Here is a 576,716-nt window from a genome sequence, read left to right as displayed (position 1 = left end):
TCCTAAGAAATAGGAGGAGTTCCAAGCAGAACGTTTTTAGTTCGTTTTCAAATTTTACTTTGCTGTCTGTCAGACATTTTGTATCACTGGGTAAGTGCTCACAGTCTTTATTTGTAGCATTGTGCATCCCGTTGTACTACAGGCAACCTTAATGGAGGCTATGAATGTCATTTTTGCTTCTGTTATTGTAATTGCGTACACTTTGTTCCTTTTGAACTGTAGTGGATTATTTACAACAAATTGCATGAGGTGAAGCAGTAATTAAAATATCCAACTCCTTAAACAAATGTCTACAAGATAATAGTGGGTAAGCGCAGCATGTTATTCTTACAGCACCTTTCTGAGCAATGACGACTTTCTTTCTAATAGATGAGTCCTCAAAACGTTATGCTGAACTAAGTTGTTTCGCAGTTTACATTCTCATCAATATGGGCACCTAAGAATTATGAAGTTTCCAACCTATTCATTATTTCCTCACTATGTGTTACACGTATCATTGGTGTAGTACACCTAGATGAGCGAAACTGAATATCTTGTGTCTTTTCAAAACTGAAGGTGAGACCATTTACAGAAAACTAGTCAATGATACTTTTAAGGACATTGTTTACCATTTCTTTTGCTTCTGTAAGTATGCTTCGACTGATTATAGTACTAGTGACATCTGCAAACTAATTCTGCTTATTGCATATTAGACAGAAGATCCCTTACATTTATGAGGAACAGTAGAGGATCTAAGATTGAGTCTTTGGGAACGCCATACGTGATATATCCCCACTCAGAACTATGACCCCAGACCACGTTGGTTGAATTACTATGTACAACTTTTCTGCATTCTTTTTGGTTAGATACAACATTTTCCATTGGTTGGGTATACCCTTAGTCTCATAAATATTGAAATTACCTAGGAGAATAATGTAATGTACACAATCAGATGCCTTAGATAGGTAGCAGAAAATACCAAGCGTTGCTAATTTAATACTTGTAAAATTTGACGAGTGAACATGTAAACAGCGTACTCAGTATAGCAACTCTTTGGAAATACTAATTTCGGTTTATTGAGGATATTATTGTTGCTTAGGTGAGATACTATCCTAGAATGCATCACTTTCTTGAAAATTTTGGAGAATGGTGTCATCAGTGAAACAGGTCGGTAGTTATTGATATCTTTGCTATAACCTTTCTTAATCTGCGGTTTGACAACAGCATATTTCAGTCTCTCTCGAAAAATGCCCAAAGAGTTAGTGTTGCATTAATCGTACATATTTCAGATAAGACCGCGCTTATTATAAAGGAACAAATCTTTAATACTGTATTGGTAACACAAAAATGTTCAAATGTGTGTGAAATCTTGTGGGACTTAACTGCTAAGGTCATCAGTCCCTAAGCTTACACACTAGCTAACCTAAATTATCCTAAGGCCAAACACACACACCCACGCCAGAGCGAAGACTTGAACCTCCACCGAGACCATCCGCACAGACCATGATTGCAGCGCCCTGACCACTCGGCTAATCCCGCGCGGCTATTGTAACACCATAAAAACCAGAGGAGCTTTTATTTTCAAGATATTATATAATTTTCTTTATTTCCTAAGGAGAAGTTGGTTATGTATTGATATGACTGATTTTAATGGAAGTTGCTTTTTCAAGATACTTCTTTGATTTTTCGTCTTGAACTGTTTGTCCCTGTGCTTTCTACTATATACAGGAAATTATTCCATTTAGTTGGATGGTGATGCTATCCTGTTCTGTGGCTGGTTATCCTCTCTCTCGTTTCACTACATTCCGTATAGATATAAGACTGTTTCCGGAGTTATTTACTTCTGACATTTTATATACGATGGCTGGAACTGTAATAGTGGTAACTATTTATTTACAAGTTATAGAAAATAGATACGCATTTCAAAGTTTTACTGACCTTCAAGGTAGTCACCAGCTTTGTGAATAAACCGTTGCCAGCGATGTGGAAGCCGTAGGATAACCTTAGCAGTGCCAAAAAGTGTCATCACTTCTGTCTGTATGCTGTTCATTTTTGTAACACAACCCACCACTAGCTTCGAGAATAGAAATGAGGGCACTTTCTGCAGGACCTGACCATCATTTTGCAGGACAATGCTCAAACACATACGTTGGAAGCTGTTACTGATTTGTTTGACTGATGGGACTGCTAAGTGCTATACCACCTACTGCATTCCTCTGACTTAAGCCCTCGTGAGTTCAATTCGGTTACTAAACTGAAGGAAACACTTCACGGCATGCGCTTCAGAACTGCTAGAAATTCGTCGGGCAATAGACCGCGCCGCTCGAACTGTCAACACAACTGGCACCGCTAAGAGTTTCCTACGACTTCCACATCTCTGGCAACGGGTTATACACAATGCTGGTGACTACTTTGAAGGTCTGTAAAACTTGGAAACCTGTATCTATTTTGTACGAGCAGTAAATAAATAGTTGCCACTATTAAAGTTCCAGCCCTCGTATGTTCCTTGATTTTTTAATAGCCTTTCTTAGCTTTTTTGAGTAGTTTCTGTAGTGTGCAAATACTGCAAGATCTCTACTCGTTCTTACCAAATAAATAAAAGTAATGCAGCTTTGTAAATGGTATTCTTTGTGTTCCTCTATTAGCTGTGCCAAAGTGAATTCGTTCTGAGTGGAATTCATTTTGAATACCCTGCTTTTGCTTTTATTCTTAACTCAGAAGAAAGCAAAATATGTGTCAGAAGAGTAATGTGGAGGCTGAAAACAGAGGGAAACCGAGATGCACGTAGGTGCCGGCGATTAAGGCTGAGAGCCGTTCACCGTGACTGGTGTGCTGTCGTACTGGTGATGGATCGCTGGGCCGTGACGCCTCGGAAACGCGTTCGTGGCCGGCTCTGGACGCTATCGGCCTCCGCCGCCACTGCGGATAATGGAGTTACCCGCTCCACCTGCCACGGCAGCTTCTCGTACAGGCTTTCGCGCCGCTGATGTTAAGCAACGCGTGGAGTAACGCAGTAGTTTCACAACTCATACTGACATTTACATCGCCGTGCGGAGTGCATCTTAGATACTGCAGTGAGTCTCTGTTTCTGTTACATGAAGGCAAGGCAGCGTGAAGAAAAGCTGTACATTTTTTCTTCCAGTTGTTTTCCGCTGCGGTTCGTTTATTCTGGACTAACCTGCTGCTGAGCCTCATATGCTATCAGCTCAAATGTATACGGACACCCATCTGTGATGCAGAATTGTTTGTTTGTTTGTTTTAATTAGCTTCTAGAGTTTGTACTCTATTTAACGATCGAGAACACACGTTTACATAGAAAAGGTAATTTTTCAGAAAGAACAAGTAAATGCTTATTTACAGAATGGAAAGCTCAATACATTATTTTTTCCACAACAAATGTTTAACAAACTGAGTGAAAAGTAACCTAGACATATTTATGTTATCAATTCACACTAATAGATTTAACAAGTGACACAGATAAATGAAAATATGAGTCCTACAGATCTTTCTCTACACTCTAAGGAAAATTGACCATTTATACAGGCGAACATATTAAGAAACCATCTACATTACATCTACATGGATACTCTGCAAATCACATTTAAGTGCCTGGCAGAGGGTTCATCGAACCACCTCCACAATAACTCTATTATTCCATTCTCGCCCATTATGGGGAAAAAACTAACTCCTGTATCTTTCCGTGCGAGCTCTGATTTCCCTTATTGTGTTATCACGAATGTTTCTATATATGTAGGTCGGCGAGAGCAAAATATTTTCGCATTAGGAGGAGAAAGTTGGTGACTGAAATTTCGTGTGAAGATTCCGCCGCAATGAAAAAGCATTTGTTTTAATTATGTCCACCCCAAAGCCTGTATCATTTCAGTGACACTGCCAATGGCCTTGTCGCAGTGGTAACACCGGTTCCCGTCAGATCACCAATGTCAATCGCTGTCAGGCTGGGCTAGCACTTGGATGGGTGACCATCCGGTCTGCCGAGCGCTTGTTGGCAAGCGGGTTGCACTCAGCCCATGTGAGGCAAACTGAGGAGCCGCTTGATTGACAAGTAGAGACTACGGTCTCGGAAACTGACATAAGGCCGGTAGAGCAGTGTGCTGACCACATGCCTCTCCATATCCGCACCCAGTGACCCCTCTGGGCAGAGGATGACACGGCGGCCGGTCGGTACCGTTTGGCCTGCATGACCTGTTCGGAAGGAGTTTAGTTTTTGTTTTATTTCAGTTACACTCTCTCCCCTACATTGCGATAATACAAAACGTGCTGCGCTTCTTGGAACTTTCTCGATGTACTCCGTCAGTCCTGTCTGGTATGGATCGTACACCGCGCAGCAGTATTCTGAAAGAGGACGCACAAGTGTAGTGTAGGCAGTCTCTTTAGTAGATCTGTTACGTTTTATGTGCCATGCTAATAAAACACAGTCTTCGCTTAGTCTTCCTCACATTTTCTATGTGTTCCTCCAAATTTAAGTTGTTTGTAATTGTAATCACTAGGTATTTAGTTGAATTTAGGACTTTAGATTTGACTCACTTATCGTGTAACGGATTCCTATTAAGCACCCATGTGGATGGCCTCACACTTTTCGTAATTTAGGGTTAGTTGCCAATTTTTGTACCATACAGATCTGTGACCTCTGTGACAGGCAGTCACGAATCCAGTGACATAATTCAGACAATATTCCAAAAGCACGCAATTTCACTACAAACCGCTTGTATGGCACAGTGTCAAAAGCCTTCTGGAAGTCTATAAATATGGAATAAATCTGAAATCCCTTGTCAATAGTACTCAATATTTCATGTGAGTGAAGAGGTAGTTGTGTTTCACAAGAACGATGTTTTCTAAATCCGTGTTGGCTGTGTGTAAATAGACCGTTTTCTTCGAGGTAAAGCATAATGTTCGAATACAATATACGAGAGTTGTCCTGAAAGTAAGTTCTGACGGGTCGCGAAATGGACACCACACTGAACCCCCTAAGAGGCTTCGCCCACCTAACACAACTGCCACACACTTCCTTCTTCATGGCAATTCTCAGCCGCACTCGGCACGGGCAGTGAAGACGCTCCAGCAGCCTTTTCGATGGGAAATGTTCGATCACCAACAACACAGCCCTTTGCAAAAAGAGACATAATGTCTTATGGGAAAACAGCAATCAGTGATTTTAGAATGTTACTTAAAATCCGTCTTGTTTGCAAATTTTTTATTCATATGACCGGTTTCGGTTCATTCAGAACCATCTTCAGATCTGATATTTCAGTTACAGGAGTAACCCGTCCAAGTCCAGTAACTTTCACATGCTGCGTGTGAAAGCATGTGAAAGTTGCTGAAATATCAGATCTGAAGATGGTTCTGAATGAACCGAAACCGGTCATATGAATAAAAAAATTTGCAATCAAGACGGATTTTAAGTAACAACACAGCCCTAATTAGCTCGTCTTTAGTATGATCTCCGTTCACATGAAACTCTAGATACGAAGACAGAACTTGGGCGCAGGCTACGCGCTATAGACCAGCGTACAGAATTACCGGAAAGCTCAGGCGGCTGCCTTTTACGACGATGCTGTTGGAAATTTGGTATAACGCTCCGACAGATGTCTAATTCGGAGCGGCGACTATGTAGAGAAGTATCTGGAAAGTGTAGCTAACTCTTGCAAATAAAATGTTTCTGATTTTCACCGTGGTTTCCATTTAGCGACCGATCGGAACTTACTTTTTGCACAATCCTCGTATGTTTCAAATTCCTGCTAGAATCGACGTTTATGATATGGGCCTGTAATTTAGTGGATTACTCCTAAAAAATTTGCTGAACAGAAACCAGAAGAGAAGACGCCGAATAACGGTGGAGGCAACCCATACTCATCAGAGTCTTCGGAAATTCCGATCGTTAACTGTCAAATTTTGAATATGAAAACAAGTCGTTCTTTACATTTGATTCTGACTCAGGATCACACTCACACGCACGGCAGTCGTAAATGTTGATTCTATACAGATGTACAAGAAACGATGCATGGTTAAAGCGGAGATGAATGATGGTGGAAATCGTAGATCGATTCAAATTGGCCCTCGTAAACCGCGACCTTGTAGTAATTTGTGGTTGTAATGCCGCATAAAATACACTTTCGTTTGTTGGGACACATTCCATATCTGTAGTCACTGCTGTTTTCCGTAGCTCTTGACTTCAAGTAAATAGTTTGTATATGGTAGTTTCAAATCGAAAACAGTTCTTGTAGATGCAGATTGCTTCTCTAAGAGATCAGTTTCCTCACCATAGCGGATTCCAGCGTGGGAATGCATCTACATTGGAATGATTGTCTGTCCTCTCCGTTTACAGCGAATAAATCGCACCCAAAATATAACGTTCGAAATGGTTCAAATGGCTCTGAGCACCATGTAACTTAACATCTGAGGTAATCAGTCCCCTAGAACTTAGAACTACTTAAAACTAACTAACCTAAGGACATCTCACACATCCATGCCCGAGGCAGGATTCGAACCTGCGACCGTAGCGGTCGTGCGGTTCCAAGATGTAGCGCCTAGAACCGCTCCTACAGATGTCTAAGTCGGAGCGTCCAAAATATAACGTATGGCTGCTTTATTCCATCTTTGTCGTTGAATACTTCTAAGAACACAATGGGTGTCGGACACAATTGTTATCTTTAAGAAGGAAATTCAAGATACGAACTTAATTGCGTCCAAAATTGCCACAGTCTCTGGCGTAAAAATTCAAGAGCTTTTAGGCCGTTTGTAGGCTTTACTGACCACTATATTTCACGAGATTCGGACGGGCCGGTATAAAAGGAAGTTTTGTTTTGTCAGTACGGAAGCAATTACAGCAGAGTGGGTCGATGAGGAGGGCTTCATGACTTCGAACGTGGACTAAGTCATTCGATGTTACATGAGTATCAAATCCATCAGGGCGTTTCAACCCTTCTAAAGTTGCCGAAGCAGACTGTTGATGATGATATTGTCAAGTGCAAACGTGAAGGAACAGTCATAGCTAAACCGAGACCAGGCAGACCTCACGTACTGACGGACAGGGATCGTCAACCATTGTGGTGAGTGGTCGTAAGGAATGACATGGTATCAGATGAAGAATTCACTCGTGAATTCCAAAGTGCTACCAGTAATCCAGCTAGCATTGTGCTGTGTGTAGGGAGTTAAAACAATGGAGTACAACGATCGAGCAGCTCCTCATGAGCCACAAATTTCTGTATAAATACTAAGAGGCAATTGAGGAGGTGAAAACACTGACACTACTGGCTAGCGGATGACTGGAAACGAATGATTTGGAGCGATGAACCAAGCTATACCATATGGCAATCCGATGGAAGAGTTTTGTTTTGCCGTATGCGTGGAGAAAGGTAAGTTCCGTCATGCGCAACCCGGCAGGTGTGGCCGAGCGGTTCTAGGCGCTACAGTCTGGAACCGCGTCGGACGCAAGTTCGAATCCTGCCTCGGGCATGAATGTGTGTGCTGTCCATAGGTTAGTTAGGTTTAAGTAGTTCTAAGTTCTAGGGGACTGATGACCTCAGAAGTTAAGCCCCAAAGTGCTCAGAGCCATTTGAACCATTTGATAACGCACACTCTCATGAAGCAGCGGCTGTGACGCAGTGGTCTGTGTTGTCGTTGTGGTCTTCAGTCCAGACACTGGTTTGGTGCAGGTCTCCACGCTGCTGCATCCGGTGCTAGCCTCTTCATCTCCGAGTAATTACTGCAACCTACATCCCTCTGAATCTGCTTACTCTATTCATCTCTTAGTCTCCCTCTACGATTTTTACCCAGACGCTTCCCTCCAGTACTATATTGGCGATGCCTTGATGCCTAAGAACGTGTCCTACCAACCGATCACTTCTTTTAGTCAGGTTGTACCGCAAATTTGTCTTCTCCCCAGTTCTGTTCAATACCTTCGGATTAGTTACGTCATCTACCCATCCCATCTTCAGCATTCTTCTACACCACCACATTTTAAAAGCTTCTATTCTTTTCTTGTCTAAACTGTTTAGCGTCCATGTTTCACTTCCATACATGGTTAAACTTCATAAAAATACTTTCAGAAAGTACTTCCCGTTACTTATATCTATAGTCGATGTTAATAAATTTCCCTTCTTCAGGAATGCTTTTCTTACTATTGCCAGTCGAAATTTAATATCCTCCCTAATTCAACCATCATCATTTATTTTGCTCTCCAAATAGCAAAACTCATTAACTACTTAAAGTGTTTCATTTTCTAATCTAATTACCTCAGTCTCATCTGATTTAATTCGACTACATTCCCTTATTCTCGTTTTCCTTCTGTTGATGTTCATCTCATATCCTCCTTTCAAGATAGTGTCCATTCCGTTCAACTACTCTTCCAAGTACTTTGCTGTCTCTAACTAAAATACAATGTCATCGACAAATCTCAAAGTTTTTATTTCTTCTCCCTAGTCTTTAATACCTACTCAAAATTTTGTCGTTTGTTTCCTTTATTGCTTGCTCAATATACAGATTGAATAACATTAGGGATAGGCTACAACCGTGTCTCACTCTCTTCTCGACCACTGTTTCCCTTTCATGGGCGTCGAATCTTATAACTGCCATTTTATTTCCGTAGAAATTGTAGGTAGCCTTTCGCTCCCTGTATCTTACCCCTGCCACCTTTAGAATTTGAAAGAAAGTAATCCAGACAACATTTTCAAAAGCTTTCCCTGAGTCTACAAACGCTATACACATACGTTTGTCCTTCCTTAACCTATCGACTATAAAACAATCCGTGGACAATAACATTCCTGAAATGGACAGGTCTGCCCAGAATCCTGACGTGATGCCACCTTTAGGAAGAGTTAGAACCTCGACTGCGGTTCAGACTCCAGCATCAAACACCACTAACATGTGTGACGTCGGCTCTCGAGGCAGAATGAGCTGCCATCGCACCACAGCCATACACCTCGCTGAAAACGACGCCAGAAGATTTCATATCATCATAAGGGCGAAGGGTAGACACATCCGAAATTAATATCCATTAATAGGTGTCCGGATACTTTTTCTCGGATAGTGTAAAGTGATCGACTAAATGTTTACGTCATTTCAAATGGTGCAAATGGCTCTGAGCACTATGGGACGTAACATCTGAGGTCATCAGTCCCCTAGAACTTAGAACTACTTAAACCTAACTAACCTAAAGACATCACACACATCCATGCACGAGGCAGGATTCGAACCTGCGACCGTATCAGCAGCTCGGTTCCGGACTGAAACCCTAGAACCGCTCGGCCACAGCGGCCGGCTTACGTCATTTCAAATTTTAATACTGACCTCTTGCCCAGAAATACGCAGGAGTTTACTGAGAATTGAACCATCAGCCTTCCTCAGTACACGGAATGAAATTCTCTGTATGCAGTGTAGCCATGTATGGACGTGAAAAATGGACGATAATCAGTGTAGACAAGGAGAGAAAAGAAATGGTTCAAATTGCTCTGAGCACGATGGGACTTAACATCTGAGGTCATCAGTCCCCTAAAACTTAGAACTACTTAAACCTAACTAACCTAAGGACATCACACACACCCACGCCCGAGGCAGGATTCGAACCTGCGACCGTAGGAGTGGCGCGGTTCCGGACTGAAGCACCTAGAACCGCTCGACCACCACGGCCGGCAGACAATAGGAGCTTTTGTATTTGTGGTGCTATAGAAGAATGCTGAAGACTGGCGGGTAGATCACGTAACTAATGGAAAGGTATTGAATAGAAATTTGTGGTACAATCTGGCTAAAAGAAGTCATCCCTTGGTAGGACTCATTCTTAGGCATCAAGGCATCACCAGTTAAGTACCGGAGTGAGCTGGTGTGTAATAACGCACTTCGTACTTTGCTCTACATGGAAGCAAAGAGTTGTCAACAGCAACAAAGTAAACGCGAAATAATTTACATTCGCATTAATCACAATATCCTTATAAGCATACTAAAGTGCTGTATTACGCTGTGAAAAGAACTTGAGATAAATGGGTCAAGCCGTATAGCTTTAACAGGACCGCTCACCTTAGTCAGTGGTGATGTACACTTTATACTGCCGTTGGTTCTCTTCGAACTGCAGTAAGGCTAGTGCAGCCGATAGGCAGCGAATCAACAGTGTAGGGTAGCGGTTTGCAAGCGTTTTGGATCCTCGACTTGCTGTATGTGGAATTAACACCCGCGGCTCCATTCGCGCAAGTCATCAAACGCAAACTGTTCAGGGAAATAACACGATTTCGAAAAAATTAATAAAAGTAATTAGTTTTTCATGAACTGTCGACATAACACTTAACTTTTAATTTTTTTGCATTTTATTCTTGCGACTAAATCAATGAAAAGCATGAGCTTGCTTCTTCACAATCAATTTCTCAAATCTCCGCACAATGTGATGTTCTTCTTATTTTGTAAAAAACTGTATTTGCTATTTTTAATATTGTATTGGGATGCTACGTTTAACAGAAATAACTAACTTCATTGAGCAGCAACGTAGAGCGCTACAGCGATGGTAAAGAAATGATTCCCACGTTACGAAAACCGGCAGCGATACTGGCCACGCCAAATGGCACCGAAGTACGCCAGTGGTGTGAGGAACTGTGAATACGATGTGACTGTGTAAGGATCGTACTCTGCGATCCCGAACGACGCGGACCCACCTACATTCAGGCGCGGAACTCAGTCATTTTCTTTATCAGATATTAATTATTAGACACCACTTTTGGGATATTAAATTCTAGGAGAACCGTAAGCATTAGTAAATCATTGTTACTACAGTGTCACTAAGCAGGTAAGCTATTTACATCAGGAAACATAGGATCATTATTCTACCGACAACGTACTAACGGTTCCAAAATTATACGAACTGTGGTAAGGACTTTCTACCGAACGACGTACTAACGGTTCCAAAATTATACGAACTGTACTAAGGACTTTCTACCGAACGACGTACTAACGGTTCCAAAATTATACGAACTGTACTAAGGACTTTCTACCGAACGACGTACTAACGGTTACAAAATTATACGAACTGTACTAAGGACTTTCTACCGAACGACGTACTAACGGTTCCAAAATTATACGAACTGTACTAAGGACTTTCTACCGAACGACGTACTAACGGTTCCAAAATTATACGAACTGTACTAAAGACTTTCTACCGAACAACGTACTAACGGTTCCAAAATTATATGAACTGTGCTAAAGACTTTCTACTGAACAACGTACTAACGGTTCCAAAATTATACGAACTGTAGTAAAGACTTTTGTTGTGCGCCAATCTCTTCAGTCGGCGTTAGGATACAATGTAGAACAGATCTCTGTGTCACCAATGCTCTCAATTTCCCTTATTTATTGAAGTTATTGCATCAAACGTGTCATTGTGAATTATTTTGCCATGTTGGTCAGTAAATGTACTATAAAGCATCCCGGAATTTATTTGAAGAAGATTAACTTCAATCATTTCCATTTATAGCCGCACAGGCTGGCTGTTTACATGTCAGAATAAATCCAGTGCGCTACGATAACTGCTGCAAGGGACTACGTCAGCGAGAGAAAGAAACAGAACTGGCAGGGAGGTTTTCTAAACGTCGATTCACTAAGCTGATCCAGGAGAAGGGCTAACGTTTTCAGTCTCGAATGGGAAGGTACCTACTGAACGTCGCCTATACTATTTTCTACTGGTTCGTGAGTACACTAAGAATTATTTATGGAGGTTTAGCACCACGGGGGTATCTTGCAATAAGACTGGAAATTGCGCCTCTTATCTCTTTCTTAACATTCGTTCGTGACCTGTATTTCGTATTGATGGCTGCCAATGTTGAGAAACCTACCTCACGTAAGTGGGATGTCGCAAAGAGTAGGTTACTGCTTCCTCACAAGCAAGCAATAATGAGGAAACGAACATAGGTTTCAGTGTGGAGTCTGAAGGAATATAAATAAATTGCTCTTGTTCTTTAGTGTTAAGTGTCAATAGAAGTTCTATATTGAAAGGATCTTCGATCCAGTTCTGCTGATAAACTTGTAGAAACTACTCTCATTCAGAAAGTAATCATAGAGTTCGGTTAAGTGAGCCACAAACACAGTCTCAATTCTTCACTCAACAGAAACTCAATGCCTTCTAAACTTGCTTGAAGACCAGGAACAACGTAATGTATATCTTTGTCATGAACCCTTTTCCTTAACGATACTAGACTGCCATCTGCCATGCTACCATAGTAGCAACAGTCATTTGGCGACCAGATAGACATCATTTCTAGCGCGTACGTTGTTGCTTTACTTAGGAAGGAAGTAAACGAAGCTACTATTTTTATGAAAACGCCGCAATGCCCTTGGGAGCCGCGACGCTCAGTTTGGAATTCCTTGGGGCAGAGTCTGTGGAGTCTGGGGCGAGAGTACGACCGCGAGGCGTACGGCCACGTTGTAGATGTTAAAGTGGATGTAAAACAGTTTGTTAACGGGCAAGAAACGAGACGATATCGAGAGTGATGTACGCTGAAATACCCTTACGTTCGTTACTACAAATAACTGGAATAATTATCACTCTTAATGGACTTTTACATGTACTAAAAGTAGAAGGTTGAAATCTAACAGTATGCTTGTAAGAGCCACAAATCACAGTGACTTACGTCTGATAATTAATTTCCAGGCGTGTCATAGAACGTAAAATGTTGTAACTCAATATTTTCCCAGTACATACAGCAATGTCTTTAACAGTGATCTTACTGGTCAAGGCACACAGTCATTGTTAGAAACGAGTCCTACCAATTACAAATTAAACACTCCACTTGCCGGAAAATAATTAAATCGCGATAACACTGTTCAAAAAGGCTCTGAGCACTATGAGACTTAACTACTGAGGTCATCAGTTCCCTAGAACTTAGAACTACTTAAATCTAACTAACCTAAGGACATCACACACACCCATGCCCGAGGCAGGATTCGAACCTACGACCGTATCAGTCGCGTGGTTCCAGACTGTAGCGCCTAGAACCGTTCGGCCATCCCGGCCGGCGATAACACTATACTGAAAGAGAACGTACATGTTGAATTAAACTGTCAGTGTTCATCTGACTGGCGACTTATTCCATGTGACATAAGAGCGTAGCCTTTGTAGAGTAGAATACAGTTTAGTTTCAGTCCTTTTCTGCGTGTGATTGCGCCACGATGTGATGAAACCACTCATTTTTCGGCTGCTTCTATAGGCAGCCTTTATCGCTCCACCACAGTAGTCCAAACGTCTTTATTTTTAATACACCACAACGCGGTAACATGCTGAAGAATTTAACTGAAATTATTAAGTGTGCTGTCCCTCAAGGTCCCACCTCAAGCCCCTTACTTGTCTTGTGTGTATTCACGACTTGTCATCAGTATCATTTCCGTGCGCCAGATTTGTTCTACTGCCGATCTACGTAAATAAGTTAATTTTTAGGTTTGAGTACCACAATCGGCAAAAACGGAACGCTTAGAGGACCACTTTCTTATCCGTCTGTCTGTGTGTCCGTCTATTCATACCCCTTTTTCTGAGGAATAGGTAAACGTATCAAGTAATTTATGTCACATATTAAGGTCTACGGTCTCTTGCGATGTAAAAAAGTGAAGCTATCTGCAATCAAAGGTACGGCCATTGATGTCAAATATTTTTATGTACAGAAACTCAGTCATCAAAATACACGGTGTAATTCCAGTTGTCCTACAATCACGAAATTTGGAAAGAATCAAGGTTTAACAGTACAATGAATGGAAAAAATCTGAAAATTGTGAGTGTGTAATTATATCATACGAATTTTTTTTTCCTTTGTTATCAGACTGTCTGTTTGTCCGTCCATCTTTTTCTCAGGAATAGGTAGGCATATCAGGTTGAAACTTACGTCACATAGTGAGGTTTATAGTCATTTGTTGATGTAGAAATGTCAAGTCCTAAGTCAATGCAGTACAAAGTAATTCCCCTTGACGTAGAAACATGAAGTTTGGCAAGAAGAAAGGTCTCACAATACAAGCAAAGGAAAAAAATCAGGGAACTGTTAATGAGTAATTATATCACACGAAAAAGATTTGTGTCCTTATATCCGACTTCAAACTTGAAATTAAAACATTCTCGAAAATCTTGGAAATCTTGGGACCGGTATATTTCCAGTATCACTGTCGATAACTGGCAAAAGTAGTCAGTACCTTCGATTTACGGACTGGATGAACTATCTGTATACATATTTAAGTTTGTGCGGAAGCATTAGTGCGAGAGTCCTATTCGCACCTGGCCACTTCTTCTTCTTCTCCTTTTTTTTTTTTTTTTTTTTTTTTTTTTTTTGAGTGAACTATACACACATTTACACTTTCGTGATATGTATTTTGTACTGATTTGTGAACTGTAATATATTTAGAACGTTTTACTCATTTTGCGTCCTTAAGAATCTTTATATTTATGAACTGTAAAAAGAACATTTGTGTATCATTTATTTTGGCTGCAATATTTATTTCCACCTGTAGATCGGTATTGTGAGACCATGAATTTCTGGTATCTGGCGCTCACTTTTTACAGTTCACTGCCGCAGCTGTCACCAATGGAATTTTCTCTGCTGCCGCCTACCGAATAATAGAGTACTTGAGGTGCGTAAAAGAATATCCTCAAAATATCTCACCGATCCAGTTAGCGAAGTGGTTAGCACAAGGGACTAGCGTTGATGAGGACGACGGTTCAAATACGCTTCCAGCCAGTCAGATTTAGTTTTTCCATGATTCTTTGCTAAAACGCTCCTGGCAAATTCCTGGATGGTTCCTTAAAAGTAGACGGCCGATTTCCTTTTCCATCCTCCAAACAATCCGAGCTTGTGCTCCGTCTCTAATGGCGTCGCTATCAATGGGACTTCAAATCCTTTTCTTCCTTCCTTCAGAACACTTTCCACGGGTAGCATTTAACCCAGCAAGAGAGTTAGTGAAGAGATAATATTCTGAACATCTACGAAGAAGCAGACCCGTTCAGGTCACCGTCTATACATCCTCATCCAGCGTTTCACGGTGTCATAAATCACCGTAACGAATGGCTAGAATGTTTTGTTAATAAGACTGTGATCTGGCGGAAACTTGATCATTGTCTAGCTGATGTAGCAATCCATCCGTGTGACAATATTGTCAAGAGAAATATACATCTCATGGTGAGTAATATAATTAGCTGCGGACTAGAACATAAATCTCTGACGCTACTACGTAAAGTTAAGTGTATGGCACTATAGGGTGTGTACAGAAAACACATTACCATGCCTAATACGGTGTAAAATACCGTTGACATTCAAAACATCTTCCAGTCCTCTCAGGCTGGATAAATGCGGGTCTTGCATGATTCTGAAGGAATCTTATACCATGCTTCTTGCAAAATAATGGCAACTTTAGTTAACGATGAATGAGGTGGGCTGCGATCACGCACTCTTCTCTCCGAAGTAGACAACAAAAGTGTAATAATATTGAGGTCTGGAGACAATGGTGGCCAGGGCAGATGCGACAATTCGTCATCGTGATCGCTAACCCAGTCCTGGACGATGCAGGCTGTGTGAACAAGAGGCCTGGCGTCTTGATACGCAGCATAACTACTGGAAAAAAAATTGTACGATGGGATTAACTCTATCAGCCAAACTGGTCACGTAATCCTTGGGAATAACGTGAACTTGCAAAGCACTCATGCGGCCCATGGAGGACCACGATACAGCTCCCCAGCTCACCACCGAACCCCCCCCCACCCCCCCCCCCCCCCGGCATATTTCACTCTTGCGACGTAGCCTCGACTAGAAGTTGGAAACTGTGTGAAACAAGACTCATCTGACCAAATTTCTTTTCTTTAAACCATTGCTTCATAACCCAAGTTTTGTAGTTTCATCACCATGTTTTCATATTATAGGGATTTGCATCAATACTGAGTGGGTGGGAATTCCCTGCTTACAGAGCTCCATTCGTGTTGTTTTGATGTTGACTGGGGTCGCAAGTGCGACATTCAGTTCTGCAATGGCCTTTATAGCTCTCAGCCTCCTTATTTATAGGCAAAATCATATTCAATAACCGTCCGACACCACAAACCACAACAAAAATGGTTCGAATGGCTCTCAGCACTTTGGGACTTAACAGCTATGGTCATCAGTCCCCTAGAACTTAGAACTCCTTAGACCTAACTAACCTAAGGACAGCACATAAGACCCAGTCATCACGAGGCACAGAAAATCCCTGACCCCGCCGGGAATCGAACCCGGGAACCCGTGCGTGGGAAGCGAGAACGCTACCGCACGACCACGAGCTGCGGACGTCACGACAACACATCACACATTTTCGTCCGGGTTGTGACTTAATGAATGATGTTTTCCCCGCTTTTCCTGTATACGTTAGACACTGAAACACTAAAGAAAGTAGTATAGGCATGAGGATTCAAATACAGAGACATGTAAATAGGCAGAATACGACTCTGCGGTCGGCAACGCCTCTATAACACAAGTGTCTGGCGCAGCTGTTAGATCGGTTACTGCTGTTACAATGGCTGGTTATCAAGATTTAAATGAGTCTGAACGTGGTGTTACAGTCGGTGCAGAAGCGATGGTACACAGCATATCCGAGGTAGCGATGAAGTAGGTATTTTCCCGTACGACCATTTCACCAATGTAGTGAATATCAGGAATCCTATAAAACATAAAATCTCCATAGCTGCGGCCGGGAAAAGATTATGCAAGAACGAGACCAATGACGACTGAAGAGAATCGGTCAACGTGACAGAAGTGCAATTCTTCCGCAAACTGCTGCAGATTTCAATTTTGGGCCATCAACAAGTGTCAGCGTGAGAACCATTCAACGAAGCATCATCGATATGGGCTTTCGGAGCCGAAGGGCTACTCGTCTACCCTTAATGACTGCACAAGACAAAGCTTTTCGCCTCGCCTGGGCCCGTCAACACAGAGATTGGACAGTTGATGATTGGAAACAAGTTGCCTGGTCGGACGAGTCTCGTTTCAAATTGTATCGAAGGCAACCTGCAGGTGTGGCTAGCATCTGATTTATGTTCCTCGGGGTGTTTCCACATTTTTGTCCAGCCCCTCTATACAGGCTGTATCCTCCTAAGATGCATCAGACTCATTTTCTCTCGTGCTTCGGCAGGTATTTGAAATTTCGATTTTGCAACGCTAGCTGGAGCCAGCCAGAGAAATGCCGCTCATCACGTCGTTTATGCCACACCCAGCGTTGATGAAAGGCGTCGGTTTACTATCCGTTGCAAAGAAGTTAATTTTTTAAAGTGGACTTTTACGTGGCCACTTGATAGGTCGTTTCCATGTTAGCCTATTGAGTTAATGGTTTTATAGATGTGTGTTAACATCATCATCTTCGTTTCCCCTCTAACCAACATCTGATCGAGTTGGGGTATCAATGGTACTTCGCATCTTTACTCGATCTTTCCACCATTCTTCTTCCACAACTTGGTTCCATAGCAGGTTTCTACTGTTTAAACTCATCCTTATTGTATCAATCCCTCTTGTTCTGGGTCTTCCTCTTGGCCTCTTGCACTCAATCTTGAACTCCGTCATTCTTCATGGTGCTCTTCCCTCTCCCATCCTCTTCACATGCCCACACCATTATAGGGACAGTAAAACACGAAGTCTAACCAGTGTTCTAGCATCGACAGCAACGCCATAGCTATTACTGCCATGCAGAAGCGCTGTTTAGCCGCTGCTGGAGTTACGGCTATTCTTCTTATTTTACTGTTCCTCTTAATGCTACCTATCGATAAAACGAATAACTCAGTAGGTTAATATGAAACCGGTCTGTCAAATGAGCATTTGAAATATCATTTTTAATATGATTTTTTTTGTGATGAGGAACAAACGAACCTTTTCCGTCGAGTCTGGGCGTCGTATGAAGGACATGACGAGCAGTATTTGTTTGGGCTGACTCCAGCTACATTTTGCAAAAACGAAATTGCAAACACCTGCTGAAACACTAGCGAAATTGTGCCTGACGACCCATAAGAGAGACTTCCGGTATTATGGACCGCCACCTAAATACAAAAGGTTTTCTCTGCTCGGGCCTTATTCGGATCTGCTCCGTGGATGACCGGTTGTGTCGTTCTTGGATACAACTATTTCATGTAGATGAATCTGTCGTATACATGAACACCGTAGTGTCGATGCAAGGTAAGGGATTGTGGCGAAGCCTGCTGCCGACACGTAGCCTACTCTTTTCTAAGAACACTGTCATGCCTTTAACTCTACAGTTAGCTGATGTGGTTAACTGTTTTACTGTATGCAATTCTTCTTTTATTATATGATGATCCCACTGTTAATTCTGCATAACTTGCGTTTAATTTCATTGTATAGTAAGCCAATTCTGTAGGTTTTTTTGATTATTATACAGTGTAGCTGCAATAACCTTGTCGGATACATACACACATGTGGCCATACGTTCGCTGTATACAGTATATACTCAGTTAATTAACCAACGATGCGATAAATATTATTATTTAAATAAAACAGCTCAGAATCAAAAGTTACGTAATTTAATAAGTAATTGAATTTTTACTGTGTATATATATTTCTATTTTCATTTTTCACAAAACTTGCTTATACATTATATTCGCAGTTTTATTGTTGGGACTATGAATTAACAAATTTTAAGGTGAGCACACGACATGCAATTCGCCACGTGAAAAACATCATTCATCTAAGTTAACGCCACAGTACCGGAATGTTTGACCTGGTTTTTCTTTATGGCCGTGCTGTAAGCCAACATTACTGGAAATTCCGATCGCTTTAACTGAAGGGCCATCCAGATCACATTAAAGATACTTGCGGGGTAAATATCTTGTGCCTTTTTCCCTTTTTCTCGCTTTAAACTGGTTTGATGATGTTATTCTGCAGTTATTTGATGCAGAATGTTGTATCATTACACAGTTTCGGGGAAATCAGATGCAGTGGTAAAATGAGTGGCGAACCTACATTCAGTTTTTTAGGCAATGTAACGGCATTCCTGGAACACACAAAGAGTTTAAAAATTCAGAAGGAAAATTATCAAATTAATTGTCATCAGACATGGTATCTGAAATTTTGGAAATTTGTGGGTAGGTCTTTATGAGACCAAACTGCTGACGTCGTCGGTCCCTAAGCTTACACGCTACTTAATCTAATTTGAACTAACTTACGCTAAGGACGACGCACACGCACCCATGTACGAGGGAGGACTCGAACCTCAGACTAGGGGGAACCGCGAGAAGACGCCCTAGACCGAGCGGCTACCCCGCGCGACGGCACGGTTTCGATCGAGATGTAAGTTGTCTCTGCTTCCGGAATCATCTCTTGGACAGTCTTTTTGAGATCATTGACAATTTCGTTTTTAGTTGCTAGAATAAATCGAACGCGTAACCATTTTGAATTGGTGTACTCACTTGGATAAAAATTTCAAGAAAACGATACAAGGAAAAGGAAGAAGAAAATGTTTTTTTTTCTGATTCTCTTTACCGTTTGACTATTCAAAACATCTATGGTGTCAGTTCCCTTGTACTCTAGGTGATATGACTCAGTAGTCTTCTGTATTCTGAAAAATGCTAAATTCTCGATAATTTTCTTCATGTGAGGTACCACAGCCGCATGTTTTCCAAAGGACATTTTGAAATTTACCACCTTGGCTGTTTTTCACAAGTATCCAATTTATTATATCTTGCACGATACAGGCCATTTTCAAGCACGGCAGGTATCGATGTGCTGTACTGTTATCATCGTCTTAAACTGGTATATGCGCCGCTTTCTAGCTCAGTTGGCGCCGATGTGTTGCACAATTAACTTGTTACTAAACGGATCTGTCCGCTTTATTACCATATACATATACACTCCTGGAAATTGAAATAAGAACACCGTGAATTCATTGTCCCAGGAAGGGGAAACTTTATTGACACATTCCTGGGGTCAGATACATCACATGATCACACTGACAGAACCACAGGCACATAGACACAGGGCATAGAGCATGCACAATGTCGGCCCTAGTACAGTGTATATCCACCTGTCGCAGCAATGCAGGCTGCTATTCTCCCATGGAGACGATCGTAGAGATGCTGGATGTAGTCCTGTGGAACGGCTTGCCATGCCATTTCCACCTGGCGCCTCAGTTGGACCAGCGTTCGTGCTGGACGTGCACACCGCGTGAGACGACGCTTCATCCAGTCCCAAACATGCTCAATGGGGGACAGATCCGGAGATCTTGCTGGCCAGGGTAGTTGACTTACACCTTCTAGAGCACGTTGGGTGGCACGGGATGCATGCGGACGTGCATTGTCCTGTTGGAACAGCAAGTTCCCTTGCCGGTCTAGGAATGGTAGAACGATGGGTTCGATGACGGTTTGGATGTACCGTGCACTATTCAGTGTCCACTCGACGATCACCAGAGGTGTACGGCCAGTGTAGGAGATCGCTCCCCACACCATGATGCCGGGTGTTGGCCCTGTGTGCCTCGGTCGTATGCAGTCCTGATTGTGGCGCTCACCTGCACGGCGCCAAACACGCATACGACCATCATTGGCACCAAGGCAGAAGCGACTCTCATCGCTGAAGACGACACGTCTCCATTCGTCCCTCCATTCACGCCTGTCGCGACACCACTGGAGGCGGGCTGCACGATGTTGGGGCGTGAGCGGAAGACGGCCTAACGATGTGCGGGAGCGTAGCCCAGCTTCATGGAGACGGTTGCGAATGGTCCTCGCCGATACCCCAGGAGCAACAGGATCCCTAATTTGCTGGGAAGTGGCGTTGCGGTCCCCTACGGCACTGCGTAGGATCCTACGGTCTTGGCGTGCATCCATGCGTCGCTGCTGTCCGGTCCCACGTCGACTGGCACGTGCACCTTCCGCGGACCACTGGCGACAACATCGATGTACTGTGGAGACCTCACGCCCCACGTGTTGAGCAATTCGGCGGCACGTCCACCCGGCCTCCCGCATGCCCACTATACGCCCTCGCTCAAAGTCCGTCAACTGCACATACGGTTCACGTCCACGCTGTCGCGGCATGCTACCAGTGTTAAAGACTGCGATGGAGCTCCGTATGCCACGGCAAACTGGCTGACACTGACGGCGGAGGTGTACAAATGCTGCGCAGCTAGCGCCATTCGACGGCCAACACCGCGGTTCCTGGTGTGTCCGCTGTGCCGTGCGTGTGATCATTGCTTGTACTGCCCTCTCGCAGTGTCCGGAGCAAGTATGGTGGGTCTGACACACCGGTGTCAATGTGTTCTTTTTTCCATTTCCAGGAGTGTACAACACATCGATACCTTCGGGGCTTGAAAACATCCTGTAAGGACATAATTGAACAAACGCACAACGTATATTAAATTGGACACTTGTAAACAAGAGTCTAGGTGCAAAATTTCAAAGAACATTTGACAAATATACGGCTGTAGTATCTCAAATGAAGGAAATGACCGAGAATTTAGCATTTTTCAAAATAGGAAAGACTACTAAGTCATATCAACTAGAGTACAAGGGAATTGACACCATAACTGTTTTATTTCTTAACCTAATGGCCATCTATCTTCTCTCCTCCCGAACAGGCCATCAGGGCTCTACGGTACTGACCGGCCGCCGTGTCATCCTCAACCCACAGGCGTCACCGGATGCGCATGTGGAGGGGTATGTGGTCATCACACCACTCTCCCAGTCGTATTCCAGTTTACGAGACCAGGGCCGCTACTTCTTAATCAAATAGCTCCTCAGTTTGCCTCACAAGGGCTGAGTGCACACCGCTTGCCAACAGCGCTTGGCAGACCGGATGGTTACCCATCCAAGTGCTAGCCCAGCCCGACAGCGCCTATCTTCGTTGATCTGACGGGACCCGATGTTACCACTGCCGCATGGCCGTTGGCCCATCTATCTTCTGGAAGCCCTTAAACTCAGTTTGAACCTATATTTATGCGTCTACATCTATATCTACATGCATACTCTGAAAATCACGTTTAAATGCCTGGAAGAGGCTATATCGAACCACCTTCACCATTATCTTTTATTCCAATCTCGTATAACGCGGCGAAAGAACGAACACCTATATCTTTCCGTGAGAGCTGTGATCTCCCTTATTTTATCATGGTGATCATTTCTCCCTATGTAGGTAGACGTCAACAAAATATTTTCCAATTCAGAGGAGAAAGTTGGTGATAGGAATTTTGTGACAAGATTCCTCCGCAACGAAAAACGCCTGTGTTTTAGTGATGTCCATCGCAAATCCTGTATTATTTCATTTTCACTCTCTCCCCTATATCGCGATAATACAAAACGTGCTGCCTTTCTTTGAACTTTTTTGGTGTACTCCGTCAATCCTGTCTGGTAAGGATCCCAACGCGGCAGCAGTAGTCTAAAAGAGGACGAACAAGCGTAGTGTACGGAGTCTCCTTAGTGGACCTGTTACTTTTTCTAAGTATCACGCCAATAAAACACAGTCTTTGGTTACCCTTCCCCACAACATTTTCTATGTGTTCCTTCCAGTTTAAGTTGCTCGTAATTGTAATACCTAGGTATTTAGTAGAATTTACGGTCTTTAGATTTGACCGATTTATCGTGCAACTGAAGTTTAACGGATTCCTTTTAACACTCATGCGGATTACCTGACACTTTTCGTTATTTAGGGTCAACTGTCAATTAATCCTCCATACAAATATCTTTTCTAAATCGTTTTGCAATTTATTTTGATCTTCTGATGAATTTACTTGTCGATAAACGACAGCGTCATCTGGAAACTCCCTAAGGTGGTTGCTCAGATTGTCTTCCAAATCGTTTGTATAGATAAGGAACAGCAAAGGTCCTATAATACTACCTTGGGGAACGCCAGAAATCACTTCTCTTTTACTCGATGACCTTCCGTCAATTACTACGAATCCAGTCACACAGCTGAGACGATATTCCATAAGCACGCAATTTCACTACAAGCCGCTTGTGTGGTAAAGTGTCAAAAGCCTTCCAGAAATCCAGAAATATGGAATCAATCTTTAATAATTTGCCAATAGCCCTCAGCACTGCGTGCAAGCAAAGAGCTAGTTGTGTTTCATACGAACGATATTTTCTAAGTCAGTGTTGACTGTTTGTCAATAGATCGTTTTCTTCGAGGTAATTCATAATGTTCCCATATCGTGCTACATATCGACGTTAATGACATGGGCCTGTAATTCTTGAATATTGGTGTGACCTGTGCAACATTGCAGTCGTTAGGTACGGATCTTTCGCCGAGAGAATGGTTGTATATGATTGTTAAATATGGAGCTATTGCATCAGCATACTCTGAAAGGAACTTCATTGGTATAGAGTCTGGACCAGAAGACTTGCTTTTATTGAGTGATTTAAGTTGCTTCACAACTGCGAGAATATCTACTTCTACGTTACTCAGGTTGGCAACTGTTCTTGATTCGAATTCTGGAATATTTACTTCATCTTCTTTGGTGAAGGAGTTTCGGAAGGCTGTTTTTAGTAACTGTGCTTTGGCAGCATTGTCTTCGACAGTATCTCCATTGATATCGCTCAGAGAAGGCATTGATTGTGTCTTGGTGCTAGCATACTTCACATGCGATCAGAATCTCTTTGGCTTTTCTGCTAGGTTTCGAGACAAAGTTTCGTTCTGGAAACTACGTATTATAAGCATCTCGCAATGGAATTGCACGCTAAATTTCGAGGTTCTGTAAAAGATCGCCAATCTTCGAGATTTTGCGTCTGTATTCTGAGCCGTTTTGTGTACCATGGGGGAGCAGCTCCGTCGTTTGTTAATTTATTTGGTATAAACCCCTCAGTTGCTGCCGATACTATTTCTTTGAATTCAAGCCACATCTGTTCTACACTTACAATGTTAATTTGGAAAGAGTGGAGATTGTCTCTCACGAAGACGTCAAGTGAATTTGCATCTGCTTTTTGAATAGTTTTGGAGGATTTGGGGGTTAAATATTCAGTCTCACTACGACAGCCTTGTGTTCACTACTCCGTGTATCTGTTTTGATGCTCATTATGAACTCAGGATAATCTGTTGCTAAACGTTGGCTCATGAACTAACTGCTCTAAATAGTTTTCAAGGAAAGCGTTTAGGACAATTTGTTTGTTAAATGCCAAAGGAAAAATTGGCTCTCGTCACGTAAGATATTTGTAATGGGATCACTGAAGTGGGGACATGCCTGACACAATTCTTGTGCACTGCGAATCACCTCAGGCCATTCATCAACAGATAAGCTGCAATTCGCCTACCGACAAACTGTTCAAGGGAGACCACAAGTGACTGGTAGCTGTGATAGTTAATGTGCTTGGATTGATACGTGTGGATCCAACTGAGCAATAAGCTATAGAAAACCACCTGATGGCCTATTCAAACATCGTTCACGAGTCAAGGACGCACTAACAGCGCTCGCAGTAAGGAAGAGAGCAATATTTCCACTTACTATGATGGTATTGTAGAGTACAATGATTAAATTTCATTTAAATAATGAAAAACTTAATTAGCTACTTATTTTCTTCATGTTTGGCAGAAAGACTGTCGAAAATTTAATCTCATTTTCAAATACATTTGTTTGCTTAAATACTTTTACAAATTTTGAATGTATGGTTTTCCTCCTCTCTTGCATTTTAGTTGTCTTTGTGAGATTATACTACAATCGGAAATTCGAATAAAATAAATCTTGGGACATTTTTATATACTAATATTAGATATAGTACTTCTGTCCGTCTACTTACAAGTATTGTGCCTCCTGTGCAATTACACAGAATATCACACACACGCATATCATCATTTAAACTGTGTGGTTTTATAGTCAAAACATGCTACAGAGCTGTTATCAGTATGGCTTCAGAAAGAGTTTGTATACCGTAAGAGGCGTTACACTTTTTGTCGACTGCATTATCCGTGTAGAGTGGACAATTATATAATTTCTGTTACTGAAACATAATCGATAATAATGGCAAAATAAATTGTATACTCGGCAACGCTATGTGAATAATGCAATCCACACAAACTGTAACAGCTTTGACTGTATACGAACTCTTTGTGAAACTATACTGTCATAATATCTCTTTAACATGTTCTGATTACAAAAACAGACAGTGTAAGTGATGATTTGCTCTGTAACGCAGAAAGCACAATACTTGTAAGCAGGCAGGAAAAAATACTATTTCTAGCAGTAGCATAAAAAAATCCCAAAATTTATTTTGTCCGATTTTCCGATTGCAATTTACCCTCAAAAAGACAATTAGAATGAATGACAGACAGAAAATCATACACGCGAACATCGCAAAAGATATTTATGCAAACATATTTACCTGAAAATCAGAATAAATTCTCGAAACGCGTTGTGCTAACAAGGGAAACTCCTCATCGCACTGCCCTCGAATTTTGTGGTAAGATGGTCCAGTGGACAGCCCGCCAAAAACTGAACACAGATCAGGCTTGAAAACAGGAAGAAGGTGTACTGAACTGTGGAAAAAGAAGCAAAATAGAAACAATTACGGTCCAAGCTCAAGATGTGCAACGTCGAGCGAATTCCAGTAGCTACGGCTTGCGTTCCATTTCGGAATATACTTGTTGTAACATACTTAACAGCCGTGTATTTGTTGTTTTCATTTTGTGAGAAGTCCACGCTCTCGCCTGTTCGCACTATTCATTACATTTACTTGGGACGATGGTACATTCTTACCACATGACTCATATTCTACACTGAAGCGCCAAAGAAACTGGTATAGGCCTGCGTATTCAATTACAGAGATACATAAATATGCAGAATACGGCACTATGGTCGGCAACGCCTACATAACACAAAAAGCGTCTGGCGCTGTTGTTAGATCGGTTATTGCTGCTACAGTGGCAGGTTATCAGGATTTAAGTAAGTTTGAACGTGGTATTATAGTCGACCGCACGAGCGATGGAACACAGCATCTCCGAGGTAGCGATGAAGTGGGGATTTTCCCGTATGACCATTTCACCAATGTTCCGTGAATATCAGTAATCCGATAAAGCAACAAATCTCCATCGCTGCGTGTGTGTGTGTGTGTGTGTGTTTGAGGTTTACGGGCGCTAAACAGCGTGGTCATCAGCGCCCAAGCGTATAGAAACAGGAACACAGGCGGTGAAGGGACGAAGACGGACGCCGAACAAGGAGAACGGCTAAAAGACACAGGCCTGACGCAGTTCCAAATGCGCACATACAGAGGCAAAACAAGAGGAGAAGAAACACACTAAAAAAGGAAAGGAAACACAAGGAAAAGAGAACAGATACCGAAGTGAAACAAGGAGGTAATCGTGACTGGCGGACCTCTTACCTAAAAACTGGGTGAGCCAGTCACCCAGCAGCACATTAAAACCTTCTCCCTAAAATCCGAGGCAACAGATTGGACAGGACACAAAACCGTAAAACCTTAACCACAGTCGCTGCGTCGTCTTGCAAAATAGAGGGCAAATCCGGTGGCAAGGAAACCACCGCCCTCTGGTCAGAGAATAAAAGACAGTCAAGTAAAATGTAGCGGACAGTAATCTGGACGCCACAAGCACTGCAGATTGGGGGGTCCTCCCGCCGGAGTAAAAAACCATGCGTGAAGGGACTGTGTCCAATGCGGAGGCGAGTGAGGAGAACCTCATCCCGCCTGTATGACTGGTAGGACGTACGCCATGGTCGCGTAGTGGCCTTTACCAGACGCAGCTTATTGTCAGAAACTGCCAACCACTCCTCTTCCCATTGATGCATAACACGAAAACGCAAAAGGGAGGTTACAGCATGGAGGGGGACGGCACATTCAACAACGTGAGGGAGGGAACATGCATCTTTGGCAGCCACATCCGCCAGTTCGTTTCCCCTAATACCCACGTGCCCCGGCACCCAGCAGAAAGAAACCTCCTTCCCCTGCCGTTGCAGGTGGAGTAGGGCATCATGGATGTTCTGGACGACCGTATCCGCTGGGTACAAGTGTTGAATGGTCTGAAGGGCACTCAGGGAGTCAGAACAGATGAGGAACTTAATACTGGGAACACATCTCATCTGCTCCAATGCCCGCAATATTGCAAACAATTCGGCATCGAGGATGGTAAACACCGCAGGAAGCCGTAACTTGACGACTCGATCAGGGAAAACAACAGCACAACCAACAGTGTCCCCCTGTTTAGAGCCATCTGTGAATACAGGTACATGGTCCGGATGCTGGTTTAAAATATCGTAAAATAAGGAGGTAAAAACAAACGCCGGAGTGCAGTTCCTCCGGTTCTCCGACAAGTCTAAAAGGATGCTGGGCCTCTGGAGCAACCAGGGAGGCAGGCGAGTAAAACCTTGTCGTTGGGGGACCACACGCTCCACACCAAGGGACTCAAGCAAATGCTTGGCACGAATCCCAAATGGTTTTGTTGCCCTGGGACGACTGGAAAAGAGACGTTCCATAGGCGGTAGGGCAACGGTAGGGTACGCAGGGGAGGTAGGACAGGCAAGGAAATGACACACCCGTCGCACCATGAGGAGTTTCCGCCGGATGGCGAGCGGCGGTTCCCCTGCCTCAGCACACAGGCTGGGGATGGGACTGGTACGGAAGGCACCAGTGGCCAGCCTGATACCCTCATGGTGTACTGCGTCAAGGATCTTCAGATACGAAGGCCTTGCTGACCCATACACGGTGCAAGCATAGTCAAGACGCGATCGGACGAAAGCCCTATAAAACTGCAGCAGACGCGCCCGATCTGCTCCCCAGGACCGATGGCTCAGACACTTCAAAATATTCAGTGCCTTCAGGGCCCGCACCTTGAGGTCTTTAAGGTGAGGCAACCACGACAACTTGGAATCAAAAGTGAGGCCCAGGAACCTCACAGTGTCTCTAAAAGGAAGAACAGTGTCCCTCAGACGCAATTCAGGGGAGGGAAAAAGACGCCGAGAACGATTAAAATGAACACACACAGATTTCTCTGCAGAAAAGGTAAAACCCGTCTTTGCAGTCCATGCCTCTAAGCGCTTTATCGTAAGCTGTAACTGCCGACTAGCACTGACAAGACTGGAGGAAGAACAGAAAACAGCAAAATCGTCCACAAACAAGGAGCATTGGGCAGGACTCCGGATAGTGGACGTGATACTGTTAATAGCAACGGCAAAGAGGGTGACACTTAAAACGCTGCCCTGAGGAACACCATTCTCCTGCACGTACAAATCCGATAGCACATTACCAACCCGATACCGAAAGAGGCGGTGAGAAAGAAAGGACCGAATGAAGATGGGGAGACGGCCACGAAAGCCCAACTCATGGAGTTGATTGAGGATAAGGCGGCGCCAAGTAGTGTCATACGCCTTATTAATGTCAAAGAAGACCCCTAGACAATGCTGGTTACGTAGAAAGGCCTGCTGGATGGCGGCCTCAAGCAGGGTCAAGTTGTCTATAGTGGAACGACATCTCCGAAAGCCACACTGAGAGGGGCTAAGGAGCTGCCTGGTCTCGAGCAGCCAAACCAGGCGGCGGTTGACCATGCGTTCCAACGTCTTCCCAACACAGCTCGTCAAGGCAATACTCCGATAACTACTGGGATGCGTTCGGCCCTTCCCTGGTTTGAGGAGGGGAATCAAAATTGCCTCCCTCCACGAGTCAGGGTACGTGCTGGATAACCATATCATATTGAAACAGTTCAGGAGAACTTCCTTGGATGGCAGCGACAGGTGCCGCAGCATGCTGTACCGGATTTGATCATGACCAGGCGCAGTATCATGAGCCACAGACAGCGCAGAATCCAGTTCCCACATTGTGAAGGGGCAGTTATAGGGTTCAGAATTTAGAGACCGGAAGTCCAAGTGACCCCTTTCGACGGCAGTGCGGTAGCGGCAGAAATCTGGATCACAGTTAATAGTGGCGGTAGATTCCGCAAAATGCATGGCCAGTGTCTGGGCAATGTCTCTCGGCGCCGTGAGGAGACATCCCTGATGCAGCAATGCCGTGACAGGTAGCTGGCTGAGTTTCCCGGAAATCCTCCTGATGGCTTCCCATACTTTCGTAGAACTAGTGGAGCGAGAGATGGAATTCAAGAACGATTGCCATGACCGTCGTTTGCTCTCTTTAATCACTCGCCGCGCTCTGGCCCTTGCCACCCGAAAGGCCGCAAGATTGTCAGCTGAGGGACGGCACTTGAAGCGGCGCAGTGCTGCACGGCGGGCGCGGATGGCTGAGTGGCACTCAGTGGTCCACCAAGGGACAGGACGCCTCTTGGGATGACCGGATGATCGTGGGATTGACAATTCAGCAGCATGAGAGATCACGGCTGCAACATGGTCTACCCATTCGTGGACGCTGGCACGGTGTTCCAAAACAGCCAGTTGGCTGAAAAGTGTCCAGTCAGCTCTGCAAAGGTGCCACCGGGGCGGCACTGGTAATGCCACAGCGTCATCCAGGAGGCGAATCCAGAGGGGGAAGTGGTCACTAGAATGGAGGTCAGCTGCAGCCTCCCACAGAGCAGAATCCGCGAGTGCTGGAGAGCAAAAGGAAAGGTCAATAGCCGATGACGATCCGGAAGCAGTACAGAAATGAGTGGGAGCACCAGAGTTGAGGAGACACAGTTCTTCAGACATCATGACGCTTTCCAGAATGCGACCCCTGGGGCAAGTAGTCGGAGAGCCCCATAAGACATTATGAGCGTTGAAGTCCCCCAGAAGAAGAAATGGGCGAGGGAGTTGGCTAATAAGGTCCGTGAGAGCCTCAGAGTCTATCGCATCCGGAGGTGGTAAATAAACAGAACAGACTGTGAGCCTCCGACCCACAAGAATGTCAACTGCAACTGCTTGCAAGTCGGTGACGAGAGGGAGCTCAGATGAGGGGTGCACATCACGGACAAAAACCGCAACACCACCCTTTGCCCTTTGCCCCGTCAGATCATCTTTTCGATATGCGGTATAGCCGCGTAAAGAAGGAGAATCAGTGGCCCGAAAATGTGTCTCTTGGATACATAAGCACAAGGGGCACTCTCGTATAAGGAGTTGTAATTCGGCCACATGCGTCCTGAAACCATTCAGGTTCCACTGTAATATGGGAGCCAGTGATCAGGGTGGCTGAACTTTCACCCTGCCTCTGTGCTTTGGAGGAGAGACCGTACTGGCCGGAGATTTATTCCTGGGGCGAGAAGATCGCCCCCGGTCGACATCAATGTCCATAAGCTCCGATGACGACCCACGGGAGATGTCAGACAGTACGATGGCCTCGTCATCGGACCGACGCTGACTAGTCTCCTCAGGTGGCAGAACCTTCATCTTCTGAGGCTTTGTCTTGGGGGGCTTGGAATGCAGAGCCTTGTCAACAGTTGGAGGTTGACTCGCCTGGGCAGAAGGCGCCATATGGGGGGACGCTGGAAGTACCTCAATGTCAGCAACCACGGACTTGTCCGGTGTAGCGGGGAGAGCCGCAGATTGCAAAACAACCGCAGCAGCACAAGTGCACTGGCAAGCGCAGGTTTTAGTGCTAACACTAGCAACCTCCGTTTGTGTAGCAACAGTGGCCAGTTGTACCGGTTTTTTGAGAGCGGAAGCGAAAGATGTTGAAAACACAGGAGGTTGCATGGCCTTAAAGATCTTCTTGGCCTCACCATAGGGGATGCGCTTAGATGTTTTAATCTCCTGTACCTTCCGCTCTTCGAGATAGATGGGGCAGATCCGGCTCCAGACAGGGTGACTCCCAGAGCAATTCACGCACTTCACAGGCGATGAACAATCGGCTCCGTCATGGGCAGGCTGACCACATTTACCACACGTGGCTATCCCATTGCACCCCAACGTAGTATGCCCAAAGCGCTGACATTTAAAACAGCGCAGTGGGTTGGGGAAATATGGCCGTACGGACAAACGTAAGAACCCCGCTTTAACATGCTCCGGGAGTCTCGGGCAACTGAATGTGAGAATAAACGAGTCAGATTTGACGAGGTCCCCATTGACTCGTTTCATAATGTGCTGCACGTCAACAATTCCTTCGTCAGCCCACTCAGATTTTAGCACGTCTATGGGGATATCCACCAAGTCCCTGCACGTCACAACACCCTTACTATAGTTCAAAGTGGAGTGGAGCTCGGTGTCGACAGCGTACTCTCCTAGACAATTTGCTTTCCGAAGGGCAGCGACTTGACGGGAACTACAAGTTTCAACTAACAGAGTCCCATTGCGCAGTCGCTTTACAGATTTCAGTGTTCCTGCAATTCCCTCAAGACCCTTGTGGATGTAAAAGGGAGAAACCCTCTCAAAGCTACCCTCCTTCCTTTTAATAATCAAAAACACATTCTGATTATCAGCATGTGCTCCGTTACTACATTCTGTTAAACCTCTAGCAACACCAGGCGCTGATGGACTCGCAGCGCGTAGCCGCTTTTTCGATTGGGTGTGCTTTCCTACCAGCGGCCCACCCAAGCCACTGGTAGGGGGAAATGTAGAGGTCGAAGGGTCCATTGTGGTCCCACGAGCAGCTAGGGAACTAAAAGTCTGCTCAGACAGAGCCCCGCGTGCCTGAGTAAGCCTTATACAACTGGGGTGCGGCAGGTGCCCCAGAGGTTGCCCGCTTGCGACTGTTCCACCCCAACAGCCATGCATCTTCTAGGCGCGGAGCACACCGAAAGATTGAGGGGTTTTTATAGAGGTTGGCCTTCCTCGCAATCCAGGCGGTCAAGCCAAGATTACCATTCCCCGCAGCACACAACATTTCACCGCCGCGCCGTACGGTGGTCGCTGAAGCATGTCCGGGGGTTACGGTGACAGGACACTGGCGGCGCAGACCAGTCCCCAGCTCAGGACCCCGGGGTCGCCAAGCCCGTACTCAGCAAGTGAATGCTGAGCCCCTGGGGGCTCCATCGCTGCGGCCGGAAAAAGATGATGCAAGAACAGGGCAAATGACGACTGAAGAGAATTGTTCAATGTGACAGAAGAGCAGTTCTTCCGCAAATTGCTGCAGATTTCGATTGTGGGCCATCAAAAAGTAGCAGAATGCGAAACATTCAACGAACTATCATCGATATGGGCTTTCGGAGCCGAAGGGCCACTCGTGTACCTATGATGACTGCACTACTCGCCTGGGTCCGTCAACACCGAGATTGGACTGCTGATGACTGGAAACATGTTGCCTGGTCGGACGAGTCACGTTTCAACTTGTATCGAGCGGATGGACCTGAATGGGTATGGAGATAACCTCATGGATCCATGGACCCTGCATGTCAACAGGGGACCGTTCAAGCTGGTGGAGGCTGGTGGGGCGTCTGCAGTTGGAGTTATATGGGACTCCTGATACGTCTAGATACGACTCTGGTAGGTGACACGTACGTAAGCATCCTTTCTAATCCCCTGCATCCATTCATGTCCTTTGTGCGTTTCGACGGACTTAGGCAGTTCCAGCAGTACAATGCGACACCTCATACGTCCAGAATTGCTACAGAGTAGCTCCAGGAACACTCTTCTGAATTTTAACACTTCCTCTGGCCATCGGACACTCCAGACATGAACATTATTGAGCGTATTTGGGGTGCCTTGCAACGTGCTGTTCAGAAGAGATCTCCACCCCCTCGTACTCTTACGGATTTTTGGGTAACCCTGCAGATTCGTGGTGTCAGTTCCCTCCACCACTACTTCAGACATTGGTCAAGCCCATGCCACGTTGTGCTGCGGCTCTTCTACTACACGATATTAGGAAGATTTACCAGTTTCTTTGGCTCTTCAGTGTATAAACAATGTATTGCATGACTATTGCTAAGACTACAGGAGGAGGACAGAAACGTCAATGACCGGATGGAAAGATCATAATTTGGTAAAAAAAAGGCATTTGGAAGTTTTGAACACGCATCTCCCGCTTTGCAGTCCAACACTGTGACCACGCTTCTTTTTCTCAGTTCAGTACGCATTCTTCTTGTTTTGGTGCTCAATCTGTGGTGAGTTTTTGACGGGCTATACACTGGTCCATTTTAGAGCTAAATCTGGGAGTAATGCGATGTGGAGTTTCCCTTGGAAGCATGAAAAAAATACGCAACTAGTGAAATTTCTCATTATTTAAATCGATTATGATGAACTAAATTAAGTTGATTAATTTTGCTTGCGGTTTTAGACTGTGTGCCATTACTCTCATTTTGTTGTCGCAGTTTGATTTCAGCCAGTACCTCTCTCCTAAATCTCAGATTTCACACATGCTTTCCAATCTACCTTGAAGACGTGAACCCGTGGAAGAAAGCTCAATCAGTAAGGGCAAGGAAAGTCTTCGGATTCGTATTTCGGTTCGCCACACGATTTAATTCATTCTGGAAACTTTTTATGGGGATCTTCATGCCTTGCTGTATGGAATGAGGCGAATTCTACATAGTATTTGCGTATGAAAAACTGCAGCTTAGACTGATGGTTTGTGTGGATATGATATGCAATCAATCGGTTTTTGATTTTGCCAAGATTTATTGTACCATTAGCTAGTTTTTCAACCACTGCAGGCTCATCATGGGATGGAGATGTTACAGGAACATTTTCTCTGAAATATGTGCAACTTGACGCTAGAGTCACGATGATTGCACTGAATCGTGGTGTCCAACATGAGTAACTTAGAGGTAGATAACCTACGAGAAGTGAAGCAACTTAAATCACTTAAAAAAAGTGTCTTCCGATCCAGACCGTATACCAATTAGGTTCCTTTTAGAATATGCTGATGAAATAGCTCCATACCTAACAATGATATACAACGTCTCGCTCGTCGAAAGATCCGTACCCAAAGACTGGTAAATTGCACAGGTCACCGAAATATTCAGCAAAGGCAATAGAAGTAATCCGATAAACTACAGGCTCATATTATTAACGTCGACATGCAGCAGGATGTTGGAACATGTATTGTGTTCGAACATCATGAATTACCTCGAAGAGAACGGTCTATTGACACACAGTCAAAAAGGATTCAGAAGACATCGTTCTTGTGAACTAACTCTTTACTCGCACCAAGTGCTGAGTGCTATAGACAGGCCATTTCAAATTTATTCCGTATTTCTAGATTTCGAGAAGGCTTTTGATACCGTACCTCACAAGCAGCTTATAATCGAATTGCGTACTAGTGGAATATCGTCTCAATTATGCGATTGGATTCGTGATTTCCGGTCGGGGGAAGGGCGGGAGGGGGTTTCCAGTTCGGAAATTACTCGAGTAAAACAGAAATGATTTCTGGCGTTCCCCACGGTAATGTTATAGGCCAACTGCTGTTCCTTATCTATACAAACGATTTAGGAGGCATTATGAGCAGCCGTCCTAGGTTGTTCGCAGATGATGCTGTCGTTTATTGTTTAGTAAAGTCATCAGAAGATCAAAACAAATTGAAAAACTATTTAGAAAAGATGTCAGTAGGTGCAAAAATTGATAATTGACCGTAAATAATGAAAAGTGTCGGGTCATTCACACGAGTCCTAAAAGGAATCCGTTAAACTTCTGTTACACGATAAATCAGTCAAATCTAGAGGCCGTAAATTCAACTAAATACCTAGGAATTACAATTACGAACAACTTACATTGGGCAGAAAACATAAAAAGTATTGTGGGGAAGGCAAACCAAAGAGTGTCTTTTATTGGCAGAACACTTAGAAAATGTAACAGATGTACTAAAAATACTGTCTACATTACGCTTGTTCGTTCTCATGTGGAGTACTGTTGCACGGTGTGGGATCTTACCAGATAGAATTAGTAGAGTACAATGAGAAAGATCAAAGAAGATCGGCACATTTTGTATTATGCCTAAATAGGGGAGAGAGTGTCACGGACATGATACAGGATTTGTGGTGGACGTCATTAAACAAAGGCGTTTCTCGTTGCGGATGGATCTCACAAAATTTCAATCAGCAACTTTCAATATTTTGTTGACATCGACCGCCCTATGGAGAAACGATCATTGGAATACAATAAGGGAAACCAGGGCTCGGACGGGAAGATATAGGTATTTTCCGCGCGCTGTTTGAGTGTGAAGAATAGAGAATTATTGTGAAGGTGCTTTGATGAACGTTTTGCCAGGCACTGAAGTGTGATTTGCAGAATTTCCACGTAGGTGTAGAGGTAACTCAAAGTGAACAAAAACTTCTAACGGAAGAGTGAAAATGTATGATCCCAAGCGAAGCTCCTGAATAAAACAGCACTTAGAGCCGAAGCTCTCCCAACATGAATCAGCAAACGAAAATTTTTCTAAGTCCTTTCCATTTTCTAAGTCCTTTCATAACCAGCAGCCTGTCGAGTCTTGCAGTTATGAACAGAACTTAGTCTGCCATCGCTGAAGATTAAACAGAAAACTGTCTACTTGGGTATTTGTTACAGCAGATGATCAATCTGCGTTAGTTAATTAACAAGTAGAAGTACCTCTTGTCCATTTCCAGGGCGGCTGGAAATAGAAATGTCGGTTAATCTCGTAAAGCAGTCCACCTGACTCGAAAATAAGAATGAAGAATGAAACACGAATTCATGATGGAAATTACGAAGCTTCGCATTCCTCCACTTTCCATCATTTCTTGCATGCCTCTCCCAATCACAGGACAGAGCACACTGCAGAGTGTCTGTATTACTAAAACTAAAAAAACTACTTCCGAACAGGCTATGAAGCCCCAACGGCACTGACCAGCCGCCATGTCATCCTCACCTCACAGGCGTCACTGGATGCGGATATGGAGGGGCATTTGGTCAGCACACCGCTCTGCTGGCCGTATGTCAGTTTCCGAGATTGGAGCCGCTACTTCTCAATCAATGAGCTACCCAGCTTACCTCACAAGGGCTGAGTGCACCCCGCTTGCCAATAGCGCTCGGCAGACCGGATGGATACCCATCCAAGTGCTAGCCCAGCCCGACAGCGCTTAACTTCGCTGATCTGACGGGAACCGGTGTTACCAGTGCTGCAAGGCCGTTGGCAGTCTGTGTTACAAAAAGAAAAAAAAAACTCTTTCCAATCTCGCGTGTTGTTACATTTTATGCTTGCCAGGGAAGCACCTCCTACCACCGCTCTAACGTCATGGCGTTTTTGCCAGTGAACCTTCCACTTCTTACACGTTGCTAAGGTCGCGGTATTGTCATCCTCGGTTCGGAATTTCTCTGTAAAATAGCAAAACTAAACATCGGTGGTCAGGGCCGGAATTCAATCGTCTCTCTGTCGAAATTCTTAATATTTCGACATCCAAGAGAGCCACCTCCCCAGCTTGAGGTGCGGAACGCTCGTTCCCCCTGCAGTGCAGTGACTTTTCGCTGAACCTGAAACCTTCCTGCTTTGCAGGTGAAGATCTTGTAGTCAATGCTATTTGCGCTCTGAACTATTGCTAGTTATTTGTGTTCCCTTCACATGTATTGCTGTGTGTAACTGTTTCAACTATATTGCAAAGCTGGCAAAGGTTTGATCAGTTCAGTCCGATTTCGTATCGTCGTTCGTCGGTGATAACTACGTTGCTGACTGATTTGTACCATGCTGTCACTATATAAGAAGACATGTCATTGAGACTAATGTTTCGTACAATAGCAGCCCAGACTACCTTTTCGAAATGGCTTCCTATTATGTTTATTCCTTCACATTTTTTTCATTCGTACATAATACCTTTGATATCAATTATCGCGATCTTGTAAGTTCATTGTTTAAATGAATCTCTTCATTACAAAACACCTTCACGTGTTGTAGGCTAATGTTTATTTTTCGCAACGCCAATAGGGCGTTGAAGACTTCAGGGTTTGACAATTTCAGTAAGTTTGATTGTAATGCTTTCTGGTGATTCTCTTACCAGATTCATTGTCCCTTTAACAATGAGAGTAGGTGACATGTTTGTTACACCGATTAGTGCTGATCCTCCATTTCTGGGATCTAAAGTGGCTACCGACTTAGGTATCCAAGAACGTCTAGCCATCAAATACTCCTTTTTTCCATGAGTGCTAGTCCGTCAAGGTATGCGGAAGAACTTCTGTGAAGTTTGGAATGTAGGATAGATGTACTGACGGAAGTAAAGCAATGAAACGGCGGGGCATCGCAATGGCGTGGGTGGTGGTGGTGGTGGTGGTGGGGGGGGGGGGGGTTGTGAGTTGTACTTGGATACCTCATTCGGTAGAGCACTTGCCCGTGAAAGACAAGGTCCTAGCTTCGTGTCCCAGTTGCGCCGTGCCAAGGATTTTAGATAATGTCAGCAGAATTTGCTGAGGGAGTTCTCGAAGTGACTCAAAAACCTGAAGGGTCCTTTTATTGTGGGTTGATGCTTTAACTGTGGTGGAATTTTCTGAAAATACTTACTATCTGCGAGCGTTGTCTCGTGCGGTCATTTCCGATCTTAATCACTTTGAATTCTACGAATATGAATCGGTCTGATGTAGGAATCTTCACAAGGGCCTGGAAAATCATTCTAGACACTATTTTAGAGGAACATATCTTCACTTAGATTGAATATCCACTGAGAATACGATTTGACTACGATGAACCCCGCTGAGTGACAGACTGGCTACGATGAACTCTTACAGAGCTTTTCCAAATTTTAGTTTTTAAGAGGCATTTTTCGAACGCCTTGGAAAAAATTCATTTGTTGGTTTCTCTCAGTGTAATTTCTGTTAAGTTATGTGACAGATAAAAGGAATTCGCTGAATTTCTGTATTTTCTGTGTGGTATTAATGGCAGCAAGCAGCTCGTAGCGAAAATAGAGAAAGGCTGTCTAATTTGATTTTCAGACGCACAGGTAGCCTGCAAAAGTAGCTTAACTTTAGAACACCACATTTACAGAGAGCACGGGAGCAATGATAGGAATCTTGTGACCCTACATATCTACCTGCGGTTAAGGTCTGTGGTAGGCGCACACAGCAATATGAGTTCTATGATTTGAGAGGATAAAAATAGATGAGAAAACCATAGTTTATAGTGTAATGGAGATAATGATTCGCCGTTGGACAGAAATAAAACAGCCGGGATGTGCCCAGAGGAATCCGATGCCAATGATGGGTCATAAAGCTTTGATCTCCTCTTCAATGCAAACTGGTTTTGGATAAGACGCAAGTAGGAATGCAGTGACAATATTGGATAAAAATGGGTTACCTACCTGCAGGATTAGTGGCAAATGAATGACATCATCATCCATTCACCTTCCTCTTCCCCTCCCCTCAGCCACACCACTTCCCCTCCCACTGCCCCTTTTCTATTTAATTTCTTGGAAATAGCCTGGAAAAACAAAAAAGACAAAGCCAGTCAGAGAACTTGTGAGCCAATTGTATTACAGTAAACACGTCCTCAGCTTTTCGAAACACATTTTAATATAGCAATGTTTTCAGATAAATACAAGTTTTTATTCCGCTTTCATTTGTTCCAGTATTAGGACTTATTGAGGTTATGTTCCACTGGTGGCACAAAAATCGAACTTTCATCATCCAGGAAAAATTGATCATGTTTGTGGGATGCATATAGTAAAAGTGTTTCCATGTAAAATATTACAGTTTTCGTTATTCTCACATAATCAGATAAGAAAGAACTAATGGAGCATAAGTTTTATATGGTTAAATATTATTACTGTTTGATTGTACATACGATTTTTTGGGTCCTCCAACTTAACCTCGTTGTCCTGTATACACGAAGATGTCCTATTTTCAACGTTTGCGAGCACATTTTACCTAACCTCTTCATTTTCACAGTGTTCTGGTTGTGCGTGTTTACTGTTTACGGTGTTGCCAACTGTCTCTGTGTGTATTTCGTTCGTCTTTTATTTGCGCTGTGGCGTCTGCATGCATTATGATATTCATTTGTTTGTTATGGAGGTGGTTTTGTTAGCTTTAACTGACGTGACAGATCACGATGCTCTCTCTCTCTTTCTCTCTTTCTCTCTCTCTCTCTCTCTCTCTCTCTCTCTATGTGTGTGTGTGTGTGTGTGTGTGTGTGTGTGTGTGTGTGTGTGTGTGTGTGTGCCTGCCAGTGAGTGAGAGAGAGAGAGAGAGAGAGAGAGAGAGAGAGAGAGAGAGAGAGAGAGAGAGAGAGTTGAGCATGGAAAGTGTGATGGATTCGCGGTGATACTTATTAGTGTACACATTTTTATCTAATAAAGCGCGATCATAATTTCAGAAATAATAAAGTGAGTATAAACGAGGTTATTCTGTTACCTGTTAAAATGAAGAATTCATAAAATATCGAAACAGGGAAATGAAAATGATATTATGCACATAGCTATAGCCCTTAACTTTCTCTTATGTATTTGTATGTGAGTTCTCCATCCCCAACTAAATACACTCCTGGAAATTGAAATAAGAACACCGTGAATTCATTGTCCCAGGAAGGGGAAACTTTATTGACACATTCCTGGAGTCAGATACATCACATGATCACACTGACAGAACCACAGGCACATAGACTCAGGCAACAGAGCATGCACAATGTCGGCACTAGTACAGTGTATATCCACCTTTCGCAGCTATGCAGACTGCTATTCTCCCATGGAGACGATCGTAGAGATGCTGGATGTAGTCCTGTGGAACGGCTTGCCATGCCATTTCCACCTGGCGCCTCAGTTGGACCAGCGTTCGTGCTGGACGTGCAGACCGCGTGAGACGACGCTTCATCCAGTCCCAAACATGCTCAATGGGGGATAGATCCGGAGATCTTGCTGGCCAGGGTAGTTGACTTACACCTTCTAGAGCACGTTGGGTGGCACGGGATACATGCGGACGTGCATTGTCCTGTTGGAACAGCAAGTTCCCTTGCCGGTCTAGGAATGGTAGAACGATGGGTTCGATGACGGTTTGGATGTACCGTGCACTATTCAGTGTCCACTCGACGGTCACCAGAGGTGTACGGCCAGTGAAGGAGATCGCTCCCCACACCATGATGCCGGGTGTTGGCCCTGTGTGCCTCGGTCGTATGCAGTCCTGATTGTGGCGCTCACCTGCACGGCGCCAAACACGCATACGACCATCATTGGCACCAAGGCAGAAGCGACTCTCATCGCTGAAGACGACACGTCTCCATTCGTCCCTCCATTCACGCCTGTCGCGACACCACTGGAGGCGGGCGGCACGATGTTGGGGCGTGAGCGGAAGACGGCCTAACGGTATGCGGGACCGTAGCCCAGCTTCATGGAGACGGTTGCGTATGGTCCTCGCCGATACCCCAGGAGCAACAGTGTCCCTAATTTGCTGGGAAGTGGCGGTGCGGTCCCCTACGGCACTGCGTAGGATCCTACGGTCGTGGCGTGCATCCGTGCGTCGCTGCGATCCGGTCCCAGGTCGACGGGCACGTGCACCTTCCGCCGACCACTGGCGACAACATCGATGTACTGTGCAGACCACACGCCCCACGTGTTGAGCAATTTGGCGGTACGTCCACCCGGCCTCCCGCATGCCCACTAGACGCCCTCTCTCAAAGTCCGTGAACTGCACATACGGTTCACGTCCACGCTGTCGCGGCATGCTACCAGTGTTAAAGACTGCGATGGAGCTCCGTATGCCACGGCAAACTGGCTGACACTGACGGCGGCGGTGCACAAATGCTGCGCAGCTAGCGCCATTCGACGGCCAACACCGCGGTTCCTGGTGTGTCCGCTGTGCCGTGCGTGTGATCATTGCTTGTACAGCCCTCTCGCAGTGTCCGGAGCAAGTATGGTGGGTCTGACACACCGGTGTCAATGTGTTCTTTTTTCCATTTCCAGGAGTGTAATTTCCTATTGTCTTTAATTAAATTTTCGACTATTAATAACTATAGATGTATAGTAAGAGGGGGTGAAACTTATAAAGATGTATCTCACGGTACCTCAAGGAAACTAATCAATTTAAAATAAATCTTCAGAAGAAGCGACAGCTCTAAGAAGTCCTCCAGGACTTCTCCCGATTTCATATTACAGAAGAATTTTGTCGAGCGAGACAACATAAAATTCATAAACACGAGGATAACTACAAAAGAAAAGGGCTGAAGGAAATAGTGCAAATACATGGAGAACAAAGAGGAAAAGAAATAAATCATATTTGTGTTGGTCGAAGTTATTTTATGCTTCATCCATGCAGCTTAAATTTTAGGTATTAGAATGCACAAATGATTTACGGAAGAATCAGATAAGTTGCTAATATATTTATTGTCTGAATGTACAGTGTACTGAAGGAAAAGGGGGACATGTCCAGCACTTACTACGGAAGAATATCGCACTAAAACAAGCTCACCGTGATTTTATTTTATTTTTGTTTTAGTTGGAGTTATCCAACTTTTATTTAGTTAAATAGTCTGCAGTTTCATTCCTCACGTCTGTCTTAACCTTAAATCACATACTCATTTTCATTTTTTTTGTTATTACTTTCAGAGTAGTGTTCGTTAGTGCAGCATTGTTATTAGTGAGGCTTGGTGAACTACGGTAGATTTTCCTACTTCTTTCTTTTTTCCTACAAAATGCTAGAGGGGAAAATTTATATCACCCCGTCGAAAATATTGACACACCTGCATGTACAAATAATTCTAACGAGCATAACCTAAGCAGTGTAAGCCTTACAAAAGCAAACTGACATGTTTTGACAATGTCCAGACATCAAAAACGGCCAAGATAAGTAAAGATTGTTTATTTTTGTTCTATTTGGCCTTATAGCATATCGTGTTCTGTTACGAGTTACGAGTTTTAGTATATTATATTGTGTTACGAGTAACATGTTTCCTGTTCGCCAGAGTTCCTATTGTCTGTGCAGTAGCGATATTTTGAGCCGAAGGGAGACAATAATTTTGTAACGTTGTTGTTTACGTCCAATGTGTATTGTTCCCTCTGATGCCAGTCTTTTGTTAGTTATCTGCCATCTTATGAAGAAATTGTTACAACTCTGTATCAGTTCATGACAGAAGTTAGATATGTGTAAATGTGGGGAAGGAGACCGCCATCTTAATTATTCAGACGTTATGTCGAGATTTATGGACTATAATTGAGGGCATTAATGAATGTCTACTGGCTTATGGTGAGACTTAATCCTGCATTACAGTGTCCGTGGAGTTATTCTTAGACTGGAAGATTACTTGATTTTTACCTATGAAAATTGAAACATCGTGGCATGGTTCGTATTGGCAGTTAATGGTGCGGCGATGTTGAGAGCCTGCACTAGGTGACGAGTTCAGCCGTGTTATTCCTACTAAGTACTTCGAAATTTACCCACGACAACCATTAACTGCACAAGCGAGCGAGCTTTGCACTACGCTCCTACTCATACCAGCCACTGAAAGAATGGCTCATTTATAGAATAAAGGAATATTCTCTTGCCTCGAGAGTTTGTACTCTAGTTAGTCCCCGAAAACAAATGTTTACATATAATATATAATTGTTCAGAGAAAATACATAAATGCATATTTACGGAACATATAGCTCAAGCCGTCAACCTTTTTTTCCCTATACTAATTTTTTAACAAATAGCTTGATAAGTAAACTACATACTTTTGTGTTATCGGTTCATACTATTTCTTAATTTTAACCATAAGCGAGGGAGATAAATGAAAATATGAAGACTATTAAAATCCACAGTTTTTTCCTCTATACTGTTAAGGACACTGACAATCCCTTTAGAAAGGCGAATATCTCTAGTAACCAAAAAACAAGAAATCGAGTGAGGGAGGAGGAAGACGATGCATAGCAAAGTCTTCAAAAGTTCCGATCGTTGACAGTCAAATCTGGGAGATGAAAACATATTGTTGTTTACATTGGCTTCTGATAGAATCGCACTCACGTGCACGGGAATGGTACTCACGTGCACGGGAATGGTAAATGTTGATGCTATATAGACATGTAGATGAAACTTTTAATACTTTCGCTTCTCCGAAGCTCAAAGCCACTGCCCTTCAAAACCTAATAAACAAGGCAGATCTATTACTAGTTTCAAAAAATCAAATAATGTTAAGTGGTTTACAAGAGGCAGTAAAAAGAACGTTTTCGTTTTTTCGTACCTGTTTAAAATCTGAGATTAATAAATTATGTTTTATACACACATGGAGTCTCTCCTAAAATTCGTCGGTTGCATTTTTTCTGATGTTTCAGCAGCTATCTGGAATTTAGTTTTTGCCCTGTGTAGCTAGAGTCAGGGCCCAGTGTCGACGGAAAGCGTCGGTTTATTTCCCATTACAAACAAAATTATTTTTGAAGCAGAATTTGAGGTGTCCATTCGATAGAGTTGTCCGAAATAAGCCTAGTGAGAGTTTCGTTTTATCTATTTGTGTGGTATGAATGTTCGATACCACACTTGTTAGGGGTTGCAGTTATCGACCGCTGTCCGTATTAGTGTCGTTGGACCCGCGAGTCGCGACCAGCGCCGCTAGCGCCGCCCCGCGGCTTGTGACAAGTATCTAGCGAGCTCTCGTCCACTCCTGCTCGGGAAGTCAAGTAGTAAAGTAGCGTAGCCTTCAGCTGATAGGAAGCAACCTGTAACAAGGCGATTAGTAACGTATGGCATAAGTGAGGCCTCCATAGCTATCTGTTTATGCAGCCAAGAAGAATCCTGTATAACCAGTTAAGTACAATATACACTCCTGGAAATGGAAAAAAGAACACATTGACACCGGTGTGTCAGACCCACCATACTTGCTCCGGACACTGCGAGAGGGCTGTACAAGCAATGATCACACGCACGGCACAGCGGACACACCAGGAACCGCGGTTTTGGCCGTCGAATGGCGGTAGCTGCGCAGCATTTGTGCACCGCCGCCGTCAGTGTCAGCCAGTTTGCCGTGGCATACGGAGCACCATTGCAGTCTTTAACACTGGTAGCATGCCGCGACAGCGTGGACGTGAACCGTATGTGCAGTTGACGGACTTTGAGCGAGGGCGTATAGTGGGCATGCGGGAGGCCGGGTGGACGTGCCGCCGAATTGCTCAACACGTGGGGCGTGAGGTCTCCACAGTACATCGATGTTGTCGCCAGTGGTCGGCGGAAGGTGCACGTGCCCGTCAACCTGGGACCGGACCGCAGCGACGCACGGATGCACGCCAAGACCGTAGGATCCTACGCAGTGCCGTAGGGGACCGCACCGCCACTTCCCAGCAAATTAGGGACACTGTTGCTCCTGGGGTATCGGCGAGGACCATTCGCAATCGTCTCCATGAAGCTGGGCTACGGTCCCGCGCACCGTTAGGCCGTCTTCCGCTCACGCCCCAACATCGTGCAGCCCGCCTCCAGTGGTGTCGCGACAGGCGTGAATGGAGGGACGAATGGAGACGTGTCGTCTTCAGCGATGAGAGTCGCTTCTGCCTTGGTGCCAATGATGGTGTCGTATGCGTGTTTGGCGCCGTGCAGGTGAGCGCCACAATCAGGACTTCATACGACCGAGGCACACAGGGCCAACACCCGGCATCATGGTGTGGGGAGCGATCTCCTACACTGGCCGTACACCTCTGGTGATCGTCGATGGGACACTGAATAGTGCACGGTACATCCAAACCGTCATCGAACCCATCGTTCTACCATTCCTAGACTGGCTAGGGAACTTGCTGTTCCAACAGGACAATGCACGTCCGCATGTATCCCGTGCCACCCAACGTGCTCTAGAAGGTGTAAGTCAACTACCCTGGCCAGCAAGATCTCCGGATCTGTCCCCCATTGAGCATGTTTGGGACTGGATGAAGCGTCGTCTCACGCGGTCTGCACGTCCAGCACGAACGCTGGTCCAACTGAGGCGCCAGGTGGAAATGGCATGGCAAGCCGTTCCACAGGACTACATCCAGCATCTCTACGATCGTCTCAATGGGAGAATAGTAGCCTGCATTGCTGAGAAAGGTGGATATACACTGTACTAGTGCCGACATTGTGCATGCTCTGTTGCCTGTGTCTATGTGCCTGTGGTTCTGTCAGTGTGATCATGTGATGTATCTGACCCCAGGAATGTGTCAATGAAGTTTCCCCTTCCTGGGACAATGAATTCACGGTGTTCTCATTTCAATTTCCAGGAGTGTATATTATTTTTTACCAACGACTTCTAATTATTGTAGTCGTTGCAGACCCAGACCATGCAGTCAGCATCTTATCGACATTACTAACAAAACTGCTGTGATTTATATGTTTCTATTTAGTATCGGCCACCAGCCGTTCATTATCATAACAATATGTAATAACAGGGAGAGCAAAACACGAAGAATTGCCCGTACTTCAGCGGCGACTCCGCTCAGGGATTGGGTGTTGAGATGTCTTAATCATCATCATTTGATCCCCATCGACGCGCAAGTCGCCAAAGTGGCGTCAAATCGAAAGACTTGCACCCGGCGAACGGTCTACCCGACGGGAGGCCCTAATCACACGACATTTATTATTATAACTCCACGGGAGCCCGCTCTGAATGCTACCGCTATGCAAAAGCGCTGCTCAGTCTCTACTGTAGTACTCGCTATTTTTCGTGTTTTACTGTTCCTGTTAAAACACGTCGGTAAAACGAATAACACACGAAACTAATCTCGGAACGCTCTATCGAATGGCCTCCTCAGATTCTGATTTAAAAATAATTTTTATTGTAAACTATCGGTTTCTGTTCCCACTGGGCGTTGCGTGAAAGCTGTGACGTAGTTGTTTAGGTTGAAACGAGGTTCACAATTCAAATACGAATTAGCTGACATTTGCCGAAATACCAAAGAAAATGTGCCTGACTACTCTTGGGAGAAACACCCAGTAGAATTTGGCATTACATGCTTGGTCTCTGAACAGGTTCTGGACTCTAGTTTCTATTGGAGTTTTCAGTTATTTTAACAATATTCGTGCAACAATTAAAATATTTACGATTAATGCCATAATGGTGTACCACTAGAAAGAAATTAACTTTTAAGAAACACGATATTGGCGCATTCCCCAGGGAAGCGTCCTGGGACCTCTGCTGTTCCTGATCTATATAAATAACCTGGGTGACAATCTGAGCAGTTCTGTTAGGTTGTTCGCAGATAATGCTGTAATTTACAATCTAGTAAGGTCATCCGAAGGCCAGTATCAGTTGCAAAGCGATTTAGAAAAGATTGCTGTATGGTGTGGCAAGTGGCAGTTGACGCTAAATAACGAAAAGTGTGAAGTGATCCACATGAGTTCCAAAAGAAATCCGTTAGAATTCCATTACTCGATAAATAGTACAATTCTCAAGGCTGTCAATTCAACTAAGTACCTGGGTGTTAAAATTACAAACATCTTCAGTTGGAACGACCACATAGATAATATTGTCGGGAAGGCGAGCCAAAGGTTGCGTTTCATTGGCAGGACACTTAGAAGGTGCAATAAGTCCACTAAAGAGACAGCTTACATTACACTCGTTCGTCCTCTGTTAGAATGTTGCTGCGCGGTGTGGGATCCTTACCAGGTGGGATTGACGGAGAACATCGAAAGGGTGCAAAAAAAGGCAGCTCGTTTTGTATTATCACGTAATAGGGGAGAGAGTGTGGCAGATATGATACGCGAGTTGGGATGGAAGTCATTAAAGCAAAGACATTTTTCGTCGGGGCGAGATCTGTTTACGAAATTTCACTCACCAACTTTCTCTTCCGAATGCGAAAATATTTTGTTGAGCCCAACCTACATAGGTAGGAATGACCATCAAAATAAAATGAGAGAAAGCAGAGCTCGAACAGAAAGGTTTAGGTGTTCGTTTTTACCGCGCGCTGTTCGGGAGTGGAGTGGTAGAAAGGTAGTATGATTGTGGTTCGATGAACCCTTTGCCAAGCAGTTAAATGTGAGTTGCAGAGTAATCATGTAGATGTAGATATAGAATGTATTTGAGTGCTCCAGATAGCACCTTGACTCCAATGGATGATGTCTTGACAGTTGCTGTCGCGTTGGTCGTTGCGAGGCTACGGATAAACAATGCAGCTTTTAAAAGTTTATGTTTCTTCATGCAGTTAATGTCAAACAGTCGGAGTATCCTTGTCGTTGATGACGTCACCTGCAGCAAAAGAAGAAACGTTTGGCATAAATTTCTGCCCAAGGACATGACTTACGCTTCAGTTACCTTCTGTCATCAAGGAAGTAAACACCGGCAGTGAAAGGCAGCGTGTGAACGCCGCAGTAGCGCCGCGGCGGTGAGCGAGGTGATTCCAGAGGATGGGCATGTCCCTAGACGTCAGCGGCAGCGGCAGATGCCATCACGCGACCAGCTCACGCGGGGCGTCGTTGACCGTCGGGCCAACCCGTTAATCGTCCGGCGGCGGCCCGGCGAGACGCGCCTCTGCCAACACCACCTGCCAGCCGGCCGCTGCTGCCTGTGCTCCCCTGTCCGGCAGCATACCGCACCGTACAAACTCCAAGCGGAGCGCAGCTGCCGTCGCTGGGCAAACACTCCAGAGCTGTCAGAGGAGGCGCACTCGGGTAGCGGCCGCAGGGACGCGGAAGCAGCCTGCTTTATTCATACTTGTCTTCCATACAACAGATTCAGGTGAACAGGTGGATTCCGCTTTCCCTGACTAGCGTTTGACGCTATGCCCCATCCTCGACTAGTAGCGAAAGTAGGAGCCAACGGATTATTGTTGCAAATATGTGACTGACTCGACGAATATATGATTTATAGAAGCCACTACGTGGGTGAAGCTAGTCGAGAGGACTTCAATGAAGGAGTCTTCAAAAATAAAAATACCTACATATTTTAATGTTTGGATGTCACTTTCGCCACAAATGGAAGAAGCGCACAAAATAACACGAATAAAATTAGGGAAGGAAAAAGAGTAACTGGCCAGCGTAACTCCTTGCTATGGAGTGAAAAGATTACGAAGAGACAAAATTCTAGCTGTACGAGTCGATCGTAGAGCGTATCACCACATATGGATCAGAGATATGGAAGCTACCGAAAAGCACAAAATGTCCTTGAGGTGCACTTTTGGCGAAGAAATTGTCGTATCTACAGCCTGGAACACGTCAAAACAGAGAGAATATCGGAAACTGTAGAAGAAAAAGACACAGTTCTCAGTTTCACAGATACCGAAGTATTAACTTCCTATGGGCACCCGCAACGAATGGATGGTAACAGATAGCTATAAAGAACCAGTGAAAGGACAGAAGCTGAGCGAAGAAAATGTGAACGAGCACATAGAAGGTGGACGCAGGATTTTAAAGATTCGATGAACACCTTTCCTTCAGGAAGAAGATTGGACGTATATGTAGCTATGCAAGTTGAAAAGCAGAAGACGACAATCGTCGTAAAAAAGTCGTGTGATTCCGTGATGATGTTACAGACTTCCACGAACGATGGAAGAAGGTAATTCGATCAATTTCATGTGAGGTACCATGGTCCAGGAACGACCCAGTCGAAAGTTGTAAGTGAAAATCGTTCTGATACCTGTGTCAGTGGAGCAGACATACCGGTATTGTTGTTGCTAAGATTGTGGGGTGGACAGCTTTCAGAGGCGATAGAATGGACCCAAACAAGAAAAAAAGTGTCGTAAGCATATGCTCTAAAATGCATATTTTAAGAGATATGGGAACTTGTACATAAGACGAAAGAGCTTGCACTTGTCTTCTGATTGAGACTGTTGATGTGATACAAAGTATGTAATGAACTATTTTATAATACTGACGTAACACTGTCTTTGAAAACAACGTAAAGCCGAAGTGCGTAAGGATGTTGAAAAATAAAAAAGTGTGGTCAAGACAGGAAGAAAAAGAAAGAAAAATTATTAAAAGTGCATACAGTTGGCCACATCATCTCACAGCATTTTCACGTAAATTACAGCTGAAGAAGAGATGTGTTTCACAGCGGTGAAGACGAAAAAGTGCTCTTAGCTCTTAACGTTTACACATTAGAGCCAATAGTCAGGGGAGTTTTTTCTCATTTACCTTCCTCCATCATACCTGAAAGTTTGTAACATCATCATGGTATATATATATATGTGTGTGTGTGTGTGTGTGCGTGCGCGTGTACCCACACATCCTCTTAAACCAAAGGATGGAGTTCAACCAAAATTGGTAAACAAGTGTCTAGCTGACAGAAAAGAATAGCTGGGGGGTAAGAACCACTTACTTATCAAAGGGATGGGGCTGAAAGAGAAATATAGCTCACAGTACACGAATATCCAGACTTTATTCGTCAAGTATTGGAGAATGACAGCACTCACTGATTTGCAACAAATTTTGCACATAATTTCAACCCTTTACGAAACACTTTTGCTTTGACAACCCCCAAGAAATGATGAAACGATAAAACTTAATCGCTGTTTATACTGTAAAACTGCCGCATCAGACAAGACTTTTAATTTGTTACTTACTTGCTACTAACTATATCTGCGACATTATTTTTGTATACCACTGAATGTATCTGCAAAATTATATCACTTAACAACATATAGTTCAGGAGATATGGTATCATTCACACTGAGATGCATAAAGAACGGCTGCGTCACCCATGAGGTTTTAATTTATTACATCATTACTACCAGCTTTGTTCCCAAGACACTTTGTAAACAGTGTAGAAATGTTCCTGCAAAATTGTGTCACTGTACGACTCATTATTCAAATGATATGGCATAAAGATCCCAGAGTGTGAAATCAAAACTGCAAGACGAAATTCACTTCATATTCAGTTGAAATATGCGCAGAAATATATGTAAAACATATTAAATACTTGTGAAATATATGTGACATGTGCGTATTCTAGCAAAGCTGCAAGAATCACCAATCTTTTGTTAGAGTGAGTGTGATACCGTGTTTATGGAGAGAGAAAGTGGGATAAGGAGATAGACAGAGAGAGGTTGAAGGAAGAGACTGACTTAGAAGGAGTGATGAGATGAATTTCGAGGCAGAAAGGAGGTGATGGACAAAGAGTAGTGGAGCAGCAGATGGACAGAAAGAGGAGGAACAAACAGATGGACAGAGAGAGGGGAAGGAGCAGATGGACGAAGAGAGAGGGGGCGAGGCGATGGGCAGGAGGAGATAGATATAGAGTGGTGAGAGGAGGAGATACGAGGAAGGGATAGGTGGAGATGAAATAACAAAATATTGCAGTAAATACTTACGTGGGCAATTCCAGGTAAAGCAGTGTGTAGGTGAGTACATCCGTACGTCTGGGATCTCTTCCCAAACCCTAGGATCGATTTCAACCAAATCTGGTATAGAAACAGCAGGCTTCATGGGCATCAGCACTGTGGAGTTTATAACCTCTTAGCTCTTTATCGCCTCCTGGCTGCAATAGGAGCAGAGGAATGAAGAAAAACGTGTATTTTTCAGACCCTTGAAAATAGGCTGTCCTGCATGAGAGGCATATTGTGTGAAAACGGTATTGGCCTGCCAAATCAACCTGCTTTGCAGGGCAGCCTGCATGTCAGAGGTAAGAAACAGTTCTCTGGGCCCAAACATGTAGGCTGCCCCTGCTTCACTGGTGTGTTGTGCTGGGGTAGTATTGTCCTTTTTTATCGACCTACTTTATGTAGGAGTGATGTCTAACCTGCCCTGTATGACAGGTGAGTTGTGTGAGTAGTATTGGACTGCTTTACTGCACTATACTGCAGAGTCTGCATGTGCCGATGAGCATGACTAGGGACAGATTGAGAGGGTAAAGGAGGGGATGAACAGAACAAAGGGAGGAGGAAATGGACAGGGAGAGAGAGGAGGGGGAAAATGCATGAGGCAGGTAAAAGGTGCAGAGGGGTGGTGGGCAGGTGGAAAAGGAAGAAGGGGAGATGGGGATGCAAAGAGACAGGATTCAGAGGGAATGGGGAGGAAAACACAGTTAAGACAGAGGGGTAGAGGAAAGGGACAAAGAGATGGGTGGAGGAGATGAAGAGACAGGAAGGGTGGGCAGGAGAAAATAGACAGATAGAGGTGGGAGGATGAGATGGACAGATAGAGGGAGGAAGAGGTGGACGCAGGGAGGGGGAGGCGGAGGTACACTCAGTACAAGTACGTGCGTCGAACGCATGTGCGGGAAAAACTGCACGCAAAAGTTACTCCATTACATTATACCGCACGGCAAATGTTCCACAGAAAAGAAAGTAACATCATATGTGCCCCAAGGGAGCGTAATAGGACTTCCAATGTTTTTAGTATACACAGTATAAACGGCTTATCGGACAGAATCAACAGCAGTATAAGAATGTTCGCGGATGATGCTGTTGCATCCAGGAAACATAAGTCGTTAGACGATCGGATGAATAGACAGAAAGAGTTGGGCAAAATTTCTGCTTGGTGTAACAGAGGGTACCAGTCTTTAAATACGAATAAATGTAAGGTAATACTCGACAGCTTCTGACAGCAAAATAACTGGTGATCGGTTTGAGCGTGCCACATCGTATAAATATTAGGAGAAGCAATACGGAATGGGACGATCTCGTACAGACAGTATCAGGAAAGGTGACTGGAAGTTATAGATTTCTCGGAAGGGTTGTTGGACAGTCCAATATATCTGTAAGGGAAACCACATGCAACACGCTATTGCGAGCAACCCAGTAGTTTGAGTCCAAGTGGTAGCCGTCACGATCGATATCGAACAAATTCAGAGATCGTGACAGGTCGTTATAGCCCTAGGAAAGTGTGTCGGAAGTGGTCCATGAACATTACTGGAATTCCGTGGAAGAAAGACGACGGTGTTCTCTTTAATCCATACTGGGTAAATTTAGAGAACCGGTATTCGAAGAAGATTGCGGTACTAATGTTGAATAACTAATGTAGGGATCTTGAGAATAAGATGATTAAAATCAGGGCGCGTACAGACGAAAGGAATACATGCGGAAGTCACTTTTTCCTAGCTCAATATGGGAATGGGATAAGACAGAAAACAGATGATACTGGTACCTTACAATTAAATTTTCATTTTTTTTTCATATGCTATTATCATTTCAAGCAAACTCATGTCTTCTCTGTATTAACCGTCTTGTTTCATATAACCTTTTCATTGGAACTGACTCTTTCAATACCTGCAATAATTTTTTTGATTCCTATAGCTTTTTGTCTAGTTTGCTACAGCCTTAATGGCTATTACTCTTATACACTTAATAAAGCACCTCTGGTTTCCTGAATATTTCCTTGCATTTCTCTTTCCTCATGTTACTGCTTCTTTTCTCCTCGTGGCTGCCATACCAAAAATCCCTCCGGACAACGATCTTAGTCCGTATTGTTCATGTGTTCATTTCATTTTAAGCCTCTGATTTTCTGCTTCTTTACGAACATCTTTTCTCTACACCGAACATAGTTTTTATTTCATTGTTATTTTTCCATTTTAACCGTGATATTCTACAACTTTTCCTCAGGAAATCATAATCCAAGGCCGATAATGTTAATCGATTCTCTACATCATGGTCTGTAATTATGATCCACAGAGTAATGTACTTTCAGTAATGCTGCCATTCAAGCCTTGCTTCGTCTCTTTTGTGATTTTTTCTTATCATTACAGATAATTAATTTTATATAAGGATAATTTGGCTTGATATATCATTGCTAAAATATCTCTCATATTACAACATTCTTTGGAATTAAAGATACTTAAACACTTACATTTCTCGCAAGAACTAACAGTTTCTCCGTTTACCTCAATATCCTTGCTCTCCAACTCTCTAGTGAGATATTTCGTTTGACTGAATTTTACTTTCAAATCCGCTTGTTCGTCTGTTTTCAAGAGCTTTGTTAACATGTATTTTACATCGATCTCATATGAAAATCGCCTCATCTTGATTCCGCCTCTCATTCTCATTCCGCCTCTCATTTCCTTTATCATTGTTTTAGAACTTGACGTAAACATATACATTCGCTAAAGAAATATGCTGTGATGAATCAAATTACCTGACATCGTTAGGTGCAAGTATGGAAACTTTGCAATTTTTTCAGGTGGGATTTGAATTCTAGTCTATCATATTGCTTAGTACAGGTATTTTGAAACTCTTAGAGTCTCTCTCCGCAGTTGGTACAAGGGCTTTGAAATCTCCATTTGGATTTCGTCGAGCAGGAAACCTCGGGGATCCAACTCTAATAAAATAAAAGCTTCAGAGTATTAACTGTTTATCTGAATTTGCAAAAAATGTTTCAAATGGCTCTGAGCAATATGCGACTTAACTTCTCAGATCATCAGTCGCCTAGAACTTAGAACTAATTAAACCTAACTAACCTAAGGACATCACACACATCCATGCACGAGGCAGGATTCGAACCTGCGACCGTAGCGGTCGCCCGATTCCAGCCTGTAGCGTCTAGAACCGCACGGCCACTCCGGCCGGCTGAATTTACACATCGCAATAAAAGTTAAATATCATCAGCCAAGGTCGGATGTTCATATGCATTGTTGGAAACTTTTTACAAACATAAATAGTGAACGTAGTTGTTGTTGTTGTTGTTGTGGTCTTCAGCCCTGAGACTGGTTTGATGCAGCTTTCCATGCTAATCTATCCTGTGCAAGCTCCTTCATCTCCCAGTACCTACTGCAACCTACATCCTTCTCAATCTGCTTAGTTTATTCATCTCTTGGTCTCCCTCTACGATTTTTACCCTCCACGCTTCCCTCCAATGCTAAATTTATGATCCCTTGATGCCTCAGGACATGTCCTACCAACCGATCCCTTCTTCTAGTCGAGTTGTGCCACAAACTTCTCTTCTCCCCAATCCTATTCAATACCTCCTCATTAGTTACGTGATCTACCCCCCTAATCTTCAACATTCTTCTGTAGCACCACATTTCAAAAGCTTCTATTCTCTTCTGGTCCAAACTATTTATTGTCCATGTTTCACTTCGATACATGGCTACGCTCCATACAAATACTTTCAGAAACAACTTCCTGACACTTAAATCTATACTCGATGTTATCAAATTCCTCTTCTTCAGAAACACTTTCCTTGCCATTGCCAGTCTATATTTTATATCCTCTCTACTTCGACCATCATCAGTTATTTTGCTCCCCAAAGAGCAAAATTCCTTTACTACTTTAAGTGTCTCATTTCCTAATCTAATTCCCTCAGCATCACCCGATTTAATTTGACTACATTCCATTATCCTCGTTTTACTTTTGTTGATGTACATCTTATATCCCCCTTTAAAGACACTGTCCATTCCGTTCAACTGCTCTTCCAAGTCCTTTGCTGTCTCTGACAGAATTACAATGTCATCGGCGAACCTCAAAGTTTTTATTTCTTCTCCCTGGATTTTAATACCTACGCCAAATTTTTCTTTTGTTTTCTTTACTGCTTGCTCAATATACAGATTGAATAACATCGGGGACAGGATACAACCCGGTGTCACTCGCTTCCCAACCGCTGCTTCCCTTTCATGTCCCTCGACTCTTATAACAGCTATCTGGTTTCTGTACAAATTGTAAATAGCCTTTAGCTCCCTGTATTTTACCCCTGCCACCTTTAGAATTTGAAATAGAGTATTCCGGTCAACATTGTCAAAAGCTTTCTCTAAGTCTACAAATGCTAGAAACGTAGGTTTGCCTTTTCTTAAACTTTCTTCTAAGATAAGTCTTAAGGTCAGTTGATCACTGACTTATTCTGTTGCTGCAAATCAACTCAAATATTTGTTTTCATTTCACTTGATTTCGATTGTTGAATGCTTCCACAAAGGTGCAGAAACGTTTTCCCGATGATTCGTGTTTTACGCAAACAGTATTTTCGAATTCACTTGAACATGCAACTAGTTTATCACATGAAAACGTGATTTTCGTCGCCTCGCAGTTTTATAGAAAAAACAAACAGCTTTCATAACTGAAGTTAACTCTGTATGCAGCTGTGTCCAAACAATGACTATAACTTATTGTGTGTGTTTGTGTGTGTGTGTGTGTGTGTGTGTGTGTGTGTGTGTGTGTGTGTGTGTGTGTGCGCGAACGTCAAGTAGCTCAAGAAGCACCCGAAACACTCAAAGACGGAAAAACACGTCAGAAGCGCCGTTAGCTTTGTGCAGATTCTACACCTCGCCTTGGGCACTCCAAGACTATTAACCTTCCATTTAAGCCTCGCTTTGCTATGATGCGAATTCTTGAAGCTCGTACTGTGACCTAAAAAGTATTATATGCGTAAAATCCTGATCCAATGACTGGCCGAAGTTGCCATGCTGTTCTAGGCGCTACAGTCTGGAGCCGAGCGACCGCTACGGTCGCAGGTTCGAATCCTGCCTCGTGCATGGATGTGTGTGATGTCCTTATGTTAGTTAGGTTTAAGTAGTTCTAAGTTCTTGGCGCCTGATGACCTCAGAAGTTAAGTCGCATAGTGGTCAGAGCCATTTGAACCATTTTGAACCTGATCCAATGTATGAGAAAGCCTTCAGGTTAACTGTTTGAGGATGTTTTCTGATTATTGTGGTACAAGGGAGCCGTGGTCTACGGTGGCTCGTTACAGAGTAATAAATTAATTTCGAAGTTGTTCCATTTAATGACCAAATTGCCTTCAGTGAACACAGTGAAAAGCCGGTAATGTGAGCTCTCGAAATTGTATCCTACCACACGAAACATAGAGTAATGTAACACCGCTCAGGCTCAGAAGATTATACTGGTATTGTGGTTGCTGTCACTACGGAAACGGATCAGGCTAGCTTTGTTGTGCCGCTCTTCTGTTGCATTCTGTGAAGCCTTACACTACGTGCATAGCGGCCAACTCTTAGTCAGTAAACCTGTCCATATTGCTCAGCATCATCCTCAATGTATATCCAGATTGCAAGAAAAACAAACTCGAGACAGAACCTAGTAGCACCGAATGCACGCTTGAGGGTGGAGAGTAAAGTGGCCATTGCTATTGTCAACAGCAAGGATCGTGAGTGAACGAGACATGTTCGTTTCCAAACAAGACAAACCGTACATGCCGTCCACATTTGCGCTGTTGTGCAGATATGTTCAGGGCAAGACAGTTTGAAATATAAAATGGTGTTAAGAAATCAAATGAATGGCAATTACTATGTTATGAGTCGACGGAGACCACATGCGCAAAATAATGACAAAATATCCACAAACAACATACGAAATTTCCTCTGCTCAGTTTGGGTTCACTCTGCACAGAATACATCACACATGGTAGAATTCTACCCAGAAGATTTGTAACATATGTTTTACTGCACCTAAAGTGCTTGGAGAATAATTGTGATTTAGCAGATAATTGAGCGGAATTTGTACGTGTTCCATAATAAAATTTTGATCTCAAACTGTTGTGAATCTTTCTAGCTGTTACTTTTATATGCATCGTATGTTTTTATTGCGATGAATTATCTTGGATTTGGATTTTAGAAAGGTAGAGAAACAAGAGAAACAATTTTGGTCTTACGCATGCTGTTGGAGTAAAGAAAGAATATGAATAGATGAACGTACCTTCATTGTCTTAGAAACAGGTTTTGACTATGTGAACTGAGAGGTACGCTTTAGAACTATGAAGAAAATAGGACTGGACTGGAAGGATAGATATCACATAATCAATCAATCAGAACCAATGCACAGAAATAAACAACGGTAAGTAGGATTAGAGAAGGAGCAAAAAAAAGATGTCCCCTATTCCGAATACACTTAATGTGTTCATTGTGGAAGCTATTCAGATCAAGAATCATAAGGAAAAAAGAATAAAAGTTAATGGTCGAAAGGATACATTGTTTCAGATTTGCTGATGACTCCGCAAATAAAATGAATAGGATGTTGCAACTACCATCTGACACTCTTATCTATGGAAATTAAGTATGAACAAAGGAAAAACTGAAATATTTGTAGCACGAAAAAATATGTAAGAAATTACGTAAGGAATTAGCAAAAGACTGGGTAGTTGCACAAGTCACATCGATACCGAAGAAAATAAATAGCCGTAATCCGCTGAATTACAGACCCATATCACTAACGTCGATTTGCAGTAGGACTTTGTAACGTATGCTGTGTTCGAAACTTATCAATTACCTCTGAAAAAAAGATTTATTGACAAATAGCCAGCACGACTTGAGAAAATATCGTTCTTCTGCGACGCAATTAGCTCTTTATTATCACAAATTAATTAATGCCATCGATAGGCGATATCATATTGACTCCATATTTTTTGATTTCCAGAAGGATCTTGACACTGTTCCTCACAAGTGACTTGTAATCAGATGTTGTGCCTATAGACCAGCCTCTCAAATGGACAACAGTGTGATTTCCTGTCAGTAAGGTCACGGTTCGTAATAACTGGAGAAAGGTCGAGAGAAACATAAGTAACATTAGGCCTTCTCCGAGGAAGTGTTATAGGCCCTCAACTGTTCCTGATATAGGTAAACGATTTAGGAGACAATTTGGGCAGCCCTCTTAGATTTTTTGCAGATGATGCTGTCAAAATGGTTCAAATGGCTCTGAGCACTATGCGACTTAACTTCTGAGGTCATCAGTCACATATAACTAAGAACTAATTAGACCTAACTAACCTAAGGACATCACACACATCCATGCCCGAGGCAGGATTCGAACCTGCGACCGTAGCGGTCGCTCGATTCCTGACTGTAGCGCCTAGAACCTCACGGCCACTCCGGCCGGCCGATGATGTTGTCATTTACCGTCATGTTAAGTGATCGCATAACAAAACCAGCAGCAGAGTACTTAGGGAAGATATCTGTTTGGTGCGAAAAGTGGCAATTGATTCTAAATAATGACAAGTGTGAAGTCATCGACAAGAGTGCTAAAAGAAATCCGCTAAATTTCGGTTACACAGTATATCGCACAAAATCTCAAAGCTTTAGGATTACAATAGCGAATAACTCAAATTGGAAACATCTAATAGACAATCTAGTGGGTAAAGCAAACTCGAGACCGTGATTTGCTGGCAGAACACTTAGAAAGCACAACAGGTGTACTAAAGAGACTAAAATGGTTCAAATGGCTCTCAGCACTATGGGACTTAACATCTGAGGTCATCAGTCCTCTAGAACTACTTAAACCTAACTAACCTAAGGACATCACACACATCCATGCCTGAGGCAGGATTGGAACCTGCGACCGTAGCGGTCGTGCAGTTCCAGACTGAAGCGCCTAGAACCGCTTGGCCACACCGGCCGGCACTAAAGAGACTGCCTGCTTGTCCACCATCTTCTAGAGTATTGATGTGCGGTGTGGGATCCGCATCAGAGGGGACTGGCGGGGAACATCAAAAAAGTTCAGAGAAAGTCAGCTCGTTATACACTGTCGAGAAACAGGGAAGAGAGTGCCACGGATTTGGTACATGACTTGGGTGGCAATTATCAAACAAAGGGGGCTTTTCGTTAAAACAGAATCTTATAGTGAAATTTCAATCACAACTTCCTTCTCCGATCGCGAAAATATTCTGTTGTGTCCCGTTTACAAAGGGAGAAATGATCATAAAGGTAAAATTAAAGAAATCAGAGCTCGCACAGAAAGATTTAAGTGCTCGTTTTTTTCCGGCATGTTGTTCGAGAGTGGATAGAGAAATAGCTTGAAGGTTATTCGATGAATCCTCTGCCAGGCACGTAATTATGAATTGCAGATCAATCATGTAGATGTAGATGAAAATAAAACAAAACAAATATCGATGACACGAGAACTGATCAGATGAAATAATTTTGTTATCTTGGTAGTATAATCACAGGGGGCAATAGATGATTAACGGAAGTGAAGAGAATGAAAGCTTTATCAAAACAGTCATTTATGACTAAGATAGACATTTTAACTAAGAAAGTATTGAATATATAAATCAAGTGCTCTAAGGACTCACGGTAAATTGGAAACTAATCGACTTGAAGCATGTGAAGTGTGGAAGTGGCGAAAACTTACAGGAACCACCTGGACGGAAAGAAAAACCAACCCAGGGAAGTCAATGAAGAGCTGTTAAAGGAAATGGAACAGAGAAAAATAAATTTTACTGGGCATGTTAGCAGGCACAACAATTTCACAACTAATGTTCTTGAAGGGAATCGAGAAAGTATTCGGAAGGCATCGGAAAGAAGATAGGATGTGACAGTATAATTCTAACTGAAACGGACAGCCAGTGACAGAAGAGAGTGGTTGCGTAGATTTAGCCTTTGTTATATGTATGCACGTAACTATTTACGTTTCTTAGTAAATAATTCTGTTTCACAGCCCAGAAATGCCCACCAACTAACGTGTGAGAAACAGACACCTTTCTCCTACATGCTGACACACGCGGCCAAGAGCGCTTTCTCCTCGTCAGCTGTGTCGCCTCGTCCTTCACTGTCTATTCCAGGGGCTGAGCAAACAGGTCGCTACCGCCTGGGGAACTAAGAGTGGCTGCTTCGTCAGAGACACCTCGCATAACGAGGGATCACAGAACCCTTTTCCTTTCAAAACAGCCAGCTCTCCTCTTACTCAGTGGCAGTATTCCAACGGATTTCTGAAAAAAATTGTCTTATCACAGCCCTAGCCCTGAAGGAGTACTTAATACCGTTCATGTGATGCCATACATCTGAGTTTTTGCGACGGAATGGAACACAGTTGGCACACAAAATTTTGCAATTTCGTCTTATGTTACAGTCATAACAAACAGCACATATTTTCAGGGTAATACTTAAGAGCATTTATTATTAGTATTTCAGTTTTTAAACTCTTTTTCCCATTATGAAACACATTAATTTTAGAGGTCTCCTTCATAAATTTAGCGAAAATTAGTGACTTTTCTTCACCAGTTTGGAACGTGGTGTCACTGTTGTTAATGTCACAGGTAAGGTGCCGACAAAGACGCTGAGGTTGCTAATACCGAATTGTCAGTGCCCATCGACCTGGAAGAACGCAGTTTGATTCCTTATGGTGGAAGGAATATCGACACTTAGAAAAAAAAGAGCGCACTCCGAAAGAATTATCCGAATGGGGCAGAAATCGGTAGATGTGACGTACATGTATGGACAAACAAATTATTACAATTTCATAAAAGTTGGAAAAGTAATTCAGGAGAAACAACTTGACAAACTGAGAAAGACAGTAACATGTTGGTCTACCTGTGGCCATTCTGTAAGCGGTTATTCGGCTTGGAATTGATTGATACGATGTCCTCCTCAAGGAGATGGTGTCAAATTCTCTGCAACTGCATCGTTAGACCATAAGAATCCCGGGCTGGTGGGAGGACCCTACCCATAATGCTCCAAACTTTCTCAATTGGGGAGAGATCCAGCGACTTCGCTGGTCAAGGTTTGGCGAGCTCGAAGACAAGCAGTAGAAACTCACGCAGTGTGGGGCGGGCAATATCTTACTGAAATATAAGCTCAGGGCGGCTTCCCAGGAAGGACAACAAAACGGGGCGTAGAATGCCACCGATGTGATGCTGTGCTGTAAGGATGCCTCGGATGGCAACCAAATAGGTCCTGCTATAAAATGAAATGGCACCGCAGATCATCACTCTTGGTTGTCAGGACGTATGGCGGGTGACATTCAAGTTGGTAATCCACCGCTGCCTGGGGCGTCTCCAGACACCTCTCCGGGCTGGAACTTCACTGACTGGAGTAGGATTGTCTTCGTCAATGAATCTGGCTTCGAATCGTACCCTGATAATCAGCGAAGACGTGTCTGTTGACGCCCCAGGCAACGGTGAGATTCGAAACTGAATTTCGCCCGCCATACGGTGCGGCAACCATGAGAGATAGCTTGTGGTGCGAGGCCAGTTCTTTTCGTAACAGGACGCCTTTTTCTGTCATACGCGGCACCCTTACAGGACAGCGTTAGGTCGACGATATTCTACGCTCTCTTTTATTGCCTTTCGTTGCAAGCTACCCTAGGCACACTGCGCGGTGTTTCCACTGCTTATCTTCATGCTTACCAGATCCAACCTTGAATGGCAAGGTTGCCGTATCTCTCCCTAATGTATAAAATTTTGAACTTGATCGGTAGGGCCCTCCAGCCTGCTAGGAATTTTGACGATCTAACGGCCCAGTTCGACAGAATTCGACACGATATCCCTCACGAGGACATCCAACAACTCTATTAATGAGTGCCAAGCCGAATAACTGCTTGCTAGAGGTGGGAGACCGGTTTATTGACTTGCTTCAATAACTCATCTATTTTTTCTGAAACTGTAATCACTTGTTTGTCCGTACATGTATATTACATCTACCGATATCTGGCCCATCCTCTTTGACTTTTTTTTCAGGATTGGACTGGCCTGAGGCCACTTCATAATCATGAGACTAAGAACGCCGGGATTGTTTCCATTGTATCTCGTGGACTAAGAGCGCGCTCTGTTGATCTGTTTCCCAAGTGTTAATCCCTTGATGGTTGTCGAGAGGAGTAGGCCCTGTACTATCCGTCGTTTTACTCTTCCCCCACTTCTCATTCTTCAGCTTCTCGTATTCCCACCCCTACAGTGTCAGTTTTTTCGGATCTTGAACCCAACTTTCCCTGATCTATTGCCAAAGAACAAAACCGAATGTCTTCGTATTCTTGTTAAGGATGTCCTGCCGTACTACGTAAGTCATATGCATGGTCTTTTGTCACTAACTGTCGCTGTTTTATCAGAATTGTGCACACTAAGTTGTGGATCTCTCTTAATGTGACTGTACCAGTGAGCTAACCTTCCCTCGTTTTATCTATAACACAGGAGTGTACGAAACATCCACCCGATACTGTCGTTTACAACTTGCTGAAGTAGTAACATAACCGTAATCCAAATGTATCCTAGGATATTCATAGCACGAGGGTGCATCAGGCTGCAGTTAATAACCAGCTTTCAGTGCCATTTTGTGCAATACAGTGGGTGACTGTCTTGATGAATTTTGGCCTTTATGTTTTATTGGTAACAATTACTCACCGGGCCTGTGATCTACTACCATCAAGAGCCTTTCCTTCACTCCCACTACTTAGATCTTCTGTTACAATAACAGACTAAGGTGGCGCTGTGGTAAGACACTGGACTCTCACAAGGTAGGACGCAGTTCAGATCCTCTCCCAGATTTAGATTTTCCGCGGTACATCTTAATTCAGTTAATGCAGATGGGCATTTTTCTCCTGAAAAGAGATCACTGAATTCCTTCTCCATATTTCCCCAGTCCGCGCTTATTCTCTTCTGCTGACTTTGTCGTCTGTGGGACATTAAATCTGCAGTAACATTTGTAATCCGAAAGCCACGATATGAGGATATGATATGTGGCGGAGGGTTATTTGTGTACCACTATCACTATACGGAATCGTTTCCTGTTCCAATCGTGTAAGGTTCGCCGGCCACTGTGACTGAGCGGTTCTAGGCGCTTCAGTTTGGAACGGCACTGCTGCTACGGTCGTAGGTCCGAATCCTGCTTCGGGCATGGATGTGTGTGATATCCTTAGGTTACTGAGGTTTAAGAAGTTCTAAGTCTAGGGGACTGATGACCTTAGATGTTGAGTCCCATAGTGCTCAGAGCCATTTGAACCATTCGTGTAAGTTTCGTTGGGAGAACGAGTGTTGCTTAGCCTCCATGTGTGCTCGAATCTCTCTAATTTTACCTTCATGGTTTTTTCACGAGACACATTTAGCAGGAAGGAATATGTTGACTGACTCTGCTAGTAAGGCATGCTCTCAAAACTTGTAAAAGTAAACCACGTCCTTACGCAGAACTCTTCTGTTGCAGCATCTGTCACTGGAATTGGCTTATCTTCTCCGTGACCCAGTTGTATATACGAAATGAACCTGTAACGATTCGCGCTGCCGTTCTTTCGATCTTCTCTAATTCCTCTATCAGCCCTATATCTTCGTCTGGCTCTATAGCAGCTCCGTCAGCGTGGCGGATTGCTAACCGAAGGGTTCGCAGTTCGATTCCCTGCCGGTTTGGCGATAACCACCACTCTGGGACTGGATATTGTGTTGTCCTCAAGTTCTTATCTACAAAATTGACACTTCATCACTGAGATCGCTGTATGGTCACGTTCCAAAAGGCAGTTGAAAAAGGAAAAGTACCTATCTGGATAAATTCCACACAGACAAGCAATATTCAAGTATTGATCGAACAAGGATTTAGTAACTTTTGAAGCATCCCCAAATCTTTTTTTTTCTTTATTGTTATTTTATACCTATACATAGGTAGGCCAGCAGCGGCGTAACTAAGCCGCTCTTCGGCCACAGACATGAACATAGTACAAAGCAGTAAGAGATACAAAGAGACATGGAGGTTAAAAAACAGTAGACAAACAGAGTAAAATAACAGAAGCCGTTCACTGTGGAGCAGTCAAGTTAAAAGCGATTCACACAGCACATAACGGAGAGATACAAAGTAGCACACGTGAACGATGGAGCACGGAACAAGAGACACGGATGCATTAACAGGACGACAAAACACAGAAGCACTGCGGCGACAATCTCCGGCGGTTGGTGATGCACTTGTCTTCCCCAAATATCTTGAGGATCCCTTTTTAGGTACTCCACGTCGACGTCTGCTCGTAGATACGTATCGTCGGTAGGTATTCCGGCTTTACTTCCCGACGTGACAGCGACGACTCTCTGATGAGGTGCAGGTCTTGTGTTTTGCTATTACTGCGAGTCTTCTAAATACCGCTTTTATTTAATAATTTGCCTGGCTAAAACTCTCCCCTTGTATTATTAAGACAGACTGCGCCACCTTTCGGAGGGAGTGGGAACGTCAAAGAGTCACAAAAGTTCATATTATGCAGTCCGTAAAACACGTAAATGTTCACTTCAGTTAGCATGTTAGTTAATATCTACGCTTTCCGCTAGATGGTGCTGACTTACTGCTGAATAGCTTTGGTTCCGTAAAACCTTCACGGATTAGCACTAGGCAAATGAAGTAAGTACAACACTCTTGTATTTCACTTTCACACTATATTCAAGGATTAATATGGTGATGGATGATGGTCTATTTAAAAGGTTCCTAGCCTGGAGGAATCTAAATAGTCCGCGAATGCCGATATGCACGCGCTCTACGTCCAAATTCGCAACTAACGGCACACGACACTTTCAAAAGTCCACACGTTAATATCTGAATACCGGTACCTTTGAATTCACTCGTATCAGCAGATAATTTGAGTTTCTGTCGTCTATATGTCCGTAAAGTTCCAATCTAGCACTAAAGTCCTAAAATCCCCTTAATACTCCGTTGCTACCAACAGTCATAGATCGCACACTACATCACTTTTAATCTCCATAATATTCTAACAGTTTGTCGTGAGTCGTAACAAGATAAAGTCCAATCTAATTCTTGTCTCGCTGACTGACACGGGTTCCCCGCCCTTTAACGAACAATCAAGGAAAAAAGGCGGCAATAACGACGATCAGGCCTTTTTATAGGATTTTCATTATAAGAGTTTAACGCCACTCCCTTCTCCATGACGGAGATTCCGTGGCTTTGCTGTACTTAGACGTTAAACTACTTGCTGACATACTATAATTTTGATCTGCAATTACCGAGCTATGATTCTATACTATTTTCCCCTCTAAAAATTCTAATCTTAGCATCTGCGTCTTCATTCGTATATCAGTCAGCCCCCCGCCCCCGTCCACCAAAGGAACGAGGCTTCGTGATCACCTCATATATGTCTCTTCCATAAGAAACGACCAGACAATTGTTGTAGTTGCCTCGCCATCATCGAAGGAAGTGGAAAAATTTGGCCCACGTAATAAGCTTCGAGTAAGACATATATATCCAGTATTCGGACTTGCTCGAGCGTAGTAAGATAACACCTTTCATGCTCTAGTGTCGCTCCCTGAATTGTGGTCGTAACGGACTTCCAGTTAAGCGTCGCCATTTTGAGTCTACAGCGATCAATGGCGATACCGAGAGACGTATGCCGATGCACCACAGTAGCCCATGGTACAAGCGCGTCATCAAAACCTCGCAAGGGAAGAAGCTTGCATTTACCTTCATTAAGTTTTGCACCTGAACTCCGACAAAAATCATCGATTACAGCCTTCAGCCGAGGTGTCTCAGCATGATTGCGAAGTAGAATCATCACGTCATCCGAGTTTACAACAACAGCTATAGCTCAGCCGGAAAGCGTCCAACCTGTCAGCTGGGATTCTAGCATCCAAAGTAGGGGCTCCAGAAACAAACAAAGTCAATGACAGCGGGCTTCCTTGAGGCAGTCTCCTACAGATATTTATTGGGGGCGTCATTTGGCCATTAACAACCACCGATACAAAATACTCGTAAACAGATTTGAGAGCACTCACCGTGTGTCAACAGTGAAACCAACTGCCTCCAGAATACGAAGCAGAAATTCGTGATTAACACGATCAAATGCCTTATCGAAGTCTAGAAAAGCAAGGGCACAAGGACCGGACGTTACAGCAGCAACCTTAGAATGCAGTGCGTTCTAGCTTTTTTCGCATCAGTGCTATGAGTCCTCTCTGGTGGCTTCGCATTCCCGGAGCTCCATGCGTTGTCTCTGAGATTAACCACTTCTAATCCATACCGACACTGTCAGTCGCTATCTCGACAGCTTGGAGTAAGCCTACAACATGTCGTAGTTCCTTTCAAAGCAACGAGGTCCGAAACGTCCTCTGTTACAAGCAGAGCGTTGTCGATACCTCGTATATACAAAACTACTTGTGATGTTTCTGTAAGATCTGTTGCTTCATCCTACGCAACAAAGAAATCAACAAAGTTGGTAGCCTTATTTATTAACTGCCTGTACAGATTGCCAGACATACCATTTATACTTGTGTTACTGTTTGTTTGGAAAGTTTGATTCCTGAAGCCTGGTAACGTTCGTGGGACGCAAAAGATCTGCAGCATCAATATGACAGTCTTTTACAGACTCCCCTTCGGAATATAGTTTCCGGGATTTTGCTATTCTTAAGGCAGTTTTGAAACTTGATCACATTGCAGATGTACTGTGATTGTCTTTCCGGATAATTTAAAACAGTACGTTGTACTCTAAAATAGAATGAATGTAACACAAGAAACGAAGTGTCCAAGAGTTATTAGTCATTATGACTTACATTGAATTGAAATGAGTGTATGGCATCGTTGGGCGGGAGGCCCTATTCGGGGCAAGTTCGGCCGCCAAGTGGAAGTCCTATTCCACTGGACGCCACATTGGGCGACTTGTGCACCTGTGATAAGGATGAAATGATGATGACGACAACACAACACCCAGTCCAGCAACTGTGTCCGCCAATCTTGCCCGAACCATTATATCTTCCAGTCTTAGTCTCGTCAGCTGTAATAACTTGGCTTTTATCCTGCGCATGGCCGTGTGCCTTTCCGGCAATGGTTGTTGGGTCATCAGCTCCCTCAGGGCTGTAAAATAAAAATCAGACGTCGTGCGGTTCCATTGCGATTTCTCCTGCCCGTACCGTATCAACGTTCTCCGTAACGTTGGTTTTGCGCATTTAATCCACCACTCGAGAACCGAGGTGTATGCTCGTTGGCGGCGAACGCAGGACTCCCAGGCCGCCTCTATCGTCCGGCGACATTCAGTGTCACGTAAAAGTGCACAATTCATTTTCCCGTGACCCTTACTACGCCATATCTTCTGACGCGTTAGTGGAATCGTACAGACGTACGCCATATGATCCGTAAAAGCCGCTGGCCATATTTCGGCCTCCAGTTTCGCCGTCCGTAGAGCTCGTGTCACCTACCCTGTATCAAGTCTACTCGCCGAGTGTCCCGTTACAAACGTATAGCCCGGTCTGTCGCCATGCTGCAGTTCCCAGGTATCCAGAAGCGCCATTTCGGTAATCAACGCACGCAGTTACATGCAGGGCACATAATGAGGTACTTGGTCCTTTTTGTCGACGACACAATTAAAGTCGCCGCCCACTATATAGTTATCATAGCGTCCAGCGAACAACGGTGCTATCTCTTCGGTGCAAAAGGTCGCCCTTTCTCTTCGTTTTGTGGAGCCAGATGGCGCGTATAAATTGATGAAACGAACGCCGTCGACAGTGATCGCTATGCCACGTGCCGAAGTGAGAGACATGACGTCCTCCAGTCTTATTCCTTCCCTGGTGAGAATCGCCACACCGCATTCACTTTCATCGTGCACTGAATAATGTGCCTCGTAGCCGTAGAACTCTGGCGGCGATGTGAAACGCACTTCTTGTAGGAGTACAATATCCACGTCCGCAGCGCGTAACATATCTTTCAGCATTTGAATTTTAAGCGGTGGCCGAATGCCATTAATGTTTATTGTGGCAATGCGGTAGACCTGGCGTGTGTTCATCAGTTGTAGGGCGGTGTCAATAAGCGTCTATCTGCACCCCCGGCGTTCCTCACCACACTAAGTTGTTCAACATTTCCCGACCCCTCCCGGCCTCTGGCCACGACTATCCTCAATCGTCGCGTTCGTATTTTCATTCTGTTCCTGTTGGTCCATTTCTTGCGCCTAGTTCTCCAGATATTTCCGGAACTGGCCGAAGGATGGGAGGCAACGTCGTCGCCGCTCTGATGTTCGACAGTTGTCATCTCCACTTCCGCTTTCCGGTCACCAGAAGGAGAGTTCAAGTTATCATCGTTGTATAATTCCCTCATCGTCATCTCGGTATCTGTTGAATCAACTGGTCTCAGGTCTATACTGTCGTTGTCGTCCACTGTCCCCTCGGGACTATGGCTATCGTCAGCAGAAGTCAGTCGACGCTTCTTTCTTCTCTTCGGCGAACGCTGTTTCCGTTGCCTTGCTTCCGCATCGGCTGTTTAGATTGCGTATCCTCCATCTTGGGCCTGGCCTATCACGCTCTCGGTGGAAGCACTGGCAGCCACCACGGATGAGCCTGGAGCGGCCTTCAGCTGTATCTCTTGTGTGGTGTCCTGTGTCTGCTGCGATGGAGCCGGTGGTCGGAGCTCCAGTCCGTTGGTGTCCATGTTCTCTGTAGGGGGCAGCTGCTGGTGTCCATCGAAAATCTCCCTCACATCGCCTCTCAGGGCTTCCACTAAGGTCAACGGTAAGACAGTCATCTGTTGTGGCGCCTGAACGTCATCCCGTGGAGTTTGCACTAAACGTCGCTGGAGGCATTCCGAGCGGACGTGACCTTCTTTCCCGCACCCCGAGCAAGTGCGAGGTTGCCCATAGATTATAATCGCTCGACAAACTCCTATGTACAAATAAGAGGGGACGTGCTTTCGCAGTTCTATCCGTATTTGCCTCACCCCATTTAAAACGGGGTACGTGGTAAAACTCGTCCATTTTTCGGCCACATGGGACAGAACTGTACCGTACGGTCGAAAGGCGTCGGTAACAAGTTCAGACGGGACATCAAACGGAAGTTCGAAGACTCGTATAGTGCGGATCCCCATTTCCGCGTGATCGACCGTAACCGCATCAACATTCCCGTCGGCATGACAGAAACGATTCCCGTTCGGTGATCGTTGTGGAAGCCTTTCGCAAGCAGCCTCGTCAACAAGCTTGACATAGACGACTCTAGAAACGATCGATAAATTGATTCCCACGATTTCCTGTGGATCGATTTTTACCTCTTAAGAAACGTTCAATCTCGTGTGCCTTTGGTCGTGTGTAGTCGGTCGCAAAACTGAACTTCAAAGTCGTTTTTCTGTACGAGTGTGCCATCTCGTTCTAGACTCAGAACACCGCACACGCGAAGCTGCTCCGGCGTAAACAAACAGACGCGCGCACCGCAGCGCGGCCGGCAGGCAACACGGTCCGCACGGTGTCACTGCCGAAAGCAGACTAACAACGCAACACCCAGTCCACGAACGGCGAAAAATCTCCAACACGGCGGGGAATAGAACAAAGGACCGCTCGCATGGTAGGCGAGCACGTTACCACCCAGCTAATCAGGCGGACGTGACTTACTTTAAAAAGCTGTTGGTGTACCTCATCCATTTTCTTAAGCGCACTTAATTTGGTTTGGCGTTCCTCTCTGCTCAGTACACTACTCTACTCTTTATGAAATGAGTTACAGTGTCTTTGAATCGTGAACTTGCGCTGACCGGCTGGTATTTGGCGCCACAGCAAACACTGTGAGTTTTCACCTACTGCTATAAACAAGAATTGGGTTTCCAGTCGTGTTTAAATGGCTGAGAACGAAGATCTTCCGTTGCTTTTTGCAATATTCGGCATTTCTCAGTATGTCTCACGTAAGGCTGCAGTTGCCACAGGAAAGAGAGACTGGGAGTGCTTCGGTCCTTCTGATACAGCGTAAACAAGAAAGCGGGTCCGTCACTGCTCATTTGGTGTACATGTCTGATCACAGATGTCGCTATCCCGCTTCGCCCGCTAGCTGAGATGTGCGCAACTGTACCGGACTTTCGCACTTTTGGACAGTGTGTAGCATTCGGCCTGCCCTGGTTTAAAGTAAAACATCGAAGCAATTCAGTGCTGCCAGATTTGTCACTGATAGGTTCGAACAACACGCAACTGTTGCAGAGATTGGTCGGGAATTCAAATAGGGATTCCTGTAGGGAAGAAGACCTTCTTTTCGAAAAAATTTTTGAGGAAATTTAGAGAACTAGCATTTGTAGAAGATTGCAGAGTGATTCTACTGCCACCAACATACGTTTCGAGTAAGGACCTCGAAGATAAGATACGGGAAATTAGGGCACACGCGGAAACATAGACAGTCTTTTTCCCTCGCTCTGTTTGCAATTGGAGGAGAAAAAGAAATGACTAGTCGTGGTACAAGGTGCCATCCGCCACGCGCCGTAACATGGCTTACGGAGTTTGTATGTAGATCTGAATGTAAATCCCCCGTTTCGATGCCATCACGTAACAGATGATTGTATAGATGGCTTCGATCCGTTTACTGATTTAACGCAAAACGAAAACTCATTAGTACTTTCCTCAAGTCGTTAGACAGAATTTTACTTTCGAATTCGTTGTTTCTCTTTACGCTAATCTTGGCTTTGTTGAGTTTCCTTTTGTTCGTGAGACTATGGATACGTTTAAAATTTGCAGTAGAGCTCTCCTTGCTTTCGCAGCGGCTTTCTAACACAGTTGTCAAAGCACGGCAGGTGTGCCCTATTCATCACTGTTCTGCTCGGTACATAACTCTCTAAGCCATAATGTATAATGCTTTTCAACTTTATTCATTGATACTCAAAATTGTCAGTGCGAGAGAGATTTTCAAGTCAGGTAATCAGACATTTGAATCTTCCTGGCAGATTAAAACTGTGTGCCCGACCGAGACTCGAACTCGGGACCTTTGCCTTTCGCGGGCAAGTGCTCTACCATCTGAGCTACCGAAGCACGACTCAGGCCCGGCACTCACAGCTTTACTTCTGCCAGTATCCGTCTCCTACCTTCCAAACTTTACAGGAGCTCTCCTGCGAACCTTGCAGAACTAGCACTCCTGAAAGAAAGGATATTGCGGAGACATGGCTTAGCCACAGCCTGGGGGATGTTTCCAGAATGAGATTTTCACTCTGCAGCGGAGTGTGCGCTGATATGAAACTTCCTGGCAGATTAAAACTGTGTGTCCGACCGAGACTCGAACTCTTTCTAACTTTCATTATACTGTTATTTACAGCTGTTTTAAGTGAAGTTGGAACGGCCATGTGGTCTACACTCTTCTACGCTTCAGGCCCTTTGTTGACCAGGAGATCAAATATGTTGTTCTCACGATTGGGTTCTCCGATTAGCTACTCAAGGTAATTTTCGGATGAGACATTTGGAACCATTTCGCGTGATTATTTGTACTCACTACCTGCTTTAATCACTTTTAAGTCTGTCTAAAACGCGTACGATGAAATCTCCACTATAGAATTAGCAGGAAATTTAAGCGAAATATTTTCTGTTTCCCCTGGAAGGTTCTGCCACTACCGTTCCTGAATCAGACTTCACCAAAGCCTCTAGCAAACGAAGATGATCTTTGGACTCATGCGGTAGGCGTCATTCGTGACGACATGAGCCACCATTTGCAGTCGGCTACAGCCAGTGCGCTCAGTTGCTGCTAGCAATGCCTCCTCCACATCTCGGATTTCAGACCCGGCAAGCAGAGCGGACACTGGTGTTTTTGTCTGCTATTTCCCTAAGGGGCTCCGCCACAGGCCTAACGTTGGAGCTCCCAGCGACAAGTACTCGTTCGGACTTTTCAGAAAGATCGGCCTCAGTCCCAAAAGATGAGGCGTCTCGTGGTGCCTCGGATATATCTCAGGTTATGAGGGAACCCAGACGACAATATGGGCTCCATAGGCGCTAAAGCATTCGTCTAAGGTGCCCCAACAGCAGAGCAGCCCAGGACAGCATCCTGATGCCTTTGGACTGTGCCCACACCGCTTCCAGCTGTTTACTGACCGTGGCCAATTCCCCCTACATCCGAGCAGAGCAGGCACAGTCCCTACACATCTTTAATCAGTTTTCGTCTGTAGCACAGGAAACTTAACACTAACCTAAGCAGTTGCTGGGTGCAGTCTAAGTTCTGTTGCACCGCTACTTCTGTTATCCGTAGGTTAGATCAACAGCGAAGTATGTGTAAGATGCTTCCTTCTTGAACTCAAATTGGAATCCCTGGAGAGAAGCGACGTTGTTTCAGCGAAACACAATTGAGAAGATTGCGGGAATCAGCATTTTTGCCCCACTGCACAACCATTCTACTGCCGGCAGAGTACTTTTGGCGTAAGGACTGGAAAGAAAAGATAAAAGAAAGTAGTACGGTGGCATATAGACAGTCGCTCCACTTGCGAGTGGGAAAGGAAAGCAAGTGCTTATTGGTGCTGAGGGCACCGAGTGGGGCTTGCGGCGTGTGTATGTAGACATAGAAGCAGATGTACTAGACTCCGAATTGTGCTTACGCAATGAAATTGCATTACAATTTATTCAAAAACTTAAAGTAAGTTAATATACGATAGTCAACGCAGGTGAACACACAGATGCATTTCACATCTTTTCAGAAGCGAGTACCGCCAGAAACAGCTGCTAGTGTGTCCTCTGTGTTCCACGGCTGCGGCTGCGATTGCTCTTCTCTTTTTCTAATAACGGGAACACACACCGCGTTCCACAAGTAAACATCAAAGTCACCAACAGACATCACACTGGCCAATCGCTACGGTCGTGCCAAGACGACAATGTCTGATGTCTAACAGTAACACCTTAAGTTTGCAGTCCAATGATACAGCCTCAGGAACAAAATTTAATACCTATAAATTCACAATTAGAGATATAGGATCTCCAGGATTGAACTAGAAGAACTGTAAAGATCTACGGGTAAAATTTTCTCAAGCTTCCAGACGTGTCAAACTTGTTCAAAAACCCACTAGCTTTCGGGCGAGTGCTCCTGTGTCACTGTCATCTGATGACTGTAGTGTGGCTGCTGCTGTCCTTCCTGTGACGCCTCTGGTGCCCAGTTCAGCGTCATGTAAGCTAGTGTATTCATTGTAAGACTCGTGCGCCTGCTTCTAGCTTTCTACATCCCGATCTCAAACTGTGCTCATCTGACGCGGGAGCCTTGTCGTCATTTAAGAAGGGACTTCATTTTGCACCAGCACCATGGAGTATGACCAAAGTCATGGAACAGCGATATGCACATATACAGACGCTGTAGTAGCGCGTACACAAGGTATAAAAGGGCAGCCCATTGGCGGAGCTGTCATCTGTACTCAGGTGATTCATGTGAAAAGGTTTCTAACGTGATCACGGCCACACGACTATAATTAAGAGACTTTGAACGCGGAGTGGTAGTTACAGCGAGACAAATAGGACATTCCATTTTGGAAATCGTTAGTGAATTCAGTATTTCGGGATCCACAGTGTTAAGAGTGTGCCGAGAATACCAGATTTCAGGCATTGTCTCTCTCCACGGACACCGCAGTGGCCGACGGCGTCCCCTTAACGACCGACAGCAGCGGTGCTAACAGACAAGCAACACTGCTTGAAATAACCGCAGAAGTCAATTTGGCACGTACGACGATTCTGTCCGTTAGGACAGTGCGGTGAAATTGGACGTTAATGGGCTGTGACAGCAGACGACAGACGCGAGTGTCTTTGCTAACAGCGCGACACCGCCTGCAGCTCCTCTCCTGAGCTCGTGACCACAGACGATTGGAAAACCGTGGATGAGTCCGGATTTCAATTGGTAAGACCTGATGTTGGGATTCCAGTGTTAAGCAGACCCCACGCAGCCATGGACCCAAGATCTCGACAACTGTGTAAGCTGGTGGATTCGTAGTAATGTGGGCTTTGATTTCATGCAATGGACTGGGTTCTATGGTCCAACTGAACCTATCATTAACTGTAAATGGTTACATTCGGCTACTTGGAGACCATTTATAGCCATCCATGGACTTTATGTCCCAGAACAATGGCGGAACGTTTATGGATGACAATGCGCCATGTCACCGGGCTACAGATGTACGTGATTGGTGTGAAGAACATTCTGACATTTCGGGCGTATGATTTGGCCACACATATTGTCCAACATGAATCCCATCGAACATTTATGGGCCATAATCGAGAGGTCATTTCGCGCCGGCAACGCTTTTGCAATTATGGACAGCTAATAACAGAGGCAGCATATCTCAGTATTTTTGCAGGGAACTTCCAACGACTTGTTGAGTCCATGCCACGCCGAGCTGCTGCCCTACGGCTAGAAAAGGAGGGACCGACAAGACATTAGGAGGTATCCAATGACTTCGTCATTTCGGTGTATAAGGCCGGCAGCAGGAACAACACGACATTCGCCGCTTCACAATGGCAGAGGAAAAATGGCCCTGAGCGCTATGGGACTTAACACCTTAGGTCATCAGTGCCCTAGACTTAGAACTACTTAAACCTAACTAAAGTAAGGACATCACACACATCCATGCCCGAGGCAGGATTCGAACCTGCGACCATAGCAGCAGCGCGGTTCCGGACTGAAGCGCCTAGAACCGCTCGGCCAATCTGCCTCCAATGGCGGAGGAACACTCGATCGAGAGCTCGGGGGTTTTTAAACACTTGACGCAGCTGGAAGCTCGAGAATATTTTATCAGTATATTTTACAGTGGAACCATGCATTCGTATATAAATATTACCGTTTATCGCTCTGTTTCATTTCCGTCTGCATCAACAAGGAAGTTGCCTACTATCTAGGCGAATCCTCTACATGACACACGCCTGAGGTCACTGACTGTTATAAATTTTGCGAACTTGTTTCAATTCCATATGTGACAGGCTGTCAAAGTATTACAGCTGAAATGTAGCTTTTAGTTTTTATGCGGGCGCAAAGTATGCAAATTAAGTTGGATCCAGCTGCTATAAAAATTCGAAATGTCATGCATAACGAAAATATAGAATGCAAAACGAGTAAAATCTGTAGAAATAAAATGCAAGGTTAATTTCACATCAAAATAAATAGTGTCCTCTTGTAATAAGAAAAAGAATTTTAAAATAAAGAAGCCTCCTGATAAATTATGTAGACAAGATCAAAACAAACGTGTGGAATTGGTTAAGAATTACGAAGTTCAAATTAATTACGTAAACAGATAGTCGTCAAGTTATAAAGGACATATACCTAACGTTTTTAACGTTTTTGGTGATACCCATAAGTTATAAACCTTCAGCGTATAAGTAGAAAGCAATGCCACACGCATAGGACCAATCTACGGTTACGTCATCTTTATGCAACGAAATCGGAAACGTCATTAATTCCCTCTTTTCAGTAATGCACCAGGTAATTTTATTCGTCACGTAATCCTCAAGAATTCAAAATCTTGTTTAATTATAGTGTTGTCAATGTAGCGAATAACTTTTATTCTCCGCGCAATTGCACTTGTATACATTATTAAGCACTTCAAAAGGAAGATGTAAGCAGATACGTATCAATAATTATATGGCCAGTTTCACTGCTTACTTCCTTTTATGAAACATTTTTAATTAAGTATCCAGAAAACTTTCAAATTTATCCCTAAATGAAATGTTTGGCCACAGTCAATTGGGATTTGAGGGAGACATCTCCACAGAATGTACAGACTTTCAACTCATGAAGCAAGTGATACTCTATTTCAATGATAAAATGTCAGAAAACATGGTTTTTATACCTTATTAAAAGCATCTTCTCACAGTGGTGTGTTAGAAAAACCTGTATTTGCCAGGAAATCACTGAAATCACTATTGATTTTCCAAAAACATACATATTTTAGTTCTTACGTTGTAATCTCCTACTATTTATTCAAGAAGCTCAAATAGTCTCTCATGCTGAGATTATATAAGAACAACTCTAGGAAGTATATGATATTTTCTTGAAAATTATTCATGGACTGTCTACAAATAAACTGTCACTGAACGCGGATAAAGACGTTCCATTTTCATCAGTAATGCTAAAGGCTTCTCTGTGCTGTTGATTTCCCCATAGCCTATAATTTCTGCACAATAGTGGACAGCTCTGACTTCTTAATCTCACTTGGTGTATTGTGTTAGTTAGGAAAGATAAAAAAACAACTTTCAGTGTTGAGCATACTTTAATACTCTCGTACTGACAGAACAATTGAAGTGATAAACATTACTTGTATTTTACTAGATGAAGCCACCAAGATAGTGTTGCTTCGCGTACCATTACTTTAAATTCAAGTTTTCACCCGTTGGTGTGTTTATTTGTGCTATTTAAATGGTTTTATCGTATTTATTCTGATGTGGTTGTTTTATTTCCATTTTATAGAACACAATTGAAAGTCTACTTTGGTCAGAAGCATGTTCGTTGTGAGTAAATGAAGGCTTATAGTACAGCCACAGGTTCTGACGATGTTGTCATTTAAGTAATTACTATTTACCGCAAGACATGGGTCACACACAGTTCTTGAAAAAGTGTCCTGGTCTGTGGAAAGGTATTTAATCGCGTCACTACACGACAAGGAAGGTATACATGCCCTGGATCATCTTTCTTATGATTGTAGTGCGTAATTAGCTGTAACGAATAGCGCTCTACTATGAAGCATTTCTTTGGTTTTTTCGGGAAATATATGATCAAAGGTATACAAGCCTGTTAAATGCCAAACGAGAGCGCAACATATCGAGCGCGCAAGTGGTTAGAGGGGCAGGGACAATCGATAAATAACAAACAATAGTGACGAAATAAACATTTACTTACAGGTATGATCATGTGAGTGTCGCAAACACAGTAAGTGTTATTCAAAGCAGATACAGGCCCGTACAGTTTCGTTGCAACAGGCACACGAAGCTGTCTCTAAATATATTACTATTTCTTCCTGATTCCTCACTATTTCCAGACTATAACAACGATGATGATCACTATTATTATTGGTTTTCTTTTCCGAAGAAATGTGATTCATTGTAGCGATACAAGTGTTTGGTGGAAGTTTAGAAAAAAAGGACGAAATTCGAAAAACTAGGACGGACATTTTGCAAGTCTGGATAAATAATTTTTGAGGACATTTCTTGTGGAGAACAGAGGTCTGGCAAAAAATACTTTAAAAATGCACGCAAACGGTCACAATCGCATAGACGTTTATTTTGATGGAAAGTGGTTTCGGTCAGCTTTTGACTATCCTTAAACCCTCATACCATGATCGTACGTGGTGACGGTGAATGGAGCGGGTGTTGTAACTCCACGAATGGCAACTGCTCATGTTGACAGTTGACTTTCGTGGACTTAAGACACTCACTACACTCACCGTCACCGTGAACCATCACGGTATTAGGGTCTGGTCATGGTCAAAAACTGACCGAAAGGAATTACTATCAAAATAAACGTTTTTGCTGGCGAGACCGTGTCCATGTTTTAAAGACGAGTATGCACCAAAATGGTACGCAAGATGAGTAAAATCAAAGACCTGTTACGTATACGTCTCTTTTGTCAATAATTTGAATCGATATTACAGATGAACTGTAGAATAACTGAAACTTCCTGGCAGATTAAAACTGTGTGCCCGACCGAGACTCGAACTCGGGACCTTTACCTTTCGCGGGCAAGTGCTCTACCAACTTTTTTTTTTTTTTTTTTTCTCGACTGAGCGCCTTAACCGCTTTTTTTTTCTCTACCAACTTTTTTTTTTTCTAATAAGACGCTACCCCCCTTTTTTTTATCTGGACAGGAAAGGAAAAACTACAAAAAAAATGTCTATTTGCCACCGCCACTTGTATTCTAACAAAAAAATAAAATTAAATGCACCTCTTCAGGCGTTGGCACCTATCTACACCTATTCCAAAACAACTAACCTATTACTGCAAAGGTGTAGGAAAGGAAGAAAGTAGGGGGGAAGAAACATAGAGAGTAGCGATAAAAAAATGAAATGTGTTGTGAACAGGAACTTTTTTTTTTTAGTTTATTGTATTGCATTTTTGTTTTCTTTATTTTTCTCTGTTTTTTTTTGTATGTATGTTTTTATTTATTCATTTTTTTTGTATTATGGCAGTCGTTGCACCAGAATTCTAGGAGTCGCTTGCGCCGTCTGATTGGCGGAACATCCAAACGTGTCTTCTCGAAATTTTAGTGGGGATTCCGTGTGTAGTACGTTCAGAACATCATATCGGCAAAAAAGCATCAGCATCTCATGGCTTGGACGTTCCAGCTGGAAGGCGGGTCATGAAAGGCGCTCCGTAGAAAATTGGAAAAGAACTGCTTGTATCTGGGGTTGCGAACAAGTGCACAATGTCGATCGTTAAGGTACGTCCAATAACCTAGTTCTGATTTCTCATCGGGCCCAAAAAGGTAGCGGACTGTATGACCGCGTATCCAATTCACGGCATTAGTTTTTGTTGTGGGGTAATGAATCACATCCGGGAATAGAAGCGTCAGGAAAATAATCTGAGCAGGCGGCTGTCGGGTGAGGAAAGCCAGGATACGCTGCGCGAGCCTCCAGACGTCAGCAGACGGACCACATGAGAACCGATGAGCGTCCGTGTCCTCTACACCACAGTGAACACAGAGTGGTGTGTCAGCAAGGCGGATGCGGTGCAAACGAGACTGGTTGACCTGTTTGCCATTGACGGTGAGATACCAGGTGGACTGAACGCTGGTGTCGAGGTAACCAGCATGCACTGCTTTCCACACACGGCGCCATATGATCTGGGGAAACTTGTGTTCAATGGGGTTGGGGGTTTGACACATTTGTAAGGTGTCGTATACAGTCTTTGTCTGGAGTATACGGAGAAGGGGTAAGGAGTGCAGAATGTAACTGATTTCAAAGAAGAAGTACCAAAAGTGATAAAAGGGGGGTGGAATGTCGGATAACATGACCGGGGCTGACATGGAGATTGGTGCGTATTCACGCAAAAGCAGTCCGGTCAGGCTCGTCGGGCAGCGACGCCAGATTTTCAGTTGGGAGCTAACAAAAAGTGCGGTAACTCTGTCTGGCACATGGAATAAGCCCACTCCACCACGCTCCCGCGGGAGGGCAAGGGAGGAATATTGAACTTTAAATAACATCCCGGCACAGACAAAGGATCCCATCGCCATCAACATACGACGTGCGAGGGTAATCGGAACCGGGAACACTTGTGCCACATGGGGGATGCGTGAGGCGTGATAAACATTCACGTATTGCGCGCGCTGTATAATGTCGAGGGATCGAAACCGGTGTTCCACAAGGCCAGCCCTGATCGTTTGTAGGAGACGTCGACCGTTGGTTGCCGCTGAGCGACGGAGGTCATTCATAAAATCAATGCCCAAACAGCGGACGCTGGTGGCCACACTTAGAGGAGCGACAGATCTTTCTGGTAGACCCTCACCAATGAGCAGAACCTTCGATTTGGAAATGTTAAGAGAACTGCCCGATGCCTCCCCATAAGTCGTCACCCAAGTCAGAGCAGCGCGAACATCGTCTTCATTGCGGAGGTAGAGGACTAGATCGTCAGCATAGGCTGTACAACAGAAGCGGTGCCCATGCAATGTCAGGCCCACCAGGCGTTGGCGAAGCCCCTGTAGGAGGGGCTCTAATGCCAAAGCATACAGTATCGTGGAAAGTGGGCATCCCTGTCGGACAGAGCGCTCGATCGCTAGAGGCGCGGTGAGGCGACCATTACAGAGTATTCTTGAAGTTGCGCCACTCAAGAGCCGCATTACCACGGTGATTGTACGAACCGGAAAACCCATGTGTTGGAGGACCGATTTCAGAAAAGTATGGTCGACACGGTCGAAAGCTTGACGGAAGTCAAGCGATGCCAATGCGCCAGGTAAATGTCGCGAGCGCGCGAGCGCAATCATGTCCCTATAACGGCAAAGGGCCGTATGGATGTTGTTGTCACCGCCCAACGAAGTCTGATCAAGGGAGGTGACGGATCTTGCTGCCTTCTTGAGGCGTGAGGCCAACAAACGGGTGAAAATTTTCATGTCACTGTTGAGTAGAGTGATGGGCCGGTAATCACAGATCCGTGATCGCCCATGTGGCTTAGGGACCAGGATGATGACCCCCATCAAGGAAGGTGGCTGGGATCATCGTTGTGGGTGACATCAATTCACGACAGATGGACGTCCAAGCAGGTAACAAAAGGTAGCTAAAATACTTGTAAAAGTCGAGGGGGAGGCCGTCAGGTCCAGGGGACTTGTTGGCAGCCCCCACCTTGATTGCATCTAGGACTTCATCAGAGGTCACTTGTTCCTGAAGTTCTTGAGCCACATCCTCTGGCATGGTGTTGACAGTCATTGCTGCCACCTCCTCAATTAAGGTCGGGGGATGCGGGACGGCAGCGAACAGTTGACGGAAATGAGAATAGAAAGCGTGACCAATGTCGCATTGCGTAGTGTGTCGTCGTCCTTCCGCATCTGTGAGATCGTGGATGAGGGTTCGACGACGACGTCGGCGTTCCCTGAGAAGGTGGTACATCGATGGCGTTTCATGAGGCATATGGTCACGGGTGCAGGATCTGACAAGAGTCCCTTCTAAGCGCCGTCGCGTGAGGGAAGTGATCTGCGCTTTAGCACGATGCACCATCATCTGACGATCAGGAGAGAAGGCCATCGAAGTGCAGTCACGAAGGACTGCATAATAAAAGTCCATGGTGCTCGCTTGCCAGACTTTGAAGTCTTTGCCATATCCTATCAGCGCCCTGCGCAGAGCTGGTTTCGCGCATGATACCCACCACGATAAGGTGGATGCGTAGGCGGGGCGACGACGATGACAGAGGGCCCACGCATCCTCAACGATTCGTCGGCAGTCAGGGACAGTCAGGTGGGAAACGTTGAATTTCCACAAGCCGCGGCTGTGCCACACTTGTTGGCGGGCGAGGACGACATCGCAGATGTAGGCGTCATGGTCAGAGAAAGCCAGAGGCCATACTTCGGCATGTCGAGTGTCGGCAGCAAGGGAACGTGTGAGGTATATACGATCGAGACGACTAGATGAATGCGCCGTATAATATGTGAAACCTGCACGGGTGCCATGCACCTTTGTCCATGTGTCAACAAGCTGGAGTCTGTCGATGATGACGGAGAGGGCCGCACAAGGGGAATGATGCGGTAATTGATCCTCAGGCCTTTGCGTGGAGTTGAAATCGCCACCGAGGACCATATCATCTAGGGGACCCTCAAACAGCGGCGTTACCTCGTCAGCAAAGAAAGTGTGTCGATCACGACGTCGACTGGAGCCGGACGGCGCATATACATTGAGGATACGGACGCCGAACAGCGTGAGAGCCATACCCCTAGCATTAGCAAGGTACACTACATCTTCAGCAGGGAGTCCAGAACGGAGGAGGATGGCAACTCCACTACCGTTGTCAGAAGCATGGGAGATGTGTGCCACGTAGCCAGTGGGGGCATGGAAATCGGCGACAAACACTTCTTGGAGGAGGGCAATGTCGACATTAGCAGCATAAATGGTCTCACGGAACATTGCCAGTTTATGGGGGGCCCGAATGGTGGCCAGATTCATCGTCGCTATGCGGTAATGTTGGGGGCGTGCTCCCACCATTGGCACAGATGTTCCGGCAGAGATGTCTGGCTGGCGTGTAACATCTGACGTAGTCACCGTTGTCGTAATCACTGGCTGGAAGGTGGGTCAGGCACCTCCATGGGGCACTGCCTGATGGGAGGACCACCATCTCGAACTGCTCCTTCGTCGATATCATCAGCCCAGGAGACTGGAACAGACGGTGAGCGACTGTCACACTCCTCGAGGGCGAGTTGTAGCGACGCTGCTGTAGTGGGGTCCAGGGAGGCACCCTCCTTGGAATCCGTCATATTCGTGTGAGATCGTTCTTCAGATGGGACATCAGGAGCAGCCTCTCCTGTCGTCAGAACGCTCGAAGGGAGATCACTGTCGTGTATCAGCTCCACTGCCTGTGATGCCACATGAAGAAGTGTGTCGTCAGATGGCGTTTGACTCCTCTTCTTCCGTTTTCTGGGCGACCGTTGCTTTCGGAGGTGCTGTTCTGAATCAGAATGTGGATGTTCGATGTCCGAGGTCGCGCCAGTCTGAAGAAAGGCAGAGGTAGGCACCGCATTCGCGTCGATGTCCATCGAGCTCTGGAGAGTTGGTGGTGTCGTAGCCGTCAGAGGAGATGGTGCTGGTGAGGCTATGGCAGCACCGTCATTTCCAGTGGGGAGTGCCGGGTGGAGAAGAGGTGCTTCCTGAAGTGACGCATCGGGGCTGCGTACGGCTGTGGCGTAGCTATCTGGTAAAGAAGCGGCCGTCACTTTGGGAGCTGAGTCACTGGTCGGGACCTGGAGCAAACGTCGGCGGAGACATTCTGACCGAACATGGCCCTCCTGTCCGCAACCGGCACAAGTCCGCGGCTGGCCATCATACATAACGATGGCTCGCACGCCACCTATCAGCAGATAGGATGGTACATGTTTGGAGAGTTCGATTTTGATTTGGCGGACACCATTCAACACGTTGTATGTCGTGAATGTCTGCCATTTCTCCGCGATGTGCCCCACAACATTGCCATACGGTCGGAAAGCTTCGACGACCACATCTTGCGGCACTTCGAAAGGGAGCTCAAAAACCCGGATTGTTCGAAGTCCGAAACCAGCGTGATCGACCGTCACCTCTCCAATATGCCCGTCAGAATGTTTGAACTTGAGTCCGCGTGCGTGTTGTCGAACTACGTTAGCACACGCTTCCTCCGTCGTCATCTTAATATAGACGATGCTGCTAGTGATAGAGAAATGAATACCTATCACTTCCTGAGGGTCCAGACGTAGCTCTTCGCGAATGAATTGCTCAATTTCAAAAGCGCGTGGTCTAGCATGTTCGGCTTGGAATGTTACTTTAACTGTCGCTCGGCGGTAACAGTGCGCCATGAGGTGCAATAGAAATGGACGCTACACAACACGAAATACCGCGACGCGGAAGTAAATAAACTACGGTGCGCTGTCCGGCGCGCGGAGCCGGTCCGCACGCGACCACGGCCGAAAGCCGACTGCCCAACTGAGCTACCGAAGCACGACTCACGTCCGCTACTCACAGCTTTACTTCTGCCAGTATCCGTCTCCTACCTTCCAAACTTTACAGAAGCTCTTCTGCGAACCATGCAGAACTAGCACTCCTTTCTCTCAGGAGTGCTAGTTCTGCATGGTTCGCAGAAGAGCTTCTGTAAAGTTTGGAAGGTAGGAGACGGATTCTGGCAGAAGTAAAGCTGTGAGTAGCGGACGTGAGTCGTGCTTCGGTAGCTCAGTTGGTAGAGCACTTGCCCGCGAGAGGCAAAGGTCCCCAGTTCGAGTCTCGGTCGGGCACACAGTTTTAATCTGCCAGGAAGTTTCATATCAGTGTACACTCCGCTGCAGAGTGAAAATCTCATTCTGTAGAATAACTGTTTCTACAATTTTCAACTTGCAGCTACGCATGCCAGTGTTCTTACTGCTATTGATCTGTAGGGCCCATACTGCTTCTAATATACAGTGGGCACATCCCCGTGAGACGGAAACGACTACAGCAGAACAGTTATTAGACTCTCACAAACGAATGCCCTTCCTCTCAACTTACGCTAAGGAACTCTTTTCAGAAGTGCAGGGAATAATCTTTTCTTTATCACTTGACATAGAGATATCGTATATGACCGGATAACAGTCGTATTATTTTAGTACTGCGTTCATATTTAAATAACTGAATCATAGGTAACTTATTATCATAATTTGGTTTAAGTATCTCTACATAAAGTAAAATAATAACGAAGAGTAGAAAAACAGATTATGCATTGCAGATCGGTAATGATACCCAATGGTTACACCAAATACTGACATTCCGCTGTTCATCCGTAAGCCAACGATCAATTCATTTTGCTAATCTACTAAATCGATTCCTTTAATCAGAAAGTACTAAATGAAATTCTCACAGATTACCTGTCAGTCGCCTTAAGATTCCCTTCAGCTACCCGCTCTAGATGACACTTCTTAGGAGACGCTCCTAAGAGACTCATTCGACACTGCTAACAAGGTAGAAATAGTTTACGAAATCTAAGCCCACAAGGTCAGAAACCTACTGTCATGAAGTAGCTAACTTTGAAATTATCGCTAAACTACTGTCGTTGTACACAGTCGGTTCGATCAATAATTCCATCTGGCTGCGTTTCGTGACATTATCAGTGATGACCTCACTGATCTTGGCTCCTGCCAGTAACCCTCACCGCCCATTAACATTACAGCGCCGACTGTATTTAATCTATCCTTTCTGGTCACCGTTAGGTCCTTGTAAATATTTCAGCTGAACTTATCTCCGACTCTATCCAGTTTTCGGTACATATAACGATTTCAGCTTCAGTAGTTTCTATTAGCGTTTGAAGCTATAGTTGTCTCCCAAAACAGCTACTGTAATTCACAGCGACAATCTGCTTGTTGCTATGACTACCCTCTTTGTCCTTTCCGCCTGCACCGGCTGAGAGTGAAAACCTTTCGGAATCTTACCGAGACCCTCAAATCTAGAAACACACCCTGTCAGTTCCACACAGCCCCGCAACCAGTTGCAGAACCGTTTGAACCTCTTGAAGCACTCCCACTTGATTCTTTAGCAAATGTCCACAGTCGGACCTGTCAAGGAGGTTACAGATGGTGAGCTGTGCCTTTATTTCACAAAAGAAGCTGGCAATCTTCACCATTGCGGCTAGCCGCCAGAAACCGAATAAATTATCTTCTGCTCCAAAGCGACACACGTCGTTAGTACCGACGTGAGCCACAGCTGCAGTTGCCTGCAACCTGTGATCTTTATGGCATCTGGGAACATCCGTTCCATATATGTAATGACTCCTTCCAGTACGCACACAGTGTGCACATTGGATTTCGTCCACTTCTTGGCAGCCATAAACGTAAGGGGTGCCATTATGCACCTATCACTGAAGCTCACAATTACCAGTAATCCCACAATCTGTGACTGCCCAGATCATTTCAGGCCGAGAGCCTTCCCTTGAAACAAGGAAAGCGACCGCATCTGGCTCAGGATCTTTATGAGACAGAGACAGCGCCTCAACCCCCCCCCCCCCCCCAAAAGAAAGTCCTTTGCTGCTTGTCACACCTTAGACTGCCCTTCCACTCGACCAAGTATGAGAGGTCAGTCACAGTGCAGGCAGTAACCGGGGCGGCCACAGTAGTGAAATGATTTGGGAGCAAGTGGGTCGCGTTGAACGTCTTGGATCCCCACATTGCGTCCCTCATAGTGATGCCTATTGGCAGCTGTCTCAAGCTGCGTGACCAAAGCAAGCACTGCCTGGAGCTGTGAGCGAAGGGTCACTAACTCACCTTGCTCTGAACATACTAATGATAGGCCATATACATACTAAAGACCGCGGTAATATAAGCTTGACGGTTAATAAGACGCAGAACTGTGCCTGATAAACACATAAACGCTCAAGAAATTTAAGAATTTCAACTAGAAAGGATATATATATATATATATATATATATATATATATATATATATGTGTGTGTGTGTGTGTGTGTGTGTGTGTGTGTGTGTGTGTGTGTGTGTGTCGGCGAGCTTTGAGGTGCTGCTGCAGGAACGAAGATACTACCTGTCTGAATGGCTGACTACAGTAACTGGCTCTTCAAACAAAATCCGTGTTGTGTTTTGTGTCGAGAACTTTGAAAGCCAGTTCCCTGACTAGACGAGGTCACATGTTTGGCACATGCCCCTACTGTTTCGCAGGAACCTAGTCATAACATTGTCTGGAATATGAATACTTCTGGGTTGATATTTGAATACTTGTACTCATCCGTCATTTGGCGCTTTTTAAATTTAAGAGTTTTGTGTGCTTGATTCTACTGGTCTTGACAGTCAATAGCTCGTAAATAATGTATGTGGAAAGAAGTTAAAGATGCACATTTAATTTCAGTTCAAGTGCCATACAATGAAATGACATACCACTACAAAAGCCGTTGTATTACAGTGCTAAATGCTAGTTGTAAAATAACCTAAAACATTAATTCTGAAAGTGTCTGTGAATATTCTCTTCAGTGAAGAGGTGGAGGAGATCAGTGTTTACGTCTCGTACACAATGAGTTAGTTAGAGACGGAGAGCAAACTCGAGTTAGGAAAAGATGGAGAAGGATATTGGCAGTGCCCTTTGAAAGGAACTAATCCAGCATTTACCTTAAGCGATTTAGGGAACTAAAGAAAAACCTAAATCAGAACGTCCGGACGCGAACTTGAACCATCGTTCCCCCGAATGCGAGTCCAGTGTGTTAACCACTCCACCAACTCGCTCGGTCTTCAGTGGACTAGGTGTTGCTCAACAGCAAGTTCTTCAACTATCTTAAAATCTACCATATTAATTACATAAGATTTAACTTGCTCTTGCAAGTTGTTGAAATATATATTTACACCGTATAACTGACTCTTTTCTGTATTAATGTTGTTCCCTTCAAGTTTTAATGGAAGTCATAGTCTTATATTCATACTGTTCACATTTTTGTAATGAAAAGAGAAATGTTGGTGACAACAACGAACATTAATAAATGTTCATGTTGTGAAGTAAATGTCAAAGTATCAAATGTTTTTGAAGAGTTCTTTGCAGGATAGTCTAGAATTAAGTACAGTTATTATACTTATCGCACGATTCAGTAATATGGAACGTCTATCGCTTTAAACAGAATTGCTCTCAAAAGCAATAATCCAGTAGGAAATAGATATTAAAGGTAATACAAGTAAGGTGCTTCATCAGCTCTGGGCAACGGATTTTGCAATTAAGGTTGTGACTTTTATATAGCACAAATAATTCAGTACTTTCTCCTTCTGGTATTTCATTGTTCGAGGTGAATGTTTTTACAGCTTGTGGAATGCTGTGGGAAAAATGAAACTGTATATACCTGCACATGTCAAAATTAAATTTGTTTTGAACCATCTGTTGATGATTTCAAATATTTCATTAGCTGCCTTCTCTCTAAAGGGACTGGCACCACTTTTAGTTTCTATAACTGTGCTATCTGCAAATAGGACAAAACAACATTTTTTGAAACTCCAACTGGAAGATCGGTTATGTACATCATAAACAGCACTGGACTCAAAACTGAACCTTGTACAACAAACTACACATATTTGGTGCAATTTCTGAGTGCGTATTGTTAATTACCGACATAAAATATAGTCTTTGTTTTCCGTCATTTACACTACATAAAACCCATGAACCTTCTGTGTTTACTATTCCATAACATTTTAATTTTTGTGTGAAGAAATGGTTAGGCAAATTACAAAATATTCCTGATGCTAGCAGTTTCTAATTTATTGTATCTTGTACACCATCTGTCATGAAAATCGCACACTCATTTAACACTGCCTTTTGAAATACAAACTGTTTGATGCAATGTACTAATTGTTTAAGAGGCGAAGTGCACAAGCATTAAAATTTTAGAAAATAATGTCAGTAATGATATGATTAGGTACTACTTTACTAATGTTTTGTCTCCTTTTTGTGAAGTTCCTTGACAACCACGTATTTATTTCTGTCTTAGAAATTACAGCTTCGAAATGAAAGTTCATTATGCGATTATTTTACCACTCATTTTACCTTAATCACTTGAATATCTAGTATTAACAGTGTTAATAAAATTGAAACGTATTGTGTAAATATGGAATGCAGCTTAATTGCATCAAACTCAGATGGAAGATTTTTCTTAGAAATTGTTGGCTGTCTTCTACGAAAGTGTTCAAATCTCAATTATGTACTACTCAAGTCAAAAATGTTGTAAGAATGTGAGAGATCTTGGGGCTACCTTTGAGCAGTTTATTACTCACCTTTAGAAGCATATCTTCATTTTCCTGACTCGCTTTTCCTGTCTCATTTTTCTACTATGTTCTGAATCGTTGTCGTTATTGGTGATGCTTATTTTTTTAAAAATATATATATTTTGAAGTTCTCATGACTTTTTTTCGAGTTTTACAGTGTAATTTGTAACGCGACTTAGCCTCGTCATGATCTGTGTACTCTGGCGCTACAGCTTCATATACATCTATACGTCGTAATCCATCTAATGCTGTGCGGAGTATAAGCGCTAGTATCCCTGGTTTTTCTCGTAGTGGTTATTTCGCGAGATGCTAGCGCGGCAGCAAGTTCTTTCACATAATTCGTATAGAATCTCCTCCAGCCCAGACGCATTTCAGCTGATGAGCGAATTTAGCTAGCTTCCACTTCCACGGTCAAATACACTATGTGATCAGAAGTATCCGGACACCCCCAAAAACATTCGTGTTTGATATTAGGTGCATTTTGCTGCCACCTACTGCCGGGTACTTTCATATCAGCGACCTCAGTAGTCATTACACATCGTGAGAGAGCAGAATGGAGCGCCCCGCTGAACTCACGGACTTCGACTGTGGTCAGGTGATTCGGTGTCACTTGTGTCATACGTCAGTACGCGAGATTTCCACACTCCTAAACATCCCTGGGTCCACTGTTTCCGATGTGATAGCGAAGTGGAAATGTGAAGAGACACGTACTGCACAAAAGCGTACAGGCCGACCTCGTCTGTTGACTGACAGAGACCGCCGACAACTGCATCTGGGTCCACTGCAAGTACTATGACAGTTAGGCGGGAGGTGGGAAAGCTTGGATTTCATGGTCGAGCGGCTGCTCATAATCCACACATCACGCCGGTAAATGCCAAACACTGACGTGTAAACATTGGACGATTGAACAGTGGAAAAACGTTGTGTGGAGTGACGAATCGCGGTACACAATGTGGCAATCAGATGGCAGGGTGTGGGTATGCCGAATGTCCGGTGAAGGTAATGTGCCAGCGTGTGTAGTACCAACAGTAAAATTCGGAGGCGGTGGCGTTATGGAGTGGTCGTATTTTTCAAGGAGAGGGCTTCCACCGCGTGTTGTTTTGCGTGGCACTATCAGACCACAGGCGTACATTGATGTTTTAAGCACCTTCTTGCTTCCCACTATTGAAGAGAAATTTGGGGATGGGTGCTGAATCTTCCAACACAATCGATTACCTGTTCATAATGCACGGCCTGTGGCGGAGTGGTTACACGACAATAACATCTCTGTAATTGACTGGCCTGAACATAGTCCTGAACTATATGCCGCAGAACACCTTTGGGATGTTCTGGAACGCCGAGTTCGTGCCATCTCACCGACCCACATTGATACTTCTCCTCAATGCAGCATTCCGTGAAGAGTGGGCTGCCATTCCCCAAGAAACCTTCCAGCACCTGACTGCGTGAGTGGAAGGCTAAGGGTGGGCCAACACCATATTGAATTCCTGCATTACCGGGGGGAGGGGGGGGGGACGGCACGAACTTGTAACTCATTTTCAGCCATGTGTCCGGATACTTTTGATCACATAGTGTATCACAATATCTGCCATTTCGGTGTTCGGCCGATGGTTGAAAGGAGTAACGTATTACTGACTTCGTGTATTACAAGAACGTTTCAGGATTTGTAGTCTGATCAACTGGAAAAAATGTACTTTAGTATTCATTGAAGGCTTCTCGCATTTGCCGTTTCATTTGACTTCAGCATCGGCTAACCTTTTCGGGAGACCGTTTCAGTTCTTTGACCATCTCCGTGCCGTCTTCCGCTTCTGTGGCAGTATGGTCTCAGAGTGAATGAATGGTTGATTTCGATCCGCTTTCTGACTTCGTGTATTACAAGAACGTTTTAGGATTTGTAGACAGATCAAATGGAAAATATGTACTTCAGTATTCATTGAAGGCTTCTCGCATTTGCCCTTTAATTTGACTTCATTCAGCTGTCATTTGTCAGCTAGGTCTTGACTTCAGTTAAATCTGTGACAATGCTCTCTTTGTTTTTGTAGTAACTTTCTAATACAGCTACTGAAACACAACTTTGATCTGCAAATAGGGGTCTAAGGCGTATTGAATAAGCTGTTGATTTTTTCCATTTGTGATCCACTACTTCGTCCTTGGAGCTGTATATTTGATGTTAACTGTTCAGTTATTAGCAGTTTGTTTCCTATCACCTTTGCTAAGGCAATAAAAACTTCTTGTCTTTGTAAAATTCCTTATAGGAACTGTAGTCATTCCCGTTGCAACAGTCTTGCGATCTGGCCTCTTGGTGACTATGAGCTCGAAGAGTCAGTTCTCTATCCACTGCAAGCAATTTTCAGGCATCTCACTCACAGCAGTATATCACGAATTCCTGTATTGGCCCCAGTTTTAATCGCGTATCTCTATTTCTATAACAGACAAACTGAAGTCTTCCACCCCCCTCCTCCTCCAAACCATCGTTACATCAATTAGTAGAAACTTTTGTTATTTATCATTGAATTTTGATTCCATTTGTAGATTTAGGTGGACTTTATCTGCTTCGACTGATTAATTTCTTAGAAAAAATGTGTTAAACGGATCCTTTGACTATGTTACAATATGCGTTATATTTTAGTTATCACCAAAGATGTTGCACGTGTACAGCTTTCCAGTCTGTATTTTGCAAATACTTCTTGAATTCCTAAATCCCCTTGCAGTTTTCCATTTCTTCTCAACTACCGGTACTCCATGCATTCTGATATTAAAAATCAGCATCACAATAGTAATGTCAACGCACCAAAGGTTCACATTATTTTTAATAACACAACTAAATGATAAGAATTTCAACTGTTCGCAATTCATCCCTACATAATTACAGTGGCACTGTTATGTAAGGCAAGTGTCAATTTGTGTGTGTGTATGTGTGAATTTGAGTGTGTGTTAAGTTCTGCAGGCACTTCTGTCTTTGCCATCATTGACCTCCTACTGACAAAATTTTTATAGGTGTTTCAAGCTTTCAAGATTGCAAAATGACAATGTGACTTCTATGATGGATAACTATAGCAATTACATTGTCATTTAGTAATATAGGGGTGTCTATAAAAATGTTATCGATAGGAGGTACATAATAATTTCAAAACTCCCCGCAGTGTCTCATGAAGTATGCGATGTTAAGCTCAAGGGCCCTCTTGGTGCTATTCGAGAAGCGTGGGCTATGTATTGCCACTGGGTTTCACTCTCCCCTTTCTCTCATCATCATCAAACAACAAAACCACACCAATGAACTGTACATACATCCACTACACTCACCTCCACTCTACAAAACACATACAACACAACTCCCCCATGTCTGCAAGGAAAGGGGCCATCGTTTATGAAGAAAGAACACCGTTTCTGAGAATTGGTTGGACCCACCCAATAGGTTATCCACGCCAACAGTGCCATCCAACATTTACATTTACGTCGTATAAACTGAAAATGTTTGCTCAACATTGAGAGTAAAACTGTGTGTGTGACATACGCTTTTTCCAGATCACATTTTTCTTTTAAACTGTGCCTCAGAATGTAGACGAGAAATTCAAAATTCATGTGATTTTTGTTCCTATAAACTTCTGTTGAATTCACTAAGGAGTGAAAAGACATATTGTCACGAAACACTGCTGTTTTTAAATGTGTTAAACAGAAATTATGATGGGTCCAGCTGTCTATAAATGGAGCAAACAGTTGATTTCAGAATTAATCATTCAGTCTGGATATATATTAATAGGACAAATAAACCATATTCGCATTACACAAGGGAACTGTCTGCTAACCAATGACTTAAACCATGAGTGTATATCCATTTATTTATAGTCATTAAAAGAGACAAAATAATTTAAGGTGATTACAAATATGGATTTTAAATTTGATAGGCGTTTTCTACCAAATCTAAGTGAATCTGAGGCAACAGATGCTAAGGAAATAGGTAGTGGGTGATTATAAAAAAGATGGAAATGTGGCCATGGATACTAAAAGCTTTGTATGTGTCTTGTTTCTCATCAATTACTAGTCACTCAGTATAATGATAGGGTGGCTGGATATCTGGAAAAATATACACAGAGAGGGCAAGGCTATAAAATTATTATTTCTGATGTAAATTAGTTCAGCAGCTTAGAGATGTGTCATGCCACAGAACTAAATTTTGTAGGTGTCAAAATATGGCTAAATGAGATTTTTGGTAGCATCACAGGAAATAACTTCTAGAAATGTATAAAGAGAATACTGCAATGCATTAAAACTCCAGATTTTAGGCTGAGGAGGGCAAGTACGCGTCTTGTCCCCCTCCCTTGTGGGTGCCTGTGATTGGATGGTTCCATCAGTTGGTGGAAACCTAAACAGAAAGTAGAGCTAATCTCTGAAAGAAGTGGGAAAACTCTAATAAACAGGATTCTTTATGAAACTCAGATGTCTTCACTGTCCACTTAATGATAAAAAATAAATACACTATGCAAGTCACCACAAAACCTTAAGAAAAAACGTTGTGTACTCTATGGTAGAATCTTAGGGATCCTTCTGAATTTTCTGGAGTAGACAGGCAACTGTTATGCCAAGGAAAATGTGTGTACCATAAAGTGAAGATACAAGTACAGTAGTGGAACATAAAAGTTTGTTGATAATGTGTGATAAAGAAATAATAATGGAGAAGGAGTTAATGCCAGTAGGAACACTGATGCAATTAAAAAAAATTGAAATGCAGGACAGATGGGTCTACTTGTGATGTAGGAAGATACAAGTACAGTAGTGGAACATAAAAGTTTGTTGATAATGTGTGATAAAGAAATAATAATGGAGAAGGAGTTAATGCCAGTAGGAACACTGATGCAATTAAAAAATTTGAAATGCAGGACAGATGGGTCTACTTGCGATGTAGGAAACAAAGAGTCACATTGGTGAGGATTAACAAGATCTTTCTTCTCTGGTAAGGACATAAACAGTATAATTGACATCAGAGAACTAGGAGAAGCAAGGAACTGTCCTTTGAAGGTTAAGAGTTAGTGCTGATGGTAAGACACATACAGTGCTTTCTGTGTTCAAAGAATGAGGAGACCTCAGAAGAGCAATAAGTGAATACTTGCAACAAATATGTTGTCAACTGACGGTTGTATATCAGTAATTTAGACATATGGAAAGATAATAATTTAGGATAGGTAAATTTGTCAACAGCATTCCAGTTACAGGCAAGAAAATGATACAAATATGTAGTTCAAAACAAATCTAACACTATACAAATGAGTATGAACACACAATACACATCAAATTGACGAAATTAAGAAATTACTGATAATCCATCAGAAGGAGAAGAAGACATGGATGATGAGTTAGTTAGCTAGTTTCATGTTCCATGGGTCTTTTTTCATCAGAAATTGTAATGATATTGTAAATTAACTTCTAAATATTGCTGCATGATAAATTCTTATAAGTTTTTTTATGGAAGGTCATTTATATACATGAGACACAATAGGGGACTTAAAATGAAGCCTCAGGGAGCAAAATGTGATTTCTTCCCTGTCAGAATAACATCCCCAGACGGTATTGGTTGAACTACTAAGTACATGTAGATGTAGATGTAGATGTAGATGTAGAACTTCTGAATCCTTTTAGTTTGATATGATGAGAATTAATGATTCCTAGACATAATCTTTAACACACCACAATAATAGAAATTCTTCTACAGAATAGAAGGACTTGTCAATGAGAAGCTTACACATTTGCTTTGCTGTCTGTCAGACATTTTATGTCCCAGATATGTGATCGAAATGTTTAGTTGCAGCATTGTGCACCCCTTTTTGTGCTAAGGACAATCTTAATGTGAGATAATGTGTATCATTTTTCATTCTGATATTGTAGTTATGTATGTCATTTTTTCCCTTTAAACTGCAGTGAATTATTTTCAACAAACATCATTATAGAATAAATATTCTGTGAAGCAACAGTCAGAATGCCTAATTCCTTAAACAGATGTCTACAAGCTAAGTGAGAGGAAGCACCACATATTATGCCTACACCACCTTTTGGGGAACAAAGATTTTATTTCTTAAAGCTGAGTTACCGGAGAACATTATTTCATATGACATTATTGAGTGAAAATATGCAATATATGTCATTTTGCAGCCAGCCAGAGTGGCCGAGCAGTTTAGGTGCTACAGTCTGGAACCGCGTGATCGCTACAGTCACAGGTTCGAATCCTGCCTAGGGCATGGGTGTGTGTGATGTCCTTAGGTTAGTTAGGTTTAAGTAGTTGTAAGTTCTAGGGGACTGATGACCTCAGCAATTAAGTCCCATAGTGCTCAGAGCCATTTGTCATTTTGCAGATTTTTGTCTCCCCAAGATTTGTAATGATTTAAAATCTTAACTAAGTTGTTTTAGAAGTTGCAAAATGTACCCTTTGTGTTTAAATTCTCATCAATATGAGAATTATGAATTCTAAGGATTCCACTCTTTTTATTACCTCACCATGGGTCAACACATATTGTTGGTGTAGAACCTCTAGATGTGTAGAAGTGAATATGTTTTGCCTTTTTAAAATTGAGGAAGAGACTATTAAAAAAAGGAATCACTGATTTTGTAAGAACATTGTTTATCATTTTTTATGTTTCCATATGTGTTCTTGCACTAATTACAATAATAGAGTCATCTGGAAAAGGAACTACCTCTGCTTGTTATGTGTTAAATGATACATGGAGAGTAGCTCATATGAGGTTCTCTCCAGTTGTAATAACATCCTGAGACTGTATTGGTTGAGTTACTAACCACAACTTACATCATTCTTTTGGTTAGATATGACACTATCCTTTGGTTGGCTATACCATCAGTCCCACAAAATTTCAATTTATATAGGGGAATACAGTGATTCACACAGTCAAATGCCTTTGATAGGTTGTAGAAAATACCAACCAGTACTACTTTTTCCAGAAAAGTCACTGTCAGTAAAAGAACTCTTCATCAATCCAAACAGTGATTTCCTGAGGATATTATTATTGCTCATGTGAGATTCTATTGTAGAATACAAACCCTTGTCAAAATTTTGTGGAAATGATGACACCAGTGGAACAGATAAGTAGTTATTTACATCTCTCCTATTACGTTTCTTAAACAGGATTTTGACATTGGCATATTTCAGTCTCTCCTTGTTATAGTGGAACTATAATTATTATTGTCTTGTCATGAAACTCATCTTGAAGCTAATAGTGAAAAAGAAGAAAAGGTAAGGTACATATCGTCCGGAGATATATTTGGTAATTAGGAAGTCAGCTGTTAGTACGTATGAATAATATGAGAATAAGGTACAGAAGCATTACTTGCCAGTCCATGTATGTTTTTACTGTGAACAACACAGAATGAAAATAAAGTAGGCATTTGTACAGCTTCCTAACATTTCTTGTTAGAGACACTTTTAGCTGAACGAACATTAAAAGAAATAAGTGTAGGTTGTGTCAGAACAGAAAAAGAAAGGAACTAACAAATGAAGTCAGTTGAGAACGAGGAATAGTTAAGTATCAGGTCAAGAACATTGCATTAAAGAAAAGTTGTTAAGTAGCAAAAATAAAGCACTACAATATTTCATTCATTTCCATAAATTTACAGTGATTCAAAAACAAGGGAAGTAATTAATATGGAAGCCAAATTATTGTCATATTTTAAGGCATTCACTGTTGTTTGACAGAAGGAAGTACAAGATTTAGAATAAAGGTAGCTACTGGAGAACTGATAATGTTAGGAAAGAAATAAATTTTTAATTTATTCAATATTCAAGTAATGATTAATGATACCAAGCTTGAAATTAAGTAATTCAGATATGGGGTTGAAAAATAAATTTTCAGTAAAAATGTGTTTGTGTGTGAACATGTGCACATATTCTTACATGTGGTACCTTAATGCCTATGCACGTTAGTGTTTTCGTTGCTTTTTTTCTGTGTCCAGCAGTTTTCCCACAAACATTTAACATATCATACTGTCTATTATTATGAGCATTGCTGTCACTGCACTATGAAGGAGGCTATATGTCTCAGTATAGACTGTTTTGTGTCCATGTGTCACACATCAACACCTGAACTAGGGGAAATTAAACATTAAGGCATGTTGCGTCACATGTACTTGGAGGTACTAACCAACCTAAAAACATACTACTTTACTACATATCTACAATTATCAGTCTGAAAATTAGATAAATACTGATGTAATGTTATTCAGTACACTGTTCTTAGTCAGCAACAGAAATATCTTCATGTATACCCATTACAGCCTGTACCTGGAAATTCTGGGTATTTAACATTTGTGTTTAATGACCAATATTACGCTGTATATGATTTCCTTAGAGGCATGGATAAAGGTTTTCAAAAGTAAACAATTTAATAGAAACATGTATTCAGCTAAACCACATACACAAAAATCTGAAACATTTGTGAATGTGACTTCATAGCATAGTATAACCAATTTGTGAAACAACGATTTTTTGTCTTTTTGATATAATTTTATCTAAACCTAATAATGAGTCCAAATTAAATTCAAAAGTAAAAAAAGTGATCAGCAAAAGAAGTTCATGCTGTTATTATATTCACTTGGAAAGATGTCACATCATATATTATACTTACTTTAGAACAATGTTGTTTGGTTCAGAAATACAAGATATGACAGCCACATCTCGTTCAGTAACTCAAATAAACGTCTAAGTTATACATTACTAATAAAAATCATAACACAGGTTTTGACCATATTTTCTGTGTTCATATAGTATCTGAGGCATTTTAAAGTACAATGAAACTTTTATAAGTGATCTTGCAATTCTAACTCCATCGCTGACTCATTTATGTTCGTTTGTTCACTAAATACTCATTCATTTCTGTTAGAAGCAACTTTCTAAAACAGATAATTTACGTAATCTCTTCATCATCAATCTCTAATGAAAGCCCTCACTTTTAGATCGATTCTTCTTGGTCTTTTTTTTAGTCGCATCAGGAGATTGTATAACTAATGTGTGTTAAAATCCCGCTGATTTTCTTGATGTACCCCATCACCTTTTACCAAAGCATTTTCCCAAAGACACATTACGAAAATAAGTAAGCCAAATTAGGTGTAGAATTAGTTTTTGTGTACACTGTTCTGTGATGTTAAGTGCTGTCTTTTCAAGATACATTATTTTAATACATCGAATCAGTTTCTTTTTATCTAAGACAGTTTTGTTTCTCTCCATCATATCTATACACGTACAGCTTCCAGTTTCCTTTCCCCTCAAATGCAAAGAATCGATTATGTTTATCCAGAGTGTAAAACATTGAAAACAAATTTAAGCAGAAGTTTTTTATGTTTATTTGTCTAGTTGCTTGCAAATTAATATAGGTCTCTTAAATCTAATGGCACACATTAAAAAGGTACAATATACAACTAATCTCTAAATAGTTAATGCTTTCTCTGGAGGAGTTCATCTCCTGTTCCCCCACATCTACTGACACAGACTGTAGAACAGGGTAAATAATTGAGGTGCCATATTCATGTGATAAGTCTAGGTCCACTGCATCAAAAAAGGTATTCTGCCTGCTAATGATTCATTGTACCGGTAACTGGTCCACAGAATTTGGTTTAGAGACATTGTACAGATTTGTATTCTACTTTGACATTTGTTAACATATGGCTATGTGCAGTTTGTACAGGCAAGACTACCTTATCATAGGCTGAAATAGTTCTGAGCGGATTATAACAGTAATTTCAGGATATTTTTATTACTTATGCAATGAATTCAATGCTAATTTGCAGAATTATTCTGCTGTAAACGTACCCTATATTTAAAGTACCGTCAAAGATCGGTGGCTGTCTGTAAGTAGTTTTATTTATAGTCATCTGATGTGTAGTGTTCTAGTGGCATGCTGACACCTAATGTGACGATCGAAGAAACTAAATATTACTACACTAAAAAGTATTTTCAGCAACAGTCCTGGTTTGTGTAGAAACAGCTCCCACTTATTTGGAAACAAGATTGGCAGTGAAAGTTAAGTTATTGACTTGTTAAGAGGGAATGCTTGTATCTTCAAGAGCAGAGATCAAGTACTTATTTAAAATAAGAAGTTATTAGGCTGCAACTGTTTGTAGCATTATCTTTGTTTTTCATAATCAGTAGAAAAATCCGTAGCGTGAGGACAGATTGCACGTGTTACATGTATGAAGATAATAGACAGGGCATCTAAATTCCCGTGTCATAGTGGCTAAACATACGCGAAACAGAACCTGCGAATTCTCGATATGTCGTGAAACAGTGGAACACATTGAATTTTATGTATAAACACGGTGTATAAGGTGGCCAATGCGGTAAGAAGAAGTATGATTATCCGATTACGTACATATGTCTGGCACAAGAAAGTTGAAACACGCCACGTTGTACCTGTAAAGAAAACGTCAGACTAAAATTCTTAATTTGATCTTACATTTCCTTTGTATACAGACTGCGAAGTTAGTGACTTTGTGCTGGAGCAAAAGAAATGGATTTACAATACGGTACGTTATTTTCACGCGTTTAAAGTTAAAGTCCGTTTCGAGGACACATTCTCGTAATAACGGTTGCCTACATGTAATGAATATTGTTTCGTGTAACTATGTGCCACAAGTGATCCGCTCTACCTTTAACAAAAAATCAGGGCGTTTAAAATCACATTTCTATTAGTTTCTTTCCTTCATGTAACAGTTATGAATACTGCAGGTCTAACGTGGTCTCCCTCTCAGGGCAGTTTGTCTTCAGCATGGTATCGTACGAGCGACAGACGCAAGGGAATGCAGAAACATCATTTACAACGTAATGATGAAAGCGTGTCCACAAAATGTATATTAACAATTAAATTCAAATCAAAACGGTGAATGACACTGAAAAATATCTTTATTCTGTACAACTCCAAAGAGTCACGGACTGGTGGATTCTGCGATTTCCCCTGACAATTACCGAGATGTCTGCCTTTGGAGATGCTATGAGTAAGTGAAAAATACCAATTTGCTCTGCATTTTGTATACCAAAACCTGTCTGTTCCCACATAAATATCAGTATCTGTTCATTAACATGTTGTTGTCGCTTTTGCTATTTGGGCTAGGGACACAACCGAGTGACAGTTAGCGTCTACATTAACAGGTTGCAGGAACTTCAACAGGGATCTGTAAAGTACAATGTTGTATACATCAGCCTTCAGGATGCTGACGACTTTGCATAAATTTATGAGTAAGACCTCCGCTTAGAGACTTGAAACTGCACATGATCTCTGTAGCCATTTTGTCTGTTTTCTTCTACTATAAGCTCTTTATTTTGAACGAGTTTAGCTGTTGCCTATTTACGAAGGTTCAATAATAATTAATTTCTCCATTAAAGTTTTAATAAAATTTATATATTTACTCTTCTGTGTTCTTTGTTGTCTCTTCTGAACTGATCTGATGAACACCATGTCTAGAAATCGGGAGCAAAAACGTTGTTCGTAACTCAGAATATGAAAATGAACATGTACAAAATAATTATCAAACATCGGCACAGTGATATATTATCGTGCGTAACCCCTGGAAGTTTTCTTCCTCATTTAAATTAATTTGAGTTAATGAAGTTCGCCTTCAAGGGGTGTTACCTATTACCAAGTATGGATATGTGTAACAGAAGGGTAGTATAACGTAAGACAAAACAAGTAATTTTAAATACATTTTATTATATATTTACACGAGTATTTAAAAGTATATCTCAATTATGTAACAGTCAAGAAGCATTTCCTAAAAAGTCACAGTGAGCGGCTTTTCGGAAATTCTAAGACTTGTTCATTCACACTGGATCTTCAATCTGATAAAGGCAGTCAATTTGCAAAAATCCACAATTATGCACGTTTGTACATGCGGCCATCTCGTTAAGGCTTTGTACTGTTCTTCCAAAGAATCACATCAATTTCACTGCACCTTGCGTTGTGTCACTTGAAACATCGTGGTGTGAAACTTTATACCAGTGAGTATTTTTTCATTCAAGCCTGTAGTTACCTTGCACATTTCTTTGAAGGTCACCCTAATCTGTTGTCTTTATTGAAGCAAAAACGAGAGGATTCTTTTCATTAAATTTCGCCCTAAACAGCAAAAACATTCTGTCGTAATGTGTTTCGGATAATAACTAACATGTGTACGGTGATGTATGAACACACTACACCGCTAGCAGGTTACGTTACGGTACACGTTTCAGTTTAATTCGAAAGTAGATAGAACGTAGTTCATGCGTAAAAAGTTCTCTTAGGAAAAAAACTAATTTTATACAGGAAATATATTTTTATCTTACATACGCAGTAGATGGCAGATAATAATTATGGACAGAAATTTAGCTAACATTCTACAGACCTAACAGATTTACCCTTAGAAAGTATAACAATTAAGGAAAACTAGTTTAACATTTAAGCTAAGCTGTAACAGAAGTTACAAGTTATAAATAAACCTCGCATGTAAAAACTGACACTAAACGTGAAATAATTTAAAAGTTTTAAATTATGTAGTTGCAGCTATTCGCAACTATTTATTGTCTGTCAGTGAATGTCGACATATTTACAGCGTTTTGTTCGGGTTTCTCCAAGATAAGGGTAGACCTTCATAGATGTCTTTGATTTGCGCTGAATTTCCCGATAATTAGTTCCGAATACAAGGGCGCGATGAAGGGAAATTAACGTACCGGAGAAGTCAGCGTATCGTGATCGTGAAACAGCAATAGTGCTGCATAAATAAAACAATTAAGTAGAAACTTGTATTCCCGAAAGAAAGAGTTTTATTTTTGAATACAGTTGAAGACGAAGTATTTGTACAGAAGATGAAAATGGACAGCAATGCATAAAGTTGTTAGCAGAGCACAATTTTTTGTTTTTGTTATTAGTTTCCACTTCGAGCATACTCGCAGGCGACAGCTTCAAGGGAGAAGATTCTAAAGAAGAATTGAGGGCAAGAAATGTTGAAATTTCGGTCTTTCTATACAGACAGTAAAAAGAATTTTGTTAGGTGCGCGAGTTACTTTCTGAGTCTGATTGGCAAGTGGAGAGGTTAGTATTAAAAGGAATAACGCGATGTACTGCTATACATAAAATGTTCGGTAGTCCTCGGAGCAAATGGTGGTAGTTGCTAGGACTCTTGATGAGGAAGCGGCACGCCGCAGTCTTTCAGTAGCGGAAAAGAACCGTAAATCATCAAAAAAATTTGAAACTGGAATCGCTGCAACAATTTCAAAATTTTATGTATTGCGCGCAGCTACGTATACGCCGACTGCTGTACTTAAGAGTGCACAAAAATTTGGGTTATTAATATTCTCCGTAAATAAATATAACTTTCCGTTTTCAGCTGTGTGTGCTTCGCTTTAGCAGTCCGACTGTGTTACCGCCAAATTTCCGGACATGACTACTGTGCCGGTATAAGCGGGTTGAACAGAGGTTCTCAGACAGCACCATTATACTGATATTTTCCACTCGAGAATTACCAAGGCAATGATCTGGTTAAGCTACGTCACAAAATATTGCCAAACTGTTTCTTTTTACGAGTTTTCAAACAGTTGTTTCATAGATCCATGTATCTCTCGAGTAGGGAATGTAGGAAGATACGACGTCTTTGTAGGCTACAACAAGGTGATCAGGACACCAGATGAAGAAACGACCCTCCCAGGTGCACAATTTTCGGGCGATCATTACGGAACTGGTGATCACAGGTGTATCACTTATTGGCAAAACATTTATTAGTAGCTTAGAGTTGTTGGCCGGCGCTGACGGTGTTTATGCAGTCGGAATTGTCGATTACGCTGCGGAGTGAGCTAGTGTAGCGGACCCTGATAGAGCGGATGGACACGTGGTCAGCAGTCGGCTTCACGTGTGAACGGGAACTGTCGGCGTGTCGCGAGTCGTGAGTCGTGGGTGCGGGGCGGCGCGTCCCACCGGCGGCTGCAGCTGCGGCGGCCGACGCCGCCCCCGGCGTCGCCCGGCGTCGGCGGCTGTGGCGACGGCGACGCCTACCTCCTGCGTGCGGCGGGCGGCGCCTGGGTGTGGTGCATGCAGCCCTCCACGTTCTCGGGCCAGTCGCACACGTTCTCGTTGGGGTTGAAGACCAGGTTGCTGGGGCAGGGCATGTGGTGCTTGCGCTCGCCCTCGCACATGTAGTACATCGTGCAGTCTGCCTTGTCAGGGTGATAGGAGATGTGGCCATCCTCCTCCTCGCAGGACACGGACGTCGCTGGAAACATCGCGGGACAAGATCAGCTCACTCTGCTGGTGCTCGGGTTGGTGGCAGGGATGGTATACGGACAGCGAAACTTTCATTACTTGTACACAAAGAAGAATGCAGTTCCAACAGTTTCAGGACTTGAAAGGGGGATAGTACTCGAGGAGGAAGTGAGACAGGCATGTGGCCTATTCCCGTGTTATTCAGTCTTTTCCCTGAGCAAACAGTGAAGGATAGCAAGGGAAAATTAAAGTGCAAGGAGCAGAAATTATGTCAGTGAGGTTTGCCGACGATACTGCAATTACGTCATAGATGGGAGAGGACTTGGGGTTGGTTTGGGTTGATTGGGGGGGGAGGGGGGGGAGAGACTAAACAGCGAGGTCATCGGTCTCATCGGATTAGGGAAGGAAGTCGGCCGTGCCCTGTTAAAGGAACCATCCCAGCATTTACGTAAAGCGATTTAGGGAAATCACGGAAAACCTAAATAAGGATGGCTGGACTCGGGATTGAACCGTCGTCTTCCCGATTGCGAGGCCAGTGTGCTAACCACTGCGCCACCTCGCTCGGTAGAGCCTCCACATGCAATGGATTGTGTGTCTGAGGTTATAATCTAATATAAAATAATAAAAAATTTTCTAAACTTCCTACATTTTTTTTAAATTGTCTCTATCTCTATCTCTCTCTCTCTCTCTCTCTCTCTCTCTCTCTCTCTCTCTCTCTCTCTCTCTCTCTCTTTTTTTTTTTTTTTTTTTTTTAAAGGGAAGGGGTGACTCATTTCGGTGGTGTAACTACCATCTTCAGATCGCCTGCCTGTGACAGCAATTGGGACCAAGAGCCTTTACAGCTTCATTAGCATTTTATACTTTGAAAATTCTGTGGAATTATTTTCATTACAGTCAGTGACTACAAATAGAGATTTTCCAGGTAAGCTGTACTTCAAGCCAAAATTCTTGAAAATTAAAAAAAAATTCTTTACAGAAAGTCTTTGAAAATTTTATATTTGATTACCTGCTTCGATCGCTTTCTTCTTTTCTGTCAATGTCAGATATATTTACACATTGGCTGATTTTTCCATGGCCTCTTGGTAGAACAACATAACAACAAACGAAAGGCCTAATGCCATGTAAGTTCGATGGGATTTATTTAGCCAGTTAACCGGCTTTCAGCTTACGAGGCCACGGTCAGTCGCTATTGACATCCAAGAAGATTCAGTATTTGCAGGCAACATTGGCAAAAGTATTACTCAACTAGGGTGAGAGACAAATTAACAGCGAACGTCATTTTGACAGTGCAGTGGTAATGCAAATAAAAAAGTAAAAAGTCGAACAATAAATAAATATAAAACGAGCAGGCCAGGAGAAACATTAACATTAAACGCATAAAAACAGTGTCCGTAACTTAATTTACAATAAATTAACAATCCCAATAAAATAAATTAGTATTTGACTAGCCTAATAACGAATAAAATAAAAAGGTATTACATATGGAAAGTGATACAGAAACAGAGTAAAAGATAGAGCTGAGAGCTGTAACAACAGAGTGTGAGGAGTATATACGCATTCACAATAAAATAAAAATAAATAAACACACGAAAATGGAGGAATAGACAGGAACAGACGGTGTGTGAAGTAATGGAAAACTGTGAGGTCTGAGTGAAGTTTCGAAGGGGGGAGGTGTGAAGTTGTATTTGATTATTTAATATTAAATCAGAACTGAGGACCAGAGGCCCGTCGATTCCCAGGGCTGGCGACAGGTTGAGTTTTTGGCCTTTGTTTGCTAAGTGAAGGATATGGAACTGTAGCTCGTAGATGCGGCCCTCGTTCAGCAAATGTGGAGCCGTAATCCTTCAACCTCCAGCTGCGTTCATGTTCCGCCAGGCTAGCTGTTATATCTCTGCCTGACTGACCAATATAAAACTTTTATCACAGTCAGGACAAGTAATTTTGTGTACCACACTGTTGTTTAGAATCAACAAGTTGTGTAGTAATAGTAGTAGAGGGGTTTTGGGCGCACGACGGCAAGGTCTTCAGCGCTCGTTCACTAAAATAGTGAGACGGGTGTCAAGAAAAATCCCAGAACAGGAACATAAAACGAAACAGAAAACATGGGTAACAATCGTTGAAAAACATGTTGTCACCCACACCAAAGCGTGGGATGAAGCAGAGCGTCAGCAGTAAAACATAGACAACGCAGGAAGAAAATGATAAGAGGGAGCTAAAACAATGTAGCAGATGGAAGTGGCTGGCTGACCGCAAGGAAAAAAGGGGAGGAGTCAGCCACTCTGCAATACACTAAAACCTCCAGCCTAAAAGTTTAGGCCAGAGTCCAGACACATCACAAAACTTAAAAACCCTAGACACACACGTCTCATCATTAGCTAAAACAGAAGCAGATCCCCATGAACTTGTGTTTCTGCCCGTGCATCATGGTATAAAATGCAGTCTGTTAAAATGTGCCGGACAGAGATGTGCACACCACAAGCATCACAAAACGGAGGATCCTCCCGCCGTAATAAAAAGCTATGTGTGAGAGGACAGTGCCCGATCCGAAGACGTGTGAGGGCAACCACCTGGAGGAACGCCACGGCTGAGTGGTTGACTTTGTCAACCGCAGTTTACTGGCCGTCACCGCCAGCCGTTCGTCCTCCCACAACTCCATGCACTTCCTGTGGAGTGCAGCGATGACTGACTGCTAGGGAATAGGACAGTGGACCACATCCTGCTCTCTGCAGGCCTCCTTGGCAGCCCGATCGGCCTGCCACCTCTTGTAAGCAGATTCCATCGCAGCCGGGGCTTTCTGTCGGTCATTCTTTCGGTGTGAGGTGCTTTCTACGGTTACAACCACTGCACTCACTATGGTCTGTTTTCCACTGTATTCCATAGCCACGCCTGCTACACCTAAGAGGCTGTAAAATACATCGAATTTACGGTTCTAACAAACGATGCGTGTGTGTTGAGTACCTTCGCGTCCCATCGATGACTAAGTCATTATAGGGATGAACAAGCTTTGACTGGGGAGGGGTAAGGAAGGAATTCAGCCGTGCCCGTATCAAAGCAACGATCATGGAATTAGTCTTAAATGATTTACGAAAATCACTTCAGGACATAAAACTGCACTGCCTAAAATGTGTGCAGTGTTATAATTGCTTCACCGCTCCTCTCTGGTGACTAATTATATAAGTTATGAAGGTTGCGGAATTATCTTACTGAGTACCTGAAGCATTGTCTGAGGAACTGAGATCAACGGAAATGCTGAGAGGGACTATTGCTGAGCGAGTGACGTAAGCTCCTCACACAGTAGTACCGAGACTGCTCTCAAGAGCAACAAGAACGAGAGAATACTAATGGTTTCTAACCCAAGAATTACAGAGAACATAGATATAGGGTTCCGTCATCAGTGGAACATTGAATACTAATTTTCATTCCCTCTGTTTGGTTACCGCCTACCTGGTCGGCGCTTTAATGCCTAAGAGAACAGGTATAAGAAGACGCACCATTGGTCGTCGAGTTGATTACGAAGTTTCATAAAACCTTTACAATGTATTTATTTCTAAAGTTTCCTGCACAGCAGAAGGTCTTCAATGAATCATTCATGCTAACACCTTTTGACACGGTTCACAATAAGAACATTATTCACAGATGTACGAATGTGTTGTAATTGAGAGGGTATACAGAAGTTCCTTGCTGTACAGAAGATAGAAAGTGGTAGTAAGGTTCGGTGAAACAGATGAGATGGGGGTTGGAAAACGTGATAGACTACGGTGTTGTTTGACATCAACGCTTTTCATTGTTTATGATTCGAAACTGACAATCATTACAATTTGCATTGGGCCTAATAATAGGATAAGAAATGATGTACACAATTAGGCATGCAGATGGCCAAGTTGTGTTGGTTATGTCAGAGGAAAAACCACAGCATATGATACAGGCAACGGTTAAAAAGTGTGAAAAGATATTGGAGTGAGAATAGATGGACGAAAGACCAATGATGAGAATGAGCAACAAATGACAGTTCTGTCAAAACACCATCAACAGGAAACCCGTTGGAAGAAGTGAAACATTTTAGGTTATTCAGAAATTTCATTAAACCAAATGAAAACTCAGTGGAATAAATAAGAAGAATATCTGTAAATAACAGTGCTTTTGAGTATGTGGAAGCTTTGTTGAAAATTAAAACTTACGACTGAATTAAGAAAGGTTCAAAAAGTCTTCTGTCTATTTCAGTATGATCCCCTCGGGAACGTCTCATACCAGACGAGTGTAACCCCTAATGTTTGGGTGGTAGAATAATTATGGTGTGCGCATATGTGGAAGTGCTGTTTGTGCAGCAGTCGCTGACACAGTGTAACTGAGGTGGAGTAAGGGGAACCAGCCCGCATTCGCCGAGGTAGATGGAAAACCGCCTTAAAAACCACCCAAAGGCTGGCCGGCTCACGGGACCTCGACACTAATCCCCGGGCGAATTCGTGCCGGGGACCGGCACGCCTTCCCGTTAGGGAAGCAGTGCGTTAGACCACACGGCTAGCCGGGAGGCTCTGTTTCAGTATTATATGGCAGTGAATCGTGGACAGTCAAAAGAAACTGTAGGAAAACTTCCTGGCAGATTAAAACTGTGTGCCGGACCGAGACTCGAACTCGGGACCTTTGCCTTTCGCGGGCAAGTGCTCTACCAACTGAGCTACCCAAGCGTGACTCACGCCCCGTCCTCACAACTTTACTTCTGCCAGTACCTCGCCTCCTACCTTCCAAACTTTACAGAAGCTCTCCTGCGAACCTTGCAGAACAAGCACTGATGAAAGAAAGGATATTGCGGAGACATGGCTTAGCCACAGCCTGGGGGATTTTTACAGAATGAGATTTTCACTCTGCAGCGGAGTGTGCGCTGATATGAAACTTCCTGGCAGATTAAAACTGTGTGCCGAACTGAGACTCGAACTCGGGACCTTTGCCTTTCGCGGGGCAAGTGCTCTACCAACTGAGCTACGCAAGCACTACTCACGCCACGTCCGTACAGCTTTACTTTTGCCAGTACCTTGCGTCTTACCTTCCAAACTTTACAGTAGTTCTCCTGTGAACCTTTCTTTCAGGAGTACTAGTTCTGCAAGGTTCGCAGGAGAGCTTCTGTAAAGTTTGGAAGGTAGGAGACGAGGTACTGGTAAAGATGTGAGGACGTGGCGTGAGTCGAGCTTGAGTAGCTCAGTCGCCTTTCGGCACGCTAGCGGCACGGACGTCTTGTTTACGTCCTCGCCGCGCAGCTCGCTCGCGGAGCTGTTTACGTGATTCTGCCGTCTTAGCGCGCTATATTTCATTCGACAGAGAATGGCTTATGCCCACCGAAAATCGACACTGAAGATTAGCTTTGCACCTGAATATGCCCGACCAAAAGCACTGGAAATCGAACAGTTTCTCAGAGATGAAGTCAAGATTGACTGCAACGATCTTGTTGGCATCCACCTTTCTATAGTGAGCAGTGTGGTATACGTGAAATTGGTCAACGAAGACATATGTGAAAAAATTCTAGATGCAATTCGAAGTGGTCTTAAGTTCCGTCACTCTGATGGACACATCGGTGACGTAACTGTGGAACATGCGGGACTTGGACTGCGCACGATACGTGTTTTTGAACACCCTTTCGAGGTGCCTTCAGAGGTAGTGGTATCTGCATTCCATCCATATGGAAAAGTGATTAGCCACACAGCTGAGAAGTGGGTTCAGTTCACTACATACCCGGTTCTCAATGGAGTACGGCAGATCCGCATAGAACTAACCAAACATGTGCCGTCCTACTTATATATTGGTGGCTGCCGTGCAATTATTATTTATGATGGACAGCCGAAGACATGCTCGGGATGTGGCAAAGAAGGACACCTCCGTTCCAGCTGTCTTCAGCGCAGAATCACACAGTTACCGCCTGGGGACCTGCCGGCCACGACCGCTCCGACGTCGCTACCGCTGACATTTGTCGAAGCTCTCCATAGCGACCCCCGACCGCGAACACCACTGGCTCCTACTACTGGTACATCGTCGTCTCCGGTACTGCCTCAGGCTGTTGCGGACGGACCGACGCCCTTGCCTCCTCCTCCCGACGTGTGCAGTGGTGAGCAATCTCAAGGACAGGGGATGGCCCTTGACTCCATGATTGTGCCTACCGATGCTTTTGTGCCTGAACATCCGGATCCCCAGGCGTCTTCGGACACTGAAGATCACGTGCGCAAGCAACGGTCGCCGAAGAGACGTCGGAAACGGCGGATCGCCCCGTCTGACACCTGCAGGACGCAGTCTCAAGACGATGAAAATCAAAATTATCAAGTTGTTCCCCCGAAGGACGAATCCGTGGTGGAAGCACCAACTTGCACTCCGTCGGACGTACAACCATCCTTGCATGCACCAGGCGCTGTACCTATGGACGTTGAACAACAGCTGAGCCAGGACAACTCTTCCACCACCGACGTGACACTGCCTTCGGACTCTGCTGGTACTCCACTGGACGCACACCATCCACGCACCCTTGCGTGGTCTGACGATGTAGCCGACGAAACACCAACTAGTGAGACAGCCGCGAATGCCGCTGCTCCAGCCCACGACTCCTAATCGACAGGGTTACAGGATGGGGATGTGCAGCCTACTGGGACAACATTCTTGTTCGCTGCTGCTCTTCGTGCCTCCATGAGCGTCCCTGTAGTCCCAATTCTACGACAAGCTTACAGGATTGGCTCCATCAATGTCAACACCATTGGCACCCCTGTCAAACTACAATTGCTCCGTGATATGTTGAGGGCGTCGGACCTAGATGTTGCCCTTTTGCAGGAAGTTCGCCTGGCGACGTTTCCTAATGTCTATGGCTATGTTTCCTACCTCACGCCGTGTGCCGACGGTGGCAGTGGGACAGCTATTCTTTTAAAGGAAGGCATTGATGTAGATGACGTGATTTACCTACCATCGGCTAGGGGTCTTGCTGTGACTTTCCACGGTGTTCGAGTCATCAATGTTTACGCTCCCTCGGGCACGGCCAAGCGACGGGAGCGATCGCGATTCTATTCAGAACAGATCGCTCCTTTGTTTGTCGGACGCTACGACCATATTGTTCTTGGCGGCGACTTCAATTGTGTGTTATCCCAAAAGGACCAACATCCCCATTTCACCACATGCCAGGAACTCAAGCTGCTTGTGCATGAACTGAAACTCACCGATACTTGGGACCGCGTGCATGGCGATCGGCCTGGGTATACGTACGTCACCAGCCATTCAGCAAGTCGTCTTGACCGTGTCTACGTGTCCCCAGGACTCGTAACTGCCACGCTTGACGCTGAGTTATGGCCTACCGCCTTTTCCGACCATATCGCCTACATCTGCACTGTTTCGCTCCAGAGGCAGAAGGTGTGGCGCGGTCGAGGCCTGTGGAAGCTGAATGTGGCCCATCTCAAGGATCCGGAATGTAGGCAGGTCGTATAGACGACGTGGAACAACTGTGTGAGACGCCTTCCAGCGTATCCTTCAACACTTCGGTGGTGGATCGACTGCGCCAAGCCTGCTTTACGTCGTTCTATGATGAATTACGGTCGCGATAAAATGTTATGGCACCGACATAGCATGGAATACTATTTCACAATTCTCCGGGAACTCTCAAACCTTGCCCCCTCAGTTCAACGACAGGTTGAAATTCAACGTATTAAGGCGAAGATAATTTCTCTTATGCGTCACCGCCTTGAAGGCACAGTAGTACGCGCAAGATGTCACGAATGTGTACCAGGAGAGCTCCCGTCCATGCATCATGTTATCCGAGAGAAGCAGCGGTGTCGTAGAAAGTTGATCAACGCCCTCGACATGCCAGATGGTCGTCGATTGACGTCCCAGAATGACATCGTAAGAGCCTTTGTGGATCACTACAACGAGTTCTATGCAGCAGAGGACAGGAACGTGGCGGTAATGTCTGATGTCCTCCGTTCCTTGACAGATACCCTGGACGAGTCTGCTGCGGAGATTCTCACGGCGACAATTACGGCTGATGACGTCGCCGATGCTCTTCATAAGGGTGCGGCAAACAAAGCCCCAGGTCCAGATGGGTTCCCGCTGGAGTTTTACCACACATTTCATGACATCATGGGCTCACGCTGGACTGCGATGTATGAAGAACTGATGAACCCTGACTTTCCTCTCCCACCCGAATTCGTAGAAGGCTTGCTTATCCCGGTCCCCAAGCCATCGGGAGGTCGAGGAGTGGAACATTATCGGCCGCTGACCATGTTAAATTGTGACTTCAAGATTTTTACCCGGATTCTTGGCGCTCGCATTAGGCGCGTCGTCCCTCAAGTTATCTCTCTGGATCAAACGTGCTTTGGTGGTGATAGTAACATTCAGACGGCACTCAGCGATTACCGTGACGTTATAGCCCTGACCATGACCTGTCGCAGTCGTGGTGCCTTAGTGACAGTGGACTTCGACCACGCCTTTGATAGAGTGAGTCATGACTTTCTCGAAAACGTACTCCGACGGATGGCCTTTCCCCACAGGTTTATACACCTCGTCTTGCGGCTTCTCCGAGGTGCCACGTCGCGGGTGCTGGTCAATGGCCGTGTGGCGGGCCCTATTAACGTCATGCGGTCGGTCCGTCAAGGATGTCCGCTGTCGATGCTGCTTTTCGCCATTGCCCTTGAGCCACTATTACACGGTTTGAGGAGCCGGTTGACAGGCATAACAATGAGGGGGACTTCTTTCATCTGCCGCGCCTATGCAGATGACTTGGTGTTCTTGGTTCTATCGGAGGATGAAGTGCGAGAGGCACTGGCGTGGATCAACCAGTACGGGGCTGCTGCGGGCAGCCGTGTGAACCTGACGAAATCTAGTGCTATGTCCGTCGGTAGAGGCCTTCCAGCTGAGAGTGTGGCACCATTGCCATTAGTGGACAAGCTCAAATGTTTGGGGATCACCTTCACGCGTGATATACAGCGCACGATCTCATTTAACTACAAATGCCTGCTTCAAGCTATCCGCACGAACGTTCGTGGCAACCTCCTGAGAGCATTGGACATGTTACAAAGGGTGGATTTTGTTAACACTCATCTAGTCTCGCGACTACCCCATTTAGCACAGATTTTACCGATGCCAAAGGCAATGTCACACAGACTTCAGGCGGCGTTCGGCTACTTTGTTAGCGCGGGTCTTATCTTCAAAGTCCGCTACGACACGCTGACACTTCCTCCTCGAGATGGCGGCCTCGGCCTTGTCAACGTCCGAGCGAGAGCAGCTGCCCTTTATGTAAGTACGATGGTTAAATCGTGGATCCGCCGCCGAAACGGATTATCGGGAAGCCTGATTGATGAAGTGGCCCCTCCCTCTCGAGTGGCACCCGTTGCAGTAGCCCATATTTCTTCCCCTCTCTCACATATCCGGACCTTTTTCATCGAATACAGTTATGTCCATGCCGACTTGCCTAGTACCAGATCCCCTATGGCACGTGATGTTTACCGAATCATGATGAGAAATCACACTCGGAATGTTGTGGAAAGGCGATATCCTACGATCGCATGGCCCGTGGTATGGCGTTCTGTACACCATATATACCTAGACACGAGCGCACGTGCGACCTGGTATTTGGTCGTTAATGAAAAATACATGACACAACTTCGTCTACATGCCATAAAAATGACAGATTCGCCGCTGTGTCCTCGCTGTCGAACGCTTGATACGGACGAACATCGACTGATGTGTGGATCTTCTGCAGAGGTGTGGCAGCTGATTCAGAAGATGCTTGCCTTTCTTCTACGTACGGCTCCCCATGCCATTACACCGAAATCTCTTCTGTTCCCAGATGAGACATACTTCCCAAGTACGAAGACCAACGCTGTGATCTGGATAAAAGGTCTCTCGATCTCTTATTTGTTCCATGAAGGTGATAAGAGTGTTCTTGATTTTTGGACATTCCTGCAAGATCGCTTTACTTTTCTCATGCACCATCCGCGATACCGTCAGTACTATGCCAACTTTTTGGGTAGTGCCTTCTTCGATCCCCCCTGCAGCTGGGGTGTCCCAGGTATGAGAAGATGACTTCAATGAGAGTGTGTAATACCAGGACTCAGTCCCATGTACCGGAAAATGCAATATTCTTCGTGAAGACGTGCCTGGAACATGCCTGACTGCCTTGGGATTCGGTGTGCGTCTACCCACAAGTTGGCGGGACGCGGATGCTGCTTTGTCTGTTCTGCCAGGAGGGCGTTTTCTTTAATTCCTATAATTCCCTCTCTATTTTATATGTTACTGATGGTAATTCCACATAATTTTTTTTTTCGCCTGGAGGGCGTCCTATGTGATATGAACAAATATATATATATATATATAAAAAGTTAGTAGAGCACTTGCCCGCGAAAGGCAAAGGTCCCGAGTTCGAGTCTCGGTCCAGCACACAGTTTTAATCTGCCAGGAAGTTTCGAATCAGCGCACACTCCGCTGCAGAGTGAAAATCTCATTATGAACTGTGTAGTGTTGAAATTTGTGGAGAAAAATTCTGGGAGTGAAGGGAGCTAACGAAATGAAAAATGAAGTCGTTCTAAGATTAAGAGAAGGAATTCAATTAGTGCAAATCGTAAGAGTTACGAAAACGTCTTGAGGGGGATATTTATCACGAAGATATTGGGTGCAGCAGAGGGACATCGAATGAAAGATTGGAAAAACATAAGGTGGAGGACTTGAAACATTGGATGACATTAAAAATTGACGAAGTTAGGTGCCTAAAGGAAGAGACAAGAAGATACTGACTGCAAAAAGCATTCATCGAGTGAAAGACTGCAAGGAAGGAAGGAAGAGAACTTGAAACATTGGATGAGATTAAACATAGGCGAAGTTAGGACCATAAAGGAAGAGATATAGAACTGTGGTAAGTGGAGAGCGTCCAGGTGACACCTGTTGTAAGACAGGTATTATGCAGAACAAGAAGATAATTTTTCCTTATTTCGATACTGCCTCCGCAGTACCCTTGCATTATAAACAGTGTATTTCGAGCGGGAGTGGCTATCGCTGGAGAGCAGGTGGAGAGTACTCACGGTCCTTGGTGGTGTAGGCGCCCAGCGGCCCGCGGCTCTCGTAGGGTCCGTCGTACTCGAGCTGGACGCGGTAGTCGCGCAGCTCCTGGCGCATCGACGTCAGCAGCGGGTACTTGCCAGCGCCGCACTGCCCGCGGAAGTCGTCCATGTCCACCGACCACACCATGATGCCGCCGAAGCCCAGCTCCTTCAGCCAGCCCATCTGCCCAGCACGCAAACAACACACACGGTCAACGACCGAACGCCGACACCGACCATTTAGATATGGCGCGAACGTAAGCATTGGGCTACGTTACAATTCTGTTTGCATAATTTATTGGGTATCATACCAGTTGACTACAAAAAATCACGCCCATATCATCCCTTTTCTATCTAACCTACACAACGGGCCTGCTCTCAGGACCGGAGCGACTGGTTTCAGCCGAACACCACTTCTATCGTACACACTGCAGCAACTCATTTCACATTTACCTACCCAGTCAACCCCAGTTTAAAACTGCCAACTTCCTCAATGTTAAAAATGTAGTATTAAAATACTAATTAAACTACAGAATAATGCTTAGAAAATAGCTCAAGACATTGTGGTTGACTGATGACCTACAAGTAATCAGGATGAGCCAGCTACCCTGATAACGAAAAAAACTTCCCCTTAACAATTCAGACAGCAAGCTGGGCATTTCACTAAATGTTAAAAGTCGTACCACATTCGGTTGATCGTCACCTGAAATAAACGACAGATTAGGTGCTAAGGTAACCGGCCTTGAACAGGCTAAGTAACTTACACTGAATATAAAATACATTTTGTTGAAACAGCTGAAAAATAATTTTTTGTACATATAATTGTAAATAGTGAGTGTCAGTAAGTTAATTCTTAACATTCCTTCTAACCAAAAGCTACCCGTAGTCTTAAATTGTGCAGAAATAGCGCATATGGAGTGAGCAGTGATTCTGGTGTGCCTAAGCGAGGTTCATAACCAGTACCTGCTCACCTTGCACATAACTCTCTACTCACAAATCTCACAGTCCGTGCTGCCGCCAGCAATGTTTTCGTTACGCAATTTCTGTCTACGCTATACAGAAAACACTCCTTTCCTCTTTAAGCGGGAACGTGTTTAGGCAGACTGCTACAGTTGGCAATGAATATTAATTTTATACCTTTTAGACATCCTCCATTCTCCAAATGCTTTTCTATAGAAAATACAGCTAATTAGTTAAATATATATTTCATGATTTATGTCACTGGTTGCCTGTCGCATTGATATCCTTGTGATTGTGATGTCGGTGCTTACACGATATTTGTCCTTCGATCAGTAGGTGAGTAAGTCGAAACGTAATACAGCACTTCTCAGCAGTTGTGCACAAGTTTCAGATGACATTTTGCGTTCTAATAATAATGTGTACATAAAGCAAAAATTTTATCTCTGAAGAAATCAACCATCAAGTTTTTATTAGTATATTCGTTTAAATGATTTTACTCAAGATATTCCACCAATACGTGATTAACAAACGTGTATTATACTCACAAGTTCAACTCACGCAGTGGGAAGAACTTTAATGATAGTCACGTGACTGAACATTATCCATAGCTTGATTTTATCTTCTCCATCATGTCTACGGAGATGGTTATACCCGAAATTGTATGCATATGGGGACAAAACCTTTTTGCTGTGTCACTGATATCGGTTTCATGTGTCGAGGTCACACCTTCACTATTATGCAACATTACTTACATGGCAGCAGTTTTGCAACTCTCATGTGATATCTGTGTTGACTATGTGGTTCGGTGAGAAAATTCCAGAAGGTATTTGTTCGATTCCTGACCAGTACTGTTAATTTTATACCTTTCAGCTCTGTGAATAGTATATGAAAGAATACTTTTCTAATGCTTTACTCTCGGGAGAGAGGGATGGGTGACCATAACTCCCGCTTATTTAATGTAGGACATTGTCGGCCTAGTGAGAAATGCCTGAGGTGAGCCAACAGCTTTTTCGGTTTGCGGGAAAGAGTCTCACCGGAGTGATCATGCTGTACCGCTGTGTGCGCACAGGAGCCGTGTGTAAATTAAGTTACTGCGGAAGCATAATAGCGAAGAAAATAGAAGGCACAATGTATTTACCCCGTGATGTTAATGTGGTACGAGCGACCGTGCCAACATCTCCTATCACTGAAAGCAGCATAAATTCACAAGACGGAATAGTCTACGGGCAGCCATAATATTTCTAATTAAAAAAAAGGGATTATTAAGCAGAACAGTACCTTGTTAGGATGTGAATGTTAGGTATGCTCATATCACGTTCTCATCTCATAGTTTCATGATCTTAACTGACGATAAATGCAGTGTACTTATACGTCATCTGCTCTTTTGAAGTACCCATACAAGATAAGTGCAGGAACGCAGATTCGTTTCCGGGACTACTAAATACAGGAAGAGACCTGATCTTAAGCAGGGCCTTTCCGTATTTTGTTAAAAATAATTATTCACTGTGTGCGTTTTTACATTAGTAAAGAACGTCTCTCCCTAGTTTTAATAGTTACTGGACTGTTATGCATGTTGACCTATCATTGATTTCTAGAGCTCATTATTGTAGAAAGGACGTAACTAATAATAGAGATAGACGAGGTATCCCAAGCTTTTGGGCCCAAAGATAAACGACTAGCAGTATATACTAAACTCAGTACTTTTAGAAACGAAACTGATGGTTTCAGATGAATTTGTAGATATTTACTGAAGTAACAACTCATGCAGAGCAACAACTGAAGCTCATAGCAACTCCTGAAAGTAATGACCTTCAGTCTCAATTAGAACATAATCCACTGAGAGAACTGAAATTTGGATTCAAAATCATTTGGCCTCATTCGTTATACATACGTTTGTGATGGAAGTATAGTTGCTGCTCCATCAGGATTCACCACAGGGGTTTCTTCGATTTGTGCTTTTCACGGACGTGTTGTTTACTAATGAATCTTCTCTCACACAGTCCAACGTAATCTCTTTCAATGCTACTGCAAGGACTATTGTTTACCGATAAGCTCGGTTATCATTCTATGGACTAAACTAGGCAGTTTCTTGACGTTTCTGTCTGTGGCGATAAACTCCTTCCTGTTATTATGATGCGAGTGATGAAACTTTTCGTTGGTTTCCGGGCGCTATAATGGACGTCCCACGGGGAATAGTCAATATTAAGGGATATACCAGGAGCGATCATTCGAAGTCAAAAAGTCAAGTAAATATGGGTTCTAAAATGCATGCCTTAGAAGCTATGAGCACTTGCTCAGTATGTGTGTTTCACAACACCGAAGATGAACAGCTGCTCATAGCTTTTACGGTATACACTTCTAACCCATGTCTACTGGAGATTTTTTTTGTTTTGGTCCATGATACAATGTCCCAACATATGGAAAGCAAAGAGTCTGCAGTAAAAGGGGTTTGTTTCAGAGTATGGAAGATGAAGAATTGCCCATAGCTCTTCAATTACGCATTTAAAAAAAAAACATGTATACGTACTTTTTTGGCTCTGAATGATGGTCCCTGTCATATCCCTGAATACTGATCATTTCTCGTGGGACAGCCTGGATGTTACTGCACCATGCGTCAAGTGACCGTCTGCAAGTTCTTTGACAAACAAACCGCCTCCGTAGACTCCTTGCAATGGTTTTAGACTCGGATGCAGCTGGTTATGATCGTGGTAGTGGAAGAAATGTTGACACCAGCAGTTAGCCAAAAAGCGGACGGGAGAAGGTGGCGTAAGGTTCCTTAATATCATATACTGTGCTAATGCCCTTGTTAAAATCCTATACCTATTCGCTGTGTCTCATGAAGTGAGAGTATGTGACACCGTTAACAGTGAGCCGTGCATTGGATGGGGCCGTTAAGACCGGTTGTCAACAATGGTGCTATTCGAGCGGAGTATGCTGTTTGCGGACACCAGGTTTTACTCTCTTTCCCTTCTCCCGACATCGTACAACGCAAACATGATACCACTCTACACACACAGACACACACACACACAGACACACACGTTACTATCACCTATACTCGGCAGCCACACTTATGACAGAACACGCATACAGAGAGTGGTAAGGGGTGATGACATACCGAAGAAGAAATCCCTACCCGATAAATGAACTGTTTAGGAAATAAAGGAGACGACTCACTTAAAGTCAGAACCGCTCCGTCGTCGACAGATACTCAAAAGGTAGAGAGCTTTACTTTGCTAGCTTTCGAAATGGAATTCCTTTCTCAAGCTGTAAGAGAGACATGCACACAAACACACACACACACGCACACAGTCATATGCACATGCCTATCTCCCTACAGTGTGCTCAGCCGAAGGCCCGCCTGGAAAGCTTTAAGTTCTCCCAGCCAACGATGTGCTATGACTTTCATCTTTCCTTTCGATAAGCAGCCATCGACTGCAAACAGTGGTTGTGGACATCATAGACAATTGTGTTTTGCTCTTAAGAGTAGTGCCATGAATGACGTTGTTGCAAGAAATGGTTATGACACGTACGGAGTATCCAGAACTCGTACTTTTCTTATTTCTCATCTAGTGCCGCCAGAAATATTGATTACTAACCATTTCATTGTGTATCCATTTCTCTTTTAATATGTATTGTTAAACTGAGATTCTGGATTTTTAAGCAGTTCTAACATCCATCCACAGAGCTGTTAAACTGCACCATCGCCTCACAGTGGTTGGCTCTTTCACTGTTTTTAATTAGCAGTCAACCAACCACATGTACCAAGGTATGATGTTTTCCTGCTAATTATTGTTTTGTTCAGCACGTTATTGCATGGCTGTATCAGTTATTTTTTACCGTTAGGAACGGCACGAACATTCATGTAGACGGGCACACGACCACTGTGATTTTTGCTATCCATTTTAGTGAATCTATGAGCAATACTTGCCTCAGTCCACATTGCCAGGCCATTGTCTCACGAAAATGACTTGCGACGAAAGAATTTATTCCCGCCAACCGTTCATATTCTGAAAGGGCGCTGATAAGCATGCCTTTGGGTTCTCAGAAACCAATATCAACATCATCAAAGCCTTGCTCCCTCATACGTAATTTGATCAAAAGTAATCGGCCACCTATTAGTGGATGGCAATACGGGGTGTTTCCACACATCGCCGTTATGGCGGCTTGAACTGTGCTCGAGATACTTTCAATGAACTGTCTGTCTGTGGTGGAACAGCAGCCCATTCTTCCTCAACAAACGAAACCGGGAGGTTGGATGCTAAATCTGAAGTGAAGCCGACGTTAGAACTCATTCCAACCGTGAGCCACTGGATTAAGATTAGGCAGGTCAGTCTGCTTGAGAAATATCATTTTCCACAACCCATTGCCTCACTTATGATGCTTTTGGAGAGCCAGCGTTGTCATATGGGTACAAAAAATCATTGTCTCCGAAATATTCCTCTACTGTAAGCAGTACGCAATGGTGTAAAATGTGTTAATATCCTTTCAAATTTAGCGTTTTCTTAAGCACGATAAGGGGATCATAACTGAACCACGAAAAACACCCGCACATTCTAATTTGACCTCCTTCACTCTTCACTATGAGAACTAGACATAGCCGGCAGCTGTAGTCGAGAGGTTCTAGGCGCTTCAGTCCGGAACATCGCTGCTGCTACGGTCGCAGGTTCGAATCCTGCCTCAGGCATGGATGTGTGTGATGTCCTTAGATTAGTTAGGTTGAAGTAGTTCTAAGTCCTAGGGGACTGGTGACCTCGGTTGTTAAGTCCTGTAGTACTCAGAGCCATTTGGACCATTTGGACTACACATAAAGACAGGTAACATCGTCCAGACATTCGCCAAACCCAATCCCAAACTTTCCACCGGACTGTTAGAGGATGTAATATGACTGGTCACTATAAGTCACCCGTCTTCAATCATCCAATGTCCATTTATGTCGCTCCCTACAATACAACAAGTGTCACGTAGCACCGACTACAGAAACGTGTGGCCTGCGAGGAGCTTTTTGATCTTTGTATCTCATTCTTTATCACGCCATATGCACAGTAATTGTGCTAGCTGGACTGGTTTTGGCACTTGGAACGTACGAGCGAGTCCTTCCTCTAATTTCATGCGATTTTTACAGCCACCATCCGTAATGCTCGACGGTCCCTGTCTGTCAGTACACGAGGTCTGGCGTGGCCTTATTTTACCCGATTAGTCCATGTTTGAAGTGACTGAGCTCTCGTTGCCGATCGTTTCTGGTGTTACTACTTCGCTACTGACGACGCAAGGACACAGTAGTAGCCACCTTCTTTTCTACTGGTCAAATCCATATTACATAGGCGTGTCCGGATACTTTTGATCAGATTTTGTACAAAATATTGATTTGACTTTACCCCAAATGTTTGGGACACCCAATACAAGTGTTAATATTTGGGCGTGTCGATACGGGGTGTTAATTGTGTGGCATGCTTTATCGATTATTCGTCATTGTCCTCCAGCGATTGGAGTTGTCGTGAACAGAAAACAGATGGTGACACATTAGCCAGAAGATTGAGCGCCGGCCCTCACCTTGGTCTTGAGACTGCGTTCATCGTCGAAGCCGACCCACTGGTCGCCGCGGTAGGCGAACGGCACCTGCTGCTCGTTGTCCCAGACGAGCGTGGTGTTGTCGTGGTGCAGGAAGTCGCACACCTCGTAGTAGGCCATGAAGCCCGCCTCGGCCGTGTAGCGGCCGGCCGCGCCGCCGCCGGACGCCGGCGCGCCGATGTCGAACTTGGAGGTGTCGACCAGCGTGAAGCTGCGGCCGTACGTCGGCATGCCGATCAGCAGCTTCTCCTTGGGCGCGCCCTGCTTCACCCACTCGCGTGCGCTGAAATCCTGCACGGCCACACCAACAACACATATTGTTACACTACGTGCGTCTCACTCACGTATCAAAGAGGAACACTAAATGTATAGCAAATCAACGGGATCAGCCCAAATGGACGCTAGAGGAACTACACTACTGGCCATTAAAATTGGTACACCAAGAAGAAATGCAGACCATAAACGGGTATTCATTGGACAAATATATTGTACTAGTACTGACATGTGATTACATTTTCACGCAATTTGAGTGCATACATCCTGAGAAATCAGTACCCAGAACAACCACTTCTGGCCGTAATAACGGCCTTGATACGCCTGGGCGTTTAGTCAAACAGAGCTTGGATGGCGTGTACAGGTACAGCTGCCCATGCAGCTTCAACACGATACCACAGTTCATCAAGAGTAGTGACAGGCGTATTGTGACGCGCCAGTTGCTCGGCCACCACTGACCAGACGTTTTCAATTGTTGAGAGATGTGGAGAATGTTCTGGCCAGGGCAACAGTCGAACATTTCCCGTATCCAGAAAGGCTCGTACTCGTACAGGAGCTGCAACATGCGGTCGTGCATTGTCCTGCTGAAACGTAGGGTTTCGCAGGGATCGAATGAAGGGTAGAACCACGGGTCGTAACACATCTGAAATCTAACGTCCACTGTCCAGAGTGCCGTCAATGCGAACAAGAGGTGACCGAGACGTGTAACCAATGGCACCCCATACCATCTGCCGGGTGATACGCCAGTATGGCGATGACGAATACACGCCTCCAATGTGCGTTCACCGTGATGTCACCAAACACGGATGCGACCATCATGATGCTGTAAACAGAACCTGGATTCATCCGAAAAAATGAGGTTTTGCCATTCGTGCACCCAGGTTCGTCGCTGAGTACACCATCGCAGGCGCTCCTGCCTGTGATGCAGCGTTAAGGGTAACCGCAGCCATAGTTTCCGAGCCCATAGTCCGTGCTGCTGCAAACGTCGTCGAACTGTTCGTGCAGATGGTTGTTGTCTAGCAAAAGTCCCCACCTATTGACTCAGGGATCGAGAAGTGGCTGCACGATCCGTTACAGCCATGTGGATAAGATGCGTGTCATCTCGACTACTAGTGGTACGAGGCCGTTGGGATCCAGCAAGGCGTTCCGTATTACCCTCCTGAACCCACCGCTTCCATATTCCGCTAACACTCATTGGATGTCGACCAACGCGAGCAGCAATGTCGCGATACGATGAACCGAAATCGCGATAGGCTACAGTCCCACCTTTATCAAAGTAGTAAACGTGACGGTACGCGTTTCTCCTCCTTATACGAGGCATCACAGAAACGTTTCACCAGGCAACGCCGGTCAACTGCTGTTATCATCATCATTTAAGACTGATTATGCCTTTCAGCGTTCAGTCTGGAGCAGAGCCCTTTTATAAAAGTCCTCCACGATCCCCTATTCAGTGCTAACATTGGTGCCTCTTCTGATGTTAAAGCTATTACTTCAAAATCATTCTTAACCGAATCCAGGTACCTTCTCCTTGGTCTGCCCCGACTCCTCCTGCCCTCTACTGCTGAAACCGTGAGTCTCTTGGGTAACCTTGCTTCTCCCATGCGTGTAACATGACCCCACCATCTAAGCCTGTTCGCCCTGACTGCTACATCTATAGAGTTCACTCCCAGTTTTTCTTTGATTTCCTCATTGTGGACACCCTCCTGCCATTGTTCCCATTTACTAGTACCTGCAATCATCCTAGCTACTTTCACATCCGTAACCTCAACCTTGTTGATAAGGTAACCTGAATCCACCCAACTTTCGCTCCCATACAACAAAATTGGTCGAAAGATTAAACGGTGCACAGATAACTTAGTCTTGGTACTGACTTCCTTCTTGCAGAAGAGAGTAGTTCGTAGCTGAGCGCTCACTGCATTAGCTTTGCTAGACTTAGCTTCCGGTTCTTTCACTATGTTGCCATCGTGTGAGAATATGCATCCTAAGTATCTGAAACCGTCAACCTGTTCTAACTTTGTTCCTCCTATTTGGCACTCAATCCGTTTATATTTCTTTCCCACTGACATTACTTTCGTTTTGGAGATGCTAATCTTCATACCATAGTCCTTACATTGCTGATCTAGCACTGAAATATTACTTTTCAAACTTTCAATCGAATCTGCCATGACAACTAAGTCATCCGCATATGCAAGACTGCTTATTTTGTGTTCACATCCTATCCCATTCAACCTCTAAATCTGAAACATTACTGAATGTATTTTCACCTACGTTGAGCAACTCTTCAAAATATTCTCTCCATCTGCCCAAGGCATCTACAGGATTCACCAGCAGTTTTCCAGACGTGTCCACAATACTTGTCATTTCCTTCTTACCTCCCTTTCGAAGACTGCTAATTAATTTTCCAGCAGCTTGACCCATAGTCTCCAACCTGTTTCCAAAGTCTTCCCAAGATTTCTTCTTGGATGCTGCAATTATCTGTTTGGTTTTGTTTCTTTCTTCAACATAACTTTCTCTGTCTACCTGAATTCTAGTATGTAGCAATTTTTGATATGCCTTCTTTTTCCTTTTACAAGCTGCCTTGACTGTGTGATTCCACCAAGCTGTTTTCTTCTTCCTGCTTTTACACACTACTGTTCCAAGACATTCTTTAGCCACTTCTAGTACTTTGTCCCTGTACCTTGCCCATTCCTTTTCCAATGACTGTAATTGACTACATTCAACTACCTGGTACCTTTCTGAGATCGCTGTTATGTACTTGTGCCTGATTTCCTTATCCTGAAGTTTCTCCACTCTTATCCTCCTACATATGGACCTGACCACCTGCACTTTCGGCCTCACAGTCCTAATTTCACTGTAGGTTAAAAATGATCAGTGTCATCAAAGTATCCCCTGAATACACGTGTGTCCCTCACAGCCTTCCTGAATTCCTAATCTGTTATTATATAGTCAATAACAGATCTGGTTCCCCTGCCTTCCCAAGTATACCGGTGAATGTTCTTATGTTTAAAAAAGGAGTTTGTGATTACTAAGCTCATACTGGCACAGAAATCCAAGAGTTGTTTCCCGTTCCTGTTGGCCTCCATATCCTCTCCAAATTTACCCATAACTCTTTCATACCCTTCTGTTCGATTTCCAATCCTGACGTTAAAATTACCGATGAGCAGAACACTGTCCTTGTCCTTTACTCTAACAACTACATCCTGAGTGCCTCATAAAAACTATCCATCTTATCTTGATATCTTCCTTCACAATGCGAATATACTGACACAATCCTAATTTTCTTGCTAGACACTGTCAAATCTATCCACATCAGTCGTTCGTTTACATACCTTATTGCAACTACGCTGGGTTCCATTTCTTTCCTGATGTACAGCCCTACACCCCACTGGGCTATTCCTGCTTTGACTCCTGACAGGTAGACCTTGTATTCTCCCACTTCCTCTTCTTTCTCACCCCTTACCCGAATGTCACTAACAGCTAAAACGTCCAACCGCATTTTACTTGCAGCCTCTGCCAGCTCTACCTTCTTCCCAGAGTAGCCCCCGTTGATATTAATAGCTCCCCATCTAATTACCATTTGTTTGCCAAGTCGTACCTCAGGAGTCTCTGGTTTGTCAGTTAGAGGTGGGACTCCGTCACCTCCAAAGGTCCGAGGCATTTTGCTCTGATTGTTGCCAGCATCATATTTAAAGTACCAGGGAAGCAGGTTGCTAGCCTTACTTGCCCTGAGTCTCATTGGGTATTACCCCTAACGGTTGAGGGACTAACCGGTGGATTTGGTAGTCTTTGCCGTATGAGCACAAAAGTGACCACGACTCAGAATATGTCCGAGATGCCCTGCCTTATTCTAAAGTAACTGGTATCCCGACTGTCGGGACCACTTAATTGGCCACTCATACGTTGCCCGTGGTTCATGAACTAGGACATGACTACAGGAACCCACACCATGAACCACTGCTGTTAGTGTATGAGAAATCGGTCGGAAACTTTCCTCATGTCAGCACGTTGTAGGTGTCGCCATCGGCGCCTACCTTGAGTGAATGGTCTGAAAAGCTAATCATTTGCATATCACAGCATCTTCTTTCTTTCGGTTAAATTTCGCATCTGTAGCACGTTATCTTCGTGGTGTTGCACTTTTAATGGCCAGTAGTGTAATGCAAATGATAGGCACTATAGTTTTTTGACCTTTTTAGCACACAGGATAATTTAGAATCACTCATTGATCTACGATGAAAAAGTGCTTCTTGGTGAGGACAGTGCCAAATTAGGAAGATGCTTTTTTGGGACCCTATATTCCCCCCCGACATATAGACTATACTCTTCCAGCAACAACGGAATGATACTAGCCAAGAAACTCAAGAATTATGCGTTTCATAACAAAAGCATTTATAAGCCAATCTGAAGTCACCTGACCAAAACACTGAGAAACACATTCACCACATATTTCTGGATGATAGACACAAAAGTGTTAATGAGTACATCAAATGTAGAAGAGATAAACAGCATCAGACCACTACCTTGTGTTGACAAGGATAGAATGTGTGACTGCAGGAGAAGAGTAGCATACCGAAAAATAAACCCAGATGTTCTTAGACAGGACCACGCTAAGGACAGATATGCTATTGAAATTCGAAACAGGTTTGTGCCCTGAAAGAAAATGGTTTAGACTAATTATGGCCTAAGCCCACGACTGCAGTCAGACACGCCGAAGATAAGGTGCTGAAACTACTGGAGAGAAGGAGGAGGAGCAAAGGATGGTTTAAAGGTAGGTGTAGAGATGTACTAGACAAGAGAAAAGTGGCCGAAATGTTATGCCTGACAAATGAAGAAGATGAATACTCAAATCCAAATTTCTTTCAATATCTTGTGATTAGTATCTACAAGAAAATCCTTCCATCAAATTAGAAAATGTAAATATAGCTGAATGTACAGGTCTACATGTATCTCTATAAAAATTTCTTATGTACTTTTTACAATTTGCTGCTCTTATTTTTATTAAAACCTCAGCACCTCACAACGGTCGAAGATAATATTTACAACTGTAAATGAGACTACATAATAAACCTTTTACTATTACGTGGATTAGGATTTCATTCTGTTGCTCGATGTAGACGGAAAAAATACAGTTGTTATGTTAGAAATGTCGGTTACTTTATTGAGATGAAGTCCGAAAGGTCAACGTACATTGCACATCATTATAGTATTGTGTATTTAAACCGGAGACCTAGAAACGACGGAGAGGCTTCGTCCCGCCGTAGCCCTCAGGCACAACATTATGTGCTGTTATCACCAGGAAATGTCCAACGTCCGGGGAAAAAAAAGTCGGGAGTAGTTCTTGGCAGTCAGGATTATTACTGGGAACTGCTACAAAAGCGACGAAACATCAGATGATTAACATCATTGTGACGACAGTGCCACGTACTTCGTGCTACAACTAGAAAAACGAAGGACGCATAATCACAGACCATTTTGCAATTTATTCATCATCCTGAAACTGATTTAAGTCCCGTCCGCTTTGTACGAAGCAAGGCTACGCAATTGTTAAGACCCTAAACTCGCACTGCTGAGGAAAGAGTTTAAAGTCATCTTCCAGTCATCCAGATTTAGGTTTTATTTGATTTCTCACAATCTCTTAAGGTGATTATCAGATGGTTGATTAGAAATGAGGCTACCATCTTCTTTCTCCATCCTGTACTGTCTCTAATTACATAGTTGTCGACGGCGTCACAACCTTTTAAAGCTCTAATTTTCTTCCTGCATCCGGAAGTAACTCTAAAATATCAACGCAAATTCAGTCAAATGATGTTAGCATTTTAATGTACACTTGCGGTGCGATAGTGTAATAAATGTTACGTGTTACACACAGTGGAAGTTAGGAAGAAATGGAACTTAGGGGTGGAATATCTTTATACTGGAGAGCTAGCTCTGAGTGGACACACATGGAGACGTGGGTCAGAAAATGGTCCCGCCTTTCTGAAGAACCCATCTCGGAATTCTGCTGAAGTGATTCTGGGAAACCAAGGTAAACTAAATCTGGATATCTGGACGAGGATGTTAACCCTGATATTTCAGTCTGCGAGTTCAGTGCATTAATATCTGTGGGCAACGTTCGAAACGCACAGTGAAAATAACTAAACAGTCAGTGGGTAATGCATACGAATTTTTATAGTCTTTCTCAAGCAAAAACGAGCCACCGCTCGTTGTTCTACGAAAAACTGGTAGTTTTATTTTCGTATTACCCATACAGTATGTATTGGTTTGTAAATTATTTATAGTCTAAGTCCATGAACAGGGTATTTTCGCTGATGTCATTTATATGACAGGACTTACGAGACTGAAATTGTGAATCCTGTGTCAGTTCACCTAATTACAGTGATTTTAGAAATGTACAGTCGTGGGTGATCCATCGCTACGTCAATCTAAGGATTTAATAGCGATTACTTTTGTTAAAGAGAGAAAAAATTCCACTTGCAGTGTTGACCCACCCTGCTGCAGTTGACACAACTTCAAAATGATACAGTATTAAAAAATAAAACAAAATAATTTAAGGGATTTTCATTAAATACGTTCATAATAATATCAAAAAGTAGAAAAAGATACTTCGTAACACCGAACAAATCAGTACTGAATACATACGACTATACTTTGTGAGAAGCGTGCCATTAAATATATAGGATTAGTTTCCATCCCTGTACCGCAAAGAGCTTAGTGATTTTCTGAAATTTGTCACAGTGAGTGAAAATTGTTCTTAATCTGACCAAAATATTTGACAGAAGAACGTTCTGATGTTACTCTGACACGAATGAATATTTTGTTTGATCCTCTGCATCTCACAATCAACTAACTTTACGCATTTATATTAGTTCAAAGGTAATAATCATTTGTTTGGGTGAGAAAAATCGGTACAAGGTTAAAAGATTATCAGCTTAACAGTGTAGAGACTAAAAACATTGTGTCGCGCTGCTGGTAGAGTTCAGAGAAGTTGACCAGCAGGAAGTACTCACAACGGTGAGCTTCTTCTGGTAGCTGGTGGCGCTCTCCAGCGGGTACAGCGGGCTGTTGTGGCCCACCTGGCGCTCCCACTGCCCGTGGAAGTCGTACGTCATCACGTTGATAAAGTCCAGGTACTTGGAGATCTCGGGCACATCGTACCTGGAAGGGAAATGGTCGCTCGCATTAACACATTTCACCGGGACTTGGAACTACGTACATGAACATTTATCGTGTTGAGGGACTATTTCCAAGGAGAATGAAATACGTCGTTCATCCAGGACTTACACTAGACCAAAACTAACTTGAAAATTCCATCAACCCCCCCCCCCCCATCCCCAAATTATTAATAAAGTCCATAATACGTCTCAACCACTAAAACTACAAACCAACTGAGGAGGCAGGCTAAATCCCGTAGCATTAATTAAAACATAAAAGACCCTCCCTTCAGTCCATCGTCACTAACGCCAATTTTGTACAGAAGTCAGCTCCATCCCATATACACTGGTATCCAAAATTAAAGCAACAAACCACCATTTCTCCATCTTGTGTCTAATTCACGGTATAATCATACAAAATGTCAACAGATGTCCGTACAATCGTGTTCTGCCCGGAAGGTGGCATTCCGGTTAACGGGCAACTACGTCAACGATGACGTCAGGGCACCTATCAAGCGAGGTAGTGTCCGCCGGATAATCCCACATCTACAATCGTTGTGTACACAGTGACAGACGGTGCAGCCTGGCATAGAGAAGACGTATACCGGACTCTGTCGTACAGTGCCGTAAGAAGAGTGGAAGCACGGCAGTCGAAAAGTGATGTGCCCCGATAGATTAATGTGAATCGTTCTGTTGTTTCTTGACTGTGGCGACAATTTATAGAGACCGAAAGTGTATCCCGAAAACTAAGGCAGGGCCGACAGTCAAAAAGAGAGGACTGTTATTTGGCCTTAAGGGCACGACGGAACCGTCTTAATACTGCACAGCAACTGGCATCTGACGTCGCAGCATCCACTGGGAGTGTTGAATCGAGACAAATGATGTACAGAAGGCTTCGGAAGAGTAGCCTATATTGTCTGAAACCTTCTGTATGTATACCTCCGATGCATCTTCACAGAAGGGAACGTCTAGAGTGGAGTTGTCAACATGCCACCTGCACGGTTGAACAGTGTACATTTCGCAGACGAATCCTTATTTGGTCTGGAGAGTGATTCTCAACGCATTCGCATCTGGAACGAACGCGGAACACGATTTTGGAATCCAAACATTGTGAAAAAAGATCGATCGTTAATGGCGTGCCCAGGGAATACTTCATGAAATTGTGCCGGTGAATTGGCAAGGTTTAATTGCTGTCAAGTATCGAGAAGATACTTGGGGCCTCATGCGTGGTTGTTGCGAGGTGGTGTGCGTCCACACTTCGTATTGATGGACGATAATGCTCGACCTCATAGAGCACAGATGGTTGATGTTTTCTTGGAAACAGAAGATACTGCGTAACCTGCTTGCTCTCTCGATTTGAATCCTATAGAATGGGAGTTACTGCCTCAACATGAGACTGCTGTCAGCACTCACAGCATGCTCCGTCGTTGTCAGGCCTGTACTGCTGCCAGAGGTCGTAACACCCCATGCTGAGCACGATGACAGTTGTCGGAATGCAGGCGAAAATCCATTAAGTTGGAAAAAAGGAAGAACATTTTTGTCTACTTTTTGCATTTTGTGATTGTTTTCATTCTGTGTTCTTTATGTTGTTTATACATTACTGTCACCTGTTTACACTGTTTTGTAGCAAAATAAACGCAACCTTGCAAAATTTCCCTTTGTTGCTTTAATTTTGGACACTAGTGTAGTTACTTTTCCACTAAACGTTGTGGGAGATGAACTGTCATCCAGACTTTCGCATCAAATTGCCCTCCACTATCCGTGTCCTGTACCAGATCACAAGGTTCGTAAATTACTTTCAATATCAAGCACATCTTTCTCTGTCCCCTATCTTCTGCAATCTCAGTAATCAATACTTCGCCGGCCGGTGTGGGAGAGCGGTTCTAGGCTTCACTCTGGAACCGCGCGACTGCTACCGACGCAGGTTCGAATCCTGCCTCGGGCATGAATGTTTGTGATGTCCTTAGGTTAGTTAGGTTTAAGTAGTTCTAAGTTCTAGGGGACTGATGACCTAAGAAGTTAAGTCTCATAGTGCTCAGAGCCATTTGAACCATCAATACTTCGCAATCTCAATAATCCATACTGCGCAACAAAAATAAAGACTCACTTCTACGAAACCCCGATTCCTAACCCCCCCCCCCACCCACTCCCCACCCATTGCGACGCATAAGTTTGAAATTTGACTCAAAGGTGCGCACGACCTACCTCTGCAATGGTGCATAAGCGTGGCGCTCTCCAACGTCACCCTCGGGCTTGGATTGGAGACGCTTCAGATAGCAAGGTATCGATGACACACGCAAAAAATAAAAATAAAAAACGCCATAGCTTACAAGTTCAAGTGTGATGAGAGTTGATGATGTCACCAAATTTCATCACAATTCTCCACAACGGCACTGTGGACGTGTCGCACAATAGAAAGGACGTCACAGTCCCCTTACTCACACTTCACTCCTTCCTTTGACGTATCTGCCATGGAAGTCGGAACTACGATATCCAGTTTCTTATCGTTGGCCGCGGAAAACATTTCAGACACTCCGCCGCTCAGAAACGGCACGAAAAGGCCTCCGTGGATGCCATGAAGAGCGTGAATTACGCCACCCCTTTCCCTTGCGTATTGATTCCCACCAGATTTCGTGGTCCAAAATGACAACTGTGCGATCAGGAGCAGGAAAACGTTTATGGCAACCCTTGACACTGCTTACTCCATCGGTCGTTTCAACCATTCTGCGAAGACATTGTGCGGCTGCATCCCCACTGAAAGCTATACCACCAATTTCGATTGCAGCGCGACCGCAGTTTTTGCTTATATGTACGGGTTAGAACGACTAGGGACTGTTCAAAACCGTGTAACGAAATCTGAACGTGATCAGAAGCATCAGAGGATACTTACGCTTTTTCGACCCTCCTCGCCCTTCTGTGGTGCCATAAGAGCGGAGTTCAACATTAACATGTGCTTGAATAAAATGTCAAAGGATCCCTATAAGACACCACTCTCCTTCCCCCCCTCTCCCCAGTCCGACAACATCCTCAGTGACACCCACGCACCTTTGCTGAGCAAGTTACAAATGTACCTGTCAGAAATTTCAACACTAACTCAGTCTGGCGGGTGCTCTGACGCTTGAGGGATAGGCAACCGCTTCGACACCTTTCGGTTGCGTTTGTCTACCTTCAGGCTCTAGAGCAGCCGCTAATTAAGAAGGCTATGACGATCTTTCCATCGTATGCCCCTTCAAATATTGCGTTAGGCAGTTTGTGGTGAAATTTGGTGCCAATGTGACATCGTTAATCCACGTCACAACTGAAATGAATTTCTGAGCTGTGGCTTTTTTTTTTCCACATTTGTCGACACCTTTCAAGCGTCGGCGAACCATAACAAGACGTCGCAGCGCGCCATACTTTTACATCATCGCAGAGGAAGGTTATGGGCAGCTTTGAGCCAACTTTAAAACCTAAACATTGCAATGCGATAGTTACAGGATTTCGAAAAATGATTCTTTAATTTTGTTGCGCAGTGTATTTTATTCCCCATTCTTGAGAATATTGAACTGTGTGTCACCCCTCTTCCATCTCTGTACACGCCGCATCAATTCCCAAACTAATTTTTATCACCTAGCCTCCTACACACACAATGTGAAATAATCCTTGCAATTTACCGATCGTAAGCTATGGAATACCCTACCTTCCCTAATGAAATCTCCATGGCATCCTCTACCGCTTAATCCCAAATCTTACACACACCAAAAACACACACATCCTAAACATCAGTTCTTTGTCACACATATACAATCGTCGTTTTCCATATAACCCTGATGAATCTCAAATTTGTATGTACAGATCCCCAAGAAACAGTGCTAGGAGACTCTACCAGCAGTTGCCATTATCGGCAGACTTCTTGTGACTCTTTGCCTTCCTCCATCCCGAGAACTGACGTGTGACTCATAATCGACCATTTTACCCAGTTTCAAACATGATGGCAGGACACTGTTGCGTTACACTGTAAGTTCGAAATTTACCCTGCGGCGATGGCCTCGAAGCTGGCGGGCACGGCGGCGGACAGCAGCAGCCGCGGCTGCTCTGCGGTCTTGGCCTCTCCCTCGAACGCCATCCGCAACTCCTTCAGCAGGCTCACGTACGCCGCGCGATCGTCGGCGCCCCTGCAATGCAGGCAACACTTCTTACACTGCGTACTCGCGTAGTGCATATCTCCCAGTCATATCACATAACTAGTACAGCTCGATCCACAAACGATGGCGGTTCGCGCATGTCGAGGCACGGACGATGATTGCATTGCTGAAGATTCCAAGCGACAGTTGCAGTATGCGCATGCGCATGCTTTCTGCTAGAAGAAATCCTGCAAAATAATGTCTCTCGCTTACTTATGCAGAATTTGTCTCTTACAACCACAATCAACAATGACAATTCGCAACATATGAAATCTAATTTCAGTAAACAATTGGCTATGATTACGTTTAACGCTCGCATTAGCTACACCATTAACAGCAGAGCGCTCAGAAAATACTGAACACTCATTGGCTGTCTGAGCATACTTGTCGTAGATGCTCAGAACAAGCCGAAACGCGACCGCCAACGTTCGTGATTCCAACTGCAGTATAAACCAAGTACACACCTTAATAATGTATTCACAGTGTTCCCATCAGAGCTTTATTACAGTAATTGTCAATTAAACCTTATTTTTACTGTGGACAGATATATTTGAGCTTTGTAGCAATTAAATTTGTGTTCTGTAACGAGTAATGTGAACTTTGTAACGATTAAATTTGAATTTTGTTGTGATTGTATTTACGCATAACGAGGCACAGTGAATACATCACTACGAAATTATTAATATATTAATTTCAATTTTTATTTAATAGTAACTTTGATGAATAATACATTATTTATTATTAATTAATAAATTATTAAGATAATAGTTAATACATTACTAAAATAAATTAGAAAGATCTGCCTGGTGCAAGTGGGCCCAAGAATACGGAACAGATCTGTAAGAGATGAAAATTGAAGACCATAAAATTGCGGTCAGATATAAGTTGCGAACGAATGTTGTAGATTCTCACCTCAAGAGAAAACGAATTAGAACTGAAAAAAAGTGGTCAGTAGTTTGGAAATAACAGCCGTCTGATCGATGGAAAAATTATTATTAAAACCGAAAATTAATTCAGAAATAATTATTTACGTGGTACACAAAGGGTCAAATCGAGAGAGAAGAATTCTGTGCGCTTTTCTTTCGTCTTGTATGCCGAACTGTGTAATCAATAACACTTCACAAGCAAACACAATGTTTGGTTTCTAGATGCAGCGGAAGGAAAAACCACCACAGAGAGACAAGTACGCTGTAGGAGCAACCACGTGAACGTACACTACTGAAATGATTCACTTGCTGTCATATATGAATAAAGTAAAAGGTTAAATGTTTCTTCCCATGTTAATAACATAATGTACCTATATTTTTTTCTATGGTAGTTGCAGCTGTCAAGAGGGCCTGCTGGAAGATAATGCCTCCGAATTTTTGAAGTGAAAACTCTTATAGCGTTTGAAATAAAACGAACGTTATTAACATTCTACATCAGCATTCTTCACGTCTCCATATTTGTAGCCTTCTGCCGCTATAGGGCACCGACTTCTAACATGGCGGTGTGTTACTTAACGATGTCGGTGCGTGAGAAACAGCGTGCTGCAATCGAGTTTTGAAATCAAAAAATTCCTCCATTAATAGAGAACCCTCTGCTTCAGAATGACAATGTGAGATCACACACGAACGTTGTGACATCTGCAACTATCTGACGTCTTGGATTCACTGTCGTCGATAGTTATCCACATAGTCCCGACTGTGGTTCATCCGATTTTCATCTGTTCCCAAAACTTAAATAACACATTCTAGTACTTCACTTTGATAATGATGAAGCCGTGCAAGTAGGGATGAGGTTGAGGCTCCGTCAAAAAAATGAGCCATTCTACAACGACAGTATCAAGAAACTGACTGGTCTGTCACTGGGAGAAATGTGTTCGTCACTAGAGTGACTACGTTGAGAAATAAACACGTAGACTTGAAGAATAGAGATATAGACTATTAATGACGTTTTCAAATAAAAGTTAGAAGTCATTATTTTTCAGCACTCCCTCATATAATCATGTACTGAGGCCCTCATGAAATGTTCAAAGAAATCCGAATGAACGTCGGGTAAATATAAATGCGCTACAATTATTGTGTTAGTCAGCAGATAATGGCAGCTGAAGACTATTTATAGTAAGTACAACTATTACAAGTACTACTTAATATTATTTTCAACCTATCAATCTTGTAGACTCTGATAGTACCACATAATTGTTGTTTATGGATGTTTAAATATATCTTCAATTTCTGGAACATATAACATAAAGAAAGTATCTCCAGTTCAAAAATCATCAAACGGTCAGAAGTTGATACAATCCGAAACACGTAATAAGTTTTGAATTAGTATACAATAGTACTTCCGATTTCATGTGAAATTTGGTGCTAGTTTATCACCATTATGTAACGTGACTGTTCAAAAATTCTTTCTAGGCTTGCAGAATTTCATGCATTGTTATATGATGATTTGTTTTTGGTTCGTGTGCACAGATTTTACTTTAATTATAAGTTAATGTACAAAAGAGGAGCATTTTATTGTATACACATTAACATTGAACTAATAAGGGACTTGAGTTTGGGTTGTTATTTCACCACCAAATACTGCACCCCCGTCCACCAGTTACGCAGCAGAATGGTAATCGTAAGAATAATTCAAAATTTATCTCAAAACATTATCGAAAAAATGAACTTCTGGCTGAAAAACGAGTGATGTGCTTAAAAGACTAAACAGTATTCCACTTGCTGAGACAATAAGATTGAGATTCTCTATTGTAATGAAGAGAGCCTGCTTTTTATTCGTATTTACAACAAATTCTCTTAGATTCACAGCCTTTTGCTAAATGTATCTACAAGTGCCCCTTTGATCCCATTCTTCCATGTCCATTCACCACCAAACTCCACACATTAAAATACTTATTTTTAGCATGGTGTCTTCGTTACGATTTACTGGAACTAATATGTATATATAATCGCATCGGTTTCTCTTGTCACAAGTCACTGTTATGACGCATACCTCGGGTACTCCCAGTCAACGTCCAGACCGTCAAACTTGAAGTCTCGGAGGAGCTCGATGGCGTCGTACACAAACTGATTCATCCTGAACACATTCGATGTCAACTCCTTAAAAGGCGTCGATCCGAATGCCCATCCTCCGATAGCGAGCAGCACCTGGAAACGACACCACACATGTTTACTGACAAATATTTTCCAAATTATCTGATCGAGGGAAACAGATTAATCGCAATATATTTGGAAATGCTACTTAAGGAACACTGTTTCACAGAAGCTGTTCTGAAAAGCAAATAAAAAGCAGACGTTAACACAGACGCACAACAAAACAGTTATCATCTATTTAAATTACTCTAGATAATATTATCCCTATTAATCCTGTGTGTAGAATTCTTAGGATTCTGGAAAACACCGATAGCTAAATGACGCCACTTGCCCTTGCAGCATTGTAACACATTTTTTGGAATTGTGGAAAGTGAAGAAGAGTTAAAGACCCTCTAACTCAATGTGAAAGAAGGAAGTGCAAAGATTCATCTAATACTGAATGTCAAAAAACTAAAATTATGATCACTATACCTATCAAGTCGGGGCATATAGGACGAGAACAATGGAAATGGTTTCTATGTTCAGTCATCTCAGCTCCCATATTTCTGCTGATGTCAACTGCAGCCATGAAATCAAGAGGCACTTGTTACTTGGCAGAAAGGCAATGTACAACGTCGATAAAGTTTTGAGCAGTACAGACATAACTTTAACAACAGAGGCCCGTTTATTAATGGGATATAGTCTTTCCAGTTGTGATGTATAGATGTGAGACCTGGACCACAGGAATGGCTGAACAGTGTATAGCAGACACCTTTGAATTATGATGTTGTAGGAAACTGATCTGAGTTCCATGGACCACAAAGAGAACGAGTAAATCAGTATTGCAGCAAACAAAACCGGACTGCTCCCTGGAAGATCTGAAACAAAAAGTGTCTTCTTTGGGCATATCATGTCTTTTCATGATTTCCTGGAAAAGACGTTAACACTGGGGAAGATCGATTGCACAAGAGGAAGGCGACAAAAGATTTGGTGGAGGATCGATGGCATATCACATAAGTAGGAATTTAAAAATGGAAAGTCTATGGGGGAGAGTGCGGGACAGAAGAAATTGGCGAGATTCAGTACTACAGAGTCAGAATCGACTAAATGAATAGAGAGAGTGATAAAAATATGTGGTATCCTGAATAGGCTGCTTGTTTAATTCGGATAATTAGAAATTTTCCTAGTTTTGTGAATGACTCAAAGAAAACAGAGTGTATCATGCTAAAACTTTTGTACGATGTCAGCTATGCAAACAGAACATTTGCTTCTTTATTGCAGCACTGATAACAACAGGTAATGCCAGCCCATATCCGTATATCGTCTTTAATAACAGCTTTAGAAAGCACTGAAGGATGTATGGGTATACAGGGCTGGATAGGACGGAAGGAAGGGATTTTGCAATGGAGCAGAGCGTAATATGACTGAAATAAATACTAATTAAAATTTGTCTGATTGGGCGGTATGGAGTGAAGGTTCAAAGATATTACTACTAATTTGTTACAGGAGTGATTCTTGCGAAGAAAACATCGTTGCAACTGCAATAATAGTGATCAGCCACTGTAGCGACGTCTCTTGTTCAACCTTGTAAATCCTGATTATGTAGTTCGCCTGTTCCACATGGACTACGCCGCCTACGTGCTTCATGGCTGCTCGGTCACGCTCCGCCGAAAGAGGCGTAATTTCTACAGATCCCGAGGCCGCTACGTTTGCTACGTTCCGCAACGATAAGCAGTACGCGTTTCATATTTCAAGGAGTTTCCTTTATGCACAGCACAAGTAATGAAGTACATGACCTTGTGAAACTGAAAATCGTGCTTAGCAAACATGATCTGGAAGTAGGTACGAAACATTGACAGCATCTGAACCGATATACGTTCTCTGTTGTCAGAGCTCTACAGAGCTGCAAGAATTGCAAGACCAAGAGTGTAAAGGTATATTTCATCACCATATTTTACATGGAAGTGGAATATATTTTTGTGATTTTATTCCTCACTCAGACTGACATGTACAGGGTGCTCCGAAAAAGTGTCGAATACTTTGAGAGGTGGTAGCACTCATCGAAACAAGAAAAATAAGATCAAATACACACGTCCGAAAATGCGTACTTTTTTAGATAGATCCAATACACATGAGCCCGGAAATGTATAGTTTCTGCGACAAACACATGTTTACAGGAGGTGTTCAACGTGGCGTCCATTCATGAGAATGCACCCTTCCACCCCCCCTCCAGCATAAGAAATGATGCACCGTTAGGAACAGGCCAAGGTTTTAACCCCCCACTTCCCGTCCAGTTCAGAGGTCCTGAAATGTCTAAGTCAGTTGTTCGCGCACATTATGACGAAGGTGTGCTGGTGCGCCATCATGCTTGAACCAAATTTGTATTAGTTGCTGCAATGGCACAGCCTCCAGCAAGGTAGGCAGTACATTAATGAGAAAGTCCAGATAAAGCGCCCCAGTTAAACTTTGTGGTAGCAAATACGGCCGTATCACTCTATCGCCAAGTACACCTGCCCATACGATAACTGAGAACCGGTGTTGATGCCCTCTTTCCTGAATTGCTTGGGGATTTCCATCTGCCCATACGTGCTGGTTTCTTTACGAGGTACCGGTTTATTCGATTTTGAACTTTTCCATTAACTAATCATGAACCGATTTATGTGTGGCTGAGACTTGTGATTCTATATAACCAAACATTGGTGGCAGACCAGGGGTTTCGATGTTCGTGTCTCAGCAGCAATAGCTCCCTGATGTGGCGAGTGACTCCCGAAAGGGCGGCAACCTTCTTAACTCAGCAGCTACGTGGATTGTATAAGAAGCCGGCTTTACATTCTCTCAGTTACAAGAAAAGGGAGAGCACGCAGTCCGATAGAGGACCTTGTGCCATTCTTGTGCTTCTTTCCGGGCACCATGCACCATTCATCAGATATTCGTACCGTTTATGACAGCCACGGCGTGAGAGCGACATGGGAAGTACTGTATCACATGCTACTGGTACGTCGTACAAAATACGCTACCCTGTTATTCCAATGATCACTATCATGAACTCTGACCTTATCTTTTTCCCCATATTCCTGTAAATTGCTGGCTACGTCTCATAAAAATATAATTTTTCAGTCCAGTTTTGGCGTTGTTCTTTTCTTTTGGACGATTTGCGCCAAAAATAGGAAATTCTAGGCCCATACCCATGTCACCACTTGAAAACAGGCTATTCCCGGTTTCCGTCCCGAAGAACTTATACAAACAGCTTGATAAGCAGATTACGCCTGGATGCTAGGATGAATAATATATTTACTCACCTATCAGTCATAGACCTGTATCTAGACTGACACGGATCAAAGTACACGATAATAGCGGGATGAAGGCTACAGTGAATATGCCCAATCGCAGAATACTGCTGTTCCACCTCAGTAACTCACTAAAACCCTATCATAGGGTGTATTCGCCCCATAAACCTGCAGTGGCTATGGGTTCCTAGTAATATTCCAGCACCATTCATAAGATCACAGTGATTGTTGAACGTGTGTACAATTATATAAAACAATCTAGAATTACCGATTCAATCAGAATTTTCGTTATTAGATCCCCACCGACTGAAAGTTGTAGGAGAGTCATTTCAAATTGGTGCCTGCTGAATCGGGTTGGAACTGATAGGGACAGGTACGCAGGGTTACTGCACCAGTGGGAACGGAAGCCCACTTCTCAATATGACTATGGCGAAGGGCAGAAAACTGAACTTTACACAACAATTGAATGTTTCCTCAGAACATTAAAAGCAACAATGAAAGACCTTCAGAATTTGGCATCAAAAGCTTCTGTCTGTGTTTAAGATCTAGACTAAGGGCTATGAATCCATTATGAAGTTGAGATTGGATATATCAGTCTAGAAATGTATACAGGGCAGTTCAGGTGCCCTAGCTATGAGGTCTGCAATACCTTCAAATACCACGTACAAGATTTTCATATTCTCTGGCTCACTAAACGCAAACTATTAGTCCTACAGAAAAAATGAACAAAACGTTTTTGTAGGAAGTTTAATGTAATTAAATTTTGTATTGGGCTACATTTTCGTTAGAGGCAGTAGTTTTTGAATTATTCAGGAAAAACATATAAAACCGACCTTTCTCTAGAACAGTTCAATTACTGTGTCCTTCAGTGAAAATCCCAGCAGAAATTTTAATTGCATTAAATTTTCTACAAAAAGGTCCTGCTCATTTTTTTCCGTAGGACTAATAGTTTGCACATAGCGAGCGAGAGAATAAGAAAATCTTGCATGTGATTTTTGAGGGCATTGTGGGTTGTATAAAACCGGTAGACAGGAGCAACGGAATCACTTGTATATTTGTTAGAAATAACTGTCTAGAATTTTCTCCTGTCATCATACGACAAATAAACGAATGAATATCGTCTTACTACGAGGTGCCACTGAATTCAGTATGAAATAGTAAAAATCCTTACGAAATGAAAACATTTCGAAGAAATTAAAAGTCTAAATTTGCAATTCTCAGTTTTTATATACTGTGAACAAAAAGTATCACCTGAGAGTCTGTACTTTTAATAACGTCTTTTTTGAAACAGTAGTCTTTTATTGTATTGAAAATACGCAAAAATTTATAAAAGTGAAGTATTAGATTAAATTCCTATCCAACTGGGCTCAAATTTCCTTAAAAAGAAATGTAGTACTACTTCAGCACGTTACATGTTACAGTGCACCATAGACTCGTACCTGTTAACTGAAGTGTTTCACCACTTTTAGATATGATTTTTTCAGGCAGCTTCGGACAACCTCGTAAATCTTGAAAAGATTGTACACTTAGTTGCTTCCTTCCTTCAGCCGTATCAAGGAGACTACTGTACGCTTCACTTTGAGATGCTTCACAGACAGAAAACTATTCAACTTGGGCCATATCAGCTTATTAGATGTAGTCTTACATCAGTAGCAAAATTTGCTTGTGCCCCATCACAGACGAACTACATTCTAAAGAAACTATATATCACGCGAGACCTTTCCAAGTCTCAAACATCTATGATGTATACAGGATGGTCCATTGATAGTGACTGGGCCAAATATCTCACGAAATAAGCGTCAAACGAGAAAACTACAAAGAACGAAACTTGTCTACCTTGAAGGGGGAAACCAGATGGCGCTATGGTTGGCCCACTAGATGGCGCTGCCATAGGTCAAACGGATATCAACTGCGTTTAAAAAAAAAATAGGAACCTCAATTTTTTATTAAGCACTCGTGTAGTACGTAAAGAAATATGAATGTTTTAGTTGGACCCCTTTCTCCTCTTTGTGATAGATGGCGCTGTAATAGTCACTAACGTTTAAGAACGTGGTATCACGTAACATTCCGCCAGTGCGGACGGTATTTGCTTCGTGATACATTATCCGTGTTAAAATGGACCGTTTACCAATTATTTCATGAGATATTTGGCCCGGTCTCGATCAATGGACGACCCTGTATATGCACACTGAAGCAACTAATGCAATTTTGTTCCAAGACCGTGATGGGAACCTGGGCCCCTGCTCACTAGGCAGATGTACTAACCGCAATAACTCCATATCATCGTGGCACAGTGGCTTTGCGCAACTGCACAGACCCCCCTAGCATGCCTCCCTCCTCAGCCCAAATACCCATTCACTCCTCAGCCCACGAAACAGCATTGCAGAAGCTTTCAACCATATTGGAATAGCACCTCAGCGTCGATCGAATCGGCGTCCATGACTGAAACCCAGCGTAGGTGCTTTTATCGTATGAAATTGGTTCTGACAATGGTTCCAGGGACCTTTTGCACACCTCAATGGATTACACTGGCAACCATTCACCCTCAATCCAAATTCCCATTCGTGCCTCATCCCACCTGGTATTCGCCCTAAACTCGTTCGATAGCGAGGTGCTATTATTATACAGTTGAGAGCCTTTGCAGTGCCGTTCGAGTTTAGGGGGAACACCAAGTGAGCAGAGGTATGAATGGGAATATAGACGGGAAGCACAGGGATAGTCGGTGCAGTTGTGCAAAGCCATTGTGGCAGGGTAGCGTAATGGTCGTGCAAAGCCATTGTAGCAGGGTAGCGTAATGGTCGTGCAAAGCCATTGTAGCAGGGTAGCGTAATGGTCGTGCAAAGCCATTGTAGCAGGGTAGCGTAATGGTCGCATCTGCCTTGTGAGCGAGAGACTTTCATTCGTTGCTTCAGTCTGCATATGTGCATCAAGAACTACATTCTCCAATGCTGCACAAGCAGTCCTAGACGAGCATGCTGCAGAAACCGGAGGTACCCCGTCATCACTTTTGCTCGGGAAAAAAATATACTTTGTCACAATGATATGGTTACCTTGTACCCCTAACCACGCATTAAACGAAGATCGTTGCTGAAGTAGTGACTCATGAATACCATGTGAGTTAGTGCCGTATTTGTAACGAATTAGATTTAATAGAAAAGACTACGTCTCAGATACGTCCTACTAACTGGGACAATATTTCATACTGAAATTAGAGGCATCTCGTAATCACAGTTTCGCAGTTGCCTCGGCAAATAGCTAGTTGGCAGACCTGTGTTTACTCCAACGTTTTTGCCTGTATCATCGTGTACTTTCACTTGCGTCAGTCTTCGCCGTTACTTCCAGTACACACTGTGTATCTTCGCAATTAAAGTGAACGACCACAAACTGTAGGAGATTTGCAACGAGTAAATTGAGTTTACGCCAAGTATTCTCGAAATTAGTAGTGATACGAGTTCAGAAGAGTCCTTTTGCACACGTTTTGTGTGCCGGATTACTCGTAAGAGAGATATACCGTCTCTTTACGTACATAATTTCGCCTGACTCGAAACAGCTGCTTGCCATTCCGGCTGGGCAACCCCGGTGTTTACATCCAGTGTCGGAGGAGCGACGCTTGCTGCATACGCAGGATGCATCCCGCACTTAGCTCTGCCGCGGCGGCGTTCCTTAAACCACGCGCGAGCCGCTCCGGCAGTTTCGTTTTGCGCTCGCGTGCCTCACCTTGAGCTGGGGGTTCTTCTCGCGCAGCGCGATGACCCGCTCGTAGAGGCCGTCGTCCTTGTCGTTGGCCGGCGCCAGCTTGTGGTCCTTGAGGGTGGCGAATGCGAACACGACGTGCGTGCACAGCGACGGGTCCACGTCCTCCGGGCTGAACTTGCCCGCGCCCGGCCGCTTCCCCGACCAGCTCGTCATGTAGCAGAACACCTGCGCCGGCCGGCCTGCAGCACACAACACAGTGTTACTGACCTCCCTCCGACTCGTCCCTCCTCCCTAGCAAAACTGGTCTCCACTGTCCAGGACAGCGTACCTGACAGCATCGTAAAAGACTCGCCGACCTCTCATTTTAGTTGAGCGCCTGGACACCAGGGTTACAAAGTAAATCAAGAGAACACCAGGTGAAACCCCTCCAAAAAGGGAAGTTATGGAGAAGTTTCTCTATCATTGAGGCACTTAAGGTAATCACTTGAAAGGCACACACAAGCATGCTAAATAAATCGCACACACACACAATCACAAGAGTTTCCCCACATTTACACTACATACCTTCCCCCAGCCAGCATCACTCTCCTTTGCCGACCTCTTCTGCTTCCATGATCCCCTAAACATGCACGCATTCGAGTAGAGTTTTTCTTTACAAACACTACGCTTCGGTAGCTACAGTACATTAATGGCGTAGTAAATCGTAGGATTACCGGTAGTATTGGTAGAATTGGTAGGGAAAGAGACTTAAATGAATAGGTGCGAGAGAAACTAGGAGCCAACTATTTCCCTTTCTTTTTTGGCTGATTGTTTGTTTTTCACATACTTAGAACCGCACATCGCTCACTGTCTGTCCACTGTGTATTTTATACCCTTACAGAATAAAAATAGCATTTTATAACTAATAACAGTTAGTTGAAGGGCTTATTTCAATAGTGGTACAAGTCCATTTTTGTTCATTTTGAGATACAGAGTCCTAAAGTTAAATGAGGTCTGAAAAATCTGCAGATGAGATACCAGAAATATTCAAGCATATGGCTTCTTGCTAGAGATGAACCTTCCTTTCTGTCTGGATCATTGATTTCTGAAGCATTATAGGCAGAAAAGTGGAGGTAATGGACTTCTACCACTATTGAAATAAGCCCTTCAGTTGATCTATAATTTTTGCTGCAATTAATTTTGATGCAGGTACAGTTTTCGTGCACAAATATAAAAATCTGTATTATTATTATTGTTTGTACTTAATGGAACGTTTTTCATCATGATCAAAGACCAGAGTTTTCTGTTATTATTGATAACTGCGAAAGTTGTTTATGAATAAAGGAAACATGTTTTATGCATTTTCGAAGAAGTATTGAAATATGTTTGATGTATTTTTGTTTTGCGGCTCTTTTTATCTCATCTTTTCAAATGTAGAGCACAGCAATCAGTCATCCTTTCCTCGCAAATTTTATTCGGCAAATCTAGATTTCGGCTAGTGCCTAGCCATTATCAATGCACCATTTCATAGTGTCACTGCATCTTCTAGTATGTCAGTCCACCGTTGTTCGGGCTTCGTGGAGGAAATTACGCGTCCCTACGCTGTATGACTTAAATTATTCTATTTATTTTTACTACAACAACCCGATGTTTCACGCTACAAATCAATTTTCTAATAAAACCTAAATTAAACATTGACAGTTTCAGTATTGCTCTAAATTCTGTTTATTGTTAAGTAAGAGAGAGCAGGATACAATGCGGAACAAAAATGTTCCGTAGTTTATATGGCCCATTATGTAGCCTTACTTAGTTTCTAGGCGGTTCACTGTTTCCGGTTTTTTGGGGAATCTAGTAAGACGCTGACAGCATACGTAAAGAAAGCTATCGGTATGAGGTAACGCCCGACTGGTATGCAACACCCTAACATACGGATTACTGACCTGAGCTATTAGGATAACCGTAGTTTTCGCTTACGTATGGTAGTTTACGGTAGTTTAACAAATCTAAATGCAGGCGCCCACATACATATATAAACATCAGACACCATACCGTCCACGCTCGCCACCACGCCCCAGAATGCTAATCCTCTGCTACCATCGATATTTTTCATCGGCCCTCAATTAACTTAGCGACAAGCGTAATGTACACTAGTCTCGACGTTGACAATAATCTTTCAGTCCGTATCTGTGAATAAATCCATCGACACGTTACCGCGTTTTCTGTACTTGTTAACTGCGAGACGAAAGAGCAGTGCTTGAAAAGTAATTCACTCCTGTTGGTAAGCTCGATAAGAGAGAAACATAAGGAAATTGCTCTGACATGGATCTAATACCCTAAATTGTTCATTGCGAAGCAAAATTTTGAATGATTTGTAGGTGTCCGGAGATTTTTATTTCAGTAGTTATCATTCAGTTGAGATATACTCTTTACGCGGGAAGCCATGTTAATGATATTTAAATAAGTCAGCTAAATTTACTCCAAGAAATAGAAAAGCTTAGAGAGAGGGGGAGAGAGAGAGAGAGAGAGAGAGAGAGAGGGAGGGCGAGAGAGAGAAAGAGAGAGAGAGATAGGGACAGAACATAGTAGTAGTATACATTTCCTTAAGTGAAACTTTTATATAAAAAATTAAAGATGATTTCCGAAACTTTTTTTTCAAATCACGGGTGACTACTTGTCCCATACTTGTCTAACTACACGTGTAAGCTCGTAAATTCCTGCATAGCTGGCCGCTGTGGGCGAGTAGTTCTAGGCGCTTCAGTCCGGAACCGCGCTGCTGCTACAGTGGCAGGTTATGTTAAGTCCCATAGTGCTTAGAACCAAATTCTTGCATGGACTATAATGTGGACACTTCGTGCAATTTCAAAATTGACCACTAGATGTCTCGAGAGGCAGAAGGAATCATTTGTGATTTCCAAAGCACTAACAACAGTCCAGGCAACAGAAAGACAGTGCGTAGGGAGTTAAAAATAATGGGGTTCAACGGTCGAGCAGCTCCTCATACGCCACACAGTTCTATGCTCAATGCTAGGATACGCTTAAGATGGTGACAAGAGCGACATCACTGGACAGTCGAAGAGCGGAAAAGAGAGATTTGGAGTGATGAAATACGCATTACCCTGTGGCAATCATATGCAAAGGCTTGCGGTTGTCAAATGTCACGAGAAAGCTAGCTACCGTCACATGTAGCACCAACAATAAAGTACGGAGGTGGTGGTGGTATGATAAGGGGGTGATTTTCTTGCTTAGGATGTGGTCTTCTAATTGGGTTAAAAAACGTTAAATTCGGAACTACACTAAAAAACAGCACCAAGAAATAATTATATTATCCAAATAAGACGGAAATCGGTAGAAATTGGGTGATTTATTCAAAAGAAAGAGCCTGACGAATCGAGCTGGCTAATAGCGCACTGATCCACTTCTGGGCATTATGCAAGCAGTTATTTGGCTTGGAATCGATTGACAGAGTTTTTCGACGTCCTCCCTCTGGGATATCGTGACAAACTTCAACCTAGAATATCATTTACTGTAGTTGAATTGTCTTCAGTGATGAGACCTGCTTCGAAATGAGCCCCGATTACCAGCGAGGACGTCTTGAGACGCCCCCAACATCCGTGGGATAGTGGGATACCAACTGCCCGACAACCAGCTGGACCCCTTTGGTTGTCATCTGTGGCACCCTTACAGCACAGCGGTACGTGAACGACATTTTACACCGCGTTTTGTTGCCCGTCATGTCAAGCCATCCTGGGCTTACATTCCAGCAAGATAATTAACACCGGCACTCGGCGAAAGTTTCTGATATTTGAATTCGTGCGCTTACCAACCCGCCTTGCCCAGCCGGCTGGATCAGTGGAGCCCTTCCCAGATGAGTAAGTTAAGAGCGTTATGGGCAGGGACCTCTAGCCAGCTCGGGTTTTTGATGATTTAATGCTCCAGTTGGACAGAATTTGGCACGATGTCTCTCAGGAGGACGTCCAACAACTGTGCAAATCGATGCCAAGCCGAGTAAAGGCCATAAATGGACCAACGCCTTATTGACTTACTCACTTCGTGATGCTATTTCTCTTGAATAAATCATTTATTTTTTCTGAAATTGTAACCATATGTTTATCTGTAGATGTACACCACATCTACCGATTTTCGTCCCATTCGGATCATTTATTCGTTGTATGACTTTCTTTCTTCTCCTACCTAGTGCGTGTACTGCGCATTACTGCGTGTATCAGCATCACAGCGCACCCCGTCGTAAACCAGGATCTATGAGGCAATGGTTTGTGGACTACTCAGTGTCCCGACCTCAACCAGTGCATTTTGGGCTGCGAAAATTAGTGGTGACACCTAGAGCCGTGTGTTTAAATCCCTTTATTCAGATCCTAGGAGTTTTATGATTGTAGTGGTCACTTGATTCGTGAGCCAGTGTGGTCGACGAATTGGAATCGCATACCCCGTTATGGCGGTATGGAAACTTGGTTCTAGATCCAAAAAAAATGTTCAAATGTGTGTGAAATCTTATGGAACTTAACTGCTAAGGTCATCAGTCCCTACGATTACACCCTACTTAATCCAAATTATCCTAAGGACGAACACACATACCTATGCCCGAGGGAGCACTCGAACCCCCGCCGGGACCAGCCGCACAGTCCATGACTGCAGCGCCTTAGACCGTTTCTAGATCCAGTTTTGGCCAATAGAGGTACCTTGCGAAGATGCAGTGAGTGACGCCAAATCGGTCACAGTTGAATAAAGAGATTTAAACACACGCCTGATAGTATTACAATAATTCTCATATGTCAACCAGCCTCTGTCCTACTCTCTTTGCGAAATAGAAGACGGATGTAGGAAAATCTTTGGATTGTGCTGGAACGTCTACTTCGTTCCCGCAGCATTAGACATTATTACGTTCTCTCGTTTCGCCTTTTGAGAAAGAATGGGCTGCAATTTCTCCACAGACAGTCAGGAATCTCACCGAAAGTGTCCTTAGCGGAGCACAGGCTGTCATGAAGGCGAAATCCACTAATATGAGTCCGGACTCGTTTCATGATAGAATGAATATGAATAACCTTATTTTTATTGTTCTTAAATTGGATTACCATAACATGTTCAATATGGTCTTTAAAGTGAACCTCGCATGAATAATACTACTGCTATTACTCTAGGTACTTTCGATTAACTCTGCAACTCTAGTAACCTTAAGAAACTGAGCTGTAGCTGCTGGGACCAGGTTCGCTGTTACACTTTCCCTCCACCTCGTAACCCGAATTGTTTTCAGCATGTGCGGCCACTTCGAAAAATTTCCGCTAAACGGATACCGAGAGAAACGGCGCGATCTGGCGGACGAGCGTATTATCCGCGAACGGCGATTAGCAGCTGGCTGCGATAAGCGCTGGGTGGTGTCCGCTGCGCTGACCTGGATTCGAACGGCAGTTCGTTGCACCCGGTGAAGGGCGGCTGGCCGCGCCAGCCTGGGTTGCATAAGCGTCTCGACGGCCGCTTTACACGACTACCTGCCGTTGTGTAAGGCGCCGGGTGCCAACCTACTGCCTGCCCCGTCCACGAGCTGCCCCAGCACCCTCCCTGCCGCCAGCTGTCCGATTAACAATTCACCGCGTTTATGTAGTGCGACGTCTTTCTATCCCGATAGGCGGCTCGCTTTTATTTACAACTAGCAAACCAGGCAATGCTTCGCAATAGATAAATATCTGTGGGAACTGGATGTATGTCCTGATCTCCTTCTCTCCCCTCTGTCCATTTCCTCCCTTCCCCTCTCTCTTTCCATCTCCTCCTCCTCCTATCTCTCTCCACCTCCTCCACCCCTGTCTCTTCCCCCTCTCCCTCTCTCAGCCCATCTCCGCCTTCTCCCTCTCTGCGTCCATTCTGCCCCCCCCCCCCCCCTCCCGCTAGCTCTCTTCATTTTCTTCCCCCTCCCCCATTCCTATCGTTGACCTTGAGCATTGTTTATTTTATGACCAACGAAATCCTGAATGGAAATAGAAATCACTTAAAATACGATTGTGATTATTGCAAACGGTGTAACAGAGACCTCTCCTGCTGCAGGATCTTTGAGGGTAGTAGCTTCAATAACAATATATCACATAATGAGATTTTCAATCTGCAGCGGAGTGTGCGCTGATATGAAACTTCCTGGCAGATTAAAACTGTGTGCTGGACCGAGACTCGAACTCGGGACGTTTTCCTTTCGTGGGCAAGTGCTCTTTCCTTTCTTTCAGGAGAGCTAGTTCTGCAAGGTTCGCAGGAGAGCTTCTGTAAAGTTTGGAAAGTAGGAGACGAGGTACTGGCAGAAGTGAAGTTGTGAGGATGGGGCGTGAGTCGTGCTTGGGTGGCTCAGTTGGTAGAGCACTTGCCCGCGAAAGGCAAAGGTCCCGAGTTCGAGTCTCGGTCCGGCACACAGTTTTAATCTGCCAGGAAGTTTCAACATATCACATAGTTTTAATCTCAAAACTGGTAGGTACACAATGTTTCGGACGTTTCAGACTTCGTAGTAGTGATCTAACCATAAGCCATAAATACAACTTTCAAGATTTTTGTTGAAGCAGACTGTGAAGAAGAGAACACAAGACCACGTACTTTTGCATACAATTTTTCTTTAAAATAATGAAGCTGGTGCATAAGTTCGCAGCGTTTTTGTTTTGAACATTAGTATTCCTGTTGCTATGGGTTCGTTTATCGATTGTTATTTTTTATTTATAGTACACTGTTGCTGTTCGAGTTTGCGCACTGTTATTTTGTTGTTTGGAGATAGTGAGCGGAGCTATTGACGCTAGAAATTGCAGTGCCAAGTGGAGGAATCGGAACATTTCCAAAATATTCTTCTGTTTGAGTTCAGTAGAGTGGTGAGCTGAAAAGAGCCAGAGTAGCCAGCCAAAAACATTTACGCCATGTATGAGGACAGTGCTATTGGACAGGGCAGGCCAATAATTTTTTAATTTTTGTTTTAAGGACGATCGTTTTGATAGTAATGGCTCTCCATGTTCAGGAAGACCTTTCGTGTTTGATGAAGATCGTTTAAACGCATTAATCCACAATGATCCACGTTAGTGTCCTCGAGAACTGGCAAATGCGATGAAGTGCGATCATTCCACCATCGTACCACAGTTGTATGCAATGGGGAAGGTTCAAAGATCGAGTTTATGTTACCGCAGGCTCTAAGTCAAAACCACAAAAATCAGCGGGTGCCCATATGTGCATCTCTGCTTGCTGGTCGTCAGTTAGCTCGTGAACAAAACTGACCATTCATATCCTGCACCGTTACTGGTGAGGAAACATGGTGTCTTAAACGCAATCGAAGAATACTGCATGAAGTGATGCTACTCCACGATAACGTCTGCCCACACTCTGCTAGAACACTATACAGGAATTGGACTCGGAAGTCATTTCGCACCCACCTTTATCACCTGGTCTTGCGCCCTCAGATTTTCACCTTTTCCTCTATCGAACAACTTTCGAAGAACTTTGTTTCTGGATGAAGATGCCATCCGAACATGGTTCGACGAGTTCTTCACCTCTGCACACAGTGATTTCTACTGTAGCGGAATAGAAAAGTTACCCCAGCGTTGGTAGACTGTTGTAAATAGTGAAGGAGACTATATTATTGATGACTAAAGTTTCTGTTGCAAGTATCGGTTGTGACTCTTGAACTAATGGAAAACGCTACTACTGGAAAACGCTACTACCATTTGCACCAACCCATATATAGCACAAGTAGGAAGAAAATATACTAGAGAAACAATTTGTCTATTGGTTTAAATGCCCTGCTGTCGTATTTGAAACTGAGTGCGAGAAAGAGAACGAAACCGCACTTCTTCACGTCACAGCATAACACAGTATTTTCTTTCGCTCTCTTGGTTTTAACAGAACACATGTACATTGTTGTTTAGAAGTATATAGCCTATGTCATTCTGAATGTTTATGAGAGCATCGTGTACAAATCTGAAACAAATCGATCAAGAATTTTCCGATATTTTTGGTAACAACGTTACACAAATTACAAATACGGGGTGTTCAAAAAGTCTCTCCGCAGTGTCATATGATGGTTAGCCGCGCGTGACGTATGCCGCAGTGAATGTACCGAAATGAAACTCAGTGAAATACAAGTTATTAATTCATTGAATATTCAATTTCACTTACAAATTTTCACATTAAATGTTGAAAGTTGCTCCCCCCCTCGTTGTTGAATGCACAATACAATTCGTCTAATCATGTTTCCAAACACAAGCTGTAACATTTCTTCTGAAACAGAAGCAGTGAGAGTGGATATTGCAGTTTTCAATTCATCGATGGATTTTGGACGCTTTTTATAGACAATTTCTTTCGCTGCACCCCAGAAGAAAAAGTCAGGTGGTGTTAGGTCAGGCGAGCGTGGAGGCTCGCCTGTTTCAACGTTCCTGTGAAATTATTCGATCACCAAAACCATCAGCAAGCAATGACATTTAAACTCTTAACTTTATGCGCGGTTGCACCATCTTCTTGAAAATACCCATACAGTATTTCACTTAACACAAGTTTTCCTATGAATGGATAGAGAATATCATTTACAGTATCGTTGTGCGTTTATTGTTTGGTTGAAAAATATGGCACCCAATGTCCGATGTTTAGAAATTGCAATCAAAACTCCTGTTTTCACAGAATGAAGTGGTTCCTCATGAGTACACAATGGATTTGCAGTACTTCACATACGAGAATTTTGCAAGTTCATATGCCCGGATAAATGAAACCACGTCTCATCAGTGAAAAACGATTCATTAAAAATACCCATTCCATTTCGTTGAACGAAATTTTTGAATCATTGTCGATAAAAGTCTCTTGTCATGATCAGTGTCTTTCAGTTCTAGCACGCCTGTCACTTTGTACCCGAAAAGTTTTAATTTTTTTCCCTACAGATGTGTGGGCCGTTCCGACACTAACATATATTTCCTGGGTGAGCTTTCTTACTGACTTGTTCGGAATCATGGACATTTTATCTGAAATATCGAGTAGTTTATCCTCAAAACGCTAGGACGACCACTTTTCGGTGCATCTGTCACTGAACCAGTACTTCGAAATTTGTTAATCAATTCTCGCTCAGTATCGCGACGTGGGAGTGTTGTCTCCGGGAAAACTGAATTAAATGGTTGACAAACTGAGACTGTATTTACCGCCAGCTTTGAACACTCGTTCCGCTAAAACCACACGTCAACACCTAACGACACACACCAACGATACTACTGACGCTGGTTGTTGGGAGTGTCCACTTGAAGGGAAGTAACCCAGTCAGGCGAACAATCATACGGCACGGGCGGCTAACAATCATACAGCACTGCAGAGAGACGTTTTAACACCCCGTACTATATTTATGAACCACATGTGATCTGAATGTTTGTTAGAATATCATATCAAAATCTCTCTGGTGTTTCATCAGATATTCGCAATTTCGTTTTTGCGTTCTGTAGCTGGAGTCAGCCCAAAGAAGTAGTGCTCATCACTTGTTTCGTGTGACTTAATAGTTCTGCCTGATTGGTGGTAGCAGTCAGCGCGGGCGAGGGCTATACTCTCACTGATGGAGTACTGGTTAGTCCTCAAGTTTTACTGTCCCTGCTTATAAATATCGGTAAAACAAATAACACACTAGACTAACATGGGACCACTCTATCGAATGGACACCTAAAATATCATTTAAAAATCGTTTTGCTTATAACAGGAAACAACCGATGCTTTCCGTCAACCTAGGCATCATATGAAAGAAGTGATGAGCACTATTTGTTTGGGCTGAATACAGCTACACAATTCGAAAACGAAATTGCAAATATCTGCTGAAACACCAGAGAAATGCGCCTGGCGACTCTTAGGAGACACACTCTGTATATATATATTTACGCACCACACAAATTCGTATTAAAAACAAAATTGTAGCCCATATCCGCCTTTTTTTTTTAGAGTATCGTCTAAAATTTTGAAGAAAATAAGTCAACCACTTTTCGAGATTTTTTGCTGACAAGTAAAAAATGACTAGTCCTTACATACACTGACGCACCAAAAACACTGATATAGGCATGCATATTCAAATACAGAAATACAGAGATACGTAAACAGGCAGAATACAAAAATGGCTCTGAGCACTATGGGACTCAACTGCTGTGGTCATTAGTCCCCTAGAACTTAGGACTACTTAAACCTAACTAACCTAAGGACATCACACACATCCATGTCCGAGGCAGGATTCGAACCTGCGACCGAGGCAGAATACGGCGCTGCGGTTGGCAAAGCCTATTTTTTACCAAAAACTTTGGCATACTCGCGCTCTTTTTTAAATGCAACTCTCACCCCACTCCCAGAAGCTCTCCTAAATGTAACTCGCTCACATGCACTAGACATCGCGGTAAGTCACTCATAGCCAGCCACTCCCACTTGCCATTCTCACTCACCCACTCATTCAGCCCAATTCATTGTTATTATCTCTTTGTGTCTCTCTAACAATCACTGTGTCCTGTGTCACATCCACATCCACCTTAGTCTTGTCCTAACACTTCTGTCAACTCTCAAGGTCACTGTCTCTCTATAGCTCTCTCTTACTGCAACTGTCTCATTCATTCCTCCCTACTGCTGCTGTCTCTTCTCACTGTTACTTTGTCTCTTCCTCGTTGTCACTGATTCTGTCTCCCATTATCAGTGCCTCTCACTCACTTTCACTTTCTCCTTCTCTTTGTTCCTCTACTATCGGCTCCATCTCCCACACTCTTTTCCTAGAATTGCTCTGTCAATGTCAACTATGTTTATTGCCACCGTGTCTCACCCTTTCTCTCACGCTGCCATTGTCTCCTTCACTCTTTCTACACCATAATCACTGTTTACTACCGTCCAGTAGTTATTACTTCTTCTTCTCGTTACCACTGCCACTGACTTCTTCTGTCTTGCATAAAAAAGGGCGAGTATGTTCGCATGCAAAAATATTTTAACGTACTGAGGAAGGTAGAACGAGGCAGCTGGCACCTCACTTTCTTTATCAGAGTCTTTCCAAACAGGAGAATATTAGTCTCTTTTGTGCCCCTTCTCTTCCCTGTTTAAGCACGGCACGTCACTCGTATGAATTAACATTATGTAAAATTTTGATAGTTTATTTATGTGAAATTTAAATAACGCAAAACTAATTTTACAAACCAGACCGGATTTTTCGTGCACAAAAATTTTGCATATCCTTTAGTACTACAAAACTGTGTTCGTAGATGCCTTCTGATGATAATGGAGACACTTCACAGCATATTTCATCGTGCTACGTGACTTTATAAACTGCAATTCCCCTTTACAGAGGATATTAAGTGCATATTTTACGTGTCCAAGTAAGATAACTTTCAATCTGTGTACCTCAAATGGATAAAGATATCACGAAAGTTTTCAACGTTGTTTGAAATGGGGATTTTAGAAATATATGGTAAAATTACAGCTATTTACTGAGAATAGCCGTCTTGGAAGCAACGGTTCTGTTTTGTTACCCAAAAACCATGTTTTTCGGGTTATCTCAGGAACTGTTCATGATTTAAATGGCGCCGCCATGAGCCCAGTAATACGCACCATAGACCGCTTATAATATAAAAAGAACCACAGATTTGCTCCATTCGGCTTAGCTGGAGGAAGTGTGTAATATTCAAACTCTGTAACGTAGAATAGTTACAGTAAGACGATCCTTCTGTTTGATATACCAGTGATCCCTAGGCCAAGGTCTGTCACTTGACCCTACCTTTCTGTCACCAACAGAACCACTAGTATGAGCTCCGTAAAATCGCGTTTATTTCCACGTCGTCTTGGAACATACGAGATAGGATATGCTGTAGCATCTGTGGCGATATATCTCAAAACCTATGGTTGGAAATCGCTAGTTTATTTCTAACAACTTGAGAAATATGGCTATGTAGTTATTTCTTACCTTATCTTTGTACGTAATGCAGCATGTCATTTACAACAAAGTCAAAAGCTCCATCTGAAAATCTGGAGTACAATCTCAAAAAAATTATGTGTTCAATAGAGGAAGGTAGCGTATGTCCATTTTGTTGCTTGAAGCTGATATTTGTCGGCTTCTGGTAGCTGGAAGTTAGCTATCTATGTATTATTATTACCGCTTAGTGGTGTTTTTATTTCAGAGAGCTGGCGATTCTGTTACGTGAGATGCTTTCACATATGGTGTAGGTGTTTTCACTTTTCAGTTATTTAGAAATTCGCAGTAGCTTATAATAAAAGTTATGTTTGTCTTTCACACGGATGCTGAAAGACGGTCATTGGATGTTAACTGGCATATTCCTCTTTTGCTGAATTTATTTTGAAGTTTTGCAGAGCGTTTGTAATGTCACTATAAATGATTTCGAGTTTGTAGTAAACGTTTCTCTCTTCACGTCATACATTCGTAAAACTTACCTTGTTATTCAGTAAGTGAGAAAAGACGTACGTTTCTCGCCACATCCATTTCGAGACGGCTGTAACTCACGCACGCGTATTCGACGCCTTTTTAATAGCGAAAGCAACACTCAGCAACCGGCTCCAAGTACAGAGGCATGCTGCTGTCCATCCCTTCCAAGGACGTTACAATAGTTTCTGACCTCCTTGATAGAATAGATTCTAAGCTAACCTGACTTTAGTTACAATTAGACGGAGGTAACAGAAGTCAAGGGATACCGCCGGACAGCGTGTCGGATCTCGTTTTCCCCGGCGTAGTGCAGTATCTCGACGTGCACGAACACAAGTCGTTGTATGTTTCCTGCACAAATATTGAGGCCTGCTGCCTCTTCAGCCGTCCATAACTGCGAAAGTATTGCCGGTGCAGGATTTTGTGAAAAAACTGACCTCTCGATTACGTCCCCTAAATTTTCGTTGATATTCATGTCGGGCGATTTGGGTGGCCAAAGCTTGAGCTCGAACGGTACGGAATGTTCTTCAAACCAGTGGAGAACAACTTAGCCCCAGTGACAAGTTGCATAGTGAACCATAAGAATTCCATCGTTGTTTGGGAACAGGAAGCCTATGAACGGCTGCAAATGGTCTCCAAGCAGCCACACATAACCGTTTGCAGACAATGATCCTTGTAAGCACAGCCTATACCATTATGGGGCCATCACCAACTTGCACTCTGCGTTGTTGACACCCTGAGTCCATGGCGCCCTGGGGTCTACGTTCGCTTACTACCATCAGGCAGCCGCGTCGCTCGTCTGCTGCCATAGCCCCTTATCGCCACATTTCGCCGCACTGTCCTAACTGATACGTAGGTCGAACTCCCCGCATTAATTTCTGCTATTATTTCATGCACTGTCGCACTGACAACTCTACGCAAACGCTGCTGTTCTCAGTCGTTAAGCGAAGGCCGTCAGCGTTGTCCGTATTAAGAAATAATGCCTGAAAACTGGTATTCTCGGCACACTTTTGACACTGTGGACCTCGGAATATTCAGTTCTCAAACAATTTCCCAAATGGAATGTCCCATGCGTCGAGCTCCAACTATCACTGCGCGTTCAAAGACTGTTAATTCCCTTCGTGGGGCCCTAATCGTGTCGGAAACCTTTACAAATGAATTATCTGAGTACAAATGACAGATATGATAATGCACTGCTCTTTTTTGTATCTTGTGTAATCGATACTACGGCCATCTGTATGTGTGCGTATCGCCATCTCATAATTTTGTCACCTGAGTGTACCTCTGAATACTGTGTATCTCGTTACAAGGCAACACCACCCCAGGGAATTTTCACCACAAGGGGGAACAAAAAGTGAAAGTAATGTAGACAACAACAAAAATGTATCCAGAATTATATTTTCACTTTGCAGCGGAGTGTGCGCTTATCTGAAATTTCCTGGCAGATTAAAACTGTGTGACAGTGCGAGACTCAAACTCGGGACCTTTGCCTTTAGCGATCCGTGAGGACGGGTCGTGAGTCGTGCTTGGGTAGCTCAGTTAGTAGAGCGCTTGCCCGCGAAAGGCAAAGGTTCTGAGTTCGAGTCTCGGTCTGGCACACAGTTTTAATCTGCCAGGAAGTTTCAACGAGTATGTATCTTAGCATGAACAGCAGTCTGAAGATGAACCTGCCGGTTTGAAGCCGGTAACGGCGATGTGTGAGTGAATAAATAGCGTTGTTAAACGGGGGTGGTTGCTCTGTTCTTTTCTGCAAGAATCAACCTGTATGTAATCATGTGCTACAACAAATAGTTTCATACAGTCATTACAATCTAGCTCGCTGGGAAAGGATATTTCTGTACGTTTTACGTTGTTAATGTCTTCAGTATTATTTGCGGTATAAGCGACTCGTTAACGGATGTACTACAAGATACTTTTTTTCCTGATACTAACGCATCTTACAGACTGATTGCGTCAAACGTGAACCAACCACGTAGGTACATGGTGATGCACCAGCAACATGGTAAACGACCACTATCGCACGGATATCGTGGGAGTTCTTTTCGTGACGCACTAGAACATAGACAAGGAAGTGTACGAGGCGAGCAGGATGTAAGAAATACGATACAGGGGCGTGCCACTGCATTGCAGGTGAGGTGAGGCGAGGTGCAGCGATGCCTGGTGTAAGGCGAGCTGCATTCGCTGCCAGCCCGTTCTGCTGCCCTGCCTTCTGCGGAAGGGTCTGCGCCCTCCACAAATGGAAGACGATGTGTCTCGCTCATGTGACGAGCTACCCAAAGACTCCGAGAAAATCCCAGTAAAACTAAGGGAAAAAAAAAACTTTCCTTATCTTTATTTCCGCCATCACCTTCAAAGTACTCGATTGCAAGACTTTCAGCTATTTTCCCACTGCTGGAAGCAGTGCCACAAGTCTTTTTGCTTAATCGTGTTCAACATTTGTTGCTATACCCTTGAATCTCTTGTATGGAGTCACAACACCGGTCATTCAACTTTGATTTCATTTTACGGAAGAGGAAATTACGGCAGATGGGGGACAGTTGCCGTGTTGTTTTTTTTACCAGAAATTCCCTCACAGCGAGCACAATGTGTGCAAGTGCACTGTAATGATGTCGTAACTAGTCATTTTCTCCCATATCTCAAGCCGTTTGCGTCTAACATCTTCCCTCAATGTCCTCAAAACATCGCAGTAGAATTTCGCGCTGATTACATGGAAGAAATTTCTTGTGAACGATTTCGCGAATGTCAAAAGTAAATAAATAAATAATTAAAAATAAAAAAGAATTATTAGCGTTGACTTCGAAACCGGGCGCGCTTTCTTGTGCCGTAGAAAAGATGGTGACTTCCACAGTGAAGATTGCTGTTTTATTTCAGGGTCATAACCGTATATCTATTATTCACCGGCAGTTATTACCATGGACAGGAAATTTCGATTATGTCGAACCAGTGTTTGCATTTTAGGGCACGTCTGAACTCGATGATCTCGTTGGTTAGCGTTCAAAAGATGAGGAACGAACTTCACTGCAATTCATCTCGTGTTCAATTTATCAGCCAGAATGCGTTGACTTGTTCTGTGGTAGTCCCAACAATTTCACAAATTTCGTGGATTATTTGCCTTCCGAACTTCTCTATGTGTCCACGCACATTCCTGATCGTTTCCACAGTTGAGGGTGATAACGGTCGGACGGAGCGTTTGTCGCCCTCCACAGAATCTCAGCCATCTTAAAATTGGTTGGTTCAAACTTTGCTCCCCGAAAGCCTGCTCTAGCGTGCGGTGGGTTTCAGCTACTATTCTGCGGGGCTTAAAACAAACCTTCATGAAGATAATTCGCTCCTGTAAGTCATCCATTTAGGAACTCTCAAACATAGTGGAACACGGTGTGAAGAAATCAGTAACAATACTTGATGCACTAACAATGACGCCATGCAACAGTCTGTCAGATTAGACACAGAGCTAGAGGCACCTAGCGGCGGAAGATGTACTACCGACCAGGTGGGCACAATATTCAGAAGCTCGGGACATTTGAATATTAGCTTCTAGTGCAGGATTATTATTGATGAACTGTGAATACAAGTCATTGTAATGTAGTTTTTGTGGTCTTCAGTTGGAAGACTGGTGTGTTGCAGCTTTCCAAGCTAGTCTGTCTCGTGTCTCTTCATCTCTGCGTAACTACTGGAAAATACATGCATTTGAACCTGCTTGGTTTCCCCTTACAATTTTTACCCTGCACACTTCCTGTCATTACCAAAGAGACGATTCCTCAGGATCAATCCTACCAACTTATCCGTTCTTTTTTTTAAGCTTTACTCCCAATTTCGATTCAGTAACTAATCATTTACTTGATCTAATCATCCAATCTTCAGCGTTGTTCAGTAGCACCATATTTCAGAAGCATTTATTCTCTTCTTGTCTAGAATGTTTAGTGTCTACATTTCAATTCCTTACTCGCACAAAATACTTATTAACACTATAATTCATATATAATGTATTTCTTGCTTTTGCCCGTTTGCATTTTATATCATGTCTAACCAAGTGTCGTTAGCTAATTTTCTATCTAAATGACTAAAAATCATCTACTACTTTTAGTGTCTCATTTCCTAATCTAATTCCCTTAGCATTCCATGACTTAATCTGACTACAATCCATTACCATCTTTTTACTTTTGTTGACATTAGTATTATAACCTCTTGTCAAGACCCTATGAAATTTGTTAGATTTACCAAGTTTCTTGCCGTCTGACAAATACAATTTACCCGTCTAATCACGAAGTCTTTGTTTGTTTTACCTGAACTTTAATTTAGTTTCCAATTTTTCTTCTTCTACTGTTTACTGAATGCACAGATTGAATAACATTGCGGATGGCCTACAGCCTTACGTTCATTGAATTTTTCCATATTTTTATCCTTGCCAGATTCATAATTTTAAAGAGTGTATTCCAGTCAACACTGCGAATAATTTTCTCTAAATTTATAAATTACTTTAAACATAGGTTTGCCTTCTTTCGCTCTAAATTCTAAGATAAAGCGGTATTGTGTCGCGCACGCGTTCCTGAATTTTTTAAAACCCAAATTAATTTCCGTTCTTTTGTAAATAATTCGTGTCGATATTTGCATATAAGGGATATTGCACTCATGATTCTATAGGATTCCCAGTGTCAGCAACTGCCATCTTTGGAGTTGGGATTATTGTATTCTTCTTGAGGTCTGGAGGTGTTTCAACTATCTCCTGTATACTGTGTAATATAGTGTTTTAAGTTCATTTCCTTCTACATTCCATTTCAATTACCAAGTCTTCCCTTCTTCGCTTAGTACAAGCTTGTCAGCTTCCGTTTCCTGTAAAGGCCTCTTTAAATTTCCTACACGCGTCATCTATCTTCCCCATAGTCACTGCCCGCTTCTGCAGCCTTGCATATCTCCTTCAGCCATACCTGCTTTGCCATTTGGCAACCTCTTTGTCTCTTACACGACTAAAAAGAGAAGTACAGACAGCCGGAGAAACGAAAGGTGACAGGAGCAGTAAACTACCTTTCCAGTAAATTTAACAACTTTGTAAGTAGGTTTTCATAGTAATGAATCGTTACTGAAGATTATTACTTAAGCGAACTGTAATGATGAAAGATGAGCTGTATTGATGAAAAATGATGAAGACAAGAAATAAAATGTGTTATTGTAGTGAATAAATAATGAATTGCATATACTTTCGAAGACGTAAAAATATCTATACCTTATTTTTTATGTTAGGTACTGCATATTGGTTTTAGTACGATGTATATTAGAGAACAGATTTTCTTGTGCCTTATAAATTTTTAACAGTAGATAAATTAATAATTAGACAAAAAGAAAATGCTTGTAATGAAGGGTGAGAAATATCTCTTTCAAGGAACTGTGTTTTTATTATAATTTTACTTCTTATTTCCTTGCATTATATCATTGTCGTCAAGTTTAACAGCTTTGTCGTATTCTGTCAACAAGATAGGTAAATTTCGCGACAGACTTTCACCCTTAAGCGACATAAAGTAGTTTTATCTCATCTTTAATTTGCTAAAACTGCATTCGATTATGTGTCTGTCACTGACTGTCATTGTCATAAATATTTTCACAGCTATTTCAATGTTTCGATAATCATCTTTCAACTCAGAATAGCATATTTCTTTCAGCACCCACTAGTTGGCCTTCGGGACCTTATGATACCGTAGAGAAGGAGCAGCAAGAACATCGTTCAGCACCTCCTAAAAAGGATCCGTAGGTAGCAGCTGTGTGAACCAAGCGCACTGTTACTACATTAACGACCTTAAGATCTACGTCTATTCGGAAGTAGTCGTTACTTTATGGTGCTACTGGTTGGGAATATCACAGTTGCAATGACACTCTGACAACAGCTTGCCTTTGCAATCGTGGATCGGGGAAAAGCCGTATTCTTTTAGCTCTAGATTATAACACAAGATTAGAAGACGTACCACTTCTTTCTGGTTCGTTAATCATGTTCTCCTGTTCTTTTTCCGGTGATTTTTGCACCCCTTCTGTGTCTGTGTTCTTGGCGAGAACCCATCTCAGCAACCCCTTCGGTATTGCCTTGCTTAGGGCTCCTAATAACAGGCTGAATCATCCGCCATGTTTTCCCTATCTCTGAGGATTTATCAGTGTTTACCTTGTGGGTGGTTAACCTATTCACGCAACTTTTTATACTATTTCTTATAAAATTCTTGATACTGCGTGTGTGAAGTGAACCAAACTGTAATGAATGTTTATAGAGGTAGGTAGAATGCCGTTTTCATATAGCATAAAAACTGAAATGCAATATTACACAGCTATAGGAATTTAGACTCGGTATTTGCGTGATAGTTTGTAAATATTAAATATAATGAGTTGAGAACACGGTACCAATGTCTTTAAATATGGGTTTTATGCAGTAACAACCTGTGGCTCTTTATTAGTTTTACCTCTATACAGCCACTTATGTTTTACTCAACAGTATGTAATTTAAGAAATGCGGCATTTTTGTTATACGGGGGTAGAGGGAAGTATACTTTCATCTTACAGAGAAACTAATTTTTCTTAATAGTTTCATCTACCATTAACCAGGATTCATTTTATGACATCATGATAGGTTTGTCGCTCGTTGAGTTGTGGTAAGAACTTTATTCTTTGAATGTTACGTTACTTGTGCAAGTTCTCTCACACTGACCAATCCGCTACAAAATATATGAATTATCACTCGTTCTACCGTGTCTGTATAAGAAATTGTGTTAAGTGTTACTCACTTTGTGTAAGTACGTTTACGATAAGTCGTGTAAGTACATCAAAAATGTTCGGATTGCGAAAATATCTCAAGAATCGTAAAATTTTGAGACGAACTGCTTCAGTAATTCTCCACTGGGAAGAAAGGCAATTGCATAGAACTGGTTTCATGTTTATGACTACTTTTATTAACGTATATTTACCATACATAACTGAGAGCCGGTATTGTATGGCCTATCTTTTTCTTCATTCAGAGTCACTACGAAATCTAAACATGTGAAAACCATTTTTGGTGTAGTTGGTGCCGTTCTAAAAAAAAAAAATGGGGGAAGTGGCAACAAAACGACTATCCACGTTGGTGCGTAAAATGAGTCTGGCGATGTGCCATCTGATTTCGGAAAAATATCATCCAGAAAATTCGTGAGACTGCAAGAGCTGGTAAGTGCAAGAATTATCGCACAATCAGCTTGACAGCTCATACATCCAAGTTGCTGACAAGAATAATATACAGAAGAATGTAAAAGAGAATTGTGGATGTGCTACATGACGAACAGTTTGGCTTTAGAAAAGGTAAAGGCACAACAGAGGCAGTTCTGACGTTGTGGTTGATAGTGGAAATAAGACTGAAGAAAAATTAAGACATGTTCATAGGATCTGTCGATTTGGAAAAAGGGTTCGACAATGTAAATTGGTACAAAATGTTCGAAATTCTGAGAAAAATGGGGGTAATATACAATATACAATATGTACAAGAGCCAAGAGGGAATAATAAGAGTGGACGACCAAGAAGAAAGTGGTCGGATTAAAAAGGGTGTAAGACAGGGATGTAGTCATTCACTCCTACTGTTCAATCTGTACATCGGGAAAGAGATGATGAAAATAAAAAAAGGTTCAGGAGTGGAATAAAAGTTCAAGATGAAGGGATATCAGTGATACTATTCGCTGACGACAATCCTATCCTGAGTGAAAGTGAAGAAGAATTACATGATCTGGTGAATGGAATGAACAATCTAATGAGTACAGAATGTGGACTGAGAGTAAATCGAAGAAAGACGAAAGTAATGAGTAGTAGCAGAAATGAGGACAGCGAGAAACTTAAAATCAGGTTTGATGGTCACGAAGCTGATGAAGTTAAGGAATTCTTCTACCTAGGTAGTAAACAACCTACGGCGGACGGAGCAAGGAGGACATCAAAAGCAGACTAGCACTGGCAAAAGGGGCATTCCTGGCCAAGAGAAGTCTACTAGTATCAAACATCGGCCTTAATTTGAGGAAGAAATTTCTGAGAACGTACGTCTGGAGTACAGTATTGTATGGCTGTGAAACATGGACTGTGGGAAAACCGGAACAGAAGAGAATCGAAGGATTTGAGATGAGGTGCTACAGACGAATGTTGTAATTCTACATCTACATCTACATTTATACTCCGCAAGCTACACAACGGTGTGTGGCGGAGGGCACTTTACGTGCCACTGTCATTACCTCCCTTTCCTGTTCCAATCGCGTATGGTTCGCGGGATGAACAACTACCGGAAAGCCTCAGTGTGCTCTCGAATCTCTCTAATTTTACTTTCGTGATCTCCTTGGGAGGTATAAGTAGGGGGAAGCAATATATTCGATACCTCATCCAGAAACGAACCCTCTCGAAACCTCGACAGCAAGCTACACCGCGATGCAGAGCGCCTCTCTTGAAGAGTCTGCCACCTGAGTTTGCTAAACATCTCCGTAACGCTATCACGCTTACCAAATAACCCTGTGACGAAACGCGCCGCTCTTATTTGGATCTTCTCTATCTCCTCCGTCAACCCGACCTGGCACGGATCCCACAGTGATGATCAATACTCAAGTATAGACCGAACGAGTGTTTCTTAAGCCACCTCCTTTGTTGATGGACTACATTTTCTAAGGACTCTTCCAATGAATCTTAACCTGGCACCCGCCTTACCAACAATTAATTTTATATGATCATTCCACTTCAAATCGTTCCGTATGCAGACTCCCAGATATTTTACAGAAGTAACTGCTACCAGTGTTTGTTCCGCTATCATATAATCATACAATAAAGGATCCTTCTTTCTATGTATGTAGGTGGACTGATAAGGTAAAGAATGAGGAGGTTCTGCGCAGAATCGGGGAGGAAAGCAATATGTGGAAAACATTGATAAGAAGAAGGGACAGGATGATAGGAGATCTGTTAGGACATTAGGGAATGACTTCCATGGTACTAGAGGGTGCTGCAGAATGCAAGAACTGTAGTGGAAGACAGAGATTGGAATAGATCTAGCAAATAGTTGAGGACGTAGGTTGCAAGTGCTGCTCTGAGATGAAGAGGTTGGCACAGGAGAGGAATTCGTGGCGGGCCGCATCAAATCAGTCAGAAGGCTGGTGACCCAACAAAACAAAGGTGCAGTTCGCAGCCATATTTATGACGAATTCTTCAGTACATTTAATTAGAAATCTCCACTCGCATCGTGACTCGTTTGTAAACAAGTATGAATATCCTATACATTGGGGAAAACATGACCGACAGTTGAGCTCTGCTTACATAGTCTTAGCCTCGTTTGTGACGTCAGCGTTTACCTTGCTGCCGCCCGCACGCACCAGCGGTGCAGCGAGTGAGCGGGTGCCTGCAGTGGGAACGCGGTAAACTTTGGCTGCAGCGCGCGTCCTGACCTAGGCCGGTGCCCGCCCCCGCGCCCTGCAGGCAGCCCGGCCAGCTCTAGCTCTAGCTAGCTAGATAGTCGTGAGGCCGCATCTTCAGCCGCGTCACGCACGGCACCGGACCGGGTCAGTCCGGGCCGCGGTTGCAACAGCAACAGCCGAGGAACGGCCTAGAGCGAGCGGCTCACGGGAGCAGGCGGACTCCTCATGTAGAGCGAAATGTCAATACGGCCGAAGACGCGTCCCGTTCCGTTACTTGCCAACGGACGAACATCGGCATCCCACTGAAGATGAGTTCAGCAGGTTCCCGCAGGACAAGATCAGAGAAAGGAAACGGCCACGACCTTTTCAAAAACAAGCGCAATGGGCAAAGAAAATTTGTCGCCCGCCGGTAGACATCACCTCATGCTAACACCGTGTAATACCGTCTCTCACATTGATAAAGACTGCAATTCGGCGAGGAAGAGAGTGCACAGATTGTAAGAGAGGCATGTGATTTTGATTTTTGTAACTTCAAGTTATATTACTGTTAAACAATATTTTGTCAAAACTGTGTGTCGGACCGAGACTCTAACATCCCCCAGGCTGTGGCTAAGCCATCTCTCCGCAATATCCTTTCTTTCAGGAGTGCTAGTTTTGCAAGGTTCGCAAGAGACCTTCTGCAAAGTCTGGAATGTAGGAGACGAGGTACTGGCAGAAGTAAAGCTGTGAGGACGAGGCGTGAGTCGTGTTTGGGTAGCTCAGTTGGTTGAGCGCTTGCCCGCTAAAGGCAAAGGTCCCGAATTCGAGTCTCGCTCCGGCACACAGTTTTAATCTGCCAGCAAGTTTCATCATCGATATGGGCTTGGAAGCCGAAGGCCCACTCGTGTACCCTTGATGACTGCACGACATAAATCTTTACGCCTCACCTGGGCCCGTCGACACAGACATTGGCCTCTTGATGACTGGAAAACATGTTGCCTGGTCGGACGAACCTCGTTTAAAATTGTATCGAGCGGAGGTGTACGTGTACGGAGACAACCTCATGAATCCACGGACTCTGCATGTCAGCAGGGGACTGTTGAAGCTGGTGGGAGCTCTGGAATGGCATGGAGAATGTGCAACTGAAACGATATGGGACCACTGATTCGTATAGATACGACTGTGACAGGCGACACGTACGTAAGCATCCTGTCTGATCACCTGCGTCCATTCATGTCCATTGTGCGTTTAGACGGAGTGGGGCAATTCCAGCAGTACAACTCGACATCCCACACGTCCAGAATTACTCCAGGAACACTCTTCTGATTTTAAACACTTCCGCTAGCCACCAAACTCCCCAGACATTAACACTATTGAGCATGGCTCATAACGTGCTGTACAAAAGATATCTCCTAACCATTGTACTCTTACGGATTTATGGACAGCCCTGCAGGATTGATGGTGTCATTTCCTTCTACAACTACTTCAGACATTAGTCTAGTCCATGTCACGTCGTGTTGCTGCACTTCTGCGTGCTCGCGGGGACACACACGATATTAGGCAGGTGTACCAGTTTTTTTCACTCTTCAGTGTACATCATATTCATCCTTCCTGTCCTTTGCAATAAATCTCTGTTCGTCTAATAGAGACAATCACAAGTCAACACACTTTAAATAAGAGTGTTGAAAAATGGTTCAAATGGCTCTGAGCACTATGGGACTCAAAATCTGAGGTCGTCAGTCCCCTAGAACTTAGAACTACTTAAACCTAAGGTCATCACACACATCCATGCCCGAGGCAGGATTCGAACCTGTGATCGTAGCGGTCGCGCGGTTCCAGATTGAAGCGCCTAGAACCGCTCGGCACACCGGCCGGCAACTAGGAGTGTATCACACCGCGCTGAGGCAAAGACTGGGCCACAACAAGACAAAATATTCAGATTTTTTTCACTCTGCAGCGGAGTGTGCGCTGATATGAAACTTCCTGGCAGATTAAAACTGTGTGCCGGAGCGAGACTCGAAGTCGGGACCTTTGCCTTTCGCGGGCAAGTGCTCTACCATCTGAGCAACCCAAGCACGACTCACGCCCTGTCCTCACAGCTTTACTTCTGCCAGTACCTTGTCTCCCACCTTCCGAAGTTCACATATGCTCTCCTGCGGGCAGTCTGCTGCAGAGTGAAAATATTTTCTTGGTATGTCCTTTCTTGTCATAGAATGTTGTATCGTATTATTTATGACTTCTCTACCGCATCGTTAACGCCAAGAAAAGACAGAAAACATTTACGCCACATTCAAGCAGTGACACAGTGAAACATAAAATTCCTTGGTATACACACTATCGCTTCCGAGAAGTCTAAGGCCGACGAAGTCGTAGCACTTGCTCTATTTCAGTCCTAGCTTTCGCTCGTCTGCTCCCTGATGTATGGATGATGTCACAGATTCTTTTTATGAGTGAACGGATCAGTGATTGGGATAAGTACAGTGCGTTCTTCATGCGTTCTTTGAAACTAACTTTACATTCACAGCATAAAGATTCACTTAATCGTAGAATCAGTTATGAAATTTAAAAGCTGGTTGATATAAAATCCTGAATCGATGTTTCTGTAGTTTAACTTTATCTTGGAAAACGACATCATTGATGAAACACGAGGCTGCAACTAGTATTATATTCATTGTCAATAAACAGCAAACGTTGTGGCAGATTTTTCGCGTTTCCTTGAAGCACACCTGTCATTCTTTATATACTGCCAGTCCTTCACAGAGTTACTACGTTACGCATTCCTCGACTAGGTTTCCAATTTGACTAGATATCCGAGTTGCAGTGCTTCATCTTTCTCCAAGTAACCCTACAGCATTTCAAACCCTTGTCTAATAACTTGTGCCCATCCAGTATCGCGATCCAGTAGAGGAGGCAGCAGAATTAATCATTTAATTGATGGAGTGGCTCTGAGCACTATGGGACTTAACATCGATGGTCATCAGTCGCCTAGAACTTAGAACTACTTAACCCTAACTAACCTAAGGACATCACACAACACCCAGTCATCACGAGGCAGAGAAAATCCCTGACCCCGCCGGGAATCGAACCCGGGAACCCGGGCGTGGGAAGCGAGAACGCTACCGCACGACCACGAGCTGCGGACTGATGAAGTAGATGCTGTTCAATTTTAGCAGCTAACCGAAGTGCACATTTTATTCAATAATGCAATTCGTTTCGACAGATCTGTTCCACCTCAGAGTGGGTACATGGGTAGGAAGTAACAAGACTTGCTGCGTAAAAAAATAAATCAATAAATAAAAAATGTAGGAACGTTACGTTGGACTTTATCAGTCACGGATGTTGATTCGTCCACGAAATGACGGCAGTCCAGCGGAAGGCCTTCGGGGAATTTCAGAGCTGTGAGTTTTCTCGGTACAAGTGCATCACAGCTGATGCCTGTCCGCCTTTCACCGCAGTTATTTCTCTCGCTAACAACTGAAAGATCGCCAAGTAGGTGGGTGTGTCGTCGTCGTAACGGCTCGGTCACGATGCGCAATTGTGTGCAGCTGGCGAGCAAGAAACGGCCGCCATCTGTAGCACAGCGCGCCGCTGTCACTTTTCACGGCGCTCGGGCTGCCGCTCTGGGCGGTACGGACGAAAGTGAAAACCGTCTGGGATGGCCAGCTGAGAGGGGCAGTGCGGAAGTTTCGCAATTAGCTTCAGCGGAACGCGACAGGGGGTTCCAACAGGACCCACAGCTGTCAGTAGAATATGAGAGTACTTTCCTGGAATCACGGCGGGGACATAGGCACTGCGGTCGAGTCAGCCTGAAAACCAGTTACATCTGGTATCGGAGTCCGCAACCTACCTCGTTGTCGGTCTAGGCTACCGCTTCATCTCCGTCGTCTTAACTACGATAGTTATGCTGTGACGCTGCTCGAACCTGCCTTGCCATCAATGCGGTCAATGGACCGGTTTCACACTGTACGACTCAAGATATAAACTCATTATTCATGTGCACTTCACACTTTCGGACATTGAGAAACTTTTGTTCTACACAGAATTTGAATTTGTTCCCGGAAATAAACGCCTTTCTCAGAGAGACTGACATAAAGATGTCTCTTATACTCAGCATAGGGCAAAGCTGTTACGACAGTAAGATACGAGCTCATAACGGTATATTACGTTTTACTTTTAAAAAATTTGTATTACCGGATAGCTGGACACTTGTGGGAAGTAATCATAAAAGAAGAAAAAGCATGATTAACGAGTCATCCATGGCGATGTATTCATAGACGGCGCATTAGCTTGGATCGAACGAGAAAAGGATAGGCAATGGAACGCTTTTTGTAAGGAATCATCCAAAGATTCTCCTTAAGCTATTCAGAGGAACCGCAGTAAACATAACTTGGATACCCTCGCTTCTTGCAAATTTGACAAAGCGCCACTTCATGTTCGTGTCCAGCCAGTAGCTACTTAAAACTGTTTGTGTTATGTTTTCTGCTTCGTCTGCAGAATACGAGGAGGAACTTTATTAAAATAAATTTCGACAGATACGCCATAACTGCTTCATTATAACGAAAAGAATTAAAAATAAATTGAAACAGCTTGTATGTGATTCTTTGGTACATTAAACACAAGTTAAGGTAGTAACTTTACTTTTGCACAGAGGAAAACAAAAAACGAGACAAGGAACAATAGTAACTGTAAACACTTATGATGTCTGCAGCTGCTGATTATCTAATTGCACGCAGGGTACTAAAACCGACCAAGAGAGGAACATGAGTCAGTGTGTTTAACCGTGGGTGAGATCTGGAGAGAGAGAGAGTACAGTTTTATTTCACATTTCTCCTTACTTTTTTTATCACATTTGTCTACGTCTAACCAAATTCGTTTCGACTAATTTTCGAATTGGTGCTGATAACCTCGTCGTTAAGGGCCCCTAACCTACAATCACACACACACACACACACACACACACAAACTAATGTATCTTAACAACAATAACAAGTTACGTCTCGCAACAGTTTCAGGCATATATGGAATACATAAATAAACATATGATGGTATGTAAAACACTCTTGTCGGCTGCAAATAGCGAGAATACTACGTTTAATTTAATAAAACAGCCGGCAGCTGCGAAGTAACTGTTCTCAATAACATCGTCAGTTTTACATCTCGGGCTGTACTACTCATTTACGTAAAGCGTGATTACGTATTTTTCGCTTATCAATGCAATGCGAAAAATTAACGTTATAATTGTAATGTAACTGCTCACATGTGACAAGTTAAAACTTTGGTTCGGAATTTTTCCGGCGCAATTTTTTAAATTGTGCTACATACAGAAAGGATATTGTATTCGACAAAGATTAAAAGATTTCTTTGTCATCTTAAATAGCAGCATGATATGTGATCTTGTATTTTGTCTGCACTATTTATTTATATATCAAGCTGCGACGTTAATTTCACTGGCTGCAACCGTGAGAAATTGACTAAAATCGGGCACAATAATCCCTTCTTATTTGAAACTTAAATAACATAATTAGTCAGTAATAACTATTTAACACATTTTCGTTGTGCCCCAAAACGCTTGCAACTGGTCTGTTTAGTGTCAGGCTGTCAGAGGTATTTTATATTAAATCGTAATCATTGCAGGAAAGTGCAAATGCAAAGGGTTCTTTGACGGGTAAGTATACGACGAGGATTACATGAACTCGATGTTTCTCTCAGTTCTTCAGCTGTCTAGCGGTGCTTCTTTAGGACAAATATTTCGGTGAGTTCACACTCGATACACAGAAGACTTGACAATATTTCTTCGTGTGCTGGTAGTTCTAAGTCCTAGACTGATTTAATTTCCAGGTTTCTCTAGTTTCACTCTTCTTACAACAAAATCACGTAGTAATAACATGCCAACGATCTACACTATACGCTAAATGATTAGGTAATGTGAGTCAAACAAAATAGAAGTACTTACACTACATATGCCGAATATGTCATCGACTTCATATACACGTACAAAAATACGGCCTCACATACACAAGACATTAAAATTTTGTTCTACTCCGCATTGTCCCAGACTTACATTAAAACAGTTCTTCATCCCCAGTTCTGAACAATGTTTTCCGGCGGATTCCCTTCGTTGCAAGACAAATGCCGGAATAGGAAATCATTTCCCAAATATTCCGAATGAGAGAATCAATCTCACATCCAGTTCGGCTAGTATTTCACTAACCCATCGCTCACTATACACTGCGTCACTTCTAGAAAAGACCAGACTACCTCGAGAGTGAAAAGAAAAGAAAACGAAAACGGAAGCGGAAGCGAAAAGGAAAGATAAAAATGAGAAGGAATGTATTTCAACATAACACATTGCGCTTTTCACATGGGCAACTTCTAAATACTAAAATTCATGTAAAAGGGAACAAATTAAATTATTGTCCTGTTTCGAGACCTAAGTGAGGCAGAAGAGAGAGAGAGAGAGAGAGAGAGAGAGAGAGAAATTGTATATTTCTTTCGGGAAATTGCAAACTATTTAAGCAGAATTCTGCTCGTGCGCTGCCATCACTAGAAATAGTGACGCAATTTTTCAGGTTACTGAGGACTTGCGCCTCGTTGACTAAGTATTAGTGTCTATGCCGTTCATAGCACAGCACGAGAACGGGCTGTGGAGGCAGTTCGCGACCCCGCGCAGCGCTAGCGGCTGGATACCTTGCGTAAGCGTCCCCAGAAACGATCCATTTATACGCATGCGCAAAAACCAGGCCCCGGCGGCAACTTTCACATTTTAGCCTGCACGGTACACATTTTTTTTACCGTTCCGTTCTTTTACGCCGTCTGAGGCACGAGCGGCCTTCTGCACGAGGACAGTCGAACAGACTGTTGATTTCCTTGCTCTCAGAAAGTCTAGCGGCCTTGTTTCTTGCACACGTATTTAACTCAGGGATTAGGCGCATTTAGACACAGAAGAACACCTAGTAAGCAACATCGGGCTGTTGCTATAAATGTGAATGAGGAATTTACCTAACGAGAACATTAGGAACGAAAAATTTCGTTCGCTGCATATTTTATAGGTTACCACCGTTAGGACTGGCAGAAACGTTGGCGTTTTCTCGTAGAAATAAACCATGTGTCATGAACTGGTTTCGCCCACAGTTTCAATATTTTCATTGAAATAATAGTAAACTGTACGCTAAATTTTACACTATACTTCCTTAAGACTATTGTACGACGCTCTTTTGAAGCAATAAGTCATTTCATACCACGAAGGCTTTCACGACCTTGCGGGTTGTATGGTCGTGGCCCGTCTAACTGTTTGGTTCCTAACATTTGCTCCAGAGCTACAGTGGACATCTTCAGAGCTGCGCCTGGTTTCTAGACCAACAAAGTCTGTCGAGCCCTCAGATCAGTAAAAGATAAACGCTCATCTCTGTCGGAATGATGTAGAAAATGTTCAAATGTGTGTGAAATCTTATGGGACTTAACTTGCTAACGTCATCAGTCCCTAAGCTTACACAGTACTTAAGCTAAATTATCCTAAGGACAAGCACACACGTCCATGCCCGAGGGAGGACTCGAACCTCCCCCGAGACCAACCGCACAGTCCATGACTGCAGCGCCTTAGACTGCTCGGCTAATCCCGCGCAGTGGAATGATGTAGAATAAGATTTCACGTACCTGTGGTAAGGCCTACATCAGAACTAAAAACAGAAGCGCGAATGCACGCGTACAGGAACATAGGTGCCTTTTACAACCAGAGAAAGTATAGAAATCAGCTGTAGTAGATAAAGAGTTATATATGCTAGCCGTGAAGTACATATATGTATTGCTTCCACGAAACGTTATAACAGTCTAAAGTTTGAGATGAAAATATACCAATAAAAACAGTAATATTGTGATATGTGGTGAATTTTTTGTTTTGTTTTTCTGTGTAAAATATTTTTGTAATTAAAATCACAGTAAATATGTTTGGTCAAAGATAAGCTGCTGAAGAGCAACCACACATACCGTATTTTTATGTATCGTAACTTTAGATAAAATGTAAGATATTTTTGAAATGTGTAAATGGAATTTAATTGTAGTATTCTACCTGATTATATCATATAACAATGACTACAACTTCTTATGAGTATTTGCATCTTTCTTTCGGAGACAGTAAGGAAAGAACTGGTGACGAATTGTTTGAGGGTAGAACTCTCGTTACCTGTTTAATATTGCTAAGCAGAACCGCGCTGAGATCGAGTTGCCAATCCTTTCATTTCCTTCCTTACGTATATTTTCCACGTAAGAATCATAGAAGGCTGATCAGTCAATTCCCTACGAACAAAGACGTCGGCGTTCACTTCAGTCGCTTGATGTATCGTGCCTCATATTCATAGGCGATAACGTCATATTTACCTGAATAAGTAATTTGCACTATTAACGGTAATCCTTAATTCCATTAATCTATAGTTTTTGCTCATATTTGCCGTCTTGAATGTTTCTCTCGCCAGTCGCGGTATTGCATATTAAACAGTATTTATATTTGCCGTGACATATTGGGTTCAAATTGTTCTAAGCACTATGGGATAACATCTGAGGTCATTAGTTCCCAAGACTTAGACCAACTTAAAACTGACTAACTTAAGGACATCACACACATCCATGCCCGAGGCAGGATTCGAACCTGCGACCGTAGCAACAGCGCGGTTCCCGACTAAAATGCCTACAACCGCTCGCCCACAGCGGCCGGCCGTGTTGGGAAAAGTCTTCATGATACTAGTTCTGCTTAGCGATACTGAATATCATTTCCTTGCATTATAAATTCTAGAATGAAATGCTTGACAGAACATGATGTTCAGTGAGGAAACCATGAAGTGAAGTTCTCCGAATCGTAAATTTTTATCTACAATGTGAAACTATTATCCTTTGCATCTAAAAATACACTCCTGGAAATGGAAAAAAGAACACATTGACACCGGTGTGTCAGACCCACCATACTTGCTCCGGACACTGCGAGAGGGCTGTACAAGCAATGATCACACGCACGGCACAGCGGACACACCAGGAACCGCGGTGTTGGCCGTCGAATGGGGCTAGCTGCGCAGCATTTGTGCACCGCCGCCGTCAGTGTCAGCCAGTTTGCCGTGGCATACGGAGCTCCATCGCAGTCTTTAACACTGGTAGCATGCCGCGACAGCGTGGACGTGAACCGTATGTGCAGTTGACGGACTTTGAGCGAGGGCGTATAGTGGGCATGCGGGAGGCCGGGTGGACGTACCGCCGAATTGCTCAACACGTGGGGCGTGAGGTCTCCACAGTACATCGATGTTGTCGCCAGTGGTCGGCGGAAGGTGCACGTGCCCGTCGACCTGGGACCGGACCGCAGCGACGCACGGATGCACGCCAAGACCGTAGGATCCTACGCAGTGCCGTAGGGGACCGCACCGCCACTTCTCAGCAAATTAGGGACCTGTTGCTCCTGGGGTATCGGCGAGGACCATTCGCAACCGTCTCCATGAAGCTGGGCTACGGTCCCGCACACCGTTAGGCCGTCTTCCGCTCACTCCCCACCATCGTGCAGCCCGCCTCCAGTGGTGTCGCGACAGGCGTGAATGGAGGGACGAATGGAGACGTGTCGTCTTCAGCGATGAGAGTCGCTTCTGCCTTGGTGCCAAAGATGGTCGTATGCGTGTTTGGCGCCGTGCAGGTGAGCGCCACGATCAGGACTGCATACGACCAAGGCACACAGGGTCAACACCCGGCATCATGGTGTGGGGAGCGATCTCCTACACTGGCCGTACACCTCTGGTGATCGTCGAGGGGACACTGAATAGTGCACGGTACATCCAAACCGTCATCGAACCCATCGTTCTACCATTCCTAGACCGGCAAGGGAACTTGCTGTTCCAACAGGACAATGCACGTCCGCATGTATCCCGTGCCACCCAACGTGCTCTAGAAGGTGTAAGTCAACTACCCTGGCCAGCAACATCTCCGGATCTGTCCCCCATTGAGCATGTTTGGGACTGGATGAAGCGTCGTCTCACGCGGTCTGCACGTTCAGCACGAACGCTTGTCCAACTGAGGCGCCAGGTGGAAATGGCATGGCAAGCCGTTCCACAGGACTACATCCAGCATCTCTACGATCGTCTCCATGGGAGAATAGCAGCCTGCAATGCTGCGAAAGGTGGATATACACTGTACTAGTGCCGACATTGTGCATGCTCTGTTGCCTGTGTCTATGTGCCTGTGGTTCTGTCAGTGTGATCATGTGATGTTTCTGACCCCAGGAATGTGTCAATAAAGTTTCCCCTTCCTGGGACAATGAATTCACGGTGTTCTTATTTCAGTTTCCAGGAGTGGATAAGCGTGGGAACAGTTTTAATGGAAAAAGAGGACGCACGATAATAATATTTGGACATCGGCTCTACAGAATCAGTATATAAGTTCTGTCTTTGACAGACGACAGGTCGATAGTTCAGTTTTATCTTTGACAAGGGTTATATCTGACGATCACGAGCTCTTTTTCATAGTAAATATGTCGCTCTCAGACACCCGACACGTCAGTTAGCGAGACTGGAAGCAGGAGCAGCTCTGAAGATGTCAAACGCACTTCTGGACGAAACTTTAGGAACAAAAATGTTCCACAGATCACGACCATACAATCCGGAAGAATCACCAGCAACTACGTCACGCAGTGGGACAAATTTCCATTGGTGGGAGACCTGGAACGCAGTGCTATCAGCCGCGCGAGGGCAGCTGATGATTTACTTCGTGGAAAGGCAGTGGTTCCGGTTCAAAGACTGAGGTGTCAGTAAGCTACTTCCTACTAATGACTAACACTGCCGCAGGCTGAGGACCACACAACGACAGGTCAGCGGTACGTCACAGCCTAGGCGTAATCACTGAGTGCGTATTATCACTATTATTATTATTATTATTATTATTATTATTACAGTACAAGAAATAGCAACACCTGATTATAATAGAATGAGAGAGTTCTGTTCCTTGGAGATAACTGATAACGATAAGTACATTCAGCGACTATTTCACGTTGTTTACACTGTCTGCACGTTAAGGAACAGTCATCAATTCGGATAAAGTCTGATACACGACTCATTTACGCCAGTTGCGTGAGAACCACTGGCACAAAACGTGCGTCCGTGTGTGAAGGTGAATGTGTTTCCGATGTATCTATATGGACGTGGTTGATATCATATATAGAAAGCCAGTTTTAGGCAGAGCAGGCTATCCTTCCCCTTGAAATTCCGTTGTTGCCTGTGTACGACCACCTTCACAGATTATATTTCCCTCTTTGCTCTGAAAAGCTCTTCATCCCTACCCTTCTCCTCCGTTTCCCGTCTTACGAGGTGCTGGTGTCCTCTTCTGTTGTTTGTTCTGTTGGTGGTCATTTACGTAGTTCCTACATCATTAGAGGCCTATCTATCGCTTATCTGTGGATTGGAGTGGATTGGATTGGATTGTTTGGGGGAAGAGACCAAACAGCGAGGTCACCGGCCTCATCGGATTAGGGAAGGACGGGGAAGGAAGTCTGCCGTGCCCTTTCAAAGGAACCATCCTGGCATTTGCCTGGAGCGATTTAGGGAAATCATGGAAAACCTAAATCAGGATGGCCGGACGCGGGATTAAACCGTCGTCTTCCCGAATGCGAGTCCAGTGACTTATCCGTGACGTATTAGTTGTTGCGTGCTTATATTTCCTGTTGTCTTTCCCTGCCACCTCGAACACTATCCCAGTCCTGTTCTTCCTAAGTTAACCAGCTTTCAGGCAAATTCCTGGATGGTTCCTTTGAAAGGGCACCGCCGACTTAATTTCCCATCTTCCTTGATTCGATTTCCGTCCCCACCTTTCACTTCATCTTTCCGGGCCCAATTCTTTCCCAAGGAATTGTCTTACTTTTTGTGCACCGTGTCAGCCTAATTTCGCGTCTCAGTCAGCGTTGCTCATTATTGACTTGCAATCTCTGATCGATCAAGATGGCAAAATGGTTATTGTACTGGAACTGCGTTCTGAAGGATCGTATCCAATAAAACCGTTCCATGGTTTCCTTAAACTGCTTGAGACGGCATGGTTCCTTTCAAGCAGACAGGAAAGATTTCCATCCCTGAATACGTCCTTTCCCAACTTGTACACTATCTGTTATAATCTTGTCATTTACTGAATATGAAACTGTAATCCTCCTTCCATCAATTTTTCAGTATGTGTGTTTGGCATCTTCTGACAGGTTGTTTTCGTTGCAGGTTTCTCTGGTAATACAGTAGGTCATTCGCACTTCACCCTTTGCTACACTTTACTGACTGCGGTTTTTTTTCTCAGCTTTATCTTGTCGTAAGCACGTTTTCCATGTTGCCTTCCAGTGTTTCTCTATCTCAAGTGGTGTCTAGTGTTTTTTGTTCTTTTTGCTGTAGACAATTATAGTCTCACTCCTCTTCGAATTTATCTCACGTTGTCAAGTGCATTTTTTCCTTCTCCTTCCAGCCTTTCTCACTATCGTTACGATGTTCGCTATTGCTATGCACAACGTTCTGGCGCCTCTTGTCAGTCTTGGCACCATTAGAGGACATCGTGGTATTTTGGTCTCATGAAGCAGTTATTTATTATGACAGTTTTAACAGGCACGAAGAACTTGGTATAGTACACGTCGTTCATAGCTGTAATGTCTGCCCCGATAGCTGAGTGGTCAGCGTGACGGATTGCCGTCCTACGGGCCCGGGTTTCGATTCCCGATTGGGCCGGGGATTTTCTCCGCTCAGGGACTGGGTGTTGTGTTGTCTTCATCATCATTTGATTCCCATCCGGCGCGCAGGTTTCCCAATGTGGCGTCAAATGTAATAACACGTGCCCCGTAAGAGGCCTCCCGGCCAATGATGCCAAACGCTCATTTAATTTCCATAGCTGCAATAACAGAATAGCAGCAGTTCTGTGGATTTGGAACTGGTGTTGCTCGTGAGACCATGACTTTAAACCTCCCTCTTGACTACTTCGTAAACAATACATTATGAAAATCTGTCATATTACTTACAAAGCTGACCTTCAAAACAATTTTGTGAATAATGGAAAGTTACATGTTGTGATATATACTTGTCCACACTGTTACCTCTTTCGTAACAGGCATTTTAATTTTCCTCTGTTTCATCGTATGCTGTATAAAAATAATTTAATACATACTCTGTATATCCAGTTAATTAAGCGGAGTTATGTATCATGAGATACAGCGACAAGACGTGTTTCCACGCTTAAAGACGTCCAGGCAGTAGACAGAATAATTCCACAGTATATCTAGGTATCGAGGAACATAGTAACCTCCTCCAACGTGTAATTCCATAAAGAAGACCATCGTAAAAATCGCTATTTATCGTATAAACATAACCGTTTCACACTTGTATTAGTTTCACTTGTCATTGTTGTAGTGAATGCAGTACCTGCGTCAAGATATATCGTACGATTAATTCTTGTCATTTACTACCCAATACTACAGCTGCTCCTTACCATAAATACGGTATGTTTCATTTGAAGCCACAGTGGAGTGTTAGAGCACATGGCAGGTACTATTTCTGCTACGAAAAATGATGTCATATTCAAGTTCTAACTCTACGATGAACACTGATGTCTGGTGTTGCATTCATAATAATAATGACGGGCACGACGTGTAATAAACACTAAAGCAAGGCGAAACAAAAAATATGGAATGTATTTATGAAAATTAATTTATTACTATAAATGCATGTTTATCTGTTCTTTGTCGTACTAAAGAAACAATAAAATAATTATACTACTCACGAAATATGGAAAATTGCTTCATAGATATCAGGCCTAATATTCAATGTCTAATGATCTTAATGTCAACGGGATTTTAGCTAGTGTAGGTTGCGCAAGAAAATTTGGAACATTACGCTCGATGATGTTAACATGCGGTCGCCGAAAATGGCGATGACTGCTTTAATTCCTGTACGCCTCTCTGACTTGGAAAGCTGTTTCGAGTCCTCAAATGTCACCTGCAGGTCCTCTAGGAGTGTCCAAAGTGCTGTAATTAAATCAGGAGGTTGGATATTACGGTCAGTGAAAGTGAGTTACGAAACCGGCAATCTATCTCTCGCACCAGGTACCCACTGAACTTGGTGATGTAAGTTTGTGAATGGTCTCCGTTGGCTGCTACATGCTGCCTACCAAACGCTGCAAGCTACTCCACGAAATTAACGTGAGACTCTTACCGCCTAAGCAAATTTCTGTGCAACGACCTTGCGGTCGAGGGAACGTTAAATCGCGTAATAAACATACAGTCCGTCATAATACTTCACTATACAGCGAGATATTCATTTCTGTGTCTCCTTCCTATTTAGTTGTAGATGGAATATTCATTAACAAAATGCCTTAGTAATTAGTGGAATCATCTAAGAATTGGTGATTAAATGAGTGTGTAAAGCTTCAGATTATTGTCTGTGTTTTGTACTTTATAATCTAGATAGCTTTAGCACATTTATCTATAAAATTAATTTATTTGTCGAAGTAGTGAAGCAGGTGTAACAACGTCGTTTCTCCTCAACACTAAGGAAAAACACCCAAAGTTGCAAATTTCACTACTATCTACTTGTGTCTAGCTTCTGGTCGGATCCACTTTCGCGAAATACCATTTTGACCATGTGGTACGTGTACCTTGAACCGATACGTTCTGTATTTTTGACGTACGCATAATAATATGGTAACGGCTGAATTACACATCATTGTAATTTTGGTTTCCCGCTCTATAGGATGATTTGAAAATGAGTCCCGATCTGGAACTGGTCAACAAGTAAATAAAAGTGAAATTTACAACTTTGGCGTTCTTGGTTGTGTTGATTAACCCAAGTTGCTGCCCTGCAATTACTCTAGTTTGTTCTTTCTTCTTCCTATCTTCGTTCATATGCGAAACTGTAATCGAACATGTAGTAGTGTAAAAAGTTACTGAAGATACATTTATTTAATTATTTCGTTTGGTTGCATGAAATTGTGTTGAATACCCGACGCTACAACTTATAAATATGCTGTATGTAATAAGAAAAGGAAAATGGGCATTCTAACTAATTTCTCAAATGTTTGCATTTATTTGATTGTTTGAGATGTTTTTTTGTTAAGATAAAACTTGTTAATATGCCATTACGATGGCCCACTCACAAAAGGTCATTTTGTGACCTGTGTTTAATTTGCGATAAGTTTTCTGACGTTGAAGATGGTTTAAGACCGAAACCGGCAGCAGAATAATGTCATTATCAGAGACTGCACAGTGAAAAACATTTTGTAGTATTCAACGATATAGATATTGCAGAAATTAAAAATTTTAGCTGTGTAGATGGCCTTTATGTAGGCACGCACCTTGTCTCAACGTTGCAGGAATTTTTCCTTTAGTAGCAGCCAATACTAAAACACTGTAATCGCATTCGGTTCATATCCCCGTCCAATCATCCAGGTAAAGATTTTCCATGTATGTATGTATGTTAACCGTGGACCTAGAAAAGACGGAGAGGCTCCGTCCGCAACCCCACGACGACTACCGCAGTCCACTTCACGCCTCCGCCGCCCCATACTGAACCCAGGGTTATTGTGCGGTTCGGCCCCCGGTGGACCCCCCAGGGAACGTCTCACACCAGACGAGTGTAACCCCTATGTTTGCGTGGTAGAGTAATGGTGGTGTACGCGTATGTGGAGAACTTGTTTGCGCAGCAATCGCCGACATAGTGTAAATCAGGCGGAATAAGGGGAACCAGCCCGCATTCGCAAAGGCAGATGGAAAACCTCCTAAAAACCATCCACAGACTGGCCGGTTCACCGGACATCGACACAAATCCGCCGGGCGGATTCGTGCCGGGGACCAGGCGCTCCTTCCCGCCCGGAAAGCCGAGCGTTAGACCGCACCGCCAAGAGGGCGGGCTTTAAGATTTTCCATCACATCCCTAAATCGATCCAGGCAAAGGCCAGATTGGTTCCTTTGAAAGGGCACGGCTATTTTCCTCCCTCATCCTTGCAAATATTCTGAGTTTGTAGACTATCTCTAATGACGTCGATGTCGACGAGACGTGAATACTTAATATTCCTCCCTCTTCCTTTAACACGCTTCTACTGCAGCTTCATCCTGTGAATAATTTATCCAGCATCCGCTATTAGGATCCGCAGCGTCAAAATTTTTCGTCATTGCATGAGTGAAATCAGTTGTAGTCTACGTGGAGAAACTTAAGGCAGCCATTGCAACTTAACTGTTGAGAATTATTTTAGTCGTTACTGAATTTACATTCATGTTCAGATAAAAAAACGAACACCCTGAACAACTAGAGATAGGACGTTCACATTGGTAGGTAAGTTGATTTGGGGGAGGGGAATAACAGGGAGGTCATCGGTACAAAGGATTAGGGAAGGCTGGAGAAGAAGTCGGTCGTACTTTCTTGAAGGAGCCATCCCAGCATTTATCTGAAGCCATTTAAGGAAATCACAGAAAACCTGAATCAGGATGGCCGGATACGTGTTTGAGCCATCGCCCGTCACCGGGCAAGTGACTTTCAAGTACAATGTCTCCCTTTACGGGAAAATATACAGTGGCTATACGAGTACAGGTTGTAGACACATGTTGTTGTTGTTGTTGTTGTGGTCTTCAGTCCTGAGACTGCTTTGATGCAGCTCTCCATGCTACTCTATCCTGTGCAAACTTCTTCATCTCCCAGTACCTCCTGCAGCCTACATCCTTCTGAATCTGCTTAGTGTATTCATTTCTTGGTCTCCCTCTACGATTTTTACCCTCCACGCTGCCCTCCAATACTAAATTGGTGATCCCTCGATGTCTCAGAACATGTCCTACCAACCGATCCCTTCTTCTAGTCAAGTTGTGCCACAAACTCCTCTTTTCCCCAATCCTATTCAATACCTCCTCAGTAGTTATATGATCTACCCATCTACCCATCTAATCTTCAACATTCTTCTGTAGCACCACATTTCGAAAGCTTCTATTCTCTTCTTGTCTAAACTATTTATCGCCCACGTTTCATTTCCATACATGGCTGCACTCCATACAAATACTTTCAGAAACGACTTCCTGACATTTAAATCTATACTCGATGTTAACAAACTTTTCTTCTTCAGAAACACTTTCCTTGTCATTGTCAGTCTACATTTTATATCATCTCTACTTCGACCATCATCAGTTATTTTGCTCCCCAAACAGCAAAACTCCTTTACTACTTGAAGTGTCTCATTTCCTAATCTAATTCCCTCAGCATCACCCGACTTAATTCGACTACATTCCATTATCTTCGTTTTGCTTTTGTTGATGTTCTTCTTATACCCTCCTTTGAAAACACTGTCTATTCCGTTCACCTGCTCTTCCAAGTCCTTTGCTGTCTCTGACAGAATTACAAAGTCATCGCCGAACCTCAAAGTTTTTATTTCTTCTCCATGGACTTTAATACCTACTCCGAACTTTTCTTTTGTTTCCTTCATTGCTTTGTCAGTATACAGATTGAATAACATCGGGGAGAAGCTACAACCCTGTCTCACTCCCTTCCCAACCACTGCTTCCCTTTCATGTCCCTCGACTCTTATAACTGCCATCTGATTTCTGTACAAATTGTAAATAGCCTTTCGCTCCCTGTATTTTACCCCTGCCACCTTCAGAATTTGAAAGAGAGTATTCCAGTCAACATTGTCAAAAGCTTTCTCTAAGTCTACAAATGCTAGGAACGTAGGTTTGCCTTTCCTTAATCTTTCTTCTAATATAAGTCGTAGGGTCAGTATTGCCTCGTGTTCCAACATTTCTACGGAATCCAAACTGATCTTCCCCGAGGTCGGCTTCAATCAGTTTGTCCATTCGTCTGTAAAAAATTCGCGTTAGTATTTTGCAGCTGTGACTTATTAAACTGATAATTTGGTAATTTTCACATGTGTCAACACCTGCTTTCTTTGTGGTGGGTGACATATGGAAGTTTGGGTCTGGTCATGGTTTGTGCTCAGATAGCGTAATGGTAAGGCGACCGCCAAAAGCGGGAAATCCGTATTCGAGGGCTAGTCCGACAAAACTTTTCATTGCCGTTATTCCACTATACAGCTGATGGTTGTCCATAGTCACAACAGAACACATTTTATGTATTTCAGAGGACTTCGTTTGTCTGGAAAGTACAGTACAACTAAGAAGTTAGAGTCTGGCCCACTGCCAGCGGCTGCAGCCGTGGTCAGAGACTTACTGTTGAGATCGATGACCTCGTTGGAGAGGTCGGCGGGCGCCTGCTTGGTGGGCTTGCGCACGCGGTTGAGCACCTCGCTGACGTCGATCTTGATGGGCGCCGGCTTGGTGGTGGCCTCCAGGCTGACGGTGCGCGCCACCTTGCTCCAGTCCACGTCCTTGGCGTTGGGGCCTCGCGACACGCCGCGCAGCTCCTCCCTGCCGGACAAGCAAGTCACCTAGTTCACCATCCGCAACGATTCCATTTGAAACACCAATAAATGTTTTTCTCATACTGGCAATCACCTATGCCATATTCGTAAATGAAAGTATTTATTTTTTCGTATGCAAGTGGTGGTGTCTTATACACTAAAGAGCCAAAGAAACTAGTACACCTGTCTGATATCGTGTAGGGTTCCCACGAGCACGCAGAAGTGCCGTAGCACGACGTGGCATAGACTCGACTACTGTCTGAAGTAGCACTGGAGGGAACTACCACCATGAATCCTGAAGGGCTGTCTATAAATCCTAAGAGTACGATGGGGTGGAGATCTCTTCTCAACAGCACGTTGCAAGGCATCCCAGATATGCTCAATAACGTTCATGTTTGGGGGGCTTCGTGCCAGCTGGAGTGTTTAAACTCAGGAAAGAGTGTCCCTGGTGGCACTCTGTAGCAGTTCTGGACGTCTGGCGTTTTGCATTGTCCCACTGGAACTGCCACAGTCCGTCTAAATGTACAATGGACATGAATGGATGCAGGTGATTAGACAGGATGCGTACGTACGTGTCACCTGTCAGAGTCGTATCTAGATTTATCAGGGGTTCCATATCATTCCAACTGCACACGCCCCACGCCATTACAGAGCCTCCATCAGCTTGAACAGTCCCCTGACGACATGCAGGGACCATGGATTCATAAAGTTGTCTCCATACCCGTACAAGTCCATCCGTTCGATATAATTTGAAACGAGACTCGTCCGACTAGTCTACATGTTTCCAGTCATCAACAGTCCAATGGTGTTGAGGGGACCAGGCCTTTAACTGGTACAGTAAATTAAAGACCTCTCCAAAGCACGCCATGTCCATTACAGTTTGATGCGCGTAAGTGTCGGAAAATGTGGCGTCTTTGGCACAACATACTACCTACTAATCTCATCTGGAAGTTAGCTTCCGGTGTTATTTGGTTGTGAATTAGGAAAAAGGAAAGAAAATACAGCCTGTAAACATTTTATTGATCCCTTGCACCATAGTTCCGATCGGTGAATGTCGCAGCTCTCTCCAGTGAGGAGACCACGAGTCGCGAGTGGATTGTAGAGAAACTATTCACTATAAAAAGGACGGGAATTGAGCTGCTTTGTAGCCTAATCCTACCAGCCCATCGCAGATTCTTATCTGAACGCTCATAAACGATGGATATCTGGGGCCAAACAAAGCAGAACGAGGACGTCATAACGTCACATTTACCACATCGTTCGGTTATAGACATTTTTATTGCGTTTCCTTGGAAATAATAGCAAAAGTTAGGTCAGAGTTGCTTCAAGAAACAGCTGCACCATTTCGGCCGTGGTGGTGTTTGTGAAGAGGAGATAACAAATGATACCTTCTTCGGTTGCACTAATCAGCGTGAACTTACACATGCTTCATTACGACATGTGCTTAAACGGATCTGTCTGTCGCAAACTGAAGTAGCGCCATCATTATCGGAGAGTAACTAGAAGGTATGCAATCTTATCCACGTTTGTAGCCAACTTGAAAATCCGTGTTTAGTTCTGGAACATATACAGTAGTGTTGTGTGAAAATGTTGTTGTAATTGTCGTCGCCAGTCAGAAGACTGGTGCAGCTATCCACCCTAGACTGTCCATCGCAAGTTTATCGGCGGTGATGTCACGTTGTGGGGCACATTTTAATTTACAATAGTTACAGCGCTGTTTGGTGATATATTGTCATAGATTATCAGAGAAATTATATTTTTCATCTCTCCTTTGTATGGGAAACAAAATACTGTCTGTTCTGAATCGGAAGGAATTATACTAGTAATATTTAATCGATTTATGAGTCTCTCTTACTTCACGATAAACATTTTTTTAATTCGTACCGTTTATCGTGATCCCCAAAAAACTTGGTGTTTTATTACGATAGTTGGCTTTCATTCTGATAATTAGTTAAAGTTTTTCTGTAATAACCTACTGATACATGCATATCCATGCGTGTCACAGTATTCACTTCAGGTAAATAGCTAAAACGTATTTTCGATACTGGCGTCGATATACTGTGGTAACCGCTACATTTATAGAGCTGGTTTACGATGGGAATCGTTTCCTTTCCGTTATATAGTTTAAGTTCTTATAGTGACGAACATTCCGACTTACCACTGACAAGTACATATGTTCGGAGCTGTGTATCGCAGTCTTCGCTTGAGCTTATTTTCCGATAGCAGCAGATATTTATTTTTGACAATCTCTTTACTCCGCCCTGTGTGTCGTGGTTTTCACTACAGTTGTGGAACTGTTTTGGCGATAATTTTGTTTCTTTCCGACAAATAGTTAAAGCTCTTCTTCCCAAACCCTTTTTGATTCGAAACCGCAAACCGCAGTCTCCTCTTGAGCTGTATAGCTAAAGATTTTCTTACGATGATAACTACGACATATTTGCGGTAGATAGCTTTTAATTCATACAGGTATGAGCACTCGAATCAGTTTCTTTCCGACAAATACTTAACTGTTTTCAGTTTTCCCCTTAAAATATATACATTCGTAACTGCGTAGCTCAGTCTCCTCTTGAGCTGTATAGGCAAAGTATTTTTTCCGTTATTAACTACCTTTCGTTTACGACAGATATTTCCTTCCATTTCGTACTGTATATAGTGGTGTCCATTACAGCTACAGAGCGTGTTCTTGGGATACTCTTTTTGTTTATTTTCCAACAAAATTTTTCTGTTATCAATATGTGATTGATCGTAATAGTTGTTCGCGATGTAATAGATTCCTGTAGTCAAAACTGCATGTGTTTCTTACGTTTAAAAGAAGAAAAATCGCTACTGACATGACGTCATAGTCGCCAAGTCGATTACGTTTCTCGAGTGTGTACGACACCACTGACAGAAGTCTGACTAAGACTGGTAAAGCGAATCCCTCTTTATCCGTCTCTTCACGTCTGCTAAACTACAGCAGCCTACATCCCCATCATCTTGCTTGCCGAGATCAAACCTTTCTTTCCCTCTTGAAGTCTCAGTATGTAATTTATTGATCTATCCCTTATTTTAATCAAGTTTTTCCATGAAGCTGTTTTCTCCCAAATTATATGGAGGTAGTCTTCATTATTTATTCGATGCACTCTTAACATCTCCGTCATTCTTTTGCAACACGATGTTATGATAGTTTTCACTCCCTTCTTGACAATCCCTTCAAGCCTCAGGAAGCGTCCTTTCAACTCTTATTTTAGTAAGCTTGTACCATTGTGACGATTCCTTGAAGCCTCAGGAAGCGTCCTCTCAACCCTTCTTTTAGTAAGCTTCTGCCATGAATTTCCTTTTCCCCATTTCTATTCAGTACGTTCTCATTTGTTATTTGATGTACCTATGCAATCCTTAGCATTCTTTCTTAGCACCGCGTTTCAAACGTTTCTGTTCTCTTCTTATCTGAACTATTTGTTGCCCACTACACAGAGAAATTACTTCCGAGAAGTATTCCGTTTACTTACATTTATATTCGATGTTAGCAAATTTCTGTTTTGCGGAAATGTTTTTCTTGCGATTGCCAATCTACATTCTCGTTGTTTCAGCATTGTCAGTTATTTTGTTGCCAAAATATAAAAGTCAAACATTACCTTTTGTAACTAGTTATAAGCTGTTCAGTTTATTGCATTACATTGCATTATTTGTTATCGGAATAACAGTTCTGGCCGAAAGAGATATTTTGAGAAGCCGAGTACTGCTCAGGCGCTGCTTAAAAATTGTGAGGATTGTCTTTCTAGCAGTATTACGAAACCTTACTTTTAGTGCCTTGCGTAGCTGTTGACTAAAGCACTAACCAACGTTTGGAGACTTGCAGTCCTCATGTTACAGAATGAAACGAGGGAAAGAATTTTCTCCACACTACCGCCCTACGCTAACAGAACGATAGTAATTTACTGTTGTTTCATATAAGTATCTCACTTGAAAGTAACTAACGAATTTCGTGGGTTTGACCAATACATGCTGCTGCTGTAATATGAACCCGATCAGAGGACTCATTGGAAGAAAGGCCAAGGAATGCGACGTGTGAATACTCTAAGTTTTGTGTCTGCCACACTAGTTAGCTGGTCACGGATGTGGTAATTAAAAAGGTCACGTAAGTTACATAGCTTCTTTTCCTATCATGGGGATTGGAACACTTTGTTCAGTACTTTTACACACACGGCACACAACCTCGTGTACCATCTGACTACGATCTCCTCATTATATTTTCTACATACTCTAGGAGTTTCTAAGCGGAATTTACAGACATCCCAAGGTTACTGTTTTTGTCTCGCCTAAACATCTCCCGTTAACGGTTTGCCACCATTATCGATTATTTGTTTTCTGATTTGTGATAAATGTGAAAATATACGATGGGAATGCAGTTCTTAAAACGATTTACTGTTTCGTACCTTTTTCCTTTAAAAGCTACAGCCTACGAGCTCTAAAACGTTCATTTTGCAATACGTACTGCAGTTTCTTACTCCAGACCCCCCATCTTCCCCTCTCCCCCTCTCTCCAGTCACGAGGTAACGCGATTCATCAGGTGTCGCGTCATTAACGTACTTGATTCTTTTCTTACCTGCAGATTTTTCAACTTCCTATCTATTAGCCTACTCAACTAAACTGTCTTTTTGTGACGCCGTCTCACTTCAGAAAGTTTGCTCGATACCGAAACATTCGCTACAGGCAACAAACTTCCTTTTAAGATGCGAATGAAAGTGGATGTATTTTATCAGAGTTGTTCTTCTAAATGTACTAGCAGGAGCTTTGAGACGCAGGAATTGTTTCTTACAAAACAGTTCAAGGAAAATGGTGATGCTATTTCTGTTTCTCCCTTTTCCTTCTAGAATTGTCTAGATTAAACGCTCTGCGTAACTGCGTGATGTAGCAGGCTTAGCAGAAATGTTCTAGCAAACCTATTGCGAAAGTGTGTTTTAGTTTGTGTAAACTGAGGACGGAGGTGACATCATGCAACGGATGTGAAAGTACGGTCTAACTTGCGCAACGCAAATGCTTATTACAACCACGCAAAATAATGACGGGACTAAACGAGTCTTGTTTCGAAACTTTTTAACATGTAGTGCTATAAAAAAGCATTTCTGTCTGACTTTCGCGACCTGTAATTATGGTCCATACTGACTTAGAAAATACTAAAACTGAAATAAAGTTTTACTTCGAAATCTTTTTCCATTTTCATGTGACGTGGAATAATGATCGATTTCATCTTGAAATTGAAAACTTCTTTCGAAATAAAATAAAATCATTTTGAACTGTCAAGGTCTTAGTTGTTTGTAAGAAGCGCTGCCTAAGTGGGTGACACGTTGTCTAATGGAGGATCCAAACGTTTCGGTTTCAAGGCATTGCTGGAGGTAATTTGCAACGTGGCGCGACTCAAATGTGGACATATAAGCACCGACATGTACGGAATGGATTACTGCGGCATTGGTGCCATTCCGACTTTCGTACGGTAAATGCTGAAGCATGAACAATGACGATGTTATTACCAAACCCGTCCTAATGGGACCAACGTGCTGTTACTCTTGTCTTGGATGCCGATGGATGAACGCCTGTAGACATACATCGGACGAAGAACTTGTATAGGCTGCACGTCAGTCGAAAACTGCCGTTGTGGAATGGTGCGCCAAATACCGTTCTGGTCACGATTCGACACCCATATTGCAAATGTAACGCAGAAATTACACCAACTGCATGGGCCCTACAGTCCTGATCTCTCTCCACGCGATTATCACTGTTTCGGTTCCTTAAAAAAAAGGCCTTGAATGGTCGACAAGGTCCCGTCCGACGAGGATGTGTAGCAGGTAGTTTCGGACTTGTTCACGCAGCAGGACACGGTGCTTTACGCAACGGGTATCTTTAAACTGGTGCGTCGGTGGGATGATTGCTTCAATTCCTACGGCGCTTTTGCCTGACTTGCACACCAGTTCCGGACTTCTGAACGGAAAGTTTTTGATTTCCCTATGGGTAAGGCGAGGTAAATCCAACCGGGTGGGTAATCCGGACCACACTCTATTTGTGAGAAACGGCAAGGCGGAGCGATTTCGCATCAGTGTTACCATATAGAGCATTCGAAATAACGAAAATGTCACCTTGACAGCTTTGCCGCATTTGACATCTAGACACTCTAAAGACAACAAGTGTATCTTCGATTGTTTCAATTTAACTTTTGTGTAAATTCATCGCTAGATTTACCTTATTAAATAAAGCAATCGAAAACCAAACGGTAAGTGGTTTTTGCAGTGCATTTAGTGATCTATTCAGTGTATGTCTCTTTTTTGTTGGAAATGTCGTGCAAATTGTTTCTACGTGTGTTAAATGAAACATGGCATAGTGGGGTAAATCCGACTGCTAAATGGTGGGGTAAATCCAACCGCATACTTTTTATCGTTTATGTGTATGGAATTATTTATTCATGTAAACAAAGTGAATTTTTGTTTAGTTTTAGGAAAATGATATGAAATTACAAACAAACAACGATAAAAAGCAATCTAAACGATATTCACAGAGAAGTTGCTGCAATACAAATGGGAATGTCTTTACGAACTGTCGCTCGTGATTTTAACATTCCGAGATCGACATTACTGTTGCACCACCGTGCAATGAAATCATCTATTTTCAATTACAATTTAAATTCATTTAACTTGCAGTAAATTTAGCACACCAAACATTTTTATTTTTTCAATACATTTTGTTCCTTTATGTAGAAAACATAATTGCTTATAATTATTTCTCCCCAAAGAAGCGTTCATTTAGAACTACTTCTGTGCAAAATCAGCCAATGGGGGGCTGGATTTACTCCACCATTTTTGCAAATGGAAAAAATGGACGTTTCTTAAAATACGGATATCTCAAAAACTATTGATGGAATAACAAAAATATTTTACAAACAGTTGCTCCTTTATATTACCTATAATTTAACGTGTATAACGTTAAGATCCGACTTCGGATAAGCGTTTTATAGCAACAAGAAATTACTGGGTCGGATTTACCTCACCTTACCCTATACTTATAAAGTGATATCTGGAAACGCAGCCGGTGGGAGTGGCCCAGGGGTTCCAGGCGCTGCAGTCTGGAACCGCGCGACCACTACGGTCGCAGGTTCGAATCCTGCCTCGGGCATGGATGTGTGTGATGTCCTTAGGTTAGTTAGGTTTAAGTAGTTCTAAGTTCTAGGGGACTGATGACCTCAGCAGTTAAGTCCCGTAGTGCTCAGAGCCATTTGAACCATTTTTGAACCGGAGACGTAGAAAACATGTAAAATATCTCTGAAACAGCTGTGTACAAACCGTTTTCATTTCGAAGGCTCTCGTATTGTCTCAGGCTGTGCTTATGAGCTAAAGAGCTTGTAGTGAAGAAAATTCTTATCAGTCGGCAGTCAATTCTGTAGCTGCTTTGGGGGAACCTACCACCAACTCGATATTCGGCCTATGAAAATAGCCTAGTATTTACGCTGGTGAAACGTAGTACACTCTGAGGAGATGAAGTTTTGGCCACCAGGCAGCAGTAACGCAACTACCGACTGTTGATCAAGATGAACAACGCGAATGTGGTGATACCGAACTAGACGGACCACAGACACATTTAAGGGTAAAGGCCTTGCGGTCTGTTCAGGGGATCCTTCTCTGCCCTGAAACTGCGTCGTGTTGGCGAGGTGTTCGTTCCAGTTCAAAGAGTCAACGGCAAGTCTGCTTATTGGTCACCGGTACCGCAGAGTATGCCCAGTACACCGGGTCTTCTAGAGAGGACCGCCAAATCCAGGATGCACGCAGTAGCCCACTCCTCACTGCACCAGTAACACGAGTAAAACAGGGGAAGCTGACCGGTTCCAAAAGGAAATCACAGGTGGCCTTGATTCGTGATGACTTCACCAGCGCCGTCATTATCAGAAGCATGCACTGGCAGTGAGTCAGGAGAAAAACTGCGTGGCCGCGGGCGGCGGGTGTCCCTGAGCGCAGGCAGCCCGCCGGCCGGTAGCTGGCAGCCAGCTGTGGCTGTGGCAGGCAGGCTCTGATGCCGCTGCAGAGCCGCCAAGGCGAGCCGCCTGCCCGCAGACAAAGGCGGCCGCTGCACAAAGTGGTCGCAGCGGTGGATCGCGCTCTGTCCCCCTCTTCAGACGGAGTCACTGATCGAGCTGACGAGAGTAGTGGAGTTAGAACACTCGCCCGGCCATCCTTACTTCCTTTCTAGTCAAATATTTGAAATGAGCGGGAGATAAGTCTCCTTCGACGTTACGTAATGAAATTTTATACGAATTTTCATACCCAAACGAAGAGTGGAAAATGACTTATGGAGAATCAAATTGATCAGCGGAAGATTTTAGGGGAAAAAACAAGTTTAACTTATTGAAAGCAATCAGGGTAATCAAGAAAAACTTCAATTGTGAGAGAAAACTACGCAATGGATTTTCGCCTGAATTTCCATAGCCAAACGTAGAGTAAGAGATGGACTAACGGGGTACAAACTGACCAGCGCGAGGTCTATTTTTGCAAAAAGAGATTTAATTTTTAACAATTAAGAAACAGACTTCCAGCTATACTAAATACTCTACTGGCCATTAAAATTGCTTCATCAAGAAGAAATACAGATGATAAACCGGTATTCATTGGACATATATATTATACTAGATCAGACATCTGATTACATTTTCACGTACTTTGGGTGGATAGATCCGGAGAAATCAGTACCCAGAACAACCACCTCTGGCCGTAATAACGGCCTTGATACGCCTGGGCATTGAGTCAAACAGAGCTTGGATGGCGTGTACAAGAACAGCTGCCCATGCAGCTTCAACACGATACCACAGTTCATCAAGAGTAGTGACTGGTGTATTATGACGAGCCAGTTCCTCGGCCACCACTGACCAGACGTTTTCAATTGGTGAGAGATCTGGAGAATGTGCTGGCCAGGGCAGCAGTTGGACATTTTCTGTATCCAGAAAGGCCCGTACAGGACCTGCAACATGCGGTCGTGCATTATCCTGCTGAAATGTGGGGTTTCTCAGAGATCGAATGAAGGGTAGAGCCACGGGTCGTGACACATCTTAAATGTAAAGTCCACTGTTCAAAGTGCCGTCAATCTGAACAAGAGGTGACCGAGAAGTGTAACCAATGGCACCCCATACCATCACGCCGGATGATACTCCAGTATGGCGATGACGAATACACGCCTCCAATGTGCGTTCACCGCGATGTAACCAAACACGGATGCGACCATCATGGTGCTGTAAACAGAACCTGGATTCATCCGAAAAAATGACGTTTCGCCATTCGTGCACCCAGGTTCGTCGCTGAGTACACCATCGCAGGCGCTCCTGTCTGTGATGCAACGTCAAGGGTAAACGCAACCATGGCCTCCGAGCTGATAGTCCATCCTGCTGCAAACATCGTCGAACTGTTCGTGCAGATGGTTGTTGTCTTGCAAGCGTCCCCATCTGTTGACTCAGGGATAGAGACGCGGCTGCGCGATCCGTTACAGCCATGCGGATAAGATGCCTGTCATCTCGACTGCTAGTGATACGAGGGCGTTGGGATCCAGCACGGCGTTCCGTATTAACCTCCTAAACCCACCGATTCCATATTCTGCTAACAGTCACTGGATCTCGCCCAACGCGAGCAGCAATGTCGCGATACGATAAACCGCAATAGCGATAAGCTGCAATCTGACCTTTATCAAAGTCGGAAACGCGATGGTACGCATTTATTCTCCTTATACGAGGTATGACAACAACGTTTCACTAGGCAACGCCGGTCAACTGCTGTTTATGTTTGAGAAATCGGTGGAAACTTTCCTCATGTCAGCACGTTGTAGGTGTCGCCACCGGCACCAACTTTGTGTTAATGCTCTGAAAAGCTAATCATTTGCATATCACAGCATCTCCTTCCTGTCTGTTAAATTTCGCGTCTGAAGCACTTAATCTTCGTGGTGTAGCAATTTTAATGGCCAGTAGTGTATATAAAATTTGTTAGCAATTGCGGAATTTTTCTGATTTTAGCCGCATTATTTATGAAGACATCACCCATTAGTGACACATGAAAGTTTGGGTCGGACTGGGGCTAGAACCTGGGTTTCCCAATTGTCACAGACAACCGCTTAACCACTTTGACTATCCGAACAACTTCGGATATTGTAAGAAGTAAGTGTTACAAGTATCGATGGCCAAAATGAGGGTTGTAATACTAACATTGAGTACTTTTGTTTCCTTGATACCCTGCGGCGAGAATTCGAGTATCGTTGCTAGCAGTAGGGTCGTAGACACTATGGCGCATGGAAGTCTGTGTCGGTCCTGGTAGCGTGCTCGGATAGCCTATGCGGTTGAGGTGACCACTCGCGACAAGCGGTAAATTCAGCGTTCGAGTCCCACTCCGCCACAGATTTTCATGTGTCACCAATAGATAATATCCTCATGCAACTAATGGCAACAAGATTCCCCAATTGCGAATAAATTTCGTAAGGATATCGTTATTTGAAAGCAGTCAGGGTACTTAAGGAACACCTAATCAGTGATGTGCGGGAAAATCGAAATATTTCACGAACAGCTGCTGCTACCTATCAGATGAAGTGTCAAAATGTTCGCTTCCTCAAGGCCTAACTATTTTGAGCATAAAAAGTTACATTGGTGTAAAAGTTGTGGAGTTATTTCTTTCACGTTGAACAAATAAAATAAATATCAAATTGCAGCATAAACTGAAACTCCTCAGTTTTCTCTTGATTCACATTGACGTTTCCAGAGTCATCGGATAGTAGGGTGCACTTGTACAACTGGCGGTAATTTCAGGTAAGCAAAGTATAAAAAGGCTCTTTCGTCTGAAAAGGTTTCCGGCCGATTATAGCAGCACGACGAAAATTAATAGACTTGGAATGGTAGTTGGAGCTAGACGTATGGGACTTTATTTAGGAAATCGCTTGCGAATTCAATATTCCGAGTAACACAGTGTCAAAATTGTGCCGAGAATACTAAACTTCATTGATTGCCTTTCAAAATGGACAATTCAGCGGCGTTTGCGTAGAGTTGTCAGTGCTAACAGACATGCAACTCTGCGTTAAATTACCGCAGAAAATAATGTGGGGCGTACGACGAACATATCCGTTAGGACAGTGCAGTGAAATTTGTCGGTAATGGACTATGGCAGCAGAAGACTGACGCGAGTGCCTTTGGTAACAGGACGACATCGCCTGCAACGTCTCTCCTGGGCTCGTGACCATAGCGAATGGGCTCTAGACGAATGGAAAACAGTGGCCTGGTCAGATCAGTTCAGATTTCAGTTGGTAAGAGCGGATGGTATGGTTCGAATGTCATGGAAACCCATGTACCTAAGTTGTAAACAAGACACGGTGCAAGCTGTTGGTGGTTCCATAATGGTGTGAGGTGTGTTTACGTGGAATGGACTGAGTCCTCTGCATCAGCTGAACCTGACTGGAAATACTTACGTTCGGTTACTTGGAGACCATTTGCAGCCATTCATGGAGTGAATCTACCCAAACAATGGTGAAATTTTTATGGATGACAATGCACCGTGTCCCCGGACGCAGTTGTTCGCGAGTGGCCTGTAGAACAGTCTTTCGAATGATTTGGTCACCCAGAGCATCCGACGTGAGTCCCATAGAACATTTATGGGACATAATCGAGAAGTCAGTTCGTACACCAAATCCTCCACCGGCTGCAGTTTCGCAATGATGGAGGGTTGTAGAGACCGCAGGGGTCAGTATTTCTGCAAGGGACTTCCAACTGTTTGTTGAGTCCATGCCACGTCGAGGTGCTGTACTACGCTGGAAAAAAGGAGGTCCCACACGATACTGAGAGGCATCAGATGACTTTTGTCACCTCAGTGTATCTACTCTTAATAATAAAAGAATATCGATCAATATTTGGAAATAGGATGATTCTAACAGAACATTACAACTTTACTTACGTACAGAATTTTATTGAGAAGGCTTATACAGTACAGGTAGTGTAGGTGTTATCTCGTTGGAAAATAGCCGCGTGGAGTGGCCGGGCGGTGTGATCCGCCATGTCACGGATTGCGCTGCCTCTCCCGACGGAGGTTCGAGTCCTCCCTCGAGCATGAGTGTGTGTGTTGTTCTTAGCATAAGTTAGTTTAAGTAGTGTGTAACTCTATGGACCGATCACCTCAGCAGTTCGGTTCCTTCGGAATTCTACATCTACATCTACATCCGTACTCCGCAAGCCACCTGACGGTGTGTGGCGGAGGGTACCCTGAGTACCTCTATCGGTTCTCCCTTCTACTCCAGTCTCGTATTGTACGTGGAAAGAAGGATTGTCGGTATGCTTCTGTGTGGGCTCTAATCTCTCTGATTTTATCCTCATGGTCTCTTCGCGAGATATACGTAGGAGGGAGCAATATACTGCTTGACTCTTCGGTGAAGGTATGTTCTCGAAACTTCAACAAAAGCCCGTACCGAGCTACTGAGCGTCTCTCCTGCAGAGTCTTCCACTGGAGTTTATCTATCATCTCCGTAACGCTTTCGCAATTACTAAATGATCCTGTAACGAAGCGCGCTGCTCTCCGTTGGATCTTCTCTATCTCTTCTATCAACCCTACCTGGTGCGGATCCCACACTGCTGAGCAGTATTCAAGCATTGGGCGAACAAGCGTACTGTAACCTACTTCCTTTGTTGTCGGATTGCATTTCCTTAGGATTCTTCCAATGAATCTCAGTCTGGCATCTGCTTTACCGACGATCAACTTTATATGATCATTCCATTTTAAATCACTCCTAATGCGTACTCCCAGATAATTTATGGAATTAACTGCTTCCAGTTGCTGACCTGCTATTTTGTAGCTAAATGATAAGGGACCTATCTTTCTATGTATTCGCATCACATTACACTTCGCTACATTGAGATTCAATTGCCATTCCGTGCACCATGCGTCAATTCGCTGCAGATCCTCCTGCATTTCAGTACAATTTTCCATTGTTGAATTCACACACATTTGAACATTTCGTAGCGAAATACTGCAAGTTTTATCCCATATATTCACTTTGATTTGAACTTCCACTTTAACTTTCATTTTAGCTGAATGTTGTTGCCGTTGATCATACAGCAAACGTCCCATCTGAATTCAGTTCCTTGCCACACGTTATCCAGCATACGTGGCGCCACTTCTGTATGGCTTCAGATGCAATCATTTTCGTAACTCTCCCTTGACAGTTGATTGAGGAGGTCAAAGCTCTCGCGACGCACGATGTGTGGAATTCCTGGGACTGCGAATAAAGCTTTCTCTCTCACTCGCTCCATTACAGTCTCACAAACTCTTGGGCGATCTGTAGATCTGATATGATGAAAGCTACAATCCATCTGAATGAAATTCTGAAGCCAGGAGTAAATTGTCGGCCTACTAGCAGGTTTTTTACGGTGTCATCATGTGCTGAGTTTGTTTCTTCGATATAAAACACGCAACGAGCACGTTGAGGTCATGTGAAGTTTGCCATTTTGATTTTCAACTTCCTGTGGTTCCTAGTGCGGAATTTGGCACTAGAACAATAAGTGAATGAAATTTTTGCTTTATCACACGGTTTTCAATATTCTGTCCACCTGTCTAAGTCATCTCAATAAAATGCTGCATGTACGTCAAACTGGAGAATCCTTTTAGAATCCAACTATATATCATATTTCATATTTTCAGAGCAAAACTTTAAAAATAAAAACGCTCAGTAGATTTGTGAAATAATTTGACTGAAAGTAATACATAAAAGTTGCCATTGAGGATTTCGAGCTCCTTTCGAACCCACATCAAATGTTTCTCTAATCTATTTTATTTCTTATTCTTAGACATTTCACAAAATATTTTACTGTATATGTTCAGTATTTTTTTTTTGTGCTGTCCCTACAGCATTCGGTTCAAGTGCCTGTGTGGTTCCTTAAACAAGAGCACAGCTGATTTCCTTCCCAGACTTCATCAAGTGTCAGCTTATGCTCAGTTTCCAGAACCTCAACTTCGACGGTACTTTACACTCTGACAACCCTTTCTTTCTTTTCATCTCTTACTATCTTCATGAACTGTGTGGCTGGCGAATATTGATAAGTGGCCATGTTAGCGAGATTCCAACACCTGGAAAATAATAAATACGAACTTGGTTTTACGAAAATATGCGACCACTTTAATGATGAACATTCCTTGGCGATAAACTCTAGTTGGAGCCAGATCTAATGATCCACAAGCTACACGCGACTATATCTTAGCGATTTGCAGGCTTCACTGTAAAGCTCCTCATGTGAGTGACAGTTGTTTTCGAAAAGTGTTTCTAACGCACGTAACTGATTCCTGAGATGACTTCACTTTGCATTTACATATTAGATTGATGAAAACTTAGATGAAACTACAAAAGTAAACGAGTAGAATTTCTTCGTGTGGTTACCCGCTATATATCTGAAGTATTGGAAAGTGACCACTCATTGATTTCACAATATGGTGGAATATTTCTGTAGGAATTCTCATGCCTGCTACCCAAATAAATATGTAGATTTCCACAGCTAAAGAATTCTGCTTGGTATAGTTTTTCTCCAACATAATTTTTTATCTGATAGCACAAACAAAACACGTGCACTAATAGTCGACTATCAAGCTACAGATATATAAATCTGTTCTTAAGCTCCCCATTGCTTATCAGTAAAAGAATATCATTATTAGAAGGTATTCAGAGATGGATGGCACTAATTACAAGCAAGGTGTAGACCCATGTCGATTAAGCCCGCTGCTCTAACGCACGCCACAAGATAAGCACTGACAAATATTAAATAGTTGAAAAAACCGTTTTCTGACAGTTGTGTGTTTATAGAAGCAGCAGCCACTCACTTGTACTTTCTGGTATTGTTTATTTCAACGAGCAACTAATTTCGAGTGGATAATAACTCATTCTTAGATGAGTGGAACATTCATTTTTATAGAGTTTCGTCCAGCGGCATGTATTTATAGCCATCCCGCCTGCGTTTAGACGTTAAACAGTCGTTTGGCTAAGATTTGTATATACAAGAGCTTGGAAAGGTGTAACATTCTCTCAGGTGTATATTTACATTTTATTTTCGCCCACATCTCGGTGTCGTGCGGTAGCGTTCTCGCTTCCCACGCCCGGGTTCCCGGGTTCGATTCCCGGCGGGGTCAGGGATTTTCTCTGTGTGTGATGTCCTTAGGTTAGTTAGGTTTCAGTAATTCTAAGTTCTAGGGGACTGATGACCTAAGATGTTAAGTCCCATAGTGCTCAGAGCCATTTGAACCATTTTTACATTTTATTTTCACGATGTGCGGTAGCTATTATAATCAACGTCTGCAAAAAGTCCTGTAAATATTTTTGCTTCGATCACCTGAAAATAAACGAGCCTCCCCGTGAAACTAAGGTTTTTGATTAAACAACGAAAAAGTAGACGTTCTCGCCATCGCGTAGAATGTTATTCAACAGTCAAGACGTCAGTTTAAACCAGTATAGGTTAAAATTAGTTGATTTTGGGTTCTCTGACTCCTCTACAACTTCATTTTCGGTACCAAGTGGGATAACGAAGGAATCGTTTCGTTTTCATGTTACTGGAGTGGAAAGTGGACTCTCAGGGGCGTGACTAACGTGTTTCTAGGTACTGTTAAACGGCGCAGCAAACAAGGCTACGACAACGGGCCGGTGCTCGTCGAATGATGTTAAGAGCTGTCATTACCGTGTTTTCCTTCTTGACGACGGGAGATCAACTTGCTGTCTCGTTACTTTCCTTCGGTACACTCTGTCCCTCTAGTCGTGAGGAGAAAACGCTGTTAGGTTAAGAAGGTTAAGCTTCGTCCCCAGCTGTCGTATACTCACTCAGTAATAAACAACAAGGGGCGAAAGAAGTTGCTGCAGTGAGAGTAAATTTTCGTGAAGATCAGTCGATTAGTTTGGATAAACAGATGAAATCTGTTAATCGAATCTCAATTATACATAATATTCACAACCATCAACGAAATATTGGTCTTCGTGAAGGAAGAAGTTTTGTCCCTGGCAGAAAGTGGAATGAAGATAACGGCATTTCAGGTTGAGCGAGACCCTATCAATAATCAGTTCTACTACTTGATATGGTGAAAGCTCTTTACGAGAAAAACAACAGATCTGTGTAATGGCACCAGTTTGGTAAACAATTTTGTGTCGTATATGTGAGATTATACGTCATAGCATCAGGTGAGCATCTAATTATGAAAGAGGAAGTGCCGGAAAATACTTGTAGCAAACAATACGTGTGAGAATTAGTACGATTCGTCGGTTCCATCAAAAGAACTTAGTTATTACGGACATCGATGAAATGTTCGTTACATATTTTCTAACCAATAGAATTTTCTCTTCTGTTTTGTCAGCCTGTGCAGTATGATGGCCTGAATCCCGTGAGACCCTTAGTTTTTAGCAGTGCGCGATGTCAGTCACATGGTACTTCATTAAAAAAATATGACGTTAACTTGGAGGTACAGTGACCATAAAAACAATCTCAGAGAAGTGAGACTTCTAACTTCACAAAAAAGATCACAACCTTATTAATGAAACTCATAATTAGTGTATTACTGTTCTCCAAAGGAGAGTGTTTATCAAAATATTAAAAATTTTTGATAGGTAAGTGTACAAAGAAAACTAGCAGACTAATTTAGCTGGTCGCCAACCACGTAATTCTTCGTGGCGTGGTAGTCCGTGGTTTACGAATGTAAGTCAAGTTACCCCAGCACCCTACACTTACTCATAAGGATAACCACATTAATAAGAAACCTGCAAATATTATATCTGATCAAACGATGTATGCTATAAGAATGTAATTAATTACTGATGTGACCTATGTACACGTGTCTGTGTAAATTTCCCACCAGTATCGATGATTGATCACGATCTTTCTTTCTGTCTCTCTTCTTTTTTTCTGCGGAACTGCGAATATGCTACACTAATACACATCCAGTGGCCTCAAGGAGTTGTCAGTTTGGTAATGGAAGAATGTCTGGTGACTAAAAACTGTAGATGTAGACCAATGTATGGTTTCAACAAAACTATTCAGAGTGTTGCAGGTTTCAGTAGTTATGCAGAGATGCAGAGTCTTCCAAAGCATACGAGTACATTAGCGAGCTCCATTAACACGCATTAATGCTGTTTCCATCTCATATCCTGTATGTGGCGTTCTGCCCAACACAGACGCAGAATATCCTTCATTCATTGTCTGTCTTTCTGGGCACTGAAAGTGCCTTAGCTTGGCCGGAGGATATTAGCCCTGACGTACATCCATAAAAAAATCTTCGTTTAATCGCCTTCGGCTGTAGTTTGGGTTATTGTGATTGGATACGTTGGCTTTCCAGGAATGTTTCACGAATGTTGTCGACTATTTAGGGATGTTGTCATCACCATGCATTCATCACCTTACTATCACTGTAAGTTCTTACAGTTTGTTTCGGCTTCCACTGCAAGGACTATTTTCATGGAAAGTTTTCATTTTAATAGATATCGAAAGAGTTCTTCGTGGTTTTTAGTATTCACTACACGATTAGTATGCTCAGAGTTTACCAACACCTCTCTCTCTGATGCAGGTATTTGGTACTGTGCAAAATGGAAGGTTCAGTAGAGCTTTGCTCACAACAGTAACATGTTTGTAAAGTCTGAAAGACAAGTGAAGAAGTATTAGCAGAAGTAAAGTTGTGAAAGGAGTCGTGCTTGGATAGCTCAACGGTAAAGCACTTTCCCTTGAAAGGCAAAGGTCCCAGTCACAAGTGCCGGTCCCGCACACAATTTTAATGTGCCATGAAGATTCATGTTTGAAGGAAGTTTAAGGAGGGAAATGACTTCAGGAGTCCATTCGCTGACATGGTACGACGTTAGGATGTCCCTGTGGACAATGAATCTTTTCTTGAGAAGTCACCGGCGCTGCTTCTGCAAGGACTGGTGGGTTGTGGAGCAGTCCGGGGGCTGCACAAGAACCAGTTGGTGGCGACGGCCGCATAACTCACGCAGCCGCGGCGCTAGTCTTACTTACCATGGAGGAGACGTCCACGAGAACCGGTTCACTGCCATTTTTATGAACCAGAACATGACGCCATACTCGTGAGGTCATCGTTGTCGGATAAACCGCAATGGATCTAAACCTTTGCCTGCATGTTACCTTTCTATCGCGCAGGAGGAATCGTGATGAAGCGAAAGCGTGAATCGTTCTCCAGGTGACGTCATATCTGTTCTCATCTTTACCACGAATTCGGATAGTCACCAAAAGTTTTTTAGACGGTTGGAAAAAAAGGATTCTTATTTCATCAGACACGGAAAGAATATTTCTACTAAAGAATTCAAGAAACAAAAACTTAAATCGAATGAAATATCATCAAAAAGATGATAAAAAGCTTCAATTAATATTGGTGAGTCTAGAAACGGTTTTCGAGTTTTGATGATAAGGTCATATAACGAGACTAAATACGTGTAATTGGAGAATGGTAGATGGCGATACAGCTGTAGTCAATCGTACTATGTTTCGGGACCCATAATCTTACGTTATGTTTATTTATCTTCTTTTATTAGGAAAGACTACCTAAAATTAATTGATTGTTCAGAACTTAATAAAGTAGCTTTAGTACATGTGTGTAAAATACTCTACTTAAGTAATACCTGTGTTTAAAAATCGATATGTATTATACTCTTCGTTATCGATGTAAAGCTCATGTATCTTTGGTTTAGGTTTTCTCTGGATAATTGTAGTAATGGTGAGTAGCTTGTCAACTGTGATGTAGAGAAGTAGAAAAGTAGATCGTCTCTGATTTATCCTTGTGCGTTATATGGTTAACGTTTCATGAAGCGTAAAGAAAGTGTCTGCGGTTATTTAATAGTGAAGAATACATAACAGAGTAGAGCAACTTTATTTGATGTTTCATTTTAAAGAAGTTATGCTGAATATCTCTTTACGTCATTTTGTGAGCATAGTGAATCTGCATTATTGATAACTTTACTGAAAGAAGGAATTATGCAACAGTACTGACTGCATATTGTTCCTAAACACTTTTAAAACTCGGGAAACCTCTCGGCGATATCGTATTGCATTTGTTTTCAGGACATCGAGCAACAACAACAGCAGCTATAACACTGAACAGGAATACGACCATTGTTTCGACTACGGACTTTCTACAACGAACGCCGGCCGGTGTGGCCGTGCGATTCTAGGCGCTTCAGTCTGGAACCTCGTGACCGCTACGGTCGCAGGTTCGAATCCTGCCTCGGGCATGGATGTGTGTGATGTTCTTAGGTTAGTTAGGTTTAAGTAGTTCTAAGTTCTAGGGGACTGATGACCACAGATGTTAAGTCCCATAGTGCTCAGAGCCATTTGAACCAGTGTTGTGGGTGCGAGTCCTAAATCTTGTTTAGGCGTTAGGCTTTGACACAATTCTCCCTCCCCCCCCCCCCTTCTCTCCCTCCCCCCCCCCCCTCTCTCTCTCTCTCTCTCTCTCTGTCTCTCTCTCTCTGCGTGTGTGTGTGTGTGTGTGTGTGTGTGTGTGTGTGTGTGTGTGTGTGAAAGAGTGTATCGAAACAGTTTTTATGTCACCAGGCATTGCCAAACGTGGATTCCTCCAGCTCACACGTTTCAGGAAGAATAAAATACAAGTTTATTAGTATCAGTGCTGTTACTAGTTTGATGCGTCCAATCATGACTCCCTGTCCCGTACCAGCCTCTTCTTCTCATAGATCTCGGAGCAGCACATTATTTTTTGGATGTATTAAAATCTCTACCTCACGCTCCCCCTTCAGTCGTTCCCTACAGGTCTCCCTCTAGTACCAGGGAGTTATTTCTTGATATCTTTACACACATGCTATCCTCCAACCCCTTCTTTTAATAAGTGTTTGCTACATATTCTTTTCCTCATCTGTTCTTCGGAGAACATTCTCACATCTTATTAGTCTACTTAATTTGCAGCATTCTTCTGTAAGTGTGCATCTGAAAAGCTTCGACCCACTTCTTTTGCAGTTTTCCGATTCGTTCAGAGTCCGTTATTTACTTCCATACAATGCTGCTACAGTCGAAACGTTAATTCTTACAAGCTTCTCCCTCCACACGATTTGATTTCCCTTTACCTTTAAGGAAATGCTGAAGTACTTCCTTCTGTGAGCTTCATAAATATTTTCCCTACAAAACAATGAATATGCCCAGCCTAACTCTGTGAAACAATAAAGCAGATGCTCCCATCTTCTCAGTTACGCTTCTCACTCTTTTTCCATTTTTCAATTTGTAATGTAATTCCCTTGTTTTCTCCTTCGTTATTCGTATTCTGCCACGTTTCCTATTTCTCTCCTTCTTTAACTCCTTCTTTATTGCCCATTGCTGCTAGCGATAATATTTTAAAACAACTCTTTTGTAAGTTATTTTATTTTCTGCTTTTCAATAACGAACATGTTTTTTCCATGCTATAGGTACTGCTGTTTCCGCTATTTCTGCCATAATACATATTGCATTCTATAGTAGAAGGATCTTATAACAAGTCTGTCGTAAAGAATGTAACGTTACGACCACAGGCACATTCCATATTCATATATTTCCGAAAGAGTTTGGCACAGTGGCTCACCACAGACTGTGATGGGTCCATTCTACTTAGTCAACCTGTAAAATAAGCGATTTTTCGATTTTTTTGGAGAAACAAATCTAACAATCAAGGTATGTCTTTTTGAAGTTTATTTATTGATTTTTTGACAACATCTGTTTTTTTAAAAAGAGATTCATTCATCTATTAGCCCCATCTGAAGCTTACGGAACATACTGCGGGCATACTAATAACGATATCTATCTGTAACTTGGCTGAGTTGCTTCTCGGGCATGTCCACAAGGAGTAATGGGCTGATTTTTTTATTTCGATCTATTCATTAGTTGTTCCAACAATCGTGACCAAGAACACAAGACAAGATTACATATTTGTTTCAGACGCCCACCATTTTATTATTTTTTTCAAATTTCATCAAACTGTGCTACTTCGTGTGCAATATCATGTACATCGAGAAAATTCTTTGTTTTTTGATCTGAGATAAGATTTGCGGACTGCAAGGCTTCAGTCATAGAGACGCCTAATTCTAAATGGAGCAACTTTAACTCCTCGGACCTTAATTATGATTGAATTTCTTAAAAAAATAGATTGTCCAAGAATCAATAAATAGTGGCCAAAAAGATTTACGCTGATTGCTTCATTAGTCTTTCAAAAAAAATCATAAAAATTTAGACAGTACTAGTAGATAAATAAATAAATAAAAATATCTCTCCAAGTTTTAAGAAAATTAGTGAATTTTTAATTTTAAATGTGCGAGTAGGACTTTGAACAAATTTTTCTCCGCTAGCAGTTACAGTGTGGTAATAAGTACACGCAGTCTCAGCACTCAAGGCTACGCTGGTGAGACGATCTTGCTGGCGGAGCCTGTGAAGCGAAGCGGATGTGCCGCACAGATTCTTTGTTCACGAGGGGGGAGCTTTTCGGGGGAGTATTCTGATGACGTCACGATCGCTAGCCACCACAAGCCGGCGCCTGCAACGATGCTGGCTGACAGGCGTCGGTCACGCGCGCAATTATGCCTATGATGTCACGCTGCCCGCACGCCCTGGCTGATATTGCTTTCACTCGCCGCGGAATACGTTAATTAAGCGTAATTGGTCTGCAATAATTCCCGACTTCCTTATCAAGCCGCGCAATCAGAATCGCTGCCTAGCATTGCGCCGGTACGACCAGTTCAGTTCAGCTGACATGCAACAGGGCCGGTTACGCAGCTAGCACGACTGCAGCTATCATACACCAAGCGTGTTGCGTTGCACAACTCTGATTTCCTTCTCCTCCGCTTTACTAATATCAGATTTTCGACTGATTACATGTCGTCTTATTTTCCTCCTGGCCTGTACAACCTACTTCAGTTTTGTATGGCATCGATAACCTGTTTCGCACGTTTCAGTCTCTGCTTCTGTCTTTCCTTTTGGCCTTCTCTTACAATGTTATCTATTCCTGCTTGTCCTAGAATGTTACCACCCGTTAACCAATCCTCCAGGGTATAGAGGGATTATAGTCTATGTTTCTCAACGATACCATAATTATTTCAGTGGAAGAAAAGAGAGAATAACAAATGTGGCATTTTTAAAGGAATTGTCAGGATACTTAGCACTCCGTCTTCAGGCCACGAGTGGCCTACCGGGACCATCTGACCGCCGTGTCACGCTCAGTGGAGGATGCGGTTAGGAGGGGCGTCGGCTCAGCACACCGCTCTCCCGGCCGTTATGATGATATTCTTAACCGAAGCCTCAACTAGTCGGTCAATTAGCTCCTCAATTGGCATCATGAGGCAGAGTGCACCCCGAAAAATGGCAACAGCGCATGGCGGCCTGGATAGTCACCCATCCAAGTGCCGGCCACGCCCAACAGCGCTTAACTTCGGTGATCTCACGGGAACCAGTGTATCCACTGCGGCAAGGATTGCCCGGATACTTAGATGACTTAATTTTGAGAAACTAAGAAACACTTCAGTTCTGAAGTATGGACAAAGATTTTGATCATTATCATAAGGGGCTAATGCCATGCACTTTCTCATTTTTTGTTTTGATACCGATGTACGACAGATTTATTATGCCACATCCTCCAATACCATTATTTCCTCCTTCATTTCTTCCCTTATAATTATTAATTCCCTGAAAAAACAGTTCAGAGACTTCTGGCTTTATTAGTCGTTTCATCTCACGTTGTAAGTTTCATGCTCATACTATGTTAACCTCGAGACTCTCTGCTACACAAACTGCCTCTTTGGTTCATGGACATTATTTGAATACATCACGTCCTATTGAACACAATTAAAAGTTAATTCCCCCTTTGTTAATTCCCTATTGCCCAGACTTAAGTTTCTACCACTCTGCTTCTCTAGAATCTACAGTTTTTCATTTGTACTTTTTGAGAAAATCCTTTCTCATTTTCAGAAAAGGGGCCGACCGTATTGACACAATCATGGCGAATATTGTGCGGTAACAGCGAGGTTCAAACCTTTGGGACTTTCACGTCTTCACTAAATCACTTCAGGAGAATATTCAGGTGATTCCTTCTGAAAGACTACGAGGACAACTTTTCGCCTATCCTCCTCTGAATAAATCCTCCTTTTCTGTTGATATGGATGTCGGTTAGGCAGCAAGCGGTGATTTTTCTGACGCCAGTCTATGGTAAAAGGAAAAAAAATTAGAGATGAATGTATCTACATACAGACTGTTTGCGATATGACGGCGAGACCTCAGTAACTCTCTTAGTGTGGTGCATTGAATTATTCCTTTCTTGTTGATTTTTGTGAATCTAAGAACGCAGAGAATGTCATTCATTGATAAGTGGTAACGCTCTGTCCATCACCACGTGGGAAGTAAAATTGCTGGCAAATGAAATTCTCGATGTCGTGGGCTATGAAGCTTACCTTATTTTTATTCTTAGATTCATGTTGTTATTCTTAAATTCTTGTTCAAGGAAATCAAATTTCTCGGAATATAGAACTCACTACCGAGAACAGGGGAGGCTTTTCACGAAGCTCTTTCCCGAACGCTTTATTATAAATTTCTTCGACCGAAGAAATAGAGGAATGAATTGGAGCCAATAGAAAAACCGAAAGATTAGCATCTACGCCTTAAAAAACACTTAAAATCATAATTATCAATTGAATTTGACATTGCAATTCGAACGGCAGCAACTGGCGTTAGGGTGAAATAGGCCATCAGATTATGCAGCTCAAAAGGATTTACCACTGGACAACATGTAAGCAGAAGTTGTGACAGATGCAAGTGAACACAACGGTGTGAAAGGATGCATGAGTTTCTCTGTGCAGCCTTTACCCACGTATAGAAGAGTTTAAGAGCTACAATACTTTTTGTGGGCAGGACTCAACGCCGGTTCAGGAGATTTTACATTCGAGAAAGCCGTAAAACATGTCTCCATATATTTTCCCCAAGATCACTGCCTTTTTCCAACTTTATCGCATCATACTATTTGTTATACTCCTGGGTAAATTTGTGTCATGGAGATCCAGTCACGGAACCAAGAACATGAGAGATTTCGCTACGATAAAACTGAAAAAATGAAGCTGTCGAGTAACGTCAGAGCCGCTCATATCTTCTTTACTATGTGTTTCTTAAAACAATTTCATCGATAATAAATGGAGCATACTGATCCATTCCAGACTTTGCTTTTTTCATTTTCACGCAGACGATATTTTAAGTAATAGTGAAACGTAATTTTTTCTGAATTTAGGGTTTTCTCTTGCCAGTTATGGATGAGGGAGGGAGGGGGTGTTATGGACAGGATCAAATTAAGAGCCAGCTAGAGCAGCGACTCGACACGTGTAACTGGTGGCTTCACGAAGCATTCGACACGCTCCTCGAAGTTCACAGTACCTGAGGTCTTCAGGACCACAGTAATACTTTTTTTACGTAATCCTCTTATACTCCTGATATTGCGCCAAGAAGACGTCATGAAGTCGCTGAACTTCGATATGCTACCAGGTCTCTACGACGGAGGAAGATCGGTAACAATGTTGATTTCATTGGACAGTGGATGATAGTTTATTTCTCAGTTGCCTTTCAGCATCGAGCGGCATCAAGCACCCATTTTCATGCACTGTTACAGGTGTAGCCGCTTACCCGGTTAAAGTTGCTGTTATACGCTCTAATTTTCACTGCTTCTTTTATGACAGACTACCCGCAGGCAGATGCTTGGAAATAACATTTTTGTTTCATCAGATATAAACGTTTTTTGTTCAAAATGATGTGATCGCCAACAACATATTTGTCGAAACCGTGATGATTTTGGTGTGATGTCGGTTCTCCGTGCAGCGCTCTGAAGTCGTTAATACTAACTGACCAATGCGACTGCTGCTACATTCACCTGAAATTTTATAAATTTCAGGAACACCGAGATCGAGGCTGTCTTTTGCTGGATGCAGCGTCTCTTTAATTTAATGGTCGGAACATGAGTTGCATACCGTGTACATTAATGTCTAGGATTATTTGGAAAAGCAGATGAAGCATAGTAGCAGACATTCCCCCAACTTGGTAGTGCCGTGTGGTCTATCCATTAATGTTGGACCTCACCTGGGTATGGAGTATCTGAAGAAACTTACGGACATCCTTACTCGCCAAACTGAAGTCAGTATCTAGCCTAGAGGCGACGCTACAGGATAATAGCTTGAGATCTCCTGGTGGTGACTAATTTTTTGTCCGAGGTATTTGACTCTACCAGAAGGTGCAATAATCTGCCTCAGTAACTACCCAGAACGTAACAGTAGAGGAACGGTAGCCACACTGAAGGGGTAGCTGAGACTGGTCACCACGTACCTGATGGCGCCGATGAGGGGGTACTTGACGCCACCGCCGCACACGGTGCCCGTGAAGTCGTCCATGTCGACGGTCCACACCATGGCGCCGCCGTAGCCGCCCTCCTTGAGCCACTTCATCTTGTGCCGGATGGAGCGCTCGTCGTCGAAGCCGACCCACTGGTCTCCCATCACGGCGTACGGCACCTTCATCTCGTCGTCCCAGATGTACGTCGCTCCTTTCTTCAGCATGTCACACACCTGCAATCGTGCGTTAATTTCACTGCTGAGCAGTGGAACATTTGTACTGTGTACTCTTAAGACAATGCACAGAACTGGTGCTGCTTCCCTATTCACCCCATTTTCATGAGACTGGAAGTTTAGACACATCATACAATCATCAACCGACATCTGTAGATCAGATGGAATTCAAGAAATATTAACTGGACATGAATAGTCCTTATATAAGCGTCAGTCAAACGAAAACGAACCAAATGGAAAAAATAGGTAAACCGTATATCATATCAGAATTAAACGACATAAGTGTTAATACATTTATCCCCTGTGAGACAAGACGGTCAGCGCCTTCAGGCACAAACGTTTGCGGTTGGCCACTGAACCATAACTCTACGCAGGCGTGCACCTCTTCGTCCGAAGCAAATCATCCTCCACGACTGTCTTCAGGTCTCCAAAAATATGGAAACCACATGGAGAGGGACAGGGGCTGTATGGAGGATGTGTGAGCCCAGCGAAACTTCTGCAGTGTAGTCGAAACAACCTTGACATCATGTGGGCTCTATCCGACTGAATGGTGCCGTCTGCCAACATTACTGAGCGTCGGGAGTTGACGGCACACTTCAGGCTTATCAAAGTGCCCACGTAGTAGCGCTGTGCGTTAATCGTTGCGGCGTGTTCCAGAAAATCAACGCGCAGCAGGCCCTTGTAGTCAAAGAAAAAGATAATCAGGGCTTTCCCAGAGCCGACGTGCATAGTTTTGGATTTTTTCCATGGTCGTAGTGGTGGTGGTGGCAACGGCCTTCCGTGAGACCACCGAAGTTAAGCGCTGTCTGGAATGGCCGGCACTTGGAAGGGTCACCATCCAGGCCGCCATGTGCTGTTGCCAGTTTTCGGGGTGATGCCAATTTGTGGAGCTACTCGACCGAATAGTAGCGTCTACGGTCAAGAATACCATCTTACGACCGGGAGTGCGGTGTGCTGACCCCACGCCCCCCCCCCCCCCCTATCCGCGTCCTCCACTGTGGATGACGCGGCGGTCGGATGGTCCCGATGGGCTACATGTGGCCTGTTGACGGAGTGGTTAGTGGTGGTGGGTGATCAGGGAGAAAGGGGGGGGGGGGGGTTGACTCTTGCTCGCCCGCTCAAAATGGCGCGATATCATGTTACATCTTCCTTGACAGTACAGGTTACGAAACGATATTCTTCATCGTGTTACCATTGCAGGAGCTGAAGTTATGTTGACACCCAATTTCTGTTCCTCCATCAGGCCGTCGGGAACCTACCGCGCACGGATATTCCTAAACTTCATCTACTCTGCCCTGGGCAGCTTGAATTTGCGAGAGCAACGGCCTCAATGGCTACCTTCAATGCTAATTAACTCGGAAATGTCGCAAAGTTTCGAATCTTACTCTTAACAATTATTGCTTAGCACAATCTTCTCAGCAATGCCCTTAAACCTTCTCTGATTATTTCTGAGCATCTTGTATAAAATGTCTCGTTTTCATTTGACCACCCCTTCAACATATGAAAAAGGCACTTTTAAATTTTACAAACACAGATTACAGATGTTCAATATATCCTTTTGACGTTGCACGGTGAACATATAATTGGTAACCCAACTAGTACCACACACGATGAATCACGTCTTGTATTACTGCCTTCACCACAACTGTGATGCGGTTCTACAGGTCGGCCAGTGCTGTTGGTGGAAGCTAAAGGTAAGCTATCTCTTTCACAAAACCTTACAAGAAAATGTCACATGACGAGAGATCATGTGATGCCTTCGGCCGTAACATTAGAGCCAGATCTTCTTTCACCATGCGACCAATCCATCGTGAAGGAAGCGTTTGACTGAAAAAGGGCAGACATCAAGGTGTAATTAAAGGGGAACTCCATTCCGTTTAAGAAGGAAGCCTTGTGAGTCTTAGGTAAGCTGAGGAAAAAACCATTGTCCCAAATGTACAGACTGGTTCTTCCATTCACAATTTTGGTGTATCACGAAGTTTCAGAATCCAATACCCAGCAGGATAAGAGTTTCATCCATGAACTGTACATTGCCGCTATTTCCGTGAGACACAATGCACAAGGCCGTAATTTAAGCCACATCCCACTAAAACTTTATTACTGCTCCTTGTACGAGGGTGGTTCGGAAAGTAACTGCCGTTCCAACGTGGCTCCAGTACTTGAGCGTGGAGCGCCCCCATTGTCACATCGCTAGTTATAACCTCAAAACATGAGCGCTCGTATAAAAAACTTCGTCAAATGCGAAGTGCGAGCAGTAATAAGATTACTTTTGGCACAAAACGTTTCATCAGCTAACATTCGTTGTCAGTTGCAAACTGTATACGTTCCATGAGTCATGAGTGGAGGTGTTCTGCAGCAATGGGTCATATTTTTTAAAAGTGATAGAACAAACATTCACCATGGAGAGAGGAGTGGTCTGCCGCCCGGAGTGGCCGAGCGGTTCTAGGTGCTACAGTCTCAAACCGCGCGACCGCTACGGTCACATGTTCGAATCCCGCCTCGGGCATGGATGTGTGTGTGATGTCCTTAGGTTAGTTAGGTTTAAGTAGTTCTAAGTTCTGGGGGACTGATGACATCAGAAGAAAAGTCTCATAGTGCTGAGAGCTATTTCAACCATTTGAGAAGAGGGGTCTGTTGGGAGCAATGATCATGTCTTGACGAACCAATTCGTGAAAATCGAAGATTCACCATCTCTGAACTTTCTGAACAATTCCAGCAAATTTCTCGTGCAGTTTTTTACAAGGTTGTCACCGTTATCTTAGGCTACCTATATCTTAGGCTACCTAAAGTTGTGTGTAGCGAAATTGCTCACAGAGGTTCACAACACCAAACAACTGAGATCTGCCTCAGACGCTCTTCCACGCTACGACGCGGAAGTAGATGGTCTTTTGACGATGAGTGTGACTGTTGACGAAACTTCGGTGTCATACTTAAATGCCAAAGCAGAAAATGCTCAGTGGCCATACCGATTCTCCATGCAAGCTGAAGAGAGCCAGCCAAATTTTGTCACCTAAGAAGCTTATGACTGCCGAGGGAGTTTTGCTCATTGAATTTATGATGCGTGGAATTTAGATCACTTAGTATGTCCACTGTGAAACTCTGAATAAACTTAAGCGAGCCGTTAAAAACATATATCGCTGGCATCCAGTGTCGTGTGTCAGTACAACAATGCTCGTCCTCACAGTGCCCAAAAACGTGTAACGGATTTTAAGCATTTCATATGAGACACTCCTGATCAGCCCCCATACGTCGCACTAAGCCATTTTCATCTCCTCGCTCACATGAAGAACTGGCGTGCGTCGTAGCATCTCGATGACGACCACGAACTTCACAATACTGTGTAAACTTATATCCCAGGCTGCAGAATTTTATGAAGAAGCAGCTTGAAAATTAATGAAATGCTATACAAATGCTTCAATATAAATGACGACTATGCTGATTTGTTGAAATATACCAAAAAGCTGTAGGTTCTAGATCTTGTTGTTGTTGTTGTTGTGGTCTTCAGTCCTGAGACTGGTTTGATGCAGTTCTCCATGCTACTGTTTCCTGTGCAAGCTGATTCATTACCCAGTACGTACTGCAGCCTACATCCTTCTGAATCTGCTTAACGTATTCATCTCTTGGTCTCCCTCTACGATTTTTACCCTCCATGCAGCTCTCCATTGCTCAGTTTGTGATCCCTTCATGCCTCAGAACATGTCCTACCAACCGATCCCTTCTTCTTCTCAAGTTGTGCCACAAACTCCTCCCCAATTCTGTTCAGTAGCTCCTCATTAGTTATGTGATATATCCATCTAATCTTCAGCATTCTTCTGCAGCACCATATTTCGAAAGCTTCTGTTCTCTTCTAGTCCGAACTATTTATCGTCCATGTTTCACTTCCATACATGACTACACTCCATACAAATACTCTCAGGAACGACTTCCTGACACATCTATACTCGATGTTAACAAATTTCTCTTCTTCAGAAACGTTTTTCTTGCCATTGCCAGTCTACATTTTATATCCTTTCTAATTCGACCATCATCAGTTATTTGGCTCCCCAAATAGCAAAACTCCTTTACTACTTTACGTGTCTCATTCCCTAATCTAATTCCTTCAGAGTGACCCGAGTTAACTCGACTACATTCCATTATTCTCGTTTTGCTTTTGTTGATGTTCATCTTATATCCTCCTTTCAAGACCCTGTCCATTCCATTCAACTGCTCTTCCAAGTCCTTTGCCCTCTCTGACAGAATTACAATGTCATCGGCGAATCTCAAAGTTTCTTCTCCATGGATTTTAATACCTACTCCGTATTTTTCTTTTGTTTCCTTTATTTCTTGCTCAATATACAGATTGAATAACATCGGGGAGAAGATACAACCCTGTCTCACTCCCTTCCCAACCACTGCTTCCCGTTCATGTCCCTCGACTCTGCCATCTGGTTTCTGTACAAATTGGAAATAGCCTTTCCCTCCCTGTATTTTACCTCTGCCACCTTCAGAATTTGAAAGAGAGTCTTCCAGTCAACATTGTCAAACTCTTTCTCGAAGTCTACAAATGCTACAAACGTAGGTTTGCCTTTCCTTAATCTAGCTTCTAAAATAAGTCGTAGGGTCAGTATTGCCTCACGTGTTCCAACATTTCTACGGAATCCAAACTGATCTTCCCCGAGGTCGGCTTCTACCAGTTTTTTCCATTCGTCTGGAAAGAATTCGCTTTCTAGATGTATATACACTCTAAGAAAGAAAAAAAAAGCACCACGACATACTTACCGGAATAGGACAGAAGTCAGTAGATCTGACGTACATATACAGACAAACAAATAGATAAACAAATGAGAAAGAGTTTCGTGAATTGAACAACTCAATAACGGGTGGTTCCACCTCTGACCCTTATGCAAGCAGTTATTGGACTTGGCATTGATTGACAGTGTAGTTGGATATCCTCCTGAGGGACAGCATGCCAAATTTTGTCCAACTGGCGTGTCAGATAGTCAAAAATCCTTAATTCGTTGGAGGGCCCTGCCCACAATTGGTCCAAACGTTCTCAATTTGGGAGACGTTCTGAGATCTTGCTGGCCAAGGTAGGATTCGTCTAGCACGAAGACAAGTAGTAGACACTCTTGCCGGTTTCGTGTGGGATATTATCTTGCCAGAATATAAGCCAATGATACCTTGCCATGAAGGACAATAAAATGGGGCGTAGATAACGTCGACGTACCGCTGTGCTGTAAGAATGTCGCGGGTCGCAACCAAAGGGGTCCTGCTATGAAATGAAATGGCACCCCAGACCATAATTCCTGGTTGTTTGGCCATGTGGCAGCTGATAGGTTGGAACCCCGCCGCTGTGCAGGGTGCCTACAGACATGTTTTCGGTCTGGAATGTCATTAACTAGAGTGCAATTGTTTTCAGTGATGTGTGTCGCTTCGAACTGAGCCACGATGACCAGCAAACAGGTGTCTGGAGACGCCCTAGACAGCAGTGGGATTCCAACCTGACTGTCGCCCGCCATACGACCCGACAACCAGGAGTGATGGTGTGGGGTGCCATTGAATTTCATAGCAGGACCCCTTTGGTTGCCATCCGTGGCACCCTTACAACAAAGTGGTACGTCGAGGATGCTTTACGCCCCGTTTTGTTGCCCTTGAATGCAAGCCATCTTTGACTTATATTTCTGCACATGCCGAAAGTTTCTATTGCTTGTCTTCGTGCTTGTCAAACCCTACCTTAACCAGATAAGTCCCCGGATATCTCTCCAACTGAAAACGTTTGGAACGTTATGGGTAGTTGAACAGTTGAACAGAATAAATCATCCGGTTTTTCTGAAATTGTAGTAATTTGTTAGTCTGTACAAGTACGATATATCTACCGGTTTCCTTCACATTCTGATAATGAGTTCGCGGTGCGCCAATTCCTTTTTTTTTCTTAGAATGTAATACATAACTCTTCCGTGCTAGTTTTTTTATAATTTACAGCGATGTTAAGGTTACTTTCCAGACCGCCCTCGTGTGAATATTGCAGAACGAATGCAAGTATGGAGAAACTGACTGATCGCGCCGGCTCCGTGTTTGTTACACGGAAGCTGAACGTGTCAGGTTGGAAGAATGTGAAAGCTATAGACGTGTCCTTCCGTCGCAGCTGAGGCGAGCCGAGCCTTGCAGGACCGAGGAGCGATCGCGAACAATCGCCTGGTCGCTCGGAGAAATGGACCGCGAAGCGGCGCGCAGGATCACCGAGTGCAGCGGGCGTGTCCCTCCCTCCCTCCTATTAGGACGGCCGCAGTGAATAATGCCAGTGTCAGCCCAGCAGGAAAGCAGCCGCTGGGCCGGCCGGATGTTTCGGCCGCTTTCTACAGCCACTCATTTGCCACCTATATTTTATATACCGTTCTTATTGGTCCTCGCAGACGAATTCACTTCTTTTCTCTGCGTGTTACGAGCTTCCTTTCCCAGTTAAGAGGGAAAATGAAATAGACTTGAGCGCTTACGACCGTACGTCGAACTGGAGATACAATCTTTAATACACACTCTCTCGAGAAATCGAAATAAAATTAAGAGCCTGTCGGTTACGGCTAACGTGGCACAGCAGTGGACCGAACACATTCAGTCGAGCAGTTGAGAACATTAAATATTCCAAGTGCACCGTTACTAGGGGCGTGGCTGATTCGCTTGGTTGCGGTGCTCAAGAGAGCTGCAAGTGTTCAGTAAATTATCTAGCCACTGAGTACTGAAGGCACGGATAGACCCATTTTTCCGCCACTGAGTCATGTTCCCATAGTAAAAACCGTATTTGTTGTATGAATACGTAGAAAAGCTGAGAAGCGAGCTGTGTATATTAGCTTTATAATTGTCATTGGGTCTTATGGAATCGTCTCCGAACACGCCGTCTCCGTACGCTTGAAGAGTCGACTTGCGAGTCTAACTCTGAAAACCCGTGATTTGAGTCTGTTGTCGGGTACAAACGGACTATACAACCGTAGAAAGGAGAGACAACACCCAAAATCGCAAGTGTAACCGAGGGCTCATTGCACTGGCGCTACGTACTCAGCCGTTGGGCATGATGATTATTATACGGTATATCAACTGAATAGCGGATCAGTAAACAGTGCAGACATGAAAAAAGTAAAGTTATTCAAGAGTAAACCCCGTAACAGTTAACGCAATTTATTCTTCTGTGAGACAAGACTGCAAACACCGTGATGGAAAAATGTTAGCGGTTAGCTACGGAACCATGTTCGTAGCCAGGCGTGCACATCTTCGTCCGAAGCAAGTCAATAACCACAAATGTCTCGTGTGCCCGCTCACTATTTGTCAATATTCTTTCGCGTACGCTGCAGAAGTTTGGCCGGGAAGCCATTAAACATCCTCCATAAAGTCCCGGTCTCTGCCCGTGCGTTTTCCTGAAGACATGTACTTCGAAAGTGGCGAGAAGGAGATCTTTGTGATCAGTTCCTAAACGCCATATTGGATAAGCTCGAAATACGGGTTTTCGGACAGGTGATAACGTCATTGGTACAATCAGACGGGTGGTATCCCAGTCTCCAGTAACTCTGATAAAAGTGATGGGCTTGGCTAGGGTTAATTCATACCAATTATTTCGTTTTCGTGCGAATTTGAGAGAGAAGTGTTTCTATGGCTCTTTCCCTATCGACTATGAAATGTATTGCTGTCTTGTTGTGTGGAGATTAATGTCTGAAGATTTTAGGACCCAGCTGAAGGCAATATAACTGAACAGTTAGCTGTCAACATGCTCCAGTCGAGGCCGAATCTAGGAACTATCCTAAAAGTAAGCAAACAGCTAAAGGAGTTTTAATGATTGACTTTGGAGTTCTGAGACGTTTATAACCTTGTGCCCCAAGTAAAAGTGACGCTGGAAATCCTTATTTAAACTAACAAAGACGCCGCACCTACTCGTTATAACCGATTTCGTCCCAGTTTATGTTATATGCAGGGCCCGTCCAGAAATGAAAGTGACAGAAGAGGAGCTCCAATGGCCAAGCGTCTAGAAAAAAATAGTATTTTAATGGAGTTATGATGGGACAGTAGCCATTTACGTTAGACCGCTCCAAAATGCTATTTTCTCCAAACGCTTGGCCATCTGGAGCTTCCATTCCCGTCACTTTAATTTCTGGCCAGGCCTTGCATCCATAGCATAAAAATGTATGTGTGTATGTGTGTGTGTGTGTGTGTGTGTGTGTGTGTGTGTGTGTGTGTCTGTGTCTGTGTGCGTGCGAGCGCGCGCGTGTGCATGTGTTCATCTCCTCGTGAACCACTGTGCCGATCCCAACGAAACTGGTTACACATGCCCCTTACTGTGAAGCAACAGTCGCTGTAAGAACCACATACCTATCATATTTCAGGAAATATGACTTCATAAACAATGAGATGTGTGAAAAACTGCATCATCATGCATAGAGTGTAATATATTTATTCTTTACTGCCAAGACGCCCCTACAGTCAATTCAACTTAAGGAAATAGCTGACACCTAGGAGCGCTTTTGATAGCTTTCAACTCTGAAACGCAGATGGCTGTAAGCGAAAATAGCACTCATATATAGGGTTGTGAAGAGGTGTTGCCATGGGGACTTTCACAAAATCGCATCGTACACAGGCGAAGCAACTACACTCATTTACTTGTAGAGTGTGCATATTTATTTGTACGACTGTTTCATACTTTCAGAGGCGTTTCCACAAATAAGTGGAAACGAATTGTTTTCGATATTACACGGAATTATCTCTTTATATTTTGCTTGTTATTCAGTCTGTAATGCTCCACAGAATCTCCAGGTGCGATAATAGAACCTGTAAACAGAAAGTAATTTATGGTCGAAGGGACTGCACAATGTGTAGAGCGGGCCCAAATAGTCCAGCTCGACAAGTCTCGTAGCGGAGGTATGTAAGAGTGTCGACAGTGCTGCAGCATCCAACAGCCTATAAAATCCGTACAACGCGAAAATTGACTTCGTGATAAAACGAGTAGATGATGGAATTGAAGCCTTACCGCCATGCGATTCAACATTCATGAAGTAACCCACGTAATCAGACTATTTAGTATATTTACAATAGATATACAGTCGTTGGTCGACTACTGTCGGCGGATACACATAATTACCACAATTCTAATAAAATATTGGAAAAATTAATACCCGGGCAATATCAGATTTATCGGCTAGTATGCAAGAAACTTGGGCGGAATCAGTGGTGACGTATAGGCGTAGTCCCGTTATGTGCAGTCAGATGATCAGTCCGGGTCCGCCAAGAAACATTTCCAAGGAAATGCGCGCTGCAGCACGTTGCGTAATTTGTTTCGCACACCGCACACCACCAAGAGCACTGGCATTCCGGTCGCGAACGTGAGTGTGATATCGCGTGACACCACAGAAGCTTCGGATGGAACGTTTCAACATGTCGAGCATCACCAAGCAAACGATGCCATCAGCAGACGCAGGGCGTAGTGCACAAACTGAAATGGCGTCTGAGACAGAGGACGGCATGAAGTCAGTGGAAACGTAGTGACTACGTAAAGTGCGGGGTCGTACAGAGGTCGCGATGTCGTGGAGCCACACCAAATTCGAGAACACGTATCGATATGACGGTCTTTAATGAGGTCTTGCTGCAATCCGCAACGACGTATGCACGACATTTCTGAAGACTGAAATTGCAATGAAACCCAGGCCATTAGCTGCTTACAGGCGTCGATAAATATCATCGGGGATAGTTGAAAATATGTGTCCCGACCGGGACTCGAACCTGGGGTCTCCTGCTTACATTGCAGACGCTCTGTCCGACTGAGCCACCAGGGAAACAGAGGACAGTGCGACTGCAGGGATGACGGTGATGATGTTTGGTTTGTTGGGCACTCAACTGAACAGTTAACAGCTCCTGTACAAATTCCCAACCTTTGCTCAGTCCAATCTCGTCACTTTCATGAATGATGATGATGAAACGATGAGGACAACACAAACACCCAGTCATCTCGAGTCAGGTGAAAATCCCTGACCCCGCTGGGAATCGAGCCCGGGACCCCGTGCTCGGGAAGCGAGAACGCGACAGCGAGACCACGAGCAGCGGACCGACGGCAGGGACTCATCACTGGCACACTCCCTGTGAGACCCACATTTTAAACTTACTCTCCACACACTACATTTGTAATGCCCCTGCCCACTATACTCATTACTCGCGGCAGTCATTCTACCGATTCCCGTAAGAGTTCGGGCAATGTGAGTGCATCCGCACTGAAGAAGATCATTGGCCGGTAAGCCTTATCTGTATGAAGATGGTATGAACATGTCCGAAAGAACAGGTACAATCTTCAATATATTTCTGAAGACCATGCCTCCCCTATCAGCACAGCAGCGCCCTCGTACCAGAGGTGAATACGGAAGGGCTCTCCTCCCAATTCGTGACCTCATCTGAAGAAGTCAACCTAATAGTGCAGGACCAACAAGTAGCAAAAGTTTCTGATGAAATGTACTTTAGTTAATGTTGCATTTTGTACAGCAGGAAAACAGTTTGTTAATAAGTGAATTAGCGATGCTTTGCTAGCCAGCGACAGCTGTAGTAAATTCTCCAGTGTTACTGTTTGAAGGAGTAAATCTTTCATTCATTTATGTAATCATAATATTTCATGCGTTCTCGCTTGATGGGCCTTGTTGCAGAACAATCAAAGAACGGACGTCGCCTGGTGACGGCACAGTGTGCTGGACGTACCTCGTAGTAGGCGAGGAAGCCGCCCTCCTTGGTGAAGTCGCCGGCCTTGCCGCCGCCGCTGGCGGGCGCGTTCACCTTGAAGTTGCTGGGGTTGCTGAGGGTGAAGGTGCGGCCGTACGTGGGCATCCCGATGACCAGCTTCTCCTTGGGCGCGCCCAGCTTCACCCACATGGTGGCCGCGTGGTCGACGCTCAGCTGCTTGCGCCATTCCGAGTCGGAGGAGGGCGCGTACAGGGGCGCGTTGTGGCCCGTCTCGCGCTCCCACTTGCCGTGGAAGTCGTACGCCATCAGGTTGATGAAGTCCAGGTAGCTGCGGCCCAAACACGCTGTCTCACTCTCCAGCCAATCTCAAAGAGTCGACAAAAATACACTGTGTCGTCCAGAACACAGAGGAGTTCGCAATCTGTAGTGATGAGGTAGCGACGCCACGACGAAAATACAAGGTAGAGGGTATTGTGTTCCGCCATTGGTATAGGCTTCTGAGTTTTAAATGTCTCATTGCTCAATGTTTATGTGACCACACAACATTAGAGTTAAAAATGAAAGAAATGCGTGAATTCCTACACATTTTGTATGTATATCGTGATTCAGCTGCCTCTACCTATGTGTTTTATGCAACCTGCAACTCCCCCAAAAACCGTGTGCACAATTTTCATCCTTTCGCCCTGCTATGCATTACCTATTAGTCCTACAGAAAAAATGAACAAGGTCTTTCTGCAGGAAATTTAATGTAGCTAAATGTTCTACTAGGATACATTTACGCTAGAGGCCATAGTTTTTAAATTATTCAAGAAAAAACATACAAAAGTGATCCTCAAACGCGTTTTTCTCCAGTACCCCGAAAACCGTGACCTACGGCGGAAACGTATCCCAGTACAAAATATGACTACATCAATTTTATTACAAAAATGTTCTGTTTATTTTTTCTGCAGGACTAATAGATTGCACAGAGCGGGCGATAGAGCGTGAAAATTTCGTGTGTGGTTTTTGATGGCGTTGCGGGTTGTATAAAACTCATAGGTAGAGGAGCAGTTGAATTATTCTGTATATGTGGGTTATTCTGAAAGTAAGGACTGGGCGGTCGCGAAATGGAAATCACAGTGAAAATCCGATGCAACTTTTGACAGCTGTGTTGGGCTGTGTCTCTAGTATGCCCATCGACTGTGCCACGTCGCTATTTTCAATTCTGAACAGGCAGTGACCACGTAAAGATGCCTAGAAAATAGTGTCTCCTGTCAAGTGCCTGCTGAATGATTTCCCCTGATCTCATGCACCCCACGCAACGTAATTGTCATGAATTTTCTACACAGCAATTCTCGGTCGCACACTGCAGTGCCAATTAAAACGCTCGAATGGTGTGTATCGTCACCCAACATGGTTCCCTCTGATTTTCAACCGCGTGTGATGAAAACAAAATTTTGGCGCAGACAACGAGCTGCAGACTAGCATAAAGAATTGGCGGATAGCACAGGCGTTGTTGTTTTATGGCGAGGGTATTGCGAAACTGGTACCACGCTACCACAGTTGGCTAAGGGAGAGTGGTGACTACGTACAGAAGTGTCGGGAAGGTGTGGCTGCTGCAAAACATTTTTATTTTCATTGTGATTTCCATTTCGCGACCGATCGTAACAGAGAGAGAGAGAGAGAGAGAGAGAGAGAGAGAGAGAGAGAGAGAGTTTGTACTAATGAATAATAAGAATAACTGTAATCAATGACGCTTCAGTATCAGGGCGACAGTGTGAGCTTGCTGAATGTCAGACTAGCTAGGAGTAAAGTAAAGAAGAAAGCCTGAAACCCGAAGCAAGACATGCTTCAAAACAGAGTAAGCAAAAAGATAGTTGGACAAGCAAAATATTAATACAATATTGGTATGCTAACGAAATATCGATGGTGTTAGTTTTCTGAGACAGCATATAGCTTGAACTTCGTTTTGTGTTCGTTTAATGATCTTATATTGGATACATGAGGACCGCAGGAAATTGCAATTAATTCATACTACGAGCTTGGCCAGCATATCAACTTGGCGAAAGTCACCGAACCAATTTGGTGTATTTTTTCTTTCATGTACGTGCTGTATATTGTCAGTGTGAACCACTAAGTCTCTACCGTGACACACAGGTAGTTTCCAAAGTAGGTCACTAGAAAACTAGAGCTTTTGTACTTAATCATTGACTAAATTGTCGGCAAAAAGGCTGCAAAGGGAATTTTATCTACAAATTACCTGCAATTTCTGTAGGCAACGTTTCCGTACATTCACAAGTCGCAGTGTACATGTTTAAGCTGGTATTTTAGCTACAACGGCGTACGCAGCCATGATACAGTTTTAAAATAAAATACTTTCCCGCAGTGCCTGTTTTCTATACACGCTTTATTTTTATTTTGTACACTACGACGTTTGGCCATTTTCAACAAAAGTGTTAAACCCGTTAGTCCCATCGTAGTATGCAAAATGAAAGGATAATTGATATAGAAAACATCCTATGAAGGAAATTTAATTTCTTTCCAGATATATAATGAATTATACGACGTTCTTCTGCCACTTCTGAAGCTGAAGTCTGTTGGAGAATGAAGGCTATCACGGCCGGATATCTCAGAAGCTGGTGAATTTTCTTCGGTTGTGGTTCAGGGAACGTAGTGCTTGATGGATAACAGCTCAACAGAATTGATAAACGGTAAATGAAGAAAGCTTCACAGACGAATATCGCTGAAAAACAATTTTATTGTGTGACCGGTATTAACAGAGCTATGCTGTCATCATCTGATCTTACGTAGCTTAGCTCTGTCGAAACCGGTCATCCATTAAAATACCCTGTTAGCGATCTTGATTTGTGAAGCATTCTTCCTTTACCATGCACTGCAGATCGCCTCCAGATTGACGATGTCAGGAATGTAAAAGAATTAGTAAATAAGTTTAACTTTTGACTGACGAAAGTCGATAGTTAAGGTTTGTCTCTGACAAGAGTTGTCTCTACTAATCACCTGTAAACTTCTACAAACCCCTTTTTCACAGTATTTCTGTAGCCCCCGAAGCCCAACGCATCAGTTTTCTAGAGTTAGCGGAATCAGGAGCACCTCTGAAGATGTGCAGCGCAACCATGAGCGAAACGCTAGGAACAGAAAAGTCTTACGGACCGCGATCACAGAACCCGGAAGACTTTCAATATTGATTCTTAAGCTCTTTTATCTAGGAACAAGAAAGCGTATGTGCGCACCTGTATGACGAAGAGCAGGCACCCACAGTTAATTACTACCGAGTACCACCATTTTTATAGTGACACGTGACTTCACTGAGAGGAGAGAGAGGTCGGAGCTTGGTGGGACAGGGCGGGTGAATGAGTGAGTGTGTTTGGTGTTTACCTGGCAACGGCGGGCACGTCGTAGCCTCCACGTACGTTGTCCGGACCGACGGGCACAGCGGCGGACAGCAGCAGACGCGACTGCTTCACCTCCTGGGCCTCCGCCTCAAACGCCTCGCGCAGCTCTGCCGACACCACCAACGTGCACGGTTTACTTCTCAACACATAACAGCAAATGCGACTGTGTGAAAGTGCAGGCACCTTCAAAAAGTACCGGGTGATCAAAAAGTCAATATAAATTTGAAAACTTAATAAACCACGGAATAATGTAGATAGAGAGGTAAAAATTGACACACGTGCTTGGAATGACAGGGTTTTACTAGAACAACAACAAAAAAAAAAAAAAACAGAGTATTGCTAGACGAGTGAAAGATCTATTGCACGCGTCGTTTGGTGATGATCGTGTTCCCAGCCGCCACTTTCGTCATGCTTGGCCTCCCAGGTCCCCAGAACTCGGTCCGTGCTATTATTGGCTTTGGGGTTACCAGAAGTCGCATGTGTATCGTGATCGACCGACATCTCTAGGGATGCTGAAAGACAACATTCGACGCCAATGCCTCACCATAACTCCGGACATGCTTTACAGTGCTGTTCACAACATTATTCCTCAACTACAGCTATTGTTGAGGGATGATGGTGGACATATTGAGCATTTCCTGTAAAGAACATCATCTTTGTTTTGTCTTACTTTGATATGCTAATTATTGCTATTCAGATCAGATGAAGCGCCATCTGTCGGACATTTTTTAAACGTTTGTATTTTTTGTTTTTAATAAGACTCCGTGTCATTCCAAGCAAGTGTGTCAATTTGTACCTCTCTATCTCCATTATTCCGTGATTTATTCAGTTTTCAAATTTATACTAACTTTTTGATCACCCGGTATATGGTACTATGTTCTCTAAACGTACTATTCTGTACTTACCCATGACAAGAATCTGACAACAAGATGAGCTTGGGACCCCACTGGTCCAGCTCCTCCTGACAGCCTAATATTTCCGGTCTTCAGTTGTGAGGGACCATTCTACACTCAGTCTCCGCTTTTCTGTTTTTCGATTATATGATCCACACATTTTCAACAATACCGCAAACCGGGTATACTTTGGCCGACTTCAGACTCAAATGCGATTATCATGACCGGTTTTTAAGTTTGTGATATTTATGGTACTTAACATAGGGGATTTGTATGAAAGAATTACATACTAATTCGTAGAATACATTTTCTAAAATGCAGAAGAAGTAGTAGAAAAATTGATAGTTGGTCAAAGTTAGCGTGGAGTGCTTCCACCACAGCTGTCAGTTACCATTCCATTGTGGTCAGTGTTTCAAAATCACAATGAAACTTGGACCACCCAGAAATAAATACACTGATCTGAAGTTAAGTCCTTTATTAAGCCTTATAAAAGGAAAAAACCTAGTACGATACATAAATAAAAAGTGTGGTCCATCATCAAAATTATTAATATAATGAAAGGTACTAGGATGGAGTACCACATACCTAGCTCCAAATTTAGTTATGCATAATACGTTCAGTTTCATCCATCTTAAAACAGAATCCTCGTTTCTAAACATCCGGTGTAGCTAGAGCTAACGTTATCTGTTCTTCGGTTACTGAATCAATCTCTGGCACTTGTCGCCAAACGAACTTCATTTGTTGTTTCTGGAGGTATTTGACATTATACTTTATATTTGAATCACTATCTTAACCACAATAGTCTGCAGTTTGAGAAATATGTGACACATTTGTTTTTATTTGTTGTATGCACATAACAATTACAAATAAGCCTTCATTTGTATACTCAGGGTTAATGTTTATATTCCTTAATACAACTCTTTCATTGGAATGAACGCTGTTTAATAAATTACGTATTTGTAATGCTGGGGTAGCAATGACCTTTGGTCAAAGTAACTCCGAAAGCGAGAAATCATGCACATGGCATCAGAAATCGTAATATGGCAGCAGATATATACATGTAAACAAAAAACTTATCAGTGGTTTGTTTCTAGAATTAACAGACTAACATACATAATATAATTGGAAACACCGATGGCTTTGTAGTTAAATGATATCGCTGGGTTTTGCACAACCTGGTTTTAACGCAATTTTTATATACAATTACAAGTCACAACAGGTTCGCCAGCTGCTGTGCAAGAAAGTGGGCACTATATGGCGCCATGCAGTGTGTATCGAAGTAACTTTACCACCAAACAGTACATACTAAACGCTCGACTGAGACACAGCAGAGAGCTACAAAGCTTTTGATGTGTTAATGGTCAAAGTAGCTACGACGGTCAAAGTATACTCGGTATACGGTACTTGACTATTTCTGGATAAATATTCATTGCAAACCGTGAAACTCGTTTCATGAGGATTCTCTTCGTTTCAAGAGGTCTGAAAACCCGCTGTAAGTACATAATTTCATTTAAAAAAGTACAACTGTCTTGTTATACCTGTTGATAGAAACACGTCTACTCGTAAATTAGTCTACACTCAGTTTCCGAATTCCTGTTTCGACAGAGAGAACCTATCGTGAAAGATGAGACGTGACCGCTCTGCAGGACGCGCAGCGTAAGTCATAAAACTGCGTGTATGCATCAAAAAATTACATAAATTCTCGGATACGTAAGAAGATATATAGGCAGCATGTTTTTCCTCGCTCCATTTGTGACTGGAAATGGTTAGTAGTGGTACAAGGTATCCTCCACCGTGCACCATAATATGGCTTGCGGAGTACTTCTGCAGATGCAGACATAGATACACTGTGCGGCACTCACTAAACATGGTTCTCACTACCCAGTATGTCCCACAGGCGGTACTACAATTATTTTTCATGTTGATGCCTGACCATCTGCGAAAGGACGCTTTCAACCTCGATAGTGGTCGCTGTTAATTTCGGTAATATAGCCGTAACGTAGGAATACACTGCAAAAATTTAAACTGGTAATTTCTGGTTTTCATTGTGCTTTCTTTCGCATTAATATTCAGTACTGACACTCACTGTATTATTGTACTCACCTTTGAGGAGCAGCACGAAGTTCTTCTTGTCGTCGGTACCCTTAGGGTACTCCCAGTCCATGTCGAGTCCATCGAAGTCGTGCTTTCGCAGGTAGGGGATGGCGCTGTAGATGAACGTCTGGCGCGTGTACCGAGTCTCTGACATCGCCTTGAACTTCTGTGTGCCGAAAGACCAGCCACCTGAAAGGGCAAAAGCCGCAGTCAGTTTCTGCCCTGCAGTGGCTAAGAGAAATTCAGAGAAAATATCTGGAAGTAGGGTAATTTTGTGCCACGTTTTATTATCGTGAACCATGTCAGTGTTTCCTTAACCCTCTATTGCACTGTGTATATTTAAGTATACATATTTTCAGAACTCTGTACTGGCTCATGTAATGTAACTGTGCCACTGACGTTCAGTGTACACGCAGATATACATCTGTGTTTTTCGTGTATCACGTCAGATGGCAGCACCTGCTTATGGCACTTGAGTAAAAGTTCGCAGAACTGTTGGTATGTCTAGAAGGCTATGGGTCTCCGGGCGTGTGATTGTTGGAATTTATTTATTCGTGAGTGACGTGTCTTTTGAGCTTTTCTTTCGCCGTGTTTCTTTTGGAAGAATCCACAAAACGTATTGTTTCTTTCGAAATAATTGTTTCTTTGCTTTTTATTCAAACTTTTGTGTGTGTGTATTTGCATGAACAGTGTGCAGTAAAGGTAAAAGTGGACAATACGTGAAGGAAACATGGATACCAGTTTATTTTACGGAAAAAGACAAGAAAGAAGCTACATTCCTCCAGAAAGCAGTGACGAGGATGACAGTGATCTGGATAAAACCTACGTTCCTGGATGGTTACAGGTGAGTTAGAAATTGACTAGCAATTTTCATAAAAAAATCATGTAAACAGTTACATCAGTATGAGAAATTGATTGGATTTTCGCTACAGTGGCAACATTTACTTGCTCTAATATACAACTCTTTTCAGTTCTTTTCATGTGTGTTCTTTTTCTCGTGACAATATATCAATTGTTGATGTCCCAAATGTGTTCCATGCTTTTTATCTAAAAAATTGTGACTGTGACTTAGACCAGCAATGTAGCCTAGTCAGCTTTATATAGTTTCCCAGCACCATCTCCTGTTCAGTTTCTGATGACAAGTAATTCACACTCTACTTTTCAGGCTCACAATCAGGTGACAGTAGCAGCAGCGAAGAAAACTGTGATGAGCCAGATGAAGTGGTATCGCCTTGTGTTCCAAACACAGAGCAGATAGTTGAACCTGAAGTTGATGATAATTTTCCTCAGGCACAATCTTCATCTCGTTGTAATGTGCCGAAATTGAACCTTATTTGGAAGAGGAACACGGTAAAATCTCTATTTCCTTCTCCTGTTTGGACTGGAGAAGTTCCACCATCTACAGAAGTATTTTCACCACTAACTTACTTCAAAAAGATTTTTGACTCAAGTATCATTGATTACATATGTCAACAAACAAATCTGTATTCGAAGCAGTGTGATGTGGCCAACACCTTTAGTGTTACCTCTACTGAAATTGAACAATTTATTGGTATTGCATACTACATGTCACTGATTGCTATACCTGGGAACAGAAGATACTGGAACAAGAAATGTGGTGTGAAACAAGTGTCTGATGTAATGACACTACGCAGATGGGAACAAATAAAGAGATATTTACATTTTGATGACAATACTCAGCAACATTCTGCACCTGACAGACTGTTCAAGGTTAGAATGTTAAGCGAGATGCTGCGAAAAAATTTATCAAAAATACCAATTGAAGAACACCTTGCAGTGGACGAACAAATTGTGCCATTCAAAGGTCACAGTAGCTTGAAACAGTATAATCCCAAGAAACCAAAGAAGTGGGGCTACAAAATATATTGCGTAGCAGGTGCCAGTGGTATTATTTATGATTTTGAAGTCTATTCTTGACCCGTCAATCAAACCAGTCATCTTCCTAATGTAAACACCAGTGGAAATGTAGTGCTTAGATTGGCTGAAAGAATACCAAAGTACAAAAATCATAAACTGTTCTATGATAACTGGTTCTGCAGTCCAGAGCTTCAAGTTGAGATGGTAAAATGTGGTATTCACAGTCTGGGAACAGTACAGTTGAATAGAGTGAGAAACAATAAGATGCCATCTGATGCCTGTGTAACTCTCAAATGCATTCCAGCATTCAATAAAAATTACTTGGTGTGGTTGGTTGGTTGGTTGGTTGTTTTGAGGAAGGAGACCAGACAGCGAGGTCATCGGTCTCATCGGGTTAGGGAAGGACGGGGAAGGAAGTCGGCGGTGCCCTTTGAAGGAACCATCCCGGCATTTGCCTGGAGCGATTTAGGGAAATCACGGAAAACCTAAATCAGGATGGCCGGACGCGGGATTGAACCGTCGTCCTCCCGAATGCGAGTCCAGTGTCTAACCACTGCGCCACCTGGCTCGGTTTACTTGGTGTGTCATAATAATGTGTAACTTACTTTCTGATGTTCTCTCGTAAGTAGATTTTCAGAATCGATTTTACAGCCGAATGAAAGTAAGGAAATTCCTGTGTGATCAGGATGTAAATTCTAGTACAGTGGCAGCGTCCGTGAATCGCCCGCCACTGAGGTGTGTGCGGAAGTGGCACCAATTACTCACCGGGAGTGACGCACTGGCTACTCACCAAGCGCGAGCAGGACCTTCAGCTTGGGGTTGGCCTTCTTGAGCGCCATGACGCGCTCGTACAGGCCGACTTTGCCGTCCTTGGTCTCGTCGTTGCCCTCGAAGCTGGTCAGCTTGCCCTTCTTGAGCCAGCCGAAGGCGTAAATGATGTGTGTGCACAGGTCCGGCGTGATGTCCTCCGGCAGGAACTTGCCGTGCGCCGTACGGTACTGCGACCAGTTGGTGTAGTAGCACACCACCTGCAGGCACGTACGTACGAGTTCAGTGCTCCAGTTTCCCACGCGATAGAAAGCTTTAGTTTAGCAAGGAACTTTCAGCCATTATCATACTTGTATTTCTTAAGGTTTAGACCACGTAGCGAACGTCGGAGTCACCAGGAGCAGGCAAAGGAGTGTAATCTGAAAATTCGATGTAATCATTCACCAATAGATGGTTAATACAGCGCACGTCATGTAGAAAGTTTGTAAGCAGAAGTTGTTACAGTAATTGGCAGTCGATTACAAAAAAGAAAGAAAGAACACTAGGTTTCTATGTTCCGTTGAGACCGGGGTCATTTAGAGACGGAGCACAAGCTCATTTTGAGGAGGGATGGGAGGGGTGAGGAAGAATTTCCGGTCGTGTCCCACAATTTATCCCGATCAATTTAATAAAACCTAAATCAGCATGCAGGGATGAGTATAGCTATTCTGTCTCGCTCGGTAGTGATACCGAAGTCACTGCAGACGAGTGTTAAAGAAGGAGTGCGGAAAGAACGGGCAGTGACCTATCGAAAGGAATCGTTACAGCCCTCACGCGAAATGAGAAAAACAAACAAATTCAGACCTATGCGGTGAAATCGGCTCGAGACTGGAATGAATCCGACTGTTACGGTAGCAAATAAGAAAGGTTTGCAGATAACAGGGACCATCTAAAGGTGGTAATGGGTCTGCTTGCCGACATATCGAGGAATAATTACGACTTGACCTGGCCGGACACCAGAGAATTCTACAAGTTAGAAATAGGCCTGTAAAACATCGTATCATATATCGTAAAATGTTAAGTCACAGTTATATATGATTCGCATTTGGCTTGCACGTTCTGACGAAGAGATATGTAGAAGAACCTGGTGAGCAGAAACTGACAGCTTATGATGAGGAAGAATAATAAAGTTTTCCTGCTTGAAAGCACAGCATATCTCCAACTTGAGAACAGCCATTCCGATCCCACTGCAACGTAAATCTGGACAGAAGAACCTGTATAAGATCCTGGACAAATAGTGAGCATCGTGACGAATAAAGGGATTAGCGACCACAAGGCAGTTGCTGCTGGACTGTATGCCGTAACACCTACGTCCATCAAAAAGAAACGCTAAGTATATCTATTTAAAGAAGCTGATAAAAATTAGTTTCAAGAGACAGCCTTCACTCCTTCTGATCTGGTCATGTAAGCGTAGAAAAGTTATGGAATGATTTCAAAGAGATGGTATCGCAGCAATTAAGAGACATATACCACATAAATTAATAACTGATGGTACCGATCCTCAATGGTACACAAAAAGGGGTCAGATGGCTGTTGCATAAGCAGCGAAAACTGCATGCCAAATTTAAAAGAAAGAAAAATCCCCAATATTGGCAAAGTTTTACAGAAGTTCGAAAAATAGCGAGCACTTCCATGAGAGATGCTTTTAATAATTTCCGCAACGAAACTCTGTTCGAAATATGGTAGAAAACCCAAAGAGATTCTGGTCACACATAAAGCACACCAGAGGCAAGACGCAATCAATACCTTCGCTGCTCGATAACAACGGTGAAGTCACTGACGACAGTGCCACTAAAGCAGAGTTACCAAACACGATTTTCCGAAATTTCTTCACCAAAGAAGACGAAGTATAATATTTCTGAATTCCAAGCAACACCAACTGCCAAGATGAGAAACATAGAAGTAGACATTCTCGGTGTCGCAAAGCAGCTTAAATCACTTAATATAGGCAAGGCCTCTAGTCCAGATCATATACCAGACAGGTTCCTCTCAGAGTATGCTGATATAATAGCTCCACATTTAGCAATTATATACAATCGCTCGCTCACAGAAAGATCCGTACCTAAAGACAGGAAAATTCCTCAAGTCACTCCAATACCTAAAAAGGAAAGTAGGAGTAATCCGTTAAATTACAGGCCCATATCACTAACGTCGATTTTCAGTACGGTTTTTGGACATACATTGGACGAACATTGCGGAGTACCTCGAAGAAAACGATTTATTGTCACATAGTGAGCACGGATTCAGAAAAAATCGTTCTTGCGAAATACAACTAGTTTTTAATTTTCATGAAGTGATTATGATCGACAGGGGATGTCAAATTGATTCCATATTTTTAGATTTCCAGAAGACTTTTGACACCGTTCCTCACAAGCGTCTTCTAACCAAACTGCGTGCCTATGGTTCAAATGGCTCTGAGCACTATTGGAGTCAACTGCTGTGGTCATAAGTCCCCTAGAACTTAGAACTACTTAAACCTAACTAACCTAAGGACATCACTCACATCCATGCCCGAGGCAGGATTCGAACCTGCGACCGTAGCAGTCACGCGGTTCCGAACTGAGCGCCTAGCACCGCTAGACCACCGCGGCCGGCGCGTGCCTATGGAATATCGCTTCAGTTGTGTGACTGCATTCGTGATTTCCTGTCAGAAAGGTCACAGTTCGTAGTAATATACTGAAAGTCATAGAGTAAAACACAAATTATGTTCAGCGTTCCTCGAGGAGGCTTCATAGGCCCTCTATTGTTCCTGATCTATATTAACGATATAGGAGACAATCTTAGTAGCCGTCTTACATTGTTTGCAGATGATGCTGTCATTTACCGTCTTCTAACGTCATCAGATGACCAAAACGAATTGGAAAATGATTTAGACAAGATATCTGTATGGTGTGAAAAGTGGCAATTGTTCCTGAATAATGAAAGGTGTGAGGTTATTCACATGAGTACAGAAAGAAATCCACTAAATTTCGATTACGCTGTAAGTCATACATATCTGAAGGCTGTAAATTCAACTAAACGACTTACCGATTACACTTACAAATAACCTAAATTGGAACGATTACATAGATAATGTTGTGGGTAGAGCAAGCCAAAGACTGCGATTCGTTGGCAGAACACTTAGAAGGTGCAACAGGTCTACTAGAGAGACTGCTTACACCATGCTTGTCCGCCCTATTCTGGAGTATTGCTGTGCGGTGTGGGATCCGCATCAGGTGGGACTGACGGATGACATCGAAAAAGTACACAGAAGTGCGGCTTCTTTTGTATTATGGCGAAAAAAGGGAGATAGTGCCACAGACATGATACGTGAATTGGAGTGGCAATCATTAAAACAAAGGCCTTTTTCATTGCGACGGGATCTTCTCATGGAATTTAAATCACCAGTTTTCTCCTCCGACTGCGCAAACATTATGTTGGCACCCACCTACATAGGGGGAAATGATCATCATGATAAAATTTAAGTGCTCGTTTTTCCCGCGAGCCGTTCGAGAGTGGAAGGGTAGAGAGACACCTTGAAGGTGGTTCACTGAACCCTCTGCCTGGAAGTTTATTGTGAATAGCACAGTAATCCTGTACATGTATAAGATTCGTGGCATTATGAACGAAAACGCACACTATTAATATAAGGAAGGTGTTGTTCGTAAGAATGTCTTAAGGTCATTTTTTAGGCCTGTCCAGTTTAAACCGAGCGATGTGACGCTGGAGTCAGCACGCTGGGCTCGCCATGGTTCAAACCCCTCCCGGCAATCCAGATTTAGGGTCTCCGTGATCATAATTACTGTGAATGCCAGGATGGTTCCTTTTGAAAGTTATGAAAGAACACGGCCAATTTTCATCCAGACTACTCTTTCCGTACTGTATGTAATCATCTCGTAGTTGACGAGAGTTTACATCCTAACCTTCTTGTCTTCAGCGGCTCAACCCCTGTATTAGTGGACTCCAGACTGAACTACTCTGAAGGAGATTCCCCAAAATCGTCGTCAGTGAAACCCTGGCAGACGCGCTATCAGTTTTGTTGTGTAGGGTATTAAAGCCAGAGGCTTTACAAAAAGAAAGGTAAACGCTGCAGAACTGATGAATTTCGCAAGTATTAGCCATTTTCATTATTATGAGCTTTGTGTGCTGCATATGAAAATTCAAATATATGGTACTGATATGCCACAATAAGTTCATTTTAGAGTTCATTGTGCACAGGCTTTTGGATTTTTAGGTTGGTTGGTTGATTTGAGGGAACGACACCAAACAGTGACGTCATGGGTCCCATCGTGTTAGGGGAGGAAGGGGAAGAAAGTCGGGTGTTCCCTTCGAAAGCTACCATCCCGGAGCGAGTTAGGGAAATCACGGAAAAACTGAAGCAGTATGGCCGGACGCGGATTTGAACAGTCATCCTCATGAATACGAATCCAGTGTGCTAACAACAGTGCCACCATGCTCGGTGCCTTTTTAGGCTATCCGTAGAGAACTTAAGAGTAAACAGATAGTTCCCATAACATCAGAAACAATTTATAGCTACAGAAAGACTGTTTTCCAAAATATTCTATATGATCTTTTTACGACCATTAATCTATACGAAAAACGCAAGAAGCTCTTAACAAATAGACTAATTACATTATAATCAAAGATTAAAAATATAACAACCAGCCAAAACAGTATATATGTGAGTAATGGATCAGACTTCAATAATATATGGATAAAGTAATGGGCGGATGTCAAGAACATTGACTCCTCACATTCTTATTCTTCTAATCTTTGCGTATAATGTAGCACAAGGAGTATTATATCATATATTCTTTGGGTATTTCATTCTGCTAGCGTTTCCCGTTTAGATATACAGTCGTAAAAGGTCATATATCTTTGAAAAAACTGTTTTTCTACAACTATAAACTGCAACTGATGTTGTGTATACTGTCTGTATAGTCTTAAGTTATGTAAGGATGGGTTAAAAATCCGATAGCGTTTCACAGCAAACTATAAAATAAATGTTGTTGTTGCCCGCATCTCGTGGTCGTGTGGCGGCGTTCTCGCTTCCCGCGCCCGGGTTCCCGGGTTCGATTCCCGGTGGGGTCAGGGATTTTCTCTGCCTCGTGATGGCTGGGTGTTGTGTGTTGTCCTTAGGTTAGTTAGGTTTAAGTAGTTCTAAGTTCTAGGGGACTGATGACCATAGATGTTAAGTCCCATAGTGCTCAGAGCCATTTTTGAAATGTTGTTGTGAAACATCTGTACTGTGTATTTAAGTTTTTAATATGTCTGTGGTCCCCCAAGTACGACGAAATAATTCATAAATTTGATCCGTACATACGTATTTGAGTAGATGACGGTCTGGTTTTAAGTCCCGTATAGGAAAACACAATTCTAACCTTTTATTACAACATACGATTTCTTTTAATCTGAAAACGACCTATTGCTATACTTGTTAACTTTTAATTTATTAATTTTTTACTGGCTTTAATTAGGAGCGGTCTTCGCGGGCAGTACACTTATTTGAAGATGACTGAGACTGTCCAAACGAGAAACTAAAAATTTAAAGGAGATTATGTCTTTTAATTGTTTTTACCGGTCAGGTACTTTAAGATCTACGTATACTCCACTGTATAAAGATAGATTTGGTATGAAATTCGTATATCGTTGATAATCTGAGTTTGGTGAGTACGATTTTTACAGTAGTAATACAGACATCGCCTGCAGGAAATACAGCTGTCTAAAGAAATTAATGGCTGGTTCAAATGGCTCTCAGCACTATGCGACTTAAGTACTGAGGTCATCAGTCGCCTAGAACTTAGAACTAATCAAACCTAACTAACCTAAGGACATCACACACATCCATGCCCGAGGCAGGATTCGAACCTGCGACCGTAGCGGTCACCCGGCTCCAGACTGGAGCGCCTAGAACCGCACGGCCACTCCGGACGGCAAAGAAATTAATGTTCTGATAAAAGTGTCAAGGATGCGTGTTATTTATTACTAAATTTGCTCATCCAAGCGGAGTTTTCCGCTATCAGAAAATGAGAAGAGGAGGCTTTGCGTAAGTACTGCAACGAGCGTAGCGTCTATATTCATTCAATCAGACCCTGCAACGAGGTCAATGAGGACAAGTGTCGTTACAGGATGTCATGGAAACCTTGTGAGACTACAGGAAAGCAACAGGACTAACGCGCTGTGGGTCCAGAGCCACTCAGGAATTAGTCGTAACGAGCAAGTTGATATGGTGACTACCTCAGCGTCGATGACTCAACCTCTTGGAGAATCTGTCCTAATCAGCACTAAGCCGGTAAATCGAAATTACGCAGCAAGATCAGGAAACAGTGAGCAGAAAATTGGACTAACCGTCTCTCCCCCCTCCCCCCCCCCCCAAAAAAACTGGCATGATAATGAGAAATTATACCAAAACTACGCTTAAGGACATCTATAGTCCTAGGCTTGAAAAGGAGATTAAATTCATGCCAGGGCAAATGAACGCCCATGGGAACTTGCACACGATGGGTGTAGGGAAACAAGCGGCAAGGGCAGAATTGGTGGTACAGGGTATGAAACCACATTGAGCGTGCAGTGCGAAATGCTGAAGGCTAAAGGACACAAGACACTTGGATCACTAATTCCTGAAGAAATTTTGGCTATCAGAGACCTAGTAAAGTAACTTGTACTGCTCTTTAAGGGTACTGATTGGTTTTTCTAGAATAACAGAGAAAGATAGCGCACGGTGAACATAGTTTCGGCGTGGGCAACGAAGGGCTAGGACATGTCATTTTGTATCCCTGGCTCGATCAAATTAAATCAAACCAAGATTCGTTGGTCAGACGTTCAGATACTCATGCCCCTGACGGTAACACGTTAAAGGTTTAATCTCTGCTCAACAGTGTCGTCAATACAACAAAGTGGTGCAGTCGACGGTGCCCAACGGAGCTTTAAACATCTGACATTTTGCCACCAGGAGGATAAGTATCCAAAAATGCTCATATCTGATGAGCGATTCTAGTAATATGACTAATTCAAATATTACAAGAGGCCTGTTGTGGTTTATCTGTACATCAATACTTGCAATATTTAGAACAGTGTCCATTATATCCTGTGAAATACCTACACTACCAAATTATAACTAAATTTTATTTGCAGCGGTTATTTGAACACATCATTCACTAGTAAAGTAAAGAATGATCTTCACTGTAATTATAAGAAGCGAACGCTGTAATAACAGATGCAGTTCATAAACAACTTGCACCGCCACAGAATCAGTATGGCTTTTTTTGTAAAGAGTAGCGTACGGAATTTGTAGCCTTCGGCTCAACAAGTGCTTGGAATAATATGTTACACACGCAATGGGTATTTTCTGTGTTTAAGTAATTACCGAATGATTCGCGTGAACATAAGCCATTACTACTCCAGCGATTTTTTATCGATAAGGCGGCTATGAATTATTAATGCCTCATTTCATATTCGACGATCGTATGTAAAAACCGGTTCTCGCTATCGGTGAAAAGACGCATCCCTCAGAGCAAACATAAATACGGCAGTTTACTCGCATGTGATGTGACGGCACGCAGCCTTCTCGCTGGCTGAAATTTTACCTGCCATGTTCTCAACAGGATATTTAACCTGAAAACATTCAGTGTCGGCTGTGCATTTATCTGTTGCTCAGTGATTGTGAAAGAAAATTAGTAACTGGAGGCTCAACTTTCAAAGTCAAGCAGTAAAGTTCGAATTACTGTCTTTTCCGCAAAGAGGTCTTTGGAGATGGTTTAATGTTATAAAAGTGATGGAGAAGTGGGGGTTATCATGTTGAAGCAGCCATCAGTACATCTCAGAACAAAGTAAGGATATTTCAGTTTTAAAGTGTCTTTCATTACTACGTATCTTATTGCGAGTTTGACGAATAGGTTGTGCATGATGGTGGGAGCGCTATTTCTCTAAATGTCGCCATCATACGCCCATTAAAAAATGGTTCAAATGGCTCGGAGCACTAGGGGACATTACTGCTGAGGTCATCAGTCCCCTAGAACTTAGAACTACTTAACCTAACTAACCTAAGTACATCACACACATCTATGCCCGAGGCAGGATTCGAACCTGCGACCGTAACGGTCACACGGTTCCAGACTGTAGTGCCTAGAACCGTTTGGCCACGCCGGCCGAACGCTCATTACCTAATTCCTATTCTGTAAACGTGTCGTATATTTAACTACGTGACTGCCGGCCGGGGTGGCCGAGCGGTTCTAGGCGCTACAGTCTGGAAACTCGCGACTGCTACGGTCGCAGGATCGAATCCTGCCTCGGGCATGGATGTGTGTGATGTCCTTAGGTTAGTTAGGTTTAACTAGTTTTAAGTTCAGGGGACTGATGACCTCAGATGTTAAGATCCATAGTGCTTAGAGCCATTAGAACTATTAGAATCTTAAAGAAAAACAGGGCGGGATTCCTTTCCAGTACTAATCCAGTTCGAGTTAATAATCTGTCTCTGCTCACATGATCATTTTTGACCGTGATCCTCGACCTGCTTTCTATATGAATATTGACATTACCCCTGAAACTGACGCCTGCGTGCTAATGTTATTCTTACCCGATTTTAAGTCAACGGTCTTGTCGGGATGGATACACCGGTTACCGTCAGATCACCGAAGTTAAGCACCGTTAAGGTGTGGCCACAGTGGATGAGGGACCGTTCGGGTTCGGCGCATGCCGTTGACAGTTGTCCATTTACCTTTACGGCAGAGGGGACGGAACAGGTGGTGGCGTAAAGTTACTGACCACCAGTCTTCGTGGCAGTGTCTTGAATTAAACTCCAAACCTGTACGCAGTGTCTCGTGAAGTGGCATGGGACACTGTTGATCCGTCCTTCGGTTGGGGGTTTAAGCTCGGCGGCCTCCTTCGAGAGGCTCTGGCTGCGTGCCGGCACCGGGTTTCACCCTCTCCCTTCTCTCATCATGTCCAACACGCACATGATCTACACTACCCACGCACCCATTAAAGTCACATCCACTTAACAGATACACTTAAACACACAGCTCTCATACTTCGCGAAGGAACCTGCTCTTTGGTATCTACCAGCCATTGATGCCATACGACTTTACATTACTTTACTTTTACCAAATTTAAGGAACTCTGCCTCTCAAGATCACGGTGATGGAGGTGGGACAATTGTTAAGATACTAACCGTTCGGAAGGAACATGACTAATCATCAGCTGACCTTAAATCACTTCGCACGAATCTTGAGCCGGTTGCTGCAATAAAGTCACGGACGATTCACTCCGCCATCATTTTACAAACACTAATGCACTGAATTTAAATTAAAAAAGTTTTTTTTATTTATAAGGTAATAAACATGTAATAGAACTACTACAATACTTATTTACAACGAACACATTACTGCACTGAAATGGTGCAAAAGTTAGATTGTACTTACACACACACACACACACACAAAAGCACGCTTATTTACAATGAACACATCACTGCACTGAAATGTTGCAGACGTTATACACAAATCAGTTGGTTCTACTGAGAAATTCATCAGTGGAGTAGAAGGAGTTGGTCACCTATAAATTCTTTAGGTTTCTCTTAAAATGAATTTCATTGGTTGTTAAGCATTTTATGGCCACTGGCAAGTTACTGAAAATGTGTGTTCCTGAGTAAGGTCACTGATATACACAAGAAAAAGTAAGGGTCCTGAAATGGAACCTTGTGGGACCCCACATGTAATTAGTTCGCAGCTGGACGATGCCTGACAGCTTAATACATGTCTCTTTCCTAATAACACCCTTTGTTTCCTGCCAGAGATATAAGATTTAAACCATTTTGCAGCATTTCGTGTTACATCATAATATTCTAATTTACTTGAAAGGATATTGTGATTTACACAGTCAAATGCCTTTGACAGATCATCACAAAATACTCTTACAACGCGCGCCTGATACTGCTGTGCGTAGCGCCGGCGCTCCCTCTGGCCACGCCGCCACACAGACGGCGGCAGAGGAGACTGACCTTGTAGCCGCCAGACTTGTCGGAGGCGGCGGCCACGGCGCTGCTGCTGCCGGACTTGCGGTTGGCGCCGGGTGGAGTCAGCCTGTTGCGCACGCGGAACCGGTTGACGCTCGCAGACGTCTCCTGGTCACGCGTGCGCACCTTCGTCGACGTGGAGGACGATGACGAAGTCGTGGACGAGGAAGAGCTGCCGCCAGGCCGTCTGAGGCGCCGCCTGCCAGTACCTGTAGACACACAAGGGTCACTCATCAAAATAGCCCCTCCTCCTCCTCTTAAACGCTTTCAGAGACGCTACTTATCGGTGTACTACAGCGTCTTCATCAGTGAACAGTCAAGGATTGCTGCTCAGCCTTTCCGTATGATTATTTATGTACATAGAGAACGACAGCCATCCCATCACACTTCCTTCGGCACTCCTGACGATACCCTTTTGAGACAGAGAAGTTGCTGTCGGCCGGCCGCTGTGTCGGAGCGGTTCTAGGCGCTTCGGTCCGAAACCACGCTGCTGCTATGGTCGTAGGTTCGAATCCTGCCTCGGGCATGGCTGTGTGGGATGTCCTTAGGTTTAATTAGTTCTAAGTCTAGGGGACTGATGACCTCAGATGTTAAGTCCCATAGTGCCTAGACCCATTTTTGAACCAAGTTGCTGTCCATGCATCAGCACGGCTTTAGAAAGCGCCACTCTTGCGAAACGCAACTCGCCCTTTTTTCACATGATATCTTGCGAACCATGGGTGAAGGGTATCGGACCGATGCCCTATTCCTTGACTTCCGTAAAGCGTTTGACTCGGTGCCCCACTGCAGACTCCTAACTAAGGTACGAGCATATGGGATTGGTTCCCGAGTATGTGAGTGGCTCGAAGACTTCTTAAGTAATAGAACCCAGTACGTTGTCCCCGATTGTGAGTGTTCATCGGAGGTGAGGGTATCATCCGGAGTGCCCCAGGGAAGTATGGTAGGTCCGCTGTCGTTTTCTATCTACATAAATGATCTTTTGGATAGGGTGGATAGCAATGTGCGGCTGTTTGCTGATGATGCTGTGGTGTACGGAAAGGTGTCGTCGTTGAGTGACTGTAGGAGGATACAAGATGACTTGGACAGGATTTGTGATTTGTGTATAGAATGGCAGCTAACTCTAAATATAGATAAATGTAAATTAATGCAGATGAATAGGAAAAAGAATCCTGTAATGTTTGAATACTCCATTAGTAGTGTAGCGCTTGACACAGTCACGTCGATTAAATATTTCGGCGTAACATTGAAGAGCGATATGAAGTGGGACAAGCATGTAATGGCAGCTGTGGGGAAGGCGGATAGTCGTCTTCGGTTCATTGGTTGGGAAGGTGTGGTTCATCTGTAAAGGAGACCGCTTACAAAACACTAATACGACCTATTCTTGAGTACTGCTCGAGCATTTGGGATCCCTATCAAGTCGGATTGAGGGAGGACGTAGAAGCAATTCAGAGGCAGGCTGCTAGATTTGTTAGTGGTAGGTTTGATCATCACGCGAGTGTTACGGAAATGCTTCAGGAACTCGGGTTGGAGTCTCTAGAGGAAATGAGGTGTTCTTTTCGTGAATCGCTACTGATGAAATTTAGAGAACCGGCATTTGAGGCTGACTGCAGTATAATTTTACTGGCGCCAACTTACATTTCGCGGAAAGGCCACAAACATAAGATAAGAGAGATTAGGGCTCGTACAGAGGCATATAGGCAGTCATTTTTCCCTCGTTCTGTTTGGCAGTGGAACAGGGAGAGAAGATGCTACTTGTGGTACGAGGTACCATCCGCCACTCACCGTATGGTGGATTGCGGAATATGTATGAAGATGTAGAGGATATTTCACTTATTACTGAACTGATCGGAAGTCACATCTGAAGGAGGAGGTAGCTTTTAAGCCAAATAGTCTTCTTACTGGGGAAAAATTAACACAGGTGTTCCACAGGGTTCGATGTCAGGTCCGGTCCTGTTCTCACCACACAGCTCGTTTGAATACCTCATCAACAAATTATGAGACAATAATAATAACTTTAAGGCAAATGTCATTATTAACCAACTTCTCGCGGTTTATGTACGCAAATGAGGCGCATCTGTCATGATTACCCTTCCTTCGCACGACATCCTGTGAACCTAATATGAAGGACAACATGCATATTCCATATTCATAGATTTCTGGAAAGCATTTGAGTCGGTGCGCGACGGAAGACTGTTAATGAAGCTCCGAGCATACGGAATACGTTCTCAGATATGTGAGTGGTTCGAAGACTTCTTAAGCAGCAGGACCCACAGTGCGTTGTCCTCGACGGCACGTGTTCTTCAGAGACGAGGGTATCGTCAGGACTGCCACAAGGCAATGTGATAGGATGGCTGTCGTTCACTATTTACATAAATAATCAGTCGGATAAGCTGAGTAGTAATCCTTGACTGTTCACTGACAAGTATTGGTGTGATGAATCGCAGCTTGATCTAAATGTAGTATCATGCCAGCTAAAGCACGTAGCAAAACAATCCTGTAATGATCGAATACAATATTACTGCAGTTTGACACTGTCACGTCGCTTTAACTCCTGGGCGTAACGTTGCAAAGCGACTTGAGACGGAACGAGCACGTAAGATCTGTGGTAGGGAATGCTCCACTTCAGTTTATTAGAAGATTTCTAGGAAAGTGTAGCTCATCTATAAAGGAGACTGCGAATAGACTAGTGCTTCTATTTTTGAGTAGGGGGCCTACTGATCGAGTGTTTGCGATCCTCAACAGTTCTGATTAAAGGAAGACGACGAAGGAATTCAGAGATGGGCTGATAGAGTTCTTACCGGCAGGTTATATCTACATGTGAGCGTTATGCAGATGTTTCGGGAACTGATGAAGGAGTCCCTGGATGGAAGGCAGCGTTCTCGTCGTGAAACACTACTGAAAAATTTAGAGAACAGGCAATTTTAGTTGACTGCAGAGTGAGTCTACTGCCGCGAACGTACATTTCGCCTGAGGATTGCAAAGACCAGGTAGGAGAAATTAGGATTCGCACTGAGGCACAATGACAGTAGTTTTTCTCCCTCTGGAGTAGACTAGGAAAAGAAATAAATGCTAGTGGTACATGGTACTCTCCGATATACACGATACTTTGGTATATATGTAAATTCACTGGACAATGTAGTAAACTGTTCGTCAGCTTTTGTTCTGCTTCTAATTGTTCACTGCGCATTTGTTTACATTTGATGTTTTGGTACCTGGGTGGAGTACAAATAGCAGCGGCTAACCGACATATTTATTCATTACCGTAAGACTAAAGGCAGAGTAGGAGTTGTTCGTCGTATCTATAAGCATCGGTTTTGGCGCGTCGAGTTGTAAGGTCACGTAACTAGCAAGTATTGCGTAAATTACTATTTCACTCTGTTCGATTATTTGTTTCCGACCATTTCTGTCGTTCTGGAAAAGTTTATTTACTCAAAAAACCCGGCATTCTTGGTGAGCGCTTTGACAACTATCTGGGTCTTCCGTAAGGTAGGGAGAGAGAGATCTGGTTTCTTTTTTTTTTCTTTTTTTTTTTAACCGTGTGGCCGCATGATGCATGACTTTGTATTACCGGTCATAATATAGATGTAACGAGTGTATGTTAAGTGTTAACTAGTGTGGGCCCCTCCTCTCCATACCTCCATCCCCCAACCGCTTTTAAAAAATTATCATTTATGCTGAATTGGTTCACGGGCAGTATGTCCGATAATCTTGTGGAAGCTACACAATATTCCAACAAGGTAGCTGCTCGTCATCTTCAAGTTTATGTTCAGGGCATCTATCCTTAACAGTGCGACATGTCTGGCCAAAGTACGAGTATGATCTCCCACACTGTATCTCTGTCCTCCTTAGAAATACGTTGTCTTTAACAGGACCCAAGATAGTTTGCATTCGCGTTGGAGTGCGGAAGACACATTTTAGTTGATGTTTCTTGAACAGTCTGCCTGTCTTAAAGGGCACGCCACCAACATAGGGTAGAAAATGGTTCTAATGGCTCTGAGCACTATGGGACTCAACTCCTGGCGTCATCAGTCCCCTAGAACTTAGAACTACTTAAACCTAACTAACCTAAGGACATCACACACATCCATGCCCGTGGCAGGATTCGAACCTGCGACCATAGCGGTCGCGCGGTTCCAGACTGTAGCGTCTAGAGCCGCTCGGTCACTCTGGCCGGCTAGGGTAGAAAAACGATCCTCGTGGAGTTCTTTTCTTCTGGCTGTTCTTGAGCGTCAGTGTGTGTAGGTTGAAATGTGTTACGAATCTGTTTGTCAGAGTACCAGTTTTGTACAAACACAGAGCGAAGGTGGCTTAAGCTCTACTGGTACACTCCCTGCATCTGAAATAACTCTAGCCCTATGAACTAGAGTCCGTAATACTCTACTGCGCTGAGATAGGTGATGGAGGCTCGTAGCTCATAGCTGTAGATCAGTGTGAATTGGTTTACGAAACGCGCTGTGACTCAAGGATCCGTCTTCTTTTCTGCGGACCAAGACACCTAAGAACGGCTGGTCTCAATTCTTCTCCACTTCCATGGTCAAGAAAATGCCCGGATGGAGGGAGTTACGGGGTTCCAGAAATACAGGAAGCGTTGCTGCTCCATGTGGCCAAACTACAAAGGTGTCGTCGCTGCTGTATTGCTGTTTATTCTTCGTGTTTTACTCTTCCTTCAAATACATATCGATAAAACGAATATCGCACCGGACTAATCTGAGGCTGTTCTATCGAATAGGCAGGTAAAATTCCAAATTAAAAATAATTTTGTACGTAATGGTAAACACGCCCACGCCTTCTGTTCATACAAGGCTTCGCATGAAAGACGTGACGAGTGGTAATTACTTGGGTTGGCTCCAGATACACAATGCTAAAACGAAACTGAAAATGTCTCTCAAAACACCAGAGAAAATGTGCCTGACGACTCATAGGAGAGACGCCAGCTACACGGGACTATTCGAAAAGAATCAGTAGGTTTCAAACATTTATTGCTTCCAAACTACGAAAAGGAGAAACTCAATTGCAACATTCCTGGAAAGAGAAAAGTTCGAATTTTTATGCATTCATTGGGAGCACGATGTATACACGACAAATATCGAAACAGTCGCTCATTTGCAGCCACACGAAGCAACTGGTCTCTCGTTATCGAATTCACAGCTTCAACAATGCGATATCATAGACTTTCAACAGTGTTAGGCATAGGGAAGACAAAAGCGCCATCTTTTACGTAACCCCACAGATGAAAGTCACAAGGTGTGAGGCCTGGAGACCTGGGAGCCCACCGGCGATGAAGTTCGTCTTCTGATCCTCCTCGTCCAATCCAACGTCCTGGAATGGTGTCATTCAGGAAACGTGGGACGTGCTCAGACAAATCCGACGTTGCCCGTATGACACCATTCCAGGACGTTGGATTGGACGAGGAGGATCAGAAGACGAACTTCATCGCCGGTGGGCTCCCAGGTTTCCAGGCCTCACACCTTGTTACTTTTATCTGTGGGGTTGGGTAATGGCGTTTTTATCCTCTCTATGCCTGACACTCTTGAAACTCTGCGACATCGCATTGTTGATGATGTGAATTCGGAGAGACCAGATGCTTCGTGTGTGGTAGGAAATGAGAGATTGTTTCGATATTTGTCGTGTATACATGGTACTCCCAATGAATGCATAACAATCTGTACTTTTCTCTTTCCAGGAACGTTCGATTTCTATTTCTACCTGTCATATTTTGGAAGCAACTGATGTTTGAAATGTGTTCCTTCTTTTGGAATAGCGCTGTATATAAATTAAAGGTCTCCCCCCCCCCCCCCCCCCGCGTGTTTCTGTTTGTATGTGACAGTTGGAATAATCACTTGCAGAACTATGAGAAGATGTTTGTGTTCAAATGTGTGTGAAATCTTATGGGACTTAACTGCTAAGGTGAGTAGTCCCTAAGGTTACACACTACTTAACCTAAATTATCCTAAGGACAAACACACACACACCCATGCCTGAGGGAGGACTCGAACCTCCGCCGGGACCAGCCGCACAGTCCATGAACGCAGCGCCCAAGACCGCTCGGCTGATCCCGCGCGGCAAAAGACGTTTCCACTGGTAGTCAGCAACATAGGTTTTTAGCGAATTCCTGGGCTGGAACTGTTGGTTATAATCTTGTAGGGTCAGTACCTCTGCGCATCAAGTTAACTGGAGCAGTTCTGCATACAACACTTAGAGAACCACTGGAGATGTTACGGCTTCCTGTTCGGAGCCACCTCTGCTTCCAGCTTAATGAAACAAGTATCACTATTCACGTGCGATCACAGTTTCCGACTTTGTGAAACGATTTAGTGGGCAAGTAACCATTATCAGATTATTGGAGGCGAGTCTCCTCGTGTGAGACGATGGAGTACTCGGCGGCAGCAGCTCGTGACGGCGCAGCGGCGCAGATTCTCCTCACGCAGGTGGCGCACGAGCCGCCGACATGGACACGGACGCGGCGCTGGAGAAACCCGGCCGGGTGGCGGGCGCGCTTTCCAGCACGCCGAGCCGAAAAAACACGGCACGGCGCGCCACTGTACAGCACAGGCAAGCGCGGAGCCGACAGGGGCTGCAAGTGTTCGCGCCGTCACTCAGCTGCCGCTTGGATCGCCAGTACGTTAGCGGAACACAGGCAGATGAAGAAACAAGGCACCAGTGGTAGACAGCATTCTCCCAGAACTAGTGGCATTCTTGGTAGAGTTGATTCCATTCCATAGTAGGCGCTTGGTTCAGCAACTGGGTACGGATGTCTGGAGATAAGACAGTCTAGGATGCAAAATCTTTTTTGTTTACAAGGAAATGACGCCTTTCTCCATTTTGGGGCATCGTCGGAATGGCCTACGGGTGAAAATTGATAATAGTGAGCCATATGCAGATTAAAATGGGGAAATGGAATTAATACGGAGTAGAAACCTCATACTGACTGTGGCCGTGCAAACGATAAGCCCATATCAACGTATTTCGTACTTTCAGCCGTTTAACATTAGTACAGAAAGTAGTCAGCTACGTGGTACACATGTGTTCAGTGACTTTCCAGAGAAATTTAAATGTCTTGTGCGTATCGTATTGGAGGTTTTAAGACTAAATAAGTTTCTGTTGCATAATTTTTTCTACTGCATTGAAGAGCCCTATGGCAGAATTTAAACTATAGCAGACTTTAAGCTAAATTAATGAGCATAATATATTTTTATATAATTTCAGTGTATTGCATTTCAATAAAATGTCCAATCTTCTTCTTCTTTTGCAGGGTCGGATTTGGCATGGTTAGTTTAAAGAGGTGGCTGGATGCCTTCCCTGCCACCACCCAATACCCCCTGGTATGGAACCAGTGTACCTAATTTAATAACCCATAATATAATTTTACATAATTTCAGTGTATTGCATTTCAATAAAATATGCATTCTTCTTCTTCTTCTGCAGGGTCGGATTTGGCATGGTTAGTTTAAAGGGGTGGCCGGATGTCCTTTCTGCCGCCACCCAATACCCACCGGGATGGTACCAGTGTACCCCAGCTGTCTGTGTCTAGTGCAAGCCATGAAATAGTGCGAACGTGCTTCAGATGTCTGAGAGTCGTGTAACTGAAGCGGGATGTGAGGACCAGCCCGGTATTCACCTAGTGGGATGTGGAAAACCGCCTAAAATCCACATCAAGACTGGCTGCCACACTGGCCTAAGTTGTTAATCCACCGGGCGGATTCGATCCTGGGTCGGCGCGCCTACCAGAGTCCAGTGAGCCGAACATTAGCGCTCTCGAACAACCTGGCGACTTCAATAAAATGTAATATCTTGTAAATTCCTAAGATTCCTCTCTGGGGTATACGTGGTCTGTTCGAAAGATTGCGGATCTTTGTCCATAAAATTATTCTGCGCTTACGTTTTACTTGTGCACAGTCTCCTCCACAGTACTCGCCTCCACAATTGGTACACCACTCCCAAAACCATTTCCACTTCCGGAAACACTCTTGGTACGCCTCTTGCTGGATCGCGCGAAGCCCAGTCTGCGAATTTTCTTTTATCTCGTCTGTCGTTGCAAATCTTCGTCCCTCCAAAGGGGTTTTCAACTTTGGAAATAAAAAAAAAAAAGTCCGCAGGCGCCAGGTCTGGAGAATACGGAGCATGAAACAGCACAGTGGTTTCCGTTTTTGTGTAATAGTCACGCTTCAACAGGAATAAATGGGCGGGTACGTTACCGTGATGCAAGAGCCATGAATTGTCTCCCCACTCACATCTTCTCGCAGGCGTCAACACGTCCCGATAGCACTATCGATTAACAGTTTGTCCTTGTGCGTCGAATGCATGGTGAACTAATCCTTTAAAGTCAAAGAAAACTATCAGCACGGCTTTGACATGTGACCTGACCTGACGAGCTTTTTTTTGGTCTTGGAGAACTTTTGCCAACCGATTGTGAAGATTGTACCTTGGTCTCAACATTATAACCGTAGACCCACGTCTCATCACTAGTTATGATTCTCTTAAGGAATATCTCGTTCTCATTTGTGCGATCCAGAAGCTCTCCACAGGCTGCGAGACGAACGTCTTTCTGGTGTTGACTCTTGAGCCGTGTGACGAACTTGGTGGCAACACAATGCATTCCAAGATGCTGTGTCAGGATTTCAAGACACGATCCAATGGAAATGTTACGTTCTTCTGCAACCACTCGAACAGTCAGTCTTCGATTGGCACGCAGAGCTTCGTTGACTTTCCTGATGTCGCTAGATGTCGAAGGGCGTCCTGAAGGAGGGTCTTCTTTACCTTCAGTCGGGACATTTTTAAACCATGTGAACACAGCGTACGGCTTAAGTAATCGTCACAGTAGGCATTCTGCATCATTTGGTGTGTATCTGTAAAGCTTTTCTTGAGTTTCAGGCAAAATGTAATGCAGACGCGTTGCTCTTCCAACTCTTCCATCTCGAAATTCACAACGTTCTACCCAATACAGCACTGAACAATAACAGACATACAGCAGAGAAACTTCCGGCATTGAATACAGTCGTGTGCAGCGATGCCGACCGTACTTCGCTCCAACACACTATTGGCGCGAAATTACAAATGTTGCGGAAGTTTTTGAACAGTCATTGTGCATGATATACGACTGATACTCGAATAGGTACTACTAGTTATATAGAAATCTGGCTGCAGCTTCTGTCTGAAATGCGTTGTCAGTACATCACGCGAATTTAAAATCTGCGCTTCGTGAGCGGTGAAAGCTATCTTCCAAAAAAAGAGTATCAGCGAAGTATACGCTTTCACGACCTTCCTCCTCCAGAGATGGCGAGAGAGCACTACGTGCATGAAACGAAGCACCAGGAAGGCGCATGAACTCTGAGGGTTAAGGGCGAGACGCCATTGGCGACCCGTTGACCCGAGAGATTTCACTGCCGATGCGTACGTACACCGAGTTCGGTGCCCACATTTCACTGCCTGGCGCTGCTCGGAGCTGAACCGACGGCCGCTATCGGCAGCTGAGTGATGCGGACAAAAGCTTCCGAAGCGCTATCTCCGCGGCGAGCGCGCTTTCTACTGTACTCTGCTGGCGGCAGCCGTTGCCACCTCATCCGTCTTACGTAAAGCCAGGCCCTGTGCGGGAAGAGATGAGCCGATGCTGCCCGCGACTGGGAGGGGATGAGCGACGTCGGTGGACTCCGGGGAGGTTTTTGCTCGGCGAGAAAGCCGACCGCGCGCCGCCGCTGCAAGAACAGGTGGCGGCAGACCCCGGGCAGACAAGCAGAACGCTGTCGCTAACCTCCAAGTCCTTAGTGGCTGTTCTCTCACAGACTTATCGGCTCTCTTCTTTCAGCTCCAGGGTGGAGAATATGTCTTCCGAGTCTTACGATTTGGTTATAACAGGGTGGCGTAATTTTATAATCCATTATGGAAACAAAGTCGTTCAAGATACCTGACAACAAACGCATTTACCCTAATCAAAATCACAACAAGTGAAGCCGATTTTTTTATTCCAGAGAGGAAAGAAACGAGAAGTGCGAATAAGACTCGTTGTGTGACGGATTCTGTACAAACTTAATTATATGTATAAACTGCTCATGTGCGGGATTTGATGAGTGAGTTTGCGAGTATGAAAATACGTGACATACACTGAAGTGCCAAAGAAACTGGTATAGGCATGCGTATTCAAATACAGCGATATGTAAACAGGCAGAAGACGGCGCTGCGGTCGGCAACACCTATGTTAAGTGTCTCGCGCAGTTGTCAGATCGGTTACTGCTGCTACAATGGGCAGGTTATCAAGATTTAAGTGAGTTTCAACGTGGTGTTGTGGTCAGCGTACGAGCGATGGGACACAGAATATCCGAGGCAGTGATGAAATTGAAACTTTCCCGCACTACCATTTCACGAGTGTATCCTGAATCCGGTAAAATACCAAATCTCCTACGTCGCTGCGGCCGGAAAAAAATCCTGCAAGAACGAGACCAGCGACGATTGAAGATAATCGTTCAACGTGATAGAAGTGCAATCCTTCCGCAAACTGCTACAGATTTCAATGCTGAGCCATCAACAAGTGTCAGCGTGCGAACCGTTCAACAAAACATCGGTATGGTGTTTCGGATCCAAAGGCCCACTCAAGACCCTTGATGACTATACGACACAAAGCTTTACGTCTCGCTTGGGTCCGTCAACACCTAAATTGGACTGTTGATCATTGGAAACATACTACCTGGTCGGACGAACCTCGTTTAAAATTGTATCGAGCGGATGGACATGTACGGATATGGAAAAGAACCTCAAAAATCAATGGACCCTGCATGTCAGCAGGGGATTGATTAAGCTGGTGGAGGCTCTCTAATGGTGTATCGTGTGCGGCATGTGCAGTTTGAATGATAAGGGACCCCTGACACGTCTAGATACGACTCTGACAGGTGCCACGTACTTAGGCATCCTGTCTGTTCACCTGGATCCATCCATGTCCATTGTGAATTCCGACAGACCTGTGCAATTCCAGCAGGACAACGCGACACCCCATACATCCAGAATTGTTACAGAATGGCTCTAGGAACACTCTTCTGAGTTTAAACACTTCCGCTGGCCACTCAGCTCCCCAGACATAAACATTATTTAGTATATCTTGGATGCCTTGCAAGGTGCTGTTCAGAAGAGATCGACATCCCCTCGTACTCTTACGGATTTACGGTGTCAATTACCCTCCAGCACTACTTCATACATTAGTCGAGTCCATGCCACGTCGTGTTGCTGAACTTCTGCGTGCTCCCGGGGGCCCTACACGATATTAGACAGGTGTACCAGTCTCTTTGGCTCTTCAATGTATGTGGCCGTATCTTTTGATTTGGAAGCTTTACGTTTTCACAACGTCAAGGGACGGTAGAACTTAGTATTCGATATTCACTCCTGAGAAAATTGGGTGTTAACACCCGATGGACGGACAGACAGACAGTAAAGAATATGATCCTGTAATGGTTCTGTTTTGATCAATTCAGGTACAGAGCCCTAAAAATTACCGACACTGGTTACTACTGAAGCTGTTATCAGCGGCCCTCAAAGAGTGTCAATATGTGATCAAGTTTGCTTAACAGAAAAAAATGTTTTGACAGGTTGTTTTTGTTGTTATGGTCTTCAGTCCCGAGACTGGTTTGATGCAGCTCTCCATGCTACTCTAGCCTGTACTAGCTTCTTCATCTCCCAGTACCTACTGCAACCTACATCCTTCTGAATCTGCTTAGTGTATTCATCTCTTGGTCTCCCTCTACGATTTTTACCCTCCACGTTGCCCTCCAATACTAAATTGGTGATCCCCTGATGCCTCAGAACATGTCCTACCAACCGATCCTTTCTTCTGGTCAAGTTGTGCCACAAACTCCTCCCCAATTCTGTTCAGTACTTCCTCATTAGTTATGTGATCTACCCATCTGATCTGCATTCTTCTGTAGCACCACATTTCGAAAGCTTGTATTCTCTTCTTGTCTAAACTATTTATCGCCCATGTTTCACTTCCTTACATGGCTACACTCCATACAAATACTTTCAGAAAAGACTTCCTGACACTTAAATCTATACTCGATGTTAAAAAATTTCTCTTCTTCAGAAACGCTTTCCTTGACATTGCCAGTCTACATTTTATATCCTCTCTACTTTGACCATCATCAGTTATTTTGCTCCCCAAATAGCAAAACTCCTTTACTACTTTAAGTGTCTCATTTCCTAATCTAATTCCCTCAGCATCACCCAACTTAATTCGACTACATTCCATTATCCTCGTTTTGCTTTTGTTGGTGTTCATCTTATATACTCCTCTCAAGACACTGTTCATTTCATTCAACTGCTCTTCCAAGTCCCTTGCTGTCTCTGACAGAATTACGATGTCATCGGCGAACCTCAAAGTTTTTATTTCTTCTCCATGGATTTGACAGGTGAAAATACAAATTCTAGATTCTAATCATTTTTTTCTATGTAATTCTTCATGTCTCACAATCGAATTCTTGTTTAAAAACTTGACGCTTTGTGTATCTAAATAAGAAACAAACAATCAAACTGTAAGTCTGTCACTAGATACGTAATTAATATTAAATACTAATAAGGCATTGTGCTTTATAGTAATGTGTAAACGGCCAGTGTATAACAAAACTGCCGGCCGCGGTGGTCTCGCGGTTCTAGGCGCGTAGTCCGGAGCCGTGCGACTGCTACGGTCGCAGGTTCGAATCCTGCCTCGGGCATGGATGTATGTGATGTCCTTAGGTTAGTTAGATTTAATAAGTTCTAAGTTCTAGGGGACTGATGACCTCAGCTGTTAAGTCCCATAGTGCTCAGAGCCATTTTAACCGTTTTTTGTAACAAAACTCACAAGGAAATCAAGTACACGTAGCCTGTAAACGAACTTATTTCATATCCGTTTGAGAAACCTTGTGCAAATTCTACGGAACATGTGAGTAAGTAACTGAATATCTAACAGTAAACAGACTACGGTTGTTTGACATTTTTCTAGTAATTTTCTTCTTTGTATGTTCTTGTGTTCTCACATCACCCTCGTTGAATCACGATATTATAAATATAAATGGCTTGTCAAAGCAACCAGAAATCTATTAGGTTCCCTGAATTATATTTTGACCCTCTGAACCGGACCTAAAAAATTAGTGTTTGGTTGACGCCACTATTATAAAAGTCGCTGCCTCAGAGGAGGATGGCAAATTAATGGGGGCAACATTTCCTGGTTTGGTTTAACAGCTTTAGAAGACCTTAGTTTGTAACCAATAATACAGTGTTATTCATAAGTACAGATTCAGTTAAGGACTGTGAAAAAGCAACAAGAGATACAGGGAAATGACGCTTATCAATGGACAGAGCATCTCTCCAACCTTGGCTTTGGCGTAGTTGCAGAGTGCTCCACCAGGGGGCAGTCGTGTTAGAACATGTAGACAAATGATCCGCTCCGTACTGTCTCGTCGAAGACAGGCAACCAAATCAACAGACTTCCGAAGCGGGTTGCTGCACGGCCTTCCCGAGCAGCGACTTCCATGAATTGTACACAGGTTTCTGTATGAATGTATGGTGGCTGTTCTTTCGGACACGCATTCGTACAACTGCTTCGCCTTCTTCAGTGCTTATGCACAAGTATATCCGACCTTCTGCGGGAATCTCAGAATAGCGAGGAGCATGGAGTCAATGGACAAGGACTGCGAATAGGTGGCGCTCGGTGGTAATCGGGTCGGCCGTGAAGCGTGCCGATTTAGTCCGCGCACCTGTGATAACGCTGTGTCCCTAGATGGTGCAGTGGTTAACGCACGTGCCGTGCCGGGTCGCGTCTCTGATTGGGCATAATGTCCTGTTGCAGATGACATCAGTACTCCCTTTATTTTCCTTCCCCCCCCCCCCCCCCCCGTCCTCCGTCCACCGTTGCCTCCCACTGCCCCCCCCCCCCCTCCCCTCCCAGTTCGGTTTAGATACAACACACGTATCTGTCGCGTCACTGCGTCACAAACGGTACCAGTACTGAGTACTAGTTATGCGAGTTAAAGACTAGTACAGCAGTATCCACTTGTATGTGACTATGTTCTGTATGTCTTCAGTTTTTACGCAGTATGAGGCCTTAATTTCTGCCGGCGTATACAATGTTCAGATAACTTACGGGAATGCAGCCGCGTGACATCGTCGACAAGCGCCGATATTTCGACACGAGCACACCCTGCACAACTGCATTAAGTAAGCGTTCTGCAAGGGAATTTAAAACTTCAGTTTTCACAGAAAGTCCGTAAAGATAACTCACTTGATTTGCGTAAGGCGGATGTCTACCGTATTCCCTGCAGTTGTAGCATGTCAGAAATCGGTTCCACTATCGCGACTGTGGAAGACCTGTGTACTGAGCAGAAGCAGCACACACGCTCACAACAGCCCAGCAAATCCGGCGTTGCAGAACATATTCTAGAGAATATAATGGCACGGAGATTCTGGCACACACTTCCAGGAATTGGGATAGCGTTATTAAGGAAGACGTTGAATTAAATTAGCAAGTATCCTTATAAATAGAGAAGGTCTTTTTTTGTGAAAGGGATTCTGCCTGGGATGCTGCTCTCTCACTTGTCAAAAAACAGACGCAGAGCTCATGCTCCTTCACCCGTTGAGTATTAATTTCGCTATCGATAACTTCTGACATCGGTCATCTTTAGTTTGTGATGGCACTATTATTACAGTATATATATATGTAACTCGGTTTTCACAAAAATTCCGTAAAGATCACATCCACACCGACCCCCCCCCCCCCCCCCCACACACACACACACAAGATACGTACGTGATGTTTGGTGCATTTTACCCTGAAAATGGCAGGGTGTGCTCTTATCAAAATATCGGCGATTGTCGACATCACCCGGCTGCATTCGCGTATGTTATTTGAAGTTTTAGGCAGTAGTTTTCTGAAACATCGAAGATTGTCATAAACAACGCTGTATGCTGAAAAAGATGAGGACGGCCATATTGAAATGCAGCAAATACAAGGGCTTTTATTCTGAAGGTCGGATCGGCTGAGAAACTAAGACCACAGTGACGATATCAAGAGGCTTTCGGCAGACGTATTGCGTAGCGTGCCTAGTACGCCCGTCGACCGCGTCACCTCGCATTTTTCTGTTTTGAGTGAACATTGAGCACGTAAAGACGCGTAGAAGAACATCGTCTCACGCCAAGGGTACAGTGCGTGGTGTCATTCGATTTCTACATTCTGAAGAGTTACACCTGACTTCATTCAGCCGACATAACGTAACTGCTATGCGTGCGGCAACATCGCAGGGGCTTTGAATGAGGTTCTACAAACCTTTACGATGCAAGTGATCCGGGAATGAAGCGAGATCTTCTTCGGCGAGTGAGTGAGGCTATTCGTCTACGAGAAGTAATTCAGAACAACTGAAGACGTATGTTGTCATGAGGCCATTGTCTTTCTTCGTGACAATGCTCGGCCGCACACTCTAATTGCAACAAAGTCGTTCCTGAAGCGTTTTGGACCGGAAGTGTTTTGGCACTCACCATACACCCCGCAGTTGGGGTGCTCTAAATTTAATATCTTCGCTCACATGAACAGTTGGCTATGATGACAATATTGTGGCACGAACGAGCTTCAGACCTGCGTAGCGAATTCGTGGAAAGAGAGGCGGCTGACTTTTAGGACGATGGTACTGGAAAGCTTCTACAACGCTGCCACAAATGTCTAAATAGAAGGGGCGACTCTGTAGTGAAGTAGCTGGAAGATGTACCTAAATGTTTTGGTTTTCACTGTGGTTTCCATTTTGCGACCGATCGGATGTTGAAAAAAAAATTGCTGTCGTATATGTTTTTATTTGTGGTGCAGGACAGTACTAGTAAACATCCACCATGCGAAGGTTTTATACTCAGTCCTCAGTATCACATGAAACATCAAATGCAGCAGTGGACCTGCAACTTTGGAAAAAACAACGACTAAAAGGTAAGTGCATCCACTGGAAACTACGGAACTGGAGCCCGAATTATAGACCAGAAAGTAAACAGAGGCAGGGCTCAACACGGCAGCCACTGAAGGTGTGCTGTCCGTCTAGATCGAGCTGTGTCCTGCGCTCCAGTGTGGTCGGCGTCCTGTGGGGCCTGAGCCGGGGAGTCGAAGCTGCGAGCCCTGGCACGAATACGCAGGCCTGGCTGGCCTGGCCCGCTTCCAGGAGGCGGCGGCCCCGATGCGTGATGGAGAGCTCCGGCACTGACCTTCGCACAAAGAGAAACTCGCGGGGCCGATGGCCCACGCACTCTGCGGCCGGCACTCAGCGCACCCCGGGCTTCCGACACTTAACCCCACTAATGGCTTCCGACCATCGTCAAGCTCTGCCCCTTAACCCGCCCTCACACAGGGTGCATCTCTCACCACGAAGCACGCCAGGCGTGGCATCTGTTGTCGTTGCAGCTTACCCTGAAAAGATCTGCGATCGCATCGGTTTCCAGCTGCAGTTTTCAGCTGCATCTAGCGCACAAATCACGAAGTTTGTCTACCAAAATTTACGTGCGCAATTAACTACTTTGCCTCTGTTAGCGACTGTGCAAAAATGATGGAACCAGCCCGCAATGTGGAGTGCAGTCTTGTAATTCATTGGTCTGTGTAACTAATACTAAGGTACTGAGCAGATCTGCGGAAAAAAGAAATTAATGGCAAACCTTGACTAAAAGAAGGGATCGGTTGGTAGGACATGTCCTGAGACATCAAGGGATCACCAATTTAGTATTGGAGGGCAGCGTGGACGGTAAAAATCGTAGAGGGAGACCAAGAGATGAATACACTAAACAGATTCAGAAGGATGTAGGTTGCACTAGGTACTGGGAGATGAAGAAGCTTGCACAGGATAGAGTAGCATGGAGAGCTGCATCAAACCAGTCTCAGGACTGAAGACCACAACAACAACAACATTTTCTCCTTGTCACAGACTCCTCAGTAAAGTTGCAAATTTCGTATCATATCCCCTATGTTCGTACTCTGATTAGGATTTGCTGGTATGATACTCGGTCGAGCGCTTATCATAAATAAATAAAAATAAAAATAATAAAAAAACAATACTTTGAGGGCGTTGCCATGTCATGTGGGAAAGTCACGTGTCGGGCTGTACCTTCGCATGTAGTGTGGGGCCGTAAATGCTCTATGATAAGCCTTCACATTCCATCCATTACCGTGTCTACCTTATTGGGGTGAGAAAATCCGTACCAGACAGGGAAAGTGTATCCTGCCACGGAGTAGCAGACTGATAGTGCAGTCCTTAAAGAGGGTTCATAATTTCGAATGGTAAAACTCTGGAAGTGCGTGTTGTATGTCGAAGAGTTTTAAGTGGCGAGCGTAAAGTGGCGCGACTTTTGACTGTCACAGTGGGAGATGCCGCATGAGCCAGCACTTAGGGGCGGTCGGTCGGCTGGAAGACGCCGGACGCCGGCACTGAGGGGCGGACACCTGTGGCGCGGAAGGAGAGAGTCGGGAACAGCGGGGAACGGTGTCAGCGCGGAGCATACCGGCGCAGGAGAGAGTGCGCATGCGCAACCCGGCACGCCGTGTCGGAAGTCTGCCGAGCGGGGCACGTCCCGCAAGGTACGCTTTCGGGGCCGACACTGTTCGGTATACATTTTTCTCACAAACCAGTTATACTGCCTCACTCTTTAAGTTCCCTAAATGACAGCTCTAGTGGCATGAAAATGGGCATGTGTCTCATGCTGATTCCTGGAGACAATGATTTGTATAAACAAATTGCCTCCATCCTCCTTAACCTAAGATTGCCTACTTGCTGCACACTGGTACACGCAGCCTCAGTTATAACGTGTTGCAGTTCACTCCGCCAACATTCAATTGATCTGCCAACGAGACGCGTATCCAGTAATTTCCTCTCGATCCCAGATATGAACATTACCATTTTACACTGAAGTCACACAAACTAACCAATGGATCGGCCTACTTTTCAAGACGTTTGTCATCCACCAATCGTACCATAGACTTCTTTTGTTCATATGTTGTCTTCATTCGCCTCGGTCGTTAACAGTATTTCGTATCCATTAATTTTAATTTTAATAATGAAGAGTCTCAGCTGCACCGTTTACCTGGAATTTACCTAGATTTCAGTCGGGATAACCCAACCTTCTTCAGAATAACAGTATCCATCGTTTGTTCATAGTGGACATCGTCAAGGTAAAACTACAAATCCATAAATTATCGTCAGACGGTACAGCACTCGTGGCTGCCGCATCGCGGTCGCGAAGTGGGGCCGAGGCAGTGCCACATACATTTTACAGTCTGACGATAATTTCATGGATTTGTAGTTTTAGCTTGACGATGTCCACTATGGAGAAACGATAGATACAGTTATTCTGAAGAAGGATGGGTTAACACGACTGAAACCTAGGTAAAAGGTGCAACTGAGGCTGTTCATTATTAAAATTAAAATTAATATTTATATTTATACAGTTGCTGACAGGGCCGCGAAACGTTGAAGATATTTATTTCGTATCCATCCCATTGTTCCAAATATATCTCCCTTTCCATCAGTCTTGCTAGCATACATATTTTGGACTTGGAATATTTGACACAGCGAATGGTGGTCTAGTACGATCCGACAGGTCTTCGTTCTTGCCACTTTTAGCTAATTCTCATTCCAACTCATTAGTATTATACGCTTCACACAAAGTTACACAAGCAAAAATTGCACGTAATTCCGTACAATGGTGACGCGATAATTGAAAACTAACAAATGTTCCACTTCCTTAACAGCCAACATCTTCTATACCCTAAGAGAAACTAAAAGTCTCTTGGCTTGGTGTAGCAGCCTCATTCTGTATAGAGCAACACGCCTCATTGGATGAATGTGAATCGACACCCTATGTGGGATATAGCTCATCAGTTCATTTAACCACTGCTTGTCTAATTTATTCCGTTTTGCAGTGGCAGTCCTGCATAACTCCCGCAGATTTCGTGTCGGACTGAGGATGCGCTTGCGCAGCTCTTTTCAATCGATCCCAGGCTTGTTCCATGGCAATGATATCGATGAATGGTGCAGGCTAACCCAATCGCGAAATACCCAATGAAATCGTTTACGATACCTGCACAATAACCATCCATTAACTCGAATATTCTTTCCTGCAATATTGAAAAAGCGGTCCAGCGGCGGGTTAGAGCATGTTATCCCTGCACTGTTGACCACGGCGTCGGCCGTCTCACAGCGGCTTTGATCCGCCGTGACTCGCTGCGCTCGTTTGCCCGGATGTCTCTGCGTGCAGCATATCCAGGTTCCCTTCACACACACTGAAGATGGTCATGTGGCATGAGAAATACAGTTGGTAATATTGTCTTTGGCTCCTTCTGTACCTTTCACCATGGCATATAGTTTAAGGGCCGGGCCTCACTTTGGGCGTCTGGAATACTGTGTGGCGTCTTGGAGGCAAGTTTCTTACAGTTAGATTGGACCTGTGCCACGCGGTGACCGTCACTAAGTCGTTCTCATGGTGGCAGTCTGGTAGGGCTAGATGTCGCTGATACATCCCATATTACTTGTAAAACTACGACTGCGAAAGAACGATGTAAAAGACAACATGCTTAGTACACTTTCTTAATCTCTGACAATAACCAGGCGTAGAATATACAGAAGCATGACGTAGGTATACGAACTTCGTTGTGCGTAACAAAGAAACGTGTGACAAAGTGTGCTACACTTGGAGACTGACGATACGAGCATGTTCCAGGCTGCAGTGCTATTCATCGCTCTCATTTATCGTCTTCCTTCTATTTCATATTTTACATAATTTTTTTTTACACTCACCGATCCGTCAATCATTCGAACGGCCCCTCTCTGTATATGCTCTGTTTCCTCTGTTACTTCGTCATGATTCAGATCACACATATTTCGAAAATATTCTGGTATACATTGTAAAAATGTATTTAGAACGGTATCTTTCACAGAAAAATTCATCTTCCCTAGAATCCCATCATTAAATGTGCTGAGCTGATGTGTTGGTCCACACTTCATGCACGCGCACATTGCAACTGCCACGCATTTATATAACTCGACAGTTGCTAGACATGACACATCCATCGTGCTGCCGAAGGCTGCGTACATTTGTTTGGTGACGTACGTTAGTCTTCACTTCTCGACAGTAACACTAGCTGAAGGACAGCGCTTCATCATATGTACTCGCATCATATGCCAAAAACCAGACGTAACAGTTTAACTTTATCCGTTAAGCCTTTACAGTACTTCGCGAACAGCAATAACCTACCACACATATGTTGGTACAGCGTATGTGCGACTGAGTAGCGACGTGCAGAGGTAACCAAACTGGACTTCCACACTGGTTGAGTGGAGTTGAAATGCCCGTCCGCCAGTCTATATTTAAGTTATCCTTGTTATTCTTTGTGCTCCTAAACTGATTACGAGAAATTACGCAACGGTTACTTACAGTCATCGATGATATGTCCAACTGAAATCTCCCTTCTACCCTTCCTGTGTCTATGAGCAGCTTTCCAAACAAAAGAAAGCACTGCGTTCTGCCTGTCAAGTTCTCCGTTCTGCCATACAGCTCGCTAGGTATTACACACAAACGTTTGTTAATGAAGAGGAATTTCAATAGCCATATAAACCGTCAAAGTCAGCATAAAATAGCTGCACAGTCGTATTTTCTTTAGTAATTTTCAGCCACTGACCATCTTCGAAGAACATACATTGATTCAAAGTATGTCGATATTGCTTGTATTAGTAATCATGTTTCTATTTATGACAAGCAACGACAACACTGGCCACAAGCTTTGTGTCAATCTGTTTCAGGTCGTTTTAGAGGTGGGCAATGGCCAAAATGTATTAGGAAACCACGAGGCTTGCTGAAAAGTAATGCATACGAAGTTTTAGGTGAAAACTATTAAGGTTTTTAAATAAAAGAAACGTGAATAACGTTCTACCGCTTCATTCTTCATGTCTACACATTTGTTTCTCAGCATAGTTTCTCTGGCGAGGAACACATTTGTCCCAGCGAATAGTCCAGTTTGTTGATACCGACACTGTAGAATGTCTGTCTTCGTTTAACGGTGCTCCAGACTCATTTCTGCTTCCACCGTTTCGTCACAGTGAAAGTGAAGCCCTCGAAAGTGTTCTTTAAGTTTTGGAAACAGATGAAAATCGGATGCGGCGAAGTCGAGACTGGCTGGAGGACGATGGCTGACTGTGAACCCAACGTGTCACATTGTCGCAGATGTCGCAGCACGGGTGAGTGGTCTGGTATCGTCCTTTTGAAGGAGTGGGTGCCCCACGTGTGGACGAAATCTCTGAATTTGAAATTCGTTTGCAACATGCTGTTTCTCTCCCACCAACACAGTTCCGGTACGCCCCACTATAATACACGCTTCGATTCGGAACCCTCCAGCGTCAGAGGGCTGTAAATATGTAGACATGAAGAACAAGACGTTTGTTTTATTTAAAAAGCTTTAAGAGTATTTACATTGAAAATTGGAGGCACTACTTTTGAGCTCGCCGTCATAGCTGCAAGAATTCGGACAGAAATTCAATTGGGGGAGAGGGGGGGTAGAGCGGGAACACATTCATTCCACTTGGGCTGGCAATTAGGAATACGGGACTGAATATCAGCCACCAGAAAATAAAATATATGGCTGCTGTTAGTGCACGCAACAGAATATTGCCACCGTCTGTAACAGCCGGCAGTTACACTTTTGAGAGAGTTGAGAAGATTAAATACTTGGGATCCACGATCACACTCTCAAACGGCAAAAAAAAAAAAAAAAAGATTCTAATGGCTCTGAGCAGTATGGGACTTAACATCTGACGTTATCAGTCCCCTAGAACTTAGAACTACTTTAACCTAAGGACATCACACTAATCCATGCCCGAGGCAGGAATCGAACCTGCGACTGTAGCGATCGCGCGATTCTAGACTGAAGCGCCTAGAACCGCTCGGCCACAGTGGCCGGCCTCAAATGACACCTCTTATGAAATGAAACAGACACTTAAAATAACCCAACAGATCCTACTTTGCGTTGAAAAGTTATTTTTCGCAAGTATCTTTACTTGGATTATCAAATTAACCACTTATAATACGCTTATGAGTCAAATTCTTCTTATGCCTCAGAATGTCGCTCATTAGCATCAAAAGTTATTTGAATGCTAGATGCCTTTGAGAGAAAGATACTTCGAAGAATCGTTGGCCCAAGCCGTGCAGGAGGAATTTGCAGCTTGGTACAATCATGAGCTAGGTATACCTGATATAATAACTGTGAAACCAATCAAACTGAGAACTGAGAACGGCAGGGCACGTAGCATGGATGAATGGTACGGAAGTTGCCAAAAGGATGTCAGGTGTATAACGCTACGAGTATGCTGATGGTTGTTCTTCCACTTAGGGCTGGTATTGACAGAGCTGAATTTGTTTTCTTGGCTGGGATATCAGTCGGCGGAAAGAGAACCTTAGGCGGCAGCTCCAGGATGCAGAGCCAAGGAGAGGGCTCCGGAAATAGGTAAATCTCAAAGCTGGGAACTTGGGCGGCTGTGTCTCCCGTCGCCTTTGTGCAGGGGGTGTACCAAAAATGGTGGAGTGTCGGGGAAGCTGATAGATGGCTTCTTACAGCTCTTTGATAATCTATAATAATTAAAGCAAATCCGAGCGTATTTGCAATCTCAAAAAAAAAAAAAAAAAAAAAACGAGGTGCATCGAATGAGACAACAAAATCTGAATATCTTTGATACTACAGAAATTAACATTTCACAGTGAATAAAAGTTTCGCAATGAACCTCTGAGTTTAGAACTTCTAAATGCTTCATGCGATTCCAACAAATAATATCTCAGATGATAGAATTGCATGATAGGTGTCATCCCAGAAAGCCTCTCATACGTATCTATCGTATTTCATGACATATGTCGTCTTTTACATATTTTTCTTATGCAAATGTTTCTCAGAGTATCGTATTCTCCACAGTTACACAACAAATGCTTACAGCATGAATGCCTCATGTATTGTCATACATGTGCAGTTAGTTAACGAATATTTGCTATTTATCCAGCAAATTTTTTAAAATGTTGATTGCTAGTTCCATTAAGAAACCGTGGTGATTTAAAAATGGTTACTCGCTTGTGTTCGCAAACGCCACTGTTGTAAAGAGTGCCAAAAGACGCTTCTGCCGAGCAGGTCTAAATAATTGTTTAAATAGTATTTAACGACAATCTGTAGTCATTTATTGCGTGCATACCTTCGCAAGAGCACTGGCTTATTTATTTAAGGTCAAAATCTTTATTTATATTTATTGTGAACATTCTGAGTCTCACTGAATGTTTACAACATTTCTTTATTTAAATATTGTTGTAATATATTAGTTTAGTCTGGGAAGTGGTCATGTTGAGTCAAATGATGTTAGTAGCCCATAAGAACGATGTATTTTGGTGAGGCCGGCCTTCAGCCAAACCAAAAGCAGACAGTGGCGGAACATTGTGGGAGTCAAGTGTAGACTGGGGCTTTCGAGTGAAGAGCTCAAAGGAGCGATTCTGGACACTTCATGTTGAGTGGTGGAGGAAGGCAGACTTGCCTATGGTAGCGTGCATCATTCAGTTGTGTAGGGGGTTGATTCTGGGTGGCGAACGGTCGCTGCAACGCTGTAACTTTTGAAGAGGCTTTATATTTCGAGAGGTCTGAATGTGTCCCAGACTGGGATTCGAACGTTTTCCGCTTGGATTTCGGCACTAAGTATAGAGTATGAGATGCTATTCATTGTATGATGGGTGGTACTATGTACATCATTTTGAACTCTGAAATGTTTTGAGCTGTTGATTATTCCCTAAATGGACTTAGTTTTGGCATAGCTTTTTTGGCTGTTTAGTCTCGGGATTTTGTTGCCATTTTTTAACGCTCTCAACGTAACTTTACAACATTTGACAAGGGGATTTTATGTCCATATTTCAACAGAATATTCATAGAACCGCTTCCCGTTAATCTGAGATGTTGTTTCTTGAAAAACCACTATTCAGCATAAACCTCTGTCGTCTACATCAGTAACAACTCTTAGAAAAGAACCATTGTTATTAAATTATTCATGTAACCCTTATTTTGTATTTCTGTCTATTTTATTAACTCCCAGTGCTAGGCAATGCATAGACTATTTGACTGAAGAATCACAGCTACAGATCATTATTTGCAGCTAATCAGCTGCATGGCATGGAAAGATACATGCGTGGCTCGACTCTATGACTACACCGAGTACGTAAAATATGAGAAACCACGGGGGTCGTTGTGGCCGAGCGGTTCTAGGCGTTGCAGTATGGAACCGGGAGACTGTTACGGTCGCAGGTTCGAATCTTGCCTCGGCCGTGGATGTGTGTGATGTCCTTAGGTTAGTTAGGTTTAAGTAGCTCTAAGTTCTAGGAGACTGATGACCTCAGATGTTAAGTCCTATAGTGCTCCGAGCCATTTGAACCATTTTTTTTGAGAAACCGCACGTACAGACGCAACTGGTTGGGAAGAGCAGGTACACTGGCAGAAACGGTTAGGTATCGTCGCAGATGCAGAATGTACACAGAGGACATGGTAGCGCAAGAATAAGATGGATAATGAAGTCATAGGCGACCTGCAGAAAATGGGCTGAAGGGCATGAAAAGCTCGAGCGTTGGGACCTGATAATAGGCAGAGAATCATTGAAGAGGCCAATGTTCAGACTGAATTCAAGATCGACAGAAGAGGTAGAAGAAGGAAAAGGCACACCGACATGGAAGTCCTCAGACAGTCACTAAGAAAGCACAATGCCTCACAGGAATTGATTTACATCCTTAGCATAAGGAGCTTTGACGTTAAAAATGTGAAACGCAGCAGACTTCTCGAGGCATTAGACAGAAGGAATCGAGAGTCGCAGCTCGCACGCCGCCTACGTCAGCGCCAGCGCCTAGGGCCAGAGAAAGCATCGCTGCTGCACCTGCCGTGCGTGACAATAGCGCTCCTACCTGGCGGGGACAACGCGGGCGCACAGTGGAAAGCTCCCGGGCCCCGCCGAATGATAATTGATGCCGCTCCGCCAGCCCTGCGTGAGTAGCGCCCGGCCGCCATAGAAGCCATTTGCATCGAGGGCGCTGCCGTAAATGGGACACAATACATTCTGTAGCCGTGTCACGGACCCTGAATATAGTTATTAGCGCTTAATTCCGTTCCACGCCGCGATCGCGAGCCCACGCCATCTGGTACGGCGTGCCAGCTACCGACTACGCAGCGCCACTAATTCAGTCGGGGGGGGGGGGGGGGGGGTGTCCCTCCATTGTACAGTGCGTGTCAAGCAGTACAGACATTTGCGTGAGCACTGCGCTGTGTGTACACAACACAATGACTTTTCTGGAGACTAGAAATCTTCTCTGTAGGAATCAGCATGGGTTTCCAAAAAGACGATCGTGTGAAACCCAGCTCGCGCTGTTCTTCCACGAGACTCGGAGGGCCATAGACACGCGTTCACAGGTAGATGCCGTGTTGCTTGACTTTCGCAAGGCGTTCGATACAGTTCCCCACAGTCGTTTACTGAACAAAGTAAGAGCATATGATCAGACCAATTGTGTGATTGGATTGAAGAGTTCCTAAATAACAGAACGCAGCATGTCTTTCTCAATGGAGAGAAGTCTTCCGAAGTAAGAGTGACTTCAGGTGTGCCGCAGGGGAGTGTCGTAGGACCGTTGCTATTCACAATATATATATATATAAATGACCTTGTGGATGACATCGGAAGTTCACTGAGGCTATTAGCGGATGATGATGTAGCAGATTGAGAGGTTGTAACAATGGAAAATTGTACTGAAATGCAGGAGGATCTGCAGCGAATTGACGCATGGTGCAGGGAATGGCAATTCATTCTCAATGTAGACAAGTGTAATGTGCTGCGAAAACATAGAAAGAAAGATCCCTTATCATTTAGCTACAATATAGCAGGTCAGCAACTGGAAGCAGTTAATTCCAAAAATTATCTGGGAGTACGCACTAGGAGTGATTTAAAATGGAATGATCATATAAAGTTGATCGTCGGTAAAGCAGATGCCAGACTGAGATTCATTGCAAGAATCCTAAGGAAACGGAATCCGAAAACCAAGGAAGCAGGTTACAATACACTTGTTCGCCCACTGCTTGAATGCTGCTCACCAGTGTGGGATCCGTACCAAATAGCGTTGATAGAAGAGATAGAGAAGATCCAACGGAGAGCAGCGCACTTCGTTACAGGATCATTTATTAATCGTGAAAGCGTTATGGAGATGATAGATAAACTACAGCGGAAGACTCTGCAAGAGAGAAGCTCAGTGGCTCTGTACGGGCTTTTGTTGAAGTTTCGAGAACAAACCTTCACCGAGGAGTCAACCAGTATATTACTCCCTCCTACGTATGTCTTGCGAAGAGACCATGAGGATAAATTCAGAGAGATTAGAGCCCGCACAGAGGCATACCGACAGTCTTTCTTTCCACGAACAATACGAGACTGGAATAGAAGGGAGAACCGATAGAGGTACTCAGGGTACCCTCCGCCACATATCATCAGGAGGTTTGCGGAGTATAGATGCACATGTAGATGTAGATATATAATACACTATCGTATCAAAAGTATCTAGACACTAATTAATGGACATAAATATGACACGTAATTGCCTTTCACCTGTGTGATAGGTTGATGCTTTTAGACGCTGGGGTCTGAAGTGATGTGCCGCTCTAACTCATCCCAATGAAGTTCAGGTCGGGACTCTAAACAGTCCAGTTCACTTAAAGGATGTTACTGTCCACAGAGCATTGTCTCACAAGACGGAGCTTTGTGACAGGTTCCACTATTATAAAATACACACATCAAAAAAAGGTTTGCATCACCTCGGATCCGAGAGTTCCATACTTGTACAGAAAAATGTAATAGAGATCGACATAAACATCATTCCCGCCCTTTTTATTGCTCATGAAAACCACACATTGCATATTGTACCACCATACAGCGAGACCTTTAGAGGTGGTGGACCGGATTCCTATACACACTGATATCCCTAACACCCAGTAGCACGCCTTCTTGCATTGATGCATGCTTGTATTCATCGTGGCATACTATCCACAAGTTCATCAAGGCACTGTTGGTCCTGATTGTCCCACCCCTCAAACGCGATTCGGCGTAGATCCCTCAGAGTGATTGGTGGGTCACGTCATCCATAAACAGCCCTTTTCAATCATCCCAGGCATTTTCGACAGTGTTCATGTCTGGAGAACATGCTGACCACTCTAGTCGAACGATGTCGTTGTCCTGAAGGAAGTCATTGACAAGATGTGCACGATAGCGGCGCGAATTGTCATCCATGGAGGCGAATGCCTCGCCAATATGCTGCCGATATGGTTGCACTATCGGTCGGAGTATGGCATTCACATATCGTACAGCCGTTACGGCGTCTTCCAAGACCACAAGCGGCGTACGTTGGCCCCACATATTACCACCCCAAACAGCAGAGGACCCCCACCTTGCTGTACTCACTGAACAATGTTTCCAAGGCGTTCAGCCTGACTGTGTTGCTTCCAAACACGTCTCCGACGATTGTCTGGTGGAAGGCAGGTAAGTCAGCCCCCCCTCCCCCGCCACCACCTCCTACCATCACCATGGAATATTTGATATTTGTTACCAATTACTGCACTGCGTTTGTATTATGCACATGGTAGGATAGGTCATGTTTTCTAATAGTTTGGTATCAGGTTCAGACTCGCATACCGTTCGTGCTAAAGGAACTCTGCATGAGAAGAAAAATACGTAGTTATCTGTAAATGTAACTGTATTTTTGCTGAGAATATGCAAAAGAAGATACAAGCTAGATAATATGATTGTTCCTTCGTGGGGGACCACAGTTATGTAGGATTTTTGAAAGGAATTTCCGCTATTTGAATGCAAATCCTGATTGTGTGAAAAATGAACAAGAGTTTACAGTAAACTGTCGAAAATTTCTTTCGTAAAAAATGTATGAGTGAGAGGTTGCGAAGGTCTTGCAGTTGTAATTAATTTTTGTCATTCTTGAGTAAAGATTCATTGCGTACTAACTGAAGGTGAAACGATAAACCTGCACTTTCCTAAGCGAACCCATCTTGACAGAAACTTTCTTTCCCCGAGAAAACAATTACGTTTGTTGTTTTCAGTGCGCTAAGAAAATTCTGTAATGCGTGATTCCAATAATAGACTAAAGAAGTGGTAATATGGCATAGAACAGCGCATCTTGTCCTAGTCATCAATCCGAAGACAGGTCCCATGCTGTTTTCCAGATTTGTCTGTTTTGCAGAAGTTTTTTCATATTTTCACAGCTGCTGCACCTTTTAACTACTTGGACCTACTTACAGTGTTCGAGCCTTGGTCTCTCTCTGTAATTTCTAGCGTCGCCCCTGCCCACATTAAATCATGAATTAGCCGAATTAAATATGCCTGGATGCTTGACGATATGTCCCCGCAACCAGTCTCTTCTCTCAGACAAATTATGCCATAAAACTTCTTTTTTTCTCTACTTCTTCATCAGGTACTAGATGTACCCATGCAATTTTCAGCACTCTGTCGCAGCACCAATTTCGATGTTCCTCTTACCGTTTACTGCCCGCGTTTCTCTTCCTTATGAGGCTACAGTCCAGGCAAGTAGATTAAGAATGGACTCGCTATTGATGTTAATTTAGTAATTTAGTATTTTTATCGCTTTGTTTACTAATCTGACTCTCCCAGCATCGATTGGCTTAACACGAATATTCTGCATCTCCTTTGTCATATTTCAACTGTTGTTCAGTTGTCGGCACCTAGTGGCTTACTAGCACGTGCCCGCCCCCTACAATAGAAAAACTGAGTGAGGTTCTCATCGATAAGGTTTGAGAGACGTCATACGACATCCAGAAAGAGCTACTGATGACATAATGACGAAGAAACAGATCGAAAGAAAATAAAAATAGTGGTTAGTGTTGCTGCCTCTAGATATGAGATCCCGTGTTCGATTCTCGGCCAGACCTCAGAGTTTACCCCGTCTCGGGGACCAGGTGCTGTGTTGTCCTCCTCGTTATTTCGCCAAGTCACCGGTGTCTTATGAAATGAATACCCTTGCACTAGCTAGCCGAACTATCCCATATGGGGTCTCTCGGAAAATAATTGTCAACGAACATTTCATTTTTATTTTTTTATTTGACTTACGCGGTAGCGTTCTCACTTCCCACGCACGGGGACCCTGTTTCGATTGTCGGCGGAGATCAAGAATTTTTTTGCCTCTAGAGGACTAGGTGTTGTGTCGTCTTCATCATCATCATCATCATTCATCCCCATTACGGTGGGAGGAGGGCAATGGCAAACCACCTCCGCTAGGACCTTGCCTAGTACGGCGGTGCGGGTTTCCTGCAACGTCTTCTACGCTCCTCGGAGTATAGGACCTCACCACCACCACCACCACCATAATTTTCGAAGATATTTTCATTTCGTTTAAGCGCTCTTTGAAAACTTGGCCATCTCCGACAGAATCACCGTGTCATGGACAGATACATTGAAGAACCAAAGAAACTGGAACACCAGCTTGATGTATTGTAGAGCCCTCTCGAGCACGCAGAAGTGCCGCAACATGACGCGGCATGGACTCGAGTAATGTCTGAGGTAGTGCTGAAGGGAATTGACACCATGAATCCTGCAGGGCTGTCCATAAATCCGTAAGAGCTCCAGGGAATGGATATCTCTTCTGAACAGCACGTTGCAAGGCATCCCAGACATCTGGAGAGATTGGTAGCCAGCGGAAGCGTTTGAACTTAGAAGACACTCTGTAGCAATTCTGGACGTGTGGGGTCTCGTGTTGTGCTGCTGGATTTGCTGAAATCTGTCGGAATGTACAATGGAGATGAATGGATGCAGGATGCTTATGTACGTGTCACCTGTCAGAGTCGTATCTAGACGCATCAGGGGTCCCATATGACTCCAAATATACACAACCCACACCATTACAAAGCCTGCACCAGGTTGAACAGTCCCCTTCGGACATCCAGGGTTCATGGATTCATGTCTCCATACCCGCACAGATCCATCAGCTTGATACAATTTGATACGTGACTCGTCCGAGCGGGGAACATGATTCCGTCTTCAACAGTTCAATGTCGGTGTTGACATGCCCAGGCGAGACGTAAAGCTTTGTGCCATCTGTGATCAAGGGTACAAGAGCCGGTCTTCGCTCCGAAAGCTCATATCGATGATGTTTCGTTGAACGGTTCGCACGCTGAAACTTGTTGATGAGTCGGCAGCTGTGGCTGAGTGGTTCTAGGCGCTTCAGTTCGGAATCACGTAGCTGCTACGGCCGCAGGTTCGAATCCTGCCACGGGCATGGATGTGTGTGATGTCCTTAGGTTAGTTAGGTTTGCGTATTTCTAAGTCTAGGGGACTGATGACCTGAGATGTTAAGTCCCACAGTGCTAAGAACCATTTTTGAACTTGTTGATGAGCCATCATTGAAATTTGCGGAAGGGTTGCAATTCTGTCACTTTGAAGGATTCTCCTCAGTCCCCGTTGGTCCCGTTCTTGGAGGATCTTTTGCCGGCCACAGCATTGACGGAGATGTGATGTTTTACCGGATTGCTGATATTCTCGGCACACTCGTAAAACGATCGTACGGGAAAATCCCCACTTTATCGCTACGTCGGAGACGCTGCGTTCCATCACTCATGCGCCGACTGTAACACCACGTTCAAACTCACTTAAATCTTGATAACCTGCCACTGTAGCAGCAGTAACCGATCCAACAAGTGTGCCACACACTTGTCGTATACAGCCGCTGCCGACCTCAATGTCGTCTTCTGCTTGTTTACATATCTCAGCATTTGAATCCGCATGACTATACCAGTTACTTTGGCGCTTCAGTGTATTAAAACTTTTGAATTTCCTCCCTGAATTTTAATCCAGTTTCCTTGGTCTTTGTACGGTTTTAGTAACTCGAGCAAGATTTCTTCAGACTACAAACATCTCTGATTCCTCACCTATCGCTCTCCTTTCGTTTGACACCTTACTGCAGAACGTCTCTGTAAAAGTTGTAGCTTCCCTTTCGCTCATTGATAATACGAAAGCAATAACAGAAGAGTTGTTTGAGAGACAGTGGCGACAACACCAAAGTCGGCAAGAGCGACAGAGATGGGGTGGAGCGCGCGTGTGTATGCACAGCGTCCACCACGCGGAGCAGCTGCTGCGAGGAGCGGTGGGGCAGGGCCGCAGCCGCGGCGGCGGCGGCTGAGTGTGAGCCTGCGCCGGCAAACGTGTCAGGGTCGACCGCTGCCTGCGACAACACGGCAGGCAGGGCCCGCGAGCCGAGCCGCTCTGCCCAGCCGCCCTCCGCTACTGCGGAAACTGCACTCGCAGCAGGGGCCGCCTCAAGTCACTGCCGCGATTGCGGCCTCGTCAGGCGGGGTCTGCTTTTAGCAAGCACCCACAAATCGCCCCCTTTAAACCATTTCACAATCCAGCCATAAAACCGTCACCTGCCGGAAGGAGTAATGTACGTCCCTTACATAGATAAATACGAAACTACTGCTGCATTTCTCGTTCCCTTGAAACTTTGGGGAACACGTATCGAAACACAAGATGCCGTGAGGCTCAAGTAAAGTCCAGACTGCTATTGGGCCGCCTACGTTCACGCTGCAGTCATCTGTTGACTGAAACTGTACTGGGAGCAGCCAGTGTTCACTATAGGGGAATATAAAGGCTTCCTCTCCTAAATCGTCAAGCACATTTTCTCTGGTAATTCAGCAAATACACTCCTGGAAATGGAAAAAAGAACACATTGACACCGGTGTGTCAGACCCACCATACTTGCTCCGGACACTGCGAGAGGGCTGTACAAGCAATGATCACACGCACGGCACAGCTTACAAACCAGGAACCGCGGTGTTGGCCGTCGAATGGCGCTAGCTGCGCAGCATTTGTGCACCGCCGCCGTCAGTGTCAGCCAGTTTGCCGTGGCATACGGAGCTCCATCGCAGTCTTTAACACTGGTAGCATGCCGCGACAGCGTGGACGTGAACCGTATGTGCAGTTCACGGACTTTGAGCGAGGGCGTATAGTGGGCATGCGGGAGGCCGGGTGGACGTACCGCCGAATTGCTCAACACGTGAGGGCGTAAGGTCTCCACAGTACATCGATGTTGTCGCCAGTGGTCGGCGGAAGGTGCACGTGCCCATCGACCTGGGACCGGACCGCAGCGACGCACGGATGCACGCCAGGACCATAGGATCCTACGCAGTGCCGTAGGGGACCGCACCGCCACTTCCCAGCAAATTAGGGACACTGTTGCTCATGGGGTATCGGCGAGGACCATTCGCAACCGTCTCCATGAAGCTGGGCTACGGTCCCGCACACCGTTAGGCCGTCTTCCGCTCACGCCCCAACATCGTGCAGCCCGCCTCCAGTGGTATCGCGACAGGCGTGAATGGAGGGACGAATGGAGACTTGTCGTCTTCAGCGATGAGAGTCGCTTCTGCCTTGGTGCCAATGATGGTCGTATGCGTGTTTGGCGCCGTGCAGGTGAGCGCCACAATCAGGACTGCATACGACCGAGGCACACAGGGCCAACACCCGGCATCATTGTGTGGGGAGCGATCTCCTACACTGGCCGTACACCTCTGGTGATCGTCGAGGGGACACTGAATAGTGCACGGTACATCCAAACCGTCATCGAACCCATCGTTCTACCATTCCTAGACCGGCAAGGGAACTTGCTGTTCCAACAGGGCAATGCACGTCCGCATGTATCCCGTGCCACTCAACGTGCTCTAGAAGGTGTAAGTCAACTACCCTGGCCAGCAAGATCTCCGGATCTGTCCCCCATTGTGCATGTTTGGGACTGGATGAAGCGTCGTCTCACGCGGTCTGCACGTCCAGCACGAACGCTGGTCCAACTGAGGCGCCAGGTATCTGACCCCAGGAATGTGTCAATAAAGTTTCCCCTTCCTGGGACAATGAATTCACGGTGTTCTTATTTCAATTTCCAGGAGTGTATATGCATAGCTGGGAGACTAACTAGTGCTTCAGCAGCGAGAGCACGACCCTGTCCCGTGCTGACTCCTCCCGCCATGTAGAAGCGTTGCTCAGTCGCTGTTGGAGTACCACGTTATTCATTGTGTTCTACTGTGCCTGTCAAGATACATCGATAAAACTAATATCGCACTAGACTAACCTGGGAGCGCTCTGTCTAACAGGCACGTAAAATTCCATTTTTTCTTATCAGATTTCTCAGCCACAAGTATATTAAAAGACAGTTCCAGTTTCCACCTTGGCTGTTGCACAATAACAGAGATTTCATTTCTAGCCGTCAACTAATTTCGGAAACGCACCGTTTTCAAGTGCTACATCTGTCGCCGTGAATTTACTTCGTCATCCTGTGTAGTTGCTTACAAATGTGCGTCTGTCACTTAAATATACACTGTCCAGTAACATTGATGTGACCACCTGTCCGAAGCGCGGGGCGATACGAGACATGCAGGAAGATAGCGGTGTTCTGGAAGGTACCGTCAGGGACATGGAGCCTGCGCTAGGTTTATCGGTTAAGGATCCATTGGGCGAACAGGCCCACTGAGGTCGTCCCACATACTCTTTATTGGGTTTAGATCCGAGGAGTCTGGTGGTCATGTGAGTAAGGTAAACTCATCCTGCTCTTCTTTGAACGACGCACGTACTTTGCGAGCCATCAGACATGTTGCCTTGTCCTGTTGGTAGATGCCAAATAGCAGAAAAATGCAAACTGCTTGTGGAGGATGGACACAGACTCTACGTTCGAAAGCATACTTGTCTGCGTCCATTGTGCCTTCCAGAATGACTGGATCACTCAGGCAGTGCCACGAAGACATTCCCCAGACCATAACATTCCCTCCTGTCCGATGGAGCATAAAACGTGATTCATCTGCAAATGCCACGTGTCGCCACTTAGTGAACGGCCAGTTCCGTAATTGCTGTGCAAATACCAGTCTTCGTCGCCGGAACCCAGCAGTCAGCTTGGGTGCATAAAGCAGGCGCCCGCTGCGGATGCCAATACGCAGCAACGTTCACTGAACGTTGGTTGAGGTCACACCGTAAGTAACCGCTTGGTTCAGCTGATCAACAGTTGCATGGCTATTCGCCCGTACACATCTCCGCAGCCGTCGTTCTGCCCTGTTATCTATGGTCTGAGATGCAATACAATTTGGATAGCGCCACTTTCGCGTGCACGCCGTACTGCAACCGCGGCGGCATGCGAACAGTTTACAGTCTTAGCGGTTTCGGAAATGCCGACACCCTAGGGTTTAAGCCCAATGACCATGCTGTTCTGGTCGCAGCGGAGGTTCGAGTCCTCCCTCGGGCATGGGTGTGTGTGTTTGTCGTTAGGTTAATTTAGGTTAAGTAGTGTGTAAGTTTAGGGACTGATGACCTTAGAGTTAAGTCCCGTGAGGTTTCACACACATTTGAACATATTTTTGCTGTTCTGAACGTCAGATAAATCGCTCCCTTTCTACAATACGACAAACACTGCACTGTTCTCCACGTCCCCACTACACTCTTTATATAATCCTCCACTGCTCGTGCTGCCACGTGCCGTCTGTGAGCAGTTATTGCGAGTTGCGTCGAACATGGGTGTTGTTGACATTAATGTGACTTGACCGTGTATAGCCGCTGTAGTAGTAAATTCAAACAGTATTTCATACTCGTCAGTGATTTAAATTAATATTACTTCCCTAGTGGCATATGTGCATAAACATAAAATAGTTGTTATATATCGCACAGAATATTGTTCCAGATGACTTCATTCGACAATGTCCGGTCTATGGTAGACAGCAGTTCACAGATATACCGGGAAACTGGTCTTGCTGCACTTGAGGGAATGTAAACATACAGGCATGCTAAAAGAAAGCGGGACAGTACGTTGAACAAGCAAACAGAATTACATAGCATAATGTTTTTACAGAATTCCAAACGACAATTTGGTAGAAATGTAGCAAATAAGTGCGCTTGTAGTCTGCAGTCAGTGTGTTGTTAAATGGCAGCGTACATCTTCGTAATGCTTGTTTTTAAATTTCAACGTTTGAATTTTTTCTTTTGAAGCTTTACAGAATGACTTATTATAAGGAATGACTTAAGTGTCAACATATTTCTGCATTTGAATTAAAACGCGTATCTGGTAATAACATTAAACTCGCAAAAAAATATATTTAACTGCTCAACGTCCCCAGTACATATAAAGTTCAATCACCTGGGTAGCGGTGATGGTTGGGAGTCTTTGACTGCTGTTTACTACAGACTAGACATTTTAGAACCAACCAGTCTAGAGCAACGGTTTTGGCGTTTTGTCTCGACATTTTACGATAGTAATTTTTTTTAATTTTATCTCAGTTTCTGTGTAATTAAATATAATACAAATTGAAGTAATCACTGAATAAAATAAATTTTTCTTGTTTTTGAAATTTTATTAATCTTCAAAATAGCCAAGGTGGTCCATCAAAGTAACACGATTCGCGAAGTGCTCTGTTGGAGGTAATGTTTGGGAATCCCTTTTTGTGATAAACAGGGTGTAAACGTACCACAGCGGTATAGGTCAAGACCAGATGAACAATTTGGTACAGGAGGCTTGAGGCTTGTTACGCTGAGAAATAACCTCTAATTGGCTAACAAAAGCTAACCAAGCTACAGCGCATGCCCCCACTGCGCGAGATTTTGAGTATCCTCTGGCCCACTTTCGCCGCCACCCTGGTCGGTCTTAGCCGTTTGGAGTTCATTTCTTTTCCTCGGTGCTGAACACAAGGCGCTCTTGCCCCAAAAATTTCTGAAATAGATTTTGGATCAAAATTTTGATAGCGTAAAATTAACAATTAAACCTTTTTGTTTCTCTGGCCTCCTTACTACAAAGTCGCTGTGCTTGTAAGGGTTATGTTTAGATCGAATTGTAAAAGTAAATAGTTCTTACATAATGTTTACAAAAGTCTTTTTCCTTTCGCCGGCCGGACTGGTCGAACGGTTCTAGGCGCTACAGTCTGGAACCGCGCTTCCGCTACGGTTGCAGGTTCGGATACTGCCTCGGGCATGGATGTTTGTGACATCCTTAGGTTAATTAGGTTTAAGTAGTTCTAAGTTCTATGGAACTGATGACCTCAGACGTTAAGTCCCATAGTGCTCACAGCCATTTGAACATTTTTTTTTTCCTTTTAATATCTCCACAGGAAAGTTTAAATTACTGATGTCAGTGAAATAATTTTGAAATCTCGCTGACTAAGCCGATAATTCAGAAGGGCGAGAGAAAATTTCGCGCGGCGCCCATGCGCTGCAGCCTAGGCTGATTTTGTAGGCCACTTTGAGAGTGTATTCCGGCTTCACAGACAAGTCTCTTATACCAAATTGCTCATCTCGACCTTCCTTATGCCACTGAGGTACGCTGTAAACAGCCATCGCTTACGCCCTGTATTATGAGTTTTTATTTTTATGTGCGTATACTATTATGGTAATAATATTCTTTTAGATTTTTGACGAATGCGGAACGTTTTCTCGCTCGAGTGTGCAACGACGGCAGTTGTGTATGTATTTACAGCCACGCACGTTAAGGGTTTCTCAATAGGACGATTGGAGCAACAATAGGAAATAGCTTGTCACCGAAATGAGCTGATCGGGTTACATAATCGTCAGTGTCTACCTCCGGTAGCTGAGTGGTCAGCGCGACAGAATGTCAATTCTAACAGCCAGGGTTCGGTTCCCGGCCGGGTTGGATATTTTCTGCGCTCAGGGACTGGGTATTGTGTTATCCTAATCATCATCATTTAATCCCCATCGACGCGCAGGTCGCCGAAGTGTCGTCAACTTGAGAGACTTGCACCTGGCGAACGGGCTACCTGACGAGAGGCCCTGTCCACACTACATTTACATTTAGTGTGAGTGATTGTAAAGTAACTATTGTAGAAAATAAATCTCTGTTTCAGTTAGAAAGATGATTATTATACATTCAAAATTTAAATTTTCAGGACTGAAGTGTCACTATTACTAGAATATTCCGGACTAACATACCGCGGTCGAATGAATTTCGTTGAAAAAGCCCAACGTTTCGTTCCCATCTATGGAGAACATCTTCAAGAGGGGGTTTTAACTTATGTGAAAGAACTATTCAGAACCTGGCTCGCTACTAACGCTAGTTTTTCATAACCCACAGGAATAGAAGAAACTTGCTATCACAGTGGTAAAGTGCTGATTTGAGACATCTTGTACAGTAACGCCTAATTTGTTTATCAAGTTCTGCGTTGTCCGTTTTTATAGAATACCAGTCGGGACCAAAGACAAATTGATTAATAATTAAAGGCCCGGTGGTAACTGTTTTTATAGAATGCCTGTCGGGACCAAAGACAGAAAAATTTATAATTAAAGTCCTGGCGTAACTTTGGTTCGTAAGTAACCAAGGAACAGTGAAAGTGACCACCTAGCTATTGCTCTGTGTCACTACGAACGCGTAGAGAGCATACTTCTGTAATTATAAAGTCAATTTTTTACCTTGTTTACTACCTCATCATTTGCTGTCTAATTTAACGTTGGCGCGGCCCATAAATAACACGTGCGCTATGAGCTGTAAATTAGGAGAGTGTGGGAGCGTGCTGTCGCTGAATACTCACTGGAGGCGGAGTAGACGAGGTCGGCGAGCAGGATGATGACGACGCACCAGAGGGCTGCCCGCCACACACACCGCGGCGCAATCTGCAACACAACACACGGCGTTAGCGCTGTTGTGCGGCTCTTCAGCGTGGAGGACGGCCGGATGGCTGACACTGTGCTACTATCTTACACTGTGTGACCGACAACTCGCCGTCACACACACACACACACACACACACATTTGCTCAAATATTTTCAAATTACACTCTGGACAAAAACTTTACACTCATTTAAAGGCGTTACTGATCTTACTAGTACAGTATCAACCACGGCTAGTGCAACTGTTTTTATCAAAAATAACACTAAAATATTTTAATGGAATACCTTGTAACTGTATAAAACCAAGATTTGCAAAAGGTTACTTTCCATTTCCTGTCATTTTTCAGATTTCTGAAATGAGATTGTAGTTGTATTTACCCTCAATACCGTTGCAGACCAATAAGTGTGGTAAGTGGCTCATGTCTTCTCAGTTCTGCAGTATAAGTCTGAAAGTCGCAGCCCTATGGGACACGAATGACAAGCACGAACAGTACATAGCAAGTTGAATTGGGGGAAGATACACATCGGTATAGAGTGACTGACATGTTGAAGCATTCATTGCTGAGGTTGACTGCTGCTTGTTTTTACTAAGGAGGCATGTGCCAACTTTCCACAGTCGGAATGGTTGAGATGAGAGTATCATCGATATATGTCACATACGATTTACTTGCTCTATTCTGCAAATCATCTATCCTTAAAAATTCACAACCCCTCGCACGAAGCAGCTCGTCTGACGGGTTTTTCGATGTTAGCTGAACATCTGAATCTGAAGAAAAGTGTCCGTTCAATTAAGGTGTAAAAAGTGGTCTTTTTTTACGGTCCAACTCTCATTTAGGAGAATTCTTGGATAGTTTCCAATTACTGCCTCAAAAATGTGTTATAAACTGACGCAACGTAGAAAAACTGAAGCGCACCACAAATGTGACTCGATAAGTAAAGGTGACAACTTTGGGGGAAAAAATTCAAATTGTATCTTTGTTCCAAAAACGTAGAAAAAGTGATGATACGAATCTGTGCCAGTTCCATGTGTAAATGAGATACATTCGCCGGAATTTTTATTATTACAGAAGAAAATATAACTAACGATAATGTTTATAGCGGCGGTACGTTGCGGACTATAATAAATATGCAGAAATTTTAAGATCCACATAATGCTAACCATCTAATATGAATAATCTTCGTTCTGTTTCGAAATCCGTTGTTTGTGTAATGGTACAGAATACTTTCAGTTTCAATGCTGTAGTTCGCCAATTAAAAATGAATTGGGTATTCTTGTAACCTATAACGTTCAGATTTCCTGCCAAAAATGTCACTAGCGTGGGCTGTCTCTTTCTCATCTCGAAGAGATCTGACAGCATTGTATCTCCTTATACATGTACAGGGTGTTTCAAAAATGACCGGTATATTTTAAACGGCAATAAAAACTAAACGAGCAGCGATAGAAATACACCGTTTGTTGCAATATGCTTGGGACAACAGTACATTTTCAGGCGGACAAACTTTCGAAATTACAGTAGTTACAGTTTTCAACAACAGAAGGCGCTGCAAGTGATGTGAAAGATACAGAAGACAACGCAGTCTGTGTGTGCGCCCCGTCGTCTTTCTGCTGTAAGCGTGTGCTGTTCACAACGTGCAAGTGTGCTGTGGACAACATGGTTTATTCCTTAGAACAGAGGATTTTTCTGGTGTTGGAATTCCACCGCCTAGAACACAGTGTTGCTGCAACAAGACGAAGTTTTCAACGGAGGTTTAATGTAACCAAAGGACCGAAAAGCGATACAATAAAGGATCTGTTTGAAAAATTTCAACGGACTGGGAACGTGACGGATGAACGTGTTGGAAAGGTAGGGCGACCGCGTACGGCAACCACAGGGGCAACGCGCAGCTAGTGCAGCAGGTGATCCAACAGCGGCCTCGGGTTTCCGTTTGCCGTGTTGCAGCTGCGGTCCAAATGACGCCAAGGTCCACGTATCGTCTCATGCGCCAGATTTTACACCTCTATCCATACAAAATTCAAACGTAGCAACCCCTCAGCCCCGCTACCATTGCTGCACGAGAGACATTCGCTAACGATATAGCGCACAGGATTGATGACGGCGATATGCATGTGGACAGCATTTGGTTTACTGACTAAGCTTATTTTTACCTGGACGGCTTCGTCAATAAACAGAACTGGCGCATATGGGGAACCGAAAAGCCCCATGTTGCAGTCCCATCGTCCCTGCATCCTCGAAAAGTACTGGTCTGGGCCGCCATTTCTTCCAAAGGAATCATTGGCCCATTTTTCAGATCCGAAACGATTACTGCATCACGCTATCTGGACATTCTTCGTGAATTTGTGGCGATACAAACTGCCTTAGACGACACTGCGAACACCTCGTGGTTTATGCAAGATGGTTCCCGGCCACATCGCACGGCCGACGTCTTTAATTTCCTGAGTGAATATTTCGATGATCGTGTGATTGCTTTGGGCTATCCGAAACATAAAGGAGGCGGCGTGGATTGGCCTCCCTATTCGCCAGACATGAACCCCTGTGACTTCTTTCTGTGGGGACACTTGAAAGACCATGTGTACCGCCAGAATCCAGAAACAATTGAACAGCTGAAACAGTACATCTCATCTGCATGTGAAGCCATTCCGCCAGACACGTTGTCAAAGGTTTCGGGTAATTTTATTCAGAGACTACGCCATATTATTGCTACGCATAGTGGATATGTGGAAAATATCGTACTATAGAGTTTCCCAGACCGCAGCGCCATCTGTTGTTGACAATTGTAACTACTGTAATTTCGAAAGCTTGTCTGCCTGAAAATGTACTGTTGCCCCAAGCATATTGCAACAAACGATGTATTTCTATCGCTGCTCGTTTAGTTTGTATTGCCGTTTCAAATATACCGGTCATTTTTGAAACACCCTGCAGTATAAACCCAATGTGTAGTGTTAAATAATAGTATGAACGTACAACAGTTTTATTATATGAATTCTTACGATTGCCTACAATCACATCTGCAAAGGGTAACATTTTTGAATCGAAGCATCGGGTCATCGTCCTGGCACACCTGTGTGAAACAGTCAAAGATACCATTATCAAGGCAGTCGCTGCGGTCAGTAAGATAGTAAATATGCAATAGGTATCGGTTTGTTTATGCTTGTACTGCGAGAGGCCATTGGGAATAAGTCTACGCACCTAATGCGTCCGCGAAAGCTTGTTTGCACGCAGAATATCGCTGGCTGGGAGCCAACGGCGTTAGAGCAGGCTGGACCGCGAGTGAAACCTGCCGAAATATGCAAATGACGCGTATTCAAGTGTCTGCCGGCTCGTTAGCGCGCTCAGCGGAGACCTCTGACGTAGCGGGAGGGTGCCGTGGCGGGAGAAAGTTATAAACGAAACAAACAAGGCGACTCCGCCGCTACTCGGGGGCTGCCTCTCGCAGATGTGGCACGGGGAAAATGTTTGCACTGTGCACAGTCTTTTATTTTCCTCCGGTATCAGCGAACGGCACTGTGCCTCCCGGCTCTGTGTGAGCACGTGTAGGCTTCGTGCTTAGTGTGACCCTTATAACGGAGAAATTAACGATAAACTCTGCTGGGTTATTAGGTCCCGTCGCTTTACTCTTCTATCTCTTCTGCAAATTCGTTTTCTCGTTCTTTTTGATGGACTCTTCTGAAGATATTTATCCTGTCCTTAGATGACTACAGACAAATTTCCTTTTGTGAAGAAGATCCCTGACGAGGGTTATAACGTCTCATCACCTGGATAATTTTACTGTGACTGACAAAAGCTGACCATTCTGGTCCAGGGTAAGACCCGCCCATACGTTGCGGGGATTGTTTCGCCTACGCTGTAGAAGTTTCGATGGGAAGACCTTACAAGTCCTCCACACAGTCCCGATCTCTCCTCATGCGTTTTCGATCTTTTTGGAACCCTGGAGAAAGATATTCATGGCCATCAATTTGCTTCAGACAAAGAGATAAATGCCGTAGGGAACTATAGACATTTCTCCATGAACGCACTGACCGCCTTGCCTCACAGTGGGATAGATTTATTAACAGTTGAAGAAATGACTTCTGAAATAATGAAAAGTTTTGTTACTTTTTCGATCTGTCGCGTATTCTTTTGACTACTCTTTTACAATGTGGGAGAAACAGAGAGGCGAAACCAGAGGTGCGAACTGGTACGGATGAATAAACTGTAGAAACGAAAACGCTCTTGCTGTGGGTCCAACAGGTTACAGTTTCATCCCAGAAACTGCCCGGCTGGATCGCCTGTGCGGAGCAGCTGAAGACAACTCTTACTTTAGTCGATTAGGCTCTGTTAGTCACGCTGAGTTTTCCAGTTATACAGTTACGTCAGATCTGCCGTGAGCGTGCGGTTACTAGCTTGAACTCGGGCAAACTCATGACACAGCAGTCACCTAGTCTTGGGAAAACTGAACAAAGGCATCATTGCAGCAAGGGGTTCCGCAGTCCCACAGAGGAGAAGTAGCAATAGTCAGCGCTGTACCCACTAAAAGCCGTACAGGCGACAATTGTTAATGTTGTTTTTACCAAAAAAGGCCAAAAATTCTCGCTCGCGGTGAAACACGAAGGGCCGATTCCGTGATGCTCTCAGGAATTTTTCACACGAGACAGTCTGCGTGTCCCCATTTCGGGGAAAGGTGAGAACAACGGTTCTAGTCTATAAAATTCGATTTTCTTTGAACAGCAGTTCCCTCTTGCCAGTCATAGATACGCCGAAGCTGTGATGATCGATTTCCAAACAGAACTTCGCGCCTCGCCTTACTGCAGTTTGCGCTGGCAGTATTATACCTGTGGTAGGAGTCTATTCTTTGTGCAGTTCCTCTGCATCACCTACGTAATTCTTGTACAATTATTTACGCTCAGAGATAGAAAAAAATGGTTCAAATGGCTCTAAGCACTATGGGACTTAACATCTGAGGTCATCAGTCCCCTAAACTTAGAACTACTTAAACCGAACAAACCTAAGTACATCACACGCATCCATGTCCGAGGCAAGATTCGAACCTGCGACGGTAGCAGCAACGCGGTTCCGGACTGAAGCTCCTAGAACCGCTCGGCCACAGCGGCCGGCAGAGACAGAAAATACATAACTGCTGAACAGTTCCTTGGCATTTCCCTTTTTCCAAAGATTTCCTAAATTATCCGTGTCCGCTATAGGTATCAATATAGGTATCAATACCACAGGACGCAAAACCACATCACTTTTACTTCCGGATATCCTCATTTAGATTTTCCGTGATTTCCCTAAATCATTCCAGGCAAATGCCGGGACAGTTCCTCAGAAATGGCACGGCCGACTTCCTTCCCTAATCCGATGAGACCGATGGCCACGCCGTCTGCCTTCCTTCGCCAGCCAACCAACCACATCACTTTTTGGGGTTAGCCTTTGAAAGCTGGCTGTAAAATCGCAACTTTGATTATTAAATTTTACTATTTGCATATAACCATTATTTCGCAAACTAGATTTTGCAGGATTACTGCAAAGATGATTCTATGTCTAGTATCGACTACAAGCGTTTCTCTCCTTGGAGATTTCGTCTCTGAGGTTTAAGGGAAGCAAGCAACTCATAGTTCACCACACCACTTGGGCATTTGGTTCCTTATGGCGCAACCAGTCTGGCGGTCTCTGTTCCGAATGTGTGAACTGCTCCTTTCTGGCAGGCCTGGATGGACGAGCGGTTCTAGGCGCTACAGTCTCGAACTGTGAGACCGCTACAGTCAGAGGTTCGAATCCTGCCTCGGGCATGGATGTGTGTGATGTCCTTAGGTATAAGCAGTTCTAAGTTCTAGGGGACTGATGACCTCAGAAGTTAAGTCCCATAGTGCTCAGAGCCATTTTTTTTTTTTTTGCTTCTTACTCGTTCAGTAGCACTCTGCAATGCTGCTCAACCGAAAACAAAGTTAGCTTTAGCGTCCCAACAAAGTGCTAAAATTAGCAAATGAAATCTTATCCAAAATAAATGGAACATCACGAGGTAACTTTGTAGTCACATTCCGTTCCTAAAATTGGTGCATGATTCAAAGAATTGCGAAAGGGCACAGTTTTACAAATCAGGACATTTTAGGATTTACTTGCACTAATAATCCATATTAAACCGAGCGGCACACTTACACCTTGCAGTAGACAGGTGCTGACTGCTCGCAGTTCTTAAAGGTGACGCACAGGCCTTCCGGTCAGTACATCGGGAAATGTCACAAGTGCTCCTCGAGAGCGCAGCAAGACGTGTCGCTGGCGAGCAAACACGGTAACGAGGCTGAGGGCCGCCCACGCTTCCACAAGGCGGGAGGAGCAGGCGGGACGGAGGCAGGGGCCTCCCCAAGGTCAGGAGCGGCCGGCTATAGACCAAAGTTGAAGGCCCCTCCGCAGCCAAGATGCAAGGCGACGCGCTGTCGTGTCGCCGCCGTGTTTACTGTAGATCACATGTGGAGCGAGTGCGAATTCAGTGTTGAGGGTTGCGTGCGTTCGAAAGCGAGGCGCCCCTGCTACATCAGTGCCGTACTGGCTTCCTTGTTTCTTCCCGCTGCAGTTCCGCGAGTATTATTAGTCTGACAATGGGAATGGTGGCACTGCGATCGTTTACTACTCGTCGACACATTTCTTCTTACTAAAGTATGCAGCAGTGTAAAGCTGAGTGCACGATCTTCCTGTTGTAGTGCAGCAGACAGGGTGAGGCAAAAAATGACCGACTCTCAGGGTCAGATGACCTTTAACAAAGTTGTGTATTGTGAAAGGAGTAAGACGAAAATTAAGTAAGGCAGATATACAATTGCAAATTTGCTCTGTAAGAGGAAGAGTGATATCTAGAAAAAGCTCCACAAGCCAGATGGTAAACATACAAAGATTTTCCAATGCAAACAAATTGGTTGTATTCCTGATTAATGCATTTACAGCAGTTTTCTAAATATTTTCTACATATACATATATCTACACGTATACCTACACACATACACAATATACAGGGTGGTCCATTGATCGTGACCGGGCCAATATCGCACGAAATAAGCATCAAACGAAAAATTACAAATAACGAAACTCGTCTAGCTTCAAGGGGGAAACCAGATGGCGTTATGGTTGGCCCGCTAAATGGCGCTGCCATAGGTCAAACGGATATCAACTACGTTTCTTGAATAGGAACCCCCATTTTTTATTACTTATTCACGTAGTACGTAAAGAAATATGAATGTTTTAGTTGGACCACTTTATTCGCTTTGTGATAGATGGCGCTGTAATAGTCACAAACGTATAAGTACGTGGTATCACGTAACATTCTGCTAGTGCGGACGGTATTTGCTTCGTGATACATTACCCGTGTTAAAATGGACAGTTTACCAATTGCGGAAAAGGTCGATATCGTGTTGATGTATGCCTATTGTAATCAAAATGCCCAACGGGCGTGTGCTATGTATGCTGCTCGGTCTCCTGGACGACATCATCCAAGTGTCCGGACCGTTTGCTGGATATTTCGTTCTTTAAGGGAACAGGAAGTGTTCAGCCATATGTGAAACGTCAAACACGACCTGCAACAAATGATGATTGATAAGTAGGTGTTTTAGCTGCTGTCGCGGCTAATCCGCACATCAGTACCAGACAAATTGCACGAGAATCGAGAATCTCAAAGACGTCGGTGTTGAGAATTCTACATCAACATCGATTGCACCCGTACCATATTTCTATTCCCCAGGAATTGCATGGCGACGACTTTGAACGTCGTGTACAGTTCTGCCATTGGGCACAAGAGAAATTACGGGACGATGACAGATCCTTTGCACGCGTTCTATTTAGCGACGAAGCGTCATTCACCAACAACTCTAACGTAAACCGGCATAATATGCACCATTGGGCAACGGAAAATCCACGATGACTGCGGCAAGTGGAACATCAACGACCTTGGCGGGTTAATGTATGGTGCGACATTATGGGAGGAAGGATAATTGGCCCCCATTTTATCGATGGCAATCTAAATGGTTCAATGTATGCTGATTTCCTACGTAATGTTCTACCGATGTTACTACAAGATGTTTCACTGCATGACAGAATGGCGATGTACTTCCAACATGGTGGATGTCCTGCACATAGTTCGCGTGCGGTTGAAGCGGTATTGAATAGCATATTTCATGACGGGTGGATTGTTCGTCGAAGCACCATACAATGTCCCGCACATTCACCGGATCTGACGTCCCCGGATTTCATTCTGTGGCGAAAGTTGAAGGATATTTGCTATCGTGATTCACCGACAACACCTGACAACATGCGTCAGCGCATAGTCAATGCATGTGCGAACATTACGGAAGGCGAACTATTCGCTGTTGAGATGAATGTCGTTACACGTATTGCCAAATGCATTGAGGTTACCGGATATCATTTTGAGCACTTATTTCATTAATGTGGTACTTACAGGTAATCCCGCTCTAACAGCATGCGTTCTCAGAAATGATAAGTGCACAAAGATACATGTATCACATTGGAACAACCGAAATAAAATGTTCAAACGTACCTACGTTCTGTATTTTAATTTAAGAAGACTACTTGTTCCCAACTGTTCATCTAAAATTGTGAGCCATATGTTTGTGACTATTACAGCACCATCTATCACAAATCGAAAAAAGTGGTCCAACTAAAACATTCATATTTCTTTACGTACTGCACGAATATGTAATAAAAATGGAGGTTCCTGTTTTAAAAAAACGTAGTTGATATCCGTTTGACCTATGGCAGCGCCGTCTAGCGGGGCAACCATAGCGCCATCTGGTTTCCCCCTTCAAGCTAGACAAGTTTCGTTCTTTGTAATTTTTTTTCGTTTGAAGCTTATTTCGTGAGATATTTGGCCCGGTCACTATCAATGGACCACCCTGTATATAATCTTTCATGCGACGTCCAGTGTCGACAGAAAGCGTCGGTTCGTTTCCCGTAACAAACAAAGGAACCTTTTTATGTACTCATTCGATAGAGCGGTCCCAGAGCAATATTTTATTATCGACATCCTTTAACGGGAACAGTAAAACACGAAGAACAACAAGTACTACAGCTGCAATAGCGCCATCCTGGCCCAAACTGACTGCAGCAGTGCTGCCCAGTCGCTGCTTGAGTACTGCTTGTTCTTTGTGTTTTGCTGTTCCCGTTAATACTTGTACATATCGATAAGAATATATCGCTCTGGACTGGAACCGCTCTATCCAATGGGTACTCACAATTCCCCTCTAAAAATCATTTTATTTGTTACGGGAACGAACCGACGCTTTCCCCCGACCCTGGACGTCGCATGAAAGACATGATGAGCAGTATTTGATGGACATCTGAAAATTGAGCCTGACAACTCTTAGTAGGGACACATACTATGTACATAGACAGGGTGTTCAAAAAAAGTGTCAAATGCTTTGGGAGATGGTAGTATTCGTCGAAACAAGAAAAATAAGTCCAATAAACATGGTTCCGGAAACACATATTTTCCGAGATAATTACGTGTTTATAGGAAAGGCTGCGCAACGCTTGATTGAGGGTATTAGCACAGTCGTTGTATTGACGCTCCGTCAAATGTGTCGGCAGGGTATTGTGATATCTTACGACACTCTACAGTCAGTTATATGGTTCGAGTCGTGTTGTAGGCTACGTTACTTTTCTTTGTGTTTGTGTACTTTATTGTACAGTACTGTCAACCAAGAGTACATATCATGGTGTTTTACTTTCTTCCTAACGCGGATTCACCTATGTGTTTACTGTTATTGCGGTGTTTGTACGTACGAATGGTGTAGTACGTTTGCGTTATCTATCTTCTAGCACTTGTTAGCGATTGAAGCCTACTACTCGACAATTGAAATGGCGGACATGATATTCTGGTATGGTTTTAGCGAATGGACGTAGTTTGTTAGCCCATGCACTCTAAGTTGAAAGATTACTTAATGAAGTATTGATGCACCAATATCACTTACAGCGCGGTCAGGCCCTAAGGCCACAGGTTCATCATAGCAGAAGGCCCCAATGGATTTTGCATAAGTCGGTAGTAGATCCACAGTTCACATCCAAGATTTTATTTACCGACGAGGAAGGGTTCACAAGAGGTGATGTGAATTTCCATTACCAGCAAGTATGGGCAGATGTAAATCCCAAAGCAATGCAAGTAAGAGGGCATCAACACCGATTCTACATCAACGTATGGCAGGCGTACTTGTCGATAGATTAATATGGCCAGACGTGCTACCACAACAGTTAACTGCGGCGCATTTTCTGTACTTTGTCATTAAATGTATTGCCTACCTTGCTCGAAGCTATACATTGCAGCAACGAATACAAATGTGGTTCACGCATGATGGTGCACCAGCACGCTTTCATCACAATGTGCGCGAACATCTGCTGACATAAACATTTCAGGACCTTTCTGGATTTTGTTTGGGGAGGGGGGGGGGGGGGGTTGGGTTACACCTTGGCCTTCCCGTCCCCAGACCACAATCTCCCTACACTTTTTTTATGGGGACGCTTGAAGGAATTGTTGTATGCCACGCCAATCAACGACTTGCGGACACTACAGGGAGGCGTCTTCAGTGAGTGCCAGCAGGTTCAACGACAACCGGGTACATTTCAAACGGTGCATCATTCCTTACGCCCGAGGGGAGAGGAGTGTAATGTCATGAATGGACGCCAAGTTCAATACCTCCTGTAAACACATGTTTATCGCAGACAGTATCCGGACCTATGTTTGTTGAACTTATTTTTCTTGTTTAGGTTAGTACAAACACCTCCCAAAGTGTTTGACACTTTTCTTGAACATCATATATATATATATATATATATATATATATATATATATATATATATATAATCGCTGTCTCCGTACGCTCGGTGAATCGACTCGCCAATTTTGGCCGCCGCCAATTTAGCTGAAAACTCGTCTCTCGAGTCTCCGGTACAAGTGGACCATACCAGCGCAGAAATGAGACCGGGTACACGAGTTCACTAGCACAGCCCAGGTCTCGTGGCATTACAACCACGTGCTCAAAGTATTCCTCATCAGCTGGCAAGTTTAAAGTGAGTATGTGGACCTCATTCCTGATGTCTAGTTTTTTACTCTGCTACGCAGTCAAAGAACTGCTCCGACATCAAATTGCGGACAGAGTCTGCCTATAAGGGGAGACGCGAGGATATGACGTAGTCGTCCATCGGTGCGACACTGAAACAGGAGGCGCTGCGGCTGCAGAGCAGATGCAGGAATGGCCGTGGCATATGACGCAACGCCGCTCGTGATGGTCGATGAACTACTCGCATCGCAGAATCGTTTCGAAACCTATTTTCCAAGAGAGGCAGTTGTGCGCTTACGCAACCTTCGTGGCACAAACTGGAGTGAAGTGAAATTTTTAATAAGTTGTAGAAGCGGAAGAAATACGTAGAGCGTTTAAAAAAAGTGCTTGTGGCGGATATTGTCTTATGAACGGGATTACGAAGTTTTCATTTTCAAAAGAAGCATCTGATTTTACGTGTTTTATCCTTTACAAGCATTTACGGGCCGTATTTGTAAAGTAAGGTCCGATTAGGCGCGAAACGGAATCCATTGTGAAAACCCGCTAGAAGTTTGCACAGATGTGTTGGGCAGTGTATTTAGTGTGCCTGCCTACCGCTTCATGTCGTCATTCGTTGGACTGGCGTTTCAGTTTTGGCCTCGTGGCATTCGCTTCACAACTGACAGGCAGTAGACCGCTCCATTCACAGCATCAACAGAACAGTCTCTGTTAACGGTATACTACGCCTTCCACATCGCTGGAAACGGGTTCTACACAACGTTGGTGACTACTTTGAAGGACAGAAACAGGTGCTAACATGTAACTCTTTTGTAACGGTTGTGAATAAATAGTTCCAACCCTCGTATAATGGAGCAAATGATTTTACTACAGTTATATGTAATACATTTCCTAAGAAATTGTTTAATTTAATTGACAATTGGATGATAATTTGTGTTAGTTTTACAGCTGCTAATTCAGAAGAGGGTGGGGAAAGTCAGAAACGAGGAAGTGGGTGGATGGGAAAGAGCGAGACAGCGACAGAGGAAAGGAGATACAGAAGGAGAAAGATGATGTTAATTTCGACCAGGAAGTACAAATGAAGCAACTTTCACCGCTATTAAGGAACTGTGTCCGCGTCTCGACGGAGTTATTTACTGGCATTGCGAGTGAGGATCCACGTCCAGGCATTAAATCCGCAATATCATGACCGCGAGCTCCGCCGTGGGTAATCCGTGGTCCCTTAAGGCTCACTACACCTTTGGAAAGCTACGATGCTTCCGTGTTTGCGACCAGCTGCCATTACGTTTCTTCAAAATCTACTGAAGGCAACATTAGTTCGACGGAACATCTCGCGCAGTCGTCGTCTAAAACACACATTAAGAAGTGGTTTACGTAACATGTTCCTTAACCTCCCATTTACTGTCTTAAATTAACTGACATCTTTTGACATACTACAAAAGATAAGCAAATCACTTTGCTGTGAGAAATAATTCTTGTGTCGTCAACAACGAAGCTGAACGTGACACTTGCTTAAACATAAAAACATAATAGTATTAACAGTCAGAAAACCTGTAGCGTTCATTTGACGCCAATTTTTGAACAAAAAACGACGTGCGTTATTTGTAGTATGAATAAATAAAACAAGAAGTAAGCGACATATGTATATGCAATCGAATATTCAATAACAGGTTATTTCCACAAATACTTGTTCTTCCTCGTGATGGCTGGGTGTTGTGTGATGTCCTTAGGTTAGTTAGGTTTAAGTAGTTCTAAGTTCTAGGGGACTGATGACCGTAGATGTTAAGTCCCATAGTGCTCAGCCGGCCGCGGTGGTCTCGCGGTTCTATGCGCGCAGTCCGGAACCGTGCGACTGCTACGGTCGCGGTTCCAGACTGAAGCACCTAGAACTTCTCGGCCACTCACGCCGGCAGTACTGGTTATTCTTCGCGCTTTACTTATAGACAAAACGAACATCGCACTAGACTGGTTTGGGACCGTTCTATGGAAAGGCACGTAAACTTCCTCTTTAAATTTCATTTTGTTTCAAATTGTAAACAAGCCGACGCTTTCCGTCAACAATGGGACTGCAAATATTTGCCGAAACAGTAGAGAAAATGCGATTGACGACTCTTAGGAAGGACACTCTGTATGTACAGGGTGTTTCCGTAATGATAGTAGGAAGTTCCAGGGATCATGGAAAGAGTGATGATGATAAGGTCCCATACTCCGAGGAGCGTAGGGGACGTTGCGGGAGACCCGCACCGCTGCACTAGGCAAGGTCCTAGTGGAGGTGGTTTCCCATTGCCTTCCTCCGACCGTAATGGGGATGAATGATGTTGATGAAGACGACACAACAACAGCCAGTCATCTCGAGGCAGGAGAAATCCCTGACCCGCCGGGAATCGAACCCGGGACCCCGCGCGCGGGAAGCGAGAACGCTACCTCAAGACCACGAGCTGCGGACATGGAAAGTGTAAATGTGTCAATTTCAGATAAGCGACCACGGTCGGAAACGGCCGGGTCTTAAGTTATAAGAGGTAAATGTTCTGATACTTCTTGCATTGGAATACGTGTTCTGCTACTGTTGCTGCGAAGATTGTAGGGTAGGCAACACAAAGAGGGGGTAGTGTGGACCAAACGAAGAAAAAACGTCTATTGAACATGAGCTCTAAATGGCATACCTTACGAGTTATGAGCACTTGGTCATCTTGGCTACTGTACAACACACACCTTCTCCTGAAAAAGTGCTAATAGCTCTTTACTTACGTACTTTTGAGCCCTTGTTAACTGCAAGTTTTCTTTTTTTTTTCTTTGTACATACTACGCTTCAAATTGTTCTGAGCTCTATTGGACTTAACTTCTGAGGTCATCAGTCCCCTAGAACTACTTAAACCTAACTAACCTAAGGACATCACACACATCCATGCCCGAGGCAGGATTCGAACCTGCGACCGTAGCGGTCGCACGATTCTAGACTGTAGTGCCTAGAACCGCACGGTCACTGCGGCCTGCCCTTGTCCATACTATCTCCTCCAAAAGTATGGATACCAAAGATATTGTGGTAGAATAGATGTGTTTCACAGCACTGAAACCGTAGTGGTTAGCACTCTGGACTCGCATTCGGGAGGACTAAGGTTCAAACCCGGGTCCAACCATCCTGATTTAGGCTTTCCGCGATTTCCCTAAATCGCCCTAGCCAAATTTAAGGATTAGTCCTTTGAGAGGGCACTGCCGACGTCCTTCCCCATGCTTCCCTAATGAGACGGAATCGATGACCTCCCTGTTTGGTCCCCTACCCCCTACTCAACCAACCAACCAACCAACCAACAGCACTGAAGGTGAACAAGTGTTCTTATTTCACACTCTTAAGGTATGTATTCTAGAGTCCATGTTTACTTGACATTTTTCTCCCAACTCTGAAGCTGCCTACCCAACAGTCTTACCAACAACAATACCCGTACTTGTATTCCGCTGCCAGAGGTATCAGAACGAACAGCTTTCGATTCGGTCGTTTCCGGATCAGGGTCGCTTACCTCAAATTGATACGCTGCCCTTTTCCATCATCTATGAAAGTTTGTAAGATCAACACGGATTCACCGTGTATATGTGAGAGAGCCATTTAGCCGGACAGGAGAATGACTACGTATTTTCTTTCTCCCTTACGCTGATACACGCTGCTGCTATGAACTCCGCTTCTTTATATCGTCGATAACGCAGGAACCGCTCGAACAGGATGTGTGCGACCATCGATTAGACGACGTGAGCCTGATCGGGCGGCCACCTTGTCGCCGCTGGAGCGTACACTCGATTAACCTCTGGCCGTGCTGCCACCGCGTCGAGGTCACGACCCGGCATACGACGTCGTTCGTTTGCATCGCTTTCGCAAAGTCAAGTATCCGCCGCAGATGCTCGTGCGTGACGATTTTACTCCTCCTCATGAAACACCAGAGCTGCACCGCTAATCAAGTAAATACTGAGTCAATTAAACCTCCCGTTTTCACGGCAGCGGAGCATAAATGATTTTCCTCCTTAAGTGAACAGAACTTTTTCTACATGATCTTTACAGTCAGCTATTAAGGCGGCAGTGATTTACCGTCTCTGGTAAATATGCTTTCCCGCAATTCCCTGGTTCTCGCAACTGCTTGAAAGATTTCATCGTGGCAGAGAAATTTCAGGCTCTCTCCAAACTTTCATTTCTAGTAGTTTCTGACTTAAGGTTTAATACATTCGCCTGTTAAAGGAATGGTTTCAGAGTAAATAAACGACAGCCTTTCTATCACTTTCCATTTGTATTCGCAGGTCCGGAGATCCGCTTCCGGTCCAGTAGTTGTATTGTGCAGTGTTTTAACTCTCCAGGCGGGTAGCGGTAGTTTACTTTCAATCGCTTTCGATGTGATCACCAGGTATTCAAATAAAACACGGGAATGAAATCTGGTGGTATCACTGTGAAACATGAAAGCAATATAATCGTTCAAGATGATCTACTTGGAAAACTAAATTAGTTAATATACTTCAGCAGACTCTTACAAAACTGCTTGATATTTTTTCAAAGAATACTCATTAAAATATACACGTGTTAAGTTGTCGTGAGCTATCTGAGGCGGACCGTTTTCTGATACTTTCTCGTAGTAATACGAGTAGCAAGAGATCAGAGTATTCTGAAGCGACTCGACGAAGGCAGAAGAGTGGAACAGATAAAAGATATAACGACAACTTGTGTACTTTGGAAAGCAAGGGAGAACTTCTCTGTCGATCACAATGAAGTCGAATTTTGCGTAGGACTCGGTAGAGCTCTAATAACGGCATCCCATGTGGGTTTTTGGTTTTGTAATAAGAAGGATAATCAAAAAGTTGGAATCCACATAATAAATAGGTCGAATTGAGAACAATAGAACAACATATCAAATTATAAAAAGAAAAAAACGTTGAATGTTGCTGCAGACTGTATGGATTCCTTTCTGGAGTCGGAGTATCCTGGTGAAAATGTCACGTTTCAACAGGACAATGCGACATGATCTGATAACACGCAAATGGCTTGATGAATACTCGAGCGAATTCACTGCTCACTGACGTCGCCCGAGGACCAGTATGACTCAGGAGAATATTTGCATTGGTAGTCTGCTTACTGAAGACGAATGCCAAATACCAGTTGCTGAAACAGCTACTGGCGTTGGCATTTGCTACGGTACTGCTCAGGCCATCATTACTCACAACCTTGGATTTCGGAAAGTGTCCGCAAGGTGGGATCCTCGAATTTTCACCGCAGAGCACCAATTTCAGTGTCTCAAAGTGCGCAAACGGCTGCTGACACACGCAGCCAAACTGAAGGGCAAGATTTTTTTTTGACCTGCGATGAAACGTGGATGCACAATTACACCCTGGAATCTGAAAACAAAGTCGCGTGGACTGGCGCAAAACGGACGAATCAGCACCCGTCAAAGCCAAAAACCGTCTCTACGCGGAGTACTTGCAACAGTTTTTCTTAATTTTAAAGCGATTTTCATCGATTTTCTCCACAAAAAACGCCGTATTGTGAACGCAGCATGCTATTGATAACTTTTGGACCTAAAAAAACTTGGATATTTTTAACCTGGGATATGATCGTGTTTCATGGCAACGCTCGACACAGGGGCCCGAATCAACAAAAATTTCGTGAATTGTTCTGAACCACACTAGAACATCCTAATTATAGTCTGGATTTATTACCCTGTGAATTGCATTTGCTTAGACCCCTAGAGGAAGCAGTTAGAGGACAGAGATTGGACGACGATGGCACTGTCGAAATGTTCGTGCGCAAATTGCTGCTGTCACAACCAAGTTCATTCTACGAAAACGCCATCAAGACACTGTCCGCTGGGAGAAATGCGTTTCCTCTTCATGAGGCTGTATAGGAAAATAAGTTCGTGCGTATGAATTTTACTGAAGCTTAAATAAAGTTATAGAAAAAGGCGGTTTATATTTGATTCACCCTGGTATCTGATCAGAACGATTACAGTACATCGTACAATCGTTGCCTCGACGCATTAGTGCAGTTTTGAGGGCACATAGAGGAGCGACTAGCTAATAGCATCACACCCATGACTTTCGTCCGCTTAATGCCAAGTGGCAGCTGAGCGCCGTTTACGCGCCTGCTGCTTCACGAGGTAGGCGACCCGCGCAGCAGAGCGGCTCAGTGCGGTAACAGCTGAGAACAGCGGACAGGCAGCAAACAACCTGCTGGCCACTCCGCCACGCTAGACCGGCTTCCGCGTTCGAAAGTAGCCGCACACCCACCCATCCACCAGCCCGGCACCCGCTGCGCCGCTGTCATCGCCATTTCCATTCAGACGTACTTCTCATGTGTACACTGCAAGATTTCATCGTCGCCGTTTTATTTATACATAGTTGTATGAATACTCCATCTTTGATAACAGATAAGTTACTGAAGTGCAAACCTCACATCCTGAACTCTCATTCAACTGCAGTCAAGTCTCACAACGAAGTGAGTCTTACAAGATGTGTCGAGTTGCCCACGTTACGAAATACAGAGCAACGCGGAGTGGCCTAGCGGTTTGAGGCGCAATGTCACGAATTACGCTGCCCCTCCCGCCGGAAGTTCGAGTCCTCCCTCGGGCATGAGTGTGTGTGTGTTGTTCTTAGCTTAAATAGTGTGTAAGTCTAGGGGCCGATGACCTCAGCAGTTTGGTCCCTTAGGAATTCACACACACACACACACACACACACACACACACACACAGAGAGAGAGAGAGAGAGAGAGAGAGACAAACACGCGCGCGCGCGAAATAGAGAGTGGTCCAGAAAAATGTAGACATTCTTTGACAGTTAATATCAATGGAACAAAATGACATACGTTACAATTCTTGCGAGGGGAGAAGGTTATAATATGTGTGCAAAATGAGTTCCATTACCAGCCACTGAACTGCTGACCGAATTAGGCTGTAAAGTGTTACCGGTGTGATAGCCGCACAGAACGCCTCGGAGGTTTCTCGTAGCTCGTTCAGTGTAGCTGGCTTCTGTTGATGAAGTTCATTTTCCAAGGCCCTCATAGGTAGAAGGCAAAAAGTGGACCGGTCGGGGTGGCCGTGCGGTTCTAGGCGCTACAGTTTGGAATCGCGCGACTGCTACGGTGGCAGGTTCAAATCCTGCCTCGGGTATGGTTGTGTGTGATGTCCTTAGGTTAGTTAGGTTTAAGTAGTTCTATGTTCTAGGGGACTGATGACCTCAGAAGTTAAGTCCCATAGTGCTCAGAGCCATTTGAACCATTTTTGATCCAAAAGGAATAAGGTCTGGACACCGCGGTGGGGACTCAACAGTTCCTCTTCGACCAATTCATCGTCCAGGTAGATTTTCATCCAAGTAGGCTCTCACATCTCTGTGGTAGCGAGGTTGAACGCCGTCTTGTTGTGGGTAAAATCTTTCATTTCCAAATACCTCTCCGGTGGCAGGTAAAATCGATGTTTGCAGCACATGAAGACACACTTTACCTGCCACGGCACGTTGAAAGAAGAGTGGACCAATCAAACCGCGCGATGAAAAACCACACCACACATTAACACCCGGTAGATTAACGTGTTTGCCCACGTGAACTGTGGCTCTTCGGGAGCCCAGCACACACAGTTCTGGCGATTTACAGTACCGTTCAGTTTGAATTGCACCTCGTCAGACCACATAACCATCCCTGCAAACAATTCATCCTCGCGAAGCATGCTTTCAAACCACTCGCTATACTTCGGGTCGCCCTCGTTTATAGGGTGCAGCGATCTCTGAATGTACACTTTCCACTTTGCAACATTCAGAATTCGTCGTACGCTTGATCGGCTTACCCCGCTTTCACTTGCACCCTGCCTCACAGATTTTTGAGGTGGCCTAGTAAAATGTTGCAACACAGCAGCGCTGGACCTGTTGATGTTTCTGTTCGGCTAGACCCTTCCTTATGCGCATCCTGAAGATACCGTCGGCTTCAAATTTATCCCAAATACAATAAAGGGTTGTACGTGTTTGTAGCTGAGCTCCGTACACATTACACCACTGCTGTTGTACGTCCATCACGTTTTCGTACTTCCAGTACTACTACAATACGGCATTGCGTTGCTCAAGCGAAATCTTACTTCATTCATTGGTGCACTGCCATCTGCTGGAAACTGTGCTCTAAGATATGTTGAGAACACCATGGACAACGCTACCTCGAAAATCTGCAACCATAAGTGATTTTTTCCAAAGATATTAACTGTCCAAGAATGTCAACATGTTTATGGACCCCTCTGCACTACCGGAAAAACAAATTTGAGACAGGATCGAGACACAAAACGCCTGCCATATATGTTTCAAGTGCTATATTGTTGTTTTCCGTACACTGCTGATAAAAGATGGTTTAAATGGCTCTAAGCACCATGGGACCTAACTTCTGAGGTCATCAGTCCCCTAGAACTACTTCAACCTAGCTAACCTAAGGACATCACACACATCCATGCCCGAGGCAGGATTCGAACCGTCGACCGTAGTGGTCGCGCTGTTCCAGACTGTAGCGTCTAGAACCGCTCCGCCACATCGGCAGGATACTGCAGATACAAACATAAACAGGGGTAAGGAATCAAACGAAATGTCTCTGCTCTGTAACCAACCAGAAAATGCGACGGATTCCACAAAACACTCAGAAAATATGCCTGAACAAGCCCTGAACTTTCTTCGCTAGTTGTCGAGTTCACCATGCAAAGATTTAGAACGGAAATAACTGTCACATGATGTGCACTGCCAAGCAACACAGCTTGATGAAACTTGGACCAAACTCAGAGCCGGCCCCAGTGGCCGTGCGATTCTAGGTGCTACAGTCAGGAGCCGAGCGACCGCTACAGTCGCAGGTTCGAATCCTGCCTCGGGCATGGATATGTGTGATGTCCTTAGGTTAGTTAGGTTTAATTAGTTCTAAGTCCTAGGCGACTGATGACCTCAGAAGTTAAGTCGCATAGTGCTCAGAGCCATTTGAACCAAACTCAGAAAGAATTGCTGCTGATTAGTACAGAAGGTAACTGCAAGAAGTACCCACTGAGTCCAACAGAAATTACACTTTTAGTCAAAGACAATAATTGCACTGGAGTCACAGATATTAGTGATGATCCACTGAATATTACAAAAGGAATGTGTGTGAGCACCGCGGACGGCAGTGAATGCTCTCCAACGCGCTCTCATGCAGGCCACACGATTGGTGAAGAGCTTTTGTGGGAGAGTGTTGCACTCCTCTACCGGCACTCTTAGCAATAGTTGGATGGTCGTTGGTACGTGGGAAGAACTGCAATACGTCTCCCAACGGATTCCATACGTGCTGATTGGGATTTAAGTCGGTGAACGAACAGGCCAGTCCATTGGACGAATATCCTCTCGTTCCAAGAGTTCCTCCACCTCCTAAGTTCGATATGGTGGCGCATTGTTGTCCGTAAGAATGACGTGAGGGCCGAATGCACCCCTGGGGAAGTAGTACAGTGTCACAATAACGTTGAGCGGTGACTGTACCGCTTTGAAAGATTTGGAGGTCAGTACCCTCAAGCAGGACTATGTCTCCTCAGACAATAATAGCTTTACCACAAAAATCACCATGTTCGACAGGTCCTTTGGTGCATTATGTGTGCCCACCTCTCGCCATAATTATGGGGCTACGTCCAGAATTGTCGAACATGAGCATTTTGATGGTCAAACTGTTTCAGCATACTGTTGCATGGGGCCACTGACCACCAAATCTTTCAACATGGAGCACTAATCGGTCAAGTAGTCCTTCCCCATGTCCGTCTATGCATGAGTGTATTCGGCTCCGACTTCAGTTTTATGGATGACTTGGGCGACCGCATCGAGCAGCGCATGTAGAGAAGCCCTTTGAATGAGAAGGCCCTCAGCAAATGGACTGGCCTTGCTGGTCCCCCGACTCGAATCCCATCGATCACGTGTGGGATGCGTTGGGTGACGTACTGCAGCTCCTTCACATACACCAACGACCGTGCAGCAGTTGTCAATCGTACCAGTAGAGGAATGGAGCGCCCACCACAAGAACGCCTCAACAACCTTGTGGAAGCAGGTTGCAATGCATGCACTGCCACCCGTGGTTAGGACACACCCTACCAGAGAAGGTCCAACGGAGAGCAGCGCGCTTCGTTCCAGGATCATTTAGTAATCGCGAAAGCGTTACGGAGTTGATAGATAAACGCCAGTGGAAGAGTATGCAAGAGAGACCCTCAGTAGCTCGGTACGGGCTATTGTTAAAGTTTCGAGAACATACCTTCACCGAGGAGTCAAAAATGGTTCAAATGGCTCTGAGCACTATGGGACTTAACTTCTGAGGTCATCAGTCCCCTAGAACTTAGAACTACTTAAACCTAACCAACCTAAGGACATCACACACATCCATGCCAGAGGCAGGATTCGAACCTGCGACCATAGTGGTCGCGCGGTTCCAGACTGTAGCGCCTAGAACCCCTCGGCCACGGCGGGCACCGAGGAGTCAAGCTGTATAGTGGTCCCTCCTACGTACATCTCGCGAAGAGACCATGAGGATAAAACCAGAATGGTTAGAGCCCACACAGAGGCATACCGAGAATCTTTCTTTCCACGAACAATACGAGACTGGAATAGAAGGGAGAACCGACAGAGGTACTCAAGGTAGCCTCCGGCACACACCGTCAGGTGGCCTGCGGAGTATGGATGTAGATGTAGATGTAGATGTAGATGTAGATGAACCACATCCCCCCTTTTGTAATGTCCGGAGGGATCACCGTGAACCGCGGTTTGATCGGTGGAGTTACTGTCTTCGACTACAAGTGTCATTTCTGTTCGTGTCACTGCTAATCTTTCAGTTACGTTCGTTACTATACTGTAGCAGTGCGTTGTAAGTCTGGTCTATGTTTCATCGGACTATGTTATTTGGCCGGGACACATCGTACGAAAGTTACTCTCATCGTTAAGTTTTGCACATCAGGGTGCTTTTTCTATGGTTGATGTTGTGCATAGTGTGTCCTATGCAGCAGGGAGGTGGGAGAGCTTGGGCAGCAGGTGACGTGAGGTGAGCCAGCCGGTGTTTGGGCCGTGGGAAGAGGTAGGCAGGCGGCCGCTGCTTTCTCCGCAGCCGGCGTGTCTGGTCCCTGCGGCGGCGGCAGGGTGGCGGCGGGCGGCCCTGCGGAGGCGAACCAGCCGCCTGCTACCTGCTACCTGCTCCCAGCTACTGCCTCTGCCCCGGCTCCTGCATGTCACCTGCTCCGGCCCCGGCCGCTTTCCTGCCCGCCAGGCAGACCTACTCCAGACACCCCCACATCCACGTCTGTCGACAACCGTGTGCTTTCTTTAAAATCGTCTGACACTCACGGAATCGGCACGGAGACGCGAATTCAACAGCCATAAACTTCTGAAACTTCCTTAGGTGTTTTTGAGTTAGTTATCTAGTTATCTGTGGCAAGTGCAGTCGCGCCGCCTAACTGCAATCTCTTCGCCCACTGTATGACTGTTAGCAGAACTGCTGTACTTAGGAATGTTCTGAATAACCGATATTCATCATGCTACCTCTACGATGATGATGATGAAGTCCCATACTCCAAGGAGCGTAGGGGACGAAGCGGGAGACCCACACCGCCGACTAGGCGAGGTCCTAGCGGAGGTGATTTGCTATTGCCTTCCTCCGACCATAACGGGGATGATGACGACACAACAAGACCTAGTCATCTCGAGGCAGGGAAAATCTCAGACCCTGCCGGAAATCGAACCCGGGATCCCGTGCGTGGGAAGCGGGAACGCTACCGCAAGACCACGTGCTTCGGCTACCTCGATAGCCGTCCCCGACTGCGAAAGTGGTGCCGGTGCAGGATTTTGTGCACTGACTGACCTCTCCATTACGTCCCATCAATGTTCAATGGATTCACGTCAGGCGATCTGGGTCGCAAAATCATTAGCTCAAATTATCCAGAATGCTTTTCAATCGCAAACAATTGTGGTTCGGCGACTTGGTGCATTGTCATCCATAAAAATTCTATCGTTGCTTCGGAACATGAAGTTCATCAACGGCTGCAAATGATCAATGATCGGTTCAGTTGGCCCAGAGGTGCCAGTGCGTGTCATGTAATCACAATCCACGCAATTATAGAGCCGCCAGCACCTTGCGAAATGGCTTGTTGATCACTTGGCTCCATAGCATCGTGGTGTCTGCGCCAGACTCCCTTCCATCAGACCTTACCAGCTGGAATGGGGACTCATCTGACCAGGCCCACTCATATGGACACGAGCCCAGGGGAGGCGCTGCAGACGATCTCGTGCTGTTAGCAAGGACTCTCGTGTCGGTCGTCTGCTGCCATAGCCCATTAACGCCAGATATCTCTGCGCTGTCCTAACGTCCCTCGTTGATTTCTCCGGTTGTTTAACACAGTGTAGCTTATCTGTTAACACTGGTAACTCTAAGGAAACGCCGTTGCTCTCAGTTGTTAAGTGAAGGCCGTCGGCCATGGTAAGAAGTAATGCCTAAAATTTGGCACTCTCGGCACACTCTCGATATTGTGGAACTCGGACTTTTTAAATTTCCTAACGATTTCCGAAATGGAATGTTCCATGCGTCTACCTCCAACTACCATTCCACATTCAAAGTCGGAAACCTTTTCAAATCAACTACCTGAGTACAAATGACGGCTCCGCCAATGCACTGCCCTTTTATACCTCGTGCACGCTATGCTGTCCCTCTCTGTATACTTGCATCTCTCTATCCCATGACATTCTTATCACCTCAGTGTAAGATAAGAGAAGTAATTTACTGGGTAAACAAATGCGATGGTGATCCCCGTGCAGCGAGTGTCCGAAGAAGATATAGAAAAAAAAAAACAGACGAAACACTGTCTTGGGAAGAAGAAATGCAATCGCAGGCAAAACAGGGTTTCGAACAGCTGCAGCAGGACGCCTTGCAATAACGAGCATCCACTGAAGCACGAAGGCGCTGGAAAATAACCACCCCAGGAGCGATGTCGCAAAATCGTCATTTCCGAGGCAATAACGGCTCTGAAATGAGCAAAAGGCAGCGTGACCGAGGCGGCAGGTACTGGCGGAGGATCCCGATCTGCGGAGAAAGTGTGGGAGCCGCAGAACAGCGCAGCGTGCAGGCAGTAGTCCGTGGCGGGGATCCCTCACGTCTCATCGCACACGCCGCTGTCGCCGAACACAGCACAGCTACAGCGAGAATCTATGATTGAAGGTTGACAACAAGCATTTTAGCAGAGTTGAAACCCGTTCACGTTAGCATGTTTGCCGCTATTTGTATATGTCTAAAGTGTCTGAGTCAGCTTTCTTCGCCTAGAGACAAAATCACGACTCTCTAACACGGAGGATACTTTTTGGGCTTGATCACTAGCGCCAAAGACCCTGTCACGTGTCTCTCCTCCTTGATGGGGAAGGTCTTTCGGTAGTTTGAGAACGTATAAATGCTTCTGGAACAAGTACTCTCTCCGAATCATTTCCTTGCTGTGCAATTTCCTCAGGTGTGACACTGATACACAGAAGTGCTAAGAATTTGCGACGTCAAGACCAATGAGATTATAATAATGATTCCAGTTGGGGGAATCCCCGAATCTAGCCGAGAGGCCTCAGGTTCTCCACTGAAGTAAAGTGATTATTATTTATTATTAATATTATTATGGCAGTCGCGATGAGGAATGCACTCAGAGATTTTCTTCAACATCGACTAACACTCCTCACTAGAAAACTTGGATACTACTTAATCACTGCTACACTTTCCTGTCAATGCCTGTTTTCACCGTGTGCCATAAACTACCTCAAACCCTTCTACATGCGACGTCATTAACAGGCACGATTAAGAAAAAAATGGTTCAAATGGCTCTGAGCACTATGGGACTTAACAGCTATGGTCATCAGTTCCCTACAATTTAAAACTACTTAAACCTAACTAACCTAAGGACATCACACAACACCCAGTCATCACGAGGCAGAAAACACAATTAAGATGTCATTCCAACACCTACCTATAACATTTTCTACACTGTGCCAAAAAACTAGTGCATTTCTATACAAGGTGGCAACTGACTCGAGAGTCACTTAACAAATGGGTTAACACCACTGGCTGCTGCTGCAATGATACACTTTTGTTGAAACCTTCGGCCGTAAAGTCCATGTTTGATGTCTGACACTGTTTACTAACGTCTCGTCCACAACTTCGGGAGGCGATCTCAGAGACAACACTAGAGCTGAGGATGTGTTCCACTGTCGGAGACGAAGAGTTGGTAAACAGTTTTGTATATCGATCGCAGCCTCGAAGCCCGGCAGGTTTTACGGAAGTAAACACCAACCCTGTAAGCCTTCATTGTATTATTAATGCTACACTATTAATAATTTGTCACTTACAATCTACTTACATATATATAAAGTACTGACTTTCTAATATTTGTGTATAAATATCAGGCTGAGGTCCAGGAGATAGTGTTATATGCATAAAACATAGTATAAAAGAATAAAGAAAATAAAACGCAAAAGACTGGCACTGAAAAGAAATACCGAAAGTCTTCTGCAGTAAAAATATGAAGGGTAAAAATTTGAACTTTTGAACGTAAGACCCAGACCAAACCGACAATACTGAGAAACATGACACCGACTGCCCTGGTATACTCGGTTCCACGGTTCTGTTCAGCTGTCTGGTCTACTGGAGGCAAATAAATTTCGCTCGGCAGTGCGTAGCCGTGTCGCTGAAATGGAAAGCGATGCCACGCTTCAGCGGTGGAACCGTTCCTCGTTATGCATGCACTGTCCTCTCGAGAAAATCAGTGGAGCCAACAGCCCCAGCGGAAACAGGGTTCGGTGATTAGTAAGATACAATAAGTGGAAATCGTAAATCAATAGCTAAGACAGAGAAATGCCTGAAATTAGTTAAATAGTTGTCGTTTGCAGTTTAATAGATACTACTGTGGAAAGACTCAAGGTGGTGAACTCGACTGATTGAAACAGGTGTTAATTGCTTTGGTGTAACAATGGACTGATATTTTTACAAATATTCCCAAGTTTTAAGCCGCGCGGCGAAAGCAGAAGAATCGAGATGGAGAGGTGGAGAAACGTGGAGTAATGAAGAAGATGTCTGAAGAGAAATTTGCCACTTCCTAATCACATAGAAAGTTTTATCTTCAGTGACACGGGCTAAGAAAACCTACAGGTCTATGCAAATATTCCAGAGGTCTAGAATGGAGAAAGACGGAAGCAATCTGTTGAAAGTAATACCTTCGAAAGATGAGATATTCATTATCTGTGTGTAGCAAGGTAATTACAACGTGTAGTGTGTGCATGGTAATGGTGACCGTAAGCACATTCATGTGATCACATTCCATTATACGACAAAGAGTCACACGAATGCTCGTAATTCAGCCCAGGGGTCGATTTCCTGCCTGAGTTGCGTGCATCGTACCGGTGATAGCCTCGGTAATCTTAATGTTTCTTTGCAGTCCTCCTCAGACCCTTAGAGAAGCTAAAACGTTTTGTAAGAAGAGTGATCACAATAAACAACAAAGGCTCACTGGGTTAGTGGTTAATTGGTAGGCTACAAATTCAGAGCCTCTGAGTTCAATCATCCGTCGATTGTGGTATTTTCTTTCGTCTCTTACTGTCTCTTTCATCTGTGACAGTGATTTGTTGATGTGTAAAATGCCTATTTTCTCCATAGTTTGCTGTCCGTGTTAAACTGTAGACTGCCTTATAACTGGATGGGCACATAACTTCACAGATCGTAGTACGGCGAGGTGTCACCGACTCCATTTCGTGTCGTGTTCCAACTGACCTTTGGATCGGCGACAGTTTTACCTTTCTTTACACCGTTAGTAACTGCGGAAAGCAGAAAGTAATGCATTCTCTGTCAGGTCATTTAAAGAATATTTACTATTCAAGGAAAATTAGTAAAACTAGAAAATTGTCCAATAATTTACTATGGCGGATTAAATAAATTGTGCGTTCGATATAAAATCATGTTTATATGCAGCCTCAAGTTCAACGGATAAAGCATTGTGTTTTCATTTTTGATCTGAAGGTGTCGGCAAAAGAAAGAGCAAATTCTGTATTTATTAAGAATTAGTTCTATCGTAGTATCTGTTGTCTTTTTGGATGCACCACATGCTGTAATTACGTTCATACCAGTAGAAAGTGCTACCTACTACCTAACCTACAAACAACAAGGTAACTAGTATAGATACCGTTATCATTTTTATGTTTTTAAATATTATAAAGCTATAACAGATATATATTGCATCCACTTTTAGCATTTCGTACCTCACGCTGTAAAAATGGAACCCTTATACAATCACTTTATTGTATCTTTGTCTGTGTGTTAAGAACGAAGATGGTATCTGTTCTTTCGGAAATAACAGATACCATCTTGAAATATATGTATATCACCGGCCATTTGACCACCTTCTTCTGTGCGGATACACAAAACAGTGCCCGAACTCTTACGGGAATCGGCAGTAAAGCCGAGAGAGCCGAGAGTAATGACTATAAAGGGCATGGGCACTATGAATATAGTGCGAGACAGTAAGTGGCGAATCTGGGTCTCACGGGAGGCGTGCCAGAGATAAGTTCCTGCAGTCGCACCCTCTTCTGTGTCCTCGGTGGCTCAAATGGATAGAGCGTCTGCCACGTCAGCAGGAGGTCCCGAGTCGAGTCCCGGTCGGGACACACATTTTCAAGTGTCCCCCATTGACTTATATCAACGCATGTATGCAGCTAAGAGTATTCATTAAATTGTAATAGTCATGAAGTTTGGCAGGAAGCATGGTTCCACAGGACAGGTAAGGAAAAAATCCAAAAACTGTTAATTTGTAATTATATCAAACGAAAAATATTTGTTTTTCATCTTATCCGACTGTCTGCTATCCGTCTGTTAAGACCCCTGTTTCTCAGGAACGGGTAGACGTGTCAAGCTGAAATTTATGTCACACGTTAAAGTGTAGGGTCCCTTGGCGGTGTAAATGTAATCAAATTATACGACCACTTATGTCACATATTTTGATACCTTGGCAGTATCGATATCGGTAAAAGGCAAAAATCGTCCAAGTTCTCGATTTTCGGAACAGGTGAACTGTCTACGTATATTTGAGTTTTCGCGGATTCGTCGGTGTACGAATATTACTCGCGCTTAGTCGTATCTTTTATCTAAAGGGACAGGCGGAAGAAAGTGATAACTCATAGATTAGTAAATATAATCACGATAGAAAATGGTTCAAATGGCTCTGAGCACTATGGGACTTAGCATCTGAGGTCATAAATCCCCAAGACTTAGAACTACTTAAACCTAGCTAAGGAGAGCACACACATCCATGCCCGAGGCAGTATTCGAACCTGCAACCGTAGCAGCAGCGTGGTTCTGGACTGAAGAGCCTATAACCGCTCGGCCACAACGGCCGGCTAATCACGTTATCTGTTGTCTTTTCGGATACACCACGCCCTGGTAATAGGTAGTTCCATTTGCTCCTGAGGACAGCTCTGTCTTCTTATTGAAATTGTTTGTATTATTACATTTCGCTTCATGCCTCTGAATTTAAACATGCATGTGAAATGCAATAAATGAAAATCAAAGAGTCGTGGCTTTTCAGTTTCTTCCACCTGCTACCTCATTTAGTGTCATTTGTTTAAAACAAATTTCGACACATAATTTCTAAATTTATTGTTTATTTGTGAAGATTATATCTTTGACTTCTGATGTCGTTAATGCAATGCCTGACGGTTCCAGTTTGCAGCAACACGTTTCATTAGCTTTCGTAGCGCAGAGAAAAGCTGTTTGATACCGCAGCTACTGGCACGAACACTGTGGAGCATCGGTTAGGTACTAGCCTTACGCTACGACCTTCGGGCACCTTGGAGCGAATACACTTCGATCGTGTCTCTCCCTACTAAAATCAAAGAGCTCCTTCTTTAGAAAGTGCGGAACACGTCGGCTACACTTCCAGCTGTAACAGCGTTCAACCCGTAGAAGCGATACATTTGCCCGCGGCAGAGGGGCCGGCTGTGTTGTAACCGCACCTTCTACGTCTTGCACTGCCACGCCAGGCGTTTGAATAGTGCACGCTCAGATCTTTAACGAAGGCCGTCCAGGGCAGAGGTGAGGCCCCTTGTGGCGAACGGGGAGGATGCGCAAAGTGCAGCCAGCCGAGAGAGAGAGAGAGAGAGAGAGCAGGAGGTGGGGTCAGGCCGCTAATGGCCCACTGCCGGGTTAAGGGATGATCCGTAACAGGCGCGCAACGGCCTTGCAGCAGTGAAAGCGATGCCATCGGATGCGCCGCGCGCCGGATCCTTTCACTCGCGCGCGTTTGGCGGACTCCGCAGCGGCCTTCGTCTCCGTGTGCCTGCTCTCCCAGGCCACCGGCCCGGCCTCGCACCCATATCACATCCTTGATGCCCTCCTTCCGAAAGGCGTCCCTGCACCTCAACAACACTACTCCTGTGCAACATGTCCTCACACGCTGACGGCAATTTTTGTAGCTGACATTTCCGCCCAAATTTTGGCTGTTTCGACACTCACGATATTCTCCGCTATTTTAGAAGGGGAATTCTGTTTGCGGATCTGTAGTTCATAAACTGAAATTACACATATCGACTTGATTTCTCTTTAGTTGTTGTTGTTGTTTTAGTCTTCAGTCCTGAGACTGGTTCGATGAAACTCTCCGTGATACTCTATCCTGTTCAAGGTTCTTCATCTCCCAATACCTACTGCAGCCTACATCCTTCTGAATCTGCTTAGTGTATTCATCTCTTGGTCTTCCTCTAAGATTTTTACCCTTCACGCTGTCCTCCAATGCTAAATTTTTGATCCCTTGATGCCTCAGAACATGTCCTACGAACCGATCCTTGTTCTAGTCAAGTTGTGCCACAAACTCCTCTTCTCCCCAATTCCATTCAATACCACCTCATTAGTTATGTGATCTACCCATCTAATCTTCAGCATTCTTCTGTAGCACCGCATTTCGAAAGCTTCTATTCTCTTCTTGTCTAAACTATTTATCGTTCATCTTTCACTTCCATACATGGCTACACTCCATACAAGTACTTTCAGAAACGACTCCCTGACTTTTAAATCTATACTCGATGTTAACAAATTTCTCTTCTACAGAAACGCTTTTCTTGCAATTGCCAGTCTACATTTTATATCCTCTCTACTTCGACCGTCATCAGTTAGTTAGTGTATTATATTTTGAGTGGTGCTAGTATGGACTAAAACAAGAAGAAAATATCCAGCTGCCATAAGCTCTAAAATGCATAGGGGAAGATGGAGTAAAGTTTCTGCTTTAAGGGAATTTTCACCAGACCATGGTTATTAATAGAGGCTTGCTACTTACAGATTTTGAATCCGCTTACACTCTAAACTCCTCCCGAGCAGGCCGCGAAGGCGCAACGGTACCAACCGGCCGCCGTGTCATCCTCAGCCCATAGGCGTTATAGGGTACGGGTAAGGACAGGCATGTGGTCAGCACACCGCTCTCCCAGCCGTATGTCAGCTTACGAGACCGGAGCAGCTACTTTTCAATCAAGTAGCTACTCAGTTTGCGTCATAAGGGCTCAGTGTACCCCACTTGCCAACAGCGCTCGGCAGACTGGATGGTCACCCCCTACAAGTACTAACCCACCCCGACAGTGCTTAACTTCTGTGATCTGACGGGAACCAGTGTTACTAGTGCAGCAAGGCCGTTGGCTACATACACTCTAAGGAGGAAAAAAGTCCCCACTATGGCGGAATTATTCGAATAGGAGGGAATTCAGCAGATGTGATGCACAGACAAAAAATAATAACTACAATTTCTGAAACGTTGAATGATTTATTCAAGGGAAAAAGAATTTCACGAACTAAGCAAGTTAATCACGCATTGGTCCACCTCTGGCCCTTATGCAACCAGTTAGTCTGCTTCGCATTGGCATGGGTGTGTGTGTTGTTTTTAGTTTAAGTAGCGCGTAAGTCTAAGGACCGATGATTTCATCATTTTGGTCCCTTAGGAATTCACACACGTTTGAACATTTGAACATGTGTTTGACATTGATTGAGAGATTTGTTGGATGTCCTCCTAAAGGATACCATGCTGGATTCTATCCAACTAAAGAGTTAGATCGTTTCAGTCCCGAGCCAGTTGGAGGGTCCTGCCCCTTAATGTTCCAAATATTTTCAGTTAGGGAGAAATCCGGCAGCCTTAGTGTTTGGCAAGCACGAAGATAAGCAGAGGAAGAAACTCTCACCGTGTGGGATAGGGCATTATCTTCCTGAAATGTGAGACCCGGATGGCTTGCCCGAAGACCTACAAAACGCGACTAACAATATCGTCGGCGTATTGCCGTGCTGTAATAGTGCCGCAGATGACAACCAAAGGGATCCTAATATCAAAAGAAACGATACCCCAGGCCATAACTCCTGGCTGTCGGACCGTATGGAGGGCAACAGTAAGTATAGTATCTTACTGCTGTCCAGGGTGACGTCTGACTCGTCTTCGGTTGTCATCATGACTCATTTCAAGGTGGGACTCATAACTGAAGACAATTCTACCCCATTCAATGAGATTTCACGGCATAGATGTGTATGGAGATGCCACAAACACAGTAATCCACAGGTTCATATCATATTGGAGGCCACACTGCAGGCCTCCTTGCCCAATCCGTCTTTTGCCATATCAGCGCGTTAGATGTCGTCTTAGGGCAGGACCAAATTTTCTGGTGCTCCAGCATGCATGTACCACGTCTCCTAGCGTTGGTCTATGGGAACACTCTCCAACAATCTCGCAAAGATAATGTCGAAGAAACAGAAGACAATTCCATCCATTGAGTTTGTTTGGTAACATGTACGGCCCAATAAGACCATCACCTAGAGCCTCTAACCACACATTCAATGACAAACGTTCCTGGTGTGGAGAATTATGCACAGAATGTGTTTTGGAGCTTATTGGACTCCAAACCTGAGAGTTGTGATAATTAAGCACACCATCACGACTGAACCATGCTTCATCTGTAAATAAAATATTATTCTCAAAGTTAGAGTTGCCTAGAGGTTGTTGTTGCATCCAATGACATAGCGTTAGTCTAGGACCTCCGTCCGCCTCATTAAGACATTGAACTCGTTGGAGGTGGTTCAGGTATAGAGCATTGCAGTGTCAGTAGATGTCACTGATGCCCAGGCACATGGGTAAGCAGTTTCGTTTCTTGAATACTATAAATACAGTATGCGAAATCATTAATTACAATTACTTCATAATGCAATGAGGGCATCAGACAATAAAGTATCAATATTAGTTATAATCCGTCTTGATTGCAAAAATATTTATTCACATGACCGGTTTTGGTTCCCCTAGAACCATCTTCAGATCTGCAGTCTCGGTTACAGAAGTAACCCGTCCACACACAGAAACCTTCACAACGTGTGCTAGATGTGAATAAACATTTTTGCAATCAAGACGGAATTGAACTAACATTCTATAAAACATTGTATAACCAGTGATTGCGGTATCCCATCAGACATAATGTCTGTTTTTGCAAAATAAAATATCAACTGACTTATCTGTGGAACTAAAATTCATACCTGAAATCCATATAAAACGTGAAAAGAGTACTAACAGAAAGCTACTAGCCTGACAAAGTAAATAATACATGATTGTAGTCTCAATCATTCATGTAAATACGGCCGTATCCATGCCATTACCAGCACTTACCATGTACCTAGATACCTAGATTTTGACGTTGGAATTTACATCAGAATATTTTAGGGTATATACGACTAATATGCATGGTTGTTACTCGTGTCAGTATTCTTTTGTTCTTATGTACTCAGTTGGCCCGTGTAGATTTTACAGTAGCTAATTGAAATTAGTTGTTTACGCCACTGTTTTCTTGTTTACAACAGATCTGAAGATGGCAGTGACCGAAACAGGCAACAGTGAAATGTAAAATTTTTGTGATCAAATCAGACCTTTACATATAAAGTGCCATAACATGATCGCAGACACATTGACAGACTTGATGTCTTTAACTGAACAACTCTATGTGTTGGCGCCATTAGCTATGATACACCCTTTTTCCGGATATGGTGATATCCGTCGCGATATGACCTACCCACGGCGATTGTTCTGATTACTATTGCCACTGTGATAAGATGGCTTGTGGAGTGTAGATATTGGTGTAGATGCACGTATCTTCTTTGGCCATTGTGCGGGTTAGTTCTTCCTGTGGCTATGCTGTTGCAACATTTGCACCAGCTGTTATGTTATCCAAACAATCGCTGCATCTTTACATCGGGCCACCAGAAAGAGAGGACGACCCTCGATGTACGAAAAGGATAGGCGTTGCGGACAAATAGCACACGAAACAGCTGCGGGGGTATCTGATAGCTAGTAAAACACAATGGCGGCGCCAGGGTGTCCTTGGGAGCTTCCTCTGTTTCCTTGGCACGTCGCGCATCACACAATGGACGGGCGGTGGAACATCTGTCGGTCATCAGCACGCCGTCTCATCGCACTACGCTTTACCCCGCTGCTGAAGACCTTAGCGGAGATTCTGACACACTTTGCGACGCGAGGGTAGTGCAGGCTGCCCCGCTAATTCACACTCGGGCTTTCTCTCGCCATTATCTCTTCCTGTGGCAGCCTTGGGAAGTGACACTGACAAATTACAGGTGAGTGACATACGCTCTATTAGGCAGCTAAGTGTGCGGCACGGATGACTCCTGACTCTGCAGGCTACAAGATTAACAAGGAAGTAGACGTGTGGGAGCCAGCTGTTACTGGCATGAACATTTTAGCGTGTTTTTTTTATTACTTTCACAACTTTTTCGAAACTATAAGTTGGTAAAACCAGCACATCGCCTGACACCGTTGCCAAAGACAAACTGACTTCGATTCTGTATTCTCAGCAGAGGATAACAATTTATTGCCTTTGTAATGGCCGGCCGCTGTAGCCAAGCGGTTCTAGGCGCTTCATTCTGAACCCCTCTGCTGCTACGGTCGCGGGTTTGAATCCTGCCTCGGGCATGGAGGTATGTGATGTCCTTAGCTAGGTTCAAGTAGTTCTAAGTCTACGGGATTGATGACCTCGGATGTGAAGTCAAATAGTGCTTAGAGCCATTTGAACCTTTGTAATGGAAGTGAATAATCGTCCGAAATCGTGTTTCAACATGTAAGGTACCCCTTATTTGCATATAAGATCGCATTTTACATAATTTCTAATTTTGCTATTTCACATACGTGAAGTGAATGTATCCCCGCTGAAAGTTTTCATCCGCCCTTTGTAGTTAGAGTTATGGATATAGTAATAGTGGATAATGAGAGCAAGAGCAAACATAGAAGTCACTCAGATTCGTACTTTTAAACCCTGTGCATACTTTGTTCAATATACTGTTGTCTTCCTTTATTTCTGTTGTTTTTCCATTTAATCTGACTGTCCAGGGTGCGCGTTACCAACAACTGAGTATTATCAGTGGCCTCTGGAACCGCAGGGCTTTCTATTGAGATATTCTGCCTCATCATCATCATCATCATCTTCATCATTACTTGCTTCTTCTTGTTCAAGATTTAGATAACATCTTTTGGACGTTCGTATGATAAAGGTTCAAAGCTATTTCTATGCATAAAGGTGAGGGAATTCGTCATTAGTTTTACTCTGGCTTACATATGCAACTAAAGACTCTGACACGTATCACGCATTTCTGATACGATGTACCGAAGTACAGCTGTGTAATAGTTATATATGTTTACTAAAATGGAAATATTGTCTACAGGTTTGAATACAGAAATAGCTTTAAGCGATTTTCGTCGATCCTCCATATGTGTAACCATGTCTACAACAGCTTTTCCAGACCGAATAAGTAACAAAACGCTACTGAAGAAAGCACATAAAGTGCTGAAACAATTTTTTTTAAAATAATTGTATCTTTCATAGCAAGTAAATTCCTCCTTTTTTTTAGAACTCCGTACCTCAATCGGTAAAAAAGGAACCGTCATAGGATCACTTTGGTGCTTTCTATCTGTCCGTCCGACTGTTCGAAGCCCTGATTCTCAGGAGCAGGTAGATGTACCGAGCTGAAATTTATATCACGTACTGAGGTCTACGGTTTCTTGGCACCATAAAAAGCTAAAGCTTCTAAGTCAATGCAATAAAACGATACGGCCATTTATGTCACATATTTTGATACTCGCAAACTCTCTCATAAAAACGTACAAAATACTTCCCGTTGGAGTAGAATCATGAAATTTGTCAAGAAGCTAGTTTTGACACTACAACCAAAGGAAAAAAACGAAAATTGTTAATTTGAGATTACATCACAAGGAAATTTTTTTTACATTTACTATCAGAATATCTATCTGTTCGTACGTCTATTAAAACCTCTTTTTCTCAGGAACGGTTACGTTTATCAAGTTGAAATTTGTCACATTTGTGACATTTATGTCACATATTTTGATACTCGCAAACTCTCTCATAAAAACGTACAAAATACTTCCCGTTGGAGTAGAATCATGAAATTTGTCAAGAAGCTAGTTTTGACACTACAACCAAAGGAAAAAAACGAAAATTGTTAATTTGAGATTACATCACAAGGAAATTTTTTTTACATTTACTATCAGAATATCTATCTGTTCGTACGTCTATTAAAACCTCTTTTTCTCAGGAACGGTTACGTTTATCAAGTTGAAATTTATGTCACATACTAAGGTTCATAGCCCCTTCGCAATATAATACACGTTAGCTTCTACCTCAATGAAATAAAAAGATACGGCCGTTTATGTCAGATATTTTAATACACGCTCACTCATTAAAATCTATTTGGAACACCCCCTTGACGTAGGATCATTAAATTTGACAAGAAGAACGGTCTCACGGTACAAGTAAATGGAAAAGAAATCAAAAATTTTTTAATTTGTAGCCGGCCGGTGTGGCCGAGCGGTTCTAGGTGCTTCAGTCTGAAACCGCGCGACCGCTACGGTCGCAGGTTCGCATGTGTGTGTGATGTCCTTAGGTTAGTTAGGATTAAGTAGTCCTAAGTTCTAGGGGACTGATGACCTCAGATGTTAACTCCCACAGAGCTCAGAGCCAATTGAACCATTTTTGTAATTATATATATATATATATATATATATATATATATATATATATATATATATATATATATATATATGAATTGCTATGGGACCAAACTGCTGAGGTCATCGTTCCCTAGACTTACACACTACTTAAACTAACTTATGCTAAGAACAACACACACACCCATGCCCGAGGGAGGACTCGAACCTCCTGTGGGAGGGGCCGCGCAATCCGTGACATGGCGACTCTAACCACGCGGCCACTCCGCGCGGAAATTTGTAATTATACCACATGGAAAAATATTACGTTTGTCATCTTGTTATCTGACTTCAGACTTGAAGTTAAAACATTCTCGACAGTCTTGGAATACATGGGATCGATATCTTGCCAGTTTCAATGTCGACAGCATGCAAAACTCGTCAAGAATCTCCATTTCTGAAATGGGTGAACTATCTGTGTAGCTGGCCGTTTTTTTTCTTTAACGGCAAGGGAAGTAAGGTGAGCTGCAATATAAGAAAGAGGATTCTTCTGTATATTGTTACTTATTTTTCCTCCTTATGTGTATATCCTACCACAAATCCCAAAAAAAACTAATCACGGCAACTTCTAAATCTCTTATCTGATCTGTTTAGTGTTTAGTTCTCCCCGCCGTATACTAACATGGGGTCTACCGTCACACATGTTCGGTGTCGGAGTGTGAGGTTTAATCCCTTAAAGTTCTATTAATTTTCTCTGTCTTTCATACTTTGTTTGATTGCTGAGGACTCCAGGGTAAGACACCTGCTCACGAGTTCGTTCTCTCTAGAACAAAGCGTCTGTGACGCTTCGTTACAGCACAGGCGGCCCGGCAGCCGCCACTGTTTCTACTATTTGTTAGTGGCTCTGGCAATCTGAGAGAGGAGCACAGCGGTTGCATGAGCTTTGGGGGACCGCCTGATTGGATAATCCGCTTAGCGGCAGACGGGGCTGCGGCGTAATGGAGCGCGGGCCCCGGACGCTCACGACGCCGGCGCGGCCGCGGTCGTGGTCGCGGTCGTGGTCGTGATCGTGAGGCGGCGATAACGAGGTGGGCCGAATCGCTGAGCGTCCCGTCTTTATCGCTTGCCCAATCTCACAGATAGCGACCGCTCCGGCTGCCGCGTGCGTGCCTGCAATTGGGCCTAACCTTTCTGTGTAACTGTGCTGCAGGTGTTTCTCAATGGCTGTTTTGTGCCGCTCTGAAACAGAAATCGCTATCTTGCCGGATACGAGGGTCGACAGTTTCCTCAGCGTTTTGATACTCCTCTTCCCCCTACCCTGGTTCTTATGTGCTCTCCGGTCTCGGGTGCTTGTCACGCCTAACAAGCAGCGTCTGTACCGCTCAGTCTTCAAAAATTAGTTTTCTCTTCCCACTCAGCCTGCGAAAGGCGCAGTGCTTCCCTCACTTTCCCTTGTCTACATCTGCATCTACATGTATACTCCGTAAGCCATCTCATGGTGTGTGGCGGAGAGTGCTTTGTGTACCACTGGAACCTCCCACTTTCCTGTTCCAGCTGCGAGTTAGCGGGAAGAAAGATTGCTGATAGGCCTCCGTGTGGGCTCGAATCTCTAATTTTATCTTCTAGTCTTTCTGCGAGACACACGCAGGAAGGAGCTGTACGGTGACTGACTCATCTAGGAACGTACGCTCTCAGAGCTACGAGGGTAATCCCAAAGTAATGTCTCCTATGTCTCCTATTTTTTTATAAGTACATAGACCACTTTATTTCTCCAATGGCTTACATCAGTTTACAGCTTGAACATTTAGCTATTTTTCGACATAATCATCATTTCTCTCGATGCATTTTTGTAGACGCTGTGACAATTTTTATATGCCCATGTCATACCAGCTCGCCACCATGCTGTTCAGAAAGTTATGAACCTCTTTTTCTCTCTCTTCGTTGGAGCTGTATCGCTGGGACCACAATTAACGCTGAAAGGTACTGTGAGACTCTGAAAAAACTCAAACAGGCAATTCAAAACCGGAGAAGAGGAATGTTGAGTAAGGGCGTACACATTCTCCATAACAACGCTCGCCCACACATCGCTCGGCAAAACGTTGCTTTCCTGCAACAGTTTCAGTGGAACATAATCACCCACCCACCCTTGGCACCCATTGACTATCACCTGTTCCCTAGGTTAAAAGAACATTTAGCCGGAAAGCGATTCAGCACCGACGATGAGTGAAAGAAGAGGTTCATAAGTTTCTTAACACCGTGGCGGCAAGCTGGTATGACATGGGCATATAAAAAGGGTCTACATATTTATAAAAAAATAGACCATACTTTTGCTATTACCCTCCTATGTCACTAATTCACACCGTGATGCGGAAAGACCCTTGCAGTGTCTGCCATTGGCGTTGGTTGATCATCTTCGTGACGCTTTCGTGCTTAGTAAATAAACCCACAACGAAACATGCTGCTCTTCTTCGAATCTTTTCTGTTACCTCCGTCAGCTCTATCTAGTACGGATAAGCAAAATCAAGCATTGCTCAGACGAGTGTTTGTAAGCTTTTGCCTTTGTTGACGGGACTGTATTTACTGAAGATCCTTCCAATGAACGTCAGTTCGATTTTACACAGAGTACGCGAAGGAACTTGCTCCCCTTCTTGCAGCGGTGTTCTGTAGGTCTCTAGAAGAGCGTAGCGTTCCAAAGGATTGGAAAAGGGCACAGGTCATTCCCGTTTTCAAGAAGGGACGTCGAAGAGATGTGCAGAACTATAGACCTATATCTCTAACGTCGAATTTTGGAACACGTATTATGTTTGAGTATAACGACTTTTCTGGAGGAATCAGCATGGGTTTCGAAAAAGACGGTCGTGTGAAACCCAGCTCGCGCTATTCATCTACGAGACTCAGAGGGCCATAGACACGCGTTCACAGATAGATGCCGTGTTTCTTGATTTCCGCAAGGCGTTCGATACAGTTCCCCACAGTCCTTTAATGAACAAGGTAAGAGCATATGGATTATCAGACCAATTGTGTGATTGGATTGAAGAGTTCCTAGATAACAGAACGCAGCATGTCATTCTCAATGGAGAGAAGTCTTCCGACGTAAGAGTGATTTCAGGTGTGCCGCTGGGGAGTGTCGTAGGACAGTTGCTATTCACAATATACATAAATGACCTTGTGGATGACAGCGGAAGTTCAGTGAGGCTTTTTTCGGATGATGCTGTGGTTTATCGAGAGGTTGCAACATTGGAAAATTCTGCTGAAATGCAGGAGGATCTGCAGCGAATTGACGCATGGTGCAGGGAATGGCAATTGAATCTCAATGTAGACTAGTGTAATGTGCTGCGAAAACATAGAAACAAAGATCCCTTATCATTTAGCTACAATATAGCAGATCAGCAACTGGAAGCAGTTAATTCCATAAATTATCTGGGAGTACGCATTAGGAGTGGTTTAAAATGGAATGATCATATAAAGTTGATCGTCGGTAAAGCAGAAGCCAGACTGAGATTCATTGCAAGAATCCTAAGGAAATGCAATCAGAAAACAAAGGAAGTAGGTTACAGTACGCGTGTTCGCCCACTGCTTGAATTCTGCTCAGCTGTGTGGGATCCGTACCAGATAGGGTTGATAGAAGAGACAGAGAAGATCCAAGGGAGAGCAGCGCGCTTCGTTACAGGATCATATAGTAATCGCGAAAGCGTAACGGAGATGACAGATAAACTCCAGTGGAAGACTCTGCAAGAGAGACGCTCAGTAGCTGGATACGGGCTTTTGTTAATGTTTCGAGAACATACCTACACCGAAGGGTCAAGCAGTATATTGCTCCCTCCTACGTATGTCTCGTGAAGAGACCATGAGGATAAAATCAGAGAGGTTAGAGTCCACACAGAAGGATACCGACAATCCTTCTTTCCACGAACAATACGAGACTGGAATAGAAGGGAGAACCGATAGAGGTACTCAAGGTACCCTCCGCCACACACCGTCAGGTGGCTTGCGGAGTGTAGATGTAGATGTAGATGTAGACTGGCACCTGCCTTTCCTACGACTGGTTCTATGTAGTTGTTCCATATTAAATCGCTCCTTATACGTACTCCTAGATATTTTATTGATGTAACTGCGCCTTCCAGTGATTGTTCTGCAATAGGGTAATCATACAATAACGGGTCTTTCTATCTTTGTATAGGCAATTGGTTTTGTTGAAGGTCGATTACCGCTCGCTGCACCAGGCGTAGATTCTGTGCTTTGGCTATAATTTTCTAGAGTTGCGATTTCTCTGCATACAACAGTGTCATCCTCGAAAAGCGTCATGGGGCTTTCGACGTTTTCTGCTATGTCACTTGTATCTGTTGCGGAAAGTAATGAACCTATAACGCTCCCTTGCCGTACTCCTGAACGTACTTTTACGTCTGAAGGCTTCGCTGTATTAAGAATGATAGTATATTCTGTCCCTTGTAACAACCCAACTATGGGATGGGACTGTAAACGGAAACAACCGCTTTCACTGAAACATTTCGTCATCTCCATCTTGGCAGCTCATTTATCAAGAAACACTGCTAAGTGATTCTTATATTTATTCCATTCTTATATTAGATGACTGGCACCGCGACTCTCAAAAACGGTCACAGATTTATGAGATCGCCAAAAAAAGGCCCTAATTTCGAAACTACGCTAATGTCTGATACATGTAAACTACTTTCCGTCAGGATATGCTTTCAGTTAATCGCCCGCTGTTCACTTCGCTCGATATATATTCAAAGAACGGGCAGAGTAACGATAGCTTTATGTGTGTGTGTGTGTGTGTGTGTGTGTGTGTGTGTGTATGTATGTGTGTGTGTGTAGGCGTGTGTGCGTGGTGTAAGAGATATTCAACTCCTCATTCCCCATACTGTCACCCATTTTTAGGTTTCCGCATAAAGAAAATGCTACTCATTGGAGATCCCCGTTTCGCAAAACTGCATCAAACCAGCTTTTCAGTCTGCTATAGAACTTGGATGGTAATACTTAGTTTACTTCTCATAAGGAACTACTTCACTGTATCTGTCTTCGCGTTTACGATGTCTCTGTCCACCAGTTCTATAACATGTTGCTGATTTATGCATAGTTAAGGTGAATGGACATATAAATTATTCGAACATCTCAGGAAAAAGATTTAACCCTAACAGAATTAGCCGCTTCTAATTCGTCCATTATATACGCGAAATAACGTAAATGAAACACCATTAAATTGTGTTTGCCTACATCATTACAGCTCTCAGCATCTTAATGGTTTTCACTCCGCCAGAATTTCATAATTGGTTGATGAAATTTCTGTTATTTCTCTTGCGGCGTCTCTTGCCTCAAAACGACTGTTTAGAAATGTCACGGGTTGAGACCAGTTGACATTTATGTTTTCGCAGCTGTTCGTCTGTAGGGGGTACCGTCTGTTCTGTGCAGCGTTTGGCTGAATATTACTTAATTAGTTCCAAAACTGTGATTATTATCCTTGTCATAGCTGGTCACAGTTATTAATACTGCATATATATATATATATATATATATATATATATATATATATATATATATATATATATATATATGTGTGTGTGTGTGTGTGTGTGTGTGGTATAAATTTACGGTTACGGCTGTTATACACTCTGTTCCCGCAGTACTGATATCCTCACAGACCCAGTACCGATGTTCGAAATTCGTTGGTGGGAACAGCAGTTTGAGCTTGGTGACATGGTTTTATAGCCGGGAAACCAGTTTACAGTGTCTGGCACAAACTTTTATTTGTCTCTTATGTCATTGTTGTTGTTGTTTTCTATATTGTGGTCATCAGTCCAAAAACTGCCTTGGTACAGCTCTCCGCATCAATCTCATCCTATGTACGTCTCTTCATCTCTGCCGTTTACATCCAGGTGAACTTACTTCTATAGTAAAACCTTGATACCCTTCTATAATTTTTACACTCCACACTTCCATTACGAAGCTGACAATTCTTGAAACTAGAAATCTCATTTGTAGTGCGCAACATGACTTCCGCAAACAATGATCGTGTGAAATCCAGCTCGCTGTTTCTGTCAACGAGACCCAGAAAGCAGTAAATACTGGTGCCCAGGTTCATATCGTGTTACTTGACTTCCTGCCGGCGTTCGATACAGTTCCACAACATACCAGCTGCGTTACTGGATTGAGGAGTTTTTGGCAAACTGTACACAGCATGCCGTTCTCAACGGAGAGAAATTTTCAGAAGTAAAAGAAAAGTCTGGCGTACCCTAAGCGAGTCTTATAATACCATTACTGTCCACGATATGCAGAGTGTAGACTGTTCACAACGTGCCACAGTGCTGCAGATGAAGTCGACACGAACAATTTGATACACAGGGTGACCCGTTTCAGATGTCAGAAAAGTTGAACTCAGTTTACAAGAAACTATGCAAATTTATTGCTTGTTAAAGGCACGTACATGTGTGGTAGAGTCTGGAGTTTGTGTGACAGCACATCAACGCTCAACCTGTCACCGCTGTAAAGGCAGCACACATCATACCTCGCGTCTGTGTTCCACGTAGAGGGCAGCATTTCTGGAGTGATCTGCTCAAAGGTCACTGTAACCTGATTCCGTATGTCGATCAGATTATGTGGTCTTCGTGCATACACTGCTGAAATGACATAGTCCCACATATTAAAAAAACTGTAGGCGTTATATCGGGGCTATGATGAGGCCATGGGATAGGTCATCTACGGCAGCACCAGTTTTATCGTTGAACATCTGGTTTAAATGGTCGCACACTATGAGAAATAGATGGGGTGGAGCACCGCCCTTTTGTATGATGGTGTCCAGTATCCTACGTTTCCGTAATTTCAAAGTAACTGATGACACGGACTGTCTATTCCGCAAAAAAGAACGGACCGGAGACCTCCTCGTGGGTCATTCCGCACCACTCATTATCTTTCAAGTTCGTATAAGTCATATGAATTCTTGGTACTCAAAATGATGCAGTTATGCCAGTTGACGCGGCGACTCAATGAAATGTGGCTTCAACTGTGAACATCCACAGATTTAACCATCGATCGTCCGCTTCCTGCCGCTCACACATCATCACAACAAACTGGAGTCAAGCTCCACCATTCAGCTGCGTCAGTGTTTGTATGCCTTGAATACGGTGTAAAAACATATTGAGTCATCTTCTGACAAGTTGTCTATGGTGTATTCAGCTCTGCTGATAAGCGCCGCGCTAAGGTCGCAGGTTCGAATCCTGCCTCGGGCATGGATGTGTGTGATGTCCTTAGGTTAGCTGGGTTTAAGTAGTTCTAAATTGTAGGGGACTGATGACCTCAGATGTTAAGTCCCATAGTGCTCAGAGCAATTCGAACCACTTTTTTTATTTTTTATTTTATTTTATTTTATTTATTTATTTATTTTTATTTTTTTTATAAGCGGCGAAATGACTTGTCGGACATCTTCCTCCTTGCTCCTACCATGCTCCATGCTGCGTTCTGCCAGTGTGAGACATCAGAAATCCATTTTCCAAGAACATGTTGTATCAGTTACCGATGTCTCGATGTGGTGGGACATACGTAACGTTGTACCGATATCTGAAAGCTCGTTGGGTATCTTCGACGCCAGAAATTTTCGTACGTTGTTACAGCGTAGCGACCATTTTCACTTAGCAATCGAGAGAAACCGAGCGCGCTAACTTGTGCCCACCTCTTGGCTTTCTTCCCGGAACATGGTCACTCAATGATAAATACCAACATTTTTACGTATATTTTAGAAAGTTGCTCAGGGTTATATACGTTAACTTAAAAATTTCGACGTTATACTTTTCTGACATCTGAAATGAATTACCTGTAAGACACTTATAGTCTGTGAATCCGGGCAAGAGCCTCAAACTGATCTGCAAAAGACACCTAAGCTATGCTAAAGGTACTTAAGCTATGACGCATGCGCAATGAGCGACATTATGGCTGAAAATTTAGAAGTTCCCTGTTGCCCTTATGCAATGTAAAATTGACCTTTCTGTAAATTTTACCTCAAAACATTGTTAAATTAAAATGAATACAATTAACAATCAAATAGTTTTGTTTGCCTGGCGATCTTACCACGGAACTATTTTGCTTGTAAGGATTAAGTTTAGATCAAATTGTGACTGTAATTAGTTTTTGAATAACATATACCAAACTATTTTATTGCCCTCACGGGAAGGTTTAAATTTATAATGTTAACGAAATGGCCGACTAAGCCGAAGCATAGCGGAAGCGCACATAGCAGCACATTTTCGAGACTATGAAAGACGAGAGGATACTGAAAATCTCTGCCCTGTTACATATTTTCATCTCGACTTCCCAGAAATCACTGCGGTACATTGTATGCAATTGTCCTTTACCGTCTTATACACTCCTGGAAATGGAAAAAAGAACACATTGACACCGGTGTGTCAGACCCACCATACTTGCTCCGGACACTGCGAGAGGGCTGTACAAGCAATGATCACACGCACGGCACAGCTGACACACCAGGAAATGCGGTGTTGGCCGTCGAATGGCGCTAGCTGCGCAGCATTTATGCACCGCTGCCGTCAGTGTCAGCCAGTTTGCCGTGGCATGGTAGCATGCCGCGACAGCGTGGACGTGAACCGTATGTGCAGTTGACGGACTTTGAACGAGGGCGTATAGTGAGCATGCGGGAGGCAGGGTGGACGTACCGCCGAATTGCTCAACACGTGGGGCGTGAGGTCTCCACAGTACATCGATGTTGTCGCCAGTGGTCGGCGGAAGGTGCACGTGCCCGTCGACCTGGGACCGGACCGCAGCGACGCACGGATGCACGCCAAGACCGTAGGATCCTACGCAGTGCCGTAGGGTACCGCACCGCCACTTCCCAGCAATTAGGGACACTGTTGCTCCTGGGGTATCGGCGAAGACCATTCGCAACCGTCTGCATGAAGCTGGGCTACGGTCCCGCACACCGTTAGGCCGTCTTCCGCTCCCGCCCCAACATCGTGCAGCCCGCTTCCAGTGGTGTCGCGACAGGCGTGAATGGAGGGACGAATGGAGACTTGTCGTCTTCAGCGATGAGAGTCGCTTCTGCCTTGGTGCCAATGATGGTCGTATGCGTGTTTGGCGCCGTGCAGGTGAGCGCCACAATCAGGACTGCATAAGACCGAGGCACACAGGGCCAACACCCGGCATCATTGTGTGGGGAGCGATCTCCTACACTGGCCGTACACCTCTGGTGATCGTCGAGGGGACACTGAATAGTGCACGGTACATCCAAACCGTCATCGAACCCATCGTTCTACCATTCCTAGACCGGCAAGGGAACTTGCTGTTCCAACAGGACAATGCACGTCCGCATGTATCCCGTGCCACCCAACGTGCTCTAGAAGGTGTAAGTCAACTACTCTGGCCAGCAAGATCTCCGGATCTGTCCCCCATTGAGCATGTTTGGGACTGGATGAAGCGTCGTCTCACGCGGTGTGCACGTCCAGCACGAACGCTGGTCCAACTGAGGCGCCAGGTGGAAATGGCATGGCAAGCCGTTCCACAGGACTACATCCAGCATCTCTACGATCGTCTCCATGGGAGAATAGCAGCCTGCATTGCTGCGACAGGTGGATATACACTGTACTAGTGCCGACATTGCGCATGCTCTGTTGCCCGTGTCTATGTGCCTGTGGTTCTGTCAGTGTGATCATGTGATGTATCTGACCCCAGGAATGTGTCAATAAAGTTTCCCCTTCCTGGGACAATAAATTCACGGTGTTCTTATTTCAATTTCCAGGAGTGTATAAATGTACAACGTCGGAAGTTCCACAAGGCATTTTGTGGCCGTTACTGTTGTATACAAAGAAGTTGTAACGCTAGAAACTTTAGTGAAATGTAGAAAGACCTACAGAGGGTCGAAATCTGGTGCAAGGATTCCAGTTAACCGTAAACATAAAAATATATGTATATAATGTACCGCGTATTAATAGGCAGAAAGACCCATAACTGTTTCATTATTCTATTGTGGAACGGTCACTAGAAGCAGTCATACGCCAAAATATCTATGAGTACGCATACGGGGAGATTTACAGTGTAATGACCACTTGAAAATAATCGCAGTTAAGGAAATGCAAGATTGGAAGAATTCGCAGGAAGTGTAGTCTCACCGACAAAGGAGGAAGTTCACAGAATTAACTTCTGACCGATATTCCAATATTGCTCGTACGTCTGTGTTCCGTACCGAGTAAGAACTATAAAGGAAATGGAGAAGATCCAAAGAACAGCAGAGCGATCGTTATACGTTCATTCAATAAGCGCAGAAACGTCACACCGTCAGCTCCAGTGACAGACGCTGAAAAGAGGTTTTCTTCGTCACGGTGTCATTTACTGATAAGGTGCCGAGAGCGCACAGTCCCAGAAGGTTCTGCCGGTATATTGGTTGTACGTATCTCACGAAAAGACAACGAAAGTATGTGTGAGAGAGCAACTCACCCGTATGTGAGACCTGAGGTTCTCCCGGCGTATAACTTACGGGAATATAATCAGTGGCGTCGTCTACAACAGCCGTAATCTCTGCCATTTTCAAGGCAAAACTGTAGCAAGTAAACGCTGTGCTAGGGAATTTAAAACCTCGTTTTGTAGAGGAACTCCGGAAAGATAACACAAACACACATTGTAAACAGTAGCACTACCAAAAACCAAAGATGACCAACGTCAGAAGTTATGGACAGTGAAATTAAGGTGAAGTGGCACAAACTCTGTCCCTCCGATTTTTTGGCAAGAAAGGGAGCAGGATTCCATGCAGAAATTGAACAAACACCACCATCTCAAATTATAAGGTTACTTCCTAATTTAATCTCAACTGCCTCTGTAATACTATCGCATTAGTTGCAAGTTCATGCCAAAACGTGCACGTTGTTATATTCCAAGGGGTGACCGGTGCCAAGACAATGTTCTGCAAAGGCGGATTTGCTCGGCTGTTGTAAGCGTGTGTGTGACGCTTATCCTGCACAGGCCTGATTGTCTGGCCAATGTATGACATGCCGTAACTGCAAGAAATACGGTAGACAACCGCCTTACACAAACGAGGATCATCCTTTACGGAACCTAAAGAAACCCTGATCTTTTATGGTGTCGAAAAACACATTTCAGATGACATTTTCGCAAAGTACGACCAATTGTGTTCGAAACACCCCCTGCGTAAGGTAAAAAGGTCGTAGACATTGGTGTCACCTCGGTATTATCATTACTCACCCGGAGCACAGTTGGTCGATAGCGCAACGCACGTCTAATCTGTCTCACTGTAGTCATTGTAACGGAAGGTGACCTCGATATGGGCTAACTTGGCTGACAAACCGATGACACGTGCTGTGTGAACCAAGATACGAAGTACGCCTTTACTTTGAGCCGGATGGCGACAACTATGAGTCTGGATATCCAAGTCAGTGTGAATAGGCTTCCTATAAACGGCATGTCCCAACGTAGACAAATCAACAGTCGTTCTTCCCGCTAACCATTCGCGCCTGGAATAGGAAAGTGGGAAGTGACAATGAACTGGCACATATTCTTTCGTTGTCGTAACTGATGTGGCTGGTCCCGGCGGAGGTTCTAGTCCTCTCTCGGGCATGGATGTGTGCTTTTGACCTTAGGATAATTTAGGTTAAGTAGTGTGTAAGCTTAGGGACTGATGACCTTAGCAGTTAAGTCCGATAAGATTTCACACACATTTGAACATTTTTCGTAACTGATGCAGATGTGCTGGAGTGGAAGCTTCCGCTGTTACGATGGCAAAAGAAATGTGCGTTAAAAAGTTGGCACCACTGTGGCGGCGAGAGCATGCAGGACGGACGCCAGGTGGCCACCGTAAATGAGTGCTGCCAATTATTTCCGGCTGTGCGTCGCGCCCTTTTTGCCGTATGCGTCCCCACGGAGAGAAGCGAAATCGACGTTACTACGCTTAGCCAACAATTGCGGAACTTAATTGTCGGCTGCCGTCTGAAAGGAAGCTACAGCTTCGCATTAGCATGAGCATGCAGACCGGCGTTGTGAAAGGGTTTCCCGTTACGAAGGCGGTGAAAACACAGCGGCCACCCGGCTGGGACGGGACCCGCTCGCAACAGCCGTGTGGGATAACAATGCGTGCATTGTTTCCAACCATTACGGTTTTATACCAGAGAGTACGGAGAAACTGAGCTTGGTGCGTAGATGCTACGGGGAGAGGGGAGACGAACTCGTATCATTTTCCTGGAAGAAACAGCTGCATAGAACCGGGGTAAAATGTCTTACAAAATAAAACTCAAAACTACTGAAAACATTTCAAGGGAATGGACGACGACTTAATTCCAGTCGTCGACAAGTACAAGCCAATAGGAATAAGAGACGTAGGATGACCAAGAAAGAGATGGAGTTAACTATGTGAAATCCGAACAGGCATGTTGCCTAAGTCTTAAAGTGCTGGCAAAGAGGGATAAAAATAATTATTTGAAAAACCGTGTTTATCAAACATCGAAATAATATTAATAATACGGCTTTGTAACTGGTGCCTATTACCTACAATACACTTAATTGAAAGAGAATACTTTTTATGAGATTCGGTCGCACTGTTTTGCTATCAGACAGGTAAACTCGCATGCGTGTGAATATTTTCTATTTTCACATTTTTGGTAGATTTTGAGAATAATAACAAGCGGAAACAACATTGTTATTGGAAGCATTTTCTATCCAGAGCAATTCTGTCTATCAGTTGCAAAATGTATAGCGGTGAGTGACGGATCAGTATGAGTTTGCACGGCAAATAGCTCCACTTGCTACTAATTAACATTCATTACAAGTTTTGAATGTCTCTCTCTGACAGGTGTAAAATGTGAATTTGGTTCGTGAAGATCTTTTTCAAATTTATTGACCGGGTATTATGTGGACAGATACTCTCCGCTGTCCTTCGCTGGGTACGCCACTAATTTGATATTAGATTTATCTATTTTTTTGGCCCAGAAGGATGACGAATGACTTGTGCACCACTTCTCTGTTTCTCCAAACACCTATCACTGTCTGACTCTGCTGTTTCTTTTAGTTTCAATTATTTTCATTTATTGCTCCTTTTGTCTACTTATTTCCTGTCAGCAGTCACATCCACATCTGCATCGACGAAAAGTCTTTCTTTCTCACTATCACGTTTAAAATAAATTTTACGCTCTTTCACAGCTTCTGTCTCGACCTGTACAGCTAACGTTTAACATTGGTTATGAGTACCGGCTGTATAGCTAAATATATTTGATATCTTATTTAAGAACACTAACTGTATTTTGTTACATTAACTTTTATTTCTTACAAAACGGCTACTACCTTTTTATGACATTTTCAGGTAACAACTCTCTCTCTGCTACTCTGTACTTACTCAAGTAAGCATATGAGTCACGTAAAATACGATACCACATACGGTTGTCATAAAATATCGTAGTTTGCTGTTGCCTTATAATTTCCAATTTCTCTAGACAAGGACTCGTGTCGCAGCTCTTTGTTACGCTTGTAATCCGTTTATTGTACTCAAGTTTTGCCTTCAGGTACAAAAAACTGTTTCAAAAAGCTGTATCGAAATCCTGGATGCCCATGCGAAATAGAAGATAGATAGCCTTGGTTACAAACGCGGCAATCACGTATGCATATTTTGCCTTAATTATTCTCCATCTGTCCAGGTTATACACTGCTTTTAACTGAGGTTTACTTTAGTTACTCAGTATTTTGAGAATAGAAGTCCTAGTTTAGAACAGAAAAGTGATTATTTCTTATTTTTCTAATGACTTGTCAATATTGTTGTAGTCTCCATTGGGCACGAATTCTCCGTGTTTTTCACCACAAGCTATAATTATTCTAAAATGTAGCGGTCATACCTTATCACCTCAGTCTTTCAGTGGCAGATCGAGGGTCGTTTATCCAGAGACGAAGTAATTTCTAACGACGAGAAGTTGAGAACTTTCTGTCTGGATGAGTTAGATAAGGAGGAAAGCTGGGAAGGCTCTTTAAACTGAGTCTGAGCTTTCAACTGGTGTTAATTAATTACGTGACCTGGTTTCGAACCAAGCTTAACAAATCTCTATTTCCTTGTACTATAATACAGGATCTGAACTCGCAGTTCTTGGCAACTCGTTTAACACGAAAAAGAGATCAGCTATGTTATATGTGTATACGTCATTTAGTTAATTCACAGGTCTGAATATTTTTGTGGACATGATACCCCACTCTCTCTGACTTATGACAAATAGTTGGCGTAAAATCATTATTTACCACTACCTTTATTCTTATTGATGTTACCTCTAGCCACTCATCTCTACACGCAACATACGCACAAACGCGTGTTGCATTACGTCATGCAGAAACAATTAAAATAATTTATGTTGTTATTTTTAGAAGATCATTTCCGAAGACTGAGTTGTTAAAAGAGCGTTGCATGCTTAATAGCAGTCCTAGAGGAAACAGTCCTTTCTTTTTATTAAAAGGTTTATTTGCTTGGGAAGTCTTTTAGTCATTCGTGCTGGAACATATCTTACTCTACTGCGTCTGTCTGCATGGAAAATTTCTTTTTTTTCCACAAATTATTAATAATGTAGAATCAATCTTTTTGAGAATGGCATTTCTTTACGACTTTCAAAAAGCAAATTACATTAGAAGGCTAACACTGTCCAAAGGCAAACTAAGCTAACTGTCGGGTCGGTAAATGGTTATAAACTATCAGAAAGTAAATATTTCTGTTCAACAAAACTTCTGTGTCACGAAGTTCATAGTCAGACAAGTGTTCCCTTTTCTCAAAGTAGTCGAGTATCACTGGCACACGATGTGTAGTTCACCCCTTCTGTTGAATGCTTTAGCTTGTGTTAAATCTACTGGCACGAGAAAAAAAGCAGAGAACGCGGAGCTTAGCGCCAAGTACAGTTACGCGATAATATCAAGGTGAACCACTAAATGTAGTGAGAGAGACGGAAAACACTTAAACGCAGAGAAATATGAAAGTCGTAACGGAAAGTGGAGCTGTGCCACTTAAAATATGTGGCTTGATAGATATTAGCAGGAAAGTAGCGTGAAGTGTACAAGGGGCGTCCCACACAAGAACATACGTAGCAAAAAGTCTAGTAATTAGTGGGCTCAAAAACGCCTACCATAAAAATTATGAATAATTGTTAAGTAAAGTCGATGTGTTTCACTACAGCGAGGATGAACAGTGCTCGTAGCTCTTACGGTATACACTACAGAGCCCATGTTTACTAACCATTTTTTTTCTTGTTTTGGTCCATGCTGCTTTATCTCAAAATATGGAAAGAAAATAGTTTGCAGTTGAAGGACTTGTTTCATAGTATCGAAGATGAAGAAGAGCTCATAGATCTTAAGGTATCCATTTTAGAAGTCATGTTTACCAGCCATTTTTTGTTCGAACGATCGTCCCTGTCATATCCTCCAAAATAGGCCATTCCTTCTTGGAGATTCTGTATATTCGTGTAGCTACAGCAACGACGAAGAACCCGCACGTATTCGCTAAGCTACTGACAGGTGGCGATGTCGGGTAACGAAGGGGATGTTTTGTCCGTAGAAAGACACAGAGAGAGAGAGAGAGAGAGAGAGAGAGAGAGAGAGAGAGAGAGAGAGACAGCAATTAACTTTGAGATCAGGTTACATTTTTCAAAGTTTTCTTTCCATCGCATGATGGTACAAAGCGGACATCAGCCATCATGAAGCTGCATAAATAAACTATCTTACCAGCTGTCGTATAAAGCACTTTTCGTGGAAAAAGTGTGAGGAACTGTTTGCATAAGACTTCGGGCCTGGAGTGCTTTGGCAAAAATGTTAATGCTAACCAGTATACCGAGAATCTGTTTACTCCATATGTGGATCAACTCACAGAAGATGAACCACTGTACGGATATTTTCAGCAAGACAGAGTAACAGCAGACACCACCATAACAAACCTGTCACGAGTACACGAGGCATGCAGTGAGGAGAGGACAATCAGCAGGGTCAATTCAATCTACTTGTCACCACGACTACCCAGTCCTTCTCCCGGTGATTTCTACATGTGGGGCAAAGTTAAGTGTCAGATGTACTCAAGTAATCCTCACATACACATTCAGATCGCTATTGCTTCCATCCCCTAAATATTGCTTCTGCCCCTTATCGGTGGACGTATTCTGCAAGATAATGACTCACACTGTTTACCACTGGCCCCTTTGGCCAATATGGAAACTACTTTTTCTTAAATTGACACATGAATGACGAGGGCATGATTTCAAATACATGTCATGAGTCACACACAACTGTCGTATAGTGCTCGTGATAGTAATTACAAAATTTTGGCGTTATACGTTTTCATGATACACCAGACGAGAACTGAAAGGGAATGACGGAAAAAAATATTGATACACTATGAGATCTTTGTCTCAGACTGTATGATATATTGTGGACGACAGATGTTGATGTATCAGAAGCCACCAATAGTGATTTTCCTGGTATGTCACTGTCGCCAATCTGTGCTAGTTCACCTCCACGTGACACGTTTACAAGCGTTGCACGTTCCATTCCTCTTAATGATAAAAAATATATTGGTGTCAGGAAGCACAGGAAAACAAATGGCCGCACAGACACATGTAAGAAACTCAATATAAACCACATGCGTATTGGTCTAGTAAGTGCTTAACAATGGTAATCGAACCCTAGTGACAGGTGCTACAAGAAAGGCATTGTGCATGACGCGGAGATTTACTGCTAAAATTCTGAGAGCACACGTCCCAAGAACATAGGCAATATAGTTTTTTCTCCAATATGCGTTTTGTGAAAAACTGTAAACTTCGAGAAATTAGAGTTGACACGGAGGTGGATGGAGTAGAAAAAGGGGAAATGATAATCGTACTAAATTCCCTTCCACCACAAGCCACAGTGTAAGCATAGGTAATATAAATGAAAAGTACACAATAGCCGGCGGCTGGTTCATGTCAACGGTGATTTTTTGTCCACTGCGGAGTGATCAATTTCAATCAAGTATACTTTCGTGATCCGCGAGACAAATATTTACAGAAATCAATTAAAAAGTTGAGCGTGAAAAAGTATAATGATATATCATTGCGATTGGCAAAATACCCTTGGCAGTATTCAAAGATATCAGTACCACAAGTTGACAGTTCTGTTTATTTGCGACTGGCGTGTAGCAGCCAAGTTTTGAGTGCGAAGTGGATATACGGCCAAAATGCAGGAGGGCACCATCTTTGCGCGCTGCTTGCCAGATCTGAGGTCATCGACACGGGAGCAGTTGGAGGTATTCCAGGTTAAAAGTTAACTCTGCAGGAATCCACTCTGGTTTCCTGTACTAGTGCCGGGGAATCTTGACAGTACACAGAAAGAGAGACTGCTCAATAAAGTAAGCTTTTCGCTGCGCACACGCACACACACACACACACACACACACACACACACACACACACACACACATTCACACACACATTTCAGATGTAATCTGTTGCATTGATGCGGAAATGAAGTATTGTTATGTGGTATGCATTGTGACTTCTTAAATAAAAAGAACCTGTGATAGATATATTTTGCTTTACGACTTTGAGAGTACGTTTCTGAGCTATGATTATGTTGGTAAAAAGTTCAAGTTGGTAAAGGCATGATGTGTATCTGGTAAAAGTATTTTTTACTTTGAGAGATTTTGGAAATGTAAGGATTTCTCACATACTGTTTCGGGTGATCTCTTATTCGTCAGGTATGGTGGTAGTATTGTCTGTATTTCTTGCAGGAAAGACCTAGGAGGGTCAGTGATAGACCACAAAAATCTTGCGTTTTCGTAGGAATTCATCGTTACCTCCACCTATTACAAAACCTACTGTGAATGAAATCACTTATGCCGTATCCGAGGTTCGAGTAAACTGGTTCACAAAATAGGAGAAAGATAAAGTGTACCATGTTCCAGTAGAAATTTGCCTATTAAAGCAAGGAAGTGTTCAAACTAAATCCGATGCTCTTTCTTATGCACAGCGTAGTACTTTCTTAAACCAGAAGAGTGCAGTGTGAATTCAGGTTTCTCTCTCTCTCTCTGTCTGTCTCTTTCTTTCTCCCCCACTCTCTCTTTTCGAAATAAACTGGACCAGGAAACATTTCATGCCCCTTATGATAGACAACAGAGCTTACGTCATCTGTTCACAGGGTGGCCAGCAGGCCATTGTGCCCAAGCGGTTCTAGGTGCTTCAGTCTGCGACCGCTACGGTCGCAGGTTCGAATCCTGCCTCGGGCATGGATGTGTGTGCTGTCCTTAGGTTAGTTAGGTTTAAGTAGTTCTAAGTTCTATGGGACTGATGACCTCAGATGTTAAGTCCCATAGTGCTCAGAGCTAGTGGAGCCAGGGTAACTGATACGAGTTGGTTCCTTCCAGATCTATTTTATTCAGCGTTCTCTGAATATGGTGCAAAACAAGAGAAATTTCTCCTCAGAAAGACATGCGATTACTTTCGCGTTGTGTGTTGACCCAAAATGACAATTTTTAAAAAGGAAGACGCTTGGACGTTAGTACATTGAAAGCATTGCCTTTAGATGATAGAATACGAACATTTCTCACAGCCAGTTAAAGCAAAATATAGAGCATGATTCAAAATGATGAAACGTCTTAATGACCGTATCGTCAGAGGATTCCTAACTTTAGTTTATAACTCAAGACGATGAGCACGATGAATTACGAACATCGGCATACACAGAACTAGGTAGCGCCTTGCTTAGCACATCACTGGTCTCGAATTTTGGAGGGAAAGAGTGTGATAGACTCTCTGAGTCTGTGATATAGGGTGTTTTTTTTCTGCCTTTGTACATTAGCTTTAGTTGGCTATATGATTGAGCTTTTAAGTGCCAGGCTAGGTAATGACAGTCCGCTGATCGGTCCCCGATTTAGAGCCTATCGAGAACATCATCTCTGCTGTGTGTTGTGTACGTAAATAAATAAATGTGACTCCCCCAGTAAAGTGCAGAATGATTCCGTTTTAGGGTCAAAAGAAAATGCGCTGTCCAGTCACATTAAAGTGGCCACCTGTCAAAAGCCTGAATAACCACCTTTTGGAACTCAGACTGCTGCGAGACGTTGAGAAAGAGGGTCACTGAGGTTGTGGAAGGTACCGAAAGGGATGTGGGGCCATGCAGATTCCACTGTTGTGGCCAGCTGCGCCTGGTTTCTAGATTGTGAATCCATGGCGCAACAGCCCGGTCAAAGTGTTCCCACAGATTCTCGATTGTGTTTAAGTCTGGAGAGTCTGATGGCCAGAGGAGCACGGTAAACTCGCCCTGCTGCTTTTCGAACGACGTACATGCAGTGAGAGCTGTATGACATGTTGCACTGACTTACTGGCATGTAGGGATGAGCATGGCCTCCAAGGATAGATGCATACTTGTGTTGATCCATTGCGCTTTCCACAATGACCAGCCAAGGAATGCCACGAAAACATTCCCCAGAACATAAGGCTCCCTACCCCGACATGACTCTTTCGACGGTTGTTGCAGGGAGTTTGCTTTTAGAAGTTTTAGAGTTTTCATCTGAAAAGGTCACCTGTCGCCATTTAATGGACATCCATTTGCGATACTGGCGTACAAATTCCAGTCTTCATCGCCCATTAATAGCAGCCAGCAAAGGTGTACGAACCAGGAGCCTGCTGCTGGGACCCATACGTAGCGACGCTCGCAGAACGACCGTTGAGGAGATACCTTAGGTGGCCCCTTGTTTCATCTGGGCGGTCACTTGCTGAACAGTTGTGCATCTATTCGCCCGCACAAATCTCCGTAGCCCTCGTTCACGACTTTCATCTACGGTATGTGATGCACCGCAGTTCCCTCGGAGACGGTTTGGGATAGCGCCATTTTGCCATGCACGCTATACTTTAATCACGGTGGGACTCGAGAAGTTTAAAAATTTAGACGTTCCGGAAATGTTTTCACCCTTGGCCCGAAAGCCAATGACCATGCTCTCTTGTACGTCATATAAATCGCTCCGTTTCCGAATTAGGACAACGACTACACTCTTTTTCTCATGCCCCCGATACGTTTTATATACCCTTCACTATTAGTGATGGCATCGGCCATCTGCGAGTGGTTATCGCAGGTTGACTTCAGACGTAGGCGGTGACGACTTTACTGTGACTGGACTGTGAAAAAGAAGTGTCATGTTCGAAAATGTGTTAGGTCTGATGACTGCTTAATTTGTTCAACTTATTTTTATTTAGTCTTTTGATGAGGAATGGAATTTAGCTTAAAAATAATTACTGAATTTATTCATTCCTGGAATGGCACTTACAAATATTTGCTGCTTTTGCAGTTTCAATATTTTGTCATTTTCAAGTACAGTGGCAACTTAGAGACCATTCTGCAACGTAAAATCTTGACATCCTAGAACACAGTAACCAACAATCTGAATCCAAATACATACGATGGTACCAGTGTATTCGCTCTTCCACGCATCATTTCTCAGTTAACTCTCGGAAATACGGATAAATAGCTTTAACAAATTTAGAGAATTATTACTTTCTCTCGCTAACCGTGAGTTGCTATCAACTCCAGGATGTCTGTCATAAATCGTTATAAAGCAGTGTCACTTTTGAGAAGTTTCTAAGGTAATTAGTGGTTTGGCTCGATGTTAGAAGCGGAAACGGAACTTGGACATCATTTCATCTTTGCGACCAACATGAAAGCCAAATATTCCCCCAAAAAATAGACTAGCTGTAGTTCCTCTTGTACAGAGCGTGAGATATAGGCCTGTTCGGACTGTTAATGACAGGATATGACGCCGTTTCCTGAGAAGTGCTGGACAGGCGCGGCAGCCGTCAAGGAGAGCAGCAGGTACTACAGCCACGGGGAGGCAAAGAGACCGGCGAGTGCTCCCGTTACAGCCTGTTATGCGAAGGCCGGCAGGTTTTACTGTTCCATTTGGCCTGGCTCTGGCTAGGTAGCGCTGATCAACTGGAGAGTGCTAGTTATCTGATCTGTAGGCAAGGCCAGCGGCTCTCTGTGCGGTTTCCTTGCATGCCGCGTACTTGTTCTCCTCCCTCCCCCCCCCCCCCTCTCTCTCTCTCTCTCTTCCCTTCCCTATGTGCGGAAAACAAGACAGTTTATCTAGAATGCACGCGGCGTGACAGGTGCTTAATGCGCGTCTTAGGACAGATTTCAGTGTTGCGTGCCCTTCAGCGCTGTGAATTATTGCAAGGCTGGGACATTATGAGGAGTGCGGACCAATTCGGGTAAACCCATATTGAGAACCTAGTGCTTGTCTTTGCCATCAAAGTGTGCTCCTAGCTCTGGCTACTGAGATAACTGCCCTTGTTTAACATAGATTTTACAATAAACAGTTAACATTTCCAGGGGGGTTCTGTTATTTATTATTGCATCATAGTTTATTGTAGTATTAAGTAACAATATCCGCCCCCGTAGTTCAGCGCTCTGCCTGTGTCAGTGCCTTGTGGAGGTCCCGGCTTCAATTTCCGGCACTGCCAAGGACTTTTCTTTTGTGGGAGAAGTGGAATAGGTGGCACTCAGCTTCGTAATGCGAATCGAGGAACTACTGTAGTGAGAAGTATAGACTTCAAGGTGTGAAAAGCAAACAACGAATGAGACCTCCGTGTGGCGAACTCCATGGCCCATCTCCGTAGCTCACAGAAATGTGTATCTACGTGATTACTCTGCAGTTCGCATTGTTTGCCAGAGTGTTCCTACAACGACATTCAGACTATTTCTCAACCGTTATACTCACGAATTTCACGTGAGTAAAGAAGAACATCTAAATCTTTCAGTGCGACCTGCTTTTGTTTTATTACGATGGTTATCCTCCATGTGTACACGAGACTCAACCAAATACCGGGTGATCAAAAAGTCAGTATAAATTTGAAAACTGAATAGATCACATAATAATGTAGATAGAGAGGTACAAATTGACACACATGCTTGGAATGACATGTGGTTTTATTAGAACAAAAAAAAATACAAACGTTCCAAAAATGTCCGACAGATGGCGCTTCATCTGATCAGAATAGCAATAATTACCATAACAAAGTAAGACAAAGCAAAGATGATGTTCTTTAGAAGAAACGCTCAATATGTCCACCATCATTCGTCAACAATAGCTGTAGTCGAGGAATAATGTTGTGAACAGCACTGTAAAGCATGTCCGGAGTTATGGTGAGGCATTGGCGACGGATGTTGTCTTTCAGCATCACTAGAGATGTCGGTCGATCACGATACACTTGCGACTTCAGGTAACCCCAAAGTCAATAATTGCACGGACTGAGGTCTGGGGACCTGGGAGGCCAAGCATGACGAAAGTGGCGGCTGAGCACACGATCATCACCAAACGACGCGTGCAAGAGATCTATCACGCGTCTAGCTATATGAGGTCTTTTTTTTTGTTCTAATAAAACCCCATGTCATTCCAAGCATGTGTGTCAATTTTTACCTCTCTATGTAGATTATTCCGTGGTTTACTAAGTTTTCAAATTTTTACTGACTTTTTTATCACCCGGTATTTTCGCATACAGGGAAGAAAGCAGGTGACTGAAATTTTGTGAAAAAATCTCGCCGTAACAGAAACCACATTAGTTTTAACGAATGCCATCTCATCCCGCTGTCCACACCGTCTTCACAGATTTCGCGATAGTACCACAAGAGCTGCTCTTCTCTGAATGTTTTGGATGTCGTTTGTCACCCTCACGTAGTAAAAAGCCCGCCGCACAGCAGTACTCTAGAAGAGGATGCACAGTCGTAGTGTGGGCATCCTGTTTTGTAGATCTGTTGCATGTTCTAAGCGATCTGTCGGTAAAACCCAAACACTGGTGCCCACCCTCTCCGTAACATACTCTGTATGTTGGTTCCAATTTCTATCCGAAATTATGCGTTTAGTTATACATATTTAATCCACTTTCCAACCTTTAAATGTGTGTGATTTATCGTGTAATCGGAAGTTAACGGAGTCATTTTCAGTATTAATATGGAGCACGTTGCATTTTTATTGTTTAGGGTCAGTTCCCACTATTCGTCCAGTACACATATCTTGTCAAAATCATTTTTCAATTAGTTTTGATCCTCTGATGACTAAACTAGACGGTACATGACATCATCATCTGCCAGCAGTCTGAGAAGTCTGCTCAAATTGTCTCCTAAATCATTTATATACACTCCTGGAAATGGAAAAAAGAACACATTGACACCGGTGTGTCAGACCCACCATACTTGCTCCGGACACTGCGAGAGGGCTGTACAAGCAATGATCACACGCACGGCACTGCGGACACACCAGGAACTGCGGTGTTGGCCGTCGAATGGCGCTAGCTGCGCAGCATTTGTGCACCGCCGCCGTCAGTGTCAGCCAGTTTGCCGTGGCATACGGAGCTCCATCGCAGTCTTTAACACTGGTAGCATGCCGCGACAGCGTGGACGTGAACCGTATGTGCAGTTCACGGATTTTGAGCGAGTTCGTATAGTGGGCATGCGGGAGGCCGGGAGGACGTACCGCCGAATTGCTCAACACGTGGGGCGTGAGGTCTCTACAGTACATCGATGTTGTCGCCAGTGGTCGGCGGAAGGTGCACGTGCCCGTCGACCTGGGACCGGACCGCAGCGACGCACGGATGCACGCCAAGACCGTAGGATCCTACGCAGTGCCGTAGGGGACCGCACCGCCACTTCCCAGCAAATTAGGGACACTTGCTCCTGGGGTATCGGCGAGGACCATTCGCAACCGTCTCCATGAAGCTGGGCTACGGTCCCGCACACCGTTAGGCCGTCTTCTGCTCGCGCCCCAACATCGTGCAGCCCGCCTCCAGTGATGTCGCGACAGGCGTGAATGGAGGGACGAATGGAGACGTGTCGTCTTGAGCGATGAGAGTCGCTTCTGCCTTGGTGCCAATGATGGTCGTATGCGTGTTTGGCGCCGTGCAGGTGAGCACCACAATCAGGACTGCATACGACCGAGGCACACAGGGCCAACACCTGGCATCATGGTGTGGGGAGCGATCTCCTACACTGGCCGTACACCTCTGGTGATCGTCGAGGGGACACTGAATAGTGCACGGTACATCCAAACCGTCATCGAACCCATCGTTCTACCATTCCTAGACCGGCAAGGGAACTTCCTGTTCCAACAGGACAATGCACGTCCGCATGTATCCCGTGCCACCCAACGTGCTCTAGAAGGTGTAAGTCAACTATTCTGGCCAGCAAGATCTCCGGATCTGTCCCCCATTGAGCATGTTTGGGACTGGATGAAGCGTCGTCTCACGCGGTGTGCACGTCCAGCACGAACGCTGGTCCAACTGAGGCGCCAGGTGGAAATGGCATGGCAAGCCGTTCCACAGGACTACATCCAGCATCTCTACGATCGTCTCCATGGGAGAATAGCAGCCTGCATTGCTGCGAAAGCTGGATATACACTGTACTAGTGCCGACATTGTGCATGCTCTGTTGCCTGTGGTTCTGTCAGTGTGATCATGTGATGTATCTGACCCCAGGAATGTGTCAATAAAGTTTCCCCTTCCTGGGACAATAAATTCACGGTGTTCTTATTTCAGTTTCCAGGAGTGTAGATTAAGAGCAGCAGAAAGCACATAATCCTTGCTACGGGACACCATATGTGACTTTAGCTTCACCAGATCAGTTCCTATGAGCTGTGATCTTTCTGCCGAAATCACGAATCCAGTCGGACATCTGGGAAAGTACAGGATAGATACGGAGCTTGCTTAGATGCCTCTTGTGAGAGACGATGCCAAAAGCCTTCTAGTAATCGAGGAATATGGGTTCAACTTGAGATCCACTGTCTATAGCACTCGACAGTGGCGTAAATAAATATCAAGGTGTGTTTCACAAGAACGACATTTCTCGAAACCGTGCTGGATATCTGTTTCATGATGTTGTAACACAGTATACAGATGGGCTCCTTTTTGATACTACAAACTTTCAGGGATGATGGAGGAGGACAAATGTAACAATTTGAGGTATGCGACCCCCTGTGCTTCCTGTGTTAAGTGAGATCTAATTTCTCTCATTTTCACATCGTGGTCACCTTGCGATACTTATACAAAATGAAATAATCTGTTGCTCGATTCTTCTTGGACATCACAGTCGTGGAATTTCAGCAGTAAGCTTCTCCTTGGTGGTGGTGGTGTTAGTGGTGGTTAGTGTTTAACGTCCCGTCGACAACGAGGTGATTAGAGACGGAGTGGAAGCTCGAGTTAGGGAAGGAAATTGGCCGTGCCCTTTCAAAGGAACCATCGTGGCATTTGCCTGAAGCGGTTTAGGGAAATCACGGAAAACCTAAATCAGGATGGCTGGAGACGGGATTGAACCGTCGTCCTCCCCAATGCGAGTCCAGTGTGCCAACCACTGGGCCACCTCACTCGGTTTCTCCCTGGTGTACATCTCTCCTCTTGTATGGTCTAGCACTGTAGGTTGTTCAGCACATCCTCAGTAATCCCCGCTCAAACGATCGCCTGGCGAAACGCGCTGCTGCCTCTTGGATTTTCTCCAGCTGTGCTTGTGATGCAACTTGGATGAACAATGCTCAAGAATCGATCGACGTGATACCAAGCCACTTGTCTCACGAGTGAATTACCTTTCCTAGGATTTCAAAGAATCTCGGCCTGGCATCTATTTTCCAACTATTTTTATGTGATCATTCTGCTTAAGGTTACTCCTACTACTAGGAATCTTACTGTAGTTACCGCCTCCAGTTATTTTTTGCCAGTAGTGCAATGGAACACTACTGGATCTCTTCGCCTATTTATGCACAGTACGTTAAACTTATTTACATTTGTCTGTCCGCGATTCAACGTCTCCTCTTATGGTGAGTAGAAATCTCTCCTTTTCATAAGGTTGTCGTCATTCCATTCTGGCTTATCCGCTACAAGAATATATTGTTTTTTCCCTCGTCAAGTGGAAAAAGACGAATGAATCGTGCTTGGCGACCGATGATTTGCACTAAAACTGAACGATCAACGTTTGAGAAACAAATTTAGGTTGATTTAATACGAAACAGCTGAGACGTGTCAAAACCGAACATATATCGCATCCAGCTGTGTAGCTAAAACGAACTGTAGAGCAGTAACCAGATGGATGCATGGTATTTTAGCAAGCTTTCATATATATTTTGGAAGTAGGAAGCGGAAATACGTGAGTTACACAAAAAAAGACGGACTAATCTACTACATTGATTACGTAACATACTCATTACGGATGGTAATATTCTCACATACTGAAACATTAAGAAGGGGGAAATGCTAGTATACGAACAAGTACTTAGGAAGAGTGTGGCAGACAAAGTAGGGAGTGACGTGTGTGTGTGTGTGTGTGTGTGGTCTGCCAGTCGCGCCGTTGCGTGACAGGCTGAGCTGTTTTGGTAGGGACCGGAAACCTTGTGCAGGGCGGGCAGCGGCTGTTGACACAGGAAAGGCGGACGAGGACCTTACGCAGCTTTCCCTGGCCACACGCACTGCGTGACACACCTGCTGTGGCGACACACACTCTCTACTGCTCATTCCTTGCTCTCTCTCTCTCTGTCTCTGAACCTGACTGTGAACGTTTTGATCTCTACAACCACATCTACACATCGTTAATCACAGCGATGTGCATGGCACAATGTACTTGATGACTGTTTGAACTCTTCTGTACGCACTGTAATTTGTCGTATCTTGTCTTTAGCGTCCTCTACAGGTCCGATACGTAGGGAGTTGTAGTATATTCCTAACCCGTCCGGATAGCCGAGTGCGTTAAAGCGACTATTTCCGGGACAGGGCGAAACGGAGGCTCCAGACTGAATCTGCCCGGCGGATTAACGACGAGGGATCGACGTACCTGCCAGCCTGTATGGGTTTTCTTTAGGAGGTTTCCCAGATCCTGCCTGGAATGGTTCACATGTTCCGCCTCAGATACACGCCACTAAAACATTTATTACGTCTTCTAACCCTGGCATGTAGAATTTACTTTATATGCCGCCATATTGGTTATACGGCTTCTATATTTCTGGATTCTTCATTTAATGGTGAGTCTTGAAACGTGCTAAGTAGGTTTTCGTGGTGTAGTTAGCGTCTCAGGACAGCAGGCGCTGAATGCGGTCTTGCGTTATCTTGCTGAAATATAACATCACGTTTACAGTCATTACTTTCAACATCTCATAAATGTAGCGCCTATTGTAGAAATTGTAAGCTATGCGAACCAGAGATGATAATATTCAAGCGTCTTCCAGTTCAGGTGTTTCAGACTCCCCGTAACGCAGTCCTATAGGTAAATAAACCTGTGACCACAAGTGTTGTATCATAGACACACATTCTCACACAGATACATTCACTTTGGAATAGCAAGCCTTTTCCTCTAAACTGTCTTGAAGTTTATGAGTCGGGTAAATAAGTAATTACGTAACGATGTTTTCCTGATATTCCTTTTTGTATAAAATAGATTTTCTTCCTTTTTTTCTTCAAACTCTTCACCGAGGATGCAAAAACATGTCCAACAAAATTACATACTTCGAGCAAAGAAGAAAACTGTATTAGAATGGGAGTATCTACCGTCCCTTCGATTATGGTCTGCCGTCGAAATTCAACAGAGTGACCGCAAACAGTGTTTGGGATCGACTGTGGAATAGTATCTGTATCTCCGAGATGCGACTGCTCTGTAACAATGAAACATCTGAGGACGCGTCACGGCTCAGTGTTACGTATGCCATATTGTCCAGATTTAAATTTTATAATTTAGATGATCAGTACAACAGTGAATATTTCGTCCACATTCGAGACACACGCGAACTTAATCAGACAACGTCCTACTTGTTTTAGAAGAGGAACACTTACATGTTTACAGTGATATGTGCACGAAGCTCATATAATTACTGCAAAAATCTCTCATGCCCGATCTCAGGGTTGTCATAATTTCCCATACAGACACACTTATTAATTTGGTTAGATTCATTTTTACTGTTAACTATAAAAATATAACACTTGTTTACTGATTATTTCCTGTCATCGAACACTGCATAGTATTTCCGTCAAAAAAACCACTAACATGGTGTTTTTCGGCATTTTGCCGATACTAATCGCTTTCTTTAAACTTTATTATGATTTCAGTGTTATTAGGTATGATTTAAAATTTAAGTAATCACTGAATAAAACAAGGTTTTCTCATTTTTTAAACATTTTATTAACCTTCAAAATAAACAAGGTGTTCCATCAAATTACCAGTGTTTTCAAAGTATTTCGTGCTACAGGGAATTAAAAAACAGAAAAGATACTATTTTCAATGTACTTTTGTTGTTTTAGTGCCTCAAATATTAACCAAAAAGTTAAATTTTTCACATATTGTTCTACTTCGAAGAAATACCAGCCGACAGGAAAACAAAAAAGAAAAGTTTACAATTGAATATTTGGTTCATGGACTGCTCGGTGAAAATTTCCAGAAGATCTTGACTAGTTTCAGTCGTTAGTGGTTATCTTCAAATATAAACTGACCGATTTTGCTGCAACAAGTAGCTTTGAAAGGTTTTATCTACGTTAAAATCTGTTTAATGTTGAGACAGACTGCTATGGCCGCAAACCAACCAGTATAGATAAGAAAATGGCACGTATGTGCCGAAAGCGAAAAACGATATCGTTTCTAAGCTGTGAAAGAAAGAAACTATCATGTTTAACTCACTAAAGGTTCCAGTATCTCTCAAAATGTATGTAATATAGGAGCGTACGTTAAACTTACTGTAGACACTAAAGAATTAGTAGCGAAAGCGAGAAACTCTACTTTAACCTTACATACTTTTTTTCTTCGCCGGCTGAGCGGTTCTAGGTGCTTCAGTCCGGAACCGCGCGACCGCTACGGTCGCAGATTCGAATCCTGCCTCGGGCATGGATGTGTGTGATGTCCTTAGGTTAGTTAGGTTTAAGTGGTTCTAAGTGCTAGGGGACTGATGACCTCAGATGTTAAGTCCCATAGTGCTCAGAGCTATTTGAACCATTTTTTCTTCACAACGGAACTAGTCTCGAGCTGATTGTATCTTATTTGCACGACATACCAGTAACATTACATAGAATAAAATTTGTCGTTTCGGAACAGTCAGTTTATAGCCGTAAAGCCAGTGTCGTTTCACACAGTTGCTTATAGAAACGAAACCAGTTCCATCGAACGTTTACGATGAGAATGTGACCATCCAATTACTCTTTGAAGCATTTTCGGAAGAACGGTACAGACTCATTTCCAGTATGTAATGAATAGTAGTCTGATAACACACTTTTCTCTCACAAAAACTATTAGTCCACATCTAAAACCAAGTACACACAGCGCAAAGATATGAGAATATCAAATTAGATAATCTTTGAGAGTATTTTCCAATATATTCTTACTAGTATAAATCTTAAAGTCGGCTGATTTAAGAAAAGACTGGCTTTCTATAGAAGGAGCCTTCTCTTCCGCTCTCTCGATAGAGCTGCAGAAGTGTACCTTCAGTAGTTAAGGTCAGAGTTGCTCATTGCATAGTCCGTTAGAGTAGCAAGAATAACATTCTATTCGCCCGTTGGCATTCGCCACAGCGACGTGTCAGGACAACATGCCTGCCAATCAACAGATTCCGATGACGAAATACCCGGTAGTCTTATTTTCTTCTAAGCCACCGCTCGTTCCTTTCTCTCCACCGCTACAAATTCACCGTGCATTCCGTTGGAGGCCAGTTAGGGGAAGTACTTTCAACGAGAGGCGACAGGCGGAAAAAAGACAGATTCACATTCTGCGAAGAATTTGCTAGCAGCTGAGATGCGAATCGAAGTCAGTACGCTGCTTTCGAATCTCAAGGGCAGCAAGTAGTTCTGCGGGACACGGCAACAGCTGGAGGATAACTTGGCGCCCGGCAGCGTTGGTACAGCGATGGCCAACTGTTGCGACCGTGTCCTTGCGAAAGCAAGCCACAACGCCAAGACAGCTTGACGGCGCAGCACAAGCTGATCTCCGAAGACGGCTCCCAGTCTGTACTCTTAAGGCATCTTGGGATGCATCGCACTCCTTTCCTTCTCTGGTACTGTAGAATGGACTGAACTGCCGACTTTCAGTCTGAACTCTTACTAATTGGCATACACCGACATTTTCCTAAGCTAAAAATACAAATGGAACTATTATCACAGAGTAGTTGTGGCGTAGATGATACGTCTACAACTTTGCTTACGCTGTTTTTTTCTTGACGTTCGAGGCTTTATCGTGAAAAGCTTACAAAAAATTACGATTCAAAGGATTCTCCATCGCTGACCAGTATTGTCTCCCATCTTTGGCGCGGCATAAGAATCCCGCGGTGGAAGAACTGGGCATGTTTTGAGAATATGCATGAATCGATCCAGTTTTTCACTTGTTCATATGACCAGAGGTACTGGTCAACCCGGCTGTGTGCCACTGAGAGGAAAAGGTGGTAGTCAGAGGGAGCAATGGCTGGAGAATACGGCGCGTAAGGTAGGAATTCCCATTTCAATCAGAGGGAGCAATGGCTGGAGAATACGGCGCGTAAGATAGGAATTCCCATTTCAACGTTTCCAAGTACGTTTTAACGGTAGCTTCGATAACCTTCTTTCTTCCACCGCCATGCCTGTCTTCGACGTCAAAATCTCCGTTCTTGAAGTTTGGAAACCATCCTCTGCACGTTCTTTCACCAGTAGGTGCCCCACCACAGGTGTTACCCAGCAGTCTATGGGCGTCAATAGCAGATTACTTCATGTTAACACAGAAAATTAAAACCTTTAGCAAATAACGATAACTCGGCTCGTAAGTTGACATATTCAGTCGAGAAAACTTGAGGAGGCAATCACAGATCAGCTAATATTTTGATGGCGTTATGTTTAAATATGCCTAAGCTTATTATATGACACTTACGACCCACCAACTGCACCACCATTTACCTGTGCTGCCATCTACTGCAAAACGGTGAAAGCAAAGTTGTAGATCTAACATAAAATTTAAGATGTTCTCCACTTTAATACACTTGCAAGGCCTCCCTGAATGTCCTGTCACTATCATGTTAATTTACATTTATTAATAGGTTCTCAAATATCTGCATCTGCATGTACACTCCACAAGCCACTTCCCAGCGAGTGGCGGGAGGTACCTGGTATAACACTGTCACTTTTCCCATTTCTTCTTCCAGACGTGAATGGTGCACGGAAAATAAAAACAGTTGGGGAGCCTTCTTGTCAGCTCGAATCTCTCTAGTTTTATTTTCGTTGATTTTTCGCAAAGAATATCTATGGGGAAACAATATATACTGTCCATCTATCAGTGGACATTAACATGGGGTGCATCCATCCATCGGCTTTATGACTGCTTGAACTCTGCTGGGGACAAAGATTCTGCCTCAAGGGCTGAAATCAGAGAAATCTGAAGTCTGCTGGGGACAAAGATTTTGCCTCAAAAGCCGGAATCGGAGAAGGCAGTATTGCAGGACGCTGGTGTATGGAGCACACTCGACCTTCTAAGTCGTACCATTCGGTTGAAGTCGGGGCTCTGAAAGGACAGACCGTTCCAGGGATGTTACTGTTCACAAACCATTTCCTCAGAGATTCTGCTTTATGGCAGGGTGAACCATCATGCTGATACAAATAATCATCATCTCTGGACTTTTCGTCTACCATACGCATTCTAAAATACTGTAAAATATGTTCATATCCTTCCGTATTTAGCGTTTTGTTAAGTGCAGTAAGGGAGCCACAACTTAGTCACGAAATGACTGCCGTACCGTTACCATACCTCCTGTGATGACAGGTAACGTTTTCCAGGCAGTTGCCGAACCCAGACACTTCCAAGGGATTACGTCCGCAGCTCGTGGTCTAGTGGCTAGCGTTGCTGCCTCTGGATCACAGGGTACCAGGTTTGATTCCCGGCAGAGCTGAGAATTTTCTCTGCCAGGGACTGCGTGTTTGTGTTGTCCTCATCATCTCATCATCATCATCATTTGTGGCTGTGGCTAGAGTGGACTGTGAAAGGTTTGGACTGTGTAACAACTGGGACTTTGTACGGGAGCTGATGTCCGCGCAGTTGAGAGCCCCACAAACCAAACATCATTATCGTCATGGGACTACCACAGGCTGCAGCGTGATTCAACACTCTGAATCACTCGTTTCCAATCACCCAATATCCAGTGGCATCGCTCTTTGCACCACATCAAGCACTGTCAACAGAAACACGTCGGTTATGAGGAGCGCGACCACTGTGCCCCATTCTACATCCCTACGCACGTCCATCGTCCTAGCTGTACTGCTGATAGCAGTTTGGATCTCACGAGCAGGAATGATACCTTCCGCTGGTTTCAGGTGATTTCTTTGGACCACTGTTCACAATGCTCGACACTGCCTCTCTGCGTGTACATGAGCTCTGCCTGGCCTTGGTTCTGGTGGGGTGGTTCATTCGCGTTTCCCTCCAGAATCACATCACTAACAGTCTACTTTGGCTGCTTTAGAGGGGTTGAAATTTTCGTGATGGCTGGACAACTTTCGGAGTCAATGAGCTCTCTTGACCAACCCATCCTGCTGTTACTGCTTCTCTACGAACAACACAATACTTCCAGCCTCGTTTTATACGACAGTCATCAATCACGCATTAAATAGGGATCTCGAGATACTTTTGATCAAGTGGTGCTTTGGCTTTCGGTATTTCGACAGTAAACCATATGGTGATGCACATCGTTCCTCGTGTAGTATCACCCACTACAGTTTGCTGAACATTTCCCTGACATCTTCACGACCACCGAAGAAACTCTTGAAGGAGCGGGAAAACACTTGTTGCGGGCACCAAACTGAGGAGCAACATAATGGTTCAAATGGGTATGAGCAATGTGGGACTTAACTCCTAAGGTCATCAGTCCCCTAGTACTTAGAACTACTTAAACCTAACTAACCTAAGGACATCACACGCATCCATGCTCGAGGCAGGATTCGAACCTGCGACCGTAGCAGCAGCGTAGTTGCAGACTGTAGCTCCTAGAACCGCTCGGCCAGCACGGCCGGCTTGAGGAGCAACACCTTGCATCGTTCCAGCGAGGGTTCTGCAAGCCACTTCCTTCGTGGGTGGAGTACACTTCCAGGGGATTCTTGCAGTGGTACATATTACATAAATGGTACTGCTACGATATTTAACTTTTCAGTCCTGTGAACAGTATCTGGATCCAGTCTCAGAAGGTCCTTTGTATTTTATGGACATAACGTTTTGGATGGTCTAGGCCAGTGGATCCCAACCTTTCTAAGACGATTATCCTGAGTGTAACCAGATTTGAGCTAGTAGCCCAATTCCCCTTTCCACCAATCATCATCAACATTATTACCTAACTAAACTTTACGGTATAAAAGAATTTTCTTAGATTTTTATTTTTAAAATGATGAAAAGTAAATGGTATTTAGTTCTTGTAGATGTGTTATTAAATCATGAAATAATGAGTCAACAAAGTTGAGGATGGGGGGAGGGAGGCGGAGACCGAATGATCTGTAACCTGCAGAAACAGTCTCTTCCTATCAGTGTCAACTGGGCTGGAATTAATTCGAGCCTGTTTCAAGAATTCCATTTGGCATGCTGTGAGAGAGTGAAGGTACTCCAGAACTGCTTTTCTGTTCAGTGAAATGAACGTGCCAAGCCGTAACGACGCGTAACACGGATTGCATATTTCACCTTTGTTCTTATCTATTTAGCGAAAGAAGGGAACCAGCTTTTCCCTCTTCAGGTATGTTCTGCATGTTTTCGCAACAGAATTTCACTGAATGAGTGAAAGTAAGCTGATGTACGCTATTCAAGCATTCCTTCACAGCCTTCTAATGTGGCAGGTCTAGCGAAGCAGATCTGCATAATTCAAATCGGAGTCTCAGCACACAATAGCCGGTCGGCTGAAGATCCACACTGGTTGCCGCGTTACGCTGTTCGGTTCCGGCTGTGAGAGTCGCTATGCAGAACGCGTGCGCCTGTGTTGACATCTGTCGCGCACGTTGCGTAGACACTGTCCGTACGGGACCGTCGCTGACTGGCTAATGTCTCTGCGCAGCTGCCCACCTGCTTTAAAAAATACGCAGACTTTGTGGAACAGAAAGCCAGCAATCGGGAGAGTTTCGTGATTGCCAGTTTTCACAGTGAATCATCTTTAAAAATGTTGGCTCCATTCTGATGCTGATCTTTGGACTACCGAGGTGAAAGGTTAACGACAAAACCCCATAAAAATTAAATGAAAGCACATGGATGTAAGAAATAAAATAGAGAAAAACTACCTCCAAACAAGACAATACTAGCCGGGAAATGAATTTTGCAACAAATTTCTGTCATCTGGTTATTAAAATATAAAATTTAGTTGACACTGCAAGCGTTAGAAATGGTGTAGGCCATAACTTCCGTTACCAGAAAGCTCCAAGATTAGTGTCCTATAGGAGACGCCCTGTTCGGACATCAACCCATCATAACGCCAGTATCCAGTTATCAAGTACTATTAAGACAGTTGTGGGCCAGCTTGACTGAGAAGAGGACACATTCCTGACAAGAGAATTAGTGCATGCATCCAGGTCAGAAGGGGTTGCAACGTCATACTGATAAGTAAGCCTATACAACCAAGTTATTTGTAAAACGGACGCGATTTTGTAATCAGTTAATACTCTCTCAGTCGCTGAAGTATCATTTCCTTTTCTCCTTCCCTTCTATAGTTTTTTTCCTCAGGCTTTACAGTTCAAACTAAACGTCGTAGCTCAAAGCCAGCCAATAACAGTTCTTCCCGTTAGTGTATCATTTGGAATATAGAATATATAGCAACATGTTTGTCGTACACGTCATTTAATGGAGGATTACTACCAACAATAAGTCTAACGTCGACCATATAACTGCCTCATAATAAATTCCAAATAAATTCTCTGAATGCGAAAAACTTGACTTCAGCTGTGTTTGGTATAGACGTACCACCTGTCGGGAACATATGAAAATTTGTACCGAAACAGGACTCAAACCCACATTTCGCGCTTATTGCGAGCGGTCTCCTTAATCATTAGGCTATCCATGCACGCTTTCCCAACACATCCAAACCTCCATATGTCACGCTGTCTACATCCCCATATCACACTACCTTACATCCATCACCAAATGCTCGCAGCTTAACTCTGTATCACTGCACCAGCTGAGAGTGACACTATGAGGAATCGAGACCCACGATGTTATCGTCTTGTGCTACCCTCGGCATGTAATATTTACTTGCACGTCTAGATGAACAGACATTGACGACGATTGACAGCCGCCCGAATTTAATTCGAAATAAATTCTCGGAATGCGAATAAGCGGGAAATCTGGGTTCGAGTCCTGGTGCGGCACAAATTTTCGTATGTCACTAATATGTGGTACATCTACACCTAACACAGCTGCCACCAAATTATTCGCACTCAGCGAATTTATTTCGAATTAATTTCGGACAGCTGTCAATCATCATCAACGTCTGTTCATCCAGACACGCAAGTAAAAGTCTCATAATTGTTCATTCCACGAAAGTCTCAGCAAATTATAAGCGGTACATTAACCGTGCTACGTGCAGTTACACACATAGTGCGTACAGATGACATATTAAAAGTCTCTCCCACAACTTTGCAGCGCAAAAGCTGCGTCTAATATACGAATCTGGCTAGATAGGTTTAGCTGCTAAAACATGAGCTATCTAAGTTAATCGTTCTGCGGAGAGAGTTAGGTATTTTACGGCCTGTTGTTCAACAGGTGTTCCCTATCACTCAAATTAATTTCACTCGTTTCTAGACGCAGAGTGGAGGTCAGTGACTGAGGTATGAATATGCAAAACACGTAGCGATCACGAACCTGAAACGTATCGCAGTACTTAAGACAGGGTTTAATGATGGTTCACAAGACGTGTAGTTAAATCACAAGCACTCAGTGGAGATCTTGATAATTTATGTTGTTATCTGACAGTATCTTTTTTTTACGCTGCACCGTATCTCTTTCAAACTGTTGGTCGTCAATTTATTTCTTTCATTTCAAAGAGTGTACAAATCGATAGGAGTGAGATCTGTATTGTTTTGCATTACTTGCCGCTCAAGTTAGAGAGAAACCCTCAATGTTTTTTTTGTTAAAGTCAAAATGACCGTTTTCAATCACGAGTACATCGAGGAGGCCTTTCTGTCCTACTTTGGAGAAGAGTGTCGTATGCAGCCGGAGGCGACGAAGAAAATCGCAATGAATAGTGATCGATATCTTTAAAAATCAACGGCAAAAAATAGAGTTAATACCTCTTTAACGCGAATACGTGAACTATAACAACACTGAGTTTTCCACAAACGCTAGGTAGAATATGAAAATAATAAGGAATGTGGTAACAGTCTCTCAGCAACTATAGTTGTGCACGGTCTATGGCGCTGCAGTCATGGACTGTGCAGCTGGCTTCAGAAAACATCGCTCTTGTGCAACGCAGCTAGCTCTTTATTCGCACGAAGTAATGGCCGCTATCGACAGGGGATCTCAAGTTGATTCTGTATTTCTAGATTTCCGGAAAGCTTTTGACACCGTTCCTCACAAGCGACTTCTAATCAAGCTGCGGAGCTATGGGGTATCGTCTCAGTTGTGCGACTGGATTCGTGATTTCCTGTCAGGAAGGTCGCAGTTCGTAGTAATAGACGGCAAATCATCGAGTAAAACTGAAGTGATATCAGGTGTTCCCCAGGGAAGCGTCCTGGGACCTCTACTGTTCCTGATCTATATAAATGACCTGGGTGACAATCTGAGCAGTTCTCTTAGACTGTTCGCAGATGATGCTGTAATTTACCGTCTAGTAAGGTCATCCGAAGACCAGTATCAGCTGCAAAGCGATTTAGAAAAGATTGCTGTATGGTGTGTCAGGTGCCAGTTGACGCTAAATAACGAAAAGTGTGAGATGATCCACATGAGATCCAAAAGAAATCCGTTGGAATTCGATTACTCGATAAATAGTACAATTCTCAAGGCTGTCAATTCAACTAAGTACCTGGGTGTTAAAATTACGAACAACTTCAGTTGGAAGGACCACATAGATAATATTGTCGGGAAGGCGAGCCAAAGGTTGCGTTTCATTGGCAGGACACTTAGAAGATGCAACAAGTCCACTAAAGAGACAGCTTACACTACACTCGTTCGTCCTCTGTTAGAATATTGCTGCGCGGTGTGGGATCCTTACCAGGTGGGATTGACGGAGGACATCGAGAGGGTGCAAAGAAGGGCAGCTCATTTTGTATTATCGCGTTATAGGGGAGAGAGTGTGGCAGATATGATACGCGAGTTGGGATGGAAGTCATTACAGCATAGACGTTTTTCGTCGCGGCGAGACCTTTTTACGAAATTTCAGTCACCAACTTTCTCTTCCGAATGCGAAAATATTTTGTTGAGCCCAACCTACATAGGTAGGAATGATCATCAAAATAAAATAAGAGAAATCAGAGCTCGAACAGAAAGGTTTAGGTGTTCGTTTTTCCCGCTCGCTGTTCGGGAGTGGAATAGTAGAGAGATAGTATGATTGTGGTTCGATGAACCCTCTGCCAAGCACTTAAATGTGAATTGCAGAGTAGTCATGTAGATGTAGGTTCGAGTCCTCCCCCGGGCATGGCTGTGTGTGTTTGTCCTTAGGGTAATTTAGGTTAAGTAGTGTGTAAGCTTAGGGAGTGTTGTCCTTAGCAGTTAAGTCCCATAAGATTTCACACACATTTGAACATTTGATGGTTGTGCAACAGCAAGGAAATATTTCTACATGTAATACGTCAGCTCCAGTTGCAACTGAGACTGACGTGTTACATGCTCAACTATCACAGTTGCTGACAGGGCTGCACAATGTTTTGGTATAGGATTATAGGCTTATAGATTACAGCAATCATAGATATACAGATCGTCTGGCTACAGCAGCAAAGACATCAGAAGAAAAAGAGTCATAGGGGTCGTGTTGTTTCAGTGCATATACACACAATTGTCGCAGGGGTAAAAAGAAGGAGGCCATTAGTGATACAAGTTCTGATTTGTCCCCTGTTTGTACTTGCATCTTCCGAGGAAAATGGCTCTGTGCACTTAGGTCATCAGTCACCTAGAAGTTAGAACTACTTAAACCTAAGTAACCTAAGTACATTACACACATCCATGCCTGAGGCAGGATTCGAACCTGCGACCGTAGCGGTCGCGCGGTTCCAGACTGAAGCGCCTAGACCCGCTCGGTCACCACGGACGGCCTTCCGAGGATGATGCCCCGATAACTGTTGCTGTAAGTAGTAGGTGTGACTCCTATAGCTGCATTTCTAGGTCTTACTTTATTTGCAGTCGATTTCGGTGTTCCATTACGCCATCTGCAAGCCCCTCTGTGACGATGGGGGATGATACTGCGGTGTGCGGGGAGGCACGTAAGTTGAGTCACCGTAGGGGGATACAAGACAATAGACAAAATTTCTTGTTGGTGTGATGAATAGCAGCTAACTCCCAATATAGAAAAAACGTAAGTTAATCAAGTTGAAAAGACACCATTATTAGTGTCCTGCTTGATAGTCACGTCGTTTAAATATCGGTGAGTAACGTTTCAAAGAAATGTCAGATGGAACTAGCAGGTGAGGATTGTGGTAGAGAAGGCGACTGGTAGACTTCGGTGTATTGGGAGAGTTTTGAGAAAGCGTTGTTCATCTCTAAAGGAGATCGCATATAGAACACAAATGCGACCCATTGTTGAATAATGCTCGAGTGTTCGCGATCCCTACGAGGCTCCATTAAAGGAAGACATGGAAGTAATTCACAGGCGGGCTGTTAGATTTTTTACCTGTAGGTTCGAACAACACGCCAGTGTTACGGAAATACTGCGCGAACCCAAGTTGTTATCCCTGGAGGGACGGTGACCTTCTTTTCGAGGAACACTATTAAGAAAAACGTATAGATCCGGCATTTAGAGCTGATTTCAGAACGGTTCTATCGCCTTCAACATACATTGCAACTAAGGACCAAGAAGATACGATACGAGAATTTAGTACTCTCTACAGAGGCACACAAATAGCCGCTATTCCCTAGTACTATTTGCGAATGAAACAGGAAAGCAAATGTCTAGTAGGTCTAATCCCTGAAAAAGAAATCTATGGAATTCAGAGCTACACCACTAGCGTCTCTGCCGGCCGCGGTGGTCTCGCGGTTCTAGGCGCGCAGTCCGGAACCGTGCGACTGCTACGGTCGCAGGTTCGAATCCTGCCTCGGGCATGGATGTGTGTGATGTCCTTAGGTTAGTTAGGTTTAATTGGTTCTAAGTTCTAGGGGACTAATGACCACAGCAGTTGAGTCCCATAGTGCTCAGAACCATTTGAACTAGCGTCTCTGATGATCCGGAACAGACTACCTGCACCAATTCTGTACCCCCTGTGGTGTCTGCGTATAGTTAGAAGCATTTCAGAACAATAATACGTTAGCTGGGCGTAGGCAAGAGTCAGTACGTCTACGAAAACTATAATTCTTACGTTTCGAATATTGGTTTTGTTTGAAGAAGTCACTTTTGATAGTGTATTTGTGATCTTATAGTGTACAGCGTTTTCTTTCAAGTAAGAATGAATTGTGTCAAAGTGTACTCGGGCAGAAAAGGTACGAAAAGATCGTATCCAATGCGACGTCGAAGCAGTACGCCATCAAAGAGTCCAAAGAGCAGATATGAGGCTGGAGAAGACAGTGCCTCTGCTAAGAAATTGAAAGAAAGTGACCAGGATTTTTTATGTGATTTATGTATCGTGATACGGGATTATAAATGTTCTTCCCTTTTTCTCTGTTATTTTTGAACAAGTGAAATGTAAAACGTGCAATGCAGACGTCACCTTGCAAGAACGAAGTCCTCGGGGCTTAGGCTTCACAATAATTATTCCTTGTCCGAACTGCGCAGAAGTTATTATACCATGTACTAAGTTGATACGGAACGCATATGTAATCAACAGTCGAATCATCCTAGCAACGCGCCTGCTTGGAGTAAACGGAATTGTAAGGTCTTGTGAGCTCATGTAATTGGCACCACTAATACTTCAATCGTTCTGTGATAAACTAGTGGATATGATTTCGATCGCAACGGCAAAAGTACGGCAAGCCAGTCCTGGGATAGGAAATTAATGGAAAGAGCTTTTTTTAAAAAAATAGAATGCTTTCATTTGTTCATGTCTATAACACATTTCAAAACTTCAAACTTGTATTCCTCGGAATATGATTTTTCGAAACGCCACACAGCATCAACGTTCTTACTTGCAGATTTAAGCACAAATTTGAAATAACATTTCAAAGAGAACCTCATAGGGGATTTTCGATTAGTTACTTTAAACAACATATGATTGTCCTTTCTTTGGTGAAATTTGAACGACTTCCTTTTTTTCTTTTTTTTAATTATTCAAACACCTGTCAATTAGACAAAAATCGATATTTGTAAGATCACCTATATCGTTCGCTAGCTGCACCCAGTACATTACAGAGGAATTTTTTGACTTGTAGATAATAGAGTTCAGCTATCTGTCATCCTTTTTAAATTTTATTGCCAGATCTAGATTTCAGCTAGAAACTAGCCATTCTCAATGCACTATCATTTTTGATCAATGTATGTAATGCTTGTTGGTCGGGTTTGATCCACAGTTGAATCACATCAAAAATGATAGTGCATTGAGAATGGCTAGTTCCTAGCTGAAATCTAGATCTGGCAATAAAATTTAAAAAGGACGACAGATAGCTGAACTCTATTATTAACGAATCAATACAATAGTCGCTGAGTGCAACAGCCTTCTGAATGGAAGGTAACCTTATACATATTTTTGTTTTCTTTTTTCCGGATTCAATTAAGCAGCAGTTACAGTGCGTCCCGCAGATCGCCTCAAATTCATCATGCCTCGGGATAAACTGCTGTTGCCACTTTGTAACATTTTCTGACAAACATTTTATGTAACACTTTTAAATAAATGCTCAATAACCAGTCCAAAAAAAATCAAGAAAATTGTTTTTCAGATCGCTATAGTGACGTCACTCCTTAATGCCAATGCAGGCACAGTTTATTTGAATTGGACACGGCCCACTTCCTTGCTCATCCTTCCATAATCCGAGGTAGGACTGCGCCTCAAATGACGTCATCGTCGGCGGGACGTTAGCCGCCGCTGCTGAATTTTCAGCGAACGCTGCCCTGCCTGATGAGTCGGGCCACGACGCAGCCGCTCGCCACAGCGGCAGCTGACTGACGGCCAGCGGCCACGGCGCCCTCGTTCACAGCGGGACAGCCTTGCGCCGGCTGACCTTTGCGAGTAACGGCTATCATTTCCTAGCGGAGCGGCGCGCGTATTGCGCAGTCGCCTAATTATGGAGGAAGCGGTGGCGGAGCGCGTGCCAAATGCGGCAGCCTCGCTCGTGAAAGTGTACGCCTAGGCTACATACTGGAGTGGGGGCCCATTTCCTCTCCCGCTGCTACTCGCGGTCCACATACTTCGGCTGTACATGCGCTTCTGTTATTTCCGCCTTGCAAATAATAATACTATCCCGATGCTGTGCATATGTTGGCTGAGTGATGGAGTAGAGCTGCAAGGGTAGGGGAGGGGGGGGGGTAGTAATTGTATTTACTTGTTTGGAAAATTGTTTCGCGAGAACAATAATCGGGATGACCATGGATTGGAGAAATTAGTAAATTCTTTAAATTGAGATGAATGATTGTCAAAAATTACTTTTTATGAGAAAGATTATTACTAAGAGACTTTTTAAAGCATTTACGTGGGACTTGATATAACAATACTCCAAATTCGCGACGCTGCTTTTACCTTATACAACAATGCCCAGGCACCGCCATCGTTCCACACGACCGGCCCAGCCAGCTGCACACACACGAACTGCTAGCTACTACTTACTGTTACTGACACACAGATCCTACTGCTGACAACACTGCTCTCTGGTCTGAGATTCTCTTATACCTTACATATCGAAGGCAGCGAATGAGCAATCCATCGAAATTACATCTGCTCGAGTGCGCTAGCAACAAATCCCTTAATCATGGGCTTCTTGCAGTGCTCTTCAGGATTTATCGACAGAAGAACCTTCAACATCGCAGCGCGTCAGCAATCGTTGGTTAATATATTAAAAAAACTAGAAACCGGCCTCGATTGTGAAAAAAGCACCTAGTGTTAACCTAGGTTTCAGCGCAGGTAAATACACCTACTTCACAACAATAAAACCCTCAAGTGCCTAAGAAGACTTTTGTCAATGATTAAAAGAACACCATACCTTTACATTTATAAACGAAAAAAAAGGAAAACACAAACAGTACATATGTACAAAGTCTGAACCGTTACTTAACTTAATGGTGCAACCTCCACCTCACACCGGCCGATGTTCTATGGGCCATGCCCCGCCATAAACTGGTCTTTCCTCTCTCTACGGCAAAATGCAGATCTGTGATTCCTTCAGAGCCTGGAAATTGATTTACGCACCTATGGCGGGTCATGGCTCCGAACATGGGCCGGTATGAGGTGGAGGTTACACTATTAAGTTAAATAACGGTTACGTATTTTTTACGATTACAGGAAGTTATCTGTCAGTGTTTGTAAAATAATATACGAGATACACATAATCAATGGCAGAGGTTTTGGATGGAACATCTTTATAAGTCGTTTCACGAATATTTGGCAATAGAGGAAATACGAAATACAGGATGATCAAAAAGTCAGTATAAATTTGAAAACTAATAAACCACGGAATAATGTAGATAGAGAAGTAAAAATTGACACACATGCTTGCAATGACATGGGGTTTTATTAGAACAAAAAAAAAAAAACAAAGTTCGCAAAATGTCCGACAGATAACGATGGACAGCAAAACTGCTACCGTGACGGGTGAGAGGTACGCCGATATGTTACAGAATCGCATCATCCCCAGCCTGGCTGATAAGCACCTGCTGGAACGTACGACGTTTATGCAGGATGGCGCTCCACCCAATATTGCTAGATGCGTGAAAGATCTCTAGCGCGCGTCGTTTGGTGACGATCGTGTGCTCAGCCGCCACTTTCTTCATGCTTGGCCTCCCAGGTCCCCAGACCTCAGTCCGTGCGATTATTGGCTTTGGGGTTACCTGAAGTCGCAAGTGCATCGTGATCGACCGACATCTCTAGTGATGCTGAAAGACAACATCCGACGCCAATGCCTCACCATAACTCCGGACATGCTTTACAGTGCTGTTCACAACATTATTCCTCGACCACAGCTATAGTTAACGAATGATGTTGGACATATTAAGCACTTCCTGTAAAGAACATTATCTTTGCTTTGTCTTATATTGTTATGCTAATTATTGCTATGCTGATCAGATGAAGCGCCATCTGTCGAACATTTTTTCAACGTTTGTATTTTTTTGGTTGTAATAAACCCCTATGTCATTTCAAGCATGTGTGTTCATTTGTACATCTCTATCTACATTATTCCGTGATATATTCAGTTTTCAAATTTATCCTGACTTTTTGATCACCCGGTAAAACGGCAGGTGTAGTACGTATTAGAGGACTCGGTATTTCTCTCCGAAATTTCAGTTTCAAACCGAATTTCTATGTATTGCACAATACAACTAACGGCTATTGATAAAGTGATTCTACTGACTTTTAAACCTACTATGTGCCTGCTGATAATTCTCTCAGTGTCAACAATATTTTAATACGCCCTGCCCGACTTGTTTCACCGACCTCGCTATTCCGTCGTTAACAAACATCTGTCTGCCTTCTGGTAAATGCTTACACTATCGTACATAATGACGACTGGTGATGACAGTAATGAGTAACAACTAATAGGTGGCTTGTAGGCGCCTAGTATACTGCGTTATTCGTAGACAAATCCAGGATTTCAGAAGAGACTATTCAAATCTACAAGACATCCAGAAAAAGGACAGATACTTGTACATAGAACCTCTCTCACAGCTTCGATTCGTGGTATGCGCTGGGGTCAGAGTGTTGGAACGTGGCGTATAATGAAGAGATGCGTCCGTTTCTGTCCTTGAATTCACTAAATGTGAATCACTTGGGACTATGCAGCGACGATTTCGTTCAGAATATCAGGTAATGTAGGGGGGTGCAACAGATTCTGTGGGACTCGTTGCTTATATGATGCCAAGGAAACTGGCCGGATGGGACCGTCAGCATAGAAGGTGGAGCCGTGTGCACTAATTGCGCACAGGAGCCCGAAGGAATGGACAAGTTCGAGCAGAGAACTGAAGATACCGCAGTCAACGGTCTGGTGCATTTTACACAAATATCTGCGAGCAAGACCACATCGGCTACAGCTTCCTGCAGTGGCTACTCGGGTCAATGAGCTGTGTTCTGACTGTTAAAGTAACTAGCAGCGAATACTGGACGAAGGCGGTTTCTTACAGAAGTTCGTTTTCAGCGACTAAGACGCATTTGATATGTCTGTAAAGATGAACCGTCATAACGTGCGTGGCATAGAACATCCACACGAGATTGTGGGTAACATTCGTGATTGACCTAAAGTTAACTTCTTAATTGCCACGTCTTCTTCAAACAGTTACGTACTATTTTTCTTTGCGGAGGAAACTGACTGGTATCGTGTATCCAAACAAGTCACAGCAATGGATTATGAGACAATTACAGAAAGAAAACGAAGACTTTATTTTCCGACAAGACAGTGTTCCACTACACTTTCTTCTACACATTTTTGATCATATCAGTGCTGAACTGTCTCAGCGTTGGATTTATTTTATTTTACTGTTGGGAGGTTACAGTACGAGGAGGTGGAGATCTCTTCTGAATAGCATGTTGCAGGGCAGCCCACATATGTTCAATAATGTTCATGTCTGGGGAGTTTGGTGGTTAGCGGAAGTGTTTAACTCAGAAGAGTGTACCTGCAGCCAGTCTGTAACAATTCTGGACGAGTGGGGAGTCGCACTGTCCTGCTGGAATTGCCCAAGTCCGTCGGAATGGACAATGGACACGAATGGATGTTCGCGATCAGACAGGATGCTTAGGTACGTGTCACAGAGTGTCATCTAGACGTACCAGGGGTCCCATATTATTCCAACAGCAGACGCCCCACACCATTACAGAGCTTCCACCAGCATGAAGAGTCCCCTGTTGGCATGCAGGTGCATGGATTCATCATGTTGTCTCCATACCCGTACACGTCCCTCCGCTCCATACAATTTGAAACGAGACTCGTCCGACCAGGCAACATGTTTCCAGTCTTCAACACATCAATGTCGGTGTTGACGGGTCCGGACGAGGCGTAAAGCTTTGTGTCGTGCAGTCATCAAGGGTACACGATTGGCCCTTCGGCTCCGAAAGCCCATATCAATGACGTTTCGTTGAATGCTTCGCACGCTGACACTTGTTGATGGCCCAGCATTGAAGTCTGCAGCACGTTCAAACTCACTAAAATCTTGATAACCAACCATTACAGCAGCAATAACCGATCTAACAACTGCGCTAGACCCTTCTTGTCTTATATAGTCGTTGCCGACCGTATTCTGCGTGTCTTCATATCTCTGTATTTGAATACGCATGTCTATACCAGTTTCTTTGGCGTCTCAGTGCAAATCTCTATAACTTTAGCTTATAACTTAGCTTATAACTTAAACGATTAGTATACAGATCAACAGAACAATAGGCCCTTCCACATTTCGCTACAGTCTATTGGCTTTGCTACCTCTACCGAGAACAGCCTCATGGAATTTCCCAACTTTTTCACTATACCATGCATGAAGTAACGGTGCTGTGCCTTTCAATATTACCGAAATTACTTTTCCATACGACGATTTCGACTCCTCAAGACTGACGTATTGTGTTCTACCCTGTAGTACATCCTGAACCCACTCATAAATCTGGCCCGATATTCGATAAGCTCGAATATTGTCCCCTAAAACACAGTGCAGGACTGCATCAAGGGGCTTCCGGACTTCAAGGAATGCGGCATCTACACGGACCCTGTTGTCCAAAGCAGAGAGGATCTTATGGACGAAAAGAGTGACATAAGTTTCACAAAAATTCTCTTTATGGACTCCATGTGGAGGTTTCCAAAGAGCAGTGCTCCAGAAAGATCCCAATGCGTCAAGAAAAAATACACAGAGCCCACTCAGCAGAAACAGGACTTTTCCCTATTCTGGCTTTACGTTTTTTTTTTTTTTTTTTTTTTTTTGAGCACTTTAGGCGAACATCGCGAGAATTATTGTTAAAAGGCGACCGGTATTGCCTCATATGTAACGTCTAGCTAAGCTCCAACTCCGAAAATTTCAACGTCGACGACGGATTACAGTTTGACCTTCCATCCTTAATGTGTTTCGATGACCAGATGTTTCCACTTTCTTTAGTCTTTGTGTTCGTTTATAATGTAGGGGTTTGGCAGCTGACATACTTGTTCCATTACTAACGACAGAGTGGCACTAGTAGTGAAAGGTGCCCCACAAAAGTTCCGAAGAAGTGAGGTGAATCATCGGGCAGGTGTTGTATAACACGAGACCACCGGTCGCTCAGGTCACGTGCACGGAGGGGCAGATGAGGGGAAGAGCCCGAGGCGTTTGGCGACCAGTGTCGGAGACGGCAGCGCGGGGCAGGCAGCGACAGGGCGTGTCCGCGCGGGCCGGGTGACCGCTGGCCTTCGGCGGCCCGCCTCGCAGCAGCCGGAGCAAGGCCGAGCCTCGCGGTCCCGTTACCGCCTCCGCCGGACACCACCTGCTCTCCCTGGACACGCGTCCGGCTCCGGCCTGCACCAACACATTCTCATTCTGCTCCTGAGGTTGACCAGCACGGGCCAGGTCGAAACGCTAATCCTCGCGTCATCCCACAGTTACGCATTACTTTCACGTCCAGTGGGCTCCGTGACCGCCTCTGTACCATACACCACCAATTCTCTACGCACACTTCCGGCTCCGTCCTACACTCACTGAAGTTCCCGACGATTGATCGGCCCGAGACGCTATACCTCGCTTTCCACCATTACTTTCACCGTGAGACTGACCATCAAAATGTGTGCACTCTATGGTGTACGTTCTTGTGTACTTTGCCGTCTCCACCTCTGCTCCACCAGACGTCACATGTTCTGCCTGTATATGCGTCTGACTCCTGCCTACCCCAACATCCTCGCCTCCTCTTGATGTTGTCCAGGACAGAACAGGACGAAACGCTGATCCTATGTTATACCATGAGCATCAGCATGAGACATTCTGTTAGTGTGTCAAGAAGTATTGGTTTCTTTTGGACAACACCTTCTACTCCATGGACGAGTTTCTGTTCTCTAAATGTACAACAAGGCCCCGGGAGTAGACAACTTTCCATTAGAACTACTGACAGCCTTGGGAGAACCAGTCCTGACAAAACTCTACCATCTAGTGAGCAAGATATATGAGACAGGCGAAATACCCTCAGCCTTCAAGAAGAATATAATAATTCCAATCCCAAAGAAAGCTGGTGTTGACAGATGTGAAAATTACCGAACTATCAGTTTAGTAAGTCATAGCTGCAAAATACTAATGCGAATTCTATACAGAAGAATGGAAAAACTGATAGAAGCCAGCCTCGGAGAAGATCAGTTTGGATTCCGTAGAAATGTTGGAACACGTGAGGCAGTACTGACCCTACGACTTATCTTAGAAGAAAGATTAAGGAAAAGCAAACCAACGTTTCTAGCATTTGTAGACTTAGAGAAAGCTTCTGACAATGTTGACTGGAATACTCCCTTTCAAATTCTATAGGTGGCAGGGGTAAAATACAGGGAGCGAAAGGGTATCTACAATTTGTGCAGAAACCAGATGGCAGTTATAAGAGTTGAGGGGTATGAAACGGAACCAGTGGTTGGGAAGGGAGGGGGGCAGCGTTGTAGCCCATCCCTGATGTTATTCAATCTGTATATTGAGCAAGCAATAAAGGAAACAGAAGAACAGTTCGGAGTAGGTATTAAAATCTATGGAGTATAAATAAAAACTTTGAGGTTCGCCGATGACATTGTAATTCTGTCAGAGACAGCAAAGGACTTGGAACAGCAGTTGAACGGAATGGATAGTGTCTTGAAAGGAGGATATAAGATGAACATCAACAAAAGCAAAACGAGGATAATGGAATGTAGTCGAGTTAAGGCGGGTGATGCTGGAGGAATTAGATTAGGAAATGAGACACTTAAACTGCTAAAGGAGTTTTGCTATTTGGGGAGCAAAATAACTGATGGTGGTCGAAGTAGAGAGGATATAAAATGTAGACTAGCAATGGCAAGGAAAGCGTTTGTGAAGAAGAAAAATTTGTTAACTTCGAGTATAGATTTAAATGTCAGGAAGTCGTTTCTGAAAGTATTTGTATGGAGTGCAGCCATTTATGGAAGTGAAACGTGGACGATACGATAAATAGTTTAGACAAGAAGAGAATAGAAGCTTTTGAAATGTGGTGCTACAGAAGAATACTCAAGATTAGATGGGTAGATCACATAACTAATGAGGACGTAATGAATAGAATTGGGGAGAAGAGGAGCTTGTGGCACAACTTGACTAGAAGAAGGGATCGGTGGGTAGGACATGTTCTGAGACATCGAGGGATCACCAATTTAGTATTGGAGGGCAGCGTGGAGGGTAAAAATCGTAGAGGGAGACCAAGAGATCAATACACTAAGCAGATTCAGAAGGATGTAGGCTGCAGTAGGTACTGAGAGATGAAGAAACTTGCACAGGATAGAGTAGCATGGAGAGCTGCATCAAACCAGTCTCAGGACTGAAGACCACAACAACAACAACAAATGTAGTTGCAAGTGTAGGACTAAAAATTTCAATAATAATGTGTGTATACAGGGTGTTACAAAAAGGTACAGCCAAACATTCCTCACACACAAAGAAAGAAAATATGTTATGTGGACATGTGTCCGGAAATGCTTACTTTCCACGTTAGAGCTCATTTTATTACTTCTCTTCAAATCACATTAATCATGGAATGGAAACACACAGGAACAGAACGTACCAGCGTGACTTCAAACACTTTGTTACACGAAATGTTCAAAATGTCCTCCGTTAGCGAGGATACATGCACCCATCCTCCGTCGCATGGAATCCCTGATGCGCTGATGCAACCCTGGAGAATGGCGTATTGTATCACAGCCGTCCACAATATGAGCACGAAGAGTACCGGGGTTGCGCAGACAAGATCTTTCAAATGCCCCCATAAATGAAAGTCAAGAGGGTTGAGGTCAGGAGAGGGTGGAGGCCATGGAATTGGTCCGCCTCTACCAGTCCATCGGTCATCGAATCTGTTGTTGAGAAGCGTACGAACACTTCGACTGAAATGTGCAGGAGCTCCACCGTGCATGAACCACATGTTGTGTCGTACTTGTAAAGGCACATGTTCTAGCAGCACAGGTAGAGTATCCCGTATGAAATCATGGCGGTGAATCGAGGAAGTACAGTACATACTGACGAAACTAAAATGAGCTCTAACATGAAATTAAGCGTTTCCGGACACATGTCCACATAACATCTTTTCTTTATTTGTGTGTGAGGAATGTTTCCTGAAAGGTTGGCAGTACCTTTTAGTAACACCCTATATATACGCTCCTCCTCGTTTATTCCACCAGTCTCAGCATGGGACTCTCCATCACTATGTCTTCGTTGTATGGATTAAATTCACGTTTCCTGGGCTTCGTTAGCGTCTGCACCCTACTCTCTTCACGAGACACAAGCTACTTTGCTGTTTGCGAGCGGAGGATGGAACTTTTCAGGAATGTATGATCGTGAGTTTTGGCATGAAGATACGGAATTGTATGAGTTGGTTTCAGGTTGTACTTTATATTACTGAGTGCTACTGGTACACCTGTTGAACCCCCACCACTATCATCCGGGTTCGAAATTCACGGATAACTTACCACATAGATCTCCTTTTATTCTATGACTGATCAGTGTTACCTTAGGTCCAACAGAAACCTACGACTGTCGTGGCTGGCGACCTTTCGACGTCACTATAGACACCATATCCAAATACAAGTCCAGCAAAGACAATCTACTTGGTGAAGAAGGCCGTTGCACCAGAGTCGAAACGTCGTGCATTTTAGTCTTTTACTATTTTACGTATGGTTTGGCGGCTCAGTAGGCAAGTCCCAGACTACCAATGTCAAAAGCTAGGGTTTAATCCCTAGTCAGTTTCAAGAATGGTTTTGCAATTATATGTTTCCTTTTCTGCCATTTATCGCTTCTTACACTTCTGCCAATAATTTAGTAAATTCCTAATTACAATTAAACTGTAGCCCCCCTCCTCCATTACTGTCTAAGTAACTCTTTCGATTTAAGAACTTAAATACCTTAAATACACGAGTCACTCGATCGTGAGACGAAGGCAAGTACGTACCACTGCCAAGAGGATAACGCCTATTAATTCACTGCGATGTTAAAACCAATATATGGCTTGGGGACATCTTTACTCATCTTTTATATTATTTTTCAGAAATACACCCAGAGGGATTTTAATGAAACTGACGTCAGATGCGTTTAAACTTTTCTTTGATAGAAATAGCTGCCTCTAATAGTCTCCCTAGAGAAGTATGTAAACACAGCCAAGCACTGACACTGATGAGACAATCTGACTTTGAACGACGTCTGTTTATCTTGGGACACTGAACTTTCGGTTCAGCGAGTTGCCTAAATAGAGCTGCAGCCCTGGGTGAACTGGTTAGCAGATGCAGAGCTGGGAGTGGCAAGGCCCGGGCTCAGGTGCGTCGCCCCTGAGCCGTTCTGGGCTGGGTCGGCCCACGCCTGCGGCTGGACCTCGCGACGACCTCGAACGCCGTTGCAGGCGGCCGTCCTCGGAACGGCCACTGCGTCCGGTGCACGAATTTTCTGACCGCCGAGAGAGACTGGGCCGTTCACGTCACGACTTCCAGGTGTTTCACTGTCCCTTGACATGGTGAAGTTTGAGGGGTAGTGGTAGCACACATTGCCTCTTGGCTTCTGTCTCGGGATCTTGGACCGAATTAGTTTGACGATTTTCCTGGTGTTCCGCCGGGTGGGTGGCATTGTCATAGCTCACCTTCCATTGTTGTTGATGAGTCTTCCGGGCTATATGGCCGAGATCGAAGAAACTTTTCGGTTCCTGACATTTCGTCCAGAGCCGCTCAGGGCATCTTCGGAGGTGCTCCTGGTACCGTTGAGTCCTGCCGTGCCAGGAAACTTCCGAAGATGTCCAGAGCGGCCCTGCACGAAACGTCAGGAACCGAAAAGATTCTTCGGTCTCGGCCATGTAGTCCGGAAGACTCGATCAGCAACTATGACATCCGGTCATGAAAGGCTTCAGTGTATTTTCACCTTCCATTGCCGTTGGCGGAGCCACCGTGCGGAGACCGTTTGTACCTGTTGCGCTAACGTTTGAGGGCTTTTCCTCCATCATTTTCGCGGTGGTTCTCCTCTTGCTTCTTGCAACGCTCGTTCACTGCAGCGCAGGAATCGAAAATCCGTTTAACATGAGGATGTTCTCTACATTATTAAAACTGTTGTCATATTTACGGATGTCTATGGCTTCCTTGAACAAGTCGTAGCTCTTCTCCACAGCAAGAACTCCCGTGTCGGCAAATAATATTGTGTTATCGGTTTCACACTGCACTTGCTCCGCCAGGGCTGATTTCTCCACCTCTCACAGCTTGCAATGCCAATTATGGTCTGTAACATTGGTGTCCATGGATCGTCCATGGATTTGTGTGAATAGGGCCTCCCGTCGGGTAGACCGTTCGCCGGGCGCAAATCTTTCGATTTGACGCCTCTTTGGCGACTTGCGCGTCGATGGGGATAAAATGATGATGATTGGGACAACACAACACCCAGTCCCTGAGCGGAGAAAATCTCCGACCCAGCCGAGAATCGAACCCGGGCACTTAGGATTGACATTCTATCGCGCTGACCACTTTTTTTTTTCATTTTGTTCGTTGTTGATCATTGTGTTTGGTCGTTACGGACGTCACATAACATCCGTTCAAGTTCTTTGTTGATCCTTTCACTCAGTTTTTTATTACAGAGGCCAACCAGCTGTCTGACCGGACACGCTGAGCTACCGTGCCGGCATCCACTCAGCCACAGGGGGCAGACTACCCACAAACATTTTACCACATGTACAGGATATGCAGAATACTCCAGATATTGCAAGTGGGTCCCATTTGTCCTTTAATGATCTGAGACGCTCTTTCATCTTGATTGGTTTGTAAATCGTCTTTATGCCGTATTTACACAGTATACTGTCGATTTTGTCCGTCACCCTGGGGATGAACTAGCATAAAAGGTGCATCAGCATCTCTCCCTCTGACGTGTCACTTCACCATGCGTTAAATCTAACGAACATTAAAATAGCTTCAATAACAAGCCTCAAGCTAAATGGATTTTGGATTCTCATGCTGCAGTGAAGTTCCACTGCAGGTAGCAAAGGGAGAACCACAGCGGAAATGAGCAGCCCTCGGACGTTGCCGCGCCTAGCACATACTCGTATAATCTCCGGCCGCGGATTAGACTGCAGTCCGCCACAAGCTATGCAGGATAAAGTTTTCACAATACCAGTCACTTGAAAGGTGAAATGTCAGAAAAATCATCAAACTAACGTCGGCCGAAGAATCAGAGACGTAAGACAACAGGCAATTTGTCAGCATGTGGCCACGAAAGCCTCAATAATTTAGTAGTCATAAAGTTTTAATTATCATGCTATGTAATCAAATTTTGTTTGTTTTCAGGTACGTGCCTGCAGTCCTGCTAAATATGGATAGCCTCCAATTGAAGTATCACTTCGTGGGGGTCAGGGATTTTCTCTGCCTCGTGATGGCTGGGTGTTGTGTGATGTCCTTAGGTTAGTTAGGTTTAAGTAGTTCTAAGATCTAGGGGACTGATGACCTAAGATGTTAAGTCCCATAGTGCTCAGAGCCATTTGAACCATCACTTCGTGCACTACAGCAGTGCACCGTAATATGACACAGTGAGCCGGGGTGGCCGAGCAGTTCTAGGCGCTACAGTCTGGAACCGCGCGACCACTACGGTCGCAGGTTCGAATCCTGCCTCGGGCGTGGGTGTGTATGATTTCCTTAGGGGTGTGCTGACGCTTCCAACGTGACCCAACAAGGACGGAGTGTCAATCCATCTCCTTGCGACGATCTGGGAATCTCTAACAGGAGGCCATGCTGCCCGAATAACGACGTGTCTCAATCGAGGAGATAGCGGGAAAAAGTGAAAATTCAGTGGATAATGTTTCAAGAAATGACAAGGTACTGCATTTTGAACATGAAGGTCGTCGGACACTGGGTTCATCGACTGTTCACACCAATTCAAAAAGCTCGCCCCACCGTGATTGCTGTGGAAATGTTACAGCCGTGTCAGACCAGTCCAGATGACTTCTTTAGATTCCTAGATGACGTGGACCATTGCTGGGTGTACCACTCTGGCTTATAATTACTACGGTTCTTCCGAATATATTTGTAAACAGAAATAATACACTTTACGAGACTGTCTATCATATGATACCTCTCGAGTCTTCCCTTACCATCACCGCAAAATTTCTAGTAATATGGCAAAGACAGTTGGTCATTTGTGACGGCCGTTAGTTTTTCTACATTCCGCGTTCCGCTCTGTTACATTTGCGCGCAATTCTCTTAAGTGCAGAATATTTGGTCTGTCTTAAAATCAACAGTATGTAATTTAATCAACTACTCGAATGTTAGAATTTTTACAGCAGTTGCTGCCTATTATTGAGTAGGTCTCAAATTATTTGGAGCACTGAGAACCTTAAGTGCCCAAAGCATAGATATAAAGATTTGAGGAAACAGATATTTGTGAAAATCAAACTTGTAGGCTAACAACCAGTTTCATAGGTCTTACTTGTTCTTTAACCAAGTCTCAGTACTCTATATTTCCTATAAAAAATCACATACCGACTTTATTTTATGGTAGTTTAATTAATATTCATGGTTATTATTATTATTATTATTACTGTTAATCCATGAAATTTTCACATGTGAGCTAGTGGCAATATTATCTTTTCGACTGTTGTGTATTTTATAATTAATGTGGAACTAGAACCAGAAAATAATGGACACGTACTAAATGCTCCACATACACACACTCTTATAACCTATCCTAACACTTCATGATTCTCGTTACCATCCTTTTTATTAAACCCATTCCCTGGCTTGAGGTACATATAAAACTGTCAGTTCACTTTAGATGTGTAATCCAGTAGTTTTGTTGAGTCTGTGTGTTCGATGTTTGAGATAGACATTTTGTTGAGTCTTAGTGTTTCAAGGTTGATACTTGCCTCGTGTCAACGTATTTCGGTACCAGATTTTGCAAGGCATCTAAAAACTGTGGAGAAATAACAAATTGTGGTCACACTCGATGTGACTTGAAGAAAATGGTGCCCTTCCACGTCTCCAATGCAGAATAAGTTCATGGCAGCGTAATGAAAACTTCATAATTGTGAAATTTCTGAAATATGCTTTGTAACCACGAACATCAACTTCTGGTTGGGTAGCAAAGTAGGTAACACACTTAGCGTCCATTTTACAGACTGGAATGCTGAAACTATGGAACATGAGATTATGATGGGGCATTCCTTCAACAGCTTTCAGATTTTATGAAGAAATGGGTGCCAGTGTAGGCAGTGAGCATTCCTAATACAATGGAAATTTGTACTTTGTGCCCTTATGGAAGCGAACATCAGAGAAATCTGTGCTACAGCTTCTCGAAAATATTCGCACATACAGCTGGCTCACCGTAAGATCAATAGATGTCAGAAGCATGCATACATGCAACAGTTGCAAAATCGACGACGGTGTACTTTAGGCTCTTACGGTTCTCACCTCCTCATCTGTGAATTGGTGACCTTTAGTTGTGTGTTTAATTACGTCTTTCCAACAGAAATTTCGCTGATTTTCTAAATATGTGAAGTTTTTACTCATTATTCAAGACACGGAAATGCCCTGGTTCTCGTTACTTTAGGACGTTTCGGTATGTTAAACACGAACTTCCTTAAAAATACATGAGTTTCTGCACTCCACTCCCGTAATTTAATAATTTCTCACGCACTGTAGAAAGTCTAGCTGTCTCGTCAGCAGTTAAACTGCGTGTTATGAAAGTTTGTCGCGAAACCTGTTCCACGACTCGTCAGTTAACAGAGTTTAAAAGACAGATCGATGGCATCGCCGTTTAACTCATTCCATTCGGAGAAATCGAGAACCAGAGGGAGAAACTGCGAACCATATTTGATACCTACAATCAAGAATCTCTTCTCTGACGTGGCGGATCTGTCTAGCGTACCGCTGGCCGGCGCAGACTTTCCGGTCTGTATCGGAAGGAGTTATCGCCGCATGGACAGGGGTCGGCGAGTTCTCTTTGAAGGTGTCGGTAGCTGTTGGCGATCAGATTGAAATTAATGATCCTTCCTTATTAAGCCACAGCGACAGCTACTGCAGAGATGCCAATGCTCAAGTCCCGCCTACACCTAACGCGTATTTGGAGCCGAAGTACGAGCAAGTATAAATGCGTATATGCAGAGTACGTACGGCTCGAGAAAGTAAGTGTTCAGGATGCTAGAAGATCAACTTATACCACGGCAATTCTGGCTTACGCTACAGTTAACATACCGTCGTTAGTAAGACTGAACGAATTTTAGTTCACTGTTCGACGATATACCTAGAACAATACATTTGCGATGCTTTACGGCGTCGTTCAGTGATAAACCTAGATCAATACACAGGTTGTATCAAAATGAGTCATCCGATTCGGCGCGTCTATATTTCTGAAACTAGTAAACTTAAACCATGAAATTTGTGTTTTGTTGACCGGAAAACTCGAAAAGCTTTTTTTCATACGTTTTCGTAGGTGTTCAATATGCACGGCATATGTCAGTGCGGTATCCAGATTGTTCCCTCACGGCAGCGATCATGTCTTGAGTTACAGCTTCCACAATTGCTGTTATGCGATGTCTCAGTTCATTCATTATTGTTGGTAACGGCGGCACGTGAACCAACTCTTTTATAAACGGCCACAAGAAATAAGCTCATACAATCAACTCCAGTGGCCTTGGAGGCCAGTAACGTAAGCGTGAATCATTTGGTCCAGTGCGACCGATCCATCATTCAGTAATCCTTTGATTAAAAAATTCCCGCACTTTCAGATGGTAGTGTGGCGGTGCCCCATCCTGTTTGTAAATGAAGTCGTTCAAATCAGTCTCCAACTGTGAGAAAAGGAAAGACTCAAGCATATCGAAATATGTGGTTATTGTAATAGTATTCTCGGCAAAAAAGGACCATACACCTTTTCCCGTGAAACTGAGCAAAACATATTAAATTTTGGAGACTTCCTCTCATGTTGTATAAATTCGTGTGGTTGTTCCATACCCCATATTCTCACGCTATGACGGTTCACCTTTCCATTTAAACCAAATGTTGCCTTGTCACTAAACACTGAGGGTGGAAGAAAAGTGACATCGTGCATCTTGCTAAGAACGAAATTACAGAACTTCGCACGTTGTTGTTTGTCACCTTCACGAAGAGCTTGCAGTAGCTGAATTTTGCATGGTTACACGTCTAAACGTCTACACAAAACATGCCAGACGGATATCGGGGGCATATTTAGCTGTCGAGCTGCACGGCTAACGGATTTCTGTGGACTCCTTGTGAAACTGTGGCGGATGCGTTCGACGTATGTGTCAGACACTTGGGGACGACCCGGCGATTTGCGTTTCCACACACAACCTGTTTCCCGGAATTGTTCATTCCGTCGCCTAATGCTCTGTTTCGTAGGAGGATCCACACCATACTTAGTACAAAAATCACGCTGAACAGTTATTACTGACCTGCTCTGCACAAAACGTAGAACACAAAACGCTTTCTATTGTCCTGACACCATTTTTACTACAACTGGGGTGGGCGCACACTGGTGCTACCTAGCGGGAACCACGTAAAACTCGAGAGTTTTCTCTTTCCAATAGTGCCTTGTTCACGCAAATATCACAAATAAGATAATAGTTATGATTCTTTTTGATACACCCTGTATATGCGCAGCGTAGAGGCGTTTCGACTTTGTCAGTCCACAAAGCAAATTCAGTGCACTGAAACCAATACTTTTACACAAAATGATGAGTAACAGCGGATATATTGTCTTTTAATCTCAATATCTTCTTTTAATAACGAATCTGAAATAACGTAAACTACGTATGTAGCTTGCGGAGACGTCACACAAACTAGGAATTAAAGTACTCCTTGCTTTACGTCCATTATAAAGCATTTATTCGTAGAAAATTAAGCATCTAGATATGACAGTTAATACCTGGTGTAGGGTGTATAAGAGCAGATGTTTCTATGGATGACTACGTACAGTCTACTGAACACAGTTGCACCAGTACTCCATTTGCAGAAAACATCGTGTAGTAAATTATGCGATGTGCTTGCGGGAGGACTGTTAGATGCAGAAAAAAAGCTAAACTTATTACTTAAGGTCTCTGCTAAGTAACCATAAAGAGCCCAACTCCCCGTCTATTCCGTGTGAGCGTGTGAAAGGATTTGTCGAGGTCGGACAAATTTAGATGTGAGTGGGCACATGCAGGGCTGGTGCGAGAATGTACAGAGGTGTCAGAAGGACAAATGGAGTCTGACTTCAACACTGGCAGCAGTGAGCTTTCTTCTGCAGATATCGGCGGCACTATCAGCTGTCACCACATAGTGCTGTACCAGGAATGTACTACTTCCGGCGTCCCTTGTACCACTACTAATTATCTCCTTTCCCTCTCCACTTCCAAACAGCGCGAGGAACAAACGAACCACATAGTGCTGTACCAGGAATGTACTACTTCCGGCGTCCCTTGTACCACTACTAATTATCTCCTTTCCCTCTCCACTTCCAAACAGCGCGAGGAACAAACGACTGTCTATATCCCTTCGTACGATCCATAATTTCTCTTACCTCCATGAACCTTACGCAAAATGCACTTTGGCGGGCCGGCCGGTGTGGCCGAGCGGTTCTAGGCGCTTCAGTCTGGAACCGCGCGACCGCTACGGCCAAAGGTTCGAATCCTACCTCGGGCATGGATGTGTGTGGTTTCCTTAGTTTAGTTAGGTTTAAGTAGTTCTAAGTCTAGGGCACTGATGACCTCAGATGTTAAGTCCCATTGTGCGCAGCGCCATTTCAACCATTTTTACTCTGGAGGCAACAATCAATCTCTAAATTTCCTCAATAGTGTTTCACGAAAAGAACGTCGTCTTCTCTGCAGGATTCCAATTTTTAAGTCCACAAAGCAAATCTCTAACACTTGGGTGATGATCGATAACAACCGGTTACAAATCTAGCACCATGCTTCTGATTTCGATGTCTTTCTTTAACGTGACCCGGTTGGGGATCCCAAACACTCGAGCTGTGCTAAAGAATGGACCCCACTAGTGAACCACACGCGGTTGTCTTTGCAGATGAACCACACATTCCTAAACTACCTCCAGTAAACTGAAGTCGATTATTCGCCTTCACTACCAGCTTCCTTAAGAGACTTCCCATTTCGTATCGCTTTGCCACGTTATGGCTAGATATTTAATCGACGTGACCGTGTTCAAAAATGGTTCAAATGGCTTTGAGCACTATGGGACTCAACTTCTAAGGTCATCAGTCCCCTAGAACTTAGAACTACTTAAACCTAACTAACCTAAGGACATCATACACATCCATGCCCGATGCAGGATTCGAACCTGTGACCGTAGCGGTCCCGCGGTTCCAGACTGTAGCGCCTAGAACCGCTCGGCCACTCCGGCCGGCAGTGACCGTGTCAATCAGCACGCTACTAATGCTGTATTCAAACTTCTCTATATTTTGTTTCCAACTCATCTTTTCTTCATGTACAGCATATACATTTAAGAAATCCGGAATAAATTTCTGTGAACTTGTAAGCTATAAAACGCTTAACTAGGTAAATAAATGCTACAGAACCTTCATGTTTTTTGTTTCGATTTACTTCTAAATTTTGATTTTGTTGTATTAGAGAGCTGCAGCGGGTCTCTAAGTAAATGGGAAATAGTTAAGGCAGAAGTGTCAGACTCTTGGACTTATCTATTAGTGTTATCCAAAGTCCATCCCGCGTCACCTGCGAATTGTAAACACGAAAACAGAAAAAAGTCTATATTTCACCATATTCCACCAACTTTCCTTTTTCCCTTAGTTATCGCCGCAGGTGGCCATATCAGAACGAGGAATTTTCAGCCTTCATTAGAATTATCAATGTGCTGAAGGAAAGCATGTTTTCAAAAGCAGTTTAGCGCCAGCATGCAAGCTATATAAGAGTTGATGCTATTTGTGGTCGTTGATTCGTGGCGAACTGGGCAAGCTAAAGAAAGTAAATTGAAATTTCATCGCTTAGTGGCATATACTCCATTATATTTCAGACAAAGTATGTAGTTCGTGGTTATAAAACAGAGTAGCCGAAAACATATTGCACAGCAAATTTACAGGCACGTAGATGGGTCGTATGCTGCCTACCACATTTATTATATATAGAAAAACTGAAAGAGGTCAGTTCCATAATTTTTATGCCTCCTGAAACAGCGTATACTCACTACTAAAATAATCTGCAAGTGAATTTAGGAAAGTTGCCAATGAAATAATGATATTTCTGAAGACATCGAGGTTTCAACAAAACGACAAGTGCATGCTTTTAATCAAGCAACGATTAATCATTTAAGCGCCTTATATAATATTTAATGATCTTTACCAACATTGCAGTAAAAATGACTTCATAGTTCCGAAACAAACTAGCACCCACAATCCAAGATATTCGTTTCTACTTTCTTGCGTCTATCGGCTGTTGCCATTGTTTCCTCGCAAGTGAAATACGCCGTATATGTGACAACTGAGGGAAGGAAACTACCGATTGAAGACATCATAAACTGTGAAACGTATATCTAACGTCTAGGCCTGTGTACATCTTCATCTACGTGGGCACTCTACAAATCACATTTAAGTACCTGCCCACAATAACTCTCTATTATTCCAATCTCGTACACCACGCGGCAAGAACGAACACCTGTATCTTTCCGTGCGAGTTCTGAGTTTCCTTATTTTGTCGAAAGTTGGAGATAGGAATTTTTGTGTGAGAAGATTTCTTCGCAACTAAAAACGCCTTTGTTTTAATGATGTCCACCCCAAATCTTGTGTCATTTATGTGTCACTTTCTTCCCTATTTCGTGATAATAAAAAACGTGCTGCCTTTCTTTGAAGTTTTTCGATGTGCTCCATCTGTCCTCCACACCGCGCAGCAGTACTTTAAAAGAGGACGGACAAGCGTAGTATAGGCAGTCTCCTTAGTAGATCTGTTACATTTTGTAAGTGTCCTGCCAATAAAATGCAGTCTCTGATTAGCCTTCCCCACAACATTTTCTATGAGATCATTCCAATTTAAGTTTTTCGTAATTGTGATTCCTAAGTGTTTAGTTGAATTTACGGTATTTAGATTTGACTGACTTATCGTGTAATAGAAGCTTAACGGATTCGCTTCAGCACTGTTCTCTTCTCGTTCTAGACCGTTCTCTTCGAGGTAATGCACAGTGTTCGAATACGATATATGTTTGAAAATCCTGCTACATATCGACGTTAATGATATGGGCCTGTAATTTAGTAGATTACTCCTACTGCCTTTCTTGAAAATGGGTGTGACCTGTGCAACTTTCCAGTCTTTGGCTGCGGATCTTCTGTCGAGCGAACGATTGAATCTCAATGTAGACAAGTGTAATGTGATGCGAATACATAGAAAGGTAGGTCCCTTATCATTTAGCTACAAAATAGCAGGTCAGCAACTGGAAGCAGTTAATTCCATAAATTATCTGGGAGTACTCATTAGGAGTGATATAAAATGGAATGATCATATAAAGTTGATCGTCGGTAAAGCAGATGCCAGACTGAGATTCATTGGAAGAATCTTAAGGAAATGCAATCCGACAACAAAGGAAGTAGGTTACAGTACGCTTGTTCGCCCAATGCTTGAATACTGCTCAGCAGTGTGGGATCCGCACCAGGTAGGGTTGATAGAAGAGATAGAGAAGATCCAACGGAGAACAGCGCGCTTCGTTACAGGATCATTTAGTAATTGCGAAAGCGTTACGAAGATGATAGATAAACTCCAGTGGAAGACTCTGCAGGAGAGACGCTCAGTATCTCGGTACGGGCTTTTGTTAAAGTTTCGAGAACATACCTTCACCGAAGAGTCAAGCAGTATATTGCTTCCTCCTACGTATATCTCGCGAAGAGACCATGAGGATAAAATCAGAGAGATTAGAGCCCACACAGAAGCATACCGACAATCCTTCTTTCCACGTACAATACGAGACTGGAATAGAAGGGAGAACCGATAGAGGTACTCAGGGTACCCTCCGCCACACACCGTCAGGTGGCTTGCGGAGTATGGATGTAGATGTAGATGTAGATTGTATAAGATTGTTAAGTATGGAGCTATTGTATCAGCATACTCTGGAAGGAACCGAACTGGCATACAGTCTGGATCTGAAGACTCGTCTTTGTTAACTGAATGTCGGCACAGAGAAGGCTCTGTTGGTTAATTCTCACGGAGAGAACTATCCTTGAAGAAAGAAAGGGCATATTCCACAACACCTGAGCTCAAAAAGCAGCGAGAGGGGTACAGGAATCCAGGGCACGGACAGAAAAAATTCATCGCTGCCCCGCCTGACTGATGATACACATCGGAGCAGGCAGGTTTTTTGCAGGCGGCACGAGCGGCAATTAAGAGCTGTGAAGACACGGCGCGGCGCAGCGAGTGTAGTTTCTCCGCTCAGTTTCCCTTAACCGTCCTGCGGTCAGACGCCTCGCGGCTGCCAATCAAAATTTCTGAAAGTGAATCCGGCTGCGCTGACCTCGGCGCGCGAGCTGAGCCGGATCCCGGCCGCACGTCGACGTCGGCCTCCTCTGGGACTCGTCGGCCTCAACGCGTTTGGCCACTGGTCGTGTTGGGAGCGGTCTCGCCACCGCGATTCGTAGTAACATTAAACAGCGTCAGCAGTGATGCCAGACGTCACAGGATTAACGGTTGTAGCTCGGAGGTAACTTACCACGCTGCTACAAGCCATCACGGATCTTCTGACGCTTTAACTCGCGTGTAGTTGACGGAACACTCACCTGGAAACAAGGAAAGAAATTGTAAGTTATGCGTAAGTCGCAAAAACATTTGAAAAGTTAGAAATACAACGTCTGCCGTACATCAGGCGATATTAACAAAGATGTCTTCAACAGTAAGGTTGGTTTGAACACCACCGTGCTATGCTATACAAGGTCCTATTAGTGATGGTATGGCTTTGCCTTCCTCCGGCATTTGAGCAGTCAGTTACAGGGGCACCTACAGTTTGAAGTACAATGCAGACGACGGCACAATTTAGCATTCACAATTTAGTCAAAGGTGAAAGAAGCGATAAGAAACAAAATGAAAAACAAAAGTTCGAGGACCGATACGATGATGAATACTGGACTTTGGATTTGTTATCTGACTCTTACCCAAATTCGTACCGAGATCACCGTGTATTTCTAACACTACCTCCTTCCCCTCCTCTCTGCGTACATCTACTCCTTTTCTCTGTCCATTTCCTCCTCCTCCTCTCTTTTTTCATCCCCTCCTATCCCGCCCCCCTCCCTTTGCCGAGCTCTTCTTCCTCCTCTTGTCTCTGTCCATATACTCTCCTTTCCTTTCTCTGTCCATCTCATTCTCTTCCCTCTCTCACTGTGTCCATTTCCTCCTCTCCCTCTCACTGTCCTTCTCCTCATATATGTGCTTCTCCTCTCCTTCCCCTCCCTACCTGTCCACCTCCTCTCCCCCCCCCCCCCTTCTCTCTCCTTTTTATCACGTTCACCTCAGCAGGAGTCCGCTGTTTCTTAACCCATAGTATTTTTTCCAGATCATAACTAATATGTGTACCAAATTTGGTCTAAATCGTTCCAGGGGCTTAGGAGGAGCTTTTCAAAATTGGCTTTCCACGCATACTCGTATGGAGGCCATAAAACGCCAATCAGGATAAACTTGCATCAAGCCTCGAGCCATATGAGTGCATCGTCATAATAATTATCATCATTATCATAATCATCGTCTTCATTGTCGTTGCCCTTATTAGAATGTCTACTTTCAGGCGCTTCATTTTAAATGTCAGGCTATCTATGCTTGACCAGTCCTCATCGTGAAGTTCTACGACATATGGTCGTGTATCTCTGGGTGCGCTAGCAGAAATCCATTCATTACCTACTGGTATAGTGATAAGGCGCGTGCCTGGGCACCGAGAGGTCGCAGGATCGAATCCCGATCGGATTACGCACATTTTCAGTACACAATTTATATAGTCTTCACCTCTCAACGAAATAGATCGTTGCGAACGACACGTTGTTCGGAATGCACGTTAAACTGTAGGTCTCCCTTCCCAAGATGGATAACTGGAGTAGTTTATGTACACGCAAGTCGACGAAATGGTGTTCAATTGAAAGTCTTGCATTCAGCCACTGAGGCGCACACACCTTTGTTATTGCACAATATTCTCATTATCATTAACTATACTCTTTCAAAATGGCAATCTTCCTGTTCATACAATGAATTGACAGAAGTCACGCGATAGAGAGTGTACATTTACAGATGACGACAGAAGGTATAGAAGAGCAGTGATTGGCGGAGCTGTCATTTGTATTGAGGTGATTCACGTGAAAAACTTACCTATGCGATTACGGCAGCGCGACGGCAATTAACAGAATCCAAGTGCGAAATGGTAGTTGCACCTAGACGCATGAAAAAATCCATTTCGGAACTCCTTAGAGGATTCAATATTCCGAGATCTACAGTGTCAACAGTGTGCCGAGAATGACAGATTACCTCTCACCACGGACAACGCAGTGGCCGACAGCCTTCACTTAACGGCGTTTGTGTTGAGCTGTCGGCGTTAACAGACAAGGAACACTGCGTGAAATGACCACAGAAATCAATGCGGGCCTTCGACTAACGTATCCATTAGAACACTGCGGCGAAATCTTGCGTTAACGGAATGTGGCAGTGGATACCGACGAGGGTGCAGTTGATAACAGCAAGACATCGCCTGCAGCGCCTCTCCTCGATTCTTGAGCACATCGGTCGAACCCCAAAGATCTCGAAAACCGAGTCACGCTTTCCATGGATCCAAGTTGTCAACAAGGCCCTGTGCTAGCTGATGGAGGCTTTATAATAGTGTGGGCTCTGTTTACATGGAATGCACTGGGTCCTCTGATCTAGCTGGACCGATTATTGACTGGAAATGGTTATGTTCGGCTACTTGCAGACCATTTGCAGCCACTCGTGGATTACATATTCCGAAACAACTATGGACTCTTTTATAGATGACAATACGGCTTGTCACCGGGCCTAAAATGTTCGCGATTGGTTTGAAGAACATTCTGGACAGTTGGAGCGACTGATTTGGCCGAACACATCGCTCAACATGAATCTTATCGAAAGTTTATGGGACATAATAGAGAGGTCAGTTTGTGCACAGAATCCGCACGGGCGAGACTTTAGCAATTATGGACTGTACAATTTTGGTAAACATTTTTGGAAACTGTTGTGATAGTGCCACGACATTTAACAGTGCCGCCACGACAGTACGCACAAACGGCGATAGAGGCGCTCCGCAAATCAGATGAGCGCGGGAGCGCCACCTAGCTACGAACGGCACCGGCCGCATGTCACGGCACGGCAGTCGAATACGAGAGACTGAGTTGTAATCATGTGATCAGCTATTGTTTCTAAGAGAGAGTGTGAAAATCCACGCAATTATTGTGATTAAAGGTTATAACACTTTTTGGCGACGAGGATGGGATATTTTCACCGCGTTGTGGATTTGCGTGTTCGTGACGGGGCAGACATGGAACAGCTTATGCAAGCGCTCATTGAACAACAAACACAGCTGACGGCAGCGATTCAGGCGTTGTCGACGTCGCTTACTCATCGTCTGTCTTCCTCTTCTCCGCCTCCATTCCCTCCTTACGACGAGGCCGCTGAAGACTGGGAGAATTATGAGAAGCGTTTGCGGCAACACTTCTTGGCTTTCGGCGTTGTCGACGCTCCTATGTGTAAGTCGTTATTTCTATCTTGGATTTCCCCTCGGGTCTATCAGCTGCTATCTCAGTTAGCCCCTCTGCGGGAACCAGCCTCCCTGTCCTTCCAAGAAATGTGTGACTTATTGTCTGCCTATTATCGAACAAACACCCACGTCGTTGCCGCCCGCGTGGCGTTCTACCGGTGTCGTAAACAGCCCCATCAATCTTACCGGGCTTGGGCGGCGGAACTACATGGCCTGAGTAGGAAATGTCAGTTTGTCACGGACACTCATCACGAGTCTTATGCGGATTCAATGGTTAGGGATGCTATCCTGCGGCTTGCTCCTGATAAAGAAGTTCGGCAACGTGCCCTACAACTGCCAAACCCGTCGTTGTCGGAAGTTCTAAGCATCGCTCAATCCTTTGAAGTGTCTCACGCTGCTGGCGCGCAAATAGACGCGTGGTGTGATGTAGGCGCTGTACAGTCAACTCTCGACAAGGACAATTTGCCTGTTGCACAGGAGAACGAAGATGTGGCGGCGGTTCACTCGCGTAAACAACGTCGCGTTGGGCCGCAACGCTCGCAGCGAAACCAGCAACCACAGAAGCCGGTTCGTTCCGCGCTTCCTTCTTGCCCCCGTTGTTTCGTACAGCACGACAGGGCAGCGTGTCCAAAACGTTGGGCCACGTGTAATTCATGTAGGAAAAAAGGCCACATTGCTTCTGTGTGTCAGTCCCATAAAGTTCCTGTCGACGAGGACGAGGCGTCGGACATGGATGTTCACTGTGTGCTTTCTCAAACAAATAAGTTGTTTGTTACTGTTCGTGTTCTGAATAAAGACATCCGCATGCAAGTGGACACTGGCTCTGCAGTAACTCTCATTAATTCTCGCACGTATTTGGCGTTGGGCTCCCCTCCTTTGTCTCCAGTTACGCGCAATCTGAGGACTTATAATCAGCAGAAAATTCCTATCATGGGCCAGTTTGATGCTTCCACTGCCTACAAGTCTGTTGTTCGGCCCCTCACGTTTTATGTGGTGGATCATGCGGGCACTGAAAACCTGTTCGGTTATGATGCTTTCCAGTTGTTTGGGTTCTCCATTGATGATGATGTGCACCTCATATCTGAGGACATTCCGTATCAACAGCTTGATGGATTGTGTTGTGAATTTTCGTCCGTGTTCTCTGCTGGTCTGGGTTGTGCCAAGGATTTTGCAGCCCACATTACTCTTAAACCTACGGCTCGCCCTAAGTTTTTCCGGGCACGCCCTGTTCCAGTGGCGTTGCGTGCACCTGTCAAGGCTGAGCTAGACAGGTTAACAGCTTCAGGGATTCTCCTTCCGGTTACCTCCAGCGAATGGGCATCGCCGATCGTGGTGGTTTCTAAACCAAACGGGAGTCTGCGATTGTGTGGTGACTTTAAAGCCACTGTCAACGCTCAGAGCGTCATTGACACTTATCCTCTTCCTCGTCCTGAGGAGTTGTTTACCAAGCTCGCTGGGGGCCAGTTCTTTTCCAAACTTGACTTATCGGAGGCGTACCATCAGTTGCCGTTGGACGCTCCTTCCAAGGAATTTCTCGTTATCAACACTCCTTGTGGGTTGTATCAGTACCAGCGATTACCATTTGGCGTCGCTAGCGCACCGGCCATTTTTCAGCGGTTTTTGGAACAGCTCACGGCTTCCGTTCCCGGCTGCATAAACTATCTGGATGACATTGTTGTCACGGGAGCCTCCACTGCGGAGCACCTTCGTAATTTACGTTCACTGTTTCGGGTTTTGCATTCGGCTGGGTTGAGGTGCAATCTGGACAAGTCACAGTTCTTCCAACCCTCCATTGAGTATCTTGGTTTCCAGTTGTCCCGTGAGGGCATACGCCCTCTCCGTGAGCACGTTGCGGCCATTAACGCTCTACCCCGGCCGTCTACGGTCAAAGAACTGCAGGCGTTTCTAGGCAAGATTGCTTATTATCACAAATTCATTCCATCCGCAGCAGCGGTAGCTTATCCTCTGCATCAGCTGTTACGCAAAAACGTCCCCTTCTGTTGGTCCGACGGGTGTGAGCAGGCTTTTGTCCGCCTGAAGGCTCATTTGCAGTCGGCGCCTTGTCTTGCCACATTCCGTCCGGGTCAGCACTTGGTTCTGGCGACTGACGCGTCACAGTATGGCCTAGGGGCTGTTCTCGCCCATCGGTATGAGGATGGGTCGGAACGACCCATTGCCTATGCTTCCAAGACCCTCAACGAGGCGCAACGGCGTTACTCTCAAATCGAAAAGGAGGCGCTCGCTATCATTTATGCTCTAAAAAAGTTCAGCGTTTTTTTGTATGGTTCTAAGTTTCACCTCATCACCGACCACAAACCGCTGGTCTCTCTGTTCAGCCCCTCGGCGTCACTTCCGGATAAGGCAGCTCACCGCCTGCAACGTTGGGCCTTATACTTGTCTCGTTTTCATTATGAGATTCACTATCGCCCCACGGCCCAGCACGCAAACGCGGATGCATTGTCGCGATTGCCGATGGGCCCCGACCCTGTTTTCGATCGCGATGAACTCCTCTGTTTCCACATTGATGAGGAAGAACGTCGTGCAGTCGAGGGCTTTCCACTTACAGGTTCGCAGGTCGCGTCAGCTACTGCGCGGGACCCGGTCCTGCGTCGGGTGATCGGTTTTGTTCAACGAGGTTGGCCAGACAGGACCGGGGGCCGGGCATCGGATCCCCTTCGCAACTACCATGCCTTGCGCCTTCGTCTGTCTGTTCGTGACGGTGTTGTTCTTCTGGCCACGGATGGCGCATCTCCACGGGTCGTGGTGCCAGCCTCTCTTCGCAAAGATGTTCTCAAACTGTTGCACGGAGGCCATTGGGGTATTTCTCGGACTAAGTCCCTGGCCCGCAGGCACGTTTATTGGCCCGGCATTGATTCGGACATTGCCCATATGGTTGCTGCATGTGGCCAGTGTGCTCAACAACTGGCGGCACCTCGTACAATGCCCTCTCCGTGGCCTGATCCAGCTCAGCCATGGGAACGGGTGCACGCCGACTTTGCTGGCCCCTTCCTCGGTACTTATTGGCTACTGTTGATTGACGCCTTCTCGAAGTTTCCATTTGTTGTTAGATGTCCGTCGCCCACCACTGCGGCGACGACGCTGGCTTTGTCCAAAATCTTTGCGCTAGAAGGTCTTCCATCCACGATCGTCACGGACAATGGCCCTCAGTTCTCTTCGCAGGCCTTCCGTGATTTTTGTACTGGACAAGGGATTCATCATGTTACCGCACCTCCCTTCCATCCGCAATCGAATGGGGAGGTCGAGCGCCTTGTCCGCACTTTCAAATGCCAGATGAAAAAATTCCTTAGTGATTTTTCCACAGATGACGCCCTGCTGCAATTTCTGAGTTCTTATCGCTTCACGCCTCTGGGTGATCGCAGCCCTGCTGAACTCTTGCATGGCCGCCAACCGCGCACTCTACTGCACCTGCTTCACCCTGTCAGGCCTTGTACTGTGTCCCCTAGTGCGGGAAAATACTCGGTGGGCGCCGACGTGTGGGCACGAGGGTATGGATCTCGCCCTAAATGGATTCCAGGGGTGGTCAAGGCTCTTCGCGGCCGCCGGCTTTGTGAAATCCGTACGGGCGACGGCACGGTTGTTCGCCATTACGACCAGATGCGCCCACGAGTGGTGGCCACGCCTGTGCCACCGCCCCATCTTTCACCTCCACCAGCTCGAGACGCCAGTCCTGTCGCTGCTGCCGATCTACCGTCCGTGTTGATGCAGCCGCCGTCGCTGCCGCTTCCAAGTACTCCGGAACCGGCCCCAGTCGCGACGCCGCCTTCTCCGGGACCCATCTCGCTGGAGCACACTCCCAGGTCAATGACACCTATGGATGCTGCTCCGGAGTTTTCACCCATCATCTCATCCAGGAGGCACGTTCCTCGCACGAGCTTCCGTCCTGGACATTTTCGACCATACTCCCGTGTCTCTGCGCGGGATCTCCTCGGGGCCTCACAAGAGGCCATGGATGTCTCTGCGCTGTCCATGTCTCCAAGGAAGTGAGTGTTTATTTTTTTCAAGGGGGGAAAAGTGTTGTGATAGTGCCACGACATTTAACAGTGCCGCCACGACAGTACGCACAAACGGCGATAGAGGCGCTCCGCAAATCAGATGAGCGCGGGAGCGCCACCTAGCTACGAACGGCACCGGCCGCATGTCACGGCACGGCAGTCGAATACGAGAGACTGAGTTGTAATCATGTGATCAGCTATTGTTTCTAAGAGAGAGTGTGAAAATCCACGCAATTATTGTGATTAAAGGTTATAACAGAAACAGTGATCAATAGAGTATTATATTTTAACTAAAGTTCAGTCTAGATCATAACACTTATGTCTCAATAACATAGGTGACCGGTTTGGGTTATATTAGTATAACCATCTTCAGACCTGTGAATTAATTTTAGAAAATACTAGAGACCAATCTTAAAATAAAATGAAAAGCGTCTAATGACGACAAAATTTTAACAAGATAAAATAAAACTTATTATACCCATGGCTTCCTTGGAGGATGGTAGGTGGAGCTTTCCTCAGCTGCTGCGAAGTCAACTGATGGTTATGAGAAAAATATAACCGAAACCTATCACCTATGTTATTGTGACATAAGTGTTGTGATCAAGACTGAACTTTAGTGAAAATATAATTATGGACTGCTATAGAGGCAGTCCGCAGCTCGTGGTCATGCGGTGGCGTTCCCGCTCCCCACGCCCGGGTTCCCGGGTTCGATTCCCGGCGGTGTCAGGGATTTTCTCTGCCTCGTGATGACTGGGTGTTGTGTGATGTCCTTGAACTTAGAACTACCTAAACCTAGCTAACCTAAGGACATCACACAACACCCAGTCATCACGAGGCAGAGAAAATCCCTGACACCGCCGGGAATCGAACCCGGGAACCCGGGCGTGGGGAGCGGGAATGATGACTATAGATGTTAAGTCCCATAGTGCTCAGAGCCATTTGAACCATTTTTTTGCTATAGAGGCAGCATAGCTCAACATCTCTGGAGGGGACTTCCAACGGCTTATTCAGTCCGTGCCATGTCGAGTTGCTGCAGTTCCCTGGGCAAAAAGAGGTCCGACACTATGTTAGGAATATCCCATGACGCCGGCCGCGGTGGTCTAGCGGTTCTAGGCGCGCAGTCCGGAACCGCGCGACTGCTACGGTCGCAGGTTCGAATCCTGCCTCGGGCATGGATGTGTGTGATGTCTTTAGGTTAGTTAGGTTTAAGTAGTTCTACGTTCTAGGGGACTGATGACCAGAGTAGTTAAGTCCCATAGTGCTCAGAGCCATTTTATCCCATGACGTCTGTGTGTAGATAATGTCAGAAGTGCACTCTATCAAAGAGCAACGGATTAGTAGATCAGCATTTAGAACTACAGCATATGTCCGACGGAGAAATAATGTAAATGGTCTCTCCGTGATATTATGTCTGATAAATAGGTAAAGAAACGATGTTGTTGTAACAAAGTAACGTGCTCTTTCATGAAACATGAAGCAACTGCACGCTATTACACGCAATTTTAAGGTCACGAGACTCAATCACAGGAATGACAGGGCTCCGTATTGATACTTGTGCTCCGGCCCTCGTGGAAGGCATTAACATTTTCTGCCTGTTTTATGGCGTCTTCGTGATTACGGAAGAAGGACGGCGGCTCCCTCAGAAAGCACTCGGGCCTTATCGTGGCCGGCGCTCAGGGGAGTCGTGACGCAGCATCACGACGCAGCGCCGTCCCATGTGGGGAGCGCCACCGCGCATCACACGGGCCTGGCCGCTCACCCACTCAAGGACACGCCGCCATCGCAGCTTCTGGACACGCCTCCGCACTGTTATCCAGAGGCTGCCGGACTGCTCGCAACGCTAGCATTTGCAACTGCAAACAACTACTCAAATCACTCCACTCAATCTGCTAGACAAATTCGTTGCGACACAGTAGTGGAAATCAGTATAAAGGCATGGATATTTGCAGGAAAATTTACACTGTCGGCTGGACTAGTCGTGCACAGTGTATATGCAGTAGTATGAGATCCGTTACACTAACAAATGCGGTCTAACTGTATTGCATTTGATGTCACAAATACAGAATACAGGGTGTAAATTTTAAGTTGACAAACCAGAATAGCTCGACAAACAAGCTTCACAAGAAAAAATGTGTAGAATCGAAAGTTGATTATTTTCGAGGGGGACAATAGCTGGTGCTAAAATTAGCCCGCCACCCCAACCCCCTGGGGGTGAGGCGGGAGGCAACTTTAAAGTTTCAAATGGGAACTCCCATTTTTTATTGCAGAATCAGATTCTACATAAAAACTACGTACATTTTGTCTTAAGCATTTGTTTTGATTCTTGTAGTTGGCGCTGGAATTAAAGAAGATCCATGTTCTCATTTTGTGTGGAAAATCGTTACGGATAAATAAAAAACATTTATTTCCTTCGTAAATTTTGATTCACTAAAACTGAAAATCTCCCTCTCTCCCCAGAGTGTGGGGTCTGAGAGAGAGGAATGAGAGTTTTACAAATGTTGACCCAAATATGTTTTCCGTAGTTATGTGGATCAACATTCGTAAAACTCTAATTCTTTTCTCTCAGACCCCACCCTCTGGGGAGAGAGGGAAGGTTTTAGTTTTAGCGAATCAAAATTTATGAAGGAAACAAGTATTTTTATCTATCCGTAACCATTTTCGATACAAAAATGAGAACATCGATGTTTTTGAATTACAGTGCCAACTACAAGACTCAAAACAAATGTTTAAGACAAAATGTACGTAGTTTTTATGTAGAATCAGATTCTGCAATAAACAATGGGGGTTCCCATTTGAAACTTTAAAGTTGCCTCCCGGCCCACCTCCACGGGGCTGGGGTGGCGCCCTCGAAAATAATCAACTTTCGATTTTACACATTCTTTTTCGTGTGAAGCCTATTTTTCGAGTTATTCTGGTTTGTCAGCTTAAAATTTACACCCTGTATAACAAGACATCAAACGATTCAGGTGGTAGAAGGTGAAACTCGATATAATAGCAATCGGATCTGTATGATGTTAGTGTGTGCGTACATGCCTTTACTGTAGATAGGAAAAAGACACCATTAATGACAGTGAGTATTGTGTACATAAAGTAACAACTGCGACAAAACCACGCAAAAATCAGTTATCGTATGAAGAAAAAGCAAAAATCGCTACATAAAAGAAAATGAGAGTAATAGTCAATAGAAGCTGAACTGTTCAAGTGTAGTGATTGATAATTTGGTTTGATTAGGAGCATTGTATGGACAGAATGGAAAATACAAGCAAAGTAGAAAATTGTCTGAGGCGTAGAAAGGATTACTTTTGCTCAAAGGAAGGGCCTCAAACCGTTTTCCTTCTCAGCTCGTTGCTGAGTTACAGTTGTCAGTACTTGCCAGACGTGTGCGACAAATTTTGTCAAATGACGAACATCTTGCATTCGAGAAACGACTGCAGAAACAGGCTGTAACACCAAAACATAGACATCTTCGTATATCCATAATTCAAACGGACGACTTGGGACGTCAGCTAGTATAATATATGTTAAAAAATGACGAAATTCCTCCAGCTGTAGTAAGGTGTTGGTTTTATTTGCAACTAGTTTCGATGTTGTTACATCAGGCCCATACTTATTGCAGTAACCGTATGTGTCTAACACTAGTAGTCAGTGGTGAGATAGGCGATGATGTAACAACATCGAAACTAGTTGCCAATAAAACCAACACCTTAATACAGCTGGAAGAATTTCGTCGTTTTTAACATAAAACATAGACAGGCTAGGTTGAAGTTTGCTGAAAAACATGTTTCATGGACTTCAGAATGGAATAAACTAATATTCAGTGACGACAAGAAGATTCATTTAGATGGGCAGGATGGATTTGAAGATTATTGGCATGATGTGAGAATAGAGCAGCAGGTAAGAATGATAAGAAATTTTGATGGTGGAAGTGTTATGATTTGGGCAGCCTTCTGCGCTAAATACAAGTCACGCATTTCGTGGCTGAATTGGTATACTGTATGAGGGCGTAGGAAACGAAAGTCTATTCTTTCAACAAAATAATGCAGCTGTGTACGTTTGTGCTACAACCAAAAAGTGGTTTGAAGATAAAGATACCAATGACCTGCTCTGACCTGCACGCAGCCCGGATTTGAGACCCGAGGAAAATATTGGGGGAATACTTGCAAGGTGTGTCTATTGTAATGGAAGCCAATATGAGGCCATATGTCAGCTGAAAAGAGTGACACGAGAAGACTGAGCGACAATGTCACTGGAAGAACTACTAACGACAACAAAGTCTTCGCTAAAGAGAATTTTTGAGGTAATTAATAAGTACAGAGCTTGGACAAAGTATTGAGAATACAGTAACACAACAGGACAGCGAGTAGCTATGTATGAATTTCCATCCGCAAAATCGAAAAGCGCTATCCTTTTACTCGTGTTATGACGGTAATTATATAATTCCGTCATGACTGTTAATGTCTTACATGCTTCAGACATTCTACTGTTACTTTCGTAGGAAGACTATATGTACGGCGAGCGTCCATGCACATATTTACACAGTGCATGAACTGTGACGCTTGTCCTAATGCATGCTGTCTGCCTTTAGCGAGGTATCGATAAATCTCTTAAATTCTTCAACAAGGCAGCCACAAAATCGTCGCCCGCCAGCGAGATCAACATTGATCCCCAAAATACCTGCAGCACCCCACTGATTTCTGGAGCAACGTGCATTCATCGTCCAGTTACCACCGCTTTTAATGTGAGAGGATACCAGGGCCCTTGACGCTGTGGGATTCAATTTAGCCCAGCTACCGTTTCACTGGTACATAGCTCCTGCTGAGCTGTCATTCCTGAAACAACACTGGACGGAGTTCACGTTTACTGTACAAGAGGGAATTTGATGCCTTGGAAGCCACATGCAATTTCCGGTTAACTATAAACATATGACATATTTTTAACCTATCAAGAAGCTTAATTTCCTGTCAGAAACAGCTGCAGCATGAAAATTTTTTTTTCTGTTTCCAACGCTCTTTTAATACAACAGACATCTCTAAGATGGCGTTGACAAAGATAGATATATAGGCAAAATAGAACTTCTCGCATTACGTAGGGACTGCCAGTCGTGGGTTATTAGTGCATGACAGTTTTTAAGTCCTGAATTGCGACAAGTTCCAAGAAAGTCTTTCAACTCAATAGCAATGGATGACCCGTCTTGTTACCTGAAGGCGTAAACAGAGGAGAACCTCTGTCGATTCACAGAAAATATCATGCTTATTTATTCTGTGCTGTCGAAGTAGTTCATATACACTATGTGATCAGACGTATCCGGATACGTGGCTGAAAATGACTTGAATTTAATCGATGCGGTCCTTTCGCTGCAAGAGTTTCCTGTACCTCTGGGGCTGATTTCTGCTTTCTAGGAATTCTCCTACGCAGTAATAAAGGAAAGATCGAGAGCAGCTGCAGAGTACTAGAGGTCACGTGTGGCGACAGGCGTGGTCAGCGGCGTCCTTGGATCGAGCCCCGCGTGACGTAAATGGCGCCGCCTGGAGCCCCACGCCCGCCACCTGGCCTCTCTAACAGCGGCTGCCAGCTCGCGACCTGCCGTCCCGCTGTTTTCCGGAATGCGCTCTGGCAGTTGCGCTCGGCAGTGACAGTTCCGCTCCACTGAAGACCTTCCGCAGATTCCTCGGCTGCTTGCGGTCGTTTTCTGCATACTCTCTGCATAATCGACCGTTGTGCCATTTAAGTCAACATGATCAGATTCGTGATTTAATATATCTTCGCCACGTCTTACAGCCTTTATCGCTGCGTCAATCTGTTGCAGAATTATGGGGGATGTATTTTGACGTTTTTGGAGAAAGAAAATCTTTTCTGTAAAAATCAACATAGATTCCGCAAACGAAGATCTTGCGACACTCAGCTCGATCTGCTCCTGCAAGACATCCGAGGCGCTGTAGACAACGACACTCAAGTTTATAACGGAAGCTCTATGAGGATGTCTGCAGATGGTATAGTTGTCTATAAGAAAAAAATGGTTCAAATGGCTCTGAGCACTATGGGACTTAATATCTGAGGTCATGAGTTCCCAAAACTTAGAACTACTTAAACCTAACTAACCTAAGGACATCACATACATCCATGCCCGAGGCAGAATTCGAACCTGCGACAGTAACGGTCGCGCGGTTCCAGACTGAAGCGCCTAAAACCGCTCGACCACACTGGCCGGCCGTTAAGTGTCTATAAGAAGACCTGCACAGGGCTGATGAGTTGTGCAACCTCAGGCAGTTGACCCTTAACTTACTGAGATTGCACAGGAGAAGAAACATACTACGTACAATTACACAGTGGATGGCAAATTGCTGGAAACAGTAACTAACGTAGAATACCTAGGAGTAACCATCTCGAGAGACATCAAGTGAAATGACATGTCTGACTGAGATGCACAGAAAGACATGATCAGTCCGAAAAGTTTCGATACAGGGACAATAAAAAAAAAGTGAGTTAAGACGATAAGGCGTTGTCGAGGAGGGAAGGACTAGGGCCAAGCAGAGTCTGAACATCATTCGTGCCCGAAATATTTATTGAACAACATATGCTTAAAAGACCAATCAAACCAGTTAAGGGAAATTCACTTGTGAGCTTTCAACAAATAATTAAAAAACACCTTAAGAACAACAACAAGTCTCAAAAGTGACCAGATTTTATACATGTGCACATCTGCTAATGTGTGCTGCAATGTTTACTTTGTATTCAAGTAATACTTTAATGCACTCTCACACTGACCCACATTGTACTCTTAAAAACGTAGTAAAACCCAAACTGTTGTATATCGCTATGAAAATATCTGTGCTCAAAACAACAACTGAGCTTTCCACAGTTATCGTCTCAATGCTTCCGGTGTTCTTCATTGTCTGCTCCAAAATAGAACACAAAATACAGAATTTCAAATCACCATGTAACCTTTACACTAGTGACGGAAAACGTCTGCTGATCAACGCTATATCAGTAATTACGTCATCTGCAGATTAACAATGAGACCTATTACAAGTCATATGTTTTTAGGGTGGTTAACACCTCTACGTACATGTGGCATGAGCAAGCCATTAATGTTTATTTTTCCCCAGTCATCAAGTCAGGTGTTGAAGTCGGGACCTGTCGACGCAAAACAGGTAGTCTATACTGGCAGGCGTGGCCCAGTTAGTGGCGCAGTTACAACCGCACAGAAAACGTCATGTCGTGAAGTTAGTGATGTGTTTGTGGGAAGACTATTCAACACAGAGAAAAAAAATCAACACACTATTGTGTGTACGTATTAAGCTATGACGTATAGAATATCTGCACGTATTCCCATTACACTCTGTATATTTTCCAATACGAACACGAAAAGTTGGCTAAAATTATGGAGGAATAGGATCGGATACCAGAACATCCGTCACGGATGTATAGGTCGGTTACCGGAACATGGTCCCTGTTTCAGAGGCTGAAACTCTACACCTTTCACGGCTCATGAGAGACAACGTAATACTATGAAGAAGCCGAAAATACGAAGAGTAACGACTACTCTGTGCATTAACCATTTTCTTCTCTGGAATTCTGTACGTCTACATCAATACTCTGTAAATCACTGTGTAGTGTGTGGCATAGATTGCTCTGCATTGTACCACACTTAGGGTTTCTTCCTGTTCTAGGCGGACATAGAGTGCGAGAAGTGTGACTGCTGATGTGCCACTGCGTACTCTGTGATTAGTCTAATGCTGTCTTTGTGGCCCGGTCGGGAGAGATGCGTTAGTGGCTGAAGTGCGTTTAAGATTCTTCACTGGTTACCGAAGGTCTGTAAGTAGGCTTTGGTGAGATAATTAGTGTCTGAAACATCAAGGAAGGTTTTAGTTCTTCTTGGAGAACTACTGCATTTGCTTCATTTCCACTGATTTGAAGTTCCTGTGCTGCAAGATGCTCCCACTAGATGACAGTTTCTGCTCTAGCTCGCGATAGCGCGAACTCAACAGCCATTTTTTGCACCCGCCAGCTGTTTGTCAAACAGTCAGAAACCATTCACCGATTGTCTGTCAACCAATCAAAATGTTTCAACATCTGAGGTCATCAGTCCCCTAGACTTAGAACTAATTAAACCTAACTAACCTAAGGAGATCACACACATCCATGCCCGAGGCAGGATTGTAACCTGCGACCGTAGCAGCAGCGCGGTTCCGGAGTCAAACGCCTAGAACCGCTCGGCCACAGCGACCTGCGTCAACCAATCACGAACCATCAAGAACAATAGCACATTGTATGAATTCACTGCCATTTCTATTTCTATGTGTAAAGCAACTCGTTCTAAGCAAACATTTCAAATAGGCTTCTTAAGTCACAACTACTTATGTAACTAATAATAGTTTCGTGTGGCTCAACGGCCGAGTTGAGGTTTTTCATTTGAACACCACTTCGGTGACTTGGATGTACCTGATCTGCCCCATTCATCCAACTGGGGAAACGGGACCTACAGTTTCACATTCGTACCACGTCTCAAACCTGGCGACCCCTCACATCGTTAAGACTTGAATGCTAGACTAAATTTGCGTGGTTCGTCTGGGATTCGACATCACGACTTCTAGGTTTTCAGGCGCACGCTTTACCTGTACAGCATATGGCCCGATGTTACGCATCTAAAAGGTATCTTAGTAAAAATACTGCTGTCGCCTTCGTTCAACTACTGTCAGCGTTTGACAATGGAAGAAAATCTTCCGTAAATGGTAATTCCATAAGGAGAACTTTATGTAATGTGTCCTAGTACTGTTCAGTTTCTTTCACTGGACCGTTCGTAATATTGTACGACATGAGTACATTCAAAATATCATACTGCCAGCAGTTTCTTGCAGTCTAATCCCGCTATCCGTTATCGTCGAGACCTGCCGAGAGAAATCTGCAGGCGGTCACAGCAGAAGGCGTGTGCTAAACGGGAATCCAGACCTCGTCTGCGGACAGGATTTACCGGGAAGCAGAGGCGGATGTATAATTACACCACGACCAGCCGGGTTCGACGCCCAGAGCAGGCACTGCCGTCGTGTGCGCACTTCCACGACCTTCCAGTAGCTAGGTGTTCCACACGAAAAAGACGGCCTACAAACGTGCTCACTTTTTACGATCAAAACCGATACGATAAAGGTGAGAACATAATATATACTCTATACTAAGGACACCGGCTATTTTCTCTCAGTTCTTAGCACGTAGAGTGATGGTGTCGTGCCTGAAGCGCCTAAGCCAAATATTCATTCCGTTTGAATTCAAATCTGTTAATTCCATTTGAATTTTAGCAGTAGCATCCTATCCTCCAAAAATCGATATAGTTTCCACTATTCAGGAAAGTTATTTCGGCCGAAGAAAACATTTTTAAATTTTACTCAGACGAGTATAGCCTGATTCACTGTTACCGCACTTCCAGTAGTCATTTATCGCGATCATTCTCATATCTTTCCGATAATGAGTCTGTGCCTCACATGGTCACGTGCTTATTAAGCATGCGTAAAATAAGCGGGCTCTAAAGGTATGAGCTAATCACCTGTTTCAGTGTAAACAATTAAATTCTATTGTGGTAGCGTAAGAACTTAGCGAGATACAAGTATATAACTAAATCAGAAAGAAATCGGGATAACCATAAACGAGCCACAGAGAAGTTCTCAAAAGTAGAAACGTTTGTGGCTCTGATTTAATATTCTGTTACTCAGCTACATTAACACACCTTATACACGAAGGAAACCACAAAAAGTTATTACTCCTCGACGTAATTTAGAATTTTCTCTGTGTCTGCTAAATTTGCAGCTGGTGCTATAGACTTCCCATAAAGGTACTTTGAATCAGAGCTTGTAGAAAAAAGAATGTAGCATAAAAATGTAAATACCTTAACAAATACATGTATTACCGTTTTGAAACTAAATTTGACTGCAAACTTGTAATAGATTTACCGATCACACGTGTCTCTACTAAAACTACCCTCCATTTTGAGCTCCAAACAAGAGCTTTACAAAAAACTCTCACTTACTCAAATAAAAATGCGAGTTATTAGATGTAACAATGTTCAAACGATTGCTTGATACTTTTCAGAAGTGAAGCTACAGTAAAAGTTATCATTTTTCTTCTACTCCACCACGTCGTATACAGAAATCATTTCCCTAGATGTCTGCAGAATCCTGGTCTTGTGGCCACAGTAGAAATGAAATATATACTGTAACACAGAAGCAGCCTTATGAGGCCTGATATCAGCAATACATTCACACGTGACATATGATACTATATACGTTCTGCAGTATCTGCGTTTTAGTCCATTCCATGATTTTACTGAAATGCAGAATTACTGAAAACGGATTTTTCCTTTTGGTCTTTTCTGAACTAAAGTTAACAGTAAACCCAGAACTAAAATGAAGGTATCGGAACTAATAGAATTGGCGAATAAAGCGTGCTTATCAATTATGTATATTTGTACGTTGCCGAAACACAGTCCAAGGAATCCTTCCTTCAAGATACACAATCTGATGTTTAAGCTTCCAGAAGACATTGTCGGATGTTAATGTAAACGATTATACTGCAAAGCTCATAGACAGACAGAACAACTATTAAGGTGCACTAGTGTTATTCGTGCTTAGTGCTGTCACCAGGCCAGCTAGGGTTTTTAAGAGGAGTAAACAGCGACAGGCGTTATATAACCAATGTAAACGACACGGAGATGCCGCGTACTCATATAAGACACTGTTAACAGCGCCTGAAAAAATTTGAAAGAGGCTTCGTTGTGGGTCTCCATTTGGCCGGCTGGTCGAATCGTGCAGTATCTAGTTTCATTCGGATGTGACAGTGGCTCAACGCTGGACTGCTTGGGAAGGTGAGGGCAGGCGTACTTGTCACAGTACCTGTCGATTACGTCCAACCACAACAAGGGAGGATCGCTATACTGGGCACCCAGCACATGGTAACACCTTTACATCTACGCCTGGCATGCGATAGTAAGTGATGGACTCCCTGCAACATCTTGTATCATCCCGCACGATTAGTCGGGGACTAGCACCAAACGGATATTGGGATCACCGACCCTTGCGTAGGCTGCAGTTAACACCAAAAAAGAAACAGCTGCGTCTGGGCTAGGAAGCATCGACTGCCGGGCTGGGAAGCATCGACTGCTGATGAATCGCGTCGGACTGTGTTCAGCGAAGAATCGCGGTTCTGCACTACCATGGGTGACAATCGTCGCAGAGTATGACGGCGACCATGTGAGAGTTCCTATTCTCCCGAAGCTTCAGTGGTGTTATTCCAGGCCGCTCGGGATTAGCCGAGCGGTCTTAGGCGCTGTATCATTGACTGTGCCGCTGCCCTCGGCGGAGTTTCGAGTCCTCCCTCGGGCATGGGTGTGTGTGTTTGTCCTTAGGATAATTTAGGTTAAGTAAGAGTAAGCTTTGGGACTGATGACCTTAGCAGTTAAGTCCCATAAGATTTCACACATATTTTTTGTTATTCCACGCATCATGGTATATGGTGAGCCGTTGGGTATGACTTCATAAGTGTTTGAGGACACTCTGACGGCAAAACGGTACATCAAGCACATCCTGCATCTCGTATGTTAACTCTCATGCGACATTATCGTGATGCCACTTTTCAACAGGACAATGCTCATGCCACTTTTCAGCATTACAATTCTTATCCATACCTGATATGTGTCTCTATGGAGTGACTCCATGATGTTGAGGAATATACATTGCTAGCAAGTTCCCCAGACCTGTACTAGATGGAACATACATGGAACTAGCTCAGAGATAAAGTTTGTCCCAGCACCTGTATCAGGGAGATCAAGGACCAGCTAAAACAGTTATTGTCCAGGTTCTTGCAGTGGAGAATACGTCGATCCTCTGATACCATTTCAAAAATGAATCAGTGTATGCAATCAGGCCACAGGGGTGCAACGACACACTGATAAGAATTTGATTTCATTTTGCGACCACTGAAACATCACATACCCCCTCAACCCGTGAAGTTTCATTTCGTTTTCTCCTTCCTTCCCTTCCTTCTGAGGCTCAGTTTCTGTTTTGCCAGGCTTTGTGTATGAAAATAACGTAAGTCGCATTCAAGCTATCAGTGTATCAAGTTAAGTACACTCCAGAAAACTGTAAATCAGAGAATGAAGGAGCATATGTACGTAAGGAAACAAAGAAGATGAGTAACGTCATTTACGCTGTCTGGTATGGGATGGAGAAAGACTGTCAGTGAAGGGATCTGTCCGCTGGCGAATGTCGGAAGTCGAGTATTTAAGAGCTATAAAAACCGCCCTTCCGTAAAAACAAAGGTGAATCAGAGCGGCAAGGCAGCAGGTCAGGTGCTTCGGACACCGCCACACCTGAGCTCGCCTCGGCTCACCGCAACGCGGCCGCAGTATGGTCCAGAGCACCTGGCACCAACCAGCACCGACCAAAAAACCCGACTTTTACACTTGTCTGGTGAATAAGGGCACTCCAGTACGATTCTGTTTGAGTCAAGATGTGATCTGAATGGCGTAAACGTCTGAGAAAAGTAAATCTCTCCTGCTGGTTCGAGATACAACTGAGTTAGATTTAAACACTGCCAGAATAAAATGTAAATGAAGTATAGCACTCATACTATATAATTCAGACCTCTCACCCCCCCTCCACATTTGGAGCGTGAATATTGGTGCAGACGTAGACTCGAAAACCGTCAAAACAGATCGAGTGTTCACGTCTGTGGGTGAACCAAAAACAGCCTATACTGAATATCTTCTCTGCGTGATCCTCAGAAAATGTGGGATGCGTCTGACAGTTTTTCACCTTGAAATTTGAGTAAATATAGCGAAACGCCCTTATCAGAGAGAAAGAACTCGACAATTTGCCGTCGTAAGATCGGTGTTAAACTTCAGGGGTTAGTCACTTCCATCGTTCAAAGTATCTAGTGATAACAGTACGAAATGATATGAAGCTGGATGAACTGATTAACATTAGGGGAGGAAAATTGGGGCTTATATATATTTTTCGATGTCTCTGAGAAAGTGCACTGCAGTGGACCTGTAAAGTAAATTGAATGTAAGACGCTAGTGCTGCAGATCGCACGAATAGAGGGGCCTGAAAGAGTTCTAAGAGGTCAGCATAGGATACAACACATATATTCAGGAAAGATCTCATGAAACCCTGTTTTGTTAATTTACGGTATGGTATACAAAAAATGTTGCGCAACATTCCTGCAACCACCATCCTTCCCTCGCTCAATGTGTGAATAGAATAGGATGGTAATTCGATATGTTGGTACAAAGTACTGTCCGAAACACATTATATGATGACCTGCTGAAATATATGTATCGGAGGTCTCTACCAAGAGTTGTGAAGCGCATTTTCTCGGATGCTTCGACAGATATTTCCAATTCAGTTTTTGTAATGTGTAGCTGGTGTCTGCCTAAACAAATACACTCATCACGTCTTTGTTACGATGTCCATTTTCAGTCAAAATCATCTGTTTTTGAGAAGAAATATGATTTTTAAAGCGACATTTGACGCTCTCATTCGCTAGAGCGGTTCCAGATTAGTCTTCTGCAATGTTTGTTTTATACATGTGTTTTAGCAGCACAGCAGAACTCGAAGAATAACCAGTTCTCCAGCAACGTGTACGTAGCATTCTTCATGTTTTACTGTCCCTGTTAATACATACTGATAAAACGGATATCTGGCTAGGCTATTTTCGGGCCGTTGTACCGAACGGATATGTAACTTTCCCTTTAAGAACATTTTATTTGTAATAGGAAACAAACCGACTCTTTCCGTTGAAAGTGGGCGTCTCATGAAAGATATGAGAGCAGGATTTGTTTGGACAGACTCCAGCTACTTACTGCGAAAATGAACCTGCAGAAATCTGCTGCAACACCGGAGAATATGTTCCTGACGACTCTTTAGGAGAGACACTTGATTTATGTACAGGATGTTAAAGAAAAGTATCCCATATTTTTGGAGGTAATAGAATGAACCAAAACGCGACATAAATGTCTAGAGGTTCACCGATGACATTGTAATTCTATCAGAGACAGCAAAGGACTTGGAAGAGCAGTTGGACGGAATGGATAGTGTCTTGACGGGAGGATATAAGGTGAACATCAACAAAAGCAAAACGAGGATAATAGTCGAATTAAGTCGGGGGATGCTGGGGGAATTAGATTAGGAAATGAGACAGTTAAAGTAGTGAAGGAGTTATACTATTTGGGGAGCAAAATAACTGATGATGGTCAAAGTAGAGAGGATATAAAATGTAGACTGGCGATGCCAAGGAAAACGTTTCTGAAGAAGAGAAATTTGTTAACATCGAGTATAGATTTAAGTGTCAGGAAGTCGTTTCTGAAAGTATTTGTATGGAGTGTAGCCATGTATGGAAGTGAAACATGGACGATAAATAGTTTAGACAAGAAGAGAATAGAAGCTTGCGAAATGCGGTGATACAGAAGAATGCTGAAGATTAGATGGGTAGATCACATAACTAATGAGGAGGTATTGAATAGAATAGGGGAGAAGAGTTTGTGGCACAACTTAACTACAAGAAGGGATCGGTTGGTAGGACATGTTTTGAGGCATCAAGGGATCACAAATTTAGCATTGGAGGGCAGCGTGGAGGGTAATAATCGTAGAGGGAGACCAAGGTATGAATACACCAAGCAGATTCAGAAGGATATAGGTTGCGGTAGGTACTGGGAGATGAAGAAGCTTGCACAGGATAGAGCAGCATGGAGAGCTGCATCAAACCAGTCTCAGGACTGAAGACCACAACAACAACAAGAATGCAAACCTTAAGAGCAATGAGCACTCGAAAACTTCTCTACTGTGAATCGTACGTCTTTCACTGAATATGTATTAATATCTCTTAAAGTATGCATTTTGGAGCCCATGTTTACTTGACGCTATTGTCTTGTTTTGGTCCATACTACCACCTTTAAAAATACGGAATATTTTAACCCCAAATCGTAGTTATGTCCGTCACTATCTTATACATTATTAATAATAGTGCTCGAAGTGTAACAACACTTTTAGTTTATCTCGTCAGCCGTGTTCACCAGCGCCTACAAACTGCTTAGGTGCGGTACTAGTCAACCTAGGAGCCGTTAATTGGCACCTTCCACCGCGCGGTGCGTGAGCTCTGACAGTAAAAGGCGGATGCGTGTCCGGCGCACGCACAGGCGTGGCAGCGAGCGGCGGCGGTGCGTGGCTGCGCGAGGCCGCCCGCTCCGCCCCAGATCACGTGAACAGCCCGTGGGCAGCGGCGCTCGCTCTGTCCTGGCCTGCTCTGCCCTGCCCTTGCCCACACCTCACCACGCCAGGAATTGCATGCGGCCACTCCTTACTGGAAAGCCGCCGCCCGCGTCCTTAACCAAGGCTAGCCGAGCTACCGCCTCCTAAATGGATCGCTACGCACACTTTCTACATCTGCACCCACCGACCGCAACCGCATAGCAACGACCACTGGGCAGCCGTAGATTAGCACTGCCCATCATCACAGTTATTACGAACACCACCAACACCAAGATGCAGGTGAGCAGATAATTGCATCTTTCCAGATTTCCGGTAGGCCTTCGACCCTGTATCACAACAGCGACTTCCAATCGAGACAGTACAATGCGCAATATCGTCGCAAAACAAAAGTACGCAATACGGGAGGGTTAATGTTTCACAGAAACGAAAGTAACATCTCGTGTGCACCAATCAAGCGTAACTGGACGTATAACGTTCTCACTATAAAGAATGTTTGACTATTGCAGGTTCAAACCTGTGCCAACCCTTACGTCCCTTGCATTGAAAGGTCCTCAACTGTCTGTTAGATGTATTCCAAACTCTCTCGTTCTCTACAGTTCTTACCCTCTACACGTCCCTATAGTACCATGGAAGTTATTTCCTGATGACGTAACACACATCCTAAGACGCTGTCTCCTATTCTTGTAGGTGATTTTCATATGTTCCTTCCGGCGCCAATCCTGTGAAGAACCTTATTTCTTATCTTGTAAGCCCTGCAAATTTTCAACACTCTTCTGTAGCATCTCAACTCAAACGCTTCGGCTCTCTTCTGTTCCGGACGCACAGTAGCGAACACTGAATCCAGTAAATAATTATAAAAAGTAGAGGGCACTGAAACAAGGAAATAATTATAATAAATATATGTCCTTAAACCAATGGTCTCCCCGATTCGAAGTATACACAGCTGCAGTTAGGCCACTGTTGCAACCGTCTCTAATGACCTCGTTGTCGACGGGACGTTAAATACTAATGTCCTCCTCCTCCTCCCTCCTCTGTTACAATACAATTAATGTGTAAGGCAACGAGTGAGTAATGTTCATTACGGTGCAGGGACCGATGACCGTAGCAGCCCGGTCCCTTTAATCCCACAAACCAACCAACCTTACGGTGTAAGGACGCATATGTGGCAATGCAGAATGGTACACTGACGACATCTTCATGTGATTGTTCTAGAATACGTAGCACGAATCTTCCACAACAAACGTACCAGTGGAGGCTCCCCAATACTGCTGCCTCTCAGGTGCCCCTACTGGAACCCGCTGCATTTTTGTATGGGTATATTTAAAAGCTGTGGTGTATTCCAATCCAGTCGGTAGTGTCACTGAGCTCGAGAAATGCATCGTAGATGGTTGTCAATCCATTTGGAACAAGTCTGGGATACAGAACTCTAGTGCGATCGATTATACAGTATTGTTCAAATGTTTGGAATGCTAAGCGTGGGGAAGAGGCTAAGCGCAGAAGAAACTGAGGGAGTAACAAGCCGGTATAGCAAATACTGACGGCCACGGTAAAAGAAATAAGAATCTTTGGAAGAAAGACGACTCGTATTCAAGGGAGACTGGGAAGGATCAGGAGAATAAGTGAACAGAGGTTGGGGCACGATCAGAAACACATAGACTTCCTCCTCTTCCTAGTTACGCGTAATGAGTTGCACAGAAAATCAGTAATATTGACAGGAAGTAATTTCCGCTGTGAACTGCATAGTGGCTTGCAGAGCATGCACCGTGTCCCAGAAATGTTACGGCAAAATTAGTGGGATTGTAGGGGGTGTCTTGAGGGACATATCGATGTCAGAAATCCGTGACTGGAAACGTCATCCAATGACGCTACAGAGCGTCGAAGCTGGAGGCGACGGTGCTTGCCACTAGACCACACCGTCAGCAGTAAACGTGACTCTCTACGCTCATGGACCGCAGTAGGAATGTGGGGCAAAGTTGTTTGTTATTCAGCGATCGCGATTGATTGCCACGATCGCCAATTCAGAAGATGGAGTTCATTGCTATATAAAAAGGTTTGTCTTCTAAGAATGCGATTCTCTGTAGCCTCGGTGGGTCATACTTTTGAGACAAGCTTCCAGCTGCAGTTAATTTTTTTCCTGCATACCGAAAAACATTGCAGATTTTAGAGTGTCAGAAGAAAAATAAGCTGCAGATGGAAACCCGTGCCGAAACTGTTATCCACCGAGGCAACAGAGCACCCCTTTATCAGGAGACAAGGCCTTTCTACACGGCAGGGGATAGTTCCATCTTCTCCATCGTGGCAATCTGTCGCCATCACTGAATAACAAACAATATTGCGAGACGTTCCGCCTACAGTCCGTCAGGGTACAGTCCAGTTTGCTGCCAAAGGGGTGGGCTGGTGGTAGGTGCCAGCGCCTATAGATTCCAAACTCTGCAGCGTCGTTGGATGACGTCACGGGTACCTAACCTCGATTTGTTCCTGGTCAGCCTGTATTATGTATACTTCCAGATTGTGGCACGTCCTCAAACTCTCCAAACCAGTCATACCAAGTCTCGCCTGCTCTTGGATGAATTTCTATCACCTGAGTCCTGTCCCGCAGTTACGAAGGATCAACCATCGTTAATCGAATTTGGCATATTAATGTTAAGGGGTGGCCGGATGCCCTTCCTGCCGCCACCCCGTACCCCCCCCCCCCCCCCCCCCCGGGACGTAATTAGTGTACCCCAACTGTCTGCATCGAGTGTAATCCATGGAATAGTGCGGATGTGTTGAGATGTCTGCGATCCGTGTAACTGAGGCGGTACATGGGTACCAGCCCGGTATTCACCTATCGGGATGTGGAAAACCGTCTAAAAACCAGATCCAGCCTAGCTGGCACATAGGCCCTCGTCGTCAATCCGCCGGGCGGATTCTGTCCGGGTTCGGCGCCTCTACCCGAGTCCAGGAAGCAGCGCGTTAGCGCTCTCGGCTACCCTGGTGGATTCTCTTGGATGAATTTCTGCGGATGATGAAAGCTGTGCATTGCGTGCAGTAGAGGCACAGTTAGCAGCGCAGCGGGCGATCCGTACAGCACGACCTCACACCCGCCGGCGGCGGCCCTCGACGCGTTTTCCGCGGCTCGGCTTGTGTCGCTAATGGCAGACGTTTCTCTGGCCGCTTTCCCTCGCCGCGCCAGGTCGTTGTGCTGTCGCAGCCCGTGCCACACAGCTGGCAGCTCCTAGTCGACGGATCTGCAGCCTACCTTCTCGCGCTGTTGACACCTTCCGTTACGGCCGAACTCGGTATGCACAGGCGATACTCTGTTCTCGCGCTGATCCTTCGAGAACTACGTATGTATAAAGTGCTAAGGGCTTAGCATACTGTCGTTCACGTGTGCTACTTTGTCTCTCCGTTATGTGCTGTGTGAATCGCTTTTAATTTGACTGCTCCACAGTGAACGGCTTCTGTTATTTTACTCTGTTTGTCTACTGCTTTTTAACCTCCATGTCTCTTTGTATCTCTTCTGCTTGTACTATGTTCATGTCTGTGGCCGAAGAGCGGCTTAGTTACGCCGCTGCTTGCCTACCTATGTATAGGTATAAAATAACAATAAAGAAAAAAAATTAACATACTGTGAATACACTGTGTACTGCAGAGAAACTGTTGCATTTCCAGACAAGTACCGCTTTCAGGCCATTTTATTCGCGCCTATAGTAGGGAATGTCTGTGCTTAGCTTACGGTCCAAAAGATGTTGTGAAACACGAAGCAGTAGCTCATTTGTAGATGGATCGAGAAAACAATCGGCCATGACGGGTTACGTAAGTATCTCTGCTTCTCTGCTCTATCCTCTAAGCATTCTACGCCTTAACAGTTGTCAGTACAAAGATTTAAATTGTGATATTGAAACGTCCCCTTGGAAAAATTATACAAGACTGTGCTTAGACTGACACACAATATTTTTTAGCGCAACGCAATCTGACTTTTAAAAATCCCTACAAAAGAATGGCCCTGACTAACATTAACCTATACGTTTCACAAATCACTTACCTCACAAAAATCTTCGTTACTCAAGCTACTGCAATACAGCGAGCGCCACTACTGCCTGCTAAATAAAAGATTCAAACTACTGAAGGCACTAACTACTGATAGGAATAGTTAACAAATGAAAGATTTTGATAGAGAACAAACAATGTATTTACCTCAATAGTGTTCAAAAGTTATAATGTATATAGAAGTTCATGACATCCAGTCTCACAAATTTCAAAACTCCCCCATCTCTCTCCCCACATCCACCACTGCTGGCGGCTCAGCTCCAACTGCGCAACGCTACGCGCCGCTAACAGCCAACTGCCCAACGCTACAATGGCGAGTATTACAACAATGCCAACCAGCCACTGACTGCACACATCACAGCCAGTGATTTTTCATACAATTTTTCATACAGAGCGCTATGTGGCGTTACCAATAAAAAAAACCTAAACAGCCTACTTACAGTATGATATTTTTAACATTATAAAGCGCCAATAAGGTTTCTTTGCTTGATAATCTCCTTGGAAATATTTGTAGCCGTTCTGGTAGTCAATCTGAACACTGGCTTGATGTAACTCTCCTCATTTGCTTACACTGCGCAAATCTCTTTATCTTTGCGTAACTACTGCAATCTAAATATCTAAATCCACTTTAATCTTCGCATTGTATTCTAGCTTTGGTCTCCCTCTACGCTTTTAACCCCCCATACTTCGTTACCGAATCAACAATTCCTTGATTCCACACCTTGTAGTGTACCGACTTATCCCTCAGTCAACTTCTACTGTCAAATTATTTTCTCCTCAACCCGAAGTAGCAGTTTCTCTTCATTAGTCACTCGATCTATCCACCTAATCTTCAGCATTCTTCTGTTACCCTATTTAAAAAGGTTTTATTCTCATGTATGTTACACTTAATTATTAAACAGCACTCCACAAAAATAATTTGTCAGAAAAGATATTATGAGACTTTAATTTACACTCAATCGATTCCCCCCTTTTTTTGGGAACAATTTTTCTTGCTGTTGCAATTATGCATTTTATTTAGTACTTTCTTCTCTCGTGAGTTATTTTTCTTCCTACACAGGTAATCTTTTATTTCCAGCGTCTTTTTTTCAATGAAGTTACTCAACCATCATCGGAGTCAGCAGACAGGAAATTGCCAAGACACAGACGTGATTTCCGTACATTCAACTTGCACGAAGAAAGACTGCCACAAATTTTTCTTAGAGAACATTGCTGTAAAGTGTATTGGCTTACTATTTTATTTACTTGAAGAATAGATGTCATATTCTTTGAGAGATGTAGGTTATAATTTGTATCATATTCTTTTCTATGTATATCATATTATGCCAGGCGCAGCATCAGCTGTCGATGTTTTACAGGTCTTCTGCATTTTTCTGCTGTAACTTTCGCTTTGAAACTTCCCTATGTACAAACAGCCTCGCGGAGCTTTCGACTTTATTCACCAGATCATGTATATATACAGTGGTACAATGGTTAGTAATTGCCCATTGCCTCTCCTTCTGGGTCCTTCCTACATTAGTTTTACCTCGTTAAGAACGACGTGTTGAGTTCTATTGTCAGAATGTTCTGAATTCAGTCACGAAGTTGGTCCATTATTCCGTAAGTTCGTTTTATTTTCCACCAAGCGACAATACGGAACTATATTGGAATGCCATTCGGAAGACAAGACCTCAGCATTAATTCCTAGGTCGTTATCTACAAATAAATTCCTCATACTGAGTAAATGTTGTAGATTACAATCGTAAGAAACAAATAACAATGAAGGGGCACTGCAAATAATGGTGTTGGAAATTGAATTCAGAGAGGAAGTACAAAGGATGATTTCTTACGACGCGCTACACCGTAAGCGAGAGTAGTTGTTTATTTCTATGGACGTAATGCGCCGGACCGAGCAAATAGGAGAGGCGAGTCAGGCTTTCCGCTCTAATGCAAATTACATCGCTCAAGAAAATAAACCGAGCGTAACTGGAACCTCAAGGATAACCTGCCCTTCACTCCAGTTACTCGCATTACTTCTCATACCTCCTGTCGGCCTTTAGAATATCAAACCGTTGTAACGGCGTATGATTGTACCTACTACACACCTAACCTGGATCGGCAAATACTTGTGCGACTATGAAGTCTCACATTATACTTGCAGCAGTAAATACTCGAGCTCTCATAGCTGACAGTTCCTAGTTGTTTGCATTTCAGCGTAACACGTGCAGAATAGCGCAACAAAGCACATGGAAACGTTTATTTCGAAGCAGTCTGTACCGTGGTCTAAGCAACTTGACTGACATCTTTTATCTTGCAAATTGGGCCGTGCTGACGAAACTGGATGCAGTTTTATATAGAATGCAGTCGTTACTGAGTTTTTCTGGGTGAGTTAATCAGTAGCTAGCGTTAGATCGCTGAAGTAGTTCGAACTGATTGTTAACAACAAAGATAGCTAACTATTTTAGTGACGGATACATTGTACTACATTAATATTGTACATGACTTAGCTTTTGGACCAACGGCACCAGAAAACATTAAACAAATTACTTTAATTTAGAGTGCATGTGTTGTGATTGCTGAAAAAATATTTATACTGTACCTTTAAGATTTTTTGCAAATTTTATGTTTGTATAAAATTCTTCAGAAACAAGATCAAAAATAGAGTATCAATAAATATAGTATTTAGAGTAGCAAACGTATTACTTAAACACTCAGAAGTTTATCGAAAGTGAACTCTCTCCTTAACAGGAGATATTCAAATGTTCTTAGCGTCTGGTAGCACGTTTACAGAAACGTTGGTTCGAATCTAATGACACATCGTGTTCTCATGTAACATCCTCTTCAAAAGTATCTTGAATTTCAATCGACGGATAGTGAGTGCAAAACACTGTTTGTTAAAAAGCATAAAGTAATGATGAGTTTGGAAATTGTAAAATATCTTACATCCTTGTTATTTACAACACCATATAGAAAGCCGATTCCACTTCTATACAATCCATTTACAGAAAAATATCTTCATTATCTTCAGCAGAGCACGACTTTCTACTGCACCATAGCACCGCACACCAAAAGGTGCATTTCCTTACTAGCAATTATTTCACGTATAATTATCGTACTGTTTGAAACTAGAAAGTAAATCAAGATCTCAGCAACATACTGTAGAGATAGCATCGCATACTTCCGCAGAAACACGCGGCGAGCGTTGAAAGATAACATCATTTTCATAGTTACAAGAGCAAGGGCGGATAGGGTTCAGGAAGAGAAATCTAGAGCAACAAACACTCCTAGCTTTCTTGATTAAAAACTGAAAATTTCACAATGTAAACTTCAGTACATTATCAATTATTTCATTACTTTATGCACATAGGATGTTGTCGGTTTTCGGTGAATTTTCATATAATTTGTTATATGGAATAGAAAGACTTCTGTTTTAGTTTATTGCCAGTAATGCTGTCCTGCACAAATGATGATAATTCAGAGTAGACGATACAGCAAACAACAGTTCTTGACTAGAGTTAGCTATTGTTCTTTGATATTACGCAAACGCCACGGTTTAGTCTGAATACAATGAATTTACTTTTTGTCATCAGCTAATTAATATTATAACTGCTCGTTATAATGGTGGAAGCACGTCCTTTGTGACGCGAAGAATTGTCTGGCTAATACAGAATGTACAGTGCTTCAGAAAGACCATACCTCTCATCGTTAGTATCCCATCTGATGTATTGCGCAGCCTGTAATCGCATCATAAGGAAAGCTCATCAGAAACCCAATACAGGTAATCTAAAATCCGAGGCTTTTGTTCTCTTTCCAGAAGCGTCCTTCGCCTCCTCATTAGGCACAATGTACGTAGGCGGAAAATAAAAGAGGCTGGGAAAGCGTGAATGATGTACGGTCATGCTAACAAACAAGAAAGGGGAAGGGGGACAATCTAAACAGAAAAGGAGCCACAACTGTGCAATCCAGAGAACAAACACTCAGAAGAAGCAAAACCAGTCACGCTGCAAGAATGTGCTATTTTATTTTATAATGTATGAAGTTGTTTATAGTGTATGAGGAAATTTGACGAAGCGAAATAAAATACATATTTTAGGGATAACTTCGTATCATCAGTCCAGTGCATTTCTACATGTACATTATTGGCTCATTCATTCTCTCCTGTGATTAATTGATGAGAATAACGCTTACCGTAATCGATAGCTGTTTTAAAACATTATGTCTGAAGTGCCATGAGCCACAGAAGTATGGGGGCCATTCGGAATAAAGAAAATATGGAACAATGAGTAATTTTCACAAGAGTCAGACTCCGGAGGGCGCATGCAAAATTCTGTTGCTTCACATTTCCAAGGGACTTCCTTGTTTCACTTCAAATGAATGTTGGACTAGCCGAACAGTCGGTTTCTGCTCCCGTTTACAGGACTCTGACTGAAAACAGGGGTACCAGCTGCTTCATTCCGCCTTCCTCAAAAATGGTTCAAATGGCTCTGAGCACTATGGGACTTAACATCTATGGTCATCAGCCTCCTAGAACTTAGAACTACTTAAACCTAACTAACCTAAGGACATCACACAACACCCAGTCATCACGAGGCAGAGATAATCCCTGACCCCGCCGGGAATCGCACCCGGGAACCCGGGCGTGGAAAGCGAGAACGCTACCACACGACCACGAGCTGCGGACTCCACCTTCCTCGGCATGTTTAATAATTGTCCCACAAATTTCGACATGCGAACATAGTCCCAATTTTTTATGCTGAGAGACAAGGTGTTAGCGGCTGTGGGAAAAAGACGGAAAAGTAATAAATGCTGGACTACATTAGACAGCAGTTGTGGTGTAGAAAGAGCGAAGGGGGCAATGGCAGTGTGAGATACACAGTGGAAGTAGAACATAGTTGACAGTGCCAGGAAAAGCGTGAATGGAACAGTGCCTTTGGGAGAGGAATAAAGAGAAGGAGGAAGTGGAACTGAGTGGGAGCCAGTGATAATAAGGCACAGAGTGTATGAACATGACAACGAGGAAATGTGAGATAGTAAAAGTGAGAAGAGATGGCAGCAGATGGAAGAAATGAATGAAATAGTAGCAGTAAGAGAGAGCAAGAGGGAGACAGTGACAATGAAAGGAGACAGTAGTAGCAGAACAGAACGAAGGAGATTGTGACAGTGAGACAGGAGACCGTGACAGAGAGACGCAAAGTAATAATGACAGGCTAGATGAGTGGGTGAGAAAAAAAAAGTTCAAATGTGTGTGAAATCTTATGGGACTTAACTGCTACGGCCATCAGTCCCTAAGCTAAATTATCCTAAGGTCAGCATCTCGTGGTCGTGCGGTAGCGTTCTCGCTTCCCACGCCTGGGTTCCCGGGTTCGATTCCCGGCGGGGTCAGGGATTTTCTCTTCCTCGTGATGGCTGGGCGTTGTGTGATGTCCTTAGGGTAGTTAGGTTTAAGTAGTTCTAAGTTCTAGGGGACTGATGACCATAGATGTTAAGACTCCTAGTGCTCAGAGCCATTTGAACCATCCTAAGGACAAACACACACACCCATGCCCGAGGGAGGACTCGAACCTCCGCCGGGACCAGCCGCACAGTGCATGACTGGAGCGCCTTAGTGCGTGAGAAAGGCCTCGTGGGAGTCGATGGGTAAGAGCGACTTAGAGCGGTGTAGTACTGCATGTGAACGAGTTAAGAGGTGAGTTGCATGTTAGAAAGAGCATCCGAAATTTGTGGGAAAATTTTTAAAGGTGCAGAAGAAGTTAGAATGACGCAGAATCTTGAGCCTATTCGGCTTTATTGTGCTGTGATATGAGCATTCTTCGTCTGGCTTCTCTTCTGGAAAACCAGATTTGAGATTACTGTGGTGTCCCTAACTCGCTTAAGGCTAATGCTGCGATGGTTCTTGTGAAAAGGCCGACGTCTTTCCCCATCCTTGACCCGATCCGTGGCGTGGTTGTGCTCATTCTATTACGGTGTCATTTTCTAAAGAATTTGGAATCCTAATTTTTCTTGCTACCTTCGAATTCCCTGCAGAAACACTCCAGTGTCGTCCGTTACAGTCACTGAAACACCTTTGCCCAGGATGTCATCTACGAACCTTGAGTTTACACGGCGCAAAATGGCGGCCGCGGGAAAACGTGAAGCCGGGTGGGACAAAAGGCGAGCGCATCTGCGCGGCGCATCTCTGCCGTCCTTAACCCAGTGAGCTATCAGCTGTGTCGGTCTCAGCCCAGGGCCGTCGCACGGCCGGGCTGCAGGCAATTAGGAGCCGGCTGGCTACGCTCCCCCGCGAGCGGCAAGTAGGGTGTGAGCCGGCCCGCATGCCTACTGACACACATCGCGCTTTCCAGCGCGTCGCCCACGCCACCTGCGCCGGCGCGGGTCGTCGACTCTGCTCACCGGAGAGAGTGAACGCGGCTCAGCTGCCTCCTACCGCTGCCGCGATCGTAGCTCGGACGCGGAATGCCTGCAGTTGGGTAAGGGCCACAAGAACAATATTGCGGAGGAGCTGACACGAGGAAAGCAATATACCGCCAATTGTTTCGAGGTATTGCACAGCAGGCGGCCCGGAGCCGTGGAGAAGCGAGAAGGCGTCTACAGTTACGAGATGAAAACACAGCTGTTAAGGCCTTGACGGGAGTTCATTCTTTATATTTTCCACTTTTTATTTGTTGTTCTAATGTGTAACGAGCGCTGTTCGAGACCTCAGGCCATTACAATGCTCTCATCTTTCCATTCAGATTTCTGAGAGCTGAGATGGGGGCAGGAGGTTCCCAACTGGGAAGCTTTCGTTGTACAAAAATGGTTTAAATGGCTCTGAGCACTATGGGACTTAACATCTGTGGTCACCAGTCCCCTAGACTTAGAACTATTTCAACCTAACTAACCTAAGGACGTCGAACACATCCATCCCCAAGGCAGGACTCGAACCTGCGACTGTAGAAGTCGCTCGGTTTCAGACTGTAGCACCTAGAACCGCTCGGCCACGCCGGCTTTCGTCGTACAACTGTGCAGTTTAGGTTATTAGACCTTTGTTATGTACCCCCTCTGTGAGCGGGCTACCAGTAATGAAATTGTCACCTTTCTGCCATTTCATTATAAAATTTAAGAGTTTAAACGTAAAACAATCTGGAGACAAAATAGGGTGCTGGTGTTTATAATGAAACGTTGGTGATACCATATAAATGCTCTTTATCACGGGCCTGGTATACTGGGGGCTCCTGCTAACTGCGAGCAGAGATTCAAAAGGTTCAAATGGCTCTAAGCACTATGGGACTTAACATCGGAGGTCATCAGTCCCCTAGAACTTAGAACTACTTAAACCTGACTAACCTAAGGGCATCACACACATCCATGTCCGAGGCAGGATTCGAACCTGCGGCCGTAGCGGTCGCGCGGTTCCAGACTGAAGCACCTAGAACCGCTCGGCCATACCGGCAGCGATTGGGAAGTAGGAAGTGTTTGTGAAGACACTACATAAAAACGGTGTAGGGTCTCTATATATGGAAAAAATGGAATGTGGATAAAACATAAAAACCTAACCTAATACTGTAGCAACAAAAGAAACACTGTCTGCCTTACTTTGCATCCAGTGCACAGCTGATTCGCGTCACTGGTGCTGCAGGACGTCTGTTGATGTTTCCCAGCAAATACTCAACAGGAGATACGGTACGAGGGGGTTATCTCATTCGAAGAAGATGGTACGCAGAAGGAAAAAAGTATGTGGGTTCCACGGTGCCAGCTGAATGTAAGATGGGCTGAGTGTAAAGTAGGAAGAGCGGCGGTTTTACTGTTTTTTTTTCTTTTTTTTACTTTGCTAACCATTTCCTAAAAAATATCTGTCGCATTTTCCCGCTATCGCAACGCGTCGCATGACTTGTGAACTTCTTTCGAATTTCAGGCGTCTCAGTCAAAATTTTATTCCTTACCACGACCTCGCTTCCAGCTAATGTTCACACGTGGGACGTGGATGTTAGAAGATGCGCGGCATTTCAGATGGTAAGGGGAGGGTGGATGGGAAATTTCTTTTGCGAAGGTGTGGACACTGATTGTTACGAGTGGATGGAAGGGTAGATGTCAGAAATGATTCCGTGGTATGTAAAGGAAGAGGATAGAAGATAGGCTGGGAAAAGACATGGGGTGTTGGAGTTGAAAGAGAAGGTGGAATGTGTTGATACAGGTGCAGCAGCTTGCCGGCGCTCTCAAGGATTCTGGGACTCAGGTTTATGTGAAACGTTGGATAGGCGTTAAGTCTTCCAGGTATCTGAGGTGTGTGCGGAGTTTATGAGCATGCACAGGATACGAGTATGAGAAGATATAGTCTGCAGTTCTGAAAACTACGATCGTGGGAATCACGGCTCGCTCTGTTCGTCCACGAGACCCAGAAAGCAGTAGATGCAGAGGCGCAGGTAGATGGCGTGTTCTTTGACTTCCGGAAGGCTATCGATACAGTTCCCGTGGCAACCTAATGAACGAAATACGAGCGTACGAAATATCAGACCATCTGTGTGGCTGCATAGAAAAGTTTCTAGTGAACAGAACGCAGCATATTATGTAGAAGTCTTGGTGGCAAATGTTCTTCCCGTGGAGCGAAAAATGGCTCCCATCGTGGCACAAAAAAGGCGAATATGTTCCTGTTTATTGAAAGACTCTGACTGAGAAGTAGGATACCAGCTGCGCCATTCTACCTTCCTCAGAATCTTTAAAAATGGTCCCAAAAATTTTGACATGCGAACATATTCGCGCTTTTTTCATCGTGCGGCTCACTTCTCGCCCCCACAACCGCCCTTAACTGTAACCCGCTCACACCCGCTAGTTCATCGCTCATACACATCCACTCCGATTTGCCCATTCTCAGTCATTCCTTCAGTGCTATTCATTGTCATTATCTCTCTGTGCCTCTGTAATTGTCACTGTCCCCTGCCTCACAGCCGCAGTCTGTTTCGTTCTATCCTACTAATACTGTCTCCTCTCACTTTCACTGTCTCCCTCTTGCCCTCTCTTACTGCTACGATCTCATTCATTTATTCCCACTGCTGTTGTCTCTTCTGATTGTCACTACATGTCTCTGCCTTGTTATCACTGTCATGGACTCTGCCTCTCGATAAAGTATCACTGGCTCTCACCCAATCCCACCTTCTCCTCTTTCTTCCTGTCTCACTGTCACTGTCCCTTCACGCTTTCCATAGCACTGTTCTGTCACTGTCAACTATGTTCCACTGCCACTGTGTCCCTCTCTTTCTCTCCCACTCCCACCATCCCCTTCGCTATTCCTATAACAGACCTACAGTCTGCTATGTTCCAGTATGTATTCCTTTTTGTCTCTTTTCGACTACCACTGTCTTCTTCTCTATCAGCAAAAAAAAAAAAAAAAAAAATATGTTCTCATGGCAAAATTTTTGGGAAGTTTTGTAAAGGAACTGAGGAAGTAGCTTGAGACAGCTGGTACTCCACTTGTCAATCTGATTCTTTAAATAAACAGGAACTTTTTCGCATTTTCTGTTCGCCGCTAGGAGCATTCTCTTCCCAGCTGCAGCTGGCGATGAGACTCATAAGAACAGAAATGTACTGATCAGTAAAATTTGACACTGAAATAATACTAAACTAATTTTACACCTGAGCCTTATAAACTAAATTTTCGCCTCACACCGTATATTACATGCGTTCAAAATGGCTCTGAGCACTATGGGACTTAACAACTGAGGTCATCAGCCCCCTAGAACTTAGAAATTCTTAAACCTAACTAACCTAAGGACATTACACACATCCATTCCCGAGGCAGGATTCGAACCTGCCACCGTAGCAGTAGTGTGGTTCCGGACTGAGGCACCTAGAACCGCTCGGCTACAGCGGCCGGTTATTACGTGCGTATTTTACGTGTACAGGTAGTGCAACTTTGAACCTCTGTATCTCGGAAACGGATAAAGATACGAAGACAATTTTCAAGGTTGCTGAAGATCGTGTTCTTAGTAAAAGAAATAAATAAAAAAAGTAAAAATTTCATCCATTTGCTGTGCTTAGCCGTCTTGGAATCTCTGATGGTTACGGCGGAAAGCTAGTGAAAAAACCCTTTTTCGGGGTGTTATCTAAGGAACCGCCCATGAAACAATGGTGCCTTCATAAGTCGGATCAAGCCCACCGTAGACCACATGAAATGCAAAACGAACCAACCGATTTGCTCCATTTGCCTAAGCAGGAGGAAATGTGTAATGTCCATACTTTGACCCTGTACTGTTGCGTAGTGACACTAAGACGATCGTTCTGTAAGGTATGCAAATGGTCGCTCACCAACAGAACCCGAGAAGTGAGCACCGGCAAATCTCGTCTTTATGTGCGGCCGTTGCCCGCATACCGAGAGTCGGAGCTGATCTGAAGAAGCGGGCCACGGTAAATCAAGAGAAGGCTGGCCTGAAGACAGGAGGGAGACTCGGAGTAAGGCTGGGTACCGCTGGCAGTGAGGGCAATGGTTGCGGCTGGTCGCGGGGCGGCGTGGGCGGCTTCGGCTTCGCCTTCGGCAGCCGAGGGCCCGCCTGCTCCACATAGGGGCCACCGGTTGCGACACCTGCCCCCCGCCACTGTGCACTGTGAGGCCTGCAGCCGGCAAAGCCACCGCCGCCGCTGTTAGACCCCGCTGGCGACACACTGTAGCTGCGCTGGCCGCCGCCATTCGCCGCTTTTACGTGCTGCCATAGAACTCCAGGAAGAAGAGAGCGGAGTTTCGGAAACCTTTCCCCGCTGTCGGGTTTATACACTGCGGAGCCAAATAAACTGGTATAAGTAGGCGTATTCAAAAACAGATATTAGTAAACAGACAGAATAAGGCGCTCCGGTCGGCAACGCCTATATAAAACAACAAATGTCTGGTGCAGTTGATAGATCGCTTACTGCTGCTACAACTGCAGGTTATCAACATTTAAGTGAGTTTAAACGAGCGATGGGACGCAGCATCTCCGAGGTAGCGATGAAGTGGGGATTTTCCCGTACGACCATTTCATTGGTGTACAGTGAATATCAGGAATCCGGCAAAACTTCAAATCTACTTCGCTATTGCCGGAAAAAGATCCTACAAAAACGGACCAACGACGACTGAAGAGAATATTTTAACGTGGCAGTGGTGCAAATTGCTGCAGATTTCAATGCTGGGCCATCAACAAGTGTCAGCGTGCGAACCATTCAACCAAACGACCTCGATATGGGCTTTCGGAGCAGAAAGCCCCGCTCGTGTACCCTTGATGACTGAACGACACGAAGCTTCACGTCTCGCCTGCACCTGTCAACACCGACATTGGAGTGTTGATGACTGGATACATGTTGACCGGTCGGACGGATCTCGTTTTAAACTGTATCGAGCGGATGGACGTGTACTGGTATGGAGACAACCTCATAAATCCATGGACTCTGCATGCCAGCAGGGGAGAGTTCAAACTGGTGGAGGCTCTTTAATGGTGTGGGGCGTGTGTAGATGGAGTGATATGGGACCTCTGATACGTCTAGATACAACTCTGAAAGGTGAAACGTACCTGAGTTTCCTTTCTGACCACTTGCACCCATTCTTGTCCATTGTGCATTCCGACGGACTTGGACAGTTCCAGCAAGACAATGCGACACCCCACAGGTCCAGAATTGCTACAGAGTGGCTGGCTGCAGAACACTCTTCCGACTTTAAACACTTCCGCTGGTCACCAAACACCCCAGACATGAACATTATGGAGCACATCTGGGATGCTTTACAATGTACTGTTCAGAGGAGATCTCCACCTCCTTGTACTCTTACAGATTTATGGACAGCCCGGCAGGATTCATGGTGTCAGTTCCCTCCAGCACTACTTCATGCATTAGTCTAGTCCATCGAATGTCGTGTGGCTGTGTGCTCACGTGGCCCCTACACAACATTAACAGGTGTCCCAATTTATTTGGATCTTCAGTGTATGTTACTCCTGAAGTAATTTTTCTGCTGTTGTACTCTCTAAAAAAATTGGTTCAAATGGCTCTGAGCACTATGGGACTTAACTTCTGGGGTCATCAGTCCCCTAGAACTTAGAACTACTTAAACCTAACTAACCTAAGAACATCACACACATCCATGCCCGAGATAGGATTCAAGCCTGCGACAGTTGCGGTCGCGCGGTTCCAGACTGTGGCGCTCGGACACTCCGGCCGGCTGTACTCCCCAGCTCGAGGCCTTGTTTGATGTGGCTCTCTACAGTTGTCTATCTAACGCAATGTTTTCCATCTTAGCATTGCTACTCTAATCCACATTCACTTGATGCTGCTTGTTATTGTGTCCCTTTACAATTTTTATCCTCCATACTTCACTCGTTTACCACGTTAATTATTCCTTGATGTCACAGGCTGTGTGCTGTCAACAGCTCCTATCTTTTACCCGAGTTGAATCATTAATTTGTTTTCTCCATGATTCGATTCCATACCAGTTTATTACTTATTCGATTTACCCATTTAATCTTCACCAATGTTCTGCACCAGTACGTTTCATAAACTTCTATTCTCTTCTCGTCTTAACTATCACCAATGTTTCACTCTCGACAAATACTATCAGAAAAACACTTCTGAACACTTAGATTTTTTTACAGTGTTAACAAACTGCTCTTTTTCACAAAAATTTTTCTTGTTTTTACAATTCTACATTTTGTCTCCCTTTCTGCCAGTGATATTTTGCTCCCATAATAGCAAAATTCGTCTTCTACTTTCAGCATTTCATCATCTCCTAGTTCGTTCAGAAACTCAAGATTTAATTTGACTACGTTCCATTATAATTATTTTACTGTTATTGATGTGCATCACACAACACCTTATCCTTTTCTGTCTCTGGCAGACTTACAGTCTCCTCGTCAAGTTTTTATTACTTCTCCCTGGACTACAATGAGCTTTCGATGTTTCTCGTTGACAACAAGATATCTTTGAAAATCTTACCCTTCCCAGTTAATGAATTCTTAAGTGTTATATTATTTAGTCCTTGTGATAACAAGTTGGAAGTTATCACCTGCGGAAGATTATTGCACTCTGTCATTCAGGAGACTTTGAATGGCTAGACCACTACTGAATGGTTAAACACACATTCCTGTACTTGCCCACAGCATCAGCAAATGTTTTGTCACCAGCTATTGATTGTGTACTAGAGGATTAGGCAGTAAATGTGTGAGAGGAAGGGAGGGAGGGGGAGAGAGAGAGAGAGAGAGAGAGAGAGAGAGAGAGAGAGAGAGAGATATTAGGTATACAAGATGAAAATCGAGTTTTCAGGTACCATCGCTATTGGATTATTTACATAAGCAACCAGAAGCGGTATTAGGGAATCTGGTTTATAGGACCACCACAATCGCCATTAGAGGAATATTTGTACAGAAAGTGCGGTACGAGAACCTACCATTCATGCTGTAAGAGACACTGCCCACTACACGTATTACTGCTCGATGTTATTTTTCCTTGGTGTGGGTGATTACTCAAGGACAAATGAAATTTTTATCAGTATCCGTTGTTCCACTGAGAATAGCGAAAAGAAAAATTGTACACCGAAAGATAATCTAATTTGGATACAACAGGAACCTTTGCTTGGGAGAAAATACTAGGGGTAGTCAATGTTTTTATGAACACCTCAAAAAATGAATCTTCTTAATTATTGTATGTTCGTTTGCAGGTACGTGTCTTAAGTCATGGTATACACTAAAATCCCCACACGAGAGAACATGCTGTGCTACGGCACTACGACATGGGGACTGCAGACATCTGGCTGCAAACAAGCAAAATGTTGATGTGAAACTTTGATGTTTTGGAGGTGACTGTGTGACTACCTCCCCCCCCCCCCCCCCCCCCCCTCGTCCCTCTCATAAGAAATACTATGAAACATCCTTTTACATACTAGGTTGTAAAAGTGTGACTGAAATGTCATTGTAAGTTACGACAACATTGCATCAAATTCAAATATCTTCTTGCATCATTCTCTGTCAGTCTGGACACACATCTCCATTCTATTATATGAAGCTGTTTTCTTGTTGACACAGCCACTCCGTTTTCGGATGTCATAAAAGTATTGCTAAATACCATACCAAACCATGGGTATCTTTGTATTCTACCGTAAAACTAATAAGCAAGAAAAACTATTCCATGACCAGTTTAATGTCAGCTTTGGAACACCTGTTGCCGTGTAGCAAATTGCCTGTTGTAATGTCCCTCACTGCAGATTGTAACCCAAAGTGTCGAGTCTGAATACAGAAGGAGTGTCGAGGCGTTTTCCAATTGGAGATACAGTATTTTGCATGCTGAGGACAAGTGGCTATACTTCTTTCTCTTTCTCTAGGAGTTTCCCTGCGACACAGCTGCAGCATTTCGCTGCGAGCAGCAAGAGCTGGTGCCTAGGTTGTAGCCCCAGGTCTGGGCGGTCGCTGAGATGGCCCGCTAGGCGAGAAGAAAGCGGCCGGAAGCCGGCTGGCTTGAGGACAGGACGGGAGAAGCCAGGCCGACCGCCGCGGGCAGGGGTCGCCCGCCTCGGCTGACACACTTTCTGGTCCGGTCCGGCCCGGCGCCTCACGAGCAGACCAGCTGACGCCGCACGCGCCAACCGCACTGAGCCTCCGAGCCGCTTCAGGACTTGAGTGCCACTGTAGCTACACTGCCTGGCATCTAGTTCTCTCAAATACACTCTTAGCGAATTGTTAAACGTACAAAAAATAAACTTCCTGGCACATTAAAACTGTGTGCCCGACCGAGACTCGAACTCGGGATCTTTGCCTTTCGCGGGCAAGTGCTCTACCATCTGAGCTATCGAAGCACGACTCACGCCCGGTACTCACAGCTTTACTTCCGCCAGTACCTCGTCTCCTACCTTCCAAACTTTACAGAAGCTCTCCTGCGAACCTCGCAGAACTAGCACTCCTGAAAGAAAGGATATAGCGGAGAGCACTTGCCCGCGAAAGGCAAAGGTTCCGAGTTCGAGTCTCGGTCGGGCACACAGTTTTAATCTGCCAGGAAGTTTGATATCAGCGCACACTCCGCTGCAGAGTGAAAATCTCATTCTGGTACAAAAAATAGTCAGACAAGAAGCCGAGAAGAAATTTTACGTTGCACATACGTATAAAGTTCCAATAACTGTTCACGTAGCGAGATGTTTCCTTAGGCGGAAGGTTACAGCCGCATTTCTGACTTACAGTTGTGTTGGACAAGCCTTGGAACACGAGAAAATTTACCCTGGGATGGATACAGTTCGTCGGGATTGTGCAAAGTCTGTTGCCATGACTGCGAAAGCACATAGGGACAGCATCACAAGTTTCGCATCGCTCCTTTAATTCGAACTTCGTGGCACAGAAAGCAAAAACTGGAAGTGAGCCAGACCTGGATGGCACTTGCGCGCCAGACTGACGATAGTCGGAACGGTGCACCGCCAGGGCTAACTGTGACTTCCAGGCTCACTCGCACAGCCAGTATCTGAACACTGACTCAGTCCACCGTCCCCGTTTCATGACTGCGAACCTCAGTCTCGAAAGACGGTAATAAAGAGAAAACCAATTTCACTATTCAGAGAATACGTTATTTTTCCGTCTAACTCGAGGTGACGTGGTACGATTAAAAACAGAAAATAAATTCGCCAGATATACACACCTCCAAGTGGGAACCGGAATGAACAAAAGAAACAATAATAACAATAATAATAAAGCTCAATCTCTACTGTGGCATTTTACAGGGTGACTGTAATTACATTTTCGCTACTGGAGAGGTCACTCTTGAAGAACGACTGATCTTATGATCTTAGGACAAAGAAACTTTGTGGAAACGTTTCTAAGGATATGCGTAAGAGAAGTAAAGAGTAAAGCATTGGAAAAAAACGCATTTTAAGATCATTCTCATTTATTGTTCAGTCTCAGTTGCACATTTTTAAATACATGTGTGATGATCATCTTCATATCTAAAATAAAATAAAAGGGTGTAGTTGGGTCAGCAACCCGTCTTACCTATTCAGAACCTCACAAAACAGAGTAAAACTATGTAGCTAAGTCAGCAACACTTTGTTTTAGATCTGCAGATGATGCTCAGTGATCGAAACAGGTCATGTACTTAAGAATGTTCAACTGAGACTGAATATTAAATGGAAATTATCTCAAATGTCAATAGAACTGCTCATTATTATCACACGAATATGTGGCATATAGTGGAAACACATTTTAATCTCCACATGAGAGGGTAACATTTGCTAATTTTGTAACATGTTTACGTTCCAGATTACAGACGTTGCTGAATGGGACGAGCATCTGCAACAACAACATTCTGGAAGTTTGTACGGAAACCGTTTCACAATTGTTCACAGCAAATTTTGAATGGAAGACCATGGAATGTTCAGCTGTTGTCATGAGGGCCGTGCACTGCTTGAAGATCGCACAGCCTGTCGAAGTGGCCGAGCGGTTCTAGGCGCTTCAGTCTGGAACCGCGCGGCCGCTGCGCTCGCAGGTTCGAATCGTGCCTCGGGCTTGGATGTGTGTGATGTCCTTAGGTTAGTTAGGTTTAAGTAGTTCTAAGTTTTAGGCGACTGATGACCTCAGAAGTTAAGTCGCATAGTGGTCAGAGCCATTTGAACCATTTTCGAACCGCCCCACTGGCGCCTTTAAGCTGGCAGTGGGTGGTGTGCGCCCGCTAGCCGCGCCTCCAGCGGCTCCGTAGCACGAGCGCCCTCTACCGTCGCGGGATAGGGTGGTTGGAGGCAACCACTTAGCCCACTCGCGGTCGGACTCTCTTCGCTATGACATCATCCAGCGCGCTTAGTACAGCGAGCCTCATCCTATTGACAATGTGATAGCTGGACTATTGCTGTATACAACACCCCAAAGACCCCCTCAAAGACAATTAAAACAGTATATCATAAGACGAAGTAGGGAAGAGTTATCTTGGCAAATACAACATCTTTGCCGATAAGCTAACACCAAGAAGTTTTGATAACAACAACATTATACATCACTGAGAGTTTTTGTTATGAAAAGAGGAGGAAGAAACCTCAGATTTAATTAATGGACAAATATCCATGTGATAATTGTAATTAATATCTTGAAAGATAAGTCCAAAGTGATGTTAGCCAGGGATAAATTTTACGTGGAAGAGCGTTGTAAGCGCAAAGAAGAAATCCGATCCGCCTACAATACTCTCTCACAGAAGAAGTCGCTTGCTGGCTCTCGTCCTGTCTTAGTTATTGAGAGTACGGAACGCGACGAGATTGTTTTGCGTTCAGAAGTGTTTCTTGCGTGACGTGATTCACGAACTTCCGAAACTGATTTTCTAAGCAGAGACAGGAACTGACAGAAGCGTTAAACCGTGCATAACGAACTTTATTGACGAAACTAGTGAATATTGGACTTGACTTTCAAATAGTTGGAACTAAAAGAAGGGTGGATGGTATATCAAAGGACTGCACTCAATTAGTCTCGAGTAGGTCACAATTACACGACTTCACGAAGGTAATACAATTACGCTGAAGAGTCAGGTTGTCGTAATTGTCGAGAAACTTAATTTTAATAGAACTGACTTTACCAACCAACTGCGTGTGCGTGTGTGCGAAAGTTATAAAGTATTTAGTGGCCATGGAACAATAAACTGTTCGTTCCAAGTGAAATATCAAGCGTGGACTACATTATTAAGTGATTTAATCAATGATAGTTAACCAACGACTGTTCAGCAGGGACAATTTAATCTGAATATCAAAATACCTACTTCATTAATTGAAAAGAGAGCTTTTGAACATTTCTTTTTTTAACATTACGGCGTAGGTTCACTCAGACTTGATCAAAGAGTATCTATGGATTTCGCTTCATACAGGTTTAACAACTCCATAGCAACGAGCTAACAGCATATGAGAAGACTGATAATTACAATGTTTCCTCGCAATTGGTGGTGTGTACGATGAGCATGAGATAAGATTTAACAACGACTGCATATCCGGGCAATGAATCATTCAATCTTAAATCAGAAGAAGCATCCATCGTACGAGTTCGCCTTTCTGTCTCCTGTTCACCAACGGGGACCTACGTCATCGCGCATCGTGTCTCAACTCCACTGAGAGAGCTGTGGCAGTAGCAGTTCTACAGCGTCAACAATGTCAGCACGCAGTTGGAGTGCGTGGACGCCACAGTAACTCATCTGTTTATTGTGTTAATGTGTACTCAAATCGTTTCTGGTCCTGTCCAACTTTGCTACGACTACAGTTGTGGCACCACTCTGTTGTGTACAAAGTCATACACAACATCAACAATGCGAACCCTGCTGCACGAACATGATTCCTATTAAGTTGAGAACCCGTACAGTAAATAGTTTTGCGTCCACACTGGCTCAAGTAGTGTAAGTTTTAGTATAACCACCCTGCACGTTGCATGCCGGCAATGATAATTGCAGCCGGTCAGCTCCTATACTTCATTAGCATGCGTGTCCTGGCTGCACAGAGCGGGAAGGAGGTTGAGAAGCTGGATACGGCAGTTCGCGTAATAACCCGAATGCACCGTCATTATAAGCGATGGCGGGTTGCCGCGATTACAATCGCCCAGCGGCCGGTCCATGCACAATCTAGATACAGACGGGCTGTTGCGTAACCGCTGTCGCAACGTGCAGGGCCCATACCGCAGCGGCTAATCAGCTTCAGGTAGGGCGCAATAAACGGGTCACGTGAGCGATCGCCAGACTCCAGCTCCAGAAGGATGCTGTGCCGAGGTCGGACGTGACTCGCGATAAAGTCGCTGCGACGAAGCGGAGCAGCGCGGTCACTCTTTCGAACGCTCTGGCGAACGCTGCAGCGCGGCGGAGAGTCGCTGCACACGTAATCGTGAGGGCTGCGATGCCACCCTCGATGGGTGCAGTAGCCGGAGGAAACCTCAAATAAACCAAACCATAATACACTGCTGGCCATTAAAATTGTTACGGCAAGAAGAAATGCAGATTCATTGTACAAATATATTATACTAGAACTGGCAGGTGATTACATTTTCACACAATTTGGATGCAGAGATCCTGAGACAGTACCCAGAACAACCACCTCTGGCCGTAATAACGGCCTTGATACGCCTGGGCATTGTGTCAAACAGAGCTTGGATGGCGTGTACAGGTACAGCTGCCCATGCAGGTACAACACGATACCACAGTTCATCAAGGGTACTGACTGGCGTATTGTGACGAGCCAGTTGCTCGGCCACCATTGACCAGACGTTTTCATTTGGTGAGGGATCTCGGGAATGTGCTGGCCAGGGCAGCAGTCGAACATTTTCTGTATCCAGAAAGGCCTGTACAGGACCTGCAACATACGGTCGTGCATTATCATGCTGAAATGTAGGGTTTCGCAGGGATCGAATGAAGGGTAGATCCACGGGTCGTAACACATCTGAAATGTAACGTCCACTGTTCAAAGTGCCGTCATTGCGACCAAGAGGTGACCAAGACGTGTAACCAATGGCACCCCAAACCATCACACCGGGTGATGCGCCGGTATGGCGATGACGACTACACGCTCCCAATGTGCGTTCGCTGCGACGTCGCCAAACACGGATGCAACCATCATGTTGCTGTAAACAGAACCTGGATTCATCTGAAAAAATTACGTTTTCCCATTCGTGCACCCAGGTTCGTCGTTGAGTACACCATCGCAGGCGCTCCTGTCTGTGATGCAGCATCAAGGATAATCGCAGCCATGTTCTCCGAGCTGATAGTCCATGCTGTTGCAAACGTCGTAGAACTGTTCGTGCAGATGGCTGTTGTCTTGCAAACGTCCCCATCTGTTGACTCAGGGATCGAGACGTGGCTGCACGATCCGTTACAGTCATGCGGATAAGATGCCTGTCATCTCGACTGCTAGTGATACGAGGCCGTTGGGATCCAGCACCGCGTTCCGTATTACCCTCCTACACCCACGGATTCCATATTCTGCTAACAGTCATTGGATGTCGACCAACGCGAGCAGCGATGTCGCGATACGATAGACAGCAATCGCTATAGGCTACAATCCGACCTATATCAAAGTCCGAAACATGATGGTACGCATTTCTCCTCGTTACACGACGCATCACAACGTTTCACCAGGCAACGCCGGTCAACTGCTGTTTGTGTATGAGAAATCGGTTGGAAACTTCCCTCATTTGAGCACGCTGTATGTGTCGCCACCGACGCCAACCTCGTGTGAATGCTCTGGAAACCTAAAGGTAAAAACAACGCCTTGCATTTTCCAATCACTAGGTTTGTGCATAAGTTCCTACAGTTTTGGTTTGCATGTTGGTAGTCTGATTGCATGTTGCTTTCCGGTTAGATTTATCTATCGATTGTAATTTTTTTACCTGTAGTTTACTGATGTTTTTTATGTTTTATATATCGTCATTTTATAATTTCGAGACAGTGAGTGGAGCTGTAGACGCTAGAAAACGGAGTGCCAAGTGGAGAAATCGGAACATTTGGACGTATGCCTCTGTTTCAGTTCAATAGAGGGGAAACATCAGCGGAGGCAACCAGAAACGTTTGCGCTGTATATGGGGACAATGCCGCTGGACAGAGCACGGCGAGAAAATATTTTTCTCGTTCTAACGAGGATCGTTTTGACATTAGTAACTGCCCCCGTTCAGGACGACCTTCGGCGCTTGATAAAGATCGTTTAAACGCATTAATGCACAATGATTTACATCAGTGTACTAGAGAACTGACAAATCTGATGAACTGTGATCATTCCACGAGAAAAATCGGGCGTATGGCTACCGCGTTCTCTAAGCACAAATCACAAAAATCAGCTGTCGGCCATACCTCCATCTCCGCTTGCTCGTCATTAACTGACTAGTGAACAACACCGACCATTCCTATCCTGTGTCGTTAAGGGCGACGATAAACGGCGTCTTTATGTTCACGTAAAGAAAAGAATGGAATGGTTGAGCCCTAACGAAGCAGCAACTCCCCATACAAAGACCTGCGCGCATCCACAAAAAGTAGTGTTATGCATGTGGTGAAACAGCGACGGCTAGTTGTACTACAAATTCCTTCCCCGAGGTGTAACTGTCACTGCTGACATTGAAGAACTGAGATGTGTCTCAGACGCAATTTGAGAACAACTACAAGGGAGACTGCGTGAAGTGACGCTACGCCGTGATGATGCTCGCCTGCGTTCTGCTAAACTTGCCAACTGTACAGCAGATGGGTTGGGATGTGATTCTGCACCCACCTTATTCAGATGACCTTGCGCCCTCAGATTTTCATGTTTTCCGCCATCTTTCGAACAACCTTCAAGGGACTTCCTTTCCGGATGAATATCCAATCCGAACATGGTTCGACGGGTTCTTAGCGTCAAAACCACGTGATTTGTTGCAGTCGCAGAATCGGAAAATTACTCCAGCGTTGGCAGACCGTTCTAATAGTTGTGGTCTTCAGTACAGAGACTGGTTTGATGCAGCTCTCCATGCTACTCTATCGTGTGCGAGCTTCTTCATCCCCCAGTACCTACTCCAACCTACATCCTTCTTAATCTGTTTAGTGTATTCATCTCTTGGTCTCCCTCTACGATTATTACCCTCCACGCTGCCCTCCAATACTAAATTGGTGATCCCTTGATTCCTCAGAATACGTCCTAGTAATCGATCCCTTCTTCTAGTCAAGTTGTGCCACAAATTTCTCTTCTCCCCAATTCTGTTCAATACCTCCACAATACATTATCAATGACAAAATTCTGTTACGTGTATCTACTGTGTTTTCTGAACGTACGGTAAAACGCTACGAACTTACACACCTACCCAATATTTTTGTAACAGATGAAACACATTCCTGCACTAACTAGATTGTGTTCACAGTGGCACCGGCGTCGGGACATTCAATCGACAACCGACATCGCCGAAGACGGCCGATCTTCTCAAGTCAGTCCGCCAAAACGTTAGCGCCTTTGATACCACCACTCTCAACGCACGAACGCAGTTTCCGGAAGACGATAGATGAAGTACTAATCAGTTTGCTTTCTTCGATCGAATCTAGTGCCGCAGAACATCGGTTTTGAGAAATGTTTAAGGTTAGCACTCGAATGAAAGAGTTTGCGGCTGGTGAGATAAAAACAGCGGTATTTCTCGGAATCTGTCGTGTGGAATGGCTATGTTATTGGAGATCACAACTTTTGAACAGCTTAAAAATGTAATAATAATTAAACGTTGCCGTATACACGCCTATTTCCTACGTCAACGTGCAATAGACGCTCAAAGACGGCAAGTGGTAGCACTAACCTTGGAGGGTATATTTCTATTTACCGCCAAAACAGTGCATATCTGAAGTCCAAAAGGGCAAGATCATTGGCTTTCGGGACTAAGATTGAAGCACTTTCGAAATGGCTAAGGCGCTTCAGTCCGCAACCGCGCTGCTGTTACGATCGCAGGTTCGAATCCTGCCTCGGGCATGGATGTGTGTGATGTCTTTAGGTTAGTTAGGTTTAAGTAGTTCTAAGTCTAGGGGACTGATGACCTCAGATGTTAAGTCCCATAGTGCTTAGAGCCACATGACCCAGTTTGTTCGAGCGCTTTCTTGGTTAAAGTGCACCGTGGCGCTACCCAAAACAGGCACTGAGGCAAGTGTGGTGCACCGCGTGTCATGGGTGAACGACGGCTGCGGAGATATGTAAGGGGGAATAGACGTGCAACTGTCGATCAACTGGCCACCCAGATGAACCAATGGGCTATGGACTATTGAAACAGGGGACAACACTGTCTGACAGTCTGTCTGATCAGTTCCCAATACAGCAATCAGGTAGCCAAAAAAAAGCAGTGTCTCCGGTAGGTGCTGGTACCAGTTTCTTTCGGTTCTCGGCCACTGGGTCCAAAGCGTGATGCTCTCACGTACCGTCGTGGCGGTGCGTCTCCAGTGCTGCGGCCGCTCTGGGGTCGCTCCTCGGTCCACGATACCGTCGCACCGTCTCTCGGTCTGGCCCGGCCGTTTTTTTTTTCTGGCTCGAGAAACGCCCTCAACTTTCCCCGGGCGGGCGGCGCACTGCACTTCTTGCAACCGCCAGCTGAGACAGTTCGTTGCCACAGCGGTGAGGCCTTCCGCGTTCCTGGAGCCGCAGATCGGCTGTTGACCAGCTGTTGTTTCTTCTGGCCCGCACCAGCTGCTACCCGACAGAGAGAGAGAGAGAGAGCTACCGCCTTTTTAAACTCAAATCTTGTACCACTATTTGCTCTTCCAAAACTTATACTTCGTATTACTCCATAAAAAAGTCATTAGTCTCTCTCCAGCGTCGTCACTTGTGGTCAGAATACAAATCGTTGAAACACTATTGCCCATATGACATTCTCTGTAGTTTGTAACAACTGCTGAAGTGAACTCTGGCCCAAGTGCTTCATTATGCGCAATTATTTACGTCTGTATTGATGGTGAGCGACAGCATGACTTAAGACAGACAGTGGATCGTAACAGTATCGCCACCTTACTGCTTCCACAACACCTCCCTCACAACTCCTTCTCATTTCATTCACTGTGCAATTGTCTGTAGGGAGTGTTACAAAAGGTATTCCATATTTTGAAATACGGTAGAATGGACCAAAACAAGAAAAACAGCTCATTAAAGATGGGCTCTAAAATGCATATCTTTAGTCGTATGTGCGCTCGTTCATCTTCGCCACTTTGAAACAGCATGCTTTCTGCTCTGACAAACGACCTACAGAACGTAGTAAACAAATAGGTACACAAATGCAAACACGTCATTCTGTTACTGTGAATGCCCACTTAGGAAGGGAACGAAACGTGAAAAAAGGAATGTGGGCAGGGGGAGGGGTACGTAATCTGCCTGGTATTACGTACGAGCTGTAGTTGTGAGCCATCTCTAAACGAGATGTCCAAAATGGTGTCCATTCATAGTGAAGCATGCTTTTGTCCGACGTCTTAGAGAATCACGCAGTCTCTCAAAAACTTCAGGCGGTCATGGGTGCTCTGTCAGGCTCTGATAACATCATTAATGGGGATTCAGATCGGAGGGAACAACCTCGCCAACATACTGGAGCTTACCGACCATCCCAATGCCCATTAAATGTTTATGTGAAGTGTTCTCGGACATTTCGGAGAAAATGGGCTTGTGCACCACATACATGAACCACATCTCCAGCCGCTATTGGAATGGCATCACCTTTAGCAGGGTAGGCAAAGGCAACTAGTTTGATATGAAATGAAAATAATAAGTCAACCTGTTTTCGGTAGTATGAAAGGTCCTGTTAGTTTATAGCTAATAATTTCTACCCTCACATTAACCGCAAATCAGCGCTGAAGCCTTACTTCTTCAACTGCGACTGCATCTGCATCAGCTTACTCATGTCTGATACGAAACTAGACAGTCCCATCTCACGTGAAACCTGTTTCTGAAGAAAATGAGTACCGCCACATTGGCATAATTGCGTTCTGGTAGGCTGATTTTGTAGACAAGGGGCTTGGTCATACAGCAGAGGAATGTGCCACAATTTGTTTACTGCAGTCGGTAGGTCATTCCTGTCAGCAACTAACTTGCAGAAGAAGAGATGTGTTTCACAATAGTGAAGGTGAGCAAGTGCTCATAGCTCGTAAGGTACGGATTTTACATCCGATATATACTGGATTTTTTACTACCACCTTTCAAAATGTGAAATAACTTTTTTAACACCGTTTAAACCTCATTGTAATTGTGTCACTACTTTTTCTTAGCAATGTGTGTGTAAGGAGCAGTAGTATGGTCTTCGGACCTCTTGTTAGGACTTTGAAGAGCACGTACCCCCCACCCCCTTGCCCACGCTCCTTTTTTCACGTTTCGTTCCCTTCCTAAGTGGGCAAATGCGCAGTTTTAATTCTCGTTACTTTCTTTTTTTTTAATTTTAGTCATATCCTCACCAGTCGGATATGTCAAGGAAGATACTGCCACTTCTGGCATACAACTGATACTCTAGGAGAGCGTCCTGAAAATGTTGGATGGAAATGGGGTATTTTAACAATACTTTGTAACAGACTACCTCATTTTTATTTACCGAACATCACAAAAAGTATCTAGAACATACGACATAAACCTTTCACAAATTCCGTAACTCTTTGTAGTTACGGCTGGAGACCCGATACGTATACAACAAATTATTACGCCAGGAAAGCTTATGGAGCCACATCCGTAGCACTTCTTTGTACTTTATCAACTTCTGCTATCACTTCAATGCATATGTACTTCAAATAGATCAACAGTATGGATTCTACCGAAGCTTAAATTTCCTACTGACGAATAAGGGTTTTCTTACGTGTATCCGCATCTTTAAGCATTGCTTTTAATATTTCGAGTATTTTTTCTGTTCAGGATGTAACTGGCGTACATTCTTTTCTTGTCAGGATGCATAATAGAAAAAGTAAAATTTAGGATCAGTCTTCTAGAGTCCATGTATCATCACATAATTGAAAAGGACATTCATGCGTTTTTATCAAAAACAGTCCGCTCTGAGGAAAGGAGTTGCAACATTGCTTTAGATATGCATTGACGAATAGAATCTACGCCTTGCTACAACTAGCAAATTAGTGCACAATCACCTAATTATATTATTCGTTGGACTGTGGAACGAATTTTTGTCTCTAATTTTACCCAGCAGGTCTAGAAGACACTGTTCAAAATAAGTGCGGAATATAAAATAGCCAGAAGCTGACTCATAACTAAACAGAAAATATATTCGAGAGACTTGGGATCGAAATCTGCATAAGGCACAGTTACACTTCATACGGACAATGTTCCGCAGATTCATCTGTGCTCCAGCCCAAAGAAATCTGATACTTGATTTTCTACAAAATAGAAAATACTTTTCATATATATGACATTACGTACTCCTTCTCACAGTAAGCCTACTTATGTAACCCGGGAGAATGTTATGTCAGCTTACAATCCAAACATTTTTTTTATATAGCCTGATGGATCTAAGTGGTCGTGTATTGTGAAGGAGCTAAGTGTTCACTGGAATGGAAAAAACTTTATGTATCCAAGTAGTCTTTCCGTCTTTCACCCTTATTCTTAAAATACCATTTTTTGAGTAACACTAGCCTTAGTTTCTGTTAGGTAAACCTTTAGTCCTGATTTCACGAATAATTCCACCTGTTCCCTTCTGAAGCATAACAAAGCGCAGGTCTATCCTAAATGGTTTTTCTTTGTTATTGTTTCAACCTCCTCGCCTCAAACGGACTCTGCAGGTGTGGCCAAAATATAAAAATTACTGTGAAACTAGGCATGAGTTCGTGTAAGAAGTATTTCGGTCAAATACTTGAAAATTTTCCGTGAAGAGAGTAACTGACCGAATGGTTTCACACTAGGTTTAAGTAATTGTTATCTAGAGCTTAAATTCTACATTTTCGTTTTGAATTAAGTAGCACATGTAGCTCAAATATCACTTTCTGGTAAACAAGTTTCACCTAACATCGTGACTACTCCGTGGAATTTCAAGGGCACTGCAGCATTGGTTAGGCTCTGTCTCATAACATGCCATTACGCGATCCATTCGGAGAATTCATATTTGGAAAGGAATACTTCTGAATTTCCTTCCCCACCTATGTCGAAACTTTTTCTGTTTCAAAAACTCTAAACCATTATTCAGGATATCTTCTTCATTTACGGAGTCTGGTTGAACTATCTGAATATGACATGCGTATTTTAGAAGCACACACACCGTAACTTCCAAGCGTTATTTGATTTGCCAGTCTTCAGATATGGACATAGTACTGTATTCTCCAGCGTCTTTATATCGGCCACAAAATTTTGTTGACGTACTTAGCGGCAATGAAATTCAGAACTTTTTTTCGTGAAATAAAACAATGCTTCACAGTTCGTATACAGAACATAATGCGAAACACTTTATTTAACAGTTCATAATTTTTAAAAGTGCGCGGTTCACTGGGGTGTTTACCTCGCAAAGTGCAATTATTCTATCTCGTAGTAGCAATACACAGTTCTCATGGGGCCTATAGTTGTAAATTGTTCGGTCCGCGAGTTTCTTAAGGCTCGAGAATGACCGATATGGGGAAGAAGGTACAAATGAGAGCAGTACGATTTTTTAAGGACGAATGTGGTCTGCAATGTAGTGCTACGGAAGCGCAGAAACTACTCGAGATGGTAAACACTCTGAGAAGGCACAGAAAGGTACACTTTCTGTTCTGTAAATCTGAGATCAAAGATACAGTTACGATCATACTGCTTCTTCCAAAACATGAGATGACAGGTATATAATCTGAAAAGTTAATCCAAAAATTAATAAATGAGAGGAATGGTTCGATAATTAAACTTAACTGTAATACATTATCCATTAGGCACTACGAGAATCTCCAAAGACTTTTTCACACTAGCATAATGGTCTGAAGACTGAGCTCCAGTGCATAATCATTATTACTACTAAATAAAACACATACGTCACATTTGTCGTTAGTCAACACAAATTGCCTGTAACGCACAAAATTACACTGGGGTGACCAAAGTCATACGATAACTCCTAATACCCGTGTTTTGCCCTTTCGCCCAGCGTAATGCTGCAGCTCGACGTAACGTGGTCTCAAGTCTTTGGAAGACCGTTCAGAAATATTGAGCCATTCGTTAGTGTGAAAGTGTTGCCGGTTCAGGATTTATGTCGTGTGGTCTGCGTGGCCAAGTCATTCGCTAGAACTGCCCAGAATGTTCTTCAAACCAATCGCGAACAATTGTGGCACGGTGACATGGTCCATATACATTCCATCTTGTTTGGGAACATGAAGTACATGAATGGCTGCAAATGGTCTCCAAGTAGCCGAACATAACAATATGCAGTCAACGATTGGTTCCTTTTCACCAGAGGATACAATCCATTCCATGTGAACAGAGGGCATCCCAATATGCAGCCACCATCAGCTTGCACAGTGCCTTGTTGACAACTTGGGTCCATTGCGTAGTGGGATCTGCGGCACACTCGTACCCTACCACAAGCTCTTCCTTCTGAAGTCGGCACTCAGCTGACCAGGTCACTGTTTTCCATCTAGAGTCCAACCGATATGGTCACGAGCCCAGGAGAGGTGCCGCAGGAGACGTCGTCCTGTTAGCAAACGCACTCATGTCGGTCGTCTGCTGCCATAGCCCAAAACGACAGATTTATTCGCAGCGTCTCAATGGATACGTTATTCGTACGTCACAAATTGATTTCCGCAGTTATTTGACGCAGTGTTGCTTGTCTGTTAGCACTGACAACTCTACGCAGGGGTGCTGCTCCTGATCGTTAAGTGAAAGCCATCAGCCACCGCATTATCATAGTGAGAGATAATGCCTGAAATATGGTATTCTCGACACACTCCTGATACTATGGATTTCGGAATATAGAATTCCTTAACGATTTCCGAAACGGAATGTTCATGCATCTAGCTGCAACTACCATTCGCGCTGAGAGTCTCTCAGTTACCGTCGTGCAACCATAATCATATTGGAAACTTTTTCACATGGATCACCTGAGTAAAAATGAGAGCTCCGGCAATGCACAGCCCTTTTGATACCTCGTGTACGCGATATTGCCACCATGTGTATATGTGCATATAAGTATCACATGACTTTTGTCAAATGGTTCAAATGGCTCTGAGCACTATGGGACTTAACATCTGAGGTCATCAGTCTCCTAGAACTTGGAATTACTTAAACCTAACTAACTTAAGGACATCACACACATCCATGCCCGAAGCAGGATTCGAACCTGAGACTGTAGCAGTTGCTCGATTCCGGACTGAAGCGCCTAGAATCACTCGGCCACAGCGACCAGCAAGTGGCCACGAAAGCCTCAATAATTTGGCAGTCATAAAGTTTTAATTATCATGCTATGTAATTAAATTTTGTTTGTTTTCACCGTGGCTGGCTGAGTTTTGTCGCCTCAGTGTATAGTTGTACCATCTTTCGTAGTATGGAGTTGATATTATTGGTACGTATTGCGATAGAATGGTAAAAGCAATGAAAGAAAGACATAGCAAAAATGTCCGCTGCTAGTTATCAGCTCTTTGTAATACAGCTTTTAGGAGAGACAAAGGAATTATCAGGTCGTTTGTGTGTTTCAAATTATGTCGCTATTACGTGCTTGGCTGTGTTGGAAATTACTGCGGGATTTTTCTCATTTCAGAAACAGCTGCATGCCCGCGAAGACTTATTGTAAAGGCTGTACGCTTCCTCGTTTAAAGACGGCAGATTCCGGGTAGCGGCTGGGTCCGGAGAGGTGCTTTGCTGCCGGCTGCCGGCTGCCGGTGCTGTGTTGACACAGCCACTCAGCGCCGCTGGTGTCGTAACAGCCTTGCTCAAGGCTGACTTATTGTACAGTTAAGTTGGGACAACACTCCGCACCGTTAACACGGCCGTCTGCATCGTTTTAACACTTCGAACGCCATCTTTCACGCCTTTCAAGGTCACCTTCTGAAAAAACCGACCTGCTGATGTTAACGTCAAATAATTACTTTGGTCCTTTTTGGATTGGCGCCTTGTAATGGAAGCTGCAGTGGCAGAGGTTTATCGTCTTTTTTATGTCTCATCCTCTGAAGAAAGCACGGATAATGTGGAGGGGGCCAGGGGTTTACGGTTAAACTCTCCATCGATGAGATATTGGAACACGCAGCTCCGGCTTGGTCAAGGGTTTTCTGAGTGCTGTGGTGCGGCCTGCCACGACTTCCACTCCTAAGTAAGCTCTTCATCTCAGAAGGGCAGTCGCATCGAAAATCCTCAGTTACCCGTTACACAGAAAGTTTCTGGTCGCCACGTTCCGCCTCCGCTTCAACCACCGATGGTTCCGACTGCACCTCTGTCTCCTACAACTGATTGACTCATTCCTATGAGACAGCTGCGCGGTGGGGAAGGACATCGACTGCATCATTTTCGACTGCCCGTTGCTACACCACGCCGGCGCTTCAGTCTGGAACCGCTACGGTCGCATGTTCGAATCCTGCCTCGGGCATGGATGTGTGTGATGTCCTTAGGTCGGCTAGGTTTAAGTAATTCTAAGTTCTATGGGACTGATGACGTCAGATGTTAATTCCGGTAGTGCTCAGAGCTATTTGAACCATTTGCTATACCACGAGACAATCAGACTGCTGTAGCGCTTGGTGCTAAGTGGAAAACAGCTTCCTACCAGTTTGAAGTTACTACTCGCAGTGTATGATGCGTCATTGAAAAAATACATGTATATTACTTTCTGGCGGTGAACGCATCATGACTGTACCGTTCTGTATAAACAAATGTAAATACTGCGTGTTTAGCAGGCTGGTTTAGCGGATAACATCCCAAGGCCACAACGAAACAAAAAATTATTCGTTGGTTATATTCCAGTCTCTGTTTGTCCCGACAGTTTTAATACTGTACGGCTCCCTCAAGTACCATGTAGGTTGTGCAGTTTTAACTTTTCCCGGCGTCCATTAAATTTACGCATGCATCCGCGCCAATAAAGCTTCTTCCATTGATATTTCGGTCGCTTATCATCCGGCCATATTCAGAGTAAGCAGCAAGACTCTGAGGATGGCCGGGCGATACGCTATCGAAATACCGATGGAAGAAGCTTTATTTGCGCGGATGCATCCCCGAAATATATTGGACTACCATTTAATTTATTCGTTGACGTTTTAATACAGCATCTTATCATCCTGCACCTTCTCCCTTGGCAATATTTTCCACATGTTTCTATCTTCGCAGATTCTGCTGGGAACCTTCTCATTTATTATCTGCACACCCTTCTAGATCACCACATCGTGATCGTTCCGTTGCTCTTCTTTTCCGGTTTTCTCGCAGTCCACGGTCCACTACCAGACAATGCTGCGCTCCAGACATACATTATCAGAAATTTCTTCCTCAGACTAAGGCCAAATTTGTTATTAATAGTCATTTTTGCCTAGGAATGCCTTGTTTGCCTCGATAGTCTGCTTTTTAAGCCCCCGTTGTTTCATCTGTCATACGTCATTTTGTTTCCAAGGCGACAGAATTTCTCTACATTGTATAATTCCCAGTCCCCAATTTTGGTGTTACGTTTATCGCTAATCTCATTCTTGCAACTCGTCTTCCTTCGGTTGACTCACAATCCATACTCAGTACTGATCAGACTGTTGATTCCATTGAACAGATCCTGCGGTTCTTCCTCGCTTTCGCTGAGGATAGCGAAGTCATCAGCGAATCTTCTCACTGATATCCTTCTGCCACATCCCTGAACCTTTCTTCAATTTCCATCACTGCTTATTCAGTGTATAGACTGAACAGCAGTGGCTAGAGATTGTATCCCTATATTACACCCTTTTTAATGCGAGCACTTATTTCTCGGTCTACGAGTCTCAGTTCTCTCTTGGTTGTTGCAAATAATGGATGTTACCCGTCTTTCCCTGTAGCTTACACCTAATTTCCTAAACATTTTGCGTCGCCAAACTCTCTAAATAAGGGTGTCTTGATTTTTCTTAAGTCTTGTTTCCTTTATCAAGAAAAACCTCAGAAATGTTTCTGGTGCCATTAGCTTTCAAAAATCCAAAGTACACAGCGGTACGAAAAACAACACTGTTGTTATCACAACATCATTATAGGTATGAAAATTGTGAACGTCCCTCTTTTCGAATACACATCCATCTGTAATGTGATGAGTGCTACTCCCGCCTGCAGCTAGTCTGTCTTCTCAAGAGACAGCACGTCTTGACACTCGTTCTAAGGAAAACTTTGGAGGGTAATGATCTCTCGTACTTCTACTGGAATCTGTGGTATTGAATACGGCAGCAGTCAGCTAAATCTTACTACCATCGTTGTACTTGTAGTGAAATATTTTAACCTAGTTTAGCCTCTGTTATACAGTGTTTGTTGTACGCTCTGTATCAGGGATAAGCTACTTTAATTTAAGCTCTGTTATTCGTCTTTTATGGACTCACATTTTATATGCACCCGAAAATGGGACACAGGCCCTAAAACCGAGCTGTGCTTTCCTTTCAGGAAATAAAAATTTTACAGCTGTATTGTGTTGTATATTTGACGATGGACTGTTAATATCTCCAGTCTGGTAATTAATATACACTGTTGTTCAGAAAGAAACATAACACGTTCACCGACTAGGGATAGGACGTTCATATTCGTAGTACATGTAGATTAGTATGTTAGCATTTGAATCAAGACGGTCCGCGGGTTCATGGTCAACACTGATATCGCGGCACAACACCACCTACCGGTAAAATGTGCCTGCGGCTCTCGTTGTCACAATATCACAATAAACCGAAGGTAATAGATCAGCGTCACTTGAGCAGATGTGGAGAGTGCCTCACAAACTTACGCCCGAACCGAACGATCAAATGATGGAGTTTGAAAATAGACGCATTATTGGCATGAGAGAATGTGATGCATGCACCAGGCAAATTGCTGATCGTGTGCGACGAAGTATTTCGGCAGTGTTAGAGGTGTGTGCAGAATGGTTCACGGAAGGCTGTAGAACATGAAGAGATGGCACAGGTCGCACCACTCGGACCATCCCCCCTCCTCCTCCCACCCCGCCCCACGAGAAGATCGATACCTCATCCGAATGGCATTGCGGGACAGATCTGCGTCCTTATCGCCTGTGTCACAACAGTGGAACACATTGTACACTATCAGGGGTGACAAGCCGTCGCCGTTAATTACGGCATGGGTTACGTGCGCGTGCCGGCTTCTCCGTCAACCTTTTGACGATTGAGGAGAAACATGCTAGACTGAACTGGAACCACAAACTGGGGATAGGAATGGTATCAGACAGTATTTTCGGACGAATCCAGGCTCTATTTGAAAATAATTGCCCCAGTTTGGTTCGCCTCAGGGGGGGGGGGGGAGGCTGTGTAGGGGCGTGGGGAGGTGGTGTCAGAGTTACTGCGTTAGGACAAGAGATACAGCGCCAACTCAAGGCCTTACGGTGTGGGGTGATACTGGGTACAACCACAAACCACGTTTGGTGCGTGTCCAGGGCGCTGTGGCCAGTGTGATTTACGTAAACGACATCCTGTGACCCTAGCCACATCCTTTCTGCGCAACACCTTAGTCGCCATGTTTCAGCAAGACAATGCACGAACACATGTTGCTGCGCGATCACGTGCTTTCTTGATGTCACAGGATGTCAGCCGTTCGCCTTGGCCCGTCAGATCGTCAGACTTGTCGCCAATCGAAAGTGTGTGGGACAGGGTGAAACGACGGGTGCGGCGCTGTGATCCAGTGCCAGCTAGCACAGATGAATGTTGGAACAGGTGAATGCAGCATGCATGTCTGTACTACAGGAAGCCATTCGCGCCTTATACGCATCGATACCATCGAGAATGGAACAAGTTATGCCTACTGGACGACAGGACACATGCTGGACCGCGGTGACTCAAATGCCAATCATATATGCAGAACATACTTTTCTACTTTGGTTTTATCCATACTGGATGAGAGGTCGTGGTTGTGAATGTCAATGTTAAAAACTATATCGACTCAACCACTTGTTTATAGTGTAAAACACTAGGATTGACGCGTTTCGGAAGTCAAGCTTCCATCATCAGAATAATAAAAAGTAAAAGAACCTGTTAAAACTCGCTAAAATGGAACATGCACCAGGCACAATAAAATTGATAATAAAATTAAAACATCGTGGCTACTTCCCTTGTTGCAGCCGTGTCTCCACATAGTCGTCAAAATACAAAAAAACTCTAAAATGGTGTCGGCTATGGTGCTCAACATCTAACCACATGGCTCTCTCCTCTATCGTCGTAAACCGCCCGTGCGTCTTCGTTGACACCACACACCACGTAGTCAAACACGACACTGAAACGCGAGTGAGCTCACGCGCAAGTAAACAAGGAAGTCACAGTGATGTCTATACAAACAGATAACGTATACATGTTCAAAGGACCTCATGAAATGATGGTATCTTAGCAATTGCTAAAAATGTTGTTACTAAAAGAAACCAGTGAAATGTTTGAAAAAGTTATTTGTATCACCAGTTAGCTGTTCATTCAGTGTGTTCTTATTATCCACGCTGTGTATCGTAATTTCCAGCTGTTCTAGTAGATCCAGCTTTTTGCTTTTGTCCTGTCTATGTAAAATAACGAGATCCTGATCTATTCCCAATATGGGGTGTTCCGTTTCCCAAGTATGAGTGGCTACAGCTGACTTCTCGAAATTATTAAGCAGGAAAGCATGATGGAAGCTTGACTTCCGAAACGCGTCAATCTTATTGTTTTACACTACAAACAAGTGGTACATACTTATGTACCTTTCTTGAGAATATGAATGACAAGGCGTTCTGTTTTTTTTCGGAACATGTGTATACATCGTGAACAATAAGTGTCGCAATGCTCTCCCCGGCCGGCCGGGGTGACCGAGCGGTTCTAGGCGCTTCAGTCTGGAACCGCGTGACCGCGGGCATGGATGTATGTGATGTCCTTAGGTCAGTTAGGTTTAAGTAGTTGTAAGTCCTAGGGGACTGATGACCTCAGAAGTTAAGCCCCATAGTGCTCAGAGCCACTTGAACCATTTTGCTCTCCCTGGGGCACAGCTGAAGTTCCGACGAGACGATCAGAGTCTCGGTTTGAACTCGGGTGCGGTCTTCCACCTATGCTGCCGGCGCTGAATGGACAGCCAGCCTGCCCGTGCAGTCGGTCCTCGGCGGCGGCAGCCCGCCCGAGGTGTCCGGCGGGGTCCCCAAGGCGGCCAGCGCGCCACAGCCGGCTTTCTCTGTTGCGAAACCCGCGCCGCAGCCGCGGCCGTAGCTGGACGCGGAATAATGACCCCGCCCGCAGGCCGCACCGCGCACTTTTCGGCCTCTTTAGTCCCTAGAGCGGCACTGTTGCGCCGGTCGAATCGCCGCTTGCACCTGTGCTGCAAACTACTTCCTGAACCAGAGAGAGGATCGCTCAACACACACGCCCAACAATTATGTCGCATGGCTGATCACCAGCAAACACATCACAGACCCCAAACAAAGTCCTCAAGAGTTTTTCTTCACAAAGTTGCAGGGTAAAGACTATCTGATCAAAAGAATCCGGACATTCCTACGTAATGCTGAGTTTACCACTAGATGTCACGAAAGGTAGCAGTAGGGAAGCAGTAACACCAGAGTGGGTCCGTCAAGATACCTCGATAACTCATTGACTTGGAAAGTGTACTAGTCATTGGATATACCTGAGTAACGAACCCACTACTGATTTCAACCATTCTGAAGCTGCCCAGGTCGACTGATTATGAAGTGGAAACGCATAGAAACAAACATAGCTTTATCATAGAATGAAGGCTTTCACGGCAGGAGTTGTCATCTCCTAACATTTCCGGGCTGAGATGCCGTGGTCCATACATAAGACTCTCCCCTAACGTTTCGCCTTCGACTGCGGAAGGCATCCTCCGAGGACAATCGGCGAACTGTTTCAGGAAGGTAATCATGAAATTAAGTATAGTGAGACGACCGTCATAGCAAAGACGTCGCATTACTATACGCGAATGTACAGAGAGGCCATTCAGATTGCCAAACAGTGCAATAATTTTAATAGAAAAGATGAAGGCATTGAGCTGGGTAACACATGGATGTCAACATTGCAGCAATAGCGTGACAATCGATTAGTTTCAATTGAGTTGGCAATATGAGAGATCACAGCACAGCCGACGTCACGTGATTGACAGCGGCGCCCTCTGGATGGCCTAAGTATACGGTGCTCACTACTGCTCTCGTTGCAGTTCGCCGATTGTCCTCGGAGGATGCCTTCCGCACTCGAAGGCGAAACGTCAGGGGAGAGTCTTATGTATGGACCACGGCATCTCAGACCGGAAATGTTAAGTGAAAACATAGCTGTACCCACACCAAGCAGACCTCACGTATTGACAGAGACATTGTGAAGGGTCTTTGTAAAACTTCGCATGAAAGTAGCGGAAAGAACCACTCGTAGTTTCAGAGTGCTACCATCAGGCCAACTAGACAATTAATGAGTCTAGGGAGTTAAAAAGAATGAACTATAATGGTCGAGCAGTTTCGAAGCCATACGTTTTTGTAGTCAGTGCTAAAGATACTCTTTAAATGGAGTGAACAGAAACGCCACTTGGAAGCGGATCTCTGGAACCAACTGATTTAGAGTGATGAATTACATATACCATATAACAATCCGCTAGAATGGTTTGCGTCTGGCGAATGCCTGGGGGATTTTACCTACCAACAGTGAAGGACAGAGGAGGTAGTTCCACGGTACTGGGAAGTTTTTCGTGGCTAGCGTGTGGTCTCTTTATTGAGCTTAAGAAACGCTAAGTGCGAATGAATGTGAACACGTGTTACAGCATTGTGTACTGCATACAGTAAACGATCATTTCGGAGACGACGGTTCTGTCACTATGACAGTGCACCCACTCATGAAGGAGAATCTGTGAGACAATTATTTGTAGACAATAACATTCTTATAATGGACTGGCCTGCTCAGAATTACGATCTAAACCCAATGGAACATCTTTGGGATGATTTAGAATGTCGTCTTCGCTCCAGAACCCAGCATCCAACATCACTACACACTCTAGTTTTGGCTCTTGATGAACGATGGGATACCAGTCCTCCGCTTTCAGACACCTCACTGAATGAGTGAGCGGAATCATCGTAAAGCCTAAGGGTGGAAAAGCCTCACTTTAATGTCAGGTAATACGTGGTGGTATATTTTTGATTAGACACTATGAATCTGGATGGCACAGCCTTTAACTGTATAAAGTGTATGTTGATATATACTAAATAACTTTTTCTTAATTCGGAACAACAACAAGCAACCAAAGATTTCACTCTTATTTTACGCAGAAGCCCTGAAATCCTTGCGGCTATTGGAGTTTTCTGAATCTTTTAGTTCTATCCACGGTTATGATGAGTTTGCAAACACATTAACATCTTTTTGGGAAACAATACTTTCTCAGGAGTTTAAACCGGTAGAAATTAATCGAATGGTATGATCTGCCGAGGCGAAATTGTGCAGTTTCCATAGCGAAATACTTCGCAGTAAACAGAAAGCATTATGCGGCGATGAGCAAGAGGGGAGGAGGAGTGAAGTCTGTGTGTAAAACTTGTAGTTTAGGAATTTGTTTCTCAGGTGATCCTGCAGACGTGTGAATCGTTAGTGTTTCAATCTTTCGGGGATATTTCCCGTGGCTTAACACAGTGACGGATAATTTCTCATGGCTTAACACATTGATAACTAAAATTCGTCTACGTCATAAATAAAGGACTTCACAGTGTTTCCATCTTTGTTGCTGAAAGTTTTAATTTAGTGCTACATTCATTGACTAAGTATTTAGACGGAAACGCCAATCAAACTGTTATAGGCAGAATAGAAGGGAGAACCGATAGAGGTACTCAGGGTACCCTCCGCCACACACCGTCAGGCGGCTTGCGGAGTATGGATGTAGATGTAGGCATGAGTATTCAAATACAGAGATGTGTAAACAGGCAGAAAACGGCACTGGGGTCGGCAACGCCTGTATAAGACAAGTGTCTGGCGCAGTCGTCACATCGGTTACTGGTGCTACTATGGCAGGTTATCAAGATTTAAGTAAGTCTGAACGTGCTGTTATATTCGGTGCACGAGCGATGGGACGCAGCATCTCCTAGGTAGCGATGAACTGGGGATTTTCCCATACGACCATTTCACGAGTGAATATCAGGAATGAGGTACAACATCAAATCTTCGACATCGCTACGGCCCTACAAGAGCGGGACCACCGACGACTGAAGAGAATCGTTCATCGTGATAAAAGTGCAACCCTTCCGCAAATTGCTGCAGACTTCAATGCTGGGCCATCAGCAAGTGTCAGCATGCGAACCATTCAACGAAACATCATCAACATGGGCTTTCGGAGCCGAAGGCCCACTCATGTACCCTTCATGACTGCACGAAATAAAACTTTACGTCTCGCCTGGGCGCATCAACACCGACACTTAGACTGTTGAAGACTGGTAACATGTGCCTGGTCGGACGAGCCTCGAATGGATGGACGTGTACGGGTGTGGAGACAACCTCATGAATCCATGGACCCTACATGTCAGCTGGGGACTGTTGGAGTTAGTGAAGGCTCTATAATGGTGTGGGTCCTGTGCAGTTGGAGTGATATGGGACCCCTGATTCGTCGAGATACGACTCTGACAGGTGAAACGTACGTGAGTATCCTCTCTGACAACCTGCATTCATTCATGTCCTTTGTGCAATCCTACATACGTGGTCAATTTCATCAGGGCAACGCGACACCCTACATGTCCAAAACTGCTACAGGGTGGCCACAGGAACACTCTTCTGAGTTTAAACACTTCTGCTGGCCACCAAACCCCCCAGAAATAAACATTATTGAGCATATCTGGGATGCTTTGCAACGTGCTGTTCAGAAGAGATCTCTAACCACTCGTACTCTTACGGATTTATGGGCAACCTGCAGGATTCATGGTATCAACACCCGCTAGCACTACTTCAGACATTGTCGACTCCATGCCACGTCGTGTTGCGGCACTTCAGCGTACTGGCGGGGGCTCTACACGATTTAGACAGATGTACCAGCTTCTTTGGCACCAGGGTATAAATACTCTTTCATACAGCGTTTTCCACATTCGCAACGGATTGTTCTTAGCAATGTTTGTCCCGCGTATTATTTTTCTTGTATGGCGGTCATTTCGGCTTCTTATGAAACCCAAGATAGACAAAATCAACTGAACATTATTTCTGGTTTATACTTGTCCAACTAAAGGCATTTTTTCATCAGGAAACATTAATTTCCGAATGGATTTAGCATACGTCTGTAGTTTGGATTCCAGTGTGTGCGAACCGCGAGGGAACCCACAGAGATGCCACCACCCGTCCAGGATGGCGGCCCCGCCCGGGCTTTCGTTCGCAGGTGCTGTTTTCTCCGTGGTGTCACTTTCGAGGCACCCTGTGCCTTACTTAATGACCTTGTTTCCCTCCGCGGCCGGATTCTCCAGATTTCCATTTACACACACACGCACACACACACGTTGCTACTCGTGGTTTCCCCGGTGCCTGCAGCGAAATGACGACTTCCTGCCATATGTGACTGGCACCTTGTGTTACATACTAACTATGCATTGTCTGAGAAAACTGTTCCTTTGCTTCGTCTGAGCACCTCGGTATGATCTCGTCGTTTAGAAACCTACCTACTTCAGCGGTATTGTCAGCGGTCGTTGAGTAAGTAAACCAGCTACACCTGAGTACTGCGGGAAGTAGAAAGGGCAGTGTATGTGTCTCTTTTAATCGAAAATAAACATAGTTATAACGCTCCACGATGCTGCTTGTATCATATAAAAGCTAAACTACATTTTAAAAAAATCTTTCAATGCATACACGTCTCAGGAAGTCAGAAAGAGTGGAAACTTAGTTTATATATAATGATGTAAAGTTTTTCTGACGTAGCAGCATGCGGTGACTGTTCCAGAAACTGCCAAACGTTCGTGTTGTTAATTAAGTCTACATTTTTATTATCCATAGTTCAAGATTTTATATGCTCAGTTCTCGGAACGTAGTTCTTCTGCAGTGGCCAAAAAAGTTTTAGATCTAGATTTTAAACACAACACAAACACCTATCGCGATAAGCTTAGTGCAGCTCATAGTTATGTATGTTAGACTATACAATATGTGTCTCTATATTTGGTAATGCTTGTAATGCCGTCTGTTCTTCAAAGATCGTGCTAAAAATAACCGCATCTTAAACAGTGGTCAGCAGTTTCTGTAAGACATACTAAATTACAAACATACTGAGAACTTTGAAGCCAGTAACAAAGAGGGTAAATAACTACCAAATAAGAGGAGAAGTCGAAAGTACATTTAATACTGCAAGCCACATAATATTCGAAGGTACTGTGTGTAAAGAAAGCTGTGAGGCTAGAAGTTTTCTCCATAAATACTACTACAGTGTCTCCAGGTAGTCTTTCCTTTTTAATACAGGCATAAACAAAGTTTCCATACAAATATTTTTAGTGTTCAGTGTTTTAATGAATCGGTTCGCTAGCTGTCGGTGCTGGAATTTCCGACTACCATCTATAACCGTATCACATTGTCACAAAACTCCTTTTCTCTTTGACTTGGGAAAGGATAGCACAGATGGAATAAGCTGATGTAAAGTGCACTTTTTTGCCTCCTTTAATGTCTTTCATGAACCATTCATCAGCATCTTTCATGAATTGCAATAATTTTTAAAACTGGTTTTCTTGAGAATTATACAAGTGCCTTTTTTTTTCAAGAAGCAAAACTGAAACCACAGTGAAAATCATAAACGTGTTATTTACAACATTTAGGTACAGCTTCCAGCTACTCCTCTGCATAGTCGTAGGTCTGACTTGGACATTTGTCATAGAGTGGCGCCTACTTCACAATACTCTCGTCGTAGAATGCAGGTGTCTGTGCTTTTCCCCATTTCTCTATGCTGGTCTACCGCTCTTTGTATCTGCCAAAATGCTGTCCTCGTAGCTAACGGCTCACGTGAGCAAAGAGATGAAAATGAGAGGGAGCCAGATCCAAGCTGCATGGTGGGCGATCAAACACTTCCCATCGAAAAAGCTGCAGGAGCGTCTTTGTTGCAGCTGCTGTGTGCGGCTGAGCATTGTCAAGAAGGACAGTGCCTGATGACGTCACTCTTGTTTGTTCCGGGCTGCCCTCCAGAGACAGTTTTTTCTCGAATCGCCTGAGCTACTCGATAAATAAGATTATAAGCTGACACTCGCTCCCTTTCCCAGCAGCCATCATCATGAACATCTGTCACATCTTGCTTCAAAATTCCTGTTCTAATGCCGCATTCTGCTGTCATGCGTGACAGTAACGTCATGTGGGATGCATGAAATCAGGCGGAACCCCTCAGCATGAAGATATCGGATGACAGCAAGCATTTTACACTTGGCGGGAGACTCTGTTGTTTCATGCATCTTTACTTGCTCACTTTAATCTCAGAACTGAAAAGTGCGACATGGCGCGGTCGACGAGGGCGTACTGAAGACACTGCATGTAGTTTAACTGGATTTTCACTGTAGTTTCAGTTTCGCGGACAATCAGCCCTTAAAAAAAAATTTCCTCGTCAACGGGCTGAAAGTGAATAGACCAACAGCTCCGTCGCATAATTCTATGTTTAAACTCATAGACACTACGTGTAGTTGTTGCTAAGATAAGAAGCAGCACCTAATGTCTGAGAGCGAACAGAGACGCTGTTGGGGAGTAGCTCAATCTCAAAGTAAAAGATGGAGAGTTCATATATGAATTAGTTCAGCAGACACTGCTGCGTATGAAGTGCAGACTCAAGGAGGAATGTGGTACAGAGCACAAGGCTACAACGCAGTCAACGTGACAGCAGTGAAACGTATGCTTACGATACTCGCGAAAGTGGTTCTGTTTAGTGTTTTCATTTGAAAGCGAGGACCGCAGATAACTTGTAAAGAGCAAGTACAACTACTGACTGCGTGTATTTTAGCTTCACTAAGTGGTCAAAGGCCTCCGTAATATATGCAATGAAAGTACAGAAGTACCAGCAACAGCACTCGCCGTATGAAACATGAAGATAGCGCTTGTGGTAACAAGAAAGCACGGGATTCTAGAATGCGTCTACTTAGCAGTCCAGCGATTTTTATAGCTACATCTACATGGATACTCTGCAAATCACATTTACGTGCCTGGCAGAGGGTTCATCGAACCACCTATACAATTTCTATTATTCTAATCTCGTATAGCGGGCGGAAAGAACGAAAACCTATATTTTTCCATGCGAGCTCAGATTTCCCTCAATTTGTCGTGGTGATCGTTCCTCTCTATGTAGGTCTGTGCCAACAAAATATTTTCGCATTCGGAGAAGAAAGTTGGTGACTGAAATTTCGTGAGAAGCTTCCGTCGCAAATAAAAACGCCCTTTTTTTCTTTAATGATGTGCAGCCCAAATCCTGTATCATTTGAGTGACACTCTCTCCCATATTTCGCCATGACACAAAACATCTGCCCCTCTTTGAACTTTTCCGATGTGCTCCGTCAGTCCTACCTGGTAAGGATTCCACACCGCGCAGCAGTATTCTAAAAGAGGACAGACAAGCGTAGTGTGGGCAGTTTCCTTAGTAGGTTTGTTACATTTTCTAAGTGTCCTGCCAATAAAACGCAGTCCTCGGTTAGCCTTCCCCGCAACATTTTCTGTGTGTTCCTTCCAATTTAAACTGGCCGTAATTGTAATTCCTAGGTACATAGTTGAATTTACGGCCTTTAGATTTGACTGATTTATCGTGTAACCGAAGTATAACGAATTCCTTTTAGCACCCATGTGGATGACCTCACACTTTTCGTTATTCAGAGTCAACTGAAAATTTTCGCACCAATCAGATATCTTTTCTAAATCGTTCTGCAATTTGTTCTGATCTTCTGATGACTTTATTAGTCGATAAACGACAGCGTCATCTGCAAACAACCTAAGAAGGTTGTTCAGATTGTCTGCCAAATCGCTTATATAGGTAAGGAACAGCAAAGCGCCTATAACACTACCTTAGCGAACGCCAGAAATCACTTCTGTTTTACTCGATGACTTTACGTCAAATACCACGAACTGTGACCTCTCCGACCGGAATTCACGAATCCACCCACGTAACTGAGATATTCCATAAGCACGCAATTTCACTACAAGCCGCGTTTGTGGCACAGTGCCAAAATCCTTCCGGAAAACCGGAAATACGGAATAGATGTGAAATCCCTTGTACAGCACTCAACACTTCATGCGAATAAAGAGCTAGTTGTATTTCAAGGAACGATGTTTTCTAAACCCAACTTTGACTGTGTGTCAATAGGTAATTCATAATGTTCTAACACAATATATGTTCCAGAACCCTGCTGCATATCGACGTTAATGATATATTCCTGTAATTAAGTGGATTACTGCTACTACCTTTCTTGAATATTGGTATGACCTGTGCAACTTTCCTATCTTTGGGTATGGATATTTCGTCGAGTGAACGGTTGTATATGATGGTTAATGCATCTGCATACTCTGAATGAAACCTAATTGGTATACAGTCTGTACCAGAAGACCTGCTTTTATTAAGTGATTTAAGTTGCTTCACTACTCCCAGGATATTTACTTCTATGTTACTCATACTGGCAGCTGTTCTTGATTTGAATTCTGGAAGATTTACTTCGTTTTCTTTTCTGTTGGCATTTCTGAAGGCTGTGTTTATTAACTCCGCTTTGACAGCACTGTCTTCGATAGTATCTCCATTGCTATCTTTCAGAGAAGATATTGATTGTTTCTTGCCGCTAACATACTTCACAAACGATCATCGTGGCACATCATGTGGTAATTTTTTTCCTACCTGAATGCATGAAGGGAAATTCCTTCCTGTTTCTTAGTAAATCAGAAACATAATGGAACATCTGAAGCCCAAGAGAGAAGACACTGCCTCTTATTTCGATTCTTAGACGACGATTGGCATTTCGTTGTCCTGAACGACACTGAAAGTACCTCACAACGTCCAAGTGCGAACTTCTGACTCGGTGTACATATTTACTGTCTACCGTCGAAGAATGGTTTGGCAATGAACAATGTGGATATTGACAAGAAAGAGCACACGTTTTTAATACGTGCAATCCTATTGTTGAGTGGCCTACTCAGAAATGTAATCGGAATCCAACTAATGTTACGAGGTATTCTGAAAGGACAGCTTTATGGCAGGCCACAACAACCGATTGTATGGGACTAATATGTAGTTCCCTGAAAAAATTTTACTCGGACCCGTTTACAAGAATTAGGTCTCCCAAGGTGGAGGATATCTCAAAGCTTAAGGAAGTACGGCTTGAAATGCATCGATTTATAGACACGGCATAGTGATTACAACGCTACCTTCCTCAGTGCCATCCTTTCCATCCTACCGACATAGCGGAGCGACCCTAATGTCACCAGCAAGAAGTTCCCCCACTTAACTTTGAGCCGAGGGCTAGTGTTTGTACTAATAATGGGCATACTGAGTTGCCATAAGTGTGACCAGGGCTTCAGAGGATTTCTATGTGAATAATGCACGACAGCCAGATAACAGACATATAACCGTGGATGGACCAGATCTCCAATTTTTTAACTCACACTGCATGTGCTCAGTATTATTGCAGTTTATGATGCGCCAAATTAGTGCCAACGAGATATACGGGCTCTACAGTGAAACTGTGACGTCACACTACTCAGCTTGTCCGCCACACTTCGCTTATGCTCCGCACCGTGCAGGACGATATTTAATTGAAAAGGTACCCAGTAAAGATCTTCATTTTGTCGCGTGCTATGGAGAATTTGCACTCATTTAAACGTGCAGTCAAGATTTATTAAAACCGCCTGAAATAGTTAGTCACTCTCCGCCAGAGACGGCTGCTGGCGCTCGTAAGTGCTGTGGCATACGGGCCACGGCGTGTTCTCGGGGGCCTCGGCCAAACGTAACTCGTACATACGCGAAGTTGATTGAAATCGCTGAGACGACCTGCGCAGGGAGACGATACGGCCCGTTTTGGGAATCTGTTCAATGGGTTGCCGGTTTGCAGGCGGGAACTAATTTGTTGAGACAATACGGAGCAGTTTATGTGTCTGCTAATTCTTAGTCGCCTCTTCTCTAGCGCAACTACGCCACAGCATGTTCTGCGCTGCAGAACTTGGATAGATGCGCTGTTCAATGGTATGTGTATGTCCAACAATAAATTCTGCATTTTTTCCAACCGAAATTGGCCGAGGAAAAAAGTTACATTTATTATCGTAATAGCCTCTCTAGTATTAATATTTACAGTATGACGTAAATTATTATACAGTGTCATTATAATTACACAATACATTACAATACAATAAATCAGTTCATAATATTTTCATAGATTTTACAAAAGATATGATTCAGCATTGCAATCAAAATTGTACATAATTCTTTTGGAACTTCGAATTCCAAAGAAGTATTTTAGGCTTATGGAAGCGAGTTTGAAAAACACAAAAGGTGGAGTACGCGTGGGGAAATTGGAGTCAGAAGAATTTTTAATAAAGAACGGACTTAAACAGGGAGATGACCTGTCTCCGGTACGTTTTAATCTAGTCCTAGAATATATTGAACGAATGGCAGCAGATAATTCAGAGGGTGTGGAGTTAAATGAAAATATTAAGACATTAGGGAATGCAGATGATCTAAACATCATTAGCGATAGGAAAAAACCTGTAACAGCAAATGAGAATGCGTTAATCACGGCTAGTGAAGATGTAGGTCTAAGGATAAGTGAAGACAAAGCTAAATACCTGGTTACTATAGAATGCCAACAGCAGTAGATCAGGAAATGTTAACAGTTGGAGACACGTAGTTTGAAAAAGTGAACACATTTAAGTATCTAGGCGTGGACATCACTTCGGGAAATGAGATTGAATCCTAACTGAAGAAGAGATTACGGGCGGGAAATGGCTGCTACTTCCCACTGAATAGATTACTTTAATCATGGATACTATCTAGGAATTTAAAGATTAGAATACACAAAACTATTATTCTACCAGTTATGCTGTATAAGTGTGAAACTTGGTCTCTCATTGTACAAAATGAAAAGCCGTTTCGAGTATTTGAAAACAAAGTTTTGAGGAAAATTTTCGGAGCAAAAAGGGATGACATTAGCGGAGAGTGGCGAAGACTGCATAACGAAGAGGTTCACGAACTCTATTCAAGACATGACATAATCAGTGTTATTAAATCACGTAGGCTGCGATGGGCGGGTCACGTAGTTCGAATGGATGAGGGCAGGGCAGCGCGCAGAGTACTGGTAGGGAACGTAGAGGGAAAACGTCCTGTGCAGAGACCGAGGCGTAGATGGGAGGACAATGTGGAGGCTGATTTGAGGAGCCTAGGTATTGAAGGTGAATGGAATGAAATAGCCCAAGACAGGGACAGATGGCGAAAATACGTTGCTGTGGTAATGGACTCTCGAGTCCGGTATGACCAGTGTGTGTGTGTGTGTGTGTGTGTGTGTGTGTGTGTGTGTGTGTGTGTGTCATTGTTATTATTATTGTTATTATTATTATTGTTATTGCTGTTTACAGTGTTAGTTTCAGCCTGGTATTCGTAGTTCTCTAATATCTTATCCTATTTTGATTTACTTTCGCGACTTTCAAGTATATATGATGGATGTGAGTCAGTTAATTCAGGATTAAATAGAGTGAAAGTTATAAAGCATGGGGAACGTGTGTCTTCGTGTTGGTACCGCTTGATGACGGAATTGCTGTCCCTATCGTTCCCAGTCGAAAAGGCTTGCGAGCGCCGGCCAGTAAGCGGTAGCCGCAGCGGCAGCGGCAGCGAAGGCGGCAGTGAGAGTGGTTGCGCAACGGCCGAGGTGTGGGCGGCGTGGGCGGCGCGCCGGCCACCGGTCTGCCGCGGCGACCCACATCACCTGCCGGCGGGCCGGCGGCGGCTCGCCACGCCCTGCCCGACCACGGCCGCTACTGTGCCGCCGCGACCGCCACCGCCGACTCGACGACCAGCAACGCAAACCCGCGCTACACCCACAAGTGGCAGCGGAATGTGTCTCTAGTCAGCCCGTCGATAGCGTCACGGTGCGCTGTTTGTTCCCAGTGCACAGTTAGAACAAAAGAGTGGACAGTTAGAACATAAAGATGCCCAGAAAATTGCGTCTCCACCTCTGACAGATTTCGCCTGAATTCATGTAGCTCACACAATATAACCGTCATGAGTTTACTTCTTGACGACAGTTCTCGACCGCACAGCGCAGGGGCAATGAGGACACTCCTCCAGCGTTTGCGGTGGGAAGTGTTTTATCACCCACTTCAGTTCTTATGAACCACTGGCTATGAAAACAACAATTTGGCACGGACGACGAACTGCAGGCTAGCATAGTGAAGTGGTACAAAACACAGACGATTGCCTTCTATGACGAGGGAATTGGAAAGTTGGATCAGTGCTTCGACAAATGTCTCAGTCGGAGCAGTGACTATGTAGAGAAGTATCTGGAAAGTGCAGCCAACAGGGTGTGATTACTTTTTGAGGGGAGTGAGGGCGAATCGCAACAACCCTCATACTCTTCAAGAACTACAGCAGAACATTTGGGATAAGACTGCAGCAATTCCAGCAGTCCAGCTTCGATCCGCCTTCAGAAACGTGCTGGCCAAAGCCAAAAAGTGCCAAAAAATTGAATGGTGGTCACTTTCAACATCTGTTGTAGGAGCTTAGTCCTGTATTTCCTTTCCTCTGCTGTTTTTCTCTGCACCCTGGAACTCTGTTCTCTGGGCCACTTTTATTTGCCCCACTCTGCACATGTTATGAGGCAACAGACAGAAATAAATACAATTTAGTCTTTATACAGTATAAGGTACAGTGACAAAAGGAAAAGATTACAAGTACAGGTCAGAAAAAAATATTCCACACAGGAAAACAGTATTTGTTATAAACGATAGCCGATGCAAGAGGACTTTGTGAGCTCCTTCTCATGACGCCACCACACTGAGAATGAGATGCGAAGATATATTTGGTAGAAAGACATCATTCGGCCACAAACCTGTTGTGATGTTCTGTGTGCATCTTTTTTATTAGGTGGCGTTACAGAACTGAGCCGAAAGCTCTCTAGAGGCCAATAGATAGTGTGTCAATCCGGAACCTATTGCCTTCTGGAGCTCATGAACGGAGCTTCACACATCATATAGCAAAGTAGACACAAGAACGCCACTGCACGGTGGAGGAAGACTGGATTATCACAGGGAGAGGGCGACTACTTGGTCCGAAAGCCTGATGATAAGCATTTCCCGTTTTTTCTCTACTAAATCCGTGAGCTATTGAACTATCAGAGAGCAGTACAGAGACTTAAAACGTAAAAGATAAACTTGTAAGTTGATTACAGTACACAAAGCGTAACTGTGGGACACACAGTAAGTCAGCACTTTCAAGAAGATGTCATTGTTAGCGTCACACGTGTTGCGAGACCCTACCTAATCACACGTCGACGCTGAAACTCGTAGTACCGGGCCGGCGACGTTCTTTTTGTGTCTGTTGAGCGGCACGTGTCTTCAGTAACCTTTTACTTGACCTTTCGAAGTTTGTCTTTCTTCTACTGTGAGCATTACACTCAGCGAAACATAGACTACTAACTTCGCACTTTTCCATTCCTTGTTCACTTGGGTAACCGTAAGTCTTTTCTTAAATTAATTGCGCCTTTCTCGTCTAAGTTTCTGTGGTTTAGGATATTCTGAAGGTCGACTAGGATATGTTACAGGAGAGGTGCTTTTATGCACGAACGACAGAGCTACACGGTTTATTGACACCTCGTAATTCCGACGATATCAACGTCGTTCTTAAATCGACTGTTTGCAATCACGGGACCTTAATATATAGTCGTAAATCTGTCGCACATGACCCAAATATTGCGATGTTTTGTTACACTGTTACTGTCAAAAGATATAGATGAATAGCAAAGCAGTGACAATAGTTCTTAAAAATTTGCATATATTTCACTTGCACTGCTTTATCAGTGTGGTACTTTGAGACATAAAGTTTTGTAGTGCTACAGTGTATTCAGGTCACGTTTGTACGTGTGATAGCAAGTGATGGTTGAAAAGGTTGCTGTATGAAATCAGCCACTGCGCCACCTCAACCATTAAACGGATATTTAGAGCATCGTGACTGTACTGGAATATTAAACGAATTGTACGTACAGATACATTCACCTACTCATTTACGAAATATTACTTTATTTCCATGAACTAGTTTAAGGGAGATTTCACGTTCATCTTCAGATGAGGCATTGAGAAGTTTACATACTAATTCTGAGAGATAATACTGGACCCTGGAGATTACTTCACAGAAAAGTGCATAAGAAACTACCACAGTGAAGAAACCTCCAGTGCTTTGCTTCGTCTCTATACAAGCAACCTTCTTCAGGCCTCATCTGGGAATTAGCCTTAAACGGCTCGCAAACTAGTTCATGGAGATAAATTAATAACTGGCAACGGACTGGTCGCATCTATCTGTAGTTACGTTACAGTTTAACCATTTATTTTGGTCGTGTTTAACGTCATTTTAGGAGATAGAAAATTCCCGTAAGTATGTGTTCATCTCAGATATTATTTGTGATAATGTTGTCCAGGCTGGGAGTTTCCCCTGTTTCATGTTGGGTCTCACTGCAGTCGACGCCACAGGAATAACGTTCGTTGTTTTCGATAGTGCGAACCGTTGAAATCTGAACAATTAGCAATAAGGAAGCTTGAACACCGTAACTTAGTTCGGACCCGGCAACTATCACTTACACAGCTCAAAATGGTTCAAATGGCACTATGGGACTTAACATCTATGGTCATCAGTCTCCTAGAAATTAGAACTACTTAAACCTAACTAACCTAGGGACAGCACGAAGCAGAGAAAATCCCTGACCCCGCCGGAAATCGAACCTGGGAACCCGGGCGTGGGAAAGGAGAACGCTACCGCACGACCACGAGCAGCGAACACTTTCACAGCTAATAAAGACTAATGAGTGTTCATCCTCGTGTGGTAAGTGTGAAATGGTTCAAATGGTTCTGAGCACAATGGAACTTAACATCTGAGGTCATCAGTCCCCTAGAACATCCATGCCCGAGGCAGGATTCGAATCTGCGACCGTGGCGATCCGACGGTTCCAGACTGAAGCGCCTAGAACCGCTCGGCCACACCGGCTGGCCTGTTAATTGTCACGTCACAGCACTGCTTTTTGGTCATTTTCATCTCCGCCCCTCCTCGCTATTGGCTATGTTGCCAATCAGAAACAAGTATATAAACTGACAGGAACGTTCGCAATTACTTTTAGCTTGATGAAGTGATGTTGTGTATAGTCCTGAAACATTAGGTTGATGATGCTTTGAGCTGTGGTAACATTTGGGACTTGTATGCAAAGGACAGCAGAAGTGATACGAGGATTGCTTTGAGATGGGTACTGGAAATGATAAGAGAGGTCAGTGGAGACGAGCAGGATTGTAGTTATGAACAGAAAGCATGTATTGGTGCCTTCAGTTAAACGCGAAGAGGTAGGGTAAGTTACAGTTGATACCAGGGGTAGATTTTGCGGTGTGGGAGGTAAAGGCGGGTGAGCTTCTTTGTTGAGGGACGTAGAGTTGTAAGTAGGCTGTTTAGGTTTTTATGTCGGTAACGCCATGTAGCGCTCTCTATGAAAATCACTTGCTGTGCTGTGTGCAGTCTGTGGCTGGTTTGCATTGTTGTTTGCTATTGTAGTGTTGGGCAGTTGGCTGTTAACAGCGCGTAGCGTTGAGCAGTTGGATGTGAGCCGCCAGCAGTGTTGAATGTCGGGAGAGAGATGGAGGGGTTTTGAGAGGAGATGATCTGGACGTGTGTCCATCAGAGACAGTAAATTTGCAAGACTGGATGTCATATATATATTATGACTTTTGAACACTATTAAGGCAATTACATTGTTTGCTCTCTATCAAAATCTTTCATTTGGTGAGTATGCCTATCAGTAGTTTGAATCTTTTATTTAGCTGGCAGTATTGGCGCTCGCTGTATTGCAGTAGTTCGAGTAACGAAGATTTTTGGTGAGGTAAGTGATTCATGAAAGGTATAGGTTATTGTTAGTCAGGGCCATTCTTCTGTAGGGTTTTTTGAAGTCAGATTGCGTTATGCAAAAAATATTGTCTGTCAGTTTAGTGTTATTCAGAATAAGTAAAGAGCGAAATGTCTGAGTACGTTCAGTTCTGCTCAGCTGTTTGAAAATCAAATAACGTAAGGGGTTTACCAGCAGAGTAGTTCTATAATTTTTCTAAGGGGACGTGTCATAGGGTGTAGGAAATGTGGGGGGTGATGTACGGTGTATTAGCGGATCAGGGTCCTGAAGGAAGTCGATGTTTGAAGATCCATCCAACGTTTCCGTAAGTGAGGACGGGGCACGGTATTGCAACGGCTTTCACATTATTTTGTACAGCCTCTATAGGTGACTGCGTCACTATCGACAGCCATCGCATTTCCGCGTATTGGCGACTTCCATCATGAAAGCCAGTGTGACGTAGAATAGGACACAGCAATTCCGTGTTTTACATAGTTGATAATTTTCTAAACAGTGTCTGTTGCCACGGAAGAGGACATTCGAAGTGCTGAACTGGAAGAAAACTTGAGACCGGGCTGGCTGGTATGGGCCGGAAGCGTGTGTGAGGCGTGCGTACCGCTGTTTGTGGCGGTGGCGGTGGCGGTGGCCGTTGCGAGCTGACCACTGGGCAGCGGCGAGCCACGCCGTCACGCTTTCTTCTCGTTCCGCAAGCCTCTAGCGCGCTGCTCCACAAACGTCGGCCGCAAGCTCTTTACATCACTGCCTTCTTTTCTTTCGCGACTTGCGCGGTTACGCTCGCGGCTGCTTTCATTCTACTATGGAATATATCTACAATCAATTAAGGCGGCATGAAACACGATGGTACGTCTAATCGCTACATCTAACTCTCGAACGAGTCATAGACTTTTAGTCTATACACTCATAATAAATACATGTACACATATATTAAGGTTTGATATCTTTTACTGGAGCATATTGTCCCAAAGTTGAAAATAGTTCCAACCCCCCCCCCCCCCCCCCCCCCCCGATTCTGACCAAGATCATCGGGAGGCTTCCCTTGGTCGAAGGCAAATGCTGGAGGTAGAAACCCCTCTAAATTATTTCCAACTGCAGCTCTCACTGCTTTACTGCCAACCGGCCCGGTGTTTCTCTGGGAAGTTCCTGGCTCTACAATAAGGGCCGGCCACAGTGGCCGAGCGGTTCTAGGCGCTTCAGTCTGGAACCGCGCGACCGCTACGGTCGCAGGTTGGAATCCTGTCTCGGGCATGGCTGTGTGTGATGTCGTTAGGTTAGTTAGGTTTAAGTAGTTCTAAGTTCTAGCGGACTGATGACCTCAGATGTTAAGTCCCATAGTGGTGAGAGCCATTTGAACCATTTTTTTTACAATAAGGTCGTAATCCGGACTAATGTTCTACCTAGACAATGATAAATATTAAAATAATAACTCCGTCATGAAACGTGATAGACACAGTTGATTGCATGGCTGTGACAGACAGTGGCATTGGTAGCTCGATCACCTTCAGCAAATCCTCTTTGCACTCGCCAACAATTGGAACACTTACATATACAGGGTATTTTAAACTCTTTGCATCAAACATCTCATACATCACGTTATGGGGACAATTTTTCTTAGAGACAGAGAAACACCGAGCCATCAAGAGGTACTGATCTCTTAGACACTCATTCTTAAGATTTTCTTGTTAAAAATTTCTCTGCCATTTTACTGGAGTAGGTAGTATGCTGTACATCTGTCTAGGAGGCCCCACTCGATCTCTCATCGTCCCAGGGCTGGCCTTTAGGGCACCTAGCGTCCCCGGAAGTATCAGTGAATATTTTATCACTGACAAACGTTGTTTCCTATAATATGACCTCTCACCAATAGCCATTTGATGCAAAGAATTTGAAACACCTTTGTATACTAGGCGTTCAAATTTATGTCTGCGATATAGTCTCTTAGAATTAATTAAAATTATTCCCTTCCACTGGTTCTCATCAAAGTTTCTCTTAGCTGAAAGCCAAGTGCCGAAACTGGAAATCCTCTCCCAAAAATTTCCAATTTGAACTCCCACTGCAGCACTATCAGTCCCCAAGGTCCTTGTCTGAGTGTGAGACGATCCAGACTCTACAGCCCTCCCTCGAACACTGCCCTTCCTCTGAAGGGTCTTCGAGTGCTGAGCCACTGCAGACTCAAGATCTTTTCAGTCAAGGAGCAAGCGAGCTGCTAGTGGTCCACTAGGAATCTCGATAATGGATATACAAGGCGATTTCCACTTCCAGTGTTTGTGTTACAACCAACTGAAAATTGCCGTTTGTTAATCTTCGTCAAAATCGGGTGATGGCAACAATCTGTAGTTAATTCTGAAATAACATGAGTCAAACAAAAATATGAGCGCCAAGTGCATGAGTAGCTTCATTTTTTGACGTTTACTCAGGAAGTCGGTGGTTTGTCGGCATGAGTAGTGTGTAACAAAATCGTTGCCCGTCTTAGACATGCGATCCGTGGCAACTTTTGTGTTCCAAGACCACTTCGTCTGTTTTAGAAGTATTCTGCAAGAGAGTAGAAGGTAACCAGAGTTTTTAAACTCTGAGTGAGTTACTGACTTTGCATTTAGCTACCATAAACTTTTGACTTGGGCAGTGTCGTCTTAGGAGGAAATTAAATTCCATTATTCCTCAACAAAGGTTTTTTAGAGGTTCCACGGCATGTGCTTGAGTTGGGACTCACCCTTTAATTATTCCGCTTTAGGATTACGTTTGTAAAAATAACTGTTATAGTACGTCATGGGACTATTATACGCCCGTTCCTATTCATGATACATAGAAATGATCTAGTGGATAACATCGGAAGCTTTGTGCAGCTGTTCCTGAGTAATGCTCTTGTATGCAGACAAGTTGCACTCCCATGAAACTGAAGCGAAATATAGGAAGGCGTACCGAGAAGATTTGCTTGGTGCAGGGAATGGGAGATGACCCTGAAGGGAAACAAAAGTAACGTATCAGCATTACCGCCAGGTACACTATTGAGTATTACCCCGTCAGACTAATAAGTTTCAAGACTGAATTAACAAAACATGCAGAATAGTTAAGATTGTGCTTTTATTGCTTGAGGTGTTCTACATACTCTCTCCTCTTCAGTGTAATGCGCAGGAAGTCAATACAACCATATGAAACTGACAGGAAAATCCTTCTTTGGGATGCTGTTCAACTCGTGCGTAACACTGGCTTGAATGCCAGTTATGTAGTCACGTTTGTTTTGATAACGCCGAGTCTCTTGTTTACAGTTGTTAGATAAAGCTGCCACTGAACTTACGTTGTTTATACGCCAGGGATATAATCTGTGACGGAACCTGTTGGGCGGACGGCATGTCATTAGAAGACCAACAACACTCAAAGATTTGACACCGGTTTCCTATAGTTTCCTGTGCACGACAGTTAAGAAATGTTCTACTATACAGATATTGTTTATTGGTTCACAATCTTCATTAACTGCTTCCTACTCAGAATGAGTTTTTGGCCTCACTGTAGTGCATTAAGCAGAGTCTTCCAGAAATTGTTTTTGTTCTTGGATAGGTCTGGCTGTTGATAATTGGGTTACAACGAAAAATGTACAAGTGTTGATAAATTAAAAATTGTTGCAGCCTGATGGTGTTTGTGAAATAATGTTTGTAACCAATCTAAATGGTTCAAATGGCTCTGAGCACTATGGGACTCAACTGCTGTGATCATCAGTCCCCTAGAACTTAGAACTACTTAAACCTAACTAACCTAAGCACATCACACACATCCGTGCCCGAGGCAGGATTCGAACCTGCGACCGTAGCAGTCGCACGGTTCCGGACTGAAGCGCGTAGAACCGCGAGACCACCGCGGCCGGCGTAGCCAATCTATTTGATGAAAATTGTTAATCTACATTGACATGAGTATTCTGCAAATCACATTAAAGTGCCTGGCAGAGGGTTCATCAATCCACATTCACAAATCGCTATTATTCCAAACTCGCATAGCACGCGGAAAAAACGAACACCTATATCTTTCCGTGCGAGCTGTAATTTCCCTTATTTTTTATGATAATCGTTTCTCTATATGTAGGTCGGTGACAACAAAATATTTTCGCATTCGGAGGAGAAAGTTGATGATTGAAATTTCGTTGGAAGATTCCGCCGCAACGAAGAACGCCTTTGTTTCAATGATGTCCACCCCAAATCTCGTATCATTTCAATGATACTTTCCCCCATATTTTGCGATAATACAAAACGCGCTGCCCTTCTTTGAACGTTTTCGATGTACTCCATCAATCCTATCTAGTAAGGACCTGACACACCGTGCAGCAATATTCTAAAAGAGTACTGACAAGGGTAGTGTAGATAGTCTCTTTAGTAGATCTGTTACGTCTTTGAACTGTCCTGCCAATAAAACGCAATCTCTGGTTAGCCTTCCCTTCAATTTTTTCTATGTGCTCTTTGCGATTGAAGTTGTTCGTAATTGTAATTCCTAATCTGAGTGGCCACGTCAGCCGCTCAATGGCCGGCGTGTCTGAGTACCCCTACGAGAATCCCGCTTCGATTTCCTATTCCGTTAAGGGGGGTAGGACGTCAAACGGGCCGCCTTGGAGCAGGAGAGACACCACAGGACATTTTAATTTCCACTGTCTATACTTTTACTAATAAATTCATAAAACTTTGTCAGAATGACCAGTAAGGATTCAAGATTCACAATCATAGCAGTGGAAGTTCAAACAAATAACAAAATATTTTTTTTACATGTGAAAGTTCATCATTTTTTTACTTCTATTGACTGCGTTTCTTCATAACTAAGAAAGAGTCTTCGATGAATTTTGCACATAATACAAACCATACTTACAGGTGTACGAAACTCTAGAAATTATTTAATTTATTGAAGAATGAATGTGCTGTAACGTTTTAGACTTCATGTTTAGAAAAAACTCGTATTTTATAGTTAATTATCTCAATTTTTGCCACAGTCTTTAATAGATTTGGAAAATTCTAGAGTTTCATGCACCTGTAAGTATGGTTTGTATGCTGTGCAAAATTAATCGAAAAATCTCCCATACTTATGAAGAAAAGTGTACCTATAGCAACAAATGCAGCCAATGCTAAGTGAAAAAAAGGTGAAATACAAATGTAAAAAAAAAATTATTTTCTTGTATTTTTGAACTTCCACCACTATAAGTGTAAATCCTGAATCCTTTCTGGTCATTCTGAAAAAGTTTTATGAATTTGTTTTTAATATTATAGACAGTGGAAATTAAAAATTCCTGTGGTGTCTCTCCTGCTCCAAGTCATCCCGTTTGACGTCCTACCCCCCTTAAGGAAATTTTCTTTGACGCAGGCGTGTAAAGGGGAGCACTGAGGGCAGAGAACAGGTTAAGTGCTACTAAACGAAAAATAGACATCTTCGCTAAGTTCATATGCTCTACGGTGCACGTTGGCTCTTTTCCATTATACAAACACGAATGTTTTGTTCAGCTTTGTGCCCGCTGCAGCCATTTCCCGTGAGTACTGTCGGCAGGCAGGGAAAGCTCGTCGCCGAATGGAGGTCGGAGTCGTTTTCCGGATTTGTTATTCGCGCTGGAGTGGGGCGCCGCGGGCGACGGCGTCCGAGCTGCAATGGTGGCACACTTCGCCGCGGTAAATATGGAGCGCCGGCCGTTTTCTCGAAATAGCTGCGAGCACTTTCTACCGGGGACCGCGGTGGCGCTGTCGGCGCAGCGTCGTCGGGAACGTCGGGCAGAGGAAGGTACGCGTGTCTGGTTGCCCGCTTTATGGGCAAAACGGCGGCCACAGCGACGCCGCGCACTGTAAGGCTGTCACGTGTGCAGGCACTGTGGCGTTTCTCCGTAATATCTGTTTACGGACCTTCACCGAGAATACCGACTGGAGACTCTCCAGGAGGTATTCAAAAAACTCGCCACACGACTGTACAAGAAATCAAGTCACTCGAACAATCCTCACACGCTACACCTGGGCAACTACGATCACGACCATAGATGGAAACACAAGCGCCCAAAGACACTCCTTAGAGACTAACCATCTATGGTAACTTCGTAACTACGCAAACGACACAATGAGGGGAGCCCCTGCACTTCAGCCACTGACTAGCTTGCTAGCTGAGCGTCTGCCATGAGAACTGGCAATCGCAGGGAAGCCACACACGACATATAAACAAACTCCCAATACATCGCACACTGCCAGTTCCTTTGAGGACCATCGAACTGACAGACCTATGGCTATGTTACAGCAGCAGCACCTGGCCCAGGAGACATCGTCGGCCCAGCAGCAGCAGCGCTCACCTCCTCGGCAGGGCTGATCATTCCGTGACAGTCTGGCATTGCTTCTATAATACCGATGCATGATACCCAACTGCTATCATAACCTTGCCTTGCACGATCTGTTGCAGATAGCAAGAAACCGCTACTGCCCTAACTACCCAACCTGACACTGTCGTAGAGGTTTTTTTCCCTTGGCACTTTTTTCCCTCTGCCCTTCAAACCGCTCTTCGTTCAAGCTTGACTCTGTCGAGCTTTTTCGACCACTTCTATCACCCAGATGCGCCCCTATTGATGGGTAACCCAACCCAGACGTACGGATAACGTCGCAGTTCCTCGCTCCTGCGATCCCCTCGATTCTAAATACTAACAATGCAGGGGTGACAGTAGACCTTTTGAGTTGGTCACCATGCTTGTGCCAGCGTGGAGAGGCTCACACCTATTTCTTACCAAAAAAAAAAAAAAAAAAAAAAAAAAAAACCGTGTGCGAAGGCTTTAAAAGTTTCAAACTTGGGAAAATGTATAGAGCCGTTCTCAGGTCAATGGGTAAATGACTACACACATAGAAGTGTTACCGAAGTGTGTTTCCTGGCTCGGGGGCTAACTGGGTAACAGTAAGAAGGTAAATACAAAGGTTCGCGCTTCAATCCTGCGTCAGTCGTAGCATTTTTACTGCCCCTTAACAAGTCAGGTGATTTGTACACAGGGTGATTCAGCTATCCCCATCGATTTCCTTTTGTCCATACCCGCAATGTTATATCTGGTCTTCAAAAACCGTGTTCGAGATTTTCATATTCTCTTGCTCACTACTCGCAAATCATTAGTCCTACAGAAAAAAAAATGAAAGGGACCACTTTTTAGGAAATCCAATGTAGTTAAATTTCGTACTGGGATAGGTTTTCCTAGAGGTCGTAGCTTACAAGTTATTCATGGAAAACTTGCAAAAGTGACCTTCAAATGCAACCCCACTCCCGCGCTCGGCCGGCCGCTGTGGCCGAGTGGTTCTAGGCGCTTCAGTATGGAACTTCGCGACCGCTACGGTCGCAGGTTCGAATCCTGACTCGGGCATGAATGTGTGTGATGTCCTAAGGTTAGTTAGGTTTAAGAAATTGTAATTTCCAGGGGACTGACGACCTCAGATGTTAAGCTCCAAAGTGCTCAGAGCCATTTGAACCATTTGGAATCCATATGATCCCGTTGTGCGTAGCGATCATTGTATGCAGACAAAGGTGAACAAAATAAGAGTGGATCGCAAAATGCGTCGTTTCTTCACCTCAGATCTCAATTTCAATTGCTACAAAGTCATCTTCAGTGCATGTAACACCAGGTGACGTTAGTGCAAAGTGTCACTTAGTAAACAATATAGGCTGGAATGTTCTACGTCAACCTTTATTGTGTGACACTTGGGACTCAAATGTTCAAATGTGTGTGAATTCCTAAGGGAATAAACTGCTGAGGTCATCCGTCCTTAGTCTTACGTAGCATTCAAACTAACTTATGCTAAGAACGACACATATACCCATGCCCGAGGGAGGACTCGAACCTCCGGCGGGAGGGGCCGCGCAGTCTGTGACATAACGCCTCAAAGAGCGCGACCACTCTGCGCGGCACACTTGGGACTAATGTCGCCTGTTGTTATATGCGCTGAAGACGAGAATGTAATATTTTAATAAACATTTTTGGAACAGTGATCAAAATTTTTTTAAAATTTTTCTTTCAAAAATTCTGTCTTGATCACACCACGTATGCTTCAAGAACATAGGTGACCGGTTTCGGTCATATCACATGACCATAATCAGACCCATGGCAACCTTCGAAGATGGTAGGTGGAGCACTCTTCTCAGCTGCTGTGATGTCAACAGTTGACCATGTACATGCTGTGATGTCAACAGTTGACATCACAGCAACTGAGAAGAATGCTCCACCTACCATCTTCGAAGTTTTCCTTGGGTCTGATGATGGTCATTTGATATGACCGAAACCGGTCACCTATGTACTTGAAGCATGCGTGGTGTGATCAAGACTGAATTTTTGAAAGAAAATTTTTTGACAATGTAATAGTTGATGACTAGATCTGCCGTAATAAAACGACGCATTTCCCACTCGATTGTTGTTCTTTTCTCCATTGTCTGTCTGTGTAAGTCGTTACCGCTGAAAACTTTGTTCATATGGCTTTTCTCCGACGTCGTTGGCGAACCCTCCGGTCGCCACCCAGTGAGTTGAGTCGAGCCGCTGTCGCCGGCCGGTGTGGCCAAGGTCGCGGGCCACAGGCGGCCCGAATACAGAAGCGCCCCGCGCTGCTGTGCACACGGAGAGAAAGTCGGCGGCCGGTGACTGAGCAGCCCTAAGGTGCGCCCCTCTGGCTCACAAAGTGGCGCGGCGGCCGCGCGGCCCAGCTGAGGCGAAGCTGAGCGCCCGTGACTGGCCGCTCTGGCCCCGGCAAGCGCTGCCCTGGCCGCGCCGGGCAACTTCTTGCGGGCGCAGAGTTATTTAACTACGGCTCGTTACACACAGTAGAAAGGGATGAAGTCAGCACTCGCAGCGCACGGACCTGGTGAAAGGAAGTTGCCTGTTGGCAGTGCAGCCGAAGTAATCTCACTGACTGCAGTAGCCTCGTCCGGAAATACCAGTCTAAAACTATTCTTGTTCTCCGCGACTGCATGCCGGAGGGTACTTCGCACTAATATTATCGAGTTTCTGTCCTGTTCTACTCCCAAAAACCCTATACGTCTAGACGCACTGACCTCGGCAGCTCCATCTGTTAAGTCCGTCGCAGTCCGGAACCGCGAGACTGCTACGGTCGCAGGTTCGAATCCTGCCTCGGGCATGGATGTGTATGATGTCCTTAGGTTAGTTAGGTTTAAGTAGTTCTAAGTTCTAGGGGACTGATGACCATAGATGTTAAGTCCCATAGTGCTCAGAGCCATTTGGACCATTGTTTTTGTTAAGTCCCTCCTACTTACTGTGCCAACACTGTTGGATATGAGAGATTATTTATAAAACTAGAAAAATTATCTGCCTTGTGGGACGCGTACATTATGAAAGGAAAAAAACGAAGCAGAATAACAGTTTAACGTCACGTTGACGATGAAATCGTCGAAGACAGAAGACGAACTCTGATGGGAGGGGAAGGGGAAGGAAATCCTCCATGTCCTGCTCAACGTCATCTTCCTAGCACTTGCCTTGAGCAATTCAGGAAAACCATGCAGAACCACAATTTGAACCCCCTATTTCTTGTATTATTACGCCCCCTTGTCTGATAGTCAGCCACCCACTTGGTGAAAATGAATTCACGAGACGCGTGAAATTTATCATTGTATAAGAAACAGGGAATACAAAAAAACAAAATTGCCGTTTCGCCCCGACTGTAACAGAAGTAAAAATGCAGAGAAGAAAATATGCAAATAACGAAACGTAGAAGGCAGTACCAAGTCGCTGAACGCTCATTAGTCAGAAACGAGTGCGTACAATTTCCAACGGTACAACCGACCACTGATTAATGTTGATTCTACGGAGATCTTCTTTTTTCTAATTTTCTTACCACTAATCATATCTTCCATTACTGACGATAATGCATGGGTGAGAACTGACAGATAGCACAGAGGAAAACAATGACACACTGTCAATCTGTTTGTTAGGACCATACTTAGCACGTTCTGTAATGTTCTGCTTATTTTAAAGCTGGTCAGTATTCCACTCCGATAGCTTCTTTTACAACTTCGGTTATTCGCTGAATATCGCTCAGTATGGCAACTACTCAACATGAATTTTATGTTCACGATAAAAAAATATACAAACTAGTTTGGAAATACAGTTTCATTTCCTTTCCTGGCAACATTTCCAAACGTTACATAACTGTTCCCCAACAGTTAGATAACTTTTCTGACGTATAGTCAATATGTAGCCAGAAAAAACGACGCAAAAGCTGTTCAGAATTTGTGATAGTTTAGGATGACGATACTGATTGCAGGAGGTCCTCATTTCTACAGATTTTGTTCTGTTTGGACACTTCGCCATCCCACAGCGACTCAGAAGCAAAGGTAGAACTTATTGTCACACGTTCTAGATTCTATTCTGCGAGTTAATGCTCCGTCTCAAGTATTATTCATACACGTGTACCTGTTCGTGTAGATAAAGTTTGCACTACCGTCTCGCTTCAGTAGAGATTTTTGCGACAACACAGCAAACAGCACCAAAGATCACTAACGACAAAACATAAGAATCCAATACTAGTTTACGAGCATTGGAACACCGCGGGTATGCTGCAGTGTATTCAGGACGTTGTCTTTGTGGAGGCGCCTTGTCGTGGCCTTTCTACGAGGAGTGTATAATACGTAACGAGTGCAATTAACATGCCACTGGATTCCGTGCATGCTTAATGCCCCACTGTGACGTTATACGTAAGTATGAAAATGAGCAGACGAGTGAAATCGAAAACTACTACTGGCACACAACTAATTACTTTTTAAAACAGCTTTGCTTTTCTCGAATTCCGCAAGTCCACTCTGTGGACTAATTATAGTCAAAGGTTTCTGTTGCCGTCATTCCAGATATATTACAGCAACGTTGGCCAGACGAACACTATGTCCTGGTGCTAGCCAAACTCAACACCTTTCTTTATATTGAGAATTTGGCCCTTTTTCCGGGTCTAGAATGTCTTCTGCATTGGGACATCGCGACTTTGGCTAAGAAGGGAAATCTTAAACTCAAATGGTAATTTCCTCCAAATGAAACAAAAGAAACAGCTGACTTGACTACCTCGACTTAAATTAGTAATGTCAGGCCATCCATTTAGTAACCTCACGTCATAGCAGACACCGATCTCCGAAAATAGTTTAAACCTCAATCGTACTACGCATTTTCACAATGCCCGCACAATAATCAACTTTCCCATATGTATGAAGATTTTCCATTAAGCATCCAACACTTACATTACAAACCCAAATTTGTTGTAAGCTTTATTCCGCAAATAGATGATGACAATTTTTTGTTCAAGTATTGAAATCCGGAAGCTGCTATCGTCACTATAAAGTCGACTGTGTACTTCCGCCAAAGTCACGCAAGTGAGTTACTTGTGCGGAGCAATTAAATGTTAACGAGAGCAACTTTTCTCTCGCGATACGTGTCTCCTTGCCAACAACCTTGGGCACGCCACTGCCGTTATAATTGCCATCTGGGCACCTCCCTGTCCGTTACGGTTACCAGCAACTGAAACCTGTTTGAACTGCTAATGCCTGAGACAAATGAGAGATATCGTTCATACTATGGTTCCGTGAGCCTTCACAGCTCACTACCACCGAATTATTCAGCGCTTCTTCGGGAGGTTAAGCAAACAGAGATACACATTTTTGTCGCTTTATTTACGTGGACCTTTTGGGTGTCATATTGGGATTTTAAAGTGGACGCAAGGACTGGTGCAAGCCGGTGAAACCGTCAGGGCGCAGCGCCCTGCCCAGTTAGCGAGCTGTGCCAAATAGGTGTGACATACAAGAGGAGCGCCTGGAAAGTTGCCGAACTGAGTACGGTCAGCCGCTGGTATAAGTCACATGACGTCACACTACGTTAGCAGCGGTACACAAAGGAAAAAACTACATAAATTGATGTAGATCGATAAAGGTCAGAGCTCGTAAGCATACTGACTGTCGTGTGTGTGTGTGTGTGTGTGTGTGTGTGTGTGTGTGTGTGTGTGTGTGTAAAGGCCTGGATGACTCCTCTTCGGAAATGTGCCATATTCTTGAAAGTTTTCTTTTAAGTACTAGCAATAGAGGAGAGAGCACTGTTATGATGATTTGATTAGTTTCACCAGTTATAGATGAAAACATTCGTGGTAGCATGCGTTGATATACAAAAGACATTAGAGCAATACAAACGCCTTGGGTCGTTAAGTTTTTGAGCAGTTTAAATAATTTGTGCTCTGTACATTCGTGAATATAAACAACGTTAAGTGTTACTTCTCCGAAAAAATATTAATGTAGCAGTAAATTTGACAATGCCACGAGAAACAAAAATGATAAGGGCTGCAAAAAGTTATGTATTCATGTCAATCATGAATATTTTGCATTAATTAATACTGTCCAGTATTACATGAGTTCTTTAACAGTAAATCACGATATAACATTAAGTTCAGTAGAATCAGAATGCGCATTCACTGGTCCCAGTAACCACATTAAATGATGTATAGTTTAGAAATTGGAAATATCTTGTGATTAGCGATAGTTGTTGCTGTAGGAAAGCTTGCAGGGGTAGGAGACGGTGAGGCAGATTATTAGCAATGAAGCACAGTCTAAGATGGAGAAGGTACTCGGCCACGCCCCCCTCTAAGGAGCCATCCACACATTGGCCTTAAGCACTTTTGACAAAAAGAAGGAAAACCTATTTCGGGGTGGCCAGACAGACAACCGTTTTTGTCTCGACTACGAGTAGCTCTGTCGGGTAATAACATACAAATATAAGATTTCTAAATTTTAACTATACAATGCGATATTGGAGTAATAAATAAAATGTTCCTTCGTCAGTAAAAATCAAATATTGTGATTCCCTCTTTAAAGATAACGTCTCTGTAGTGGCACCTACGAAGGAAAATATTCCGTCTCCACTACTTTAAGAAAAATAAGTACTTCTTAACATTATATTTATATTACAAGTACTTTTTCAGCAGCCTGTGGACAACAGACTATGTGACACACAGGTGCCGGTAAACTCGACAATCAGTTCAGAGAGTTTGACATCGTTGGAGACTTCAATACACTCTTGTAACGCTTCTTGTACATCACTGTGGAAAGTGTGATTCTGCGCAGAAGTTCATTGTTTCTTACCCTATCAGTCCGCCTAATTTTGAACATTCTCCTGCAGCACCACATCTCAAATTCTCCGATTCCCTTCTGTTCCAGTTTCCCCGCAGTTCATGTTTCAGTACCGTACACTGATGTGCTCCAAACGTACATTCTCGAAAATTTCTTCCTTAAATTAAAGCTTATGTCAGAGACTAGTGGATTACCCTTGGCCACGAATGCTCTTTTTGCCAGTGCTAGTGTGTTTTTTAAGTTCTCCTTGCTCCCTCTTTCGTGGGTTATTTTGATGCCCAGGTAACAGGATTCCTTAACTTCATCTACTTCTTGATCACCGATTTTGACGTTAAGTTTCCCGCTGTTCTCATTTCCGGTATGTCTCATTAATTTCATCTTTTCTCGAATTACTCTCAGTCCTTATTCTGTGCTTATTAGACTGTTCATTCCACTCAACGTATCATGTAATCTTCTTCACTCTCACTGAGGATAGCAATGCCATCAACGAATCTTATCATTGATATCACTTTCACCTTCAATTTTAATACCACTTTTGATCCATTCTTTTATTTTCCACACTGCTTCTTCGGTGTACAGAGTGAACAGTAGGTGCGGAAGACCACACTCCAGCACCGTGCTCTATGTCTTACCGTCTTACTGTTTGTTCTTGGCTGTTGTACGACCGCCACTGGAGTTTATTGAGTATTCCCGTAGTGCTCTCGTCTTTCACATACCGTGCCACTCTTCGCTGGATATACCTGAAGGCGAATGGTGCTATGGTTCTTTCCCGTTCCAGGACGTGTTCCGTCGCCAATACGTTGGTTCCTTATGCCCCTTCTTTTTGTGTACGCCCACTGGAGGCGCAGTTGCGCCGGGAAGCAGCTGGCGAGGAAGGGCGGCCCTCCTCGAGCTGGAGCGTGGTGCCGTTAGCACGTAACAGGAGCGTGGCAGCGAAATGAAACGCGAATGGGCGCGCCAGAGGAAGGAAGTGTGCAAGGCGACACCGCGGCCGCTGGAGAAAGGCAGACCACAGCTGGAGCTGGAGAGGTCTGGCCGCGCTTGCGTAACGCCGCCGGACAGCGGCCGCCGACGGCTCCGCCGCCCATTCACCCGGCGGGCCGATCGCTCTTCCCCAAAGCGCACACCGTGTGGACCCGCTCAGCAAACAGAAAGCCAGCGCTGTGACGCACAGTAACACCTTGCCATGCGTCGCTGAAAGGACCGGGCGTTACGTCGGATGATTAAGTGTAAACTCCAATGGATCTGTTCATAAATAACTTTTCTAGTACAAGCCACGATTTTCTTTTATCCGTGTTTTACACGACGCTTTTCTGGAAATGATTCCCATTTTCAGCTGCATTTTACCTGAATGAAATTTTCACTCTGCAGCGGAGTGTTCGCTGGTATGAAACTTCCTGGCAGACTATAACTGTGTGCCTGACCGAGACTCGAACTCGGGACCTTTGCCTTTCGCGGGCAAGTGCTCTAACCATCTGAGCTACCCAAGCACGGCTCACGCCGCGCCCTCACAGCTTTACTTCTGTCAGTATCTCGTCTCTTACGTAGAGCACTTGCCTGCGAAAGGCAAAGGTCCCGAGTTCGCGTCTCGGTCCGTCGCACAGTTTTAATCTGCCAGGAAGTTGCATTTTATCTGTGTACTATGCCATTTTTAAGTAATATTTGTGATGTGTAAGATTCTGCTAGGTTTTGTTGCTTTACTGCAATACGTAAAAAACGTGCGTTTTTTATATGTTGCTATAAAGTCAACAAAACAAAGTACAACCTCACAAAAACGATCGTTTTTTACATATTGTAGTGAAGTCAATAAGACAAAGGAGAACCTCACACACCACAAACATTGCGTAAAAACGTCGTGGTACACGGGAAAAACGCACTTAAAAATGTGAATCAATTCCCGAAACGCGTCGTGTGAAATATGAATAAAAGAAATCGTGACTTGTAGCAGGATAGTTACGTATAAACCAATTTTTCGCAGTCATGGGCGTCCACAAAACCATTTATAACAGACAAAATGCGAAATTATAATGTTTCTACTAAGCAGCCACTCGTCATCTTCAGGTGTGACTGCGGGGAGCTATGGTGTTTACACTATCTGATCAAACGTATCCTGGCACCTATTAGTAGGCACTGATATGGGGTACGTCCACCTTCGCCTATATGACGTCTTGAATTCCGCTGGGGATACTTCCAATGAGGTGTCTGCGTGTCTGTGGAGGAATCGCAACCCCCAAAGAAGGTATCATGTTGGGTTCCGAAGCGAAGTAAACGCTGTAACTCATCCCCAAGGTGTTCCATTCGGTTCATTTCGGGACTTTGTGAAGGCCAGAATATTTGAAGTATGTTGTTGTTCACATACCATTACCTTACATGTGCTGCCTCACCACAGACTGCATTATCACTCTGATAATAACATATTGCCGTCTCCGAACGGTTCCTCTAGTGTAAGCAATGCTGCAAAACATGTTCATATTCTCCCGCATTCACCGTTTTCTTAACTGCTACAAAGGGATCGCACCCTAATCACGAATTTCATTCCCATACCCTAACACCTCTTCCTCCGTGCTACTCTGTTGGCACTACGCATAGTGTCGAGTAAAAGTTTTAAAGACATTCGTCAAATCCAAACCCTTGGATGGGATTGCTGCACGGTATAGTTTGATTCACTATTTCAGGTCGCTCGTTTCCAATCAACTATTGTCCACACCTTTCTTTCTATCTTTAGATAACGGTGGTTCAAGATAAAACAGCGATCTATTACAAATTATAGCTTAATGAAACTGTCAAAATCGCAAATAATCATTTATTTAAAATGATAACGGTTTCAGCCTTTATGCTTTCCATCTTCAGATCGAAAGCACCATACGGCTGAAGTCGACGGTGAACACAGCAGTTGCGTGAAGTCACGCGAGGAGTAAACGACCGAAAACTGTCATCATTTTTAAATAAAAGATTGTTTGCGATCTTGACTGTTTTATTAAGAGATGATTTCTTTCTAACTCTCTACAGGTAGTCATTGTGCCAGCTGGACTGTTGGTAGCACTTTGGAACTCATAAAGGATTTCTTCTGCTAGTTTCGTGGAATTTGTTTTACAACCTTCCTGCTCAACGCTCGACGCTGCCTGTCCAACAGTATATGAGGTATGCTTGGGTTTGATTTAGCTGCGTTTTTTCCATCGCTTTTCCACTTCACAATCACATCGTCAACAGTCGACCTAGGCGAGTTTGGACTGGTTGAAATGTTCTTTATGGATTTGTCATTCAGATGACATCCAATGATGAGTCATAGAGCTCTCTTGGCCTATACATTCTGCGGTTGCTGCTTCTGTACTGACAATATCCCGCGCAACTTCCTACACTATCGGGTTCGCCTCTAGTGATAACTAGTCGTCAGTTCCTCAGTTGGCGATTGCTTTTTAAATAATAAATAGTTTAGCTACTTTTATCCATGCGTTTCGTTTTTATTTAACTGTGAACCAGTAGAGTAGTGGTCTTGTGCGCTTCATATGACTACTTAAAGAGTATTTCGATGTCACTGAGAAAAACTATCGAACACATTGTCCAACTATATGCATCTGTGATCCAGTTGGAGTGGAAAAGCATAGTAAGGGTTCTGTACGAATTATTCGACACCAAGACATTACACATTTTGGAGAAATTAATTGCTTGACAGCCCGTAATGGTTCAATAATTTTCTACTGTCGCGTTGGCTAGGAATTTGGAGAACGTCAGTTTCCTTACTTATGCACAGGTGGCACATGAAACTGATTTCCATATCGATGATTATGTCAATAAATGAAGAGAACTATGAAATCACTGTATGTCCATCTTTTCAGAGAAGGATGCGGGACTCGGCGGATGTCAAATTAAACACCATTCAGCAGTCTAGTTTCCAAACTTATTTTATTTGGCTACCAGTTTCGGCGATTTACTACTCCATCTTCAGGCCCCTGACTGACGTGTGGCAAGATCCCACTTCGGTTCTGATCAAAACAGGGGCCAGAAATACTGGTATTAGTAGACTTCTGCTTTCTATAGAGGTACCTTCAACCATCATCTGCCGACCAAATGGTCTTCCTGCACGTCGGTCAAAGGCCTGAAGATGCTGTAGTAAATCGCCAAAACTGGAAGCCAAATAAAATAAGTTTGGAAAGTAGACGGCTGAGAGGTGTTTAATTTGACATCCGAACTACGAAATATTCTTATGTATTGTAAGTGCGTCCATTATGAAGTACGGCGTGCTCCATATTTTCTTGAAGAGTATTAATATTATCTCATATAATCTCAATCATTTTTGCACATGTTTAGGGATTACTCTAACAACAATTCTATAACGTAAGTTCTGAGAACAAACTTCGGTATACGTCACATTAGTCGTGTGCCACCTAGGCAATGATACCACTACATTTCATTAAAATCCATACATAACCAAGTATCATTCTCACGGTGACGCGTATTTCCATCGAGAGTGGAAGAGACATCGTGCGTCAACCAATCCGTCACAGGGAGGCAATTTTAAATTCACTTATACTCTGCCATTTCTATTCAGACGTACTAAGTACTTGTTTATCGTCGAATTTGTCTCACAAAAAATTGCTGTTTTTGAGCAACAGAACAACAAATATGAAATTAAAAGTTGATCTGCACGTCTTCCTGATTGGGAAGATAACGAAATAACATTGGTCACTACTTTATGGATAACTTGCGACAAGTGGTGTACACAGAAACTAATCACTGATATATTTAACGATAACTGAGCGGGGCAGCGCAGTGGTTGGCACACTGGACTCGCATTCGTGAGGATGACAGTTCAAATCCGCGTCCAGCCATCTTGATTTACGTTTTCATGATTTCCCTAAATCACTTAAGGCAATTGCCAGGATGGTTCCTTCGAAAGAACATGGCCGCCTTCCTTCCCCATCCCTCCCTAATCCGAGCTTGTGCTTCGTCTCTGATGACCACGTTGTCGACGGGACGTTAAACACTAACCTCCTCCTCCTCCTGCATTTAACGGGTCAGAAGGTATTTGAAGGAAAATAGCAAACTGGGAACTATTCTACACAGGTATGAACGTGGGCTTGTATTTTTCTGTTTTGAAAACGTCTTTTACGTCTGTCGGCAACCTGTTGATACGGATACCATTTGAGGTGCATCGCTGCCTCATGTCGGGAAGACTTGTGGGAGAAACAGATAAGTCCTTTCCTGCGGGAGCCGTCTCTGCATTCGAGTTAATTGACCATATGGAATTAAATGTTGACAATCACGTCAGGACGTTACCCGGCATACATCCCTCTTTGGACTCCAGTATCGGTTTCACTGTGGAACGTCTTTCGATTACACCTCGTACCCTCCGATTTGCACTTGAAATGATAACAGGCTGCCAATACTGAAGAATAAATGTTAATACCTGATCACTTAATTTTATTGACAGATTATTATGATGAGTTCGATAGTCGTATGGGATGTACATCTCCTTAATATTTAATACATTTCAGGCATGCTGATGATTGCGGAGCATTTAACGGTGGGCCATTACTGTTACCTCGCACTTGCAGCATCTTTAGTCGTGTACGTAACAGTTTCCACAGCGTGATCTTATCTGTAGGCACCTGACGACTTCGAAACGCGGCGCGAGAGCTAATCGCGTGACACACATCAGCAAGCGTTGCAGGTGCATCGGCATGCGCAACCTGTTCCTGACTGCATAAAAATAAAACGTTTTTATTATTCATGCCATGCATGAAAATGCAACAGGATGTGGAACGCTAGTAAGAATAACTGAAAATTAAAAGTTTTTCACTTTGCTAAACTTTCTCAGAAGCATTTCCTTTGCTTCCACACCTAATAGTAATATATTATCGGCGAAGTTTTACAGAAAACACCACCAGAAACAGCATTTATCCATTAGATTCTTGTGACTCGATAGGCAGTTAGGAAGCGTAGTGAGATATTTTGATAATCAACTTTCTTCTAGAGGTTGAGAAGTAAATTCTATCAGCTACCGCTAAATATTTCGTCCCTTCGTCTCATCAGTGCTTAGGATTACAACAAATCATGGAGAGGGCATAGACTACAAATCTTCCTGTCGTTTCACAACATTATCAGAAGGATTTGCTTCCTGTATGTAGTCACGCCTATTACTAACCCTAATGCCGTGTAACGCTTTGTCGTACCGCTATAAATTATCTCCTTAACCTTCCGTTTTTGGCAGAATAAATAAACATTATCATTAAGTAGATGCAAACATTACGGAATAAGAGATAATGATTTAGGCAGCCGGAGTGGCCGAGCGGTTCTAGGCGCTACAATCTGAAACCGCGCGACCGCTACGATCGCAGGTTCGACTCCTGCCTCGGACATTGTTGTATGTGATGTCCTTAGATTAGTTATTTTTAAGTAGGTCTAAGTTCTAGGGGACTGATGACCTCAGAAGTTAAGTCCCATAGTGCTGAGAGCCATTTGATCCATTTTTTGAGATAATGATTTAGCAATGAGCACTAAATGCTTCAAAGTGACTATGCAATCGTAAAATGGTGTTCTGTCCTCGTATTTAGCTTGTTGATGTGATTTCAAAAGCGGAATCTGTTTCTCTGTACAGTAACAAAATTCCGTCCTCTACCGTGTTCGTCCAAACATCGAAACACGAATGGATGAAAGTAGGAAAGGACTTACGACATGCTCGAGATGGAATTCAATAAAAATACGTTTATTGGCGGTAGTAACTGCGAAAACTAATACTTACCAGACTTTTGGTCTGGTAATTCGGAAGGTAGTAGACCAGGGGACAAAACAGGCAGCTGAGGCAAGGTACGTCCAAGGACGACACGCCAATCGACTCTCTTTTTCAAGGTTTTCCGCTTTTAGACTGCGTTGCCAACCGTCGTTCAACACGCGCACGCGTCTCTTGCACTTAAGGCTCCACTCTAACGCAAGTTTTCTTTTCAATTGGAATGTGAGGCAAATAATCGTACCTTACGACGCTTAACACTTTGTCATTAAATGCTACTTATGAATTTTAATTGTTGCCGGATCTGTGCCTGTTCAGTATGTAACTTTGCAAGGAAGCAGTGTTAGTAATAAATAGTCCGCAGATATCAAAACTGTGCTGGAGCGTCCCGTGTCAGAATCAGTGATGTATAGAGATGCGGCGAAAAATTTAATTGTTTTAGACTTTGAGGTGATAAAGAAATAAGTTCGAAACTGCGTCAGCGATAACTTTGACGGTGAGTTTCGCAAGACTTATGCTGTAAATATCACACTTGTAACAGCCCTTCGAAAGAAGATGTATAGCGAGTGTGACGAATGGACTCAGTGATTCTTGCACAATCAAGTGTATCGGGGAGACCTTATTGTCTGTCTCGTATCGCGGGCCCTTATCGCGTGCCAGTTGAAACCAGAAGACTAAAGCAAGGGCTGCCATTAGCATCTGACAGTTTGAGAGACAGCTCTCCTGATCGGCCGATATGTTGCTTGTCTCCATCGACCCACATATGTGCGCGTTCCGGGCGCCGTTCGCCGGCTGAGTTGCATACACAAACCAGTGGGGCTGGCGGAAAGTTATGCAACTCCAACATCTCTTAGTCAGATTCTGTATTAATTTATTGTCAAAAGACTATTGTAGAACTAAAAGTAGACTGTAGGCTTGATTCTACAAAAATTGACACAATGTCCTTGGACATAATCGGCAATTATTGGTTGTAAAACAACTTTTTTACTGTCCGTCGTTGATTTCTTTTTTTTTTAAATGACCGGTTTTGTTCAGCATGAATCACACTCAGATCTAATTTTATCAGTTACATGAGTAACCCATCTAACTTTCGGCAAGATTTATTTGTTGTGAGACAGGATAAAACATTTTACCACTTTATCTGTGACGTGACCGATGTTATTGGATTTGAGGATCGTTCGTGCTGAAGCAAAACCAGTCATTCAAAAAATTAATGCAGTCAGACGGATAATAAAAACGTATCAGGAGGTGTAGTGGTTCAAATGGCTCTAAGCACGATGGAACTAAACATCTGAGGTCATCAGTCCCCTATACTTAGAACTACGTAAACCTAACTAACCTAAAGACACCACACACATCCATGCCCGAGGCAGGATTCGAACCTGCGACCGTAGTAGCAGCGCGGTTCCAGACTGAAGCGCCTAGAGCCGCTCGGCTACAGCGGCCGGCTGAGGATGTAATGTTTGTGGAATTAATGTGCGGACATACAGCTACATCTCGCGTAATATTTGCTTCTTGTTACTAGTTTCCCACTTCAGACGAGAGCATCTTAAGATATTCACTGCAGTTGTACCACTCTTACGTTTAATGTGTTGCCGTCAGGGCAATGAATATTTGAATATACTGTCGTATGCAAAGTGAAACTAGCAATAAAACAAAATAAAATAAAATAACACGCGATGCTTGGCAGTTTATCTGCACCTTAATTCCTAACGTTCGCTATATCCTTTCCAGGCGATGATTGTATTAGAAAAGTTAGCAGACTTGTTCACGGTTAGTTTTATATTCTGTAAACAGAATAATGAAAGTTAAGCAAATGTCAGGTCTTCATACGTACCTACAATGAATCACTTCTCAGAAAGTTGCTTCACAAATGCACCACCTCAATATCATTGTTACACCCATTTCATGTATCACTTTTGTGCAGGTTGACAAGTCACTTAAGAGGACGGCAGCGTCTCAAGGTCCACCTTTATCAAGCATTAGCCATTTACTTAAGGATTTTAACGGAAGAGTGAAACGTCCTGAAGCGTTGAACGTGCTGGAGAGATTACTCTGTTTGAAGCTCAGCAGATGTTCGTGATTTGGCTTGTAGCGTCGTGAACCACCGAACATACTAATCGTTTCACGTTCTATAACATTTAATGAAGAAATGAGACTCGTAAGACTATTTACCGCGTTTTGAGCTATTATCACCGCTTAGGCAGAGCTGGTTTCGCGTTATTATATCCTTTAATTGCATTTCCCAGCCTGGATTATCACAAAATAGTGCCATGACCGGTTCCCACTTCTTAATTAGCCATCGTCAGAAGTTCTACACAAAAAGAAAGAAAATGACGGATTCGTAAAATACTAGGCGTCCGTTATATAGTAACTCTTCAACCAAACGGACCAAAAGAGCCACTGACATGGAGAGCATGTCTGCGCTCTGGTTTTTGGAATTGACGATTACAGATTAAACAGTATAAAGCTGGTAGCTTTTAAATCGCAAACATAATATAAAACTGATTGGGAAAGGAAGCCATCTCAAAATGAAAAATAACATAAAATTACGTAGCTTCCGATGTAGGTAGGGCATAGATGACGCTCGCATAAACATTTGGTACCTGAGTACCAAACTAAATGGTGGCGGTCGCAAGTGTACACTAAACGGCCAGAATGAAGCAACTGTCTATCTACTATTAGAAATGCGTGAGACCGCACAAAAAAGAAAGGAAAAAGGCTAACAACCGGGATATGAGATAACACAACGTATCAGGAAATGCTTCGAAAAACTCTTCATTCGGAGATCGCTTTGTTCATTTAATAGCTGCTGCGTCTAGTTCGAATTAGAAAATATTTCAAGCCTTGTTAGAGTGTCCAAAAGGCAACCTTGAGGAATGTAATACGAGATATCCAGGTGTCTGCATATTTTAAAATGAGAACGTAAACACATTTTGTATCTTCCTACGTTATAATCTTCTCTGAAACGCTATCAAAAGATCTGCCCATGTAAAATTTAGGATAAGCACCACTTTTTATCCTATACATATCTAATTTTGAGTATTTTTACTACTCTTTCACCATGTTCCGAATGCCTGTTCAACCACAAAAGCACGTCCGCGAGCCCATTATACAGAGAGGAAAATCAAGCTGGTTGTTGGATCATTTCCCTTCGCAGCTCGTTTGGAAGAAGAGCGTAAAATCGGTCGCGACGTCTGCTGTTCCTTCAGCAGCAGCAACGACGGCTGCAGTGAAAACGCCAGCGCCTCAAGTGGACTGTGTGTGTGTGTGTGTGTGTTCGGTGCAGCTTTCTACTGCAGCCACTGCGGGAGACTCCGTCTAGCTATGTTCTGCTTCCACCGTCTCCCGTAAATCTGAAGTGCCGAATAGCTTATCTGTTCTACCACACCCGCTTCCTGTTCCGAGCCCCTAAGTCGACAGCGAAGCAAGCCTGCCCTGATGAAAAAAGAAAAAATGTAAACTTAAGGAGAAAATATCGTTCCGCTGTTGGAGCTTTCTGCATTACTTTAATGGTTGTCGCTCTGATGGGCAACATCTTGTATCCGGACTCTTAGTTTCCAGTAAATAATTTTATTTCGTGATTGTCAACACTGCCTGAATAGACAAAAATTCCGCCAGGGGTATACCACCAGAAGTATACCATGTACAATTACTCATGGCGGACGCTACTTGTACAGCATTTATGAAGCTTTCGTTTACTTTCGCTTACAAACTTGAAAGAGAAGAGTCACCGTTTATATTCCTCTGCGAAAAGAAGTAGTCGCTATAGATTTACTGATTCTTCATTGAAAAGTGATTCTTTGAATCTGGTGAGCAAGGAATAAAGCGAAACTGTCCAGTCAAATTAGTACAGTAGTTCCCTTTTAACAATAAAAATCTATGATAAATGCAGCGAAATGATGAGCCCGGTTTTCCTGGTCTGTATACGTGTAATCCCACTTCTTGGCGAGTATATTTGTGTAACTCAGTCTGTAATCTCTGCTTTCGCTGTCTCCCATCAATTATTCCAAATATGTCGCTAACATTAACCTTATAACTACAATTTTTAAAAAGTAAGCTCTAATTGATTTCCATAACAGCGATATCGATAACAGTAGGAACTATCCACGTTGGAGGATTAAATCCCTCGTTATCTAATTTCAGTTGGTAGAAGAATTGTACGTGGAGCCATCTGTAGCTCAAATAAGTTCTAAGAAACTGAGGTGGGTAGAAACGGACAACAAATCTAAGCAGAGCCAAGTTGTTAACGTTACAATAAACTATACTCAAGAGCTACAAAATAAAATTTGAACTGACACAAAAAAACAAGTATTGTGGCTGGATACAGAATATCCTAACAGTTACTACATAACACAATATTCTTTAGTTTCATGGCTGGATTAAGAACATTCTATCAGTTAAGACTTAACACATCGTTCTTAACCACCTGAAACTGTCAGACGCAAAAGTAATTTTGGGAATACACCAAGGGAGCGTTACAGAATCGCTATAGCGCACCATGCATACGAACGATCTGATGAGTAAGGCAGGAATATTTGTGAGAACTTACGCAGATGTTGAATGTTGTGAAGTTGCAATGCAAGTAAACTGAACCGAAATACAGGATGACGTACAACGGATCTGTTAGGGTAAGGACTGGCAACTGACTATAAAACAAATGTGAGACATATTCCACAAATATTCGCAAGGACGAAGTACAGTTCTATTGTGCGAAATAATTGGAAACAATAAAATCGTAAAAATCTAGGTGTACACATGCAGTGCTGCCTAAAGTGTACGACCAAACAAAACTAGTTACTCGAGCGGCAAATGCCGTCATATAATTCAGTGGAAGAATCCGAAGGTAATGTAGTTTGTCCTCGAAAGAAGCCTCTTACGAAACATTTGTTCGACAGTCTTGATTAGTATTCGTCACTGTGTGAATCTTGTCAGATAAGGTCTGTATTGGAGATAGATTAATACATAAGATAGAGATGATCCAAAGACCAACGCATTCTTTAAGGGAGGGCGAGGAAGTGTCGGAGATGATCATCAAACTTGGCAGACGCAACATGAGAAGCGTTGCGGATCACAGACACTGTATATTAAAAATCAGAGAGCGACTATCCACCAAGTCAGACAATATATCGCTGCCTCTCAAATACATCTCGGGAACCGATCAAGACGGGAAACTTTTTACAAACTCTGTCGTGTTTGGAGTCCCACCGACAGAGAGCTTCCCCACACACCATTCGCGAATGTAACTGGATAGGGGGAAATGAGTGTAGAAAATAAAAAAAACTCTTGGTAACGCAAGTAGCCTTCGCCACACAGAGTAAACTTGCTTATCGAGAGTAGATGAAAATTTAGAAGGAATAAACTGAAAGGAAAAACTTGATACGCTGTCATAAGCACCTGTGAAGTACAATTTCGCAGTCAGAGTCTCACGATCTATTTCTCATAATATGTTGCATTAAATTTTGTATTTGAGCGCTGAGGGGCGATAAAACCAGATTGGTGTGTCAACTCTAGCAGTCTGGCGATCTATATATGTATACTGACGGACAATGTCTAAAGCACATGGATCTAAGAATGTCAAATCAAACATTTTTTTCAATGAAATGTATTTGTTATCGATATACAAAGTGAAAGGTCTTATCACGTCACAGTAAAGAGGTATTCCGGCAGCCTTTATTATCGACGAGACACAGAAAATGATTGAGTGTTAACTTATATTTTATGTCACTTTTTGTCTCCAAGAGATAAATAAACAACTTTCCGTACCACTACCGTAGCACAGAAACAGTTGCTAATAATTTGAAAGCGAGTCCACGCTGACCTTGGTCGTGAGTCATCTCGCAGGCATCGCAAGAATAGAAAAACACACTCTCCTTCTTGTGAACGTCGTCTCGCGTTTGAAACCGGCAACGAAGACTAAGTTGTTGTTGCCAACGGAATTCAAGTCATGCTACTGGAGTAAATAAGTGCTGCAGATGACAGGCACAACTCACTGAACCTTTTCTTTCAGCTATGTTACGGCAGTGTTATGTACGGCAATGGTAACAGTTAGCTTCGAGACAGTTCCAATACGTGTTCGTAATATGGGAAGAAATGGCAGATATTACGACTTTGTAACTGAAATTTTAATTCAGTAGACAGACGTACTATTTTTAACAGTGAAGTGTCCACAAAAGCTTTGAACCATTATACAAAGGTGCTCCCAAATTTGCTCGTTTTCAACGAAAAACTACCTACATTGATGTTGCAACTGAAGTTTTAAAACCTACCTGTCATGCTAAAGGCCGATAAAGATATTTCCTTTGTAATCTTTTTCGCTTTGTGGATTGTAACTCACACAGAGTAACACAGTTTTTCAAGGTGTATACTATGCCATCTGAACTCTAGTTTCAGCAGTTAGAGCTTGCCCTACTACAACAACAATCGGTTTCCATTAATGCTGCAACGATCTATTTTCACTAACGCTAAGGATAGAGACGTAAGTTGTTGCCAGTCGTTGCTTACATGTCACCGAAATTCAAAAGTTGTATCATCTGTTATAATTTCTGGGCTGCCTCAAAGAATATAGTGTTATACAATGACTTTGAAAGTTACTCTACAGAAGTGTCAACTTATCATCTACGAACTGGTTTGTATGAAATCTACGTATACATGAAACAGGAGTGTCTCCTTAAGTTCAGATGGCCACACTGGAAAGAAATTAATAAGTGATGTACTCGAATCGCCGGCGTCTCGTCAAAGAACACTCTAGATCTGTTGTTTTGTTTTGTCACAAGGTGCGCAATACATCTTCTTGGTTCCTTCAACACCACGTGTGTGTAGGAGACCTGTGACGAGATGTCACTGAATTTGGAAGAAAACTTTAGAGGCTTCATTCTCCTTGGACAACGGCTCAAACGTCGAGAACCTTCACTCATGGAGTGGACTTTCGGTCGTAGCACTGATCGATGGGATTAAGGTATAAATTTACGTACTCAACAACTGCTGTACACGTATGTGGGTTTTCCAAATCCGCAACAATGAACTGTGTAATATTTGTAGAACATGCTTTTGTAGGAAAAGTTCTTGTGTTTATGCTGTCGTTCGTTGAAAAAATCTGATTTACGATGTATATTTCCGCCGTTAACTTTTCTTTTCTTAATTCTCGAACGCGTTATGAAGGAGTTGAAGTTACACTGTAATCGTTTCTTTGGTTCTTTTATTTAATATGTTATTCAACGTTTGTTAATTGCTAAAGGTGTAGAATAGTGTGTCTTGTTACTATGCGTCGAATGTTTCATTGGTATCTCAGATTTTACGTTTCTACTCCTGAGAAAATTTCTCTTGTTCTTTTAGAGGATCTGGTCACTTTACTCCAACGGAGAGCAATGATAGTGTGGCGAACCCTTTTCGCGGATATCCACGATGTTTACTAGACATTTTAATTTGTGGATGTGTTTGCAGTTGGAGTGTAAACTGACCAGCACAAATAATAGAAAAGTAGACAAATTGCCGAAAGTGGACTATAGACGCTGGTACAGATATTGTTTCTGAAAATGGAGATGTTCACGTAAGTATTCGAATCAGAAAATGTTTGAAATCTTTAAAAAAATAAGCATACGTATTCTGGGTAGGTTATATAAAATAACTATAGAATGCTAATTTCTAGTGCAGTAAGACTTCGCCCGACTCAAGATGTTTTTGGGAGTCCAAATCTAAGTGCGTAAGGCTTAAATGAACGTGAGAAATTTTAGTTACACCAAAGACGGCAGCACAAACACCGAGTACCAAACAGATCGCAAACACACGATAATTTTTTATTGTGAGAGTTTTCGGCTAAACGGTGTGCTTAATGGGGTCAGGTGGCAAAGCAACGACGCTGCAAAGTGGGTTTTTCTGGAAGTTGCTTGCAGATCGTATGGCGTGTACAGTGAGAACTCACCATGTTTGCTGCCGCTGTGGACCAGGCGAAGTCGCGAAGTAAAGGCTAGAGCGTAGCGCGAGGGTGGCAAGCAGGTGCGGGAGTCGGCGCGTGGCTGCGAGTGTCGCTCGAGCAGCGGTACTGTGCGGTGTCGAGAGCTGCGCTGCGGTAGCTGGGTAGTCAGCCTCTCTAGTGACACTCACTGCTCGCTGCCGGCACACTGCAGCCGCCGCCGCAGCCGTCGCGGGCTCCTGCGGCCTTTCCCTCGGACCGCGTCCGCCAATCGCGGCGCGGGAGAAATTGGAACGGCCAATGGGAGCGCGCTGTCTGGTGCGGCGAGGCAGCGCGGGCGAAAAGGAAGTGGTAAGGTAAACGACGCCGATTCCTGCCTTACGAGAAGAATGCGTGCGACACCTCAGGGTGAGCTGAATTTCCGCACGCGATAACGCAGCCTACCTTCTCTCGCACTGCGGCCGCTACGAGCAGCCGCCTGCGTTCACGAGGCCAGTAACGCACTATTGAGACAACCAAACTATACAGGGTGTTACAAAAATGTACGGCCAAACTTTCAGGAAACATTCCACACACACAAAGAAAGAAAACATGTTATGTGGAAATGTGTCCGGAAACGCTTACTTTCCATGTTAGAGCTCATTTTATTACGCCTCTTCAAATCACATTCATCATGGAATGGAAACACACAGCAACAGAACGTACCAGCGTGACTTCAAACACTTTGTTACAGGAAATGTTCAAAATGTCCTCCGTTAGCGAGGATACATGCATCCAACCTCCGTCGCATGGAATCCCTGATGCGCTGATGCAGCCGTGGAGAATGGCGTATTGTATCACAGCCGTCCACAATACGAGCACGAAGAGTCTCTACATTTGGTACCGGGGTTGCGTAGACAAGAGCTTTCAAATTCCCCCAGAAATGAAGGTTAAGAGGGTTGAGGTCAGGAGAGCGTGGAGGCCGTGGAATTGGTCCGCCTCTAGCAATCCATCGGTCACCGAATCTGTTGTTGAGAAGCGCACGAACATTTCGACTGAAATGTGCAGGAGCTCCATCGTGCATGAACCACGTGTTGTGTCTTACTTGTAAAGGCACATGTTCTAGCAGCACAGGTAGAGTATCCCGTATGAAATCATGATAACGTGCTCCATTGAGCGTAGGTGGAAGAACATGGGGCCCAATCAAGACATCACCAACAATGCCTGCCCAAACGTTCACAGAAAATCTGTGTTGATGACGTGATTGCACAATTGCGTGCGGATTCTCGTCAGCCCAACATGTTCATTATGAAAATTTACAATTTGATCACATCGGAATGAAGCCTCATCCTTAAAGAGGACATTTGCACTGAAATGAGGATTGACACATTGTTGGATGAACCATTGGCAGAACTGTACCTGTGGAGGTCAATCAGCTGCTGATAGTGCTTGCACACGCTGTATATGGTACGGAAACAACTGGTTCTCCCGTAGCACTCTCCATACAGCGACATGTCAACTATGCCTTGTACAGCAGCAACTTCTCTGACGCTGACATTAGGATTATCGTCAACTGCACGAAGAACTGCCTCGTCCATTGCAGGTGTCCTTGTCGTTCTAGGTCTTCCCCAGTCGCGAGTCATAGGCTGGAATGTTCCGTGCTCCCTAAGACGCCTATCAATTGCTTCGAACGTCTTCCTGTCGGGACACCTTCGTTCTGGAAATCTGTCTCCATACAAACGTACCGTGCTACGACTATTGCCCCATGCTAATCCGTACATCAAATGGGCATCTGCCAACTCCGCATTTGTAAACATTGCACTGACTGTAAAACCACGTTCGTGATGAACACTAACCTGTTGATGCTACGTACTGATGTGCTTGATGCTAGTACTGTAGAGCAATGAGTCGCTTGTCAACACAAGCACCGAAGTCAACATTACCATCCTTCAATTGGGCCAATTGGCGGTGAATCGAGGAAGTACAGTACATGCTGACGAAACTAAAATGAGCTCTAACATGGAAATTAAGTGTTTCCGGACACATGTCCACATAACATCTTTTCTTTATTTGTGTGTCAGGAATGTTTCCTGAAAGTTTGGCCGTACCTTTTTGTAACACCCTGTAGATGCCGCAAACACTATGTATGAAGCATTTTATTCTCTGAGTACACTCTAAGGAAAAAAATAACTACGCACAGAGAAGGAATAATGCGAATGGACGGAAATCTTATGGTGTGATGCACATGTACAGACAAGTAATTGATAACAATTTCAGAGAAAAATGGATGACTTATTCTAACGAAAGAGCTTCACAAACTGAGCAAGTCAATAACGCATTGGTACACTTCTCTCCCTTATGTAAGCAGCTATTCGGCTTGGCATAGATTGGCTGAGTATTGGTCAAACCAGAGATGTATGCATGCAGGCCTGCAAACATGGCTGCTCGTGTCTTGGATGACGGGTGTGTCCCCGGCGTACTCATTACGATTGTAAATTCTGTAACGGGTATAAGTGCAGATATTTCTGGTGATGACTAAGGATAGTGTTGTGAATAACATTACATCAGTATTTACGTTATTTTCATAGTGATAATTATAGCTATTACGAGTGGTAGTACATGTGACAAGAGCTACCCTTACTGCTTATTTTTGCCCGGACAGCAAGTCACCTGTTGAAGTGTGGACATGCAAGCATATAACGGTTAGTCTATATTGACTTAGTGTTGCAGTTGCTGCCGTGCAGTGAAGATTAGTTAGTAATTTATGTGATGAGTTTGTGGGAAGAGTGATCCACGCAGAGAGAAAAAAAATAAAGTACTGAAGTGTGTACATACTAAGGCATCATATATAAAACTATCTACACTTACACCCGATACCACCTGTACAAGTTAAAAGGCAACATTTGGTCTTCAAGAATGGTGACGTAAATACCTTGAATCAAATGCACATTAAATTGAATGGGTGGGGCTGAGTCAAGCTACAAGAAACTCCCCCAAAACATCACAGAAACAGCTCCGATTTGAACCCTGTCATACAACAGTGACGCAATGACTTGTGAACGCTGATATTTCTGAAGTGGGCTGACGTGTCCAGAGCTGCGACCTGAATCCAATGGAACACCTTTGGGATGAGTCAGAACGTCGACTTCGCTCCAGACCCCTCCATAAACTGCGAGTGAACGCATCTTTGGGCTGTCAGTGCAACTGACAACTTGCACCACTTGGAAAGAGGCTAAACCGCTACTCGTCGGATCACACTACATTAGTTCAGTGAGTTAGCGTCCAATTTCTGTTTGTCCCACTGAAGATGTGCAGACCCATGTATCGCCGTGAGCAACGTCTTTTGGCGAGGTGTCTGACTCCTAACGACCATTGTATTCAGTTACCTTAACAGTGTTTGCTCGAAAACTGGTTGAGATTGATGTGCATTGAGTGACGGAAACAGTTCCTATGAGGTTTGACGCCGATTATGACTGGCAAGGTGTCCCACTCGTCTATGGCCCCTGTTGGCTGCGAGCGGTACACCATGTCTGGTAGAAAATTCCGCGGCGATGTATAATCCTAAGAATGTTTCATTCAGCGTGGTCATGCTCCTGTCAAAACACGAAAGCTCCTTTCTGCGACTTTGTCCCGGCTCCAGATCGAGCCATTACACTGCCCGATTCCCCTGATTCCATACAACCGATTGGGCACATACACACCGCTTCACTACCATAGCTTACGTCATCGGTGAAGGGTGACATCTCGATGTGCTACTAGTTTTACAGTAACTAAAACACTCCAAAGCGACCAGTACACTCTTTTAAGAACAAAATTAATAATTTGTGTGGTGAGCTTGTTTCCGGACATATTTTCATGCGACTTCTTTTCTACTACTGCCATAAATAACGCACTGTCCCATTAAATGTACCTGGACACCTGTTAGTGGGCATTACTATGAAGGCTTGATTGCTGGCGACCTTTTCAGTGAGGTGTCCCATAGTAGTTGTTGTGGTGTTCAGTACAAAGACTGGTTTGATGCAGCTCTCCTTGCTACTCTATCCTGTGCAAAACCTCTTCGTCTCCCAGTAACCACGGCAACCAACATCCCTTTAAATCTGCTTACTATATTCATCTCTTGGCCTCCCTCTGCGGTTTATAGCCCCTTCGCTTCCCTCGAGTAATATATTGGTGGCCTTTGATGCCTCAAAATGGGTCCTACCAACCGATTCCTTCTTCTATTCAGGTCGAGGCACAAATTTCTTTCCTCCCCAATCCTTCTCAGTATTTCATCATTAGTTATATGATGTACTCGTCTAACCTTCAGCATTATTCAGCAGCTCCACATTTCAAAAGCTTCTATTCTGTTCCTGTCTAAACTGTTTATCGTTCATGGTTCACTTCCATACATGGCTACACTAGATACAAATACTTTGAGAAAGTACACTTAAATCTATACTCGATGTTAACAAATTTCTCTCCTTCAGTAACGCTTTTCTTGCCATTGAAAGTCCACACCTTATACCCCCTTATACCCTCCCCACTTAGACCATCATCAGTGTTTTGGCTTCCCAAACAGCAAAACTCATTTACTACTCTAAGTGTCTCATTTCCTAATCTAATTTCCTCAGCATCATCTGATATAATTTTACTACGTTCCATTATCCTCGTTTTGCTTTTGTTGATATTCATCTTACATCCTGCTTTCAAGATGCTGTCCATTCCGCTCAACTGCTGTTCCAAGTCCTTTGTTGTCTCTGACGGAATTAGAATGTCATCGGAAAATCTCAAAGTTTTTATTTCTTCTTCCTGAACTTCCATGCTCCAATTTTTTCTTTTGTTTAGTTTACTGTTTGCTCAATATACAAACTGGATAACATCGGAGATAGCATACAACCCTGACTCACTCTCTTCCCAATGTTTCCTTTCGTGCCCCTCTACTCTTATAACTGCCATCTGGTTTCTGTACAGATTGTACATACCTTTTCCGATGGTTACACATACCGACAGATACTTGCATAAGGATTCCAATCATCATCCACAACAGAAAAGAGGTGTAATTAAAAGTCTAGTGGACAGAGTTAAAAGTATTTGCCGGAATACCTGAACGCCGAGTTAAAACATCTAAAGCAGGCTTTTGAGAAGAATGGGTACTGTAGTAAGGAAATAAATAGAGTTTGGCGACCGAATAACAGGTGGCCTACAGACAACGATAGGACGCATCGATGGAAGAACACGGTTTCGCTACCCTTCTGCAAAAAAGTAACGGATCAAATCGGCAAGATTTTACGGAAACATAACGTTCGACCGATTTTCAGACCACCTAAGAAAATATGCCAAGCACTTCGTTCCGTTAAGTATAAACATCCCCCTCTATCTGCAAGTGGTGTATACAAGATTCCGTGTATATGTGGTAGGGTGATATTGGAACTCCAAAGAGAAGTGTGAATACACGGTTGAAGGAACATAAAAGTAAACTAAATAGTTTGTCCTAAATCAAGTACTGTGACAGCTGCTATTGCTTCTGCCATGTTCAGGAAGAGGTAGAAAAGTGAAACGCATCTCCTCGTTTGGTTTGGTTCTATTCGCTTCTTCTAAAATAATCCCTTCACTAAGCGTGATACTCACCAAGACCATTACTCCTTGTTCATCGGAACAATAGATTCCTCATTAGTATCGAAGGCTCTTTCTCACTGAATTAACGCCATTGTCATGACTGGCAGCCTTATCGCACAAATTAAGATACTTTCATCGCCTCTTTTGTCCTGACAAACTACGCATGTTGTCCTTGCAGAATAAGAGTAACAACCACTGTTGTTTCTACACACCATCCATTTTACCTCATGCGACATCACCGTATACAAATGTTAAACGTCGACAGATTGATAGAGGAGCTCCATAAGTTGGCCTTCCAACGCACCTGACCTTAGTATCTTAGATTCCTGGCTATGTAAATAAAGGCATTAGTATATTCCACACCCACTGACGTGCACACGTCACAAAACCACGTGTCCCATGAATGTGACCAAATCCGTGAGCAAGAAGGTGTGTTCCCATGAGTTCGTTACTCGCAGAGAGTGGCTGCTTAAACATGTGTCAGAATGAGTAGTAGCCACATGGAACACATCCTGTAGAGGAAACAGTGAGAAACTTCAGAGGATAGAATGGTCTGTGTCTCAACAAGTGTTCATTTACCTACATAATTATGTCTGTAGGAATTTTTCTAGTTGTAAATGGCGCTGTCTTCCGTAATAATATGCGATATTTATTCTTCCAAACACCCAGTACAAGCTCTTTCTGGATGCCGTAAGGTGAGTGGATGGTCATTATTGCTCGTCAGCATTGTTATCTCTGCCAGGCGGAGTCGCTGAGGCGCATGCGCTTCCTCCAGGTCCTGTTTCAGAGGTCTACGTCCGTCCATTTATTGTTCAACGTTTCCCTCTAAAATCTTTCACCTTACCTGTTGCACCTTTTTCCTCTTTCGTAGAATATCCTTCCGACACATCCCGGCTGATACCAAAGATACATCTATGACCATTATTACCGCGATAGGTGCTGCTTCTTTTAAGAATGGGAGGGCCACAACACGCATTCAATTATGGCCTTTCTTGTTTAAATTTTCCTTGGTTCCCGTAAATCATTTCAGAAAAAGGTCTGGAGGTTTTCATCAAAATGTCACGGTCAAATGTAATGATTATCTTTGTCCACATCGAGACTGTTCGCTGGATTTTTACTACCTCAGAGTCGACAGGTAATACTGTAAAGACGTCCACATTTTGGTCATCTCGGAGGTAGTTAGTTGGTGAAGGTGACCATCCTCGTACGAACCTCTTCTCCTCGCAGTTGAGTCATTTCCATTGATGTGAATTTCATCTCGATCAAAGTTTTACTACGGACTCTACCCGCACAAGGAGGCGCAGTCGTTGAGACAAATGTACTAGCATGGAAAGAAGCGAGTTATCCGAAAGAAGTTCTATGCTTACGATTTCTTGATTTTCGTAAATCATTTATAGCCATCTTTGGGGCGCTTCCATCAACAACGCATAGACAGATTTCCAACTGCATTATACAACTGTTTGAAAGGTTTAAGGTTACAAGAGAAAAATGAGTCTATGCTGCATGTTCCATGAATGGCAACCTGAGCACTGTTGCTAATTCTGACTTGAATGAAACAGAAAGTCTAAGTAAGAAATAGTTGTGAATGACATTGTGTTTAAGGACGGCGGTGCCAAGAGAAAATGCGAAACATTCCGGTTTGTCGGCCTTGGTCAATGACTTGCGCCTGACAAATGTCTGAATTCGTAAATAGCAAGTGCCAAATGTTGGGCGTGGCTGGTACCGGCCATTGGAATAGTATTACCTCATACTACAGCCTAGTCTGAATATAATTATTTCTCCTTCCATCTATACTAGTCACACTGCAATGAAGCTCTCTCTAGCAAACGCTTCTAATCTCGTATTCGTTTCCAATTGTCTCAATATAGTCTTGCTTAATGCTGTCTATCTTTTTTTTTCCGGAGTAAAATACGGCTGTCATTAACAAAAAGGTCAGGTTGAATAAGACATTGCTTTGTCACCTGAATGAATTTTCCTCATAATGAGAGTTTTGTAGGGCGACCTGTCTTAACTGTTAAAAACCATTCATAAGCAAAGATGGCAAAAACAATTTTTTTATTGAAGACAACCGATTTCATCAGTCTTAGCTGCCTCCTTCAGGTTTTAAACAGTTTTTACAGTAAAATCAACATGTTCTACTATAGAAAAATGTTTAAGACCAGAAGAGGAAAGTTAAGACTGATGAAACGCGTTATCATAAATAAAAAATATTTTGTGCTATATTGGATTTTGAATGGTTTTCAACAACTGTCAACTGAAAATACAAATTGCTCTAACCAATTACGTTTGTTATGATACACTTTCAAATGGCTCTGAGCACTATGGAACTTAACTTGTGTAGTCATCAGTCCCCTAGAACTTAGAACTATTTAAACCTAACTAACCTAAGAACATCACACACATCCATGCCCGAGGCAGGATTCGAGCCTGCGACCGCCGCGGTCGCGCGATTCTAGACTGTAGCGCCTAGAACTGCTTGGCCACTCCGGCCGCCTGTTATACTTTTAACTACACGTTTTGGAGAATTCTACTTCCATCATCAGTTGAATTTATGTTAGTTAATGAGGCCTACACATATTGTATGTGCGACTTTTGGGGAACCTGTTGCACATTAAGTGGCCATATGTTCGTTTTCCAGCCGTACTTACGTCACCCACCTGCTGTTCGTAATGATCAAGGTCAAGTCTAAAATAACATGACCACAATGCTTTACTAAGCATGCTCTGTTACAAATTGTATATCATTGACTTCATATGACTTTTTAACTGACGTCCAGTCAGTTATAGGGCGACCTACAGGATGTAAGGTACCTGACAGGACAGGTTTTGCAAACGGATTGCCCATGAAAGAAAGTTCGAATATGCCCTGAATTAAAATGGATGCTCTCTCATATATAATGTTCAGACCCGTGAGTCAACCAGTAGCACGATATAACCCTGAAACTTAAGTAACGTTACTTTGCACAACCATTTACAGCGGGCATAGTAAAAGAAGACTGAATTTACGAGGAGCTTTTGAAAAGTCCGTGCAAAAATGAAAACTACTTACTTGTTTGGGGTAAACCTTTTTTATTTTTCGACATAGTCTCCTTTTAGAATTATACGCTTCGTCCAACGCTGATCTAAGTTGTTGATCCCTTTCGAATAATAGGAATTGTCCAATTCCGCAAAATAGCTATTAGTTGCTGCAATCACCTCCTCGTTTGAATAAATTCTTTGTCCTGCCAGCCATTTCTTCAAATTGGGGAAGAAATAATAGTCCAAGGGAGCCAAGTCTGGAGAATAGGGGGGATGTGAAATGAGTTGGAATCCTATTTCCATTAATTTTCTACCACAACTGCTGACGTGTGTGCTGGTGCATTGTCGTGATACAAATGGACTTTTTTACGGTCCAATACAGGCGTTTTTCTTGCAGCTCGGTTTTCAAACGGTCCAATAACGATGAATAATGCGCACCTGTAATAGTTTTACCCTTTTCCAGATAGTCAATGAGGATTATCCCTTGCGAATCCCAAAAGACAGTCGCCGTAACCTTTCCGGCCGAACGAATGGTCTTCACCTTTTTTGGTACAGATTCTCCCATGGTAACTCATTGTTTAGATTGTTGTTTGGTCTCAGGAATATAGTAATGTACCCATGTTTCATCCACAGTGACGAAATGACGCTTAAAGTCCTGCGAATTCTTACCGAACAGCTGCAAACAGTCCTTGCAACACTTCACACGATTCCGTTTTTGGTCAAGCGTGAGCAATCGTGGAACCCATCTTGCGGATAGCTTTCTCATGTCCAAATGTTTATGCAAAATATTATGTACCCGTTCATTCAAGACGCCCACAGCACTATCAAACTCACGCACCTTAACTCTTTTGTCATCCATCAACATATCATGGATTTTATCAATGATTTCTGGAGTCGTAACCTCCACAGGGTGTCCAGAACGTTCAGCATCACTTGTACCCATATGGCCTCGCAGAAAATTTTGAAACCACTTATAAACTGTTCTCACCGAAGGTGCAGAGCCACCGTAATGTTTATCAAACTTCTCTTTAGACTCCTTTTCATAAAGTAATGTTTATTTACCACACGAAATTCTTTTTCATCCATTTTTTGACAATCACTCGATTTCCTTGATTCACTCGAATGCCAAACACAAACAAATAGACCAATATGGATGAAACTTGGTGTGCGTTCTTTCCAAAGATACTACTAACCAAACATAACCTCGATACGCGCCGGTGGTGCCAACTCTCTGACTTTGCACGGACTTTTCAAACACCCGTCGTACGTAAACTTGAGTACTCTAACAAAAATTTCACCATGCATGTAAAGCAAGGTTGCTCGTGGCTACGTGCAGGGTGATGGGTGTGTGGACGTAGTCTGTTACAACAGCTCACAGTTACAAGACGACAAACAGTCACACTTTATACAGAATGAAAGACTGTCACGCTGCCATCACCAGCACCTATCTTTCCTGCTAAAAGATCGTACATTGAAGGGCGAAGTACAGTACTGACAATGAATGACTCTATTTTTGTTACTGATTGCAATAAAATATCCATAAAAATTCTACTAATTTCAGAAGGCAAGTGATATGTTTCGAGCCGAATGACTGTATGATTATTCCTGAGTGCATGTCAGCGTAAACTCGTTTGAAAAGCACAGTCATTAGTAAGGAAAACTGGTTTAGTAAAAGAAGCGGTCATAGATGATTCTGCTTGAACACATTGCTTTGTGTATACGCAACGTAGCGCAACTTCGATGGGGGTACACACGCACCCCGATGTAGGCAAGGGGTTAGTGTGATATTCTTGACTTTCCGATATGGATGAGTGTTTTTTTATTTTTTAAAAAAAAAAAGGCGCAAGATCAGACACCGGTAGACGCTCATCAGAAAATGATGAATGTGGAAGGGACAGCATATCTGCCAAAAACCGGCGTTGTGGGATGGTGCGTCAAGTCAGCATCACGATTCGACACCAACGTCGCAAATGTAATGCAGAAGTTACGCCATCTTAAGGGGGAGACTCTCGAGAACGTGCTCTATAGTCCTGATCTCTTCACACGCGATTATCGGCCCTTTGGTCCCTTAGAAAGGGCCTTCGAGGTCGAAGATTGCTGTCGGATGGGGATGTGCAGTAGGCAGATACGGACTTCATCATGCATCAGCACACGGTGTGTGATGCGTCGGTGGGATGATTACCTCAATGCTCACTGCGATTTTGTCTGGTCGGCATAACGAGTATAGGCTGTATGGCTTTCGAACCCAAACTTTCTGATAAACTCTTAGAGAATTTATGAATATAAATCCACGCAATTGTCTCCAAAAGTAGTTAAATTGCGATACCACGTGCAATATTAATTCGCAGTAAACACGTGGCACACAGAGTTCCTTCACGTGAGTCAGATGACTTCCACAAAGGTTTGTTGGCAGGGAATATGACGAAATTAAATGTTCTAAAATCAAAAATGAATTAGAAACAGATCCTGTACCGAGCATCGAAACCCAGTCTCCTCACAAAAGCACAAATACCAAGGCACAACATCGGACACACGTTTCCAAATCATCAATGTTCATTACAGCCCACCATCTTGAACTACGCGATGCTAGTCAAGAAATATAGTTTCTCAAGAACTACACGCTCGCTGTGAATGGTTTAACAAAATTTTATTGCTAGTGTGCTCTTCCTGCGCACACTCAACTGGGTCTTGCCACGACGTTGTACCACAGACAGCTAACCGCGCCGTCAAACTCCAAACGAGACCGCCCGCTAAGCTCGCCTGAACACAAAAGCGTCTTTTAACACGCGACATAAAATTCGCAACAGTCCGGACTGTGAGCTGATTGGTCGGCTCGGCCGGAACTCAAAGAATACTTGATTAACACCTTACAGCCTGACACAAACACAGACTACGTTGTTCTCATTCCATAACTAGACTCAGAATTGTGTCTTTTTAGAAGACATGCGTTAACTAATACGCGAAATAACTGAGCAGTGAAGGTAGTAAATTGTATAGTGATAGTTGATAATGTAACATCCTCTTTTCTATTAATAATTATAATATCCTCTTATTATCTTTTATTAAGAGTGCCTGCGCCCGCCTGTTAAGCCGCATAACCTTACTAGAACCTCGGCTGTCTACAATAAAGTTTAGCTTCGGACTCGGTACTGCAAACGATAACATTAACACCTTTAGTATTATTTTAGAATAAAGCGAAATCTTTTGCTAGTATTAAACGCATTTGTATCTCTCTCAATACTAATGAAACTGTCGAAATCCTTCCATTTAGTGAGAAAACTACGAGATTGTTCTATACAGGAACAAAGTACACACTTCACTTCGCTACTGCCTGTAATTATCGTTCTTATAATTAACGTTTCCGACTACTACCCGTAATTATCGTTACAATAATTAATGTTTCCCAGTAAAGCACAGTGGCAGCATTTACCACTGGGTTAGGAACCAATACTAACTCACCTTTTGAACTTTCTTCCTGAAAATCAGTCATTCTTCTTGCTGATACTGGATGCCACGTCCTCGAGGGACGAATTTTGAAAGTACGTCTGTTTATTCAACTTAAAACAAATAACGATTTTATAGCTCCAGAAATGTATAAATATCTTTCGTACCACAATAGAACTGACTAGATCTAGACAGACTTTCTTTTCAAACATTACTTTACAAACTGTGTAAGGACAAAAGGAAGTTAGTAACCATCATTAGACTGAAGTTAGTTTAATCTTGAGACTTATAGGAAATAAATTTAAATAAACGAGTTTTAATCAAGAACTGTAACAAAGCGAACCATCAAAGGTGTCTGTCTGTACTTCCTTACTTAAACAAACTATACAACCGTAGGTTTCACTGTTGTTAATTTTGCATGCAGTAAACGGTAATTTTAAGATGAGAATTACAAAAATTAATGCTAGGCACTTCCTGTACAGGAATAAGGGAAGAAATTGTCTGTAGCATGCCTTTTCAGAAGCATCGCGTGGTGTAAAAATGCTTCCACAGGTATTTCACGTTTCTTATTAATTAGACGGATAAAAACTGCCATAATATCTCCCTTGGATAATTTTTTTTGAAGTAAGATGTCAATCTTGTAACAACATATTTTGGTCTAGGAAATCTTTCATCCACATTTTCAATTGCTCCAATTGTCATCACACGACTTTTTACTGTAGATGTGCTAACTATCGTATTAGTCGTTACGTTGAACCATATATGGCCTCACAGAACCACTGTTCGATGTCTTCTCTCCACAGCTCAGTCTGTCTGCGGTATACTTCGTCCAACGTAAAAGACAATCATAAAACGGAACGACGAAAGAAAAAGCTTGACCTTTTTCAGGCCTAATGGCTTCGTCATTTGCTTGGCAGAATATTACTCTTTTCGAAAAATAAAATACAACATCCTTCGCATGAGCTCAGATTTTATAAACACGATTGCTTTAAATCCGTAAGTATTATATATAACTTTGAAATCAAAACGCAGTTCCTAAATACAGATTACTTCTACAGTTGTTTTATAGCTTTGTTTCCCAATAATAATAATTAATTAATCCTAAGTAAATATTTCAAATATTGACAACAGTGCGTGAACGTAAAATTTTCACCTTTCCATTACAAGTCGACATTCAAAGTTGTCGTGGGCTCTGAACCATGGAGCATTTATCACGTTAATAAATCATTCTTAAGGTTAACGAACACGTAACATGTACAAAGAACCTTATCAAATACGAAATGATACACGCATTTAAATACTGCGTGCTCGTTCACCAGTCACGGCTGATACTGTGCCGTTTAAAGGGCGAGCTATCAAGACGAGGTGGAACTTTGTAGTAGCTGAAGGTCCAGCCATTGTTACCTTCTTATTCCATTTTCTACGAAATTACAACTTCCGGGAATGGTCAGAAACATAAAACTGTGCATCATACAAAAGTCCCAATTGCAGGCATGTCCTACTCATCGTGAGACTGCCTGCTTGAAACACGTGCAGACATTAAAAGAAAAACTGCCAGGGAAGCACAAAACCGTCTATCTTTCTTCTGCTTTTAACATTTCATTGACCAATACAACTAAGAGTTCCCGCTCATTATAGGGTCGAAGTTCTTTTCAGCTAACAACAACCGAGCTGGTAGTAGGTCAGAAGGGTGTATGGGGGTGTCTGTTACTGTAGAGTGCGTGATTTCGGAAATGGTAGTGGCTCTGTATGTTGTAATTGTTACCAAAATCGTCCTCTAGTATTTAGGGGAGTGACAGTAAAATTAAATTGGTCATCTACTTCGGAAAACCAGTCCGGGACAGCATACTAGGTCCACAGTTTAATCGTTAACGTATCACATCTTCGTGGCAAGACTATGCAAGTACTGTGGCATTCGCCCACACGGATGTGGAGGTTTGCCAAAAGCCCAAACGCCTGCCGGCCGTTGTACAGACAACGATCTGAGTCTGACTCAGAGCCTGTTCCGGAAGCAAGCAAATTGCGAATGTAGTTTTGTACCGTAGAACAAGAAAACTCAGATATGTACAGTAATGCGTAACATGACAATGTAAAAAACATGTTTAGTATGTCGTTCGATACAATCGTACACATCCAAGCGGACGAGTTCGTAAAGAAGAGATTAACATTAAGCTAAAACTTAGCGCCCATTTCATCTCATGAGTTGGTATTACCTACACTCTTTCCTCCAATCTGAGGTTGGCGTGAACTCTGCAGTCTTTTAGTAGTCATGATCTCATTGGACGTGGTCTGACGTTGCCTTTCTCTGACCTTCCAAGCAACTTATTCAGTCAGTCATAGATGGAACCTACAGTATGTTTCAAATGTCTAATTAAAGCCTCGAATGTGCGCTCTAAAGCCACCGAAATTCACTCCGAACTAAGTAAATGTTATATCTGATTAGAGTGACGCTGGTGTTCCAAATCAGTTCCTTTTCCAATCACATTTGGGCTGACTTTTAGATGCGTTAGGAAAACTCACTCACAACAAGTAAAGACAGATTGCAAACCAACTCCTCCATTTTATTTGTTTGACAATCCTTTAGTTTATCGTTTGACAAGTACAGTATTTGCAAACATACGACCATTGTTGTTGGTTCACAACTGAAATGTTTTATCGATTTTCCGACCAGCGTACTTTGTTTAGATGTAGGAGCTCCATAAATTTATGCAATGTCATCATATTACACAAGAAACAGTCTTATGTTCTTCCGACTTGTTCATTATAAGCTACAGAAAATCAGCGATAGCTCTGTAAATATTGATTTGTCTGAAAAATGGTACATAACTTCTCCATTCCTTTTAGCATTGCCTGTAAACTGTTTTATTTACCGTACGCATTCAAAAGTCATTCTGTATGTAGAATAACATATATTTGTGTGCATGACAACACTAAGAAGATAACATACGACCCATGCCCATGGGAGGACTCGAACCTACGACGGGGAGAGCCGCGTGAACCGAGGCAAGGAGCCCTAAACAGAGCGGCTACCCCGCCCAACGAGTTGTCTGAAGAAAAGTCAGTATCTTGGGCTCTAATATCTACCTGATATATTGGGTTCTGGTCATATTTCCTCAACATGTAAGACTCAACATCGCATGATCTTCTCGCTGAAGCACCAAATTATAACGATGACTGAAACTTCCTGGCAGATTAAAACTGTGTGCCGGACCGAGACTCGAACTCGGGAACTTTGCCTTCCGCGGGCAAGCTGCGAGGACGGGGCGTGAGTCGTGCTTGGGCAGCTCAGTTGGTAGAGGACTTGTCCGCAAAAGGCATAGGTCCAGAGTTCGAGTCTCGGTCCGGAACACAGTTTTAATCCGCCAGGAAGTTTCATATCAACGCACACTCCGCTGCAGAGTGAATATCTCGTTCTGGAAACATCCCCCAGGCTGCGGCTAAGCCATGTCTTTGCAAATATCCTTTCTTTCAGGGGTGCTAGTTCTGCAAGGTTCGCAGGAGAGCTTCTCTAAAGTTTGGAAGGTAGGAGACGAGGTACTGGCAGAAGTAAAGCTGTGAGGACGGGGCTCAGATGGTAGAGCACTTGCCCCCGAAAGGCAGAGGTCCAGAGTTCGAGTCTCGGTCCAGCACACAGTTTAATCTGCCAGGAAGTTTCATATAAGCGGACACTCCGCTGCACAGTGAAAATCTCATTCTAAAACGATTACTGTTTGTTCGCTACGTCTAGCAAACAGGGAGCAGCTACCTTCACGAGCGCGTTATAGTCTGCAGGTTAGCGGTTCGTGGACAACGGAAGCCAATGCTACGAAGGTCCTCAGCAGACGGTGTCGATACGTCGACTCTGGCAGGTGCACACCTGCTGTAGTGCTCCAACATCGAGCCAAAACTATCGAGAAGCTGTACAGCCACTATGGTTACGCGGCAAAAACAGAAGCCATTTCGCGCTCTGATGGTATTTGTAAAAACAGTATGATCCATGAACCACTCTTCGCTGCGTACGACCATTCACGGATTTCACACGTACATCACTGTTGTAGCTTTGATGTCACAGTGTGATAAGCCTTTTCATATCCACTGATCTGCTGATATTGCGCCCTTTGAAGTGAACGAGGCACTCCATTACTTGCTTTGCAAAGAACGCTTTGTTTTATTGTTTGTGGCTTTTGACTGAGGTAGGCGTAACAGTGAACTTCCCAGTCGCCCACGAGAGGCCGTGACATGACTTGCGTGTCCGCTATATATCCACAATTTTAAACACTTGGCGCTGTTACACTATTATACACATTTTTTGAATTTGGTTTCATACAGGCCATTTTTCTGTGTATTGTAATTTACACATAACTTTTTAGTATTTATCCAGTTACTATTTACGTTAAAAATACAGATCCCATGAGGCAATGAACATATCAAATCCATTTTGTGACAAAAACGGGAATTAATACAGCAATTTTTATTTTTTTGTTACAAAAGAGAAATGTTTTTCAGGCTGCTCTGTAAGTTGAGAAAGTTTAATTGCTCGAAAATAAAATTAGTGTGAGCAGTCAGAAACAGAATGGTTTGGAAAATTTCACTACCAGCGTATTCTGAAGTAGCAATATTCTTTCTGCGTTCACTGTGTTACGACGTTAATGTAGAGAGGGGAAACATAATTACGCTCCAGTCCTACTGCAGAACATTCCCCAGAACATAGGGCTATGTCTCATCCTCTTCCTCTCACGGATCCCATAATCGTCCCAAAACAACACAAACAAACAAGAAATGGTTAAAATGGCTCTTAGCACTATGGGACTTAACAGCTGAGGTCATCAGTCCCCTACAACTTAGAGCTACTTAAACCTAACTAACCTAAGGACATCACACACATCCATGCCCGAGGCAGGATTCGAGCCTGCGACCGTAGCGGTCGCGCGATTCCAGACTGAAGCGCCTAGAACCGCTCGGCCACAGCAGCCGGCCAACACACAAGCATTGAGACGATGCGCAACACGTAATTACAGAGGCAGAAATGACACTTCACAAACACGTCGGGGGAAGGATCGAACAAACCGGTAGCCACACATACGGCACTTTTTGAACAGCTCTAAGGTCTCGGGCCCGATCAGCATGAACAATGACATATGCTCTCAGTTCATGTGAAATTTCATGAAATTGGGATTAATACGGAGAGTTGTACATAATCTGTACAGTATGAGTTGTATTCTGATACCTCTCCTGCCCTAGCATGCTAAATACTGACGTTAAAACACACCGTCGGGATTCGAAATGATTACCTCCATAACAAGTGCTACCGCAGTAACGCACACTGTACCTGAACTGCACAAGCACTCTGTAACTAGTATATTGTTTTTAAATAGTCAGTGAAAACTCGTACACCTGTATTTTATTTTCTGCTTAGGTGTCATGCCGCTAGAATCTGATTCATTATGCGCTTTCCATCTCACTTAGTCATCACTTTTAGCAGTAGTGTTTTCCTTAACATACCTTTATTTTATTTTCCAGTGTCGGTCACATATCGGTAGGATGTCATTCATTATGCACCTTCCATCTCACTTAGTCAGCACTTTTAGCATCAGAGCTTTACTTAATGTCAGGCGTGGTGGTCTAGTGGTAAATCGCTTCCAGGATACCGAAAGGTCGCGGGATTGAATCCCGGTCGGCCACGGAATATTTCACTCTGCCTTCGACCTAGCTTTCCCCTGTCCACGGTGCAAAGATTCCAGATTACATTTTAAACTGCAGATTTTCTTCCGCCCATTAGGACTGCTGGGATAGATTTGGGATCATGCAAATCGCCGAAGTGGTGTCAAATATAAAGTGTGCATTAGGCCGTTGAACTATACGGAATTACATCAATAAACCATCACCGCTGTATCGCTGTGGTAACTGGTATACCGGCAACAAGTGGTTTCGCGGAAACAAAGATGCTAATAGATTTGTCTACCAAAGTGAACACCCTATTGTTAGTTGGTTTCCACTTCTTTCGACACAGATAAATAATTCTGTTACGTTAAGGAGTATTTTGTATTACATGCAGATACTAAAGGTAAAATTCGCCACTGTAGATTAGCACCACGCCCTAAAAACTCCTGCATCATTTAGATGATAGCCTCTAATCAGTTCCGGTGCTCATTCTGTCGCGTGTCTGACATCTCACGTAAATATTATTGTTGACATACTTGCAACGACACTCGTGAACAGGAGTGTTTACTTTACACGCATTATCAAATTCCATTCTCGGTTAGCTTATAATGAGTGCATTTTCATGAAGGGGACTTGCGTTTGTTCTAGACTATAATATGGAAATGGAAATTGAAGACGATGACTTGGAGAAAAAATGTCAGAAACCTCGTTGTACCACATGATCAAACCTTATTATAGAGTTCGGGCGAAATCTACTAAAGTTGAACAAAATTCCTTTTAATAATAAAGGAAGTAGAAGTTAGTGATTTTTAACGCACGCTGGTGCAATTTCACATTGCTTTCATATACAAGGGAATGAAAGCACCGGTATGTATGTGACATACCAGCAGCATACGATAAAGATGGACAATATACGTAGTTTTCCTAAATTATGTTCCATTAACAGTTAACCCGGCTTCTTAACAAATTACTGAAGATTAATGTTTAATGCCCTATCTATAAGGAGAGAATTAAAAAGTAGCCAGTTAAAGACATAAGGTGTCAATCATCGTCTCCTCCAACGGAACATAGTTGTTTCCTAAATTAAAGACATGACACGTAAAAATTTGGTTTCAGTTTTCAAACAAGTGTAGAAAACAACATTACAGAGAAGACTAACGTTTTTATTTGGCCTGCAGAGTTATGAATTAGAGAAAAATGGCCGGCCGCGGTGGTCTCGCGGCTCTAGGCGCGCGGTCCGGAACCGTGCGACTGCTACGGTCGTAGGTTCGAATCCTGCCTCGGGCATGGATGTGTGTGATGTCCTTAGGTTAGTTAGGTTTAAGTAGTTCTAAGTTCTAGGGGACTGATGACCACAGCAGTTGAGTCCCATAGTGCTCAGAGCCATTTTTAGAGAAAAATGGGGAATATTTTTCCCCAATCAAGTGCTTCGAGATTCATCTAATATTTAGTGTGAATAAGTAGATTTCTTGAAGGGCACATCTCGATACACCTTTGTATTTTTCACACCATCCCCTTGTACATTAATAAGAATCTTGTATCTAATTCCTCGCAGTGTCATACAAATACCGTGTTTTTATCTTTTATCCTGAGTGTAAAGTCCGTAAGAAGTATTTTCAAAAAAATTATACAGTAAACATTGATATTCAGCTGGCGGTGTAAATTCTTCCTGGGACCTACAGTGTTGGAAAGCGTACTGTATTTTTAAATTGAGCCGAAGTTATCCGTTGTTTTACACTTTGAAAGTGATTATGGGAGACAACCTGTGAGGAAGGCTGCAAAGAACACACGCAAGTTTCGTTACCAAGCGCCTTTGTATGTTTTGTAATTCACCGTCTGGGAAACATAAAACCTTTTCATCCTACGAGTTATGCAGGTTAATGCCGTCGTTTGCTACTGTAATAAAATTCTTAGTAAGGCCACAAGCGTTTCGCCTTATTTTGAATCATCTTATGGAGTCGCTGTAACAGTATGGTTTTGCTTACAACTCAGTTTGCTAGGCTAATGAAATACTTTAAAAATAACTACTATAACGAGAATTAAATTATCATCAAGACTCACTGTCCATAGCAGTAAGTTACAGCACGAGAACTATTCATGATCCAAGGAAAAAGAATTGCAAAATAAACCATATTGTTACTGTGGCCACTGAAGAAGTTTTAAAATAAAGCGACACATGTAAGTTTTTAATAATAGAACTTTTGTTACAGTCGCAAAAGACGGTATTAATCTATCACGGTGCTTCAGAATGACGTTTTAAACATTTTGGGACACGTACCCCAAAACAAGACAAAAATCCAGTAAATACAAATTCCAGAATGCATAACTTTAGAGCTATGAGCACTTGTTCATCCTCGATACTGTGAACCACAGTACTTCTACTACAAGCTCTTTACTTTCCTTATTTTTGGGTGGAGTTCCGTGGGGACCAAATCAAGAAAAATATGTCCAGTGAATATGGGTTCTAAAATGAATATCACAAGAATTTCGAGCACGTCTCTTCTAGTGATGATGTACTCATTGCTCTTAAGGTATGCATTATGGAACCTATATTTACTAGAATTTTTCATTGTTTTGGTGTAAGGAACCTGCCCTCCGATTTTTATAACGTCATTCTGAAACCCCCTGTACAGCTTGTATAACTGCAACTGCGGAAAAAAGAGGCCGAAAAACAAAGAAGACAATCTTATCACTTAACTTTTAAGCACTCTGTTTCCTTAAAAAGATAATTTCATCACTTGTTTCGACGCAGCTTTATACAGATTTAAATACAATGGACCTGAAGAGCACAAAGAAGGCGTTCTACGAAAGGAGTGGCAAAAAATTCTCGCTCGACTATCGATTTGACCATCTCTACTGCATCGCCGCCTGACCGATAGTTATCAACCGAGTTCGACACCGAGAATATGCTCGAGTGCGAGAGGAAATGTTTCTGTGTGGACGTGTCTCGGTAACGGGGCTGCAGGACACTTCCGCGAGTGAGCCTGGCGCACGGCAGCGCACCTTACACTGGCTCGGGGCCGGGCGCATAGCGATGCTCGGCACGCACGCCGGCCGTGCCTAACGGGAGACTGCGATGCACGGATGGGCGAGCAACACTCCTGCGCCGCGCTCACTTTCCAAAGCAAGCGCCGCCGAAGAGGGGTTATTGCTTATACAAATCGTGCCTCTGCTTTACGGAATATGCTTCTTTCTCTGTCTCTCTTGGTCTGCGTCTCCCTCTCTTCCTACGCGTCACCGCGTTCTTCTCTTCGGCCAATTACACAGTAACAGATGCTCGTCTCTTGAGTTTCCATCTGTCCACGGCAGAAGAAGCAAAACGCTCAGACGCCGGAAGGAACTTTCTCTAGCATTTTGCCGGCTTACCGCGCAAGTGGCGGCGTGTTTTACCAGCACTCTCACTCTCTTCGGCGGCGAAGCAAAACTGCCTTCGTCATTCGGCACTGCCTGCAGCAGCGGGTCAGCCCGTTAGACCGCCCGCCGTGCGGGGCTGTCCAACGCTCCAGCTGCGCACGCTAGCGTGTCAAATGTCAGCACACTCGGTGTCCGAATTCATTTCAGCATTCACGTTATACTTTTAAGGACCAAACCGCTGCTGACATTTTACTAGTTATGGGATATAAACCCATTATCAGACGTGTTCCGATTATTATCGTCAAGCAAAATGAACTGGAGGAATAAATTAGGACATGATGCAGCCAAAGTTAAATTTCGCATGATAGCGGTTACGGACATTTCAAGCACAGCATAAACCGTGATGCCAAAGTTTGCTAATTTGCCAAAGTGGCAAAAAGTGCTTGAAGAACCTAACCGGCAAATACTTGAAAAAGACAGCGTATCTCTAATGGAGGACTGTTTATGATATATCAAGGAACATCTTCCACAGAGGAAATTACGGATAATCTTGAGCCCCTTACGTACAGATCCCATAAAAAAATAAAATTATGTTACTAACAGCTCGCACAGAGATGCACAGCAATTACTCTGCCCACACTCCATTCCTGACTGGATTTGATAGAATCACTTACATAAGATACGAGTAAATGTTATCTTCTTCCACCAACATATTAGTGGCTGGCTAAGTATAGATGTAAATAAATATAAATTCAGAGAACAGCGCCTTAATAATTTTACAACGACACTGTAACAAATCATTGTTATTATACATTTTTAAATTCGCATTTTGCATCCGCGCCTTCCTTGATCAAAACATAAACAACTGTGCTTATTCGCATTTAACATTCGACTCGAAGTGTGGAATAAATCAAATTAAATTTCGAAAAAAAGAAAATAATGAATAAGAGCCGTTATTCCTTTATTAACTGTCGACGTAATACATTTCAATCATTTCTTAAATGTTATTACATATTGTTCTTGCAACGATATCAGTGGGAAGGATATGCTTACATCCTCATTATCAGTTTCTCAAATATCGGTGAAAGAATACAGATCTTTTTCTTCACAATAATTCCCAAACTATACTGCGTGCTCACAATGCTGAGAAACCAACCTGACACAAGTAGGATGTTGCAGAAAGTATTAAATCTTGCCGATAGTCCTCTTTCACCAAGCACGAAAACTCAAGCAGTGATGACACGAACTTCGATTTCAGTGTGCCAAGTGTTGTTGGAAGGTCTGTTCTGCAAGGATCGTTGATCAACTTACGTTGATCAATTTCTTTAAATACTTCAGAAAGTAATCACAGAATTCAGTTAAATGATCCAGAGACACACTGAATTCTTCACACAGCTAAAAGGGTTGGGTTGTTTGGCGGAGGAGGCCAGATAGCTAGGTCATTGGCCTCATCGAATTAGGGAAAAACGGGGAAGGAAGTCGGCCGTGCCCTTTCAAAGGAACCATCCCGGCATTTGCCTGGAGTGATTTAGGGAAATCACGGAAAACCCAAATCTGGATGGCCGGATACGAGATTGAACCGTCGTCCTCCCGAATGGGAGTCCAGTGTGCTAGCCACAGCGCCACCTCGCTGAAAGTTTTTGCCTTCTATGACCGTGTGAACAGCAGGGAAAACGTACGTAGCTTACATCACAAGCTGTTCTTCCACATTACTGTACTGCCATCTACGACACTGTCGAAGTGACAACAATTACTAGCTCACAAATTGTTTCTTGACTCACTGAGCAAATAAACAAAATTATTATTTTTATGGAAACATCGTGATGGGCCTACCGTGAAGTGTTACGCCCTTAGACGAAGCGACGCACAGTTTGAAAATCCGTAATACACAACATAATACTGAAACGCTGATGTCTCTCTGTGACTCGTAAACATTCGACAAAACAAAGTCGTTGCATGTATCACAAGTGTTAGTCCCCCTTTATTTGCTGTATTCCACAAATGCCAATTCTGAGCCTTGCTATGAATTGTGTTCTGTAATAACTCTGACTGCCAAGATAGCTGCTCGGGGTAGCCGCGTGGTCTACGGCGTCTTGTCACGTTGAGTGCAGCACCCCCGTCGGAGGTTCGAGTGCTCCCTCGGACATGGGTATGTGTGTTGTCCATAGCGTAAGTTAGTTTAAGTTAGATTAAGCAGTGTGTAAGCTTAGGGAGCGATGACCTAAGCAATTTGGTCCCTTAAGATCTTACCACAAATAAAATAAACTGCGAAGGTAGTCTTATCGTTGCGTTTACATCAGCGCCCTCCACGACAAGTGGCTGCAGTTTGCAATTTGCCGTAAAGGCCGAAAATCTGTTAGAAACTGAAATAAATACTTCGACAAATATTGGCCACGTTCGAGTAGGGCTCGCTATCAGAGCTCCAGACAAACTTAGTAACGTAGATAGATAGTGCATCCATCGGGGAAAGCGGTAATTTCTACGATTTTCGGCTGCTATCGACATTTGTTCCCTTATCTGACATATGAAACCTCGCTTCCTGCCAATTTTCATGTGTCCAAGTCAACGGGAAGTATCCTATAGATTAAAATGAGTGAGTTGGCAATTGACAAAATGTGTGACTTATATGGCCGTATCTTTTATTTCACTGACTTAGAAGCTTCAGTTTTTTACAAAGCCGAGTCATCGTAGACCTAAGTCTGTACCATGTATTTTAAGTTCGTACGTCCAGCCGTTCCTGAGAAAAAAGGAATTTTAACGGTCGGGCAGCCTCAGTTAGCCTATGGATATATCTTTTAAGTGTAGGGTGGTGTGAATACTCCATTAAACTAAAGAGCTTGTGTTTCAGGTTTTTTTGCATGATATTTTTTTAAAAATGATTCGACACACTAGCACTCAATGAAGTAAATCTATAAAAACAGATCTAAAAGGACCTCAGTCAAGAATCATAACAGCGCAAGAGGTGAACTATCCGCCTGCTTTAAAACGAGGTATGCGTAAAACGAAACAAGAGTTACGTTGGAAAATATTATTTTAATTACTAGGCTTGTGATGATGGTATGATACGAGCGTGAAAATCGAAATTGTTAGCTTAAACTTTCTGTTACCAGAGAATGTCTTTACTTACTCTACCCAAGGCGGTGTGACGTTATAGTGAGCTTTCACTGGTATTTTGCTGCCTTAGAGCGCAACAAGTCGTCTCACTTTCTGTTGGGTCATGCATTTACATCCTCGCAGCAGTGAAGTGCAACCTGGCGATGGCAAAAAAATTCTGTCAAATCCACGATGTAGTAACCGCCACAGAACTCGCGTCGAGTGATCTTGGTAAGATGCATCAAATTAGAGGTTGAAAACGGATATATATAACTTACCTATATTAATTTTAATATAGCTAATGAGAATCTTGTATCCATTATGCGAATTAACGGATGCTAATCACAAAATTTGATTACTGCACTACGTGAGGTAAGGCTGGACTGGGGAGGTGTGGGATTTTGGGTTTCTGTCGTCATTTCCCTAAGTCGGTTAAGGTGAACGCTGGGATGATTAGTATGAGACGGTAAAAATCGCTTTCCTTCCCCATCGTTGTCTGATTCGAGCTTTACCATCTGTAGTAACATTGGATATATAGTAACAGTGGATAATATGATAAATTCTTTAATAACTAAGAACCGATTAAGTGTACTATGTAAAAAGCAAAGATAGTTTTTATATCCACAAGTTACCAAGCAAAAAGATTTGCCAGTAAATGACACATATGCAGCTATTTTTACCTGATTTAAAACTAGAGAGTAACTATAGGACTATGTGTTTCAATGATTAAAATTTATTCACTAAATAAGTTCCGACTGCTACAACATGTGTATTCTTATAGAGAAACAAATTGTTTTGAAACACTATTGGAATCAAGGAAATGTCCTGAGTATTTAAAAAAGTCCAGAGTTGTCCCTCTGCTAAAAAAGGTGATGCAGACGAGATATGAAAACTGTCGTTTCATCTCCTTGCCTTCATCATTCTCAAAAACAACAGAATAAATTATGAAAGGAATTAACGAATTACTTGAATAAATATAACTTCCTGCGTAAATCAGAGCCTAGGTTCTGAAGTGGTGGAAGTCAAAATCAGCGATAGTAGTCTTCACAAAAGGAAGACATTGATGCTCTTGACGAGAATGAGTGTATTACATGCATATCCTTGGATCTTTCTGAGCCTTTGATATTGTTGACCATAAGATTGTACTATATAAGCTAGAATAGTTACAAATAAGATGTGTAGCCAATGAGTGGTTCCAGTCGTACCATTTAGATAGCATACAATGCGTGGAGATAAAACAATCCTCCGATAATTCGCAAGCTGTTAGTGTAAAACTTAATACAACTAAATTATATTAATACAGGAGTTCCTCAGGACAGCATATACACCAATGGCTTTTTCAATAGTGACCGCGCGACTGCTACGGTCGCAGGTTCGAATCCTGCCTCGGGCTTGGATGTGTGTGATGTCCTTAGGTTAGTTAGGTTTAAGTAGTTCTAAGTTCTAGGGGACTGATGACCACAGATGTTAAGTCCCATAGTGCTCAGAGCCGTTTGAACCATTTTTTTCAATAGTGTTAATCACGAGGAAAAAATTCTCTTTGCTAATGACTGCAATTTTCACTTAGAAAATAAGCGAACTCTCTGCAGAGAAAGCAAATGAAACCTTAAGGTGAGTTTACTTGTGGTTGACAGGGAAAGCGGCATTGATCGTAAAGAAAATAAATTCCACGACTTTCAATTTGAAGACGCAAAATGACACTACTAAGTTAAACGTAGATGATACCTCTATAAATAGCATAACAAACATCAAATTTCTAGGAATGAATGTTGGTTCTCAGTTAAAATTGTCTGAACACACAAAGGTACTCGAAAACAAAATGTTAAAAACATGTTATGCCCTCACAGTTCTGTCATAAGTGTCTAACAGACTGTGTCTTTTAATTGCATGCATTTCATATGCACACCCGGTTCTTAGCTACGGAATTCTTTTCTTGGAAAAAAATGAAGAAATTATGAAGACGATTTTCAAACTTGAAAGGGCCCTGAGGACAATAGTCAAAAATAGTAGTCAGGCTCAGTGTAAAGCCGTATACAAGCCGATGGGAATTTTAAGCACAAGAGAATATATTTACCAGTCAGTTATGCACATAAAAATAACAATGATAATCACTGCATAGACAGCTCTGTTTAATACTGTAAAAGGCTACTGCTGCACTGTTCATTTACTTCTACTTACCAGTCACTGCACACAGACAAACAGTCACCGCACACACGATATTTCTTAATGTATCTCTAGATACACTTTTAGCTGACAACAGGACCATAGTGACGAAGTTTGATTTCTGTTTGATGTACCATAACTTCCCCTTTTGGTAGTCTAAAAATCGGGTCAGTATCCCTCTATAATGAGCGAGATTTTGAGCTCATAAAGAGGATAAAATGGTATAGTACACTAGGGATGCACCGAATGAGGCTGCACTGTTTTAAACCAGTTTGCATTGTATTGGGGAGGCTAGAGGTTCCACTCTCTCTCTGACATTCCTGATTTAGAATTTGCATAGTTTCCTTAAGTTACTTCACACAAAATGTTGGGATGGTATCTATTATAAAGTCACTACATGTCCCATCCTTGCCAAACTAGATCTGTTAAGTATGTAAATGCTTGGATGTATTAATAAAATTACTTTCGTTGTTCTTAATTTGCAATGCCAAGACATGTCCAATATCCTTGTAAAAGTGATCTACAGATGACTGAAATTACTACTCAAGGAAAGAATAACAACCTACGTAGCACCTAATTATCCATACACAAACTGATCGAAACTTGCACGAAAACTGTTATATTTGAAAGTGATTACGGAACAAGGCGTGAAGAAACTATAAATCCTTACTGCACATATCAAATGTTAGCTACTAGTATGAGATTCCAATGCGTGAACTGCGTGTACCACTGTTTCACTCAGCACGCTATCATTGCTGTTTAAATTTTTTCATCGTTCCTTTTAAGTTTGAAATACGCTGTATATTTATAACTGCTTGTCCCCATTTATAAATAGATCGTTTTGAACTAAATTTTCTGAAAATCACTGAATGTCTCTCACCATGAAAAGCCGTACATTATCAAAATAGATCGAACATCCATAGTCAATTATTCTGTTGTAATGAAATCTACGTAGTATGACTGGCAATCACAGAACTTTATTAGACAATTCTTACAACTACACTCAAAGATAGTGAACGCTACACATCAGATTATTATCAGCAAAAGATAGACTGGTTTTATTTACCAGGGAACCCTATATCCTATTTTTTACAAACATGTAAGACCAAGACCAAACGATTGATTACACCATGTACCAGTACAGTATCACCAAAATACGATAAGTTATCACAACCTTGTGCAACAGGAGACGGACCAAGGAGAAGTTTTTTCTTGGCGTTTAATGCAGTCTTCGTGTACAAATTTTCGATCAATCAATATCTCCACCTTGTACAAGCACCTACACAACAAGAAACGAAGAGCTGTCGAGGACTTCCCAAATTCATATTCTATTGAAACTACTGATTTCAGTTTATGAAGTAAGAAAAATAAACTGCTTCTGTACCGAGCTAAAATCACTGTCACACACAGTTGATGATAAGTAGTGAGTATATCCAAAGGCTGTCACAATGTTATGCAAATAAAAAGGTTATATATAAAATGTAGGTTAACGCAGAAATAGTTTCCGACAAATTTATTTAATTATCATTCCTGCTTTAACACATTTAAATATTTTTTATTTCTTCTATACAAAATTTGGAGCTAACTCCATCAACTTCGTTTAAGGCTCCCAGAAAGGAACAGCATTTCTCAGGCGACGCCGACTGGAGTTATAGAGCGAGAGAGCTTATGGCAGGCCAGCTGGCCGCCATAACATAACATTTTATAGCAGGTCTTTTATCGGTTTTCATAACAAGTAGATGCAGATCTGGTGCTAGCTGTAATAACTATTAGTGCCGTATCTCCCCCGTTGCCTCGTAAATGTCGCAACCTTTCCAACAGGTGTTACTGACGCCTTGAAAACTGGGTTACTCTGTAGAGACATCTGTATGCAGATAATCTGATAGTGACCTGGGAATTCATTATTTGTCATTGTTCTCTTCACACTTCGTTGCGTGACTCTGTGAATGTAAAAAGAAGTATATCTTCTCCTCACGCACGAATCACTGTGTTAAGTAACTAAATTTGACAAAAGAAACTTTTGTCAGACTTAATGCAACTAGCTAAAGCGTCCTATTTTATTATGTATAGTGGGTAGTATTACAAATCTGTAACACTCAGTACCATGGATTCATGTATCATTTAACTAAGGAATCATAAGCGGATCAGTTTGAGAATAAAATGCGCTTCGTATGGAATCTTTCTGTTTTCTTATGCCCATGAACTCGAATTGGATCCAATTACTACTCATTAATACAGCAGTGAAGACGAGCTAAATCTTGCAATCTAAAGTAAGAAATATTTTGTATTTGTCTATGGATAGCTGCCGACTCATGCTTCCGTAACTTTCGAAATAAAGCTTCTATTTTTTCGTTTGTATTGGAATAAACAGAGATGTAACAGTGTATGCTTGGCCTTACTGTGTTCTCGATATCGTCAGTTAGAAGTCAGGTCTGATGCAAGTCCCCACGGTAGTTTATATTGAGCAAAGCTCTTCATCTCAGCATAAATACTGCAGTCATCCCCTTGAACCTGCCCTGCTCGCTATAATCAAGCCTTGAGCCTCCTCTACATATCCCAGTCCCCCCCCCCCCCCCCCCGCCTTCACCACCTCACCCCTATCACCCCTAAACAACACTCACACATACTTCCAGTCATTTTCAAACTGACTATTTCTAGATACTCAGGATGCGTCCTGGTAATACATTTCTTCTTTTAGTGAAGCTGGCCTATAAAATTTACACTCCTGGAAATGGAAAAAAGAACACGTTGACACCGGTGTGTCAGACCCACCATACTTGCTCCGGACACTGCGAGAGGGCTGTACAAGCAAAGATCACACGCACGGCACAGCGGACACACCAGGAACCGCGGTGTTGGCCGTCGAATGGCGCTAGCTGCGCAGCATTTGTGCACCGCCGCCGTCAGTGTCAGCCAGTTTGCCGTGGCATAGGGAGCTCCATCGCAGTCTTTAACACTGGTAGCATGCCGCGACAGCGTGGACGTGAACCGCATGTGCAGTTGACGGACTTTGAGCGAGGGCGTATAGTGGGCATGCGGGAGGCCGGGTGGACGTACCGCCGAATTGCTCAATACGTGGGGCGTGAGGTCTCCACAGTACATCGATGTTGTCGCCAGTGGTCGGCGGAAGGTGCACGTGCCCGTCGACCTGGGACCGGTCCGCAGCGACGCACGGATGCACACCAAGACCGTAGGATCCTCCGCAGTGCCGTAGGGGACCGCACCGCCACTTCCCAGCAAATTAGGGACACTGTTGCTCCTGGGGTATCGGCGAGGACCATTCGCAACCGTCTCCATGAAGCTGGGCTACGGTCCCACACACCGTTAGGCCGTCTTCCGCTCACACCCCAACATCGTGCAGCCCGCCTCCAGTGGTGTCGCGACAGGCGTGAATGGAGGGACGAATGGAGACGTGTCGTCTTCAGCGATGAGAGTCGCTTCTGCCTTGGTGCCAATGATGGTCGTATGCGTGTTTGGCGCCGTGCAGGTGAGCGCCACAAATAGGACTGCATACGACCGAGGCACACAGGGCCAACACCCGGCATCATGGTGTGGGGAGCGATTTCCTACACTGGCCGTACACCTCTGGTGATCGTCGAGGGGACACTGAATAGCGCACGGTACATCCAAACCGTCATCGAACCCATCGTTCTACCATTCGTAGACCGGCAAGGGAACTTGCTGTTCCAACAGGACAATGCACGTCCGCATGTATCCCGTGCCACCCAACGTGCTCTAGAAGGTGTCAGTCAACTACCCTGGCCAGCAAGATCTCCGGATCTGTCCCCCGTTGAGCATGTTTGGGACTGGATGAAGTGTCGTCTCACGCGGTCTGCACGTCCAGCACGAACGCTGGTCCAACTGAGGCGCCAGGTGGAAATGGCATGGCAAGCCGTTCCACAGGACTATATCCAGCATCTCTACGATCGTCTCCATGGGAGAATAGCAGCCTGCATTGCTGAGAAAGGTGGATATACACTGTACTAGTGCCGACATTGTGCATGCTCTGTTGCCTGTGTCTATGTGCCTGTGGTTCTGTCAGTGTGATCATGAGATGTATCTGACCCCAGGAATGTGTTAATAAAGTTTCCCCTTCCTGGAACAATGAATTCATGGTGTTATTATTTCAATTTCCAGGCGTGTATTTCTTCCCAGTTTGGTACACTATCTCTTTCATTACCCGATCCATCCACCTAATGTTCAGTACGCCATATTTACTGCACGTACTGTATATCGCCCACATTTCATTTCTGTGTAACTCTACCCCCTAAATACTTCCAAAAAAAGTCTTTCCAGGATTTAAATTTGTATTCGAAGCGCCGGCTGCAGTGTCCGAGTGATTCTAGGCGCTACAGTCTGGAACCGCGGGACCGCTACGGTCGCAGGTTCGAATCCTGCCTCGGGCATGGACGTGTGTGATGTCCTTAGGTTAATTATGTTTAAGCAGTTCTAAGTTCTAGGGGAGTGATGACTCCAGAAGTTAAGCCCCCTAGTGCTCAGAGCCAGCTCATCTTCTGCTTTCACTGTCTCATTTGCTAATCTGGTTCCTTCAGCATCGCCTGACTTAGTTCGGCTCATTATCGCTGTTTTACATTTATTGAAATTCATCTTGTAACCTCTTTTCCAGACACTACTTATTCTATTCAATTGTTCCTGTTCCGTCCCTGACGAAATTACTATGTCATCGGTAAGTCTAAAGGTCTTATTTGTTTTAAAGTGAAAGAAATTGTCTGACAAAACAATTTCGTGTACAGAATGGAGAACTGTGTTTCGTAGCATCAAAAGCTACCTGACTACCCAGATTTGTTTAAATCTTCTCATCAAGATGTTGTGTACAGTTCCTATTCAATGGATTTAATACGACAAGTCAACAAATTAATCCATACGGTTTTCTTTTTACGCGTCTTTAGGTAAAGATGGCACCTTACTCTCGTCATCACTATTTTATCCTGTTATTGCTCAGTTAATAAATATGTTCATTATATGCTAGCAACGTACGCATGTGTCTTTCTACTGTATTTTCGCATACTGAACATTCAACTATGAGTTCCTTTTTTTCATTCTTCCTATAATTCGCCGGCCAGAGTGGCCGAGCGATTCTAGGCGCTACAGTCCGGATCCGCGCGACCGCTACGGTCACAGGTTCGAATCCTGCCTCGGGCATGGATGTGTGTGATGTCCTTAGGTTAGTTAGGTTTATGTAGTTCTAAGTTCTGGGGGACTTATGACCTCAGAAGTTAAGTGCCATAGTGCTCAGAGCCATTTGAACCATTTGAGCGTTCTTATAATTCCAGCTAATAGTATATGAATGAAATAATTATTCCATTTCATGATATCCAAATGAAAGGTAGCTCACGTGTCTGTAGCAATCCACAAAGCTTCATGATGATAATCTGGTCCAGTATCTTAACTAATGAATGATAAGATAAAGCACTCTGCTCTTAAACAGTCTCGGAGCACGAGTAATTTAGAGCACACTGGTGTATAAAATTTAACAGAGTCTTGTTATTGTAATACGACTAAAGTAGTTCCATAGTCCTGCACGGAGAGCAACTTAAACACACTTCTTCCTATATTTCACGATATGCTGTGACGAAGTCATCCATGAAACCCCATAAATGAAGAGCGACAGTAGTATTATTTTTCGCCTCTGCTGTATTTATCGACTTTTAAAGTCAATTCTTATCAGTACTACACTGAAGTAATAACGTGTAATGAACACATAATGAGAAACGCGCGCGCACACACACACAGACACACACACACACACACACACACACACACACACACACACACACACACACACACACACACACTGTATTAGTACATGGTGAAAGACGCCCAGGATATCGTAAAATTAACATTTATTAAAAAACAAAAAAATTGAATCACCGATAGATGATAAGCATTAGCAAAGACGTTAATTATGAAAGCACGGTAAATTGCCGAAAAATAAAATAAAACATTCGCTCAATTTTTTGTACATGATTTTCTTTTTTACACACTGTCATGTATGTAGACGTTCTGTTGAGTAGTGCCGTGCGGAGGATGACTGGCTGCGAGTATCTTGTATCACACCTGTTTGAACGAAGAAGGAAATTTGATACCAGTGTTAAGTGTTTCTGATTCGAGTGAAACCATTTAAGAGGGATTCTCTTAATTACGTGGAAACCGCTACCTGAAGATACAATTGAAGAAGTGGCAAGCTAAGTCTGATATCGTGCAGAACATTTCTAACAACGCAATTGTGTCATATCAATTTAAAAAGTGTTTTCGTATGCATTTTAGTAATAATATTCATTTCTTTTATTACAACATAACAGTCAACCAGTGTGCCAGGACTTCAGGGAACCGGCTGTGAGTAGGCTTTGTTAATTATTGTTATAGTATGAAATTTCTATGGTATTGTTATTGGTCATAAAACTAATTGTCTGTATTTTCTGTCTGCATGAATCACGAAGGGGAGCAAGTAACGCAGAAAGGCAAAACTAAGGAGATAATTTTTAAAAGGAATAAGAATTGGACTCAGGTCATGTAAAAGTTTCCACAGTAAGCTGTTTTGTTAGACGTAACGAAGGTAGGATGGATACTCAAGGTGCTTGTACGGTTACGCTTGGTAACGCCTCTTTTGATGTAGATACACTACTGGTCATTAAAATTGATACTCCAAGAAGAAATGCAGGTGATAAACGGCTATTCATTGGACAAATATATTATGCTAGCACTGACATGTGATTACATTTCACACAATCTGGGTGCATAGATTGAGAAATCAGTACCTAGAACAACCACCTCTGGCCGTAATAACGGCCTGGATACGCCTGTGCATTGAGTCAAACAGAGCTTGGATGGCGTGTACAGGTACAGCTGCCCATGCAGCTTCAACACGATACCATAGTTCATCGAGAGTAGTGACTGGTGTATTGTGACGAGCAAGTTCCGCGGCCACCATTGACCAAACGTTATCAATTGGTGAGAGATCTGGAGAATGTGCTGGCCAGGGCAGCAGTTGAACATTTTCTGTATCCAGAAAGGCCTGTACAGGACCTGCAACATGCGGTCGTGCATTATCCTGCTGAAATGTAGGGTTTCGCAGGGATCAAATGAAGGGTATAGCCAAGGGGTCGTAACACATCTGAAATCTAACGTCCACTGTTCAAAGTACCGTCAATGCGAACAAGAGGTGACCGAGACGTGTGGCAAATGGCTCCCCATACCATCACTCTGGGTGATACGCCACTATGGCGATGACGAATACACGCTTCCAATGTGCGTTCGCCGCGATGTCGCCAAACATGGATGCGACCATCATGATGCTGTAAACAGAACCTGGATGCATCCGAAAAAATGACGTTTTGCCACTCGTGCACCCAGGTTCGTCGTTGAGTACACCATCGCAGGCGCTCCTGTGTGTGATGCAGCCATGGTCTCCGAGCTGATAGTCCATGCTGCTGCAAACGTCGTAGAACTATTCGTGCAGATGGTTGTTGTCTTGTAAGCGTCCACCATCTGTTGAGTCAGGGATCGAGACGTGACTGCATGATCCGTTACAGCCATGCGGATAACATGCCTGTCATCTCGACTGCTAGTGATGCGAGGCCGTTGGGATCCAGAACGGCGTTCCGTATTACCGTCCTGAACCAACCGATTCCATATTCTGCTGATAGTCATTGGATCTTCACCAACACGAGCAGCAATGTCGCGATACGATAAACCGCAATCGCGATAAGCTACAATCCGACGTTTATCAAAGTCGGAAACGTTATGGTACGCATTTCTCCTTCTTACACGAGGCATCACAACAACGTTTCACCAGGCAACGCCGGTCAATTGCTGTTTGTGTGTGAGAAATCGGTTGGTTCAAATGGCTCTGAGCACTATGGGACTTAACATCTCTGGTCATCAGTCCCCTAGAACTTAGAACTACTTAAACCTAACTAACCTAAGGACAGCACACAACACCCAGCCACACGAGGCAGAGAAAATCCCTGACCCCGCCGGCAATCGAACCCGGGAACCCGGGCGTGGGAAGCGAGAACGCTACTGCATAACAACGAGATGGGGGCAGAAATCGGTTGGAAACTTTTCTCATGTCAACACGTTGTAGGTGTCGCCACCGGCGCCAATCTTGTGGGAATGCTCAGAAAAGCTAATCATTTGCATATCACAGCATCTTCTTCTTGTCGGTTAAATTTCGCGTCTGTAGCACGTGATCTTCGTGGTGAAGCAATTGTAATCGCCAGTAGTATACCTTTTCCTCATTATTCCCTTCTTTCAATTTTATTTGCGAGAAATTTACAGAAATTTCTCAGTGTGATACATACTGTCAGAAAAACATAAAGAATTGCGGTAAAATAGTTTACACATCATAATAGACGTAAAACGGGCTTTGACATTGCGTAAATTACATTTATCAAGTGTAATAATTAGCGTTTGAAATTTTAACCCTTTTGTAAAAATTTCATTTTTTGCTTATTCATATAACATGGCCGAAAAATATATGCCCATTGTTGATTGCGATAGTGAAAACGCAATGAGCCAGGATGGCGTAGAACTGCGTGATCGAACAATTGAAATTCAGGTACCATGCATGCCTACTGCAGAAAGTTTAAGTAGATCAGAGATGAGTGTCACAGGTGTCACAAATAACCGCGACTTTCCACAGCAGAACAACCTTGACGAAACAATGTTTAGAACTGACGAGACAATGTCACGCCTCTCTCAGAGCGATATACCACTCATGAATGAAACATTGGAGAGCGATTCCAATATGAATTTTGACAACATTTCACTAACACGACTTGTTCACAACACAAATATTAACTTAGAAAAATACAGCACACGGCAATAATAGTAGTAGAACTGAAGCACTACTATGGCACTTATTATCTAACATAAAATTTGATGATATGAAACACAATACGAACACTGATTTTAGTGGCATGAAACAAAATATTAATACCACAATTAATAATTTGACACAGAATCCGAACACCATTACACAAGATACGAACACGGTTAAACAACAAAACAGCACTGTTGCAGAAGATCTAAATACACTGAAACAAGAACAAAAACAAGTATTCAAGGATTTGCAAGACACGGTCTGACATAAATTCGATGACTTAGTCAAAAATATTCGCACTGATACCGACGAAAAATTGCACGCTATGAGAAAACACGTAAAGCATGAAGTACTTTCTGAAATTAACAGTAACATTACGGAGTTAAAACAGAGGGTAGAATCCCTTAACGACCATCATGATCGAGTACAGCAACAGATAAAGAAAATCACAGACGCAAACACAAACACTGAAGCCACACGAAACAGTTGGTTTCGACACTAAAAAAGGTAACCGCTGTCGTTAGCAAACTAAATAGAGGGTATGAAGGTGTACTTCTAACTGTAGAAGAGCTCAGTTTATGGGTAGCAACATTGTAAGTTGTCTCAGCATGTGCTAAGAAGCGGAGAGAGAAGATCAATAAAAATCTGAGTGAAATTATTAGTCAAGCTGAAGCAGGTACGTTAGATAAGGGCAGTACCATTGAAGAGAAGTTATTCATCGATTATACATAGATGTATTATAAAAGGCTATTCAGAAAAAATGAAATAGTGAACAAGGTAAACATTAATCTACAAGCCACAGAAAATAGGATTCTCAATCTTTTAGAAGAAAATATTACCGGATCTCGAAATATGCATGTAAATAATAAACAGGCTACAGTGAAAGAGCCACAATCTGTTGGTATCTATACACAAATTGTCAGGTGTCCCACGGCGGTTACCACTGACAGTTGTAGAGTGCAAAATGCAAACATACCCACAACTACAATACCTGAGCACTTACCAACCGGAATTACAGGTAACTACAATAACCACACAAATACGAGCGAAAATGCCATGTGTCTATCAACTATTTTTGCAGATGAAGTTTTGCTGAGACATCAACAGTTTCTTACGTTCACTACCGAAGGTAAAAAATAAATCCAGTAGTATTTATAAGTGCCTTTCCTCATGTGTTTCCACGCAACTGGACGGAAGCACATAAAATCAGGTTTGTGGGGAGATATAAGCAAGGTGACGTTTTCTTATAGGCAACTGAAATGACCGAACGTTGCGGCACTTATATCCGATTTGAACGAGCTTTCCTCGACAAATACAGGTCCGAGATGATGCAAGAAAGACTCAAACGCGAGGTTTTCAATCTCGCACCGTTCAATGGCAAATACGGTAGCTTACGCGTATTCTTTGAAAAATACCTGAACAAGACATGCTACTGGACGAACCCAGTATCACAGGCAGACATGTTAAATATTTTGCAAAGTCATTTACCATCGCACATTAGAGAAAAATTAGTCACAACGCCAGAGCACGACACTGGATATTTTCTGTCCGTGGTTGATTCTATCACTTAATCCATGAGGAATATCCTATACCCAATAGAGCAACAGAAAATCAGACACAACAACAATATAGTTATGTAAATCGGTCAGTAAAAAGAGATATAAACACAGTAAGGAAGGTACACACAACAGCATAGTTACATACCCAGAGGTATAAAAAAGATTTAAAAGAAATTTTCAAAACAATAGTGGTAATTTCAACGCACGAGCGATCTACAGTTTACCATCACAAGGCCCTATGCCGAACATGAGTATCAATAGTCAGTGTCCGAATCGCGGCAACAATGCAATGCCTTACGCTGTACCACAGTCGACCTTAGGGCAGCAAAATAGCTGCACAGCAGCTAACGACACAAATTGGCGAAGTACACACACAGTGCAACTAACTGAAATTACTCCAAGGAATGAATTAAATCACACTGCGCCGTCGGAAAACACCAACTGGTCATATTTAAGCCCCACGCTACTGACCTCTCAGGGAGTGGGGGCAAAGCAAAAATAGAAACATGTGTCATAAGGTTTGACAAACAAGGTGACATCTAGGATGATTTGCATCAGCACGAGTTAGATATAGTAGATAAAGTCCAGGAAGAACAAATACAAGCAGTCATAAAGGTGAAAATATTTAATATTGACACAGTTAATTTTAGATACAGGTTCAACCACCACCTAACGTCAAATGCATTTTTTGTGAATTGAAGAAGTGAGTCAAATTCCCAACAAAAATGCAAGGTGCAAATCGCTGCAGACAGTAAGACTAAATTGGTTGTGCATCAGGCACTTATTCCATAACAAGTTGGACATTTTACAGTGAACTGCAACTTTCTCATAATTGACAAACTTGCAGTTAATTGTCCTATTGGAATGGACACGTTTAGAACAGGGGTCTCCAAACTACGTCCCGCGGCCCGAGGGGCCGGCAAATCGGCCCGCGTTAGCTGGCCGGACATCCTCGGTATCCGACCCGCCAAATACACTCCTGGAAATGGAAAAAAAGAACACATTGACACCGGTGTGTCAGACCCACCATACTTGCTCCGGACACTGCGAGAGGGCTGTACAAGCAATGATCACACGCACGGCACAGCGGACACACTAGGAACCGCGGTGTTGGCCGTCGAATGGCGCTAGCTGCGCAGCATTTGTGCACCGCCGCCGTCAGTGTCAGCCAGTTTGCCGTGGCATAGGGAGCTCCATCGCAGTCTTTAACACTGGTAGCATGCCGCGACAGCGTGGACGTGAACCGTATGTGCAGTTGACGGACTTTGAGCGAGGGCGTATAGTGGGCATGCGGGAGGTCGGGTGGACGTACCGCCGAATTGCTCAACACGTGGGGCGTGAGGTCTCCACATTACTTCGATGTTGTCGCCATTGGTCGGCGGAAGGTGCACGTGCCCGTCGACCTGGGACCGGACCGCAGCGACGCACTGATGCACGCCAAGACCGTAGGATCCTACGCAGTGCCGTAGGGGACCGCACCGCCACTTCCCAGCAAATTAGGGACACTGTTGCTCCTGGGGTATCGGCGAGGACCATTCGCAACCGTCTTCATGAAGCTGGGCTACGGTCCCGCATACCGTTAGGCCGTCTTCCGCTCATTCCCCAACATCGTGCAGCCCGCCTCCAGTGGTGTCGCGACAGGCGTGAATGGAGGGACGAATGGAGACGTGTCGTCTTGAGCGATGAGAGGCGCTTCTGCCTTGGTGCCAATGATGGTCGTATGCGTGTTTGGCGCCGTGCAGGTGAGCGCCACAATCAGGACTGCATACGACCGAGGCACACAGGACCAACACCCGGCATCATGGTGTGGGGAGCGATTTCCTACACTGGCCGTACACCTCTGGTGATCGTCGAGGGGACACTGAATAGTGCATGGTACATCCAAACCGTCATCGAACCCATCGTTCTACCATTCCTAGACCGGCAAGGGAACTTGCTGTTCCAACAGGACAATGCACGTCCGCATGTATCCCGTGCCACCCAACGTGCTCTAGAAGGTGTAAGTCAACTACCCTGGCCAGCAAGAACTCCGGATCTGTCCACCATTGAGCATGTTTGGGACTGGATGAAGCGTCGTCTCACGCGGTCTGCACGTCCAGCACAAACGCTGGTCCAACTGGGGCGCCAGGTGGAAATGGCATGGCAAGCCGTTCCACAGGACTACATCCAGCATCTCTACGATCGTCTCCATGGGAGAATAGCAGCCTGCATTGCTGTGAAAGGTGGATATACACAGTACTAGTGCCGACATTGTGCATGCTCTGTTGCCTGTGTCTATGTGCCTGTGGTTCTGTCAGTGTGATCATGTGATGTATCTGACCCCAGGAATGTGTCAATAAGGTTCCCCATTCCTGGGACAATGAATTCACGGTGTTCTTATTTCAATTTCCAGGAGTGTATTTGAGGTGCTACCTATACTGACAACAACTGAGTTTCGAGGCCTATCGCGACCAATACACCGCGACATTGTCGGAGCTCTATCTTTACAAAGCGGAAGGTCATGATTACACTTGTGGCCATCCACAATAAAGAGACAGACCATTCTCCGTGGCGATAGTGAAAAAAAAGAACGGTTAACAGACTAGTTTGGCTAAAACATTTTAAGTAAAAAAATTTTTTGCATTTTATTCTACTGACGAGTCTGGTCCAAGTCTTTCAAATAGACGCCACTTCGGCGACTAGCCTTAGTAATCAATCATTATGGAAGATGCTTCTTATGCGAGGTTTCACTTTCTTTTGATTACGTTGTAAAAAACATAGCAAGTAAATCGTATAAAATATTTTTATTTAAAGGCAATTTAAATAAAATACAATACCTGGTGTACATAATGATATTGGATAATTTTGTTGTAACTGATGTATAAAAATAACTGTAATTAATTTATATTTTGAAAACACACAGTGTTAGAGTATTCATGTAAGAAAATTTAACATCTTAGAGATAATTAGTGACTTTTATGTAGCTGTAACTTTCCTTTGATAATTACCTCCAGTCGTGGATCAAGTAGAGATAACCATCAGCGACTTAAAATGCTCATCACTTAATTTTCATCTGTAAATACTTTATGCATGTTTGATTTTGGAGAAAGTTTTTTCACACCAATAAGTAGTGCCAAAAGCGGAAAAAAAGCCACGAGCAAATTTATGTAAATTTGGAAACTGTGTGGATGGAAGACACTTATAAAATTCCCGTAATGTTGACTCTGAATGTTTTTCTTTAAAAAAGTCGCTACAATGCAAATCAATAATTTCAAACTGAAGTTCTGCGGGTAACTCTTCTATATCGACGTCAAAGGGATTTTGAAATATCTTGATATCGTTTAAATTTGCATCGATATCTGAAAAACGTGATTCAAAATTAAGTTTTGAAGCGCCCAAAGCTTCAATTGCGAAAGTTACAGGAAACTGAATCTCAGTTTGCTGACTGAATATTTAGCATGTATTAAAATGTGTGAAGCATACTTTGTTCAACTGAGATTAAAACAAAGCAATCTTTTGTCGAAAGAACTTAATATGCGTGGATAAATCAGGCAGAAGCTGGTTTTCACCTTGCAATTTTAAATAAAGGTCATTCAAATGTTTAGATAAGTCTGTATAAAATACTAGCTTCCATAACCACTCACAGTTTCGTAACTCAGCCAGAGGGCGATTCCTTTCGTTCAAAAACATTTCAATTACTGTTCGGAGTTCAAAACAAAGGGTCAGAGCTTTACCGTAGCTAAGCCAGCGCATTGCAGTATAATATGGCAAGCCGCTTTCCTCAATATCTTCAAGAAACTCGCGGAACTGGCGATGACTGAATGCTTGGGATCTGATATAATTAACAACTGAAATAACTGGCTTTAAAACTTCTGACATATCTAAATGTTTTCCACACAAAGACTGTTGGTGAATAATACAATGCACTACTAATGGTTTTGAGCAACCGTCATTTTCTACGGCCTTAGGAAGGAGAGCAACTATACTGTGAACATCAAGGAGCTCTTCATACACTTTATAATTTCAATCCCTCGAATAAAAAGTAGTACTTGAGCAGTATCTGATGCATCTGTTGACTCATCCCCGGCCAAAGAGAACCAGTCTGTGTCTTGATTTTTGTCACGCAGTTGTGCTGATATATTTTGCGCAATGTCATCTATTCTTCGAGCCACAGTGTTTGCCAACAAACTTATATTTTGAAGTCAATTGACTTTTTCTGGACACATTTCTTCTGCTATTGCAATAATGCTGTTCTTAATGAATTACCGTCGGTAAATGGCTTACATTGTTTCGCTACTAAATGAGCCACACGAAAACTAGCACGAGTTGCTGCATGTTGTTCAGCATTTACTTTCTTAAACAGCGATTGCTGGGATCTTAGCTGGCATTTCAGAGACTCATACATTTCTAATCGTTCGCATCCTGTAAACTTGGAGTAATTCTGAGAATGCTTAGTCTCATAATGACGCTTTATATTGTATTCTTTGAAGACTGATATTGCTTTATTGCAAATAATACACATTGGTTTGTTGCTTGACTCCACCATGAAATATTGATATCCCCACTGCTCTTTAAAAATTCTACATTCAACCTTTCGTTTCTTTTCCAAATTTGTACAGAACTTCATAAAAGATTTTAACCTGAAAATAAAATTGTGCTATTTAATACTAATAAAACTAGGGAGTAGTCTGCCTAAAGAAAATGCAATGAATTTATTTTAAGGTCCTTCAATTACTAAATTAAATACTCACAATTACACTGTAGTTCCACTAAAAAATACAGTGAAAAAATAATCAAGTTGTGCTATACGTATTTCGATTTTCAGATTTTCCTTGTCTCTTCGAATTCAAACTTTGAATTGTCCCACACTTCGTCGTCTCACCTACTAGTACAGCGCACAAAACACTAAAAAAACTCTTGAGACACTCTCACCATAGACACTATTACGCACCAGAACTATTAAATAAATGCTCTGGCTCTGCTGCTCGCTACAAGACTACGTAACTAAACTTATTATTGCGCCGCTTGAAATAACAATGCGTTGACATACTCTACCTCTGTTACGTCTTGCAGTAATAGTGTTGCTAACAATGATTTTGAGATTTCGTTAACTTTGCAGGACGCTTTCGTGAACAATATGCAGTGACATACTTTTTTGCCGGTGAAATTCGCCAGAATAAAATAGGCCAGAATTTCGGTCAGGTACGTCCACCAATCAAAATTATGTAATTAAATAAAAATCGTAGTTAGTTTCAGAACTAGCTATTCCCACAGCCTTAGATTTTTGCGATTTCATCTTTCATTAGTTTTGCATTACGGTGATCATGGAGTGCTAGGGTGCTTCAATCACACTAAGTAGACCTTGGCCCTTACAACTTCGTGGAGGAGTCAATGTGGCCTGCGGACTAAAAAGTTTGGAGACCCCTGGTTTAGAACATACTAAACACAGATTGACATAGGTTATCGTAAATGCCACTTTTATGTAATAGATCAGATTTTTCTATAGATTTGGTCAAAACACCTGATGAAAGTAACAAAAACAAACCAGAGTCAAAAGTAATAGTATCATATTCCTCTCCAGCTGTATATTTCACAAACAAATTTGATACTGAACATGAAGCAAACGCTGAGGTTAGTTACGAAATGGTGGAGCAGAAACTAAGTAAATCACAGGTATGAAACGAAAAGAACTTTCTAACTTGTTACTGAAAAATGCAAATGTTTTCAGTAAGGAACCAGGAGTAATCAGAGACTATGAACGTAAATTTGAACTCATCCACATGAGAAATTTTGTGTAATGTCATATCTTATCCCATGGGCTAAACGAGAGGCAGTAAGGGAAGAGCTCAATCATATGATTAAATGGTGAATTATACAACCTTCATTTTCACCCTATTGTAGTCCAATATTACCTATATTTAAACCAGACGGTTCTGTAAGATTGGTTCTCGATGCCAGAGGTTTCAATGAGATTATAGCACCAGTACCCATAAGACCAGACGACTTGGACAAACAGCTTCCAAGGTTTTACAGTACAAAATATTTCAGTATTCTCGATCTCAGGATGTCCTACTGACACATAGAGCTCCATGAAGAAAGTCCATAATATACAGCAGTTTTTGTGGTGGCAGAAGTTACTTAATTCCGTGTTCTACCTTTTGGACTGGACGTTAGCGGGATAGTGTTCATATCTGCACTGGACAAAGTTTTGAGACCAGAGTTGCTTAGTAAACTCACTGTTTACGCAGATGATATGCTAATAGCGACACCCAATTTGTTAGAACGTATCAGGCTCACTGAACAGGTACTTCAATGATTCGTAGATTACGGAATAACAGCCAAGTTGAAAAGGCTAGTTTTGGAAAGGATCGGTCAAATTTTTAGGACGTGTTGTGTCAGAACAAGATATATTACCTGATCCGATGCCATACGCAATTGTCCAGCTCTGAAGAACAAAAAACAACAAAAGCCGTTTTAGGACTAGCATCCTTTATTCGTAAATTCGAAGAACAGCAACTGATGAACAGTGAGGCATTGCTCAACTTGTTACGAAGAAATAGGCTTTGGTCATGGAATGATAAGTGTCAAGAGGACATTCGTCAATGCAAACATTCTTAGCCAATCTGACATGTACAAGGATTTTTGTAAATGCACAGATGCATCATCTCAAGGGCTGGGGACGTGCTTGTTCCAGGTGCAAGAAGAGGAAGGTAAGGAAGTACACAAGTTCATCATTTCTGCTAGTAGCACGTTATCATAAGCAGAAAAATCTTATTCCGCGTCAGTATTGGAAAGTTTAGCTGTAATATTGGCATTTAAAAAGTTTGAATATTTTTTATGGGGTAAGAATATCAAAATTTACTGTGACCATCAGTCACTGTCATTTCTTTCAACGTGTAAACATTTAAATAGGCGGTGTTCATATTTACAAGAATTCAGTTTTGAAATCATTTATATTAAAGGAAGTCACAATGTTACTGCAGATGCCTTATCTCGGTTACCACAAAGTTTAGAGGAATTTGGTGAATTAACAGAGCAAGATGCAGAAATCAAAACGTTGTTAATGCGAGGTACAACATAACAGCCTGATTATCGTAAATTTTGTAAGCAAATAAAAATTATACAACAGCAAGATCGCAGATGGAGGCAAGTCATGAAAAACCTTAAGCAGGATGAAGATGGAAAGGTAAGTAAATGGTATCAGGAGAACATGGTCGTTTTGTTTCACAGGAAACATGAAAAATTTGATCAATGGTGTGTGTGTATTGCTGAAGATTACATCGACAAATTTATAACACACACACATGATGTATGGGGACATTATGAAGTAGGCAAATGCACTGCAAAAATTTCAACACTGTCTAATTTTCTAAATTTGAGAAGACGAGTCCTACTGGTATTAAGAGAAAGTGCAATATGTCAAAAGTCAAAAGAGTCCAATGTGTCAAAATATGCTGAGCTTTACCCAATACCCGCAAAAAATCTTCTGGATATAGTTTCCCTGAACATAGCTGGTCCATATCCAAGAAGTAAAGGAGAGTAAGATACGTAGTAGCACTATACATTTTCTCGGAACACAACAGAATGGATGCCATTAAACTGCACATTATTTGAGAAGAGTAGGCAAACCAAAGGTACTGCTAACTGACAATGCTTCATATTTCGTTGGGCAAAGGTAGGAACAATTTATGACCTCACAGGGCATAAAGCACATATTAGTGAGCCTTTTTCACTGAGAAGCAAGCCCAATAGAAAGCTTCTTTAAAGAATTTAACCGATTATGAGGACATACACCCTTCACAAACACACTCGATGGGTGGTATACTTAACTCCTTTCATGCAAGTTGGCAACAACCTTCCACATTCTTAAACCGGTTTTGCACGTAATGAATTGACGTTCCGGACAAAACAGATGGATGAGTGCGAGTCGTATATACCAAAGGTACCCACTACAGAAATGACACTACAAGACAAAACCATACAAGCCATGGTTACACTAGAAAACGGCCGATTATAGATAGAAAATTTATAATAAAAACTGAAACGTGTTACACAATTTTTTTGAAGGGCAACGAGTCCTCTTACGGACGCATCCTAAATTGACAAAAATTGGCAAACTGAATAAGAAGTGACAATTACTCTATTCAGGAACATATATAATTTCCAAAATACCATATCCTTGGACGTACAGCTTAATTAATGAGAAAACAGAAAGAGACAAAGGTCTCTATCCCCACAAAGACATAAAAGCTTTCATAAAATAATGAAGCTAGGCAGCATTTTTTTCTTTCTATTACAAGTTAATGGTACATAGTGTACATAATTCAAGTCTAATTTTCCCTCTGGAGAGTATTTAAGGTAAAGTAATGTGTATAGGCATAAGTAATTCTTCTGATTTGTACACGTAGGCATTAAATTAACAGCAATGAGAAGTAATACACCGCTTCATGCGAACCGAAAGTACAAACGAAATTAGCTTGTGGCTCAGCTGTCCGCGCTCAACAATACGCGCTGACGTCAGTAGTAGGAGAGGAGGCAGTGACCTGCGCGCATGTGCGACAGGCTGACAGAAGGCGCAACAAAATAGGGATGCGATGTACACAAGTACACTAGACTCTTGCTAATCGGTCACTCCTCGCTCATATGGGTGCCGGATTGTTGAGAGTATCTAAAATTTAGTATAAATACATAGTGATTGTAATTTATCAAATCAAAAGATACATTCATTTTTACAGAAAACGTAGTGTATATAAGTGTCACTCGACATTCACTATGAAACATCTCCCAAAGTTTTAATTGTCACCATGATGATACGCTACGGTAGCATGCTTTATCACGCAACAGCTTTACAAGCATTCCATAGGTCCTGCCATGTTTCTGACTACTGCATAATGTACTCCAGGAAGACGTGTCCAGCTTCAGCATCAGCAGTTTGATACATCCTCCTATGTCCTCTTCTTCATCAGTTTCATCGTAACTTTCCTGTGAGTGTATGATTACGTCTTTTCTGCTGAAGTATGGTCATAAATAGTTGCCCGTCTAACACAGTTGCTAGCAACAATGGTTTTTTACGAAGAACCTCAGTTCAGCTTGCATCTAATTTCGAGTATCTGCTTAAGGTCTAGCATAACGTGTTTCCCTTTCGAAGCCACGATAATGATTCGTAAGGAAAGCCACAGTTTCAAAGCGTGCATGTTGGTTGAACATTGTAACTAATTAACAACATCGTTGCAGACGAAACTTCATTATTGTAGACGTCATTTCAGGTAGAACGACTAAAAGTTGGAAGGGTGCCGGATTACTGAGAGGCCGGACTACTGAGGGCCGTGTAAGCGAGAGTTTAGTGTACTTAACTTAAATACAAAGTAAACGGAAATACTACGCAATTATATGTACTATCTAAGAACTGAGGAACCCATTCATATATGTACATAGAGATTTAATTAAATACTAAGCTATACACAACGTGTTCACAGATAAACGGAAGCATTATGAAAAACTATTCGAGACGTGGAAGCTAAGGACTACCGACAAAATACCGTGAAAAACGTCAAACAATTTTCTTTGCACAGTAAATGATCATAATGGGGAACAATGTCTATGAATTTACACAAAGTGTGGAAATATCTGCGGACGTATGCAATGACCAAATGTATCAGTGGCCACAGAGTTACGAAATGCAATTGGTTTTAAGTTTATTCTTTCAGTGACCAGTGCATCGATACGGAGCAGAAAAAGAGAATTACCAAGTGAAGTTAGGCCAGAAATGCCTAATGTTTTAGTCCTATTTCTAATGTTTTTCTCCCTACTCTACCGAAGTAAAAATGAGCTTTCATAAGTGGCAAACACCTGTCTATAAAATGAAGCAAGAATGTACCACATGCTTGTATTGAGTCACAATAATGTGATATGTAATTAATTTGTACGTGTGATGTGAACGAAGAGAAGTTGAAGCTAACAAACAAACTGTAGTAACAGAACCCAGTTAATGAAACTTTTATGACGTTTTAAAACTTACGCAATTCATGTTTGTAGTATAAACGATGGACGCAATGTCAGCCATAGACATATGCTATCATGTTATGTATATCGTAGTAACTCAATACTTGTATGAATTTTCATTGGAAACCAAACTCCATATAAAAAAATAACTTTAAGGACAAGCAATTTATGTTATGTTTTGGGCGGCTATAGGTGTCTTTCAACAAGTGGATGGTCATGTATGGTGACATGAAAATGCGTGTGCAACAAAATAATTTCTCAGTATCGTGACTCACAACGCTTATCACTTTAACAAGTGACCTATAGTTGTTCGAGCAAGTACTTACCTCATCAACGGATGCTGTCGGTCGGGGTTCTCTCCGCTGAAAATGCGAGTACGACGGGTAATAATTACTCCCAGGCCAGTAAAAATGGAGATCTTCTGCCACGGCGTCGGATTTTGAACAATAAGCGCGCACCCACTGCACCCAGAATGAAGACAAACGCCACGACAATTCTTCAATATGTGACACTCAGGTGAAAGTGTGACACACTGTGTGAAATCAACAGTAAGAAAGCGAGTGCACGCCCGTGCGAAGGTAGCATACAGCAAGCTGACCGTTAGCGTCTAGCTCTTAGCCGCCAAATCGGCCAGTGCGCCAGCGCGAAACCCGGCAGCGAGAAAGAAGCAAACTGAACATTATTGTTAGCGCGCTAAATTCAAATATGTAATGGACTATCATATTATGTATATAATCTTTTAATTTCTTGCTGGCCGCAGTGGCCGAGTGGTTCTAGGCGCTTCAGTCCAGAACCACGCTGCTTCTACGGTCGCAGGTTCGAATCCTGCCTCGGGCATGGATGTGTGTGATGTCCTTAGGTTAGTTAGGTTTAAGTAGTTCTAAGTTCTAAGGAACTTATGACCTGAGATGTTAAGTGCCATAGTACTCAGAGCCATTTGAACCATTTTAATTGCTAGTAGAAATTTAATGTACATAGGAGGATAACCTGACATATCGACTCCATTAAAAAAAAGAGAAGCTGACAAGTAAAGGGCGTCGACACCCATCAGCAAATGTAAATACATACATACAAAAAAAGAATGAAAAACACTCTACGTCTCCATAAAATGTCAACGCACAGTGTGGGGCAACTGTGTAAGTATATGGTGAAAGACTGAAAGACCCCCAGGACATATTAAGATTAAGATTTATTAAAAAACAAAAAATTCCTGATTCAAGTGAAACCAAGTAAGGAGGCTTTTCTTAATTATGACAAGCGCCGGTGTACGTGGAGTCCACTGCCCACAGCTACAATTGAACAAGTAAGAAACGAAATCAGATATCCAGCAGAACATTTCTAATAACGCAATCGTGTTACACCCATGTAAACAGTGTTTTCATACGCATGTTTAGTAATATTTAGTAATAATATTTATTTTTTTAATTGCAGCACAACACACAAACCTATTTTGTTTTACACAGAAGTTTATATGTATAGACAGAATGACTCACCTAACCCGGCCATCTCAAATAGCTCTGGAACAACAATAGATATTCAAAAACCGTTTTCACCAGCACGAACGTACGGCAGGGGCTTAGGCAACCAAATACTATGCGAAATTTTAAAACGTAAAAAAAACACTATTTTCAACCCAGACTTGTGTATTTTAAATGGACACCCCATATTATTTCGTATGCAATCAATGACATGAAAAATCAAAAAAATAGTGGCGTTGGTTGCATTGCAATACGTCAATTACATTGCGAAGCGAAGTTGATGCTTGAAATAAATGAAGCGCACAACTACAGCACGTTCTGAGACCCAAGCATGCACCTCACGCTGCCTGTGTCTGGGGCTCACACAATGGGAAGGCGTGCACAATCCACAAAAATAAACAAGTTACATGTCCAACCCAATGTTACGTTTTTCAAATTGTAAATGTATGTTTATTCTAATGAAATGTCAACTAGAGCTACAATTAGAGATAACACACTTGAATTCACTTTGCTAAACACATTTGCTAGTGCCCTGTCGCCCACAGAATCTTTATTGTTGTGCATTGCATACAACATAGAACATACACCCACATCTTGACCAATGAAACCTAGTCACGTCAACATGTGTGTTCGAAGTGTACTCCGCTTGCATCAATATACGTTTGCAGACGGCTAACGAGAGAGTGTTGTATATATATATATATATATATATATATATATATATATATATATATATATATATATATATATATATATACTATTTTGTAAAGCAAAATAGGTACATATATACACTTTTGTGTAAAGCTTGTAACTAGGCTGTTTAAGTTTTTATATTGGTAAACGACACGTAGCGCTCTATATGAAAATCACTGACTGTGCTGTGTGCAGTCTGTGGCTAGTTTGCATTGTTGTCTGCCATTGTAGTGTTGAGCAGTTGGCTGTTAACCGCGCGTAGCGTTGCGCAGTTGGAGGTGAACCGCCAGCAATGGTGGATGTGGGGAGAAGATGGCGAAAATTTGAGAGCCGATGATCTGGACGTGTGTCCCATCACAGACAATACCTTTGTAAGGCTGGATGTCATGAACTGCTATATACAGGGTAAGTCACCTAACGCTACCGCTGGATATACACTCCTGGAAATTGAAAAAAGAACACATTGACACCGGTGTGTCAGACCCACCATACTTGCTCCGGACACTGCGAGAGGGCTGTACAAGTAATGATCACACGCACGGCACAGCGGACACACCAGGAACCGCGGTGTTGGCCGTCGAATGGCGCTAGCTGCGCAGCATTTGTGCACCGCCGCCGTCAGTGTCAGCCAGTTTGCCGTGGCATACGGAGCTCCATCGCAGTCTTTAACACTGGTAGCATGCCGCGGAAGCGTTTACGTGAACCGTATGTGCAGTTGACGGACTTTGAGCGAGGGCGTATAGTGGGCATGCGGGAGGCCGGGTGGACGTACCGCCGAATTGCTCAACACGTGGGGCGTGAGGTCTCCACAGTACATCGATGTTGTCGCCAGTGGTCGGCGGAACGTACACGTGCCCGTCGACCTGGGACTGGACCGCAGCGACGCACGGATGCACGCCAAGACCGTAGGATCCTACGCAGTGCCGTAGGGGACCGCACCGCCACTTCCCAGCAAATTAGGGACACTGTTGCTCCTGGGGTATCCGCGAGGACCATTCGCAACCGTCTCTATGAAGCTGGGCTACGGTCCCGCACACCGTTAGGCCATCTTCCGCTCATGCCCCAACATCATGCAGCCCGCCTCCAGTGGTGTCGCGACAGGCGTGAATGGAGGGACGAATGGAGACGTGTCGTCTTCAGCGATGAGAGTCGCTTCTGCCTTGGTGCCACTGATGGACGTATGCGTGTTTGGCGCCGTGCAGGTGAGCGCCACAATCAGGACTGCATACGACCGAGGCACACAGGGCCAACTCCCGGCATCATGGTGTGGGGAGCGATCTCCTACACTGGCCGTACACCTCTGGTGATCGTCGAGGGGACACTGAATAGTGCACGGTACATCCAAACCGTCATCGAACCCATCGTTCTACCATTCGTAGACCGGCAAGGGAACTTGCTGTTCCAACAGGACAATGCACGTCCGCATGTATTCCGTGCCACCCAACGTGCTCTAGAAGGTGTCAGTCAACTACCCTGGCCAGGAAGATCTCCGGATCTGCCCCCCATTGAGCATGTTTGGGACTGGATGAAGCATCGTCTCACGCGGTCTGCACGTCCAGCACGAACGCTGGTCCAACTGAGGTGCCAGGTGGAAATGGCATGGCAAGCCGTTCCACAGGACTACATCCAACATCTCTACGATCGTCTCCATGGGACAATAGCAGCCTGCATTGCTGCGAAAGGTGGATATACACTGTACTAGTGCCGACATTGTGCATGCTCTGTTGCCTGTGTCTATGTGCCTGTGGTTCTGTCAGTGTGATCATGTGATGTATCCTACCCCTAGGAATGTGTCAATAAAGTTTCCCCTTCCTGGGACAATGAATTCACGGTGTTCTTATTTCAATTTCCAGGAGTGTATTTCGTAAACCACATCAAATACTGACGAACCGATTCCACAAACCGAACATGAGGAGGGGGCTAGTGTAATTGTTGAGTAGCCTCATATGGCCAGAGGTGGGAGGACGTAATGGGCTCAGGATCATTGAACAATATATGAAGCTAATTTGCAATATTCTGGAATGTATATCAAGTGTTTTTAATTGAGTAGGAATTGCTGGTTTCTCTTAATTGTTCGTATGGGAGGCACATGTGTGATCGTTCTATCTTTTTTTGTAAATGTCTCCCAGTCTGGCCTATACACAGGGCTTTATGTATACTACACACTTTTTCTAAATTCCTAATCATGCGTGTTTATTTGTCTGCACGTTTATATTGTGTCTCAGTGTACACTGCAATTTTTAGTGTGTTGTGAAAACGCCGTCGATGTTGTGCGGAGTTAAAAGGTTTAAATTCTTTTGGAGAACGGTATGCAGTTAATAATAGCTTTAAATGATTTTCTGAATAATTTCGTTATGCCTTCCGCTGCTGTTCTCTTCATTTCATGTACAATTCTACAATTTCGGTGCTAGGTCATTATCAGGTATTTCATGGGCGATTCTTTAGTGACATAACTCTTTAGTGATACAGCTCTCACGAGTGCATGCAAATGTCATAAAAAATTAGAAAAGGTTTTTCGGCATTTTAGGAGCACATTACTTGTGTCACGACATAAATATGCTTAAACAAAAAAGATTGTTCTTTCACTGTTTGTATTAGCTTAGGAACTGAAATTGTTACCTTAGCAGTTATCAGTCGTGGGAGTGCAAATAGCACAATGCGGAAGTTCCCCACAGTCACCTAATGAACAAAGTAAGAGCATTGGACTATCAGACCAATTGTGTAATTGGATTGAAGAGTTCCTAGATAACAGAACGCAGCATGTCATTCTCAATGGAGAGAAGTCTTCCGAAGTAAGAGTGATTTCAGGTGTGCCGCGGGGCAGTGTCGTAGGACCGTTGCTATTCACAATTTACATAAATGACCTTGTGGATAACATCGGAAGTTCACTGAGGCTTTTTGCAGATGATGCTGTAGTATATCGAGAGGTTGTACCAATGGAAAATTGTACTGAAATGCAGGAGGATCTAAAAGGAATTGACGCATGGTGCAGGGAATGGCAATTGAATCTCAATGTAGACAAGTGTAATGTGCTGCGAATACATAGAAACAAAGATCCTTTATCGTTTAGCTACAATGTAGCAGGTCAGCAACTGGAAGCAGTTAATTCCATAAATTATCTGGGAGTAGGCATTGGGAGTGATTTAAAATGGAATGATCATATAAAGTCGATCGTTGGTAAAGCAGATGCGAGACTGAGATTCATTGGAAGAATCCTAAGGAAATGTAATGCGAAAACAAAGGAAGTAGTTTACACGCTTGTTCGCCCACTGCTTGAATATTGCTCAGCAGTGTGGGATCCATACCAGATAGGGTTGATAGAAGAGATAGAGAGGATCCAACGGAGAGCAGCGCGTTTCGTTACAGGATCATTTAGTAATCGCGAAAGCGTTACGGAGATCATAGATAAACTCCAGTGGAAGACTCTGCAGGAGAGACGCTCAGTAGCTCGGTTCGGGCTTTTGTTAAAGTTTCGAGAACATACCTTCACCGAAGAGTCAAGCAGTATATTGCTCCCTCCTACGTATATCTCGCGAAGAGACAATGAGGATAAAATCAGAGAGATTAGAGCCCACACAGACCGACAGTCTTTCTTTCCACGAACAATACGAGACTGGAATAGAAGGGAGAACCGATAGAGGTACTCAAAGTACTCTCCGCCACACACCGTCAGGTGGCTTGAGGGGTATGGGTGTAGATGTAGATGTAGAAGTGGTGTTGCGTTTATTACTATTCATTGTGCGTCAAACAAATAAAAATCCAGCAAAAAATAAGACACCAATGAAATGATTTAAATATACAACTCACTTAAAGTATACTCTTACATAAATGAATCTGTCTGTACAAGATTAAATATGAGTACATAACCTCACTGGCACACTCAGCAAATAAACTTCAAACTTTAGAGTGACGTACGTGTAGCTGTAATGTACCTGATGAAGGCATCATGATCCCGAAATGCGTCGCGCTATTAAATATTAGTAAAAACTAACTGGAGCAGTATAAATTATTTCATAAATATCAGTGTTTGGCCAACGAGAAACAAACTCATTGTGTAAAAAGTTATCGAGCGGAGTGCCACATTTGTAAGACTTCGGAGTCGCATTCACAATAACGATGCTTCAAAGATTGTAGTTTCATTGTCTGTTCTAATTTAGGAACTGAAATAACTTATCATAGCCGTTAGCAGTCTGTGGACTGCAAACAACTGAATATGGAAGTGTTAAGCATCGCCTTGTAATGCTACACGAACGTGTTATGTCTTCCTTGCACGCTGTGTGGTTCTTCAATGGATACAGGAGAAAGACACAGATGCCGTTCATGAAAAGAGAATTTAGATATTAATTTATTCTACATTTAATATCAAATAGTAAATATAATACGTAACTTTCTTGCAGAAGAAACAACGTCAGTTGTTAACAGTAGGTTTGAATGTAGAAATATACAGAGATACAAAAGATTTATAAACCTGTCACTCTTAAATAGAGTTAACAGTAGGTCTGAATGTAGAAAAATACACAGATACAAAAGATTTATAAACTGTCACTCTAAAATAATTTGGCTATTGAGAAGATGTCGAGCCCTGGCAACTATGAGGATCTGCAACTGCTGGCAAACACGCAAAATGGGAGAGTGCACGAATGTTCGAAATTAAGTACACCCGCCGCTGGAGCTCCGGAAAGAATGTGCTTCAATCTCATTGGCAGCGGAGTAGTCGGTCTTAGGAGCGACCACGTGCCGCGGTGGTGGCTGTAGCAAACGCGGGGCCTAACTGGCCGCGTGGGTATTTGAAAGTGCCGCTTATCGAATTAGATTAGATCAAGATTCGGTTCTCGTTCATACACCCAAAAATGAGACGATTCTCGGGAGTGTGTTGTATGTCAGAAAGAGTAACATAAACACATGGAACATTTGAATATAATACTCACTTCCCTGATCATTCGTCAGGAGATTGTCAACATACGTGAGTACATTACGATAAACTGAAATGCTAATATTTCCAGAGTTAATACGCTGTCAGAATGAAACACAGTTACGCAATTTTAATAAATGTATGATATAGAAATAGCTACTCTTGAATGTTGTGACCAAGGACTGTAAAAACTGAAATATAACAGACATTTTTACTTAATCTGGTCTAGAAGTCCCTGTTAAGATATTCATCTATAGGGCAGAAGAAGTTGCCTGCCAAAATGTCTTTGGGACTCTGATTAAACTATGGTTTCAAATGGTTCAAATGGGTCTGAGCACTATGGGACTCAACTGCTGTGGTCATTAGTCCCCTAGAACTTAGAACTACTTAAACCTAACTAACCTAAGGACATCACACACATCCATGCCCGAGGCAGGATTCGAACCTGCGACCGTAGCAGTCGCACGGTTCCGGACTGCGCGCCTAGAACCGCGAGACCACCGCGGCCGGCAAAACTATGGTTTACCCCAAACTAAGTTTATAACGGTTTCTGGCAATTTATTGAAAATGTGTGTTCCCGAATGTTGGTCCCCCTTTTTGGACCAAGTTAAGCGATTTAAGGTCTTTATGTAGATTGTTCTTATTCGTAGTATTTATACTATGTATTCAGCTATTGCCTGGAAATAGACATTTTAATTGCAACAAATTTCAGTAAGGAATAAATACAGTTAGAAGCGGTGGTTGGAATACCCAGCTCCTTGAACCGTTTTCTACATGATGTTCTTGACTTTACACTGTAAATGAGTCTTATTACAGGGTTTTGTATTCTAAAAACTTTTGCTCGCTTAGACGAGTTGCCCTAGAATATAATCCCATTGACATAATAGAATGAAAGTAAGCCAAATTTTCAAGTTTTCTTTATATTTATACACATCCTACATTTTTATACTTATATGCAAGGTGAGTATAATTAAAGTTCAACGTTCAAATCGCTGTAGAAATAACACCACTGCTCAGAATGACGTCAAATTGCAACGGAATATTATCGGAGAAGGGGGAAAACGTATGGCAGAAAGAAAATAGTTTAATATTTGGTCAGTAGATGGCGCTGCATGTGTCAGAATACGTAAATGAAAACACCTGTCATGCGCACGACCCATTGAAGTTGGAATAAACACGTCGGGTACACGGATTTTCCTCCTTTCGCATCTGCGACGTTCGGACACTGAAGAATTCGGAAAAAGGCCTTGGTCCGATGACTGTCATGGGTCTGGAGAAAATGAATCGGAAAATCGAAAAGACGGGTTCTTTTGGTGTGCAATCTGGTAGAGGGAGGAAACAAATTGATTCGACGTCAGTGGAAGCAGTGGCCACAACAATGCAGGAGGAGACGGGTGGTGGTGTGCAAACGTGTAGTGCACGGAGAATTGCCCGAACGCTGGACATACCCGTAAGCACGGTGCTTAAAATCCTACGAAACATCATTCTTTGCTATCTATTTAATATTACCGATGTGCACTAGTTGCTTCCTATTGACCTGCCTGCTAGAGAGACCTTTATTTTAGAATTTCTTATTCGCATTGAAGAAGACAATGATTGGCCGTGGAAGATTTTGTGGACAGACGAAGCCCACTTGCATCTGACAGGATATGTCAATACACAGAATTGGCGAATATCGGCAACGGAAAATCCACACGCAAATCAACCAGAACCACTTCATCCTGAAAAGGTCACTGTGTGTTGTGGGTTTACGGCATCATTTATCATAGGGCCATATATTTTTGAAGAGACAGGTGCTTCGGGTCCTGTTACCTGTACAGTCAGTGGTAAGCGTTTAGAGTTTCTTTTGCCCAACCACGTCATTCCAGCTCTCCAACAGCGTGGATGTGTGGATGGAATCATTTTTATGCAAGATGGCGCACCTCCGCACATTGAAAATCGAGTTAAGCAGCTTCTGAAGCACCATTTCGGAAATTCTAGAATTATCAGCCGCCATTACCCTACAGACTGGCCGTTCCGATCACCTGCTCTGAATCCGTGTGACTTGTGGCTCTGAGACTAAGATGTTGTGTTCAGTGTTCCGAATGAAAACTTCGCTGTATTGAAGGCACGCATTGCACAACACATTCTGAACGTGACTGCGGAAACATTTCGATCAGTTGTGGACCATGCTGTTTCTCGATTTCAGCTTGTTGCAGAAAACGGTGGACAGCGTATTGAACATGTTTTGCGCCAGTCACACGGTAATTAACAATCCAATTTGATTTTGATTGATGCTTTCTAGGCGGCTTTTGACCTCAGGACAGTTAAAAACCGATGTGATTGATACTTTTTATGCGGCTTTTCGCCTCAGGACAATTAAAAACTGATTTTTTCCCACTGAAGTGATATGACCTTGCCCTGGTGGATGGGCTTACGTAACTAACAGTATCAAACCTGTACACCCATGCACACTGAGTAGTATGGTTTGTTTAGCGTCAAACGTACACCTTAGGCCTTGTTGTATAATTCATTAGTCATTTGTAGTCGACCATATCAATTTATGATGGTTACAGCGCCATCTATTGCTACATTTTGTAACTATTTATTATTCTTCTGCCACACGTTTCTCCCCTACTCCGATAATATTTCGTTGCAGTTTGACGTCATATGACCAGTGTGTTATTTCTACAGCAGTTTGAAAATTTAACTTTAATTATAATCACCCTGTATATTCTAAATCAAACATCATTCACACTACAAATACAGACTTGCTTAGGCGCTTCAGCAGTTCTGTGGTAGACATTTCCCAACTGAATTTATTCTCGAGTTGTAATCCTAGAAATTTAAAATTGTCAACCTCCTCGATGTGCATATCTTCATATGTTATAGACATGCAAGAAGGAAACCTCTTACAGGTTCTGAACTGCGTATAGTGGGTCTTCGAAAAGTTTAAACCATTTATTAATGTCAATGAAAATTTGATGAGTAGCCGTTTCTAAATCTTTACTTGACTTGCTATTTATTGCAATGTTTGTATCACCGCCAAATAAAGCAAAATTATCATCTGCAAATGTAGCAGACGAAAGGTCATAAATGCACACAAGAAAAAGCAACGGACCAAGGATGGAACCTTGAGAAACATAACACATAATTAATTCCCAGACAGATGAAGAGTAATTATTTATTCCACAGTTATTGCGGAATGATTTCCTCTGTTTCCTGTTAGGTAGGTAAGACACGAACCATATCACATCACTGCCAGTGGCACCATAAAATTCTAATTTACTTGAGAGAATAAAGTAATTGACACTGTCAACGACTTTCAACAGGTAACAGAAAATGGCAGTACCCTCTAATTTGTTATCTAATGAATTAAGTACATTCTCAGCATACGTGGAAATAGCATTCTCTGTATCGGAAACCTTAAGGAATCCAAACTGTGACTTGGACAATATACCGTTTTCAGTCAGATGCTTAAGAAGATGCTTGAACACAACCTTTCCAAATGTTTTTGAAAAAGTCGACAAAAGTGAAATTGCTTGATGTTTTATCGGTATCTCTTTGTCCCCCTTCAAGTGAAGAGGCTTAACTTCAGCATATTTTATTTAGCCAGTCTGGCAATGCTCCACTGATAAGAGATTGATTACACAAATAATTGAAGACAGAACTCAACTCACCTCACATGAACACTATTTGACTAATTTCACTGTTATTTGATCGTAACTTCTTGATTGTTTGATTTTAAACATTATGTGATAGATACTACTTCTCTGGTAGAAGTGAGTCTCATTTCCATTTCACTGAAGTTATTTGTAGAGACTGGTCTCAGATATTCCATTGCAATGTTTACCAAAGTTGGTAATCCCAAGCTGCCAGTAAGAGAAACAAAGTTTAAGAGGTTTGCATCAATACATGCACTTGTTAACAATTTCTCGTCTATTTTTAGAGCTATCTGTTCCTCTTCCTTTTTGGCCACAATTGTCTCTGTCTTCACTATACCCAACATATTTTTTTATTTTATTGCCTCATGTAATTATCTTTTCCTCATAATAAAGCTGCTTAGATGTCTAGATTACTTGAATCAATATTTTGTGATGCATTACAATGCTAACATGAAAGTTGTCCCTATATAGTAAATACAGTTTCCTTTCTGTCCCACATTATGCCTTTATTCGTTATGTAATCCCTGGTTTATTTTTGTATCTAGACCAGTTTGCCGTGGCTTATTGGAAAAGAGGACAGGCATACAAGCAAGGTTGACATATATTTTCCAAATATATCATTTTTTTCTTCAGTTGAAACCCCCTTTCAAATTTTGATTCATCCTAATGAATATTCTACAGTGTCAATTACTTTAGCACACGTATCACATCAAATCAGTTGTAGTCATGTTGCTAAATTCAGTAGTTATCAAGTTTAACGCAAATAAAGTTTTCAGAACAAGAAACCAAACATCTGACAGTACAATTAATAAAGTCCTACAGGTGAGCCGTGAATAGCAAATTAATTACTTTAAATTAAGAATAAAATATCAGAATAACACATTAAAAAAAATGACTCAAAATATCTCAGTAGCCCTTAAAGAATTCCAAATTCTTACTACATTAGCAAAACACATCGAATGATCACATGACTTAGAACAAAATTCTACATTAACTGCATCAAATGTTAAACACACTTACTTAAGAAATTCAACAAAAATCCGAAAGAAGAATAATGATATTCACAAATAGCGAAAAAAACACTGAAAATCAGCCAGGTTTGCCAAATTCATAGAAACTGTTTTCATGAAACTACCAAATATGCTGTGAGAATCTTGTTGGACGATGGACTATTTACGTTAATCATTCATAGCACATGAGCTAGGTTCATGGTCATCCCACTTACACACATAAACATATTGGCATTTTCTCAAGCGCCAGTCGTCACCTGGAATACAAATAATTTAAATACAGTCCAACGGCCGCTCACACACACACACACACACACACACACACACACACACACACACACACACACACACACATACATGAGTTAACCCTGTTACACAACAAACACTTGGTACGGTATCTCAGACATAAACCATGCGCCCCTCAGGAGAAAGAACAGTCAGGAATTTGGTTTTCAATCAAGCAGATGTAATTGCTAGCAATTTTTGATCTGTCAGGCGGCATCCACCATAAACCACTATCTTACGCTGTGCCTCACGGCATGCATTGAAAGTCAGTAACGTTTAGCAAGCTGCTTGGCGAAAGCAGCTGGTCTTCATTTCCAGGCAAACACAGCCATGCTTGACAGCCCTCCGGAAGGTTTCATCAGTATGGAGGCCGACAACCTTTGTGGTGTCCTCAAACAAGATTAGATATTTTTTCTTTTATTCCTCAAATTACATCTTGTTGCCATGTCTCTGCAGTGGCTGATGGGTTCGAAAGCCAGAGAGAAATCTGACGAATCCAGAGGTAGACTCAGGGCTGGCGAAGATCGCCATAGCGCAGGCTATTGTACCGGGTTGCTTGCCTGCTGGTTTGAAATGAACTTCCCATCAGCTAGTCTGCTGTGGATGAGGCTATGCTGTGACCATGGTATATGTGTGTATGGCTCAAACTCCGTCCTGAGAGTGTCGGAAAGGTGTTGGTAGAATCATAGACTACCCATCAGTGGCAGCTTCAGTACTGGATGCTGGTATGTAGTCATCTGTGGATACAGATCGGTGCTCATTACATCAAGCAGAAAAAGAATGACCAACACTGGAAGAATCTCACACAAGATGTTACAATATAATAATCAGAGAATTGAGTGAAAACGATATGAACGCCATCTGTCCTACGGGTCGAGTGGGTCTACGCTAACGCTGTGGAATATTTCTGGCATTGAGTAGCGGCTTTGCTGTATAATGTCATTTGTAACGACCAAAGTAACGGAGGCAAGTTGGTTTGCACATGTCTTACACTTTTTCACAATTCGCTTGCGCTCACACACAGAAGTGTTGGTGCTACAGCCTTGTTGGCCAGCTAACTGTGCCGAAATGTTTATACTTAGGGGCTGCCGTTTGTTGATATTTCCGTGTGCTTGAGGGACGCCAGGCTGAAGGGACTTTCTTCTCTCCCATTCCTATTCTGCCTGATGCGTAACACTCCTGTCTACAAGAGCTGTCATTCTAGACTCTACTTCCGTTATAAGCAACCAGTAATCCACAATTCCGCCACCACCGCGAGAACAGTACTGCCCCTTTCAGCTGCCTGTCCGTAACTCCAAGCCCGCTGTCTGCACACGTCATGAGCCCAGTTTGTCAGACGACACCGTGGTATCTTTGCCATAGAAGCGCTCCACGTCAGTTGTACCAACCATCAGCAGTGGAAAAAGTAAAGATCAGTCATGGGTCAGTTCCCGACATTAAGCACTACGTTTTGAAGATGACGAAGGTCGACCCCCGCTAGGTTCCACAACTGCCCACACTCATTCCAAAAGTCCAGCGAACTGAGGCAGCAGCGAAAATATTGCGATTGTGTGAGAGCAAGGAATACGACTTCTTTAGCCGCTTACTGACCACGGAAGAGTGCTAGGTTAACCCTGACTCCGAGACAGGGTAGCAAAGCTGGCATGGAAATTCGTGGATTCAACACCGCCGAAAAAGGCAAAGATCAAACCATCGTCAGAAGTGAATTTGAGTTTTCCGTGGGATTGCCATAGTGTGGTGCTAAGAGATAATGGTTGTAAGGGGCAAGCCGTCACAGGTGCGTCCTACTACCAGAGTCTCCTGACGAGGATAAGGGAACCTTACAAGAACACGTGTCGCTGAAAGCTGTCCAAGGGCGTGGTTGTTCTCCAAGGCAACCTTCTAGTTATTTCTGAACAGAGCACACGCATACTACTTCTGTGGGATTTCAAGTTTTTCCTCATCTCCCGCACTCTTCTGCCAGGGCACTCTTTCCTCAGTTTTTACAGAATAAAAATCCGCTGCAGTTGGCAGTAATTTACTCTACGACCGGTTACGAAGATTAAAGCTTCATCTTCAGGTACCACCAAATAATTATGGGAACATAAATGTGTGTGGCCGGTCCAGTCAGTCAGGTGGGGCCACATACACGTCAAACAAGCTCAAGGGAGCGTAGGACCAGCATCCACAGTGCCCACCTGGACAGCACGATACGGGAGTGACTGGTCAAATATTTTGTATTATTTCATCAGATGAAGAACCTATTGCGTGGCAGATATTTTCCGAATGACGACAAGGTGATTTCCGAGTTAGGACGTTTCCTCGAGAGTTAAATGCAGACTTCTGCAACCAGGATCGTCAAGTCACCCATCGGTGGCAAACACTTGTTATGTTGAAGAGTGAATATGTAGAAAAGCACTAACACCAAGTCTTATTTCCGCTATTTTACTTCTTTGACAGAACAGTTGTAGCTTTATGACTACTCTTAGTACTACATATCCTGATGGTTTTGCAATGTTGGTTGTTTTATTATAAAGCGATTCGTACAACCCAGAAGAATTTTGTCGACACTGGTTCCTGCTGCAAAAGTCTGTGAATATGTCTTCTACATTTTCATCGATACTTCACTAGCCACCTGACGATACGTGGCAGAGGATACTTCTGGTGCCACTGACTCATCCCCCTTCCCTTTTCCACTCGAAAACTGCGAGTGGGAAGAATTACTGTCCGTAAGCCTCTGTGTTAGCTCTAATTTCTCGGATTTTTTCATCATGATCATTTCATGAGATGTATGTAGGGTGAAGTAATATGTTGTCCGTCTCTTCCCGGATAGTAATCTCACGAATGTTGAATAGCAAACCTCTCCGTGACGCACAACGCCTCTCCTGTAACGTCTGCCACTGGAGTTTGTTGACCATCTCTGAAACGCTCCATCACGGACTAAACGATTCCGTGACGAATCGTGCTGTTCTTCTTCGGATTATCTCTGCCTCTTCTATCAGTTCGACCTCGTAAGGTCCCAGATTAATGAACAATACCCAAGAACTGGTCGAACAAGTACCCTGTAAGCCACTTCTTTTTGGTGATGAGTTGCATTTCTTTACGAGTCTTCCTAGGAATTGCAGTCTGGAGTCTGCGTTTCTTACTGTTTGTTTTATGTGGTCACTTAACGTAGGTCGCTCTGGGTAGTTACTCCTAGATATTTTACTGTATGAACTGTTTCCAGAAATTTATCGTCAATAGTGTAGATGTACGATGGTGGATTTCTTTTCCTATGTACGCGCATTACGTTACATGCTACATTTATTTACGCTCAGTATCTACTTCTACAGACTGCACCATGCAGTAATCTATGGTAGGTCATTTCGCAAATCGATACAGTCCTTAAGCGTTGCCACTTTCTTACAGGCAACCGCATCATTTGCGAACAATCTTAAGGGGAGGTTTGCTATCTTTGGCCCGAAACAAGCATGTCCTTTGAGAATTTTTTTCTCAGGATGTGTTACAGACACCTATGACTAATTTGGTCAAAATATTTATTGATATCTCCTCTACAAACTGAAATTTATGCAACCGGAAATGTCGAAGAGCAAATGCGGAAGTGACGCCGGAACGAAACAAAATTTCGATGTAGACCTCTACGTGCAGTATGTCACAGATCAGCCGGCTCGTCTGAAATCTAAACTGAGTTGACGTTAACGAGTTGTATAAGATTCTTTAGGAGCTGTACCTCGCTTAAGTTATTTGGACCACAGGAAACAAAATGCCGGCCTTTTGAATATAATAGGGGTTTTTTCATCGATTTTTCGACTTCGGCGGCCAAGTAAAAATATTTATAGTTGATGGATCGGAATAAAAGTGGTACAACTCCTAGACAATTTAGTTAGTTTCGTCGTAAACAAAGTATCATGGCAATCGGTTCAGTAGATTTGAATTTACCATACCGCGCGATTAAAAAAAAAAAAAAAAAGACGTCATTTCGAGTAACACCCGTTTGAAGTTTTCACTTCATATAAATGCAATATTATGCAACTTACGTTCAATATGCTATTCCGGGTCCATAAATTAGTCCTTCCTCTTCCTCATTGAGAGCGTTCTGCTCGATCTGGGCCATCCTGCGCTGCTCCAGAGCCGCTCGTACGGCCGGTGACCGCTTGAATCCGGTGGTCGTCCGAATGCTTGGCGAACTGCGTCGAATAGAGTCCCAGGGTGACGTCCATCATTGTCATGGTCTTCAGAATAGCTGAATACCCTTCGTTGAAGCTGCTCACTGCCAGGAACGTCGCAAACTCCACAGTCTTCGCACCGAATGCAAATGCTTGGGGGCTAACTTCCAAACACACGCGTTCTAACTTTCATTTGAATTTTGTGTGTTTCCTCCCAAGCACCGGTACAATAACTCGTCCTCCGAAAGAAAAGAAAAAACTGGTGCGTAAAAAAGGCCGATTTCAGGCACGTGCATTTTTTTGTTCAAGCGCGAATAGCAAACATTTCCTTTCCGTATTCGGAGACACCGTTTCAGGGGTGGATTCCAAACACTTTCGTGGATCCAAAAATGCAATTTTTTTAAAAAATCGATTTTTTGAACCAAAAGATAGTAAACCTCCCCTTAAGGAGCTTCCGACGCTTCTACTAGATCATTTACATTCATCGCAAACCATACCGGTGACGGCTCAGCAAATTATATTAGTAAATAAGAATGCCTATCAGAGAGTGGCGGACCTCAGACCTTATGCAAACGTACTGAATGCACGTGGAAGCCCTCGTCAGCTGTGTGCATCAGACAAACGTGGCTCCCAGACGGCTGGCTTGTTCCACGGTACACTTAATTCGGCTGGTCTTTAGTGTACGTGAGGACGCGACAGTTTGACCGTGAACACGCTGCTCTGCTGGGAAGTGGAGCAGGTGTGACAGCCGGCGTCGCGCGCGCTGCGACACGTGAAAGTCAGCGACAGCTCGTCCTCCCACGGCCTCCGTCGCTGTCTTCGTGAATTCATCGCCGTCTGATTCTCTATTCCGCTTTCTGTTCCCACAGGCGACACGGTTCGCAGATATTTTTTCCTTAGAAAATCAATCTGTCTCCGCTGCGTTAATTAGATCGGTTTCGTGTCTATAGCGGAACAGACTTCTGAGAACCAATCCGCCATGCCTGCTTTAAAGGTGGCTTAGCATTTTACGGATAAACCGTTCCTCCCGACAACTTGTCTCGCTTCCCGCGTATGATTTCTACAAAGGCATTACCGCCACTACGACATCGCTGTCATCGAGCAATAGAATGAGTTTACTTCGTTCCCGTTCATGGTCAGACAGGCGCCATCAAACATGACAGGAACATACGTGAAGCGACCATTAAAACACTTGTTGATTTCAGAAATACTTTTGCTTCTGTTGATTTCGCTATATTGCGTACTGCAATTAAACAGTTAAATTTCTCAAACAGTAAAAATCTATAGTTCGAAATCTACCTCAAAAGCATACGTCATGGAGTTAACTGTGGGTTTTAAAAGTCATCTTAAAAACACAGTCCCCCAAGTTTCAGCCCTTGGTCCATTGCTATTCCATATAATTAAATACATGCTCTGTTCTTACAACTACCATTTATATTTGACAGTTTCCAAAAGTTACAGGTCATTCCCGCAGCGAACATATTCGTGAAACTCCTCTTCCGATGTTACCCCTTGAAGGTTTCCAGTTACCCTCTCAAATAACAATAAAAGATAAATCTTGAATTATTATCTAAATAGCGAAGAATAAACTATAACAGCGTGCAGCATATCTGTCCCTCTCCTAGAAATAATAAAAAAAATAGTTGATCTCATATTGAACAAAAATTACTTCTATCTTTAATCTTATCTAGTCTTTTCTATAGTGACGTAGTTTAACAAGGTAGATGTAGTGAAAAGTTCAGGTGGCTCAAGATAGTTATGAATGTTTGCGTGTGATACGCGTGTAACATTCAACTCTTTGACCACTTTAGTTTCTCCTAAGCCTAGTTAGAGTGAGTCTGATCCAACGAGTTACAGTTTCACAGAGAGGATAACATGGGTTTACTTCTTCTTGCTGCAACCGATGTTAACCTGACCGTTATTTACACGATGGTCGGCAAATTGAGAGGAGCCCCCCGAGTTAAAATCAGGTTCGCCAGTTCCCGGCATAGATTAAGGACGGAGTGCAAAACAGAAATGTACCACTGTAGAAGCATGCAGAGCAATTTAATGTGCAACACATAAGAAGGATAGTGGATTTAAAAATTCAATTTGCTGGTTTAAAAAAAATGAATGTCATTAAGTTTCTGATACGCTGAGTAGTGAAAACGTAACTGATCTGTTGAAATAACGGTTGAAACTTCAAGCTTCTGGTATAGTATCATATTATTCTCAGCAAATAAGGAAATTGGTTCTCACCATACATTTTTATTCTGCTAGGATATATGGTTCCTTAACAAAGTTTGTGAATTTATCACACCCAAGAGCATTTCACTGCAATTACTGCAATAGAGAACTATACTGAACAGCCAAAGAAACTGGTACAGCTGCCTAATATCGAGTAGGGTCATCGTGAACACGCAGAAGTGCGGCAGCACGAAGTGGCATGCACTCGACTAATGTCTGAAGTAGTGCTGGAGGGAATTGTCATCATGAATACTGCAGGGCTGTCCATAAATCCGAGAAGATGGAGATCTCTTCTGAACAGCACGTTGAAAGGCATCCCAGATATGCTCAATATTGTTCATGTCTGGTGTGTATGGTTGCCAGCGGAAGTGTTTGAACTCACAAGAGCGTTCCTCGAACCGCTCAGTAGTAATTCTGGACGTGTGAGGTGTCACACTGTCATTCTTGAATTGACCACGTCTGTCGGAATGCACAATGGACAGGTGATCAGACAGGATGCTTACCAACGTGTCATCTGTCAGTATCAGGGGTGCCATATCATTCCAACTGCACACGCCCCATACCATTACAGAGCGTCCAGCAGCTAGAAGAGTCCCCTGCCGACATGCAGGGTCCATGGATTCATGAGGTTGCCTCCATACACGTACACGTCCATCCGCTCGATACAATTTGAAACGAGATTCGTCCGACCAGGCAACATGTTTCCAGTCACCAACAGTTCAATCTCTGTGTTGACGGACACAAGCGAGGCGTAAAGCTTTGTGTCGTGCAACCTTCAAGGGTACACGAGGGCCTTCGGCTCCGAAAGCTCATACTGATGATGTTTCTTTGAATGGTTCGCACGCTGACACTTGTCGCTGGTCCAGCACTGAAATCTGCAGCAATTTGCTGAAAGGTTGCAATCCTGTCACGTTGAACGATTCTCTTCAGTCATAGTTTGTCCCTTTCTTGCAAGTCTTTTTCCAGTCGCAGCAGCGTCGGAGATTTGATGTTTTGTCAGGTTCCTGATATTCACGGTACACTCATGAATGGTCATATGGGAAATCCCCAATTCATCGCTACCTCGGAGACGCTGTGTCCCATCGCTGGTGCGCCGACTGTAACACCACATTTAAACTTCCTTAAATCTTGATAATCTGCTGTTGTAGCAGCAGTATCCGATCTTATAACTGCGCTAAATACTTGTATTATGTAAGTGTTGCCGACCGTAGCGCCGTATTCTGCCTGTTTACATATCTCTGTATTTGAATACGCTTGTCTATACCAGTTTCTTTGGCGCCTCAGTGTATATACGGGGATTACTTTATTTAATGGTTAGTGGAAACACTACAGAGTCAGAATGTCAATAGAAACACTGTAAAAATAGAATGCAAATCAAAACAATGTAGAAATGAAATGTCAATAAAACACTGTAAAAATTAAATGACAATAAATTATTTTATTTTCTTGTAAGTCATTACTATTATTATTGAATTACTTGTGTTAGTTAACTTAACACAGATTTTTCTCATACTTTATGGACTGGTTTTGGAAGCTGTGACCGTATGCCTAAAATACATAATTCCTGCGTCAATCACAGCTTCTGATTACGACGCGGCCGATGTTTGTAATCTTCAGGTGCTACCTGCTCAAATTGCGTTGTTTCAAGCCCAATTTTCGAGGAACAGTAAGTTATCTTGGGTAGACGAACAGGTCTGATTTGTCTTACGACCTTATCTCCATGGAAAATTTATCCACATTTCGAATAAAACTTTACTTATTGTTTCCAGTGTACACAGAAATCACCTCTTTTTTTCGAGTCTGACCCTGGTAGCTGAGTGGTCAGCACGACGGAATATCATACCTTATGGCCCGGGTTCGATTCCCGGCTGAATCGGAGATTTTCTCCGCTCAGGGACTGGGTGTTGTGTTGTCCATATCATCGTCATTTTATCCCCATCAACACGCAAGTCGCCGACGTGGTGTCAACTCGAAAGACTTGCACCAGGCGAACGGCCTAACCGACGGGAGGCCCTAGCTACACGGCACTTCCATTTACCTCTCTTTACTGTTTTTTTTAGAAAAAGATAAGCTAGTATGTGTTATTTAAAGTAGTTAAGCCAATTTCAAAGTTGCATGAAAAATTACCCGACTGATTTGGCTACAGAAAAAATGATGGATGGGTATTTTCTGTGCTTCAAACATGGAAGACGTATAGCTGCTCCATGAAATTTAAACTCGTTGGTGCGACCTGATAAGTGGCGTGATTTTCGCACGCTCTGTGTTCATTTTTTCTACGTCAAAAGTGTCCTCAGTATCTCTCCTCACATGTGAAACAGCAATCATCATTCCTTAAGCTCACTGCCAGATGAGATTTGTCGAGCATCTTGTATACATCTTAGCATAATACCAAATCTCCTTCTTCATTTCAGCTACAAGAGTCTGGAACAAACCGTCCTGTAATGCGGGCGTTATACAAAAGAACACAGCCACATGGAGGAGCTTAAAGCTTTATCAGTATAACTTCCATCTTGGCATATCATTTTCCTTCTGTCCAAAACGGTACCAGTGTCATCAGTATAACTTTCCTCTCAGCATATCTTAGTTATTTTCCTCCTGTCGAAAAGGGAACCAGTCTCTATGCTATATTGTAAATTGTTCTTACTGACTTTGTCTTTCACTGTTTTTGTTTTATTTCTTTCATCCCGCCTACTAATTTTATCCTAGTATCTCTTCCTCTTCCTCTGACCAGTAACCTTATTTTCTGTACTGATTCTTAGCCGCGAACGATCCACATTGGGGCTACTTGCTTATATCAAAAACAACCATTCACATCGAATGTCTCTGATCAGTTGCTGGGTAACCGAAGGACACCTTCCTACCAGGTAACAAGGAGATGGCGCTGAGCGGCAATATGTGGATGTGCGTAGCCTACTCAGGAGGCTTGCTGGCGGAAGTGTGATAGTTCAGGGTTCGCTGTTGCCGCATACGTGTTCACATCCTTGTGGGCTGAACATTACGTGAAGTCTGGAGCCTGGCTCGGTGTGTGTGTTCTTGGTGCTAAGACACTAGTTGGGATTCAAACTGTCAGCCACTCAACCTTCTGGAGGAATCAGTTTGGGCTTGGGCATCCATCTCATCCCAGGACTGTGGTTTTATGATGAGTGCCCACTTCAAACTAAGGATAGCAATTTCGTATTTGATAAACAAACGTTGTGGCCCGGAGCATCCTCGTTATCTTCCTAGTTTGCAAGTGATTTTTCTGTGGCTAGGCTGGTATGCAGTGGGGTCTGCCAAGCGTTCATTTGTTTTTGTACTGGGCTATATCTAGCTACTTTGAGCATATTTTGTGACATGTGGCGAACGAGGGATAGTCATCAAATCTCATTAAATCTGCTATTGGAAATTTTGGCATTCTATTGTCATACTGCCAAGTGACATGGCTTTTTAGTGTCAGTACAAGTTACACCTTTCTGCAATGCCCAGGGGGGTATGTGCTCGAATATTTATTCTAAAACTATTTAGAATTTGTATTTCTTGTGCTCATCAACCGTACCCTAGTCGTTGGTGCATGTGTTTTCTTGTTTTATTAGTAATAGGATGAATACAGTGTCTATGTTGCAGGGGAGCTATTGGCGATTAGATAATTATTATTGTATTGAATTCTAGAGGGAACCCAAAAGCAGGCCTTGCTGTATTGTCATTGTGCCTCCGAGTGGAAAAGTTCACAGCTAACTGAAAATAAAAAAAAGGAACAAGAGGCAGCTCATGGTTTTGTTTTAATCCTTTCTGCCATTGGGCATATGTACCTTGAGTTTTTGTAAAATAGTTGGCTGGCTAATTTCGTGTTTCATGTATGCACTTTATTAAAAGTTGTTTACTGTTCTATCCCATTTAAATGTGCTCACCTCTTGTGCTATTGTCACACTGTGTGTTTACTGTTTCCTTCTGCTGCTCCAATGGACTTAGGCTGATATAGTTAGTGTCTGTATTACTGGCTGTGTACAACCACTGTTTTAACTGTTAGTTCCTCTAAGTTGCCATTTAACGTAATTTAGTTGCCTCAAGGCAGTTCTGTTTAATTTCACTGCCATGCTGGCCGGTGATTTATTTGCTACGATATCTAGTAGTGCGCGCAGCAAATTTTAAAACACTTTTTACACTCTGAATGACTGGTACTAAGCAGCTGATGTCACATCCTTTTGCTCAAGCTATTTTTGAAAATCTTTGATAGTGCCATCAAGAAATGACTGTTGGTATACTACTGCATTTGCTGACAGCAGAATGTTCTAAAATTGAAAACTACACTCCTGGAAATGGAAAAAAGAACACATTGACACCGGTGTGTCAGACCCACCATACTTGCTCCGGACACTGCGAGAGGGCTGTACAAGCAATGATCACACGCACGGCACAGCGGACACACCAGGAACCGCGGTGTTGGCCGTCGAATGGCGCTAGCTGCGCAGCATTTGTGCACTGCCGCCGTCAGTGTCAGCCAGTTTGCCGTGGCATACGGAGCTCCATCGCAGTCTTTAACACTGGTAGCATGCCGCGACAGCGTGGACGTGAACCGTATGTGCAGATGACGGACTTTGAGCGAGGGCGTATAGTGGGCATGCGGGAGGCCGGGTGGACGTACCGCCGAATTGCTCAACACGTGGGGCGTGAGGTCTCCACAGTACATCGAAGTTGTCGCCAGTGGACGCCGGAAATTGCACGTGCCCGTCGACCTGGGACCGGACCGCAGCGACGCAGGGATGCACGCCAAGACCGTAGGATCCTACGCAGTGCCGTAGGGGACCGCACCGCCACTTCCCAGCAAATTAGGGACACTGTTGCTCCTGGGGTATCGGCGAGGACCATTCGCAACCGTCTCCATGAAGCTGGGCTACGGTCCCGCACACCGTTAGGCCGTCTTCCGCTCACGCCCCAACATCGTGCAGCCCGCCTCCAGTGGTGTCGCGACAGGCGTGAATGGAGGGACGAATGGAGACGTGTCGTCTTCAGCGATGAGAGTCGCTTCTGCCTTGGTGCCAATAATGGTCGTATGCGTGTTTGGCGCGGTGCAGGTGAGCGCCACAATCAGGACTGCATACGACCGAGGCACACAGGGCCAACACCCGGCATCATGGTGTGGGGAGCGATCTCCTACACTGGCCGTACACCTCTGGTGACCGTCGAGGGGACACTGAATAGTGCATGGTACATCCAAACCGTCATCGAACCCATCGTTCTACCATTCCTAGACCGGCAAGGGAACTTGCTGTTCCAACAGGACAATGCACGTCCGCATGTATCCCGTGCCACCCAACGTGCTCTAGAAGGTGTAAGCCAACTACCCTGGCCAGCAAGATCTCCGGATCTGTCCCCCATTGAGCATGTTTGGGACTGGATGAAGCGTCGTCTCACGCGGTCTGCACGTCCAGCACGAACGCTGGTCCAACTGAGGCGCCAGGTGGAAATGGCATGGCAAGCCGTTCCACAGGACTACCTCCAGCATCTCTACGATCGTCTCCATGGGAGAATAGCAGCCTGCATTGCTGCGAAGGGTGGATATACACTGTACTAGTGCCGACATTGTGCATGCTCTGTTGCCTGTGTCTATGTGCCTGTGGTTCTGTCAGTGTGATCATGTGATGTATCTGACCCCAGGAATGTGTCAATAAAGTTTCCCCTTCCTGGGACAATGAATTCACGGTGTTCTTATTTCAATTTCCAGGAGTGTATATTCGTATTCACAGAGGGCCTCGCCTGTACCTAGTTCAGTACTCTGAGTGCCTTTAATACTTTGGGTGATCTCACTTATGACAAACATTTGATTGGCCGTGAGGCAGGAATATAATTATGTTCAAAAATTGGAGCGTCTCCGTCAACAGTACCATATTTGGATAAACATTATAAATATATTTTTGGTGAGCCTTCTTGTAATCTGTTAAACTGTTCTGTAACCACATGTTTACATCGTGTTACAATTTAAGAACGACAAAAATGAAGTAATTGACTTATACAGATATTTACAGTCTTACAAGTCTACAATAACAAGGATGGGGCAGGTAGTCAGCCATAGTCTTATGGTAAGAACGTCCTGGCATTTGAATGAAGTAATTTAGGAAAACCACAGAAAATCTAAATCATGATGGATGCATAAACATTGGAGCATCCACCGTCCCTAATTCATGGCCACTCTATTTAAAATATTGTTACCTCATTCGGTTTATCCCTAGTGTACAATACTGTTTACAAATAAGTTATTTAAGAATGTAAAAGTCTACTGCTACACTGTTTATTCATTTCACACTCCCAGTCCCTGTCCACACTACACACATTATACACACATTGGTTCGTAACACCACACACACTATCAGCTGAATGTCAGGACCATTTTGTGTATCACAACTTCTCACTTGCTATCCTGAAAAACTGAGTCAGTATCTTTCTGTATAGAGTGAGATGTTGAGCTCAGGCAGAGAAAAAGATGTTCGTATTACACATTGCATAGCTTTTGGAGTATGTTTTTCGAGAAAAGGAAAAAAAGAAGGAAAAACATAGTGTAAATGTGTTATGCAGAACTTGAGACGTTTCCTTATCGTTAATATTATTTGTGTTACATTTTTTACCGAAGACTTACTCCATCCTATCTAAGTAACCCTTCAATGTATAATCTGTTTGGTTTAATAGATATTTTTAAGTATCTTCTAAATACATTTGCTATTGAATATTCTTTAATCTTCTTTGGTTATTTATTGTAAAGTTATATTCATTTGTGGAAAATGCTGGTTTGAATTTTACGTTTATTTTTCTTGGTAAATGCAAATCCTGTTTCACCGTCATAGACAGAGCTGTTTATGCACTAATTATGTATTATTTTCTATGTGTATAACTGATTGTTAAAGATGCTCACATCGCGTAATTAAAATCCCCAATATTTTGAATAGGTCTTGATGATGAGTTTCATTACTGTATGTGGGTATTGCTCCCATGGCCCTTTTTTATACTTTGAAAACTGTGTTCATATTTTCTCTATTTGTTCGTAGAAGAGAATACCATAATTAACAGCTGAGTGTACAAGTACATATGAACAGCACACTAAAAGACACTGGCTGTTACATACTGGCGATAGGACTCTTAATGGCATAATATGCTGATGACATTCTCTTTGCAAGTATTTTTGTGTGTTCACAACACTTCAAATGAGAACCCAGATCCGTTTGTAGAATTTTCATATTTGTTACACAGTCTATAGAGGTGCCATTTATATTTAATTTATCAGTGAAATTTTCCCTCTTCAAATTGAAATTCATGGTATCTGTTTTCTTTATGTTCAATGTCAGTTTATTGCTTATTGACTAATTGTAAACTTCCTTGACGGTTTCATTTGCTTTCTCATTAAAGAGTTCTCTTATTTTTTGAGGACTATGATACTGTTGTCACCTTCAAAGGGAATTTTTTTCTCATGACTGACACTATTGGGAAAATCACTAATGTATATTAGGAACAGTAACTGTCTTAAAATGCTACCCCAAGGGACTTCTATATTTGTGGATTTTGGATCTGATAATTGTTTTACTACAACTCTAGACTTATTTAAGGCATGTGTTGCGTTTTTCATCGTACTCTGTCTGTTAGGTAGGGCATATGGCAGAAACCATCCTACAGGTACAATTCTAGCCTGTTTTAAATACTCTGGAAATTCTCTGATGTGAATGATTAGCTTACTATGTTTGTTAAGGAAGCTAGTCTATTCTCCATGCAATGTTTCAGTACACACATTGTTACTTCAACTAAGCCTGCTGACCTTTTATTTTTTTTAGTTTTTGTGCAGTTTTACTGACTTCATGCTCTGTAGTTGGCAGCAACATCATTCTACATCTACATCTACATCCATACTCCGCAAGCCAACTGACGGCGTGTGGCGGAGGGTACCCTGAGTACCTCTATCGGTTCTTCCTTCTATTCCAGTCTCGTATTGTTCGTGGAAAGAAGGATTGTCGGTATACTTCTGTTTGGGCTCTAATCTCTCTGATTTTATCCTCATGGTCTCTTCGCGAGATATACGTAGGAGGGAGCAATATACTGCTTGACTCTTCGGTGAAGGTATGTTCTCGAAACTTTAACAAAAGCCCGAACCGAGCTACTGAGCGTCTCTCCTGCAGAGTCTTCCACTAGAGTTTATCTATGATCTCCGTAACGCTTTCGCGATTACTAAATGATCCTGTAACGAAACGCGCTGCTCTCCGTTGGATCCTCTCTATCTCTTCTATCAACCCTATCTGGTATGGATGCCACACTACTGAGCCATATTCAAGCAGTGGGCGAACAAGCGTACTGTAAACTACTTCCTTTGTTTTCGGATTGCATTTCCTTAGGATTCTTATAATGAATCTCAGTCTGGCATCTGCTTTACCGACGATCAACTTTATATGATCATTCCATTTTAAATCACTCCTCATGCTTACTCCCAGATAATTTATAGAATTAACTGCTTCCAGTTGCTGACCTGCTATTTTGAAGCTCAATGATAAGGGATCTATCTTTCTATGTATTCGCAGCACATTACACTTGTCTACATTGAGATTCAATTGCCATTCCCTGCACAATGCGTCAATTCGCTGCAGATCCTCCTGCATTTCAGTACAAATTTACATTATTACAACCTCTCGATACACCACAGCATCATCTGCAAAAAGCCTCAGTGAACTTCCGATGTCATCCACAAGGTCATTTATGTATATTGTGAATAGTAACGGTCCTATGACACTCCCCTGCGGCACACCTGACATCACTCTTACTTCGGAAGACTTCTCTCCATTGAGAATGACATGCTGCGATCTGCTATCTAGGAACTCTTCAATCCAATCACACAATTGGTCTGATAATCGATATGCTCTTACTTTGTTCATTAAACGACTGTGGGGAACTGTATCGAACGCCTTGTGGAAGTCAAGAAACACGGCATCTACCTGTGAACCCGCGTCTATGGCCCTCTGAGTCTCGTGGACGAATAGCGCGAGCTGGGTTTCACAAGACCGTCTTTTTCGAAACCCATACTGATTCCTATAGAGTAGATTTCTAGTCTCCCTACAAGTCAATGTACTCGAACATAATACGTGTTCCAAAATTCTACAACTGATCGACGTTAGAGATATAGGTCTATAGTTCTGCACATCTGTTCGACGTCCCTTCTTGAAAACGGGGATAACCTGTGCCCTTTTCCAATCCTTTGGAACGCTACGTTCTTCTAGAGACCTACAGTACACCGCTGCAAGAAGGGGGGAAGCTCCTTCGCGTACTCTGTGTAAAATCGAACTGGTATCCCATCACGTCCAGCGTCCTTTCCTCTTTTGAGCGATTTTAATTGTTTCTCTATCCCTCTGTCGTCTATTTCGATATCTACCATTTTGTCATCTGTGTCATATGACGCTAGCAAATGCAGACTGTACACAAAGCCCGTAAGTTTTACATATGGTGATTACACACACAGCATACGCACACAGAGAGATAGCCTAAAAGGAGACACTCAGTTGCCAAATAACCTCGAGATAGACCAACACTATTCCAAAAACAGACATACTGAACGTCCGATGCTAAATACAAACAATCTACCTAATAATATATTTAAAAATACTTCATCAACACACAATTCCCAGTGTTAACAAACAATAGAGGGAGACAAATGTCAGAATGTTTCACAGCACACACACGGAAGCCCAAAACAACTCAGTAATAAGTGATTGATTACGACAATTTTTGGAGTAACGTGAAAGTAGGTTAGAAAGTAGGGAAATTTTGCAGACTGCTCTGCGTCTGGTAATACGCCTCAATCACACGGAAGGGAAAAAATATGTTTCCCTACAACAGAACAGACCGACAAATAATACTTAGGATATAAAACCTGCTAACTGGCCATCGTCAGCTCTGTAGCCTCTTAGGACAAGTATGCGTACGAAGAGGTGAGCTTTTGAACACAGATATAGTTTATAACGTCTTCGTCAGAGCGCGTGTGATGAACTATTTAAACTTCTAAGGAATAAGGTAAAGACGCCGACATTACTGCCAACTCTTAGGCGCAAGCTGGCACTACGACAAGGGGCTGATGACGAAAAGGCGAATGACCAGCAACATCACAACGATTTACGAAGACAGACGAATGACACCTACACAAATTGTCCGGTTACTGACCCATTTGCCCAAGAAGTGGTAGCGTTAGCAATAAAACTATTAAAGAATAAGAAGACCCCCGGCCCGGATGGCATACACTCAGAAACAATAAAATAATACTGTTGCACAGGTCACACCTGTCCTAACAGAGTTACTGAATGAAGCACTGCTGACAGTTAGGGTATCTGTCATGTGGAAAACGGGGAAAGCGGTAATCATCAAAAAATCATAAAATCGGGACCCAACAGACCCACAAATTTACAGGCCCGTCTGCCTCTTGAACACTTTGGCTCATGTGCAGGAGAGTCTACAGTCACACAGGACGCCCTTTGGCCTTTGCCCGCATCAGTATGGCTTATGCCCAAAAAGATCAATAGACGATGCAGTTAAACGCGTGTTTGAAATAATACAGGACACACATAGTAGCAATAGCAATAGATGTAGCAGGCGTCTTCCAAATTCTCTGATGGTCTGCTACGAGAGGTGCAGACACTGACAGTCTTATATAATAGTTTACTCGACTACTGTAAAGATAGGTGATGAAATGGCAAGCAGGGACACAAAAGGTTATCAAGAAAATTCAAAGCCCAATCAAAAAGTTTTTCACAGTCGTCTATATTTTTTTTATTTTTTTGCAGGAGGAGAATGCAATTTTTTGTTAATATACTTGGAACATTTGGCTATAAGTCGGTACATAAGTATTTCCTTTTATTTACAGGTGAGCCATAATAGACCGTGAAGTAGATGTCAGGTTGCGACAACGGTCGGTGATGGAGTTCCTCGTCAAGACCGGCGATGACTCTGACACATCGATTCACAGGAAGTTGTTCCCTGTTTATGGGATCACAGCAGTATCCAGCGGTGGTTGCAGAGGTTGAAAGACGGTGATTTCTCTCTACTGGACAATCCACGATGCAGTAGACCATTGACGACAGTGAGTGATGTGAATAAGGAGACCATTGATCAAATCATCCAGAATGACAGATGTGTGACGACAGCACAGCTTGCTGTAATGACTCGTTTGTCATTGGGTAGTGTGGTATCACTGGTACAGTCACTAGGGTACAGAAAAATCTGCTCACGTTGGGTGCCTAGATTACTGACAAGGGAAATGAAAACGATGAGGAAGAATGTGTGCGAGGGTCTCATGAAGACCTTTAGTGAAGAGTGTAAATAATTTTTTGACGGCGTCATTACCCAGGATGAAACATGGTTGGTTTTGTCCGAACCTGAGAGCAAAACCCAATCCATGGAGTGACGTGATCCGGGATCCCCTCTGAAGAAGAAACCAAGACTTTCACAAACAGCAGGCCGCAAACTGATCGTCTCCTTCTTCTAGGATCAGTCTGGCGTCTTTTTCGTTGACTTTTGGGGTGCCTGGCTCCACAACTAACCGGGACCGCTACTGTTTGTCATTAGACAAGCTGCAACGTGCCATCAAGACCCACAGACCACAGTTTTAGGGTCAGCTCATCAGACTACACCTCGACAATGCCAAACCCAATACAGCCCTTGTGACGCAGGAGCAAATCAGGAAAATATGTTGGAAAATTGCCCCGCGGGATAAGCCTAGCGGTCTGGGGAGCTGCAGTCCTGGACTGTGCGGCTGGTCCCGGCGGAGGTTCGAGTCCTCCCTCGGGCATGGGTGTGTGTGTTCGTCCTTAGGATAAATTAGGTTAAATAGTGTGTAAGCTTAGGGACTGATGACCGTAGCAGTTAAGTCCCGTAAGATTTCACACACATTTGAACATTTTTTTTTTTTTTTGTTGGAAAATTGTTCCTGGTCCTCATTACAGCCCGGACTTGGCTCCGTCTGATTTTTACCTCTTTGGTCGTCTGAAGGCCCACCTGCGCGGCATAACACTTGATAGTGAGAAAGACCTTATTTTCTGAGTCAACCGCTGGTGTAAAAATCAATTCGCAGAATTTTACCAAAGTGCATTTACATCATGGAAAGGACGTTGGGTCAGACGCATCACAGCTGATACAGGCTATATTGAGTAGGCTCAATGTATAGCTAAATGTTCCAAGTAACTTCACAAAAAATTCATTCCCCTCCTGCAAAAAATAAGAAAAGTTAGAGACGAATGTGTAAACCCTTTGAACGCCTTTTGTAACAGAAGGATGCCGACAAGGCTCAAATTGTGGGACAATTTTCTGGGACACTGCCATGGATCCGCTCCTAAACAAACTGGACAAAGAGGAGAGCGTGATGGGTACAGTAATCTATGCTGATGACTTGTTAGTAATAACAACTGAAAACTCGTGTATGCAACTCGAAAACGAGACTACACAAAAATAAGTGACTGGTGCAGCCATAACAAGCTCACAATTACGGCAAACAAGACAGTACATTTACTGACAAAAGGGACCATGCAGAGAAACCCCACCATTAGGCTGAACGACACTGGCATACAGGGGAAAATAACAACAAGATACCTAGGATACACCTAGACGAATGATTGACATTCAACGAGCACATAAAACTTACAACCGAGAAAAACGACAAACTAATGCACAAACTCGCCACACTAAACCAAACTCACTACAGACTAATATTTTAGACACTCCAAATGTATCGATAATGTGTTTCGCAATACGTATCTGGGCACATCGACTGCCGCTCATGATCCAAAAAACCATTGTGAGGCGTGGACAAAGAGGTGTTTTTGCTCAGAATGTCGGGGGCATTTAGCACCTCTTCCGTGGAAGCCCTATGTGTTGTACATATCCTATATTGTAACATATCCTATCGACATAACAGGGCAGCAGCATATTGCCTCGACTGGATAAGGTATATGAACTAACAGGGGAGCATGTTACAGAAAAACGCCAATTAAATATCTGGAATGTTGAGATATGGCAAAAAGAATGGAAAACATCTGACAAGGATCGTCGGGTCTTCCCCTTCTTCCCGAACATCCGGTAACGGTTAAGGCTCAGACAATCTGACACAAGTCGCGGGACATGGTTCTTACATTATACACCTGCACCGCTTTGGCCTTGGACGAAGTAATATGCTTGAATGTGGGCAGCGTGGAAACCTCGAGCACGTAACACTAAAATGTGCCACAGGCACATACGTAAGGCCGACGGCAGAAATCGAAGACATAGAGCAAGCTTTAAGAGACTCAGATAACTGCAGCATGCTTTACCGTATCACTGATGAAATATCAAGAACGCTACACAAGACTTATAAGCAGCAACGACCATATACAAGATCACGACGCGAAACACACCCTACACTGCAACATCACACATGAGACAAAAGAGTTTCAAACATTGGTATGGAAACAGGTGAACATATAGACACAGATGTTGACATGAACACTCCAATACAACCAGATACACATACGACATAGTAGCAGATCACACGACTGCAATAATATTACAAGTATTACAAGACTAGAATTTAGAGATAAGTTACTAATAGAAATAAAACAACGAATTTTCCTGTTTCCACAAGTAAAACAAGTAATTATTTAGTCCTTTGGATAATTAACCTCAAACATGTAATTGTGAAATATATAATATGCAAACCGTAAAACATGTGAACTTCATAAAATTGTACATAAACGTACATATGCAGTATAATTAGACGTAAATACACAATCACAAGCGTACAACGTAGATGAGATGCGTCCCCGGTGATATGAGGCTCGGGGTCACCTCCCGAGGCTTGTCTCTCGCTTACGGCGCGGTTAAGCGGAGGAGGCAACTGTAGTAAGAAACAGTACTTTCATGCCTTATACACAATCCACGTAGAATTAATATCACAACATACATACGTGTAGTAGCAGCAATAGTAGAATAGAATACGTTAATTCAGGTGAAACAGGTTCAAAATGTTTACCGAAATAACTAGGCAAAGGGACCTCTCTTGCTGTCCTATCGTGTATTATTTTCTTCTTAACAGTTAAGCAAAATTTGTTTTTCTTTCCCTTCCTTTCACAAATTGTACTTTAGGTATCCAGTGGTTTTTTTCCGTTGTTGTTTTCTTTTTTAATTAAGACTTTGATTGTATCAAAAACAAGGAAATTACTAAAATTCTGAAAGTTGTATAGTTTGTAGTAGTAAATGACTCACGAAATTACCAAGGTGGCGGGTCACTCTATAATGTTAATAAATAAATTAATTGACCGTATTATCTCACAGCTGGAAGAATATATAAACAGTTATGGCGATTGCCTTAGACGTAATTACTTTGTTTCCATCTGTCTCTTTTTCATTGACTGCCCTTATACGACAAGGAGCATGTCCAGAGTTTTGTTGAATCGCGCATTTGTGCCCATGTTAATTTAGTTCTCTGAAATTGCCCTCTTTTCCTTTCGCCAGGCAAATTTGTGGCGTTCTTCATGAGTTTTTCTCCCAGGCCAACTGTCCTCTCGTGAATGTTCTGCCTAAACATTATCCTGTCCGTTGTATCATGTTGTGTTCGTCCTACTGCTTTCATGTCTTGTTGTATTGTATCAATCCATTTTATCGCCTCAGTTATCGTTTCACTGCGAGTTTCCTAGAACTGCATAACCTGTCTATTTAATATGGTTAGTTGAATTCTGTTACTATGCCCATAAAATTTCAGCCTCCGTTTTCTGATATCCGAATAAATGTTGGTATACTTCTCAATTTTTTCATTTGCTTTTAGCCTGAACATCCCTTCTCCATTACTATTTGGACCCACAGTTTATCTAAAAACTTTTCGTTCCCTCTTTTGGAGTTCTTCAGCGTCTCTCGTTATGCTTAAACTTAGTGTGTCGGCCCAGTAAAGGAACTCTGCTTGGATGAACGTGTTTTAGTGACTTAGTTTGGTGTATTTTTAGTTGCATTTTTTGTTACAGATGTATTTTATAAGGCTGAAAACTGTTTTCATTTTATGACAGCAAATATCGCAAGCAATCCTTTGCAGCCTAGTTTCATGAATCATTTTGCCTAAATATTTGAACTAGGGAATTCCTTCGATTTTCCCGCATTTACTTTTTGAGCTTTAGGTACCAGATTGTTACTAGATATTTTTAGTGTTTTTTCCAATTGATATTTGGTGCTCTACTCTTTCTGCTGTTTCTCTAAGCATTAATGTTTGATCTTTTGTTTCGTTCGAGTTTAGTGGCATTTATGATGCACTGCGCGAAAACAAATAGTATAACCTTCTAGACGCTTCCAAGATTTATTGTTGCAACAATGCATATGGAGTACATGTAATCATTACATTCACAGATCCATAGCATAAGCGGTTCTGAGATACCAGTCCATGCTCAAACAGCCATATTAGTAAGTGGTGTAACCTCCACGAACAGCAGTGCAGGGGCTTACTGATCGTACAGATGGTAAATACTATCCTGGGATGCGATATGCCACGCTCGTTCGATCTGTTCACGTAGTTTTCTAAGAGTTGTAGTCTGACGAGTCGCAAAAAATCGCTTCTTGCAGCACCACATTCCACATATGCTCGATTGGAGACGAATCCGGGGATAATGCTAGCCAGGGAAGTTGAATCACGACTTGCAGAGCACGTTGACTTCCGTGGGTGGTGTGTGGGCGAGCGTTATCCTGTTGTGACAGCACATCACCTCCCAGTTGCAAAAGAATGTATAACAAGATTCTGCCATACCGAGCGCTGGTTAGCGTCCCCTCCAGAAACACCAAAAGTGAACGAGTGTTGTAGCTTATCACACCCGAGACCGTAGGATCTGGGCTATGGCCAGTGCGTCTTGAACGAATACACTCTACGAGACAGCAGTACTAGGTCAACGTCGTACGCACAAACGACCATCACCTGCATGCAGTCAGAATCTGCTTTTGTCGCTGAAGACCACGGGGGCCATTCCATCCGGCAAGTGATCTACTGACAGCAACTGTCGAGCCGTGCCCGTCGTTGCTGTGGCGCGAGTGGAAGACGAGATAGAGGTGTGCGTGTCCGTAGTCACAATGCTAATAACCGGTTCGCAACAGTTCGTGTTGACACGTCTGGGTTCACAATCCTTCTTACATCTGCTGTGGTAGGTGTATGATCTGCAACTGCTGTTCTTCCAATACGACCATCCCGAGGGACATCTGTGCTGCATGGACGCCCAGTACCTCGTCCATGGGTTTGAGAATCTTCACGTGACCGCTAATACCAGTATCGTTGCACAACTGGTGCAGCACGTACAATTTGTGTGGCATTTCTTCGAAAGGACCATCCCACCACACAGAAGGCCACCATTTGACCCATTTCAAACTTGCTCACTTGGCTGTAGGAAGCAGTAGTGCGTCTCCATGATCTGGTTGCTGCTTGCTTCACACGTTTGCACCACGCTGACTCTTCCGGCTGTGAACATTACATATTAAAGGGTAGACACAGATGGCGTTCTGGTAGCTAAGCCACTACGTTATTTCAGCGCCATCTATCACAAAGCGAAAAAAGTGGTCCAACTAAAACATTCATATTTCTTTACGTACTACACGAATATGTCATAAAAATGGGTGTTCCTATTTTATAAAACGCAATTGATATCCGTTTGACCTATAACAGCACCATCTAGCGGGCCAACCGTAGCTCCATGTGGTTTCCCCCTTCAAGCTAGACAAGTTTCGTTCTGTGTAGTTTTTTTTCCTTTGACGCCTATTTCGTGAGATATTTGGCCCGGTCACGATCAATGGACCACCCTGTACAAACCTCTGACCGATTTCAACCAAACTGGTTAAACATATCACTTACTGTCTGGAAAGGATCGCTGTGGGGTAAGAACCTCCTACGTATCAAAGAAGGTGTGCGGACATTTGCCACGCCGGACATTTGCCACGATTTTACCTACTCTGAAGTGTTGGGTCCCTCCTCTCCCCCCCCCCCCCCCCTCCTCCTCCTCCTCCTCCTTCTCACCCGCCGCCTGACCCGCTGTAAAGGTGCTTACTGAGCCTTTCTCCTGGTTTACTTAACATAGGACCAGTATCCCTGCGGATTTTCCGCAACATTTCTAGAGAGAGTTTCGTTGTGGAAACAATTAAATGCATCTCGCATTGAAATCCGCATCAAATTTCGAGCCTCAGCAGTAAAACTTCACCAATCATGGAAATTTTGCGTTCGTCTAAATTACGCGTGCCTTTTTCGGTGCTCCTGCAGCAGCCTTCTGTCGTGTTTTGTGCACCATGGGGAATCAGTTCCGTCTGTTATTAATTCAGTTGGTATGAATCTCTCGAGTGCTGTTGATAGTATTTCTTTGAACTTAAGCCACATATGGTCTTCAATTAAATAGTTTGAAAGGATTGGAGACTGTCTCTTAGAAAGTAGTCAACTGAATTTTCAGTTCCTTTGTAAATGTATATATTTCGAGTTTAGTTTTGGTGAATTTCTCTGTTACGGAATTGAGCCTTGCTATGACTGTGTGTTCACTAATCCCTGTATCCGCCGTTATGCTCAGGATTATTTGTGGCTAAGAGGTCAAGTGTGTTTTCGAAACCATTTACAATTTGAAGGGCCTCGTGAACTAATTGTTCTTCTTTTCGAACATTCACATACCCATTTCTTCTTTCCTTGTTGTCTTTTGGGCATGCAGTTTCAGTAATTAAAGTAGGCACAAATGCAGTAATCAAAAAGAAATGATTAGCATACATTGGCATTCTCTTTACATCATTCCTTTCTTGTTCCTCCCATGGCGATGGACTGTTTCTATCGCAATCAGTAAGCGTGAAAGGAAGCTACTGTACAGACAGAGGTATCTATATTTATACTTGGAAAAACTAATTACATACTGACATAACCGTCAAAATTGCTTTCGTTTCCCAAAAGTTATAAATATTTCGATTTCGGAAAAGAAGCTCGGTATTTCGCCAAGATGTCGATGAAGAAGGTCCCTTGCATACTTGTTGTATCGAGTAAGATGTGGAGACGGCGGTTTGAAAGCGGACAGGAGTAGTGTGAGGAAGGGCGTCCCTTACCTGAGGGATCGCTACCTGGCGAAGGGGCAAGTGTGTCAAATGTCCGGTGTGGCAAATGTCCGGCGTCGCAAATGTCCGGCATTCATCAAAGAATTATGTGTGAAAAAGCAGTGTAGCCAACGACTCGTGAATACCCATAATCTAGTCACTCAGTGTTTGGGAATGAGAGCTCTTAGTGACTTCCAGAAAACTTTGCACATAATTTCAAACCTTAACGAAACGTTTTCTCCCTTACAACTCACATGAAACAAAGAAAGGGAAAAGTTTATCGCTTACTAGATCATCGCTGTTCATGCGCAAAAACTTCCACATAAAACACGACGTTTTAATTTATGACCTCTTTAGTACTAACCGTATTTGCGACACATTATTCCGTCGTTATTCTCATGCGCCATTCAATGTACTAGCAAAATTATGTCATTGTTAGACACATAGTTTAGGAGATATTACGTCATAAACACTGAGATGCGTGAGAAGCTGCCCCGTCATGGGCGACGTTCAAATTTATGGTTTCGTTGCTACTAATTATCACAATAAATTTCGCAGGCAGGATCCACATATGTTGGTGAATGTAGGGAGTGTAATAATATGGAAAGAGAAGAAGGGAGGAAAAGATAAACAGACAGTGTGGGGGGAAGGATGAGATGGAGGCAGACAGGATGGAGGAGAAAACAGACAGAGGTAGAGAGGAGTGGGAAATGGAGAGAGAAAGGAAAGAGTAGGGGGTGGGCAGAGACAGGGGGAACAAGACATAGGCAAATTGAGGGGAGAAGGAAATGGTTAAGGAAAGGGAAGAAGAGGAGACGAACAGGGAGAGGGAGGAGGAGGAGGATGTGGGCAGAGAAGGGGGAGGGGAGGAGATGGATAAAGAGAGGGTAGAGAAGGAGGTGGAATTAGAGGGGGCAGGAGATGGACAAAGAGGGATGTGGCAGATTGACAAAGGAAAAAGGAGGAGATAGAGGGCGGGAGGAACCGATGGAGAGAGGAGGAGAGAGGCAGGGTGATGGGTAAGAGGCGGTGCACAGAGAATGGGAAGGGTTGGAGAAGGTGAGTGGAGAGTGAGGAGGAGGGGATGGACAGAGAAGGGCTGAAGGAGGAGATGGACAGAGATAGAGGAAGAAGGAGCTGGACTAATAAAAGGCTGGAGTAAATATATTCCCGGACAACGCTGGGTACTCAATAAGTATAATACATAATATTTATTATTATAACTGCCGTGAGACATATTATGACCAAAACTACGTGTAAAATGAGTAAGTCATAATTTTTAGACATTCATTTTACTCGATACATTCATACTGACATAATGAGCATGCAGTCTGGCAATATTTGCTTCCGGTAACGTCTCCGGGAGTGCGTCACGTTGAGACAGCCTGCCTCGAATAGCTGCGGTCTGCTGGCAGTACTCTGTATTCCTGGAACACACTGTGGGCCCCGTTACCATGGCGCCGTCGCCGCCAGCCGCTCCCCACGGCCTGGGGCCCACCACGAGCGCCCGTCTGTTGCCGTTACCGGGCGAAAGTTGTCGATATGTTGGGGCGGCGCGGCGGTTATGGAACGCCAGTCGCCGGTGCCCGCTCTATCGCAGATATCTGGTCGGCCGCTACAAGTAAGACGCGGCCGGCAGTGAGCGCCTGCAGCCGAGCGGAATCCGGCTGTTGCGGTTTGTTTGCTCCCTTTTTCAGGCTTGCACAAGAGAGCCGGCGAGCTCTGCTCTGCCCTGCCCACGCCAGCCAAGGACAGCGCGAGGAAACGCTAGCGGACGTTCACTTTCGCGGGCCGGAATTATCGCACCGCTGGGTCGAAGGTCACCATCCGCAGGATATCTTGCATTCTGGTGGGCGTTCACAAAACGGTTGCTTAGCACTGGTTCTGCGATAGCAAAGTGTTAGGCTACACGTCAAGCTCCAGTGACTTGACGCTGTTGTTTCAGTTGCTCTTAGCAGACTTTGCAAGAATAGTGCGTTATCTAAGCTCATAGTGATCTGGAGTGTATCGCAGGCTTGTTCCAGCGACCGTAAACTGCCAGGGTTGCCGAGGGCGCTAACGCGCTGCTTCCTGGACTCGGGTAGGCGCGCCGGCCCCGGATCGAATCCGCCCGGCGCATTAAAGACGTAGAGCCGGTGTGCCGGCCAGCATGGATATGGTTTTTAGGCGGTTTTCCACCTCCTCATAGGTGAATATCGGGATGGTCCCCACGTGCCGCCTCAGTTACACGGCTCGCAGACATTTGCAACACATTCACACTATTCCATGGCTTACATTAGACATGGACTGGTGGGGTACACTACTTCCTTTCCAGGGGTACGGGGTGGCGGCAGGAAAGGCATCCGACAACCCCTTAAACCTACAATGCCACTTCCGATCAACCATGTCCGACCCTCCGACCCTGCGTTGAATTATATATATATTCCCAATAATAGCTGATGTAACCGCCTGAATGCTGTAAGTATCTTAACGTACATACATTGCATCGAATGTCAGTTTGTGAGATGGAGTCCCATGCCTGTTGTATCTGCTCAGTCAGTACAAGGACTGTTAATAATGCTGGTTGTTGATGGCGCTGGAGTTGTCGTCTGATGATGTCCCATATGTGCTCGATTGCAGACGGATCTGATGATCGAGCAGGCCAAGACAACATTTCGTCATTCATTAGTGCATGTTAGGTTATAACAGTGATATGCGGTCGAGCGTTATCCTGTTCGAAACCACCCCCTAGAATGCTGTCCATGAATGACAGCTCAGCAGGTCAAATCACAAGACTGGCGTACAGATTTGCAGTCAGGATGTGTGAGATACTGCAAGAGTGCTCCTGCTGTGATACGAAATCGCATCCTAGAGAACATCTCCAGGTGTAGAATCAGTGTGTCTTCGCCTTAGACAGTTTGATTGCAGGCACTCACTTGGCGTTCCTCTAGCTAACACACAACGACCACTGGTTTTCATCAGGAAACACAACAGACCTCCAGCCTGGCCTGCAATGATCTCTCGTTGGACACCGCAAATGGCTATGGTATGGGGCCAGTGGAATGCACACCACAGGGGCGCCTGGCTCGGAGCTGTTCTTGAAGTAAACGATTTGTAACAGTTCGTCGCGTCACGGAGGTGCCAACTGCTGCTCAAATTCCTGTTCCAGACGCATTATGATGTTTTACAGCCAAACGCCAAACACGGCAGTGTTTCCTCTCGGTTGTACCATTGGCCGTCCGGAGCCCGGCCTTCCTGCGACCGTACCTTCTCGTTACCACCGCTGCCAGCAGTCATGTACAGTGCCTATATTCCTGTCCAGTCCTTCTTCAGTAACGCAGAAGGAACATCCAGCTTCTCGTAGCCTTATTACATGACGTCATTCAAACTCAGTGACCTGTTGATAATGGCGTCTTCGTCATCTAAAAGGCAGTCTTGTAACGTCAACTCACTCCGTCGAATCTCAACGGTTACTAACGCTCACGACCATTATAGTGCCTATTTAAGGCAAACCTAATTTGCATCCTCATAGTAGTGTTACTAACACCAATCTTATGCGACTCTGCGAAATTTGAACAGACATCGTCTGCCAGGTGTAGAAAAGTGCCTACCAACTGTCGTTTAACTCGCACAACTCCTTCTTGATGTACGGAATTTTTCCGTCAGTGTATGAATCTGTATTCTTTGGAGCATGCTTTTATTGCTTGTTTTAGCTTCTCTGTCTCGGAACTGAATCAAATGCCACCGGTGCTCTTGAGTTACTCGCCATCTTCATTATGTTTTCCTGGAAGCCAATGTTCCAAGAACGCATGTTGAGATTACAGTTGCTGGCGAAGGTTGCTAAATCTACCCAACAGAGGCGTTGAGTTTAATCTTTGGCATCGGCAGCTGTGAGTGCACAAAACTTGTTGAGGCGGAGGACTATCCCGAATGACAGCTCGTCGCACCTTCGGCTTGGGAGACACTTCCCAGTTTAGTAGGTTTTTTACAGTTCTAACTGTACTCTACTGTAATAACAGACTTTAAAGTGACTCACATTCCATAAAACCCACGAAATGAACTCCCTTTATGTCCTAAAAACCGGTACCTATCACTTTTAGATTTCAGTAAGGCACATACTTTATTTACGTCTGCTCAACATGGGGACGGGGAGGGAGAATCCATGAAAATGTCCGAATCGCATTTAAAGGGGACGAGGGGCGGCAATGACAATATGACAGAATAATTAATCCTGAACATAGACAATATTAAAGTAGTCCACAATCTTTACAGTCACTCTGAACTGAACTGACAACTTTACACGGTCCATTCCCCGGGATTCCCCTATTTGAAGCAAGTGCTGCACTTGAGTTAAATTTCATTCGGCGGGTTCTCTGCTGCGCCGGTCGAGATTACTGCCTGCTAGTCAGTGAGCCAGTCGTGATATTCTGCAGTGCATAGAAAGCCAATGTTACTGGGTCCAACATTATTTTGTATCATAACTTTTACAAAATGTGTGTTAAGCGACATGCCGACAAGTCGAAACACACGTGCGAACAAGAAGTTAGTCGTTTGTGGAAGGGAACTAAATTCTGAATTACACGACAAGAATTCTCTATGTGATTATATAAATTGAAAGTCCGAACAGCTACGTAATCATATGGTTCAACAGAAGGTGCAAATAAATCTGTCTTCTATCTGAAAAGTAGGTAAAGATTTGAATCTTTCTGTCAGATTAAAACAGTGTGCCGGACCGTGACTCGAACTCGGAACCTTTGACTTTCTCTGGCAAGTGCTCTACCACCTGAGTTACCCAAGCACCACCACGACCTGTCCACACAGCTTCAGTTCTGCCAATACCTCGTCAAGTTGTGAGGACGAGTCGTGAGTCGTGCTTGGGTAGCTTAGGTGCTAGACCACTTGCCCGCGAAAGGCAAAATCCCGAGTTCGAGTCTCGGTTCGGCATACAGTTTTAAACTGCAAGGAAGTTTCATATCGGCGCACACTCCGCTGCAAAATGAAAATCACATTCTACGCAAAGATTCAATGACATTTAATGTTGTGTTGTTATAGTCTTCAGTCCAGAGACTGGTTGATGCAGCTCTCCATGCTACTCTATCCTGTGCAAGCTTCTTCATCTCCGAGTAACTACTGCAACCTATAGCCCTCTGAAACTGCTTAGTGTATTCATTCCTTCGTGTACCTCTACAATTTTTACTCTCCGCTCTTCCTTCCATTAATAAATTGATGATTCACTAATGTCTCAGAACGTGTCCTACCAACCGATCCCTTCTTCTAGTCAACTTGTGCTACAAATTCCTCTTCTCCCTAATTCTGTTCAGTACCTCCTCATTAGTTACGTGATCTACTCATCTAATCTTCAGCATTCTTCTGTAGCACCACATTTCGAAAGCTCCTATTCTCTTCTTTTCAAAACTGTTTATCGTCCATGTTTCAATTCCATTCATGGCTACACTCCATACAAATATTTTCAGAAACGACTTCCTGACACTTAAATCAACACTCGATGTTAACAAATTTCTCTTCTTCAGAAACATTGCATATGAATACTTTCAGAAAAGACTTTCGGACACTTAAATCTATGCTCTATGCTAATAAATTTCTCTCCTTCAGAAAAGCTTTCCTTGCTATTGCCAGTCTACATTTTATATCCACTCTACTTCGCCCATCATCATTAATTTTGCTGCCCAAATAGCAAAACTCATCTACTACTTTAAGTGTCTCATTTCTTAATCTAATTCCCTGAGCATCACCTGATTTAATTCGACTTCAGTCCATTATCCTCGTTTTGTTATGTTGATGTTCATGTTATGTCCTCTTTCTAGATACTGTCCATTCCGTTCAACTGCTGCTCCAGGTCCTTTGCTGTCTCTGACAGAATTATGATGCCCTCGGAAACCTCAAAGTTTTTATTCCTTCTCGATGATATTTAATTACGACCCCACATTTTTCTTTTGCTTCCGTTACTGCTTGCTCAGTATACAGATTGAATAAAGTCGGAGATAGGATACAACCCTGTCTCATTCCCTTCCCAATCACTAATTCCCTTTCATGTCCCTCGACTCTTATAACTGCCATCTGGTTTCTGTACAAATTGTAATAGCTTATCGGTCCCTGTATTTTATCCCTGCCACCTTCAGAATTTGAAAGAGAGTATTCCAGTGAACATTGTCAAAAGCTTTCTCTATGTCTACAAATGCTAGAAACGTAGGTTTGCCTTTCCTTAATCTAGCTTCTACGATAAGTCGTAGGGTCAGTATTGCCTCAAGTGTACCAACATTTCTACGGAATCCGAGGTCGGCTTCTTCTACCAGTTTTACCATTCATCTGTAAATAATTCGTGTTAGTATTTTGCATCCGTGACTTATTAAACTGATTGTTCGGTAATTTTCACATCTGTCAACACTTGCTTTCTTTGGGATTGGAATTATTATATAGTTCTTGAAGTATGAGGGTATTTCGCCTGTCTTATACATCTTGCTCACCAGATGGTAGAGTTCTGTCATGACTGGCTCTCCCAAAGTTGTCAGTAGTTCTGATGGAATGTTGTCTACTCCTGGAGACTAGTTTCGACTTAGGTCTTTCAGTGCTGTCAAAGTCTTCACGCAGAATCACATCCCCCATTTCATCTTCATCTACACCCTCTTCCATTTCCATAATATTGTCCTCAAGTACATCGCCTTTGTATAGACCCACTATATACACCTTCCACCTTTCTGCTTTCCCTTCTTTGCCTAGAGCTGGGTTTCCATCTGAGCTCTTGATATTCATACAAGTGGTGCTCTTTTCTCCAAAGGTCTCTTTAATTTTCATGTAGGCAGTATTTTTCTTAACCCCTAGTGATATATTCCTCCACATTATTACATTTGTCCTGTAGCCATCCCAGCTTAGCCATTTTGCACTTCCTGTCGATCTCATTTTTGAGATGTTTTTATTCCTTTTTGCCTCCTTCATTTACTGCATTTTTATATTTTCTCCTTTCGTCAGTTAAATTAAATATTACTTCTGTTACCCAAGGATTTCTACTAGCCCTCATCTTTTTACCTACTTGATCCTCTGCTGCCTTCACTACTTCATCCCTCAAAGCTACCCATTCTTCTTCTACTGTATTTCTTTCCCCCGTTCCTGTCAATTGTTCCCTTATGCTCTCCCTGAAACTCTATACAAACTCTGGTTCAGTCAGTTTATCCAGGTACCATCTCCTTAAATTCCCACCTTTTTGCAGTTTCTTCAGTTTTAATCTACAGTTTATAACCAATAGACTGTGGTCAGAATCCACATCTGCCCCTGGAAATGTCTTACAATTTAAAACGTGGTTCCTAAATCTCTGTCTTACCACTATATAATCTATCTATAACCATCCATTGTCTCCATACCTCTTCCAAGTATACAACCTTCTTTCATGATTCTTAAACCAACAGTTAGTTATGATTAAGTCATGCACTGTGAAAATCTCTACCAGGCGGCTTCCTCTTTCATTCCTTACCCCAATTCCATATTCACCTACAACTTTTCCTTTTCTTCCTTTTCCTACTGTCCAATTCAAGTCCCCCATGACTATTAAATTTTCGTCTCCCTTCACTATCTGAACCATTTCTTTTTATCTCTTCATACATTTCTTTAATCTCTTCGTCATCTGCGGAGCTAGTTGGCATGTAAACGTATACGATTGTAGTAAGCCTGGGCTTCGTGTCTACCTTGGCCACAATAATGCGTTCACTATGTTGTTCGTAGTAGCTTACATCGCTCCTATTTTTTTATTCATTATTAAACCTACTCCTGCGTTAACCCTAATGGATTTTGTATTTATAACCCTCTGTTCTCCTGACCTGAAGTCTTTTTCCTCCTGCAACCAATCTTCACTAATTCCCACTATATATAACTTTAACCTATCGACTTCCATTTTTAAATTTTCTGACATACCTGTCAGATTAAGGGGTCTGACATTCCACGCTCCGATCCGTAGAAAGCCAGTTCTCTTTCTCCTGATAACGACGTCCTCTTGAGTAGTCCCCGCCCGGAGATCCGAATGGGGGACTATATTACCTCCGGAATATTTTACCGAATAGGACGCCATCTTCATTTAACCATACGGTAAAGCTGTATGCCCTCGGGAAAAAATACGGCTGTAGTTTCCCCTTGCTTTCAGCCTTTAGCAGTACCATCACAGCAATGCCGTTTTGGTTATTGTTACAAGGCCAGATCATTCAACTATCCAGATTGTTGTCACTGCAACAACTGAAAACGCTGCTGCCCGCTTCAGGAATGACACGTTTGTCTGGCCTTTCAACAGATACCCCTCCGTTGTGGTTGAACTTACGGTACGGCTATCTGTATCGCTGAGGCACGTAAGCTTCCCCACCAACGGCATGGTCAATGGTTCGTGGGAAGAGGGACATTTAATGTATATAAAAAAAATTTGTCATTAGGGGAAAGGCGGATAGTATGGGCCCGAGGGTAGCATGGGCCAGTTGGTGTTTCAGCTATTCACTGCTAGGTACCAGCACGGTACACAGTGCAATCTTTGCCGCCAGCGCCATTTCGCCATGCGAAGAGAGTTTGTTTGATTCCCAGTGTCATATCATCTGCGAGTGTTTTTTGTTTGTTTGTGTTCCTAAAAGTTGTTGTCCCGAATACTTTTTAACATCACCCTGAATCATTATTGCAGGTAAGAATATACTTACGAAACTGGAACTGTTATTTAGTTTACTCTAATAAGAAAAGACAATGACAATTGCATTTCCTTTGCTCTAACATTTTTTCGCTTACTACGATATTTTCGTATCAGTGTAAGTATGGTAGTATGGGCCATACGACATTCGGTTAGTATAGGCCACTGAACTCATTTCTTCTCCTTTTTTTCTTCTCTTTTTTTTTTTAAAAAAAAAAAAGAAGCAACAGGTTGAAAGGTGGGGAAAATTACTCCTGGAGAGGGGGGACGTAATGTTACACTTCTATTTTGCTTGTGTGCAACGGAGCAATATAATCCTCGGCTTTTTATTTTCCCAAGGAAACGAATGAATGACCGGCTAATGATTGGTGCTCCAACCGAAAGCATTACTTTTCCAACTTTTAGCGGTTAGATGACAGCTGAGGCCTTTCTTAAGCGATTTCCACACTTTGTTTCCTTCACAAAACCCTCAGCGGGAGATCCTGTCTTACTGATTGTAGATGGACATGTCAGTCACAAGGACTTAGATGTCATCATGTTTTCTTGGGATAACCATGTCCATATGTTAGGTTTTTCCCCACACACATCTCATAAGTTGCAGCCTGTGGATAGGACGTTTATGAAACCTTTCAAAAACTGCTGCAACAGTGCTTGCTGTTTATAGTTGACGGCCAATCCAGGGACAAGAATTAGTGACTTTGATGTTTCAAATTGGTAGCTGACGCCTACAAGGTAGCGTGCGACCAGATATTGCTGAAAATGGATTTAGATACACTGGCATTTACCCGACAAACCCAGACATATTTACTTATTTGGCCTTTATGGGCAGTGATGTTACCAACGTTGTATAGGAACCTGTCCCCGAGATGACGTCTGAAAGGGCTGTTGGCTGTTACTGATACATCTAGGACACCCACATCGATTTCACCTGTAGCTCTAATAGCTCCACCCTCCCCCCCCCCCCCTTCTCAGCTTGCTTCCCAGGCAGAATCTACAATCACTTTTGGAGAGACAACCACTTCCTTCAATGCACTGCACTCAAGTGAACATTCTAATTTTGCAAGTGTTTTAAAAGAGGTGTCGCCTTTCCCTCCTGCAGCGAAAAGAGGTTCACATGTCGGAAAAGAAAGGCAGAGAGAAGCGAAATATTGACTTCAGCTCCAATAACACATAGGCTGACAGACAGGAAAGATTCAGAAACGTAAAAGGAAAAAGCACAACAGAAAAAAAGACGAATGAAATACTCAAATCAAGAACAAACGATGTTCAATAAGAAGAAGAAAAATAAAGAAATCACAATTTTTCAAAATGACAGTCCTACACCAAGCACTTCTCAAGACATTGCAGATGTAAAATGTATTGTGTGGAGAAAGCTATGTGGAGACCTTGATTGAGTGCAACAAGTGTGAAGGCTAGGCACATGAGCTCTGTGCGGATGTTGACGACTTACTTTTTTACTTTTATGATCTCTGTAAGCTAAATAAATCATAGGGTAAATGAGCTAGAAATTATGTTATACGTTGTATATAGTATTAAACAATAAAACTTTTATTAAAAAGAATGTTTTTAATTTATAAACATAATGATATTGGTGCGGTCCATACTACCCAATTTTTAAAATGCCCAAAATGCAATGTTAGTCCTAATTACATTTTGTGTTATGTTCTCTTCATAAATTGCTAAATATATTTTTATTACTTTGAGGAAAAAAAGTTGAAAATATGAATTTTTTGATCATAACTGACTTAAGGTACATATATATTTTTAATTTACGTTTTTCCTTAAATGGCCCTTAATGCCCGACTTTCCCCAATAGGTACAGTTGTACACTTACAGATGGTCTATACGTTTATTCACTTCCTAAGAAACCCTTCTTTACATATTATAAGACACTGGTTCGATTATATTTAACAATCCATAGTGATCAATGAATCAATGAACAAGATGGCGGATACATTTGTTTACATCGCCTGCTGATTTGATATGCTAATGAGAGTGACATGTCTATAGACATTGTTATATTTTAGGACAGAAATGTCAAACATTTTGTAAACTGTGCGCTACAAAACTTGGTTGTATTTTAGGACACAAATGTAGACCTTGCAAAGAAATCAGTGCTACCACCTGACAATTAACTCAGGGCCGAAACTTGTAATGGTACACTGAAATCATCTCAAAAAACTTTTGGCTGTTTGCTGTATTACATGCAGTATAAGTTTTAATTAATATTTAAAATAATTTAAAAAATCATTTTACGCTTTTTTCCCCGACTACAGGGTAAACGTCCCCTAAGGAGATTACTGGCAGTTTTTGGTTTTAGACACATATTTATTTATTTATTTATAACATTGTAATATGTTCACTATTGCTAAAACTGTACTAATTCATTTGCACTCAAATTGTTACTATCAACAGTCAATTTTTCCCTATTCAATAGCATCTAATAATACAGAATGTACTGTTAAAGCTAACACAGTACTACTTCCCATAGCCATATCTTTTCTTGCTGTTAATGATGATCTCATATACTACTGCACCTAACTATGCCTATCAGTGTTGTTGTCCTGCAGTTTCATAGTATTTTCTACGTTTTAACCAAATTCGTTTCTATTTATCTTTCTTTTGGCGGTGATAACCCTGATGTTGAGCGCCCCTAACCCACAAACACACTATTGCCCTACAGCTCCTTTCCAATGTAACTGTCAGAAGTATACACTATTTTGTAATAACTAACTGAAATAGATTATGAATAGTAACCACACCAGTTTTTTGTTTGTCACCTTACACAAAGAGCTCTGTCGCTCCCCGTTCTGCGGGCACATCCTGCCGCTTCCTTGGGCGCTGAAGAAGGTGTCATGGTGCAGTCGGTCACTTCCGTTGCCTGCCGGCTCGCTGTTTGCAAGGGGAGACTCCGCTATCTTGAGGAAGCCTTGTTATTGTCGTTTGTGATGAATGCATCCACATGTCGGCTCATGCCGCCCCGGTTCTAATTCCTTGGGTGGCGACTACGGCTGCGCTTCTACTCTTGCGCAGTTGCAATCGCCAGGCTTGCGCTGTTAGCTGTTCCTTAAACGCGACTATTGACATCAGTTCTCTTCACCGCGTTACTCCTCGATTTCGTTCGCAACCACCAGTTATGCTGCGAATGAAGGTTGTTCGATAAGACGACGTGCTACCCAAGAACAGTATTTCTTGAAACAGCGTCGGTCATATTTTCCATGACTGTCATTACGTCTCGCAACTCAGTATCTCTTCTACATCGAGTCTTCCGTGCCAATTTAGTTGTTGCCGATCGATACCTCCAAAATTGGAATCCAAATGATACCCAAACATGGTAGAGGGGCGTTCAATAAGTAATGCGACACCTCTTTTATGAAAGTAGGTTTTCTTCAGAATTCCAGCACAGCGTATAACTTCCCACTCTTTCGGCTGCAAAACCCTATTTTACACCATAATCTCCGTCGAATGCGACGGCCTTACGCCATCTTACTGGGAGGGCCTGTACCTGGATGGCACCACTCTACTAGTCTAAGTCAGAGCCAATGTCTTGCTGCATCAGTAACCTCCCCATCATCCATCTATTTCTTCCTGTGGAGTGATCCTTCATTGGATCAAACAGATGGAAATCGCAAGGTGGGACATGCGGACTGTAGGGTGGATGAGGAAGAACAATCTATGGAAGATTTGTAAGCTCCTCTGGGTGCGCACAATTGTGCGACGTCTTCTGTTGTCATGGAGATGGATAATTTCGTTCGCATTTTTCACGCAACGAACACGCTGAAGTGGTTTTTATATTTCCTGAAAGTACCACAGTACACTTCAGAGGTGATTGTTGCACCATGAGGAAGGACGTCAAACAGAAAATCCCTTCAGAGCCTCAGAAGACCATCGTCATGAATCTGCCGGCTGAAGGTGTGGCTTTGAACCTCTCCTTTGGAGGAGTGGTGATGTGGCACCACTCTATTGATTCCCGTTATGTTTGTAGTTCGATATGATGACTCCATGTTTCATCGCCTGTTGCAGTGTTCGACAAACACTTGTCAGGATGAGCTTCGTAACACGCAAGCAATTCCTCACAGATGGTCCCTCATTGCTCTTTATGGTCCTCCGCTAGTTGGCGAGCAATACAGTGTGCACACACCCCACACTTTACAGTACCGCAGCTAGTGGACGAGCGTGTCAGCACTATCAACAGAGACATCCAGTTGAGTAACGAGGTGTAATCCATTCACAACCTTGAATGAGAGTGTCCACACGTTCCGACATTGCAGGAGCCACCGCTCTGCGCGGCCAACTGGCGTGCAGGAGATCGGACAGGTCTGCTCGAACTTGCGATGACGACAGCCAAAGCGGGAATATTCCAAGATGCCTCATAATAAATTCCGGAATTTTTCAACTGCAACTGGCTGAGAAAGAAAGTGGTGCATTACTTACTACATGTTCCGTGTGTCTTCTTCAACGCAAGGACATTCGGAGAATTTGTCTTCGCCGTATTCGATGACAATAGGTGCCGTAACGCCCATGACCCATCAAGAAATGAGGTACTTATGATTCTGATTTGGTGCACGACATGCACGTCTTGTAGGCTGTAACAATGTAAGAACTCCTACTAAAAGTCCATATTGTCAATAGCGTACCAATAGCACTCATGTCACTAATATTTTTTGCTTTATTTATTGGTCGGTAAATACTTTCGGTACTCACCTTGCACTATATTTTGTGTGGCAATTATGTAAATAGCGGTACCTTAAACATGAAGAAATTCGTCAGCCAGAGCATAATTTGTCAATCAGATCTCCTTTTTCTGGTCCATTCGTTGCATCCGTCTGCATCCTGGGTCCGTCACTCCGTTTTTTATGAGGTATATTCGTACGACCAATTCTGAAGTCTAGATACAGTTTTCTAACCTTTCATTCCCTAATTACTGTACACCCTAAAACTAGAAGAAACTACAAATGAAGTTAAACAGATCCTTCAAAATGGTTCAAATGGCACTGAGCGCTATGGGACTCAACTGCTGTGGTCATTAGTCCCCTAGAACTTAGAACTACTTAAACCTAACTAACCTAAGGACATTACACACATCCATGCCCGAGGCAGGATTCGAACCTGCGACCGTAGCAATCGCACGGTTCCGGACTGCGCGCCTAGAACCGCGAGACCACCGCGGCCGGCAACAGATCCTTTTAGTTACAAAAATAGCATTACATAATGCACCTCATAACTGCCCCTATTTTCGAAGCCATTTTTGTTTGCTTTCATTCCCTGTCAAACTGCTACTTAATCAACACAATGGCCTCTGTGGCTTCGTATGCATTCAGTAGACGGTGCTGTATTCTTGTAACTCTGTGCTGAGGTGCCAATGTTTATATACAAGCAAACGGTATTTACCTTTCGAATAGGTTCCGCATCGTCATTGAGCTTACACTTTCGTAGTGACGGCCGCTGCTACTGGTATAATGGTGCAAGACGCAGTGGCATGTGCCTCCAATCTCGTTGTCGACGAAGTTTTTATTAGTAGAATTCTGTCATCAAGATATGGAGGTTCACTTCCTTAACACAAGACCGTATACCACTGTATTGCCTTAGTTCCCAAATCTCTTTGTCGTGCCTCATGAAGTGAATGCGTATGGCAATGTTGGAGGTGGTTCATCTATTTGATGGGAACTTTGAGTTCGTGTGGCAGTACTCGACTTTAATCTCAACGGTGTGTCTGACTGAAGCGAAACAGAACTTTGAACTAAAGTCTGAGCAAAATTTTTAATATTTAAGTCAACAAATTTATATTTACAACAAAACCCTTAATACAGAATCTCATAAGGAAGACCTTCTTTATTTAAAAAAAAAGGCTTAATGATTGTATGTTACCAGAAGTTTACCAATCGGCGACTCTGCAGAGCAGCATACATTAAATCCTTTTTTTTTTCAGTTAAAGAAATCCCTAATACATACACTAAGACAATATTTATACTTTGTAAAATTGAAATGTTTGAATACAGTATTCTACAAGCTTTATAAGAAAAGTGATAATAATCTTAACAGTTACTTGATAATTAACCTCAGCCACTAGCTGGCTCACCAAAAAGCAACCACTTTAAAATCTTTGATTAAACAGAACAGTCTTTTAGCAAATAGTTAAAACAGCTATTTCTTTGGCAATGACAATCCACAGTACAACCACCATTTCAGACTGAGCGACTCGTTGACACATTAAAGACACTTTAACGTATAACAGTATTTAAACGTGGACCTACCGCCACTTTCATTTTCTGTAGCCAAGTCTGGTAGCTGGACAGGAGTCCCACAACTGCTGTTCGTATAACAAGCCGGTGGTTCACCTTCTTTGTTCATTCATTCAGACAGGGCTGACTTTGATGCACCTTGCATCAACCTTCACAAGCCGTAAACAGACATCGCGCAGGCGAGCGCTCCAGTCTTCACTTTACTGGCCACGCCTATAGCTACGGTATTCAGTCCACCATATTAACTGGCCGCACCTGCCCTGACTGACCTTCCCACACACACCTATCAAAGGCAGTACACTCTTTCCGTCAACGCTGTCAATAGGCAAAGACCCTCAGCAACACTGTAGCGCCAATCTTAAAGATATTTCATTTCAGCATGACAGTAGATAATTAAACAATGTCCTCTGAAGTGAACTTGGCTGTATGTGACCATTACTTTAGGCTTGGTATGGAATTCATTTGTGTTGTTATTCAACGAATTGCGAGTACCTGGCATGCGATGCAGTGCGACCCAAAGAAAAAAAGAAAGTGTTTGGTCTAAATGCTATTTATAGAAGTGCTTTTGGATACACAACATTCTTCGTTTTCCACCTGGTCCGCACACGAATAATTAGAAGAATTTCGTGTGGGCGCTACAACTGATTTAACAGCGAAAGCAGTGCTTTATGACGACAATTACAAAATCTGCTAGGAAAAAGGAAAAGAAAATGAGTGTGACATCTATTACGTAATGTTGACCGGAGATGGGAATTTCACAGTCAACACCACTTGTTACGTCACGCACGAACTGAGATGTTGCTCTCTGTATTTGATTCAATTCAGTTATGCCAATCGTCCGCGCTCTAACAGGGAAAACCGACGAACTGCCGTTCAGCTATATCAAATACATAAATTTGATGAAACGTCGCAAGCACCACCAGTTGTAAAACGAATGTACTGAATATATAAACACTCACTGGCATGCTCACAACAACTTACCGAAGTTTCATCGCTATCCGATGAATCATACAGAAACATCACCCTCGAACTGAAGTTGCCGAAGGTGTTCTTTAAGTTTCGAAAGCAAATGAGAAGCAGATGGGACCAAGTCGCGACTGCGTGGAGGATCATCGACGTCAGTCAACCTAAGGCTTTGGATTGTTCCAGATGTTGCAGCGCTCCTGTGTGATCTGGCATCATCACCGCACACATGTAACAGTTTGGAGCCATCTAGTGGCAGCGGGTTGCATATGCTCAAGCGAAGCGGGATAGTCAACAGAGTAATACGAATAACTTGTAACACTTCAACCAGTATTGAAAACCGAGTGAAAGAATACTTTTCAACATCTTTTTAATATGTATAGCTTGTCCCGAGTATAGCAACACACGTGATATTGAATTTAACTGGCCAACAAATGAAGAAGGCAAAAAACGGAGACGACTTACAAATTACACTACTGGCCATTAAGATTTATACACCAATAACATGACGTGCTACATCCGCGAAAGTTAACCGACTGGAAGATGATGCTGTGATATGCAAATGATTAGCTTTTCAGAGCATTCACAGAAAGTTGGCGCCGGTGGCGACAACTACAACATGCTGACATGAGGAAAGTTTCCAACCAATTTCTCATACACAAACATCTGTTGACCGGCGTTGCCTGGTAACACGTTGCTGTGATGCCTCTTGTAAGGAGGAGAAGTGCGCACCATCACGTTTCCGACTTTGATAAAGGTCGGATTGTAGCCTATAGTGATTGCGGTTTATCGTATCGCGGCATTGCCGCTCGCGTTGGTCGAGATCCAATGACTGTTAGCAGAATATGGAATCGGTGGGTTCAGGAGGGTAATACGGATCGCCGCGCTGGATCCCAACGGCCTCGTATCACTAGCAGTCGAGATGACAGGCATCTTATCCGCGTGGGTGTAACGGATCGTGCAGCCACTTCTCGATCCCTTAGTCAACAGATGGGGACGTTTGCAAGACAACAACCATCTGCACCAACAGTTCGACGACGTTTGCAGCAGCATGGAATAAAAGCTCGGAGAACATGACTGCGGTTACCCTTGACACTGCATCACAGACAGGAGCGCCTACGATGGTGTTCTCAACGACGATCCTGGGTGCACTAGTGGCAAAACGTCATTTTTTCGGATGAATCAAGGTTCTGTTTACAGCATCATGATGGTCGCATTCGTGTTTGGCAACATCGCGGTGAACGCACATTGGAAGCGGGTACCAGTCTTCGGCATACTGGCGTATCACCCGATGTGATGGTATGGGATGCCATTGGTTACACGTCTTGGTCACCTCTTGTTCGCATTGACGGCACTTTGAGCAGTGGACGTTACTTTTCAGATGTGTTACGACCCGTGGCTCTATCCTTCGTTCGATTCCTGCGAAACCCTACATTTCAGTAGAATAATGAACGACCGCATGTTGTAGGTCCTGTACCGGCTTTTCTGGATACAGTAATGTTCGACTGCTGCCCTGGCCAGCACATTCTCCAGATCCCTCACCAACTGAAAAGTCTGATCAATCGTGGCCGAGCAACTGGCTCTCACAATACACCAGTCACTACTCTCGATGAACTGCGGTATCGTGTTGAAGTTGCATGGGCAGCTGTACCTGTACACGCCATCCAAGCTCTGTTTGACTCAATGCCCAGGCGTATCAAGGCCGTTATTATGGCCAGAGGTGGTTGTTCTGGGTACTGATTTCTCAGGATTTATGCACCCAAATTGCGTGAAAATGTAATCACATCTCAGTACTAGTATAATATTTTTGTCCAATGAATACCTGTTTATGATCTGCATTTCTTCTTGGTGTAGCAATTTTAATGGTCAGTTGTGTAGATCGACAGGAAGTGGAGAACGGTAAATTGAGAATGAATAAAAGGAATATGCAAAGGTTTTGGAGTTTAACAAACCTTTGGAGGAAAAATAAGCATCTGCACGAATAGTATATGTCAGTAGCAAAGAAAAAAAGGGAGAAAGATAGAGTGAATATATATTAGGGATATACCAACAATCATGGGGTTTATAATGGAAAGGGAAGAGGAAATGAATGAAGATGAGATGGAAGATA

General features: G+C 43.6%; 1 protein-coding gene across 1 annotated transcript; it reads right to left on the bottom strand.

The window, feature by feature from the left end:
• Positions 1-98,335: 98,335 nt before the first annotated feature.
• On the bottom strand, positions 98,336-475,857 carry LOC126334987 (probable chitinase 10). Its single transcript, XM_049997795.1, has 16 exons — positions 475,656-475,857; positions 273,048-273,129; positions 235,454-235,677; positions 225,461-225,698; positions 222,802-222,981; positions 219,789-219,912; positions 216,432-216,741; positions 205,498-205,736; positions 179,984-180,180; positions 140,102-140,319; positions 133,018-133,172; positions 129,889-130,029; positions 125,732-125,879; positions 118,437-118,745; positions 111,906-112,107; positions 98,336-100,882 (listed from the first exon to the last, which is right to left on the bottom strand). The coding sequence occupies exons 1-16, from the start codon at positions 475,656-475,658 to the stop codon at positions 100,662-100,664; spliced, it is 2,991 nt and encodes a 996-aa protein (XP_049853752.1). The 5' UTR covers positions 475,659-475,857; the 3' UTR covers positions 98,336-100,661.
• Between the last annotated feature and the right edge of the window lie 100,859 nt (positions 475,858-576,716).

The sequence above is a fragment of the Schistocerca gregaria genome, chromosome 2 (assembly GCF_023897955.1).
Source record: "Schistocerca gregaria isolate iqSchGreg1 chromosome 2, iqSchGreg1.2, whole genome shotgun sequence".
Lineage (NCBI taxonomy): Eukaryota > Metazoa > Arthropoda > Insecta > Orthoptera > Acrididae > Schistocerca > Schistocerca gregaria.
The sequence above is the reverse complement of the archived record's forward strand: the minus strand, read 5'-3'. Positions and strand labels throughout refer to the sequence as shown.

Bases quoted from the DNA above. Each gene is read 5' to 3' on its own strand.
- LOC126334987 (XM_049997795.1), bottom strand. The intron at 225,699-235,453 runs GTCAGTCTCCTC...ACGTGCCTGCAG, and splicing joins ACAAGTCTGGCGGCTACAAG to GTGGTGTGCTACTACACCAA. The intron at 130,030-133,017 runs GTATGCGTCATA...CCTGCATTGCAG, and splicing joins GTTGACTGGGAGTACCCGAG to GGGCGCCGACGATCGCGCGG.